This window comes from Siniperca chuatsi, linkage group LG3, assembly GCF_020085105.1.
Source record: "Siniperca chuatsi isolate FFG_IHB_CAS linkage group LG3, ASM2008510v1, whole genome shotgun sequence".
Classification (NCBI taxonomy): domain Eukaryota; kingdom Metazoa; phylum Chordata; class Actinopteri; order Centrarchiformes; family Sinipercidae; genus Siniperca; species Siniperca chuatsi.
This window is the reverse complement of record NC_058044.1, coordinates 8,074,124-8,624,418: the sequence shown is the minus strand read 5'-3', so window position 1 is coordinate 8,624,418 and position 550,295 is coordinate 8,074,124. Positions and strand designations below refer to the sequence as shown.

Here is a 550,295-nt window from a genome sequence, read left to right as displayed (position 1 = left end):
GGAGCTTTTCAAATAGTTGTTTATAATGTGTGTCAGCAGAGACAACATGTAAAAGGGCTGCCTGCATTTATTAGCAATGGTCCTCTCAAATGTGAGAAAATTCAATGCACATGAAGCTGATTTGGCTGAAGTAAAACAAAGACTGGGTCTTTTCACTGCAGTTGTACATTTGGGTTCAGGGTTTCATCCAGATAAGTAATCTGCTTCTTGGGACAGTTCAAACTCTTAAGGTTCATAAAAGTGTTAAAACGATACTGGAATTTTCTGTTGTTCGCTTTCTAAGCAAATTTGGTACCTATTACTGTACAGGTTTGAAAATAAATCAAACATCTCCCAATTTTAACCAACATAAAATGACTCTTGTTTCGTTAGCATCCAAAAACTACAACTCCCATAAGGCTTTGACACAGCTCTTGCATCTAAGACTCATGGGAGATGTTGTTGTTCAATGCTAACAAAATCATCGTTTTGTTTTATCTTTGTTAAAATGACTACTTGTCCAGATAGTATTGTACAGTACAATAATGGGGGCCGATAAGAATATAATATAAAAAGAAAATCCCACAATCCCTTTTCAGAAAGTCCGATAAACGAAGCTAGCTGGCTTTGTAGCTAGCGAACTAGCTAGCTAGCCCACAAGGGGGAGGAGCTTCGGCATTCCGTTGGACGGAAGCTGTTTTTATTAAACTCCTCTGGCGCGTTAGTTCTCCACTGGCAGCATGGCAGGAGAGATGAACCCTCACTACCTCTTCGAGTGTTTTCTCCAAATTTTACCCCATGGTAGTAAAGATGACTCGAGCGAGTCCGTTTTTCTGAAAGAAGACTAACTGGTCACCAGAGAGAAGTCAAACAAGTGAGTATTGACTATATATCGTGACATTGTATTCTAATTTACCATGTTGGTCTTCACACCGACACGTGGCTGTTCTGCAAGGGCCAGAGCTACCAGACCAAACTGATCAACACGTGGAGTTTCCACCTCTGGAACAGTAAACTGTGATTTGAAATAGTAACCATGTATATTTTTAATAAGTAACTTTAATCTTACATTGATCCACAAAACAAGTCTTTGCTAGGTTGCTATTCACATTTCCAGCCCTTAGTTTAATTTCTCTTACATAAAAATGTGTTTTATTCAGCGTTACCTAAAAATGTTTTGTCTAAATAGCCTGCAGTTATGTTTGAACATGGGAGTTTATTCTTGACCTTTGGGAACAGTAACTTTTATAAGTAGAAGCTCAGAGGTCACCCTAATCACACTTAAAAGCATGTGTTTAATATGCAAGTTGTGTGGCAATTAAATATTGAACTGGCTAACAACTGCTGCAGCTGAAATCTATTCGTGAGCCATGCTTTTTCTCTTTTCAGTAAGTCACATGGAGGCATGCTGGATCGGCACCTGGATGAGGGTTGAGACGAAGAATCTGCAAATGACTTACTTCGAAGGCCGCTCTCACTGGATAATCGCAAGTGTGAGTTCATCTGCATCATAAACAACTGCAATGTGAATAAATACAGAATATGATGGTATGCCTAAATATGCTTCCTGGGGAATTTTAACTCATCTGAGGCTCTGTTATTTAAAATGTCAAAGCAGTCTTCACTGGGCCTAAAATCATTATGTTTAGATCCTTTTTATTGATGTTTTTATCCACTTTCCCGTTACAGTTTAAGCTGGAGCAGCTGAGACTGAGGGATGGATGGTGCTGTGTTTTTGCAGACTGAAGACCCGGGAGCTGTCTGAATTCAGTCCCTCAACGATGAGAGCTGAGATTAAAGTTGAATGCCCCCTCCCAGGTGTGAGAGCCAGTGAGTTCATATTTTACCATTTTCACATTTTTCAGCCAGTGATGACAAACTAAAATAAACTTTTCTGACACCTACTATGAGAGCTGAACTCCAGCTCCTGATTCTAACTTTGTTCTGAGGCTCCATTATTAGTGTATTAGTGTAGTCTTCACATCAAAATTGTCACTTTTCGATACCTATTTATTTTTTTATGTCCCCTTTTCTCTTACAGTTGAGACGGTTACTGGTAAGACTGAGAACGGACTCTGGATCTGAGAGCTGGTGAGTCTTTGCAGTATGCTGGCATTTGAATAACTTGTAGCCGGTGATGACAAATCAAATAACTTTTCTGACACCTACTATGAGAGCTGAACTCCAGCTCCTGATTCTAACTTTATTCTGAGGCTCCTACAGTAAATGTATATACACACGATGCAAGTTTATGTGAATTAAAACTGAACTGCTTCTCTCTCACAGGGCGATTCATGACTCAACAAAGGGGAAAGTAACTGTACACGATCGTGCTGACGACTGACAGCTGGTGATGTAGTTTTATTTTAAAGGTAAGTGTGTGTGTGTAGGTTGCACATGTGTGGTACAGCCAATGATGACAAAACATTTTCTGACACCTCGTATGAGAGCTGCTTGCTCCTGATTCTAACTTTTATCTGAGGCTACAAAGGATCATATTTGTTTGTCTGTCAGATTATTCTACTCTAATCTGCATTTGTCTCTTTCAGGTGCCCGAACACGTATCAAAATGTCATCACCGGCCAGAAAACTGCTGCCGTCGATCTTAAAGAACAAACCTGAATGGAGAAACTACAATTTCTAATATTTACTGAAGAACAAAATAATGGTATTTGATACATTTTGAAGCTACTGCATCAAACTGTCACCTTGCTTTTTTTTTGTGAATAAACCGTACCTGAGTTGCAAATGTTTTCTGAATGGTCTGTTGTAATGGTACTGGGAACCCGTGGTACCATTTGTGTCCAATAGTATTAAAATACCAACCGTAATGTGACTGATTGAAGGCAGTTTGGTTGCCAGAAAAGACTTTATGGTCCAGGTGGCATTTTTATATATAGGCTTGTAGTTAATATTCTGTTACAGGGACACACCAGAAATAGACGTGTTCCTCGCCAATTTAGATGTGCGATCACAGCTTGAGAGTCTGCAATTTTGTATATTCACATGCTACATACAGTGGTGTGAAAAAGTGTTTACCCCTTCCTGATTTCTTATTTTTTTGCATGTTTGTCACACTTAAATGTTTCAGATCATCACACAAATTTAGATGTTAGTCAAAGATAACACAAGTAAACACAATATGCAGTTTTTAAATGAAGGTTGTTGTTATTATTAAGGGAAAACAAAATCTACACGGCCCTGTGTGAAATAGTGATTGCCCCCTAAACCTAATAACTGGTTGGGCCATCCTTAGCAGCAACAACTGCAATCAAGCGTTTGCAATAACTTGCAATGAGTTTTTTACAGTGCTGTGGAGGAATTTTTGGCCCACTCATCTTTGCAGAATTTATTTTCCTCTAATGGTAAATGGACTGTACTTATATTGCGCCTTTCTAGTCTTTCTCACTACTCAAAGCGCTTCAACTACATATCACATTCACACAGCAGTGGCAGAACTGCTCATCAACAACTTCATTTAAAAACTGCATTTTGTGTTTACTTGTTATCTTCGACTAATATTTAAATTTGTTTGATCTTAAACATTTAAGTGTGAATGGGGCAAACACTGTTTCACACCACTGTAACTGAAGAGTCAAAGAGGAATTTGTTTCTCAAAAGGTAATAATTGTAATTAGAGAGCTGTTTTCCAGCTCTGTTCTGTTGTAAAACGTTTAATAGTGTTTTAGGTCAACAACTTCAATCCAGCTGTATTATTAGCTCCTATTATAAAATACTGGCCAATCAGTTTGAGGGAATAGCAGGTTCCAATCTTGTACTTTGACCCTTTTGTTGACCTTTGAATTGGGGTTGAAAGCAGCTTGGATTTACAGAATTACACCAAAACTGCATTTAAATTTTAGATGGACCTGAGACAATCAGACACACGTTATCGTTTATACAGCTGAGTACCAAAGCAGATGCAAGGCTAATGTTGGAACCCAAGATAAAAGATGATAAATCTGATACAAGTTTTGTCCCAAACTCAGATTTTTCTTGTGACTTATTGGGCTGAGAAATAAAGAAAATGTCATCTAGAAAGCAAAACCATATGAACCGCAGTATCATGGTGGTGCTTTTGGGTCTTTAACCTCACATTTCTCATTTTACTGCCTCTGGAGAATCGTTAACACAGAAACCGACATTGAGTCCCGGCCTGTTTTCCCCTTGGAGCGCGGCCTCATTTGCGTGTTTCCTGCCTCTGCTCAGCGCGTGTCCGGATTTCCATACAGGTGTGTCCTCGGCTCCAGCCCTCGTTTGACTGTCAAACCAGGCGGCGCGGCTCCATTTCTCCGCCCTGCGCATCCCGCATCCAGTCGCTACCAGAGAGGAGCGCAGGGGAGTGCCCTGCGCCGCGGACAGCCTCCTCCCTCCTCTTCCTCCTGCACTGAAGCCGGACTCCTCTGTCAGGGAAACTCCACCGACTCTCAGCTGTTGTTGTCGCTGTCAAAGCCCCGTCTGCATCCTCCACCAGCCGGCTGCATACAAAATCGACCAGCGGTCCTCTCCGGTAGGCCTGACGGTAAGAGCGTTTGTTTGTGCGGGGTTTTTTATTCGCTTCCATCCACGTATGATCACGATACATCTGCGTTTGAACTGCTGTTTTGATGTTTTAGCTACACAGCGACTATATATATTCGCTTTATCCTCCTACACGCTGAGGTTTATGTCAAAAGATTTAATTTACTGTAAATTTGCGATCAGCAGCCTGAAATATCCCTGATTGCTGAGTGATGGAGACTGATGTCACTAACACATTTGGAGAATATTATAATTAAATGATGAAGGCCTTTTCGCGGAACAGCTGGCTCCACCAGGATGGATGCTGGTGGAAGAAACAGGCACCGGGCAGCCGACTTGCTTAGATCCATTAAAATGATGAAGAAGATGAGGGAGGAGGAGGGGGAGAGACAGTTTCCAATAGGGAGTAGCACTAAACTGATCCATGGTCGGCCTGAACTCTCATCTAGGCCCTCTCTCTCCCCCTCTCTCTCTCTCTCTCTCTCTCCTGCTGTAATGTGGCCTGTGGCAGGGTGGGGCAGAATTTACAATAAATAGAGATAAAAGACACCAAACACAGCCGGTGAACTGTGTTGGATTACTCAAAGGTTGTTGTTTTTTTAAGAGCCAGAAGTGCCTTTCCTCAAGTACTGTACTTAAGTTGGGTACAAATACCTTAAAATTGTGTATTTTGATATGGTGCAACTTTACAGTTTTACTCCACTACATTCTGACAGTTACTAGTTACTCTGCAAATATACAGTAAGTATACACTCAGTTGCCAGTTTATTGGGTGCACCTGACTAACTAATGCAGTCTAATACAACAGTCCTGCAATAAATCCTCCTTCGTGAAGGTTATAATGTTCAGTTTCTGTTGAAAGTGTTTTAGAGATGTTGATTCAACACTATGATCATGTTAGAGGATGCAGTTTGTGGTGCTGTTTTGCAGTTACAGAGAGGTGATTGTGTTGTTTAGCCTGCCCTCATTGATATAAATGTGGCAAAATGATAGCAACACCTGTCAGAATAATGCAATATAACCTTCATGAAGGTAAGATTTATTGCAGCACTGTTGTATTAGACTGCATTAGTTTCAGCTCGGTGTACCTAACGAACTGGAAACTGAGCGTATATAGTATATATGTATATATAAATTCTTTACATATGAAACATATTATAATCTCTTGAAATAGTTTTTATCTATAGCAATGAAGCCTAACAAAAGTACAAAAAAAGCTCCAAAGGGACCAGCTACAACCTGTGCAATCCTACTGTATAAGATCGTAACACATCAATAGTTACACTGGTTCTTTTCAATGAGTACTTTTACTTTAGATACTTAAGAACATTTTCCTGCTCAACACTTATGTACTTTTACTTTATTAAAATTTTAAATGACTTAAAAGAATATCACTTACTTTTCTTTAGTCAACAAATCCCATGAAAAGACTAAAACAATGAATTGATCCTATGAATAAGTATTGTTTGTGTAGCCAAAGTCTGATACACTGTGGCTTATTACTCTGTGCCATAGAGCTCCACTGTTGTCAAAAAAACTATTACAAGACAGCTTTCTGGTGCTGAAAATACTCACTAGAGCACCAAATGTGGATTAATCCGCCATTGAAAATAGTCCCCAAATAAATGGACTATTTATTACTGTTTGAATAACGTTTGCTAAAAGCTGCAGTGCCCTGCTATGGGAATACTGAGCCCTTTTTCTTTAAATTAAACTCTACATTTGTGACCTGATTTTACAGATTTACGTCTTCAGTAGGAACCAACGGGCTTGGTGCCACAGACAGAGTAGGGAAGTGGGAAAGTACTGAGAGACAGACTATTAAACATATTGTTGGTCTTTTTATGGGATTTGCTGGCAATAAGAAAAGTTTTCTCTTTTAAATTACACTTTGTGCGCAACCAGAGTCCTTCTACATTCAGGTATTTCTACTTTTACTTAAGTTAAAGGTTCAACAACTTTTTCCATCACAGTTAAACTATTACAGTTTCAAAGAAGCCAGGGTAGAAACAAATAAGTTTACTAACGTAGTTACGACTGCTTTTTCTGTAAACTATTCACAGCAAGTTACATGTGGTCTCAATTAATGGATCAACATGGCATTTTGACAGTAACTACCAGTTCAGTGAAGCTCTCTGAAGTGGTGACCATCTGGTCTTTATAAGGTTTTCTCAGTTATGGTCATAAATCTATCAGAACAGAGCAGTGGTTCCCACGAAGGGGTCAGAAAATGTATCTGAGGGGTCACAAGATGACCTAACAGAGGAAAACAAAACATATTTCTGCTTCACAAAGTCACAGAAATAAGCATTTTTCAGAGTACCTTTCCTCTAATCTGCTTTTACTTTTACTTTTTAAAGGCTATTATTATTATTATTATTATTATTATTATTACAGAATTCAAATAAAGTGAAGACAAACACTATTTGCTTGAACTGGTCACAACCAGTAGAATTGCTTCGTTTAAAGAAGTCACAAACCAAAAAGGTTGGGAACCACTGAAATAGAGTGACATCCTGATTGTGCAATAAAAACGCAAAATTGCAGTTTATTCTGCTCTATTCTCATCTTTCCAAAAGTAAAACAGATGTCTACTCAAGTGAAAGCATAATTCAATACACAGTAGAATGCACTAATAAAAGACTTTACTCCAGCTGGACTTGACCGCAGAACTGAATGTCTCTTTTACAACAAAACATTTGATTCTGATTTTTTTTTTTTTTTTCACCTAAGTTTTGATGTGACATCTCTGAAGCTCGAGTAGATTAAGAGTTCAGACACACAATCTGAAGTGTGTTTTTCTCTTGTGTGTGAACAGCAGAAGCATCATGGAGGAGTTAGACGTTCCACAGATGAGGAGAGAAGTAGAAAGCCTTCAGTATCAGCTGGCAATCAACAGAGAGAAATCCTCCATCACTGTCACCGAGTGAGTGTGTACTGTCCACACACACACACAGAGACACACACAGAGACACACACACCAGCTCTCTTAAGTATCGAGTATCAGATTCTTGCTGACGGTGTGTGTTTTTGTTTTTTTTTGCAGGCTGGTGAAGTGGATTGAGGGTTGTGTTTGTGAAGATCCATTTCTGAACCCTGAGCTGATGAGAGCCAACCCCTGGGTGGAGAAGGGCAAGTGTGTGATCCTCTAATGGTCACACACACACGCACACACACACACACACAACCACGGATGCATAAACAAAATAATCATGCACTCCCACACACTCCCTCACGCTGCACTAACTCACTCACTCTGTGTCTCTCTCCCTCTCACACACACATTATTGCTATTATCATGTTTATTTATTGGGAGACTCCTGAATGCTTTTAATTTATGTTAAGATTACAGTGTGTGTGTGTGAGTGTACAGCACTGAGTAGCTTTCTAGAGGTTTGTTTTGATGGACTGCTGAGAAATGTTCAACAACACGTTTTTATTGGCTCTTTACACTGTCAATCAAAATAAAGACTGTTTTGAATTTAACAGCTGGATTTTTGGATTTATTCAGATGCTTATATTTAACACAGGACAAAGAAATACAGCTGAGAATGACGCAGGTGTGTGTGTGTGTGTGTGTGTGTGTGTGTTTTCGGGGTTACAGTAGTTCTCTGATGTAGACATTTCGTCTGACAGCGTTGGACATGCCCTCGTTGAAGCGGAACCACACGTCGCTGTTGCCCACTGCCGTTCCCATAGAAAGAACCGCACACTTCTCACCTACAGAAACAGGAAAAGAGAAATAATTTTTTTTACACACTACAGGGAAAATCGAAAGAAGAGAGAGGACCCACTAGTTCTCATGACAAGTGCTCAAAATATGAGTCACTTAATCTAAAAGTAAATTGATAGGAAAGTAATTGAAAACTGCAACTAATAAGTATTTTGATAAATCAGCATGAACATGAAATAACAGTTTTCTGAAGCCCAATGTCATGTCTTCTTGTTTTATCTAAACCCCAAAGATATTTAGTTTATTATCACAGAAGAGTAAGAAAACCAGAAAATATTCACATTTTAGAATCTGGAACCAACTGAGTTTCTTAGTTTAAAGCATGACTTAAACCCATTATCAAAATTGTTACTGATTCATTTGATCAACTAATTGATTCGGCTCTAGTTTAATAATTCAAAGTGATAAAATAAATTACTTCTCCAACGTGAGGAGCTCTCTCGTGATTAGAAAACCTGAATACCGTTGGGTTTTTTTCCACTGTTCAGACAAGACATCAGCTTAGGCTGTGGGAACTGTCATGAAAAAGAAAACCCGTTGTCTGACATTTTATAGACTAAACGGTTAATTGAAAAATTAATAATGAAAATAATCATTAGCTGGAGCCCTACTTATAACACAAATTCTCCTTTCTGTATTCACATAGCCATGAGAGTGTGCGTGACATTAGTTTAGTCATTTTGACCACATGTACTGTGCACATGAACTACACATATATATATAATATATATATGAAAATGTCTGCGTCTACAGCAAGTGTGCGTCCACTCATCCCTGAGTATATCAGGGACTTCACTCCAAATCATTGCATAATAGAAAGTGATGTCTGATCATCTCCACAACCACAGTGTCACTCAAACTGAGGTTCTACAAAATGGTGGCAGCGTCACGTTTCACAAAAGATTGCCACTTGAAAATTGCAGATACATTTCTACAGGTCTCTCACATGCTCGCGCACGTGTGGAGTTAATGAAACGCGTCAAAATTAACAGGAGAAAATGATCTCATGTTGTAAATTTAGTGAAACTCCAGGTAATCAACAAGGTAATCGGGACGCAGGATTTAAACCTGTGACTGTTTTGGTCTGGGGGACCCTGTCGTTGTTCCTGCTTTGACCTAAAAACAGCCACAGCTCTGCGTTTCCTCCCTGATTACTGCCACGACCACTGAGTGCTGAACCGGAGCCTATGTTACCAACTGAATAAAAACGTACAGGTGTTTGTGCAAAGCATGTTTTGAATCAAAATTACAGTTATCATCTACCTGCACACCAACTTTGACTCAACTGGACTTTTGGAGATTTTAAATAACAAAGGCCTTTCACAGAATATTTCACTTTTTTTCCTCCACGTTGAGAGGAACAAGTTTTACACTTTATGTTCATGCAGTAAATGGATATTATAAGAAGTCACAGAGGAACAGTAATATGCTGTATGCAAAGTGAAAACACTGTTTTGAAAAACAATCATCCCAGGTGGCCATGTTGGAGGACAGATCACAAACAACTTCTCAGTTCTGTTGTTTATGCAAATGTTCTATTTCTGGTGTGGAACTGCGATGCATTTGAACACAGCAGTCATGTTTGTTTCCAAAGACACAAAGATACTGGGAGGTCAAACCACAGTAACTACTCTCCAAACTTTTATTAGGTTTCTGGAGCTACAATGACTAATAGGACTTTTAAAGAAATGTTAAAAAAATAAACAACTTAAGCAGTATTATACATTTATATATATAAAATATGAAAATTGTTTATTGTCCAAATATAATATAAGAAGGAGGCTGTCAACTCTTTTATGTTGCTTATAGAAATATGATATTACCAACATTATGGTGGGAAAATGCAGGTGGCAGTGCTGTTGACGGTCCAGATCTCCAGCCTGCAGTCTGCCACAGGGGCTCTTAATTAGAAGCTTTACATAACACACATCAGTAATCTGGTGTGTTTGGACCTGATGTGCCTTGAGGCATTTTTCCATAAACAGCCTGTGTTCTTAAAAGGTTTGGAAAAAATTAAGCTACACTAAAGTCACACAGTACCTGTGTCTGAGGACGACTGCGGTCTCTGAGGTTTGGGGGCAACAGCTCGACCAAAGAAATCCACCTCCGGCTGCAGAACACACAAACACAGAGTGACAAGGAGGATGAAGTTAGTCAGAAAGTTTCTGAAACACTGTCCTCAACAACGAGGTCAATACCATTGAACAATCACATGAATGCAGACGCACACACCACCTCTCATTAGCCTAATTTCCCAGTTCCATTAGGGACTGTAACCCAGTGGCTTCACATTATCCTCATTTCTGCCCTCTAGAGGTTCACTCTGTCTGTCACTCTATTACTGAACTATTATAAATCCGCAGCTCACACGGTGAGGCTCTGATGTTCAGTGCAAACAGATGCTGGCTGGTTCCCTCTGGCTCCACCTACAGGCATCAACTAACACATTCAACTGTGGGAAGCTCAAATACTGGTAGAAAGAGTGTGCTACTTCCCCAATAAATTAGATGTTCAAATAACCAAAGAAACACCACAAAAGGCCAGATCTTTGTCAATTATCCAACGAAAACTAGACGCATAAATGGCCAGCCTCTGTAGATTCATCTTTTAGTAACTTGCAAAAAAAGCAGGAGCACTTAAGACTGAAAACTGTTTTGAGCTTTTTCTACCTAAAGTTTATCAAGACATCTTGAACAGCAGAGCACAACTCCCCTGCAGGTTTGAGCGTAAAAGCTACACAATGGACTGCTACTCATCTAGTAGTAAGGTGGTTCCCAAACGTTTTTAATCCAAGGTACCCCTTCATAGTGATTTTTCATGGTCGCCCTCCATGCCGACTAATATCCGTGTGGGTGTCATTTTTAGCTGAAAACTATGCACGCGTATACATGTTGTATCTGTTATAAGAATTTATTTTAACGACATAACAATTCAAATAAGATTAATGTGACATATATGAACTAACATCAGTATTAAGTGACATAATGCAGGCCTCTGAAAAGAAAGAAATCTGCAGTTTTAGGCTATTTTTCTGCGTGGATTTACAGATAAATATTTAACTTAAAATCAACAATCTGTAAAAAAAAAAAAAAAAAAAAACAAGTGTGCTGATTAGTTAAACACTGTGTTGAGGGTTGAGATGTATCAGCGTTTCTTTGAGCTCTATCCGCAGTGACAAATCTTAGCCAATATTTCTGACTGCTGTGTACCTGGAAGTCTCACCTGCTTGAAAGCATGTTATGTTACTATGAAAACCAGCAACTGTGAGCCGTCATGTCACTGATCTTCCCTGCAGCATAACTGTACATTTAACAAGGTTTTTATCGTGGTGATTTAAATTTTTATTTCTTTTATTTCTGGCGCTTTGATGTTTGAAAACATAAGTTAAAAAAATGTAGTTCACGTAAATGTTGCCTTGTTTTTTTTTTTTTAATGTGGAGAAACATTATTAAAAATGTACAATAAAAAAAAGGATACCCCTGGGCTGCCTTAAGGACGAGCCAAGGGTGCCGTGACACATACTTTGGAAAACACCAAAAACAAACTCCGCACATACATCAGTCTGCACAGTGAAGCTCAAACATCCAAGTGAAGTTATTATAAGAAAAACACATTTTTGACTGGAAAATGACTCTTAACAAACAAGTGCATTCAGTCAGGATAAGTTGTCAAAATGAAAGAATAAATTGATAAAGTAAACGGCCGGGTTGCGGCCCAGTGTTTGAGAATCGCACCCTAATGGAGGCTTTGTGTCAGAATTGGTTGGATGAAGATAGTGCTAACCTTTCCAGTAAGTCAGTTCGTGTTGCTGCCTCTCTTTCATATTAAGCTCATCATTGGCCACAGGTAGGTGTGTACTTGTATTAATCATCTTGTGGGGACAAAACTCTGTTCACACAGTCACATTATAATAAATGGATAAAAAGCTTGTCCCAACAAGGCAAACCATCAAATGTTATTAAGATTTGTTTTTTTGTTTACGGTTAGGGTTGGGATTAGGTATGTACTGGTCGTGGTTTAAGTTAGGGTGCATCTCCAGGGAACCAATGTAAGTCGATGTAATGTCCTCCTAAGAGACAAAAACGTGTGTGTGTGTGTGTGTGTGTCTCACCCTGGTCTCCACTGTGGTCTGTTTGACAATGTTCTCCAGCCTCTGCTGATGGTTCCTGGTTGGTTTAGGACCAGCGCTCTTTTTTTCTTCCTCTTTCTGCATCACACAGACACAGCGGATTATAAATACATTAGATTATTAACATACACATGGTGACTTGAGTGTCTACAGGCGGCACTGTATAGAATAAACCCACAATCTTTTGGGAAGAACATGGTATGTATTTATGTATTTGAAGTCTCACCACTGCAGGGTTTCGCTGCAGCATCAGTTGCTCGGCTCTCCTCATCTTCTCTTGCTCCATCTCTCTGCTGATGGTTTGTTTGGCCTGATACGTCAGCTGACGGCGCGGCGGCAGGCCTGGAAACCTCACTACCTCCTCAACACGCCTGCAAACACACACACTAAGTAAATAGCGCTACACAAATAAACAACGTTTAAACACAGACACACTCATAACAGCATGAAGCTGACACAGAGGTTAACCTTGTTAGATGACAAACAAAATAATAAAAAGCTTCCACTTTTGGTGCCATAGTTTATGTTTTCCAGAATAAAACCCTGAATCTGTCCTTCTCTAAAACCTTAATCCTCTTACCGCTGATCTCCATCGCTCACTCACACTCACACACACACACACACACACACACACACACACACAGTATGTGCCAGAAAACTCTCACTCAATGCCTGATGGACCTAAATATAACATAATACCAGTCTATGTGACTGTGAGTATTTATTATCTATTTAAGTTATCACTATAAAATATCAGTTGTCATCAAAACTTGGCAAACTCTAATGAAAGACAAGCTTGGATGGCTCAACTCCTCCTTTAAATATGATGGATTATACACTATGCAGCTCATATTAAGTAGCTTAACCTCTGGCTAACACATTTACAGTATCCGTTTAGTTATTAGAAATGCAAGCACAGACAACCACATCGTCTATGATATCCGAATCAATCTTTTACTACGAGTTACGTATAACTGATAAACGTCTGTAAAGTTTAATTTAATTTTATAAAGTCACTTACATTTAGCTCTGTCTTTGGGTTAGATAAATTTGAACCATATTCACATTCATTCTCGGATGTCAAGATAGTACAAATATTACTGCAAATATAGGAGTGACTGCATTCATGTAATGTCAGAGTGCTGAGAATACTCCACAACAGACCAGAGATAGGAGTTCCACATTAAAGCACATAATGGTTATTGGTGTTAAATGTCTTTTGGCTCCAAAAACAGACTAATTTGTAATGAATGAGGTGAATTCATCTTTCCTGCTCTTTTTCTCTGCATGTCTCTCCCTACTCATAGCCTGTCTGGCCAATAAACTACAGTGTCCCAAAAAAAAAGCACTATAATCAAATAATCCTGTTGGGACTGGGCGTATCCCGCTGTATGTGGTGTTAAATATTTATATCCAAAATTGTGTTCCAAGTCTTTATCCATGAGGTATCAGAGAGTAGTGTTGTGGTGAGCTAGAGAGGGCAGGTACAGGAAGGTGTAGATGAGTAGAAGCAGCAGCAGAGCTAACACTAGAGGCAGGCACCAGTCGTTGGTGACCAGCACCGTGTCACAGCGAGCCTGCAAGAAGGAGCCATGCTCTTCGCCCTCGACCGGCATGGCTGAGATGCACGGCTAGTTATCCCATTCTACCGACACCAGAGTCTCTGCTGTCCTCAGTAGTCACAAAACATGAAGGTCCAAGATGAACGAAGGTCTCCCATGTTAAAGCCTAACCTATGTTTGAACCAAAATGTGCTCAGTTCTGCTCCTTTCAGTTTTTGTCTGTTATTTCAGATTGTCTCCTGCTTTCATCCTAATTTCACTGCTCTAATAATTCAAACCTAATTTACCCATCCTGTCTGTCCATTCACCTCCACCCCACCAGTGAGGCTTTGCAGCTTGCTACTCTGCTCCCACACTACTACCATCACACACAAACACACACACCAGGTGTTTAGGGGATTACTCTGTAAGCCTCCATGCAGAGAACCACAGTATGAACAAGAACAGTGACCTTCAACACCCCCAGAAACACACATCTGCTCTGCATGGGTCCACATGCAGTATACAGTTAAGTGCAGGTGTGTGTGTGTGTGTATGTGTACTCACGGCTCCAGCATGTATGTGTACTGTCCCTCAGGCGTGCGGTCCTGCCTGTATGAGAGGTTATATGCCAGCATGGTGTTGATCAGCTCTCGCATCTGCTCCTTCTCTCTGCTGCTGAACAGCTGCGGATTCACCTGGAAGAAACACAGGATTTGAGATAAGCCACAGTCACTGAAGGTTTTACTGACATTATATGCAATGCATTTCATTTTTTGCCCCCCTATTTTTTGTTATGAACCCCAACCCGTACCAATTTCTAATCTTGAGAACACACACACACACACATATATACATACATACAGTGAGGCTGAGACCAGTGTGACCTTCAATGCAAGTCAATCAAACTTAAAACACAGCACAACTCTTCCCAAGCACACCATGCTTTATACACCCAACGTTTTCAGCTTTCTTGCCCTCCTGATTTTGATGGACCCCCACCATACCGCCCAGTAACCCATGCATTGAGGATTCACCAAAAGAAAAACCATTGATGCACATTTGGGCTGAAAAATCATACCAAGTATAATGAAGTACCAAAACTGGACTCTTAATCCTATGTACACATATTTTGATCAGTGAAATTGTGACTAAAATCCTAGTTTTGTTAATTTTACACTGCATTTCATTTTTGGCAATTTGTTTTAGGACAATATTCAGGGGTTAGTTTACTCTAATCACAAAAAAACAAAAACATTTTCTACTTACAATTACTTCACACTTACTACCACTAGTAGTTTCTAGCAGGAGACACATTTGTTAGTATTTGCTGAGGTTTTGCGATATCCCGCTATGTTTTCTGTCACCATACCAATACAATTGAGATTAATTTAATTTTTTGCCACGCAAAAGCAATGCATCTCTACTCTACATTTGGCAAAATACACTCCCTGGCCACTTTCTTAGTTAAGTTAATGCAATCCAATACAATTGTTCTGCCAGAAAGAAGATTATAATATTCAGTTTTTGTTGGCACTTAAATGAACTATGTGTTTAGTACTGAGGTCGTAGTTAGTGGTGGTATTGTACTGGACCGCATTATATTGAAATGTATTTCCAATATTCTTCCCCCCTCATGTTTGTAAATGCGATGGGCAAAACATTAGAAACGCCTCTCAATATAATGCAGTCCAGTTCAACACCACTGCAAACTACAACTTTAATAATAAACATATAGTTAAATTAATACTTCTCTGAAAGTGTCACAATTTTACATTATTATCTTTGTAAAGCTAAAATTTAAGGCTGAGCTATAGGATTGCATTAGGGGTACCTAATAAAGTGGCCACTAAGTGTATATCCCATTAAAACTTCTGGGTCTGTAACTGAAGTAACCAGGATGTTACTAAATGCTTACTGCCATAGAAACGGCTCTATTAGTGTCTATATAAATATGGCCATGTCTTTACTCGTTTAAGTTATTACTGAAATCAAATAACTTCATGTGTATTTTCTCTCAGGTCCATAAGTGATAAATAGATGCAGGGCTGCAAAACCTGGGATTCCAGTTCCTACATTTACACACAGACACATTCACACATATACTGTATACGCTTTTACATACAGGCCGTAGTTTGGGACAGATGATGTCGAGGAGCAATGTGAGAATATCAAGGGTCAGGCTGAGCTGGCTGATCCTCGTTCTGATGCATGCTGGGATGTCAGCTAACATCGTGGACAAAGCGTTTTTGCTGCTGAGGAGCCGGGAGGAGGCCTGGAGAGGACACAACAATGACTCAGTGATGATTCTCAATTCTTATCATCTAGATTTCCCTGCCAAAAACAACTCATGTATGTGTTTGTTCTTTGTCTCTTGTTCTTTTTTATCCTTTTTGTTTCTATTGGTCCCTTATTTTATTTGTCCTCATTCAATATAATGTGCCGTTTCTTCAGTTTTGTATATGAAACACTGTTTTCATCATATTGCTTCACAATGGTGCATGTAGGTGATTAGTACCTCCTGTTGGCTGTGGGGATAGCTGAGGCGGGGCACGTGTGTGTGGGCAAACAGGAAGTGGAATGTGACGGACAGGAAGGGCAGGTATCTCATGAGGGAGAAGTTCTGCCCGTGGAGAATCACTTGGTTCAGCCTGTCTGAGAACGACAGCCAATCCAGAGCCTCACTCACACTCTGCAGGTTGGGGTCCCTCACACGCATGGACAGATAATTATCAAACAGACCCTGAGGACAAGAGACAGATGTTCGACCTGATATCAGACCTAAGACATCATAATGTGTTTTACAAACCATGGATATATAGCTTAACTGTCACTATCTAACTTTCTAACTATCTAACTTCTTTTTGATGCTAGTAAAGCATGAGGCATTGTTTTATATATATATACAGAAAGTAAGTAAATTATCGGGAAGGTGTGTTGATTACCTGAGAAACCTTTTCATACTCTCCACTAGATAAAGCCAAGTGTAGAATGTGCTGAAACCTCTGAGCTCCATTTCCTGAACCTGGTGCCTCCTCAAACCCCTCACCAATACGTTTCCTGAAAGAACAAATTTGAACGTTTGGTCGACATCTAGTTAGTTAGGACCTAAGAAGAGAGAGATAACAGATAAGATAGTGAAGCTATAGATAAAGTAAGTACAGTATCATGTCACCTTTGTGACAAGTTGAAATTTGCCAACATCCTGCCCTGATTTCTTATTTTTTTCCATGTTTATCACACTTAAATGTTTCAGATCATCAAACAAATTTAAATCTTAGTTAAAGATAACACAAGTAAACACAAAATGCAGTTTTTAAATTAAGGTTATTATTATTAAGGGAAAACAAAATCCAAACCTACACGGCCCTGTGTGAAATAGTGATTGCCCCCTAAACCTAATAACTGGTTGGGCCATCCTTAGCAGCAACAACTGCAATCAAGCGTTTGCAATAACTTGCAATGAGTCTTTTACAGCGCTGTGGAGGAATTTTGGCCCACTCATCTTTGCAGAATTGTTGTAATTCAGCCACATTGGAGGGTTTTCGAGCATGAACTGCCTTTTTAAGGTTATGCCACAGCATCTCAATAGGATTCAGGTCAGGACTTTAACTAGGCCACTCCAAAGTCTTCACTTTGTTCTTCTTCAGCCATTCAGAGACCCCACAACAACATCCAAAGAACTGCAGGCATCACTTGCCTCAGTTAAGGTCAGTGTTCATGACTCCACCATAAGAACGACACTTTAATACCTTTTTGAGGAAACTGACATTTTTAAGACTTTTCTAGACCAGTAGATACCCTGACAAATGTAGTTCCCAATTTCCCTGTTGGTGTCCACAGTAAATACAAACTTACAAAATAGTCATAGATCCCACTGACCAATGCAGGGACTCTGACCACTGCATTGTAGTAGGAACACAACAGCATGCAAATCTCTTGGTCTTTTGCATAACCTTTGCTTCATTTAAAATATTTTGACTAAACTTGAACTTTGGATGCCTATAGTGAATGTGGCTGTTTCTGAAAAAAGGTCTCAGCATCCAGCAAATACAGCAAAACATTTACAATTTCATGACAAACTCCAAGAAAAGTTCTGGCAGGACATACTATACCTTTTTGTACGGTGTAACTGGAAGATCTCCTGCCACAGATGGAACAAGCCTTTGTTCTGGTCCTTCTGCCCCACAGAGACACACTGGATGGTCTTGGTGTCCACCTGCTTGTGGCCGCGACCGTGGAGGAACTGTACAGACAAGATCACACATTGTGACATAATTATACTGTATACTATTGAACTGCTCATGCAACAGGCAGACTTTCCTTCACAGTGCTGCCACTCACCTGTAGTGTGTTGATGCAAGACCTGATGTCGTTGTCAGTCTTCTCACACAGTGACATCAGAGTGCCTGTGTCTGCCTTCATCCCCTGCCGGAGTGAGATCTGCACCGAAAAACTCAATGTAAACCTGGATTGTTGGTGTATTCGTAAATGTGTGTGATTGTGTATACTGTATATATATGTGTGTGTGTATGTATGTATGTGTGTATGTATGTGTGTATGTATGTATGTATGTATGTATGTATGTATGTATGTATGTGTGTGTGTGTGTGTGTGTGTGTGTGTGTGTGTGTGTGTGTGTGTGTGTGTGTGTGTGAGCTGACCTCTGAAAGTCTCTGTGCGAGGCGGGAAGGCTGAGTCTGGGGGAAATTCAGGAGGAAGGCCTGCTGCCTGAGAGGTCTGAGAGCTGGAACATAACTAAAAAGGAAAGAGAGTTAATCAGATAATGGCTTCAAAGAAAACTCAAAATCAACACTGAGACTAAGACAGCTTCCATATTTAGCAATTCAAATGACCATACTGCTGCATAAACAAACAAAAATCTACAATTTCCACTTTGATGCTACTGTTAAACACAGCAGTCTCTCTTACAGGTCGTTACAGATGCAGATGATTGGTCGAAGCAGGATTGACTCCTTCTTCTTTTTCTTCTTCGCAGTCTCTGTACCAGCCTCCCTGCCGTGTCCGTCTTTCCTGTTCAGAGTTGCTAACAGAATGTTGATTGCAGCCTGTCGAAGACCACAGATGAAGGAAGAAAAAAAAAAAGTATAACGAAGACTGAAGGAGCGCATTAACACTGCAATCACGGTTACTTTTAAGGGGGGTTGTGGGTTTTTTTGGTGTGTGATTTTAAATGTCCAGAACGTACCGTAGGTGCTCCATCGATCTCATCAATAATGAGGCAGTTCGGCCTCTCATTAGCTCCTAAAACTGACTTCATCTGCGTTGCTGTGTCGATGCGTTTCTGGAACACCTCTGCACTGCGATCATCACTGCAAAAACATCAACAGGAGGATTATTGTTAACCTAATTCTTATGATTTACAAATATTATTGGGTCAGTTAGTTTTAATTTGTTTCGTCTAACCTGGCATTGATTTCCACCACATTGTACCCAGCATGCTTTGCTATGATATGAGCCAGGGTGGTCTTCCCCAAACCCGGAGGACCAGACAACAACGCCACCTAGAGAAAGACCAAAATAACTTATATCTTGTAGAACAACTAAAGGTCATTAAACTGAAATTGTACTGACCTGAGTATGCAGGTGTGGTTACCTTAAATTTGGGTCGTTTGTACTGGTCCAGTTCAGCCTCCAGTAGCTCCTCAGTCACCTCAATCTTGCTCTTGAAGCGATTTGTATTCTGATTGGCTTGATTTGGTTTGAATGAGTTCTGGTTGGGAGCCTGTCTCTCAGACCGGGCAGGGCGGGACTTCCTCTCTCTCCCGAACACAACAGTGTCCCAAAGTTTCAACCACTTGAGCAGACAGCGGTTGGTAAACTACAATGGAACAGTCACATACAACTGGCATCAGTGTAGGATACTTAGACTTATCATTCACTTAAAGCATGTATGTAGACGTGGGTGATAAGTTATACAGAAACACTAAACATTACTTACATCATCACTGAGAAGCTCTGTGTAGTGTCGGGGAGAGAACCTGTCCACCCACAGTCGCGAGTTTCGGCCCTCTGTGTCTTCAGGATCATCCTTTTCATCTTCTCTGCTTTCAGGCTCAACAAACACATCATTCACGCTGCTGAAATGTGACATAAATTCCAACAAGAAAATTACAAACAATGTACAGCATGTAATTGGGTTTTTGATGTGTCAGTGTGTGTGCATGTGTGCGAGTGACAGGTGGTGAGTTACCTGGTCAGCACCTCTGCAAGACGCTGAGATTCTTCCACAACCTGCTGGTCACGCTGCATGATTTCAAAGAAAGAAGACATTTAACCAAATTTGAAATCTCAGTTCACTCACGCGCACACACACTTCACAACATGTGCACTTGTTCCTCTTTTTTGTTGTGCAATGAATTTATTAAATATCTGAAATACATCCTACAAGTCCATCCACATATAAAGTGAATTACTGTGTGTGTGTACAGTTGAACTGTACTGATTAAACCTTTAGCACATGTGATTACTGTGAATCAACAGTGTGGTTATGTGCAGGCTACTTGGCAGCTTATAGACAAACAACAGCGGCCTGGTCACTCACCCTCTCTGCCTCTTGTTCTCTCAACACACCTATCGGCACCGCCAGCAGCCCCAGCGAACCCTGGGAGTTTGGTACTATTCTGGAGTCCACTACCTGGAGAGACACAGACACACACACACACACACACACACACACACACACACACACACACACACACACACACACACAGGTAAATGCAAAGAAATACACATGTAGGCACTGTACACGAGCGGTGTTTGTTTAACATTCAACACCACAGATGAATAACTGCTGAGGAGTTTAACCTTTGCCCCTGTGTCTTCTTTTTGTCTGAGATAGACCCGATTTCCTGATGAGTCTGTCACACTGATGTAGTCTCCCTCTAAAGGAGGCCGCCTCAGCACACACAGTGATGCTGGCGCCGCTGTGGGAGGTCGCCTGGGCGTCTCTGGGATTGTAGCAAAGCCACTGATATCTAACACAGCTGGGGTAGACCTAAAACACACAAACATGCTCAGAAGTCTGTTGTACGGTGTATCAAAGGCTGCAATTAAAACGTATTTGTCATTTATTGATTTCTTTTAAATAATAGATATATTGTTCAATCTATAAAAAGCGAATAATGATAAATGTGCATCCCATGTTACAATAGGCCAATGTTATGTCTTTATATTTCTACTTTTTGTCTAAGCAACAATCAAAAATGTCATTGCTGTTCAAATCATAATCATATAAAACAGGAAAACAGCAAATCCTCTTGACATATTCTTTGAATTATTCATCTAATTACCAAAATTGTCATCATTTGCATATCATCCGTTATTGTCAATATAAATCCTGCGTGCTCTATATACTGTATATAGACATGTATACATGCATGTACATAACCACCCTCTTCATGTACAGTAAATAAATTAGTAATCTATTACATTACCAATTCAATATTTATTCCTTTGCACCATTTTATTTGTTTACAATTTACAGAAACACTTGACTGTATATAGACATTGTTATGTCATTGGTCATTGTTGCTTTTTATATACACACACACCTATTTTTTTACATTGAGAGCAATGAAAAAAAACTGAGTCAAATTCCTTATATGTGTATATACTTTGGCCAATAAAGCAGATTCTGATCAATTGATTTTCTGTCAATCAAATGATTAAAAAAGGAGTGCCTGAAAACCACTAGAATGCAAACTTTAAAAAGGTAGTTCAGTGGTCTACACAGGTGACGCGTCACCAGCTGCAGCTCTTCCGCAGGCAAGTTAAGTGCTTGGTGTCTCTATAAATAGCACGCTGCCATGTTTCATCTTTGTAATGTATTGCTTTTAAGTGCCTCTTATTTGTTTGTGATTATTAAAAAAATTAGGGGTTTGCATTAAAATATATTCTTATTGCCTATTTTGTGAAACATTGTGAAACCTCCTTATGCAGTGTTTATTGGTGGAAATCTCTACTAACAGTTGCCGCATGTACAGACAAAATAAAATGTTCTACACTCCCAATAATAATAATAATAATAATAATAATAATAATAATAAAGTATTCTATGTAAAAAAATCTAATGCACAAAACGTCTGCCTTCATCTGATGTCTCCTTTTCCCTCACCACATTCTATAACATCAACTGTTTCTCCTGTCAGCTCACACTGAGTTTAACACCGGCCCATGCATCTCTCCTACCTGAAGGTGCGAGTGGGTTCATACTGCTCTGGAGAGGACGGCGGTGTGATGTCATCACTCTGTGCCGGGGCTTCGCTCTCTTGAGTCTGGAGTGAGTTGAAAAGTCGCTTGGCCACTCCTGCATCCTGCTTCTGCCGCTTTGCCTTTGGGGCTGCGAGGACAAAGTCAGATTTAAGGTACAAACTTACAACACCAAACAAAACACAACAAGGACAAAAACACCCGTGTGCTCTAAGGGTGAACTCACTGATGGGCTGATCGTCCAGCAGGTGCTCTATGTCAGAAATGTCGTCTCCTGGACCCTGCTTCTGACATTTCACAGCCTTAGAAGAGTCCTCTAAGCCATTCAAGCAAAGACATGCACATATAATTAATGCTGAAGTGATCAGTTGGTAACAAAATCAATAGAAAAATAACTGAAAACATTTTTTATAATCAATTAATCTTCTGTTTAATTATAAATTTTATATGTTTGGATTTTGTACTTAGAAAAAAGGGTAATTTATCGATCTCCCTTTGGGTTCTGGGAAATTGTGATGGGCAGGTTTCGCTACTTTCTGACATTTGTTAGACTAAATGATTACTTGATCAAAATAAATAAAATAGCCGATAGGTAATTCACTCTATTATAAAGACTATACAAATAATGCAGACAACATCTCATCATAGGCTTGGACTTTTACAGTCTACCTTAACCGCTTTACTCCCTCTGTCCCAAACAAAGGCTGTGTGCAGCCAAAAACTGTTAAAACCCACAGAACTTTATTTATAATCCTATCAGAGATTTTTTTTTTTAAACGTTTCACAGAACATGTCAGGCTGAATTTCGATGCATATGAATCACATAAATGTGCATAAAATGCACAAGACATGCCGAATATTTCCATTTGATGAAATGGTGCAGCCATAAAAAAACATGGAGCATTGATGATGAATTTTTGTACACAAGCTTCAAGGAAGAGATGGAACAGACTGACAATATATATATACTGTCAGACAGTGTGGATTAATTAGATTTTTCCAACCTTAAAGCTACTTAGAGGGGAAATAATTAAAGCAAATTGAATGTTAAGGGGTTAATCATATTGCATGAATAATGCTACGTTAGATTTATCCAAGAATTATTTCTAAAAAGACTTAAAATGAACTAAAACTAGACAGTATGTCAGATGCACCAACAGATCAAACCATCTATATATACAGTCTATGGATCAAAGTGAGAGTTAGGTTCACAGATCAGCAGTAAAGGGTGTGGAGATTAATATAACAGTTTAAACTCAAGTCTGGCAAACGCCTGATATTTGGGAATATACATTAAAGGTCTTACTAAAGTTTGTTAGCTAGTTCCTCACCCTCCATCTGAGCCAAGACTTCCAGCTCGTCGGCGAACTGGTCATCGAAGTCGTCCTGTATCTCGAACAGTTCGTCATATTCGTCCATGTCGGCTTGGACAGGTACACGATAAAGTCAGAGACACTGTAATTTGTTTAGTCAAAAGATAAACACACTATAAATGATTTTCTCATAAATATTCCCTTCGCTATTTCAGCAACTTCTGTGATTTCCCGGCAATTTTTTTTGTTGTGAAGTATTACTTCCGGGTAAGGCGAGTCTTCCGTCCTCTGATTGGTTATTAAAACGTTTCCCGGCTCCCATCATGCACCGCGAGGGTAAAGCCCATAGTCTGTATAAAAGAAGGTAAATACTTAATTTAAGAATCATTTTTGATTAAATATTAACAAATGTTCATAATCTACAGCCCGCAATACTCGTTACACACCAGAAAACTTGTTACAGGCATGATAACGCAAAGACCACATTGTTTTTCTGGGATCGAGCAGATAAATAAAAACAAAAATAAAAAGTTTGGCCTGAAAGTGGCGCCAGACGAACGACCGTGTTTATATCTTGATAATAAAGGTAACTTTTAAAATGTATTTTAAGTAATCCCCTTTGTCACAAGACACTTTATTTCCTGTTGTACTTAAATGAAGTTTTAATGTTGTAATTTGTATGTCTTTCCTTGCAAGTCTTGGCTCTTAATTTGCATACTTATATTTATTATTTGGATAAATATTTTTGCTTTGTGTGAAGCGCTTTAAAATTGCCTTTAACACATTAGCTTGACTTGCTTTTGAAGTTGGACCACTGACAATTAATAACTGACTCCATGGGCTTCAGTGCTTTTGTTTATTGAGAAACTAGGTAGCTAGGAAGTTCACAATTAAAACTCAGTAACTGCTGCAGTGATTGTGCACCAAGGCACACCGGAAATAACTGCTAGTTAGAAGAAGCCTGTTATTCCTCTCCATATTTAGAGATTTCCCCAATCTGTGCGTTACAAATATATGTTTGTTTTTACACTTAAATCTCAGCACAGAGTTTCTCAGTAGGGCCGATGTAATGAATACACAAAACCTTTCCAGTCAATGCACAGGGAAACTATACAGAATAAGGTGTTTAAAATGTGAGTTTTAGTCTGTTTTGATCTGTGGCTTGTCTAACTGCAGACTGTCCCTCCATGATTTCTGTTGCAGACCATCAAGTCCCATATTCACACACAGAGAGACCGTCACATGCACATGACCAGGACCAAGAGGTACGATCACATCACACCTGTTTTAGCCTCTTTACATTGGCTCCATGTTTGTTTTAGGATTGATTTTAAGATCTTGTTGATTACTTTTTAGGCTCTTCATGGCCTGGCTCCAGATTATATTTTAGACCTTGTAATCCCTTATGAACCTTCACGTAGTTTGTGATCTTCGGACAGGGGTCTCCTGTCTGTTCCTGAGTCCAGGATGAAAACTAAGGGGGACAGAGCTTTCAGGGCCCCGAAGCTCTGGAACAACTAGCCCGAAGAAATTAGGTTGTCTGAGTCAGTGTCTTCGTTTAAGTCTCTTCTCAAAACACATTTTTATCAGAAAGCATGTCCTGATCTTACCTGAGCTGTCTGTTTATTTTATTGTTTATTTATTTATTTATTTTTTCAATGTATTTTATCATTCACTGTGGTATTTTATTGCTCTCTCTGTAAAGCACTTTGTTTTGATAAATGCTCTATAAATAAAGTTGTATTATTTATTATTTATGACAAGTGAAGCATGTTAAAGTGTGTGTGCAGACACAAATACATGAACATATGCAGTAAGCTTGTCTTTATCCCTCTATTCTGATGACACTCATGACATAATGATATATTAAATAACATTAATTTATGTATTTATATGTGTTAGTTACTTTTCTTGTATTTGCCATGCACTGGAATAAGCAATGTTCAAAGTTTTGGAATTACACATTAAATACATGTAATATTAGTTAGTGAAAGTAATTCGTATTCATTCTCTGGACTTCTTTTTATAAAAACTTTTGTTGAACACAAAACCGTCGTTCGTCTTAAGCTCTGACATTTTGTTCTGCGTCTGTGAGATTAATGATGATGTGTGTGACGTCAGGGTGTCTCTGCCATCTGTTCCTTATAGCAGACAAACACTGGCCAGCAGTTTGCTTGTGACACTGAGTTAATTTCACATCAGGGAGCACAAAAGCAAACTCCTCTCAATTCCTCTCGGACTTCTCGTCCTCTCATGTTCTCGCTCAATGAAAAATGTCCAGATGTGTTGAGAATGAAAAAAAAAGCAATTTCTGATTCTGAGAATGCACACACAGCGAGGTGCAGATCAGTGTGTGTTTCAACACAAGTACATTAAAATTAAAGAAGTCGCACTAGTATATCATGCTTTATTCCCAAAATGCTTTCAGCTTTATCCTTCATCGGGGTGATATCTGAGGATGTTTCCAGTGATTGAAATATGGAGATTTAACCTTTTTACCACGATTAAATCTTTTGTAAGAAAAAATACGTTACATGTTTTTCTTAGTTGTAACCATTTTTAATCAATCAACAGTAAATATGGTATATGATGAAAACAATTTTGAAAATCTAATAGTAATGTTTTCTATACCTAGTATGTATGGTGGTTTATAAGGAATTTAAAAGTCACATGACCATTAGGAGGACATTTCCCTTAAAACTCCTCCATCTAAAGAGATTTCCCCAAGATGGTACTTATATTATTATATTAAATATTTCAGAATGTTTCTCAAACTTAAATCTCACACATCATTTCTCAGTAGGACTGTTGTCCAACAAGTAAGGAATGTAAAGAAACCTGATCAAACATCTATCACTTGAATTCAAATAGGGCAGATCAGGCTCGATTTTTGTAATTAACTCATCCAAAAATACCAAAGAATATTTATGATATCTAGGATTATATAGTAGGATTGTATTGCAAAATATTATTTGTGTCCATCAGTCAATAATGCAAAACCACAAATTGATCTTTCCTCAAACATTTGATTATTTAAAGAAACATCTTTAAAAAAAGACTCTAAATTGAATAAAAACTTGTGTCCGCACTCATTTATTAAGATTAGGGGTCATAGTATTCAAATGCTTGCTGTCTTATTGGAGTAAAAACCTAAATATAGGTTTACTGATTCCTTCCTAAAAGTTACTGAATGAAACTATAAACAGGTAAAAACTGTTTCTCTCTCACACACTTTCACTGACTACTTAGCACTTACCGGCAGATGTTTGTGTCTTTAGACACTAATGATTATAAACTTGTCATCGCCAATGATTGACCATCTGTGTGTGTGTGTGTGTGTGTGTGTGTGTGTGCATCAGCGTGGACTCTGGTCCACATGAGCATCTGCTGTACTCCACTGCTCACCCATACCATGCACTCCATTATCCCCTAGCACAGCGTGTGTGTCAGCGCTGCAGGTGCCGCATTAAGGTGATGTGTTTAATCATCAATTCAACAAAGGGACTGCCCCCTTCACACGTACACAAAACACTGTGTCTCAGGCTTTCTGTAAACACAAGGTCAGCTGCTAGTTCAGCCGAGAAGGGACTTTTACCAAGGGCTGGAGTGTGTGTTTGACTGTGTGTGTTAATGTTAGTAAGACTGTGTGTTTTGTATATGTGTTGGAAGGGAAGTGAGCATTTAAAAGCTGAGGTTCTTCATTAGACTGTCTGTCTAGACTGGTTTGCAAGTTTTTAAGAAGTGTAATGTGTTCTTCTTGGTGTTTAGGGTGTTTGCAAAGTAGGTCTACAGTGTCAGATTATGAAAGGGGGTTGATGAGACTAACTGCACAGGTGTAAGGTGTGTGTGTGTGTGTGTGTGTGTGTGTGTGTGTGTGTGTGTGTGTGTGTGTGTGTGTGTGCTGTAAGGAAAGGGCAATACAAGAAGCAAGCTTGTGTGTTTTTGGTGTGTTTTTAAGTGTGTGTGCATTTTTGTGAACATTTTGAGGATGTCTAACTCCACCACCAACTTCTACGCCCTGCCTCAGTCCTTCAGCATCTCCGACATCATCGTCATAGCAATCTACTTTCTTCTCAACGTTGCTGTGGGCATCTGGGTGAGAGTCAGACGTGTATATGTGTGTGTTTTTCTGCTAATGTGTATGTGGGTGGATGCTCGTGTGTAACAGTTTTCTCTGTCAGTCATCATGCAGGGTGAGCAGGAATACTCTGAGCGGATATTTCTTGGCTGGACGGGACATGGCCTGGTGGCCGGTGAGTGTGTGTGTGTGGGTGTGTGTGTGTGTGTGTGTGTATCTCTCATGATCTGCTCTGTAATATCTCTAACACTACTAATGTTATTTTTGTGGATAAAGGCCAAAGAGACGTTTCTGTAGTTTATGTGAATGGATGAAACTTTTTCTGATAAACTGATCAAGTAGCAGTCTTTGTCATATAAATGGCAGTAAGCTTGGATATGATTGTAAATCAGTGATACTGATATTTGGCATGTTCAGAGACAGACTTCTGGTGGGTAACGCTTGGCAGATTTAGCAAAAATATATATGAATCCTGTATACTTGGAATGTAATTTGTGGATTCCAGTTTATCAGAATCAGAATCAGAAATACTTTATTAGTCCCCAAGGGGAAACTCCTTTGTTACAGCAGCTCACTCTTACGTCAGTGCACACAGGAATAGAAGTACTAGCAAAAAATATAATACACTATAATACAGGTAAGATAAATTAAGTAGGTGGGTATAAGTATAAAATTAAAAATAAGTATAAAGTACAGAGTGGATTACCGATTGATGATAAGTATGTACAGCATAATAATACAATGTAATAATATAAGTAATAAGTAGTAGTGCATGTACTGTCAAGTTAAATGTAGCTTATTATGATTATTCATGAGACGGTGGATATTGCACAGCAGTAATAGAGGTATGAATAAATATCAATAAATTAAACTGAAAAATGATGATATGATTTATACTTCGTAACTCTACTCCACTACATTTCAGAGGGATATATTGTACTTCTTAAATTTATCTGACAGCTAGTTACTTTTCAGATTAAGATTTTACATTAAAAAAAAAAAACATATGATAAGCTTATAAAATACAATACATTGTTGAAGATTAGATTAGCTGTTCCCAATATTTTTGGCTTGTGACCCCTTACAAAAAAAAAGCAGTGCCTGGTTGGGGTCCCTTGTGACGATTCAGTCGGTCTATGAGTTGTTAGCAGTTCCACCAAAGTGAGGTTTCCCCTCTAAACTTCTCAGATAGTTTAATTTAAATCGTTGTTTGAGAGTTAAAAGTCCAACAAATGAGTACAAATTAGTGTATCAGAATTTAGTTTTTTCCTTTTTTCATCATCTCATGACCCCTCAGATTTATCTCGTGACCCTCTGGAGGGGGCCTGACCCCTAAGTTGGGAACCACAAGACTAAACTACCAAACTCTAAATTAAGTAGTTAAACTAGCTACACCTCGACCAGCTACAACAGTAAAATGCTGCTTATGCATTGATGCATCAGTAATAACAACAATGTAACTTGTGATAATATATTATCCATTTTTCTGCAGAACAAGTACTTTTACTTTTGATACTTTTATCTAAGTAAGATTGTGAATACAGGGTCTTTACTTGTAACAGACTTGTACATTGTTGTATTGGTACTTTTAATTATTACTTCCATCACTGGTGTGCACAGATTGGAGCGTCTCTCTTTGCCAGTTCAGAAGGCTCAGGTTTGTTTATTGGTCTGGCTGGCACTGGAGCTGCTGGAGGCATCGCTGTCACTGGCTTTGAATGGAACGTGAGTAGACACACACACACACACACACACACACACACACACACACATCTATCCATTCAACATAACATTATGAGATGCTATTCTAATTTGTCTTTTAAAGTAACTAAGCCCTGCTAATTCATCTACATGTTATTTCTTTTATGGTGTGTGGTATTAATAGCGCTGACTAGACAAACACAATAACTAATTTCCCTTTTGTATCTGAGAAGAAAACAGTTGGCATTAGCATTGCAATAGCTATTTTATCTAAATACCTCTTTGAACATGGCTGTCTAGACCAAAGAGATAAAATTACTTTTGCAGTGTGTATTTGTGTTTTCACTTCCTTCAGCAGCTGTTGCATGCAGCCCTGCAGGGGGCAGCAGCAGAACATTTTAATGCCATCCAGTTGTATTAAGTGGTGTGCAGTACAAGAGGCACGAGGCAGTCCACAGTAACAGTACAAAGGCTTGCACATGAGCATGCAGAGCACCTAAAGAGATAAAAGTTTTACCCCAGTTTGCCCAGCGACATTATCCCTCCTGAGGTGACAATCTGGTCAGATCTCTTTGTCTCCTTTCCTTCTTTCTCTCAGGCCACCTATGTGTTACTGGCTCTGGCCTGGGTATTTGTGCCTGTCTACATCTCCTCAGGGGTTAGTTTGTATAAACACACACACACACACACACACACACACACACACACACACAGTTGAGTGTCTGCTTGTTAAGGCTGGTTCAGCAGGTAAATGTAAGTGCCAAGAGACATTCTTCTCCCCTCCTTGAAAATTCCCCAACAGGGTGTTACACTACACACAACTGTCCTCACATAACAAAGAACATAAATTACTTGCATAAATGATTTGTCTTTGTTGGTACATAATTCTATTAAAAACAAGGGAAGTGTGAACAAATCAATCAAATCAAATTCAAACACAAGCTGCTAATTGGCAGATCATACTGAGATCCAAAAATCATGCAGAGCTTCTTAAGTTTGCCTCTTCTGTGTAGCTGTGGTGCGTTGAAGATGTTGAAATGTGTGTGTTCAGATCGTGACAATGCCGGAGTACCTGGGCCGTCGTTTCGGAGGAGAGAGGATCAGAACCTACCTGGCTGTCCTCTCACTGCTGCTGTCCGTCTTCACAAAGATATCAGTACGACGATGTCACACTCAGTCACAATGAAGCAACATAACACTTAACATTTGGCTGCTTTGGCTTTCCACCATTTAGCAACATCATCTGCTGTGAGATTGAATCTTTGCTGGTATTGGTGACAGATGTGTTGTGTTTCCATCACTAGACTGACCTGTACTCTGGAGCCTTGTTTGTTCAGGTGTGTCTGGGGTGGAACCTCTACCTGTCCACTGTCCTCATGCTGGTGGTCACTGCTCTCTACACTATTGCAGGTACACAAATAAGTAATTTCATGTTTTTTTTTTATATTTGGAGTGTTGTCAGCTGATATTGAAAGATTTTCATAACACACACTCACTTCCTTTCAGGTGGTCTTGCTGCTGTCATCTACACCGACACTCTACAGACATTTGTCATGATTATAGGAGCAATCATCCTAACAATCACTGGTTTGTAAAATTATCACAATTTCTAAACAAACACAACAGGTTATTTTAAGGATTGTATAGTTGGAGTTGTGTGTTCCCGGTCCACAGCCTTCAATAAGATTGGCGGCTACGGCAACCTGGAGCATGTGTACAGCATGGCAGTGCCCAGTAAGATCATTCCCAACAGTACCTGCCACCTGCCACGTCAGGACGCCATGCACCTGTTCAGAGATGCCGTCACTGGAGACCTGCCCTGGCCCGGCATGACTCTGGGGCTCACCATACTGGCCACCTGGTACTGGTGCTCTGACCAGGTACATTTATACACACAAAACAAGCAGAAACCACCACTGCTGCGGATGTGCCGTATAATGTAGTTCCTCAAATGGCCACTAGAGGCTTGCCACAAAAGCTCTCACTAAATTGAAGTGAAGTGGGAAAACTATAAGAAAGACTAACCTCTTTCTCAAAATAAATCAATCTAATACGTGTTCTGGTGGCATTTTTTAAAATTATTTGTCCATTAAAAAGATACAAAATGCACCATTTTTTAATAGCTGAGTCCTTTTAGTAGTTTTGCAGTTTTTGACCCACCAACTTAATTCTGGGGAAATCAGGGGATGCAGGCACGTAGAAATATCACCACCTTGCCTTACTGGATTTACTAGTCCAGTGGTCTGATTATACTGTATAAAAAACAGAATGTTTTCAACATGCAGTTTTGGTAATTATCTTAGTCTATGTCTTTGTTCTCTCCCCCAAATAAGTAAATAGGTAAAATGCTCAATCTTCAGAACAGCTACTAAATGGACCTTATGGTGAGATTGTTTTGAAAACTGTTTCCAAGGTCAAAAATGAACTTTCAATCTCACTGTGTAATTTGTTTGGTTTTGTTCATGCTGCTTGCCCTACCAGACTCCATTTTACTATTCTGTGGCTGCATCCACAAATCTCAGCAAAAGAAAAAAAGGTCAAGCTCCACCCGGTTGCCCTGATGATGATTTTGCACCAAACCCAAACCCCAGGCTTCAAATATCCCTTGAGAAACCTAAAAGCTACAATTATATTTTTCAGCAGTCTATGAGGCAAAAGCAGACATACTTAAAATACCTCACTGTACACATACAATCATCAAACTGTTCAGGATTATTTCCAACAATCTGTCTTTTTATTTACAACATCCCCCTTTGGTCCCACATCCCAGTATTTAAAACTACATATATACCAGTTCTCTACACATCTGCACAGGTAATCCAGTACATCTGCCATATATGTGAAAGCAATCAACACATTAGCCCCACCCTCGCACCACAAGTAACCAATCACACTGGTATCAACACTAGAGCCTGACTTGTATATCAGAGGGGAGACATAATCAGCTGATCCTGCATGTCACAGATACACCACATCTGTGTAGGTTGGATATGGAAAAACATTACTGTACAAAATTCTGAAAAAGAAAAGCAGTTGAGGTAATTTAAAAATATTTGTTTAAGGGATTGTTTACAATACTGAAGTGCCTGATTTGGCAGAGAAGACTATCACAGCTGACCAAATCTGACACGGTGTCTGTTAAGACCTACAAAATATCTTCCGGTAGAAATCCTACCACAACTCTTTGATAAACAAATTGAAGGGATCCATGCAAGTGTGTGTTTATGCATATGTTTGTAAACATATAAATGTCAGCTGATATATCTTTATCAGAGTTTGTTTCCTCCTAGATATCAGTATCTGCTTCTAAAATTCTAAACTCTATTGTAAAATTGGTTTGAAAGTTGATGTGATTAATTTACAGACAATATCTCATTAAAAAAAGAAAACATATCATTAAATCAAATTACCAGCCCTTGTTGACATAGTTGAAAAATTTAAATTAAATAGTTCTTGTATGTTGAGCCTCAGGGTTTGAAAACAGGAAATGACATGTATGCCAGAGATAGAGAAGATTCCACACTAAAGAGTCACCAATTTCTTAGCAGGAAGTCTGTATCAACAACACTGATGTGTACCTATACTTCAGGTCTACCTTGCAGCCTTGTTATTTTGAGTCGCATTCTTTGGCAACGCTCCACCTCGTGCCCTTAAGTGTCTTAAATTGCTCAGTTTTGAGAAAGATACTCCAAGTAACCCTGAAGGGTTGGCCAACGGCTGTGGTGAGGTGTGATCCGTCTTCTTGTAGCCCGGGCTGTGGCGTCGTGGCGACCGGCCGGAGCGTGTCTCTACGCGCAGATGTGCCGAATCAGGCTGCAGCGTTTGACCCTGCCAGTAACGGTGTCCTCCGATCACAGGGCCAGTTGCTCGGGTGGGACGGTGAAAACTTCCTGGTTTGGCAATGACTACTTTAGCTCCTCTCAGTTGCGTATCACGACCTGGAGATTTCGAGGTCTGGAACAACTAGACATAGAGAGGAAGCAGAGTAAAATCGTAAATCCTCCACTACCCATTTCACACATGGAGGACCTCAGGGATCAATCCTCGGTCCTTTACTATTCTCTACTTATACTCAAATATTTCAAAAGCATCATGTCAGTTTCCATTTTTATGCAGATGATTTCTAGATCTACTTGATTCAAATCATAGAATCGTCAATTAGTCATATTTCCTCACACTCATTATTTCCTTTCTTCAAACATTAAGCTTCATAGCAGAAATCTCAGTGTGACATGTGATAATAGTTTGAAATAACATGAACAAAAAGTACATCTATATCTATAGGAATCAGTGCTAACGTTAGCGAGCTAAGCCATCAAGCTTCCACTTTCTGTATGAAAGCACAGTTAACAGCATAATGGGTCCTCCCAAACGGAACATTATCAATGCTATGTGGGTATGTCTTGTATTAACCTTCGTAGGCTACAGGGCTATGACCACAAATATGTCCGAAAATGGTTTTATCGTCTTTTGAAATATGGAAAAATATTCACAAAAGCTGCAGGATCATTGTAGTTTCTTTACACAATGCAGAAAATTCTAATTTTAGTTAAATTTTAATTGTGACTGCCACATGAATTCTGTTGTTCAAATCTCCAAAATTTCCATAATTCATTCAAGCACTGAAACCATACTTTTATTACATCCTGATTAGACAACTGTAATTCTCTTGGTTCTCATCTGGGTTTGTACAACCTGTCCTGTTAACTGGTTCAGACTACTCACTAGATCCCAGAGAAGGTTGTATATAACCAATTTTAGTGCCTTTACAGTGATTGCCTATAGGTTTTAGAGTTGATTTCAATTATTTTTAAGGCACGTATAGGGCTCTTGATTATATTTCTGACCTGCTAAACCCTCTCCTAAAAACACATTATTTTGAATTGCAATTTCTTGAATTGTTTTTATTATGTGCTTTTACTGCAGTTGTTCTTTTAATCTGTTACATTGCACTTTATTTTAATCTTATCTATTTATATTTTATTATACTATACACTTCTTGGTTATACATCTTTTGAAAAGTGCTATATAAATAAAGTTAGTACTATTATTGTTCTTATTTGTATTTCTTTATGTATAGGTGATTGTACAACGGTCCCTGTCCGCTAAGAACATGAGTCATGTGAAAGGTGCATCAATCCTGGCTGCCTATCTGAAGATGCTGCCCTTTATCTTCATCATCCTCCCTGGGATGATCAGCCGAGTTCTCTATCCAGGTGTGTGCACCCACATGCGGGTGGAAAATCTCACACACACACACACAGACACACACACACACACCTTTTTAATTAGGAAAAAGGAATGACATGTTTACTGCAAACAGGTAGTGGCTTGCTTTGACACCACTGGTAAAACACACCCATTTTAGTAGGATTTGTATAAATGTGTGTGTCTTTCCTGTAACTCTGGAGTATCACTGAACTGTGCTGCCAACTTGTTCATTGGAAAATGATATTCCTCGGAAGCTCTGCACTTGTGTTTGTCAGGGATCACTCATGAAACATTAAAAAAAGATTTAAAAGACAAGCATTTCGTCAACATCTACTTGTCAGTGTTATCTAGGGCTGCAACTAACAATCATTTCAGTGTGAGAAAATAATGAACAATACCCATCACAATTTCCTAACGCCCACAGTGATATCTTCGTTGTGCTTATTTTGTCCGACTAACAGTCAAAAACCAAAAGATATTAAATTTACAATGATATAAAACAGAGGAAAACAGCATGTTCTCACCATTGAAAACTTGCCATTTTTGCCTAAAAAGCAATTTTCTGTCAATCAATTAATCAACTAATCATTTCACCTCTACGGTTAACTATTCTTCTCATTATCAATGAATCTCTTTTCAATTTCAATTAAACTAACAGCTTAATCATTTAGTCTGGAAAATTTGAGAAAACTGTAAAAAAGACAAACGCAAAAGGCCCTATCTAGAGCCAGCGTTTGGTTTGTCTGTTCTGGGCTACTGTAGAAACATGGCCGTGAAACACGGCGACCTGCTCCCTCTGTAGATATAAACAGCTTTTACTAAGGTAATGAAAACACAACAATTCTTATTTTCAGGTGATTATACACTAACGAAAACAGACTTATGAATATTATATTCCATTTCTGCCAATAGCTCCTCCTAAATGTTACACACTGGACCTTTAAATTATTAATTTCTGGCCATGAATTATCAATTGAATAAGCGATTGATTGACTATTTGTTTAAACACCAAAGGATTAGAAATACTAACATCATTTCTACTGGGTGCTCACCTGTCCTATGTGCCTATGCGGTGAGGGGTGTGCTTGCCTGCGGAGCTGCTGTGACTGGCGGATGAGGTCAGCGCTGTCCTCTGACTGGCTGGGCTCCCGCAGATCCAGCATGCTCTGGGAGAGGCGGGCCATCATGTTGACCCCGTCTCCTTGGCGATGCCCGCGACCTGACCCTGTTGTCACTCCGTTGGTCAACGGGTCTCTTGGCTCTGGCTGTGAACAATCATAAAACTCCTCTTCTGATGCTGTAGAAGTGCTTGAGGGATCATCATTGGTTGCTCGGTCACATATGACCTTGGTACTGTCTTGGCTGCCGTTACCGTTGCTGCCAGAGTCCCCGCTGTCGTCCTTTGATGTTATGCGGCCACGGCTTGGCGTCAGCTCCTCCCGGGTTCTCTTTTTGCTAAAGGCATCTAGACTTTCCAATTGGTCCATTTTCATCAGAGTGACTTGTGGTTGGCCAGACTGCTCTGAGGGGGCAGGGTCTATGACTAACTGCAGTGTGCGGCGTTTAGGAACTGGAGGTGCTGCAGGTGATGGATTCTCTGAAGTTTGTTTAGCATTGTCTGTTGGCTGTGAATCAGCAGTAACATTGGATGGTGATGTAGGAGTGTGTGCATGTGTGTCTTGTGTTAAAGGTGTGTTTGGCTGCTGAGGGGGCCCTCTGGAATCTGTTGCATCAGTTTGGTCTTTATTCTGAGCTGTGTGTGTTTGCTCTTTGAGCTCTTTGTTGGTTGGAGTCACAGGAGTAGTGATGTCTGTACTTGTATTCCCAGAAGGATGTTTGTTTGCATCCCGACCTGAAGCAGGTACCTCAGTCTTTGCTGGTAGCGTCAGTGGTGAGCTGAAGCGTATAGCCTGGCTGACCTCAAACCTCTCCGACCTCTGTAAGTGAACCTGATTGGCTCGCTTGTTATCCGTGATGTTGATAAAGCCAATCACGTCGCTTGGTGGGTCTGGCTCTGGCCAGGTGGGAAGGTACGGGATCAGGTACGCTTTCTCCAGGTGGGCTAATCCCGGATGTATGGGTGGCACTTCGATAACCCCCTTAATACGTCCCTTCATAATCTTTAGCCCAGTGGGATTCTGGGAGTTTGAGTTCTTGTTGCTGGAATTTTGGTCAGAAGAAGTTGGACTTGTGTGGGTTCCTGTGGCAACAAGGGCATATTTGGGATTGATGAGCTTCCTAGCAATAGCAGCTGACACCGGAGCAGGAGCCATCTGAGGGAGCGGGTCAGGGATTGGTTCATCTACCATGGGAACCTTGTTGAGAGACACACCTCTGGACATGAGGTAAAGGTCACAAAACTGCAGGTCGAAGGTCTCCACTGCCTGTCCTGTGATCACAGTGATGAGGTTACGGTCCAAACGAGATGAGGACCAGGTGAAGCTGGAATAAGACAGACATGGAAACATAAAGCCACAGCAATGACTCCCTTATTAATGGGCTCAGATTCTTTTCTACTAAATCTGTCCCAGTTCATGTTTGTCCCATCTCTTTCTTCTATGTCACAACTACTGACGAAGCAAGGGGGTATTGGAGTGCAACGCTGTCATCCCCAGTGTATTTTTTGATGCTACCACTGGGAGCTACCAAAGTTGGACAAGTAGTAGCTTTAAATGATATTTTTGGCCACTTGGGAGCGGCGCAAAAAACTGTAAACTCAATATTGACATATCATCTTATTAAGTGAACAGTTGCCTATTTACACGTGCAGCAGACATGGAACATCATCAGCATTCATTTGGAGTTGTGTTTCTGGCTATTCAACTAATTTTCTCTCTGCTGCCAACTGTGTCTGTCTGGTGTTTGGTGATGAGCTGGTAGAGTAAAGTTGGTATTTAGAGCTTTTTCGTTAACAACAGCTGCCTGCTGCAGCTGGAAACTGGGCGAGACTGGATGAGAGCGGTGAGACTGAAGCAAAACAGTAAGGTTTGTGGGCCAGAAAACCAAAACAATGAGCTGAAAGATACCAAAATGCTCGTTGGAGCGAAGGGGAACTGCATAGTCCGGTGCTAATTTTATGTGGGTACGTCTCTTAGTGCGACCACTTTCACGTGTCACATAGTTATTTAATCCATGTTAATATAAAAAATAATAATTAGAGCAGCTTTAAATACAAAAATAAACAATACACAGAAATGTACTGTGTTCATGCACACTCACAACGTACTGTGTGTAGTACACTGCTCACCTGTATGAACCAGAGATGGCTCTGTCTCCATCTACCAGGAGGAACTTCTGGCTCAGTGATCCACACACCTTCTGTGCTGACCGTGTGTAGAACTCCACACCTCCACAGCAGCGTACACGCAAATTCTACACAAACACACACATACACAGGGTTAATGTTATGTAAAGAGAGGCTCTTGGGGAGGCTCTTTAGTGTTGGTGGGAGGAAGGATTTTAGTGAACAAAAGGGAAATAAAGGCAACAAGAGAATGGGTAGAGAGAAAATAATTAGTTTTCTTGTTGCTCAAGAACAGTTCTTCTTTATTAATACCACCATAACGTTTTGGCTCTACAGGTTAGAGCATGAACTCTATCTATGTATGTGCATACTTGTATGACACACCCTGCGGTGTTTGTCTTTGGCCCTGTGATAAGGGTGTGGTTCCCGACCGAGCGTTACCTTGTAAGTAAATCTCACAGGAGACACAAAGCATAGGAGTCATAAATGCTTATAATTACAGCACAGATGTCAGATAAGAAAGAAGCTGAAAGAGGGGGCAGTTCTGGCGGTTAAAGTTGTGAGGAAGAAAGAAGGAGAAATGAAAGAGAAACATATTACAGAAAGTGAAGTGCGTGGTTTATCTAATTGCCTGCAGCACAGACGGGAATGTGCTTAGTGTCTTTCTGGCCTCCAGTCCAAAATATTTAGAAAGTCCCCATGAAACACTTAGTATTTTCTGTTACTGCCTGGACCAGTTCAACTCAGAGAGGCAACGAATAACAAAAAAATTCAGCCTATGGCAAACAACTAGCTTGTGCATGCACCTTATCAAGTGCTGCAGGCAAAAACCTGTTACACCTACGTCAACCATGTGCCCTACTTTTAAATATTTCCCTTGTATAGTAATATACTTATTATTGAAAAATGTGTCTTTAACGAAAACATTTTATTTGACATGTTGGAACAGGAGCTTTTCAAAATAAACAATTCTCTATGATTATAAACTTATCAAGAGTAACCATCTATCCAACTAGCTCATCCGCCAGCTTATCAAAACATCGTCTGTGTGTGCGTGTGTGTGTATACATACCTTTAGGTGTCCACGGTGCATATCAGCTCTGCCACACATGGAAAGAAAGCAGGGGACTGCAGCCATGTCAATGATTATGTATACAGGAACTTTGCGTTTATAGGCTGCATCCAGCAGGTCTCGAAAGATATCCACATCTGTAAACACATCCATCACCACGGCTATCACCTACAGACACACGCAAAAAAAAAACACAGAGGAAACCACAAATGGTTTTAGTGTTTCCTGGTTTGTGGGTTCAATTTAAGCTGCTCTTATCAACAACATCACAGCCATTAAATCCTCAAAGGAAGCTGGGCACTTATGAGAACTGCATGTAAAAAGCAAATTAAACCCTCAAAGACAAAGAATATTCTAACGGTTCTGAACAGAGATGTTACATAAAGAGACTGCTAGAAACAAAGAGTGCTTTGCAGAGGGTTTTTTTTTTCAATTTATTTATATAGCGCCAATTCATAACAGAATTTATCTCATTGCACTTGTCCTATAGAGCAGGTCTAGACCGTAATCTTTATAATATTATAGATATGTGATGTGGTGATAGAGTGTAAAGTGGCTGGACAGTGTGTGTTCTGTGGGTTCAACGACACAGCAATACTAGTAACAGCATGGTACTCTTCACACAGCGTTGTCTATTCACTCGTCACTTGACCCAGATTCAATCTTAAAACTGCACAACAACAGTCCCAAAGACTGACACACAAGACTTAGTGAATAAGCTGGACAAGAAAATAGCTCTGGAAAAAAAGCTGGTAATTTCAAATCAACTTTAATCATGTCATTATACGTGTATACGATGAAATATGGTCTTGTCAATCCTAGAAAAAGTTAGAAAAAGTAGAAGGTAAAAGAAGATAAGTTGTAATAAATAATAATACATTATTTCTAAAAAAGTAGTTTAGGTTTAGCTGAGGTCTGTGAAACAGCAGCCAAGGGAAAATAGTTCTGTAGCGCCTTCCAAGCAGTGAAAAAGTATTTCACCCCGGGACTGAGTCTAATTAATTTAAGTATTTTGTTGCTCTGGACTAGCTAGACGACTATATGTGCATGTGCCAGCATTTAAAGTATGTGAAAGGTAAAGGTGATGTATAGGCTGCTGGCATGTAATGCATTCACTGACGTCAGAGCATTTTTTTTCCACTGGCGTGTCAAGATCAGACTTGTGTTATTAAAACTTTGTTGTGTGCATGTGTGACTGTGGCACATGTGAGAGAAGAAGCGAAAGGGAAGAAGGTCAGTAAGACGAGACAGAGGCAAATAATGAGATGTAAAGGGACAAAAGAAAGTGAACTCAGATATAAATTAGAGAGAAACTGGATTAAATTCAGTCCAAAGAAGATCATGTCAGATTATTTTTGGTAGATATGAATTAGCATAGTGTGAGTGGAGGAAACAGCAAAGGAAGTCAAACCTCTGATCAAAACAATCAGCGATTTAACGTAAAACAGTGTAAACAATGATACCGGACTATTTTCATTATCAATTAATCTGCACATTATTTTCTCGATTCACCGATCAATCGTATTTTTCTTTTAAAATGTCAGAGAAATATTTCCATTAAAATTTCTCAGAACCCAGACTGACATCTTTAAATGTTTTGTATGACCAACAGTCCAAACCCCTTAGATGTGCAGTTTACTATCACATATGACAGAGAAACTGCAAAACCTGACACTGGAGAAGCTGGAACCAGAAAGTATTTGGTGCTTTTTATTGACTGAAACAATTATCAAAATAGTTGCTGATGAATTTCCTGTCAATCGACTAATCGATTAATCAACTAATCGTTTCAGCTCTAAACACAACAGCCCTGCGATAATCTTTGTGAAGCTCATAGAGCTCTTTTCTTTACTGTGTCAGACAAGCACTGCTTTGTAGTTTGTGGTGTTGAACTGCATTATACACTGAGAATCCATAGAAATATTAAAACCATGATGTATTGTGGACTGTTATAAATACAACCTCACTTCAGTTTTTGCTGAGAGCATTACTGTGGTTGTTTGTGTGTTCATTCACACTGCTGTGGTACATTTCGAGCCTCTGTGACCTGTTTTTGTATTGGATTGTATTACATTAAATGTGTTTTGTCCACCACATTTACATGAATGGAGGAGCCAAATATAAACACCTTACAATATAATGAAAACCTACACAACAACACGAGTGTAGTCTTTAAAGAATGAAGAGCTGAAGCCTCTTTGACATGGTGTCAACACTTTAAAATTACAAGTTACACAGAGAAAGCAAGCTATTTACTGCAGTGCTGTTGTACTTTAACTCTGAGTATTGTGAGGTGTCCCTGTTTTTGTTCTATGTTTGATTTGATGGAGATCAAACTTGACCCTGAACTTCATTAATCACTGCATTATAACACCATCATCACCATCACTCCCATCAACTTCTTCACTGCCTACCTTCTGGGCTGATGCAATGCTCTTGCGCACTACCTCCTTGATGTGCGTGTGCCCGTCGGCTGGAGGTTGGGTGTGCACGGTCACGCGCGTGACCCCTCGGTAGGAACTGGCCTCAGGCCAGCCGAGATCCAGCACCGCCACTGAGGCCTCAGACCGGTCTGGCCAGTACTGGAGCGACACCTCACCGTCTCCCCCTTCTTCCCCGGACCCCGGGGTGATGTTCCCCGGCGTCTCTGGCTTCTGATGATGTTCGTGCCCGGGTCGGTAGGCCTCCGCTATGTGTGCAATCCGCTCCAGCTCCGGTTCCGAGAGGAACCCCCGGACGCTATTCTCGCGGATGTAGTCCATGAACGCATCGCGGCCCTGGGAGATGAGAGCCTCGACCGCCCGCCGTTGGTCCTCACTGTAAAAAAACTCCGGTTTGCTCTCGCTCACGCGCCAGTTGACGTGGTGATCGTCCAGACACTGGATCTGAGACAACGCCATGACTTCAATAAATCCACCGGTCAATAAGTAGTTAAGTACTGAAACAACTCTGACCCAGTTTCCAGTCGTCTGTCAGAAGGGTCAAACCGGGGAAGAGTGCGATCCGTCCATTACGCGTCTGCGTGATCTGGGCCTGCGAGGCGGTAAACAGATCCCTCTGGGGGAAGATTTTCATCTGAGTGACATAAACCGCTAGTTCAGTCCCTCAACACAGAGTCCAGCTCAGCCCAGATCTCAGGTTACTGACACACACACACACACTCAGGTGTTGTTCGAACAAAGCACCCCCACCCAGCGCCACGCCTTTCACCTGACAGGGGCCGGGCTGTTCCAGCGGCGGCCCGGTTCAGCTGCTCCAGCCTCGGGCCCCGGCAGACATGGAGGCAGGCAGCTGTCTGGATGGATGAGTGTATCTGTGTGTCTGCCAGTGAGTCAAGCCGAAGCGGAACACGTACTTGAGATAGAGAAAGAAGTCATTAATCCTGCTTTTAACTGTGTTGAAACTGTGTGTGAGTCACGATAAGTGTTGCGCTGACGAGTCACTTTTTTTTTTTTTTTAGTTTTTGTTGGAGCGCTGAAGTCGCGGAGGATCACGGCTGCTCAAAACACAAAAATGGCAACTGTTGAGTTCCCCGAAGGACAGCAAGTCGTAAATATCACTGACGTGACGCGCACAAGTCTCAACTTTCACAGGGTCCGAGCCCACGTCGGTTTATATTTTCTTATTTTCCGTTAAAACGCTCCTCCAGACACAAAGTTCACCGAGGTCCAGTGTGGAGTTGCCGGTGCGTGTCTGACGCTGGAATTCGGCAACGGAAGCTCTATTACCGGGGGCAGAAAGGCGGAGTGTCCGGTAGTTGTTGGTTAGGAAAGTTGTCTTTAAACTCCACCCTCCTGTCTGGACAGAGGGACAGGAATCTTGTTCACTTTAATAACTATTAACCCAGTATGCTTCACTGGCTCTGATGGACTTTAGTGTGTTTTTTTTATCTGCTCTCTTCCATTAGGGGGTTAACTTATGTGAGTGTGGTATTAGCCTAGTTTAATAGGCTACTGATTAAAAAAAAGAAGAACAATTTAAAGGACATTTATTTTAAGGAGGAGAATGTTTGTGTCCTATTTAGGTAATGCAATGCAGATACCACGCTTACTTACAATGCGATTGCTGGTTAGTGGTGTGTCACTGTAAGGTCTGCTGGATTTCTAGTGGTAATTACACTGTGAGAAATAACTAATGAATGTCTGGATCAGGGTTCATATATTTTAAGATTAACTTTAGATTTGGGGTTAGCTAGACAGAGATACGCCAAAGAGACAGGTGAGCCTTGCTGTGAGTCCACTTTTTATCACCTAACAGATAGTTTAACTATCTAACAATGACGTTAAATTTAAAGAGATTAAAGTCTTTTATTTTGTGTAATTATACATGTACAGGTTACGGGGTTTTTTTTGGAGAAAAATATTGTGTAGGAGGAGCAAATTTTTTCATCTGTTGCATGTGATCTCATGTGACTGAGAATAGAATAACAGCATTGAATAACAATAATCTAGTTTAGACTCTTTAACTGCAAAATAAAGATCAAGTCTAACATTACTGTTAAAAATATGTAAAACACCAAATTTTGCCCTTTTAAGATAAGATTTATTTATCTAGAGGGAAACTGTTGTGCAGCAGTTGCTGTACAAAGTAGGAAAGAGTGCAAATGTAAAAATACCAATAAATCCAAAATATACACACTACAATATAAACAAGGTTAACATAAGGATCATAAGTTAAATGAGCTACTTTTGTACTTAAGCTCCTTTACTTCTTCACAAGTAGAAATTAGAGCAAAGGAACATGAATTCTGCACGAGTGGAATATGTTTTTACGTCTTCCACGCCTGTGTGTGAATGACCTGCGACTGTGTGCTCATATATCAGACTCTGTAGGATGTGTGGATCCAGAAGAGTGTGTGCAAGTGTGTGGAGCTGAGGTGGGATGCTCCAACATCGCCTTTCCCAAACTGGTCATTGAACTCATGCCAAGCGGTGAGAATACTGCTCTCATTTCAAGTGTCTTTTACATTGTTTTATTTCTAAATGTGTCAAATGCTTTGATAAGCTATTTTTATTTTTTTTTCACCTGTGTGTGTGTGTGTGTGTGTGTATCACAGGCTTGCGGGGACTTATGATAGCGGTGATGATGGCTGCTCTGATGTCATCGCTGACCTCCATCTTTAACAGCAGCTCCACACTCTTCACCATGGACATCTGGAAGAAACATCGCCCGCGGGCCTCAGAGCGAGAGCTGCTACTGGTCGGCAGGTATGACACTCACAGGTGGAGGAGGGGGCGCACATGGTGGTCAGAGAACGTCTGTCCTGCTTTAGTGTCCTTGACTTTAAAACCCTGGAGGGTGCCAGCTGACCGTGCACTCTGATCATGCTAGTGGAGGGTTAACTTTTAATACCAGGATCAATAAAGAAAAGGGAAGCTTGTGTGTAGAGAAAGTGAAAGAGATGTACTGTGCGTGTTTGTTCCAGGATCGTGACTGTGATCTTGGTGGTGGTGAGTGTGGTGTGGATCCCCATCCTACAGTCGGCCAATAGTGGCCAGCTGTATGTTTACATCCAGTCAGTGACGAGCTACCTCGCCCCGCCCGTCACTGCTGTCTTCACTCTGGCTGTCTTCTGGACTAGGACCAACGAGCAGGTAACACACATGCAAGTCCGCCAGGGGTCCATATAATACAAATAGGGTTGCAACTAACAATTACTTTCATTTATTAAATTCATTAATTTAGTTTTGCCTATAAAATACTGAATGTCCACCAAAAACTTCCCACAGTCTAATGGGACATCTTCAAATTGCTTATTTTGTCTGATCAAATGTCCAAAACCCAAATATATTCAATTCACACGGATATTAAAAAAAAAAAAAAAGAAAAAGCAGCAAATCTTCACATTTGTGAAGCTGGAACCAGCGAATGTTTGGGATTTTTGCTTGACAAGTGAGTTTAAACAACATCGACAGAATTTAACAATTAATTATCAAATTCTGTCAGTGGAGAAATCCATTAATCAAGTAGTCATTACAGCACTAATTACAGTCAGAAACATACAAGTACGCCAGTATTTAACAATAAAAAATAAACAGAATTAAATCTCTTTCTGCTACTACTTTAAAGACACATGATATTATTTTTCAATACACACCAGCAAACATAAATTGGCGAGTCTTGTCGCAAACATATCCAAACTTCATTCAAAGTTTACTCCATTCTGGACACCAAACTACTCTTCAGAACATTCAGGAGTGCTGAGGTTTGCACTGTTTGTCCTTTCTCCTACACTGTACTGGTGCACGGTTTTATTAGCCTCACATGGGATCCAGCTGCCAACATCCCTCACTGCTCGGTGTGTGGAGTACATGTGTGGGTGCACATGAATATTTGTGTGTGTTACTCACTCGTTTTATAAGTGTATTGTTTATTATTTCCTCTGTAGGAACTAGCATGAACGTGCTGCTCTTTCACTTGAATAAGTGAAAGTGATTGTTTCCTTGCTGATAACAGAGTGCAAGTGAGGGAAGGTGTGGATATTAGAATATAAAGATTACAGAGAGAGGTAAAAGTGATAACACTGCCGTAATAAGAATGTGTATCAGCACAGAGCTAATAACACATGTGTTGAAACATTTTCTGACGTCAAGTCCACTGGATAGTCCCGATTAAATCCCTGTTTTAATAGAGCAAGTCCTGGGTGTGTCTGCTCTCTGCTGACATGCTGTTTAACTACTAAAATAAAGAGGATTTTCTCAGTTTTTTCAGAATGAAAGGGGTTTTCCCCTTTTCTGTAATGCAAATATTATCTTTTCGCCGCTCCGAATGAACCTACAAAGAGTCTATTTTAGTTTACATATAATGTGTTTACAATGAACTTGGCCTGGGGTTACAACATGGGTCGGCAGTAGGCCAGCAAACACTGATTCGGTGGTTTGCAGGTTAAAAGACATCTCTTGTCAAACTCAAACTTGTCAAATTTGTCCAATACTTTAGCAAATACCTGCATTTAGTGCTCATTATCAAATGTTAGCATGCTAACACACAAAACTAAGACAATGAGCATGGTAAACATCATACCTGCTAAACAGTAGCATGTTAGCATTGTCATTGTGAGCATGTTAGCATGCTGGCATTAGCAGTTACCTCAAAGCACAGCTGTGCCTAAGTTCAGTCTCACAGAGCTGCTAGCATGGCTGAAACTTCTTTAGCCTTGTTTCAACAGCATAACTAACTACACATTAAAATATAGTCATTGAAATGCGGTTGAAACAAAACTTATAGGTAACCTAGATGTCTAAAAACTTTCACATTTATACCAAAGTTAGCATAGTTTAAATCTATATGCCTCGACCTGCAAAAGACCAAACCCATGCTTTTATTTCTTCATATAAACACAGTGAGCATATCACTTTAAGACTCTTAATATGTTGACTCATGGGGTCAAAGGGCACGTGTTACCGCACAGGAGGTGTCACTCACTGATTTTAGTCTGACCTATCTACATGGTAACATGACGTGTGTAGTCTTTGAACCAGAGCTGCACATGTAAAATAAAACCATTGATTAACCCTGTAATTGGTGTCATTATATCTAGCACATGTGGTGTCTTATGATAATGTGACCATGTGACTATATATACATTTTGGTGTTTTAGGATTTATATTAACTAAAACCAGAAAAACAGGCCATCCCACAACAGTTGGCAACGTAACGACAATAATAACTGTTAAATTAAACGTTTGTTTTTTTCCACACGTAGTCCTTTCACATCAGAGAGAAAGAGAAATAGATCAGAGAAATGGTTTGGAGTAAAGAGTGTAAAGAACGGGACAAGAGGAAAAGTGAGAAAATTTGACAAGAAGAAAAGTAGAGGTACAGCTGTAGTATGTGTTAAGTCGAACTGCACAGATCGCATTCTTTGCTGAAGGTTGAACAGAAAAGGAGACAGAGAGTTATTTATGTCACTGCACATGTGTGTACTTAAGTGAGAAGTGACATGACGATGACAGATTATCACGGTGGGAAAGTGAATGTGTTATGAGCCGAACACACCCAAGTGTGAACCAGGGCTGCACCAGCAATTATACTGATATACTTTTAGCAGCAAGTTCAGCATATCAATTCAGGAAGGTATGTAATGTAACCTGTATGTGTTTATATGTGTGTTTGTGTGTATTCAGGGTGCGTTCTGGGGCCTGATGGTGGGTTTGGTGGTGGGTGTGTGTAGGATGGTGCTGGAGTTTGCCTTCCCGCCTGCCAGATGTGGCTTTACGGACTCAGCACCTGCAGTGCTGCGCAGTGTCCACTACCTCCATTTCGCCATTCTGCTCTGTGGGCTAACTGCTATCGTGATTACTATAGTATCACTGCTCACACCGCCGCCCAGCCACGAACAGGTGTGTACACACAGATACACTTAATAACAAAACCATTAGGGAAGTAAGGTTATGTAAGTGTTGTTTTGATTTGTTTAACCTCCCCTGTATACTGTACAGACACCGCATTGTCATATACCCAGTCACTACATTCATCCGTAACACACACAGACAACTAATCACAATGTTTGTCAACCAATACTTTATATCCAATAAAAAATGCAGAAAATCTACAGTATCATATAGGTGATTTAGGTGAATTTGGTTGCATAAAAATATGATCCATGTTAACTGTGATGGCTCTGTGTTATCTAAGAAGAAACATTATTGTGAAACTTCCACCCTGGAAATTAATAAATACAGTATATCATTAATGGAATAGTTAAACATTTTGGGAAATCCACTTATTTGCTGTCTTGCTGAGAGTTAGAAGATAAGATTGATACTTTCATGTCTGTCTGTTAAATATGAAGTTATACCCAGCAGCTGGTTAGCTTAGCTTGGCATAAAGACTAAAATAGGGGGAAACAGCTAGCCTGGCTCCATCCAAATGTAACAAAATCCACCAGGGCCTCTAAAGTTCAATAATTAACATGTTATATCTCATTTATATGTTATATTTAACTTTAGAGGTGCTGGTAGGCTGATTTTGTTACCTTTGAAAAGAGCCAGGCTAGCTGTTTGCTCCTTTTACGTGGCCCCCGTGGCTAAACAAAGGCTAACAGGCTGATGGCTCCAGTTTCATATTTACTGTACAGACATGAGAGAGGTGTCGATCTTCTCATCTAACTCTCTGTAAGAAAGTGAATGAGTATATTTCCCAAAATGTCAAACTATTCCTTTATGTCAGGATATTGTCAATATAGACACATATACACCTTCTCTACATATAGGTCGTATTTATGCCAAAATTTTGTTTCATTTCCATTTTCTCCTCTCCCAGGTGTGTAACCTGACCTGGTGGACTCTGACTGAAGAGCCGCAAAGAGAAATTCCTCTACAGAAAGTGTCCTCTGTCAGCCACCGTAGCTCCCAGGGTAAGAGTCTGAATATTCACGCCACTTCGTATAAAACCAGCTATCATGTGATAAACAGTCATCTACACACACATGCCGCTGTAGTCACTAATGAGTAACTTCCTGTTTCTGCTGTTTGTGTGTGTGTGTGCGTGATGTTGCAGGATCTGAGCCAACACGGCGGGGGACGTGTGGTCAGGGGGCAGGACTGTGTATCTCAGCAATGCGGCGATCAGGGGAGACTCCAACTCCCAGAGTTCTCAGTGTTAGAGAGAGTGTGTTCTGGTCCAGGTTCTGCTGTATAAATGCGCTCCTGCTGATCAGCGTTAACATTTTTCTCTACGCATACTTTGCCTGAGCAGAGGGTCAGATTAACATCCTGCCTCACCCTCCTGCTGAACGCCTGCCAATCTCTCCAACACGAACTACAAACTCTGCCTGCCTGCCAAACAGCCACTGATTTCTCCAGATCCAAGAAGGTGGGGAAACAAACAGATTTTTATAGTGATTTTACATGAATCCTTCAAAATCAAGGGAATGTACTGTGTTTCAAGTGAATCATGCAGATGTAGCTTCAGGTGCTGTAAAATAATCACATTTCAAACTAGAAAATAGTGAGAGAGGACATACCTCCACCAAGGCTGCACAAACCTTTAAATGTATTATTGTGATGAAAAACATGTGGAGAATTGTTTTAATCTGTATCTGGATCCACATTTGTATCAAATTACACATAATAATAGATAATCATGGGATACACATGGCATAATCGCAAAAGGTCACGAAAAAATTGAAATGTAAAAAAAAAAATACATCTCACAGTGTTTTGAAATCCTGAGCAGCTCAGGGTGTGTTCAGTGTTGTCTTTTAAAATCACTTTATTAGACATACAGTATTTCTACAGATGCTTTGATGTTTATCTTTTTATTACTTCCCCACTATAATCTATTGCTTTGTTCATAAAACCTTATCCTCCTGTTTGTTGTAACCTAGTTTTAAAGTTTTAGAAGGGTATTGTACAAATTACAATGAAGCTTGTGGCTTGTAACCATAGACTGTATAAAACAGCTTGTAACAAGCTAACATGAATGTGCAGTTAGATAAAATATGACATCTAAATAAAAGGGCATCACACATCATCTTAAATTTAAAGCTTACAAAATATAAAGTAAGGTTATATAGTGAGAATACATCTGTGTGGTTTAGGTTGAATGTGAGTTGCATAATTCCATTTCCTTTTGAGTCTATATGATTAATAGTAATTACATAGTAATGTTTATGGCCTTGTGTCTGTTAAGCAAGGTTTTTTGTTATTGTTCTAGTATCATTTCATGCTATTTAGCTTGTTTTTTTAGTATAAATCAGAATTTCTCAACCTTTTCTGGTCCATGACTGTTTTAGGTCCCCAAATTCTCATGACTCCAGCTAATAGAGTTTTTAAGTTGTTTTACGTTGTGGCACACATTTGTGTTTTGTATTCAGGAGTGCAATGGGAGCTTTAATAATAATGAGACGTTTTACATTTATTTTTTAGAATTAGAAATATATCAGACAAATGACAATTTATCAGTACTGAAAATTACCTCTGCATTAACCCCAAGGTTGAGAAACTCTGTTAATGTCTGTGTTGCTGTTCAGTTGATTTTTTTTTTTAATTGGTGAAATTCATTAAGAAGTTTTGAGAAGTACAGATTGTTGGATGTAAATAAATTAATATCAGTCAAAAGACAAAATATCCTGACAACTTGTCCATGAAATGTTTTTTTCTTGTGACATCTCAAATAAATTTAAAGATATGTGCATCAAAGCCACAAATGAACGCAGATTAGAGTATTTATAACCAGATAATATCACTCTTTATTTAGCTTCTGCACAGTTTACTTACTAAAACAAAGCAAATATAAAGTTACATTTCACTAACATTTTCAATACAAGCTGTTGGTGAAATGAGGACATTAGGGCTCAGTAGACCGGTTATAAAGGTTCACTCTAGTGCTGCAACAATTATGTTCACTATCGGTTAATCTGTCGGTTAATTTTTGATTCACTGATTAGTCTATGAAAATATGAAACCCACAGAACCCAAGGTGACGTCTTTGAATTGCCTGTTGCGTATGACCAACAGTCCAAAATCCAAAAGTATTCAGTTAATGATCTAAGAAAGAGAAAAACAACAACTCCTCAAATTTGAGTAGCAGGAACCAGCAAATATTTGGCATTTTTGCTTGATACTTGAACTGACCTAAATGATTAAAGCCCCTGAAAACTTCAGAGTACTGCACCAATTTAGTATTGCCTCCTGTAACACTGTCGGACTCACGGTGGACAGTTTTAAAAAGAGAAACAAAATCAGTGCAGCAGAACCAGAGATATCGTCTTTTTTATTCCACACATTCTTCTTCCTTGTCCTGGTGCCTACATTACCCACAATGCAACTCTGCAAATTGAAGATTCGGGTGTGTGGAGCCACAACAGGCTTATAAAAATGTTTTCGAATATTCAGTAGTACTCACCAAGACCTGTAAACCAACTTTGATGTAAAAAACTCTTAAGGTATTATTTAGAGTTTAACATTCAAAAACCAATCAGGACTGTGTGGGTGCGGTTTGATCGGGGTTGATTGACAGCAACCAAACAACTCATCAGATTCGGATTCAAATGTTGCTAAATCCTGATTGGTGCAAGTATGTGACATCACTTTTTTTCCCCCACCCACTTCAAACCAGTGAGAAGAGCTCAGAGAAAAAGACAAACGCAGAAATCTCTCATGTGAAATATCCAAAACTGTTCCAACTTTGGCAGAAAACACAGTTTTCACACAGGGCCCCATAGCTCGTAGTAAGACGTTTTCAGGCCCTTCAATCAATAATGGACTAATCGATTATTGGACTAATTGTTTCATCGGTAGTTCAATCATTGGATAAGTAAGGTAAGTCACTACAGCCTGACAGAGAGGTGTCATCGATACAGCCATGGTACTGGAGGTGTTCAGTTTGATATGGTGTCAGTGGTACAGCGGTTGGACGTATTCTGGCGGAAAGATTCCTACTCGGCCTCGACAGCGCCCTCTCCAGGTCAGTGAGCTCGAGCAGTCCAGCAGGTCGATGACGTCACCACGCAGGAAGTGGAGGTGGGCGGTCTGAGGGGACGTGTAGTCACAGAGGGCCTGAGCCAGACGAGGTTTCTGCACAAAGACAGAAAGCAAAGGCATGACATCAGACAAACAGGTGTGTATTTAACAGAAATACAAGATGTTTATGAAGAATTATGATGCCTTGTGATTCATTGTACCCCCAAAACTTGTTCAGGTAGACGCAGGGAGGACTCTCTTTCTGGGTGAGAGTAGAGGCGGGCTGAAGGGAGGGACTCCTGAGAGCTGCTTTTATAAGGGTTGGGATAAGGGTTACGTCCAGGTTGGGGCAGCAGGCGAGGGCATGAGGGAGGGTCTCTGAGGCAGACCACTTTCTCCACGGCGATGCTGTGAGTTTTGTAGAAATCCACCAACCGGTTGAGGGAGCAAAACGACTCGTCCCAGATGCAGTACTGACCGCCCCCCTCCAGCACTCGGAAATGTTCCACCCTGTTACCATAGCTGCAATTAGAGACGTGAGAAAGGTAAAGGGGATAAAGGCGGGTATGCACGCTCCAACACCTGCTGCTCACCAGTGCGAAGTTCTTTTGTTATTCTTCATTCCTCTGCCTGTTTCTTTGTTTAGGAATGTATGCAGAGGCTATGTGCATACCTCTGTCAGTGTGGGAAATGGGACCACAGTCCTCTACATGTGTGGGTGTATCTCCAAATCCATCACAGGACGTTTTCTCACAGGCTACCTCAAATGTCAACACACACACACGTGAATATACACATGAATCTGCTCCGAGCTGTTTTGAAAAGGTCACAGTAGTTAAGTAGTTAGTTAGTTAGTCTCATACTGATACTGTGCAACTCACTGAATGAAGATATAAGCACTGACACTGACAGCAAACATTCGCTGGTTCCAGCTTCTCAAATGTGAGAATTTGCAGCTTTTAGTGTAAACTGAATATCTCTACTTTTGGATTCTTGGTCAGACAAAATAAGCAATTTGAAGATTTTTAAGAAAAATCGTGATAAGCTTTTTTATTTTTTCACTACGGTCTGACATTTTATAGATTAGGGCTGAATTTACAATTTATGCTGTTGATTTTCTCGATTAACCAATTCATCATTTGGTCTTTTAACTGTGAAAAAGATATTGAAAAATGTTCCAGTGCCCAGACTGATGTATTCAGGTGTCTTGTTTTGTCCGACCAACAGTCTAAAACCCAAAGATATTCACTTTACAATGATATGAGCAGAAAATCCTCACAAGTGAGAAGCTGAAATGAGAGAAAATGTCATTTATGCTAGAAAAATTGACTTATATGATTAAACAATTATCAAAATAGTTGCTGATTAATTTTCTGTCAATCGACTAATTGATTAATTGTTTCAGCTCTATTATATATCAAAGAATTAATCAATTTATCGAGAAAATAATGTGCTGATTAACCGGTAATGAAAATAATCCCTGTTGCAACCCTAATATAGACATTTCTGGGGGTGTACTTGACAAAACACATTATTGTATATCAACTATGATACATTTCTCATCATTCATGTCTAAAGAAAAGAACATGATAGTACGATCCACCATGATAACCCTTCTTATGTTTTGTAAGAGGGGGAGGAGTAATGAGCTGTAGCTTCAGCCAACACCTTTTGCAGTTTGTACATAATCTTTTATGTTTTGTTGTTGTGTGTGTGTTGTTTTCTACTGTAATGTTTCGTTGAGATTAATTGCTTTTGTATCGTTTTGTTTGTGTAGTTATTTAAATTATTAAATATATTTAAATTTCAAAACAAACATGCACAATGTACTATTGCATTACTTTACGTCTACTGTCTGAAGTGTAATTGGTTATTAAGCTTGTCCCTCCCTTACACACCTGAAGATGATCATTTAATTACTCTAAAAGGAGGGCGACACCACTCTTGAGGTGCTCTGACGGAGGCTTGCTTGCTGAGATGTGTCAGCCTGTTCTAGTTAATATGTTGGGGCAGCACAATGGCTTCCTCACAACAGGAAGGTCCTCAGTTTGATCCAATCTCCTTTCTGTACAGAGTTTGCATGTTCTCCCTGTTTCTGCACCAGTTTCCTCCCACAGTACAAAGACATGCGGTTAGGTTCATTACAGACTCTAAATTGCCTATAGGTGTGTTCATTTGAATGTTTGTCTGCCTACTGCTGTGTCCCAATTCCATACTACATGCTAAATGTATACAGAATATACTGTATTATATACTAATGTTTATTGTTAACTGTTTTTGCAGTTAGTATACAAGAAATCAACATACTTTACTCTTTTATACTAACAGGAAATTACACAATATTTGCACTGACAGATCAATCAAACTGTGACTTTGACATACTAATACCAGTTTAAGTTAGCAAAGAAACAACAAATTTTTTTTTTTGTTTTTTTAAGGTGTTCCTGGAGCTGTTTCAGCACTACCAACAGCTGTAAGCAGCTCCTCCATTTCCTTTGTGCACAGTATAGTGGGACAATAATGTCCATCAAAAGCATACTCAGTGTTTCAAGTGTTTGTCAGTATGCACATACCAGTAGACTGTTTTAAGTAAACTTTATTTTGTTGTAGTATAGAATTGGGACACAAGTACTTTGTTTTAGCAGGTATAGATAATGGATGGATAGTTCAGAGGAAGTTCACCTGTCTTGCATCTCACAAAATACATTGTTGTGTTTGCCATGATGTCTTCTAGATGAATACTGAGGTTTGAAAGGATCTCCATTAATGAGTCGCTGCAGTTTATAACTACAAAACACGTATTATGACACTCATGAACTCTTGAAAGTGATCACCCTCTGTTGATTATTCTGAGGATTACACTGTGTCAAGTGTCTGAGTATGTGTGCAAGCACAAATAAAGCAGCTCTCAGCCCTTACAGGCAGACAGATGTTGTGCCTTAAAACATTGATATGTGCACAGTGTGAAGGAATTTTCCTTAGAGGGCCCTAATGTGGGTGTGAGGTGAGGTACAGGTCATACACATGTCACGCTTGGGGTCACTTGCAAACCTAGAAATGAAATGACCTCTGTGTCTCTAGCATTAGTTTATTTTGCTGTCTCCTGCAGTAGACCCATAACGACAGCTGTGTAGACAGGAAGATCTGTTCCTTAGAATCTCAAGGACAGTAGATTGCATTTCTCTGTCTCAGACATAGATGCAACAGACTGTCTCCCCTTAAAATGTAATACATGTGACCTCCTAATTCAAACGTGATTTAGGTAAGCATTAGAATTCACATATTTAGGCTAGAAAAGCATAATCTTGTAGGGAGAACAACTCTGTAGGGCTAGTAAGGGATAAATATTGTGGACCAGGAAGAGAAACTTCAGACTTGGTCTTGGCACTGCACTGGGTTTTACCTTGTACTGCTCATATCATTGTCTCCTCGGCCGAGCTTCATTAAACATTGCTGTGTAAGACATCCTGAGTTTCCTGAAACCTTCTTCATCATCAGAGTCGACTAGCTCACAAAGAACATCCATCACACACAGTATGTAAATGCATGTCTGTGGCATGTGTCCATTGCATAATGTACCTGCGTTTAATTAAAGACTGAGTGGTGTTATGTAATGCCCCGATTATTGAACACATTTAATTTACCCTCGATGATTAAATGTGTCCTGCGTCACTTTGGTGACCCAATTACACACACGCACACACACACACACACACACTCTCTCTCTCTCTCTCTCTCTCTTGCTGTCTGTGTGGCTGTTATATTTTTAGTGCAACGGGTTCTTGTAGAACATATTTAAATAGTCTGACTCGCCCCTCCACTGACCCTGACACACGCTCAAAGACACGTGGATGCTGTAACTTGCTAATGTGCTCAGTGTGATGGAAGTGATGAACTCCAACTGCAACACATAACAAGGAGATGCTGCTGGCTGCGTGTGTCATGCAACATACACTTCTGGTTGTACAGTGTACTCTTTCAGCAAGTTGTTTAACTGTGTTTTTGTTTTTGAGATCAGACCCAGGAGCAGATGCTTACCTCTCTGGTCATTAAAGACACTGACTGGCAAAGCACAGCAGCTGCTGTGAGGGAAGCGTGGTTGAGTGGGAAATTACAGCAGATTTAACACATGCAAATATAACTGCTGCACCACAGCACACAAACAATTTGGAACTTATTAACATCATAATATGGGAATAGACAACAGAGGAACGTCAATGTGCAGCAAGAGATTTGTCAGAATTACCTCCTGTGTTTGTGTGTTTCTGCATCTGTGTGTTTGCTTGTGTGGTGCGTTTACTGACCTAACAGAGACAGAAAACTCTCCAGGAGCTGATTCACTCTCCCTCACCAGGAACACTCCTGTGTCCTGCCAGCGCAGATGCTTTTCAGCATCAAGTCTTGACACTCGTCCAGCAAACCACCTATAAAACACACACAAGCATGTAAATTATACTCTCCTCTTAGCTAATATATTTTGGGAATTACAGTAAATTTCTGTTACTCTTTAAACTGGCATAAGCATACCCTTTGAATGAAAAATCAACTCAGTTGTGTAAGTCAGTGGTTCCCAAACTGAGGGTCAGGACCCCAAAAGGGCTCTTAGAATAACTCCCAGAATTATGTTTTCTCTTAACTTTTCTCTAATTTTAGTTTGTTGTCCTGTGAAACACTGAATAATGAGGAGGTCACAAGTAGACATTGCTTCATCTTAAGGGGTCACAAGCCAAAAAGTTTGGGAATCACTGATCGTAAATAAAACAATCCCACATCTATAATATTATAGAATAGCAGTTTTCTATCCTTAATTGATTTGTATAATTGATCACAAGTATAAAATATGTGGACAATTATTATTTTTTTTTTACGGATAAGGAAGGAGGGAAATGTAGTTCTCTGGCACGAAGCCACGCTTCCCCTGGATCTCTGCTGTGTACCAGCAAGAATCATCCTCCATTTCTATCACCTATAACACACATGCACAATTATTCTCACTATGTAAACATGCAATCTTTTTGTTAACTTTGAAATCAACCCAAACACTTACACACACACTTACCTTGATAACATCTCCTCTCTGAAAACTGATCTCATCTGCTTCTGATGCTGTGAAAGAGAAAAGAGCCACCGCCTCCATGCCGAACAGACAAGTCGAGTCAGCTACGAAAATAGTTTCACTTCATGAATGAAGAGAGAGAATACAGCTGTGTGATTAGAGCACAGCAGGATGATAACACTCTATTACAGGATGAGATAATCAGTGTGTGTGTGTAGGCAGTCGCTGAGAGTTTTCTCTGCGCGTGTGTCCCTCCCCCTGTTCATCCATGTGACTGAGTTAGAGAGTGTGTGAACACGTGGAGGAGGTGGCGTGTGCCCACTCCATCTCCATCTCTGATGTCCACACACTATAAACTCTGGGGCTTTAATGAAGCATTTCCACAAGGGACATCAGTGACAGTGGATGGAAGGCATGAAAATAACCTAGAATAGAGTTTGATGACCGGGAGTGTTTATGAATATAACAAGTCTTTGCAAAGGTTAACCAAATGTCTTCAGCTGAAGTCTTCATTTGCTCAACCATTTTTCATATTTGAAAAGGTTTTAAAAACAGCTGACCATGAAAGCAATGGAAAAACCTGCTTAACAGAAGCTACACCGCCAAGTGAAAAATGTCACCTACTGTATGTATCAAAACCGTGTTTCTCATGTTACTAATCACACCACTATGTCAGTCTTGCCTTGTAATTTTGAGTTCAATTGCTCTTGTATTTTATGTATTTTATATATTTTAAATTAGTCATTTTTTACTTTCTCTATTTACCTGTACTTATTTCTGTCTTTGTCCTGCTGCAACACCTGAATTTCCCCTCTGGGGATCAAGAAAGGCTTATCTTACAGTATCTTAAAATACGATATCAGCACTGTCAACACAACAGCACAGATTCAGAGGAAGCAGTAGGAGAGGTGGTTGCTTATCCGTCAGTACGAAGCTGTTGGACCAAAGAAATAACACCATTTACCTGTAGATTTATTTACAACAATTAACTTGGAAAAAAAGTAGGTACAGAGTACAAATCTCAGTGGAACTGATTGTTGTTTTGATTAAACTGTTAATCAATATATGTCACATAGGACATGGTAATATGACAAAGAGTTTGGTGACATCTGCTACCCGACAAAGGACCCAACAAAGTATCTGGTTATTTTCAAATGTAAAAGACAGCTGTCTACACCAGCCGCGTAGGACTGAAGCTACTGCTGCAAACGTGTTGCTTTCGCTATGTGGCCACTGGAGACAAGGTGTGACAATGTGTGGATGCACAGAAGAGCCAAGAGTTGAATCAGCCTGGCAAGCTAACGGTGAATAATGTAAAGACATGGATCCAGGCCTGTCAGGTCTCAGTTTTTGGCCTGTGCAGAACTCTATTGGTGAGTTGTGACTGACCAATATATCTTAAAAATTAAAACATTATATCATGAGAAAGCCAACAAAGATCAACAGCTTCATGCTTGGTATTTAATGAAATTGTAATATTAAATGTTAAGTAATTCTTAAAACTGTTGTTTTTCCAGTTGGCTTATTCACTAATAGCCAATAAAAGGTGAATATATTGTTCAAATCACAATGTGAAAATGTTGAAATTGCTCAGCCAGAGATCTCAGGTCTCTGGTCATGTTGCTTTCCAAGATACTTTCTCATGTTCACAAATTCACACGCAGAGCTCTGTTACACTAGAGAAACAATATACATGTACAAATCAGTAAAATCAGGGCAATTCCTCTTTTACTCAAGTAACAAAAATATCACAACACGAAGGCAAATGTACCCTGAGTTAAGAGTGAGCTGTTCATCACTGATAACAAACCAACATAAGGCAGTGTATGTGTATGTGTGTGTCAGTAGCAGTCCACTATGACCTCTTGCCCTGGTCGTGTGCCTGGATTAGTGTGAGCGGCACTCGCAGTCAGTATGTCCTGCAGCAGAGAGAGGGGAGAGTTGTGGATGTGGTCGCTGCTTTGAGACAGGACGTCCAGCCTCTCGTCTAAACCCAGAGACCTCAACACTTCACACACACTAACAGTCACGCTGTCGGCTGCCACCTTCGCACCCTCCTTTCCCGCCTCGCCTTCAGAATGAACCTCGTCTGCTCCATTGAAGCTCCTCTGTGCTGCGATGTCCGCCTCTCTGGCTCGATCACTCTTCTTCATCCCCAGAAACTGTCTGATCTCCTGCCCCCAGCCCTGGCCAGGCAGTTCACAGGACACCCTGGCAACTGTTGCCATGGCAGCATCCAGTGCCCCTAGCGACAGAGGGCAGACTGTCTCTCTGAGTGTTATCAGCAGTCGACAGGCCTTCAGACCCACAGGCCTATCGCAGTCAACCAGACCACTCAACAACGCTGAGATGACTCCCTGCTTGACCAGATTGTTTAACGCTCCGGCCAAATCTGACTCCATGCCCTCTGTGTGTGCACCAGTGTGAGTGTGAAGCATGTACGCCTGGTCAGAAACTACACCATAAGGGTGCGGTAGAGCATGATGTGTGTCTGAGCCCTTCCTGTAACCCTGGTGACCTGAAAAGGCTTCATCCAGTAGCAGCTCAGCCAGCTCCAGCGTGTGAACTTTGACCTCCCAGTCCAGATCCGCACTGCCTTGTGAGAGGGTGGAGCGTACACACTGCATCAGGAGAGAGGTGAAGGAGGCAGATGATGATGCAGGCGAGTGTGAGGAGCGTGAAGAGAACCAGGAGATGAAGTATCGTACGACAGCCCTCCTGGCGAATCCCTCTGTGTCCTGGGATAGGATTTCAAGCAGCCGGCTCACTATTTCAGTCTGGAAGGACACAGAAGTTTTATCAATAACAAGTTTACATTGTACTGCAGCCAGCTGAAAACATTGTACCTCGTTGTTTTTATTTTTTACATTAAATCAACCGAAATCGTACACAATTAATAGAAGACGGACCAAAATCTGATATAGCATCCTCCACCACAGCAACTAAGCCAGCTGGTTTTTCAGTCAAATGTAAAACAATTTCTGCCTACCTCCTCCGGAGTGAGTGCTGCCCCCTGCTGCCAGCTGTGTGCCAGTGCCTTTGCCAGTGCCGAGATGGCACTGGCCCTCACGTAACTCTCTGTGTCCTGCAGTGCCTCCTTCAGGAGAGGAGTGGTACAGCAGCCGCTCAGCAGCGCCTCAGACGCATCACACACCTCCTCGGCTGATTTCAGGCAAACACGCACACCTGCCAGGTGTCCCAGAAACTCCACCGTCGAGTCTCTCACCTCCCAACGCATGTCACACGCACGCTTCTTCACTACCTCGACAAGATCTAATAGGGATGCACATACATATAATTTCAGTAACGCATTATGTAGCCACAACAACAGCAGAGTCTGCTCTGTGTGTGGATTCATCCCACAGGAGAGTATTTATGAGCTTCAATGAAGAGACTGCTGGGGAACTTTACCTCGTCTGAGCTGGTCTGTTATAACGGAGAGGTCTGTGCACACACTCATCCACTTTACTAAGGCCTGGTAGGACTTGTGGAGTACCTAAGAAACACAGACAGAGTCATTTCAATGAAATGAAAACAACATGAGACAGATAATGATTTACAGATCTTTTTAGCTAAAGTTTGTAACCCTCCTAAGGAGACTCAGAGTGAGACTCCATCTCACTGTGACTTTATGAATTAAAATATGGAGGAGTTGTTCAGTGGCCAGAGACTGTCATGTAACCAGACAAACAGTTTGATCACAGCCAATAAGCCAAAGTATATAAGCCTGTCTACTCGTCGTTTACTGAGACATTAACCACTTCCCGTTCCTGGACAATGCTATATAATCTGTGAGGTGACAAATACAACATACCTGTGTATATACTACAGCCACAACTAACAATTATTTTCATTATCAATTAATCAGCTGATTATTGCCTTGATTAATCGTTTATGTCTATGAAATGTCAAAAAATACTGAAACAATACTCTCACAGTTTCTCAGAACGCAAAGCGATGTCTAGAGATTGCTTCATTTGTCCGACCAACACTCCAAAAACAACAAAGATATTCAATTTACAACGATATAAAACAGAAAAGCAGCCGATTCATACATTTGAGATGCTGGAACCAGAGAACGTTTGGTATTGTTGCTTGAAAAAAATTTAAAAAATTAATCTTTTATCAAAGTAGTTGCCGATTGATTTTCCATCGATCAATCATCTAACCATTTCAGCTTAAACAATATATATAGTCAACTCTGAGCAAACTCCATGCACTGGTGGAGGCCATGAGATACGGCTGAAAGCTCCAGAAAAAGCTAGTAAGTGGACCTTTAGTGAAGATTATTTTGTCATACTAATGTTCCTCTCTCAAATATACAGTATAGCCCCTATGTATGACAGAATGTGTAAAGTATGTAAAAGAAACATCAAATTGCATTGTGTGGAGTAGAAGTTTTGAAAAGCTCTGAAACTACAAGGCTTTATTCTTGAAATATCATGACCTTTTTCTCAATAAATTACAACTTTTTCTTGGAATATGACTTTTCCACACAAAATTATAACTTTGTCTTGAAATATATATCCCCCCCCAAATATTTTAACTTTATTCTGCAAATCTCTTTAAACATGTAGACTAAGATAAACAGTAAGTGATGGTGTCTTCTTCTAACTGCTCTACTGCATCACAGTGGTAGAGGGTCAGTGACAAAATAAAAGTTGTTTCAAAGTGTGCATAGACGGGAACAACTTACAGTAGGGTCAGAATCAGGATTTTCCAGGTATTTTATCAGAACTGTGAACACTTCACTGATCTTCTCCTTCGCTCCTGAAACACACAAGATACATGCTACATACTAAATGTTTCATCCTGAAAAACACACACATCATTATGTTTATATACTGCAGCATTTGTTTTTGATTATATTTTAGAGGGCTGCATGATATGGTGACAAAATCATATTGCGATTATTTTAACAGGTATTACGATTGCGATATGATTCACGATTAGTGAGAATGATCATTTTTGCGTCACAATTTTCAATTTCACAGAAAAAAAAAAAATTTAAATCATGATGATGTGACATTTGTTGCTGTCTGTACCAAACAAACATGTTTTCTTACATCTGGAGAACAAGATTTGTAGGCCAGGGCATCTCTGCAGCACTTCATTATAATGCTGTTTTGTCACACAGTTTACCTTTAGCAAAAAATTGAAGCTTCTGCGAATTAGATATTGCACTTGGCCATATTGCGATTTCAATAATACGTAAATTAATTGTACAGGCCTAATATTTTATCTTACTTTTTTCTATTTTGTTGGAGAATTCTAATTGAATTAAAAATGTTTAGACAAATTTATATTTACTTTTATACTTGGAGAGATTTGACTACTCAGTACCAAGAAAATAATTCCTGTATTTACGTGAGGAGTTTGATTAAGATAAAGTAGATTTTTATAATGTCACATCTCACGTTATTTTGCTTGGACAGGAAAGAGAATATTTTTCGTATTTGGATCATCCCACATATACAAACAGTTTTACCTGGGCTGCAGCTGAGAGCTGTCAGAGCCTCTAGAGCACATTTCTGAACTTTGCCACTGCCGATTACATTCCTGCAAACCTCACTACAACCGGCGGATGAGGAGGAAGAGACGCCACTGCAGATGCTTAACAATGACAGAACTGCAGTGACAATTAAAACTGGAGGACAGGGGAGGACGCCAGAAGGCTGAGGGGGAGAGGGGGAGAGAGAGAGAGAGAGAGAGAGAGAGAGAGAGAGAGAGAGAGACAGTGATGTTAGTCTGCTTCACATTTAAAAAAAATACAGTCCACTTCCTCTCCTCTGTTTTCTGTTGTCCTGACAGCCTCACCTTGAGTGTGATCTGTGGTGTGTTTGTCAGACAGACACAGATCACAGAGACGCAGGAGGTTTTACTCTTCAGCTGCTCTTCCATTGAAAACCAATTCTCGTCTGCTGCAGGAACGGAAATATATTTAGTTATAAAGATGCTAAACAACAGACTGTGTAAACAATTATAACTGTTTTTATATGTGTGCGTTTTACCAGTGGTGTTTGTGCCCAGCAGGGTCTGACCAGTTGTAATGTTGAGGGGTAGCAGTAGTATTCTCACAGCCCGGGCTGTGTGGACAGTATCACTGGACGGAAACACAGAAAAAGAAGAAAATAACTAAATACATCCTGGTTTTCTTACACTACTTGATGTCAGAAAACCTCTGCAAACTGAGCTTGTACTGGTGATGGTGAAGCCACATTCTGTATGAGAGTGGGAAGTCGTGCTGTGAACAGATGCTTACTGGTGACTTCTGTGAAGAAAAGCAGCTGCAGCACGAATGAGGTCAGAGGGTTTGTTAATGTTCAACATGGATGATAGAAGACGGGTGACCCGTTGGTCTGGGACACGTTCATCGGTGCCGGAGCTGCTGAAGACAAACATGGACATTATTTAACACTGAACCCACTCATTATACGTATAAAGGGTGTCATACAGTATGTTCAACTAACTGATTAATCGACTAATCGTTTCAGCTTTACGCTATCATCACAGCGTAATTTTCTCTCTTTCTTTTCACATTATGTTTATGTTAGTGTATGGGTGGGGGAAATCGATACAGTTTCTCTTAACTATTCCTTTAATCCTATATTTACATGAAAATGTGTCTTTCTATTTTCTATAACTTACATACAACCACGGCCGCCTCCTTTATCATACATTTTTCTTTAAACTACTAGTTGTCAAGTCCACTGTAAAAACAGTATAAGCACAAAAAGGCAAAGATGTCGACAGAAATGTACTCCATCTCTGAATCTTTTAATCATTTAGGGGATTACAGTATTATTCATAGGTAAAGCCATTGCAACATATGGAGCTTTAAGTAAAATGGCTTGATGAAACTGCCTGAATAAGCAGCTGAGTATGTGCTCTTTGCTTGGGTAAGGGTGGGATTCAAAGACAGTTTAAAGGTGTGTTAGGTCAGAGAATAGTGTCACCTGTCAAAGGGATCAGTAGATTTATGACGCCACAGCCAGATAACCCACTGCAGAGCCCAATAATAGGTCAAAACATCATTTAACATTAATACTGGGCTTCAAATTTCACTATGTGCATTGATAAAATAAATGAACATTTTCTTTGAATTGTTAGTCCTGACTTCAGAGTAGATAATAAGGGGATGGAGCCTTAAAAAAGTGTTATATTAATTGTTATATTCAAGCCCCTCCGGAGAGGAAGATTCCCCTTCATCTATCCGGAGCAGCCTCTCCTTCCTCCTGGGGAAAACTGTAAAAGTGTGCTATAAAGTAACAGATGTCAGTCTGAATTATCTTTGTCACTTGTATCAAGTCAGAGCGACACATGAAGCCCAGCATCCTTTACACAGTGAAATCACATTGCTTCCCTGAAGGTGGAGGTTTTACATCCCTAAAGGAGGCACTAACAGATTCAGGAGCTATTTTATTCCATCATCTATTTGCTTTATCAAAGTGTGAAAAGTGTAATTTGGCCTGTTACCTGCTGTGTATGTAAAAAGGGTCATCCGTTCATTTTAATTTTTTTTAAAACCTTCTTTTAGATGGGTTTGGTGATCGGTGATGATGACATCAGTGACCATAATGTCAGCTTGAGTATTATATATATTTTTTGTATTCACTGTCATTGTTTTTATTCCTGCATTTACTTTTTATTTGACTGCTGTCTGTAAACCAAATTTTCCCATGTTACACTGTGTTTGTGTGCATATGAGACAGCCGTTCTACCTGTATGCAGCCAGAATGACGTCCATCAGAGGCAGCGTGAGCTGACTGCAGCCTGCTGTCACCAGCTCCTCCAGAGAATCTGCGACTGTCTGGAGCAGCTTGTCCCGGAGAGGAGCCCCGGCCTGGGCCAGGAGCAGTGCCAGAAGTTTGAGGATCTGCAGACTCTGATGGAGCTGTGTGTTTTCTTTGGGAACCAGTGACTCCTTGAGGTACTCTGTGATCGCCGCGACAACAGCAGTGTACTCTGCACTGGTTTCCATGGTGACGGCTGGGTGTTCTAAGTCTGTGATGGAGGCATGTGTCCTCCCGTCATCTTCTTCTTTCTTATCTATGCCGTTACATCCTGCAGACGAGACTGGCTGACAGAAGAGCAGGATGTGGGCGAGCATTTGATTGGCAGCTGAGGCAACGAATAGACTTGTGTCTGTCTGGAGTTGAAGGAGCGGTTCAATGAAATCTGGGGAGTGAGGAAAGCAGATTGTATGAAGTGGTAAAACTCTTAATCTTTGTTCCTAAATATCGCCTGCCTTCCTCTAATCAAATTGTCTTTTATAATATACAACATATTAGGAGAGATAATCTAATTTCCTACAGGAAGTGTCACCTGATTGTACAAAAAAACTGAGAGCCTTTGGATGCTGCAGCAAGTTCTTTAAGCCCTGGATCCAGCCAATCCGTAAACAGGGATCCTCCCAGAGCCCTGCGTCTTGCCAGTGCCGAAGGTTGAAGACCTGGTCCAGAACAGAGCATTCCTGCAGGGGGGACATCGCTAAAGTCAGAAGTTGTTTGTAACAACTTTTTAGCAAAAGTGCAAGGTGTCATTAACTCTACCTGAAGCATTTTGAAGCCGTCCTCAGTGGCAGCCATTAAGCCGGTGAGTTTGAGAGTGAAGGAGAGGACACCGGGGTCTGAAGCTGTGTTGTGACCCACAGTGGATATGAATTCAAGCAGACATGGGCAGGCCTTCAGCAGAGATCCCCCTTCATCAGGAGAAAAGGTGGACATGAGACAGTGGCACAGATATAACATCCATTTATCCATCCACGGCTGGAATAACCCTCAAGGGAGACCCCCCTCCGTTCCTGTCACTCTTTGTGCATTTTTTATCATTTTGTCTTTGCCAGACTACACATGACAGCTTCATTTTCAAACATACATTTATTTAGGAATATATGAGAAACAATAAAAGGTATCAAAAGACACAGGGCCCCTCCCCTACACAGTGCAGGAGCCGTCTCAAACAATTAGCTGATTAGTCGACCGCCAGAAAATTAAATGGCAACAATTTTGATAATCAGTGAATCTTTTGAGTCACATTTCAAGAGCATTTAGCAAAAATGCTAAACATTCATTGGTTCCAGCTTCTCAAATGTGATGATTTACTGCTTTTCTTTGTCTAATATGATATTATACTGAATATCTTTATGTTTTAGTCTGTTGGCAAGCAATCTGAATGTGTCACCTTGGGCTCTGGGAAATTGTGATGGGTATTTTTGCACAATTTAGTGACATTTTATAGATAAAACCATAATCTGCAGATGCAGATCAAAATAATTGTTAGTTGCAGTTTTATTTTACTTTATATGGTGCTTTAGTGGTGCATATTTCAAAACAAAGTGATCAAATTACCACAAATTAATTGCCACACTGAACCTTGAGCCTTTGGGGCCCCTCAGGGTTTGGGGCCCTGGTAATCACTTTGCCCAGTTTGTAATCCAGCCTTGTATCCATCCTGCTGGGTGTAAAGTTGGGACACTTTGTAACTTAACTGTCTCCAGTTCACCTCACATCTAGCTACAGTAATCCACAAAGAGTGATCTAAAAGCACACAGCTGAAAGCTCCACCTTGAGAGAAGAAAGCTGGAAAATAATGACAGATAAACAAACCAGACTAAACTATCCCACCAAGTTCAGCACTAACCAGCCTTGGTGAGCCCTGTGAACCAGTCCAACAGTTTCTCCAGGCTGGTGTCATCGGGCAGAGACCTCCCTGAATCCGCCAGCACCTCACACACACTGGGCAGCAGCGACACACACTCTGTGTCCATGGTACTAACGTGTGTGTGTGTTAATGAGACCTCAGGATACATTACAGTAGACAGGTCACTAATAAATTCACAGCCAAATAGTTACATCGAAGCACACATAGCTAACACCGACTCACGTATCTGGAAATATAGCTAGAGGCTAAGTTATGTAGTAGTGAGTGAAAGGCCACAGCTAGCTAAAATAGAAACATGTAGTTTTTCCTAGTAGTTTTGCTAAACGTCCATCTCGCGGGAAATAGTTTCGGAGCTACCGGTACATGGCTTCCCTCTTCTTTCTTCCTTCAGTGTAAAATTTGAGAGTCATAACAAGGACACCTGCGCTGCCTACTGATCTTTAAACTTGTGGATATGATAAATTACAGGTGCGGGGGGCACATAGCGCCGATCCATGTGTTTTACAGCTTTAACTTTTTCAGCGCGTCCTTGCCTCCGAACAAGTTCCGGTGTTGCATTTCCGTCACATCGTCCATTTTCACGTAATCGCACATGGTGCCGCACCGGCTGAGGACCGTCAGCCTCTTGATTTTTGAGATTTTGCTCCGTTGTAGCGAGAAATCCGTCTCGTACTCCTGATAAATGCAAGATACGGTGGATATGGTGGACGACCCCGAGTATGAAGAGGAGGAACCCTCCTTCAGCGACCCAGAGGACTTCGAGGATGACGTCGAAGATGAGGGTGAGCGGCAGCAGGAAACACGCCGGCTTTGTGGCCTGTTGCTAACAGCTAGCTAAGAGCTGCACTAACGGGCTTAACGGCTGTGGTACTACAGATGCTACAAGCTAGCTAGTCACTTTACCTTCCGGACCTCAATGTCTAAATGTTGAGGTCTGATTACCAGGAATAAAACAGATACATCACCATTTTCCTTAAACGTAACCCCCAACATCAGCTAACATTAACCGACGTTATCACAATTTCAATTTCACGCCCATTGAAGCCTCACCCAGACCCCAGACAACCACTCACTGTGGCCTTGTCGCTGTCATTTGAAAAATTTAAACAGTGGCGAAGCTGACTAATGGCAAACATTTTTTTGTAGCGGTCTGAATGCTTAATTTAGACCAACACCACTACTGCGACCCTGCAGTCTGTGGTTTGCATGAAGCAGCTGGTAATAAAAGCTATCTTTCACATCAGTGTCACGTTAACGTTAATCCTAATACAGGGTTGAGATTGATCAATGATGCCCCTCAGTTAACCATAGAAACTCCCTTTTATTAGGATGCTTTGTAGCTGTTTTATAGCATTGCTCTGCAAAACAGACTCCAGGGATTTCTGGAAATACTTATACACTCTGCTGCCAGTTTGCTAGGCCACCTAGCTGAAATTCTAAGTCTTATTGCAATTAAATAACAATAAAATCTCCCTGTGTGACTTGTATAATGTTGTGGGTTTGTTCACACTGTTTTAGAGCTGTGTGCTGTGATGTCTGTGGTGCTGTTGAACTGCATTGCCTCACTGAGAGTCGTTTTTTAATATTGTCTCCACCCAATCTGTATCAATGAGGGTAGACTAAAGATTAGAAACACCTCTCAGTACAAAGCAATACAAGTCGAAGGCACCCTAACTACAGCCTCCAAAATAATCGTAAAGTTGGATCAACACCTCTCTAAAACATTAAGTTGCATTAGTTTAATAAACTTGCAACAGAGTGAAGTGCACTTTTCAAAGGTTAAATCATTCAGGCTATTAATTACTATTTTCATAGTGTACCACCTTTTACCTGCCAACTGGGGCTATAGATATATAGATAGGTAGATATATAAATGAAAATTTGACTAGTGAGGCTTCCTGTTGCATATTGGTTAAGGCTCATACTATATACCTGCAACGTCCCTGATTTTCATGCAAATGATCTTCAAAAATGAAGCCAGTGTTTTAATTGCAGTTTGAATTGAGTCATCAGGGCATGAAAATGTATTTGGAAGCCCAGGCTAACACAGACAGTTAAGATAAGTAACTAACGTTACTGTTTTCCTCCCTGATCTTCTCTTCAGAGCTGCTGGGTGACTTTCTGAGGGAGAAGCCCCAGGAGGCTGACGGCATTGACTCGGTGGTGGTGGTGGACAACGTCCCTCAGGTGGGCCCAGAGCGTTTGGAGAAACTCAAGAACGTCATCCACAAGATTTTCTCCAAGTTTGGCAAGATCACCACTGAGTTCTATCCAGAGGCTGATGGCTTGACCAAAGGGTATGTGTTTTGCTCTCTACTCTGTTATGACAGTATATTGCTTTAATGTTGAATTTAATGTTTAAAAAAGACCCATTTCTCACGCAGGTACATCTTCTTGGAGTATGCTGCTCCTACCCAAGCCCTCGAGGCAGTAAAGAACGCAGATGGATACAAACTTGACAAACAACATACATTCAGGGTCAACCTCTTCACTGACTTTGACAAGTAAGTGTGCAGTCTCTGATAAGAAATGCAGCAACTGTGACGGCAGATATATATGAGACAAGAAGATTAATTCTGTTTGCTTGTTTTCCCAGGTACATGAACATCAGTGATGAGTGGGAAACTCCAGAGAAGCAGCCTTTCAAAGATTTTGTGAGTGTTTCTGTTTCTTAACAAATGCTACTTTTTACTCTTAATTGTAAGTAGTTTATTACGTAGGCTTTTTTGTACTCCTTCAATTTAGCAAAAATGTGAGTTTTGCCCCTATAAGCCCCTGATGTAAAAGTTTCCACCGAATATCAACAGAACAAATAATATGCCAAAATGCTGTAAGCTCCACTAACTCTATATGTCTGTCTGTTCAGGGAAATATGCGGCATTGGATTGAGGACTCAGATTGTCGTGACCAGTACAGTGTGATCTACGAAGCTGGAGAGAGGACTGCCATTTTCAATAATGATGCTAAGGAGCCAATCACAGCTGAAGAGAGAGCAGTAAGTAGTTGATCACACTTTGAAATGCAGGGCTAATACGGTCATATTAAATGTAATTCAACAGTAGTGATTGGCTTGCAGACTAATAATGTTTTTGTGTCTTGATGCAGCGCTGGACAGAGACGTACGTGCGCTGGTCTCCTAAAGGCACCTACCTGGCCACCTTCCACCAACGTGGCATTGCATTGTGGGGCGGCGAGAAGTTCAAGCAGATTCAGAGGTTCAGCCATCAGGGTGTGTCCCTCATCGACTTCTCACCATGTGAGAGGTAATCAACATTGCTGTTTAGCAGTACTAATGGACACTTTCGGAGCATTAGTCATTACCTGATAAAGTGCTTTTAGTGTGTGTGTGTGTGTGTGTGTGTGTGTAAGCGTTAGCATCAAGTATTATTGAGTGATGTGAATTGATGCACTGTTTGATTTACTGCTCGACATCCTGATGCAGCTGTTTGAATAGTTTTAACTAATGATGAAATGTAGCAAAATACTTCTTCTGTGGCATCCAAAGGAGAAATGCACAGAAATGTAGTCCCCCGCTCACTTATCTCTGTTGTTCAGTTGGCACAAACAATTTTAGACAATATTTTATATATGTTAGTCATCTTGTTTCTTTTCTCCAAAATGTTACTAAAATATGGTTCACAATAAAAAAAGAGATGTAGACAACTACAACTATATTCACATAAGTCTGATTTTATTTTTTGCTTTTTAATGCAATAGATGGGTTTTAACTAGTGCCCTTATCAGCATGCAGCCACATCAGTGAGCAAAATTCTTTTATTTAAAAAGAAAAGCGAATATCATGGAATATCATTCAAAACAAAAATGACTTACAATAAACTGGGGATATCTGATCAAGTTTTTTGGGCCCTGATCCGCGAGTCCTTCAATATTAGGTATCTGTCAATACACAGTCCGATACTTTTATTTACCTAAATGTTGATTAAATTTGTATCTGACACACTGAAATGTGAACAGCTGTCACACCTTATTTTTCACAAGCTACTTGATCCAAATGCTGAAGGTCCTGGTTCAAAATGATTGATCATGAAGTTGATAAGCTTAAATTATTGATGGATAATGTTAAATGAACTGTGCAGTTTGAGCTGTCTAAAAATCCATGTGTGGTTGTGATGCCTTCCAGGTATGTGGTGACCTTCAGTCCACTGATGGACACCAAGGAGGACCCACAGGCCATCATCATCTGGGACATTCTGACTGGACAGAAGAAGAGAGGTTTCCACTGCGAGAGCTCTGCACACTGGCCCATATTCAAGTCAGTACTCTTTGTCTTTTTTTTCTCTCTCTCTCTCTCTCATTGTCAAAATTTACTTTAGTGTTTTCACATTTGTTGCTCCTGCTGTGATTGAATATATTATAATGGAACATATTTGCTCTCAGATGGAGCCATGATGGGAAGTTCTTTGCTAGGATGACCACAGATACGCTGAGCATCTATGAGACTCCAGTAAGTAGACTTAAAAAAAAAAAAAAAAAAGTACTTGTATTTATGTAAAGTGTGCAAGTGACATTAAAGACATGTTTCCATTCCTTTTAGTCTATGGGCTTGCTCGACAAGAAGAGTCTCAAGATTACCGGGATCAAGTAAGAGTTCTTGATAATGCTTATGATTTGTTTCTTGTTATTACATGGTTTCACTTGTGACAGCATTCTGTATGGAGATATTGACAGGAATCTGGGTGTTTGTGTGTATCTACAGGGACTTCTCATGGTCTCCTGGTGACAACATCATAGCATTCTGGGTACCTGAGGACAAAGATATCCCAGCCAGAGTGACTCTGATGCAGATGCCTTCCCGTCACGAGATCCGTGTCCGCAACCTCTTCAATGTTGTTGACTGCAAACTGCACTGGCAGAGAAATGGAGATTACCTGTGTGTGAAAGTGGACAGGACTCCTAAAGGAACACAGGTACACAAGTGGAGAGACAGAGGGGAAGCAGCTGAGATGTCACTGGTAAAGATCAAATGCTAATTTTATTGTTCAATCTTTTTCAGGGTGTGGTCACCAACTTTGAAATCTTCCGCATGAGAGAGAAGCAGGTTCCTGTTGATGTGGTGGAGATGAAGGGTAAGAATGTAATAAACACACAAACGTAAGAGTGATTGTTTCCCATAGGAAAAAAAAACACCCATATCTATTGTTCATTGTGTTTCTGTCTTTCCAGAAAGCATCATAGCATTTGCATGGGAACCCAACGGCAGCAAGTTTGCTGTTCTCCACGGAGAGGCTCCCAGAATCAGCGTCTCCTTCTATCATGTCAAAAACAACGGCAAGATTGAGCTCATAAGTGAGTAGATCAGACAGACGTGCTAACTGACCTATTGACACTATGTTGTATTGTCTAGGACGTCCCGTAAACCTCCACTGAATGTGACACATGGTTCTTTTTCTACAGAGATGTTTGACAAGCAGCAGGCCAACAGCATCTTCTGGAGCCCCCAGGGACAGTTTTTGGTTCTGGCTGGACTCAGGAGGTCAGTTAAATCTGCGTGTGTGTTTGTATTTGTGTGAGTGACAGACACAAGAAGCCGCTGATGACAAACTAAATAACTTTTCTGACACCTCGTATGAGAGCCAAGGCTCCTGATTCTAACGCTGATCTGAGGCTCACAGTATTATATATTTGCACTTGTGTGTGTCAGTTCTGATGAATGTAATCTTGTGTGTGTGTATAATCTTCTCTTTCTGTGTGTGTGTGTGTGTGTGTGTGTGTGTGTGTGTGTGCGCAGCATGAATGGAGCTCTTGCCTTTGTGGACACGTCAGACTGCACCATGATGAACATAGCAGAGCACTACATGGCCTCTGATGTGGAGTGGGACCCGACCGGGCGCTATGTCGTCACCTCCGTCTCCTGGTGGAGCCACAAGGTACATGCTGCTCCTCTTTCCTTTCCTGCCAGACCAGTTAACTGTTGATGGGTGGAAATCCATATTGAACTTGCATCCTTTTCCTCCAACTTTTTCATGTGTGTCTAGGTGGACAATGCATACTGGCTGTGGACGTTCCAAGGCCGTCTTCTTCAGAAGAACAACAAGGACCGCTTCTGTCAGCTGCTCTGGAGACCTAGACCTCCCACCCTGCTCAGCGCAGACCAGATCAAGGTATCATTTTATCTATATTATAAACTGTGTGTGTGGAGCCGGTGATGACAAACTAAATAACTTTTCTGACACCTCGTATGAGGGCTGCACTGCGGCTCCTGATTCTAACGCTGATCTGAGGCTCACAACTACAACATCCTGTGTACTGTTGCAACACATACTTGATATTGTATTTGTCATACTTTTGATTTGTGGCTGTGGAACCTTCCTTTACCATAAATATCTATTTGTCTCCTCCAGATGATCAAGAAGGACCTTAAGAAATACTCAAAGATCTTTGAGCAGAAGGATCGTCTGAGCCAGTCCAAGGCCTCTAAGGTTTGGCCTGTTAATTTCTTTAACTGATCCAGGCTGTTCACATCTATATCTTACCTTATTATTTAGTAGAGTTTGATGGGAAGGGTGCTATCAAAACTATTTGGGCCTTTCTGTATTTTCTGCTCCCTCATTAACCAGTTAAAATAGTGTTAACATACAGCGTAATTAAAGTGTCTGTTTAAGCGTTTGTCTTTTTTTGGTAATTGTCCTAAGGCTAAACACATTTTAAGTTGTGATTCAATAATCTTTGTGTCTCTCATTTAAAAGCTCAATCTTTTTGTAGTGTAATTGTAGTTTCCACACAAACAAACCATTTATTGAGCCCCTTTAGATATTTTAGTAATAAAAGTGATACAAGCTGCGTGTTTACAATCCCAAACATTGTTCTCTGATATAAAGCTGAGCGTTTTATGTGTCTGTGTTTGTGAGTAGGAGCTGGTGGACAAGCGCAGGTCCATGATGGAGGACTACCGTCGCTACAGGGAGGCGGCGCAGCAGACCTATCGGGAACAGAAGAGCATCCGAATCGAGCTCAGAGGAGGTGGGACCTCTCTCACTTTTCAACCTTTGCTTGCTTCCCTCCACAGTCCTTATGTTTGATTTAACAAAAACACTGACATTTGTTTCTGTCTTCCAGGAATGGACTCTGACGAGCTGGACAGCAATGTGGACGATTGGGAGGAGGAGACCATTGAGTTTTTTATCAACGAAGAAATCATTCCCCTTGGAGATCTGTAGTCCCCTGCACAGGTAACACGTGCATGCAGGTTTGATATGTTCAACACACAATTAAGAGTTATTGGGAAAAAAACTTATTTCTACATTGTGTAGTTTGCAGTCAGTTGATTAAAGGGTCATTAAATTACCCAAAAAAAACATTTTCTCACCTAGTTGTATCTGACCATGTAGATAGTTTTATATGCAAAGGTTTTGAGATGCCCTTCCCAATACAATAGAGGTGAATGTATTTTAGGATGTGCTGCTCAAAGCACTGAACAGGCTGCTGTAAATCTCAACAGTAATGTCTCAGTAAAAAGGTCCCCATCACTTTAGGTAACCCAAAGTACAAGCTGTCAACAGTTTTCATAGACTATTTATTCAATGTGAAACGGCTGCATTTTGTAACTGTTGTGCACCAACTCTTTAATTCCTTGTGCAGCTGCTGAATTTCATGAACGACAGTTGTTCTTGTTCTGGTTACTCAAACAAAAACTTAGAACAAAACACAATTATTAGACAACAAAAATGAGTCATTCCTGCATCTGCCTTGTATAATGAATTGAGCCTTTAAGCTTCATGTAAATAACCCAGAATGGGAATACACGCTGACATTCTCGTTCTGTATTTAACTCTCTCTCTCTCAGTCCATCCGTTTTTGTGTGGAAGGAGAAGAGAGGAGCTGTGTCATTGATTGGAGAAGGACGACAACCACGCTGTGAATCTTGGGGTTCACGATCACAAGCCTCAACATTCAACTTTAGTGACATCATCAAAGCACGCCTTGCGGATCAGCAGCCACATCGAGGGACAAGAGAGAATACTTTGTATTGAATATTTTCTCTTTGTCTCTCACCAACATCCGCCCCCCCTTTTATTTTTTCTGTGGAACTTGATATTTAGTAAAACTGCCTCCTTTTTTCTATTCATTAATTGGAGATACTCACTCTCTAATCTCAGCCCCGTCTCTTATTGGACCTTCTTCCTGGGGTTGTTTATGAACTAGCCTCACCATGCTAGTGTGTTATCACAGGGCAGCACAGAGTGCCATACCAGTGGGGGGTGGAGGTGTTGTGACTAAACAAGTAGCCTTGTTAATAAATGTGCTGATGTGGCGCTATGTTGGCCTGTATCCTCCTCCTTTCAGACTAGGCTTTCACACAGGGAGGGGGTGCGCAGTGGGAGTAACTTTAAATAAACATTCAAACACAATACTACCTGGCCGTGTCTTAGTGTTTGGTTCTTTATTATAGAGGGAATCGTCTGTTCTCTAGCCTTGTTTAGACCTGGCACTGAAATCCAGCTCGAGTGACATGAGCATAACCGTAGAGCTAAATACTGTCTACAGGTAGTGTTCGCTCAGTTGACTGAAAATTAATCACTAACCATTTTGAAAATCAGTTAATCTTTTTAAGTCATTTATTGAGCAAAAATGTCAAACGTTCTCTGGTTCCAGCCTTGAATATGAGAGGCCTTGCAGCGTTTTACTGTATTTACATAATTTTAAACTGAATATCTTTGGACTGTTTTGACAACACAAGCAATTTTAAGATGTCACCTACAGTTCTAGGAAAATTATTGGCATTTTTCAGGCATTTTATAAACAAATAAATAAAAAATAGATTAATTTATAGCAAAGGTTTTTGTTAGATGCAGCCCTATATACAGTTATAAGCAGACACCCATGATCTATTGAGCATTCGATAACTGCCACATTGATAGGAGATCAGAGATGCATCCCTTGACCATACTGGACCACGTTTGTCATCTACATAAGCAGAAAAATTTTAACATTTATGTATTTTAACATCAAAAAACCAGTTTGACTTTTTATTGTTTGTTTTTTTTACTCTTTTCACTTGTCATATAATTGTAATTTAGCAGACTGGCACTACTGAAGAATTGCTGTAGCCTTTAATTCTCCTGTTTTCACACATGTGGCTAATGGAGTATTTATGTTATCCAGCCTCATCCGTCAGTGAGTTTGTCTGAACTTTGAAGCTTTTGTTCTGTCATTACCTTATCTGTAGTTTAGAATTTAATATGAGTATAAACCTTTGTTGTTTGGAACAAATCACAAACAGATTACAGAAACTGCACATCTGTGTTTCAGCCTAATCTCAGCTGCTGCCACTAGAGGTCACTGTATCTGAGGTTTTAAAAAAAGTCAGCAGTTAGGGGTAAATTTCTTTCTGCTCAGGTGATTTTAATATTTCTATTGTTCACCATAGTTCAAGATATTTGTAAGTCAAGGTCACTCACTGCTTCATATCTACTGTGTAATTTGTGGTCCTAAAAGATTTTATGCGACCAGGATCATGGGGTTCTCTTCTTCTGGACAGCTGGCCTGTCATTAAGGTGAAAGTCTTGCTAAAGTTTCATCATACATCTCTCAAGCCATCCCTACTGTGACTCACAAGTCATTCAATCTGCCTGTGGAAAGTATGATATGGTATAATTTCTTTTTGTTGTTTTGTTAGGAATTTTTCTAGCAGGTTGGCTCAACCAAAGTCTATGATTACAGCACGGTTGTGCATTTCATATTCAACATTTGCGTCACTGTTATCATACAGGGAACAGTTAGTTCTTGATGTGCCAGCACCATTTAGGCTCATTAGTCTGCATGGTTAATCCCTAATGGAAATGTGAGGTCAGACAGTGTTGATCCACTCTGTTTTAATATTGACACTATAGGCTGCGGAGATCTTTCACCTCATTAACCTGATCTGACTCTTGTACAGATGTTCGACAAGGGGAACACAGCAGTCAACTAACAACTCATTTATAGAAGGTATTATCTACCAGTTAGGAACCAGTTTGGTGAGATGAATGTCCTGGTTTTATATACTGTACTGCTTATAAAGGCCGTAGTCATGAGTCCCCCCTAAACCACCCTCAGAAAGTTTTGATCAGAAACCAAAAAGAAGCTCTAACTTGTTTCTCTACATCTTTTTTCCTGACGGAGGCTTCCCTAGTGCCCTATGTACATCTTGTACAGATTTGCACTGTGATGTTCGACAAGGTGAACAGAACAGTCAGCTAATGACTTATTTATAGAATATTATCTACCAGATAAGAACTTGGTGAAAAAGAAATGCCTATGTCATCAAATGTGCCTTCACATTTACACGCCATCTGAGCTACTCAAATTTAAGATGCTGCAGCATTAGACTTCATCTAAAATCTACGACAGGCCTTTGATTTGGATTAAGAGAGGTTATAAATCAGTTTGGGATTTGACTCATGCAGTAAATCATCCTTGTGAGTTAAGACAGCTTGGTCAGACTCAATGATTTATCCAAATATTGATTCACCTGGTCCTCAATGAGGGGGGTCAAACTGTAAATCTGATGCACTTGTTGTGACACCGTCCTTCTGCTTTCTGGGCAAAATGCCTTCACTTAAATTTCTGTAAGCAGGATCAGTGTGGTCTTAACTTTCAATAGACTGCTGGTGAGCCGCCCGGTCCTTTTGATGTGGAGACCGCGGCCGCCCCGTCATTTTCCCATCGGCTCACAGATGTTATAAACACTCATTAAGAGACGGCTCTTGAGCCCTCATTCAAACATGGATGATATACTTCAGAAAAGAAGAGAGCATTTACACTGAGTTACCATGAAAATAGAAATGCCTGTACAGAATAATGCAATTCAGTACAGCCCTGCAATAAATATCTCCTTACTCAAAATATTCTGTTTTTGCTTTTTTGACGACTACTTTGGTTGTTGGTGCTTTGACTCGACTTTATTTAGGCTGTACTTCATGGTGGTGTTGTGCTGGACTGTATTATATGTGTTTTTAATACTGAGGTCCTGAATCCCCATAAACCACCCTCCAAAAGTTTTGACCAGAAACCTAAAAGGTCTCCAAGTTTTTATTTAGGCCTTCTTGGAATTATGATGTTTTATTGATGATTTTATTTATTCAGTTAACTGTTCGGTTATACTTGATCAGGAATTAAATTATGGGGGAGTGATGCTGAAGTCTCTCTATTATTTATTATTTTGTTGGCCTGAAAAGTTATCACTGTAAACATACTGACTCAAAATCTATAAAATACTTTCTGTGTAAGTTTTTGATTGGAGAATGTGAACTCCCACTCCATGTTACTAAAAATCCATAAATTCACAAGTTATTAAAATATACATTTCAGGTACTTCACCTTATGTACTGCTATATGTATATATAATGTAAAGTTAGGCTTGATGAAAATAAAATCAAAATATTGACTGGGTATATCATAATTTCAAGTTACTATCTATTTATTTATTTATTTACTTACTGTCTCAATTTTGACTTCTCATAATTTTGATTTAGTGTCTAATAATACTGACTTGGTATAGTCAGTCAAATTTGTTATTATGCTTACATAGTCCTTAAATAAGTTAACATTTGATCAAATTATAACTGTTCTAACTTGAGGCCCACTTTAGGTTTGTGCGGTCCTGGTAAATTGAATTTTGTTTGTGGTCCTCAGTGAAAATTTAGCAAAACAAAAGTATTGTACATTTGAAAAACTCAGAACCAATAAGTCCTCTCAGAAACAATGTCCATGGTTACTTAATAATTTTGATTTAGCATAGGCTATCATAATTCTATCTCATAATTTGACTTAGTTTCTCATATTTTTGATTCAGTAGGCCTCATTATTCTGACTTAGTATGTCATAATACTGATTTAATATATCATAATTTTGACATTTTGACTTACCATGAGTACCTAGTTTTATTTGTATTATGCATAACTTTTCATCTTTCCCCCATTTTTCCATAGTGTCCTCTCTGTGGCCCTGCTGTTTATTACAGTGACGTTATTATTGCTAATTCAGCGGTAGCGCCCTCTGGGGCCGCCTGGAGGTCCCAGGGCCTCACTCTGGGAACCAGTGTCATAGGCGGAGGCGGGTGTATGGTTTCACAGCTTGAACATCCCATGGATGTATTATTATACAACCATGCTGAATACGGGCAGTAGCCTAAAGCATGCGGTGTGGTGTGTATAACGGGAGCGTTTGAGTGGGTAGCTGGTTCCCCCCAAACCTCGCGAGACTTTGCTCCATTCTCCGGAGAGCGTAGACCGAGCAGCACAGACTCCTGTCTTGCCCACCCGGTCCCATCACTGGACAGACAGACAGAGAGGGGGACACCGAGCAGGCGACAAAGGGCTTACCGACCGGCACCATGGAGCTCATCTGCCGGGTAAGATTAAACGTAAGATTCCGGTCATTTGTTGTCTTTTTCTCAGACAGACAGATACACGTTCAGACTGGCTTAATTGTCGGTGTGGGGGGGCATAAAGGGAACAGAACCGGGCTTTCTTACACCTCAAAGGGAGAAAAAGCAGAGGAGGCTGTGGAGAAAAATAAGTATTTTTGTCGTCGGCTGCTGCTGTGGAGTAAAAGGACAGTGTCCGTTTGCACGAGAGAGGGACAGTGTCCAGTGCGGCCGGTGAAAGGGCACATTGTAACCTGTGTACTGTATAAATTAAAGTAGTTTTCCGACCCATTGGAAGGAGGTGATGATGGTGAGTCCCCTGCGAAAAAGAGGAATATTAACTGACAGAAAACAGTCTGTAGGCTACCATGAATACCATATTATTTTAAAAAGAAAGTAAAAGCAAGTAGTAAGATACTACTACTAACACTGCAAACTTGTCATTGAGCTGCACCGACGCATTTAAGGGTTCACGGGAATATATAAATGTTTTTTTTTATCTTCTCCGCGTGTTGTGCGCACGTGTGTGTGTGGGTAAAGCGCGTGCCAAGACGCTGTTGGTTCCTTAAAATAGGCCCCTCCAGCCAACGTGGAGTTTAGATTTGAAACCTAGTGGAAAGAAAGAAAGACCACAGAAAAAAACAGTAATTTTCTCTGTCAAAATATGAGCCGTAGGAGTTTCTGCTTTGCTCTCCACCAGTCTGGATGCTTTTTTCTGGTTTTATTAGGACCGTCATTTTTTCCACACTTTTCCCCAACAGCAGATGTTTTTATGGGACAGACAATAAGGGGTGTAAACCCTCCAGCAGGCTCCGGACTGAAGCTGCTTCCACCCCCACAGCCCCGTTTGTTCACATCTCTGTGACAGCTGAGCGCCCCGGGCGGAGCCCGAGGTTCCCACGGCCCCTGGCCAAATTCACATTGGTCAGATTCATTTATAGACTAGCACATACTTTTAAAATGATTCTGTTAATGATTTGGACTTTAAAATGTAAAAGATTTTTGCTAATGTCCATCACAAGTTGAATTTAATGTCCTTTATTTGACTACATCCCAGGAAGAAGTATAGTAAAAAGTAGCCTTATCAATGTGTAGATTTTGTAAGCCATGTAAAACCTTGTTCTCCAAAGTCTCTCACCAGTAGCCTTTAAATAAAATGTAGTGGAGTAAAAATTCAGAAGTGCAATATTTACCTCTAAAATTGAGTGCAGTGGAACTATAAAGTACATATAGAACTACAGTAATTTAAATTTAAAGTAAACTACAGTAATTTAAATACTCAAGTATAATATACCTCAAAATTGTGCTTAAATACATATATATGTAAAAGTACATTCTACCCCTGCTGCAGCTTACTGGGAAATATAGCCAAATATAACCAAAAGTCTTAACTAAAAAAGTCTCAATATGAAATAATATTTTCCAATGTCATTACATATCACAGTTTGGCAAATGTATGCCAAATCACACATAAAGTAATCCAACTGATGTTCAGAGCTATGAACTGTGTCCCCCTGTTGTACATTACACAACACCAAAGTCTTTAAATGTGTAAAACAAAAGCTTTTAACTCATTTTGCTTCACATTTGAAGAATTATAGAACAGAAACATACTAAGATCATATCATCATGAAAAACAATTCAGCAGAAAGCCCATTTATGATGTTACTGAATTCCCCAGCCCTTTGTTGAAATTCCTACCATACAGTAAGCAAGTGTATTTAACTCCCCAAGACATTAAAGGGACAATTCACCCCAAGAGCAGATAGTTTCATGTAGGAACTATTAGTTCCTACATGAAACTATCTCCAAAACTCGGAAATTCACACCAAAACAATCTAGATGGATAAATAGTACCACAGAGGAAGAATATGTATTTTTGATTTTGGGGCGAACTGTTCCTGTTTGTTTATTTGTTTCTGGTGTGTGAAAAAGTCACTATAGGCCGTCACATACTCATGTTAGCATTCTGCACCGCCTGTTACAAATTATAAACGACCGATGATCCGATGCCTGAATGGTTGTTTTGTAAAATTCACCTGACAATACATGTTTGAGGCAGTCAGATGAAGAGTGTGCAGGATTTAATGTCAGTATTTTATTTCATTTCATTTCAGTTTGGTTTAGTTTGTTCCATCTTAATTTTCATTGAGAAAACTGTTGCCATGGTAACCAGGCAGCTCATAGAACGTCATTCTCTGCGCGTAAACAAAGAACATACATGGACGATAGAGGTGTTTTAGTTAACTGCGTGATTCTAGAACAGAATCCTGGAATAAAACTATTGATGGCGCTACATTCTAATAAATAGTTCTTTATAAAGGGTTTATAATTGTTAATAATGGCTTTATTAATTGTTAATACAACATTTAATAGTGCTTCATCGACCAGTTACATGCATGGCAGTTTAATTCATCAGTAAGATGGACTTTTGTAAAAACCCAATATTTATGACTTATTAACATTTTTAACTGTAGACATGACAGTTTATTAAAAAGTGTGACCCCCCCCACACACACACACACAACCACCACCACCACCTGCCACCCCCACGAGTATTTATTAATGTTTTAACTGCCTTATTAACAAATACAAAGAATAAATGGATTTCTCACAACCTGGCAACCCAAAAACCTGTTCTTATTAATGGCTTCTAACTGATTTATAAAGAATTAGTAAATTATTTAATAACCATTAATAAAGCACTTAGTTACCAATTAGAAATCCTTTTTTAAAGGTGCCTTGTTAGAGAGTGCTACCTAATAGAAGGAAATAAAGCTGATAAAATGAATGAAATACCATATTAGGTCTAAATACACTCCTAGAATTGTTACTGTGTAAATAAATGGACCAGCTTATATCAGGATATTTTGAGTTTGAACAAATATTGTGAACCCCAGTGGTGGTTTAATGGTACCCATTATAAACATACTCCATTACAAGTAAAAGTCCTGCATTCATAGTTTTACTTAAGTAGAAGTACAAAACTATTAACCGTAAAATATGCCTGAAGTATCAAAATCATAAGTGCTTATTAGACAACATGGCCCCTGAGTGTTATATGAACAAATTATGATTGTTGAGGTATTTAAATGAGTCTGTGTAACTTTTGCTAAAAACAGCGGCCACTGTGGTCACAAGTGGAAATAATAATAATAATAATAGTAAATGCTAGATTTTAGTGTAATAGTAGTACAAGTAGAGAAGAGTCATTAAGTTGTTGAACTGACTCAGGAATGTCAGTTAAATGCCAATATCTACAGTTAAAGTTTTAATCTTCAAAGTAACGTGTAGCTATAGATGTGAAATGAATGCACTGGATAAAAAAGTGGAATATTTCTCTCTGAAATCTAGTTGAAGTACAAAGTAGCATAGTACAAGTACAGTACTTGAGTACATTAACTTAGTTCATTCAACCATTGGTTAACCCCCAGTATGTGTTTTGTGAAGTTGAGCTCCTGAAAATTTAACTCAATTCAATTCAATTCAATTTTCTTTATATAGCACCAATTCATAACAGAAGTTATCTCATTGCATTTTTCCTATAGAGCAGGTCTAGACCGTACTCTTTATAATATTATTTACAGAGACCCAACATATCCCACCATGAGCAAGCACTTGCTGACAGTGGCAAGGAAAAACTTCCTTTAAGAGGCAGAAACCTCGGACAGAACCAGACTCAATGGTGGGCGGCCATCCGCCGCTGCAGGTTGGGTTGGCGGGGGGAAGCACAATGCAAATTCCACCTAGAATTTTAAAATAATAATAATGTAATGGTAGTGGTAATAATATTAATAAAGGAATAATAATAATAGGAATAATAATGATAATAATAGTAATAAGAGTAATAATTGTAGTGGCAGATGTCGAGCAGGAACACGGGGGCAGCAGGTGGCCCACAACCACAGATCCAGTCTCTGCAGCTCCGGAGGCAGAAATACCTGCTGAAAGCGACAGAAGGAGAGAGGAGAGAAACGAGAAAGCACAAAAACCACGGGAGAGAGAAGATGCTGAGTTAGTAACATGCATTAATGGGATGAAAATGCATACAGAGGGAGAGGAGACGCCACCTCGTTTAAATCTGGTATCACATATCCAGTTCTTGTATTTTATACACAGACTTCCTCTTTCAGCTGCAGCTGGCAAGCAGGAAGTGTCTCCTTCCGCGATAGATAGCCAGAATGGAGCTGAGATAACCTCTTCCTCTTTTCTTCACCAGTCACGGCTCTGGATCTAGAATAACCATGGGAACATGGCGTGGTCTACGAGTGGCGTTCATCCTGGGGTCTTTGTTTATGATCCTGCTGATCATCGTCTACTGGGACGACGTCGGGGGCTTCAACCTCTACCCACTGCAGGACCACAAACACGAGTCACTTCACTCTGATTCTTACCCTCCGGCGACTACAGGTCCCTCTACGTCCGCGAGCAGAGCCCAGACCAGTTCTTCCTTCCCCACTATCGCTTCCAGTACATCACTGGTCCCCGAGGAGACAGGAGGAGCACCTGAGGAACATACAGAGGAGGAGGGGAAGGACAAACAAGAACAGAGGAAGGAGGAAACAAGGGAGGATGAGGAGAAGGAGAGGAGTCGTATTGCTGTCAATGATAGCGAACAGGAGGCGAGGAAGAAGAGGTTAATGGATGTGTGTTCAGGAAAGGACGCAGTGGAATTCCCCGGAAGGACTCGGGCATTTGACCTGATCCCCAACAGGGAACTGGATCACCTGATAGTGGATGACACACACCAGATTATCTACTGCTATGTTCCCAAGGTACAGCTGCCTTTATGTGTGTATTTGAATGAACATGTGGGTAGTGAGTTAGTTCACGTGTGTGGGTGTAAGTTTAAGAAAAATATCAAGAAAGTAAGAAGAACTTCTTAAAATCGCAGTCCTTCATTTTTAAGATGTTTTTTGCAACTGGTCAAAACACACACTCACATGTTCATAGTCCCTCTTGTCTTTCTGAACATCTTTTCTTTCGTTTTCTTTCCTTCCATCGTTGTTCTCCATTCAGGTAGCGTGCACCAACTGGAAGAGAGTGATGGTGGTTCTGTCTCAGTCTCTGATCTCGCCCTTCTCAGGAAAACCTTACACTGACCCAGAGGCTGTACCTCCCGACCTCGTACACAACTCCTCTCTCCACCTCACTTTTTCCAAGTATGACACACACTCACACGCACAAATATATGTACATACTCACTACGTCGAATTGATGAGAAGTTTTTTTTTATGTTATCGATTAAAACAAACCACATACCTCAATAACACAATGACAACAAAGGAAAATCAACCAATAAATCAGGGTATCAACCCAGAAGTATGAGACAACGTTGCAATTTTGAAATGAAAGTGAAATAAAAGTGAATGTAAGAATTTTAAGAATTACAGAAAATGTCACAGTAATTATTTCTTCATTTAAAACTCAGTTTGTAAATTACTGTATGTTTTCTCACAATGTTTCTGTCTCCTTTCCATTAATTAATGAAAAGTTACACGGTTTTCCTTTTTTAGACAGTTCTGCGATAACACATGCATTCAGTTATGCTGAAACTATGTTTGACAAACTATCCGTGAGCTAAAGGAGTTATTTACTAAATTGACACTTGGAAGAGGAAAGTGGAAATGACAGGCGGAGCTTGGTGCTGCAGCACAGACAGACCTTTCTCTACCCCTCTGGAGCTGTCTGTGTTTGGATTTGAGTATCTGAACATATGTTTTTTCTATCTGCACTGTTGTACAAGACGCATCTTTTTCCGCTCAAGGACTGATCTGGCTTCATTTTCAAGTTATTTAGTGACACTACCAAATGTGTCCAATATTGCATTACAATCCTGACTTAAGAAGGAAGACACTGAAGATCTGCTTTCATGGTGTTGTGTGCTATTTGTGTGTCTTTTACCAGGTTTTGGCACCATTATGGTTCTCTGTCCCGCCACCTGATGGCACTCAAGCTCCAGCATTACACCAAGTTTCTGTTTGTACGAGACCCTTTTGTTCGTCTTATCTCAGCCTTCAGGAACAAGTTTGGAAGGTGTGTGTCTATTAGTGGATGGGTAGACAGAGAGTGAGTGTGTGACTGTGTGTGTGTGTGTGTGTGTGTGTGTGTGTGTGTGTGTGTGTGTGTGTGTGTGTGTCGAGGGCGAGGCTAAGGAATGTGCTTCACTCTTGATTAAACAGCAGTCCTTTCATTCTTGAATTATTAAAGTGTGTGCATTTGTGTGTGTTTTAAGGCCCAACGAGGACTTCTACAGGCAGTTTGGTTCAGTCATGTTGCGTCGTTATGGTAATGTGTCTGGCAGTTTGCCAGAGACGGCGGCGGAGGCGTTTTCAGCAGGAATCAAACCAACGTTTCAGCAGTTTATCACATACCTGCTGGATCCAGAGACCGAGAGGGAGAGTATCTTCAACGAACACTGGCGGCAGGTATTTGTCTCACTCAGCTACATGCACACAAGCAGTGTAGCCTGACGTTTTTTAGATGATTGGATTTCATATGAGACCCCCCCACCCTCCCAGCCCCCACCACTGGTCATATGAAACTTCCACATCTGTTTTTAAAAGACCATACCAGTATAATATCGACCTAAGATTCATTCAGTCATTTGCACTTTGTGTGTGTCCCGAATTTATACTATATAATTCTATGAAGTATACACAGTGTACTAACATTTACATTACACTATTTTGGCAGTTAATGTAATTCAATTCAATTTTATTTATATAGCAATTCATAACAGAAGTTATCTCATTGCACTTTTCCTATAGAGCAGGTCTAGACCGTACTCTTTATAATATTATTTACTGCGACCCAACAAATCCCACCACGAGCAAGCACTTGGCGACAGTGGCAAGGAAAAACTTCCTTTAAGAGGCAGAAACCTCGGACAGAACCAGCCTCAATGGTGGGCGGCCATCCGCCGCTGCCGTATTGCAAGTGTAACTGTGAAGCCTTTTATTGTTGGTGAGCTTGTGGTCTGCCGTTGTTAAGCACGTTACATAACATAAACATATTTTCATGTCAGTGCAAAGTTTGCCAGCAGTAGAGTAACATTAATAGTCAGATAGCAGAACTATTCTAAACTGGGAAAATCCAGCAGCACCTGCTGTCAGCTGAGGCAGAGGATGACGTTTGCCTACATTTTCTCAGTCACAACAGCAAATCTAATCTAAAACCGTTACTGGCTAGCATTAAACATATATTATGTTCTGAAATTGACAGCATAACCCAATGTAATTTTCTATTTCATTAATTAATAAAAATTACATCTAAAACAACATGTTACTGGCTAAGATAGCCATGTATATTAGATTGTAATGTACCTGGAATAATGGAATTATACATGACTTTTCTTTGTTTTTTAATCTAAATAGTGACCTTGAATTTTTTTCTATTTTAATAATTACAGATGGCTGGACAGAAATCTAGTCCCTTATGGCAGTATTTCACTGATCCAACAACAAAAACAACACGATATCTGCATTATATATTGGCCATCGGCCACCCTGCTTTCTAAATATCGGCATCGGCCATTGATAAACCTGTATCGGTCGACTACTGGTACTAATGAGAAAAGATTTAAGGACAACTGCACCTTTGGAGCATGACTGCCAATTCCAATTTGGATATTTTACAACTCTACTGATCTATTTCTTAATTTGTTTTGTCAGCTATTGTTGGAGCCATCGCAACAATTATTTAATTTTGTTCTGGTTGTGAGCAGCTCTTCCATTCCTTTTTTCTGTGTTGTATTGTGGGACACCTTCATCCATAAATTCCACACTCAAACATTCGCACCATTTGAGTCTGCATGCCAGGATTTTTCAGCATACACATTCTAGCATGTCGACCACTCAGTTGTCTTGGCATGTCTCAGCTCAGAAAATAAATCTTATCTTCTTTTATTTTCATATTTCGTTTTTTTTTTTATATTTTATTCTGTCATGTGCTCTTTATTTTCTACCTCTGCTGTTTATATGATTATCACGGAAGGCAGCGTTACCAAAAACATCTGGCGCAATAAACACAGAACAGGAGGAGAGTTGTGTGACCTGTTTTTTTACGTATGCCAATATTTGTGCACACAATGTACACACACTCAGTAGAAACAGCCAAGGGACAGAGACAAATATTACGTTCATAGTCACAAAAATACCCACAAACAGATACAGTTTTAAAACTGTAGGCCTGCTTTTTGTGTGTTTCAGGTGTACCGGCTGTGCCATCCATGTCAGGTGAAGTATGACTTCATTGGACAACTAGAAACCCTGGAAACGGACGCAGAGCACCTGCTGAAGCTTCTGGGGGTGGATCATCTGCTACGCTTCCCTTCAGGGGCCCGAAACCGCACTGCAACCAGCTGGGAAAGAGACTGGTTTGCACGGATTCCCATTTCAATGAGGAGAGAACTGTACAGGCTGTATGAACCAGACTTTGAGCTGTTTGGCTATCCCAAACCTGACAGTGTGCTCCACTAGTAGACCACACCGAGCCAAAGGCCTGGGCACTGCACTGTGTGTAGAGCCCGCACCTCACCTACCTGCACACAGCCAGCATATGCCTTTAAAAAACATTCTATGATGTTGTTTGTTTCATTTGTTTTGTGCATACCTCAAATGACAGAAGTGCCTGCCAGTATTATTTTGTTTTTGTCATCATTTCATATCTGAAGCACACCTGCTTACAATTACACTGCTACATTATAGTTCTCCCCATGTAAAGGCACTTTGAATATTATATGTGAATACTATTTTGGTAAGTAATAGGGAAATAACTGGGGCTAACTGTTGGCTGACATTTCTGAAGGGAAATATGTTGCAGAGAAATAAAGTGTTTTTGTAAATGTTTGACTTCCTTTTTCTAAATTTACCGCATATGTGGAAGAAGTATTCAGATTTAGTAAGTAAAAGCAGAAATACCACAGTGTAAAAGTAGTCCATTGCAGGTAAATGTTTTCCATTAAGATTGTTATTTAAAGGGCTATTCCGCTGATTTTACACATGAAGGTCTTAATAGTCTGGGGAGCATTTGAAAACAGTTGTATAATGTCTTCTGTTGCTTGGAGCCTGAGAAACACAACTCTATATTTTTTATTGTTTAATTTTTTTGTAGTCAACCTGGTTGGTAGGCTTATAATTTATCTGGTTTATTAAAACCTGACTAATTTACATGATTTTATTGGTAAATAATTTACATTTTCCTATTATAACCAGGTTATATATATGTTGCTATATATAATTTTGTTATTATAATTCTGTAAATACTTTATTAGATAATTTTAAGCTAAATACACAACCACTCAGACCCCCCACTGTCCAGGTACTGATACAACATCATCAACACGCACTTCCACAGTCTTTCATAAACACACACAGAGCAAGTGCTCATTGTTTTTTTGTTTTTTTCTGCTATTTTCCTGATTTTATGAATTGTACTTATTGTCTTTTTATCTCATTATTACTTGACGCTTTGGCAAATATTGCCTTTGTTGCACTCTTGCTAATAAAGCATATTGAATTGGGGGGTGGAAACTGAGAAAGAGAGAACAACCAACAATGACGCCCTCCACTACTTTCTATTGCACAAAAAGGCGCTCTTGTTGTGTTCGTTTCTGTCCTGCTGTCCGTTCCCACGTGTTCCAGCCGTTTCTACAGCTCCTCCCCTTCTGCTCCAAATCTCCCCACCCATTGGCTGAGCCTCTTGTCACTCAGCGCGGAGACGAGGAGCCCCGCCCACATCTCTGCTTGACAGTTCGCTCCTGACGTCACCGGTTCCGTCCCAACACGGAAATATGGAATAGTGACACGAACGGTTGCGTTGCTGTTATTATGGATTTAAAGCGGTACCACTGGCTTAGATTTCACCGTGTTTGTTAACTATCCGCGCGGCTTTCGCGATGTTAAACGGCCGGTGCTAACTTAATCTGTCAGATGGACGCCCGTGCTGGAAATGGAGAGAGAGTTCGACCTCTGTTGTTAGTTCAGTAGCTTTAACGTTAGTCCTCCGTTTGTTCACAGCCATGAAAGAAAGTGTTTCGGGGGTCACGGGATCTCTGGGACGCCTGCTTCTGTCTCTTCTCCTGTTGTCCTGGGAAGGCAAACTATTTCAGGTAAATTTTGTACCGTTAAACTGTGTTCCTTCTTTCTGCTGTTGCTGTTATTGTTAATACTGTGTGTGTCTTGCTATTTATGCGCAGCGGAGACTGCAACTGGCATCCCACTGCGCTTCTGTGTCTATTTCAGGCTCGAGTAAAGTTGCCACGATATGATACGACGTTTAGTCCAAATTGAGTTAATACTGCCTGTGTGTGTGTGTGTTAACGTCAGTGCGCGTGCACGAGCGTCTCTGTGCACGTTGACTCAGTGTTTGCCTTAGTGTGCTGTTCAGTTCTGTGTTGCCAGTTGGGTAAATATGGGAGCGGTGACCACACACACTCCTGCAGGATATCCTGCTATATGAGGAACACAGTAAATTATAAGAGCAGAAACTTACTGCAGGACTAGACTGTCAACCCCTGGCAGCCCTTTCACATACACACGCGCACACACTCCCACTGACACACACACACACACTCCCACTGACACGCACGCTATAGTCAAGCTATGTAGAAATCTCAGATACATGACACTGTGACTGAATTCCCTGTAAGACAGCTGGCCTGAAGTTTCTTTCTCTCTTTCTGGCGACCCATCAGGTTGGAGGGGTCAGATCAGTCACCCTCCCAGAATCCCTCCTGTTCGTCTCAACACTGGACGGTAGTCTGCATGCTGTCTCCAAACAGTCAGGAGACATCAAGTGGACCCTAAGAGAAGGTTCATACGCATAAACGTCAATACTATTTCCTAATTTTTATTTTCATCTTTAAAATATTTCTCATGAAATTGTTATTTCATTTCTTTCAGACCCCATTATTCAAGTACCCGTCTACCTCACAGAGTGAGTAACACGCACACACATGCAAGTACACAAACACACATAAACACGCACATAACGCATAGGACTGAGTGTTTTTATGCCTCAGCGTGAGACTCTGCCGTTGGTCATAACTCAAGAATTGATGCGGTAATCATGATTTCAATCAAAGATTTCACACAGATGTTTGATGGGATACAACGATGAAGTGATGACATTTTTTACCCAAAAGGTCAACTTCACTGACATCATAATGTCTTTTTTGGTCATTATTCAACACCATGACTCGGGAACAGAAGGGGAGATTGTGACCATATTTCACAGTTGGTCGGACACTGAATAGGTGACTCAAGGGTCAAAGGTCATTGTGACCTCAAAATAGGTTTTCAGCCATAATTTAAGAATGAATTGGGTGATTCCAGATTTCACACACATGTTTACTGGGACGACACAATGAGTAAACAATAACTAGCACAGTAGGGCTTTCCTCCATGTAGTCCATTCTACCTTTCAGGACATCAGATAGTTCCTGGTTTAAATCACAATTTTGCCAATTTTGTTTAGGCAAAGCCCTTGTAGAGCTGCTTTTTTTAAATAAACACATATTTATTAAGGCAAGGTGTTGGAAAAAGTATCGGTGCTGAAAGAGGCAACAGTATTGAAACATTTCAGTGCCCTACACACACCTAATCTAATCAGTGGACTGATGTATCAATGTTGTTTTTATAGGCCGGGTTTTCTCCCAGACCCAAACGATGGCAGCTTGTATGTTCTGGGCGGCAAGCACAAGGAAGGCCTGATGGTAACGACTGCAGTGTGTGTGTGTTTGTGTGTGTTAGTGTGTCGGTTTTCACGTTATGACCCCGTTGTTTGGATGTATCTGCAGAAACTGCCTTTCACCATCCCAGAGCTGGTTCAGTCAGCTCCCTGCAGGAGCTCTGATGGTATTCTCTATACAGGTGAGACAGTGTGTGTGTGTGTGTGTGTGTGTGAGAGACAGATATGCAGAGAAATACAGCACCTACTTTATCATCACTTGCTGTTTGCTAATACTTGTGTTTGCCTGTGCACGTGTGTGTCTGTGTGTGCGTATGTGCACATGAAGGTAAAAAGCAGGATGTGTGGTTCGTGGTGGATCCTGAAACAGGTGAGAAGCAAACCAGTTTAACCACCTCCTCCTCTGAATCCATCTGCCCCAACACTCCTCTGCTCTACATTGGACGCACAGGTATGTCGCACGGGTGCACACTAACATGCACACACACACACGTGGCTGAGGTGCTTTCATGCATCTTGGCTTATTGTTTATGAACTTTGCACCTGTTTGTTTTCCAGAATACATGGTTACCATGTTTGACACCAAGACACAGGAGCTGCGGTGGAACGCTACATACAATGATTACTCAGCTCCACCTTACGATGAGAAACAAGACTACAGTACGTCTCTCACATACACACATCCAGTTACACAGACTGATATGGCAGTTTAATTAGCTGGGTTACTTCAGTGTAGACAAGAACTGATTATACCCTTGCAGAACCTGCTTTGTGACATGTTAGAGGATTAAAAACACATGTATTTAGATACCTGTATGTCTGGACAGATTTAAAAAAAAATAGAGCACTGTACAGTCTCTTCACTTTGAGTTCACTTTCACCCTCAAACCTTTAGTTGTTTATTTCCACCAAGGAGTTGTTTTCAGTCCTGTTTGTTTGTGGGCAGGATTTCAGTCAAATAAAGTCAAAAGTTAAGCCACGAGTCAAAGAACAAGTCATTAATATTTTGGTACAGATCTGAATTAAAGATTTCTCAACATTGTGAGATAGAGCATTTTTGGAACATTATTCCTACTTGCTCATGAACTACTGCACTTATTTGAATGAAAAACATCTGGCACATGTTTGTCATAATTGTCTGTCAGTGTGATTAAAATTAATACTACAAATTTAGAGGATTGCGCAACCTTGGTGGAGGTGAGTGCTTTCTAGTTTAATATTTATATTCAAAACAACCAGATAAAGCGGTTCAAGATTGAACAATGAAATGAACGAGGACTTCACGTCTGATGTTTGAAACCTGAAAGAAAGTGTGAAATCTCTTGAAGCGTCTCAAAGATGTCACTTTCCAACTTGTCCAAACTTACCTGTCCTATCTGTTGTACTTCCAGAGATGGCCCATCTTGTGTCGAGTGGTGATGGTCTCGTTGTGACAGTTGACAGAGAGTCAGGTAGGGAGAGGTGTGTGGTTTTTACTATGTGAATATTTTATTACCGTTAAATGAAAGGGTTGTTATGTTTCTTTTTTTTTTTCACCTCTCCCCCCCAGTAAGGCTGTAAGTGCTGTGTGTTTTTCTCTTCCAGGTGACGTCTTGTGGAGTCAGAACTACGGATCGCCCGTCGTCGGGGTCTACCTGTACTCTGGCGACTCACTAAGACACGCCCCCCACCTGTCCCTCGCCATGGAAACGCTACGCTTCCTCACCTTCTCCTCTGCCAACGACCAGGCAGACGCACACTCTACATTGAAGTGGAGCTATCAGTTTGTGAAGGAGCAAGCCAGCGCACAAACACAACTTGTGTAAGAGAAATTGTACATACACACACAGTAATTTATTTCTGTCAGACTGCACAAAGCTTGGCCGACATCAATTACCTCCTACAACCAAAGGCATTGTTCCAGTCACTTAAAATTTAAGTAAGTGATAAGATACTAAGAGGTGTCCTGACATGCAAATTTAATGGACAAGGCAGAACAAGAATTACTGAGTCTGTTATTTTCTTTCTCCCTCAGGTTATATTATCATGTTTGCTCATCCACTTACTACAGGCAAAAAGATAAGCTGTGTTGAAAACGTCTCCCGTTTTTTAAAGTTTGCTTGTAGTCTGTTTATCCTTTGGTTAGGTGTGTTTCACCACTCAGAGTTAACTTGTACTGTAATGCAGCATAAAGTACTAGTACTGCAGTTTAATATACAGTACATTTACAGCATTTGTTAAACTGTTGGCTGGAACTATGTTTGAGTTGTCTGGTTATGTGTTTTAAGGGACACCTGCCAGCCAATCAGAAACAAGTTTTCTGTCGCAATATGTCCCTGTAAACATATAATTTTGATTCAAAACTAGTCTGTATCTTAATTTTTTTTCATTAACTGCTATGCTGTGGAAATCCCAAAATGTCATCTGTAATTTCTTGTCCTGATCTATCCATTTCAATAAAAACCAGTTTGTACATCTGCTGATAGACACACAAGAGAATAACCTAACCTTTTTTTCTTCAAGACCCACTCTCTATGTAGGAAAATTGGACACCCACCTCTATGCCTCCACCTCCCTTGTCCACCATGGAGTCTCATTAGTGGTGAGTTTAAATATATAATCTATTTTTATCATATAAGTACACTCACACACCCAGTTTCCTAGCAAAAGTTGTTACAGTATATCAGATCAGGTGTATCGGACAATAAGGAACCGATAACGATCGAGGTGATAACAAGATAGCTATTGTGTGACTGGTTTGTGCTTCTTGTTGCCATGGCAGCCTCGAGGACTGACCTTGGCTCGAATTGAGGGTCCAGTGACAACCGGAGTGACGGTCAGTGAGCGAGGGGAGTGTGAGATCACACCGTCTACTGATGTGCGCTATCCTCCAGGGAGCACAAACAGCCGGAAAAACCACTGGCTGCTAATAGGTAAACGCTCACACACTCACAGACTACGCAGCCACCTTACCTCCATTATTTTATTCTTATATGCAGACGACTCAGCCATACTAGTAACGCATAAAGACAAAGTAAGAATACAGGAAATACTAGTTGATGAGCTAGGGAGACTAAAGATCTGGCTATCAGACAACAGGCTTCGACTACTTGGTCAAGACAGAGTCTATCGTGTTTGGTTCAAAGCCTAAACTAAATAAGGAAACAGCTCTGTATATTAAGATTGACAGGGAATCGATTACAATAAATCCCCAGTTAGCTACCTGGGTTGCATCCTTGATGGGAACATAGGCCCTGAAGGTTTTGGGCAAGGTAAACGCTAGATAGATACCTGGCCAGAAGGGCTAGACTACTGGACAGGGAGTCACTAAAACTGTTGGCCTCGTGCTTCGTCCAGTGTCACTTGGACTACGCCATTGGCTCATGGTACTGGGGCCTTAGCACAAAACTAAACTATATTACTGGAGGTCATCCAATAACAATGAAGACTTAAACTTCTCGAAAGCTGGGTGGCTGGTCTAACTAAACTAGTTCTGTACTATTAACAAGTTTCCTGGTTACATGTGCCTACAGCCATAGCAAACTAATATTGTGTATTTTGTAAATAATTATCCAGGTTCTGTATTTTCTTGTAAAACATATTAGTTGAGAAATATGTTCATTTTAAAATGACAGCTGCAAAGTATTTCATCCCTGTTGTTGCAGTAGGTGTATTTTGTCTACCTTTGAGCAGATAAGCAAACTGGTTACATGGGAATCTAAGTATTGAGCTAAAACAAGCAAATATCACAATAACTTAACCTTGTAAAATCTCACGTTATGTTCAGCATGTCTTAAAACTGCATGCAGAGACATAAAAAGACATCCACAAGTTTATATTTTTCAGAGGAAAATTTAAATTCTCCAACAAACTGAATTACTACTTTTACACAGTTTGGACTGTGTCCTGCAAACATTTTACCTTAGCTTGGTTTGTGAAGGAATGCAAGGAAACAAAGGTCACAACATTCCCTCAAGACTGAGATATCTCTTTGATTTATTGACCAGACAAGAAGGTGACCCCAACCCTGACACAAACAGAGACACTCATACAGCTCTAAATGCATTATATCTGTGTGTTTGTGGGTTTTAGGTCATCACGAGCTCCCCCCAGTAGCTCACACCACCATGCTGAGGGATTTCCCTGTCAACCTGCAGCGTTCGGGTGAGGCAGTCATCCCCCCTCGACCTTCTGCCTCCCCTGTCTCTCCTGCCTCGTACTACCACCAGCGCTACGTGAGTCACAGCTCCAAACTACTTCTGTGTCACTACTGCAGTCTACACCTGAGAGTCAGTAAATAACAGGAATGATAACAGACATCTTCTATCAGGCTATCACTGTCCATTATAGGCTACTTCAAGGTGTCCCAGAGACCAAATCATTGATGTAATAAACTACTAAATACCCCTTTAACAACCACTTTCATTGTAAACTGCTTTACAGAGAACATTGACGACAATCACAGATGAAAGCACATGAAACCTCATTATATTTCCATTGTTACTTATCCCTGTTATTGTTATTGTGTCCTTCAGTTCCAGACAGTTGCTGGTAGCCATAGCGACACTAATGCTAATAGAGGAGGGGTTGATGGGAGGACATCAGGACAGGCCCAGAGGCCGGCCACTGTGCTGCCGGTCTATATGACTCAGGACCGTCTTACTCTGGCTGTTCTGACGCTGCTGCTGGGAGGATGGCTGGCCTTCGCGCTCACGTACCCCATTGTGAGTGTGTGTGTCTTATGTCTGTCTGTTGTTAAGATGCATGTGTGTTTTAAGATGTAGTTTTTCATTCTGTTTTTATGTTTCATTCTCAAAGATATGAGCAGATGGTGGCAGACTGCATGCCCCTGTGAGAGTGTGTTAGGGGAAATATGCATTCTTAGATACTCTCAAACAGTTATGTGCCTTTGATCTATGATTGACATTGCATCCAAAGAGTTATTTTGTGATAGAAATGTTCATTTCATGGAGCACCTAGTTTTCCTCAGCCTGCTTTGTCTGCTTCTACTTACGTAAGTTCTGTCATGTACCAGAATGTTCTTCATTAACCCTTAAGGAACAGGTATGAATATTTTGTCTTAAGCTGGCAAAGACAGGGAAGAAGAAGACTGATAGCTAGTAAACATGGATGTAAACAATGCTTGGTTTAAAAAAAAATGTTTTATGAGGAAGAACACATTTGTTAGACCTCAAGGATACAGGAGTATCACTGAATCTAAACATGACTTTTGTTTGTTTATAAGACAGCTGCACAGGGCACCTTTTAATAGATTTTCCCCTTGAGGAGAAAGTGAGAGCTGTAACTCTTACTAAAATGCAACTTCTTCTGTGGCTGCAATTCAGTTTGGTCTGTTGAGGCTTCTCTCGGGGAGTAGAAACCCTCACAGATATGTTTTCCAATATGGATTTCTCTTCAGATAATTAAATTTGGCGTTATGTGATGTTCATATGTTATACATTTAACTTATTATGAACAGGAATAAGAAAACAAAATAAACCCAGAAATGCAAAATTCACCAATACTGTAGCTGTTAACTTATCCTGCTGCCATGGTACACATCATGAACCGGACATTAAGTCATCATGATGAACAACAATACATGATAGACACATCAGATTTACACCAAAGCTTGTCCCTACAGACTCAATGATCTAATTAGAGTTTGGAGAACCTGCCTGCATAAATTAGCATATTAATAAAGCTCAGATTTATTTGCAAAATTTCACTCACTTCAAATTAGCAGTGTTTTCGAGTGTTGCAAAGGAGACTTTTATAATCATAATATAATTTAATCTTTCTCAAAAAAGAGCTTCATTTATTCACCCTCTTCAATATTGTCAATACTGATCTCTCAAACAAAAGTGTAATCTGTGTGTGTTTCTCCAGCGTGCAGCCCAGCAGCTGAAAGCTCAAAGGCAGCTGGAGGAGGCTTTTGAGTCTCGGCTCCAGCGCATGCAGACCAACATGCAGACCAACATGCAGACCAACATGCAGAACAACATGCAGACCAACATGCAGACCAACATTCAGACCAACATGCAGACAAACACGCAGACCGTGACCTTGGTTTCTTTAGAGACAACCCATTGTACTGACACAAACCTTTCCAGTGGTAAGTAACTTATAATGCAAGTTCTCTATAATGCTGTATTCCCTTTATTTAATGAACTTGGGGTCCAGTTCAGTAATTAAACATTTTTCTTTGCATTGCACTTGAGAAATGAAGGATTATTAAAATGCATAAAGTAGCACAGCACAGCATTTTTCTCAATGCCTAGAAATCTTAAATCTATTATTCATTCATTCCTTGATTAAATTGAGTGCAGAAAAAGTTAGGGTGACACTTTATTTGGATAGTATGCCTACAGATTGTTTTTGTAACATTTCAACAGCTTATTAGTTGAGATTCAACAATTCAACTGTTTCTAGGTTTTTAGGTGTTTTCTAGGTTTGGATAGGTTTAAGCACAAAAACCATCTTGGTTAGGGTATGTTCATGAATTGTCACATATACTCTATTGATAATCTGTTAAACATCTACAGACAAAGCGAAACAGTCCAAATACTCTATAAACTCTGTAGATGGACTATCCAAATAAAGAACTATGCAATACTTGCAAGTGTCGCATATAATATATCTTTACTTTTCTATATCCAGACTCTCAGTCTGCATCTGCGGACCCTCCACCTAGTCCTCACACTCACAGCAGCAGCAACTCAGATGTCGATAAAAATGGCACCAATGGGCTCAAACCCACAGCAGGTAACACACCAAACTGTCTGTGTTTAGACATACTGTATATTATTTCCTTCACTCACCATTAAGATGAGATTAATTTGTTGCTGCTTCGTTCTTCCTTCCTACCTCTCTCAGAAGGAAACAGTGAGGAGGTGCAGGTGGGAAAAATCTCCTTCACTCCATCCGAGGTGCTTGGACACGGCACAGCGGGAACTTTTGTCTTCAGGTACAGTATGTGTATTTTAACACAGCGCTGTTTCAGCAGCTAATGGTACTGGCCTTAATCAAAGGACGATATTAATGGATTTGCACGTTTTAGATCATTAAGTGCTAAACAGGTGTACTTTTACATTTGTGTACATTTCTGTCAAGCATTTTCAAGCATATCATGAGATTGATTTCTTACCATCCAGGAAGACTTTTTTGTTTATTACCACATTTATTTGGTTATTTGTTGTATTGGAAAGGCTGCTGTCAAATCTTGGATGTTGGAGCATCAGTGAACACACCATCAGAGAAGCTGATGTTTTCGAAAACAGCATACTTCCGCAAGGAGTATGTTACATAATCTTTGCGTAATATACAGTACATAATGCTTATAAATATGAAACAAAATATAAAGCTGACTAAATGGTCACTGTGATCTCAAACAAATTGTGGCCTCAGCAATAGGCCTTTTGACATTTTGACATGTCACAGTAGGAAAAGCACAGGTGTTACTAATAATATTAATGATGCCTCTGTTCTATTCAAGTGTCCCAGTAAGCCATGACAGTGTGACAGTAAGGCAGCATGCACAACACCAGGACTCTGAAACTTAAGCAGTTAAATGAAAGCCAGCCATCAATTTTTATTTTTTATTTGACACCTGTGCGTTTCCTACTGTGACATGTCAAAATGTCATCTAACTTGACCTAGTTGGTCAAAATAAATACTTGAAAATGAAAATGGTCAACACTAACATAAAGTATTCACGGTATTTAAAGTGTACAAAACCTGCAATTTACTATAAAAACAGCAAATGTTCTTAAGTATGTGTGGTTACCAACAAACTTCTCTGAGATCAACTACATTGTCTCAGGGACACACGGTACTGTGCATAATATGTTGTGTCGCTCTGTTTTTGTGACTTTAGGGGTAACTTTGATGGACGCCAGGTAGCGGTGAAGCGAATACTGCCGGAGTGTTTTGAGGTAGCAGAACGTGAGGTGCAGCTCCTCAGAGAGTCTGACACACACCCGAACGTCATCCGATACTTCTGCACAGAGAGAGACCGCCTCTTCACTTACATCGCCATCGAGCTGTGCGCTGCAACCCTGCAACAGGTCGGTACTGTAGGGCCTTGTTAGTTGACCTTTTTATTATCATTATTGAGCAGTCATTTAAAATGACATCCGCTAAGTTCTTGCGTGTTTTTTGCAGTATGTGGAGGATCCATCTTGTTTTCCTAAGCTGAATCCTATAACTCTTCTGGAACAAACCATGTGTGGCCTCTCGCACCTCCACTCGCTCAACATAGGTCTGAGATACACACACATATACTGTATATACATGTACACATACAAGTGCATATAAAAATGGTGTTTCTAAATTCTTTCTCTCTCCCCACCCAAACCACAATTTGGTTCTTCGCTCCTCCTTTAGTCCATCGTGACCTGAAGCCTAGAAACATCCTCCTTTCTGGTCCCAGTGCGCTGGGTCGGGTCCGAGCTCTCATCTCTGACTTTGGACTCTGTAAGAAGATCCCAGACGGTCGGACCAGCTTCTCTTTGCGGTCAGGAATTCCAGGAACTGAAGGGTGGATAGCTCCCGAAGTACTGCGGGATACTCCCTGCAACAAACCGGTAGGATGCACACAAATATTACCTACTGCAGAATTTGTCTTTCTTTGAACATTTGCTCCTCTTGTTAGCTAAAAGGGCCACAGTTGGTCAAATTGTCATGTATGAATGGGACATACTTTGGTATTTTATTTTCAAGAGCATGGAGCGAGTGCCAAATGGCCTATAAAAGAAAGATTACTTGTTTCAAACCTCTGAGGTAGGAACTCTGACGTAGAGACTGGTATTTCTTTTAAGACAGTGTGCATGTCTGTATTTTTTGGGCCTCTGATCCAGTGTTTCTCCTCTTCCTGCTACAGACAGCAGCGGTGGACGTGTTCTCAGCAGGCTGTGTGTTCTACTACGTGGTCAGCAGGGGGCAGCACCCTTTTGGGGATGCTTTGAGACGACAGGTCAACATCCTGTCAGGAGAATATACACTCTTGCATTTTATGGAGGATATACACGGTGAGAGCGGTCTTTGGTTCAGTCAGTTATTATTCTTTTGCTCCAGTATTAAAACTAGTTTGGTGAATTCCTGCATAACTTTGGAAGATTTAAATCCCACAATACTTCAGCATAAAATTCTCAAATAGAAAGATTTTTATTGTAAATTTACCCAACCACCTCCCTTTCCTGCATATAATGATTCAGTCCTGAACCACCATGAGCCCTGGTCAAATCAAATCACACCTCAACAATACAACTTTCTTGCAAATACACTCAGTGCTCAAGGGATTTTCTTGCTATGACTTGAGCCTCTTAGGTAGAACTATCTGTGAAGACGAGTCCCTTTTAAATAATCACAATTTCTTTATGGTTTCATGCAATTTTCAGACATTGCTGTAATTGCAAAATTAAACAGAAAGGTGTTGCAGGCTGTATTTTGGACATGAATAATCATCATATTAAAACTGTTTCTCCCTCAAATCCAGATAACGTCATAGCACAGGATCTGATTGAGCAAATGATCAGCGCTGAGGCCGAGTCCCGCCCCTCCACCGCCTGTGTGCTCAAACATCCGTTCTTCTGGAGCCCCGAGAAGCAGCTGCTCTTTTTCCAGGTGTGTTAATTCAGTTCTCTGTGGTCCTTTAGTCATAGTTACACAAAGGGACAGCTGTCTCATTAGATGTTTACTTTTCATTTTCTGATAATAAACACCGAGCAGGAAATGTGCAAGAGGGGTATGAGTATATACCTGGGTAGCATATGTTTTCCTGTATCCCTTTTATTTATCATCATGTGTCTGTTTGTAGATTCCAGAAACTATTTTGTTTGTGTGTGTGTGTGTGTGTGTGTAGGACGTGAGTGACCGCATAGAGAAGGAGCCAGCCGACAGTCCGATTGTGGTCAGACTGGAGACTGCAGGAAGAGCAGTGGTTCGAACCAACTGGAGGATGCACATATCTGTGCCTCTGCAGACAGGTACACACGTAGTATCACATAACTGCACTGTTTACACCTGTGCAGGATGACGAAGCCATCAGTGGTCTGTAATCCATTTCTTCCTGTGTACATTCCAGACTTGAGGCGCTTCAGGACATATAAAGGAAACTCGGTCAGAGATCTGCTGAGAGCCATGAGGAATAAGGTCAGCGTGCATGCTTACATGACATGCACTGTTTTTTTTTATACAAGTAGACACACTTTGACACATCAGTATGTTTTTGACCTTGTGCACGTTAACATTGCATGTTACAGAAGCATCACTACCACGAGTTGCCACCGGAGGTGCAGGAGACTCTCGGCGAGCTGCCCGAAGGCTTCGTCAGCTACTTCACCTCACGGTTTCCACGGTTACTGATGCACACACACGCTGCTCTGCACATCTGCAGCCACGAGAGACTGTTTCACCCCTACTATCTGCCCCCCAACGGCAAATAGCATCCGCAAGACACTCTGTGTACACACACACACACACACACAGACGGTGTACTTTTTTGTGGGCAAAAGAAATCCCTGACAGTGCCCCATTATTGCTTTTGTAAAGCCCATACTGTTTACTGGGGGAAGATACAGTGCTGTGAAAAAGTTTTTATATGCCTTGAGTTGTTTTATAGATTCAATTTATTTTTCTGCCGCTATTGATCAAAAAGTGATTTTTAAAATTAAATTAAAAGGCACTCAGAGTGCACAGCTCCCCAAAAGCTGCATACATTTGTTATATCAATAATAGAAAATGTTTTTAAACTATATCTTAATGTGTAACTCCATCAGAATACACACAATGAAAGATTTAATTAAGTGAATGCGTTTCTCCCAAACCAACTCAGGAAAAAGGCTTTCGGTGAATTTTATAAAGTTCACCAAAATGTTCAAGACATTAAGTGATTCTTTCTTTTGCTGAAGTGCTGCCTGATTTTGTTTTGGGGAACAAACACATTGCAGTTCTTGAATGAAGAGATCTGGAGAACACAGTTAAAGAAGAGCTTTTTAATAAGGTGCAGCAAAAAAATATCTATAACTGTGTGTGCTGATATGTGGAGATTCCTTCATCCTTATTCTACATTGCAGTCTTCATAAGTTTTGTTTTATGTGACAGAGCAACCAACTAAAATCCATTATAGGAGAAGTGCACCTGTTTTCTCTCAAGTGCAATAGTTTGCACTTGAGTTTGGAATAAAGCAAAAATGTTCCATAATGGCTGAAAATGCCCTAAAACAAATCACTTGTTCCTTGACCCATTCCGCCAGATTTCATTAAAATATGTTGATACTTTTTTTTTAAAATAACCTCTTTGACAGAAGGAATTATTTTAAAGGTATTTTTTTAGATTATCTTTTGCGCGTTTTTACCTTTTTACTGAATAATTAATAGTATAGAGACAGACAGGAAACTTGGGGAGAGACAGGCATCACACGCACACACAGGTCTCCAACATAAGGCCCTGTAATTCCTAAAAAGTTTGTCTAAAACCTATATAATGATATATAAAATTACCTTAAAATAATAGGAAAATGGCATTTATTTTATGATGATACACATATGAAATAAATAAAAAACAGTGTGCTCAGGCCTCACACTCAGGTTGTAGCTACATGTTTCAAACTAAATTGCAGTTGTACCAGTAATTCAGACTTCTAGCCATTACAACCTTAAAACAGATCATCTCAGGGTGTCAAATTAATTCTGATTTGGTTCACATGAGCATATTATTGTGGAAGTTACTGTTCACCCAGTAATTGCTGTGGAGTCCAGATTAAATAGCACCACAAACAGTATGTGAGGTGCACAAACTTTGTCACAGCACTGTAGGTAACACAGATATTGGACAGCAGGTTTCATAAAAATGTTACAAGGCTGCATGTCCAAGAAGAAATCTCTGTTTTTACCAGTTAGTTAAACAGTTTAGTTTCCCCCCCCCCCCATCCCTGTTGCTGCTGTGCTTCTCTCAGCTCCTCTGTAGAAAGTGCCAAAGACTCCACAATATTTACTTTGTTGTTTGTTTTTATGTATTTGATGTGTGTGTTTTATGTGTGTCTGTTACTGCATTGCTGAATGTAGCTGCACTGACTGAAGAATGTCCTGAGCCTTGTTTTTCAGGCAGTACATGGAGCAGAATAGTCAAATATCATTGATCATTGGCACTGTTAAAATGTGGGCAATGTGCATATGCTGCGAAAATCAGATTTAGCACCAGTGTGTGCAAGCAATAATGTAACAATGGCAAGTGTCCATTTCATTTTTAATTTTACCCATTTTTAACAGAAATGCAGTATATTTCACCACTCCTGAATGTTGGTTTTGCTTTGAGCTTTTCAGCTCATCCAGCCTCACAAAATGCCACTAAATGCTCTCAGAGCCATGTGAGATCTCTCTGCAGGTCTGCAGTAGAATGAATGATGAAGAATCTAACTTTTGTACCTTTTTTTTGAATGAGTGAATAAAATTGATGCTTTGGGTGTGCCAAAGAATGAAGTAAATCAAGGCTTGTCATCAGTTTGTAAACACAGACAGAGAAAAGGAAACTGGAAAATAAATGTTTGGTCTTTACTCCAATACAAATGGTTTTGTTGATTGAAAAAAGAAACAAATATTTTGTTGACTTCATTGTTAGATCACTTGTAGAGAAGAGATTGGGAAGGTAAGACTTACTTTAAAATGCTTATCTTAAAGGCCCTGAAAACAAATCTTCTCAATCAGCGTCTTCCTGTGAGCGATGGGGTCCTACAGTACATTTCACATGAGAGATTTCATTTGTGTTTCTGTCTGAACTCTTCATACTGGTTTGAAGGTTACTGGGCTCAGCTGGGAAAACATGATGTGTGTACTTCCATACAACATCATATACCAATCAGGATTTAGCAACATTTGAATATGATAGTTGTAGGGTTGTTAGTTTAGGTTGCCATGCTGCTGTTGTCTAAATCTGATCAAACCACACCCTCACAGGCTGCTTCCTGATGAAGCAGATTAGAGTCTTTTACAGTCTGTTACATAATAATAACTAATGATGTTTTGTTTCCCCCAAACCTTAACTTTAAATTGCTGCTTATTTAGAATATTTAATATTATAGAGAAACACTTAAGATTTGAAACCTACTTTTCAGGGGCTTTAAAACTTATTGTAAAAGTTGCTTTGTAGGAAGGCCTTTACTGTAGAAAAAACAAAACAAAATAGACAAACAGAATGAATGACAGCATCCCAGAAATGTAGAATATTTTGAAAATTCACCCTTCTAAGAGACCTTTTTAAAATCAGTCATTTTATCACCATAAAAGGCATCCTAAAACTAGTTTAAGCTCTGGGTAATGCTGTAACGCTGTGCGGTAAATACTGTCAGTATTGGCTATAACAGTTTTACCAAGTCCAGTTCTGCATTGTCCAGTTTTACTTTTTCTCTCATTAAATAAAATGTCTCTACTTTTCACAAAGGACCCCCACCAACAACACTGACCATCAGAAAAGTTGTCACTTTCAAAGTCAGTGTGAGGCCCTGCCTCCACCCGGATCCATTCATTAAATTATCAATTCAACACCATTAGACCATTTACAGCCACAATGACATCAATAGATCTAAGCTGATATCACTGACAAAGATGCATAAAATACTTATGCACAGAAAATTCAGATATCTTGGGCCTTGTTACAGGAGAGTTGCTATAGGCTTCACTAGATTTGATTATAAAACTCATATTTTTCAGTGATCAAGAGTAACCATAAGGGATAAAAACATGAGATAAATTTAAATTAAAAGTCTTAATTGTAGAGATTTGCAGTATAGTTGTCTCGCCTCTTTAAGCAATAAGGCTAATTGCAGCTGGTTATTTTCATTCTTGAACCAAGTGGAGAGGAAAACCTCATGCTGTTAGTGTTGATAGACAACTGAAAGAATAACAGTGGTGTTTGCATGTAATTTACAGAGTAAATGATGCATTAGTAATGATACATTCTGAGACATTAATTACACTATGTGAGACTTGACATTTGAAATCTGATCTTTTTTTCCCCATACCATTAAACAGCAGCTTTAACATCACTCTCCAGGTCTAAGAAGCTATGTATAAAAATAGACAAACCTCTAAACTTTTGCTGAGTTTACTTTCCCTCTGACAGTACAGTCTGGAAATGTATGAACAATTAGCGAGATGTCAAAGACTATAACATCAGGTATTAGGTACTAATTCATGTTGAACAATAGTGTTTTATTGTATAAGAGTCTGACTTACTGGTGATGACAGGTCACACATTCACTGACAGGAACAGGGAGGTAAGGATGTTAAATGTAGGTTTGAAAGTGTCAGTCACAGACATGCTGAGCCATGCTGTGTGACTGACTCACACAAAATCTGGCAAAACTGTACAATCTGCATGAGTATATTTTTCCGGAAAACATGTCAGGAATGGATTTTGTGTCCTGGAAGACAAAAGTCAGTGTTTGAATTCATACAAAACTACAGAAATCCCTTTTTGCTTACAAGAAATCCCTAGTAGATTGGTTATTTTATTTCCTTTTCTTTATGTATTGTGCTCTCCTCATTCCTCTACTACTTAATTGTAGTTTATCCCCCCCCAAAAAGTCCTTCCTCTATTTGGTTTTACAACTGCAAACTGTAAATTTGAAGCATGAGGATTTTTTGTGTGTGTGTCTAAAAATTTTAAAAGCTCAGCACCTGGCAAAGACTAAGCTACTTCACTTTTTTTTTGTTACAAGATAAAAGATGAGAGCCTAAATTTACAGGCAGTGAAGTGCCACAGTAGATGTTGCATTACTCCTTTCATACCAGCAGAGGGAGACATCCAACGAGTACATGTCTCTTTTACCCTTCCAAACTACCTTGCTTGTAAATCATCAGGGTATAACTGATTAATAAATCATTTTTTATATGTTCAATTTAATAGTTGTAAGGGGCATAAAGTAAAAGTTTTAAGATTATGCATGCGTGCATGTGTAGTTTTGTTTATCATCATCTATCCATGTGCAAGTGTTTATCTGTCTTGCTCATCTCCCCAGATTAGCAAAGAATCTGCTCTGCTCCAAGAGAGAAACCAGTCCTGCAGAGCAGATAAGATCTCAGGAATCACAAAGTTAAATCCACTGTCAGTGTGAACTAAAACAGAAGTGGTTAATGACGTGACGGCCTGGGGTCCGGTGATGTGTCATGGCCAAATCATCAGCTAATGAACCACTAGTTGTTTATATTTCACTGTATGAATCAGTCGTTTAGCGTGTTTCATGCATGTGTGTGTGTGTCTGTGTGTGTGTGTGTGTGTGTGTGTGTGTGTGTGTGTGTGTGTGAGGGGAAGAGGCAGAAACTGAGGGAGTAATTGGCTCATTATTAAATATCAGAGTTCAGCTGTAGGTCCAATCAAAACAGCCTTAGAGTAACATCAGCTTAACCAGAGTCATGAGACCAAATTCACTCACACACATGCAGCCATATTCACACTCAAACCCACACACACACATTCACCCACACATACAGCTATACAGATAAGCGTGTGTGGTGGCACTCAGGTCTGTGTATACTAGAGTACTGTACACTCTATACTATTATATTAGCAATCCATAACCTATTAAACCGTAGAAAAGGTTTCAGTCGTAGTCATCTGGACACTGTTTTCAGAATCAAGACGTTTCGGCTCCCATCCGGAAGTCATTCTCAAATGTGAAAAAATGGATCGGGAAATTTAAGCTACTCTGTGTTACATAAGCCCTGCCCTCAGGAAGGAGTCTACCTGAGTATCTGTTGATTACTCTAGCTAGTTTCACCTGAAACTGACCTAATTGTTTCCATAATAGCCCAGAAATCAGTAATTAGGCCTATTGTTTTCAACAGGCCTTTTTTTTCAATTTCCATTTTTTCACATTTGAGAATGACTTCCGGATGGGAGTCGAAACGTCTTGATTCTGAAAACAGTGTCCAGATGACTACGACTGAAACCTTTTCTGCGACAGAACACTCCTGGACGAATGAGGGACTACACCGTCCTATTAAACCGTAGATTACAAATAGAAAAAGGCTAAATTTTCTAAATGTACGTGAGCTTGCTGAATAAGCAACCCATTTAGGCTAGTATTACAGTGAGGTGTTGCTAAATGGCTGGTAGATCATTGCTAGGTGGTTGCTAATGTGATGCAAGGCAGTTGCCGTGTGGCTCCAAAGGTGTTGCTAGATATTTCAAATTTGGGTGTCACCCAAGTTTTTCTTAGGTGTTCCGAGTATTTGGCGTGACATACAAGGTTGCTTTAATGTTCATTGTGCGTTTACAGGTGGTTGCTAGGTGATTTCTATGGTCTTTGGGGTGGTTGACGTTGCTAGGCTATTCAAGGTGGTTGCTGGGTGAATGCTAATGTGCTCTGGGGTATTACTAGGTGGTTCCTATGGCTACTAGGTGGTTGCTAAGGTGAAGGTGAAGTAAGGCAGTTGCCATGTGCCTGCAAAGGTGTTACTAGTATATTTTGAATTTGAGTTGCTGGGGTGTCACTACGATTTTGCTAGGTGGTTGCCATGGTGTTCCGGGTAGTTGGCAGGACATAAGAGGTTGTTAATATGCTGTTTGTGGTGGTTCATTGCGTTTTTTTCAGGTTTTTGCTATAGATTCACTCCCCTTGCTTCATTGGTCATAACTTAAAAGTTGTCAGTCCTGTCTCTTATATTTTTACATTTGGAGTGAAAGAGTAGCTTAACGTTGTGGTGTGGTGGCAACTTATCTTTTCAGATGCATGACTCATAGCTTTCAAACAGCTGTGCCAATCGCAAAGGTACATGAGACATTTACTAGCCAGGTGGAGAGAGGAAACCTGAGAAGACCTTGTTAGTGGGATTTTTTTCATGGATATTAAGATCGACACAATGCAAGGTACAAAACCACAGGCAGGTGATGTGCCTTTGTTAGGTGAATTTATTTTTGAAGAGATATTGCATAATTGGTTACCAAGTTTTCTGTGTGTAACAATGCAGTTTTAAATCCGAAGACAGTGATCCATTCCACACAGAAACAGTATCTGCAGTTAATGACTCAGTAGCACAGGAACATTTGTACAATTAAAGTTAAATGTTTTTAAAAAATCACGTTAGGAATACTTTGATCAAAATCAATGTGTGTCAGGCAAGCACACTGAATTACATTATCCTGCACTGATGTTTTGGTAATGGCCATAGCACATAATTCAATTTAACACACACACACACACACACATATATATAGGCCACACATTACACACACGGTGTGGTGCAACTTCAGGACAAAATGTCCTGCGTCTCTCTGCTTCTATAAACGAAGGCTTCCTTATGTTTCAAAGACCACTGGGGATATATTTTTCTGCTCCCTGCTTTTCCCTCTCATCTCCTTTGTAGGATACCGCGGGAGGCTGGTTTGGGTTTCTCTGATGTGTGTGTGTGTGTGTGTGTGTGTGTGTGTGTGTGTGTATGTGTGGAAGAGGGAGGGAGGGGGAGACTGAAACAGGCAGAGGGATGTCGTTCTTACAGTCTCTCCATTTTGAGATCAGGACAGGAAGTGGGCTCAACAGAGGAAACATGACCTCCTCCCCCTCTCCTCTCTCCCTCCCTCTATCCTCTTACTTTTTCTTGTATTCCCTCTTCCTCCCTTTGTCTGTCCCTCCCCCAGTCTTCCAGTGCCGACCCATTCACAGGGTCATTTCTGTCTTTTTTGGTTGCAGAGATCCTGTAGGCTGTCACATGTGTTTGTGCGGTGCGTGTATGTGTGTGTGCTTAGACCTTAAATTACATTCTACTCACTTCCTGTGTAAATAAAGCTATGCTAACCAGTGATTTCTAAAACAACGCTGAAACTCTGGTCTAGTTGTTTCTCGGCTCCCTCCCTCTCTCTTGAGACTTGCAGTCTGTTATGTATCAGAGCTCCTCTGATTAAAAGCCAAAGCAAAGGTCAGACTCTGCTGGGTAACGGAGATATCGCCCGACTTCAGCTTTACTCTTCTGCCCAGCAGTCTGATATGTGTAGCTGATGAGCTTCACATTACATTATGTGGAATGAAAGCCTTCGGTTAGCCTCCAGGCTGTAGATCAGTATGACATGTCTTATCGAAAGCCTCAACTCTCTGCTTGCTGGCTTTGCAAGAGGCCTTCTCATGTTCATACATCAGAAAAACATATTTGAATTTATTTTTTCACCCACATTTCTCCTTCATTTTTAAAATCCTCTGCCATCTCCCTCTATTTCCCCCTGTCTGCTAATCTTTCTACCACTTTTCATATTCCAACTCAGAAGGTCTTGACTTCTTGCTTTGACATATACACACTCAAACACACACAAACGCCCACACTGAGAAAATAAAGAAACAGCATGTCAGCAAACGGCAGTGTATTTCACCACAGAGCACAGAGCCAAGGCACTGGGAAACAAAAAACAAAAGCAGCAGACCTCCCTCTTTTCATCCCTTGCCTCCATTCTGCTCGCTTTTAAAAGTCTGCCGTCTGTTTATTTGTTTCATTGCCTTTTTTTTTTTCCCCCGGACATTTTCCTTTCTGGTTGTTTTCTCTCGGACTCATCCAGTGCAATGACACTTACAAAAAACTTGTGTGAGTGGAAAAGGTAGGTTAGTTAACAACATATGCTGCAGCAATGTTACAGTTACAGTGATACTGTTAGACAGAGTGGTGTTTGTATTGTAAGGTTACCACATTACACACAGTGTCAGTCAAATACTTACAGTATTGTATGTACAAGATGTATGAACATGCACAAAAGGGCCTTATGTCACTATGCAAACACACACAAATTACACAGTTTGATACAGTATTATAATAACGCGTGTGGAAGTGCTCATGATTAGCCTCATTCCCCTCGAGGTCATTTGGACTTAATACTCAGGGTGGGAGAAGCAGCGCAGTTGTGTCCTACTGCTGCGTACCAAAATGCACATCATGTTGGGAATCAAATCAGCATTTTCATTTCATTCAGATTCAGATTCTCCACTTCTCCACACCAACATATTAGAAACTGATTTGAAGAATCCATAGAAGGATATGGGTTCAAATTTGAACGTATTTAGAAAATAAATGTTTCTGTTTGGCTGGCAGACATCCATTAAAACCACATAACAGGACATCTCAGACATCATTGTGCTCAGTTTAACCACCATCATAAATCAGTGCGCAAAGGTATATTAAACTGCAAGTAACCATAGCAACAGTAATTTTTCTTTATGCTACATTACCAGTTAACTCTCACTGGTGAAACAAGATTACAACTAGTGATTATTTTCATTAGTGATTAATCTGTTGGTTATTGTTTTGATTAATCGATTAATCATTTGGTCTTTAAACCTGCAATTAGTGATTTTTTGGCCACCTGGGGACATCGCAACAAGCTGTAACCACAACAGTGACATCACTCAGTGGCCACTGTTGTAACGCCTGGTTATTTGAGTTACTATCACCAGCTTGAACCAGTCTGGCCATTCTCCGCTGACCTCACTCATTAACATGGCGTTTTCGCCACTCACTGAATGTTTTCCGTTTTTCATTCTCTGTAAACTCAGAGTGTTTGACTTTTGACAAGACTCTTGTGTGTGAAAATCCCAGGAGATCATCAGCTACTCAAACCTCCCTGTCAGGCACCAACAATCATTCCACGGTCAAAGTCAATTCTGCTACTATCACCTTTCTTCCCCCTTCTGATGTTTGGTCTGAACAACAACTGAACCTCTTGACCACGTCTGCATGCTTTTATGCATTGAGCTGCTGCCACATGATTGGCTGATATTTGCCTTAACAAGCAGGTGTACCTAATAAAGTGGCCACTGAGTGTATTATCACCTTATAAAGTTAATAGAGTGAGCGTATTAGAAAACAGTTGCTTATTAATACATCCATCAGACACAGAGCAACATTCATTTGGAGTCGTATTTCTGGTCACCTCAGGAATGTAATACCTATATTCACTCCCCTTTTAGCTCTGGTTTGGTCTCAACCACCTCCTGAGGTAAATAGCTGCTCCAATGTTTGCTGGTTAGCTGCTAACTTTGTCTGCCTGCTGTTTGGTGCTGAACAGGTAGTATAAAGTGGGTTTATCAGAGTGTTTTTTGCTGAAAACTGCTGTCTGCTGTTTGAGTGAACCGAGTTGTGGGCCGTAAAACCAAAACTATGAGCTGAAAGGCGCTAAAAAGGGGAAGTGCAGAGTCGAGTGATAATTCCCTGTGGATTCATCACTATGAGCGACCCTTTTCACATTAAACAGTCATTATTCTATTGTTAATATAAAAATATTGACTAGTGCAGCTTTAAAATGACATTTTTAAATGACTTGCTTTGCCCAACAAACACATTCACTTCACAATGATATAACACAGGGGGGAAAACCCACAGCAAATTGTCACATTTGAGCATGTTTTCTTGATAAATTACAATTAATTGACTATCAAAATTGTTGCTCATTAATTATCTGTCGATGTTGACTAATCGATTAATCAACTAATTGTTGCAGCACTAGACCTGACCAGTGGTTTAACTGACTACAAACAAACTTTATATAAATGGATGACGATTTGTTCTCTATGGTATTAACTTGGTATTAGTGTGATAATAAACTCCTGAGTTTCCTGATATAGAAAAAACTTGTTGGAGGAAAGAAACTCATTGTGTATAATCTGCATAAGTTAGCCAACTTCCTTGTGTTTTTGTTCAGTCTGGCTTGTTTTGATGTTTTGTGCCAGTCCTCAAGGTAGACTTCCCTTCCCGACTGCTATAGAAGCCCAAAATGGCCGCCGGCAACGTGGGAATAAGGTCATTTACAGTTCAACCTTGTCATTGTTTGCCGTTCCCTTCACGCTTACAGGACAAAAGAATAGGAATGAGTAGTGTAACCGTATACCAAAGCCTTCTTGTAAAGGGGATACTTATAATATGCCCCAGGTTAAGTCTAGGCTGTCGTGGTACTTCTACTGGGATGTTGGTGGGAAATAGAAGAAAGGCATAGCAAAAGAGATGAACCATAATTTATGCAAGACCAGGAGCTGTGTGTTTCTGTGCGTGCATTTTTCTTTAAACTAAGAAGAGTCTCTAATTTGACCGTCTACTGCTGGAGAAGGAGGAGACAAACAATCTGTCTATTGTGTCAGAGAGGAGAGCAGAGCAGTGGAGAGGGAGAGGATAAGGTCTGCAGCTGTTCATCTCTTGTATGATGGCGGGAGCAGGAGGGTAAACACAAGCAAGGGGAGGAGAGGTAAAGATAGAGAGAACGACAGCACAGGAGAGAACAGGGAGCATAAGCAAGATTTATCTCTGTCCTCTGTTAAAGTTCATTGACAGGAACACTTGTGCAACCTTATCACATAACACAGCATATGACCAGTATGGGCCCAAACCCTCACCCCTCTCCCTCTGTCACATGTACATTTGGACAAGGCATTCTTCAGCTCGCTCTAAACTTTCTTGATTCCTTACTCTTTCTTTCTTCCCTCCTGCTTCTTGCTCACACAGCTACATTTAAACCGGCAGCAGTCTGACTTGGTTTAGTGACAGGGTTGTCATTAGTTATATATACACTCTGATTATATATATATATATATATATATATATATATATATATATATATATATATATATATATACACACACACACACATCTGAGAAAAAAACACTTTCAGTGCTAATGTCATGTAGTTGGTGCTTTTCTCTATTTTTTTTCTTTCTTCTTTTTAAAAACATTTTCTCACCTGCGTATAAAGGCGAGAACACTTGAGAGCTACAAGGAGGAGAAGGTGACTGTCTTTCCAGCATGCACACATTTATACAGATTAAATGCAGGATCTTGTCCTCTATGACCCTCACAGTTTCCACAGGGGTCAACGTAGACCAATGGGTCCAGAGTTAATTCATGGCTCCACAGGTTCAGAGTTCAGCTAAATCCACACTGTGGGTCCACTGGCTGCTCCACAGGTCAGTGTTAATATGCACTCGTGGGCTGTAGTGTCAGAATGAAGCAGGCCTGCGCTGCAGTCCTCCAGGCCTAGATTTGTGGCTGGTTTCACAGTTTACAGTCAGAGAAGCGGTCATCTGCAGCGTGAAGGTCACTGCAGCATGATATCTTTGAGGTTTTCCTGCAGGATGGTGTCCTTGACGGCATGAAAGACAAAACGGATATTTTCTGTGTCTACCGCAGTGGTGAAGTGGTGGAAGAGCGGCTTCCCCCGGTTTCTCCTCTTACGGCTGAACGACTGCACCAGGAACGCCTGGAAGGAGCAGAGCAGGGACACTTAAGTATCTGATTTGAATCTGATTGTATCGTATCATGTATATGAGAAACCCTGTTTCCATAATCAGGGTAGGGGATTAGACAAAACCTGGCTTCCCCTGCTAGATTTCTTCTGGAGAAAGTCGATCTCTTGGCCAGGGTAACCAGGTTTCTAATCTGCTTTTTACATATACACATGTGCATGACAAAAACTTCAGACAGAGAAAGAATCACTGTGGGGCGGCAGAATGAAAAGGAAAAGATTGTTATCTCCGCCAGGCGTAAGCCTGGAAGGGATCATGCGTTTGGTCGCGTGTGTGTGCGTGTGTGACTGAGTGTGTGTCTCTGTCCACAGCTGATCTCTCATTCTACTGGACCCATCAGCCTAATATGTTTTGTGCACATTTATGACTGTAGGCTCAAAGACCTCTCGTGGTTGCGGTGACAATTTTTGAAAAACCTATTTTATTGACTGATTGATCATAAAGCTTAGACTTTCGACTTTTCAGTGATATGTGTTACGACATAGCAAAAGGCATTTCCGGCAATTGGCTAGGCTGAAAACAAGGTTGTTGCAGGGCCAATTTGGCCTTTGTCGTGGCTCAAAAACTGAAATCCATAGAAAAGTTTGGTCTCATCTTGAACTGGAGGATCTGAAGATTAATTCCATACCTGACATGTTATGATCCACTGAAGTTAGGCATAATACGAGATGAATAAATCCACTTTTTTGTTATCTTCGCCACCATCTTGACTGTAACTGAGTGAGAGTGAGATTCTCTTTGTTTGGGAGGAGAAAGGGAGGGAGGGGTTTTATTTTGTGTGGTGTCACAACAAAATGTTCTAAATAAGTAAGAATGCTTAAATTCAGAAGATTGGACGTATCGTCCCGCTTATTGTTTCCTTATTAAGTTTATGGCGGACCCAGGACGCTCGGTTACAATACCATTACATTATTCTATGCATCTTAAAGAAAACTGAGACTATACTATACAAAAACACTTTATTTAAAACTTTGCCTACATCTATATAAGAAAACTGAGACTATACTATACTAAGAAACGTTCTCCCCTTTATTCCGCTACTTTATTTCCATCCAAATAAATAATAATAACAAAGTAAGTTTCCAGAGTTGAACATTTGATTATTTGTAAAATTCTGGAGTAAACTCTCAGATAATGACAAGAAGCAAGAAAAGGGACATAAAACAAAGAGACAGGCTTAGTAACTCAACTTAACACAATTTCTTGTGTGCATGTAAGCGCACTGACTGAGAGCCTGTGTGTGTGTGTGTGTTTGTGTGTGTAAAGTATACGTGCTCATTCGCATAATGTATGTGCGTGGGTGCGTGAAAGCATACTGGGTTTATATACAGTAGGAGGAGGAAAATAAGGAGCAAGCACAAAACAACTTGCAGCAGAAATAAGTTGAAAAATTGGTGCCTCATAATGCTGACAACATTAAAAACCTCTTTGTTCTGTGTGTGTGTGTTTACCTGTACATCCTCTAGCCTGCGTGGGTCTCCTCTGTATTCGGGAAAGTTCTTGCGGATGTCCACCGTGCGAATCTTTTCCACCAGCAGGTCTGTTTTGTTGAGGAAGAGGATGATGGACACGTTCAGGAAGAGCTTGTTGTTGACGATCGTCTCAAAGATATTCATACTCTCCACCAAACGGTTTGTCCTTCGATCCTCCATCAAGACCTGGAATCACACACACACACACACACACACACACACACACATATACACATTCACACAATTATCCTTTGGTTTTTTCAGGTTTTATCTGTGCACCAATTAAGGATTCAGTCGTCATCATATGACTGTTGATTTGAACCGCAGCCACGACTGAGGGAACAATCAAGTTTCCACAGCCAACCACAAAGAGAGCTCTGTGTAAATCTCAAATGTTGTGTCTCTCTGATGTTTCTTGTCCATTTCGTAATTCTAAAAGTCAAGAGAATAATGATCAGACTGTCTGACTAAACCTCTCAACATCAGTGTTTCTGTGATCAGAAACATACTGTATGTGTGCTTGAATGGTACCTGATCGTACTCTGACGACGAAACCATGAAGAGTATCGATGTGATCCCGTCGAAACACTGAAACCACTTCTGCCTCTGGGACCTCTGCCCTCCAACATCCACCATCTTGAAAGGAATCTTCTTGATGATAAAGTCATGCTCGACGATGCCTTTAGTCGCCTTCCTCGCGAACAAAATGTCCTGCTTGCTTGGGATAAAGTTCTGAAAAAGGGGAGATATAAACATTTTCTTACAAGCTGAAAGAGGTGAAGAAATACAGAGAGCACATAAGATTTAACTAGTCACTGTGACTCACCAGTTGACCAATACGATCCAAGTTATCCAGGAAGTATTTGACTGACTCACTCTGCAGACAGGAAGAAAAAATGTCATCTTATTATGCATTAACCAAACTTAAAAGACCCAAATAATTAAATTGAAGCACTTAGTCTGATTATTAGAACGATTTCATTTCTTTAATTTCTTCCTTATTTAATTCACATTTCATAGAAGCTGTCATACTGTGGTTATTTTTTTAATAATACATCAATCGATGCGTTCCCCCCAATCAGCAGCAAAGGACAGAGAGCATGTGACCAACCATTATATTTAAAAAAGGCAGACATCTCTACGGCCAATATCTCCAAAACTCTGCAACTCACACCAAAACAATCTAGATGGATAAATAGCACCACAGGAAAGAGGGAAAATATGTATTTTTGATTTTGGGATGAACTATCCCTTTAAGATTAATAAAACCTACAAAGACTAGACATCCCACACATATTTTCACCAACATATACTTTTTTATACTTCAGAAAATTGCACATATTGAATAAGAAATGTACAACACACTGGATGAGAGGTGGACTATGATTTAAACTGCGTCACAAGACAACCACTGAAGTCCCTCGAGAACATGAATTTTTTGGACTTTGCCAGAACTGTACTTTAACAGAAACGGATATTATGTGGCCCACAAAGACCGTGAGCTGAGCAAGAAAGCTAGAAGTGAGTGAACTTACAGTGGTGTAATGTAACATTAACTCAAGTACTGTACTTAAGTACAATTTTGAGGTACTTGAGTACTTTTCCATTTTCTGCTACTTTATACTTCTACTTCACTATATTTCAGAGGCAGATATTGTACTTTTTACTTCCATACATTTATTTGATAACTTTAGTTACTAGTTACTTTACATATTCATATTATTAATACAAAATATAATCAACAAATAAATTATGATGTAATATTATAGATTAAGCTAAAACTTTATTGATCCTGTGGGGAAATTTACAAGCTACCCAGCAGACAACCTATAACGTAGTTAAAATTAGCTCCACCTTTACCAGCTTCAACATTAAAGTGATGAACACATTAATGCATCAATAATTATAATCAATAATATAATATATATGATTCTGAAATGGGCAATGCATAATGAGTACTTTTACTTTTGGTACTTGAAGTATATTTTGATGCTTATACTTTTGTACTTTTACTAAAGTAAGAGTCTGAATGCAGGATCTGAATATTTCTGCCACCACTGAATTATAAAACAATTCTCATATTTCTTCCAGCACATGATGTACACAGTCCTGATTCCAGTGATAAAAATCAAACGTGTTTACAATAATCTTCATGAGAAAGACAAACAACAACTTTATCAAACAATTACAATCATTAAACACCACACATCTTATGATTTATCTCCTGTCTGTCATCATCCACTAACCCGAACCCTAGCCAGACTGGAGTGGACTCGGTCCAGCTTGTTTTGATCCGTTGTGACGCCCAAATCAGAACTATAAGCAGCCCAACAATTATAATGAGTGTCCTTGCAACAAAGCACACCAAGTTTTATTTGGTGGAACATACATGTATGCAAGTTTTAACTCTTGAAGTACAAATCATATACACTTTAGATTTTGCTGATTATTTTTTAATACAAGCTGTACAGTTTAGATTTTTGGATGTATTTTCCTGCCGTTTCAGGCAGCAGTTGAGCTCTTTTCATTTCTGTATGGTATGAAAATCAATTAGCAGACTCTTGAAACTTGAGTTGTGTAATCCATCTCAGTGAACATCAAGTCTGCATTCATTTTTGTCAATGCTATGCTGTTGTTGAGCGGTAATGGGGTTCAACTGCCGGCTGATCTTCACTGTAATGGATTACACAGCTCATGGAAGTTTTTAAGAGGCTGCTAAGTGGTTTTCATACTGTTCGGAACTGAATGGAAACCAGTGAGTGCCTGGAACAGCAGCAAAAGTACATTCAGTTTTCTAAAGCACAGCATTATGATTGGCAAAATGGCTTGCTGTGGTGTTAAGCATATGTGATTTTGTAGTAAATGGCCTAAAACTTGCTTAAAGCTTCGGTCTGTAATACAATACACAATGTACATTGAACATAAAGCTTAAACATTAGTTTTACAATCCGTCTTTACACTTGTGATTCCTCACAATAGTTTAAAAGTGAATCTCTCTTATCCTCTCTCTCTCTCTTAAACACACACACACATCCAACAGGAAACAGCTGTGTGTGTGAAAACAGTGGGGAGAGACATGGGGGAGGGAGGGATTAGCGAGTCAGACAGAACACAGATACAATGTCATTTTAGCACTCCCATCACACACACACACACACAGCATTATTCCTCTTTAAACCCGTGTTGACAACAACTTTTTCCAAACTTTGCAGATTCTCGGTTTCTGTCACATTGATCGAACAGAATCAGTGAAAACTCTTCACGTGGCTTTTAAATTCATCTCGATCCCTGACATGTCGCGTAACAACCAGGAAACGCGTCCCCTGTGCGGGTGAAATGTGACCCCGTGACCCCGCCGCTGACCTACAGTGTCACAGCAATAGGAAACACAAAGCCGGGGACTCTGACTGGTTCAGCTGGACATGAACAGGAGGAGGGGCTGGTCGGAGGGAAAAGCAGGGAGAGGGGAATTCCCAGAGATGAAGGGATACACAAACACAGACAGACAGACACACACATGAGCGCGCACACACTAACACAAAGATCATTTCCACAGACGCTTTAACTGCCATCAGCAGAAATGAAACAACCTGATCATTGATGTACTGGAAGCATCAAACTAAATATCAAAAAAAGTTATTTTATTAGGCCAAGGATGAGTTTTAGTCCGTTGTAATGCAGATCTATAACTACTACAACTGTAAAATAAAGCTGTTTGTGTGTGGATTTGTGTGTGAGTGTGTGTGTGGTTGAGTAAGGCTGGAGGAATGTCTCCATTCATGGCGTGTATGGGCAGATTAGGGGCTTTACTACAGCAAAGACCTGAATAAGCTCACATTCTGCAGTGTGTGTGTGTGTGTGTGGCCACAGGTATATGTGTGCCACTTGTGTGTGTGACTGGGTTTGCCACTATTGTTTAACCACTGCAGTCCTTTCACTACAAACAACAATGGTATATTAACTCACCTTGTGAATATAGTGAATAAACATCAGGGCTGTAACTAACAAATCTTTTCATTATCGATCAATCTGTTGATTATACTTTAATTAACTCATTAATCATACCATCTATAAAATGAAAGAAAATAGTGAAAAATTCATCACAATTTTCCAGAGTACAAGGTGACGTATTCAAATTGCTTGTTTTGTCCAACCAACAGTCCAACATTCAAATATATTCAATTTACAATGATGCAGCCAATTATCACGTTTAAGAAGTGAATGTTTGGGATTTTTGCTTATTATTAAATTATCATAATGTTGTGAATATTCAGGTGGGGATCTGATGGCAGTTGCATATCAACAATTAGGTAAGCTAAGCCTAACAAATCTCTTATTGAATCTTTTATTTCCTGTTTCTTTTTTAATATAAAAAACTTTCAGATCGTCATTTAACCAAAAAGCTCATATGAAATCGATCTGGCAAAACTTTATTTTTGTTTTTTGATTATCAATCTTTGAATTTTAGTTCTTAAATATTACAAAAATAACGCATAATCTATACATTTTGTTCCATAAAATTGTTGTTTGTTCCCTAAAAGTCGATTTGATAATGGATCTGAAAGTATTCAGATCCCATAAGTGAATTCTATACTGGATTAAAATGTCAGAAAATGCTATAAAACCTCAACACTATGACTGACTAATCAATTAATCAATTAATCAACTAATTGTTTCAGCACTATACTATTCATACATGTATTGTTGTATGTTATATATTAGTTATAAGTGTGAATAAGAATCCTATAATTGTACTTACTTGCTATTGATTTGGTTTATTACAACGTGTCAGCCATGTCAGTAAAGATAACATTCTACTCGCCAGGTTAATTAATGAAATCTGGGAACAAAAGAAGTCCAACTGCTCAAGCAGTCAAACAATCAGACCGGGTTTAAACAAACCTCCATGTTAGCCAAACTTATTTGGAAGAGAAAATGAAGGCGAACAGAAGTTATGCCCCAAACTGTCTGTTGTAAACATCCATCAGTTTACAGACCGACTTCCTGGTTCAACTTTTACCGACTGTACTTGTGCATGCACAGTTTTTCTTTGCAATGAGGCATTTGTACCAACATTTTGGATTCACTCACTTTCTGTTTTGCCTCCAAATAAACTAGTTTAGATAATCTGCCAAAACTGCTTGTGTTTCTTGCGCAGATGCACTTTGTTGTACTGATGTTGCTGTTTCCAGATCTGAGCAATCACTGGTGAGAACAGTGTTGTCAAAACTGATAGAAATGATGGCAAAAACTCTGAAAATAAGACTCAAGTAATAAAACCAGATCAAATCATCCTTTAATTCTCATACCCAAAAGAAAAAAAAGTTTATCAATACACATGATATTACTTTTTGGTTGTTATGGGAACAATGTTCGGTCCATCACACACATATGCACACACTCACGGAGACGGGGGTATACAGACAAAGATTTTTCCACTCTGTAACACTTCTAGATAAAGTTACATACTGTACAAACAGTATAGCCAATATTAACTATTAATGAAGTCCAACTCCTCACTGACAGCAGCAGCAGAAGCATTTTTCCAGGTTGAAATCTCATATAGTCAAACATATGGGGTGAGTGTGTGTGCCTGTGCATGTGTTTCAGCATTTATAGCCTCTTTACATCTTTTTTATACGGTACAAAGTCTTAACTCATACCTCTTTTATTCAGGATGTCTGTGCTGCTGAAGACAACAGCAACAGTTTACCGTCACAACGTGATATACAGCCTTGTTTTTGTCAAGCAGAAGAGGTTTTGGTGTTTATATCCTATATCAAACTGCGTGTTATCTGGGTGTGGTGGGAACACAGACAAGTAAACAAAATCCTTGCATGTGCTTCCTTTTCAGTTTGGATTTCTCTTGCTATCTCCACTTCTCCTTCACTGTGTTTTCTCTCTTTCTCTCTCAACCTCACCATCCCTGGCTCTTCTCTACTTTCCACTCCCTTTCTTTCTTCCTCTCATCAGACTTTCTCTCTTTCCTCCCTCTCTCTGTCAGCCTGTGGCCCAGCTCCAGCCGTGCCTGGGAAAAGCTGACTGTGGTATCCCGGTAAAACCTCTCAGAGAGTGGAGAGAAGGGGGAGGTGGAGAGCATCTAACTCAGCACATTTACGCCACAGTAGACATTTTGGTTTTTCTTACTTTGAAAGGATAAGGCTGATGTTATTCTATATGTTTCTTATTGTCAACAAATCCAATGAAAAGACCAAAACCAACGATGCTCCATGTCTCAATACTTATCGTTTCCCTACCCTGTCTGACACTCAGCCCGCAAGCTCACAGTTGTAGAGATTCAGGAAACGCGACTGTTTAATGTTTTCCGCATAAAGTAAAATTTTACATGAATCCAAACAAAAGTAATCACAGAGAGTAGCCCCAGGGGCAGCTATTATGCTAGCTAATTGCATGACTCTTCTTTTAGCTCAGTTTTGGTTTCCACCAACTCCTGCGAAATATATTTGGCTCTTTAGCTTCTAAATGCTCCACTGTGTTCATCAGCTAGTTGCCAACTTTATCTGTCTGGTGTTTGGTGCTGAGCAGGTAGCGTACAGTGAATTTTTAGAGCCTGTTGGTCAAAGTGAACCTAAAACTAAAATTATGGGCTGTAAAACCAAAACAATGAGCTGAAAGATGCTACATTTCAAAAATTTCAATAGTACACAAAATGACAGAAGGTTTGTTTACATTATTGTCTTCTAAGGAAATTCAAGAAAACTAAGTGCAATAGCTGGTTAAGAGATCGACTCGCGCTGCTTGTCCCGATATACGTTGTTTTGCCAAAGTCACATTTCCCCGAACTTCTCTACAACACAGGTGACGAGAGCAAAATTAGCATGACTCGCTAGTCAGCAATACCATAATAATGAAAATAAGAACTAGGTTGAAAAAAAAAGTGAATATATTTACGAGTGAGTATTTACAGCAGCAGGATGGTGCGTGTGGGATTGACTTAAAATAAGCTACTGTGGCCCATGTCACCTAGTGCAACAGTGTGACTCATTGATGTCTATGGCACGGAGGAATCAGCTACATCAGGCTTTGGATACACGGGCAATATTTGTTTAATTTATTGCTGGTTTTGGACTTCTCATGGAAAAAGAAAAATATAAAATATCACCAGCCTTATCCTTTAAGGCAGAATGATGTCTACAAGCCTGTGCAGCTGTGCCGTACTAGCTTTATCATACAGGGACTCCAGATAAGACAAGGCAGTCTGACCCAAAGCTGTGCACTGACATCTCACACACACTTACAGTATGTTAAGTGAGAGGGAGACGGAAGTGGCTTCTGTCTGACTCCAGATTGTTTTGTCACTGATAAATGTGCAACAAGGTAAAAGGTCAAACTTACAGCTCTGAACAGAAAGTTTAGCTGCTGCGTCACGTCCAGTGAAGCGCAAATAAACTAGCTGCTGCAGCCAATACAAACTGCAACAAGACCAGCTGGCGATGCCGTTGCTGTGAGACATTCGCTATGTTGACAGTGCGGTTAGTGATCATTTATGACATTCTGTCGAACCATTAAGTGTCATTAACAGTCTGTCTGGCCCTTCACAGCATATTTGTAGACACTTATAGAGTAACATGTAAAAACCAAGTGGTTCTCCAGCTGTTCTGACAATAGAACAGTGGCTACTTTAAACAAGTTTCAATTTGTTTGGTTCTCTTCAGGCAGCAGTGAAAGAGATGAACTTAGACATCTGGAGAGAGAAAAAGCAAAGGATAGTCTGACTAGAGATGGTCTAAAGACACCAGCAAATGTGCTACTACTACTATTACTGTTAGAGCAGCTTTAAGGCTACACTAAGATTTAAATGTCAAATATGCTTCTCTTATTGGCCTAAATTACCAGTTGGCACTGCAACAGAGACCAGCTCTCATTTCCCAAACTGACGTGATGTAAATTGTTTTCCTATCTGATATTAAATTCCCCTAAACTTTGTTCTGCAAAAAAAAAAATAATAATAATAATAATAATAATTTCAGCTAAGGAAGTAATGAATTGTAACTCAAGGCATGCTCAAGAAGAGATCGATAAAGAAAGCAAACCTCCATCACCACTACTCACTGTTAACAAAACATTTAGGTCTTAGGTTACCAATGTCACCTCGTGATGTCTTTTGATAATGATTTTGAGGCTTTCAAGTCATCAAAACTCAATAAATTTACTGCACTTCACTCATATTTGGGTAAGTAAAGGTGCCATTTTTATCAAATGCTGCTTTAAAGATACTTTGTGGCCTTTTAAAATAAAAATACTGCCTTGTTTTCCATCTGTTCGGTTTTACTAGTTATACAGTAAAAAGAGACTCAGCAATGTGTGCAACCCACAGGTTTTGATCAGTGTGTGTTTAATAGATGAGGGTTAAAAGGGGAAAGAACTACACTGCAATCTATGAGCCATTTCAGATTGTGTTCGGTGCAGTGTAGCGTGGCAGATGAAACTCCACAGGGCTCCACTTCACAGGCTCCATTTCCAGTCAAGAGAAAAATAATTACATGAGAGAAAAAATGAGAGAGGTAAGTTACGCAGAAAAACAATAAATACTTCCGCAGGCTTCACTCAGTGCAGTGCCCCGTCACTGTGACGTCTTTCTTTAGTTGACAGGTAAAACATTTCTGATATTATCCAGTTACTTCCTCTGATGTTATGAGCAAGATAGTGTTTATTAACTTTGTGATTCATGGCTGTGGTAAATCAGTTTCTATGCAGATATCTGTACTTGGCGGTGTAGCTACTGCATTCTGGCTGGGTAATCTGTACTCTTATTGCACTCTGCCATAGACAGTTAGAGGAGTAAGAAAGTCAGAGGACTATATCAGGTGAAAGCTAGCTGGTGAGATGGCCGCAGCTAGCCTTAACTACAACTAAAGCTAAGTTTAGTTAATGATTCCCCCCTAGTTGTTATCTGTAAATGAAAAATATCCAGTTTGATGAACTGGAATTCTGCTTATTTCGTTTGTTAATCCACATAAGGCAGCAGCTAAGTCAATCAATGATGGAGAAGAAGAAGAAAAAAACAGCTAAACTCTTGCTAAGATAGAAACGTAGCCAAATACAGAAACACTTTAATCCTATAAGCTATAGACTGTAAATAATAATCAAACTAAAGTAAATTTTTGTTAGTAGATACTTCAGCTTCTCTGAGCATTCAGTGACGATTATCCAAAGGCAGAGTGCACGATCTGCATTTTTTAGGTATTGTATGGGTTCTATGGATTTTTTGTGGTAAAATAATCAACCTAAAAAGACATAAAATGAAAGCATTACAACCTTTCTATATGTTTTACAGCTTGCTGTCCAGCCTAAAAATGTTAAACCCTTTTTTCTCAATTTTACTGCTTCTGTAGTCACTGCCTTTATAGGGCAGTGGGGGGCGAAAAACTGGTAAACATACACAGTGCAAGGTTTTTATTAAAGGTTATTTTTTTGGCATTATTGCTCAATTCGACAGCTCACAGTAGAGTCAGACAGAAATAATGGAGAGGAATGATGGATAACAGAGGTCCCAGCTGTATTCAGTTCCAGGATGTTATTTGTTGTGTGCTTTAAAGAAAACAAAAGGCTGACTTACTACTTTTAACCAGAAATTGTTGTTTGCCACCACATTGACACAGAAAAGGCAAATAAAATTTTTACACTGATAAATAAGTGGAGTCCTGATCAGTCGTAGGACACTCTTTGGCTACTGAGACACATTGAATGTGAAACCTAAGGTCAGCAAGTGAGTAATCTATGACTGATCATGACTCCTGGTTAATGAATGAACTAGGGGCTTTTTTTTTTTTAATTGAGACAGTCGTGGGAGGATTTAGTGTAAGAGGTGTATTTTGAAATATTGTGCCATAAAAACACGAATTTGGGACATGCTATGTAGAGTGACTGGACTGCAGCATGAGTAGTTAAAGATGTTTTTAAGGATGTTTGATATTGTTTCTTGTTAAAACAGGTATAATTCCATTAATTCCAGGGTATGAGACTGAATTATACAAAAAAATATCACATTTGAGGGAAGTATAGCTTTAAACTGTCATAAAGCTTCCCCTTCCTCCATCCTTAACGAGCAGCCGTCAATACAAACTGTGCAGCCAAACATTGTTCAAACTCACGGAACTTTATTATAAAATCTACTGGAGATCCTGAAATTTCCAAAGATACCAAATATCTGAATTTTGGGGTAAAGAATATAAAATGATGAAGACATAGTCTAAAATATTTCCATTTGACGAAATGGTGCAGCAGTACCAGTCTTTGGTTTGAAATGTTCACTCAGTGTAAACATCATATAGCCTCAATAAAGATTGGAACAAACTGAGCCAGAATGTATATATCGATGAAGATGAAATGATGAAAGATTATTTTAACAACCTTTAAGCTACTTAAGGGGAAATAAAAGGGGGAAACTGTATGTTATGGTGCTAATCTACTCACCAGTTGGAACTCAGAGCGTCGTGCGTAGGCCTCCTGTATGCCGGTGTCTGCCCAAAGTGCGCTCAGTGCCATCACGTACAGCTGAAACTCACTTGGCTCGACCCCCGAGCCGCCCACACGTCCCTCCCACGACATCACCAGCATGCCCTGCTTCTCGTTCTCACAGCTCTGCCAGCTGATGCCCAGCTTGTCCCGGGCGTCTACCAGCACACGCATGCCCTGCAGAAACACACAGTCGGTGCATATATAAGCCTGAATGCGGTGAAGTGGTGAACAGCTGCTTTTCTAGTGTCAGCAGTATTGTACAAATATTTCCTGACCACACAGAGGAAAAAAAAACTGCATGTGCTGCTTCCTGGGGAAAAACGTCAACACAGAGTCTAGCGTTACTGGTAAACATGGAGTAACACACACACACACACAAACATATGCATGTGTGGCTGCTGGTGGTTTTCTGAAGAGAACCATGTGCACCGATCTGCGTGGGAGGTCTCCTCCTGAGTGATCAAACTAACCAACACACACACACAGAGATATTCAGTGTTTTGTGTTTTATATTCCTTTTCATTGTTCCAATTCAGCATCTCATGATCTGTTTGGCAGCAAATTTGGTTTTAATCCATTTTGTTGCTTGTTGATCTGTAACATCTATTTCTTTGCTTCCATTTTTATGGCTTAATAATTTACTCCAACGTGAAGCGTATTTCATGGCATCTTAAAGTTCAAAATCTGCTGTATTATTAAAGCATGTTTGCCTGTTTGCTTGATTTATTGATTGAAACCACAGAGGACTCAGCAGCAAACAATAAAAGTGAACTACAAAGTGTTTCAAAGGTCACAGTAGGTTAAGAGATGTGAGCAGTGTGTGTGTTTGTGTGTAAATAAGTCATGACCAGCTAACACTTGTGCAATAGTCAAGTCTGGTCAAGTTTATTTGTACAGCATTCAATGAGCTTTACAGGCCCACAACATGAACAGCTGCCAACCCATCTCAACCGTCTCTACAAAGACGAGGAAAATCCTCTAAAGAAACCCCAAGCAAGGAAAAAATCTGGAAGAAATCTCAGACAAGGAAATTCAAAGGGAGATTCCCCTCTTACAATAGATGCATGTACAGTACAACAGTAAGTGTGGGTGTGAAAAAAGGCAATTACAAAAAAATTCAAAGACAGATGTGGCAGTTCTTCTTCTCACTAATGCAGCTACTACGTGTGTGTATGGCTGTGGTGTGTGAGCTTGTGTGTGTGACTGGGATGCTCCTCTGTGACTAAGTGGTGTGTCTGATGACTCATTTAAGAGTTTTTCTTTTCAGAATTGATTTATTTTATTTTTTTACAGTACGAATGAGTAAGACTGACGAAACCTAAAACCATTGAGCACTTTCCAGAAAGACACACATGTAACCTTAATCTGACACACATGCAGATCGAACACCAGCATGTTGGCAGCACAAAAACTAACAAGAGTCCCTGTGAGTGAGCTTTGAGTCACATCCACTCATGATTATTTTCTATGTAACCATCTACATTTTTTCCTGAGCCAACCTGAGCCATATCAATTTACTAATCCGTGTATTTGTAGCACAATCCCCTTTAGTGTTGTCTGTCTCTCTTCCTGTATGCCTGCATGTTTGTATGGCCATCTGTCTGTAATAAGCCAGTAAGTGTGTTTCAATTCAGCATGTCTGCATTTCTACACCAAACACATCAAAACCAACAAGTTGACCAGGTCCTTCCCATACTCTCGCGTGAGCTGGTCTTTTTTTTATTGGGGCGTTCAGGTGATCCTCATCAACTTACATAGTTGGCAAATATCACAAGCCCACATCGTGTTTAGTGGGTATTTGCATTCAGGTTGTCATCAGTTACTGGTAAATATCACTTGAACTTCTAGACCGATGAAAAAGTCATGCATAAACTGTCCTTTTTCTTGTTTGCATTCTGGGTATGTTGCTTTCCAGATAAATGGGCGTTAGATGCGTTACAACAGATGCCTAAACCATTATTCTGGTGGAGTATTATCCAGTTGTCTTTCATGTATTGTGAAATTTCACAACTCCTATTGTAAACTCAAGTGTAATTTACCTTAATCCTAGTTTACCCCTGGTATTTAAGATTTGTTGTCAGTTTGAGGAGGATTTACAGGTGATAGACATGGAAAGTTTTACTTTATGAGCTGAGAAGGACCACACGAATAGGCTGTAGGTTTAGCCTCACCTCCGGGTCCTCTGAAGGAAACACCTACGGGGACTACGTCCCTTGAAAGATGCAGCCTCTGTCTGTAAAGGGCCGGTTGTACTAGAAAAAAAGTGGTTCGTACAACGCGCTGTCCGAAACAGACAAAAGACCAGCCTTGGTATTTGCCTTGTGTCACTGTCCCACAGTAGTATCTCACCACATGGGGTTAGAAAAACATGAAAATCTGATGTCTGAACTGAGGACTGTATCCTGCCACCGTGGTCAATGACATTATTAGCAGCCGCCTATGGTTGCAGCTGGTTGGGACTGAAGACAGCTCTGTTTCATTTATCGTTATTTTGTAATTATAAAGTAGCTCCCTTCCTGCATTAATGTTGTCACTGCCCTGCTCCTCTAACAAAGAACATGCCTTTAGTCCACTCAAAACTCGGGGAGACAGAAAACAAAACACACCGCTGTACAGTAGATTTCAAAAACTGTCAAAATACAGCATACAGGCAGGTAACCAGTGCCTCCTCCCCTTGAACCTGTAACAAACAAACCTCTTCAATCTGTATAATTCAGTTTCCGAAGACGCCAAATATGCTGAGTTTTGAGGCTTCGATAGCTCAGATGAGAATAAAGAATGTACCATATATGAAACTAACAGTGCGGAATAAGATTACTTTTTTCAACCTTAAAGCTACTTAAAGGGAAAATTAAAGAAAACGGGATAATAAGGGGCTGTTTTGGAAAACACTTGGTTAAACAGTAATGGACAAACAACATATGTAGATATAAGAAAAACTCAAAACCATCATAGTGGACCAAATTAGTGGATACTGAATCGTTCCAAGTGTAAAGTTGTTCAGCAAACCTATACTTAATGCACGAGGCTTGACAGAGTTCAGAGTTTCACTTTAACCTGTGAGAAATAAATAAATCCACTTTGACAAGGTTATACCAGAGATTTAGCCGTTACTTAGATATAATTACTGAGACTGAAGGAGGGGGACCACGCCTGAACTCCACCTCTATGTTATTTATTTTTATAAGCACACCTGTGTGTTCTCTTTCAGCTTTATCCCTCCTTCCACCCCGCTTTGTTTTATCTCTATCATTAGGTTCCCATGAAGGGGGGGTCATCTACACTCAGCAGGTGAGGCTGATCCTCCACCTACTACTGTTCAGGTAACATGCCACTTAATACACCAACGGATCTCATCTTTACTCATGGTAAACGTAGTATTTCTTAGCCATTTTTACATCTTATGTGCAGTGGGAATGTGTTGTTTACTACAGCTGATTCCCGTATCTTCTCCTCTAGGTTTATATTGGCCAATACATGTTTTTATTTCGTGATATATTTGATGTAATTATAGATTATAGATATATCACATTATAGTCATTAGTGCGACGTACAGCCCGGCCGTGGGTCAGTCACTACAAACTCTTGCTGTGCAGCCAAACCCACAAAACTTTATTTAAAATTTTAGTGGAGATCTCAATGTTTCCAAAGAAACCAAATATGTCAGGCTGAATTTTGGGGAAATGTGTATAACATGATGCATTTTGTTGTGAGGATTTGCTGCTTTTTTTGTCTTATGTGACTGTCAACTGAATATATTTGGGCTTTGTGCTGTTGGTTGGACAGAATTAGCAATTTGATTAGCAGATTAATCGATAATGAAAATAACCATTAGTTGTAGCCCTATGTATGACATTGTCAGACAGTGTGGAATAAGATGATTTTAACAACCTTAAAGCTACTTAAGGGGAAACAAAAGGGTAAAACTGTATATTAAGGCATTGATCAATTAGTCAATTAACAAATAAATCAATTGTCAACTATTCTGACAATCTATTAATCTTTATCATGTATCAATTCACTGGTTTCAGCTTATCAAATGTGAAGATTTGCTGCTTTTCTTCATTTTCTATGACAGGAAACTGAATATTTTGGGGGTTTTCATACAGTCAACCCAACAAGCAAGATGTCAACTTGGGCTCTGGGAAATTGTGATGGACACTTTCATTATTATCAGATACTTTATAGTCCAAAAAAGTATTGATTAGTCAAGAGAATAATTGGCAGATTAATGAGCAATGGAAATAATCGTCTTATCGTTGTTTGTTGCTGTTTTATTTGAATGAAAATCGAATACTTTTGGGTTTTGGACTGTCGGTCGGACAAAACAAGTAATCAGAAGACATCACTTGGACATATTTCACTATTTTCTGACACTTTACAGACTAAATGATTATTGGATTCATTGGAAATTTAATAGAGAGATTAATCATTAATGAAAAATAACTGTTACATGCCACCCTAATAGTAATATTGTGTCTTATGTCCTATCCTAGGTCATAGGATAGAGGGTTCTCAGGCAGATGAATAACGACAGGGTGACTCATGAAATTACAGGCATGTAGCATCATGTTAATATTTTTATATGCTGGTTCAAGTGCACGTACTATTTTATATCTCTGAATGTGGGCACGCGCAAATGCTACATTTCCAATCATGTGATTTCTTGCAAGTTTCGACCTCCTCCTGCACATCATGCATTGTGTGTTTTTAAGGTTGGTGGTGGTGAAATGTGTGTGTGTGTGTGTGTGTGTGTGTGTGTGTGTGTGGGTGGGTGGGGGGGGGGGGGGTTCTGTTCATGTTGTAGCCTGAGACAGCACCGCCACTGTATGCTGGTATTCAGGGGAGGGTATTGTGTACTGCCTTGTCTGTGTAGAAGTGCAGGCTCTTATCATCCTTGTCTGGGCTGTGTGGCACTCAGGGCGGATGTGCTCATCCCTCAGGAATAGTCTGGTATTGTTAGATGGTGAAGGAGGCCCAGCCATGGCAGCAAACAAAGGGACAGCACACACACACACACACACACACACAGACTTCAGGATAAAAATATGTACTATGTTAACAAACGTCTCTCTCTGTGTATGTGTGAACCTCAACTGTGGGATGAAAACAAAGTCAATATTAGGGCAGCTGCAAATAATGATTATTCTTATTACTGATTAATTTGCTGATTCTTTTCTTGAAGAATTAACAATCGTTTGGTCTATAAAATGTCGGAAATAGTGAAAAATGCCCATCACAGTTTCCCAGAGCCTGAGTTGACATCTGCTTGTTTGCTTGACTGTCTGAAAAACTGTCAAAAACTCAAATATATTCAGGTTTCCATTATAAAGGATAAAGAAAAGCATTAAATCTTCACATTTGAGAAGCTGGAACTAGTGCATTTCTGGCAATGTTTTGTGAAATTTGTTACTGATTATCTTTCTAATTGATTAGTTGATAATCCTTTCACCTCTAGACAATATGACTCCTAAATGTCAGTTTCTCACACATCATTGAGTTTACTTATTTATCATGGTTTGAAAGGTTTTACCGTTCAAGAGGGTTTCAACAAACACAATATCAATTTAAAATAAAAACAAACAAACAAACCCAAATGTTGACAACACAGATTATAAATCTGGTAGTTTAACTTTTGACTCAGGATGTGAAGTTTGCCTGCAGGCCCCAAGCTATTTTTTCCCATGAAACCTTGTTCTTACCTTCAGTATATTCTCATATATAGTGTCCCGGAAATCCAGAAGTGCTTTTTTATCAAACTCTTGCCCGTTAATGATGCGCATCTGTTTGAGGAATGTGGACTTTCCGCTCTCTCCGGCCCCGAGCAGGAGGATCTTCACCAGCCGGCGCACGGCTCTCCTCTCCCGGGCGAGCATCGCGTCTATCTCCCGGCTCCTGCGCCGCGCCTCCCGCTCCTGCGCCGCGTCCCTCTCCCGGCTCCTCTCCTTGCTGCTGCCGGCGTCCCGGCTGGCCTCGGCCGGGAGCAGGCAGCGGCTCAGGGTGCGGACCACTCCCGACATGGCGAGTCGTGGGAAAAGTTCACCGAAACTTCAGTGGGAAAATGTTCATTATAGGATGTGACCTCTGGGGGGGGGAATGACCCAGTCCGGTTACATCCAGTTGATAAATAATACGGTTTCAGCGGATAATTAAATAAAGTCTACATTTAGATTTAATGGGTGAAGCCGTTATCTAGTCTCCAACCGGCAGACAAACCGTGTCCATCTTGGTTAGACCGCGCCATCAACAAAAAACAGTCTGGACAGAAAGGAAACACAGCTGGTAAATGTTCAAAAAGTTTTAAAAAAAGTTTAAATGTTTGAGTCCGTCCTGACCAGAAAAATATCTAAAGTTGATCAGAAGTCGGTCTGTCCATCCAAAGCAAAACAATAATGCGGGCAAAGACACACACACGCACGCACACACACACCGGGACAGCCTACCCAAACTCTGCATGCACAGCCAGCGGGTTTGTGAACTTGAGCTGCGGAGTGAGAGCAGCTCCTCCGGGCGGCGGTGGGACGGTCAGACTGAGGGCGCCGGTGCTCTACCGGGGATCACCGTCAGGGGATGCCAGCGGGAGGGACACACGTCTGAGAACTGGGGTTAGCAGCAAAGTGAGATATTGTTTATTTAACCTTTTTTTCGCTGACCATTTGAGTGGAGGTGATGGTTTTTTTTTAAAATTTGTTTTGTTTGTTTCTGTTATGTAATCCACATAAGCTTCTGTCACAGCAGTTGCTAATCTTCCACACATTTAAATAAAAGTCCAAATAAAACATGAATACAATCATGAAAGAAAGGTCCAAATGAAAGATTAAGAAAACACAGCTGCTGATCCTAATACAACACAACCAAATCAATAACACACAACTGTCAGTAATATCAATAAATGGATCAAATTACCACAATTTAATAAAAATAAAATAAAGACAAACAAGCACACACAAATGACAGGTAATAATTACAACAATATAGCTACATTTAAGTACACAACCATCCATAAAATTCATGATGACATTTTATAGTGTTTCTACTTAGGCTAACAGTAAAGGTCAAAGGTCAACACTATGGTTCAGCTTTCATATCAGCAAAAGTGATACACATAATCCTGATAAACCATCGCGGACCACTGTTTTTCTGCTTAGAGAGCTTTATCATTTTGAGATATTGGAGGGAGGGTGCAGTTTCAAAAGTCAAGGGATTGAGGGTCTAAAGAATATATTAAGAGTCACAAACATAAGGTTCAGCCCACCCCAATAATTATCATACCAAACCTTAAAGAGTTGTGATATTCTGTGCAAACATATCCAACAACCTTTTTCTTATGTGAAGTTCCTTTCTGCAAAGAGCTATTGAATGAGTATGTAGTCTGACGTATCTGTCTGTGGGTCTGTGGTGTAAAACTTTTAAAATGTTCACTCCAACATCCACTAAGACAGAAAAACTGGCAACTGCAAATGACAAAATGATTGTTGAAATGAAGCATTAAGGATTGCTGGATTAAATAACTGTATTTAGCAGCACCTCATTATATTTCAGAGCTCCGAACCTCTACAGCTCGGATTAATCTTGAAATGCTCACAATGGATCTTTTTGGTTGAATTAGTGTGATCAGATGTTTCATTAGCTTTTACTTCAGCAATGGTCTGCAATTTGTTGGAGGCTACTTTGGTAGCTGTAAAGCTGTTTTTCTGTTCATTTATTACTTTGTTCATCTGTCCATTAAATCTCAGACAGAAAAATGCACTTAATAGATATAGATTCAATTTGAGGAATGAGGTATCACACTATTTTGTTTTAATAAAATTCCATTTTATCTTTGAAACTCATCTTATTTTTGCACTAAAAAGATTTACTTTTGCAAGTGAACTTGGCCAAGAGCCTCAGAAACCAACCAGTGTTCCTAAACTGGGCTACTTACCCTGCGCCAAGTTTTCTGTAAATAATGACAATATGATTAAACACAAATTTGTTTAAGAAAATGTAAGCATCCATAAACCATGTAAGCATCAACTCAACTATTAATAGTATCAAAACTAGATTTTGACACAGAGCGCCTCAAGATCAGATAATAATGCAGAAGCAGATCATTTACCTTTTCCAGTTTTTATTGCGTTACCAAAGAAATTAGCAATTAATCAAATTACCGCAAAGTAATTCCCACACAGACAACCTTGGGCCTGCTGAGTGTCCGGGACAACCTTTCCCAATTGAGTAATCCACCCTTTCCTAGACTGCTCCTGTAGAGCGACTCATAGGCCATGTTAAAATGACCGGCTGGATTATCAATGGCTGAGGTTTGAGTCAGAGGTGAGGCGCGCACACCAAGCAGGTGTTTATTTCACCAACAGTGAATACATACAGTAGATGACAGATGTGGTTCTCAGTACAACTACTGTGGGCAGCATGTGGTCCTGACAGCAGCAGCAGCAGCCACTGCCACTGGCCCCGACCTCGGCCCCTACCACAGCATAGGGAAGTCTAACCGTAACCTTACACCAAAACTACCGAAAACACAACAAATACATAAAAATCTACATTCACACTTCAAATATCAAGTAACTTGTATTATCTTCAGTTTCTTTATACGTCACATAGACAAAAAGGAAATCTGAACTTCAGATTAAAGTACACCTCTCCACTAATTATGAGTTAGTATCACCTGGAATACTTCAAGGTGCTATTGATAACATTGATAACATCCAGCCACTAGATGACGCACTCCCCCTCCCATCCCGTTCCAGTGGTTGCCAGTTCGGTGCACAACCTGCATATTTCATGGTCGAGTGGAGTGAGACTCAGATTCAGTCATATCAAGTGATGAATCTTTCGTGATAAAGTAATGAATTCATTTTGCAACATATAGCTATACATTAATTATAGATTTAGGTTACTTTGTGCGGTGGTGTTTCATGTCACCTTATCTATGGCAACTTAATCTTAGGATATGGCTAGCTAGCTTTAGGTAACCTTTTTTCCCCATCATTTAATAACTATAGGGGCCCTATATTGCAACACTTACTGTAAAATGACATTTCAACCCTCCGTACGCTATAAGACATTAAATGTTTACATTTTAATCCACTCAAAGAGTACAGTACATTGTAGGGATGCTATTAAAATCCACAGCGCTCAGACAGCTACAGTAAAAGTTAACGTTAGCTAGCGTAGTGTTGACCTAACATTAGTGTTTTCTTGCTGACAACAAATCTCATAGCAGATTATAAAAAAACAGCCACAACAATGGCTACAGGGAGAAAGGACGATTGTATGATCCATGTACCATAGCTGTTGAGCTCAACGCAGCTGGCACAAGTACCTCAGCTAGTGTCTCATAATAGGCCTAACGTTAGACTGCTATGTGAGATGACGCCCTCAAAAACAGTCATGTTTTGGGTCTAAACACTATAATAAGCATATTTACAGTAGTTCTGAACTTTAACGTCGTTATACTATTGGCTCACAAGCCTTGTTGGAAGCAGGAACCAAAAGTCAGACATCTCACACAGAGATAAACAAAACATTCATTTTGGACCCGTCAAGATGTTTAAAATGATTAATTCACTATCATAATAAAATGTTTTAAGGAAAAGTGATACTTTTATTCCACACCTTTGTAAAAGCTTTAAATATTTATAATTTTTAAAATATTAGTCTACATAAAAATGTTATCAATATAACCTTCATATTGGTGTATGGAGACTATTATGTGAATTACTGCACAACATTTAAACATTCAATCATCCAATTCAACAAATGGACATATATTAATACAGATTTAAAATGCAACAATCTCAATAAAATACATTCAACCCAAAAACTGTGTGCCATTATTTCCTCTACCAGATATATTTATAGAAATTGATATAGTGCAAACCTATGTAATGTGCTTCAAGCCAGTCTATACAATGTACAACAAAAAGAGCACAAGTAATCAAGAGGATCTTCATTGCAGGCCAGCAGATCAGACTGGGGTTGTACTTGGCAGGTTTCAGGTGTGAATGTGATCAAGGCATTGCTGAAAAATAGAGCACCACTCTCAGTAAAACTTACTCAATTAAATAAAGGTAAAAAACAAAAAGAACAAAGCTATAAGGTCAGCTTAAACTGAAAGTCTGTTTCTCTCCAAGCTGGTTCATCAACCAGTGACTCTTTTCATAATGTCTCCACACTTTCTCTTCTCTTTTGTCAAACAGCCAGACAAGCCAAGGCATCCAGTCCGTGTCTCTGGGGAAACTTGAGCTTCCCACTCAACCAAGGAAACAGGAGTCCCTGTGCTTGACAGCCTCCTTACCAGAGGAACCAATCAGCCACAGGATCCAGATTGTTTCAGGGCCAGTTTCACTACAAGAAAAATCTGCCTCACAAATGCCAGTTGGGTCCGCAGACCTCGAGTACTCCAGCCTCTGCCCACCAACTGTCTGCTGTTACCAAGATGGAGACTGTGAGCCAAAGGAAGTGGACTCAGCAGAAGCCAGCCAGCTGGATGAATCCGCAGACATGGAGGTGGGAAGTTGTGAGGAGGAGTGAGGTCCACCAGAGAAAATCCATTTGGATACATTTGAATTGGCATGGCCTCATCTAAAGATTACTTCACCAGCCCATAAGACAAATTTTCTTCTACAAAACATCTCAATTGAGTAATTTCATATTAAATCCTTTATTTTTTTTAAGAGATGTGAAGGAATAAATTGCAACAAGAGATGCTCAGTTGTTGCTAAAGCCAGGAAAGCAGATGTCATCAAAGTTAGAGAGAACACAGTCCCAGAATATAAATTATTCAGCCATTAAAAATTAATACAGATGGGTTTTTGGTGTAATATTGCACTGAATATGTTGAATATTCCACCTTTTTTCTGATTTCACAATTTTCTTTATCACAGCTGTTTTCTTTTCAGTAAAAAAAAGTGATGAATTGAAGTATTAAAAAGTTTTTAATTAATTAATTAATTAATTAATGTCAGTATATATAGTATACAGTATATGTAGAATGAAAAGAGCTGTACAGTTTTGTGCAGGAATGTGCAAAATATTGACCAAGGAATGTGCAAAAGTTCACAGTATGAAGTATGAAGAATATGTGCAATGTATAGAGATAACAATCCAAAAGATGTGCCTCATGTAATGCATTGAGACAGATGTTGAGGCTGTACGTGTAGCGTCTATGGGGGAGGATAAGAGTCTGTGTCAGTGGGGGTCCCGGGCCTTGTTGATGAAGCCGGCTGCAGACGGGAAGAAACTGTTCTTGTGGCATGAGGTTTTGGTCTGCAGTCTGTCCTTGTCCTTGGCAGTGGCAGCAGCGTACCAGATGGTGATGGAGGAGGTGAGAATGGACTCAATGATGGCGGTGTAGAAGTGCACCATCATTGTCTTTGGCAGGAAGTACATCTTCTGCTGGGCTTTCTTGGTGAGGTCCTAGGTGATGATGGTGCCCAGGAAGTGGAAGGACTCCACAGTGTCCACAGGGGAGTCACACAGGTAGATGGAGGTGGGTGGGGCTGGGTTCTTCCTGAAATCCACAACCATTTCAATTGTCTTGAGAGCATAGAGCTCCAAGTTGTTCTGTCTGCACCAGGTCACCAGAGATGAGCCCAATGAGGGTGGTGTTGTCCGCAAACTTCAGGAGCTCGATGGACTGGTGACTGGAGGTGCAGTTGTTGGTGTGCAGGGAGAAGAGTGGAGGGAGAAAGGACACAGCCTTGAGGGGATCCGGTGCTGATGGTCCGGGAGTCAGAGACGTGTTTCCCCAGCTTCACGTGCTGCTTCCTGTCGGACAGGAAGTCTGTGATTCACCTGCAGGTGGAGTCAGGCACACTCAGCTGGGAGAGCTTCTCCTGTAGCAGAGCCGGGAGGATGGTATTAAAGGCGGAACTAAAATCCACAAACAGGATCCTGGCTTGGGTTCCTGAGGAGTCCAGGTGCTGGAGGATAAGGTGAAGTGTTTACTGCATTGTCTACAGACCTGTTGACTCTGTAGGTGAACAGCAGGGGGTCCAGGAGTGGGTCAGTGATGATTTTAAGGTGGAACAGCGCAAGACTTCATTACCACAGAGTTCATTCAGTAGTCATTAAGTCCTGTGGTCCTTGTTTTTTGGGGTACAGGGATGATGGTTGTTGGGACTCCACAGATTAATTCATTCATTTAGGTAATTGTTAACTGAACTTTTGTTAAGAGGCTGCATTCTCTTTTGTCCCACAATCCTGAGAGCCACTGAACGCAGCATTGGCCAGTCTGACCTGTGACCCTGATGTCACCAGGTCAATAAAAAAGGTCAGAGATGATTTGTTTTCTTTGTCTCTTTCTCCTGGAATCCTTAACTGCAGCGGACAGCCGTGGCTGTCTCCCGCTCAATGTGGCCTACTCACCAGCAGACACCCACCTGGACTCTTTCCTCATGGCTTCGCCTGAAACACTCAGCAGAACCGAAGTCTCCTGGTCCACCGCAGCGCCGCGAAGGCCTGTTAGATCTCTGCAATAAAGTTTAGCGCAAACGGCTATTGCACAAAGCCTGCTAGCTAACTTTAAGAAGCAAGTTAACGCCGAGCTGTTAACTCCGTAAGGACAACCACGGGCGGAGCGACCGGCTTCCTCCGATCTCTACAAGCGGACACTGCACAGCAACAGACGCGTCCACAGCGGAACCACATTTCTTCCCAGCTCGGCTTGTCCACAACAGACTGACCCCAAAGCCAGCTCACTTTCCCTCCCACGGACGGGTAACGTAACAACTGGGCATAACATAGAGCAACAGTGTATTTAGCTAAGTAAAATACTGTGCACGTGTGACGTTACTGATGTGTTTTCATTGAGGTTTTATTGTTGTGATCTTCTCCATGGTTAACGTGAGGTTATTATTGTAACCGTAGTTCTCAGCCACCGCCAAGTTGATGTTAGTTTATGTTGTGCGCCACACAGACAGAGTCTTTGCATGTTAACTAACTCATTTTAACTTGGCACCGTTATCCTAAACAGACCACACACATACACCTCTAGTTTGGCCCTTAAAAACAACCAGAGGAGAATAACTTTAAAGCTCTCGCTGCACATGTTCCTTTGTTTCTGACCACGTGGGTTCATGCACGTGCACGCGAGACATGCGGAGGCAGAACAAAGAAACATACACGCATTATTTTTGGCGCGCACCCAGACCTGCGCACGCACACACTTTAGTTAGTTTAGTCTTCACATTGTGTGTTTTTGCTTTGTTTATCTGTTAAATAAATGCTTGTGTATAATTATGCTACCTTCTTTAATGTTGCACAAGAGTGAGTAATTTGCCAACCTCTTCTATGTTGAACTCCAAATCCTTCAACCTGCTAGCTATCAATGGTCATTTTGGTTACAGTTATTCATTTAATTATTAATGAGTTCCAAATTGATAGTTTAGTGTATTTTATAAGACTCAATGAATTAATTGGCTATCATTTCTCTTCTTTAAGAAGAGTGGTGCCCCGAGGACTTTATTCATTAGTTATTTATGATTATCTTTCATAATTCTGATAGCCATAATTAATTGATCGCACCTACACAATTAATAACTTTATGAAAAAAATCCAATAATGTCACTGAAGTCTAAACTCCCAGAACTAAAGAGCAAATACATCTGCAGATTTGCACAACTGATGTACGCCTACAGAAGAATATAGTTGTTTTATTGTGCTCACGAAACACATTTTGACTTGTTATACTACAGTAAGAAACGCACAGGTGTTACTAATAACATTAACAATGGCTTGGTTCTATTCAAGTGTCCCAGTAAGTTTTGACGGTATGACAGTGAGCCAGCATGAACAATACCATGACCCTGAAACTGAAGCAGCTAAATGGAATTCAGCCATCATTCATTTTCCTACTTTGGCATGTCAAAATGTCTCCAGTGTCGCTGCAGTGTGTGTGTAAAGCAAGTTTCTGTGACACACCAACCTCTTATGTTAAATTCACAAATCCTTTCAGTGTTAAAAAATGATTTTAGTTGGATTGTGTAAAGACAAACGTTTACAGTTTATACTTGGCCTCAACACTTAGAATGCTTTCTAAAAGCACAAGGAGGAAAATATTTTGAACATTACTGAAATATTTGGACAGCAAAAAAGGCCCATGCATTTGCGCTTAGACTGGTAAACTATGAGGAAAAAGAAGTTGAAAAATCAAGAATTTGTTGAATGAATGTTTCCTTGGAATACCAAAAAACATTATAATCCTCAAACCTAAAGCACAAAATTATTAAATTGAATGTGTGAAAGTAATTTACTGACCCATTTTCCTCTTGTAAGTGTGGCCAAATGACCCCAGGCTCAAATAACTCTACAAAGCGAAATTGTGTCATCAAAAGGATATTTTTGATTTAGCAAATATGTCAGCTACACAAAATAAAGTATTTAGTGTTTTGGCTGTCCCTCCAGGTCTTCATGGTAGAGGTGAGGTTTTGTGGTTGACGTCCCACTTGCTCTTGGCAGCATCAACGTTGTCTCTGATCCACAATCTTAACTCATTACACTTAATATTTACTTGATATTTTATGTTATGTACTATTTCATTTGTATTTGTCTGTCCTGGAGGAGGGAACTCGCTTCCTGTGGTTGCTATGTTGTACAGGTTGTAAAGGCCTTTGAGCCAAATTTATTATTTTGGGCTAAATAAATAAAATTGACCTGATTTGACTTTGTACCTTTTTGAAATCAGAGATCAACAGTCTAAAAAAAAACAAGCAACAGTTGGGGTTTTTTTTATGTCAAAACAGAAATGATGTACTGTTGCAGTTCTAACTTGCCCTGGACAGAGGGCGCTGTTAGATCAGATTTGAAAACACAAAACAAGACGCTGAATCTCCCTAAAAGAAATCTGTCTTTTTAACCCTCCATTAAAACAGAAGAGGAAGTGAGAGATGTTGAATGAAGTGCGCAGTCAGCAAGCAAGGTATCGGCAATGAACCAGGAAGAGGCTGTGTAAGTCCCGCTCACAACATCATGTTCTTTATTGACTCAATCATGGAGTTTAGTGTTGTGGAAGACGTGATGGCACACACACACACACACACACACACACACACACACACACACACACAGACACATACACTCACAGACACATAAGAACAAGTTATTCTATTAAAATGACTCCCTAATTGAAAAATCCAACAGCAGCTGCAGTCTATTGCATTAGTGCAGTGTGTGTGTGTGTCTGCACATAATATTTGCGTGTATGAGGAAGAGAGAGAGAGATGTAAGCGCAAGATTAAAATTCATCTAGATAGCAACACACTCTTCTCATTTAATTAGCCTAAAAGCCTTTTCATCAGGCTTGGAACAACACTCACACAAACATGCGCACACACAGTCATGGACACCACCAGAGTCTGCTTATACCTGCTAATATTCTGCATTCACCTCTTAACACTACTGGAGAAGGCATCTGTGTAATGGCACCGTTGCCTTGGTGTGTTTTTTTTTTTGTGTTTTGTATGAGTTATTTATATGCTAATGAATCTGGAAGGGCGTGTTGAGAGAGAGTGTGTGTGTGTGTTGGTGAGGAAGTCAGGAGTCACTACAGCTGGAGAACAGATGGTGGAGGAGAACCTTGAAGATGTACGTCTCTTGCCTTTCTGTTTAAAGTCATAACAATACAGCTGCAGCTCCATCCTGAACTATGTTTACTCCCCCTCACCCCCTTCCCTGTTATTCCCACTTTACTGTGATGAATTATTGTTATTCAGGCACACAGTCTGAATGCCTTTCTGACTGGAGGTACTTTGGCACCAAACACACCTTCTGTACCTGACTGAACTGCCAAATGCAGCTGTTAGCAATGATTGACAGGCCCGCACTCCAGTCAGCGCAACATGCCTCTCTTCTTGCCTCTCTAATGGCAGAGCTGCTGTCACTGCTCGATGTCAGAAAGATGAGACCCAGTGGGCTGAGTGGCAGTCAGTGTAGAGGATGTGCAACTTTTGTTTGTGTTCGAATTTCAATACTATTGCAATGTTAAACACCAATTCTGGTTTATTACAAACTGGGTCTTTGTAGTTTTGGCAGTCACTCCCTTCAGTAATAACAACGCTATTATCAACATTTTTATATTAACAATGGACCAAATGACAATGTGTAATTGTCATAGTGTAGTCCCCTCATTTTAGCGTCTTTCAGCTCATTGTTTTGATTTTTCCGCTCACAATTTTAGTGTTTTGGTTCACTCTCACTGCTTTGGCCACAGCAGGCAGCTCCAAAAACCCTACCTGCACAGCACCAAACAGCAGACAAAGTTAGCAAACTAGCTGGTGAACACAGTGGAGCATTTAGCAGTTAAGCAGGATATTTCTGTCAAGAGTTCATGGAGAAGGTAAAAGGAGAGCGAATACAGGACTTACATTTACTAGGTGCTCAGAAACACAACTCCAAATGAATACTTAGGTTGCTCCGTATATGCTGAATGTCTAAATAGACATCTGTTTGCCAACAAGTCTATAAGTGTTGTTATATGTCAGTGTTGTGTTCCTTTGCCCCCAAATAGCAAAATGGGCACATTACTGAAAAGAAGTTCATTGGGGATTTTCAGAGCACTTACTATTCTTGCCCTCACCACACATAAAGGTGCAAAGCAGTGAGCTTAACACATTTCCAATAAAGTTTGAAGACAAGGAATTGGCCTTTGAAGTATTTAACTGGGAGCAATTGTGAAACAGTGAAAACACAATTGGATAAAACACCAATACCAATGGAAGTATAGACTAGCTGTCAAAATAGTTGCATTGCCCCTGGTGGAGTATCATCAGTAAAGATCCACATTAAACCTGCAACAACTGATGTGTTTGACCACTTGGGGGTCATGTTATTATTATTTGATATGGCGACCTTGTTAGCAAACAGTTGCTTCATGACACATCCAGCAGTTACTGAGCAACATTATCATGTATTCAGAGTCGTGTTTCTGGTCACCAGGCAAATGTAAGTCCAATATTCACTCTCTTGTAGCTCTGTTTTTGGTCTCTACCAACTCCTGAGGGAAATATCTGGCTCTTTAGCTGCTAAATGTTCCCCAGCTAGTTGTTAACTGTGTATCTCTGCTGTTTGGTGCTGAGTAGGTTAAAAACAGTAAAGTTGCAGCCTGGTGGGATTTGTTGGGTCTCTGTAATTAATATTATAAAGAGTACGGTCTAGACCTGCTCTATAGGAAAAGTGCAATGAGATAACGTCTGTTATGAATTGGCGCTATATAAATAAATTGAATTGCACAACAATGAGGTAAACTGCTATTAAGATCTGTGAAACTGAGGAGAGCTGCATATTTGTGTGATAATTCTTGGTAAGTTCAGGCGACCCCTTTCACATTGTCAATGTTTTTGCATTATCATTTGATAAATTGTTATTATAAAATATCAATTACAGTGTCTACAGTCCCTATAGGTAGAACTGCACAGAAATTAATTTATTAAACATACACAGAGTCCACAAGAGTAAAATACATAATAGTTAGCCAAATAGTAAATTAACTGACACATTAACCTTGACAGCTAGCATAACGGCTTGGTTAGCTGTAAAATGACCGCAGAAAATCTAAAATCTACTAAATCACAAATCAAAAATCCCGTAACAGTTATAATAAAAAGACTACTTGAAGATAATGATCCAACAGGAACATTTGGAGAGTAGATAAAAGATGCTTGGCAATATTTTCCTGATCACAGATCTGACAAAATGGTGGCTGTGACAATGTCAGTTAAACTGCTACGAACTGTGCCAGTAGGGGTTGCTATAGCAACACAATGTTCAACTGAAGCCAACTGCTGGTAGCAGAATACTCACTTTAGGTTTTAACTCTAAATAAAGCGGTTTATAACATCTAGCTAAACTGCTGACGTTTGTACAACCTGTCTGACCAGACTGTCCTCACAGGAAAAGCGACCTGTTTATGTTTACCTGACATGGACCTCTAGCTGGACCTCTCATGGGAATTATGACTCATGTCAACAAAGGCAGAAGTAGCCTGAGGTTATAGTGCCACAAAATACAAAAAGTCAAGGTTGTTTTCTTTTAACCATTACCACAATCGTTTCCTCACCCTGACCAAGTAGTTTGTGCCTAAGGCTAACAAACAAACAATGCTGTTTTGCCGTGTTTTGGCGTCGTATCATAAAATGCTCATATGGGTCACTTTTAAAGGAGATGATCCAACTTACTTTGTCGTTTAATTTGTAAGACTTGTTGGTCTAATCGTCTGACCACTAGTGTTTCTTGTCCAATCCAACTTTGTACTACTCTGTAGCGATGTTACCATGTTTCTCAGCAATTACTTTGAGTAAAGTTTTATCATATCTGATAAAAACAGTGGACAAAAATAAGACCGAAATTGAGTTAGCCTTTAATTGCATATTTCCCATACACAGTAGGATAAAAAAAATCATGTCTAACTGAGAGTAGAGGTTTGATTTAGTGCTGAAATGATTGCTCCATTAATTGGTTAGTCAGTCAACAGAAAATTAATCATTTTTGACATTGATCTTCTCAATGTTTAAGTTATTCATCAAGCAAAATTACCAAACATTCATTAGTTCCAGCTTCTTAAATGTGAGGATTTGCTGCATTTCTCTGTTTTACTTCACTGTAAAATGAATGTCTTTGGGTTTTGGACTGGACAAATAAACAACCACTTTGAAGCTGTCACCTTGGGCTCTATGCCATTGTGATGGACATTTTATTGATTAAATGATTAACTGATGAATCTGCAAAATAATGGACTAATCGATAATGAAAATAATCATCAGCTGCCGGTGTAGTTTGATTGATATATGGTTTTATTTAGCTGAAGGCAGTGACTACAAAGCCAGTTCATGCCTGTTGTTGATCACTGCAGAGATGATGTATGTTTGTTGATACCATAACTAATGATCCAAACATCCAAACTAAACCTTAAATATTTTTTCTCGGTGTGGGTCCATTGATTTACTCACAGTGGAGCCAAGACTCTGGCTGGCTCCTTGCATTAATACATGTTAACACTGTATTTCGACACCTCGCCACCCACCAGCTTTTCCCTGTCCGTAGGCCAGCGTTTTCCGTTTTACACTCAAGGCATTTAGCTGGCACTCTTATTCAGAGTGAATTAGCCTGGATGGAATAGCAGAGTGAGGTGCAGATATTGTATGACTGAAATAATAAGCAACAAAAAAAAAATCAGCAATGCAAGGTCAGAGCCGTGTACTGTTACCATACAATTTTCTTTGTGGCTCTACAGCAGTTGTGTAAAAGTGCGTGGAAAAGAAACACAAAGGATTTGTCAAAGAAACTAAATGAAAAGGAGAGCAAAGAAAACGTGATTCGGTTTGGAGATGGTGATGTAAAGTGCTTCTTAGGAAAGGAGTTTTTATGGAAATGGAGAGTCACTTTGCAGATCTGAGTGGTGAGAGAAGATAGTTCTTCCACCATTACAGAGTCGGTAAAAGAAAAGACTGGGTGGAGTGGATTGATTAACAGGCTGGAAATTCGAAAACGGAGCTTTAGTAAAGCAGAAGAGCTTTGTTTTCCCCACTGCCTAAGATGGCACACAGCAATGAGATAGGGGACAAAGAGTGAAAGCAAAGAGCTAGATTTAAAGCTCTTACACAGCCACGGTCCTCGCACAGGTGTTTCCACTTAATCTGACTGATTAGACCTCTTTTCAGGACTTTGTAGACATATACATCCTGCTTGTTTGAAATCTCCATCACTCTCTTGTTAGTTTTGTTGCACCTGTTAGGACCTTTATCATTCTTAAGGCATGATTATGCTCCAAATAAAATAGGTCATACAACGCGTTGCCCATGTCTGAAGGCAAAAGAGTTAATGCCTATTCCGAATGGCCACATTCGAAGGTGGAGTGAAAAGCAGGGTGAATACACTCCACCTGGTGGAACCTCGCTGCCTCATCCATCTCTCTCCAAACATTCTGTGTTTTGTAGTCTCGATGTGATGAATCATACAGATGGGGATAATGGCACGCACTTTCGCGGACAGTACCACTCTCTTTCATGCTTGGTGTTACGTGAAGAATTTTTAAAGAAGAGCTCGAGAGAGAAGTTTAAATCCTGGTTTACTTCACATCCGCACACCTGTCCAATCGCTGTGTAAAGTGGCCAGGATTGTCTGTTTCGAAAGGTTTGAACATTTTGTTAGACGCAGCCCCCCCCTGATTCCACAAATTGGAAAGGGGGTTTCAGGCACTGTTAGATGACTCAACAAGCACTTTGTTTGAAGCAGACTAAAGCCTATATAGACCTATTTCACTTCAGACATTTAAAACTTGTCAAATGCAGGTGTAACCAATACCATTAATTATGTTTGCATTTCATTTATGTGTTTAAATTCCACTGCCCAGGTATAGACTTTTTTCACAGCAGACATTTGGCATGTCATAGCAGGAAAAGCTCAGGTGTAATTGATAAAATTAATTCCACATTACCTGACTGGCTAATGCCCAGTCAGGTGAGAGCCACAAACTAATAAGTAGGCTCATGGGCTGCAGGTGTGAAGACTGCAAGCTGCCTCCACACTCGCACCCTCCATGTTGCTGAGACTGTTGTTCTGTACGCTTTTAGAACATTGTGTAGAGAAACCTGCCGGTATGAGAGTTTTGGATACTGTGGGTTCCAGTCGCCGCTATCTGAAGTAAAAGTAAAGTAAAGCGCTTTTTTTCTGTTGTGTTGGATTTCTCATCTAAACTAACAGCGGCGCAAACGGTGATCTGGCGCGTGTCGGAGTGCTTGAACTGTGCTAGCAGTGGTGCTATCGCTTAGCTAACTTAATCCCCTTGTGGTTTGTTGAAGGAGCAGCGACTTTTCTTCATCAGCTGCTTGTGAAAGAGCCAGCCGTGAAGCACCGTAAACAGTCGGACTGCTGGTGGGTGAGTTGCCCAGTCCTGCCCACAGGCTTTTAAGTGCACTTGAATCCTTGCTAAATTCGTTTTATTTGTGTTACTCTAGTATTTATAAAAAAACAAAAACTGAATTGTTAATTACCACATTTGAAAGGTGGTAATTAAATATATTACACAGATTTCATGTAAGCTAAGTACCTTTTTATTATACCATGGTCTGGGTGAATACTCGATTCTGATTGGCTGCAGGGCAGTGGTGGCTGGCCAATTGAGGGCGCTAGGGCAAAAATTACTACTAATACTAATAATAATTCCGTGCTTGCTTTTTTTCTTTTTTTTTTAACAACGGGGACAGATCCAGCATGGACACTCACGGGAGTGAGGGATATGAAGCACCTGTTTGAGAAAGTAAGGAAACATGAGAACACCAGGGCACACATTCTGTCAAGCTAATGCTAGCCACGTTAGGCAGAGTGAACGTTGCAACCCAGCGGCACGGCGGCCACAGGATCACGCTGAGGAAACACAATGAGGAGGTGGATAAAAACAGGCACATTTTATCCAAAATAATCAATTGTGTGAAGTTTTGTGGGGCTTTTGAGTTGGCCTTAACGGGCATGACGAGACTGACTTCTCGGACAACCCTGGCATTTTCAGGGGATTGGTGGATTTTGTTGTCTCCCTAGACAGAGTACCTAAGACAGCTAAGTTAACTTAACGTTACCGTTTTTAAAGGCACGTCAAAGATTGACATTTCCACCCACTGCCAGCTTGTGATAAGCTACATTGATGCCAACAGTAACATCCAGCGGCGGTTTTTCGAGTTCATTACCAGCCGCAGACAGCATCGCTACAGCGCTTCAGGTGGGCAGTGAACAACCAGGTATCAAGCAGATGTAAACTCTGACTGGTCGTGTACATTTGTTCATGTTCAGCACCACTGTGTGTTTGTGCGATGTGCATAGTTTACATTTTAAAACAAATCTCAAATGATTCCATGTGTTAGTGATCAATTGACATTTACAAGGTTATTATTTTGGGTATTTCCTTCTGTTAACTGTTTTGTATTGGTTACCCCACAATTTATATTTGAGTATAATTCAATTTAATTCACTTGTGAGAGTTTTGAAGCAGAAGTTTGCTGGAGTTTACTATCTCTACACCTTAGAGCACTTGACTCCCATGCCTGTGTCTGAATAGCAATGTAACACCACTAACTGCACTCTCCCGTTCTAAATTAATGCGCTGGCTACATACCGCTAGTATCAGCCTGATGAGCGTAGTCCTTCAGTGCCTCATCCTCTTAATGCCACAGGATGGCAGCTGTAACACACAAGCTGCAAGAAGTACACTGCCCCTCTGATACTTTGATCATCGCACATCCCATTCGCTATTCAACTTGCTACTTCAGCAACGTCAAACCCTCAGGTGTTACCAGGGAAACTGAGTTATGGCTTGTGAAAAACTTCAGATTTTGATTGCAAACGCATCCAAATATAAATTAATGGTCTTAATTTCTATTCTTGGTCAAGTGACCATATTATAAGTGGGGGTAATGCCCTTAGAGGTGTCCGTAATCAGGAATTAATGGACTCATTTTTACTTAGGTAAGTGAGGTTGATGGGGTTTAAAGGTGCGACAAAAGTGAGGCCATGAACACACTCAGACTCTATTTTTCCTGTAAGTAGGCAGTCACCAACTCAATACCCCGAAAGTACACAGGATAGGTAACATTACTATTGTGTTTATAGTAAAGGAACCTAGGGCGCTTGTATCATTGTTGATTCTGCATCATCCACATTTCAAAGGAATAGAAAAGACTTAAAATAATTTGACTTTGTTTTTTTTGGCTTTATGTCCCTGTGCTGCTTAAAGGTTTGCTGAAGATCAACATACTCACAGGAATCATTTTTAAATCCTCCAGCCACACGAGTGTCATCTATTTAGACTGATTAGACCTCTGTGCTTCATTGACATCTCTTCAGTGTGCACCTGCTAGGATGGGACAATTTATACCTTTTTGTTTCTATTTTTATGAATAGTATACGAGCTGTATCATAAATCAATCCCTCGTTCGCTCATTCACTACTCATTATATATGAGACAATACTTTACTCTAGAGGACAATAAACTGAGATTTTGGACACTGATGGATCGTTTCGCGTCAACACTTGCAGGTGTAGAGTTGTATGATTGTGATTTTCGCAGCTATAAATGCATCACACTGCATTGTGGGATTACTGGCAGAAAGTAGTGGACATACCATTAACTTGTTTTTTGTTCCCCTGTGGGAATTGTTAGGGCACTATAGAGCATAATTTTCACCTCAGAAATCAGACACTTAAATAAAATGGCAGGCAGTAAAGTGTACAATTTAGTATTTGGAGAGTGATTTTCTGTAGAATTTCTTTGACATCAAGTAATCCCCAGCATCAAACTTAAACCTGAACGGAGCTATAATCAGCCAGAAGAATTGAAAATACCTGTGTAGGTGTGTAAGGTCGTAATATTAAATGGGCCTTAATGATGGGTCTCCTACTTGAAGGCATTTATACGAAACAGCTTGGAGTTAGAGTAATTTTGCTCTTTTCTATTATTTTTCAGAGTGAGACAATCTCATGGTTGGTTGTATTATGTCTCTGAATGCAGTTTTAAGGTTTGCTGAATGGTTAGCAGACCTTCAGGAATCACACTTAGTTTTGTTTGTTTTTTTTGGACATTTTTTAAGTTGTGAATTATTAATGTATTCAGTGATTTACAGGCTTACATACTGTAGACTTTCAATGAAAAAGGCACAAACAAGTTGGAATAAAATCACTTAACATGTAAATGGACTGTATTGTATTTTTATTTCTTACATATTTCTGCAGTATTTGTGTATAAATATTGAAACATTGAACTTTTTTTACAACCTAGAACTGTTCTATAATGAGTATTTTGAATATTTTTATAGGTGCCTGTGTCCGTTTTCTTGTATTTTGGGTTCCTGGCAGCCTTATGCTTTGTTAAATTGATAAAACTAGTGCAATGCCCATTCGGAGTGGGCCGATTGCTTGGCTACTTGCAGATTTCTTGAAAACCGTGCACACTCGACACTGCACTCCCTTGTCTTGTAGTGCTGACTGATAAATCATATTTTTGTCATCTTTGCGATATGAAAATGCGCGAAAAACACATTGCCAAAGACTGCCTGAAACGCAATGAATAAGAAATGTTTTTATTTAGGGATGGGTACCGAAACCGGTTATTAAACTGGCGCTGGGGCTAAAGACCATATTAAACAGGCCTCTGCCCTGCTCTGTGTTGGAGCCGAGCTCCTCCACATACACACAGAGCCGCGGTGGAGACAGTAAAGTGAAGATTAATCGAGTTGAACAGCGCTCGTTACTGTTAAGTGCAATAAAACCTTCGCAAGTAAAAAGTCACCTGTTCAACAAGCATAAATATGTAAACATGTAGAAAGTGATATTTTAATCTGCTCTGTCCGCAGCCTCATGTTTTACACAAGCACAGTGTGCTAGCTAGGCTAATAGTGAATTTTTACAAACAGGCTAAAACAAAGTATGTATATAGTCTGTTTAAAATAGTTTGCCACATACCTTAACATTTGGCAGATTATTTTAAACTGCTTCCTGAGACAAACCAGCCCCTCCTCCCTCTACCAGCTGTTCCTGCAGGTGAATCACAGCAGCAGCAGAGGGAGGAGGACAGGAGGAGGGACTGATATTGAGTGATTTCTGTGATGTACATATTTTTTGATGTATGTTTTAGTGTATATGATTTAACACTTTAGATTTGTTTGCAGTGAGATTATTTTATATAGTGTCTTTGCTGTTGCTGCTCTAGAAACAATATTTTGTTAATAATAATTTTATTTATCGCAAATCATTACGTTATCGCAGTATTGAACAAAGTTATCGCATATCACAGATTTTCCTCATATCGTGCAGGCTTACTCCCTTGAGTCCTCAGCAATCCACCTGCAAAGTGTGAAGTCGATCGGACGAACGAGGTCGAGAATCGAAGGACTGACAGATTCCTTCCTTTTTATAGTTATATGATAAGTCAGACTTAGGGCTTTGAATTTGAATTTTGTCTATTTCACACTAGAGTATTGTTGGTGATTCTACAAACCTACATGATGCCCTTTTTAAATGAATAGCTCAAATCTGGGTGACACACTCCCTATATTTTGAAACAATTGATAGGGATACACAATGGCTAAAGGGGCACCAAACTGTGTAGGTGCAATCAGTTAAATTTGGCTATCAAGTTTAACTACTTTTAATAAAGTCCTGGGTGGGCACCACTCTTATTAATTAACAAATGATTGAGTCTCATAATATACTAAACTATCATGTTTTATTTACACCTCAGAGAGGGAGAAATGCAACAGCTGGCTCCTCACACACAAACAAAAAAAACACATTTCCTTCCATCAGTTAATAGTCAGTTGAGATCATGTTGAGCACAAAGCAAAGAGATCAGGATTTTTGCATAATGGATGTATTTGTGACACTGTGGGTGAGCCTGTGTGTTTGATTAGTTCTCGCACTATGCTTTTCTACCCCGAGATCATCACTGTGTCACTAAAACACTACTCACTATACCACATTGCATTTATTTTAAAGAGGAGACACACGTGTGTGTGTGTGTGTGCGTGCATGAGTGTCTCCTCTTTATAAATTAATTGTTTGGCTAAATCTTAGAGCGAAGGGTTATGTTATTTACCTGTGGTAATTGGTTTTCCCAAATGGCAGTTTTCCTCATTACACACACACAAAACACACAGACATACACATCCATGCACATACACACAGTAATGAAGGGTAAGACAACGAAGATGTAATTTCAGATAGCAGAGGCACAAAGTCAACACACTTAGCGCGCACACACACACTCACGCTGGTTTTTGTATACTTTTGAAAGCATTGCATCGACTCATTAATTTATTACTCTTACCACAATCTTAATTTTACAAGTAAAATTAATCACAAGCCTTATGTCTTTATTTGTAAAATCTGCTATTTTCTCTGTTAGAATCAGCAAAGATTGTGTGCTGGTAAATTTCCTCCATAAGTCCCCACAAGTTTAGATAAATCCCAACGCTTACACACACGCACACATTTCCCCTTGGGACGGAGTGTAATTATGAGTTTGGCCTGGAATGGTTTGATAACTAATAAACCACAGATTTCTCTGGAAAATAAGGAAGTGAAAATTAAAGTTTTGGGAGTGTACAAATCCTAATTAAAATAACATAGTGTTTATGGTGTGCAGGACACACACAGAGAGGAGGCGGCGAGGGGGAGCAGGGGATGAAGAAGTATTGGCATTAGAGCAGGGAGGGAGAGGGGATGGACACAGTGGGTGAGGAGGGAGGGTTATCATATTTTCACAGGAATTTCCTCATTTAAAATCTTCATTAGGCACTCCCTCACTTTATATTTGTTCTCAGCTCCTCCATCACGCCACAGCAGCCTCTGGTCCTCGGCTGCGTGGAGCGATATACTCCGCCTCAGTGTGTGTGTGTGCGTGTGTGTGTGTGTGTGTGTGTGTCTGTGACAGAGCGAGCAATGCCTGCATGTCCAAGTATATGTGCATGCCTGCTCCTGATTATCCTGTGACTTTATTAATTACAGCTCTTTGTCATTCATCCAGGTTCTATCAGTCGCCACACAGAACACTCTTCCCTCTTCTCTGCTACCTTTTTTTTCTTCATTTCCATTTCGTTTCTGTCTGCACTCCTCATCGTTATCCTCCTCCTCCTCCCTCTCACGAGAAGAGCAAACACCGGTTTTGCATCAAAGAACAAGAGACTTTTAACGCGTGAACAAATAATTTGCTCTTCTCCACAGTCTCTGTCGCAGCTGTCACTCCAGGACGAGCTTGTTGATTTGATCATCTTTTCTTCTCGGTAAATAGGCCTGTCTGACTTTAATCGTTTAACACACATAGGCAGAGGTACAGATCTTAATCTGACTAATCCTGGATTACACTTCAGCTATCAGATGCAGTATGTGAGTGTGTGTATGTGTGTGTCTGATATTTGAATGAGTTAGTGTGTGTGTATCTTTTTGCTGTGCATAAGTCTCTCTCTTTATTTTTCATTTGGATCCCCTTTAGCGTCCACAAAGTAGTAAGTCTAACTAGGGCAGGTTCTACATCAAATAATAATAAATGTACATAAACACAATTTGAAATACAACAAAAGCAATGGAACAAGAAAAGGCAAAGCAAACAGAAAAATGACAGCATTGGTCATTTAAAATTACCTATATTTACATTTTCCTGACAAGCGACCTGTTGCTTATGCAAGGAACAGTGTTCTCTCAGAAACGAAGGTGGAAGTAGCGTGATGTTATAGCACCACACTTAGGGTGGAGTTCAGGGTGGATGGTTTGGTGCACATATTTTCTTTGACACAGGAGAACACTATCTGCATCTTGTTTCGTACCAACAGTCAATGTTGGTTTATTTTAACCATGACCACGATCTTTCCCTAACCTTTACCAAGAAGTTTTAGTTGCCTAAACTCAACCAAACGTTAACCATCAAGTTGGCAGATCCAAAAATACTCATACGAGTAGTTTTTGTAATGGTCATTGTCCCTTTGGAAGGTACCAATTAACAACCTATTTTGTCTTGAGGTATAAGGACTTGTTGGAGAGATTTTGCAAGTGAAAGTGAAAATAAAAACTACAGTGAAAACAAACTTTAAGGTGTCTTTTGGAGTTTTCTTGTAAACAAGTTATGTTTACATCAGGTTAGATTTACTTTAATGTCCACCTCAGTGGAAATTTGTTCTCCCAAGGTACAGCAAACTTACATACAATGCACGTAACACAGCACACCGTTAAAAACATACAGAATATACAGTATACAAACGGGCAGGTAGCAGCAGACAAGTTATATAAATAATACAGGAGAGCAGATCTTATAACAACAACAAGTGTTCCCTGATGCAGTCGTTCGGTGTTCAATGCCTGTATGGCATAAGGAATAAAAGACTTCTTGTATATGTTCCGGCTGGCCCTTGGGACTCTCAGTCGATGGCCAGACGGGAGTGTTGTGGGAGTGAGGTATCTGCACGTTTGGCCTTCCTGTACAGCCCTGTCAAATAAATATATTGTAAAGTTGTTTTTGTGACTTGCCAATCACCTTCCCTGTAATGTTAACAATTTTGGAAAGCTTGATTTTGCTCTTAACACTCAAGTTGCCGTACCATGCTGTTATGTTAAATGATAAAGTGCTTTCAGCCAGGCTTCTGTATGCCATTTCAAGTATGTGTTGGCTGACGCCAAAGCTCTGATTAAAAACAATTGCTGATTGGCTCTCTTAAAAATGCTCTGCGTTCTCATTAAAAGTTATGGTTTAATCAATGATTGTGCCCAAGTACTTAAGATGTTCTACTTTGACAGGGAGGATGTTACTGGTTCTACTTGGTTTTGTTTGTATTGTGAGTTCTTTTTGTTCTGGCCGCATTTATTTCCAGTTTACTTGCCTGACACCAGTCCTCACATTTAGTGTTACTCACCGTTCTTCAAATTTCCCTATGGAGTTTTTGACCTCTAGTAGCGCTATGAAGCAGTTTTTTTTTTTTTTTTTTTTTTTTTGTTTATTTCGTGCACCCTCACAAGGACCCACATGCTCTGTGGGTGATGTGATACGCAGGGTGCATCTCAAGTCTCTTAATTGCATCCACTTTCCCTCACTTTAGTCTTTTCCTTGCGTCTTAGTCCGTCCCACCGGAGAGACACGAGGAGGAGGAAACCATGCTAGGAGCGAGGAAAAGAGGAAATGTGTTTTAAGAGAAATGAGACGTCCTTTCCTCTGAAGCATCACGTGAAGTGACGTCCGTTTCTGATGAGGCCGGGCAGCTGTCAGTTGGCTTTAACACCTGTAGAGACTTTTGATGGAGTTTGTCTGCACACATGTGCACTGTGCTAATACTAATAAAGGCACACAGTTATCACTGCCAGAGCAGCAGTGCTTGCTCGCTGTAGCCTGTTACCTGTTTAACGAACACCTGCACATAAATAACAAGCTGCATTCTATATTTCTACTGTGACTGTGTCCTGCTCACAGGCACAGGAATCATTTCTCCTGGCAGAATGCCTTTATATTATTTATTCATTATTTGCATCTGTATTTATTGATATTCGGTTTGTGAATTCATTATTGAATTGCCCAGAATATGACTGGTGTTTTGAACATTGGAAATTCTTTATTAGGCTAAATGTTTCATGGAAAATGTAAATTATGTAACACGTGTCTGATGTCAGGTAAACAAACCACGTACTTATCAGCTGTGCGCTCGAGATCAGACTGAAGGCGTTAACCACTCAAGTAAAAGATGGGTAGGCTACTTGCTATTTACGTTTGTAGTTTTTAAACAGTAAACACACATTTTATGTGATGTTTCTTTACTAGAAATGACATACAGTATAGCCAACAGCAAGTAGGTTGTTATTAGCGAAGGTCATTTACCTTGAGCTCCCTCCAGCCAGCTGCCACCTTATTTAGGTTTTTGTAGGGAAAATGCATCACTCGCAGCCAGTTAGGACACTCCAAAAGAAGACTATGCACTTGCTTGCATCGCATGCACTTCGGACATGGTGTAACTAATATCAAACCCGACGCTCAGGAATTATCAGCCTCACATGTGACTGAATGGAAATGACGACCAATGATGTAAACAGTGTTTCTTGCTGACAGACTCTCCTCCTCTCTCTGACTTGTGTACACAATAAAAGTTAATGGGGGAAATAACAGATCATGAAATGAAAAATCTTTCTAATAAATGAAAGTTTTTGTGGTCCTCCTTCTGTAATCGACATTCGTCAGACGTCAAACACACAAAATGATCAACATCTTTACATTGAAGCCACAGGCTGCAGCGACCAATTAAAAGTCAGTTAAATGAGTCAAATCACCTGAGATAATTACACCATCAATAATTGATCAAAACATGCTTAAAATAAGACAAACATTGCATCTTAAGATGTTTGTCTCATTTTATGAATGTTTTTTATAAATTATTGATGGTCGAAATGTTAACTGTATCAGTTTTTGTTTGTGGCTTTCTGACTGAACATCTTATTGCATATTCCAGGCAGAAGAAGCTCTTCAGAGAACAGTTCTCATCAATTTGTTTGTGGACATGGCACAACCACAGTACCCGACGTGTATTGTACCAATGGCATTAACCAGTGTATACTAGTTTTTCATAAAGAAGTGTGTTTATTCCAAATGACATTTTGCATAAATAACACAATGTATGCCTCACAGGTAGCCATGAAAGTCATTCTCACTCACATTAGCACAGAAAAAACAATGAAGAACTAATGTGGCCGACTTGTGTGTGTGTGTATTTGTACTTGCTACATAGTGAGGACATTTTGGCCAGTCCTTAGAACTTCAAACAAAGGGCTGTTTGAAGGTTAAGACTTAGTATTAGGTTAGGATTGGGGTTAGGCATTAAGTTGTTATGGTAAGGGGCTAGGGAATGCATTATGTCAATGACGGTCCTCACAAAGATAGAAGTACAAGGGGGTGTGTGTGTTTTGCTCTCTAAATACTGTATGTAATGTGGCAGTATATTTGTATGGATGCAATGTGATGATATTGGTTTTTATTAACATCTCTGACATTTTCATTTTTGAGAGAGCTGAACAAATCAGTTTTCTCTTTTTTCTCCTGCAAACTCTTCGTCTCTGGCAGGCTAATATTCCACTTTAATAACACTTTTAAGAGAGTTTTTTTTGTGTGCGTTGTTGAGGTAATAAATGTGTGTGGGCATATCTGTAGGGAGCTGTGTGCCACAAATAAACACATAGAGGAAAGAGGTCATAGCCTATGTCTGCTCCGCAAGGGCTTCAGCTTTCCTGCATGACTGAACACACACAATGCAGCTGTCCGAATAACCCGCGACAACCAAAACACACCCGTCCCTGACCCACATGTCTGTTATTGGTGTCTGTCTAGAACCAGACTATACGAACAGACACACACACACACACATCCACGAATGAACACCTTCGACACAAAGATGTCAGTGATGAAAACTCCTAACATGTGAGAACTGAGACAGAATTTAAAGAAGTGAAATAACTATGCAACAGACACTTTTGACCCTTAACTTTTCTGGAGTAAATTAACTAAAACAGTTTTTCTAGAAAATGCAAACAAAGGGCCTCCGAACACCTATCTTTATTGCCTGTCACACACTTGAGGATCATCAGGTTAATCTTGAACCCAATTTGCCTCCCGATAATCACAACAGCGACCCAATTTCAGGCTGGTCTTATATGATTATCTTCTCCGATAATCTTAACTCTCCTGACTCGCATGCAGACCAGTCATGACCACACAGAACTCAAATCGTACTAAAATTTGAAACCCTGTGCTATGACAGTAACACCGGGGGCCAGATGTACGCACAAAAAACATGGTTACGCCACTTCCCCCACACATACTGGTATTTATAAAAGCAGAATGTCCTCACCTCACGCATACTTCAGGCCAGGCGCAGTTTTTTTAGAGAGATTAAATATAAGGTTAGAGATACAACCTTTAGCGAGTTGTTTTTAGGTTGTTTGCCAATTTCACTGATTATCGTTTTTTGTAGTCTACACAGCATTCTGTAAATGTCAATCGAATGCGCATTTTAAATTATTTATGCATGTCTTTACCTTCTGATTCAAGAGAGAATCAAGCAGCAGGTTGCTTTGATGGTACAGAGCAGGGAGAGAGCCCTGGGCCCCGTTCTTCGTATGTGGAAAACCGAGTTATCCAGATTAGATTGTTGACGATTTGACACAAATCTGGTTTTTTTGGTTTTTCGAATCTGGTATAAAATTCATCTGTACCTGTAGTCAAAGCAACAAGTCCTTAAGCCCAAACCTGCAAAAGGCTTATTGACAGTTAGCTGGATCATGACCAAGATCTTTTATGGTGAACCCCATACATTTTCAAATTCAAATGGCTTGCTTTCTTAGATTTATAATGAAAGAGTGTTGATACAATAATGATTGCAAAAGATAAAATGCAGGTTATTGAGAAATTATAATCTGTTGATGTAATTATCCCAATTTTTAATTTTCATAATGAAGAGTTACCTGCACTTTATACATGATCAAATATACAAAATAAAAGTTTGTACATTAAAGTAGAGCCAATCCAAATGTAGTTTGAGATACTGTGAGCAAAAGACATAAACTCAACTAAAATATTCTGACTGTTAAAAGACCAAAGGAAGCAGAACATGCAGTATTTCATTTGAAATTAAAATTTGTCATTTGAACACTGAAACTTATTAAATTATTAACTGCAGAACTCACTTTACTTAAAATTGTTAATGCAATTAAAGCTACTAGTGGTCAAAGGCTCCACGGGGTTCCTCTCAGGTCTCCCTTACAAATTAGATCTTAAACTCAAGTGGAATTATCTGATTGAAAAGAGTATATAAATAAAATAATTCACAAAAGATCAAAAGCCAATTAAAGCTGTTTTTTTTAAAGAGATTTTAGTAAAGTTTCATTTTCATATCAGACTTATGATTATGACTTAAAAGTCTCTGCACCAACATCACTTGCTGTCTGATCACATTAACCGGTAATATCTATAACAGTGACCAAAGTGTGGAAACACTGTTCGGCAAAATGTAAAACAAAATGAAGAAACATATAAAATGAGACTAATGAATGACTCTATTGCCCCGGTGCATGCTGGGAGGGCTCCCAACACTTCCCATGTAACTGCAATCACATGATCAGCACCCAACCAGTTCCATATATGAATGCTGATCATGGTTTCTACTATCTACTCATTTTGCCTTTATTCCAAAATACGTGCACTGTTACTAAAGATAACTTCATCCAGAATCAACAAATCAGTCCTCCAACTTCTTTCAAAGAGCCAAATTAGCTGGATGAGAATAAAGAGGATTGTAGCCTGATAACGGCATGTTAGCCAGAGTTAGTTAAGCCACATTTGAAGAACAGGGCCCTGGTCCATGTCTGTCTGTCTGTCTGTTTACTCTGCATACATTCAGTTGGCTACAGATGGCAACTCACTGTCTGTCTGTCAGTGCGACCACTCACCTCGCTTCTGTTTTTCTCTGTTTATGTTTTAATTAGTTAATTAGTGCTGGAACATCATGGCGACTGTTGTCAGGCAGCTTCAGGCTTTATTTGTAAACACCACCCCAAGGACTCCACAAACCACACACACAGAAACACATTCAAATGCACATTCACACCCATAAGCATCAAATTAACATTTAGAAAGAAAAATATCAACAAAACCAGGACAAGAGAGCATGGTACTGAGCCAAAGTCTTCAAAGACAACTTCTGACAGAATTCTTGATGAGTCAGAAGAAAACAGCAAGAAAATGAGAGGGTGAACGCAGAAAAACAAGAAAACATCATTCTCTCCCTGTGTGTGTGTGTGTGTGTGTGTGTGTGTGTGTCAGCCCTGGCTTTCATGTTCACAACTATGTCAACAGTAAATAGCAGAGAGATTAATCCATTCAGTTTACTGTGATCAACCACTTAATTATTGAAGCACATGTCAGTGTGTTGTCTTATTTTTTTTTTTTCGTCTGAAGAAGCACTTAAGATTTCGTCTTTTTTGAGTGAACAGCTCTGCTTTTACACTTAAGTGTGTGTGTGTGTGTGTGTGTGTGTGTGTGCTATCCACATGTGTGTTGATTTGTGAAAGTCGCATTAAACAACTGCTGGTGTTTATCAAAAATAATATTAAAAAGCAGCTAGTTTACAATGAAACAGAATGCCAGGCGAACATTAAAGGTAGGGTTTAACACTAGAAAAAGACGTACAAACACCACAGAAGTAAAATGAGTAATGAAATGATTAAAACCAAATACTTCAGCCTTGAACATGAACCTCGAGGCACACTACACATACACAGAATAACCGGAATAATAGAAACACATGGCTATGTATTTCAGGGCAACAGCCCTACAATAAATACTACCTTAATGGAATAGTTTGACATTTTGGGAAATATGTATATTTAATCACTTTCTTACTGAGATTTAGATTAGAAGATTGATCCCACTCTCATATTTGTTCATTAAATATGAAGCTATAGCCAGCAGACAGTTAGCTTAGTTAGATCTAGCTAGCTCTGTCCACACATAACAAAATCCGCCCATGAGCACCTTGAAAGCTCACTAATAAACATGTTATATCTTGTTTGTGTATTGCATACAGTAGGAAAAACATGCTGCATCTCTGCTAGATGTTTACCCCGTGTACTGGCTCCAGCTTCATATTTAATGGACAAACATGATAGTGGTATTGATCTTCTCAATTCATTTTCAGCAAGAAAGAGAGTGTGTGAGTGTATGAGCCAAAATGTTGAACTATTGCTTTTAAGATGTTCAGTTTTAGTTGGGACCACTACGGTAGCCGTTTCTGTGGTACGTTTTGAGCCTCTACATTGTGGTGGTGGTGTTTTGGGCTGCAGTGTTTTATTCAACTAATTTCCAAATGTCAAAGAACAAAATATTAGAAACACATTACAATATAACCCAATACAACAACACAAACTACGGTAGAGCTTAATCAACACTAGTGTCTAAATATAGGTGTGGGATAATTTGCCAATTTCAAAGAGATTTCTACGTGATTTCATTTTACAGACCATGTCCTTAGTATTTGACAAGTTATCAAGGTGATGAATATCATTATAGATTGGTTTGTGCTGCTGTTGATGAAGACAGAGAGATGTTAATTAAAAGATGCTATGTATGTGCTCTTTTTTTAAATTAGCTGACTCAATTGTATTATATTCAATATTGGATTTTATTTAGATGTAACTGCCAGTGATGGAGGCTTTGCAGCCACGTTGCCAGCGGTTTGTTGACACTTTTGTAGTTCTTTTTGCCAATTCCTGATATCTCTGACTCCGAATTACAAGTTGGAGGCTGACGAAAGGTTTTTGCCACTTGGCTGCACATAATTATGGTCTGAATGATACGACATGAATGCAGCATTATGTCGGCCTCTTTCCCATTGTCGTTTGCCAGATTGTCTATTGTGCCACTGTAGCCATAGTGTTCAAGCCTCTGTTTTTCTTTGTCTGCCTGCCTGCTCATTATTTTCGCCTATTTTTGGTTTTTGGCCTGGTCCATTTTTGGATTTGTTTGCCTTTGCTGATTGACTGCCCATTGCTGACCTTGAACCAAGAGTCAATAAACCTCGTTTAACCTTACCTGCTCAGTCCCCGAGTCCTGCTTGTGACTCCAAACATCGACTAACAGAATTATTAGACAATTGCTGATACAGAGATACAGCAGATGTATGACATACAATGACCAAACAGAATCTTAGCTAAAATCATACTTACTTAAATAATCAGAAATGGACAAGTGGAATTTACTGCTACACTATCTCTCTCTACCCCCCCATAAGATTAACACTCACTTGTTCTTATGTACCTACTCCACACTGAAACACTGACACTACCAAAACACAGATGGTGATCTTTTCTCTATCAAGCTGGAATTTCACTGATGAAAACACTTGTCATGTCACCCTCTCACTTGTAATCACAGTAAAGACCACCTTCTCAAACATTATTAGGCTTCTATTGTTGTTCCGCTTGTTAAAAGAATTGTTAAATTTCTATAAAGTATACCTTTATCATCCCAAACAAATCAGTGAAACGGTTGCATTGTGCAATGTCGGCCATTTGATTGCTGTATTGACACACACACGGTGGACTGTCGATCACAGGTTGGTAATGTGCCACTGATAGATGTGTTTTACTTTTTAAGGAATCGCAGTCTCTGCTGCAGTATCACACACATACAGCAGCATGTGTGTGTTTATTCTTCATCTCGTTGTAGTCCTTTTATATGCTCTGTTGCTCCATCGTCAGTGTCTGTTTCCAGCATTTGCAACTGCGGTTTGACAGACTTCATGAAACCATGTTATGCTATTTATATGCAAAGCAGAAAGGAGAAAACGTCAACTGGAATGATTCACAGGGAGACATCTAATTGGACAGAAGGCTGCTGGTTGTGGATTTGTAAGATTGCTTCGCAAACAGAAAACAGGAGATGTGCACGTACATGCACAGCCACAGTTTAGACACCTAGACAAAGACAAGAGACCTTGTGAGAGCTCTTCAGCAGAGGTCAAAGGTAATGTCGATGCTCAGAGAGGTCTATTCATCAGACCTGAGCGGGGGCTCTGCAATTCCTCTCCTGTCTTCCCCTGCAGGCTGTTAAGAGTGGAGGAGGCAGAGGATTCATCTGAGCAGGGTTTAATACAGAAACTGAAGAGTGTGTGTGGTTTTCTGTCACTGCAGGTTTGTGCGTGGGTGAATGTACAGGAATTTCAGGAACATTGATGTTTGAATTTTGGGCGTATTTGCATATACACATGCATTAGTGTGTGTTTATGTGTGAGAAGGGAGGAGATTGCAGGTGTGTGCAAATGTGTTGGTGTACAATTCAGTGTTTATAGCTGACCTTGTTCATGCCACCATTAAAATTTCCATAAAACCATTCGCTTAATTTGTTTCTGCCGCCTTATCTGAATATTTTCTCTCCACACAAAACAAACACACAACCAACTGTTGACCTGAAGAAACTGCTGACCCCACAGGGGAAATTCTGCCATTATCTAGTAGTCACCCAATAAGTTCATAGGATCACCGGGCAAACGTTGAGTTAGCCCCAGCAGTCCCATCTCAGCATCCTCCCACAAGTATGATAATAAATAATATCCTGTAAGCAACCCAGAGTGCAGTCATTTGGCGACATAACTTTTGGACTTGAAGCTGTTTGGAGAAAGTTAAAGTAAAAAGTTGGACCAATTAGCTGCCATAGTTTGTGAGAAGGGTGAATTGGAGCCGCAAGGGCTGAATGGCTATGTGTTTGGTGATCCTATAAACTGGGGTGAATAGATAATGACTGAACTTAAATCATTTTAAAAGCGCGTATTTTCCTATTTTCGTGACAAATTGGTATGACCAACAGTTGTCTCACCAGAAGTTGATCACTTTTGCCAAAAAGTGATTTGGTTCTTCGAGCTCCACACCAGCCGCTATTGAAACAGTCTGTTTGGAGTTCATTAACATATCATTATTCATGAGCACTGACTGGCCTATATACATACCTATATCATGGCGGCCATATCTTAGATTTGTTTCAGAAATTCAAAAATGTCTGATATTGGGCTCATTGACGCTTGTTTGCCAATCAGAGCTCTGTGTGTGGAATTAAGAATTTGGACCTCATCTTCTTGTGCCTTAACACCAATCCATTTCAGACAAAAATGGCGACAAGTGTGGATGAGATTGACACAGCTATACAGGTTGTACAAATAACAAGTCTTGACTCAACATATTTCTTTGATCGATATCACAAACCTAAGCGAACCTTGGATTTTGAGTGTTTTATCAGAGATATGTGTTACCAAGGTCAGAACCTTCATGTTCAACAGTATGGGCTTAGCAACCACTAGTGACTGAAAACGAGATCCGTTTGATGGACCGTCACTACTGATTGATTAGGGAGAAATTACCCCACCCCCCTCCAAACAGAGCACAAGGTCAGACTGAATAATAAATGAATAGAAAATCTAAATATCACATCTTGCAGTATTAAAAACCTGATTCAGACCATGAATTACAAAAGATACTAAATGTCAGTGATTTTTCCAGTTGTGGCATCACATTGAGAGGCAGTTCAGATTGCGTGTTGAAGTAATTAAATTTCATCATGTCAAAAAGTAGCAGAAGCAGTGAGGAGTCCCAACTTCATGCTTCAGCAGCACTCAAACATATTTAACTGCTAACTCCAACCGAGGACGAGACGACTCTTGTTCCCCATTATATTATGACCCCTCTTTAAGGCCAGTCAGCAGTGGTAGTGCAACACAATGATTCCCAACTTTTTTGGCTAGTGACTCCTTAAAATTAAGCAGTGTCTGCTTGCAACCCTTCATCACAGATTGAATGTGTCTGAGTTGAGAGCACTCCAACCAAAGAGTGATTTTCTCCTTTTAAAACACTCAGATTGTTTCATCTGAATAACTGTTGGAGGCCTGAAGAGGTAACATTCTTACTTATTTAAATTCAAATCTAAATTTGAGTAGCAGAGAATTTCTTTCTTTCTCTCCTGTCCCATTAATCATCTCACGACTCCTCAAGTATATCTTGTGAACTGATCCCAGGTTGGGGATATATGATATATGTGTGGAAAAAAATGATCTCTGACCATAGTTGTTTCTGTAAGCTGTTACTGGAATAAGTGCATGTGAAATTGGTCTAGTGATGCGTTCCTGTCTTCAGAATCAGAATCAGAAATACTTTATTGATCCCCGAGGGGAAACTCTTTCGTTACAGCTGCTCACTATCACGTCAATGCACAGTACTAAGCAAAAAATATAATACAGGTCAGAAGTACCAAGTGGGTATGAGTATAAAATTAAAATAAGTGTGAAGTACAATGTGGATTACCAGTTGATAAGTATGTACAGTATAATAATACAATGTAAATATAAGTAATAAGTAATAGTGCAATAATGAGTACAAGTTAAGTGGAGCTTATTAAGATGATTATGAGACGGTGGATATTGCACAGCAGTACTAGAAGTATGAATAAATATCAATAAATTAAACTGAAAACAGAGAATATTGCACAATTATTTCAAGTATTACAGTGATGTTAATGATCCAATGTCCAGTTTCTCGACTTAAGGTCATGTAGACTGACACTTATACGTCTTGTGACACATCTTTTGTTGTGTCTTGAAAGTAGAGCCGTAAGTGTTGGAGGGGAGTTATTGTTTTGGATCTGAAAGTAAAATTTAATGGCTAGGCCTGTTCGTGTAGTTCTGTAAGTCAGGGCGTTAAATTTTTTAAATTGAAAGATTCAACATCCTGGTGGGAAAACAACAACTAAAACAAAACATAGAGATAAAGTTAGTTTTCTTTCGTCAGTATTCCCCGATTTCAAACACACAAAGCACAGAACTGTCAAAAGCAGCTTCCATCCTTCATTCTTGCCTTGATCTCGTACAACCAAACACATCAGTGTTAAGTACTCTAATCATACCTCACCAACACTGAGAGGAGAGAGATAGACACACAAACACACACACAGACACACTCTTGGGCAGAAAGACCAGTGGAGAGTGAAGTAAAGGAGGCTCTGGATGGGGGCTTAAGGGCTCTCATACATCATCTCATTACCTCTGGTGTGTGCATGTGTGTGTGTGTGTACGTGCAAGAATTCGTGTGTTTGTGCATCTCATGCATGAGTAGCCAGCAGACAGATGCTATTATTTGCATGTAAATGTTTCCTCTGCTGAATTTACTGCTGCTATCCATCACCAAAGATTTCTACTGTCCTCGGACGGGCAAACACTGGTCTAACTCTGCGTGCTGCCACACTGACTAACACCGCTTTACACACCAGTGGACTGGTTACCAGGATGAATGGTATCAGTCTCGGATCATGTCTGCTGTGTCATCGAGGAACACTAAGCAGAAACGTTGACTGGATGAATGATGGGGGGCAGAGCTGCAGTTCAATCAAGAACACTGAAGACAACGTAACACAGAAGAACAGCTGAGCGCAGGGAGGCTGAGCAGCCGAATCTGCATCAGGGATATTTGGCAAACTGCCCAACATTTCTGAGATGAGTTTTAAGGATGGGCACTTTTCTTTTGAGAGTGGAGTCACAGAGCAGCTATGGTTTGAAGTCGGACATCTATGATGGTTAAAACTCTGTTTCCCTGATCTGAGCTTAATATATATTAACTAGGAACACTAACAGATAACATATTGCCAAAAAGCATGATCCAACCCTGTCCTCTAACAATTGTGTTCATATAGTACTAATTTCCAACAGAAAATGTTGGAAGTCGGAAACGGTTTTAATGAATGTACCTGCCAAGTCACAAAATGTAATAACTTAACGTATTTGCAAAATGTTGGCATTTGTTTACCTACATTTTCCACTGTTGGAATACAATATCCACTCTTAGCAACTAAAGCATGATTAACGTTTTTTTTGTTTATGTAAAAGTCGACATGGACTTGAAGCACAAGACTGGATGTGTTTATTAACAACTCCAAACACAATCCTTTTCCTTAACCTTAACAGCTTGGCTGCTTGTGTTGCCTGAAGCTAACCACATATGGGACTCAGGATGCAAACCCCAGTCTCCAGTGTCGATGTCCTGAGCTTTGTACACCCACCATCAAAAAATGTAGCACCGTCATTGGAAAAAATCTGCTTTTTGATCTTGAGTTGATAAGACGATTATGTTGATTATTGATTATTTTTGGAGAAAGCCTAAATTCTTATCAGGAATTTTAGGGTTTTTTAGTCTCTTAAGATGAATTGTGCAAAATTTTAAGGGATTCAGAGTCATTACCACTGCGGTATGGACATTTTAATCTATCATGTTGCTGTGGTGTCACATATGTAGAAGATGTCATCAAATTTTGCAGGATTGAGTTGATATGTGCATATGTCAATTTGTACATGTACATTTTGTTGGATTTGCACGATGTGTTCAAGAGCCATGGCAGTTTGTCAAGAAAAATAGAGTCACTAACTGAGAAACTGTCTGTGGCAAAAATAACTAATGAATAACTTTTTGGGGCCTCATTCAAATGTCTGATGTACCAAATGTTGTGAAAACTGGACAAAAACAAAAAAAGTATTGGTGAGAAAACTGGTTTCCAAAAAATTCAAAATGGCAAAATCTGTTTAGCCATGGCTGTCACTGAAAATGTCTCTTCAAACAGACGATCCAGGAAAAAATACAACTTTGCTTCAACACCTCAGAGTTCAGGAGTTATGTGCCAAAACTCAAAAGTGCGTTGTAATTGGACACTTTGTGGCGCTATTGGATCTGGAGATTCACCAACAACGAATCAGTTGTTCCTTGTTCCTTTCCACCAAATGTCACTGAAATCTGTTAGGAAGTTTTTTTTTTTTAGAATATCCTGCTAACTACCAAACACACAAAAGGTAACCACTTTCCTCACAATACACGATTGGAAAACCAAATATAAGCATCTATTTTGTATTCCTGTTTATTTCTGCTGGCGGTAGCTCTGTCAATGTTTATCTGTCACTGCTGCTCAGCTGTGCCCTGCGAGCAGCACAAGAGAAGGGAAAATGTGTCACTAAGATTTGTTCAAGCACCTATTTTCTGTTTGAAGCTTGGAAGGCATCACACGATTTAAAGCCCAATTATAACCCCGTTTTGACCGTGACAACGGCTTTTCAACATCATGGAAACTCTGGAGTGGTCTGCAGAAAATAGCACAGGTCACCCTGGACAGTCGACACACCTTTATATTAAGAGTGTGTGGGGCTTTTGGATTCAAATCTTGAAAACTTTGAAAAGCTAGTTCGAGGCTTATCGTTAGGAATGAGATTGGTGCAAATTTGAACGTAATCCTGTAGTTTGAAGTGTTTAACAACTGTAATCTGAATGCAGTCTGCTCATCTATGAAAGTAATCTGAAAAAGCCAGTCATATGAATGTGTGATGAGTCTTTTGCAGTCAGATAGGGTTTTTAACATTTCCTGGTGTGTTCTCTTGACCTACATCTTTGTTTGCATTTACTGGATTGGCTACTTGAGTGCAAATACAAAAATCCTGCCTAGAAAAACACTCAGTGAGAGGAAGGTTACTCACAAAGGCACAAAATGTAAAATATGTTTCACTTTTGCTGCCTCTTCATTGTGGATTTTATGCACTGTACTTTGTGTATGTCATTTTGAGGGAAGTATCTTTGCAACTTTTTGTCTGTGCTCGGATTAACGTGAAGATAATCAAACAGAAATTTGTCAAATGTGGATTTCTTTCTTTCTGTGCAAATGTGTCTGGCTCTCATATTTTTTTGCTAGATAACAGCTTGGCTGCAAAAAGGCTTTCACTTGCTCAGTTTTTCCCACACACACACATGCACACAGATGCAGGAGATGTAATATGTAGTGACATGTTTGAGTGGAGCTCAGAGACAGAGTGAGTGAAGCGGGGAATGTCTTTAATGTAACACCTACTCATCTACATCAGAAACAAACAAGTCAAAGACAACACCTCTTCAGACAGGCTTGCACACTGACTCACACCACCTCACGCACACAAGTACACGCACACACACACACACAGACACACACAGAAAGAAAGAAAAGGCTGCACTGCCAAAGGAATACACTCCATAATCAGCCATGTTCTCATATTCTGGTACCAAATATTCATCAAGAGCCGACATGGAGGCAATTCAGACGCATAATGGCTTATAAAAAAAATGTTATGTGACCTTCCCTGCATTGGGAATTAATAGAATACCACCAGCAGATGATAATATAAATCTGGTGGGCTGCTAACCTCTGCAGAACATACTAACACAATATCTTACCCATCACTTTCATGTGACAAATTAAAAACTAATTAAAACTCGAATAGCTCTGTAATGTCTTTTCACTTACTGCCACAAACATAAAGGTCGAAAAACTTTTTCTCAAATGTCATTTGCCGCCTCTGACAATTAGACAATCTTATGGATTATTTGGCATTGTACTTGTTTTGTCAGGTTAGTCTCCAGTTATTGGCGATCATTGCTGAAGCAGTGTTGTGACTGCAGAGTGGCACTCTGGGTCAAATGAGCTATTGTGCAGAGTGAATGGAGGCACTGCTATCAGCTGAGTCAATAAGATGACACAGGCAATAGAGACCATGTCAGTAATAAGAACGGGTTGCTAGGCACCCTTTTTTCTCTCCTCACCTCTCCGTCTGCTTCCACTGGAGCTCACTATGTGTCTGTGGATACTTTATGTACACTGAGCTGGTTCATGTGTCTCAACCAGACTAGCTACTTGATGGCTAAAAGGTCAATCTATTGACTACAAAAACGCACTGCAGCCAAAAGTTTAACAAGTATACAGTAAGTACTCAACTTAAACGTTATTGTCCCCAACGGGATATTTATCTTGCAGCCAGGGGTGATAATTGACTCTATCATGGAATTATTGAAGAGCGTCATGAGTTTTCCACACACCCCAAACCAATTTAGCTTCCAGAGGAGGTGCAGTCGTTGCTGGGCTTTTCTTTTTTTTGTTTGATTGCCGTGGTGTTGTCATTGAATGTCAGCTGATTATCAGTTAAGTTACCTAGATATTTGTAGCACTGAACATGTTCAATGATCTGACCCTTAATGACTGAATGGGAGTGTTGGACTTCCTTTTGTCTGATGGTGTCATATGAAATTCTGAAAGAACTAATGTCCACAAAATGCGGTAAAAGAAGCCAGGTCCTCCTATTTCTCTGACATCCTCTGAAGCCTCAACAAAATAAATGAAATCAAACTCCAGATTGGTCGTGTCACCCGGTGACCCTTCTGTACACCGCGACCCCTCTGCCTCGTTCAATCATTTTGAGGCCCTTTCACTCTGCACTTTAAAGGACACAATTGCCAAACTTAAGCCTACAAAACGCAGCTGCTCAGGCTTTTAACAAATACTAAAAGACAAGATCATATCAGCCCTGTTTCAGCCTCTCTTCACGGGTTACCGGTATGTTTTAGAATTGATTTTAAGATTTTACACGTTACCTTTAAAGCACTTGATGGTTTAGCTCTCAGTTATCTTGCTGAATTGCTGCTCCCCTACGAGCCAGAGCGCATCCTCGGATCCTCAGGCAGGGCTCTGCTGGCTGTTCCTAAACCCGACCGGGCTTTTTGCAGTCAGGGCCCCTCAGCTCTGGAACAGAATCACTGACAACTTTTAGATCACTTCTCGTATCTGTTTAAAAAAAAAAAAAAGCTTTTTTATTAATGCTAGCACCACCGTTTTATTTCAGCATGTTTTATCTGTTTTATTGTTATTCATATTTTGTTTTTATGCCTCTGCGCCAGCGACAGTCGTGGCCGGAGTCATTATGTTTTCAGGTAGTCCGTCCGTCCGACCACTTGGACTCAAGGATGAACTGATTAGAATTTGGTGGTCAAAGGTCAAGGTCACTGTGAACTCACAAAACACGTTTTTGGCCATAACTCAAGAATTTTAAAAAAAACAAAAAAAAAACAGTTATCATGCCACTGAACAAAATCATCAACCACTGGACTGTGACCAGAATCACCTCCCTGTAACAGGCTCACAATGACTGAATCATCTGCAAACTTTACAATATGTCTGTGAGGACGGGAACTTCTACAGTCATCTGTGCAGTGTATATACAGGAAAGGTGATTGGACACAGCCCTGTGGTAACCCATTCGAAGAATCCTGTAAATCAGACATGGTGGCGTTCACACTGACACGCTGGGATCTATTTACTGGAAAATCTGAAATCCATCCATCCATAAATAGATGCATCTATACAAGCTACATATGTCATGAAAATGGTCCCTTCAGGTTTCTAACTGGCTAACAGAGATGCATTGATGAGGCCAGGCCAGTAAAGAACAACCAACTGGATAGACAGAACGTTGATTTTGGACAATTCTGCAAAAGGCAAATTTATTAATATAGCACAATTCATACACAAGACAGTTTCAAAGTGGTTTACAGACATTTAAACTTTAAAAGGAATTGGAAACTAACTTTTAATTTTCCCTGGATTATGTTCAATGATTACATTTTCTGTGCCAAAGTTTAAAAAATATTTTTTTTTGTACAATATGCATGCATGGCAACTACAGTATGGTTGAGGTTAAGCAATTACATTTACAATAATCACTTGATTAAGGTAAGCAAAAGGTCATGGTTAGTAAAGGGCAACATCATTTAAAGGTCTTAGATGGGACTGCATAAAGGGAACACTACTTTCTATAAACGTAATTGTTTGGCTGAAATGGAACGTAGACGAATCCGATCCGTATCTTATGCAGTATAAAGAGGCATTAAGAGTATAAATGTATGGAATGCCATTCTATTCAATATTAAATAAATATGCCTATGAAATAAATCCTGAAATAGATAAATGAGGCAATAAATATATAAATAAATGTAAATATATAAATGAGTCAAGCTGCTGCTTGTTAGCAGCAGTTAACAGTTACTTTAGCAACAAGTAAAGCATCTGTCCATCAGGAAACTTCATAAATCACTGAGAGTCGAGGCAGAGCAGGATGCCAGCGCTGCCAAAAGCCGAACCCAGCAAGAAAACCGCCTCGTTACTGTATTTCCTGTCGTGTCGTCAAACTGCAAACTGGCCTCCGTCAGTCTCTGAGGCCTTGTCCGGTCTTGCAGCTCGATGAGATAACCATGCCCCCTTCATTTGAATATAACAGATGTAAATAACAAGAGCTGGGAAGTAAATGTGGTATTTTGAAATAGAAGTCCCCTGAAATAAATAAATACATGCTTTGAAAATCTTTTTTTAAATTAATAAAATGCATTTATTTATTGAACCATATTGACTCATTTATTTATTTCCTAGCCACACGGAGAGAGAGATTCCTCTGGTCACAAGTCTTTTTCATCCACATACCCTCCGTTTACACTTCCACTGCCACTGCAGCTTGGGTAAATTGGATAGATATTTGATAGCAAAAAAGCCAAATGTAAATGCAACCAAGAAGCATTCGAGATTGACTTGATCTGAAACTGGGCAGCACAGTGGTTAGCACTCCTGCCTGGGTTCAACAATGTTGGGTGGCTGGCGCCGGTGTGCGTGGAGCTTTCATGTTCTCCCCATATCTGAGAGTTTCCTCCAACAGTCCAAAGTCATGTGGTCGGGTTACATGGAGACTTTTAATTGTGAGTGTGAGTGTGAATGGTTGTCTGCTTAAATATATTGTCACGGTCACAGGTTGTCACTTGTCATTGACTGGTTGCCAAACTTCAAGACCCCGCGTCTTATCTAAAATGAGCTTGACAGAGGACAGATGCCAAGAGAGAGAGAGAGAGGGGAGACAGGAATGCATGACAGTGTCAGGCTGCTGATATCGAGCAACTTTTCGTTGAGACTTCTATGGACAATGAATGATAACCCTCAGTTTAGCAAACAGAAACTGAGCTGTTTTGGTTTAGTTTATGTCTTCGTGCTCAGTGCACGATTAGGGACCCAAGAAGAGGACTAGAGTGAGGTACATGTAAGACCTGCAATCTTTCTTGTTGCCGGTAACTGAAGGCATTCAGTTAATGTTGTGCCCTCTTAGTAGCTGCTAATTGCAGGACTGACACCAGAGACCATCCAGACTCGTCTGTGGTTAGGTTTAGGCAACAAAGCACTTTGTCTAAGTTAAGGGAAAGATTGTGGTTTCGGTTTAATGTTAATAAATACGTTGTGTCTCAAGTCGCTGCAGGCTTTTTGTGTATTAAACCAAGACCCTGATCATTACCTAACCTTAACCAAGTGATCTGAGTTAGAGGTCTGACACGCTGAAACTATTTGGGCCGGGCTCGGGCCATTGTTTTGTTTTTTCATAACTTCTCTCCTTTCATTGTGCTAATATTTGTGGGCATGACTGTCGGTGGCACTGGTAGTTATGTAGACGCATATAATAAATGTAAGAGCCAAATATGTTGTTGGAATAACAAGAATTTAATTGTTGTTTCCTGTGTGTACATTGGGTGTCACTGTGCTAGTATCTAGGGCTCAGGTATATAGGTAGGAGCAGAGGAGAGACAGGTGAAGAGAACTTTACTCGATGACTTACTCTTACTTGACGACAACTGGACGCACCGTGGTGTTCTGTCGGGAGGTGCAGTGACTTAAACCAAAGGCAAGTAAGAAAAAGTATAAATAATATGCAATTTGTTAAGCTATGAGTAGAGGAAAAGTCTGCTAGCTGCTAGGCTAATTTATGCAGTATAAAATTCCATAGGCTTAAGCTAATAATGGTGACTAGCAAAAAACTATTGTTTTGACTGTGAACCTTGACAGTTATACACCCCACTCCTGTCAAAACTTTGAATATTCGCGGGTAATTCTCACTGAATCTTCGAAGCCCCAAAAGTGGTATCCGGGACAGCCCTAGAAGTAAGTGAAAATTTTACTGATAAGTTCAGTATCAACATTTTGATACGTTAATTAACAACATTTCCTCATTAAAGTTATTCGGCTGTACATTGCCCTCAAACCATATTTGCTGTTGCAAATTAGTTGTATATAAATGGAATTTCTAGGAGACAGTGTTGACCCTGCCTAATACCCAATGCATTGTGGGATATATCAGGTATAGATAGATGGATGGATGATGTGGGACTGATTGTTCAAACCACCTGGGAAGTGCTTTCAAATGGTAATAATGTGGTATAAAAACTTCACCTGGCTAACAAATTGCCAACTACTGACACAAACACATGGATGACTCATGTTGACTCACCTTTGAAATGGCTGGAGCAGCTCTCTCACATTCGAAAATTCAGTGCTTAAATAACGTTTTATTTCCGCCTGTCATTATCACAGGAATTGGACCCTAAGTGCCTGCTTCCACACACTGCTTCCTAAAGTAGTTTCAAATCAGAGGAGTCTGTATGCAGCTAGAAGACGGAAACATTTAAACTTTGTCAACATCTGCAGAGAATGTGAATCAGCTGCAGTCTGACTTTAATACTCGTCTTTTTTAATATCAGGTAGCTATCTGGTCTGCACAAGACGCATGAAGTTACAACATTAAGTGTAAATTGGGTATTTGTGTATAAATGTGTTTATATGTAAAATGGGGAAGTTAACTGTGTGTGTGTGTGAGAGAGGGAGTGTGTGTGCCCATGTAATTGGTGATTCTGACCGGTTTGCTGGAACACTCAACGGCAAAACAACTGCAACGGACGGCTGAACAAACCCATTACTCTGGCTCAGTGCTTCTGACACACACACACACGCACACATACTGAAGACTCACCAGTGACCTGCAGTGACTTCAGAATACCACATGACCTGCTACAGTATACACTCTGCGGGAAAGGGCAGAGAATGAAAGAAGTGGTGGAGTGGAATAAAAAAACAGTTGAGATGGAGAGTAGTAGATTATTTTAAATAAGAGAAAAAGAAAGAGGAGAAAGAGGAAAGTGTGTGTGAGAAAGAATTAATTCATTCGCTCAGTGTCTGTTGTCACCAGAGGGGGGCAATAGAATATTTCCAATCCACTTTCCTACACACAATTGCAAGCAACCCTACCTGCCCTGTACTGTTGTCTACAGGTGTGTGTTTGTGTGTGTGTATATCTGTGTGTTGGGAAGCTGTGTGGGCATTAAATTGAGCAATGGAGTGCTCTCATTGATTTTCACAGTAAAGGAAAAGTAATCTTCTCTGAGCTGGGCTCAATGTGTGCGCATCTGTGTGTGTGTGTGTGCGTGTGCGTGTGTGCGTGTGTGCCGGTATCGCTTGGTGATTAAAACAGTGGTCAGAAAACAGTATTAAAGATTTTATAGGCTCTCATAGAAATATCACTCAACAATCAGCTGATAGCAGATTATAATTGCAGCAATAAAACAGGAACACTACCTGTACAGTCAAAACAGAAGCCCCAGTAAGCCTCACATGCTTTTTATATGTGAGGGTTTGAAAGGTTTCAGGTCAGGTTTTCCTCTACAGCTCTAAATTGCTTTCCAGCTAACTGGTACATGACATTTTTCAACCTGTAGAAAGCAGAAATACGCTATTTGCCTTGGAGAACAAGCCGTATGGGTGAATAAAGTGTCAGTGGCTTGTGAGATTTATAAAGCACTGTCTGAAATTGAGGGACCTTTCAATATGAAAAGGAGTCTAAAAACACCTTTTTTTACAATATGAACACTTGCACCATCCCTCACAGCCTCTACCACAAACACAGAAGAAGTGTTGTGGATATTTAGATGTCCCTATATAAACACAATCATTGTAGTCTATCAGATTATATCTCTGATACCTCTCCTCCCTCTTGAAGATTCGTCCTTTACTCCGTTACAACAGGAGACACACTAAGAAATAAATCAAGCCTTGGTTTTATTTTATTTTTTTCTATTAGTTGTCGTCAACTCCAGAGACACACAGAGGACCCTAGTGATGAAACATAAGCAAGGTTAATTCAATTCAACAATATAATCTGTTACAAGTGTGATTTATCTGTTTGTCAATAGTGCAGAGAGACACTGTCTGGAGATTTTTATCTTATTGATTTAACAGCATATTGTTTTTATTATGTATCAAGCATTAGGACATTGTTTAGACACATGAAAACATATAAATCTGCTAATAATGGATCGTGGTGATGGGTAAGATGATAAATGGTCTGTATGTGTCAGTATTTGTGCAGATGTATGAACATGTAGTCACATTTTTTTTTAATCAAGAGTAAAGACATATCAAGATAAACACTTTAAGCAGTAAATTACATCCAATAGATTAGTAATTACTAGCAAACAGCCTTACACTTAAACTGAAATTTATTGCACTTAATATTTACTTAAAGCTGCACCAGTCAATATTTTTACGTTATGAATGGATCAAATGACCATGTGTAATATGTAAAGTGTCACCCACAGTTATCTTGATTGAAATAATGGCCAAATGTTGAATTCCTGTATGTCTTGTCACATGAAGATATCTCTGATGCACTTACCGTCAATATGATCAACAGTAGTAAGAGAAAATTTTTCAATCATCTTAAAACATCCGCTTTGACATCAGGTGTTCATTTTAGTCCTTCAGAATCAAAGAGCAGGAGCTTCTTTCAAGGCTCACCATTTTCCACAAATGAAAATTATCTTAATCATCACAATCATACAGGAAGAAGTCCATTGTGGAGCAGGATCACAGCATGATGCAACATAAATGCAAAAGAAAAACAAATTTAGAGTAAAAATGGTGATTCTCTTTCATTTTCAACCATAAAACTTTAGTCTGGTTGCAGTATAACTCCTTGCTATTGTTCTCTTTTCCTGCACGTGTAATCAATAGAACTGTTTATTCACATGATACTGTGGTTCAACAATGTATTTCAGCAGTTTTAGTTACCCATTCAGCCTCACTTTATTGTTGATTAGATCTGTTTTGATTAGTCGACTTACAGTTTACCTGTAGGGGGGAAGCAAGGCTCGTTTATGTGATTGCCAATCATACAATCAGAACAGCTATTGTGCTGTTATGAATTATGCCTATTCTACTGTCTTGCTCTCTGCTGTTTGTTTGACAGGGAAACTTTGTGCTCTGCATTGTATTACTACAACCTGCACGCTGGTGAAATTTAAGAAATGTTGTTTTATTTGCCCGGAGTCTGGGACCTGTTGCACCAAATTTGCAGAATGCAAGCTGTGATTTGCTACTTCTGAATTGGGCCACTGATCAACGGTTACCTCAGCCATTCACGTTTTGATCTTGGGCAAAAGTCATTTTTATTTTGGACAGAAGGCTTATTAATTGAAAATAGTACAGTGTCGTTGAATACAGAAACATGAACTGCTGAGCTGAGACTAAAGGTTGTCAAAATGTGTTTTTGGAAGTGTAGTAAGAGGCAGGTTGAGAAACAGTGAAGCCAACAAAACATACACCACATCACAAAATTACCCCAAAAATGGATAAGATATTTATAAGTTACATCTAACAGTGTCAATTTAACATAATTTACACATTTAAACTTACAGTACCACAACTTAATGGTGAAATTACCAGTTGTGTGTGTGTTTTTGTAACATAATTCACATATTTCTATTTATTCATTATGTTTTTCTTCACTTTTATTGCTATACATTGCTGCAACAAGCTACAGTTTACCACAACTATCATGAGAATTTGATTTGATGTTATACATTGTTTTAAACAACCAAACATGCTCACCTACCTTTTTAGCAATTTTTTTGATGGAAGTCTCTCAGTATGTTTTATCTGTTTACTTCAGGTCTTCTTTACTGTGGTAGAATTTACTTGAAATGTGTATGAAAAAAATTTTGAAATTTGTACAACCTGTGTGTGCATCTTGAAAACGTACTGTCTGTGTCACTAGGAAAGATAGTAGATGTTTGTTAATACATTGGGAAGACATAGGGCCTAGCTGTAGAGAAGTGACTCCAAATGGTTTAATTTTCTCTGTCAAAATACTGTATACACTCACCGGCTACTTTATAATACACCTGTTCAACTGCTCATTAACACAAATATCAAATCAGCCAATCACAAGGCAGCAACTCAATGCATTTAGGCATGTAGACATGCTCAAGATGATCTGCTGAAGTTCAAACCAAGCATCAGAATGGGGAAGAAATTTGATTTAAGTGACTTTGAACAGGGCGTGGTTGTTGGTGCCAGACGTGCTGGTTTGAGTATTTCAGAAACTGCTGATCTACTGGGATTTTCACACACAACCATCTCTAGGGTTTACAGAGACTGGTCCCGGATGAGAGAAAATATTAAGTGAGTGGAAGCTCTCTGGGCGAAAATGCCTTGTTGATGGCAGAGGTCAGAGGAGAATGGCCAGAGTGGTTAGAGCAGATAGAAAGGCAGTAGTAACTCAAATAACCACTTGGGTCAGAATTTGGCATAAACAACATGAAAGCATAGATCCATCCTGCCTTGTATCAACGGTTCAGGCTGCTGCTGGTGGTGCAATGGTGTGGGGGATATTTTCTTGGCACACTTTGTGCTCCTTAGTACCAATTGAGCATTGTTTAAACACCACAGCCTACCTGAGTATTGTTGCGGACCATGTCCATCCCTTTATGACCACAGTGTACCCATCTTCTAATGGCTACTTCCAGCAGGATAATGCACCATGTCACAAAGCTTAAATCATCTCAAACTGGTTTCTGGAACATGACAATGAGTTCACTGTACTCTAATGACCTTCACAGTCACCAGATCGCAGTCCAATAGAGCACCTTTGGGATGTGGTGGAACGGGAGATTAGCATCATGTATGTGTAGCTGAAAAATCTGCAGCAACTTTGTGAAGCTATCATGTCAATATGGACCAAAATCTCTGAGGAATGTTTCCAGCACCTTTTTGATTCTGTGCCACAAAGAATTAAGGCAGTTCTGAAGGCAAAACGGGGTCCAACCCAGTACTAGCAAGGGGTACCTAATAAAGTGGCCAGTGTAGATCGCTCAGGTGCTCTTAAAGGGGCAGCGCTCCATTCATAAAGGGTAAGTAAGTACAACTAATATACAGTATTTTTTCTCTTCATGATAAGTAGTATTCCAGTTTCATTGATAAAGCAATAAATAAAACAATATATTAATATAAAGTAAATCCAATCAAGCTGATGATACTATTTCACATAAAAGGCCAATTCTCAGTGGTGAATCAACTTGCAGCAAATGAACTGAAAAGGGAAGGGAGTATATGAAATCTTTTTTTTGCCTAATTCATTTCAGACCTTGGTGACGGATAATGAAATCAAATTCTGCAATCTTGTACAGTAATTTTCACAGACTTTTGGGCCAGGGGAGTGTAAATAGTAGGGATGAAGAGCTTAGAATGGGGAGCATAGAGGTTGTTTAATATGAAAAATGATTTCATGTTGATGTAACACACAAAAGCACAAACATTTATCAGTTACTTCATCCACTAGCTGACCCGTGGCATCAGCATTTCATCAACCCTGTTTGGCTGTGTTACAGTTAGTGGACACTCAGTGGACATCCTTTTCTCATCACCCACACATTTTGTTTTCATTCCTGCGGCAGTAAAAGTGATGTGAGACCTACTGCCAATAAAAAGCCTAACACTGAAGATCTTAATAACATAACTACTGGTGCACATCTATGAATGCATAAAAAGTTTCGTCCTGCACCAGCAAACAACAGCACATGCAAGTAATTAATTACCTGGCATGACTGCAATCCCCACACACACACACACACACACACACACTCTGTATACTGCTATTACTCTGTATGCTGCTAAAGTAGTTCAGTCTGATGTTTTGCCATTATGTGTTTGATTTCTGCAACCTAATTTAATTTCCTAACACTGCTGTCACTTTGTGTGTAAGCAGTGGTGGCAACAGCTCCGCTGATTTCCCTCTCTGTCCTCTCTGTGGAAGCTTAAACCTTATGTCTCGTGTCTCAGTATCAACTACCGTGACATACACACACATAGGGGCAAACACACAGTTACACATTCATGCACACTTCCCAATAGCCTGAGGACAGCCTGGAGCAACTCCAATTAACAGCAGCGCGCTCTAAACAAAAATCGCAAAGTCCTCTGTTCTGTACATTTTGAGGGACTTTAAATAGAGGCCGCTCTAAATTCAGTCCTTTAGGGGGAATATTTGCCCTAAAGCAACAAGGCACAGGATACACACAAATATGTAAGCATACATACTCACAACACACATGCACACACACTGCCACTGGGAGACGTTTGATCAGTATCTTTCCGACGACTTTTTCTCTTTATTACCATCATCATCATTCTAACCTCCGCAGTAATGAACATCTTGCCCTGGAGAGAAAACACACATGCACACAAGCATAGTGGCACATGTGCAAACAAGGATAACACACAGACTGTCTAATTGAAGGTTGAGTGTGGGTGGATGAGAGGAAGAACGCTGGTAGGGAAGAGGTAGAGGGTCGGATGTAGACAGGGGAAAGGCTGAGGGAAGATTAAGGATGAGAGGGAAGTAAGGGGTGGAAAACAGTGGTAGAAAGGCGTAAGGGCGGAGGGAGGTACATGGTGTGTTGAGGAGAAGATGAAAGGGGGATTAAAGGTGTGAGAGAGTTGAAGTGGGAGGGCAGGAAAGCAACATAATGGTTAGAAGAATGGCAAAGGAGGGGTGACAGCGTAATTCATCTGAATTGGAGAGTAGCAAGTGAAGGAGGAAATAAGAAAGACAGAAAAGAATAGCCTTGAGTGGGACCTGTGATATGCATGATGAATAATGGAAGGACAGAAGGTGCATAAGGAACTGAGATGCTGAGAGATGGGGAGAACAGAAGAGAGGAAAAAAAGACAAGTTGAGTCAGAATTAATAAAATAGAGTGAGAGCATCCACCATCCCACTTGTTCCTTAAGAGTGTAGACTGAAAGGAAGATATAAAATTAAGAGAATACAAAGGGAGGGCTCACACAAAGGGGTTTGTTAGAAAATATTCAAATTAGATTGACCAAAGAAAAGCAGAACAGCCTGACATGAGAGAGAAATTTAATTAGGGAAGGAGTATTATCAAATGGGACTGGAACTGCAAATACAGCTGTCAGTTTCTTAGGATTTTGACTTTTCCTAAGTGAAATACGCTTATTCACTTTTTTCTCAGTTAGATATCAGTCTCATGTCTGTGTGTTTTTTTTTTTAGAACTGGAGCCAGGAGGTGATTAGCCTAGCTTAGCATAAAGACTTGAAGCAGGGGGGAAACAGCTAGCCTGGTTCTCTCCAAAGTGCAAAACCACACCTAGCAACTCCTCCAAAGCTCACTAATTAAAATGTCTGTGCACAAAATGCTACCTATACCTCTACTAAATCCTGCACTATAAGCAGAGATGCTACACAGAAATTACTGAGTAGATGGATAAACAGTTGTTTAACAAGAAATATTTACACTGTGCAACTCCCCCTAAAATGTTGTTATTTTTGTTCTTTTGAACGGACTAAACAAATGTGAAGCAACGAGTTAATTATTGAGCTTTAGAGGTATTTTTGCTTTGGACAAAGCTAGGCTAGCTGTTTCCCCCTGCTTCCCGTCTTTATGCTAAGCTGAGCTAACCATGTCAGGGTTCTAGGTCCATATTTAACGCACAGACTTGAGAGTGGGATCAATTGTCTCATCTAATTCTTGGTAAGAAACGTCTAATTCTATTTCCTGAAAAAGTTTTATACTATACTATTTTAAATGTACTGTCTCCAAGGGGAGAGCGGTGTGAGCAAAAAAATAAACATTTAAAACAAATTTAAAATGCAAGTTACAAGCACATCAGAGACATAGTCTACACACAATAAATACCTATTCTGATGGAAAAGTACATAAAGCAACTACATTACTGATCGCAAAAACACGCCAGTATATAGCAACAAACAATACAGTGCAGCACCAACCTGCAGTACTTATACGAATACTATCAGTTTGGTATGAAAACAAATCTGAAATGGATGCAACAGTATTTGTGACTGTGGCATTTGGACTGTTTCAAGTGTGAGTCAAGAAGCTGAGCCGTGTTGCCGTGGCAAAGTCTGAAAAGAAGTTTAACAGGCAGGCCATTAGAGATGGGCGGTTCGACTCCTTTTACTGACTCGAGTTTGAATGAGTCACTCACTAAAGAGAGTCGGGTTTTCAAGTCACTCGAGTCACCAAATCAGTCACCCAGAGCTTGGTGAATCCCCCACCGGCCCCAGCGCCCATAGAGCATGCACAGCAGAGACGTCCGCTGGCCGAGCCGGCTAACTTCCGGTATAGCTCTCCGCTAACTTAAATGAGATCAAATAATTTAATTGTGCAACAATGTTATCGGACCGAATGGATCAAATTCTGATAGCAAAACAAGTCATTTCGCAGGGGTTGTGACGCAAAAAAAAATGATCCACCGTTTTACAGCCGCTCCTTTACCCATGATTGTGTGTAGGAAAAATGCTCTTTGAGCTCCTGTCGGACCGGAAAATTGTAATTACACGGTTTGAACACTATGTCTAATTGGCTTAAAAGCCCGGTGCTGTTCCTGGGGGCTAGCTCAGAAGCACTCAACCTGTTTCAGAGCTGCTCATTAGGGGCAGGGAGAGCAAGTACTGAGCTGAAACAAGCGCTAACATGGTTGCTTTTCTCACAGGGCTAGGTTGATACAGTAATTAACTTGATACAATTCCACAAATACAGTTAATATAAGAGTTTCACAATAGTGTGAGTGACACGTGGTCTCGCCTCGTCTTCGCAGTTCGCACTAGCTAGTAGCAGGCAGGAGGGGCGAGTCAGTGAACGAGTTAGTGGAGATGAGGACTTGTGACTCCCAAATCAGTATCTTTTTATACCTGCTGAATGTACCAGACAGCATCAGGGTGGCATATGAAGCTGAACTACAAGGGTTCAAGCCCCCTGTGGGCTGAAATGGCCTTGAGCAAGACACACAGAGCTCTACCAGGGGTCACTGCTGGGATGCTGACCCTGTGCTACCTGCAGATACACAAACAGACTTTCCCTTGAGTGATCAATAATGAATTATGTAACATTAATGCAGCTTAGGCTCTGTTGAAACTGGCAGCTCAAATCAGGTTTTTGGTATCCAGAAATCTGATAAAAGCCACAATCCCCATGGAAGCTGATTTTTGCAAATCACATTTCCCTTATTGACTTTCAAGCACTTCTTTTTTTACGATTCCCTCACCAACTCCACTTAAGCGCTAAACATCATTTTCAGATACTCTTTGGCCCTGGTTTATTCCGTACAACAGAGAGAAGTCTTCAATGAATAAGTTGAACTCTAAACTTTAACTGTGAAATTGACCAGATGTGACAATACAAATGATTTAATATGTCAGTATAATGGAGCCTTTTCTGCACTTCCATCAGCAGTTAGAGGGTCCCTGCATGAGAGGTGATGGAACAGAAGCACTTAAGTTAATTAAGCAGCCTTATCTATGGTCCCTGCGCTCAGAGAAAAAGAGACCCGTTTGAATTGACGATAGCTACGTAATTACCCTTTATCTCCTCTTAGAGAGGTTAGGAGTTCTTTAATGAAGAGCAGTTTTGTTTAAGAGAGAGCTGGAATATAAATGGCGGGCCGAGGCATGAGTGTTTGTGCCTGTGTGTACGTGTGTGTGTGCATGCATGTATAATAGATATGTGTGTGTATATATGTGTGTGTGTGTGTGTGTGATCATGGTGACTATTTTAAAATTTAATTATTACTGTCTGGTGTGATCATTGTCCTTCAGTTATGAAATGAAATTGCTACATCCTCTTCCACACACATATAACGAGTCTTTCTGTCCCTCACACACATCTTGCAGTGAAGATCGGACAAAAGATTCAGTCAATGAAATGGAAACAATACCTCTGAAACATAATCCATTTTTTGATATTGATGGCCTGCTTCAAATTGTGTGTGTGTGTGTGTGTGTATGAGCAATTGCCTCCGATTTGGAGTGTTTACTCCAATCTTGGGAAGGGCGCCACGCTCCTCGGTTGGTTTTGTAATACGGTCTTTAGATCTTGCAAAGAGAGCAGACTCATACATTACAAAATCCTATTTTGTACCCTCCAGCTTTGCTCCTTTAAATGAAAAGACAGATTGTGCCCTGACGAAAGTGGCCTGGCAGCAATTATGAAAAATTCGACTGTAAGCTGCTGTTGGAATCAAAATCAGAATAATTTCACTATTTACCAAAAAAACCCCAAAAAAAACAGGGAATTTGTACTTGTGCCATCATTGAGGGGGTATTAGCAAATGTGCTTGTTTTGTATGACTCATTATCAGTGAATAATACAACATTATAGTAACTGTATGTGACTTTACACTGCACCGACACATGTTTTTAGCCTGTGGCCTTAAATCACTGTTACTGTTATTATCTTTTATGTTTTTACTGAAAGCAACGGTGAAACACTGAACAGTATTGGACAACAAATTCAATGATAGTTATTACAAATCACAAAAAGATGCAATACCATTAACATGAGTTAGACCAAACATTTTGAACAAGTTGATAATATTGGCGGTGGTGTCAGAGAGGAGGATGCTGGGCAAACTACATGCCATCTTGTACAGTGTCTCCCACCCGCTCCATGACGTACTGGGCAAACAAAGGAGTACCTTCAGCGGAAGACTCATCCCCCCAAAAAGCACCACAGAGTGCCACAGGAAGTCATTCCTGCCTGTGGCCATCAAACTCTTAAACTCCTCCCTCTAATTGTTAATTTGTATGACCCTAAGTCATTAAACTGGACATTGATCATTACATCTCTGCAAGACTTGAAATAATTGTGCAATATCCTGTGTTAATACTCCGGTGCAATATTCTAGTTTTTCCTATTATTGATATTGATATTTATTCATACCTCTATTACTGCTGTGCAATATCCACCGTCTCATAATAATCTTAATAGGCTACACTTAATTTGACAGTACATGCACTACTACTTATTACTTATGTTATTACATTGTATTATTATACCGTATTATCATTATCAACCGGTAAACCCACTTTGTACTTCACACTTTTATTTTATACTTATACCCACCTGGTACTTAATTTATTTTCTGACCTGTGTTATAGTATAGTGTATTATATTTTTTGCTAGTACTTTCCTGTGTGCACTGACGTAAAGGTGAGCTGCTGTAACAAAGAGTTTCCCTTCGGGGATCAAAAAAGTATTTCTGATTCTGATTCTGATTAAAAATGAGCTAGTACAGTAACAGGAAGTGTCACCAGTAAAAGATCAACATTAGGTCCCCATAGGAAGTACAACACAGAAAATAATTAACATTCATCTACTAAACATACATGTAGATTAAAAGTAAAAAGAGTAAACTTCATAATATTGACTTAAATTGTTGTACTAGCAACACATTAGCCTCAGACAGCTAGTGTAATGGCTAGCTTGATTTGCAGTAAATCACTCGCAGAAAAACTAAACAAACCGCAAAATAACAATTACGAAACAGCTTTAATAAAAACAGTAGCTACAGATAATGTTTCAGAAATAAATTTGTTTATTTAATTTAATATATTTATCTGACAAAATGGTGGATGTGAATGATCAGTCAGTTAAACTGCTACAGAACTCTGCCAGTAGTGGTTGCTACTAGCAACAGAAAGTTCAACTGGCACTAACTGTGGTTGGGTGTGAGAAACACCTTCGTATCAAGTTCCTGAGTGAGGTTAGTTGCTATCCTTAAAGGATAAGGCTTTGTGCGGAAGGCATAGAGAAAGGGGCCGAAAGGGGCGTCAGAGGGCATGGATGTACGACGTATTTTATCGTATTTTATCTGAATCAGAATCAGAATACTTTATTGATCCCAGAGGAGAAACTCTTTTGCTACTGCAGCTCACTGTCACGTCAGTGCACACAGGAATAGAAGTACTAAGCAAAAAAAATATAATACACTATAATACAGGTCAGAAAATAAATTAAGTACCAAGTGGGTATAAGTATAAAATAAAATAAGTGTGAAGCACAAAGTGGGTTTACCGGTTGATGATGATAATATGGTATAAAGTAATAGTGCATGAACTGTCAAGTTAAGTGTAGCTTATTTATGAGATGGAGGATATTGCACAGCAGTAATAGAGGTATGAATAAATATCAATATAATATGGAGGACTTGTTGCTCACGCGTATGGATAGATCATCAGGACATGTCTGTCCACCAGTTGCTGGACAGAGGGTTTGACAAACTGTTATGCTAACGAGTGTTTCCAAGGAACTGAGTACCGACACAACACTATTCATGTAGATTTATATGAGCTCCAACAAGCGTGCCAACGATACCATATACTGATAGACTGGTTATCCTTATTTATATTTTTATTTTGGTTTCATTCTAATAAGGGAATTTTGAGGTGAAACTACTTGGTTTGTTATATTAATAATAATAATAATGTATTATAATCAAATAATATTCATTTTGTGTTATGTAAAGAGTGCATGGGAGCTCGGATTAACAGTATAGCTACAATTAATAGCTAACCTGCTCAAATGTTCTGGTTTTAATATTATAGTAGACCTCCTTAACAATTCACCTCTAATGCAAATGTATTTTAAGGGCAACAGCAAGGCCCTTAACCCCAACCTGTGGTTGTACTGGACAGCTTCCAGGTGTGAATGTGTTGTAACTGTGTGAATGTGATCAGGGCTTTCCTGCAAAAGGGAACATTGCTCTCAGAGAAATTTCCTTGAATTAATAATGTTTTTAAAAAAAAAATGAAAGTAAGCCACAATATAGAAAAATTGTGCGGGTAGGCAACACTATAGGAAGAATGAAACATGTTTGTACGAGGTATAATTATCAGTAAATGTCACTCTCAGAAACATACATTCACCGTGCACTCTTTTTGTGGTTCCGTAGCAAGATCATAAATATGTATGAAACTGCTTTAGGTGACGGAGAGAAGAGAAATATAGGAGGGGCAGAAAACAGACATGCAGGAAGAGCTGGATTGGGGATTTAAAAGAGGTAGAGAAGTGAAAGAGCCTTTGATCAGCAGGGAGAGATGGAATAAAGTCACCTCTGTTCCATTACCACCCTGTTGCTGTGAAAGTGGAAGTGCAGTGTGTGTCTCTACGGAGCTTTGTCACACACTGAAAGGCCCAGTGGTACACACACACGCTCAATCCACTTTTGTTCAAAGACACGTTCATCCAGGCTAGTTTATGAAGCTTGGGTGAGTCCAGGCTTTTTAGTGGAGCAGGTTTTGGGATGGTGATAGTCCCGGGATGATAAAGGTGAATGAGTGTTGGTGGTGGAGTGGACTCTGCGATTGATTAACTCCTCTTTCTGATCATTAAAGAGTATCTCTGCAGAGAATACATAAGAAAAATTGAATGAATTTAATGAATTATGTTTGAGGGGGTGGGGGCTGGGGGGTTGTCCGCAATATTTTAACTTCCTTCACTGCAAAAAAGGTTTTGTGACAGCATTTCAGGTTAAAGTTATAATTTAACAGAGCAGCATGTGCATCAACAGAGATCGATAACATGCGCATTCACGGTCCATATTTCGCAGGTTGTCTGTGATTTGTTTTCTCTCAGTTCTCTCCCCGCTGCATGTCAAACAGTCCCTTTGGCTCAGACACTGAAATTATCAGGGGCTCAGATGCTGCATTTGTTTTTGACACTTCACCCAAACAGCAGCTACGTAAATTAATTTGTTGGTCACTCAGATTAGAACTATTTAAATCAAACTGACTAATTTTTCAGTCCATCACACACAGAAGAAAATCACTCTTTGTGGTAGAAATGCAAAACTGCTGTCATGACCATGACATGACACTTGTCATGAACAGGAGTCTTTATGAAGGTTTATGACTGTTGCCATTAAGTGTCATTCGGTCAGTTATGTCACTTTTAATGCAAAGCTGACGTTATTTGAGATGTCTTTGTTATGACAACTTGACATTAACCAAGAAGATCAAACTTAAAGAAACTATTTAGCTTTATGTGTTAACATTACATTATACTGTCATGTGCTTGGTTTAGACGACTGTCATGAGACCATTATAATTGTGTCATGAATAATTCCCTTGACCTCAAGTAGAGTGGAACCATTTGGACCTGTCACAAAGATGTCACATTAAATGTTATGTGGACAGCTTGACAACAGAGTACAGTACTGAGGTGACTTATGGAGTTTCCTGATGGACAGATAGCTTTACTTGTTGCTAAAGTAACGTTAGCTAACCTAACCACATTGGTGGTGGTTGAGGTGCGTTTCCTCCCTTCCCTGTGAAGCACTTTGGGTATCAAGATAAAACGCAAATATTATATAAATGTAATCCATTATTATTATTATTATTATTATAACCACTAACTGCTGCTAATTGTGACTGTTAGCTGCTGTTAGCTAATTAGCGCGGTTAGACCCTTGCAGCCAGCCGTGCTATTAACTAGCTGACTCAGCCCCGGGATCCCAGGAGGCAAACTTGGCTAGAAAACCACTTTGGTACTGTATTCCATGGCCAACTGGCCAGTGATTTGCCTTATCAGGACTTACATTTTGTCCCCAAAAGGAAGGCGAGTCCCCACAATGTGACTGTGTAAACAGATTTATGTCCCCACAACATGAGTAATACAAGGCCACACACACACACAGTCTATCTTATTTTGTTTTTTTTCCATTTAGCTATTAAATATATCTTCTGTTTGAAGTAATGAAAAGCTTTTTGTGTGTGTGTATGTGTTCAGTCAGAGTACGTGTAAAATGAACTTCTTGCCTCCAGGCAGAGGTAGCCCGCTAACAGAGATTAGTTTACATCATTCCCTTTTCAATCTTCTCTTTGTTTCTGTGGCATTGTACTCTCTGTTGTAACATGCACACTGACACACACACACCCAAACACACAGATAAATACACACTTGGAGTATAGAGAGAGAGAGGCGAGACAAATAGTCAGATTCAGTATCTTTCCATTCATATTTTTGTGTCATCTCATGCTCTTGTTAGAGCATAAAAAGATGAAATCCCCCAGTTAAGTATTTTGGGCCTCTGGAGGAGAAAATCTGCTGGAGGAGCAAAACAGAAGTGAAAGGATAGAGTGAGAGGTAAATGGGTGAGACCGAGAAAAAGAAAAAGGGGTTGTTAGGGAGATAGAGAGATTGCAAATGAGACGACCAAGAAAAATCCTGCTAGCTTTCTTTAATTGGGGCCAGAGCAGCGACCGCTGCAAGGACCCTATTGAAATTGAAGGAGTTATTCTCCTCTCCCCCAGTGAATCACATTTTTGAGGTGCGCCAAGACACCAAACTCTGACATGGGTCTTTTGCATGGGTGTGGGAAACTGGCTCGATAGTGCCCTCAACAAAATTTCATCAAAGCCGCCCCCGTGGTATGTTTCACCTAGATGTACGAAATGATGTATCATCCCAAGATATTCCAAAAAAGCCTCTTGGAGCTATACCCTAAACCCAACAGGAAGTCAGCTATTTTGAATTTACTGTGCACTTTTTGGCCATTTTTTGGCATTTTTAAGGTTCCGTACTTTAACAAACTCCTCCTAGAGAATTAATCGGATCAACTTCAAATTTTCGCAGTACAATCTAAACACCTTTTGCAATGAAAAGTTATTAAAAGCTTGAGTTTTCATTGAAGGGCGTGTCCGTGATTTTGCGTCGAATTTCAATGTTTTGCCATGAAACAGGATGTTGTTGTAACTGAGTGTACATGGTCAAATTTGCCCCAAGTTTCACGTTTGATAACATCCCGGCCTGAAGACATCGTCATGCCAATTAAGAGTTATACTCATTGCACCACCTACTGGCAACAGGAAGTAAGCCTCGTGTACAAATCATCATTTGATTTACATGAAATTTTCGTGGTGTGGTCTACATTTGATATACTGAAACATAACTTACAATTAGTGGGTGTTCTGTAGCGCCATGTAGTGGACACAGGAAGTGACATTCAACGCCCCCGTGCAGTGTCCAAAACACATGAAGATTCAGTAACGACGGCGGCACACCCTGACCTGAGGGAGCAGCTTTAATTATACATTTGTGTCTGTGTAGATAAACAGCAGTGCAGTTTAATGCATGTGTTTGTTTCTGCTGCGGTTAATTTCAAATGTGTTTGTCACTGTGTGTGTGTGTGTGCAGGGCAGATTCATAGTATGAGTGTGTGTGTATGTGTCACGAAAACCAGCTGTTTTTTTTCACTTTCGCTAGAGGCACCATGTCATACCTCGTATATGGATTACTGTTGAAACATTAACAAGTTCAGCAAAAACAGAAACAGATGGAGCACATAGAGGTCTCCTTTGATTTGTAGAGTAGCTGTCAAGAGCCATTGATCTCTGATTAGCTGATTCATCACCAAATACGGATCCACTGCTTAGTAGCTCTTAGCAACCCTGCAGAACTGCATTACCAAGGCCTTTTTAATACCAGGTCCAACATCTTCACACACAAAAATGGCACGAACGGATGTTAATCATCTCGCGACCCTTGAGCTTTATCTGGTGGCAACCTTGTCTTCTTAAAAATGTATTTATATACTACTAATTTATCTACTAATTTTCAACAGCAATTACATTTTGAGAGAAACGTAATGCCATCTGGATTACATTTTTTATCATCATAATAAGGAAACTTTTTCAGGCAAAAAGAAGGGGTTGACATGGGCAGCGTTATACTTGTACAGGAAAAGGGTCTTTCAATTACATATTTAATGGGTTACACTTTATTGGCACATACATGTAGTCCATGTTTTGCCAGTATTATACATATTGATCATATGCAGTCTTAAGGTAAAGGTCAATTTCTCCATACAGTTTATTCCGTTTACAATTGCAGTCATGTCGTCCCTTGATGGAGTGTTTGGCTGCAGCCATTTCCGTGTGATGGCTTTCTTGCTAGCAGTCAAGAGTATTTTAAATAGATATTCATCCTGAGCCATGAGTTTGTCTGGGATTTTGCCCAGGTAAACCACTCTGCCTCCAGTATTAGTCCCTGATAATGTCTTTGAATAAATTTCAATTGAGTCACAAAATATCGTATTATGCTGACTTTGAGTTGGTAGTCTTAGCCTGGTTTTCCTATATATCATCATCTTCAAAAATCTCCAGGTCCGATTTCTTTTTCCCATTTCTGTTTGACATAGATAGTCAAGCAGTTTTTGGAGTTTGTTTTCTATTGTATATTTGTGATATTAGATGTTTGTTATCTTTAATCTTATATGCATCAATGGGTATTGACCAAGTTAGGTTCACTATCCTCTGTTTGTTGAATTTCTTTACTAAAGTAGTCTCTGACCAGGAGATATCCCATTTCAAGGTTATATGTAGTTGAAAAGTGTTTAAAAGACTCATTATCACTAGTTATAGTGCAGTAAGCTGTTACACCTTTTTTACCCAATGTCTAAACCACATATCAAGACCAGAGGGCTTAAACTCTGCATCATATGCCACCCATTTCAGTATTCTTACATGCTTCTCAGGGTGAAACGTTTTTCAGGTCTTAAGTCACACCCTAAGGGCTGCCTTGGCCAATTGGTTTGGTTTATCCAGATAAAAATCCACGAGGAAACGTTTTCAATGAACAAGTTGCAAAATGTTGATTCTGAGCGGATCTACAAAATGTTTACTGACATTGTATTTACTTTGTTTTCCGTATAATATCCGCTCTTGTAATACAAAATCCATTGGAAACTATAACGGGATAATACTTTTTTTATTTTTATGCTCATGTAACCAGGTTAGTTTAACCCTAGATTGGTATTATGTTACCTTGTTTCTAATACATACAGTTGCACCATACATCACACACAGAGAAGTGGTGTCAAAAGGCGGAGGAGAACGCTTAAAACAGAATACAGTTGCCCTTAAGCAGGCCTAATGATCAATGATATAAATTCAAAATGACATGGTCAGTGAGTAATGTCAAAATGTAGAAGAGGCTCAGTCAAAGACTAAATTCTGTAAATATTGCTTATTACTTAAATTACTTTTAAACATTTTTTCTGTCATGGTGGGAGACATAAAATAGTAAATAACAACAATGCATTTTGATCTATGGACTGGTGACAAATTAAAGGAAAAGCCTGAATAAATGAGCGTAATTCCATACATTTTACTGTCATGGTTTTGGTCCACTTGTCATCTTAGAGGGAAAGGTCACTGCAAATCAATACAAGGTTACTCTGAGTGATCATTTTTATCCTATGATGAAACACTTCAATCCTCCTCCAAGATGACAAATCCCCCGATCCACAGGACACAAGGGTGCACTAAATGGTTTGCTGAGTATGAAAATGATGTGAATCATTTTCTATATGGCCTTCAGAGTCACCAGATCTCAACCAGACTCAACACCTATGGGAGATTTTGGAGCGACATGTTAGGCAGTGCTCTCCACCACCATAATAGAAACACCAAATAAGGGATTGTCTTTTGGAGGAATGGTGTTCGTCCCTACAGTAGACTACCAGACACTAAGCAGTTCTGGTTTTAAAGACACTTTTAAAGACCTTTACATTTTTAACGCTCCTGCGCTTCTAAAGTCTTTGTTGCTGTTGATTCACTCCCTCCCTTCTTGAGTTTAGGGATGCATCGATCAAACGTTTTCTTTCCCAATACTGCAATAATTTGTTTTCCCTGTAATATCCGCTCTTGTAATACAATATCCGTTGAAAGCAACTACAATGTGATAAAACTTATTTTATTTTTATGTTTATGTAAACAGGTTAGTTTAACCCTAGTATGATATTATGTTACTGTCCATTTAAATGAGGCCGGTAGTTTTTGCTACATCTGCCTTAGCGCAGAAGAGAGTGCGAGGAGTGGCAATCTTTCTCTTGTCACACATTTTTTTTTTCCTTCGTCTGTGGTTCGGCCCTGTAGGAGTTCATGGTTAAACCAAGTTAGAGCTTGATAACTATAAGTTGTGGGTTGAAGTTTGACACTGAACAACAACGGTTGATCGAGGAGCTGCAACTTCACCTAGAGATGCTTAGAACTGTGAACATTTGATATCCCGGCTGATTTTTTTGTAGAGCTCTTCAGTTGGAACTTGAGTCGTCATCCGTCTGTCATCTCATCTGTCGTTATTCATCCACATCTCCATCTCCATCCAAGTTGCCATCTCACCTTCATCAAAAAAATACCTCCATCTCCACTCAACCAACATCACAGGCATCACCTGGGACCATCTTGTTGGACATTCCTTGTAAAAGAGGGCGGCAGGACTTTTGGGTGCACTCATTTTATTTTCCTTTTATTTATTTATTGTCTCTATTTATTTGAACTTTGAAAGTTTTCTGAGATCTCAGGGTTTTTTGTTTATTTGGTCATTCACCAGTTACCTGTTTTCAGCCTTTTGTGGGTTAACAGTGTTGAAAGAAAAGCGGAACAGTTAATGTGTGGAAAGGTTTTTGTAAATCCACTTGTAACTAATATAATTAAGACTATCGTTGGACATACCAATTTCATTGCTTATTCACTGGACTTGTTGACAGGTAGTCTGGTTACTTGTAATACATTCATGCCTTATTTTCACTGATTTCAACATACTTATAGCTGACTTTTGCATTGTGAGATACTGTGACCTTAGGGTGTATCATTGGTCACAGTACACTTTCCTTATACATGGTCAGTCTGTTGTGTGCGTCCTTTGGGGTGGATGTTTCATGCTTACTTTAGCAGTTAGACATGTAAATTACAGCCAATCTCCTCATCGAGTCTAGATTAGAGACCAAACCCCTGTTCCTACTTAGATACTCTGCCCTATTTTTAATGCGACAGGTACAGGGCGGTTACATTTAGGCACCCAGAATACACAGACAACAATTAAGTTTCCTTCAAATCTGAATTCACAAAAAGTGTTGTATATAAATGTTGTTTCTAGGAGACAGGCTTGTTGTCCTGCCCCCAGGTTGGGAACCAGTGATCTAGGGAAGTAACAACAAAGAATCAAGTAAATGACATTATCACTGCTATGGGTTTTATTAGGGTATATCATTTGATATTTAAGTGTTATTTTACTTTATCATATCAGACCAAATACAATATCTCTTCATGCTCACCATCCAGTATGAATGGATATGATGGCTGCCACCCTGCAGTCTCACAGTGTTACATAAACCCAGGGTAAAGCCACGCGTCCTCTCCTTGCCTCCGGTGTCAGTGGCTCCTAATCCTGAGCCCAGTTTCATTAATCATCTAAACATGTCCTCCATCACTTCCCCTCGACAGTTTCTAATACATACAGTTGCACCATACATCACGTGCAGAGAAGTGGGGTCCAAAGGCGGAGGAGAACGCTTGAAACAGAATACAGTTGCCCTTAAGCAGGCCTAATGATCAATGATATAAATTCAAAATGACACGGTCAGTGAGTAATTTCAAAATGTAGAAGAGGCTCAATCAAAGACTAAATTCTGTAAATATTGCTTATTACTTAAATTACTTTTAAACATTTTTTCTGTCATGGTGGGAGACATAAAATAGTAAATAACAACAATGCATTTTGATCTATGGACTGGTGACAATTTAAAGGAAAAGCCTGAATAAATGAGCGTAATTCCATACATTTTACTGTCATGGTTTTGGTCCACTTGTCATCTTAGAGGGAAAGGTCACTGCAAATCAATACAAGGTTACTCTGAGTGATCATTTTTATCCTATGATGAAACACTTCAATCCTCCTCCAAGATGAAAATCCCCCGATCCACAGGACACAAGGGTGCACTAAATGGTTTGCTGAGTATGAAAATGATGTGAATCATTTTCTATATGGCCTTCAGAGTCACCAGATCTCAACCAGACTCAACACCTATGGGAGATTTTGGAGCGACATGTTAGGCAGTGCTCTCCACCACCATAATAGAAACACCAAACAAGGGATTGTCTTTTGGAGGAATGGTGTTCGTCCCTACAGTAGACTACCAGACACTAAGCAGTTCTGGTTTTAAAGACACTTTTAAAGACCTTTACATTTTTAACGCTCCTTCGCTTCTAAAGTCTTTGTTGCTGTTGATTCACTCCCTCCCTTCTTGAGTTTAGGGATGCATTGATCAAACTTTTTCTTTCCCATTAATGATTGTGATTCTTCAACTCTGGATATCTGTCAATGCCAAGTACTGATCCAATACCAGTGCTCTCTTTTTCCCAAGTTTAAAATCTGTAAACGTCTTTACGCACAACTCAATGGAATTGTTTTGAACATGAGCCCAGAGATTGCTGTGGCATTAAAAACTGAATTGGTGCCCCTACGTGACTGACTGAAATGTAATTTTATAATGACATTGACAAAGTAACCGTATTTAATGTGGATCGGTCACGTCATGGACGACACTCGATTTGCTTAATAAGGTCAGTATTGGAGCCGATCCCTACTTCATTTTTACATGAGAAACTGACTTTGTGTAGAAAGTTATGGCCACATTGTTCTGGAGTAGGCAGCGTTCTCATGAACCCAGAGGTGATTTGTATTTTATTTGTTTGCCTTTTTTTTTGGATGTCATGAGTGTAACCAGTGAAAACATAGCTGTTCATTTTCTGCAGAGCTCCAGTCAAGTCTCCATGTATGCTTGATTGGCAGCTTTTGAGATCTTTATCTCTTCTGCTTTCTTGCATACTTTTGTTTTGGACTCCTGGCTTTGGTTGCACAACACATCACACTAGAGATAACGGCAATGCACAAAAAGACACGTTGAGAAAGAGCAATAGGCCTTTTTCACAGCAGACATTTTGACACAGGTCAAAAACCACAGGTGTAAATAATAAAATGAATGATGGCTATATTCTATTTAGCTGTTTCAGTTTTGGGGTCCTACTATAATAAATAAGCAAAAGTCAAAATGTCTTCTGTGAAAAAGGCCTATAGTGTATTGGAACAGCATCTATAATGACTGCAAGGATTCTGTTAAGAGGAAATTAACATGTTGAGTTTTAAGCGACCACTTAAAGGAGCTGCTGGTCCTCTAGTTCCACATTTCTCTTTGTTTCCTCTTCAATCTACAATTTAACTTCATCCCAGGTGTAAATGAGTCCGTGATTGGACAGCTAGAGTGAAAACCAGCCCGGCCTTTGTTCCTCGACGTTTGAAGATTAACCTGTAACCTGTTAGCGGAGAGAGTGATGTGTTGAATTCAAAAGCAAGTATAAGAAGAGTTAAAAGGGAAAGAATGATGTGTAGTGAGATAAAGTGGTTTCAATTGAATTGATTCCCAACCAGTGCAGCTGAGACCACTCACACACACACACATGAACACACACATACACAGAGGCTTGCACATATGCCACTCTCCAGCTGCACATTAAACCTAAATGCTTGTAAAAACCAAAAAACAATCAAATCTCCTCCTGGGTGAGAGGGCAGGTGTTCAGCTGGGGTTGGCAGCTAATTTGGATGTGTGTATTTCTGCATATGTGTGTGCACAAATATGTGTGTGTGAGTAATAAAGTGAGGTTGCGTGGGAAATCCACTTCAGCTGTCAGTCAGCCATCCCACACATGGTGATCTTTCAGGGTCAGGTCATCAACTGAACAAAGGTCTCTGATTGGTTCCTGTGACCTGGCTGTGCGGTGGTAACCCAACACACACACTTGTCGCCAGTCCCAACAATGTGACTGTTTTTTGTCCCAAAATTATGATTAATACAAGAACCTACAAAACACTCACATGTTCTCTCTCTCTCTCTCTCTCTCTCTCTCTCTCTCTCTCTCTCTCTCTCTCTCTCTCTCTCTCTATGCACCCAGAATTTTACAACTCTAGACATTTTTGTTTTTTAAAGGAGAAAAATCAGCCCCACATTTCTACTGAGCTAGATGGAGTATTGGCTGGCCTGAGGGGGGCAGTGTGTCTCTGTGGTCCAGTGGGAAACAAGCAGTAGGGGAGATAGGAGATGAAGTTATCCTCACCTTGTAGCTTTCACCCTTTTTCTTAGAGTCTCACACAGCTTTAGCTCATACACATGCATATCTTCAGAACTGGACCCACGTGTCACTCTCTCATATTCTCATTTCCTTTGTTGTTGCTGCCGCCTTCAGGGTCACATAAGCGCTTATCTCAGAGTACAGTAAAAGGAGATAGATCCTAAATATAACTTTTGCATCCAAGGACTTTTGGTCAGGGATTAAAAAATAATAAAGGTGTTCAGTTCATCGATGCATCGTGCTTCAACAGCAAGTGTATAGTGAATCTACATGAATGTTACCATATATGAATGCTATAATATATCACCATCTTAAAGTGTTTTCCATGAGCGCTCTTGCATATGTCATGTATCGGCAGCTTGAATATAGCAGAAAAAGGTTTCTTTCCTTGTTGATCTGTGTTCACTTTGTTGGGTCTTTGACATGTGCTCAACTCCCAGTAGATTTTTTCTGACAACTGCAGTGAAGGCAGCATGTGTGTGTTTCAGCAGAGGAGGAGGAGATGTGGGTGGTGCTGTGATGTGCATATGTGACAGATGTGCATGTAGAATACATGGCAGGAGTATACATGCACCAGTGACCAGGCCAGCCAGGTGCATGCATGTTCAGTGTAAATGTGTGTGTCAGTTGGTGTGTGTGGTGTAACCCTGAAGTCATGTCTTCATGCGTGACAGTAAAAAAAAGGGCATACATTTTTCACTCACTCTCACTCACACACACCAGAGTTTCCAGAGTTTGTGCTAAGCTAAGCTGCCGACTGCTCACATTAGCATCATATTTACCATACGTGAAAGTAGTATCAATCTTCTTTTATTCAGAAAGTGAATAAGAGTATTTCCCAAAATGTCAAACCGTTCCTTTAAGTGCATGACATTCCTATTCCTATTCCTCCAACACTGTTTGGAGCCTATCATAGACATTGGTAGACACAGTATTTAATGAATTACAATGGGTTTGCTGGAACACTTTCATCATCAGGACCATTCTTGTGTAGGAAAAGTATGTTTTCTTCAACAACTTCATCATGTTTGTGTATGAAATCACATTTTTCACCCTCAAGTTTATTGTCTCTTTCATCTCAGTTTTATGTGCAAGCAGAAATTATTCTTTTAATTAGAGTGTCACTTCTAATCTAAGTTAGAGATAAAGTTTTGTAATAATAGGTTCAGGTTGGTCATTTCTGGCTGTATCTCCTTTGCTAATAACCTCACAGGACACCATAAGCTTCTTTTAGCATTCAAATATACACATTGATCAGCTGTAAAACCTGATCCTGGAGTGCTTCTGAGCTCTAGTTTGTGTGGCAACATATTGACAGGAGCCACACAAAAATTAGGCAATATAATGATCCAGTCTAATGAAAGCATGCCCTGCCCAGTAATTAACACTAAACAAATGAATAGCTGTGAAAAGATGGGCCTGGATCAGCTATTAAAGGTCAGGCCACTGAGGAACTTCTGTCTGATCCCAGTTATCTGTGTTCTGAATTCAAAATCCCTTTTTTTGTGAAACAAAAACAACCAAACTAATCTGATCTGACCTTAGAAAAAGTTTTCCTAATTTCTCCTTATCAATAGTGAGCCGCAGGAAGAACTAATTCCTGACACAAGGAGACATTTTGTCTTACTTCAAGGATTGTTGTGTGCTACACTTAGAAATGTGTCTTTGTGGTATTGAATTGTGTATCTATTCTGAGGTGTTTTTGATGTGTATTCCTCTGTAAACCAAGCACCCTACAGAGAGGATGAAGTCAGTAAAGGTATTTTTAAATCACTAATAAAATGCCTACATGCTTATGCTTGTCAGTTTTTACCCCTTACAGTATGTACTTTATATATTTGTATCATGTTCATTAAGTGTGTACCTATCATGTGCCAAATGTCATGCTACTTTTACAATTATATTGCTATATTGGTCAATAGAGAATGACATACTGAACGAAATCATCATGTATCTGAGATAGAGGGGAGGAGCAATAAATGGAAGAGAAGGCATATAAGGGGGGAAAATTGAAGAATCTCTGTTTGTCATCCCCACAGGGAGGATAAAATGTATATATGGTGGAAAGATGAAATTGGTTGAAAGTAAAGAAGTAAGTTTGGAGGAGGAGGAAAGAGCAGCGAGGTAGAGAGAGAGAGAGATGGCTGGATGGAAAAGAGAAAAATGAAAGCTCACGGTGTGTTTCCCTCAGGGCATGGCATCACATTTCTGTGAGATATCTGTAACACTGTCCACACCCTGTAGACTGGAAGGGCCGGGAGTGAGTGCCTTTGGGCGTCGCCTTATGCAATGTGTGTACATGCTCGTACAGGCATGGACAGGCAAGTACAGGCACACACACAAGTTCTTATTAAGTGGTGGTTTATGTTTTTGCGTAATCTCCTTCTACATGTGAGCAAGCAGTTTGAGTTCTGTTTTGTGCTCCTCTTGTGTTTGCTTTCCTTTTATGTGTGGTTCACGAGTGTACAGTGTGTCAACTCTGTCTCCTCCTCATCCACAGTGTGATGCCTGATAATTGTATGTGATTACAGGTGCACAGGGAGTAGCTTCAGAGTGCAGTCCCGCAAGTCCGCATTGCAGCTCTCTGAGACCAGTTGCGAGGCCCTGCAGTCAGGCCGGACACATGAGGAGCTGGCCAGCGTGAGACGAGGCGGAGTTCCAGATTAACTGTCCGCTTTGTTGCTGCAGGGATGACACACAGCAGGAGCTAAGAGATCAAGCATACACATACACAAAGAAAGTAAAACAAACAAAAAATCACAGATCCACAGACTCATCCACTAGCACACAGCTTGAGCCTTTCGTTTTGTATTTCTCTCTGCACCCTCTCTGCCCATTTCACACAATGACCCTGAAATCATTGGTTATATTTTCCCTTTTCTTACTTCAATAGCTTTGCTCTCTCTGCTTTCTCACGTACTTTTCTTCATTCTCCTTCCATAAAAGAGCCCTGAAAGCCTAGACTGTGATTTTTACACCTTCTATCTGCTTGACTCACTAAAAAGTGATCCCTCTCCACGGTGATCTTCCTTTTCTCCCACTGGTGTTACACTTATCCCCACATCCCTCCCTGTCTCTTTGAGTCTGCTACAGGTGTGACCTAACTCCTTTACAATTCCCTCTTCATTTCCTTATTCGCTCCCTTTTTTCACATGAAAGGCTTCCTGCTACCCTCAGCTCACCCTCATTCCCGCTCTTTCTTCTCGGTGCACCCTCACCCTCTCTTTTAGCCCCAGGAGATAGCTTGGATAACAGGTGAAGCCACTGGTTTTGGGGGATCAAGTTTCCATCTGCCTGAAATGTAAGAATGCAGCATCACCCTGGGCTACAATGAAACCAAACAATAAACCACACAGTCGCATGCGCACACACAAAGAGAGACTCCAGAACCATCCAGTGAAGCCATTGTAAGTGTGTTCGATTAGAAAAGTGGACTTCTATTCATTCAGTTTATTAGCTTTTAATGTTGTGTCTTTCTCTGTAATTATTTTTCTCACAAACAACTGGAGGAAGATTAAGAGGTCAGGTAAGAGACAGAATAGTTCCTGTGCACAAATGCATGCAAGCACACATGAGTAAACACACGCATACAGAGCTCATTTAACAATGGATGGGCATCTGTAGGTTCCACACGGCCTTGACGTCCCATTATAGCAACAACCCTCAACACAAAGGCCATCATATTGTCCCTTTATGTTTCTATACATCACAGAGGATGTATACGGTATTGATGGAGACTATGCACTCTGACTAGGTGTGGCACACACGCTGTGTTGAAGTTTGATTCATATCTAGCAGCCTGCGGCAATTATATGATGGTGAAAGAGCAGTTTACAAAAAACAGCCATTGTGCTGATGGGAACAAGAGCTCTAAAAGCAAGAAGAATTAGCGATTGATGCTGTTAGTCAGTGTCCCACAGCTATGCTTTAAAAATCTGTCTCTCTCTCTGTCTGCAACCGCTTTTCCATTGTGTGTATCCTCCCAGCTCTCCACTGCTATGACAGGTCAGTTAATATTGACATTATCCCCCTCCACCACAATGACAGCTCGAGCTGCAGGAAGCCACTTATTAGCTCTGCATGCGCTTGTATGTGTGTGCGTGTGTTAGTGGGTGTGTACGTGCAGGCATGACTGTGTTGATTGCCAGGACAGAAGTCATTAGCCTAGTCAAACAGGTGTTAAAGAGACAGGGGACTGTCCCAATGTTTGTCCCTGAGAGAATAACAGAGATTGGTGTCATCGTTCAGCCCGATCACAGCCCTCTGCGGAGGTCATCTCGTCGCTGCACCGTGAGTGTGTTGAAAGGAGAGCGGGAGAACTAGTGTGTGTGTGTGTGTGTGTGTGTGTGTGTCTGTGTGTTGGACGAAGATAGGGTGGGTGAGAGTACGGAGTGAGAGATTTGTCGAGCAGATGTAGCTAGATGTTTTGAGATAGATGTCCACTTGCAAGATGAATATTGTGTGTGCAAATGTGTGTGTGTGTGTTAGTAATCATAGGTGTCTCTCTCTGGGTGAGAAGCCACAACAGGATGCTTTGGTGATAGAATAGATGGACTGAGGGCAGAAAATGCAGTGGTAATTGTACTGGATACACAGGTAATTGGAAGCTAAATTGGCTTCAGAATTAGAACCTGTGAGCACTCAGTCAGTCTGTGTATTGGAACCAGATATCCCACTATTTGTGTGTGTGTGTGTGTGTGTCTGTCTGTGTGTGTGTGTTGAGAGACAGAAGGGGAAATATATAGACTTATGACTAATAAGAACTGGACACGTCAATGCTTGAAGAAATGATTCCAAGCCGCTATGAGTTTTATTTCAAAACATTTTGTTTTATTAAATCTGACATTCAGTGGGATTTATTTTACTGTCAACTGTTTGTGTATGCTCTCGTGAGTTCTTGTTAAGGACGATGGGTATGGATAACAAGGATTTTATTTTAACATGGAGGTTCAGTCTTGACCTTGGGAACGCATGTCTGTTATAGAACATTCTAAACTCAAGGTTCACTTACTAAGCTTTTCCAGGGCTTTTGATAGTATCTGGCTAATAATGGCTTTATTCAGCGAATGGAACTTGCTCAGGTGTCATCATGTGACCCAAGTAAGGAACATGATCGTACTGTTTATAGCCCTGTCTCAGTTCCATTCACTGAAGAAGACTATGAAAATTAGTAGAAAGCCCTGGAAAAACCTAGTAAGTGAATCTTGAGTTTAGAATATTTTATCACAGGTTTATAGTAATTTTGTGAGTTTTTTTCATGCATCACATGTCAAAATTAAATGGAAAGGTTAATAATGGTCAGTGTATTGAACAGGTTTCAAAAGTAAAATATTCTGTATAATGTTTAGATGTCCTTAAAAAATTCAAGAAACGTGAAAATGGCGAGCAAGTTTGTCAAAGCGTATTTACATACATTTAGACTCATCAGGGATTGTTAACGGTTCTATGCTACAAACAGTTTCATGCATTCAAATGATCTTTTCGCATTTAAGTTATTAGAAGCTTCTTGATCACAAGCAGCTTCTACAGTAATCAAGCCTCTTTAGATGATACACAGTATAAAATTAAAATTGTGGATAGGGACCCTATAAGATCTCACCACTCAGGTTTTTAAGAAATATGAGAGTTTTGGCCACTTCAAAAAATGCTGATTGCTAATAGTAGACTTGATGAACGATGACGTTTTATGGTGTTTTTATTGTAACATTGTTTGAGTTTTGTATTGTTCATTATGTGTTTTCCTATTTAGTTGTGTATTTGTATTAAAGCCTAGGGACAGGTGTTGCAAACTAGCTTAGGCTATAAATGCTGGAGTATGTGGCATTGGCCTATGCTATGTACTTATCCCTATAAAAAATAAACATTAAATAGATTCTGACAGTCTGATAGATTACGGTGAAAATATGAATCTTACTGCCATCTATAAAATTAGGCACATGTGACTGGATCGCCCTAAAATATCAGCGTCCCATTCATAATCACTAGAGTTAACCCAGGCACTATATCAGTAATTCTTGGTTCTATAGTTTTTAGCTTTGGGTGAGTTGTTCATTTTTATAAATAGTTACTGGGCAGTGTGGGTATATGTATCTAATATGCATAACTGAACAGAATTTTTAAACTTTCCTTCAAAATCATTACTTTTTACAGGGTTTTTTATCAAATAAAATCTAGCCCGATACACCAGGGGGTAAAATATGGACATCTTATTATGTCAAACATATTCCTTTATGAATTTCCAGCCTTCTTTTCAATTTACGATTCAGGTCAATCCTGGATAATATTTTCCCCTGCAGCTAAATGTGTTAAAATGCTGCTTACATTCATTCACATAACATAACTACAATATCCATGACCAGCCTCCACTGGAACAGGACAGAGACAGGAGGAAAGTAAATGAGACAGCTGTATTAAAAATGTGCGCTCATGAATTAGGAATCTGAAACAAGTCAAAAACAGTTTGAAAAAAGTAAAAGTGGAGGTCAGAGGTGACTAATGGCATCATTGTATTTAGAGCATTTATATTTTTTTGAAAATACCTTGCTCAAGCTCAAGGGCACAACACAAAGTGGGACAGAAGGATGTTTAAAAAGTAAAAAAAACATGGTTAAAAATGAAAGTAACTTTGCAAAAGAGAGACAAAAACCATAGTTGTGTCTGTGTAAAATGGTGATGGTATCATAGCAACTGGCACACGTCTGAAGTTTAGGAGCATTTTTCTCACTGTCTCAAAACACGTTGCTGCTTGCCTGGTGTGGAGATGGGTGATAGGGGGGGCAAGGAGGGGGACAAGGAGGCCAAGATCCAAAGATGCAAAGACCACTGGGCGGGCAGAGAGGGTGGACCAGGTCAGCCTGGTGTGCGGTTACTGCATTTTTAGCACTATGTAGGTGAGGAAAAGAATCTCAGAGGAAATGCAGGCTTTGACAGAGGAGTTGTTGCAGAGCTTTGGTATCATGCAATCAAGCATGTCATGGTGACGACCTATAGCAGCAAGATGGCTGACATATAGAAAGCAATGAAAGGCCTTGCCGAGGCCACAACACAAGGTTCACTGTTACATGTGTGACAGAAATATAAATGAGTGACTAAACCAACCTAAAGTTAAGGTGTTGGGTCACCTCAAGCCGCCAGAGCAGCTTCAATGCACCTTGGCATAGTCTCTGGAACTTAACTGTAGGGATGAATACCATTCTTCCAAACGATATCGCCTCATTTACAGTTTTGATGATGGTGGTGGAGAACATTGTCACTCCAAAATCTCCAACAGGTGGTCAGCAAGGTTGAGATCAGGGCCCGTGTTTTTCAAACTAAGAATTTAGGAGTAAAAAGTTCTTCGCCGAGTGTTAAAAATAAGTCACATTTATCAAGTGATTTACTCCTACTTATAGCGAAGTGTAAGTAATCTTTAAGAGCAGTTTTCAAGTGATCACATGATTAATCACATGTGTGCTCAGAGCAGGTATAGCCAATCAGAGACAAGGATTTACTCTGCATCGGCCATATTGTTCATTCTTTATAAAAATCCTAGGATTTTGCTCAGCGATATATTCTGCAAAAATGTGATTATAATTTTAATTTTTACATTTTTGTTTTTAAATCTATGTGAAATCCCCAATATTTCCACCAGCAATTAACATGTGAAATTAACAACAATGTTATGTTGTTTAATGTTCATTATTTGTCATGACGATGATATTTTGTATGTATGACATTTGATACATAACTTTTATGAATAAGTTTGCAAGTAGGAGTAAAAGTAAAATTAACTTTTATCTTTCACTTAAGTCCAAAATTTCACTTTTAGCAGTTGGATAACTATGGGACCTGGTGACTGGCAAGGCCATATAGGATATGATTCACGAGGCATCTGCATTCCTTAAGTTTATCCGCTCTTTTATTGAGGGTTTTTTCCTGTTAATTTTAATATAGTACTGATAGCAATTTTGAACCAGAAGATGGGGATCGGCGTGTTTTAATGTGGAATCCAGAGCAACCTCTGTGGTTTGGCACTGCAAACTGAGCAGCAGAAACCTTTCATGGAAACTCCAAGTAGCATCATAGCCACTTTACTGGAAACAGAAAGTTGGAAGCCAATTGCCAAATGAGCCTGGACAGAAAGATAAATGGATGAGCTGAGGAGAAGGTGCTTGAGGAGAATATTTTGGGGACAGCTAGACGGCGTAGGGAGACCATTTGGCCACTCAAGGGATGGAAAGACTGTCTCTGAGGATTTATTGAGGCAATAAAAGATAAGGTCACCGTGTTGTAGGCTTTAATATTAATGTGCCATTTAATGACCCTCACCATGGACAAAACTAGGTTATCACTAGTACTAAGATATAGCTCCAGGCAGTTAATTTGTAATGAAGCAAGTTCTTGAGTGTGTAGCTGGACGACCAGAGGTGCTTCAGATAGTTCCTCCTCAGTAATATATAATATAGCCTATAGTCAAACTTCTTTTCAGTAAGAAAGGTGAAAGAATCTCCAGGCTATATTCTTCTCATTGTAGTCCTGCCTACTTCTGCCTCCCCAACTACTTTGACACACAAATTCCCTATTAAGTAATATATAATAACAAAACTAATAATGCGAAGTCCCTTAATAAGTATAAATGGTTAACTGGTTATGTATTTTGAGAGACAAAAATTGTAAAAACTTCTTGCAGACAGTTTCTCTGTGTGGGGTTTTTTGGGGGCGCCGTCCACCACGATCTCAGTGCTGGCATTGCTTCCCGCCCCCTGGTCCGGACTGTCCAATGGGAACAGCGGGAGCACTCGGCTCGACCAATCAGCAACAACGGATGATAGTGAATGGAACTTTAGTTTTTGAGTTTGGGATCGAGGGAGAGATTAACGGAGAGGCTGAGCAAGAAGTGGGGATATCAGTGGAAAAAGTAAATTCAGACTCATAAATATTGACTGTTTGCTTTCACAAAAGGCTGAAAACGCAGTAGCTGCTTGAATAAGGCGAAACAAGAGCCCCCTCTCTCCCCCAAGTCCGTGCCGAGGAGGGTGGCAGGTGTTCAGTTGAGGGAGACGCATCGCCTCAGTCGGCTCCTCAACAGGGTGCCGAGACGGAGGAAAACGGCTCAAACGCCGCTAACTGGGGACAGAAACTCCCGTGAGTATAAACGGACAACGATAAAAGTATCCGTCTCTTTCCCGGGCGGACTGTTTTGGAGGACCGTTAAAGACTCTGGATAAAAAAAAGCGAAAGCTCCAGTGTCGCAGTAGCAGCAGTGAGAGTAACGTTACCGTCTCTGTAACGGCTGTGTTTTTCAGCTCAAACCGACCGTTACTTTTTGGCTTTTGCTAACTCCTCTTCGTCAGTGTGCGCATGTAAAGGAAGGAAGAAAAGCTATCGGTTGTTGCTGAGAAACTTGTAATGCGATTTAATTGTCTATGTTTTGCTAACCTGTTGTATAATTTTCCCCGTGTAATCCGAGACGCGGAGCATTTACGGCAAGTTAGCCTATCTGGTATCCGGGACAAGAGTCCCCTTCTGGGAGAGTGGTGGATAATTTCGACCCGCGACGACTTGGGTTAACAGTTAATTAGGATTATCTAACTTCAGATAACAGACTGCAGCCCACACTTCTCCATCACCACACTTCTGTGCAGTTTGTTTGCAGTCAAATAGCAGGAATATTCACACAATCAATTACTGAATTGATTTTTTTTTTTTTTTTAAGGCAAAGCATGGATGGATAATTTACGTGATTTATTGCTTCTCTTGTTAATACGACAACTGTGTCTGAACAGCTAAATGATCCGCGGGGCAAATCCCCCCCCCGGTGAATACGTCAAAACAAGCGCGGATTTCAGGTCAATAGCAGAGAATAAGCCGATAAATCTAAAACACACTCAAATGTATTAATTCCTTGCACGGATCAATCCAAATGAAAATGAGGTATCGCAGGACGCAGAAGCACAGGGACTCCGCCACAGCAGATAGAGATTACCGTGCCCTTACACCGTGAAGACAGACTATTGAGGGAAAGTCTTTCTGTTGGTGAGGCGAGCCCCCCTCCCTCCCGCTGCCTGCCAAGTTTTGGACACCGGAGCTGGTAAGTCAGAGAGCGGGGAGCTTGTCGGCAGTGACGTCGGTGAACTCCCGGAGCTCGGAGCTTCGCTTCACCGGGAAAGCGCGGAGGTGCCGGCGCTGAACCCCGTTCCTCTCCGCTCGGACTTCTTCCCATTCGTGCACAGGGCTTTGAGAGAAAGAGAGAGAGAGAGCGCTGCGGCAGCAAAGCACAAGCGGACACGGACACTGTTGGTCCCCTCTCTCCCGCATGATGAAACCAGGAGTTTGCTGCCCCGAGGGGCCCCCGGAGCGCGTGGAGAGATCCGCAGCAGGGAACCGGCAGAAGATGACGGGGACAGGGACGACCCGGAGTGGGAGCCGGTGTCATCCTCTTTTTCTGCTGCTCCTTCTCGGCAGCAGCTGCCACATGTTGCACGGCCAAGGTAAGAGCTTTACTCCCATGAGTCCTGGGTTCAAATGTCAGATGATGCACTAAAGAATATTATATTTATATATGTAGATCTATTCATACAGTAGTCGTTTAAAGGGTGTACATGCCATTATACAAAGTGTATAGTTTATAACACTTACTGACGGACTCATTAGTCACTGGGACCATGGTCAACAAGGGGAAAGTGAGATGATGACTCCTAAACTGAAAACAAGGGGTGTGATTTATTAGACCAAGTATAGCAGTTTGCCTATTAGTTGGGATCTGTTTCATGTGTCCCTGCAGGAGGGGGATAGAGAGGGAGGGGTTTTTATTAGGGCAGCATGTTTTTTTTGTAAATTAAGCCAGCTTGATTGTTTGTGTGCCAGAGACAGATACATACCCACTTCAGTGCATGTGTAAATTATTGTTATTGTTATGTTGATGCATAGATTGTAGGATGATGATTGTAGGATTAAGGTATTGAGGATGTGTATGGGGGGGTTACAGTTTCCAAGCACTGATAATCCCCCCTTAGTCAATGACCTGCTTAACAGCTCAACGCATGCAACTGCACATAGTGTATTAATTTAGGTTGCCTCCTATTAGTCCAGTGTTGACCCTGTTGTGCTGGCAGGTGTCCAGATTAGTGTGTGACTTGTGTGGCTACTGTGTGTCAAATACAGCAACAGGGAAGAACACGCATAAGATGAGATATAGATTCCTGATCAAAGCTGTTTGTGGTAAATGGGGTGTTGCCATGTTACATGTATTTTTGTGCTTTTTTTCTTTCTTTTGTAGCTATAGAGACAGTGATGGAGATAAACTGGGGATATTTGTGTGTTTCTGTGTATGTGTCTGTCTGTGTATGTGTGCATGTACCTCATGGGATCATGTCAGAGAGGCAAAACAAAAGCACCGAAAAGGTCAGGCTGGTGTCGTCTCTCAGTTTTCTCTGGGTCACAGATGGCGTGGTGGGCAGAATGTAAGGCTGAGACTTGGGGTTATGTGGAGGAGGGGTCTTAGGAATGTCTGTGCATACATGTGTGTGTGAGTGTTAGAGGTGGGGGTGTGCTATTTGTGAATGCATGGAGAATGTGTGTGCCGTTTAAGTGCAGGAAAGTGCCTGCGTGAGTGTGAAAGAGGGAGCACAGGTAGAGAAGGAATGAGGAAGGAAAGAAAGTCAGGAGGCAGTGTGGCAAAGGGAATAGGGAGATGGTGGGAGAAGGAGCAGACGAAGGAGAGGGGAGTGGCGGCGAAAAGGGGGGAATAAAAAATGGAGTAGGGGGAGGTTGGAGAGGGAATGTGTGGCACGCTTGTCACTCAGAAAGCTGTGCCTGCAGTTCAATCGATGATGACGGTATGACAACACCTCTGTGTGTGTCAAAAGTTGCTCTCCTCTCCCTTCTTTTCCCAGTCGTCACACTCTCCCCTCTTCCACCCTCCCTCCTAGGTGTTGAGGAGGAGGTGGGAGAGGGAGGGACGGTGGGGATATAGCAGAGTCAGCTCCTTCCGTCCTCTCCCTCTAATGTCAAGGTCTCAGCACCCGAGTTACCACACACCCCGTTCCCCACCTTCGTCCCACCAACCCCTTCCAGCTGTCTTGGCTTAAGGGTGGGGGGGCACCCAGCTGCAAAATGTCTATAGCTCAGGATGGCTGGTAGGGGGGTTGTGTTTGTATATGCGTGTGTGTTGGGGTTTAGGGGGTGAATTAGAAATGAGTGAAACAGATACGGGATGGGGCTGGTGGAGGTGGAGGTGGAGGGGGGGGGTGGGATCATTGATTTGATAAGCTGTGCCAGGCGGCCAATCGAAGGCTGTAGATTTTCCAGGTTCCGACCCCACTATCCCCAGCATTTATTAGGACGTTTTATTTTAGGAGGAAAAGGATGAAATTCATGAGCCAGGGTTGATCCTCCTGATCTCCCCCCCCCCCTCTGTCCCCCTGCCTCTTTCACTCTCTTTCCCTCTTTCTCTCAGTCAATCGATGCCCACACCCCTCCTCATAAATGTGAGGCTTTATATGAGCCAACTCTCGTCTCTGGGAGCACATTTAAATAAGCTCATCGATCTTTCATTTTAGAGTTTAAGTGACGGCAGCATTTTACTGCCCACCCCCCATCCTCCACCTCTCATCTGTTCACCTCACCGCTCCACCCACCCTTCTTTATTCATAACTTATCCCTCAGCCCCCCCATTGCCTCCCTGTCACAGAGTAGGTTCTGCTCCACAGCTGTTTGTCTGTTAGTGGTACATAATACATTTTGAAACACAATAAACGTGACCCACCCTTCACTTCAGTAGGAATATAAAGTCTAGAATGAGGCTCTGTCTGTATCCATGCTGGAAATGTGAATCAGTCAGAGTCCACAATGCTTTAATATCCTTAATAGTAATGTTGTAAGATGAAAACCTTGCCAACTGTTCAGGATTTTCTGAAAACAGCCTTGTTTAAGTTGGACAGCCATGCATTTTGGAGATTTTCAAAATGAGTTTCAAACATTTTTAGAAACCCAAATTACAGAGGACCATATAATACTTTTAATGACATTAAAACATGAACATGTTCAAAGTCAGAAAGGATTCACATAACAACAGGGTTATGGACTATTACGTTTATAATTCGTGGAGAATGATTTTGTCCCCGTTGCTAGTGTGGATAATGATAATGCTCTATAAGTAGCCAAAGTGTAATGAAAAAATACTGCTGGTGTGATTATTGCTAACCTTGCCCAAGGTAATTGCATTAAAATGGGGCTCATGCATCCGAGCTGTTAAACCATTGCACTACTTTCTAGTCCAAAAAATAAATTGCAGGTCATAATTTTTAGGGCTCTCACAAAAGTTTGGTTTCTTACCATAAATTTGAAAGTTTTCTTCTGCTTCAACTAGGCCAAGCAAAGACTTGCATCGCCATGCTGACCCACTTAGTGGATCTATCAGTGTGATTAGGTTTGATATGACACATGCCATTGGCTCAACTAAGCCAGGGCTTGATGCTGATTGGACAACTGGGCATGGTTAAGTGAATTGAGGTCATTGGTAGGACATTTAGATAGCGGGCTGGGAGAGTTCTGAGCGTGATGTCTAAACCCAAATCAAATAGACTAGCATGCAGGTTTACACATGTGCACACACACACACACACATACACACACATACGCACAAAGTCCTTCTCTCTCATCAGTGTCAAACAGTTAAAGCGGACGTGGAAATTTGCTTAACCATGTTGTAATGAGGAGAGGGTAAATTAGGAGCCTCGTCTAACTGATTATCATCGTCTACGCTGCACAACCTTACCGTGCCTTTTCCACCTCTCTGATATTCTCTTATGAATATTATGTCTGTTTTCACTTTTTTTTTTTATCTTCTCACTTTTTCTGTGGCAACATTTTCTTGCAGCTTATGAAAACCAATATTTTTTTAGAACAGATGTGAAGCAATTTGTATTAGAGGCTGTTTGTCACCAGAGGTATTGTAGCACGCTCCATTACCTTAGCATGCAACCTGAGGATTTTAATGTATTTTAAACTGTAAATTTACTGCTTGTTACAAAACAGCTATACACATGTTCTTTCTTTGCCCACAGACACAAATTTAATCCCACATTCAAGTGCTTTGAGTTTTGCAGGCCTCAGGAGAAACTTCACTGTCTGATGGATTGTGTGTGTGTGTGCATGTGCATATGTATTAGAGAAGGAGAGCAAACGGTGGAGGAGAAGACGGTGTGAATGTGTGTGAGTGAGTGAGTGAGTGAGTGAGTGAGTGAGTGAGTGAGTGAGTGAGTGGGAGTGTGTGATAGACGTCAGGTTAGTCAGGTCTAAGAGGAAGTGAGGTCCCTGGTCGACTCCCTTATTTCCTGTCTGTCAGGAGGAACAAATCACCACACTTCCACAGCCACCTGACACTTAGCGCTGTGTGTGCGTACATGTCTGTGTGTTTGAGAGGGACAGAGTTTGTGTGCGTCTATCTGTCTATGCGTGCAGACCTGGTTTGTGAAAGAGATTTTAGTCTGACAGGACTGCAGACTACCTACAGTATGTGTTGCTGGCAGGTGTGTGTGTGTGTCAGGTGGATGCTAACCCTCTATCAGTCCTAAGTGTTTTCTTCTCACAGCAGAAGAAGTGGCAGCTATAGAGAAGCAGCCAGTCTCCTAATGGAAAATAGTCACCTGTGTGTGTGTGTGTGAAAAGTGTTGTGTGTGTACAAAGTAGAGACCAGCAGGTGCATCTATCCCATCTTCCTATGTACACACACAAACTTGCAGTGGTTTATATGACCTATTTTGGTTGAGCCTTTTAAGTTGTGTTGAGGTCATTGGATCGTGTTTCCCACTCCAGCAGTGTTTCTGTGACTGTGGTCAGTTCAAGGCACAAAATATTAAGTATAATTGCCAAAAGCATTGAGTGTGTGTCAAGTGTCTGCACATGTGTGTGCTTCTGCCCAGTCATAATGGTTTCCTATCTTTGTGAAAAGATGCATTTTACAGAAGTTTTCCTCAAAAACATCCTTCAGAGCTTTGAAATATGAGCCAAGTGGGATACACTCCGGTCTCCCTCTGCCTCCCTCCTAGTCTTGCTTCTTTTTGCTCTTCATTTTTTTGTGTTTGTTCTTTCAGTATCACTCCTCTTCCTTTTGGTTTCTCATTCTTTCTTCCTTCCTGGTCTCCCCATAAGGGACTAAAGAATCCATTGCTGCAGGCCACACAGGTGGAATAGAGACTGTTTTGCTGTTTAGGCCTCTGCGTTTATTATGTAAGATAGTTGAAGGAGGTTGCTATTGATCCGTCGTGTGTACGTGTGTGTGTGTGGGGGGGGGGGTTAACACAAAAGCTTATCTTGTACTTTTCAAGATGGTTCTACAGCGAGACATCCATATAAATCAGGACACTTGCAAAACATGAACTCTGTTGATTGACTTAACTGCAACACATCACAGGGCAAAAAGACAATATCGAGATTGGCAGACAAACAGAAATATAGGTGAATGCGTGTGCACACACACACTTTCACAATTTTTGTTTGTTAACTAAAGTGTAGATAAAGTTTAAATCCATGATGTCGGCTTATAGTGGTTCCCCTGACTGTTATCTTGTGACAGAATTTAGTGGCCACCTTTTATTAGGTTTAGTCTTATATATGTCCACGCTGAGGGTTTGCTACCAGTGTTCGATATTAACTTTTTCACTCACTGGCTAAGGGGACTGGTAGATGAAAATATCCAATCTGGCCGAGCATATTTTTCACTGGCTAAAATAATAAATTATAAAGTTTTACTCTGACAAATGAGTTGTTCCTGTTTTTGTCTTTGGCATACTGGGGACACACAGAACATCTCATCACCACAGCCTCGGCATCATACTGCAGCCAGACTCTTACAACTCCTTTACCTCCAAACCTCCATTTCTCACAGAACTTTCTTTTTGAATGTGCTTCGTCCTCCTTTTCATCTGTGGGTTTTTGTTTTAAAGGACGGCTTACTCCTTGAAAATATCTCCACATAATAGCTATTTAATTAGCTTAATTAATGGTGGTTAGCAGCAGTTAGTTGTAAGTGTTTGTGTGCGATTTGCGGGTGTTAATTTTGGACCCTATTTGCTACTTTTCTCTGTATTTTATACATGTAAATTGTATAGTTTTGCGTTTTGGACTGTTGGTTGGACAAAAAAAAGGCATTTAAAGATGTCACCTTGGGCACTAGGAAACTGTGATGGACATTTTTCTAAACTGTTTAATCAACGTTTAATCAATTAACGAAGAAAATATTCGGCAGATTAAATAAATAACGAACATAATTGTTAGTTATAGCTCTATTTTTACTACATTGTTGAGATGCGTGGTACAGGTAACTCTGTACAATTGTTCTTAATAGTGTCCCTTTATTTTCTCACAATGCATGATAACATAATCTAACAATGGTGATACATTTGTTATATCTATTCCCCCCAAAGTCCTAACATAGAATAAATTAAGCGTTGAACAATCACAGTGTCATGAGCTGTACAGTTAATATTTGATAATAATCAAAACAGTGTTTTATTTTGTAATGTGGAACATCTGACATTTGCCTTTAATCTTAAATACTTACATCTTAATATGCTGAATTAAACAAGATGATGATCTCCAAATGCAGGTTTTGTGCAGCTTGCCTGAGGGCTATAGCTGTGCCTAAAAGTAATAAAGTAATAATTTGTTGTACTTGCTAAATAAGGATCTTATTAAGACTGAGTCACAAGAACTGTTGCTGTACAAATTATCGCGGGTTATACAGTAATTTAATAATACCTATAGCTATTGTCGAGATATGTGAAAGCAGAATGGCTATGGAGAGTTGTAGTCTGAAGAAGAGTTATTTACACTGTCGAGGAGTGACAGTGTGCTTTCCTAGCAGCTTACTTAAATACCACAGACAGCAGTTAATAAAAGATCTGCTGCACTCACACCCTCAAGGAAATAGAACACATTCACATTTACATACACATTTACTTGAAATAAATATTTGAATATTACTGCGTAGTTTTGAAACTTAATCCACCAATCTAAATTAGCACAAGCTACATTAAATTACATTACATAGTTGTAAATTAGTAACTACAACAAGAGTTCTTAAAGCGGCTATAATCGCTATTTTTTGTATCAGATGAATCAGATCAATGTGAAAACAATGGGACGATGTAAAAGGGGTATTGATGAACCTACAGTACAGCGAATTATCATCTGAATCTCTTTACAGACCTTTATAGTGAGTTTCAGCTCACTGTTTAGGTGTCCGGTCCGCAGCTTTACTGTTTTACTCTCATTGTGTCGTTTTCAGCTGCAGCAGGCAGCTGTTTTCAGCGCTGCTCAGCACCAATTGGCAGACAGACACATTAGTTACAAGCTGGTGGACATAGTGGAGCATTTAGCTGCTAAAGAGCCAGATATTTCCATTAGGAGTTGGTGGAGACCTGAAAGAGAGTGAATATTGGACTTAAATTCATCAGGTGTACACAAACACAACTCTAAATAAATTATAATAGTTGCTTTGTACCTGCTGGATGTATGAATAAGCAAGTTTGCTAACAAGTTTGCCATATCCGCTGCTCCCAAGTGGCCAAAAAAAAGTGTTATTTCAGATTTAAGCTAATACATTACCAGTTAACTCACTGGTGAAACTAACAGACTCACTAGTTAAATAGACTACAAACAACCTTCAAAAAATTAATTATGATTTAAAATGTTTCCTACATAATCCAGCTAAAGCATGTTCAGTTTCTAAAATATATGTCTGACAACTGAATAGCTTTGTATTAAGGAAATATAGAATGTATCACAGCCTTCATTTGATTTAGGGTGTATTATAGGATTGTGTTATATTCACAGATGTTTCTATTTCCATGTAATACAGTTAATTATATTGTAATTTTTGTGGAATTTAATTTTGTTTCTTCTTGAGACCTTTGGGTATATATATATATATATATATATATATATATATATATATATATATATATATATGTGTATATATATATATATATATATATATATATATATATATATATATATATATATATATGTATATATATATATATAAAAAGAAATATATATATGCTTTCTTCTTCAGCATCTGATAAAAAGACAAGAAAAGCAAGGAAACCAAAAGTGCAAGATGAAAAATATACCACAGTCACAAAACACCTTGTCAAATGTGAAAGGGAAATGTACAGTATATTTAAAAATGTAAAAAAACAAAACTAGCACATTGACAAAACAGATTCTTGTTCGTGATAATATTTTTATCTTGCATCACTGCTTTGTTCTCTGTTTTTGAGATAACCCATATGTGATGAATAGTAACGTCTTTTTCTGAGTATTTTCAGTGTTTTGAAATAAGCTGCAGCCAGAGGAAGATGAGACAAGAGCTAATAAATGAAACCAAGAGCCACTGTGACAGTTTCATCATATGTAGTAAATTTTATGGGGCTTAATGGTATTAAGAACTTTGAAACCAGTGATAGCAATAAGCAGTGCAAAGTTGTATACAGCTGAATGGCTCTAAAAAGGACAACAGACATGAGGATTAATTTCTAATCAAGGCAATAATTACATGGGTTCCACATGTGGAAAAATGTTTGTGAAACTTACTTTGCCCCATATACTGAAGGTTGTCTACTGTACAGTATGTTCCATGGTTACATTTAATATAACCCGTGACATATTTATCACCATATTTCTCAAGAAAAACATACCCATGATACCCATACCCAGCAGTTTACTTCCTTTTTTCCAAGTCATCCTTTCCTTCCTCCCCATAGATGTTAGCAGATGTTTACAGGAATAGTTGTACAGCAATTTCAGACAATTACTCAGTAATATTTGTGTACAGTTATTATATTTTTTTGATTGATCTAAAATAGAGGTTCATGAGTAAACATTCAAGTAGCCTACATTTGACTAAGAGTGAGAGAGCACTGAATGCGTGACAATGAGTGAGGAATGCAACATTTAATTGTGAAAATAAATTCAACATCATTTTAAATGTGCTGGCTTCTTTATGCAAACAAAGTTTTGCTTTTTATATCCTTCATCATAGTATAGTATAATTTGACTATTCCTGTGCTATAGCCTCTTATTTAAGTGTGCTGCTTTTAGATCATTCAAATCATTTTCATCAGCCATCAGTGAAAGGCTATAACATCATCTTTTCTTTTTTGCATAAACTGCTTGCCACAACCGTTTTTCTTCTGTCTGAAACAGGAAAATCAGGTTAAGAACAAGCTCCATAACGCCAAACTGTTGTGATCGTATAGTGTTTTTTCATTGGATGAAATGGGAGGGTGGAGCTGATATTGTGAGCAACATGGCTCACAATTTCCAGGAACTATCTTATCATAAATAGCTATTGACCTGATCTAGAATGGGAATCAACATCAAATGTTGCCAAATCCTTAAATGAAACTGAATAGATGCACTTATCATCAGTCAGTCTTGTACTTTATTAATTTATTGGAAGCAGATATTGTAAAACAGATTTCACACACTGCAGGCTACACATAAGAAAAAGAATTTGCTTTGTAATTAGTATCCCTACAGTCAGTGACAGCCTATAATATTGCAGATATGGTAGTGTTGCATGATAGAGCTTACAATGTACACATACTGTCTATTGTGTATGAGCAATGTGTTTTCCATATATACATGAATAGAATACATATAGAAATAATAATCAGAGGTTTATTCATAAAGTATATTTACATGCATTTCACATGCCCAAATATTTTGACAGTTTGGGAAAAATTTCATAACATAACACATAATCATTATAGTCCATTTGATGGTCTGTATGAAGAGAATATTTAGTAAGTAAAGTAAGTAAGTAAAGTTTATTTCTAGAGCACATTTAAACACAGCTTAAGCTGACCAAAGTGCTGTACAAAAGAGAAGTGCCAGTGAATAAGGTCTGTGATATAAGATGGGGCCTGGCCATGAAGAGCCTTTAAAGCAATCAGTAAGGTCTTAAATTGAATTCTAAAATGAGGGAGCCAATGAAGAGAGGCTCGGACTGGGGTGATGTGCTTGTGCTTTTGTGCTGTCAACTTCCTTGCAGCTACATTTTGGAACATCTGCAGGCGAGTTTATGAAGACTGGGGAAGGCCTAAATATAGAGAATTGCAATAGTCCAGTTGTGATGTAATGAGTGTGAACGTAAATTACTTTTTCCATATATAAAGACAGAATTGGCTTGAGTTTGGAAATGGTTCTTAACTGATAGTAACTATTTTTAACAATAGAACTGATTAGTTTGTTAAGACAGAGCTCAGAATCAAAGATAACACCCAGGTTTTTTGCATGTGACTTCATATATGGGGTGAGGTAGCCTAGCTTACTGGCGAGATGGCTTCTGGACTTAGAGGGACCATAGATAATTACCTCCTTACCGAGTCGGCAGATTTGTTGTCGATTAAGATGCTGCTTTGCACAAAGTCGACAAACAGCTTTATCTTTGTCAGTTAGCCTACCATCTATGGCGTAGAACCCAAAATACTTTCGCACACTGCTTCTCAGATGCTTTGATGTTGTGATTGTCTCGGGGTGGCTTTGCTCGCGAGTGTCCTCCATTTTTGAAGCAAACAACATAACACATAGGCTAGCTTAGTTTACTGATGTCAATAGGGCATGTAATAGGTCAAGCTGACAGGGAATTTTTAGAGCGCTTCTGGATCACAAGGCAAACTACTTCAAACGGTCTGTTGCGCTTATAGTCTGTGAATTTTGAATAAAAAGTGACAGCCCTATCCAGCCTTTAATGTCCTACTCAAAAGGTAACAACAATTTCATCAAAAATCACAGATGTCAGGTTCCTGTGACATACACAAAGCAATCTAGGAACAGATCCCTATTTACAGGAACAACTGGTGGAAATAAAATTGCAGGTGGCTGAGACAAACTCACTCTCTCTCTCCTAACACCTGGGAAATGCCTTTAAAACCCTAGCCTTGTACTGCCAGTCATATAGTGGCAGCACTAGATTAGTTGAAGGCTCAGGAGCAGTCTCACAGCGGGGTGCAGAAAGTGATTCGCTTTCCCTCATCAAGAATGTTTTAGTCAGTATTTGGATTCGAACTGGCAACCTTCCAGTGGATCATACCCCAGGCTGTCTCTCTCTGTGTCTCTGCACTTTCTCTCTCTGCTTCTTTTTTCCTCTCTGTCTCACGTCCCCTCTTTGCTTTCACTGTGGCTGTAGTAATTTTTACTGTGACATTCACAGGGCGTGGAGTGATATGAAGTGAAGATTGTTCAGTGGGAGAACATCAAATGTGTCCCCCTCCCCATTTTCCCGATACCAAATGCACCTGGCTGAGGCTCTTTATTTGTTTGTGTGTGTCTTCATTGTGGTGCGGCCATCAAGCTATTTGAATGGGATCTTTGCATAGTGAATCGCCAGTCACGGAATATCACTGAGGTCAGACTGGGTTGAGCAGAAGTGTGGGAGTGTACATCATTGTGTGTGTATTAAAGCAGCATGATTTACTTGTTCAGTCCAAGGGCTTTGCCCTGCTGCAGGTGTGTGTTCTCAGCTTGATGTGTTTGATCTGCCACAGGTGTTTGAGAGGGTGTGTGTGTGAGTGTGTGCTTGCACACATTTATCTGCGTATGGTGATTTATGCTATAGGCTTAGAGCAAAAAAGACGCTTTTTGATCTCATCCAGGAATAGGCAGAAAGTACTGTACTTCATATATATGTGTGTGTGTGTGTTTGAGCATGTGTGTGTCTGGCCAGAGGTTTTTAGCTTAGTCCTTTGATCCAAGCTAGAGGTGGGCATACCTCTGTGAGGAGCCAGCCAGCAGTATGGAGACTTGGCTTGGGCTACAGAAGTGTGTGTTTGTTTGTGAGTGTGCTTCATGTTCTTATATCCCGGTGGGGACTTTAACCTGAATGCACACTAGCCCATGCGGACTTGTGTCACCGTGGGGACCTCAATTTTAGTCCCCATGTGTTGAGACTGCTTTGTGAGGGTTAAGACTTGGTTTTAGGGTACAAGTTACTATTAGGTTAAGGTAAGGGTTAGGGTAAGGGTTAAGGTTAGACATTTAGTTGTGATGGTTAAGGTTAGGTTAAGGGTCTAGGGAAGGCATTATGTCAATGACTGTCCCACGGGATAGTGTGTGTGTGAGAGAGAGAGAGAGAGAGAGAGAGAGAGAGTATGGCAGAAGTGTATGGCCAGAATCAAAAAGTGTTGGCTTGTGTTTGTACTGCATGTGTATGTGCATTAGTGCGTGTGCAGCACACAGCCAAAACCCTGATGTTTTGCATGTAGTATCAGTCTGATCAATAATATGATGTCTCCTCAGTTTCCAGACTGATGGACAACGTTTGGCTCTGCCTTCTGCCTACAGTGCTTCTTATCTAAAATGACTTGAGGAACATAATGACTTTTTTGAATGGTTGGGCTATAAAATTCTCAAAAATAATGCCTTTTAGAAGCAGGCACTTAAACAGCGCCAAATCAATTTTCTTTCCATTTCCTGTAAATACACTGTGATGTTATGTCTCCCTGTCTGCCTCAACTCTTGGATTGGAACGATCAGGTTGACATCCTGTAAGGAGCTGGAAGTGCTGCACTAGTAGCTCATTTCTAAAGTAATATACACTACATGCATACAGTATATATCTGTATTGCATAATAGCATATAGCATATTTTCAAACACAGAATATAGGGGGTACATTGATTGAGAACTTACTAATTCTTATTTAATCACCACGCTCTCAGTGAGGCCCCGATTCAGATCTGTGGTTTAAGTTTTTGCACAGTGGTGGTGCAGTTGTAATTTTACATGTACAACCTAGTCTGTTCAGGGGTTCCTTGCAGGGGTAAATGGCTTTCTGCAAAAATTAAGCATTGCATTCGTGCTGGCAGAGCACTAAAGTTGTGCAAACCACCAATCGCGTTCTATTAAGGAAATGTGAACATCTTGTCAAGTTCTCAGTCAGTTTTGGGTCATTGCTGTACATTGAGGCTGGTGGTTATGCTGTCTACTTCTACCTACTTGTTTTCTCCCTTCACAACCCCAGCCTGTTCTACTTTCTTTTCCATTTTTGTCAATTCACATATATCACTGTTCTGCTCTGTGTTCACACCTACTGCTATTCATTGTGAATGGGACCTGGTGTTGAAGCCCGGCGCTGCCCACTGAGCTACTGTACAGAGCTTTAAAAGGCACCCAGTGACACTACAGGGGAAAGGTGAGAAAGGCTCAACTTTATGCAAATGTCCTCTGACACAATGCGACAGCCAGGCGAGAGCCAATGACGCTCGTTTTGATTCCCACAGAAACTAAAGCACAGAGTTGTTTACTACTCTGCTTCCAGTGCAAATACAGGACCACAATGCCGATCAGTCTTGCCAGTTTGGGTGCCATTGTTGTATTAAAACAGTTTCAACAATGTGTACCGCAAGGTAATAAAAAGACAGCAAACAAGGCTATTCTGTACTCTGGAAACAAACTTGCAACAGGAAATGAAACAGCCTCCTCGTGTGTAGTACGAAAGCTACAAAACAACTGTTCAGTCGGAGCAGAGTATGTAAATAACGTGCTCAATGCAACACACAGAGCTACAGATTCATGAGAGGCCAGAGACTGCCTACTGCTTTGTATTTGTATGTATGAACGCAGCGTAACTCTTGGTTCTGTTCAGCTACGCATTTCTGACAGCTGACATACAGAGTGTAAAGGGTTACTATGGTTAATACCAATTTTGCAGATCAGCGTGGGACACTCCTATCAACAACTGCCTGGTTTGGTCCCAGTTGGCGTTGTTGTTAATGAAATGTACAGTAATTTTACTTTAAACTCAGATTTAAGACTCTAGATTTTATATATCTTTGCACTTTGTTTTGAAATGCATGGTCTCGTGTCCTGTATATTTTGTTTCATCATCTTCACTCAGGGAAATGTCCTCTGTATCTGTCTGTTCATCAGCCAGAGCATTTTACAATAAAAGGTGCTACTAGAAACTGGATAACTTTAACTATCCGTGGGCTCACTTTTCCACAACGCAAGAGGATTTTAGCTAATTTGGAAGCAGGGTTTGTTTGTGAGACACTACTTGTTTAAAGCAAAGTGTACATGAGCCACCAATTTTAGTTTAAAGTAATGTATCAGTGTTTTTAATGATGACTAGCACAGTACAATTAACTGAGTATTCAAAATTGAGTAGTTTATATCTCCCTAATGTGAATGTATGTTTTCTATGTGCTGAAATAGATGTTTTGACTCACATGGGGTCGAGTAGATAATGATCAGGACGAACTGTTCCTTTAACAAGAGAGAAGAAAGGTGGTGTTGATTAATGGATGAGGAAATAAATGGCCACAGATGGATGAGAAGATACGCTGGTATGAAGAAAAGTAATCAAAGAGAGAAAATAAGTAATTCAAAGAGAAAATAGGTGGAAAGAGAGAATAGGTTGTCAGTTATGGGGTCACTGGAGTAGATGAATGGATGAGAGAAGACGGCACAGAAACGAATAGAATAGAGTCTAAGACATTTAGTCAAGACAGATGAAGTGAGTTCCTCAAAGATAAAGACTAAGAAGAGAGAAAATAGTTTGTTGGCTAATGGACTCACTTTATCTATTTTTTTTTTTTACCATTCTTCTAATTCCCCTCTTACTCCCCTGATCTTTCTCTCCAATCGTTGCACATCATTCTTTTCTTCTATCCCGGCCTGCGTTACATCTTTCTCCTTTCTACCACTTATTTCTCTCCTCCACTCTCTATAATTGGGAAGGGGCGGTGCACACGCATTCATCTCATTAAGTGCACACACGCATTCTCACAGACATTTTGTTATACTGTAGTAAAATGAATGTGAATCACAAGTCATCTCTCACAGGATTCACTTTATCTTGTGAATGGGAGAGTAGAAAGAGAGAAAGGCAAACAAATGAAAATAAAATGAAAGCATTCGAGTGAAAGAGAGAAATTAATTTTCCTGTTTGCCTGTCCTGTTGATGCAAACCCTTCAATAGGACCCTGGGCCGAGCTGCTATAGAGTTTGCACACACAAGTGAGCATATCAGGACACACACACAGAGATACAGACACTCTCATACCCTTAGTCATTTTGAGTTATACTCCAACCTGGTGGCTCAGCTGTGTTTAGTATGGTGGTTGTGTTTAACTCAGCAGAATGGTCATGACGGTCAACAATGCCACTCAGTGTTTTGTTTTCAACCTGTCTCCACTGGTCATGACATTTAGTGTATTTTTGTGTCTGCAATAGAAAAAAATGATACAATTAATGTAAATTGTAGAGTAGAATTATTAGAAAAAGTATTAAATTACATATGAACATGTATATAGATTTTATCTGTACATTGGTACTGTAGTTTGATAATGCAGGTGTAAGTTTTACTGCCAGTGTAATAATGGTAAGTATAATTACATTTTTCATGCAGCCCCTCACTAGATTACACCATGCATCTTGTGCTGCTTTTACATGACAGGAAAAAACAATTTTTAATGAATTTTACATTTAATTATCTTTTCTTTTTGAAAAAGGCACGAAATGACATGAAATATATGCATCACTTTCTAAACAAAACACTAAATGAGCCAATTGACTGATAAATGATGATACCCAGAGTTTCCCTGAGAATTACTCTGTTCTCCGGTGACATTATGAAGAGAGCCACGTTGATGTTGACCTTGTATGTGTAGCTGTGAGTCAAGACTATCAAAAGTTTATAGTGTAGTCAATTTGGTTATAAAGAGGTTATTAGCTTAAATCAATGGTGTTCTGTGAAGAGTTTACAGCCTCACAAATAGGAGGAGTTACTTGATTTCCTACATTTTGAATAATCTTCAATTTAATACTTGTGCTTTTTTGGTTATTGGTGAAAATATGTCAGCACATTGAAAAGGTTTTAGAAGCTGTGGGTAGGAGTTTCTTACATGCAATCATGAAAAAAACCAGATTGTTTGTTTTCTTTTTGTATTTGCTGTGAGATCTTTATTGTCAGTGTGACAATGTACCCAGATATGGCTAACTGCATGCATCCTTTTAAATCGCTTAATAAAGGTATAGGCAACAGTTATGTTTTAATATACGTCAAGTTACTATAGTTGTTGCCAAAGTGCATTGATGTAATTTTTTCCAACATTACTTTACATGAACTGGGATTTTGATGTCTTTTGAAATGTAAATTCAACTCAAAATGAACATTGGCTGCTCTTGAAAGCATATTTGAGTTCCTGTATATTAATATTTGGGATAGTCTGCTTTGTAACTGGTCTTCTTTTCTCATAGAAGCTGGCCTCGACTCTCCTCTTGGCCCATTAAACTGTCTGTTCCTTATAAAGGGGATGGGTGGAGCTGATGTGATTGGCCCTTATTGAAGCTCACTCCAACTCCATTTGCTGATACTGCAGTTCTCCCACTAATGATATATTCATCCTGGTCCAACATCTTCTCCACGTCGTGCCCCACTGTTCCATGGCAGTGCTTACACTTTTGGGGGAAAAAAGTACTTTGAGACACTTAAAAGTTTGCACTCATTTCAGGAAATTAGAAGCCACTACGTCATTGTTGTTTTGGATTTTATCATGGGGCTGAATTGATTTTATGTGAGGTGTTTTGATACAATAACTAATGAAGTGTGTAAAGCAACTCAGTTCACCTTCCCTTAGGGCCTACAACAGATAAAGATGTACAATTAGTCAGGTTTAATGGTTAGTATTGAATCATTATTGAATGCTGTTTCTACTGAATACTATTCATTTACAGTCTACATTTAGATTTTTCACAAAGACAACATGAGTGTGAACAATGTGTGTTTGCCTGTACTGGATTTTAAACAGTACTTGAGATAGGATAATATGGGAGAAAAGTAAAGCTCATTCACATGGTAATTTATGTGGTAAAACATTCTTTCATTGCTCAAGAAAATACACAAAAGATAGATTATTGGCTATAGTAATTGATGTTTTCCTGAGGAAAACCTATGACTGATATGTCCAAAGTCAGGCAACATTTAGCCCTCAGCACTTGAGTTGTCAATGAAAATGTCCTGTGGCTCTCAATAGGACAGCCTAACCTGTCTTACAGTACTCCAGGTGCCTGACATTATTTTTTTAAGTGAAGCCATGAGGACTGTTTGCTGCCACTACTGCACAGGCCTCAGCTCTGCTCTTTGTCCTGCATTCATGGACAACAACCCACCTGCTCAGTTTTTAAGAGCCAATATGTCACGCATGGGCAAAACAAGGGCTGAGTTGCATAGTGAAACCGCAAATTCTCATGCGGCCAGTGTAACATTGGTATTATAACAATAATCTATAATAGTTCTCTGTAATAATATGATAGTGTTCTCTAAAAGGCAGTGTGTGGGTTTTGCTCCAATAATCCACTGTTCTAAATGTCAGTCCACGGCTCTAGGCAAACATTATGCTGATTACTGCAACCATCATTTCTAAACAGCTCCTCATGCCCGGCAAACACACCTTGAATGGCCTTTGTGTGTGTGTGTGTGTGTGTGTGTGTGTTTGTATTTGGTCTTGGAATTTGCTGTTCAGTATAGTTCTTGATAAAATCTACTTGATTATGTGCTTTTAGAGACACTTTATCTGGCATAGTGGCTTATTAGGATGTCACTTACCCATCAAGGTGTGTGTGCGTCTGTGTGTGTACCCTGTGTATCTGTGAATTTCCGTGCATCAGGTGTGTGGATAATTGCAGTGTGTCTGTGTGTTTGTTTATGTGAATGTGCTTTAAAACCACCTGCTTTCAACACGCTCAACACAATTACTGCTGAAAGAATTTCTCAATCTTCAGCACCTCCCCATCTCAATTCTCTCTCTCTTTCTCTGTGTCTCTGTTGCTTTCCGTCTCCCTCTGTATTTTCACCTCATGGTCTTCCTGTCCATTGCTAGTCTAAATCTAATTAGCTTGTATCATGGATGTATTAGGTTTGTATAATGACACAGCTGGCCCTTTCTGTCTTTTCACACAAACACACATTCACACTCCCAGAAGCACAGCAGACATTAGACGCAAACCTATATTGTCATAAATAGAAGCGAAGGAAATGAAGGAAGGGAGAAGTGTAGGGAATCAAATTAGGGTCATTAATATTTTGAGCTTGTGGAATGATGTTCACAAATAATTTCACAGCCTGCAGTTGTATATCACCTTTTGTGTGCATGTGAAAAAAATTTGCAAGCGCATATCTGAATGTGTGACTTTGTAAAAGTTTTGCAGCAGAAATATTTTGTGTATGTGTAATTAAAATACGTGCAGGAATGTTTTCAAAAGTGAGGTTTCACACAGCCTGAGAGATGGACACATCTTTGTATGTGACACTGAAGTTACAAGCTACGAGTTATAAGCGCGAATTTTGACCCTGTTTTAACACCTGTGCTGACTAGCACAGTTGTTATGCTGCCCACTCAGAGGAAGTCAAAAACTGTCCAATCAGGGGGCAAAAGGTTCTAGCGCGTTCTGGTTACTTCGTCCATGTATGCTGGAGTCAACATGAAGGAGCCAGAGGCGAACTCTTCTGGGATCCAGGTGGGTTAATTAGCTCTGAACATGCCAGTAAAGTTTTACATCGTAATTAACTACATATATCAAGACAGCTGTGCATGCATCCCAGAGTTACTTAATTTGCATATTAGCTAATGTCTTAGCTAGCTACAGTCTGTTGGCTAACGTCTGTTGTTGTGCCGTTTGAACAAGTAATGTTAATATTAAGGGAAGTAAGGCTGTTCTTTACACTCATACCAAATTTAAACACGAACTGAAGGGCGAAATATTTGTGCAGCATAGTTAAACCATAGACTGTATATAAAGATAGACAGATAAGATAGATAAAGATATACAGTGTATTAGTAGAGTTAAATATGAGCTAATATTAGCCACGATGCTATCGCTAGCATAGCCGCTGACAGTAACTTTAGCCAAGTTGACTGACAAAAGAACCACTAGTTAACCAATCTTTGGCTAGCTTTAATGTTTATACTGGATGGGTTGGAACTGACAGTCGGACTAGTTTGTTGTTGTGCATGTAGGCTACCTGGAAGTTATAAACCAAAGGTTACACACACTAAGCAAACTATCATAAACAATCTTTATTTATGAGGGAGCTTCAATTAAACCTTGATTTACACATTGCCTTTGATCATATGATGCTGCTAATATTTAACAGTTGTGATCCACTTGTGTAATGCAGGCACTACAGTACAGATGTTTTATCTTAGGTATTCATATATTTATTTTATATTTATTCTTTGACGTTTCCAGCTGCAACTCATAGCCAGACGACCTGTTAGAGCAGAATTTTGTTTTGTTTTGTTTGTAGGCCTGCTTGTTTGAACCTGTACAGTCTATGGTTTGAACCCGCTGTCAGTTTGCACACACACACTGACACAGACGACACTAACATATTGGTTCCTCTCTTAGACAAAGAGAACATTAATCCAGCCCTCTGCTTTGGTTGGTAAGTAGAAATATTGTAACTGAAATTGACAACAGACCACATAACTTGACTCTGAATAACTGTTTAGCATCATTAGACCTTCTCATTTTGTTTGCCATTCACACATAATTTACACTACGCGATGCTTTATTTTATGTACTGTGCTGTAAAGACTGAAAATCTCTTTCTTTTTTCTCTTCCTCACCCCCCCACCCTCCTTCCGCTCCTCCCTCCTTCCTCCTTCCAATCTCTAACTGCAAAACATCACTGTTGGTGACTCTGTGGCGACTCAGCAGTAAGTTCACACACATATATGAAATGTTAGGCTGAATTACCACAGGTGTGCCATGAAAATTTCTTATACACAGTTAATAAAGTGGTAGTGAAACACTGAGACTTCTAAAACAGCCTCACTGAGTAGATACATTTCATGACACCAGTGTGTTTCACATAAATCTAGCAACAACCGGAAATGCAGTATTAATAGGGGTATTTGGTGGTGATTATGATTCTACACTCTGTTCATGTGAAGACATTAAAAGCAGACACCTTTAATGCTTTGGGTAGAAGTTGCTTAATTGGATTTCTTATATTGAAACAACAGTCTTAAAGTATGTTTCCATTTTGTCTTACAGGGGTCCTGCTGTCCATCTACTCTCCTCTATCAAAGTGGCTCTCAGTCTTTGGAAGTTTGAAAACTTTGCTGAGTGTCAACAAGTGTAAAAATAACACCACTGCACACATTGTGTTAATTCTCCCTGATTCACATATAATTGTACCTAATCTATAAGCATTCACATTGTTTAAATCAATAAATATACAGAAGTGCTTTGTTGTGTAAACCTTTATATACTGTAAAAAATTATCAACCATCAGCTGTAAGGAGAAACAATTCTTTGATTCTGATTTTTATATATAAACCCGAATATGTTAAGATGGTTTTACGAAATTGAATTCAGGTTACTGTCACTAACATTAAAGTATTACAAACACTAAAATTTACAAATACCATAGTGTTCAGTGATTGTCAGTTAAGTACAACATTTCAGCATCAGTATAGTGCTTTAAAATACTGAACAAACAGCCTTCCTGTCCGTCTCATATCTGAGATTTAACTTTGTTTCAATATTTTCAGCAAGTAGAAAATCGCAGTGCAAACAATGACATCATAGGTTGCACACTCACGCTGCAATCAGCATGACTTTCAATCAAAGCTGGAATGTGTGACCCCCATTTTATCATTTGTACACAATCCTCTGGAGATGGCACCTCACTAATCTTGGTGTGTGTTCCTGCCTTGTACCTGTTCAAAGTTATACTGAGTAACAATAATGAGCATATACATATTATACTATAATGATCATACTTATACCTGTCATATTATACCATTGTATGTCTCCTCGGGTTGCTGTTATGGCTGACTGCTGGTGAGCTTGTGCCACACTTGAAACTTGAATTTTTGGCTGTGCATTTGACAAGATGTCCACAAAGCTGCGAACAGCTTCTCTCTATTAAGGACTTCTGCTCCTGTGTGTTTGATATTAAAGAAATTTAGCAGTTCATCAAACAGGTGTATGACAGATGAAACAAATGTTCTCTCATCATAAAAACATAAGACTGAGCACATTTTGCTGTATTGACAGTTCACTACTGTCATCCTGTTAGATTTGAACATTGTATTATTAGCCTACTACTGTTACTTTCCTGTTCATTTGGTTTATTTTCGAGCTGACGTGAACATGTACAAGTTGGATTGGAAACTGAACTTTCTCGACCTTCTCGACCTCAAACCTTTTCCTTCTTTAACTAACTACCTTCCTTGTCACATTATGTCTTGAAGCACCTGTTAAAGAACAGCCTTACTTCCCTTAATATTAACGTTACTTGTTCAAACGGCACAACAACAGACGTTAGCCAACAGACTGTAGCTAGCTAAGACATTAGCTAATATGCAAATTAAGTAACTCCGGGATGCATGCACAGTTGTCTTGATATATGTAGTTAATTACGATGTAAAACTTTACTGGATACCTGGTTACCTGGATCCCAGAAGAGTTCGCCTCTGGCTCCTCCATGTTGACTCCTGCATACATGGACGACGTAACCAGAACGCGCTAGAACCTTTTGCCCCCTGATTGGACAGTTTTTGACTTCCTCTGAGTGGGCAGCGTGCTGATTGGCTAGTCAGCACAGGTGTTAAAACAGGGTCAAAATTTGCGCTTGTAACTCGTAGCTTGTAACTTCAGTGTCACATACAAAGATGTGTCCATCTGTCAGACTGTGTGAAACCTCACTGTCGAAAATATTCCTGCACGTATTTTAATTACACATACACAAAATATTTCTGCTGCAAGTCTTTTACAAAGTCACACATTCAGATATGCGCTTGCAAATTTTTTTCACATGCACACAAAAGGTGATATACAACTGCAGGCTGTGAAATTATTTGTGAACATCATTTCACAAGCTCAAAATATTAATGACTCTAATTTGATTCCATAGAAGTGCGTTTTATTTATGTGCTTGTTGGTGAAGGAACAATACCGTACGCAATACAATGTCAATTTATTTGTTCGTATCCTCATATTTCAAAACAGCAATGACTCCCCAACACAATGAGAAACATTGAACTAATGTATCCCAAAAATTATGATGATTTATGAATAAGCCAACTGTGAGCAAAAGCAGAGTACAGCAGCTATCACAGTTATACAGACAGAAACACACAAAGACAAACACACACACAAGTGTACAACCGGCCTACGCACATATGGGTTTAAGAGGACTGTATATGGATCCACTTGGATGGAGAAAAACGGTTTTATTTTTCAGTTTTTCAATTTTCTGCAGCACACTTCTGCTGAAACAGTAAACTGCATTGTGTTGCACATACACACATACTTGTAAAGGACGCACACACACAAACAAGTTAACTGAACACACATAAACCAAAAGCAGTTTTATATGCTGACCGAACAGCAAGACACAAGTTCAGGCGGTCAGTAGTTTTTCTCATGTTAGCACAATCGTAACAGTATTCATTTTTCATTTTTCTGTCAAAAGTCAGACAGAACACACACATACGTGCACACTCAAAAATGCAGTGAGAGAGAGAGAGAGGCTCAGTGCATCTGCGCATATGCGGTTTACACTTCCAGTAGTTTCCAAATTTCGAATTTCAAGGAGTTTCACAAATCGTCTTTCATTCTCCCTCTCTCTCCCGTTCTTTCTCGTGCTCTCTCAACCCTCGTGGACTGACTCTGTCTTTCCATGCTGTCATAACCCCCCACCCCCGTGGTGTCACATTACATTCAGTCTGCAGAAACTTTCCTTTTTCATTTCTCCCACTCCTCTCTTGCTCTGTCTGTCACTTATCTCCCCCCTTCCCCTCTCCTGTCCCTATTTCCTTCTCTTTAATCTCACTCTCGTTGTCCATCTTTCCCTCTGGCTCCATACAAGGGGAAGGGGGTGGTAACCCATCCCAGAGGGGGGATCCACTAACTGCACCCTTTGGCACCAGCTGTCTGTCTGAGGCCCGATGTATGTGTTCTCTTGAATGGCTCTGGGTGACGGCCTTTTTCCTTGTGTGTGTGTGCGCGTGCATGCATGTGTGAGAGAGCGAGTGAGTCAGAGGAGAGGGTGTTTGGTGAATGTGGTCGGTAACTCTATCTTGAACGACATGCAGCTAAAAGCATTAGGTTATAACAACTGCCAGGCCTGGCAGTATTTGACAGGGTTTTGGGCAAGGATAGAAGGACAAATGGGGTGTGGTACCTTACAGCTGTGTGTATGTGTGTGCGCGTATGTTTGTAGCCCATTCCATCAACGCCAGTCCCTGTGTGAGCACTTAGTGATTATGGTGGCCCAGAGTTGTTAATTTGTGTAATCAGTGTTTAATTGGCATTGAGGAAAATACATTAATCAGACCAGAATAAGTCTCCGGCTTCTTCATGCAGTCATTCATTAGTCTACTTCAATCAGCCAATCACAGGCAGCCTGGGATCTGGGCATACTGGGTTGCAATCACAGGTTCCATTACGGCAGAAGGATGGCATCTTACTGGTCACACCATGATGCCATAATGCCACTTTATGAGCACAATTACTAAAGTGCTAAAGCCTGTGTTTAAATGTTTGTGTGTTATTTCAGCAGTCAGCCCACTTATTGCCAATAATTGAATGTGGAGGTTTGTTCCTCAACTTCATTCACATGTGCTCTGTGTTTATGTTTGGGTTGTGTCTCTGAGGTATAAAGGTCTTGAAGCTATAACGCTTTCCAGTGTGTAGGAGTGTTTGTTCACATGGGTGGGTTTACCTTTTGTTGATGTGCATCACTTTTTGTAGAGATGCGCTGCATCTATAAATGTATCTCACCCTCTGTAGTCTGAACATACACACAAACACAAAACGAGAAGTCAACTGTAAACAGGCAGGCTTTCAAAACTGTAAACCCACAGCAGCAGGGGCAATGACAGATATTAGATTTCTTTAAGCAGAGAAAAGGCCACGGCCCAACTTTTCTCACTCTGGCTCTTTAATTCTGCTGCTGGCCTACAACCAAATGTTATCCAAACACAAACACACATCACACATAATATTATATGGTTAGGATTTAAATGTCTAAGCTGAGAGGCTGGCTTTTTCTTCAGTAGTACTTCATCGAAGTATGGATATATTTAACATAATTTCATCTTACATGGTGTGAAACTTTTTTAAAGTAGGTATTTATTATTTCTGAGGATTCAGTCAATACTGTGATCCAGCTGGCATATGTCTGTAAGGAGAGTGTTGTTTTGATACAATTCAAGGATAAAAACATAGTGAATGATCTATTTTATATTTGAGATGCAATGTATACTTCTGAATGCTGCTCGATACAGCAGTTGTTCTTCATTGTACATAGCCTGATATTGGTGTTAATGCCTAGAAGTATCAAATAAATACCAGTTATACCTGCCAGCTCTGATTGGGGATAATAATAAACGAAATGGACTCAGCTTAAATACCGTTCTTCCACTTAAAAATGTTGCTAGAGTATTAACTTAATGTATCACTTGTGTGTTTGAAAGTACAGCATATCTTTAATTCCACGAAATTGTGACCTCTAACCTATTGAAGTTGAAGTTGAAGTTGTGGTTAACTGTTGTTGGGTACAACTACTAGATGCAGCTACTGTTCTTACCTTACCCACCTGCATTTATTGACCAGTACAGGAGAAGCCTTTGTGCAATATGAGAATAGAGCTCTGCCATCTCCAAATGGGTTGGGAAGACTGAAAGGAGACTTTCTTGTCTCGTGCCATTGCCACTGTTATAAACTTTCTCCTTTGCCCAATCAACTGCACCCCAAAAACACAAAATAGGCCTGAAGGATCAGTGGTGAGTATTTGCTAAGCTACCTCCTTTCAAAAATATAGATTGGACATTTCAAATTAGGTAAGTCTTATTGTTCAGCCGATCACACTGGAGGTGACATTTTTTTTTTTTTATGAAGACAGCAGTCAGTTTTAGAGAGCTGCAGACTGAGCAATGCAAGGGGAAATAATTTCTAAGAGTTCTTAGCAGTGCAGTTTTACCTGTCTGTTCTCCAGATGATGAACACATCAGAAGAACACACTGGTTGTTCTTGATGCTTATAATTGGACCTGGGATTGGATTGTCTGGTATCTATCAAGCCAGTGTAGCAAAGCTATTGTAAAACCTTCAAAGGAGACTGCACAGTATGGGCTTGAAGCATTCGATAACAAATATGAATGGGGTTGAATGATGGTGCTGACAAAATTGAGGTTTTTTTATGTGTCTCAGAGGAGCTGGGGAAGAGACAGGTAGGATGTACTTTCTGCTTTATAATAAATACCTCTGAGACTGAGGGAGGACTCTTTTCCTCAGTTGTAATGACGGGATTATACTGGCACATCCACGCAGGTGTTACAAACTGTAGCTAACAGTTGAGAGTCACAAGACATGCAACATGACAGGCATATAAGATGCAATGTCTTTATCTTAGGAGCTTTATTTGCTGTTTGAACCTGGTTTGTTTGTTTGGGTGGATCAGCACGGCGTGGTTTGCTGACTGCTGATAAGTAATTGAGTTGTAGCTAAGAAGGATGAAGCTGCATCTGGTTAGCTTGTTATTTCCCAGGGCTGAATGTTTTCCTTAATGTCAGACACATCCTCCAACTCCAAAAACTTGTTTTCTGATTATACTACCGGATAATCATAGGATAATCTTAAATCATCAAGAGCATAATCATCTGTTGGTGAATAAACAGGTTTTACAAGGATTCCTGTGGAAGTGTGAATTTTATGCTAGAAGATTACAGTAAATCTGACCTTTTCAGTACTGGAGCAACACCACTGTAAAGTTCACACCTTGGCTCTTCATCTTTTTGTTGTATATGTTTGGATTCATTGGCTCTTACACACAGACAGGATTTTGTTAGAAGATAAGATTAAGGCTGAGAATCAACATTGAGAATACTGAGACATGCTACAGTAAATTACAGTACTTTGTTTTAATTCAAAAACTTACAATGTTTAGTTTTTTTTTCATACCACTCGTTATAGCATAGACTCAGATGATTTGTTGAGCGTCAACTATCTCTAATTTAGTGTGTGTGTGTATGTATCCGCGTGTGTGTGTGTGTGTGCATGTGTGTTTTAGCCTGCTTGTTAGCACCATGCAAGAACCAAAGTGTACTTTTTAATTACAGCTCTCAGATCATTTAGAGAGGAGGGGTGAGAGAGCTCAGGAGGCAGAGAGAGAAAGTCGTGGAGGAGGGTTAGTTTAATCTCACAGTTCGTTTCACCCGTTGCTTTTGGTTTTATACTTCCTTTTAAAGACATAAATCACTGATCATCCTAGAGAAAGGCAGAGAGAGAGAGAGACTGTTAGATTAGCAGCAGTAGTTATATAATCATATAATCAGATTATGAGTACATTAGCCTTAATTTTCCTCTCTGTGATAAAGAGGTAAAAGCATGAAGGAGTAAACGGGGGCCTTGCAGCCGACCAACCATACGTAGATATGCATAAACAAATTGGGTCAGGGTAGCATGTATGTGTATGTATGTGTGATTATGCTTAAAGTGAATAAATGTTTATGCTTGTCTCTTAAGTACATCTGCTCTCAGGCTTAGCAGTGTTTACCAGCTGTTCACAGTTGCACCCATAGAAAAACAAATAACTCATGAATTAATTCATTTAGGCCCATGTATGTCTGGCTATCTAACCTTAATATTATACTGCCGTCTCTCGACATGTGTACTCTGTGTATGTGTGTGTCTCTGCATAAATTGTGATACGTCAAATGTTTACAAGAAAAGGGAAACTGGATAATTTTTGCTCTTCTCTTTTCAAACATGTCTCGTAGGAAAATGTGAGGAAAAGGAGAAGTAGGAAACAAGCGAGGAAACTCAAATAAAACTTTCTGGTGTTTTTCTGGGTAGAAAAGGAATAATACATGAAGAACTTTTATTTCCTTTCCAGGCCAGTAATTCCCTATTAGGAAGGCAATAATTTCTGGGGATTTTTACTCCAAATTTGCTAGAAAGAAGCATGAAATGAACCTGCAAATTAAAGTGTTACCAGTTAATCATACACACAAATTGAAACTCTTTGACTTTCCCAACATCCTACCTCTGTCTGTATCGGAAGTCGTGTTTCCACAATATGTTTTATGGAAAGAGAAAGAAGAAAAAAGTGGGTATCGTTTAAAGAAAAAAACTTTTTCCTCTATTCATGGAGGAGCGAAAGGGTGACAGAGCTAAAAGCAGAGGGGGAATGCTTCTTTGTGTTGCAATCCAGTGTAGGCTGCAGGACTTTATAAATAGACACGGATATGCATCATTGACTCCAGGCTCTATTCTGTTCTTTTCATGTACGTATGGTTGTGGGTAGAATTTTGATTGTTGTTGAAAAGGTCTATTCTGAGGTTTTGCTTGTGAGTGTGTGTGTGTGTGTGTGTGTGTGTGTCTGTTTGTATGTATATATGGGGAGAGGGGAATATCTATGTGAGTGCGTGTCTTCACACCTTGGCCCCAAACAGGAGTGTTAAAACCTCTCTGGCAGTGTGTGCAGACAGCATTTTCACTCCTCTCCCCTCCATCTATCTCCCCCTGCCACTCACTCCATCCTAGAGGACATGTTCTAAGACATTTACACCCTGGTTCTGTCCGTGTGATATTTTCTCCCCCCACTCCCACCCATGACGCCTGTTTTCTCCACCCATTCTTCTGTTCTCTCTTCTCCCAACATGCTTCTAGACACCCCACACGCTCCCACCACATCCACCACTCCCTGCTTCCCCCTTCTTCCGCCTCCTCTGCTGTCGATCCCTCCTTCCCTCCTGGGTTCAGGTGTGTCTAATCAATGTCTAAGCTGTTTAATCCCCTCTAGATGCTGCGCTGCTGTGTGTGTGTCTGCGAGCGTCTGTGTATGCGTGTCTGCCTGATTGTGGTGTCCTTGTATTTAATACAGACACAGAATGAAAATAAGGGAAGTCAAGGTAAGAAAGGCAGAGGGTAGTTGCTGCTGTAACCTCAACAAAGAAGTGCTGTGATGAATTTGCCTGCATGGTAATTAATTTGACAGAAAGTATCCTGTAAAAACACAAAAATATTTTCCAGTAGGGGTGCATAGTTATCCCTCTTAAGCCTCTAACCCTGGCACGGTTCAACTCGACTCGCTTCCGGTTCCAGGTACTTTTCTCGATTTCATTTTCCACTGCAGATGTAGGTGGGATTCTTAGCTGATCGTCATAGTGACGCCACATGAAACTGCCTTGACATCATCTTCAATGCAACACACTCGCTGGATCCTTTCATCGGCAACCAAACAGAGGAACACCTGCACTCGATTGACCACGTTTTGCAGGATGCCGTTTTTTAAAATCTGGGTCGAGTGAATAAAAAAATTGCGGTTGCTATTGATGGTAGCTTGGCTATTTTAAAATAGCGTGTTTGTGCAGGATGTCCCGTGTTGTGCAAGTGACGAATCTAGTAACAATTCTCTCTGACCAATCAGTGGTCTGCAGTGTTTTAACTATCAACTTTTGCCAATGGAAAACCCAAAAAGAACAGTTCCAAGCAAGTAGGGTTGGGTACCGTTCACATTTAAACCAATACCAGTACCGGTACCCAACGGTACCTTTTCTTGGTACTTTACTCTTTCTGTAATAACAAAAATGTAATTTCAGTAGTAAAAAATTCAATTTCAACATTGTTATTTATTTAGAACATGCCCCCATTTATTAGAACTGCCTTAAAGTTTAGTCATCCAAGTTAACTTTATCGTTGCTAACATTAACTGCAGCTGCTGCGGGGGACTTGGCTTTCAGACTATCAAACACGGTACACTCTTCAGCTTTTAGATATATTTTGTATTTTACCAGGTGTTTCCTCAGGTTAGCTTATGCAATGCGTTTTCTGCCTGCAATGCTTTTTTTCACTGAACCAAACAATGGCGGCATAATACTCCTCACATTGACTGCTGGTAAATATACCATCAGCGCTCAGTCAACCAATGAGTTTGTGATGCCACCGGCATATTTTATTGATACTATTATGCGAGCTTTGCAGGCTGCTAATGCAATGTAAATATTTCAGGCAGCGTTGGACAGAGTCTGACATGTCTTTCAGTGTTTTACACTGACGTTTTGCAGGAAGTGGAAGCCTAGAAATAGCTAAATGATGGGAGAATGTAGCTATCTAGTGAGTGAGTGAGTTTTTGGACAAATAGAACATTTTACATAGAATTCGTACTGATATCGGTATCAGCTGGAAAAATTTAATATCAGTCTGGCTATTGTTGTGCATCAGTGTTGCTGTATTTCTGACTCTTGGGGTGGTTTTTCAATATGTAGCGGTTATCTAAGAGTTTAGCAGCTAAGCTAACTGTTGCTTTAAGTGCTTGTGTTTGTTCCTTACGTGAGGCAGAGGATATCTTGTTGTGTGTTGCAGTGGACTTTCAGTTGAAGATTGATGTAGCTTATAACACAATCCTGCCCTCAAAATGAACCAACTGCAAAGTGCACAGGTACCTTTAATTAATTGTGGGGGAGGGCAGATTCCCAAAACACAATGATAACTTCACCAAAAAGTCCCATAAACACCCATATTCGCTCCAACAAGGAGAACAGTATCAATCAAGTGTTCACCATGATAGATTAAGTGGTAGAAAGGCTTTGTGAAGTTTGTGTCAGCAGTCTGGCAGCAGTTGTTAAAGGCTGGTTGGCTGTTTAGGGTTTAGGGGTCCTTTAGTTCTAATAGCTGGGTTTGGAGTCAATGACAAGGTCATCCAACGCCTCAACCATCACTTTCTCTCCCTTATACTAATCCAAGCTTTATACCGATTTATTAATCTCTCTCTCACTCCCTATCTGTGTGTGTGTGTGTGTGTGTGTATATATGTGTGCTTTAAAGGCCTAGGGCAGAGTACAAGCTTATATGTGCTTAACTCTGGTCTCAGTTCAACTCTACTGGATTAGCTCCTGTCCTTGCCTCTCGTCACCCTTTCCCCTCCTTCTCCTCCATCCCAATATTTTCTCTTAGCTGAGCCACATCTGTTTCTGTTGCCATTCGTATGTATTTATTCACACTTACTGCAGCAAACAGATTTTTTTCTCTTCCTCTCCACCAGTCTTTTCCCTCTCTTCCTCCTCCTCTCTCTCTCTGACATATGGCAGTGTGATATCCACAGCCGCAAGGCTCTAATTTATTTAGCTAACGATCTACACCACCTCCCTGAATAGAGAATGAAGGTCTAGTCTCTCCCTCTTTCCTCTTCTCACTCTCTCCGTCTGTCCCCCACTCTCCTCATGCTGTCTAGTGCAGTCTCCCTGCCTCACCTGTTGTTCCACACATGTAAACGAGCACACACACACACACACACACACACACACACACACTTACACACTCTTGTTTAATCTAATTAAGGAGGAACATGTTTTCTCAAGCAGGTTGTAAATACTGAGACTGTATTAGTGAAGTGAAATTAGGAGCTGCTCCGTGTGATTGTGTGTGTATGTGTCTGTATATATTGATGTTTAGTAAAAATGTATGTATGCATGTGTGCGTGTATGTATTTTTTGGTAAGTTGTGTGTGTCAGATGTTAATTACTACAGGGTTTTGTGCTGGTTGCATGACTGAACTAATGAATCCAACATGATATTAGTGCACCCTGTCTACAAGAGCGTTTATAAAACGTGTGTGTGTCTGTGTTATTTATGTTTGCATCTGTGTGTGTTAATGAGTGAATATGCTGTGCAGTGTTGCAGTATTTCAGGCTAATATAGGAGGATCAGACCAGATTTGGATTTTTTGTCTCTATGCTTGACTGCTTTCATTGCAATCTGGCTTTCCTTCTCACTCTCACATTTACACCTTCTCTCTCTCTCTCTCTCTCTCTCTCTCTCTCTCTCTCTCTCTCACACACACACACACACACACACACACACACACACACACACACCTTCTCCTTTCTCCAGCTTTCAATTTAATCCCTTAAATTAACATTTCGGTGCATAGCAGAGATGCACACCTTGCCTTCATTAGAACCACTCCTGTCCTTGTTTCCCTTCTCCTCTCCTCCTCCAGCTTATCGGAGTGACTTTGGGATTGTTAGGAATGAAAGAAGAGGTTAGAGGAAAGTTTAGGGCCTGTCATGAGAAGTTGGTTGCCTCTCCTGGTAGGTATAGCAACAGAGCCGCCCTTGGACCAGCTGGTATGTGTGTGTAGGGACGGCGCTTGGTTGTTAGTGTCAGATTGGATCACATCAAATTATAATGAACTGCAGTTCCATTAGTTGCTATATTCACCAGATTACTGATGGTGCTCTTCTGGGAGCTCCTTAAGCGCTATTGGAGTCTGTATTTTTATGAAAGTGTGAATGAGTGTATTGGTAAGAAGTAAGGAACTCTCTCTCTTGTGTGTGTGTGTGTGTGTGTGTTTGTGTGTGTGTGTGTATGTGTGTCTAAGTAGGCCAGTGTAGCAGTTTAGTTTGAGTCCAGCTCCTAAGAGGCAGCTTAATAAATTGCTTTTTCTCTGCATCAAATCAGTGGAGAGATATGTGATTGTGACTATTTCTTGAATGTGTGGGAGATGGAGTGTGTGTAGTGTTCACACATGTACATGTCTGTCTGTGTGTTGTCTTTGTCAGTTGCCGAATTGAATTGTATTAAGCCTGTTTTTATTCCCTAGACCTAGAAGAAAAAAATCTGCCTCAGAAGGAAGTCAGGTGTATATAAAGCTTTCCTGCAAAAGGCAAGAGGTTGAGCTTCTCTCTCTCTCTCTTTCTAATTCTCTTCATGAATCCCTGTGTAAAGTCAGGAAGCGTAATGTTTGCAGTTGTATGTCTCCTTGCATCATTTGTTTTAGTTTTCCCTACTTTTCATGCCTTTAAGGGACACCTTTTATCCATGTCATTGTTGTGTAAAAGAATGAGAATGTGTCTGTGCGTCTGTTTACATGCGTTTGTGTGTTTTTTACGTCAGTGAGGGCCTAGCTAAAGTCAGACAGAGAGCGAGTAATTAGCTAAGTGTTGTATTTACTCCCAGTTCAACCTGCAATCATTTTAATTTGTTTATTCAAACCAGGCAGCATTTGTTTGTTCTTTACTTAGGAGTCCTGCACTTTTCTGCTGCACCAGATGAGTGTGTGTGTTTAGTGGATATGTTTGTTTACATCTCTAGCTGCAAATGCTAAGCATATTTCTAGCGTGCATGTCTTTTTGTGTGTGTTATATCTAAAAATGTGTATTTGTGTGTGTGTGCATTTATCTGCATATCTGAGTTGTAGAGTTCATTAGCTATAACACTATACTTTATGGTTCGCCCTCTGGTTGTGGACGGTTTTATTGGTGGACTAATTGGCAGTATAGATAGTGCTGTGTGTGTGTATGTGTGTCTGTGTGTATTTTAAAGTCATGGAATTTCAGTGTATTACCCCATGTAGCTGATTGACTCTCACATTCCCAAAACCATTGTTGTCAGTGAATATTGTTACTGTTGTATATTTGTATGTGCTGTATATGTGAGTGCCCCCGGGGGTGTGTTTGTAAGTATGTAGATTTGTGCGTCTGTGAGGATGTGTTTGTGCCAGTCAGAATGTGGGGAAGGCACTAGCAGATGCAGATCAATGCATCTATTAGCAGTTACATTGATCTAGAGCTCTGTTAAGCCTACTAAACGCTGATCAAAAAGTCCTTTGATACATTACGAGGCCATAACCCCTCCATCCCCAATTCTTTTACTGTCTCCATCATTCTTCATACTCTGAATGGGGCTGAAATGTGAATCTCGAGCCTTCTAACATAGCTTGAATGATATTACTGCAGGCAGGTGAAATATTATATCAGCACAATAGGTTTTCCAATGATCCAGTGATAAAGGGCATTCATTTCAATTTATTTCAGACAAGGCTTGTTGCAGCGTTGACTCAAAAGTTGCAGAAGTTAGTTTGAGTTACAGCAACTACTGATGTGTACAGTTTTTGGTTGGTGTTCTCCCTGGCAAAGGAATGGGATTACAATGCCACATGCACGCGCACACACACAACCACAGACACACACACACACACACGCGCGTGCACGCACAAACACACACACACACACGCAGTCTAACCTCTGGCCAGGGTCCCATCCAAGGTATTAGGGGGTCTTAAGAGGCAGAATTCACTAATGACTTCCTTTATCTCCTACACACAGCTTTAGACCTGATCACTGAGGCTCTGCACCCACACACAAACACAGGCTCACACACTCACACACACACTCATACATACACAACCCAAAAATACCATGGGTGGATAAAAACAGAAAAGCTATAGCAGTGTTGGCTAGTCAGACTGGATTTTTTTTGATCAGCTTTTGTCTTTGTACTTTTTTGTTTATGTTTTTCTGCACATGTGCACCCTTATGCACAAACCTGCACGCGGTATGAGTATGCTACGTAATTTCACAAGTACTAAAGCAATAGTTTTTAGTAGCACATTGATTACCCTAATGGCCTCTGTAATACTCTTTTTACAATAGACACAAGAAGTAGAAAGTCTCCTCTCCTGTTTTGATGATATTTGGGAATTTTGTTTACTACCTTTTTTTTTTGTTTTAAATTTTTGTTTTGCACTGGCAAACTAATGTACCCCTGTTGTGGAGGTATAGCGAGAGATGAGTAATATGGAGAGAAACATAGAAACACAGAAAGAGCAGCAGTCGTGTGGTAGCAGCCAAGGCTTTTATTTAAGAAGCTAAGGCAAGGATTTGGGGTAAATAAGTCAAGTTGGAAGATGAGACTAAAAGATGAGTTGAGATGGGGAGAGAAGTAGTAAGAGATTTGGGCGGATGAAGGAATGAGGGCAGCTAAGCCTGGTTGCTCATCTAGCTAGCTCAAAACACAATCACACACACGCGAACACATGCACTGCGGACATAATTCCGTGAAATGCTTTAATATTCTATCACTTGGACATGCTTAATGATTTGTAACCACCAGACTTCATGTGTTGTTTGTTAACCTCAAACTAGGGTTGGGCGATTGTTTCTATTTTCATATCGTTTCGTCGTGGTCACTCAACATAGCCGATAGGCGAGCCGATTGCCAGTGGGTGGCGGGAGTTGGAGGGAGTGTGTGTGTGTGTGTGTGTGTGTGTGTGTGTGTGTGTGCATCCTCCCAGATGCCAAGGATGAGCCTAAGGCTGTCTGTAAGCAATCTAAAAGATGTGTAGACTACCAGTGAAGGACATGCAGACCACTATGGGTGAATAAACACATTTCTACTGTTAAAATATTTTTATTACCTTAATAATAAAATTTTTATTCGTTTTTATTAAATTATTCTCTGTTTAGCATTTTTTTAAAGTTATTTTTGACGTTATAATTTTATTTGGATTAAAGATCTTGAATAATCAGCTTAAGCGTGGCTCAGCATCTGATGGAGCTTTGAAATAATCGAACCTTTAAGCTTTCTGCAAGCAATACAGTTTAAGTTACATTATTAAACAGCTCCCTTTTAAAAGTCTGTGTGTCTGTGCTTAGTGCGACAATATCACAGGATCATGTTCCGTTTAACATTATTATCTTATCTTTAACAGTCCAAATCATATCCATAACGTTAACTACTCTTGAGTGCAGAGCAGAGTTTTGGTGAGCAGGCATATGGAGAACGGAGATGTGGGGTGTCAGATCCATGGAAAAAGAGACGGCAAACTGGTTTTTAATTAAGCATTTAAAATTCACTCGTCACTCGTTCTGATTAACGGGGCTCAGCGAGCGGACATTAGGGCTGCACCCAATGATTCTTTTTTTATAGATTAATCTAACGACTAATTTATCGATTATTCTAAAGATAATTTTTTATTACTTGATTCATATAACAATTAATATTTCAATATTTTATTCAATCATTTTCTCTTAAAAACAAACTCTCAAATGCTAATTGTCACAAGCCTACCTCACACCTCTTTTGTTGAGGGAGAATTTTCTCCTCACTCAGAGGAATTACTCTGCCAATTCCCAGCGTAGAGCTCTGCCACTACATGCCACTGTGTGGGCTTAAATCAGATAGACCCTCTGGTTTCTATCAGATGTAAACATTCCTGTGTGTATGAGTTTGACCATCAATATCTCTTCATCACAGAACGGACAAGTTGAAGTGTGTGTGATTGTGTAGTGTGTTTGTGGGAATGAGTATCTCCTGCACTCTAGAAAGCACTGTCTAGACAGTATGTGGATACCTGCTCTCAGCCTTTACCCTTTTCATCAAACCACATACACCATCCTGTTGCCTGGATGTTTTATGCCTCTTCAGGGTTCAGCGATAAGGTTTTTTTCACTTGCCTGGTCAGGCAAGTGGGTCAGAAATCTACTTGCCCAAAGTCAATTTTTACTTGCCCCTCTACAAATTGTTAGTTTAGTAGTTATCAAATAACAACATGTCATGTTTAAACTTTATAAATAAAGTAAATGAATCAAAATAAGGTTACAATGTGTCATAGATGTAAAGCAACAAACATTCTTGCATCGAGAATGGTATCCCCCCTCTTTCTCCCAGAGGTGGACTCCTTAACTGTGAGTGAATGATAAATGAATTATCGAAATAAACGTTGTCTTTACCCGCCGCCATTTTCTCATGAGTAGGGATGGGTGTCGTTAGGATTTTATTGATACTACTATTCTTATCGATGCTCTTATCGGTTCGGTTCTTTATCGATACTCTTACCGGTTCTTTTTCAATTCAGAGCAGGATTAGAATTGAATATTTTAAATATAACTAAATGTTGTTTATAGAGCAGCAACAGTAAAGTTTACAACAGCAGAGTCACTATATAAACTCAGTGATATCTCACTGGAAACAAATCTAAAATGTCAGTAAAATAAATCATATTCCTCACATCAAAATACTAAATGATGTGTGTTCTTCATTCTTTCTAAACTTCAGTCAGTATCAGTCCTTCCTCCTGTCCTCTGTCCTCCTCCCTCTGCTGCTGCTGTGATTCACTGCAGGTAAGGGAGGGGCTGGTTTGTCTCAGCCAGCAGCAAGTTTACAAGAATTTGCCAAATTTTAAGATTCATGGCAAACAAAGATAAACAGTTAGACTACAGACAGAGAGCTTCGTTTTAGCTTTTGTAACTCACAAAGTGGTTCATTTTGGTCTACTCCTGTAGCCAAATGGTTAAGGCACCTACCACATAATCCCAATGTCTGTGGTTCAACGCCTTTCCAGGTCCTGTTTTCTATCTATCATTCATTTGTTCACTGATTAGTAGTGGTGTATTTAATGTCCTCCCTGAGGGACCTGCCAAAGAAAGGAGCATTTAGGCAAACACATAATTTTCAGGCATATGAGTGGGATCTAGAAAAGGATGAAAAATTTAGTTTTTGTCAATGTGACATTGAGAGCATAGTGCGATCATTTTTATTCTGTCTGTATGTTAATTTTTGGGTGATTATCAAAAGGTAGTTAGCATGAACTACAATTGAAAATATGAGTGCTGAAAACACAGTGGATCGGTAGCAGTCCAGCAGGGTCAGGGAGTCAAGCCTAATTAGATATTGGCTGAATGTAGCGTGGACAGTTCTGATTTTAGTCTGCCTCAACATCCTTCATAGTCATTATAAACTCACCAAGAGAGACCAGCTGTTATAGCTGACAGTTCTACAATGGACTCGTACTGTGTGTGTCGAGGTTCAGAGATAGCTTCTAAATGTTGGAGAGTTTGAAAGAGCTCGGGCTAGTTACGCGCACACCCTGACTCCCCTGTGATGTGAAATTGAAAACTGTGATTCATGCAAAGGCTTTCAGACTTTCTCCCGTTTTCTCTCTCTCTCTGTCTGTCCGACCCTCTCTCCGGCTCGCCCTGGCACATGGCTTGCTAAGGGGATGGAAAAGAATACATACACACACACACACACACACACACACACACACACACACTCATATGCTTAACGTACTCACACAAAAAACTGTGAACTTCTCTTCTGCCATTTTTCGATCTCTTTCCCTCTCTTTAGTTGACTAGGTCCAGGACTAGAAGCCCCAGGGTGCTTTTTATAGCTTTAAACCTGGACTGGTTTGTGTATCTGTGTGTTTCATTGAGTCTGCATCTCTGTGTTTCTGTTTCTGTGTGTGTGTGTGTGTGTGTGTGTGTGTGTGTGTGTGTGTGTGTGCGCTCCAGGGGGACTGCTATCTGATCCATTGAGATGAATGGCCTGTCTGTATCTCCTCTATACAGCTGACACTATCAAATAGCCGCTGCCTTTCTCTCCCTTTTACTCTCTCTCTCTCTCTCTCTCTCTCTCTCTCTCTCTCTCTCTTCCTTGTGTAACCCTGTTACCCATTGGTCTCTTCTTACTCTATTGCACCCTCATTTGTTGTTTACAAATAGAGGGAAGGATGACTGGCATTTTATCTTGCAGACGAGAGGAGCAACAAAGATAGAGGAGACAGAAAAATAGAACCAGAGAGAGAGAGAGAGAGAGGGAGAGATTCAGAGACGAAGAGGTGGAGGAAGCCTCTCTGTCTGCCAGCATCTGTTGCTGCAGGGCAGAGACAGGAAGGTGTGTGTGTATGTGTGTGAGACAGGGAAAGCGTGATGGTCACGATTAATTCAGACAGACCATTTGATGCCTGAGTGATTCTAGTCTCCCTGTTTCTCCTACTAATGCTTCAGTCTTTCTGATCCTCCTCCTTTTCCTTCTCTCTCTCTCCACCCGTGTCTACCGTTTATCTGTCCATCTATCAGCCACTGACTATTGCATCATTGTTATCAGCTTGATGACTTTGTTTTTACAGTCTTTTGTTGAGGTGTTGTGTGGGAGTTAAGTCATTGGCAGCTGTTTTGCTTGTCGGGGTGGGCAGTATCACTGGTGCTGTTTGGCGCACTAGCCTACACTGGTGTAATTGTTTTCCACATCTACCAGCATTTACATATTTCCTGAAAATCCCACTTTATTCAGAGAGCTTCACCCCAGACATGAAAAACTATTTATGTCTAGAGTGAAAACAAAACTGATTAAATTTAACATCCTCTGACTCATGGAGCTCATTGAGTCATGGGAGATGTTGTGAATTCAGATCACGGAGAATTTAGTTGCCCAAAGGAACACAAATGCACCAGTTTGTCTGCACTTCATGTTCAGTGTTAAACCCGCTTATCTTTGTTGTTAAGTGTTTTTTCAATACATGAGCTAAATGTTAATTTTAGTAAGGCTGGTGTTTTATTTTTGTATTTCTGATTTTATTTATGTTTATTTTCATATTCGTCCTGTTGCCTGTGCCCCAGCTGCTGGATGTGGGTCGGCTCAGTTCAATCATTCGTTTCTGTTTCCTCGCAGTGATGCAACATTCACTGTCTCCAATCTTCTATATTACTTAGTCCTTTGTGCTGAGTTGGAGGCTATGCCTCATTAGGAAACATTAGCAGCTCAACTGGGCAGCAATAACAGCTCCATAAATCACACTGTTCCAGCGCATAGGTCTTACTAGTGTTATGGACTGTTATAATTTATTTTCCACAGGTAATACTTCAGGTCAGTTTACTGGTCAATCCAGTGGTGTTAACAGATGGGTGATTGTGGCATTGTTTGTGATAGATTCATTCCTTGATGTTTACTACTTCTAGTTTCCAAGTCTTCGTGCTGCTGCAGGCTGTTTTTTCCAACTCCATTGCCTCTGAATGTAACTCACATGCCTTAGAATTACCCACAGTAGCTTGTACCTTATAATACAGCTGCTCAGCTTTGTTGCCAGATTGTAAATTGATACTTATCAACAACTATGTCTAGTCTAATTGTCTTTTCAGATCAGACAATAGACATTGTCCTTTATGTGACTCTGTTATTTATGTTTCTGAGCGTGTGTTTGTGTGCGGCTGTGCGTTACTGTACTGTGTTGGTGATAATCTGTGGTGTTATTGAGGGTGTTATACCTGGACTTGTATTCTGTCTCTCGTCTTCTGACTGTCAGACACACTAATCCCCTTTCCTTCTTCTGCACTCTTCTACTACTCTGTCCTCTCTCTTTGGTGCTTTTTTGCAGAATAACAAGACTCATGGGACGCTGGCCAAATGATTCCACCTTTGTCTCTTAAACAGCCACTATTCTACTTTTATCATTTTATTGCCTCTTATTATTTACTGTGAAATCAACGTCTTTTCTCCTCTACTGTTCATATTCCCCTTTTGAAGTGACTGAAAAAACAATAGCTGTTTTGTCTTTTTGTTGCCTGGTTGCACATTTATTAGTCTAGCTGTGTGTTTGTTTTATCGTGAAACTGGGTGTGTCTGTATGATAGGCGCCGTATTTGATGTTTACCTGTAGTGTACTAATTAATCATTCATAATGCAGCTTGAGTTTTTAATTAAGCCCACACTCAGTAGCTGTTGTCACACTCAAGCCTTTCTGACGGTTTAAAAAGAGGCATAAAAGCTTCTCTTTCTGTCTCTACCACCTTCCCTTCTCTGTGGTTCGATCTGTTCTGCAGTTGACAGGTAATTTATGAGAGAGAGAAAGGAGGGGGCTACTCTGACACAGACCTGGAGTCAGCAGACACACACACACACACACACACCAACATACACAGAAGGGGTAAATCATCACCTTGTCTGTGTAACTGATGGTTGAGTTCAGAGGTCAATGACCAATACCTGACCTTTTTTGATACAACAGATGACGTGTGTCTGTGTGTGCGCATCTGCGTGTGTGAGTTCTGCATGTAAGTGTGTGGGGTTTTTTTTGTGTATTTGCTGCCATCTTTGCTGGGAAAGGGCAATCAGTTTCCTTGTAGAGGTGATTTAATCTGTAGGTCACATGCACAGGATGGATTCATCAGAAGACAGATAGATCACTGTCACACACACACACACACACACACACACGCGCGCAAGCACACACACACACACACGCGAGCACACACACACACAAACACACACACACACACGCGAGCGAGCACACACACACGCGAGCACACACACACACACACACACACACAGCAGGTAATTTATATGAGGTTAAATGGTTGGTCAAATGGCAGAGCTGTGGCGTTGACCTCAAGGTCTCTGTGGGTACTTCTACCTCCTACCTTCTTCGCCTCTCTGATAGTCCTCTGTCATTTCACAACAGTCCGGTCTGAACAACAAATTTACACACTTCCACTGTTTCCTTGTTGCGGCGCAGTTTTAAGCTGCAACTTTCTCAGCATGTCTGTGTTCCTAGATGTGGGAGGACTCTGAAGAAGCAGAAAACAAAGGAGATAACGGGGTCATGGGTAGTGTTGTTTGTCGTCTTTCTTTTGTGAAAGGTAGTTTAACGTGTGTGTGTTTTGCTGTGTTTGTGTATTCTCTCACTACTGATGTCGCTCTCTGGGTAGTTCAGAGCGCAGGCACTGTGTATGTATCTTTTTGTAGCCTGTGTATGTATTGTGTTTTAAGTGTATGCTAATGTTTTTATCTCACTGCATCCAATCCTGTTTTTCAGAGCTGAAACCTTCAGAAATGTATTTTTGGCTTTTGTTGTGTGATAGCACATGTGTGTGTGTGTGTGCACGTTAAATGGTTTCAACTAAGAGATCTAGGCCTTAAGTCAAACTGATAGTGGAGTACAATAACAGTCTTTGTCTCACCAAATTATATGGAAAAACCCTCAATCTGCATTTGTTTACTGCTTTCTCTGACTCAGTCTTGCACTCTTTCACCACACACAAATACACACACATGCACACACAACCTGACCCAAAAAGCAAAGAATAAGAAGTTACGGATTGAGAGGAAGTGAAAAGGAAAAATGTTTTTGGTTAACAGTGTGGATGTATGGCTGTTTGTGACTGTTTTGTTCTTTATTTTTCTAATTAAAGACCATGGAACAAAAAGAGGATTTGCTTGCTGTGGAGCTGTATGTATTTACTTGTTTTTGTGTGTTTATTTGTATTTCCTAGCACATCAGTGAGTGTATGGTATTTATGTCTTTTGTTTCATATTAACATGACAGCATAATCACCTTTACATGTGCATAGGTTAATGTATATATGTTTTTGTTTGTTTTGTTTGTTCCAGGCAAAGTATTGTATGTGTAAACACACAAGCATGTATATGCATTTGTGCTGCAGGCAGTGTGGAAGGCAGGTTCTTGACATTTGCCACATCAGGCAAGCGTCAACCTTCTTTCAAGTCAATTAAAGCAATTAAGAGATTAAGTATGTGAATGGAGATTAGCATGAATTACCATATCAGAGGGAGGGACCGGATTACTTCCTCTATTCCCTCACTCCTCTCCTTCCTCTGGCTGTAACTTATCTCAAATTTCCTCATTCGTTAAAGGGATATCCAAAATCTTAAAACAGGATTTCTTACGATTTTACAGTGCATTGTAATTTCTTTCACACGTCAGCCATATACTCAGGGGTGTCAATACAGGATATCTGTTACATGTTTTGAGATATTTATCAAATACGACAAATTATATCGAAAACAAGTTTTAAGAATTTAAAACAAGGTGCATTTTGTTTCCTGAACAAATGAATAAATGGTTTTGTCTTCTCAGAATGACAAATAAGATGTGAACAGCGGCACTGGTTAATAAAACAGCTGGATGTCATCCAGTTTGCTGTGATGACATCCAGCTGTTTTATTGATGCTGTGCAGTGCACCCACAGTGTCTCCGCATCACACACCCTTTTTGACTGCGACTGGCTTACTGTCAACAGACTTGGTGGTGTAACGGACCCTAGCCTGTCTCACACCCACTGAAGAGCTGCTCCTACAGAGTGGCTGAACATTGCTAATGATCATGATGATGTCATTTTATTACAATATTTCAGCATGTAAGCTTCTGCCAACATGCTGGCGAGTCAGCAATTAGCTCTGATTTCAAAAACAGATCAGCCCTCTGAATCCAACTCAGGGAGCGCTACAGAATAGTAGATTCAGGAGATAACAGGGTAAAATAAAGATGTGTCTAACATTAGCTGGCTGACTGATTGACAGTACCTACATTAGCTGTTTGCAAACAATATTGTATTTTCATACAATGCCTACCTTTTGACAAGCTCCATTTTGGCCTTTCAGCAATATCGCCACCTCTTTAATGTCACAGCTGTCTGCAGTTCAGGCTGGCGTACAGGCTTGCAGCCTCCTTTATTTGTTTTCACACCAAGTCCAAAATTGTTAATGTGCATTTTTTAAATTCATCACTTGCTAGTGATGTGATCGACAGTGGTAGTCTGAGTCTGAAGCACTAAGCTTAAGCTTCCCTGTTAAAAGTCTCATTATAAAACAAAAAGCGGTTCTGAGTGATAATTCTTCCACTTGGGAGGAAAAAAAGAATGTGTCAAGAACAGGGAGAATTTCACAAGCTGTTACTGGAGCTGAGGTATCGCTTCAAGATCTGTTTTATGATGTCAGCAGCCCAGTCTGATAAAATGCTAAAAGCACACAAAACGAATCGGCCCAATTACCACGAGCCTGTGGATTCCCAACAGCAACTGGCAGTATGGTAGACACACACACACACACACACACACACACACACACACACACACACACTGTACGTTCCCTCAGGGAAACATCATCTTTAAAGAAAATGCTCACATCTCTACTATTGCTAAAATGTGTTATTAAATAAGTTCATCTCTTTTGACACTTTTGACGAATGCATGAAACACAGATACACTGTTGTGAAATTTATGACAGGTGTGTAAAGTAATAGACTAAATGTGAGGTTGATTCATGTTTTTATGTCCGAAATTTGTCAAGAAACACTGACACCATATTTCTGTTTATTTGGATTAACAAGAGCAGGTGTCATATACATGTGCAAGGTGAAGTTAAACAGTTTTTATAAACCTCTGGAATTTATTGAAAAAGCATTGCAATATGCTTCAGTAACCATTAATTAAGTACTGTAATTGAGCAGGTCTCCCAAGCGCAGCCTATGTATGGAAAACACTACATTGATATCTGTGAACATAATTACTTCTGTGCTGAAGTATATATACAAATATTCAAAACATCGCTGTCATTAAGAGGCACAACCCTTTTCTTCCCTTTCTCCACTAAATGAAACAAATCATTGAGGGACTTTGCTGAATGTTTGTTCACGCTTCTCAAGAGTTCTTAACCAGAAAACGTGCCCACGTTTGCGGAGGATCACCCTCAGTGCTTTCCCATCATCCAAAATGCCTGGCCTTTTATTTACTCTCAATGAAGCATCTCCAGGCTATGGCCTTTTGATGATATCACAGACAGCAGTGTGAAGCTCTTTCGTGTTTCTAAGAAAAGAAAAATGCACTCATTTTCACAAAATTAAGTGAACTGACTGAACTGATTCCTTTCATCCTTTGACTGCTTCTTTTTAGGTCTGTTTCCTTAAGCTGTACATCTATTCATCTATTTTCCTGCTTGTTTTCCAGCTCTTCTGAAATGAGAGCTGAAGTGCTTCTGTCAAACTAAAATAGAAGCTTGAGAAAGGTGGTTCACACCTGTCACAAAAGGATGCAAAGGAGTTTTTATAGAAACTCACATAAAAATGTAAATTAAAAGTGAAAGGCAAAGAGAAGCAGTCAGGGGAGAATGGTCATTTTAGCACATTGTGACTGTTGGAGTCTCTTTAACCTTAATGATTCAACGACTGTCCCTTTGGATGGGAAGAGACTGTGAGAGGACAGAGTGGTCATTTTAGCACTTCCTGCTACAGTATCTGCTCCATCTCTTAGTAATGACCTCTAACCTCAATGATTCATAGCGTAGGCAGGGACAGCAGACAGCCACACAACTGCAAAGGCACACGCACAAATTCACCTGCATACAAATTCACTCTATCAGACTCCCAACTCTCCAGAGTGATTTTACCTGTGAAAAGACTCAATGCACCAACAAGACCCTCCCTACTCTGCCACTGGCACTTCTCTCCTTCAGACCCGCCATCTCGCACTTTACTTTCTCTAACCTATTATTACATCATGAAGTAGCCTCTGACAAGTAGAAGACACTCTTTAACTTCAGTGTGTTCAGACTCCTAAAGGTGCTTTTTAGAGTTGTGTGTGTGTGTGTGTGTGTGTGTGTGTGTATGGGAGAGGTGCTCTAACTGGCAGTTTGTGCAGATATCAGTCTACAGGCTTCATCTCCTAATCGCCTGCGAAATTGATTGTGTTGCCTCTCTCATCCATCACATGCTGAACTCCTTTAACCACCTTTATATTAGTATGCATATGCATATGAGACCTTTCAATGATGTGCATGGTTTCCCTTCTGTCTGTGTCTCTGTCTTTAACTTCCTGGACACGTGCGCACACCTCATATACATACATACACGGCTCGCACAATAAGTCTACAGAAAAACATACACACACTTATATTCAATAATGCACATGCACATATGAATTCATTATGCCTGCACACACATTTCATTTTGACGCAGTCCTACAATGCAGCATGAGTGATGATGTGTATGTGTGTGTGTGTGTGATCATAAATCTGTAGTGCTAGATGAAATCTATGCGTGTCGCTGGAGGCTGTACCAGCGAGGACACTGGATCTTTTCCTGAGTAGGGTAAACATTGCTGGAGGCTTGACGCTCTCCTCCAGTTCCTCCCCCCCGCTCCCTCTCAAGGGGAGATGAATCTTCTGGTATTTGAAGTCCCTTTGATAATCCCTTTTGGGGGAGATCATCAAATTGCACACGCACAAATAGCCACTGACAGACAGACAGACAGACAAACACACATACATGCCATGTGTCTGTCTGTGTGAGCCGTGCTGTCGTGTGGTTGTGTTGGTGATCAGTGTAATGCTGATCCAGATTCTGTCTGTTTCAATGCCGGGTAACATCTCTTGCTTGCTTCAACATCACATCACATTACATCAAATCTCATTACGTCTCTTCTGATGGAGGGCTGTTGTCAACGCAACCCCTCTGACAGAGTCACCCTTTGTGGTCGACTCATTTCTCCCTATCATCCATCCCTATCATTCTCTTTGTCCCAGCCACCCTTCCTTATCACTGCCTACATCCTCTACATCTGTCCTCCATTATACTTCACTATCTACTTCTTTTTTCCTCCCTAACAATCATTTGATAGCTTTACACACACATATATTCTCATACACACACGTAGAGGAGCAGACAATAGGGTGACAGACGACCGATTGAGTAGTAGAAATAGCTCCCTGCTGGTTTGAATGTGTTTAAGTTCTTAATAGCTGCAAGTCAGCATAATCCACAGAGATAAGCACTATATTATAACAATGCACAGACACACACGCACTAATATACAAGAACACTCCTGTATACTCCATGCACATACACACTCATACACAGGGGTGTTTGTTCTGTGTGTTGGTTCTCCAGGGGTAGTATAGCATGAGTGGTGTGCAGGGTATTTACATTTGCTTCAGTGACAGCAAAGCACTTTCTCCACCTCCCTCCCTTATTTCGTACTTTCATGCCTCCATCTACCCCACTCGCCAAAACCTCCACCAATCACGATCTGTCTCATATTTCTTTTTTTTACATCCCTCCTGAGTTTCAATAGCAGCATTTTTGCACACTGCCAGAGCGCTTTCTGAGACTGTTTTGTAGTTTGGGGGGGCGGCTGAAATGAATGTCAAATGCTTTTTCAGGTCGTCTGTGCTCCCATCCAGAGCGATGCCTAGACCGGTGCTTTTCTCAGCCACTGTTTGTGTGTGTGTCGGTGTGTTTGCTCACTTTTGTTTTGTCACTCTATACTGTAGCACTAACCCTGACACACACACATACCCACAAACAGGCTGGTAACATTCCTTTAGGGAAAAGCTACTCTGCTTGACGACCTCATGCTTTCCTTGGCCTCCAGGAAAATTGTGGTTTTGGGAATTTGATGTGCTGGATGCGTGACTTTCTGCATGTGTACTCGTGTGTGTGTGTGTGTGTGTGTGTGTGTGTGTGTGTGTATGGCATAGGAAAATGTGGCATGAAAAAGACGTCATGATGCTGACACTGTCAAATGACACATGTCTCTGAGCTATCACAGACAGAAGCAGGCTGTGAGACAAAGAAAGAAAAAGAAAAAGAGAGAAAGTCCTTCCAGACAAGATGGTGTGCAGCTGCAGGAGAGTTGTATTTTTCCATGCTGTGCTAGAGTGCAAAAAGTTGAAATTACAGTATGTGTTTACTTCTGTGATGGGTACAGAGTTTTTCACTTTATGCCTCATTAGAGAAAGAGAGTGAGGAGGAAAGATGAGGAAGAAACTGAGGTATGTAGTGAGAGTGAAGAGATGTGTGTTTGTGTGTGTTTGTGTATGTTTGTGTCCAGCACCAGCTAGCTAGTTTACTAAGCTGATAAACAGCCTTTTAAAGACAACTTTCTTCATTATATTTCTGCTTCTGTTGCGGGGGAGGAGGGTCTGTTATTTGTGTTTGTGTATGTGCAGAAAGAGGTTGTGATGTGATTTCTCATGAACTTTGCCAGTTGGCATATTTGTTAAAGGTGTGTGTTTGGGTATGTTGTGGGGGGCACAGTAAATATAAAAGAAGAAATGTTGCTTGTTTTTTGCCTTTGTTTATGCTGGACGATTTTCTTACTCTGTGTTGTGCATTATAATCTGTTCTAGCCATCCATGTGGAAAATACCTTGCATTGTTCTTGTGCCACTGGCTACTCACTTTGAGTAAATGATGCTATGCTTTCACTCGTCCCCTCAGTAGCTTTTGTAGTGTTTCACAATTATTTTTGACAGGATTGTCTGTATAAGGGGTGCTACTGCTCCCACGGTGAATAGTACACTTTTAAACAATGGGGTGTATCTTGCTTTTTCCTGTAATTTCCTGATTTTCTGTCTATGTTTCAGTACTTGTTTTTAAACACTTGTGCAATCTGTTTTTCTGTCACTGCTGACAAAAATATGGTTTCTGCGCTTCCTATTGGGATAAATATATTTCCCATCTTCTTGCTGTATCCAGTCCACAAGTGTATAGCATTGGAGGGGCACCTCTTGGGTTCATTACCCTCTAAATGTCTTGCTTGTGCACTGGCTCTGAGTTAGTATGCTGATGAAAAGCTTAAGAAAGAAGGCAGGGTATAGGTTTTCTTGAATTTCTGTTTTTTCTTGGACGTAAAAGTCAATGGGATGGGTTCTCTTGTCAACTGGAGGTTTTTAGGACAACTTATGATTCTGTGTGCACATTGTGTACATTCAAGCCTGCCCTATCCGGGATTTTTTAAGCCAATACCAATATCTATATTTGAGAGTTTAAAAAATTTGAAAACGATACATCGTCTGATATTAGTTTTTTGACATAAACATATAACATAAGACATTTTGATAAGGACCTCTTAAATATAGCATTAAAGAATTGTGACCAACTGAGCAGGATATTTTACAGTTGAAAAATAGTCAGTGCTTCCTGGTGGACAAACTATTGTATGGTGATACTGTTTCTAAATTACCACATACATATCTTTGTTTCTTCTGTACTGCATTTTCTTGTTCTTGCACTCATTGACTCATATGCTTATACCAATATATCTGTGATAAGCTAATATCTGCTAATAATTATGGCTAGCTAATTTATCAGTCAGGTTCTGGTGTACATATTTTACTTACTAAAGAACTAAAGGAAGATTTTATGGGGTGTCCTGGTTGGTTTTGGACGTATGTACCATGTAAACACAATGCCCCTGTCAGCTATCCAATAAAGGCAAAAAGGCAATAAAAACAATTTTTTAAAAGATTTTTAAAGTTGTTTTCTCAGCCATGTATTAATCAGTTTCTTGGTCATGCACATCATGGATCTATCATAAGATTGAGCCCTTGACTAGGACGTCCTGAACTAAGAACGTGAGCTCTGTTTTTCATCTGTTTAAATGTCCACTACCAGTTGCTTGCCCATTCAGAAGAGTGAGGGTGTGACAGCATGAGAGGGCAGGACTGAGAAGAGTGATGGCAGGGTGAGACGTCCAGCCATTAACCTCCAGACCCTCCAAAACTGCTGACTGAACATTTGGGGAAAAAAAGACTTTAAAGCTAGACATGAATGTGTGTGCCATAATGATTTTAGCGTTCCCACACATTTAGCAATCAGGCGTGAGTTAACCTTTCAAAATCCATTCAATGTAAACAGAAGAAAAAAGTAGCAGCTGCTAAAACACATCTTTAAGGTGATGTTTTTACAGCTTTTATTAAAGCTCTCTTTTCATCTCAAAACATGTCTCACCAATAGTTACACTTTAATATAAGGAGGGAAAAGTGCTGTTTGCATAGTATAGACAGTTCTGATTTAAATAGATCTCCTCAGAGGAAATGGGGCTCAGAAAGGGTTTTTCTGGGTAAAGTGTTCTATAATGTGTTTTTCTGTCATTACCTTTCCTGGCCTTTAGAGGAGCTTAAATGTTGATTTCACAGGAATCGAGAGGGGCTGATGACAGTATGAGAGCGCAAATAATATTTTCAGCTAACATATACACTAAAGGGATTTAGGTGATACTCATACAGGCTTAGACTTACATCTTTGATGAGTTACATTTTCATGTCAGTGGTCATGAAACACTGAAAAGATTTGAGTTTTGATGACAAGACATTTCCTGCTGTTGGATCTTTGCTAAATGTATTTACAGTATTAAGGGTGAAATGTACATTTTTAAAGGAATACTCCACCAAAACATATGTTTTGAGTATCAAACACTAAGCGTCTGTATTTTTGAAAGGTCACTCTCAAAAGCTTTTAACTTGCTCCTTTTGTGAGGTCGGCAGCTATAGTCAGCTTGGAGACCAAATGGAGTAACCATTTATGTCTGTCAAAGTGGTCTGAATCCTACTCCTTGCTGTAATGCACAATTTGTTGTTTGCAGCTTCTATTTGAAGAACAGAGAGTGTAGAGGGTAAAATGTAGGTGCTGTCTCAACAAAACTGTGAGTGTTTTTCTCCCATTCCCTTAATCAGGACCTCAATGTGAGCAGCATGTTGCACATATTGGTTCAGAAGTAGCCTGTACAGTAGTACCCTTATGTATTTTACTCATTTCAGTGTATGATTATAACACAAGTTGAGCAGGGAGAAGAAAAATCACAGCAAATACATCAAAAACGCAGGCTCTTTATTAATTTAAGTGAGACCACAGTGCTGGCACAGCGAGGTGCCACCACAAAAGGCTCTAGCTTAAAGCTCAGGATAGTCCAGCAAAAAGTTGATCATAGCTCAAGTTTTGCTGCAGCACTGTGCAGTGTCATCTGCCAACATACTCCATTGGCCAATTAAATACGTCCAGCTGTCCATACAGGGTCGAACACCTTGTAGCTTAAAACTTGTAGAATTGTGCGAATGTTAATGTTCCCCTCTAGCAAGCAAAGAGACAGAGGAGAACATTATTGCTGCTGAACTAACAGAGTTTTACAATCAGGCCTCAAATTACTATAAAGCACTGTGCAGTGTCTTTGTGTCTGATAAGCCTTAAAACTTGATTTCTGAGTTTGCAACACACCCACGACAGTACACAACATACATGTGACGATGCTGACTAGCTGACCCAGATTTTTGGTAAATCCACTGTTTGCCTGAGGAAAACACCACTAATAAATGTTTTCACCAAAACTGTTCCCGTAGTACAGTCTATTCAACCAAATCCAAGTATCAAAATACACTAAATATACAACAAATATACTACACGGTACATATACTAACACAAGCATTTCAGCAGATATTGCTACCATGCACACAAAAATGAAACAGGAAAGTGAGTAGAGAAAGATGCAACAGCCTAGCATGTGGCTGATTTGGACCTACATAGACAAAAAGCGGGAGGATTTAAAATGTGTAATTAGAGTGGCATTAATGTATCGGAGTCAAAAGCTTTTTTGTATTTTGAGAATATAGGTTTTTTTGGGTATGCATGTTTCTTGCTGTAACTTTCATTCAGCTGGCTTAAAGACAGCAACACACAAAGTGCCCCCCCTCCCCCTCCTTCCCTCTCCCTCCCTCCTCTCTCTCTCTCTCTCTCTCTCTCTCCCCCCTTGTCCTTGTTAATGGTTGTATAAGTGAGAAGTGGGAGCCAGGGAGGTGATTGTGATATCCCAGCGGGCTGAGCAGCAGATGGACCATTCCACTACCCACAGTGCCTCCCCCATCCCCACACTGACACCACCGTCTTCATTAGCCGCCTCAGAGGCTACGACCTCATCTTCTCCCACCACGCTCCCAAACCTCTCCCCCTCCTCACCTCTTGCCCTGCTCTTACCTACTTGTCCGTTTTCTCTCACCTCCTTTCACTCTCTCCGTTCACCTCCACCTGTCTCCCAACCCCTAATTTTCCCTTTGTCCCTCCTCTTAAGAATCTATCTCTGTCCTTCTCTCCACTTACCGTCTTCCTTTACCTCCCTTTTGTACTCAGCAGCCGTCCCTGACTCCCTCCCTCCCATACCTGTTGCTCCCTAACCCTTCCTCTGCTCTGGGCGCCTCCTCCCCCCTCTCTCCATCATCCCTCCTTCCCACTCCATCTGTTTCTTTCTACCATTCTGGCCAACTGACCTGGTGCATGGTATTACGGGGTTTCCCTGCGGGGGTTACCATTGTGGTCTCTGACAGGTGTGTGTGTGCGCGCGTGCATGCGTGTGTGTGTGTTTGTGTGTGCCCCATGTGTGTTGCTTGCAGGCTTTCATTCAGCATGAGAGATTAGTGATGGTACAGACAGCAATTCAGGGCAAATAAGTCTCCTCTGTCACTGACTTGGAATACAGTACTTTCATTCAATGATAGCCTTAACCTTGGCCACTAAAATGTGTGTATTTGTGTGTGTGTGTGTGTGCATGGTTGTGTGAGCAAGGGACTGTGTGACTATGTGCATGTGATATGGAGGAGCATAGAGAATGAGCTGCCATAACTTGTTATGTCTCATTATAACACCTCTTAGAGGCTGCACAGCCACAAAATGAGCTATTTTAGCACCGTTGTCCTCACTCATCCCGAGACGAATAGGTTATTAGTCACGCGCGCGCGCGCGCGCACACACACACACACACACACACACACACACACACACACACAAACACACTATACAGATGTGAACGGACTCCAAAGCTGCACGTCAATTATAGTGATTGTGTGTGTCTTTTTGTGTGACAGTATTTAAGTCTCTCTGACAACTACAAAGAGCATTGTGGTGGAGACCTCATGACAACCTCCCAGTTCCAAGCAGCTTTGAGTCGACTACAACGATAGGGTTTTTGCTTTCAACACATCACTTTGGTACGCTCAGACTGCGGGAGGGGAGAGGAGGTGCAGAGAGGTGAGACAGAGAGTCATTTAAAAACTGAAAGAGGAAAAATAGGTTTAGGCAGGAGGTTAGGATAGGTGAGGAGGTAGTGCATAAGGGAAATTTAAAAATGGGCATTTGTGTCTGCGTGCGTGTGTTTCTAAGTTAGGATATGTAATGTGTATATGTCTCGATCCTCAAAAAAAAAACAAACAAACACTGATTTAAAAGAGTAACCGAGGTAGAAAGAGGGCTGTCCTTGTCTGATCAGGTGTTTCTTTCTTGTGTCTCTCAGATCACAAAGAGAGATGTAGCAAAAACTGAATGTAGCATGTTCCGACCCTGATGGGTGGAAGGAGGGATTTGCAGAGTGGATGAGAGTATATAGAACAGGAAGCGAGGAAGAGTGAGTAGTCAGTCACCTATGTTTGAACAAAGAACAAAGGATAGGAAGAAGGATTTAGGATTGGGCGGTATCCAAGGTTTGATACCTTTAAACCTTCCACAAATTTTCCCGCGGTAAAGGGTATTACCAGCTAACTTTAGAAATAATGTTGGGGGACTGCAATACGAATTCAGCTGCTAAATGCTAAGTTTAGATGGTTACCACTATACCGTCTCCTGCCATAAGACAGCACTTCCACTGCCAGTCACATGAAACTTATGAAGCTTGTCTATATGGTCTCTTTTTAAACTAAAAGATTTAACATCAAAAGGGAACGGCAAGCGTTAGTTACATTTTTAAAGTTTGTGGAGAAACACAGCAGACAAAAGCTTTTCTGTCATTTATATTCCCTACGAAATAATCAATGTTTGAAATTATAGAGGAATATTTTTTCCAACTGTGATTACTCTTTCTATCCTATCAAACTTTAATCATTGTGTTACAGTAGCAATAAAGACTTTTGAACTGCAAATTGAAAGTTGCAGTATTTTCAAAACAGGTAAGGTAATATTAGTATTAGACATTTCTTTTCCAGATTTTAAATCCCCCCCAAATCATCCGCTTTTCCAACATTTTGTCTATTTGAACTTGACAACACTACAGCAAACAGCAGCTGGACAAAACAATGGAACATGAGGTAAACAGAGAAGGTAAATGAGAGGTCAGAGTGTGCCGGGCTGCAGCGCAGACTCGAACTCCATCGTGATGCATTTGACCCTTCTTTCTCTCTTGTTTTCTTGCTTGACAGGACAGCTAGATCGGAGGGTTGATAGGGCCACTGGCCTCCATGATAGGTGGAGATAGGCACTGCACAGCACAGACTCATGTTTTCTCATTGATCCCAACCATGCATGAATGAGCACATGCATGCACACGCGCACACACACACACACATACAAAGATGTACACGCAAACACAATACGGGGGCAGGATAATAATCTTGATTTCTTTGAACCTGTGGGAGGACCAGGTGATTGGCTCATTTATCCAGTTGCATCGTGGGAGGCTGAGATCTAGCAGAAATATATTTAGGTTTGTGTGTGTATCTGTATGTAAGGTGTGTGTGCAAGTAAGGATGTGTGTTTGTCAAATTGTGCTTGTTTGTGTGTGCTGCTACCTCAGTTGATTTAAGGGTCTTTGCCATTTTGTGTATTATACCCAGTACGTCTGTGTGTGTGTGTGTGTGTGTGTGTGTGTGTGTGTGTGTGTGTGTGTGTGTGTGTGTGTGTGTATGTTATTTTCCAGCTCAGTTAGTGTGTGAGGCATGTATTGGCAGATTGCCAAGCCCAGGCTCTACACCCAGTAGACGTAGTCTCAAATGGCAACCCCAGATGCTGCGGCTCACAGCCCATACACACTCAGCACAAGCGCACACACAGGCACACACACCATTTTCCCTTCTCATTTCTGTCTCTACTATACCTCCCTTCTGTGTTTCACTTCGTGTTTCATTTCTTTCTTGTGTGTATAAGAAAGAGAGTGAAATAGAGAGGCAGCATAGTGTGTTTGTAGCTGGAGGATAGTGTGTGATAGGCATCTCTGATAAGTGAGGAAGCCGGACTTTGATCTCTCCTCTTCGGACTAACTGAGAGACTTGAAACTCAAAAATGCACTGATACACACTCCTGTCACAACACAACAGGAAGAGCTATGTCAAAATGTGAGAAATTTAGTGTGCATTCTTGGCTCTCTTCTTCTGTTGTTTCCTCTCTTGTTTCCTCTCCTCTCCTGTTGTTTCCTCTCCTCGTGTTTCCTCTCTTGTCCTCTCCTCTTGGTTCTTCTCATCTCCTCTCCTCTCCTCCCCTGTCCTCTCCTCTTGTTTCCTCTGCTCTCCTCTCCTCTCCTCTCCTCTCCTCTCCTCTCCTCACCTCTCCTGTTCTTTCCTTTCCTCTCCTGTTGTTTCCTCTCCTCTCCTCTCCTCACCTCTCCTCTCCTCCCCTGTCCTCTCCTGTTGTTTCCTCTCCTCTCCTCTCCTCACCTCTCCTCTCCTCCCCTGTCCTCTCCTGTTGTTTCCTCTCCTGTTGTTTCCTCTCCTCTCCTCTCCTCTCCTCACCTCTCCTGTTCTTTCCTTTCCTCTCCCGCTGTTTCCTCTCCTCTTGTTTCCTCTCCTCTCCTGTTCTTTCCTCTCCAGTCCTGTTGTTTCCTCTCCTCTGTGTTGCTGATGAGCTATGAATTCAACCCTCAGACTTTTTCGGGCTATAAAAAACACATTTTACGACTCTTTTTTTATTTGTTTATGTGTGTGGCTGGGTAGGGGACAGACACGCTCACAGCGTTGCATTTATATACAACCCTGCACTGTAGCCCACAAATTCACAGTGTTTGTTCATTTTGCTTGTATTTCTTTTTCTTGTGTCACATATTTTGAGCCATCTTTTCTTTCCAGTATCTTTTCCCACAGACCCTCCAGAGGAAATCATGCTAAAACTGTGCAGAGAATATGACTGCAATAAGGCTAATTCTGTCTCTTTTTCTCCCCTCTTCTCCCCTGCTTCTCTCCCCTGCTCTGCTGCCTTGTGCTGGTGCTGTGTGTTTGGACACATCTGCTCCCTTAGGTGAGTTGATTTTTTTCTTACAGTGCAGTTCAGTGCTAAACTAAGGAGACACACTGAATTTCAAGGACTTGTGTACGCAAATGTTGTTTGAGTTTACACACTGTCTATAAACTGTACATCATGGTTTTACTTTAAATTAGTCACCATAAAATTCTGTCATATCATCAATTAAGAAACATCCAAATTAATTTTGAGCACTAGTTGTAAATTAAAACAGTTATGGTGGTGTACTGAGTAGTTATGACCACTGGCTATTAAGTGGCATGTGTCCCTGCTGCCCTGTGATAAAATACTTTCTCCAGTCTCTTTCTTTCTGCTTCCCAAATGTCTGAACTGCCCACATCCCCCAGTTCACTAAGAGTCATAATCATGATTTATAATTGTGATCACAACATCAGCATGGTAATTGTGATTAAGACTTTAACCATAATTGTGCAGCCCTCTTGCACAAAGTAGAAGTTGGAATTGATGCAGCAATCAGCAATACAGGCTCTTTCCAGTTGATGTAGACAGAAACAGATTTTTATTGAGAACTGTCCTATTTCACAGCTTTCCTCTCATCATGTCATGATAATTGTTATTGTCCTGGGAGAATTTTGTGTAATGAAAATGCCAAGAAATAGTAACCTTGACAGTGAAAGTGTTCTCTGTTTTTCTACATTATTTTTGGCTCATGTAAAAGAACATGGCAAACCACCAGCAACATAGCAGTCATTGGGATTTTGTTTATCCATTGATGTTTGTAGTGTTTTCCAATACACATGTCCATATCCACAGGGCACTCAGGGTCTTATTTTTGTAAAAATTCTTAAAGGGGTTGGATTAGAAAGAATTTATCATGATTTATCATGGAAAGGTGTGGTGGGGACTAGCCATGGTCATGGCCAATAAGCTCCTTGCCTTTCAATCTTTATTCTATACATTTGCTGAAAAGAGAACTGTTTAAAAGACGCAGATGCTACTGATACACTTCCTACAGTCAGTGTTTTTTTGATGAGGATATGAGGATTGATAGGAGCGGATGGTCCTGACATAGCTCAGTGGTTTTATGTGATGAGAGATCCTGAAAATGGATCTGTGCAAACTACTGCAGCCATTATGTTTCCATGATGATATTATTCATATTCCTGTCACCTTTTTGATTAGATTAGCAGTTGCATTGCATAAACTTGGAAAAACCTGAGTTTTAAATCTAACCAATTTAGTGCACAGAAGTTCAGTGAAGACTTCCAGTACAATAGTACAACAATTTGAAAACTGACAGTTAATAGTTCCAGTTATAGAAAAAGGTATTTTTAACCAAAATGAAAATTCATACAGTACATCCTACAACTGTTGGGGATGTTGATAAAGATAAAATACCATCTGCATTTTCTTTTGCTTTTTTTTTTTTGCATTTCCTCTTCCATTTCTATTAACTGTAGCATTTTCTGAGCTGTGCTTGTTGCAAGAGGGCCATGTTTACTGTAAACTGCAGTGATCTGTGTCTACTTGCAGCAAGAAACACAACACCTTTTACATACATTTGCATCAACTTCTGGTGTTTGGAATAAACTCTTTGGGAGCTACAGTCAACCTAGTTTGAGTGTACAGTTCATGCGTGACCAAGGAAAATACTTTACCACAGAGTATTTCTTTTTTAATTCACTCCAGAGTTGAACCTGAGTTCTTTTAGGAGTTAAAGTGTTTTTTCTATACAGAGTAGAATATCAATAAAGGGTTGCAAGAACAAAATCAATTTTTTTTGTTTATTTAAGGTTTAGGTAAAATTAAATTTACCCACTTACTTAAGAATTGTAAATCATTATAGTTTTTTGTTTTTTTTACAATACAATTTATGTAGAGACACTAAGCATTAATATTGAATAATATAACATAGTGTACCAATGATTTATGTGATTTTGGAAGGTCTGTGTGCATGCATGGCTATGAAAAAACAGCCATGAAAATAACACACAATGCCAGCATTTGCACTGAAGTGAACTCTGTATGCGGAGGCGCAAGTGTAATTTCTGCCACTGAAACTGTTCTGTGGCACCCAATTTGTACTGATTATAGTGTCATGGCTCACTATGACATTGCATGACAAAATGTGAACTGGAGCACTCTAGCCCAGAGTGCCAACAGAATTGTCATTTTTCTGGTGACAGGGCTTCATCTGCATCCACACAAAATTGGGGCCAGAAGAGTTTTTGAATGATTCTGAAAGCATTTGCAGTGATATGATCTTAGATATATTTTCATGGAAAATGTATAAGAGATTGTGGGATGGCTTCTGAAGCATTTTGCTTTACTGGCATCATGAAGCCCGAAGACCCAAATGTTCATTTGCAGTCATTATGTTAATGGTAATTAGGATTGACTTTTGCTGCTTGCTGGTGAGTGGGCCAAATGTTTGCAGGAAATTATAGCAGCCATCAGTGAGAGCAGTATTTATGCTGACGTAATCTTTATTCTGACCACACAGAGAGCTCTAGTACACGGACACAACTGCCACCTGTATGTATATGTGTGTGAGTGTGTGTGTGTGCATGTGACTGGATGTGCACTTTAAAGTGCAGTGCGTACTACTTTGGCAGAAGAGAGTGTGTGGGTTTTATGAAGGGTGCATTATAGGACAGAGAGCAGGGAGAGACAGCTCTCATTGTCTGTTACCCAACATTATTCACTGTGTATTGGTGTGTGGGGGTGTGTGGATGGAAAGGTGCTGGCATGATACATTACCTCTTTGGAATATTGTGAACATGATTTTGCATGTAGAAGGGGACATTTTGTGAGTATGTAGTCAGAAACAAATAGTGCTGAAATGATGATTTATTAATTGACTAGTCAAATTTAAATGTAATAATTGTTTTAAGATATTTATACAGTGAAAATGTTGAAACATTTGCTGAACCAGAAACATTAACATTACTTACATTACATTACATTGTTGGTCACAAATTTAGCAGTTTGAAGACATCCCTTTTGGCTCTAGGAAAAAATTTAATTAAAATCAGTTAATGGAATAAATAAGTGATTGATTAATCTGTATTAAAAATAATCATTAGTTGCTGTCCAAGACACACACCATGCACCAGCTGGTGTACCTCCATTTTTGTGTACATTCTGTGTCACAATTCTTTCTGCAGCCTGTTTTCAATCCATGTTTTTAGTTTTTTCTTCGGTTTTGTTCATCTCTCATTTGCCTCCCCTCAATCTCCCTTTCTTCCCTCCCTCTCTTTCCACCGTTCCTTGTATCACCTTTCCACCTCTCTTTCTTCCTCTGTCTCCTTCATTCTTTTGGTCTCGTCATTTTCACCTTTCTTCTCTCTCCATCTCTCACACTAATCCTCAGAAGACAGTACAGGTCTGCTCTCTTGGATTGAAGGAAAGAGGGTTTAATACCCTACCTGTGTATGTGTGTGTGTGTGTGTGTGTGTGTGTGTACGTGAGCAGCTTTGTGCATGCTTGCGTGCACTCCCCTTTGCTTGTGTGAAATAGGGAGATATTGGTCTGAATATATAAGAGGATTCAATGGTGCGGTGTTGAATTTTCATTTCTCTCACTGCAGAAAGAGAACACGCCGGCAAGACGAAGACAGGGAAAGTTTGTCTTTTTGTTCAGAGCTGTACCTTCCACCCCTCCCAAACACATAGTAACAAACACACACCCTGTTGGAGAAAGAGTGTGAATGATGTATGGAGCTCTCATCTGTGATAAGCCTCATCCACTTCCTGTTACTTGTCTTTTCTACCATTCGTGGGTTCTGTGCTCTTGTTAGCGGGTCGATGAGGGCAGGAGCAGGGGCAGGAGGAGGAGGACTGACTCCAGGCTCTGAGATGATACTACTCATTCTGTTAACTATCCTCTTCCTCTCTTCTACCTCTTTTCTGTCTTTCCTTCGCTCTCTACATCCATTCCTTCCTCCCTTCATCTCCCGGGCAGTAGAAATTACTTGTCCCCTTGCAAGGGCGCATCATCAATCCCATGATTCATTGCGTGTTGCCACCATAATGGCAGCTGCTTTGATTGAATCGAGGGGGCGCGTGCGTTTGTGTCTCTGCTTGGACACAGTTGTGTGTGCGTGAGAGATGACTTCTGAATGAAAGGTTTATTTTTTTAACCTTTTAAAAGCACCATGTTTGTCTGCCCTCCACCTCTAGTTCACGCTCCCTCTCTCCCCCTCGGTCTCTCTCCCTCCATCTCTCGCCATATCACCCACGCTCTTCAGGGCTGGAGTGGTGTTTGCTTGACCCTCTCTCCCTTGTTTTCCTTTATTTTTTTGCAGTTTATCAGTCCATTTAGTACTAAATGCTAATGCTGCAATAAATTGTGTGTTTTTGTGTTAGGGGAATGCTCATAATGAGTAGTACAATCAGAGAAATGGAAGGGCTTTTGCTCGTTGTTAATCCACTGCTTGCTAATGCATATCTGTTCAACTCTCACTCTCTCCTGTTTGTATCTGTCTGTCTCCTTAGTTTTTTCTATGTTCATCTCCTTAAATATAATTTCTTCATTTATCCAATTTCAGTAATGTTACTGGCTTTACTGTTCTCTTTGCGTCTTCTTTCTTTGTTTCCTGCCCATACATGATTGGTTCACTATAAATTGAGTGAAGTTGGACTCTTTGGCTTTCTTGTCTTGTCATGTTTTTAATCAGTTAATGCCTTATTTATGTGGTATGTCATTCATTATACTTGTACTATATTTACTGTAACTAGGGAAGGCAGATTTTTCTTGTCGAATTCGTAACTAAGAAAGTGATTAAAACGGCTCCTTTCTTGTTCAGTAACATTTGCACTTTGTTACTCTTGTACTAAGTAATTGTGATTAAACAGCCATCACAACATGTGAGGTGAAGTCTTTATGTATTTAAGTGTTTTTCCCTAGTCTGCAGTTTAGTTTTACAGACAATCAGAACTACCTTTTTAAAACCAAAGTTTCCCATCAAAATTTGCTGTTGACATATTGGTTGCAGCCCTGTGTTAAAACCCTAATTAAACACAGATGATTCCAGTCACTTCCACAATGAAACAATGTTTTCTTACAGATATGACCTATTTGGTTATTTATTTTTTAGAATATTTAAAATAAAGTCAGCATTTAACTTTAAGGGATACAGTTTATTCAAAATATGATGAGAAATGCACCATTTGTTCATCAGTTGTTGACAAGGTTTCCATGGTTTCTTCTTTTTAATTCCAGCAACTTGTAAATTACAGAAATTCCCCAATGTATCTGTCTTATTTACACTCTTGTTCATATTTTCATGGGTCTTTAACTTGTAATTCTTGTATTTCAGAAAGAAACATGTTAGGTCAACTTTCTACAACACAAAGGTTGTGTTCTGAAATCACTCCCTCATTCACTCACTCACTACTCCCGCTATAATAGATGCTCATTAGTTTACTCAATAGTGAGCAGTAAATTGAGATTTCAAGCAATTATGAAAAATCATCATCACTGACAGGTGTAGTCTCTTCTTCTACTGTAATTTTCACATTGCAGCGCATTGCACTGTGGAATTGTTCTACTTGATCTACTTTTTCACTCCATTGTGGGAATTTTTGAGGGCACTATAAAGTGCATAACTTTGCACTCAGAATTCGGACACTCAAATAAAATGGTGGGGGGTAAATATAGTGCACTACATATGAAAGAGGGAGTGATTTTGGACAAAGACAATCCGTTTGTCATTGTCAACTTGTTTAGTGTAAGGTACCAAAGTAAATATAAGTGTACTGTAGAAGAAAGATGGACTCATACGATATGATGAATTCATGATCACGACATACAGTATGTACCTTTATGTAATTACTACCACTTTTGTTTTCATCGTTGTTACTAGTCTCACTGCTGTCCTGCAGGTCAAGTTTAATCTAAAATCCATTTTGTCTTCAGATAAAAGCCTTTAGCCCTTGTGTACTTGTAGTGTACTTTTGGCATATTCAGACTTTACAAGCTGACCATCGGGTATTCATTGTTCTATATCTAGTTTCTCGCTTTGAGGGCTAAAACTTATACTCAGCTGCCTTCGCTATTAGTGATTAGTCATCAGTGTCAGCTGAGCAGCTGATTAGACCGATAAGTGTTTAACCTGGGTTCATCTCACACAGTGATGTCATCCTCTCGTCACTGTATTGATTGCTGTGGCTGTGGTGCTGCCTGGCCAATCAGTCCTAATAAAACCACCAGGTAAATGTCTGGGTGTGTGATTAGTGTGTGTGTTTGTTTATGTCTAAAAGAAACAGAGATAAGGATAGTAAGACAGGGAAAATTAAATTGTCACAGATAACTCTGTCTCATGCAGGTGCGCCCATACATACACAACACACTCACTCAGGGATACACACACACACAGCAAAAGTGTGGCTTTGCCAGGGTGTTTAGACCAGTCGATAGGTAATCAGCTTGGCGGGTATGTAACAGTAGTAATTCCCTCCTACCCACCACTCAGCCTTCTGTGGGAATTAGAGAGGTGCTGTCAGATATCACAGCAAATTGGAATCCTTACACACAAACACACACAAACAAACACATACAACCCACACAAACTAGCAGAGGAAAGGCATTGGTGCAGAGTTGAATGAGTCACATAGGACTTGATGGAAATTAAATTTTTCTTGAATGAGAGTATGCACAGCAGGTAACACACACATATGCACACACAAAATAGCATTTCAGATTTATTTAATTATTTAGTTGTGCCAAAGAATATCTTGACATTCATGTAGGATAAATTTTATCAGCACATAAAAGAAACTGCCATCAATGTTTTTATCATGTGTTTCAGACTTCATCTTCAGGCTGAGCTGAAAAGATAATTTGTTTAAAAGTCTGTCTTGATAAAATGATAAAAGCAACCGCACAATATCTGAACATCTAACGTCTTGTTACAGAAGGAATTAAGGAAGCATTTAGAGTAATGAAAGAGGCAATTGTGTTAAATTGACACCAGACAAACCAAATGATAGGAAAGAAGGATATCACTTATGAAGTATTAATGTACAATCTGTCATTTGAGGTCTCCATTGTTCCACAGAGGTTTATCTCTGTTGTGTCTGAGCAGTCTCACCACACCTCCCTTTACCTTCTGTCTCTCTCATCTCTTACTCACCTTCTCCTCCACCTTTCTTTATCTACCTCCTCCTCCATTCAAATAGGCTGCTCTAGTGACAGCGAGCACAAGTTAAAAAACACTGCCTGTCTGTGTGATGAATGGATCAGTGGTGGAGAGAAAGGAGGAGTGGATGGGGAGGTAGAGAAGGAAAAGGTCACAGTGTTTCCTGAATCAAAACCTCCAGTGTTTGACCACGGAGAGTGCTGGTGTTGATCTTCGAGGTGTGTCTTGTTGCTGACATCACATGGCTGGCTGGCTGGCTGGATGAACATAGTGGGGATTCAGTGTTTGTGGGGCTGGAGGAGGAGGTCACACCAGGTGTTATATGAGCTAAGGGAGTCACTGACAATTATAAGGTCATTTCCTGTTTCCTGCATGTAAGAGGCAGCAAGCCAAAGGTAGAATCACTGGTAGCCTGAACTAACATCCTGACTTATTCACACAGTAATACAGAATGTGTTCTTTGTGTCTCTTTCTCCGTGTCTCTGTCTTTTCCTGTTATTTTATTTCTTACTCAATTTGTCTCTTGCCTGAAATAATGAACAACAATAATGTGTTTAGTGATTAAAGCGGTCACACAGCCATAGATTCAAACTGAAAACTACCTTTTATTCTATTATACTTTTTTTTTACTGTTTCTTTGTATCGCACACAACTAGTGCTGCAACTATTAGCCACGCTTAACTTTCGGCCAGACTAAAATAGCTAACTATAACAACTATTGGATGGATTACCATGACATTTTGTATAGACATTCCCCAGAGTCGTACTGAATCGTACTGACTTTGGTGATCCCGTGATGTTCCTCTAACGCCACCAGGAGGTTAACTATTTTGATTTTAAGTGAAATATCTTAACGAAGCGTCAGCATGTTAGCATGCTGAAGTTACCATTTCTGTCAAAGTTAAGTAAAGCTACACAGAGCCGCTAGCATGGGTGTTTTCATTATGGATTAATCTGTAATTTTATTAATCAGTTGATCATTCAGTCTTTAAAGTGTCAGAGAATACTGAAAAATGTCTACCACAGTTTCCCATACTCTAAGGTAATGTTGTCAAAATGCCCATTTAGTCTAACCAACAGTCCAAAGATAAAGATATTTCATTTAGAACGATATAAAACACAGAGAAGAGCAGTAAATTATTAAATTTGAGAGGCTTCAATAAATTCAATTTTCCCCTGATAAATGGCTTAGATGATCGCTCTATTATCAAAATGTTGATTGTTTCAGCCCTACTCAACATGAAATAAGCAACCATAAAAACAAAACGTAATCACAAATCTTTAATCCTGCATGTATATCTATGGTTGTCTTTTTTTTGTCTTTATCTTTCACCTCAAATTTATCTTCTTGATCTCTTTTCCTTTATCTCCCTTTTTTATTTTCTTCATGCAACTTCATACAGACCAGTCAGAGGCACAGCCATCATCTGCATAATCACATAACTGTAGCATGCAAAGGTAAATGCACACACACAGGCATGCAGCGATGGCCTCTAATTAAAACTGTTTTCCTCCTGGCTCCCCCAATGCATCTCCTTTCTTTATGGGATGTGGTTGCATTTTTGTGGAAGCCTGCAGAGTGGCTGTCCACTTGTGGTCAAGTCTTTTACTTCTCCCTCTCTACATTTTTCCTTCTCTCTTTATTGCTCACCACACTTTTCTTTTCTTACCTCTCTTCACCTGCTTGTGACATTCCCGAGCAATTCTTCATTATTTCGTGTTTTATATTTATATATATATATATATATATATATATACTGCAGCTTTTGCCTTAAAGAGCAACTAGCAACTTGCAGGTTGGCGAATCGATGTGTAGGAAAATGATGTCGAAACTACATTTAAAAATAATACATCTATATGTACACTAATTGAGTTGTGGTGTGAGGAGAACCAGTGGAGAACTGATGAAGCAGCTGTGTGTACAGAAGGAACTGCACCAACTATCAGTCTCACATGGTCCTGGCTTCGATATCCCGTCCTAAACTCCATCATATTGCCAGGAACATAATCCTCCCGTCTAAAATGAGCGCCACACACGACTGCGTTTTTTGTTAGAGGTGCAGCAGCGAAAACACGTCTCTTCACCTGCACAAAACGCCCCCAGGCACGAACGCTACAGCGACGTTCCTTTTCCTGTTAGGAAAATGGTAGACTCGATGTCCTGACAGGCTGGAGTTTTTGGAATTTGCTGGAATTTTCTCAAACACAATAATTCACCATGGTGAAAAATGTGTAACGTAATTTTACGCGGTGTGGAAAAAAAGCGTTTTTGAGAGCATTGCTCAAAACGGCTACTTTTTCCTCTGAATTTCTGTCTTGTAAAATCTACAAAATTATGCCTTAACTTCTAAAATGATCATTTCCAGGAAACATGAAGAATACATTTTGTAAAAAATTCAACCTGCAAGTTGCTCTTTAATTGCTTCTTATTGATTCTATCTTGGACAAGTCCCCTCTGTTCCTGCTCTCTCCTCTATTCTTGGCTTTCCCTCTTCACATTGCATTCCTAATCCTGACCTCGCCGTTCCATCATGCTTGTTTGTTATTCGCTGCTCATTAGATATTGTAGACATATATTCCACAGTCCATTTACAGTAAATGAAAAGACAGAAGATGGAATGTAGGTAAGGAATGGTGGAAGAGAAAATGGTAAAGGGTGGGAGGGTTGGAGAAGGATGGGGATAAATAAAGACAATAGGAAAGAGGAAAACAAGCATGAAAGACAGATAACATTAGATGCAAGAGGGAGCTTAAGAAAAAAACAGTGAGAGGAAGAAGAAGCGGGCATTGTGGAAAGCTAAACTCTTTGCTTTAGCTGGGAGTAGATAATCACTTCTTCATAGTTCCTTGGGGATGGATAAATGCAATGAGTTTGGGGACTGATAAAAAAAGAGGAAAGTGTGTAAATGAGAGCTAGTTTTATATAAAGATGTGGATGGAATGAGTTTGCAGACCTGAACTGCTATTACAGCTGCAGCGAAGTGAGTTGAACCAATCTCAAGCTAAGCTGTATTACAGTAGGCCACTTTGTCTAGCTACAGGACTCATGGCGAGTCACGGAAAGGTTCTCTTTGCTAAAGCTCAGGTTTAGTTGCCAACATCTCCTCACTAAATCTCAACCATTTTTGATAATTTTAGGAATGGCGTCTGACATCCATGGTGCTGTGCTGACAGGTATGCAACACAAGACAACCCAGGACAGCAGTGCCAGGCCTTCAATTTACTGTAAATGCTCAAAAGATGTCTGATTTACCTCAACTTATGGGGGAAACTGGTCTTTATTTGAAATAGACTTCTTTGAAAGATATGTCTTTATTTTTAAATTGTTTTTTCAGTACACGTTTTATCATATTTTAGTAAGTTGTCTCCCTGTTTTCTGATATTCTCACATTTTCATTTGCTGTTGATTGTGTTTGCTGTTACTGCAAACTCAACACTTTCTCCACCTGTTGTCTTGATAAATTCTGGGCAATTTACAATTTTCAATTCCAAAGCATTCATTTCATCAGTACAACAAGAAGTTGTACAAGAAGTGAGTGATACTAACAAGAATTAATTGATGTATTTGGTTATTTAACATAAATAATACTGTAGAATGTTAACATTAAGATATTTGCTTTTCAGTTTCATTTTATTTGTTGATATGTGAATTGTGTTAGTGTTAACTAATTATTCAATGTAGATTTGATGCAAAACACACAAAAAGAAGTTGAGAGAATTGCTGTGAAAATTGACCTTTACAGTTGATGCAACTCAATTTTCACAGCAATTCTCTTAAAGTTTACTCAGTTTAATCAAGTCTGATGTAATTCATATGCTGACTTTAATAAAGTTGGTTGAACTCATTTTCTTTGCTTTTTCATGTTGGCTCTCCTCAACTTTCTTTTACGGTTCATAGTTACTGTATATTATTGAGTTTTCCCTGCTCAATATACTAAGAAGTTCACTAAATGTACAAAAAATTATTGGAAAATGTTTCTTCAGTTATTTTGAGGTAGATCAAAGTAAAAGTTTTTACAGTCCACAAATAAAATTATAATTCTATATAATTATTTGAGCAAATCTACATTTGCTGTTAAAAAGAGAAACTCTGGACAGCAGATTAGTGAGAATGACATGACTCTTATTGTACTGAAGGAATTAGTGCTGTACATTAGGCAGAATTAACCATGTCAGCTATTATACAGTAGTACAGGTTATTCCACCCATTTTATTTATGTATTTGTTTGTTTGTTTTGGCTCAGTGAAGTAGGTTGTAGTGAAAGCATAAACGGGACCTAAACAACACAGAGGGACACAGCAAAGTGGCACAGCCAGTGGTAGGACAGCTGGGTTAACACTGCCTTTAATTGCCTCTGGTCTGTCTGTCTGACTTTGCATTCACTAACTGTTCAGAAACAGCCTTCACGACGCCTACATCGGGAGACAAAACTTACTCAGTAGACTAGCAAGCTGATAAGGAAGTACACAGCTGCATTATAAATAACCTACTCAAGAGAATAGTCCCCGCTATGCTTGACACGACAGATAAATGGCAAGAGAGCAGTGTGTGTGTGTATCTGAGTCAGTGTTTGTGTGTTTGACGGTTTCTGGAGGTTAATATACGCCTGGTGTAACGAGAGGGAAATTGCTTTATGCCGCTAAGCCCTCGGGCTAGAACATCACAGTTATGATGAACAAGAGTTTTACAAAGCCTTCACTTAAGAGGCTGCTACACACACACACACACACAGACACACACACACACAAGTGCATGCATGTTTCCTTATGGTATCCACACACACATGCACACGATGCAGGCATACATCAAATGGAACCTTACCCTCTATCATTTTGTGTTCAGTGTATGTCTTTGGGATGTGTGTGTGTGTGTGTGTGTGTGTGTGTGTGTGTGTGTCTCATTGTATGAGTGGAGCTGTCACAGAGCAGATTCTCCCATCTCTCATCATGGCATGGTCGTAGGGTCAGGGGGGAGGGAGGGTGGATGTGGGCGGCTTGATGTCTTTGCTGATATAAAACCCTGTCAACTGGAGACAGGACCTGTCACTACGTGTGTTAGTGTGTGTGTGTGTTGTGTGTGAGACAGAAAGACTCTGCCTGCGTCTGTCAGGCAGTCAGGACTGTGAGGACCTGATTGAAAGCAGTCTAAAAGGTCAAAGTCAAGAGTCAGATCAAAGAGCTGAGAAGTATCTGTTTAGTGATTGAGGTTTAGCCATAAAAATGTGCCTGGAAAGACACACACATACACACAGGTGCATACAGACACTTAAACACATTTCAGGGATCAATAGAATCAGGGACAATGCTGTAATTCAGTGTAACAATAATGAATGTTCCAATTAGGCTGCACTCAGCAATACATCCTCGCAGTACAGCTTTTACAACTAAGTGTGCTTGTGTGTGTGGGCCACTATGTGTTTTTGTGTGTGTGTGTGTGTGTGTGTGTGTGTGTTTTTGTGAGTGGTTAAGTGTGTTTGTGAGATGCATTTCTACTGTCCCATCTATCTCTGTCTCGCCTGCACGCCAACATCCACAGTAAGATTGCAGCTTATTACCTGTCTCTGCTGCGTTGTCCCGAGAGGCGGCCGTGGGATTTTGCTGCTCAGGGAGCTGCTGTGTGTAGGTCAGAGCAGCATTGGCCCTTTTTATGCTGCGGTGGCCACAGGAGTGCTACTGTACCCCCAGCTGCATGGTGACGGCTTTTTGTTTTATATTGTTATTATGGTTGATTTGTCCAATTTCATTGCACATTTTTTCATCATCTTCTGTTCCAACATATTTACACTAGAGCAAGTCTTCTATATGTGTTCATCCCTTATTTGCTTGAAAATATGCAGATCAGTAGTGTGAGAATAATTTGTATAACCACAGCAACTGTTTCACGTTCAAGGAAGACACACTTTTCCTTCAGTTCTACTAAACTGTGTGGGTGTGTCTCAAGGACCCTATTCACACCTAGTATTAACATACAGTCTACATCTGGAAATGTTATCTGATGTAGTCTGATCACAGGCCTTTGCATTTACAGTTCATCTGACACTAACAAGCTTTCTCTAGAGCTTAAATGAATCTATTAATCAATTTACAGTAAATAAGTGGCAACAATTTTGACAATCGGTTAATTGTTTGTTGTTTTGGGATTTCAGACTGTTTTTAAGACAATAGATGAAATTTGAAGACATCAAATTTTACTCGAGAAAATAATCAGCAGATTTATAGATAATGGCAATAATCTGTACCTGCTCGTTATCTCAATTCTGTCAACATTATGATTTGATCTCAGTATGTAAGTTAGATAGCCAACAAACATGATGCTCTCAGGTCAAAAGAAGCGATGCTGCTGATTTCTGTAGTGTCTTTCTGTGGTGTTTGTAGCTTACAGATTGCATTTACATCTGGTTGAGATCTGTTCACAGCGCGAGCCAGACCACCCTCAGATGTGGTCTGATAGCAACCCAATCGCATTGCATTCTGCATGCATTTACACCTTGCATTAAAATCCCTTTTTCCTTATCAAGCTAAGATATCCAGTAATGGATTGCTTGTTTATATCAGGTGTAAATGGGGTCTAAATGTGAGTTCAGTAAACAAGCCAGCCACATGCAGTAGTTGGGTTGCTAATTGGGCAGTGGACCGGATACCTTATGACGTTATTGTATATCTACATGTTCTTTTAATTGTACTGGACAAATGTAGAGTTACACACCTTCCAACCTACTGACAAAACAACCTCAACCTTTGTCTGTCTTTGACATATCCTCTTGCAGCCCTCCATGTGTGGGTTGACATTTTGTGAATCTTGCTAAGGAAAAGAAATCATTTTGGGAGGTGTTGAATTTGTTATAGCTGTAATAGCTATGACTTTAGCACCCACACAGCAAAAGAGTGATTGCGACATTCCTGCTGTATATGCCACCTTCTACTGAAAAGATCCCAGGAGAGATGAAGGTTTGCTAAAAGTTTTAGCAGTGAGGTGGTGTGACTCCTTCTGCTCTGTGACTCCACATCAAGTCTTTGTTTTTGGCAAAGGCAGAACTGCATGACTGGGCAATGTCTGTCTGTTTGTCACCTCGTCATCTCAAACAGCGTAACGTGTGCATGAACTATTCTCTCGGACCATGTTTGACCTCTGTGAAAGAAAGCTGCAGCCATTAGCAGTTAAAAACATTAGAGCTTTCATCAGGCATAAAAGGCAGTGTACAGTCCAGGGTTATATCAGGATTTAATCCTTTTAATTTAAAATCACAAGTCTAAATTATTATTTGAAATATGTGCTCCTTCACTTTTACACACTCCAGCGAATAATTACAATCCGTTATCTAAACCACAGGAGATTAAAATGACAATATACTGTAGGATCATGCACATTTTATTGTACAAACAATGTTATACTGGCAGATTTTGGAGAGTTTAAGACCAGTTCAGGTGAAGATATTAGACGGAATGACGTTTTCAAATAGCCTTGTGAGTTGATGCTTTTTGTCAGTCTACCTGAAGAGAACATTCAGAGCTCATGGTTTTGAATTGTTTATTTCAGATTATTTAAAGGCATGGCATTTAGAAAAATAATTGACCCCTTGCATAACAGGATAATGGAGTGGCATGCACTTCACATTACTTAGCACAGATGTGACAACTTACTGTGCTGCATAATTCATTGAATTGTACCATGAGTACCTGAAAAGTTACACTTTGTTTATTTTCTGCTTGTGGTTTTAATACACAATTATAGTGCTTTTAAGACAACATCTAAAAACAAATTATAAACACTCAGACGATGCTTGTACATTGTGCACGTTGTGCATATCAGTATGATACATTTTCATCAGCACACAGTATGCTGTGCTGATGAGGGAATATGTTTTTTGCCCAAGGACACTTTGTTTAGACTTTCTTGGATGATCATAACTGTTATATTAAAAACCTGTTTAAAACATTAGACAGTAGATTAGTAGAGAAATGTTACTGGTTATTGCTTTTGCTCAAATAGCAAATGTTTAATTTTTAGAAATTTATATATAGTCTTACATTATTTCTGTGAAATGGTTTGTGAACTTGAGCATTTTCCCTCTTGTGTGGATTCTCTTCAAAAGCCGGACTTTCGCTGAAAGCCTGTACAGCGTATTCACTTCCAGGAAGTTTAAAGTAGTTAACTCAAATTATGAAAGGGGAAAAAGTATTTTTTTTCTTTTTGCTTTAGGTGTTGTAGAGCAGTTTTAATATGCAAGAAAACCTCCTGAGCCAATAGTCACTCTCCACAGTAAGGAAACTGCTGCAGAGCCCCAGCCATGGAGAGAGACTGCAGAGTAGGGAAGACTAGCTGCCAGGTCCCCTGCTGATTAGCTTGATTAATTAGACCTAGACTTTATCAAAGTGATATTTAGAGTTTGTATGCAAAGACGCCCCCAGTAACGATAGCAGTTGTTGCAGTATTTGTGCAGTCATTGTATCTGTTTGCTTTGTGCTCTCCCTTGAATAAACATCTACTGTTTATTCCCGTCTCACTCCCATAACCTTTATGATACTGATTTACTTAAAATGCTACAGCCCTGTTTGAAAATTAAAATTTCCTTTTAAGTCTTGTTTTGTCAATGTCACTGTTTAACAAAATTAGTGTCACTCTGAGTTGCGCAGCTTGGAGTTTGTTGTTGTTTTCTTTATAGATCTGAGCTTTTGCTGTCATAACTAGCTCATGGAGAGGCTTTTTTTCATAAACACTCATTGACTCCTCTTCTCAAATCACAGGAGAAGCCCTCTTTTTGCCAACTATGCATGGCTTGTCAGCCTGTGCCAGAGCCAGCGGTGTCAATATGCCAAGACCAAAACATTAAAATGTTCTGGACATTTTTTACTCCTACCATAAGGGCTCCTGTAGAATACACTGGAGAGAAAGAGCTAGAGAGAGAAGGTGAAGTTAAGAGAGAAAAGGACAGATGAAGGTGAAGATGGACTAGATTATGCTAAACACCTAGCAGGTTAGGTTGAACTCACATATCTTGGTTTCCTCTTTATTATGGCCACAATCGCTTCGGCCCCTCCCTTCCCCACCAAGCCATCTTTGCCAGAAGCACAAACGTCAAATCGTTACACAAAAACCACAGGATGCATACAGTGTGATTGTGTGTCTGTAAGAGGGAAGAGAGTACTGTTGTATGTGTTCGTTTATCAAGTTTGTTTATCATGCGTGCCGATAAGCCTTTCAGACAGACTGGCAGATGGGCTGCGTGTGAAATTACTTTTTCTTTTGCTTTCCAATAACTTCATATAATATCTTCCATTTCTCTTCTTCTCTTTCCCTTACACTCACACGCATTGCTTCTCTTTCATGGACACACACACACACACACACACACACGCGTGCGCGCGCACACACTCAATTACTCTTTCTCCCAGACACATATCGCTTTACTCTCTCACCCTTTTTGTTCGATCAATCTCCCCCGTCTCTCCCTACCGGCAGCCAATAGCGGAGCTGATGGTGTAAAGGCCATTTTCTGTGAATCAGAGCGTTGTTGTGTCTTTCCCATTAGCTATTCATGAGCTCTCCTGGCTCAGGTTTGTATACCTGGATTGGTGCGGGGTGCGTTCAGGAGATGCAGTGGCTGACTGAATGTGGATTAACAAGAGTGTCACGTTTAATACAGGCATGTGATGTCACCAGGAGTGTGTGTGAGAGAGAGAGAGAGAGAGAGAGAGAGAGAGAGACAGAGAGAGAGTACTTGTTTATTTCACCTACAGACTAAAGGAAAAGCAGCTCTTGACTTGCACCAATTTGTTTTGTATGGCTGAAACAGAAGATAGATTAGTCGTGTCTGTGGATGTGTGTTAGTGTTAAACATTTTCAAGCAAGGACTGTGTGCAGTTGATGATGTTTTTGCACCTGTGCTGTGCATGTACAGTATTTCTCTGCGCTCACCCTTTGTCATCATAACCATAAGTGCAGATATAAATAATAAAAGGTAAGAAATCAAGAGAGATGGAGAGATTGAAATGAAGGAGTGAATGAATAAAAGTGCTGACTGTGTGGGGGTGGGGTGATGGAACGCTTCATCATCGGCCGCAATGCTAAATGACAGTATGAGAGAGAATGAGACTGAGGAGAGGCACAGGGTGAGATGGAGAAGACAGAGCAGTATGCCTAGGTGCAGAAGTAAAGAGAAGAGGGAGGGTTAGAGCTTGAGGAGGAGGAGGAGGAGGAGGAGGATTCAAAGAGGAGTGAGAGGGCATTCGATGAAGTGAGAGAGAAAGAGAGTGAGTGAGGTGAGAGGTGGTGTGTGTACTCTCCTGAAATCACTTGTCCTTTCTATCTGAAGTTCAACTGAGCTAGACTATAAAGGACAAGGAATACCAACGACTGCTTGCTCTTTCTCTATATGTCTCTTTCTATACTATATCAGAAGCATATTTTAAATCCACAGGCTCGAATAGTGACTGCATTTGCTGCTTTGCTCTTTCTGCATAAATATGTGGACTCAGTCACACACAACACACACACACACACACACTCCCCACATTGACTTACAAATTGCAAGAAGACTCACAGAGATGAAACTCTGAACTTTGAATTCCTGACTAGCTTTGAAGTTTTCAAACATCTCTCTCTTTCACCCTCTCTTGTCCCTCACTTATAATGTGTGTGTGCTTGAGAGAGAGAGGGGAGGTGTGGTGTCTACCGTTCTCCACAGGGGAAAGCTTTTGTAATTGGGCTTTTTAAAAAAAATAAATAAATAAATCTTCTTCAAGCTCTCGGCTCCCAACTACAGCTTTCTCTCTCATGGCCATTTACCGGGGTGACCCCATCCTCTGTGTGTTTTTGTGTATATATTTATCTGAGGCCCCAGTGTGTAGATGTACAGCCAGGGCTTTACCTGCAGATTTCTAAACATTATTTCTTGTTTGAGAGAAGTTAAATCAGACAAGTTAGTTGTTTTTAGCAGATCCATGGTCATGCTGCTCAAAAAGATGTTTTACAGAGACACTTGGAATAATTTGTATTGTAAGCTATTCAAACACAAGGGGAAGCATAGTAATGCACTTCATTTCCCTTAGCAAAGAAACAGCAATCTCTGCCTTTTGGATGTAATTTCCAAATAGCACGGAATCATTATCCATTGTCAAAAAACTGAGGTACAAGAGTTGGAAATAGACAAAATAGCTCATTCTGTAATCACATTTGGCCTGTTTTATTTTAGTCCAGTGATTCACTAACTCGTATAGCTACACAAACACAGATTCACAGTGTGTTTCTCTATCTACCCTGACATGAAGTCAGGTTATGCAGAGTTTGAATGAGTTGTCCTGTCTCTTTGCATTATGTGCTGATGACTGTTTTCCTGTCTGTCTGTCTGTAGACACTTTTGAAATGTTGTTTTTCTTTTTCTCTTGAGCCCAGGCCAAGAATCTGTTCAGTTACCCCTGAAAGGTTCATATTCCCCACAGGAATTTACTCATGCAGGTTTGTGTGGCTTAGTCTGATAGTGAACATTAGTACAATGGCCTGCAGTTTTATACCAGATACCAGTAGAAAACTAAATGTAGCTAGAAGCATGTGGTATGCCTGATGTTAAAAGAACTTCTGTCATGCATCATCCTAACTTGATGGGGGAAAAACTAAGAGACAGTAATGACTCGCCCACCAGCCTGCTTGTTAAACTGGGACAACTACTGCTATTAATGACTTTTTGGTGAATATGAGAAAAGTGTATCTGCAAACAAGCGCAACTCAAGTTTGTCTCAAAGAGTATTTCTGACAGCAAGATAATTAAAGATATTTTGAACAGCCATCTCTTTAAACCACCCTCACAAGCGTCTCTTAAATTTTCACCCAAAAGAAATCTAAAAATATCCACTCCATCAGCTCACCGACAAGCTGAGAAATCGAAAAGCTAAATAATGAATTATTCGGCAAACAATGAGCACATATGCCTCAAACACTTCTGTGTCTGTGCTTTCTTAGTCATTATCAATTGACTTGTTTGCTATTACTGGAAACATCTGTGCTGGAATAGGTATGTCTCTGACCTTCTATATGCATCTATATTTGTACGTAAGCTCTCGCAAATGTGTATACAAGTGGAAGTAAGTAAGAAACAGCAAGAAAACAAAGTCATACTGTATCCTGGCAAGGACATTTGTCAGTGTTATTGAATTAATTTGAGTCTGTAAGAGGAACGTTTACCGAGACGGAGTCTGCCCTTCAAATGGTGTGTCACTGAGCTGCCCTTGTTTGTGGAGGGAGAAAGGGAGGGAAGTTGGGAGAATGAAGGGAGACGAGGAGGACATGGTGTGTGTTGCAGTTGGTGGCAGATGTTGTCACTGTGGAAAGGAGGAAGTAGAGGAAGTAAACATCCACATTTGCACACAGATACTTGCATTCATAGAGCATATGGACTCATCAGGCATAAGCACAACATGCACACACACGCACACACACACACACACACACACACACACACACACACCTGAAACGCCTCCCACGTACGTGACAACAACAAATTAGTTAAAATGTGTGAAGAAAAGGGCAGAGGGACAAAGACAGTGGATGAGTTAGTGAGAGAAGCAGGTTGGAGAAGTGAAACTTAAAGCTATTAAGTTTTTTGCGCCCACACAAGTAACAGGTAAATGGCAATGCCAGAGGAGATAACATGCACTCCTTTTGAATAGAGAGCTATGCTTCAGTCCAGCTCAGAATCAATGCTACAGGGTAGAGATGAAAAGAGGATGGAGGTGAACACAGGGCGAGGATGGTGGAGACTGATGAAGGCAGATTTGATAAAAGACTGGAAAGGAAGATGAAACAGTGAGGACTGTGGGACAAAGTTCAGAGTGTATGGCGAGGATGGACACTGGAGACGTGCTCCTGGTTCTTGCCTGAATTTTTTTGGCACCAGTATAAATGAGCAGAGCATAAATTACTTATCACCAGGACTGACGTCAGTGTTTCCCTGCGGGGGTTGATTCCACAGTCTTCAGATATATTTCCTTTGCGGGGTGACGTCAGAAAGTCAGAAGCGATCGCCTTTTTCAGGTGTAAAGGTAAGCTTTGTTGTTTCACACTCTGTACTGGAGTGTTGGAAAAAAGTTCAAAATTAGACATTAGTCATGTCTATGTAGAATAATCTCGTTCATCCTGGTAGTCTATTTTAATCTCTTCTATCCGCTGGATTTCTTTTGCATTTAAACCTCTGCGTTTCACTCACACCATGTTGTCACATGAGAATTGTTGAGGTCACAGTATGATTCGTTGAGGTCACATGGTAGTCGTGTGAGAGTCATTACAGACACGTGAATTAAATCAGGAAGAGGTGTGAAACCGCCCGGTAGTCAGGATGCATTGTAAGTAGCCGATACCTAAAATATTTAGACTAACTGTTCAAAATGCCCCAAAGGCGAGACACCATTTGAATAAGATATCTCTTCCTTAGGTGATGTGAACTTAACCACTCACATGTGACCTCACCTCTTAGTGTGAATGACTTAACAGAGGTTTAGATGAGGCATGCATTTTAAGTTAATCAGTTTGATAAAAGTCTAATTCTTATTTTAATTATAACTGCAAATAGGGCTGGATTATTAAGTGGAGAAAGCTATATTCACGTTTTGTACGTGTTAGTCTGTGTTTTTGAGCAGAGGGCTGGACACAGACTGAGCCTCAGGATCTCTGAACTAATGCTAGAATAAAAAAATGATGCTGCTGTTTAGGATGCTCCCCGTTCTGTTCACCCAACTCTCCTGCTCCCTGTGCGTTTCCCCTCCCTCACCCTTGCTTCTCACCTGCACTTCTTTGCTCAGATGACCTTCTCCCTCTCCCACGTCTTCCTCCTGCTCCTTCCTCTGTCTGGTCTGCCTGTGTCGGTCTGGCTGTTACGGTGATATCCCGGGTGCCATGGTTTTGATCTCCACCTTCAATAATGAATGAAAGGATACGATTCGTCAATCACTTCAAAACCACGTAGCCCACAATGCCCAAGGTCAGGACAGTGGCAGCTGTCAGAGGGGATGATGGCTAGCATAGACAGGTGTGTGGAGGGTACCTGAGCGCATGCACCACACGTACACACAAAAGAGAGCACCTGCGGTTTGGTAAAGGACGGTCAGACAAAAATTTAGCAAAAGAGGGAAGGAAAAGAAAAGGAGCTCCCCTAAAATCTGAGATGCTCTACTGAAGGCTGGGAGGTGAGAAGAGATATGGATGATAAAACAATTGGACAATTAAAATCAGTGGCTGGCACAAAGTGTGAAAGCCAGAGAAAAGAAGAGCCGACAGAATGAGGAGGAAGGAGGGAGATTAAGTGATACCGTAGTTTACTTTCTCTGAGGTCCTTATAGACTTCAGAAGACCACACATTACTTTCTCAGTCTGTTTCTCATTCTGTATGTATAGGTTTGTGTTTGAGTACATGCATGTGTGATGAGTGAGATGGAGCCTGGAGTCATGTTGTCAGACTATCACATGTCTGAATGCAGTCGTGTTTGTGAAATTTCTCAGTATCAGTGTGGATCTGAGCTGAGTGTGTGTGTGTGTGTGTGTGTGTGTGTGTGTGTGTGTGTGTGTGTGTGTGTGTGTGTGTGTGTGTGTGTGTGTGTGAAGCCCAGTGGCTGTGATGTGAAGGTGGTGTAGTGATCGTGTATGACAGGTTCAGGAACAAACTGGTATTGCCCCCACCCACCATTACGAGTTGGTACAAGTGGCACGCACACTCTTTTGTTCTGTCCTCTTCTGTTGTCCTTTTTCAGATCTGTCCATGGACTCAAGGCTGACTGATTGATAATATGTGTGTGTGTGAATACAAGTTTGTTTTCTACCTGCAGAAAGACTCCTGTTTTTAATGAGGGTACATAAAATACTCAGGAAGAGGCAAGAGGGAGGGGGAGTCTGGGGGATAAAAATGAAGCGCAGAGAGTAAAACAGAGGAATAATTATTGTCTGTGTGTGTTTGTGTGTGTCATTCAAAAGTATCGAGGTGTTTTCACAGTCGTTTGTGTACACAACTTTCTTCACAGAGAGAGGAGGCTGCCGTCTCAGCGGGAGGTATTTATTTCACTCCGTCCCTACTCTCCCATTCACCTCTTTCCGCCTGTCCGCTCATCAGGAGATAGGAGCTGACAGTTGTTTGTGTGTGTGCGTTTCAGTGTGTGTGTGTGTTCAAGCAGATGTGCCCTGCAGTGTGGCCCACCTCTTAAATGTCACTGATCACAGTCTCTTCCACCTGATTAACCCCCCCCCAAATCTCCCTACACCACCCCCCATATTACCCCTCCATCTCCCACTCCGCTGCTGCAGCCCTTCTGCCCCATTTATTACCCCCTTTACCTCCCCCAGCCATGGACCTGCACTCCCATGACCCCATGCATCCACATCATAACTCCCTAAGACATGCAAGGTTGAGAGAGTACTCACATACTCATACTTGCGATGATATAATGTGCTGTTTTGCTGTACCAAAGTAGGCTATTGCACATAAAAGTCTTGTTCAATTAAAGTACCATATATTAAAAGCTGACATTTCAACTACATGTCTAGTACACACACAGAGACATATACACACACACTTACACTGACATTATTAAATGCCAGAGAAAGCTATAAATTGACATTTTATAACGACTGCTCATTCACAGTTTTTGGTTAACATCTTGCTTATGCTTACCAAAGAGAATTACACACTGGCCAGTCTCTAAATGAGCACAGACCAAATTGGCAAATGGTCAATATAATTAAGTATTAATTGTGCACATTTGTTTCCTTTCACCTGCTACTGTATCTGCATCTAGCACAACAGTGTTAACGTGCATCCAGACTGAAAAAGCTGCGATTTGAGCTCAACTTGTTTTCCGAATGTGTTTAAGAATCTACTCTAACTCTAGTAGTGCATTATACTATTTCTGTCTTTGACACAAAGAGGCAAACACACTCACAAGCAAAGTCAAGCACGTTGTCTTTAAACTATGTATTTAAGCTTAGACTGTTTGCCTCGGCTTGTATGTACTCGTGTGTGTGCATGTGTGACGGTGTACGCAACATGTCTCCTGGTCTGACATCTGCCAATCACCACGTCAGGATCGAGTCATCTGTCACCTCCTACACAGACAGCTGTCAGTCAAGGCTTGTGGAAACCATGATTGGGGCAGGCAAGGAAGGAGTTTTGGAGGAGCTGGGATTGGCTGTCTGAGCAGGAAGAGAGGTTAGGGGGGTGTTATCCGGTCTTCAGTGAGAGATGCTTTGTTCTTGTATGGAGTCTGACATTTAGTAGTCAATTAAAGCAGCTGCCATCTTGAAAAGCCATGAGTTAAACTGCTGATCAAAGTTCTACACACATCCTGTTTGCAACACCTACCATTCTGCTCCATCTAACAACGGATGAAGCAGAGGAAATATTTTGTTCTCTCGTGCAGGCTTTTCTGCTGTCTTCTGTCCAGGAGCAGTTCAGTTCCCCATGGACCCCCTATCTTACAGTTCAGTTTGGGTGAGCTGCAGCCTAGTGGGTTAGCGTCAGAGCTGCTTTGATTTTATCATCATCAAAGGCAGCAGGTGTTTTGTGCTTAACTGTCATCTTTTTCATCAGTAGATTCCTTCAGATAGAGCTCTGTAACAACTAATCGGACCAAGATAGACTGGTTTCTTTCCAGTCTGGAACAGCTGTTGTTCAGGAGATAAAATTCAGGAGATAAAATCATACAGTGTGTGTGGTGTTAAATGAGTCTAATGGTGTGCCTTTTGATCCAGTTGCTGCCCGTCCTTCTCATTAAGGTTATTTTAAACATGTTTGACTTTTACGGCTGGAATCGGGACTGTCAGCATCACTCAGCAGGAGAAATTATGTAAAAAAGAAAAACAGCGCGGTGTACCATGAGAGAGAATTATCTTATAGTCCAGTTCATCTGCTTTCAGCTCAGAGTCGCAGCTCACCTGAAATTCACCTCACTGTTGTGAAGTTCACTCACCTACCGTTCTCTCTGCAGAGTTCTTAGTTCTTGTTGCCCACATCTCTCAATCCACCATTTCATCCAAATTTAGCATTTTCCTTAGTTTCTTAATTTTTTTCGTGCAAATTGCAGCATAAATTAGAAGACAACTTGTCATTGATGGATGTATATTTCTGTTTTGATACAGGAACATGTGTGTTACCACCATTGGATTTCGGGTTCACGTCATGAGGCAATCATACTCTAGACAAGTCAAGTCAATTGAATTTATATAGCCCAATATCACAAATCACAAATTTGCTTTTGCAAAGGTGCTTTGCACACTGTACAGCATACAACATCCTCTGTCCTTAGATCCTCAATTCGGATAAGGAAAAAACTCCCCAAAAGCTAGCTAGCTAGCTAGCTGTAATCCAGTGTGTTGATCCCTGTATGTACTCTGTAGTGCAATATGTGCTCCTTTCTGACTGTCAAGACTAAAAAAATCTGTGTATTTTGGTGAAAATAGTGTTATGTGTGGGGTGTTAGATTGCAGAAATCTTAATGTAATTTTTAACCATTTTAGGTGCAAAATTCAGATACATTCGTTGTATGTTTTCACCTGACTTGTCTGAACTCTTGGGGGAAATAAAATCGAATTTCTCAGCCCCTCCACTTTCTATTGTTCAATTAATTAGCCTTTTTTCGACCCTCTTTTTCTGACTGGTAGCAACACGCCAAAAACTCAACTCATAATTCTTCCTCTCGCCTCACACACTGTCAGTCCAATTAAGTGTTTTTAAATGCCTCTTGAAACAAGCGCTGGCAGACTTATTAGATTAAAACGGAATAGAACTCATTTGCACCCCATAATCAAATAGACTGCATTTACCATGAAAAAAAAAACTGCCTAGACATGCAACTTTTACCGCTTATTCATAGAAAAATTACTTGTAATAAAAGAGCCTGATTTAGTTATTTTCTCCCCTTAAACCTCATGCGTCAAAAAGGCATGGTGATGGGTGAGTGTGTGTGTGTGTGTGTGAGAGAGGCATGCTATCAGTGAATCAGTATTCATAGACTATAGTCAGTTCTGCCAGCCCTGCCTCACAGTAGGGGTTCAGCTCTATGAAGATAAAGTGATTTTTCTGGAGTGAGTGACCCTAAATCTGACCTGATACACACACACACACACACACACACACACACACACACACACACACATATCCATAATTAAGCAGGCCCTACTATAATGAGATCCACAGCTCAACTTTAGTTTTATTCCTGCTCTCTCACACTCTTATGTCACCCCACAGGGTTTCCTCTACATATCTGAATGCAAACTGGACCACCTCTGCCAAACAAAATTTTTAATTTCCAACATAAAAAATCAACATCTTCACACGTGCCGTTGCCAGGTAGGCAGCACCTTGATCTCATGTCGAGCCAGAGAAAATCTCACATCTCACCACAGCTGCTGCAGTAAAAATCAGGATACATTTTTGGATGTTTAATGCAGCAGAATGTAAGAATAATGATTGTTGCTGGCCCATTTGTAAAGGACAAGTCATCCAGGGCCTAATTTCCACCACACTCACTGTAAAAGAAAGTGCAAAGAGACAAAGAGGAGAGGAGAGAGGGTGGGATCGTAGTGGACATTTGCTAGCCCTGGAGCAGCGGCCCTGCTCTTCTTCTCCTCCTGTCCTTTCATCCTCCTCTCCTCCCTCTCCCCTCTATCACAGCGCTCATCTCTCCCCGGCAAATTGAATTCCTCCCCAGAATCTGCCTAAGCAGCTTCATGAGACCGGCCCCAAGAGCGGAGACACGCACATGTTGCAGCGGGGAAAAAGTGTGTGTTTGTGTGCGCGTCTGTCTCTTGACTCTCCTGTCACATTTAGAGGCCAATCTCTCTGTTAGGCAACATTCCTCCCGAAGAGACAAAAGCAGAGACCTTGAGCTGCCACACACTTTGACAGAGATGGACTGAGGGGCAACAAGAGAAGGAGGGAGGAACAAAGAGAGGGGAGATGGTCTTGATAGACAGACAGGTGGTTGGATAGTAGAGCTTGTAAGAAAGAAAGACAGGTTAGGAAAAAGGGAAGACTGTGAGGGAGAGAGAGGGCAGTGTTGACATTGAGTGACAGAGAGACAGCGGGGAAGACAGAGAGACAGACAACATCAGTGAGTGAAACATGCTGTTAGCTAACCATGTCCCTCTCAGATGTGGAGTTCTCTATCTCTATCTGTAGTTCCTAATGGACTCCCTTTAAAGAAGACAAAGGGATTAACGGGCCATGAGGAGTGGAGTGGGAGGGCGGATACAACATGCAGCTGTACAACATATGAAGAAGAAAGTGGTAGATAAGTGGAAAGGATGGAGGCAGGTGCAAAATGTCCACATCTTTCTATTTGTACAGTGTGTTCGTGCTCCAGCCTTTCTAATTGAGGGTCATATGACGCTGCGTCTCTGCCCTCTTTCTCTCGCTCTCTCTCTCTCACACACAAACACACACACACACAGGCAGGCAGCGGTGAGTTATAGTGCTGGTCAGCAGTATGACATTGCCAGCCATCGTCTGTAGAAACGGAATATTCCAAATAAATCCTTCCGCTCACATGCACACTCACACACCGTTTCTCTCTCTCTCTCACCACACACACACACACACACACACACAGACTCCGATATAAATCTATCTTAGATGGAACACTTCCCTCTTGTGCACGGAGCAGGCAGCTATCAATCTAAAAGAGAGAGGGAGAGGGTGAAACGGTGGAAAGTAGAGAAAGAGAAGGGGAGGAAAAGGTGGCCCTGAGACATCCACAGGGAATAAGGAATAAGGAAGGAAACAGGCGAAGGGGACAAAGTGAGAGGGCTAGAGGAAAGAAAGAACTGAGAAAGTTGAAATGGCAGGGAGGAGAGAAGATTGAGTTGGCAGGAATAGGAGAGCGAGAGAGAGAATGTAAAACTCTGCCTTAAAGTTATGGACCTGTCCATACATACTGTAGCAAGCAGATAAGCCTGCCCCCTCTAACCCAGTTTGTGTGTGTATATGTGTGTAAATGGTTGATGAGTTGAATAAATCTCATTGTCTATAACCCCCCCACCCCCCACCCCCACCCCACCCCCACTGTACACCCCACACCCAGATGAGTTTTGTTTAGTGGGTCCAGGCCTCAACAGATGCTGACAGGTCCTGCAGCTAGTTTCTGTGGACAGACTCTTTAGCCTTGATGCCTCTATGCTGTGTGGTGGTGAGCCAGGTCTGAACACCTGAGCCAAGAGTTAAAGACTGAATGGCATTGTTTAGACAGCAGCTGCAGCTGAGCCACTCAGCAAATGTACCTCGCAAGGCAGGGCAAGTGATTTCAACAGCTTTATCATAAGATTCAGTATTGGTACTTTGAGTCACTGCACAGTACAATATTGTACTTGTCTCTTGTACTTGTACAATCTCGATGCTTGTCAGTCTAGCAGTACACTATATGTAAGTGATATAGGAAAATAATGATGCGGTGGAGGTGAAGAACCATTTTCGATTACAGTAAAAGGTTGTGTATCAGCTGGGCGGGCTCGTTGGCCAGAAGAGTGCAGGTTCTTAACATGCCACAAGCTTGACCAGTTCTACATCACATCACGTCTGAAAGATAGGATGTCCAAACTTGTTATACCAGAACTAGAGTTTGACCTTTGTCTTCAGGAAAAGCCTAAAGTGCAATATACACTGGCATTTGATGCAAGTCAACTGATCCCAGCAACACAACAGATGCTTTGTGCAGACAGAAGAAGAAGTCAAGTTACAGCATGTCATTCCAGGGAGTACATGTGATAGAATTGCTGCTTTTCTGGACCATTGATGCAGATCAGTGCTGGGAAATAGGACATGGCAACACAGTGATACATGTCACCATGCGCATGCCACTGGTTTGTGGACTTACATAGAAAACAATAGCTGTGAGTGTTTTGAAATGCATCATATGCCATACGTGTGTTGCCCCTAAAGGTACACCTTTATTGACAGGTATAATTTAAAAGTAATATCATAATTGTTTAACATCAAACTGCTGCTCTTATAAACGTCAGAATCCCTATTTAATATCAAATCCATCTAATCTATCTTTATTCAAAACAGGAAGGTTTTCTGACACTTTACAGGAGATTTTTGGAGAGGAAACTTTATATGTAATTATGAGTCGAGGAATGCTTTGATTAACCTCACTAATGGAGTGGGGGATCTCCAGAGAAAGTCCTGGTAAATCCTGTTAGATGAGTCTTGTCAGAGTTTGGCACACTCACTCACACACACACACACACACACACACACACACACACACACACACACATCCTGTTTCAGCTACTCTTAACTAATGATGGTATAAATGAGAGAGTGATGAAGTTGAAAAGGTTTAAGTTTTGGCTGCAGGAACAGGAAAGAAGTACCTATAAATACAGTATCAGACGCAGTAACATTTCTTTTTATTGTTGGTTTGATGCCAGATGTGTTTTTTAAGTCTTTGAATTTGAATTTTCATATCTGACATTTGCTAAATGGCACCTGCCAACATTATTACAGAATTTGCTGAAACTATATACAATACAATCAAGGTACATTAGTATGTCAGTGTTTTGTTCTACCTAGTCTTTGTGCAAAGGACATGAATGGAATTCTTTTTTTTCTTCTATTTTTGTGGTGGATGAATGCAAATGAAATTTGCTCTATTGTCCAAGGATGACTAAGTCAGACTTTTTCAAATAACAAAAATAACATATTTTCCTTTCTCTGTCTCTGTCTGTCAGAAGTGGCTCCCTACCTGCAAGGGGGTGGATTGGGGCAGCAGGTGGTGTTGGAGGGAAACAGACTGGTGCTGACCTGCCTGGCTGGAGGCAGCTGGCCTCTGCAGTACTGCTGGACTCTCAACAACAGCAACATCACTGACTGGACACCACAGTACAGGTCAGTTATCACCGACTGGCTGGTTATGCGTCTGACTTTTTTGTCATGGATCTCTCTGTTGTCTCTAAGTGCACGTCTGCCTGTTTGTCTATCTGACATCTTTTCTTTTATCCGTGTTTCCATTATTCCTTCTGAGAGTCTTCAATGTGTTCAGTCATTCCTGTAGCATGGAAAAACAGCTGCCCCATAAGTGATGGAGTGTGTTTAGAGAAGGTCAGAACATTTAGACAATGGAGCCAAAGTGAGATAAATAATTACATTAGCACCATAAATATGTATATGGTCTGGGGAAAGAAGAGGAGAACCAATCAATAAGTCTGAGCTTCTCTCTCTGCACCTCTCTTCTTCTCTTCCTCTGCCCCTCTCTCTCTGTCCTTGTGTGTGTTGGTTGGTAAGAGCTAAGCAATCCCTCTCGGCAAAACTGCAGCTGTGAAACAAAATTGTTTTTCACATCATTCAGAAATAGAGGGAATCTTGGGAACGCATGCACACTGAGGGAGGGAGAGGTTGAGCCAGCATTTTGTAGGCAGTCATTGTTCGAGCCAGGAGGCGTTGTGTAGATCTGGACCGCTCTCAGCGTTCTGGCTACTTTAGTTTGGTGAGGCCAGGGCTATGCTGAATTGGCAGTGTGCAGTGAGTATGAGAGTGTGTGTGAGAGTGTGTGACCATCTGAAATTGTGGGCCTTTTTTTTTACTGTTAGTTTAATGTAGGCAGGTAGAGTAGGTCGTCCGCTAATCGAAGGTGGTTCGATCCCCGGCTCCTCCATGTTGAAGCTGTCTTACTGTATAACCTGATTGAAATTGTTCTTATTTTGAATCACACGGGAAATTTGACTCCACACACAGGGCTGAGACTGTGTCAGAGAAATTTACTGGGAAATTATTGTATTGATTGGGACCTGTCAACATTGAACTTAAAGGAAAGAAAAATAAAGGAAAACTTGTTGGGATTTCAAAAAAATACAGTGACAGTCCCACCGCACTCGCCTATAAAAAAAACGTAATGGAACACAGACGGAGAGGGAGATGCAGTGTTAGGAAGTGTCCAATATCAAAATCTGTTTCAGGATGAGAGCTGCTGTGTAATGTGTCATTCCTGATTCAAATGGAATTGCGTATGTGAGTCTTTTGATGTATGTGTGTGTGTGTATTAGTGTGTGCGTGTGCGTGGGTTTGTGTGTGTTGGCAGCATGCACTGACAGCCTGGGAGTTAAATACTTGGCTGTCCTGGTATTCATAATGAGCCCCAAAGCGATGTCCAGTTTTACTGTGTCTATCTGGTTTGTGTGTTATATGTGTGTGTGTGTTATATGTGTGTGTGTGTGTGTGTTTGTTGTCTGTGCATGTGTGTATATGCATTTGTGTGTTTGTCCAGCATAGCACCAACCTAGATGCTATGCCAAGCTTCCCATTAGTGAAGCACAGTCCATTAAAACCCCATTAACAACCCCTCTCCGAAAAAAATAAAACATGCACACATTCTCATACACACACATACTGCACATATGCACCACTCTGCTTTCCCTTCTGTTATTGGGGAACTTTGACAACCTTAGGTCCAATCCATTCTCAGATCAAGGTCATTAAAAGAGAATTACAGAGTGCATACATATGGACAAACAGACCTCCACCTTCTTTTCCTTCTGTCTCGCTGGTCTCCAAACATCACCCCAACACTGCCTTTCTCCTTTTAATAGTGTTTATTTACGGCTCAGAGATAAAACACACCCTCATCACCATGCTCTCATTGTGTCCGTCTATCTTTAGGTTGTCTGTCCCGTCTCTGAAGAGGACTGATGCTGGCCTGTATCAGTGTATGGTGAGGAACAGGATGGGAGCAGTCATACACAGGAGAACAGAGGTGCAGGTGGCCTGTGAGTACACAAGTGTTCACACCATTGTAATTACACCAATACGGGAGTTTTATTAGTGACCAGCGGCAACTTTGTCCACACCAACAAGCAGCCTCTCTTTTGCAACTGAAATCACAATTAGTCATCCCTTTTTGCAGCCAAAAATAGTGTAAGTAAATTGTTAATATTTTTTTGTTACTGGAAAGAAAATTGGGATCTTTGCAAATATGTCAGAAATTCTCTTTTTCTCTCTAAATATGCAATTTAATTTCAGTTGGACTTTAATATTTTAATGTAATGTGTGTAAAGCATTTAAACGCTAAAATACTGAGCAAACACTGAACCCAAAAAGTAAACAAATTTTTTTTTAAGAGTAATGGCCACACCAGCATTTAAAACAGTGAAATCAGTTCATTCTTATTGAATTGTTGTAATAAGTGCATTTGCTCGCTGGCGGGGGGGGGGGGGGACAGTGCAGACCTATGAGGAAACAGAGAGCTAGAGAGTCCACAATGGAGTTTAAATTTATTGTCATGTTAATGTCCGAGCTAACTAGCTTGCTAATTGAGAGCTCTGAGAGCTTTTCCCCTCTTCAGTAAATCTCTATTGAATGAATTTAATCCTGAAAACAAAATGCCAGGAGACAGTAAATGGTCCAGTAAAGAGAATATAGAAAGAAGCCTGGAGAGCTTTTGTGACTGTAGAGCTAACATGTTCCTTCCTGGCTAGCGTGTTAGTGGTTAGCTTGCCAGCTACAGTAGTTCACCAACTAGCCCTGCAAGTATAGTCACTACATCAACAAGCTTCAGGAAACACATATTTCTTTTCTGGTGTGACCAGGCCTTAATGCTGCTTTTTTCAGCAGTAGTGATTTTAATTGCTTGCATTAATATTCTTTCTGGCTAAGTGTAATTTGAGACATTGGTATTGATAATCATGCTCTTCATACCTCTCTCCTCCTACAGTTTTGGGGAACTTCTCCGCGGAGGAGCAGAGAAAGACGGTGACTCAGGGCCGAGCAGCCATCATCAGCCAGCCTCCCCTCGCTTCTTTCCCCCGACCCCATGTCACATGGTACAAAGACGGACACAAGATAATCCCCAACAATCGAATGTAGGTGTCTCTCTCACATGCTCAGGTTTATATAGTGACTTTTGCAGACACACTCGTACAAAGTGTAACAAAATACCGCTTGAGATAAAAATTTAATTTTACAGTTCTTATCCCTCAGTGGTATATTAATTAGTGTGCTCTAGAAGCATAAAAGTTCTTTTTAATCCTTGCACGCCAATTGTTATGAATAATAAGCCATTTAGATAACTGACCCTTTTCATTAGACATCTGTACAATAGACTTAGGACATTATCAAGAGAAGATAAAATGGATTTTTCAATGAATCAAATCTTTTTCACTTGTCTAATCTACAGGGTTATTAAGTAATTTTAGGACCACTGGAGATGTTCTTTTATATTAATTGTACAGCAGAGATATGAGGGTCCCTGGATGTGTTGTGTAAGCTGTATTTTACAGTCTTTTGTGTAATGCTGTTGTCTGGCTTCTTTTGAAATGCCTGTAATTTGCATATTGTTCCATAGCTGCTGCAGCTATCCTGTCAGTGTCGTTATTTTGAAAAATGTTCATACAGTGTGTTAATAATGTAATTATTCAGACAGAGCAGGGAAGTGTAGCTTTTTTTGTGAAAGGTTTTTTAGAGCAATGTGCTATAGATTGAGGCAATATCTTAAATTATTTTAGAATAGGTACCTGTTTGAATCCACACATCAGGGAAAGTAGGTGTTGAGAATCAGACCTTCAGTGATTTTATTAGGCTGGTCTCACACTCTGAGATAACTTACTCCCCATTAAGAACACTAACTGCTCCCCTGTGTGTTATTAAAAGAAATTGTCAGTGGCCTTGCTGTACACGTAAATGTCCAGACAGCAACTTTTTCACTCCTTTAATGACAGTCATCACCTCAAAAGTGCTTTTGAGAAAGCTTTGTAGAGTCAGGTTACATAACAGTTTTTTTTATTATTATTTTTGCCGTTAGGTCACATCAAGTTTGACTTTGCTTTTTAATTTGAATGAACATGGAAAATGGCTCTCCTGTTAACTTAATGAGGCTTCATTGAGTGTGGCTTAATGACAGTGGACTGCAATTATTTTGCTGCTCAAGACACAGCCTGCATTGAAAGTGTTTACTGTCAGAGCTTCACCACTACAGTGCCTTCACCCCTCCTTAATGTCACACACCACAAATAAGAGCACTACTACCACTGGCAATTAAAAACAAAAAAATTATAAATAAATATCTGACTGAAGTCACAGTAAAATAAAGGCTCCTAATGCTAATGTGCACCTGCCTATCAATTAATTTAATGGCCACTTATCCATGTCAAAGTACAGCAGGACATAAAGAGCAGCCCAGACACCCTTTTTCCCCACAAACCTTGTCCAGCTCATTTACTTAGCTAACCAGAGTCTGTAGATCAATTTTCATATGAGCACAAATAACAAACTACCACAAAGTATCTATCATTATCTATCTAATTGCCAGGACCACTTCCTTCAAAGTGTGTTACACAAGTAAAAAAGCAGCATGTTTATATTTGGCGGTAGGGATCTGTTCTGGAAGATCCTCATCCAGAAGCAGTTGTGAAAATATTAGAAGCCACACAGATGAGTTGTCACATAAGTTTAGCAATAGAGCAAAACATATGCAATTAATAGTAAAAGCATAAAATGAAGATAATGAACCTTGAGTTGAAGCTGAGGTGGCTGCAGAGATTGCAGAGTAAGCGCTGACGTAACAGTTGCAGAAGCATGTTAGCAGAGCATTTAAAACACTATGATTTGACAGTGAGCAATTGACTGTCACAGTTTGGCAGGTGTATTCAGCTGAGCAGTCAGCTGAGAGGTTTGTCCTTCTGATCACGACACAGATGATGCTTCGGCCTGTGTTGGAACCAGTATATGTAACTAAAGAGTTTCCCTACAGGGATCAATATCAATATCAAGTATTTCTGAACTAAAGTAGCTACATTGGCTCCATCTTCTCTTTGCCCTTTATCTTGATTAAGTTGAGAAAAAACTGATAAACATCCTGCCTAAAAAAATGCACAGTCCATGCATTTTATTAGCAAGATAACCCATTAAATTCAGGGTTTTCCTTAGCTATTTACTGCAGACACAGTTAGTTTCTACTGAATTCCTGACTGCCTCCACTAAAGTCATAAGAAACGCACACATTTTTATGAAATAGTTAGTGACATTCTGGGAATAAAACGCAGGTGCTATTTCACGCAGGAAAAGCCTTACAATTAATGTAGGAGGCATTTTATTTAGACCATATACCAATTTTATGCAGAGAGAGGGAGACGTGTCATGGATGAGAGAAACAAACAGAAACTGAGACAGAGATACATTCATCAGTCAGTATCTCACATTAATCGTTTCTTCACACCTAAACAGCTGGTACAGCTGTACATCAGACCAGGAAAGTTGCACTCTGACAATCAATGTTCTTTAACAGTTAAACACTAGCTCAGGTTTTCTAACTACATTTACTTGCTGTTGAGAACACTAACCACAATTTACAGTAACTAATCTGCCTGCCATTCAGGGTGCTAAAGATAGCTAGCTCTCCCCTCTCTAAAGTTAGCAAAGTTAGCTAGCTAACTTTAGCCAGCAGTCCAGTTAGTTGCCACAGTACATAAAAGTATATGTGTGCATGGCAGGTTCAGTGAGAGTTACCAGACAAAAGCTATTCTTACATGATGGTAGTTAACTCTTTTCAAAGAGTTATTCATGCAGTGGGTCTGATGTCTGCAAACTAAACAGCAGTTCTAACCCATGTTTTAGGTCTGAAACATATTTACACTGGCTAAAATGAAGTAAACTTAAAAATGGCAGTATGCAGTCTAAAATAATGGAAAATGTAGAAAGTCAGCCTTTGATAAACATTTAGAACCATTTGACATTATTTGATTTTAATATCAAGACATTCTGTGTAATATCTATGCAGGACACAAGTAAAAAGTTGAAAGTGAGGAGTGTCTGAGAAACCCTTTCTCCCCACTGACTGATGATTTCTTTTTTCCTATTATGGGGCTGGGTACACACTGGGACACAGTAATGTTTGTTTGGGTTCATGAGGACCTGATTGGTGTGCAACCTTGGAGCAGAGAGTTTGTCTAAAATTCAAGGCTTTTGCACCAGTACCTGTATCCATGGTAACAAGATAAAAATGACAGCTGGTTCTGCCACCTGCAGTGTCTGGTTATGGTAATATATTTTCTGGTATAGAAATAATTTCAATGATATTGTTATCAGCTGTTATTTTCTTCCTCTAGTCACCTGTAATATGACTAGAAGAAGTCAATCGCACTACATCATTTATTTACATGAGTATTAATATAATCTGGATAAAAAACCTTTATCTCTGCATTGGGAGATGGGATATTCTGATTTGCTTGCACCCCACATTCATACTGTGATGAAGATCCATGCATAACACTTCCTTTGAACCCTCATAGAAAAGACTAATTTGCACCTCTCTTCACAGCTCCACTCTTGTCTCTACAAGACATGTCTTCCTCTCCTCTTTCCCCTCTCACCTCCCTGCTCTGTCTCTCACTCCTACTTTTCTACCTCTAAATTATTCTTTATATTGCTTTGTTCTCTCCGTTAGCTCTCACTCTCTGTCTCTTTTACGGTCATTATCGTGCTACAGGATATACTGTTACAGAACCCATAAACTTATGTTCCTGAATAAACTGCTTAACTGCTGTGGTGTACGCACACAAACACACACTCAATCTGTCTCTCCAGACCAATCTCGTTTGCGTCTACCTGGCTCGAGCGTCTCTGTGTGCGCTCATGCGTGTCAGAGCGTGCGCACTGAATATTTGCACTCCTCTGCGTGTGTAACGGTGTGTGTGCGTGCTTCTGTGTGCGAGGTTACGCTGGCTGATCCTGCGGTCCGGTGAGACAGGGCCAGATGGTGCCTGGCGGTTGGCTGTCTTCTGTGGTGACCGAGCTGATGATGTTGTTTATGAAGTTTATTGATCCGATATGCATCACTCCCAGAGTCCCCAGCCCCATCTCGCTGTCTGTCTTTCTGCCTCTCCTACCGCTCTCAATTTATGTCCGTGTGCCTGCCCCTAACCCCAATCTGCATATCCAACACACACAATTTCACTCCCTCTGTGTGTCTACTCTCCCCCCTACCCTTCACTTCCTCACACACACACATCCTGTCTGTGAAACATTCCCAAACTCCCCAGCCCTCAAAATACTGGCCAGCAAAGAACTTACAAGCTGTCACTTCCCACACACTCTGCTCTAATCTAATGGAGCCCTCTCTGCCCCCTCCATCTCCATGCTGGTCTGCCATCACTCTGATTTGACAACCCTCCACCCCCCACAAAGTGTTTTTCTTCTCTTCATCCTCCCATTTTCACATGGGCTCTGAACTTGAGATATATTGAGTCTGTTGTCTTCTCCGCTGTCCAGCAGCAGTCAAAACAACTTCGGGACAGTGCTGCCACCTCAGCAGCTGGCGCTGAAATATATTTTAGCTGTGACCTGCAGCCCAGGTCGAGAAGAGCGAGCTGCTGCTTTTAATTAGCTCTGAGGCCTGTGGCAGATGGACATGAAATGATTCTTATAGCCAGCAGCTTCAAGAGGACAGCCAGGATGAGGAGAATTAGAACTCTCCTTTCTTCTTCCATCAGGGACGCAGGGAGCCCAGATTGATCAAATAAAGGCAGTGATCTATGCAGAAGCATGGCAGGGCGGACAGTGAATATTTCAGTTTCTTGTTGCTGGGGAGTCGAGTGGTGCTGAGAGCGCTGATGTCACAGTTGGTCAGTGTCAGGACTGGGCCCTATGGGAAATATTTCTCCTCATAGACCTGGCCTAAGCAGCCATATGCTGTGGAGGTATGTGTGTGTTTGACTGCGTTTGTCTCGACATTCATTCATTTTAATTTGTCAAACACCACTTTAACAGAGGGAGCGATTCATTATTTTGCCGCTTTCCATCACACACACACTCACACACAGCAGAGGTCTGAACAGAAGGAACTTTCTCGCTGTCTGAACTTTGCAAGCAGATGTTGTGTGTGTTTGTGTCTGCGAGCCTGTGCACATATGCATGTGTGTCTATTAGACAGACAGCAAGATCAAGAGAAAGAGAGCATCATTTGGAGGGAGACTCAAAGGATGTGTAGGCTTAGATCCCACCACATGTTGAAAATACAACCGGCCATTTGAAAGGTCTTCCATCCACAACGGCACGGTTCATAATGACTCAGTTTCTCACGGCAGCCAAAGGGGAGGATCAAAGTGATTGAGAGAGAGGTAGAAGAAGACATGAAAAAAAAAGGTACAGGAAATGAATATGGAGTAAAGAGTTTAAGCTCATCTGAATCCATTGTGTCTGGAACCTAATCTCTGGAGCCACCAGAAGCTTAGATACTGTATGTGACTTTCTTCTCAATTATATGATTTAGTTACTTTTGGGATTACAAAAACATCCCAGACATGTAGGATTTTAAGACATATGGCTGCACTAAGAAGAGCTATTTGTCAAAGTCCTCTCTACTTAATCATGTTTAATATACTACAATCCTGTATTTCTCTGCATTTGTTAAGGCTTTCACTTAGTTTTAAACTGACTTACTGTACATTCTGAGTACGGTTTAGTCTTGACCTGGTTTTGATCATATTAGGGTTTACATGGAGCATTGAAAAACTTGGTTACTCATACACAGTACCTGTTTACATGACATTAACAGTATCCAGGTTTCTGTTAGTCAAGTGTGTCTACGACTTTTCTACATCCAGCAAATATGTCATTTTTGTACTGGCTTAGTTTCTTCAACAATTGAGGATTAACTAATTAACTCATTGCCTGGTTGGACTCTGCTGCATTTACCATTTACCTGCCTGATTTAGCCTCTCCATCTAATCATTCAGCACATTAGTAATTTTAATCCACAATTACATTGCTTATAATCATATTTTTTGTTTTACTGACTACTACGTAACTTGTGTCAAGAATGCGAGAGTAATAAGAAACCTAGGCAAGACGTTTACATCCTACAGTATCCCAGTTTCTATCTGACTACTCCAGCTAGCACATCCAGGTTTCTCAAAATAGGGATAAGGGCATATCCAGGTTTCTGAAACCAGGATATCATTTTTACATTTGGAAACACATGACCTGGATACTCCTAAAACCTGAACCTAAGAACTGGGATGCTAGTGTGCAAGTAAATGCACTCAATGTACAAAATGTCCTCCAAATTGGATTACAAAGTACATTTCTCTCTAGAACCACACATAGAAGCATTTTTTGATCTGACACCTCTATGTCACTCGTATGTAAACATTAATTGTTTTGGGCCGCTTGCTGAAACGACTGATGCTGTCGTTCTTCGTGGGAGGACCGGCTCAACGATGAATTAATGCATTTGCAGCACGTCTATAAAGTGTCATCAGATACAGTGTGTGGAGAAAGTTGAATCCAAATGAAATCCAATGCCAAATAAAATTGTCTACACACATTTACAGCACATTTAGAAAACCTATGTCAGTTATGGTCTCGTAGTAATTATTGTAATATTTCCTACATTAGCTAGCCAAACAACCTCAGTCTTACAAGGCAATCTACTTGATAAACAGGCCAAATTTACCAGTCTGACTTGGCAAAAAATGCTCATGTATGTCTTCATTTGCTGCGTAATTACTGACTGTATTTGATGCATGTGTATTAACGGCATGAATTACATAGACAACTTTCTAGAAAATATTAGATTCATTTAAAGAGTTTTCCTTTTGGGACCTATGTTGCTGCTCTTTCAAGAATCGTAATATGGTCTTTTAATTGACAGCTCAAATAAGGCTTGTCATGAATAATTGTAGTCATTACAGTTTGTTGATTTTTAAAATGGCACAATAGGAAATAAGCCAAAAACAATCTACCTGACTTAGATGTGTTAAATTTAATTGCCTTTTTGTCACTAGTGACATTAAGGGACATTGGCTGAAAGATACACCACTGTGATGTGATATGAAAATTAGCATTTATCATTTCACAGTAGATTTCTATATTGATTAATTTTAGAGAGAAAAATAAAAGACAGGACATGAAGCAACAGGAATTCTTTTTTGACGCCTGCCTGAACTTGATATTTTCCAATTTACCTCTCCTCCCCTTCCCTTCTTGCTCTCCTCTTTTTTCCTTTCCTCTTTCCATCCCTTTCCATAATTGAATTGCTCCTTTGGTCGCCTAATGTGGCGGCAAATAACAGAATGAAAATTCTCTACTGTAAACTTCCATTTCCCCTTCAATATCTTACCTCTCTCTTCATTTCAGTGGACATGTGTCTGTTGCTCTGTCTCTCTTTTGTTTGCTTCTTGTTCTCACCCTCTCTCTCACTTTGTCCTTCTTTCCTGTCAGATAGTATTAGGGGTTGTTGATCCCAGTTCAAAGGGAAAATGGTAATCCTTGTATTCCTACGCTCTCGACCTTCAGCTCACCGTAGGTCTTTAAAGGGCATGAGGAATAGATTTGATAGATTAGTGAACGTTAGTGAATTTTTGGATTGTTAAATCAGGTGTTGTGAACAATAATTATTAACCAATGGAACCAATTGGCCTAATGGGCCTTTGGGTTCTGGAAAGTCTGAAGCTTGTACAATTCAACCAGAGATACTGGTGTCAAGGAAATGACCATTTATAGCAAATGGAAAGGAAAAATTCTGCTCTCAAATAATCTAAGCAGCATTGAGGATTCTGCTGATACAACTGATTCCCACTTAATAAATACATACATGAACATTAAATCATTAGTCAGATCAGCAATACCAAAAAGCAGAATGCAAGGGGGGAGGTTGGGGCAGTGGAGGAAGCTGCGGCAGCAAATGGTGTTGGCATTAAGGTATCAGCAGACTAACAGTGAAAGGTGTCAGGTTATTATGGCCACGCTGTACACTTGTTTGATTATGATTCGACGTTACTAGTCTACTTGTAGCCAAACAGCTGATGAATGAGCCAGTGATTGTGAAGCATGTAAACAGCTGAAAAAGCTAATGCCAGCGCGACTTAAGTGCTCTGCCTGAACTAGTGTTGTGCACCATTAGTTTTCAATAACAAATGAGTGATTTAAACGCAGCCCTTCTACCACACATTCCCGGTAGATTACTTTGTAGTGGGGACACTGTATAGTATTTCTTCTATTTTGGTGTCTGATAAGCCTTCACACTCATGGATCTGTTGCTCAAACATCCTGGATCATCTACCTGAAGCAACAGGCCCATATCAACCAGCCACTCGGTTTATTTAAATGCAGGGCTGTTTTTGGTCTGAATGTCCACTTAGATTATATTTTATCTCTCTTTTTCTGCATTTTCCCCCCATTTCTATCTAGTGTCTTGTCAGTTGCTGATTCCCCTGTTGCTGACTTAGCTGTTGGCTTGAGAAGTGCGTGGACAATGTGCCCTTGTGGATACAGTTGGAGTCACAAACAGTTTCTTTTCACCTGACAGCAAAGAGCTTCACCAGTAGAGCATGATGTGTGTGGAGGCTGCTAATTTTTTATCTGACAATAGAATAATCTGAAACATCTTGTATTGTTTAAAACCCTTACTTGTCTGTGTGTGTGGTTAGCGTATCTGTGCATACATGCATAATGTATTCAGTTGAAATGATTAATCATCTTTCTACATATGTAGTCAAATAATTGGAGAATGGATTTTCCAACCTCAGATTTAGGACTAGTCCATTGCCTCTTTACAATTTATGTCTGCTTCTCTAATTTAGGTCCAATGTTGCTGCAAAAAAATTGGCCAGAGGCGACTTATTCTACCATCACACTATTATACATGAATTTTACAGTAAAGAAATCAGATGACTTGTTTAATCTTTAATGTTATCACTGTACTGCATGGGGAGTGGGGGAGCCACCCATGTGGCAAAGGGAGACAGCGAACAACGGGTTGCTTTTATTGCATTGCATTTTCTGATAATATTATTCATTGTCAAGGTGGAGTGGGATAGAATTGCATTATGAAGACAGCACTTTAGGGCCTGCTGTTGGACTATGAATATTCATGGATTATTCTGCCAAAAGCAATTTGTTGCAGCTTTGTTTAAAACTGTTGATGTGTTATCCAAGTCTGTAGGCTATAAGTAGACCCACACATATGCCACAAGGTAAAAACATTGTGCTTTAATAAATTACATTTTCTTTCCTATCTTCACACAGAATTGGGTGGATATTTTAGAGTTGATAGCACCATTATTTTCAGGCCCCAGCTCGCAGTCAGATATATTTGTTGTTTGCTGAGATAACAGCCTCGATGTCTGGCGGATATATCAGGTAAATTTGAGACTCCTCTCATCTGTCCTTAACTTGTGTCCCTTACTTGTAACTGCGTTCCAAATTTGCTGTCTTCTTCCAGTCACATTTCTCAACAACAACTAAGGTAAAAAGAAAACTTTTAGTTTAGTAGAAAGTAGAAAAGACATTAACGCTGAGGCTGTACTTAATGATGCTCCCAAATGACAGAGGCTTACTCTGCCTCACACACTCAAGGGATGGAGATAAGCAGCACGAGAGGGAGGAGGAGGAGGAGGAGGAGGAGGAGGGGTAAGATCAAAAAGCTCCCTAAACTGCAAGAGTGCGACACAGATGATGGCATCGCAGTTACAAAATAGGTTACTATTAACCACCATGATTATATTTTCCTTTAACATATTTGAATTATCCTCAACTAATCATCAGCGTTGTTTGTGTTCCTGTAGTAGTAAACCAATTCTTTATGTACTGTAACAAGCCCTATTAGGCCATTGTTTACATTTACTAAGACCCCTGGACCTGGTATTAAAATGCCATCTGTATCTGGGTATCTAGATAAGCCAAAACATATGCTAATGGATGGTGTAAACATACACGGCACACATTACCCCACAGCAGTGTGACTGAATTTACAATATCTCACATTTTGATCATCTACAGTAGATGTCAATACAGTGTGTTCAGATTTGTGAAGAAGTACCACCCGGGGTGTAGAACCATCATGACTCGCTCTGAAGTTTGCCATGCACTGAGCTTCACAGAGGCACTCCGGCATGATCAGGGTACAGTAGTAGCATTCACAGCAGCTACAAACCCCTTTTTTATGTCAAAAACTACTTCGCCTGTCATTTCTCTCGCATCCTGCAAAAGCAGATCTGTTCTGCCTCAAATGAAAAGTGAAGCAGGCTGTCCTATATCATGTCAAATGTCCCCATACGCACCTTGTTTGTTTTCAGCTATGCTAGTATGCTAGGGATGGCAATGGATTGTCATGAAACTTTGTACAGACATTCATGGTCACAAAAGGGTGAATCTTACTGATTTTGGTGATCCTGCGACTATTCCTCTAGCACCACCAGCAGGTCAAATCTTTTACTTATCATGTGATATATCTCAACATCTACTAGATGGATTGGCACAACATTTTCAGACATTGGTGGTTTCCCAGACAATGAATCCTACAGATTTTGGTTGTCCCCTGACTTTTCCTCTAGTGCCACCAACAGGTTGACATTTTGGTTAAGATTGAAATATTTTGTCAACTATTGCATGGATTGCCATTAATATTCTGTACTCATATTCATGTCCCCCTCAAGATGAATTTTAATAACTTTGATGATCCCTTAACTTTTAGCATCACTATCATGTCAAAATTTCTATATGTCCAATACTTTGGTTCATGACCAAATACCTGCAAAATGAATGACATTCCCATCAGCCTCAGCTGTACAGCTGTGTTTAGAGCTGAATAGCAAATGTTAGCATGCTAACACACTAAAGAAACATTATACCTGCTTGACATCAGCATGTTAGCATTGTTATTTTGAGCATTTTAGCATGCTGATGGATTTAGCTCAAAGCAACAAAGTTGTTGATCATTTTCGCACCTACTCAAGTGCTTTGAAGAGTCTCTGCAAAGCTGACATCCAGTCACAGTGCAGACAAAAATGCATACAAATAATTGTTAATAAGCATGGGCTGTGATTTCATTTGAATGTAAATTGAACTCTAATTACCTTACACGTACAAACCCATTATTCTTTAATTCTTGTGTGTTTGTATGTTCCCACGTGTGTTTGCCTGCCGGATCTGGCTTTAGTGATTCTCTGTTCATCTGTTTCTGTCTGTCAGAGAGCAGCTGCTTCTGTCTGAACTGATCACTCAAAGACAGACAGAAAACAGAGAGAGCAAGAGAAGTGTGTGACTGTGTGTGTGTGTGTGTGTGTGTGTGTGTGCCCAGCCCTTGTAGCTCGTGCTGATGATGATTAATTCTATGGATGTGTATCTTTGAAAGGTGAAGAGTCTTTTGTCTATATCTGATCCACCACTTTCCCTCGTCCTCCACCTCTCTTCATCCTCTTTTTCCTTCTACTTGTGTCTCCCTGCCTATATCCTATATCATCTCAGGAATCATTATTCCCCCATTAAAGTCTGAACCAACACACTCCCACCTGCCACCTTGTGTGTGTGTGCATGCGTGTGTGTTAGCGTGTCCTCTGTCTAAAGTCGTTAAATGTTCTAAAGACAGAGACCTCTTTTAATTATCCACTAATCACACTTTTAATTACCTGCCACACACACATCCATCACTGACCAGACTGTACACACTTGCACATGTACACACACACTCACACCCTGTACACACATACACTCACACTCACATCTGTCATTGGAAAGAGTTCTTAACCTATCGACCAAACAGAGAGATGGAAAGCAAAGGGGAGAATGAATAAGAGAGAGAGTGAGAGGCTACACAGTGCAGTGAGGAGTGACTGATGAAGGTTTGGTTTTGACACTCTGTTAGAGGCTGGCAGGTGATTACCACAGGAGAGACCATGAAACAAATGAAAAAACAAATTAAGGAAATAGATTGTAAGCACAAGCACACTTCTCTCAAGAGATTATTTACGTCAACATTTGTACGCTATCCTCCACACTGTATTTCCCAAGCTAAACCCAGGATAGCCAGACAAAAAGGACAGCTGATTGACTGGTTAATATCAGAGCCACAGGATGACGTCCTCAAGAACAGAGAGCTGGATCAATAAGCAGAAGGTCAAAAGTTTCTTCTCTCTCACAGACAGAGAAAGGCTAAATTTTAGTACTTTCTGCTCTCGGGAAATTCCGTTCTCGCTTTCTGTGCTCTAACCTCTCTGCTCGTGTATTCACGTGGGAGTTTTGTGTTTATGAATTGGGGGCTTATGTCAAGAAATTAATGCATTCACAGTGCTTAAGGTAGTGACCCAATGTCCTCTGTTTTTAGTTTAAACACTTAGCTATCCATCCTTATTGAAGAAAACTAATTTTTTTTCTTCTTCTCCTGAGTTTTCACTGCTAGGTCGTGCTACAGGTTTCCTATTTGTCATTATCACCTTGGCTCACCAGATAATTACAGTGTACCACAAACCAAAACCACTTCACTCACACATGCACACAAATATGTACATTGGTACACTAATCACACACTATGCCACTCTTGCCTTTTGAGCTTAATTGCTCTTAGTTTTTCCTTTTCATTTCTCTTCTTATTTTTATTTTATTTACTTCTAATTATTTTTGTTTTTACTTCTACCCTCTCATGTATGTTCTTGTTTACCCTTTTCCCTTTGATGTAGATTTTTCATTTAGTACACTTAAATATATATTTAAATGCACATCAAAAGAAGAGTCTATACTGGGTTAGATTACACACACATACTTGCTGGCCTATGCTGGCTTTTATTTAGTATGTATGCTTGTGCCCTGTGTTTGCCCAAAAAAGACACAGCAATCTCTGTCACACTGTATGTCTTTGTAGAAGGAACCAGTCAGTGTGAGTGATGCATTCACTGACAATTTAGCTGCAGGCTTTGTGCACATTAGAAGATCTATGAGAGCAAGTGTGTGTTGTTTTTGTTTGTTACAGAATAATGTAGATTAAAATGTTTTTGCCTGTAGGCGGAATCTTCTTTTTTTTCTTTTTTTTTTGCATTGTATTGATTTCCTATCACCATGGTGACAAGTGTATCAGTTAAAAACCCCTTGTTTTGTGTGTGGTTGTATCGGCATTGATAATAAAGCAGGGACATTGTGCTTCTTTACTCCATACTGTTACTACTGACCTTTAAAGCTACAGGAAGCAATTTGTCTGCATTTAAATACCAATGTGTGACTGTGCTTTTATAAATTATTAGTGTGACCCTATGTATACATATTTACACACACACACACACACACACAATATCTATTATTTATTACATGTCGTGTCAAATGGCTGTACTCAACAGTGAACAGAGTTGAAGCTATTCCCAGATTTAGGCAAGCATCCACATCAATAATGTAACAATGCACAGAGAACAATTGTGCATCATAAATAAATAGTGTTATACAACTTTTCAATTAGAGTTAGGCGATATACTGTAAACTGTGAGATGATAGAAATTTGTCAGACATCACAGATTTTGCTACTCTGTTTATACACTATCCCTTTAATATCTCTGGTTGTATTAAGTCACTGTGGGCAATGTTACAAATTAGTGACCAGACTGCTTTAATGAAATTTTTGCATGAATTTGATAAAGTACCTTGACTTTTCAGGCATTTCATTCACTAGATTAGCAAATATACAGCTATTCCAATCTTGCTAGTTTATCTATAAATTGGTTTCTCCATTGAATTTCCAGAAAATGTACTATATCTCAATATATAAAGCAAAGTCTACAAGCTAGTTGAGGCAACTTGAGGCCACAGCTAAACTTACATGGCTCACTCTTCTCACTACAACACACATCCAACCATGTAACCTTGAATATTTGTGTGTAAGCTACAACAAACCATGAAAAGATGCAAATACTTCTTCGCTCCTGTCTGCAGATACTCACAGAGTGAATTCTGAGTTGTAAAATCAGAATATAGCTTTACTTCATGTTCAAACAGTCATATTAACCAGAATTAGAAAACGACGGCTTATTTTCAAGTGTGAAGATTACCGGCTCTCTGTTCAGCTGAGCAGCTGGGAGAGACTGTGTTTGAGAATAAGGTGTGTTTCTCCAGCTGAGAGAAAGACAGAGAGAGAGAGAGAGAGAGAGAGAGCGTGAGACGGAAAGACAGCGAGAGAAGTCACTGCCAGTTGTGTGGTTAATTGGAAGCAGACATAATTAGTGCTAATTAGGATAATAGCCATTCGTCTAGAGATCCATCCACCTAATGGGACTACAACAGTCACTGCGCGCACACGCACACACACACACACACACACACACACACACAAAAGGAGTTGTTACCATCAATCCAGCCTCCTTGTTAGAAGAATGTGGTCTTATACTGTAGATATAATGTACGACCTGTTATGTCATTTGCACCATGAAAGGCTAATGTTTTTCTGTGTGCATTTACGAGAATAACCGCCTGTATGTGTACGTGGATGACAAAGCGACAGACAGGCGTAAAGCAGAGGTAGAAAGGAAGTGAGTCATGGAGCTCCTGTAGCTGAACAAACAGTGAGGGGAGAAAAAAGTCTCCCTCCTCTGTTTACTCAGCATCTAGCTTCATCCCTCTCTCCTCTCCTCTCTTCCTGCCTACACTTCACCCTTGCCCCGTTTTGCTTTGCTTTCCTGTACCGTTGCCTTTCCATTTCTCTCTGCCTGTCCCTCAGGCCATGCCAGGGGACATTAAACAAACGTAGTCTGTCCAGCAGCCCTGTCTAACTCTTACTCTCTCTCTCTCTCTCTCTCTCTCTCTCTCTCTCTCTCTCTCTCTCTCTCTCTCTCTCTCACATATACACACACACACCAATTACTTTCAGACTGCAGGCCCACGGCCATGTGTGCACAAGTATACTCGACTGTGTGTGTGGGCATGCACTTCCTCTGCCTGTTTGTGTGTGTGTTTTATGGAGGACTTATTGGCCGTGGCAAATGGCCAAGCCGGTGAGCGGGCACAGAAAAGTCTCCCTTTCTGTGTCCGTTTGACCGTTTGAAGGAACTGTAAAGGTGATTGAGGAAGCAAGCCTGTGATTTAGGCACTGCGTTAATTATAAGTCACAGAGCTGCAGAGTGTGTAGGGCAGAAGGTAGGGAAATGTTTTCTGAGTCAGTGAAGGGGCTGTTAAAATCTCTCACAAACACATTAGTGTTCATTACTGTTGTAACCTCTACCATCTTTCTTTTTTCTCTCTTTCTACCTCTCTTTATTGGTCTCATGTGCAGTCACATATGCAGGCTGTATTTCTCTGAGTGCAAAAATCATAAAGACTCACCATGCAGAAACAAGACATTAACAGAGAATAACCTTAGATTGGGTTATGAGTTATTAATAAGGTGTGGACAGAAACTGAAATACAAGTTTGACATGAGAGAAGAGTTGGGTTGTACACAGTAAGGCCAAAAGTAGGTAGTTCGCTGTTTTCGTGATTGAATTTTCAACACATACTCAACAGGTTTGTTTTTGTGTTAGATAAGCATGTACACGAGTACACTGGCCAGGAACAATTTGGGCTTCAGTGTCTTCAGTGCCCAAGAACACTTTGAAATGTGGACAGGAGGAGCAAACCACGACCCTGTGATTAGTGAACCACCTGTTCTACCTTCTGATGTTAGCGAAGGCGTTATTTTTTTCAGGTGAGGCTGGGCACCTCCACTATAATACATAAGGGAAACCCTGGACTGTTATTGTGAGAGGTCTTAATGCTACAGCTACAGTGATAAATGGACAACAAAAAAATAACTAATTAGAGAAGCCCCTTTTCTATTTCACTGTGACAATGTACACAGAGTGAGGTCCATAAAGAAAAGGTTTTCCCAATTTGGTGTGGAACAACTGGCCTGCACAGAGCCCTGAACTCAACCCAATTAAACACCTTTGGGATGAGCTGGACTGCTGTCTGTGAGCCAGGCCTTATCAACATCAATGCTCGACCTCACTAATGCTTTTGTCGCTGAATGGGAGCAAATCCCTGCAGCCAGGTTTTAAAATGTGGAGGAAAAGCCTCTCAGAACAGTGGAAGTTTTTGTGACAGCTTATTAATGCCCATGGCTTTGGAATGAGATGTAATCCAGGGTTGGGACAAATTATTATTTTCATTATCGAATACTCTAGCGACTTTTTTCTCATGTAATTAATTAATTGTCTTGACCATAAAATATCAGAAAATGGTAAAAAAAAAAAAAAAGCGCAGTATTATTTGCAATTTACGAACGGAAGTTGACGCCTTTAAATGTCTTGCAGCCAATTCTCATAACTGAGATGCTGGAACCGAAGGACTGAGACTGAAAGACTGAAAAGACATAAATTATCAAAATAGTTGCCCATTCATTTTCTAATAATCAACTTATTGAGTTAGTAATTACATATGGGTGGAATGTTCAAGTGTCGGTATACTTTGTTTGGGTGTCCACATAATTTTGGCCATGTATTGTGTTTAGCCTGTAGGAGGATGCATGTATGGCTCTGGATGTGCCAGACGGGTGACATGAATGTTTCCCTGTTATCTTTATAATGTAGTCCAAAATGTTTTGGCCTTGGTTTAAACTGAGATAGACACAATCCAGACCTTCTAAATAGTTGATGCACATTTTTAATGCATCAGCAGCCTGCATCCATTATTTCTTCTCATTTGATTCAGCTCCAACGGGCTTATTATAGAGACGTGGAGTTGTTTTGTGGATGTTTTGTTTTCCCTTTTGTTGATTAAGATAAAAGGGTTGCAGACATTTTATGTTTTAAGTGTTTAGAGGGATTTGTTTAGAACAAGTTTGGAACAAGTGCTTAAGCGCACTTAATGGGTCTTGCAGCAGGAATGCCAATGACAGTCCAGTTGTGGGACACTTCTGAACAGCAACTACAACAGTACCAAGTGCAGTATGAGGCACATAATATAGGGGCTCACAGTATTATTAAAGTCCCAGTTTTTACTTTTTGTAGTCTGTTTAGCAAAGTTTTACTGTTGTGTTTACAAACATTATTGATGTAAACAGACATTGACAGCCTCAGAAAACATTAATGACTTAGTTGTTTTCTATTATTAAGCTGCGTTTCAAAAGATCTGTCAGTCGATTTCAAAATAACAGCAGGTTTCACTCTGTTTTGAATTTTGGTGGTGAGGCTACTCTTGTTTACACTAGTATCGCGCACTGACGGTTGAGCTGTGAACTGGTGGCATTACTGCCTTACCGTACTGCTGTGGTAAAAGAACGAAATCTCCATGCCTTCTTTAGACTTGAGAAAAAATACTTATCTCGTGAGTCGCACACAGAACAAACCTCACTGTTAAAGCTGCAGAAATGACATAATAATTTGACCACAACTTTAAATCTCAATTTAGCTTGTAGGCTTTTTCCTCACATTTTTAGCAATCAGAAACTTAAACAAATGTTTTTTTTTAAAGATAATTTTTGAGGCTTTGCATTTTGACTTAGCAAGAGGATTAAAGAATGTTCAGCAAATATACTGTAAAACAAATCTTCAACCCCAGGCTGTGTTAACAATAGCTTTATTTAAACTATGCATGGAAAATCACTAAAGCAGTCACTGTCACGCTACTGGCAGCAGAATGTCAAGAGCTGCTGGCACTGGTCCAGTTCTCAGTCTTAACTCAGTTAAACTGTTTAATCCCATTACAAAAACAGGTCTATCATATTTTCCAAAACTACATGAAACTGTTGTAGGAAATTGGCAAAGTTAAGTTCTCTTCATTGTCTTTTTTTCTCTGTTCACCACCAGGATCATTCGCTTTTTTTCCTCACTCTGTACTGTTATATTAAAGTAGTGCACAAAACCTTATATCGTCTAAGACTTCCAGCTTCTGCTTGAGCCCAATTTACCCTCAAAGCATCACAACAGGAACTGGCTGTCAGGCATTATCATCAGCCACTAAGGGAGTGCGTGTGAGTCACTGTGCATTCAAGCCAATTGAAGCAACCAAGCTCAACTATCACAATTCTTGTTCGATGACTTGCACATTTATCCCCATGGAGTCCAATGAATTTACAAGAAAAAGTGTGTATTGTTTGTTTCTGATTTGAAAGGTTAAAAAAAAGCCATAAATGATTTTCCACCCCCATTAATGGTCTGTGAATCAATGAAATAAAAAAAAAAACAATCCAAAATATAACTTTCACTAATAAGGATGACTTGACTGCTTATACAGTAGTTTTTGGCTTCACTGTGTGTGTTTTTTATGTCAGCCTTTGTTTGCAGATAAAGAACAGAACAGCCCAAAAAATAGCTATCATAGCATAAATTGATGAATATGGTACAGAAGCTTTCTCCTTCCTCCCTGCATTCAAAACAATGCACTCTCTGCATCTGAGTTTTATAGTTACCAATTACTTTGAGATAGAGGACACCACACTACAACTCAAGCTGACAGGCAATTGTGAGAGCAGGAATGCTTAAAAATTTTGAATACCTCAATCCCGGTGTACATTTTGTAATAACAAAACTCTGAGTTTAAGGCCGGATTCATACAGGTCCACAGACACACACATAACATAGCATTCAGCAGGTATGAACCTGTGTACGTTAACTATCAATCAGTCCAACATAGAAGGCATTCATGTGTCCACTGACGTAAACACCAAAGCAAACATCGGCTGCAAGGAACAGTGAATGCTCCCAACTGTGTGAGTGCCCATGTGAGAAGGTGCGTGCAGTGTAATGTGTGGGTGGCTAGCTGGCACTTGCTTTGGGGATGAAGCTGCCAAAAAGCCTGCTGTCTGGACTCAGTTTACAGTGGAGTATCCCTCCTTCTGCCCTGCCACCACACTCTGCCTCCACCCCGAGCCTCTGTGTGTCAGACGGAGTGTGGTTTAAGAAGGTGGCTTGCTGCCTATCAGAGATAGAGTGGGAGGGCAGACAGGGCCGAGGTGGGCTCTGTTGGCAGGAAAGTCAGACGTAACACACACACACACACACACACACTCTCTCTCTTAGGCGCTCTTAGATATAAAAAACACACTCTGACTTGCACTGACTTGCTCACTCATCCTCTGGCCTGCAACATGTGTGTGCTAATTAGCTCTTGGCACACTTGTATATGTGTGTGTGTTTAGCAGTCAGGCTTGCAGTGCAGACACCCGTGAGTGTCTGTTAAATGAGTCTTGGGGCCAGATACTTAATGAAAGACCAATCTGGCTTGGTGCTTTGGTTCAAAAGAGTCAGGGGGGAGGAGAGGGAAGGTAAGACAGGACAGTTGTGTGGTGTGAGGGAGAAGGATAGTGTGATAGAGAGACAGCTAGAGAAACAAAAATGCAAAGAAAATTGGATGAAACCAAGAAAGAAATGTGCAGATTGTAATCTGAATGAGAATAGAAAATGGGATATGAGAGAAAGAGTCAGAGAAGCTGTTTTTTATTATTTGAGGAGGGATGAGGGATACAGGGAAGTAGAAGGGAATATGATGTAGTTGATTACTGTATTTTAATTTCCCTCTTCTGCCTGGGGATAAACTGTCACACACCCATATGCACACACACACAAGCATGCAGAGTCATGCACCGTTTTACAATTGAGTTTGTCTTTAATTAAAAGCCACAACAATTTTGTCCAGTTTAATTAAATGTAGAACAAAAAAAAAGCAGAAAGTCGCATGTTGAATTTATGTTATATTAAATCTCAACTGCATTGATATTCAGTCAGAATGAAAAGACGCAGCTCATGTGCACGCCTATTCGTATGCCTGTGTGTGTCTGACTATATTGTAATTCTTAGGATGAGATTGTATAACATCCCTCCAGCTACTCAGAACAAATAGGGACATTTTATTATTTTTTGAAGGGAATTTCACATGAATTGAGGTCCTCTAATCTCTATTGCCGTATTGGCAAATTCCATTTATTTCCCTTCGTGTTGCTTTTTCTATATTAAAGTTCCATGTGACGAATTTATAGGAAATCAAGCCTGAGACCTCCCAACACATGAAGGCATGAAGCAAGTCGCTGTAGCCATCAGCCTCCGTCATCACACGTAATTTCACATGTAAATAGTACAAATAAATGGGATATATAAATGAGGAAAAATACTACAAGAACAAATACTTTTAACTCAACAAATGTTCAGATGTCAAAATGCTATCTTAATTGGTCTTACTGCATTCTCACACCCGCCCACTGAGCTCCTGTGACTTTGAATGTTAATAACTTTCAAACCTCCCAGGCTCTCTCCTCCCTCCGACACTATAGGCAAGTGGAAGCATGCCTTCACTGTCTATTAATCAGCATGTACCGGGTAAAACAGATGTGATAAAATGGGCTGGTCAGTGCAGTTAATGAGCTTAACAGCTATAAATTGCATTATAGACCTTGGTGAGGATGCAAAATCTATCCTTACTCTGGAATAAGTAAGAGAGAGCAGAAGAAAGGTTTGGTTAAAGCCTCTGTTTCAAGGCAGTGAGATGTGGTTGAATGCGTGCACACACACACACACGCACACACACAAAGCAACATAACACACATAGACATACACTCACACAAATAGAGTGTCAGTGTTGGGGTTGAGGCTCTGGCTCTTGTGGATGTTCTCCTGGGAAATCACACTGAATAAAATTAGACCTGAGGAATTCTGTCTGTCTGTATGTGAGTGTGTGTTTGTCGCAGTGTGTGTCGAACAGCCCCACATTCTCCTCTCTCCTCTTCTCTCCTCTGCTCTCCTCAATCAATATGTAGTTCAATCAGTAGTTCATATCGTATTTGTTGCACATACAAACAACTCCATGCACTTGGTCCATGGATATACAGCAAAGTCCTATCATGTTCTCATGTTCATGGGTGCATCAACACAGTCATCACTAAGCTGTGGATACTGGTAGATCTTATTGGTTGGGTTCAATTTTATTTGTGCCAGCATGCAGCTTATAACACTGCGGCAAGGGTGGGGTACCCACCTAAATGTTTAGTTTAGGTGGCATATGAGGTGGCAGCCATGACCCCAAATCTCTTATCACCTGATAATCAAACAGCAGCAGGTAGTCAAGATGCTGTGGTAAACTTTGATTTCATCTTTTCCAGCTTTAAAGTGTTGGCAGTAGACAGTAAGACAGTACAGTATCTTTTTGAACTGGACTCCGCCGCCATGTTAATATTTGTGTTAATTTCTGTATTGTTTACAGAGTTGTTGGTACACATGGTAGGGCATCGATTCAGGTCGGCATAAGTGGCATGTGCCGTTTCGTGTTGGAAACTACTCCAAACTGGCACTGTGCCGATCGGGTTGTGGGGCGCACCCGTTGCTGCCAGTTCAACACTGCTAAACAACGCTCACAGAAAAATACACACATCTTACAAACACACACATGCAGATGTTTTGTTCAAAAGAACATCTTTCCAAAGTGCACTGCTTTTCCAAATAAAATGTGTTTGAACATGCTGTATTCAGGATCATACACATTGCATGTCTTTTCTTAAGTTAAGTTTGTCTCGCATGGCTTTACAATCTGAACAGAGCATGCAGTATGTATGTAGCTGAGCTGTAGGGGCACAGGAACAGACTCAGTCTATAAGAATAAAAGACTCTCATCTCACTTAAATCTGCTTTATTCTCCCTTTGGTCATATTGATTTTATTTTAGTGTCAGCTCTCAGGTTAGAATATTGGGAGATTTCCATTCACTGACATGCTGAAAACATGAGTAGCATCACTAAAAACATCAACCTGCGCTTCCTGCCTGGCGGCATCTGTTCCCAGACACACAAGTTCAAACACATGAAAATCTGAGCGCTACGGATGTATTTTTTACCCTCCTCGACTCCCTCCCGCTATCCTCTCCCACACCGCCTCACTCCAAAATCAACTCTTCCTATTATACTACCCTGAAAGCAACAGCAACACAAACTCTGTTTGTAAGTGATTGTTTCTTATCTCTGTGTGCTCATGTGAGAACAGTGTTAGATCTTGCGTGTTTGTGATTGTGTGTGCTTGTGTATAATGTATGTTTGTGCTGTATTGATTGCTGCTGGTACGTGGGGATATGAGGATGGATCAGTGTAAAGAAGGAAGAACAGAAGACAATGCACAAACGAGACTGGCCAAAAGAATGAAAGAGATACAAAATGAGCCACATATCAATCTGAGACAGGAGGAGAGATTTATTTAAGCTCTCCGAATCCTCTTTCCTTTCTGATGATTGTATTCAATGTTTCCTTCCCCCCTTATGAATTCTAAATCATCCATGTACCAAATACTCTCCTCTTGTCAGAGTCTTAGTTTGAGTAGTGTTCTTGTCTGAGATGGAGCAACGCTAGAAGGAGGCATGTTTTGCTTTCGGTTGTTGTTATCGTGTTTAATGCCTAATCCCTTGTTGTCTCTGTGTCTCGTTTGTGCCCTATAGAGCAATCACTTTGGACAATCAGCTGGTCGTCTTGGCAACCACTGCAGCAGACGCAGGACGTTACCACGTAGAGGCGGTGAACGAGATGACAGGAGAGAATGTGACGAGTCCAGCCATCTACCTGAGCATCTCAGGTAAAAAAAGAAACAACAACATTCGGCCTGATTCTAAACGGTTTGAGTATAAGCGCAAACAACCCTGCTAATTAATATGGTGTACATTCAGCAAGTCAGAATCAGTTGAGTCTACATTGAATGAAAACCATGCAGTATATTTACATCTCACAAAGGAGCAGAGTTTATTCCATAATCAAATATGACTGATTATGGATTATAAGATTTTCAGACTCTTTCAGAAATTGCTACTTGCTCATTATTTGATTTTATTTCACCTTTTTTGGGCTTCTGAGGAGCTTGATTGGGCTCTCTGTGTTGAATGAATCCAGAAAAATCTGCACTGTTTGTTGAGCTGAGATGGCAGAAAGCAGTTTGAGTGGCAGCCTAATTACTGTTGACAACCCGTAGATAAAACCTGAAAATGAGATGAGCAGCAGATGATATGAAATGTTGATTAAATATGTATCTGACACATTAGAAAAACAGATGTAGCCAACCTAATTTTGTACTCATTATTTTTTGTAAGCTACTTGATCCAAATACTGGAGGTCCTGATTTAGAACCATTGTGTTGAGCAAAAATGTTATACACTCACAGCTGAACCGGCAAAAAGAATCATTGTCCGGCTAAAAATGAGAGGCCTTCTTACCTGAATGTTTTGCACATTGAGGTTAATAAAGAGTGAGGAGAGACATACCATTCAATAAAAGAGTTGTTACCCTTTGATATTGGGTATTTTAACAATCTGGAACCAAATCCAAAATGGGACCAGCTATTTGAACGTATCCTTAATTACTGCGCTGTTTTTTTAAAATTTGTAACAAACACAGTCCTTTAAAATGAAATTAGTAAGGTATTAAAGCCCAAATCCGGGACACCAGTGTTGATCCAGATACTGCTGGCTATTTATTGGTGTTTTCAGACTCTTGGTATTTAAAAAAATATCAGTTTTCTATTGCAGGTTATATGTGATTTTACATTAAATAAAAAAGTAAAGTCATACAAGCTCCCTTTTAATTAAAAAACTCCAAACGTATTGTTTTTGGTTAATGAATGTTAGTGAATGACATGCAGCCCTTTGTTCATTTTTGGAAGAAATAGGCTACACTCACAAGAAACACAAAGTTTGGTGAATTTTTGCTTCTCCCTCTGTGTTACTGCCTCTGTCACGGCCTTTATCACGTTATCACTGTATCCTTCTCTCTATAGCGTCTCCTTGGAGGCCAGAGGATAGAGTCTATTGTCTAACAGTCCTTCAGCTGAAGTGTTCACTATGGTTAAATGAGAGGAGGGAGGGAGGGAACGCTCTGTCCCTTGTGGCTGTATAGAGTTTTAATTAGATTCTCTTTACAGGGTTGTATCCTTTGGCATCCTTTGTCACACACACTGACACACACACAATCACATAAATATACGCACAGTACCTTGTTACAGCTGTCAGAGTAGAGTGCTCCCTTGGGTGTTTTTTAAGAATCGTAAGGGTATAGTTAGGCTTCACTGATCAGTCTTCGGCCATAAACGTCTGCGTGCACACGGGTGTGTGTGTGTTTGTCTCTGTTTATCAGTGTGTAATTTCTGCAATAAACATTTCTTGGGTAAATATCCTTTGCTATAAAGCAGCATGTTTGATTTAGTTTTTTGTTATTGAGATTGCAGAGGAATAGAGGAAAGATCTGGAGGACAAATGAAAGAGTCAAAATGATGCAAAAGAATAAGATGTGAAAGAGAAAAGAAAACAAACAATGAAACATGGAAACAACAGGTATTTCTTCTTGGTTTATTTTCTAAGTCAGTCCTCAGATGTGAAAGGGTTTGGATCATATTTCACCGTCACATAGCACTACACTGATTACACTGATTATTGCCAGTTTACTCGTATTAGCAAGATGAAAATGCTATAAAAAAATCAATAGCAGATTATGAATTTGAATAGAAAAGATTCCTGTATTGACAGTTCTGGTTTTACAAATCACAATATTCTCTGTTATACTAACAGTTACACATTATACATAGTACAGTGTACACACTGAGCAGCCTGGGCATATTAATGATGGAGATCAGCCAAGGTTTGCTAGCAGGAAAAAAGAATCAATTTCGTGCAAATTAGATTAAATTGAAGTGAATTGAAGTGATGAGCAGTTCACCAGGTTAATTGGCACAAAAAACATGTGAATGAACTCATGCAAAATGTGTTTTTTGTTCATCTGTACCTCTTTTTTTAACATTTCCTGTCCTATCTCTTTCTCCCTCCATTTCCTGTCTCCCCTCTTTTAACATTTCCATTCCATTAAGCAGCCTGTACAGGATCTGAAGACAGAAGTTCATAGCTGTCAGTCAAATTTTCTATTTCTAAAAATGTTGTCTTTCTTTTCAGAAATTCACCAGAATAAATGAGATATCTATTTTCTATCCTCCCCTTGCTTACTTTGATTCGAGTGTTGTGCTCAACAGAGAAGAAAAGAAAAAGGGTTGGAAGAGAAAGAGACTCACTAATGAAGTGAGTCACGGGTGTAGACTGAGGATATGACCAACAACCTGTTAATGTTAGGACTGCTGGTGGAGAAAACTCTTATGTCTCTTGCACACAACCACACACAACCACACACAAGCACAGGGATTAACAGTTAAGATACAGTCACATTTATAAGACCTGCTTATCACATTCATGCTGTGTCACGACTGACAGTCAAAATCTTTTGGCTTATCCACAAAGCCAGTAAGAAAAGTGGTACACAGCTAGCTGTATGACCTGCCTACTTGACAGATCCATTATCTGCATGTCCCTGACCACTATCCTGTAAGTGTCGCCTAGACTGCTGAAAATAAAAAGCACTAACTGTCATCCGTGGTCAAGCTGGAACAGCCACAAGTTATAGCTCAACAGCTTGGTGAGAGGTCACACACTGTAATCACAGGAAGTACAGCCCGCCTCTAAAATAAACAGCTCCTGGAGCTTTTTATCACCGCCGACAACATATGGTGTTACAGAAGACATTTTTAGTCAGTTAGCACTGTAGACTGAACATGAAATTGATAGAAGTTGAATTTTAAATATTCAAAGAAGAACATGTACTGTAAAAGGTGCCCAAATATCAAGTCAACACAGTAAATCAGATGAACACAGCAACTCGATGGAGGGAGGGTCAGATTCAAGGTGCAGGTCTGATCAGTTAGTTACAGTATACATGTGTTTGATTCAGTGTGTGTGTTTGTGTGTGTGTGTGTGTGTGTGTTTGCATTAGAGAGAGAGAAAGTTAAACGGCCTCAGGGTATTTCTGTTAGTGACAGGAGATGAGGATCCCTACTCCAATTAATTAAGCTCCGTGCATACCTGCTATCATCTCTCCCTCTCTGTCTCTCTTTAATACACACACACACACACACACACACACACACACACACACACACACACACACCTCAGCCTGTCAATCAAAACAGCAGTCAGTTTCCCTGTTGCCCAGAAGAGTGTGTGCATGTCTGTGTGCTTCTCTTCAGTTCACAGCGATGGAGGTCTTTGTAGATTTGTACATCAGCTCGCTGGAGGGAGACTCACACACACAGACATGCAAACGCACATGTGACCAGAAACACACATGTGGACATCATCAAAGACCTGTTCTTTACAGAATAAAGAAATGAGACAAAGCGGCTATGGACCTCCACAACATGAGAAAAAAAAAAAAGATCTCACATGCATACATCTCACATATATATAATAAGAGGAGAGGAGAGGGCATGCAGTGGAGACAGGAGAAAAGAACAGAAGCCAGAATAAGAGAAGAGAGGAAAGAGAGGGAAGAAGAGAGATTGTGGCAGACGCATATATGCTAAGATAATTACTGTAGCACTTTAAATGCTATCTCAGCTTTGGGCTCAATAGTCGATCAGCTGCCTTTATCTTTTCTATAGAGAAGACAGTAATGTCACGCTTGTTAATGATTGCTGAACTGCATAAAATAGCTGAGAATATTACGTGCATACATAGAAGCACAGCTTAGTCTAAAACGTGTACTTCAGCTGTTTAGTATTTTACTTCCGTAAAATCGGGGGATTTTTTTAAAAATATCGATGCAGTAGAGGTGGAGATGTCCTGACTTTTAGTCCCTAAATGCAATTGATAGCATCTTTTTGTTAGACCCTTGCCGCCTCATAAATGCTCACATCTTTCACATTCCACAATACCAGTTTGTAACACAGGCTTTATCTTTTAAATTTGTAGGTTATTTCTCAAACTTGACAAAGCTCCCTCTGAAACCACAGAAGACTTTTCACAGGCTGAGCACTTCCTATGTGTAGTAAACTGAACTTGATGAATACAATCTTTGAAGTTCCCCTTTAAAATGCTGTACCTCCATACTTACTGTATGACAGAAGTCAATGCAAACTCCTGCCAAAAAAGTTTCTTAAAATAAGTTCTCTTGAACAAAAGAAAGTCGGAAGAAGTTGTTTGAAAATTTCCAGCTCGTCTTTGAAGCTTCATAGTTCCGAACAGTAATTTGAGTTATAAATTTGATTCTGCTGAAAAAAGAACAGAGACAATCAGCCTGAAGTCATTTTCACAATTACTGTATACAGTGGGGTAGCTGAAGAGAGCACAAATATAGAGAAGAGCAGTCACAAAGCAGAGACGATGAGACGAGGCAGTGACGCAAGAGCAGCACAGACGAGAGTGTTAGAAAAGAGAACTAAGGGACGGATTGGCTCCAAGTGAATTAATGCATTGTAAAATAACCTTACATCCTTTCATAACCTTAATCATTGTATGTGTGTGTCGGGGAGGGTGTGGAAGTCTGAGTTTGATTACCTCGGCTTGGTGATTGGAGGAGAGTCTGTCTGAGTTTGATTACGCCTCCTATCGGAGACTCCCCTGGTGTCTGCCATTTTACATCACTCCATTTCTCCGGTTTATCCTCTTTCCCCCCTGCCTCCATCAAGCAGGGCTTGTCGCCCCGCGGCCCTGAGAAGTGACAGAGTGGCCTTTGTCAGGAGCTGAAGAATAGACTCGTGTAGCATCTGACTCAGCTGACCTCCGGATAACCCGGACACACACACACACACACACACACAGCATCACATATACACACAGTCGTGGTTGGGAAAGTAAAAATGAAAGAAGAGAAGAGAGAAAAATGAATGTTTTGCTTGGACCATTCGAACAGCATATGGCACATGACACACAAGTTTATGTTTCTTTAAAAAACCTTTTATTATGAATACACAGTTTGAAGTATTTAACTGAACACTGAAACCTGTTAGTATGACGTGTGTGTGCTGTGCACGCCTGTGTGTCTCTGTGTCATTTGTTCTTTTTCTAATCGTCTTCCCTCCCTTCCAGATGTTTCCTTTCCACATCACTAACTCTTAAATGAGAGCCTGCCGTGGATCTTTCTGTGCACGTGCGTGACTGTGCGTGACTGTGTGTGTGTGTGTGTGTCTGTGTGTGTCTGTGTGTGTGTGTTTGTACGTGTGTCTAAACATCCGTGTGTGTGTGTGTGTGTGTGTGTGTGTGTGTATGTGTGTCTTTGCTCCAGGTCCCATCCCAGTTGTTCTGTGGCGCGTCTAATTGGAGGTATTTTAGTGTCCCGGGAGGGAGTGAGTGTGTGTGAGTGTGTTTTCGTGGGGTGGAATCTATGTGTTTTGTGTGTATGCACGTGTTGTGTGAGTGTGTGAGTGTGTTAGTGCGTTGTAGTGTCGCAGACCCCGATACCTGCCAGCTCTCATTTAAAAGGAGTCCCTGGAAGAAGAGATCTTGTACCTCAGGGGGACCTTCCTGGCTAAATAAAGGATAAATACATTTTTTAAAAAGCTTAAACGTAGGATCAGAAAATCCCCTGTATCCCTGTGTGCAGTCAAGTTGTTTCCTGTGCTGCACCTCTCATCATGCACTCAGGGTGTTTTGCATTTTGCTACATCATGCCTTGGTAGGCTTTAAGGAACACCATAGAAACCTCTCTAACCAACATGGCAACATAATGATCTGCTCCACATTCTGCCTCAGTGTGCACTTCGTGTATAGACAGTCTACAGCTTCTAGTGTTGGCTGGGGAGTACGTCTCAGGAGATTTTAGTCAAACCAGTGAGAGAAGAACACAGACAGACATGTGGAGTAGTGATTCTCTCTCAGACTTTGGCTGGTGACCCCTAAAACCAAAACGAATGCCAAATTGGAAGCTGTGTAGCAACTCACCACCCCCGATACAAGCACAGGTGTATGCACTGAACAGTGACATTAAAGCTATTTTCTCTCTCTCTCTCTCTCTCTCTCTCAAATGACTGCTCTTAATTAATTACCAGCAGAATCTATGGCAATGTGTGGAAGCAGCTGCCAATATTCTTTATTTAACAGCAAGATATAAATGGCTGAAAGATTTCACAGTTAGACTTTTCTGCTGTTAGCTAACAGGGGCCTTTCTGCATAGAAGTTCTTTTTGGTGGGTGCTAAACGATGTTTGGCAACAACATTCGCTCTCACATCAGAGCAGTACATGTTAATAAGATTTTTTAATTTGAAAGATGGTGTTAAAAGTTGGTAATAGTTATAGTATATACACACAATATACAAACAGTTTTCCCATGCTTAGTGCTGAGGTAGAAGAAAAAACGTCACACACAACAAAACACACAAAAAGGAGTGAGCTGGGGTTCAAAAAGTACAACAAAACCACTTGGTGTACCTGTTGGCGATGAGTTTATTGGCACTTGTTGGTGAAAGACGCAACCTTGAAGCTGAATGACTATTGCACACTGAAGAGCGCTTAGCTGAGACGTCTGTACATTTTATACCCTGGTGCTAAACTTAAAAACTGAGAACTGAATAAAGGAGCAATATGATAAATCTGGGCGTTAGTTGAAGTATTTTGATAATTATTATTGACTGAAAAAAGATTGAATAGTTCTAGTTTCTCAAATGCAAGGATTTGCTGCTTTTCTCTGTGTTATATCATTGTAAATGTACAGTAATATCTTTGGATTTTGGACTGTTGGTTGAACAAAACAAAACAAAACATCTGAATAGTCCGCTTGAGTTTTGAGAAATTGTAATGCACATTTTTCACTTTTTTGAGGCAACTTATAGACTAAAGATTAAAAACATTTGTTAGATGGATCTCACTCCGATCAGTACTCCAGGCATCACATCTACAGTCTGTGCAGAAGAGTTTCAGTGGAAGCAACAAGCAGCGCTCAGCAAGCACTGAAACTTATTTTGGTCCTGTTATTTGTAGATGCTTTTGGCTTAAGGCGGCCAGATACAGCAGTTTCTGTAGAAACCAATTTGAAGAGATTCTGAAAAGAGTTTGGAGACAAAAGACAACCCCACATAGGCTTCAGACGGTGTAGTGTGTTCAGGCTTACCTGCCAAATAACTCAAAATGTTTGCACATCAGCCCTCATATTGTGACCATCTGTGATTGTTCTCGAATATCACATGACTAGATGCTAAAAGCTTCACTTTTGCTGTTGTGGTTCATTAAGGAAATTAACCTTTTTGTCAGTCGTAGCTGGACTAAAATGGATTAGAAGCTTAATATCCATCAGTCATTTTCCTCAATGTACTATGTATTAAAGCAAGCATGTGTGGTGCTTCGTTTAACATCATTGAGCATACTTTCCTTGTAGGCCTTTTGCATGTAACACCAAGGTTGTAGCCAACAATTGTCTTGCTTTCTCAAATACTGGAGAAGAATATAGCCTATGGTTAAGAGTGGGCTACAGGACTCCCATGCCTAGAAATTCTGAATTAATTAGTGTTTTAAATAGTTTAATAATTATTTATGTGCTCTGAAGAAACTATGGTTCTGCCCAAGTCGATCCTTTTGAAGTAGAGATTGCGTAGGAAGCCTGTATTCAAGCTGTCCAAAGGCTAGTTATGTAAGAACCATTCTGAAGGACACTTAACAGAATCACTGATGCATTTAATTACATGTAAACCTTAACGAATGAGTACCAGTATGCTGGAGTTTGGCAGTATTTTTCTAAGATGCTTGTATAATCTTGTGCCTGCAAGGTTAATTTGAAAGATCTAACCTTGTATGAGGATACATTAGGACTACAATGATCTCTTTTGTATTGAAAATCTGGTCATTTGAAGTCTACACACACACATGATCATACAAATAGGCACTAATACTCTGTGGTTTTGATAAAGAGGCTTAGCTAATGAATCAGTGCTTTGATTCATTCCTGCTACAACTGGTTGTGTCTGGAATTATTATATTCAATATTTTAGTTGCAGAGGGATCAGACTTCTCGCCGTTGATCCCTGTCTCCCCTCTCTGTCTGTTTTCTCTGTCTCTCTCAGTCCCTTCCCTCTTTCTCTCTCAGTGTAATGATGCTCCTCTGTGGTTCTATAATTAAAACCCCAGTGTACAGACAGAGAGATGGAGTGATGGACAGGAAACTGACTCGTGGACTGTGTCAGTATGACAAGCGAACTGTGTTTGCATGCTCTACTTGTTCCACCTAGTTATGGATTTAATTGCAAGCGTATTTTACAGCATGATGAAATAGATTAAGACGGATGCCCATGTATATGGCTTTGACTGAGCATTTTGCAGTCGTACACCCACTCAAAACCGTCGTCAAATCCTCTTCCATTCACGTGTAAAATAGTCAATAGACAAAAAGAAGGCAACAAAAAGGCAGGCATCGACAGAGGTGTCCAGTGGGAGAGGAAACGGACTAAAAGTCACAGACGCTGGTTGTAACAAGTTTCTAAGAATCAATGAACAAGCAGAGACTGTGGAGGTAAAAAGGCCAGAGAACAGGAGTAGAAAGAAGCTCTGAAAGTTTTAATGTTACGCAGGTTTCTGCCAACATTGTTTACTGCAAGGCACCAGTTTTATTCAGGGCACCGTGGTATATACATCTTCGTCTATACTGTATTTGAGCAGTGTTTGAGCTAGGATTGTCAGGGAGGGGGTCAAATGTACACTTTGCTTCACCAGGGCTTAACTGATCCACTGACAAATACTTAAATCAGTATTTTGCTTAAAGGCAAGTTCACTTTTACTTTTTCATTATTCTGATTCTGATTCATTCAAAAGTGGCTTCATATTTAGTGGTGAATGCTATGTAGTTGTTTACTTGTGGTAATAATGACAAATATCTGGTAAATCATGTCTGATAATTAAAGCTAAAGAAATCAGATATCATGACAGCTCTCAGTCTCCTGTTTAGCTGCTGAGCTAATGTTAGCTAACGTTATAATTGCACAGACTGAGAGAACAAGCTGCTGTTCAGGACTAAATGTTCAGAGATCCCAATTAAACTGATTCAAATATTGATGTGATCTTCTTTAAAAATTGAGATTCAAACAATTGCTTACTATCTGCTAGCGTTAGCTGCCGGTCAGCACTCGACTTATAACTAGGTACTCTGGATTATGACGTGCGCGGTCAGCTAACGCAAGATTGTTTTGACCATTATTCTGTTGGTTTTTTTAAACACCAAAATGATGCAATCCTAGCTAACTTTTTAAGACACCGGTTTGCTAGGTAATAGCCAAACAGTTCATTTGGTGGTTTGGCAAACTGACGAATAAATTTCAATACTGCTCATAAAATTTGAGAAGCCTGCTACCAGCATTGATTCAGCCCTTGATTTTATTGGGCGCAGGGAGGTTGTAGTGAAGAGACATTTTATGTTTAAAGGGGGTCATTGTTGCAATGGTGTGATCAAACCCTGTGTGCGTGTAACAACTCAGAAAATAGACTTGAACCCAAAAACACAAGTCACAGACAGGCAATCATCAAACCGTGGGTCAGGCAGTAGATCTGGCATGTACATTCAGAATAATGCTGGAAAGCTAGGCGGATGCAAACTAAACAATCTGGCAAAGACAGAGTGGAGTTGGACCGGTTTATGTACTGCTAGACTAATCAGTGAAATGGGGAGCAGGAGAGTAAGTGGGCGGAGATGGTCAGGTGAGGGGAATGGCTGAAAAAGTGTTACTGCAGAGCAGGAGGGAGTGGCTGGATCTGTAATGACAGGTAAACACACAGCAGGTAAATTAAATGAATGTTTAGCATCCTGACAGTGAGTGAGTGTTTGTGTGTGCATCAAGTGTGTCTTGCAGCAATAAGAGAATGAAGCAGATGGAACAATTTCCTATGTTGATGCATTTATTCAGTTGAGAAGTGCAGCAACATGTAGAGCGGTGGGGTGGAAGGGGGAACGCATTGTTATTGTGGAGGATGTAGATTGACTAACTCAATCTCCAGACAGATACTGAGTGGGGATACCATCTTAGCTGCCTTAAGGAGATGAAATGCACAAGCACACGCAAAATACACACGGGATGCTGAATGAGGTGTCAAGTGCGCACATAAGTAGTGGTGCTTGTGGTTTTAATGATCCTGTCAGTCACACAGCTGTCCCTTATCGCCACCTCACTATACACCCTGCAACCCAACTCTGTGTGTGTGCGTCAGTCAGTGAGTGTACATGACCATTAATATTCTGAATAGGAGCTTTATTCCAGCTGAGGCCTCATGTTGGACGTGGTGTACATGGAGACAGACGTTTTAGTTTTCCCACTGTGTTCAGTAGTGGTGCTTTATTTTGATACTCATCGCTGTGTGAAAATGTGTGAGGCTCCATGAGCAACCCAACAGGATACGCTGTTCATATGCCAGCTTGTATTAGCCCATACTGGCTATATTCAGGGTTTTCATAAACAGTTTTCAGAGTATCCCGAATATAAATGAAATATTATTGTGCATGTGAACACACTGATTGTCTCTGTGTGTCAGTGCTTCCTGCTCGGGTTACAGGTTATTGTAGTAGCAGGCCAGTCATCAGTTGTTAATTTGAAGCAATAGAAGTGGAAGAGAAAAAGAGAGAGAGATTGAAGGGGAAAACAGTGCTGGTGAATGATGGGGCAGGGCAGCAAAGGAAAGATTAGATTTAAGGACCAGAAGCAAGATAAAGGATGGGTAAATAGGAGAGAGATGATAAGGTGCTGAGGAAGGGGAAATATGTTCACTGGCAGCGGGAAGGGGGCAAAGAGAGAGTGGTGATTGTGTTATTGGTTGCTTGATTTGACATATGTTGTGTGTGTGTGTGTGTAGGGGTGAGCGATATGGATACAATTTTCTGTCATAGTATATATTTGGAAATTTTATGGAAATTCAAATTCAATATTGGAATATTTCAAAACAGATTCCTAATTTTCAATGATATTGAATCTTATATCATGACATTGATATTATATTGATTTGTTGCCTAGCTCTATGTGTGTACTGTATGTAGCAAAGTTCAGTAAAGACGGTGCTTCTTTCCTACTGATTTACTTTAATTCACCGAGTAACTTTACATCACAACATCTTTATCACAAAAAAATCAATATAAGGTTAGATACATAATACAGAGAATACAAACAAAAACATACAGTATATTGATTGAGCTCGACAGTTCATTCTTGAACTTGGAAACAGCAGTGGACAAGTGGACATGGCCGTTATCACATGGTCTTCATCAGCAGATGGAGTTTGCTCAGCTGTTGTGGACCTGTAGATGTTTTTTTGGCTGCTGTTTCCAAGGTCAAGAATGAACTGTCAAGCTCGGCTTTTAAACCAACATAAACAAGTCAAGTACATATATTGAGATTTATAGAGCCAGTAATGTTTCACATTCTCACACCAATAAAAGCACACATTCACATGTACAAACACTTACACTCACAGTTATGCACAGTTAAGCAGACATATACGATTTGTTCATTAGCTGTTGAACTGACACCATGGTCTGGAAGACTGTGTGGGTGGTGCTTTTTACTGCACTGTATTCATTTGTTAAAGCCTCGTTAAAATACAGCCACATTTCACACCCATTTACAAATTCACACTCACAGCCATCATAAGTGTGTGTGTGTGTGTGTGTGTGTGTGTGTGTGTGTGTGTGTGTGTGTGTGTTTGTCCTCTTGTCCCCTTCGCTATCAGTGTGTTGGTTAGGCAATGTTTTTATCAGGGTTTCGGGCCAAACAAAGTACTCGCAAAGAATTAGTGAAAGAAGAAGAGATTAAAAAAGAGAAGGGGGATGAGGCCGAGCACAGAAGAGATGAGGACAGAGAGGGATCGGGGACCAGAGAAAGTAAAAGAAAAAGAGGCCAACAGTGAGCAAGTGCGAAACTGGGAAAGCTTTGAGGACGATAGAGATGGATAGGAAGGAAGAAAGAATGGCAGAGTATAAAAGTTGAAGATTGAGAGGGGATGCTGAAAACAGGAATAGATCAACAGGGCCTTTAATCCAAAAATAGTTTCCGCCTTTCTCCTCCTTCCTCCTCATCCCTACTTACCTCCCCGCAACTCCCTCCTCCCCTGTCTGGTTGTTTGGAGTGATTGAAGAAAATAGGAGATGTGTGTAGCCTTCTACGCACACACACATACAGCAGTGTGTGTGTGTGTGTGTGGACATATTGTGATCCACAGACAGACAGATGATGTCCATTACCAGGCCGTGCTGTCCGGAGCTAGGCGGAACAGCTGCAACCAGATCTCACTGATCTATCACTGTTCTAATGAATCTGTTATAGCCAGGCCCGACTAATCAATCTCTGATCCACTTAATCAATTATGCCATTAATCAGACACAGACCCTAACTGTTCTTGCCCACATGAACAATCGCTTTACATATATATATATATATATATATATATATATATATATATATATATATATATATATATATATACACACGAGACATAAGACAGACACACACACACACACACACACACACACACACACACACACACACACACACACACACATGCTCTTATACTGTACATACGGACACTGAGTCGGTCAGTGTGGAAGTGATTGTAAGAGTGAGATCTGCTTTTGTTTTTTGCAGCGAGACGTAAACATGCAGCATAATTAAATATATGCTTTGTTTGCAGGCAATTAGTATACTTTCACAAGACATACACCTGAATGAGCATCACATTCAGATAAACAGAACATATTTGCAGGTGAGATACTGCAGAATGCTTTGAGTGATTCTTACCAAATTTAATTGGTATGATAATATTAGCTTGTCAAATGTGAGGATTTGCTGTTTTTTCTGTTTTGTGTCATTGTAATACTATACTACTATGTAGTACTATTTTCAGGGTTTTGGACTGCTGAGCTGACAAAACAAGCAGGTTGAAGGGGTCACCTTTGGTTCTGGTAAACATTTTGTACTATTTTCTGACATTTTATTGACTAATGGCTTGGACACACATTATGATTGGTGGTCCAATTCTAAAAATGATTTGGCTGTGATGACTGTTCGGACCAAGTTGGACTGAGTCTTTTTCAATGTCACCTCATCTAAATTTAATGTTTTTACTCCATTTCTTTCCCTTTTCCTTGTGAATTGCAGTATAATATATCAAGGCAACTCAAGAATTCATTCAGTTCTCATAGGATGGCGGTGGCCCAATGATGCGACTGTAATCATAGCCTGCCTGTTGCCCAGTGTGTTGTCCTCTGTATTCACTCAGTCATTCAATACATGCTCCTTTCTGGCTGCAAAGACTGAAACAAATCTGTATGTTGGTGGAAACAGTCGCTATGTGTGGAGTGTCGAGTCTTTGAAGGTCTCGAAAACCTTAAAGTTTGTTCCCAGCTTAAATGATTCTGTAGAAGGTTTGAGGTAAATATATTTTTAGCAGTAGCATTATGCTAGCTCACCAATTTTTTCTGCATCATTTCATGACATTTTCTGATCAGTTGGTTTGTAAATGTAGATCAATTAATTGATAATAATATAATATTAACTTGCAGCTCTTAAGAATATACTGTACACTGACAATGCTGTGGTATAACATAGCGTGGTTTTCTTCAAGGGAGTTTCCCAAAGGGGATCAATAAATTCTTAGTACAGTATTCACATTTTTATTCTGCTCCAAAGACTGTGAGTTTGTGAGCGAGTGTCTTAGCCTTCAAGGAAGTGCCCAAGGAAATGCCAGGACATGCTGCCCTCCACTGATCTGTCACATTCCTCCAGGCCTCGTCCCTTCGCTCGCTGGCATGTAGTAAATGAATGGACTCGGTCAAAAGCAGGAGCTACACACGGAGCCGTGAACGTCAAGAATTACCACTTGTTTCTAAAGGAGGCACTTAAAATTCAGTATCCTCTTATATATGAGCCTTATTTACTTATGCAGAGGGTCTCTTAGACACAGTTCACTCCAAGTCTGTTGGTCAGAGAGAAGCAGAGAGGTAGATAAAGACAATGAAGAAGGAGTGTGAGATAAGGGATTACCCTGCAGCATTCTGAATAAAGAAGAGAAAAAGGGGGAAACAACCTGATTTAGTAATGATTCATCTCCTCTTTATTGTCTCTCATGGTCCCTTCTCCATCTGGTATTTCACCCTGAGGTGGTGGGCACACAGCTGCACCACATCACTGCCTTTTAAAGCCCCACCTTTTGGCTCCAACTTTCCCCTGTCTTCCCCTTGTCTTTCATCCCTCACTTCTTCTCTCTTGCCTTGTAATATTTCTCCTGCAGGATCAGAGGCTTCCTATTTTTTCTCTCAAGAAGCAGCACTCTTTTGAATTAGAAATAATATCTTTTTTTTCTCACAGTATGAATTGAACATCTACATCTATTTCCCATATTCATTACATGGCACTCTCATGTTTAGTTTTTTCCCCTTGTACTTCTGTTGTTTTTTTCTAAGGCTGGATGTTTGTTTGCTGGATCAGTTTCAATGGCACATTTTTATTCATCATCTCATTTCTGTGCTCTTTCTTTGACTCTTGAGGTGATAAGAGGTAATGTTTAACATGGGATTGGTGGGGTTTTAATTGCAAGTGCACATTTGAGTGCATGCATCTGTTTGGGCACAAATAAACCTAAAGTCTGAAGAGATGGGATGAGAGGAGAGTACAAATTATATAAGCTTTTGAAGAAAAAGGAAGAGGAGAGGGAAAGGAAGGGATAAGCAAACTTTTTTTCTTTCAGAGGAAAGAGAATGTCAAAACCTGGTGACATTTGGGATTCCATACAAGAATGACTGACACCAACTTTTACCTGTAGGTGTATGGGAGACTGGGCTGTAAATACTGGCTGTGTGTGAGTGTGTGTGTGTGTGTGTGTGTGTGTGTGTGTGTGTGTGTGTGTGTGTGTGTGTGTGTGTGTGTGTGTGTGTGGGCATGATTGACATGGTAAATTGGAAAGGTCAACTGGTGCTAGTGTTTGGTACAGACAGGCAGACAGCAGGAAGATGTAACCTTCCCACAGTCTACATTTATGGAGGGAAGGAGAATCTGAGCAAAAGACAGGATTTGGCTCCAATAGAGGGAAGGAGCGTGTAGTGTTGTGTGAAAACTAAGATTTAATATGTAAACCTGCACACTGCTGTTTAAATGCTGTGTATAAATGATAGCACTCCTCAATTCTCATCGGATTTACAAACTGAGACAGACTACTGGGTATAAGGAGAGCAAGCATGGACTACGAAATTGTACCACTAGGGTCCGTCAGGAATTGTTCCGAGGTCTGAGGTCAACACTCCAGCCAGCTTATTATTTTACTGGACGTGTGTATGTGTAGATGCGGTTCATGAGTCTTTGTGTTTCTCTTTATGAATGTTTTAGGACTGGAAATTGGAGTGTTACATTTGTATAGCCATTGATATGAATTTCAAATAGGTGTGTGTCCATATGTGTGTGTTTTAGAGCGAGAAACAGGAACAGAGTGAGGGGAGAGTGAGATTGACAGGGTAAATTGGAATGGTAAGGTTTTTGAGGTTGAACTCTGAGTTTAAAACATCAGAGAGAGAGAAAGAAAAGACCCAAACGTGTTCCTAAAAAAGTATTCTTTGGCTTGGGGAATTGTGACAGTGGATGCAGATGTAGGTGGATGGGGAGAACGAAATGAGGCTGAGCAGGAGAATAGATTGTCACCAAGGGCGAGGGGTGTCTGGTTGTATGTAGATGGAAGGAAGAAAGGAAGGCCCGGGGGGGGGGCTGTTTGTCTGTCGAGAGGGGGGAGGAGAGGTGAGTCATGGAAGGTTTGGGGGTGCTGCAGCAAATAGGCGACCCACAGCTGGGGACTGAAGTGTCCGCACCTGCACAGGTCAGCTGGTAACACAGTGAGACATGACACACATAGCTACAGCACCCTTTACGCACAAAAGGACAGGTACAGCACACAGGATTGTTGTATTGAATAGCAGACACAACACACAAACACTGACCTTTATCCCTGTTGAATTCACACAAACACAACATGGCCCTGTTTACACCTGACATTAACATGCGTCTTGGCTGATCCGATCACATGTGGACAGCTCTAAGTACAGGTGTGAATGCACCCAAGACGTGTTGAGGATGGATTGAGATCCAATCGCTATGACCATATTTGCATGTGGCCACATTCAGTGTGTACGCGAATGTGTCCTAGGCCACGTTGAATGACCACTCAAGTGACGTCCTCTGTGAAAGCGGAAGTAAAGTGCAATACAACAAGAAGAAGTCACAAAAACAACAGGCAAAATGGTTTCTTGTGGATGGAGTACACACAAAACATGCTGATGTCCTCTGGCTGCTCTGCCTCAATTCTCTGTGATTTGTAGACTTTCCTAACGGACAGATAGCTTTACATGTTGCAAAAGTAACCGCTAGCTACACGTGCAGCCGTGGCTAATGTCTGGTCTGGACGAAATGGGACTCAGGCTGGCCAAGCAACGGGAATCACATACTGTTGTGCCCACATCTTTACGCAGACCTGCTCCATCAACATGCCGGATCAAGTACGCGACGGGCAGACCGTGTTCCGAGCTGACAAAGCGCAAGACTCCGGCAAGATGAAAGGAGGAGGACTCTGTGTCTACATCGATGATGCTTGGTGCTCAAACGCAGGCAAAGTGGATGGACACTGTTTCCTAGATGTCAAGCTTTTTATGTGAAGATAGAAACCACATCTCTATCTGCTGTTTACATTCCACCGGACACAAATTTTTTTTATTTCGTTTGTACAGTAATCAGTGAAGCCCGGCCCCCAGAAACACTCAGCTCCGGTGGTGTTTATCGTTTTTCCAACCTAATTCTTGTCTCCTTTGTGGTCCTAAAGGATAAACAGTAAATTCATCAAATTCAGGTTTAAAAACTACAACGTATTTGGTCTATGCAAACAGAAATGATGTATGCGTTTATTTGCATATACAGCGCAGAAGTGAGATCCGATCAGAAGTTGTCACTCCAGGCGCATTCTAATGCCAGGTGTAAACAGCCTCATAGACACCCAATAGAGCAAAAACATACACGCACATTGTGGCAAGCACACACAGAGGACATGGTGACCTGCTTGTTTGTAGGTCCTTCAGGCTGCTGAATACACAATGGTGAATTCATGAATACAAATCATACTCAAAGCTAGGACACACTTAGGCACACACTAATATTTTCACATCACCTCAAACTCTATTTTAAACACATCACATTAGTATCAACCATGATACTGAGTGGTGGCCTGTTTTGTATAAATACAGGAGTTGGAAGAGTTGGATCAAGAAAGCATCATTCACCTCTACTAATGCACATCAATAAATACATTGATTAAGACAACAAGTGATCCAAGGCATTTCAAAGGGTTCGGAAAACAATGAGGGAAGTGAAAGTTACTGGAAAATGTGTTTAGTGGATTCAGTTCTATGAACGTCAGATGCTTTGTTGTGTTGTGAACACACACACACACTCGAGCTCGTGCTCTCTCTGTTGTCCCCTGATGTCCCCATTGTTTCTCTGTTCCCGTTTGAAACTGAAGATGACTCAGTATGACACATCATTTGAATACACACGCAGAGTCGTATGCCCCCCAGACCAAAGCCTGTGTGTTTCTGTTTGTGTGTTTGTGGGTATGTATGTGTGTGTGTGTGTGTGTGTGTGTGTGTGTGTGTGCTGACCCCCTTTTAGACCCAAAATAATAAACTTGCCAATACTGCTACTTAACAGCACAAACTGTGCTCCGGTTAAACGGCTGTGTTAAGGTGTGTTTACAATAGGTCTGGGCATTGTTTTTTTGATACTGTTGCCAGTATCAAAATGATCCGTTTTTTAATTACCTTAAGAAATCCCTAACCCTAACCACTCAGACAATTATTAGTTATACCTACAGTAGATAACAGAAATGTAATGAATTCTTCATTCATGAAGGTTATAATCTTCAGTTTTTGCTGTTTAAAAGAGGTGTTGATTCAACTTAATCATTTTGGAGGTTGTAGTTTGTGGTGCTGTTGATGGTAACTAAGTTATATTGCGAGGTGTTACTAATATTTTGTCCACCCTATTTTTTATCAGTATCAGAAAATGTCTGCTTGTGTTTAGACAAGCAGCCATAAAAGAACTTTGTATAAATAAAAGACTAAAAAGACTGGCCAGACACTCAGTGCCAGCCTTGAGCACTGTGGATACTCTATAGACACATTTCGGTCGGTACCGAGTACTGAGGTTCAATAACAACCCTAGTTCACAACAGAGTAATCTTTATTTTCAACCGAAATGATGAAAACATCTGAACTGTTTATGTATCTGAAGTTTTTCTCTCCCCTCCCTCAGCTTTTTTCAGTATTTTTTTTTTAGCTGCTTTTGTTTTTTGTCCTCGTCAGCTAGCTTGCTCACTCTTCATCACTTTTCTCATACACTGTGTGTGTGTGTTTGTGTGTGTCCATCACATAAGCTGAACGAACTTTGATGTGTTACGTCAGAATCTAAATTAAGACCCAGACGCACATTTTTCATCGCATACACATACACTCTCAGATCGAAACAAATATACACAGAAACACACACCAAGTGTTCAAGTGTTGAGTGAGTGGCTGAATAGGAGCGTGAAGGGGTATTGTATTGATAGATGAATAGTGAATCAAGATTTTTTGCTAGTAGAATGTCAATGCCATCATTTTCTCACAGCCTACAGTCTTTCTACCTCCAGACTTATGACAAATACAGGGAGAAAGGCAGAGGGGGAAGATAGAGGGGAAGAAGAAAAGAGTGAATGAGAGAGACAAAATTTGGTAGCTAGCAGTTGATGGATGGGCTGCACACAGCTCGTCTTCTTCTGGACTCCATGATAACATGCCGTTCTCTTTTTGTCTCTTCCTCTTCTCTGTCTGCATATGTTTATTCCTCCTTCTCATGGAAGGAGTCTCCTTTTCCTGTGTCAGCTCTGAGATGCCTCAGAGCTGCTGATTTGTGGAAGCCTGTATTTTATTTTGCTTTTTTTAATGTGTGTTTGCTAAATGTGTCTTTTTGCTGCACCCTGAGGAAACACTTGAAATCTAAATTATATCTCTTCTGTTTTCCCCATTCCCCTACTCCCTATATCCCATTTTGTCCCACTTCTTTTCATCTCATTCCCTTTGGCTGATGGACAGTTGGCAAAAAGAACCGTGGGTCAACAGGTAAAGAACCCATTTACATTTACATTATCTTCCCTGCTCTTTCTCTCTGGCTCTTTCTTTCTCTCTCTCTATCTAAACATAGGAAAATATTGTTGTTACCCTTTGCTCCCACCAGAAAGTCAGAGCTAAGGGCTGCTCAGCTAAATGCTTTGCTGAAGGTCACATTGGCAGCAGTGGTGGGTACACGCTGTAAAAGATGTTCCACCAGTGCGGTTTCACTGTTTCTGCCTCGTGGCAAGTAAGAAAAACCTACAGCCGGACACCTGTGACCTCAAGGTCAGCCCGCTGTAGGCCTGGATCTATTGGGTAATATAGTAAAACAAGCTCATGGTTGACAGTATGAGTGCAATGGTACACTTATTCATCTTGATCCATTCAACACACAATATCTGGTTCAGTATATAACTTATTTTGGTTCAGCATGGCCTTTAAACCAAATCAGTCTAAAATTATCCTAAAATAGTCTATTTACTGTGTTGACGCATGCAGAAGTGCAAGTTCTACAAGGATAGCTTTGGTTGTGTGTCAGTTGTCTATAGCTAGCTAGCATCATCAGTATGGCAACTGCAAATGAGAAGCAAGAGCTGGAAGAACCTCTGATGTCATTTTCAATCTCAGTTTGGAAGTGTTTTGTTTTCCCTGTAAATTGTAGCAACACTGGACAAAGACTACATCAGACAAAACTGACATGGCATGACATTGTTTAATCCAAGTTCAGTCAGCCAACTCATGTGGAGTGGATTATTAAGTCAGTGTTGATGTTTGGCGTCTAGGCTCCGACCTCGTCTCTCCCCACGAGGAAACACTAAGCTCGATAATAACTTCCTACCTAGGGGAACGTTAACTCAGAGCCTACAGGTGGATGCTGGCGAGGAGTTGGGGCTTTTGAGATGCTGTATGAAAAGCAGCAGTAGCGGTACTGATGTCAGCATAGCTTTCAGGCGAGACATGTGGCAGCAAAAGAGTGAGCAGAGCACCGATGACATTAGTACACCGCCATAATGAAAAGGGTGTGTAGGATATTGCATTGAGAAGAGTATGCCATGTCAGTGTGGTGGCAGACTCAAGTTGACTGCCTGAACTAACTCGCAGGCTTCGCTTCATTTGGGCAACATTTTGTCTGCTTCATCAGACATGCTAACTCAGTTTCCTACAGCATCACCTGAGTGTCTATTACCTGAGCTTGGCTAAAACACACTGAGGTGCCAGTATTTCTCCTGGCATTCAAGCCATCTCTCGCTGCAGTTTCACACGGAGCCAAAGCAATTACAAATGCCACAAGAGTGTTTTTTATCTGCTGATATGCAACCACTGAGTCACAGAGAACTCGGAGTGCTTGGGCCCTGCTATAAAGTTCATGGGAACATACTGTTATAATTACATTTGTGCAATATTGACATATTTTCTCCTAACCATGTGTAAATGTCATGTGTCACTGTCATGTGTTGATGATTTTCAGAATTAATGGGAGAAAGAAATATTTTATCTCAGTTTTCCCCACTGTACTAAAAGAAAGTTTGCAGGCATGAAGCAACTGCACACGTCCTTATTCCAGTATAGTGATGATGAAATGTTACCTCATTATGTCATTGTGGGTTTTGTCAAGCAGCCAAAAAAACGCAACTAATATAATACTCAAAATGAATCAGATAATCATTGAGCACTCCTGAGAGCTTAACTTCTGCCCTGCCTCTCCATTGCTACTACATGTTTCCTGTTTCTTCTTCTTCTTTCCCATCTTTCCATCTCCTCCTTCCATCACTTGTGTGGCACAGTGACAGAGACAGATAGAAAGGTTGGCAGCTGAAGGAAGAGATGAATATTTAAAATCGGGCATCTTTCTCGATCTTCTCACTGCTTCCCATTGTCTGTGTCTGTCTCCCCTGGGGGCTTGGATCCTCTACTCTTGGTGTGGTGTGGCTTTTATATGTGTGTGTGTGTGTGTGTGTGTGTGGCATGTCTTGGCTTGTGGTTTTATATTGGCATTCTAAGGCAAGTGTAGTCAGACGATGACACTTAGCTGTCAGCATGCAGCATTAATGAGTGCAGTGACACGCACAAACACTCACCCCACTTACACACACACACATGCAGTATTCTCAAGAGAGATCAGCAAATGATAACCTTCTCCTCTCCATTTATTTTTGTATACCCTCCAAAAAAACTATTTTTAAAAAAGCTCTCCATTTTCTTTAACATCTCATTTCCAGTGTCCCTCCTTTTCATCTTTCTTTCTCTCAAACTGTCTCTCTCTCTCTCTCTCTCTCTCTCTCTCTCTCTCTCTCTCTCTCTCTCTCTCTCTGTCGTGTATGTGGTCTCAGTGTGATATGTGTTAGTTGCTGTGAACCCTGCAGACACCTATCTCACAACTCTATTAATACACAGTCAGCTAAAACCAGCCTCCTCCTGTGTGCGTGTGTGTGTATACATGCAAAGAGATGTGTGTGTGTGTGTGTGTGTGTGTGTGTGTGTGTGTGTGTGTGTTCACCCCTCAGCCAATCCCTCTGCTCTCTAGGTCTCTGAAGAGATTTGTCTGAAAGGCTTAAAACACACAGATCTCCGGCCATAGAAAGATCATACACACACACACACACACACACACACAAACACCCCGGCTGACTCACTGACACAATAAGGAGTTTGGAGTGACTGGCAGATTTAATAGGAGAACAAGCTGTAATCTGAGAGAATCCATTCGACGAGGGATTACTGTTTAATCTGTGGATGGAATAGCCTTTCATCTCTCGCTCTCCATCTCTTTCTGTCTATCTCCCTCACCCTTTATTTATCCATCTCTATCTCTTTCCTGCCCTAAAGCTGCATCAATCCTTTTACCAGCCCTGTTTTATTTTTTATTTATTTATTTATTTGTTTTTTTTATCCTTCCCATCCTTGATTTAATTTGTATTTTTTTTTTCTGCTTCCATCTGAATACCGCGCACAGACACACACACTCACACATGCATGTACACCCTCACACAGCTGTGTCACCTCTGCAGCCCTTTACTGTCATCCAGCAATGATTGCACTGACAAGAGTATTGTAACGTTGCAATGCGTCACTGGCTCTCTGGTGCTAAATTATACCCACGTCCATGTGCACACACACACACAGACACACAAAATGTATGTTTTTTTTTGGTCCTCATCTATTTTTATTTATTTTTTTAACTGCTTTAACAGCTATTCTTTTCATCATCCCTCTTTCTTTAATGAAGCTTTTCAGCCCAAAGTTGTTCTGATATTGCTTCGTTATACTACAACCCTCCCTGCATTTTTTTACCGCCTTCCTTCCCTCCATCAATCCCACTCTCCCTCTCTCTGCCACATGGTGTTTCTCATTTGCTAAATGAGGAATCCAATAGAGTTAGATTAAACTTCTGGACTCTCTTTGTGGAATCTTTACAGGGAGCCTTTTAGCTGCCACAGCTTGCACACACACACACACACACACACACACACACACACACACACATAATAACACTGTCTGCCAGTTTGAATATTTCTCCTTGTTTAAATTGACGAAGATTAATATAATAATCCATGTTTAAACAACAAAAAGGAGGAGATAAGAGGATGATAGGGAATAAGGGAGGGAGGGAAGCAGTCGGGAATGAGAAATACAGACGAGATGAAATGATAGAGATTTCCCCAGAGAAAGAGGATGTTAGACACGCTGACAGAGAGAAAAGAAGACCGCAGATCACACAACCATATGGCATTTTGCTTTCCCTTCTACTTCTACCACCATGTCTGTCACTCCAGGAAGAAGAAGACCATCTGCACACAGTCCCCCCTCACTTTTCCCATCTACATATATACTCCCTATAACTCTCTCCTCCGACCCCTTTTCTTTTTCCTCCGTGTTCTCCCTTGTCATACAGGTGTTCCTGCTGTCCTGATTTGTCTGTCTGCTCCCCTCAGACACACGCCCCAAGTTAACAGGTTGGGTCCCCCCCCCCTGCTCATTATCAGGCAGTCGCTACTGCCATTAAGCCTCCACTGATGGCTTCTAGTTCCTACCTGACCTGTGCTTGCCATAGCGAACAGCTAATGGACACTCTCCTCTTGCTCTCTCTACATCTACTTCTGCCTGTCAACCATCCCTCTCTATCATCCACCCACTCCTGCTACCCATCTTTACTTCTCCGATGCCAAACCTTTCAAATTGTAACACATCGTGCAAGATGTTGCTTTCTGCACAATAAAATTAAAGACCTAACAGTTTTCTGTGTACAGTATGTGTCTCAGAAACTGAGAGTGATAGAGACCTCCTCTATTACTTCCACACATTATCTCTCTTTTTTGTGTCACTTCACTTATCTTCCCCATTAATGACTCAACCTCTACCCTGAGTTAGAACATCAGTGAGTGTAAGTGTCAAGACAGTACAGTCGTTGTGTGTGTGTGTGTGTTATCATTTGCCTGTCTTCCTGTACCTGCATATCTTATTCCGTGTGACAGTGGGATATGACATTTCAGCTCTTTCTCTCCGATTAAAAAAAAGATAAAGAGAGAGAGAATGAAAAGGAAGAATAAAGAGCAGGGAGTTAATTACCACCCTTTCCTCCTTCCTCCCTTCAAAGGGGAGATCAAAGCTGCTCCTCGCCTCCCCCTGCCTTCCCTCCGAACCCCCCTTCCTTTCCCCTCGAACCCCCCACCAACCCCTATCAGACCTGTAAATTTGTAGTCCCTTCTCCTCCCTTATTGGAAATCTACATATTCATGGGTTATACAGTGTATCCATGGGAAATCCAATGATGCACACACATAGCCATAACAGTAATATGTAGTCTTCACACATTCTGTAAAACATTGCTAAACATTTTTTTCCATTGGCCTATTCTACTGTTTTTATACTATTTTGCTGAGCAGATGTTACACATTTCAAACTGATAACAATCCAAGCGTGTCCTTTTCTTATGAGAGGCCATTCACACCATAAATCATACCCTCACACGCACAATCATAATCTTGCACATACACCACCATACTCTCCTACACACCTTTTAGGCCATAAATCATTCTTCACATACTCACACCACTGTACTCTTTTCTAAACACTATCATTGTAAGTCACACACACCATCACACTGTCTCCAATACATCATTATACCCTGTATGGTAGTGTGCTTCAGACAGAACAGTGGTGTCTTTGACAAAGAGTCATATTGTTCATAAGAGAGAATTATGGCGTGTGTGTCTAAGACTGAAAATATGTCTGGGATAAGAGACAATAACAGTTTAGAAGTAGTGGAAATAATTTTAGAGTTTTATTCAAACTCTTTTTCATTTCAGTCAGAATCTGACACTCAAACATCTGTTCTGAATCACATATAATGTCATTCTCTCATTTACTCTCTTACATTTTATCATTCTTTCATATTCTATTATTCTCTTCCACTTTTTACTAATTACCTTACATACAGTCAGTGATGTTGATAGGTTTTCAATGTAGTGAGTCCCCGGGACCCACAGGTGGTCATTTGAGTGGGTCCCAGGAAAATTGAGTGGGTCCTCAATGACATTTGTGTTTTTTGACAAAATGTAGGCCTAGTGTTAAACTCGTGTTTAGGGATGGGTATCATAAGGATTTTATCAATACTACTACTCTTATCTATACTCTTATCAGTTCTTTTTCATTACTAAATAATTGCTTTTTAAAAAATATATTCTTTAAAAAAAGAGTAAATCGGAACAGGATTAGAATTTAATATTTGAAATATAACTAAATGTTTCTAGAGCAGCAACAGTCATGTTTACAACAGCAAAGTCACTATATAAACTCAATATTTCACTTAAAACAAATCTAAAATGTTAAAATAAATCATATTCCTGACATCAAAATACAGAGGGAAGTTTAGAAAGAATGAAGAACAAAGACATCAGTCACTCTATAAAACAAAGGACACTGTGATTGTGTGTATAGTCGAGTATGTTAGAAGAAGTATCGTGGTAAGTGCAAGAGAGTGTGATCGTGCACGTGTGAAAGTGGGAGACTACTGTGGTTTATGTTTGAGATTATGCTGTGTGTGATTTATGGCCTAAACCTAAACCTCTCATATTTTCTCTCTGTGTCACAGATCCTGAATCAGAACTTGTGGCTCCCGTGATTGTGATCGGACCCAAAGACACAACAGTGGTGACAGGCAGCGAGGCTACACTGGAGTGTATTGCTAATGCCAGGTAAATTTATTTTTTACACACACACACACACACAAACAATTCCTCTCTTTCTAGACAACACTGTTTTCTTCCAGGGCAATTAGAGGACACCACATAAAGTTGTAGCTCAGCAAGTCTTTCCCCCCTAGTATTAGTGTAGACACACTGACACACACACACACACACACACACACACACACACACAGTACCAAGTTAACTTAAAAAGAAGTTGGATCAAAGTCCCATCTGACATCAGCAGAGAATCTAAACACACCCACAAATTCACACTGGCCCATGCCAAGTACTGTATGCACACACACACAAACACACACACACACACACACACACACACATAATGACACAGGGGGTGCAGTCTTTTCTGTCTCAACAGATGTTTTTCAAAGCAACAGCAAATACTACTTCAGTTCAGGAGTTACGAGAAACTCAGCTGAAATCAGTTTCCATTCATCCCTTAGATACACACTGTCCAACCTCCCTCTGTGTCCTATATGAGTAAAAAGGCAACTGAGCATTGGCTTGTGTGTACTTTATCTTGCAGTAAAGAATGGGGTATTTGCGGGGCACCCCGTTAGGTGACCTGGTACAGGGACAGTTCGGCCATTTTTCTACCTCCTTTGGGGAGGGCCCTACAACTCAGTCAACTGCCCTGGAAGAAAACTGCATTTTTGGTAGCCACATTTACATCCTAGTATATACATAAGGAGAACATTATCAATACTTTTCATTTTGTAGTGTGCTCTCAGACGCATGTTCTTTTTCAACATGTATTAAAAAGAAAAGTGTGGCTGAGGCTGCTGTGAAAGGATGAAAGCCTTTTTAGCCTGAATTGTCGGAGCCCGACAGGTGATATTCTGGGCTCTACTTGCTCAGCATGCTGTATTTAGTTTCACAGTTGATTATTTGTGCAAGGTTTTTGTTGGATTGTGTTAATTTAGTCTGGGCAAGTCGGGCTGCTCTGTTCTATGAGAGCTGAAGTCCCTTTAAATCTTTATTAGCAGCACTTAACCAGCACTTGACCACTGGGTAGCACTCAAGGTATAATATGAAAAAAAGTGACTAAACTACAACACATAATAGAAGATGGGAACATACTTACAGAAGGTGTAAAGAAATTCTTTGCAACTGCAGGATCCATTCCCATCATACAAATAATGAGAAATATGGTCAGACAAGACTTTTTTATTTTTTATTTAACACCAAGTAATTTGGTCTTTGTAACCTTCTTTACTGGTATTACAACTGCAGACAAAGTAGCTCAGAGTCTCCTGCATTTCTTGTTCTGCTGGAAACAATCCACTCCACAGGGACTATTTCTGATATCAGAGATGCACCGTCTGAAAGATACTCACTCCAGAGAGATAATTCTGTACCGAGGGAACAACTGAAAGAGAGAAACTATTCCACTGCAGTCTGGGAGAAAGAAGAATATGATCAGTGAAATCAAGTGCAAGTCTAAAAGCATCTGCTATCCACATGCATTAACCATTAATCAGTCATATGCACCAATGCAGTCCTGGTAGAGTGCTAAAATAATTAGGGGTTTGACTGAAAACAGTATTTGCCAGTAGGCCCAGTATTAAGGGATATAAAATCAGCTTTTCAGTCTTTGGCTAAATTTTGGATTCTTTTGTTGTGGACAGGACCCACTGAGTAAGCATATTAAAATTTTGACATATCAGCCTAGCAATAAGTTTAATTACTTTTCATACAACTTTGTCTACACCTCAGGGTGTATCATCTGAAACAGAAAGCAGCATACGCTCAACTGTATCTAAAGAAAAGGCAAAACACATTTTATGTCTGACATTATATTATTTACAGTTGGATTGCATATTTAGTGGACTAAATCATTACATTACATAACATAATTTAGCTAACGCTTTTATCCAAAGCGACTTACAACACATGCTTTCAACCATGAGGATGCAATTCAGAAATTACAAGTACATTAACTTCATCAAATATGCTGAACTGCTTCAAGTGCTACATTTAGAAACAATAAGAGATAGAGAAAGTGGTTGTTTTTTTGTTATTTATGAGCCAAGGTGCAGTCTGAACAGATGAGTTTTCAGTCTGCGATGGAACATGTGTAGACTTTCGGCTTTCCTGATGTCGATGGGGAGCTCGTTCCACCATTGTAGAGCCAGGACCGCAAACAGTTGTGATTTTGTTGAGCAGTAGCTGGGGCCCCCCTCATAGTGAGGGAGTCGTAAGCAAGCTGGCAGTAGCAGAGCGCAGTGGACAGGCTGGGGTGTATGGTTTGACCATGTCCTGGATGTAGGATGGGCCTGAGCCATTCACAGCACAGTAGGCAAGTACCAAGTTCATCCAAGTTACCAACTTTGAAGAACTTGAGTATTATGTGACTCCTTACACATAATGGTTTTTAGTATATTTTTACTAAACTGACCTGATTTACATCCAAAACAGCATATTTTGCAGCTGAAAACATGTCGTTGAATGCAAGAATTGTCCAAAAATGCCATTTTCCCACCTTAACATGGCTAAATTACCAGCTTGTCTTCACCTCCTCCACAACTCTCAATATGACAGTCCTTTGTTAGTGCCAACTAATGTCATCAAGTGATTGCTATTGGAATGAAACCAAAGAATGCAATATTAATAAAGCAAAACAATGTAACATTAATGATCTCTAAGTTAATTTTGGAGATGTCACTTGTTCAATATGACTTGTATTTCACAAGCAGCCTTTTTTATATATTGTTTTATGTCATTCTATTTGTTTAATTCCTTTGATTGACTCCTGCTGCATTGCTTTTACAAATCTCTTAAACCAAACTATTAGTAATAGACACCTAAATAATTTTTGTTGTTTATTTGCAGCCATAGCAATGATTTTATATGTTTTGTAATGTTATTTTATCAGTACTATAGTTTAGTATTTACTACAACTTTTAAGCTGTCCTTAACAAAATGCATCTAGAAGGCAGTTCCAGCTGCCGATTACACAATTAGCTGTTGTCCTAGTAAATCAGTTGTAAATTTGAATGCAGATTGCTTGTAAGAACTCAATTGTTGCATGAAAATGCACCAAAAAATTGAGCTCCACTTTCATGAATAGATACAATGCTGTTTTACTGCTGTCATACACACATACACACACGAACAAATGGTGTTTTGATGTTGTTTATCCAGAACAAAATATCACTATACATGAAAACTCATTCTCTTTCTCCAACATCCAAAGTTCCTTCATGCTGAGTAGAGCTGACTGCTCTGATATACAGACTGTCATCATTCATTTCCTGCCTCATTGACACATAAACTGATGGATTTAATATGTTGTAATTGCCTTCTGTCACTCCTTTCCCTTTTCTCTAATTCACCCCACTCTTGCTATTCTTTCTCTTCTCCTCTCCTCTCCTCTCCTCTCCTCTCAGACCAGTTGACATCCTCGTGGTGTCATGGAAACGTGATGGGCGTCGGCTGGCCAGTGGGCGTCGGCTCATTATTCCTGCCCCTACCTCTTCTGACACAGGCTTATACGTTTGTGAAGCATTGCTTAGCAACAGCACTGCCAAACCTGTGGAGGCAAGGGCACACCTCACTGTAATGGGTAAGAGAAAAAGGCAGTCACTCACACACTGTCTCTCTCTCTCTCACACACACACACACACACACACACACACACACACACACACACAGTGCCTAACATGATTATCCATGATTATCCTGGGTAGGCCTGACACATCAAGCCCAATGCCCTCAACATGTACCATTAATTTCTGTTTTAACCCCGCTCTTGTCTTTTCTTGTACATTTGTTGCTCCAGGCACTGTTTCTTTCTGTTTATTCCTCCATTTATTCCTGCTTTTCTTTTCTGTGAACACCCCGGGCAGTGACTGTCAACTACAGGACTACTCGAGCTGAATCTGTTGTCCACACTCACCAATAAACTGCCCATTATAGTCACAATCAGCTGTTACATGCATGTGCACACTAATTCAATCATATGTGCTCACATATACATGCATGTGTGTCTCTACGGTTACACACAATCACAAAATGGCACCGCAGACACACATGCCTGGCAGCTAAATGAGTTTTGTTCCCTGGAGTCGCCAATCAATAAGAGAACACTGAAAGCACTCAAACAGGAGCGCTCTCGTCACAATCCACTCCTGTCCTCGATATGTGTGCGTAAATAGAAAACAACATACACGCAGGGAGGGAGCTAGTGATTGATGAAGCGAAACTTTTCTCCCCCAGTTCGTCAGCGTCTTTTTGATCTGCTGTGATTGTCGGAGCGAGGGAGCACCTAAAGCAGAGAGAGCAAACTCCCCACGCCTACAGAATACTCACTAGTCAGAAAAGACTTGCCTGAATATTTATACCCCACTCATTCCCTTTCTGTGTCCCCCTCACTATCTACCACCAACTTTTGTACTCTTTCTTTCTGTCTTTCTCCCTCTCTACTTTATCTTCCTTCATTAAGCAGACAGGACTGTTAAGGCCTGCCTGGCAGGGACAAAGTCTGCATGCATTCATATGTATCAGAGGAGTAGAGACTGATGAATACATTGGTACTGATCCTCTTTTTCTGCTATGGGCTCAACAGACCTTGATGCAATGAAAGGGATTCCTAAACAGAATAGTGTATGTGTCTGTGTGAAAGTAGGAGACAGCCTCAAAGGTATTCATTATTCAATTTAATTTATTTTCTGCCCAGATCCACTAATCGGAATATGTATGACACTGCATGCCCGTGTTGTAAACTGTACAGACGGCTGTTGGTGCAAACAACAATATAGCTGTTGTTCTCCATCTTTGTTTTGCAGGCAGAAAGCAGGGAATCCACGGAAGCTCAAAGCTCTAAACCCAACCACCCAAACGCTCCAAAATGTGTTTTGTTGTGCGTATAGGTCCTTGCACTCACCTGACTGAAGGCGATTAATGCATCTGTGTTATCGGTGTCACGCCACATGGCTTATTCATCTCTTGTTTTCCTGTTCTCCCTTCATTGCACGCCTCCCTCGTTCGCTTGTCAAAAATCATGCAGAATTCCGCCGTGCACAATAAAGATAGGAGTCGCGCGCATGTGTGGGTTTAAAAGTTACCACAAAGTAGTAAAGAACTTTAAAGTAGAATAAATGCAGCACCAACATGGGAGTCTACTCTGTAGCTGTCCACACACACACACACACAGCTTGATCAAACTTGCAGTTTGTCTTTTTTTATTGCCACCTCGGTTTACCCATCCACTGTGTGAAGCAACAAAGGAGAAATTAAGAGAAATAACACTGGAGCACAAAGGGATTTATTCTCTTTTTTTCTTAAACGTACAACAGCATTAAAATGACAGCATGGTGTCAAAACATTACTGTTATGTTATTATTAAACAAACAAACAAAAAAATCTATTAAAATGCTTTCTCTGTGTTCAATAAAAATTATATCTTTACAGTATACACATTCATTATTTAGTGCATACACTGGACATTTCATTTTCCTCAGTCATTTTTCAGGTGCCAGTGAAAATGAATCAGGCAGCCTGTCTCCATCCCCCCGGGATTGCTGTATCAATATCTCTCACTAAATATTAACAAATGTTTTTGAAAGAAATGGAGCGTGTGCAGGAGTAGGTAATTTTTTCATAACATGTAGCATTACAGTAATACAGCGAAAGGCATATATATTCATTTTCAAGTCGAGGGAAGCTTTGTCTCTGAGTTGCTGTAAGCATTTAGAGCGACACTGGTGAAGATGTTTAGAGGGAGCTGTTATTGGCAGCGAAATGGAGTAGTTTAAAAAGGGGATTGTTTCCCTTGGGAAACTCACAGAATGTGTTTTTCTATGACTGTGTGTGGAAGTAATTTCACAGGGCATATAGACAGAAATCCTGCCTTGCAATGACACTCAAGATACTCAGAGCCACAAGGGGTCCCATTCTTATTCTGCAGTGCCGAGTTTTCCACTCCAAGTATCTTCTCTATTAAAGAACAAATACTTGGAGAGAACAAACTTCCAATTTTTCTTTCGAGATTTTGTTTCAGCTATTTAATGAGAAATACGTTTTGTAAGCCTTTTTTGAGGGCTTATTATTAGTAGTCCACACGTGTTGCACACAGCAGGGGGTGTTCTTAGTTTTTGTTGTTCAGTTTGAGATGTTATTTTATCTATATATTCATACAGAATGTGCTGTATACTTAAACGCCTGTCCTAACATTTTTCTCTGCAGAGCCACCTTCTCTGACTGCTCAACCTAAGAGGAAGATCTTCGCTGAGCTCGACAGGAATGTAGATATACCCTGCCTGGCTACAGGTACACTGCGCATGTGTGTGTGTGACTATATACATACTTAAAGGATCGGTTTGCATATTTTCAGGTATATCTTAAAACAATACTCACATCCCCATATGTACATTGAAAAAGTTATTGGTCGTGGTAATAATTTCTGTACGAAATTATCATGTAAGAAATAGGGGACAAAATCCACAGTCCTCATTCTGTGTAAAAATGATTCAGTGAACCTCATATAAGGCCTCAGCAGTCTGAGTTAGACATATCAAGTGGGTATCTTGCACAAATTATAGTCTTTTTAGTATTTCCCCCCTTTTGTTTCCTTCCTCCAAAAACTAGGCCGTACGGCATGTGGTCTGATCACATCTAAAGACAAAAGTGTTTATACCTGTGGGGGGTGACCTCACTCGAAAAGCCTGCAGTCATAGAGACGGGCGACACACTACGAATTGTACAAATGGAGATAACAGTGCGCACTTCCTTAGAGTCTGTCCTCAAAGGCATTAATGATGTTGCACTCAGTTGTAATGAAAAGTCACGAAAACTGACAGTGAAAAAAGAGAGCTTGAGAGAGACGAAAAAATCCTGCCTACTTTCTCATCTCTGCACACCGTGCCAATCCGTAGAAAAGTTGTCGGACCCGGCTCCCTCAATTCTGATGTTAGAAGGTCTGTGGGGAGGAGGTTTCAGACGATCCGACAAGCACTTCAAAGCATTGTGAGGCTCTAACTCTGCTGGTGTTTGCATGGGTCATGACTGAACTGATTGTGGTGAATCCGTACATGAAAATTTAAAATCTTAATGCTGTATGTTTGTCCATGTCTGTGTAGCAAATGTTTGTCAGTTTGTAGAGGGTGTTGGGTCTGATCTTTGTACATTTGATGGAGACTGTTTATTTAAAGTATCTACTGCCCAGGCTGTGTCAAGGTGACTCTATCGACCTCCCATTATGCTGAGGTTTGGTGTCATTCAGTATGTGTGTGTGCATTAGTGTTTAGGCTTCTTGAATGGTGACAGTATGCTTGTAACAGTACGAGCAGATTAACATGTTGAGACCAAGTCTGATAATTGCACTTGTTCATGACTCTTGTTTTGAAATGGATTACATGAAAACATTTATATGAGCAGGGGGTGGACACAGCTAAAAACTGCAACATACTCCTCTCTCTCGCTCCTTCTCCCTCCCTCTCTCTCTCTCTCTCTCTCTCTCTCTCTCTCTCTCACACACACACACACTGAGCGAGTTTATGTTCCTCCTCAGTAATCTGATACAGTGGCAGTGTAATTAAATAGCAGAGGCCTGAGGGTATGGAGAGAGGGATGGAGGCTGGGAGGAGGAACGAGGGAAGGAGGAAAGAGATAGAGTGCAGTGACAGAGTGAGCGAGACAAGGAGGGGGTGAAAAATACTTCACGAATGTCTGTGAAAGCTTGACACCAACAGATTGAGAAAAAGTGTGGATTTCATCTCTCTCACACAAACACATACACACTCACACTGGTGTGTGGAGGGTTGAGACAGAGTAATTGCATGAGCCCCCTGCCTGTCATATCTGGCATGTCCGTCAGACAGGTGGGAGCTGATACTGTAGATATTCGGTGTGCTGCTCTTGCCCACATCTTTTATTCAGAATGTTTTTTGGCCCCTTCTGCCACCCTTACCCTACCGCCCACACCCTCCAATCAATATATTATTAGCAGTCATTACGCCCACATGCATATTTATAGGGAGAGAGTGGATAACGGCGAAGAAAGATTGGTGAAAAGAGTGTGTGTGGCTGTTTTGGAGTTGGAGCAGTTTGCTCAGCAGTGAGGTCAGCTGGCTTGTTATTAAGGAAATTGAAAATTTTCTCCCTCTGTGTGTTCATTTGCCGTGTACATGCACATGTGTAGGCGTGCCCCAGCCAAGGATAGAGTGGTTTAAGGACACTGTGCCTCTTTCCAAACTGGCCAACCCTCGCTACAAGGTCACCGCAGCAAGCGGGCTCATGGTGCGCAGGGTGCAGCCAGGAGACGGAGGAATATTCCAGTGCTTTGCTCGCAACGCTGCCGGAGAAACCCAGGCACACACACAACTCCTTGTCTCTAGTGAGTTTGTCTGTCACACACACATACAATAAAAACACACACTTGTATATACACACCTACAGCAACATTGCTTCTGCTCCCAAGTCTCTGCTTTGTTTGGGCTAATTGTCATTCCCATTAACTTTCTTTCTCATGTATCTGAATTTACTCTTCTATCGTACTCCTTTTTCATGTCCATTATTTGTCTGTGTCACTTTCTTTGTATCATCTCATAAATGCTGCAACTAAAGATGACTTTCATTATCGATTAGTCTCCATATTATTTTCTCAATTAATTAATCATGAATTGTTTAGTTTCAGAAAATAGTTTTTTAAAAAAGCCTCTTCTTCAAAACTTAAAAATATCCTGTTTATCAAGTGGAAGGGGAAGAAAAGCAGGAAATCCTCACAGTTAGGAAGCTGGAAGAAGTGAATTGTTGGTATTTTTGCTTAAAAAACTACTTAAATGATTAATCGATTAACTGAATAGTTGCTGATTATTTTGCGTCGGCTGACTAATCAATTAATCAATTCTATTGTTCTTACCGTCCCACTTTATCCTCTACATTTGGCCTTACCATACATGTGGACATTTGCAAAGGTCATTAACTTTCATTTGAAAATCACATGCCTAGTGTGCTGCTCTGCCTTGTAAAGTGCATTTGAATTGTGTTCAGGCTGGAAAATAGAACCGTGGCCTAAGTTTCTCTTGTGTTCGGCTAATCACAGCCAATCACAGGCTCACCTGAAACAAAAGACTGTTTTGTTTTTGAAATTCAAGCAGTAGTCAGTCGAACACTCCGCCTTGACTTGATAGTGTGCAGTGTGTGTCAGCTGCAGACGTCTGCACGTACTGTTGTATTTGTCTCAGTAGAGTTACGTTCTGTTTAGTGAGCGTTATAATTAAACGTCCCCGTGGAGCTTCCACACCACCACCTTCCACATTTATGCACACACACGTAACGCTAGGTAATGAATAAAGCCCCCATTGATCAAAGGAGAAGCATTTGTGTTTAGATCAGTACTGTCATCCTTTTTCCCCCATTCTTCTGTTTTCTCTTTGCCATTAAGCTTCACTCTTGTTTCACCAATTTCCTCTCAGTAGCCATCTCTCTGTTCTTTCCTATCATGTTCTCTCCCTGTGTTTCAGGTGTGGCCCCCACATTTACATTCCCTCCGTCTGACCAAACAGTAACTGATGGGCACACAGCCTTGTTTACCTGTCAGACAAGTGGAGCTCCAAAACCAGCCATCACCTGGAGGAAAGGTAACAGCCCACACACTCTGCATTACACACTGATTAACATACCGACACACTGACATGATGTGTTTGTAATTAAAAATGTGCTTAATGACTTAATTACTTTCAATCACCTCAAGGCTATTTTATTATTTTCTCTCTCTGTCTCTATCTCTGTAGGATCACAGGTCTTAGCTAGCGGCTCTGTCCAGGTTCCTGGGTTCACACTGTTGCAGTCAGGTGGTTTGCAGATTCAGCCAATCAGCTTCCAGGATTCAGGAGAATACACCTGCATCGCCTCCAACTCAGAGGGAACCATCAACACCACTGCTACGCTCACCGTCTGGAGTAAGACACATACACACACGTACTATACACACTTAAACTGCTCAATATACATTTGCTAAACAGACTAAAACATGGAACACTAATTTATCCGTAGCTGTCCAATCACATTAGCTCAGGCTAATGAACAGCAGAGTGATTGGTTATTGATGCAGTGGGCTGGTGCAATTGTGAAATAATCATCTGATTGGCCCGGGTAAGAGGATGATTGATTAGCTGGTAAACTTATTAATTGGCCGATTGTTTATATATATCTTGACAGCTTCAGATTAAATACTTTGAATTAGATTAACCGCGGTCCTCTGTTGAGCAATGTGATATATAAAAGCACTACTCATCTATTGGAGGCCTGGTCACATCCCAAATATACCAAGACTGAGTTAGGGACATAACAGATGCCCTTTGCACTGCGTCCATGACCACATCTTTGATGACCACATCAAGACTGAGTCCTTACTGTAGCCCGGGCCCTTTGCTGCGTGTCATCCCCTCTCTGTCTTTGTTGTCTGTCCTCAGCTGTCACTAACAAAGCACAAATGCCTAAAGAAAACATAATCTTAAAAAAAGTACACATTTTAAATAAGACTGTGCGTCTATGTTAATATAAGAGAATAAATAAATAAACAAATTTCATTCAGCCTCTAAATATTTTCCCACCTGGGTCACTGCTCCTCCTCCTTCTCTTCTCCCTCTTTCTCTTCTTCTCTGGATTTCTCTCTGGTAATTTGCAGGTCGTACAGTCATTTCAGTGCCTCCAACAGACCAGCGTGTTATCAAAGGAACCACTGCTATTTTGGACTGTAATGCTACACATGACCCCAGAGTCAATATCAGGTACCTGCTTGTCTTTTTGTGTGCTTTATGTACATGCATTCTTAGTCTTATAGTGTCTGCTTCTCTTCTCTATTTTCCATGGATTTTGCTAGTTTATGTGTGTCTGTAAATGCATACAGTATAGAATACATGTATTCCTCCTCTATTGCAGCTTCAAGTGGGATCGAGGTGGCGTGCCAGTTCTTCCAACCAGTGGAAGCCGTGTCTCTGTGCGCCAGGGCTCCCTCACTATTGGCCAGACGTGGTCAGGTGACATTGGGGATTACACCTGCACCGTGACATCACAGGCTGGCAACGATTCTCGCTCTGCACGTCTCGAAGTGATGTGAGTTCAAAGAATCATGCAAAGATGTCAAATAATTTCTGCCTGCGTTGTTTCAGTCTGGCACATAACTTCCAGAAAAACCACAACTTGTCATTTTTACACTTCAGTTTTTTTGAACCGATTAAACAAATGAGTGTTAGTGAGAATTAGAGGTGTTAGTGAGAATTAGAGGTATTTCCAGTCTTTGTGCTAAGCTAGGCTAACCAGCTGCCAGCTGTAGCTTAACACACTGACATAAGAGTCAATCTTGTCATCTAACTCTTGGCAAGAAAGCGAATAGCGTAATTATGTTTCTATAAGTTGTAAGCACACTATAGCGTTTGTTCAGCTGTACATATATATATAGTGTTTACATGTTATGTTTATGAACATTATCTTTAGAAAATTGTCTGATTTTAGATTTTCACATTATTTATATGCTATTCATACGTATATTGTGAAACACAGAACAGGCATTCATCCAATAAACAAAGCATGAACTGTTTTCTTCTTCGTGATTAGGCACAGCAACAACTTTGGCTTTTTGTGCTGCAATCAAGTGGGAAAACAAACAGCCAATCCATATCTAGCAGTCTGTCTGATTGAATTGCAGATATGATTGACAGGGAGGATGCCTCTGAGTCGAGCATTATAATAAAAATTATTGACTAAGCAGAATATGATTCAGGAGAAGCAGCACATTTAGTGCATTGCCAAAAATAAAGAAAGCATTAGTCTCAGTTTATTTCAGCACTTGTCTAATGAAATAATTGCTTCTTTCCAATAATTGCCACGTTTTGTCAGGGGACAGACACCCTCTAAGCCAAATACAGGCCTATACCATTAAAACTGTAAGATGTGAGAATGTGGCTAGTTAGTGTTGGGTGGGTGGGAGAGGGTGAGTGAGCTGTCTATGTCTCTGTACTTGTTGTTTATGCTTATCATATATTGCTATTTTTGTATGTGTTTTATAATTTTGGTTTGTGTCCGTGGGACCCCCTCGAAAATGAGATGCTGCATCTCAAGGGGCAATCTTTGCAATAAACTCAAATTATCAGACAGTAGTAATAGTAGTGTAAGGTCATATCTGCTGTCAGGTACCCTGTACATGCAGTACACTCCCTGCTCTGTTAAACCACAGCTGTATTAGTGCTCGAGTGTAAAATGTGTATGTGCGGTGTGTTTGTGTGCAGGTGTGTATTGTTGTGGTTTGGGTGAACACATTCCAAACATGTCACATCGTGTGTCTGGTATGAGCAGGCATTCCTGGCGCTCAGATTAAAACATGCCACACACATATTTCAAGTGGATCCGACAACATTACAGACACTCATTACACCAACTGTAAGAGAACACTATCAGGCCTTTATATAGTAACAGGCACTTGTATAATATATTTTTAAAAGGCACTTATAATATATTAATACAATTGCAGGGTAGGAGAGAGATAAAACATGCGTCCATATTCTTCTGAATTATACAGCGACGAGAGGTCACACATGTCAAACTCAATGGGAGGAAGTGGATCTCTGTTTATGGCTGTGCAAAAACATGTGGAGAACGAAAGGAGTTCTGTACGACTGTGTGCGTGGATGTGTATGGGTGTGTGTGTGTGTGTGGGCGCGTGCATTCATATGTGTGACTGACATTCTCGTTAGCTCAGTATCAATGGGTCATGGAGGCTAACAGACGCTGGCGGGTGAGGAGACAGACTAATTACCAGCAGGTTATTGGTTCAACTCCCACAAGACCCATCCATGTGTTTGTGAGTGTGCGTCTGTCTGTATGTGTGTGTGTGTGTTTTGTGTGGGCTGTGTGAAGGTAGTTGCTCTAACATTCTCTAAGCTCATCCATTAATTAATATGATCATGTCAGCTCAGAAAAGAAAACATCATTCTCATTTCCCCTTGCTCCCTCTCTGCCTCATTCACCGCAGCCCTTGCTAACATTACATCTTATTCTTCATATATCACTCTTCCTCTCACTCTCTCTCTCTGTATTCCCCTCATTTTTTGACTTCATCCCCACTTCAATATTAAAACGTAAAACCACACACACAGCAAAAAGAACAACTTTTTAACTCTGTACACACGGGACACAAGGGAACACAAGGGAACACAAGGGAACACAAGGGAACATGTCATAATGCTTTCAGTGTAAATATATTTAATTTGTTATTATATGTGGTCTGTTAATATCTTCACTCCTGTTATCTCTACTAGCACCTGTTGCCTTCACATAGGTCGACACTGAGCTCTGCTTTCCATTCCTTCTCCTCCTTCAAGCCAACAGTTTTTTTAAAGAGAGTTATGATGCACTAAAATCGGTATAATCAAATGTCTGGACACTCTTTATTGTTTTCATGAATATATCTGTGTTGCTTTCTTTGTTAGTATCATGGCAGAGATGCACAAATATCCACAGGCCAAATATCTGGAGAATTTCTTTTTAATAGATGTGGTGAAATATATTTGCTGTGGTGCAGATCACGCACAGAATAAATTATCACAATAAAAATATGCAAACAACAGCCATATTTAAAAGATATTGCCCACTGGAACTGATCCTGGACCAGACCCAGGAACCAACCTGGGTGTCACAGCCAACATTATTCCACCACACATATCTAAAACAGAAAAAAGAAAAACAGAACACAGGAAACAAATATGTTTCTAATGAAAAGTATTGGCACTTTGTCACAGGCTTGTTTATGAAACACAAATGCATAAATGTGTAATTACATGTTCAGACACACTCTTTTGTCTAGATGTGGATGTTAAAGGACTAGTTCGACTTTTGGGAAATATTCTTGTTCGCTTTCCTGCCAAAAGTTAAATGAGAAGATTTATATTTACTGTCCAGACATGAGAGTGGTATCATGTCTGAACAGTAAATATGTAGCTACCGTGAGCAGCCAGTTATCTTAGCTTAGCAGAAAGATTGGAAACTGGGGGAAACAGCTAGCCTGTCTCTGTCTGAAGGTAAGAAAATCCACCTACCAGCACCTCTAAAGCTCACAAATTACAAACCTTATATTTGTTTAATCCATAAAAAAGCAATAGTGTAAAAACGTCAAGATGTGGTTGAGAAATAGTGAAATAAACCCACACAGCTTGTCACTGAGTGAGTTTTAGAGCTGCTGGTCGGTGGATTTTGTTGCCTTCAGACAGAGCCAGGCTAGCTGTTTCAATTCTTGATGCTAAGCTAAGCTAATCAGCTGCTGCCTGTAGCATCATATTTAGCGTTCAGACATGAGTGGTATTGATCTTCTCATCTAATTCTCAGAGCGAAAATTAGTGTTTCCCAAAATGTCAAATTATTCCTCTAGAGACTTGGTTCTGATGAAATGGCCAAACAAATACCATCAAACTTAGATCTGATCTTTTTGGGTCTTTCTTGTCTTTTTTTGTGTTCAGCGAGCTGCCACACTCTCCTCGCTCCCTGACTGCCCGTCTCAATGACTCTGACTCCCGCTCTGTCCTCCTGTCCTGGCTACGGCCCTTTGATGGGAACTCCCCACTTCTTTACTACCTGCTGGAGCTCTCTGAGAACAGTAAGTGTGTGTGTGTGTGTGTGTGTGTGTGTGTGTCCCGGCATACTTTATAGTCCCTGAGCGGCAAACAGCTGTTCACATGCTGTCTAACAGGCACTGACACACACTCATTTACAAGAGGCAGACATATGGAGAATGGTGTTGCTGCATAAATGTACATCCAGGTTCCCTATAAATAAACTTTTTTTCACTCCCTCCCTTACCCTCTCTCACTCTTTCTCTCTCTGTCTCTCACCCTCTCTCTACCACAGATGTTTTAACAGCAGGCTGGCTCTTTGTCAAATGAGAAATAGAGGGAGAGAGAGAGGGGTTGAGGAACAGAATGACAGGAGAAACAGATTGGAGGGAGATGGCTGTAGAGCCACTCACACACTAAGGGGATGGATGGATTGGTGAACGTTACATACAGAGCCAAGCATTTGGTACATGACTGTAGGAGCTGGACTGATGGACAAATGTCAAATGTTAATGTGGTTTTACATTTTAAGTATTTAACTTCATCCTAATAACTTTTAGAGAGACAGCAGGAATATGACTTCATGTTTTCTGCAGTCACCATTTCAGCAGCTGTTTTGTAGCATCCACAAAGATACGCCAAAAATAATGAAAAATGTCTAAACGTCTGGTCGATTTCAGTAAAGACTGAATCCAGACAGTGAGGAATGGACGAGAGTTTTGTGCACACTGATTACCAGCTGTGTGTGTATGTGTGCGTACGTGCTTGTGTGTGTGTATGTGTTGTATATCAGATGTTTTGGATTGTATTTTGGAGAGAATGGGCCATTATAAATACAATGAATTTTCGTGTCTGCCAGTGGCTCTGATACACTCGCTGGACTCGCTTTAAATGGCACCCACACACTATCCTTCTCACTTACACAGATACGCATGTAGCTGGTGCGATCATAATCGTGCATCTGTCTGTGGTATCTTCAGGAGAAAGACTGAAAAATAAGCTGGAAACAAGCTGGCAACAATAAACAGAAGCATCTGGGCTTCTTCATTAATCCCACTCTTCCCTCCAAACTTTCTTTCTTGTTGCATCCTGTTGTACTTCTTTCCTTTACAATTCTCTCCAGCTCACCCCCCTTCCTATCTATCTTCCCTCCTTGCTTCTTTTATCTAATCCTCTCTTCTTTCCCCTTGATTTATGGGTCCTCAGTGTCCCTGTGTCTCTGTTTGTCCTCCCTCAGCCAGATATTATCAGCCTCTAATCTTTGTGTCTTCTGTCTAGACTCACCGTGGAAGGTCTACCTATCAGAGGTCGATCCTGTGGTGACTGAGGTATCAGTGGGCGGGCTCACACCTGCCAGGACCTATCAGTTCAGACTTTGTGCTGTCAATCAAGTGGGCAGGGGTCAGTACAGCGCTGAGACGCAAAGGTAAGAGCATGATATGCACATTCGGTCGTTGACACACATCTGAGAGACACACACTCACCACTACCAGTTTTATTAAACACATCCTTCACAATACTTCCTGTGAAGACACACTACTATTTCACTGATGTTTTCTAAAAAGCATGAAACCATTTTTTTATATAGAATATGCTATGATGTATGAGAAATACAAAAATGTTGTTGCCCGTTCCATCTCTGTGTAATGGAATTGGCCAAACTGCCTTACACAAACTAAATGAATAAACTGGAACCTTTCTACAATCAAAAGGCATAGTGTATGCACACCCACACACTTTAATTTGTGTATCTAAGTGTGTGTGTGTGTGTGTGTGTATTTAAGTGTGTGTGTGTGTGTGTGTGTGTGTGTGTGTGTGTGTGTGTGTGGGTAAGTGTGTATGCTGCCATGAGCACGGATAGGGACACGGGATTCAGAGTGAGGATGAAACAGGGATGGATTCTAACAAGACGAGGAGGAAGGGAGCTGCACTTTTTGTTTTGAATCCATTTCCTTTGCAATGAGCAATTTATATTCATCACATCCATGTTGTAGATGTCTACGTGACTGTGTGTTTACATGTGTGTATTTCCCTGCCAGTCTTCTTCCATTGCACATAGTAAACTAAACAGCAAAAATGATGAAATTAACTGTGCACGTGTGTGTGTAAAAGGGAGAGTGTTATTTGGCCTGAAAAGTAAATTGATTGCTGCGTGTGCGTGTGCGCGTGTGCGTGTGTGTGTGTGTGTGTGGTTGCATTTGTGTCCCAAGAGAAAACACTAATGGGGGTAATTATGATGCCTTAGCACTGATGGAACTGGATAGAGTGAAAGAGGGTTGGAGGAGGTGTGGCAGGCCTCTTAACAATTTTGCCCCTGAATACACACATACACCAAATCTCTGACACTCACACACAATACAACAGATGTGGCCGTGCATTGTAAAGTAGACACACAAACATGGTCTTGTCTGGCTAAAGAGAGTGACCACAGGCAGATGCCAGTTGTAGTTCTGCCAAATAGACTCTCAGCAACAACAGCAGCTGTAAACGCTGCCATCACACATTCACACACCTCAGCTTACAGTTCTTCCATTTTCTGTTCTCCTTTTTTCTGCACCGAATCTTCCTCTCTTCTGTTCTCCTTTTATTCAAAATATTTACCACTTATCTTCTTCTGCTTATTGTCTGTCATTACTCTTCTCCCTCCTGTTCCTCTCTTCTTCTTCTGCATGCACCAGTGCATTGTTTGTGTCCAACCTAGTCCACAGTCCAAAGTTGTTAGGGGCACTGGAGAATAGATTAGATTGATCCTCGCTAAATGAAGGACTGGCAGACAGACAAGTCATCACTGGTCAGTGTATCAGAGCAGATGGATACGTCTCTTCTTCAGTGTTTGTCTCATACATAGCCATCCACACTTTGCTTTTCATCTGCTGGATGTTTTCCTGGATAAGACACGCACACGAGCAGTCGCAGACGTCAATGCACGTGCAGCACTTGACACACAGGGAGAGTGAGGCAGAGGAAAATGTCCTGCAGAAGCTCGAACTTCCAAAAGAGAAGGATGACAAAATGCAGTAATGTGGACAGAGTGAGGGAACGGGACAGAGAGTGAAGAAGAACCTTGTAATATTGATGACAAAAAGCCCTTATTAAAGTTTGAACTTCCAGCTGCTTCTGCACTCTCCCATTTTGTTCTTGTCCTGATTAGGATCTTTATCATAACAGCATTAATTCTTTTTTTTCTTTTTCTCTTTGCTTCCCACATTTACGCTGCCTTTCTTTTCTCATTCTCTCTTATTCAAGGCACTGTTGCCCAAGGAAAAAGTGTCCTGGGTGATGGACAGCCACTAAGAGTATATGATTGAATGTGATCAAAGCTGAAAAACATTATCTTTAAATACAAAACTCTCTTGAAGAATCAAATTATAGTATCTGGAGTAAGCCTTAGCAGAGGAAAGACAGATGACGCATAAACTCCTGGCATCATCAGAACTTTAAAGCAACTGTGTCAGTTCTCTTTGCCTTTGCTCTTATTTTTTATTCCAGCTGTTTTGTCAGAACCAGAACACATCAGACTTTAACACTGGATGTGTGATGAAATACTCACTTTTTCTTTCTACCATACACACTCTCATAGACACACAATGTAAAAATGAATGCTTCAGGTGCTTCATAAGGAGATAAAAAAAATCACAGGAGATTTGTCCTGTGCTTTCCAACATGTAAATCTTGAATTATATACTGTATGTGTTTAACTGCTATGCTGAAGGTATGCTATGCAGCTATTCTTTATACTATAGAGCAGAAACATCAAGACAGTTGCAGAGAGAAGGCTTGCAATGAGATGAGGAAGAGCTCATTGTTTGTCCAGCAAAATGGCAGATATTACAGGCATTTCTGTAACTTGCTCAATGTTTTCTTCGCTATCAACACACACAGAAAATGTATCAGGAAATACAATAAAGGCTTATCATTTCTTGAGATCACAGTTCTTGCTGTGTCCACATATGCTGCATAGTACCCATTAGTCGACATTTTTGAAGAGGAGGTAATAAGCTACACCTTAGTCCTACATGTACCCGGTAAATATAAATCACATTGATGCATGCTTTAGATAAAATAGATAGGTGTAACTTTTCACTGTTTGTAGGGCTGTAGGGAAACAAAATACAGAAGTTTACAAGCTATAAAACTATTACTGTGAACATTTTTTGATATAAGCTGGAAAAAACCTCATGCATCATACAACAATAACCAAAAACCAGGTAAATCTGAGTCAAAATAACACAAGAATGAACAAATCAGATGATGTCTGTACTTTAACAATTCCTTTTGCTTTTCATAATGATGGAGTATCTCCTAAAATTAGAGGTTGACAGATTATAAGTTATTTGAGGTGAATATGATAGATCTACAGCATACAGAAAAAATAATTAATTTTCTTTTGTACCTTGCCATACAAGGCCTGTGCAATTATAAGCTTATTATACAGAATGACATGTAAAATATAGTTCTTTGGCTATATACATTAAAGAAAGATGTAACCTCAGACCTCTACTTTGAATCCTACTCGTTTCAATGCAAGGACATTTTTACAAATTTAATGAAAATAATTTTATAAAAACTGCTACATTTTATAGTAGTGATGTGGGTTTTTTTCACTATTAATTTGCGTTATTTTAATATACCTACAAAATAACAGGTCAGCCTTTATTTCCATACCGCTGAATAGACCAGCACTTACTTTGCCCTACTAAGTGGTCTTGTATTATGACAGTTAATTCAACAAGTCATACATTAAACACAAAGTGTGATGTACTTCTTGATCAGTGTCAACCCTATTTAAGATATATCTCTGCCAGCCTTTTTACATGAGAAATTCCATTATTCACATTTTTTACAAAAATTACTACCTTGTGAACTCAACCAGGCAGGCTTTTAACATAAAACAAAACCATGATGGAAAATTTACATTTCCCTTCTCTTTCCATTTATCTAACCTTAACTTACATTTACTTAACTTTACCTAAACTTAATCTAGTAGTTGTCATGGGTAAATCTTTAGCTATTTGACAACAAGCCTGAGTCTACAGTCAAGCTAGCGGTTCTGTGAGGCTGTACTCACACAGCGGTGCTTTTAGCTAAATGCTAAAGTCAGCATGTTAACATGCTAAAAATGACAATGCTAATATGCTGATGTTAAGCAGATGTTCATGTTAACCAACTTAGTTTAGCGTGTTAGCATGTTAACATTTGCTAATTAGCACTAAACAGAAAGTACAGCTGAGGCTGATGGGAATGTCATTAGTTTTGCAGGTCATCAATTTAGTCATAAAGTAGTATTACACAAATTGAAATTTTGCCCTCATGATGGCATTAGATGCCCAGGTGGACATGAATGTGTGAACCAAATTTCATGACATCCAATAGTTGTGGAGACATTTCACTCAAAACCACAAATGTCAACCTCATGATGGCACTAGAGGAAAGGTCAGGGGACCACTAAAGGTCATAAGGATTTATCCTCTGTGGACTATGAATGCCTGTACAGAATTCCATGGCAATCCATCCAATAGGTATTTCAGTCTCGACCAAAGTGGTGGACCGACCGACATTGCCAGATATGCTGCTAGCAAGGCTAAAAACAAACTATTATGTTACATGCTACAGTCAAAGAATGCGTGCTCATGTGAGATGGAAATATGTTGATTAATTTTGAACTGATTTGACCCAACATCTTCAATGTTAAAAATATGCGATATTTTTTTAATGGCTCACTGTTGACAAAATGTTCGTTGTTGGCAACGTTTGTGGTGACCAGGTTCCTGTACAGACATTTTCCAGGCAACACGTCCATGTTAGGCTTATACTAGAAAAAGACCACCTGGACTACATTGAGAGCCAGTTTTTGCAAGAATATTGTTTATTTTCAGCAACACAGAAGGGAATCAGCTGTAACTGGCGCTTACATCCATCGATTACTCATTGTTTGTGAAAGCTCTAATCAGCTTTAAATTAGCTAAACTGATGGACTTCTTGCTTTGATGCAAGGTGTCAGTGCCCCCACACACACACACACATTTAATCATATGTATACACAAACACAGACTGAAGCAGGTATAGCTGTGATTGCCAGTATTATTTGCTTTGTTTGTGTTATAGATGTGACAATAAATCAGGAGAGAAACAGTAAATTATTGCAGCTACCTTGAGAGCACATTAAATTACAGTCAGCCAGTATTGTCAAAAACAACAGTTTGATTCAACATTTTCTTCTTCACCAAACTACAACAATAATAACTGAGCATCTAGTGTCACATGATTTGTTTTGAAGCACTGTTGTCGATATGCAGCAAAAATGTCATTGACCAATCAGGTAATTTGACTACAAATCTATTTTTTACATTGTGAAGTGGCAAACATAAAGCACATATACAGTAGCAAGTATGTGCCTCAGCTGGCTTTGATTTATTGTGAGAATATGCACAAAGTTTCTGTATTTCCCCGACAGAGTCTCTTTAGTGTGTCACCCTCCTCCATTTGTGTAGCTTTTAGCCTCTGGCAAAACAGCACAACATTTAAAGCAGACAAGACTTAAAATGTCAAACAAGAAGAAAATAAGCTCATCTATTCGGCTAGTTCTACCCAATCATGTCACATCTGGTTTCCCTCTCTCCCTTTTTATTTCTGTTGCCCTCTGCCCATTTCTCTCTATTTCCTACTCCTACTGGATCAAAATTTTACTATCCTGTTTGAATAGAGGCAGATTTAACATCCCGGTAACACCATAAAATTCGTGTGTATGTGGATTCAGTGAGAAAGCCCGTAGGCATTAAACTGTGGAGAATGACACAGATAGAAACTTTTATTAATTCCCACAGCAGAGGGACAAAATACATGCCCCCCCCCAACTTTCACTCACACACTAGAAAACATGTACATCTCCTGCAGAAAATGTCCTCTTTTCCTTAATAACAAGGGACAGAGAAAGTGTGTCACACAGTGTTCAGGCAAAGTTAAGGGTTGTGTATGGGTGTAGATATGAATGTTTGTGGGTGTTTGGGTGGATGTGAAGTAGTGTATTAGGTGTAGGTGGGTTGGGGTTTGTATATTTAATCTCTGGTGCGAAGTTGATGTCCTCATGCTGAACCCACTGTATGAAATATTTACTTGTAAATGGCTGGGAGGGAATTAAGGCAATTCACAAGGAGTTCTGCTATCGAGTATAAGTGTGTCAGTGTGCATTTGTGTGTGTGTGTTTTAAACAGTGAATGACCGCATCTGTTCAGTACTGTATGGGTGTTTGTGTAGCGTGAGTTTGTGTATGTGTATTAATGTGCATCATCAATTTCAGTCAAAAGCAGTGGCATAGTTGAGGATTATATATACCCCATTTCCAGACGGCTACACTAATGCCCATCTCATTCACACAAGGCCCATTAGCCTGTGTGTGTGTGTGTGTGTGTGTGTGTGTGTGTAGGTGTGCGTGTGTATGCCTGCAGCACCTGGTGCTGTCTGACAGTGCCTAACCTAATGGAAGTAAAGCACAGCTGTAAAACCACTGGCCTGTGCCATATATCCGCCTGCGCAAGTCTCTAGCTAACAGCTCTCACACCCCTGCTTTCACACACGTATAGATGTGCACACACATTTATAGGCACGTACAGATTCAGACGCACAAATACAGAGAGCCATACCACGGCTAATGGTTCAATAGCTTATAGGGAATCATTCAGGGAGACATGGGGCAAAGAGGGGAAGCAAGGGGGGTTGGAGGGATGTAAATCTCCAGACATAATCCATGGAAGGGAAAAGACCATCGGATGTAGCAGTCTGTCTTAAGCTGGGAGAAATTTGTTTGGTGTGTTTATATGTGTGTGTGTGTGAGCACATATGGCTCTGATTACGTTAGCTGAGCTGCTTACAGTAAAGCCAGAGGCTGACCAGCTCAGCCTGTGTGCTTTACCAACCATGAGAGGGCTGGGAGCTTTAATCACGGGTGGGGCTGCGAAGGGGGGGGCATTACGGAGTAGAAGAGGAGGGAAGGAGATGAGTAAAAGATAGAAGGATGAAATAATTGAGGCCAAAGGACATGATGGATGAAAGGTGAAAGTTTGCAGATGGGAGAGGAAAAAAATGGAGGAGGGGATCAAAATGTCGAAGGAAAGATGGGAAAAAGGTTTGGAGAGACAAGAGAGTTGAAGAGGCCAGAGAGAGCGAGGGATCACACTGTCTCACTGGAAATTAAAAGACGAGCTCTTTGCTCATTCTCAAAAAATAGTGATTTAACTACCTGTTGCTGTCTGCATAGCTGATCTACTGGGGATATTGTGGGAGAGTTGAGGTTGAAATAGAAACTGCCCAGACAAAGATTATAAGTGTACAAACAAGTGGGAAAACTTCAAGTTAAAAGGAGAGATATAACACAGAATATAAACAGTAATCTGCAACAAACAGGTAGTAAATGCCGGTTTGTTGTTCTAAGCTGCCAGTGAATAAAACACAACAGCGACTCAACTTATACCGAGTTCATGAACGCTTTTACATTTGTTGTTTTAAACACCCAGTGTCAGCTCGATCATTCCCAGGAGAAATCCTCTGGCGCACTGGAAGTGATGCGTTAAACATTTTCATCAGCAGCAGCAGTGGTTTGTTTGAAATAAATTAACAATATAGGCAGAGATGAAAAGCAAATGTATTAAATGAAATTGCAAGATACACCAGGAGAATGAGGGATGGGAGAAATGAGCCCAGAATTCAATAAGAATTAATCAGAGCTGCTTAAGCTGTGAGATGATTCTCTATAATAAGTTGCAGCTCTGTCCCATGGATTTCCAGTGACAAACATGATCGATTTGTCTGCAGACAGTCAGTGACCCCCAGACTAGAAAAGATGAAGATACTTGGGAAAGAGAATTTGCTATAAAGAGAATTTGCTATAAAATTCCTTTTTAGCCTACTTACCTAATATACAGCTCCTGTGCAAACTGTCCATATAAGTGATATGTTGGACACCAGATGAAAGGGACAAATACTGTGCCTACACTTCTTCAGCAATACTGATATTCTCATTACAGGACGCCTAATAAACTTAATCAAAATCATTTGTTTTTCTTGCTCTCTCTTCTTTCTTTCTTTGTGTGTGTTAGATTGATGTTGAGGGAGGAGACACCCAGCGCTCCTCCAAAGAATATTGTAGCCAGTGGGCGGACAAACCAGTCCATCATGGTCCAGTGGCAGCCTCCACCAGAACCCCAGCTCAATGGAGCCCTCCGAGGATATGTACTCAGGTATGCAGAAACATACACTCACAGAAACACACACACATACATATTTGGCTTTGTAACATTGCCATTGAAATGTCTTGATTCTGATTGGCTGGTAGGTGTCCATTCATTTTTTGTAAAGTACAAAATATAGACCTGGACACACCAGAAAGTGTCTTTGCATAATATTTGGTTCTAGATGTTTGGTGACAGAGTGTCTACTCGCTACTCGCTGGGCTAGTTGGTAAACTACTGTAGCAACTTATTGTATGTGCAAATGGATCTAATATCTTCATGCACAAGATAAAAAATTCTCATCTTTTGGGACTTTGTGAGCTCTGCACTGTATAGAATTTTTTAAAATACCAAATTGACTACAAATATTGCAGTTGAAATTATACTGGTTTATAGAAACATTTAGTCAGTCGATTGAACACTAGAAAATAAATTGGCTTAAAGTTTGAAAATCGGCTATTCATTTAAGTAATTTATCAAGGAAAAATGCTACCAGAAACATGTTACCAGCAAGTTCCTTCCTTTTTCTTTTTTATAACATTATAAATGTATATAAATTCTGAGTTATTTGGACTTAACATGCTCACCTTGGAAGCTGGAATATTGTGACGAGCATTTTTCACTGTTTTCTGACATTTTATAGACTAAAACTGTAAAAATGACTGATTACCATATAATGCCAATAATTGTTAGTTGCAGTTCTAGTATAGAGAAAACCTCCGAAAATGCATATTGTAAAGAAATATTCATTTTTGCCCCTCATACATAATCACACATTCACGCACAGGCACAAGTGTTCTTTACAGATGCTCTTGCTGCCCTTGGTCCGCTGTCCTTCTCTTTGATGTCTACCTTAAGTGTGACACACTGGGTGTAATCAAACTGTCATCAGCTGCCCTTACAATAATTTGCATAAAATTGCAGTTATCAGGTCTTTATCCTCGTTCAGTGTGTTATCTGCCTCCACTTAGTAAATCAGTTGAAAAAGGAAACGGGTGATCATACATCTCCACTGTATCATTTTGGCTTTATAGGACAGAGCTTCTACCTCCTCTGCCCTCCCCTTTGGATTCTCCTCGTTGTATCAGCTGGGAGATCCTCACTCTGTTTCTCCTGTCGTCTCCCACTTTTTCTCCTCCGTCACTCCCCCCTTCTTCCCCAGTGTGAGTGTCAGTGTATCAGGAGGAGAAAGAGAAGAAAGGGGTTATCGCCTCTCCACTACAGAGATCCCCTGTCAGCCTCCAGCACCCCCTCACTTTGTGTATTTGTGTGTATGAGTGTGTTCCTGTGTGTGTGTGTGTGTGTGTGTGTGTGTGTGTGTGTGTGTGTGTGTGTGTGTGTGTGTATACAGTATGCATGTGTGATAAAGCGCTGACTCAGCTGGTTAAATGTTGGAATATCCTGTTACACTGAATAGGCTCCATATTAAAACGCTGACATGTGGATTATTGCTCCATTCAACTCCATCAGATATGTACAATACCTAAGTAGTATTACACCTCTCTGTCTAGTCGGGTCATATATCCTTTTAAGTGGACATTTATATCACATGTACTAAATCGAAGGCCTTGAAGGTGCACAATTCAGAGATGTCTACCAGGCATTGAAGGTTTTTATTCCTTAGGGATTCAATGTGATTCAAGCGACTTCACACCGATGGAAAATCCTTCTGCACAGTTTCTCTGCCTTTGAGATGGCCAACATAAATGATACTGTGTGAAAGTGAAATTTTTGTTTATTTTAAACTGTATATTCAGGCATATTCAGTATGCACACTGGTATGATTTATTTTATTATATTTTTAAGCTATGTGCAAAGTTTTTCCAGGCTGGGGACATATTTCTCTGAGTACATTTGGTTATATTACATACATTCATTATATGCTTTTGTCCAACGTGACTTACATTTGTTTGCCCGCACATATACATATACAGGTATCTGGAGCAATTCTGGGTTTTTTTCTTGCTCAGGGACTCTTTAAATATGGGTAGAAAGAGCCAGGGATAGAACCATCAATTTGTCTGTGTATTTTGACTTATGCTGAAATGAACATATTTAGATGTGTTTCTGTGTGTGTGTGTGTGTGTAGGTACCGTCTGGCAGGGCTGCCAGGAGACTACCAGGAGAAGAACATCAGCAGCCCAGAGACCAACTACTGTCTACTGAAAGATCTGATCATCTGGACACAATACCAGATCCAGGTGGCTGCCTACACTGGAGCCGGCCTGGGCGTCTACAGCAGCCCTGTCACGGAGTACACTCTGCAGGGAGGTGAGTAACGACACACTCACACAGATTTTTTTGTTTCTTATTCTTGGAGGGACAAGCAAATGTACCAAGAAATTTTGAGATATCAGTCCATCCATATACACATGTTTCTGAACTTAAAGTATTCCCGCATACCAACATATTGATAGTATTATCTTAAAATGTACATCACTTTAATTAAATGCCCAAAGGAAGCTGTTCCTTGCTTGAGTCCTTCGGTCCTGGACCGAAAAGACTTCACGTCTGGGCAATCCCACATTATATGCACATATGTTCCTACTTTGTTATTATGTTAAACAGGGGCAAATGTGTGAGACAAAGCTGGAGTAAGTGTTTCCTGTTGGTCAAATAAAAACTATGAAATTATTTATAGTTAATCACTTGATGATTAAAATTTCGAGACAAGACAGCAATAATTTCCCATACTCCTGTCCGATGAATAGATTGTTGACAGTTCTTTAAGTCAACATACCAGACCTTGGTCTCACTCATTGGGGGACATGTTACTTCTTCTTCTTATTTCTTGTACAAGTTAGATGTAAAACCCCCAACATTTCGATTTGGTGATTGTACAGTTAACAAGTGGATAAATAGGGAGAGCATTATTTCATGGACTCTGTGAGCTTGAGTAAAAGACATTAGCTGTAGATAAAGGGAAGTTGCTTGTAATTGATATGTGTTCTTGAGATCAAATAATCTTTGACCGTCATTATTAATAATATGAAAGAGAGTACCAAGTACAAGTATGAAGACCATATGTTTCCCACCTAAACATATTTTTAATAACTGGCATGTGAGTATGCCATTTCCCACACTTTTGCAGTTACCTAGATATTTGCTTTTTATGTGTTTTAGAACCTAAAGATAAAGTGCATTGAAGAAAGATACATATTGATGCAATTGTGTGGACCCATACATCTCTAAAAAAATGTTTACAGTACACTACACAATGCATGCAGTCATTTCTATAATGGTAGCAGGTTGTAGTATAGTGAGTAGAGAGACCATCCTCAACTATTTTTACTTTTTTGGGTAGAGATCAACCGACTGAGATCACAGTTACAGGCAGCAGCAATGAGCTACCGCCGTAGCTTCACTCTCAGTGATAGGATGAGGAGCTCAGCTTTGAGAGGAGCCAGTTGAGGCAGTTCAGACTTGAGTTAAAGTTGCCCTCAAAGGCATATCAGCTTCAACCATCTGGGAGGAGACGCTAGGGGCGACCCAGGACACACTGGAGGGACTACATCTCCCCTCTGGCCAAGGAACACCTTGGAAAGCTGCAGGATGAGCTGGAGGAAGTTAGTGGGGAAAGAATGTCTGTACTGCACTATAAATATGTTATATGATAAGTAATAGTGTGTTGATTGTAATAAACATCGCTGCACAGATGAATACATTTTCAAGCCTGTTAAACATAAATCCTTGCAGAGACAGTGAGAGAAGGAAGAATGTAAGTGAAGACAGTAAAGGAAGACGAGAGGAAGTGGTCATGGGGGTAAATCTTCTTTAAACACGTGCTCTTCTCTTCCTGACTTTTATTCCAACAGTATATTATCATTGTTAAAGATGGGCTGAGCTACACACACACACACGCATGTGCACATAAAACTCACAGTCATTATTACAAGAGTTCAGGACAGGTTTATAGACTCAGGAGAGGGAGTTAGGCTCATTAATTATTCTAATGTGGTTTAATGGGAGTGGCTGCAATGTATTAGACATTTTCTCTCTCTCACTATCTCTGAGAGGATGTGGTTGAACTCCGTGTTAGACTCTGATAACATTGCTCTTCTCCGGCTCTCTCACATAGAGGCATACACGCATACTAAGATTCCCCCAGAGGACAGAGTTTAGTGTTTTATCTGTAGCTGTGAGCTGCGAGAGGTTAGAAGCCGGTCCCCAGGAGTACAGTCAGCATGGCAGGGGGGGAGAGATCATCTTTAACATCAATTAATCTTCCGTCTCCCTCTCTGTCTTCTCATCCTTTGGCTCGCTTCCTCTCACTATCTCTTCCCTTCCATTTTTCACTAGTTTTTGTTCTGGTCTCTGCACTTTCCACTCTGTACAGTATACTCTGTGTGTCTGTTTGTCGTCTGGCCTCTTTGGCTCAAATTTAAGATGTAAAGGGAGTTCCCATCATGCCTTATCACTCTGTGGCTTTCTAGCATCAGTATAAACTCCTTACAGTGCAATCACCATAACGTGCCCACAGACACACACACACACACACACGTAGAAACACACACATGCACTTACACATTTCACAGTCACACTCTTCTCCTCCTCCTGGCTTTAATGTTGTCATGGACCATCTTATAGATAGATCCCATATAACGCAGAAAGATTCATATGTAGAGACACATTCATACACTGACAAGAAGGAAGAAAAATAAACACAAGAGACAGTGGTCCAATCGTGGACTGGATGAAATATATCTGTGTCTAGTTTTTGAGAACCTAAAACTACATGTTCAGCCCTTGTTTACCATATTTACTTCCCACTGGCCTCCATTTTTTTTCAAATTGAACAAATAACCTACATTTCATAGAAAAAGCTGTTATAATATACACTTTATATTCTACAACTTCTCTTGTTAGACATTTCCCATCATATCTCTTTACTCTCTGGTGGATTATTGGCCATGTTTATACACGTTTCAAACAGACTTATTGCTATTCTGCTATTTATATTAATTATTACTGTCCCGTTTTAGTTTGACTGCAAATTCTTGTTGTTAAATTTTTTTATTGCTGAATAATTGAACTGAGATTCAAATTTAAACACAGAAAAACCAGAGAGTCCTAGTCTATTACTGATTAGTAACATGGATGTGTTGATGTTTTTGTTTTTTTCTGTACAACAAAGTACTAATAATACTGGTGCACCACAATTATAAAATAAATTAGCAAGTAAATGTATTTTCCATGGATAGAATAGAGATATATGTTTAAGTTAAAGGGGCACTCCACTGATTTATCACATGAAGTTCAGTTTACCTGTCATGAGGAGTACTGTGCAGGCTTACGTGTCGGGTTTGAAAGAAGTGGGTATTCAGTAGGCATTTATTTTCTAATGAAAGACTTTATCCAGTTGCATTTTGGGAAATGTAAGAGTTAGAATGTAGTGTTTCTTGAGCTTGACCCATACTGTGGACTAAAAACCAGGCTATCTCGGCCTCTGCTGCTTCGATTTTGACCATTCTCTGTAAAATCTCTCTCTTGTGACTCCTCCAACTTTATGGGAGTGCAATGGTAAATCGCTGGAGTGCCTATTGTAAGTTAAGTATTAATACAGATCCAGTGTCATGATTCTTATATCTAATATATTGTATTTTTTAATCAATAAATCACAAGTTACATTATGTGGGAAGTAAAGTTGACAGGGCTGCTTGGTTAGTAAAGGGAGAGTGACGTGGTTACAGGGCTGAACCAACAAATCCAATGAGTTATCTAACTTTCTGTGGCCACTGCATGGCCTCCTGAGGTCACTGACTGAAAGGCTTAATAGATTTAATTAATCATTTTAGCTGTCTTTATGAGCCATCATTGTTCAGAACCAGTCACTGAAGGGGCAGTACCCTAATCTCACTTAGTCATTCATAAACTGATACTATGCAAAATACATGAATGCAAAATAAAATAGATTGAATTTTATTGAAAAATTAGGTCATTTTGCAGCAGAGAATAGCAGTGTAGGTTTGGCATTCAACTTTTGCAAGCTTAGCAGATATTTTTAATTAAAAAATGAACTGAATCTCAACATGAAATATTGAAATATGGTGCTGTATGTGATATTTAAAACCATTACTTGTTGAAAAAGTAAAAGCATAACACAGAAAACTGTTCTGCATCTTAGGGCTCCAAGTCTGTTACTGTATATGTTTTTTCCAGTGTATCTAAACACTCATCCTCTTCCTCTTGGTGAACCCATTGCAGCTAAATGTTATGTGTGTGTGTGTGTGTGTATCTGTGTGCTTAGTTCCCACAGCACCTCCGCAGGAAGTGGAAGTTGTAGCTATCAACTCGACTACCATCCGCTTCACCTGGAACCCTCCACCTCAGCAGTTTATTAATGGCATCAACCAGGGATACAAGGTAAGCCTCTGGATGTGTGTGTATGTTACAACACGAAGTAAAACAAGTCTACAAAAAAAAGTTGTCTACATAAAAAACAAACAAACAACATTTTCTCATATGTGCAGGATTTCACCTGTATTTTTTACTAGAAATTGAATTGTACTGTAACTGTACTGTAAGTTAGTTGATGTTGTATAGAAAGATTAATGTAAATTAAATGTCTTTTGCCTCTTTTGAATGTTCACATCTGTTCTCATCATCAAAATGATTATAAAAACAACCGCTATCCATTTACTAAAATTAGAAGTGATATTAAATATGCAGTATTGCAGACAAGACATTAGCCAGTATTTTAATAATAATATTGAGTGATGAAAAATCTTTTTTCACGTTATTTATCAATTCAAGTGATTTAATTAAAATGAAAACAGATGCTTGTAAAATACATCTTTGCCTCTGTGTCGGTGTGTGAGTAAATTTTGTGAAAAATCTCTCATTGGACTTTCAGCTCATAGGTTATGTCCCAGGGTGCACTGCCTTGCTCTTTTTTACCCCTAACCTTAGCCAAGCCACGTAAGGGATCAGCTCCACGTAGAAATGAAAAAGACTGATGGAGATACAGGAAAAAGAGAGGATTGAATGGGGAAAGAGGAGGAGGTGTTGAGAAAATAAGGAGCGGGAGACCGAAGAGAAGTAAGAGATAACAATAAAGAAGCAGGTTCATGAGGAGCAGGGTGAGAACGAAGGATTGAATAGTGTGAGTGATCTATATGTACTAGTTTCTGGTATGTGATTTCTTCTTCACTTCATTGTGGCAAACAAAACCCCTTAGGAACTGATTAACATGACAAAGAAAACACATTGCATTCTTGCTGTGCATCACTGGGTCTGTGTATGTGTGAGAATGTGTTTTAGAGAGTCTGAATGTTGGTGTCTTTGTCGGTTGATAAATACTATGAATATGGCTTTCCATCTGTTTGATTTGGCTCTCTGATGCTGTCTCTGTATACCAGCCTTTACCATTTCAAATCAGTGGAGCCTCACAGTGCTGCTCTGCACATGTGGGTGTGCGTCTTTGGTTGTGTTGTGCTGGTTAGAGGACAGTAGATAATGATATTAATTAAAGGAGGATATGAAGCAAAGCCTCATCTCATCTCATCCCCCCACAGATCACTGACTGTATACAATACCCTTAATAATATAGTTCAAAACTGATTGCTGGAGGGAGAACCACTTGAGAAGACAAGTTACATGTTTTCCATTTCCACGTCCTTGAAACTGTCTTATGACTTACTTCAGATTTTCTTTTAGAATGATATGAGTTTTAGACAGTTATCTAGCTATCTATATATCCATCTATTTGTCTGTCTGTCTATTTATTTATTTATCTATCTCAGCTTACTGATAATCATAAAAGAGGTGTATACCAACAGACAAAGAACAGAGCAGTAGTCTTTCATTAAACAGATTGCATTTTGCCTGAATTCTCATGGCTTCTCTTCTATACAAAATAGTTTTTATAAAAAATGTAAACATACAGTATGCAAAAAAAAAGAGCACTTACTAGCCAAGTATAAAGAAACCTTTATGAAGTATTTTACCTGAGACCTTAGGTAACACATGTGGCAGCACAAAGATCAAACAGTTTTTTCCAGTGTGTACCATAGTGTTATATTGTCCCTGGTCCAGGGTCTACTTGGGGACAGTGCTGTGCTGCATTGTGTTCTTCAGCACACTTTGGGTTTCCATTGCAATCTGGTTCAGAATCCACACGTTACTATAGCAACAGCAGACCCAATCATCCCAGGACCTGATGCTTGAGGGTGCCAGATCAGCAGTCTTTTACTGCACCCAAACTGTACTGTGCTGATAATAAATTACTAATAGAAACCCTCATTTTACCATGACACACTGGGTGCAGTGCAGCACCCTTTAGGCAGAGAGAATAGCAGCCACTCAACTGTCTCTGCAAATCACCGGCTTTACCCTAATAGGAGATTGATTGGCTTCCTGTTGCAGATTGTAGAGGTAATATGAAGCAGTGTGTACAGTGGAACAACATTTACAGTGTTAATTCTGAACATTTCTTTTTGGTGTATTTGGCAACATAAGTGTGTTCTTGTAACACTTATTCCACAGATCTATTCAGAGCCATATGTCTGGGGGCTGTGCTGCAACAATCCACAACACCCAAAAAATCCAAAACGGTTAACTAACGTGAAGCATATTGACTGAATAAACAGTAAATAAATAACAACTACAGCTCCAATATGTCTGAGGCTGTGTCCAAAATCGCTCTGTTGTTTATTCATTCACCACTCCCCATGTAACTCTAAAAATTTACTCTGTAGTGAGCCATACATTGAGATTTTTGACATTTATTAATCATCATCATTGTGCATCATCACTTAAAGGTGTTGAGTCTTACAAATTTTCACGTCTATACAATGCAACGCTTTGACTAGAGTGTACAAGCCATGGACATGCAAAACCCTAAAGGGAGTTGTGGTTTGTGAATGCTAACAAAATAATCGTTCCGTGTTGCACTGACAAGGTGTAAAAAGTACAGTGGTAGAAACTCTATTAACTTAGAGTAAGGACAGAATACATAATGAAACCGAAACTTGGATCCATTATCCAATAGATTTGAAATCCTGTTCAACCAATTATCCAATGACAATTGTACACCTGTTCTAGGTTTACTATATATGTGTTTGCCTCATGTCTTTGTCTAGTTTGACTCTGATTAAGACACAGTAGTGCTGAGACATTAGGCTGCTTGCACAATTAAAGGCTGCAAATCAATCAGTGTGCTCCAGTCCCTTTTTTCCCCTTGGACCTCAGTATTATATATCAACTTTTTTTTAAAGTAAATTGTAGAACAGAGACTAGTGGAGCTCACAAGGGGACCTAGAAGTAGTTTGGAACTTAAGCTCTCTGTTGAAATGACCTCTCTGGAGAAACGGCAGTGAATAACTAAACCTCTTTGACCTGTGAAGCTTCATGAAGATGTGGCACAGTCATTGGGTTTCCGCTAGATTATATTAAATGAAAAATTCACAGTTTCAACTGGTTATTCCAACACTGTTTGCATGTGGCAATTATAGCATTTTAATTAAGATTAGGCGCTCTCTTAAAGTTGTAGACTACCCATGTAATAATAGGGATTTTTACTGTACAGGGAAAGTGTGGAGAGAATAGGTTACACACTGCATGCCATCAGTGATACTGCATACAAAAACAAGCCTGTCGCCTAATCAAAAGTGTTGGTTACCATTAGTTGGTTATCATTTACTGGACAGAGAATAAACTAGAACAAAGAAGAAATAGTCTGTAATACTTGAGACAGGAGGTGAGACAGTGGGAGTGTCTGCAAAGCATTTAGAGCACAGACGTTGTGCCTACAGGTCACAGTTTATGAAGTTGGAGATCAAATACAGATACAAATAGAAGCTTTGCTTTGCACCCCTGCTAGCAATGCAGGGATAACAAATGTATGTAAATATCTCACTAACAATATGCCATTAAAGAGACATTTTGAATTCTATAATCAGTTGCCGCTTGTGTGTAAACAGTCTTTTTTTTTGTTTTTTTTGCATTTACCCACCAACAATCCATTGTACTTCTTAACTTGGCCCTAAGTCTACATTATTATTACTATAAATATGGGTACCATGTCACAGCGTTGCCCATGGCTTATCTCTCATTATGAATATATAAGTGTATGCTTTTCATAGTTTGTTTTGGTGGCTAAAGCAATAACGCACACCAAACTGATGTGGTTCTGAATATAAATCAAGTCTCACAATAGACACAAATTAACCTTTTATTAGGAGTTTAGTTGGACTGATAATCAAACTTAGTGTTTGTTTTCATGATAATGGCCTGCTGGCAAGAATTTATGTTGAGTGTTACATTCATACGTAAATAAATGCTTAAATTTGAATATGTTTGGAATGCAGATAACTTTTCCTGGGAATGAAACATGAATATTGTTTTGCCATTTTGACAAATTTGTAAATAGCATTTGGCAGTTTTAAACTTTAATGACGAAAAACCCTTGGGTATCAGCCTAATTCAAAAACGATTCACTGTAGCCCATACTGTCGTTCAAATACGTTTTGTCTCAAAATGCAGTTTGAATAATAAGATTTGAGTTGACTGCTGAGTTAAAATAACGGAAACATACAACAAACAAATAACGGCGATGGACATTTTATTTTCTGCGGTGACCTGCTGGACGAAAGAACATTTAATCGATATTATTGGGAACGCAGAGGTCACCAGTAACCATTTTTCTCACTTAACACAGCTGCTGGTCTGGCCAGAGCAGTGTCCAGAGGATGTTACCGTGGTAACCATCACCCCAGACTACCCCGGTTCACGCCACACAGGATTAGTCAGCGGACTCAAGAAATTCACCTGGTACTTCGGCTCCACCCTCTGCTTCACAACACCTGGAGACGGCCCCCGCAGTCCGCCCACCCTGCTGCAGACACACGAGGACAGTGAGTACACACAAACACACACACAAGCACACACACATACACTTCAGTGTGAATAAAGCCAGAACAGAACACAAAGAACTCTATCAGCCTCTCCTGTGAATAATAATGAAAGTGTATTGACTTGATCGTTGTTCAGTCCAGCTGTTTCTATCAGTGTGATACACAGCTGTGTACACAATGTCTTTACACCAACACCCCCAGTTTTCTCTCCGGCTCTTACTTTCTTTTCTCTCCTTTTTAATCTTTTTGTTCCTACTTTCCCCTCCACTTCCCCACTTTCATTTTTCCCCCACTGTGTCTTTTTAAAGGGAATTGATTCATATGTTTTCAGACATACTGGTATTTATAGCCTACTGTTCCATGGATAAACATAATAGCTGCCACTCCCAGTTGCAAGTACACATGCACACAGTCATACCGTCAAATAAACACAATAGCCTATAGGCAGACAGACAAGCAATTATTACCAACCAGCAATTATCGAGCGGGAAAGGGATATTAGAGGCCATTTGTACACACACACAAACACACACTTGTACATACACACACACACTCCCACACGTACACACAGATATTGATTGGGTGGTGAGCGTGTTGCAGGGTTAACGGTGGGTGTAATTCTTGCTTGATGATAGCTTTTTGTGTGTGTGTGTGTGCGTGCGTGATTGTGTGTGAGTGTTATTGAATGTCTCAGATGAATAGCTTAATCGCTCTGCAGGGAGAGGGGTTAGAGAGCCATACATGAAATGAGAAACGACAGGCATGCATGCACCTGAGTGTGTGTGTGTGTGTGTGTGTGTGTGTGTGTGTGTGTGTGTGTGTGTCAATGTGGGTGGTCAATGCAGATGTGATTAGGAGGTGGTGTGTGAAGCTGAAGAGCAGTAGGTAATAGGCTGCATACAAAAGAGATATGTGTGCTTTTGTAGAGGGATAAATTACTAAAATCTAACACTTTCTGAATTGAGGTTTCTGTTGAAGAAGTTGAAATATAATTAATATTATCTGATGTATGTGTTTTCAGCACCTGGACCTGTTCGCCGGCTGAGCTTCACAGAAATCTTGGACACGTCACTCAAAGTCAGCTGGGCAGAGCCTGAAGACAAGAACGGCATCATCACTGGTTAGAGCATTACAACGTCAAAGTATAAAATCTCTTAACAGTCGCTCACGAATTCCTCCACCACCTCCATCTTCCCTCCATAATCAAGAAACTTTCATTTTAACACTTTATTTTCAGTCCCATTAACAGTTGTGATGAAAGAAGCTTAAATTAGGTTAGAATGTTCTTGCCGGAAAGTAAAACACACAGTGATTAGACATAATATGCCCAGTGTTTCCAATTAAAAGGTATTCTTCTCAGGTGGACAAATACAGTGTGTAGAATGACAAATTAAAGTAAAAAAGTGAAAAGCATCCCCTTGAGGCAAGCAGCAGTGAGTGAGGAGCCCTAAAACATCTATACTTTCTTCAGTATTCTCCGCTTAGTCTCTTATTTTCTGTCTGGCTTCCACAGACATCCCCCTGTCTCTAACGCTGTTTTTGTGTACAACTGATTCATCATCAGCTAATCCCTTCTCTCTGCAGCTTGTCTTCTCACATTATCTCCAACATGCCCTCATCCTACGCCTCCCAACACCCAGGGTGTTGTTTGTGTGGCGCACCACAGAGCTCAAGGCACTTCTCCCTCCCAATTCATTTTGCCTCAGCTCCTCCATGGCTCTGTTAGACAATGTTGCTGGTGAACACGACAAGCTGCTGGGAATTAAGCGATCACACTACATTGTGTGTGTGTGTGTGTGTGTGTGTGTGTGTGTGTGTGTGTGTGTGTGTGTGTATGCTTATGTGTCTGTGTGCTGACATGGCCGCACCATGCCCGACATTGATCAGGCACTGACACAACACGACCACAGTCTAACAGCACAAGGCTGCAGTGGCTTTACAGTCAGCTTACACATTCAGAGGAGTGGGAAAATTATTATTCAATCAAGGTCACCTTGAACATTTACTCTTTTCTCCTCATCCTGCTTTTCATCCAGCACCTGGTGAGCAGGGAGACAGATGAGGGACCATTCGCTCTCTCCAGGGCTTTGCACACAAGTGGCCTCGCACTCACACACGTTTGAAGGTGGTAGAAGGTGATGCATGACTGTGAAGATGCGAAGGGACAGACAGGGACTTTGACTGTAGTTATCCCTCCCGCACTCTCTTCCTCCTTTTTGGCTCTGTACCTCTCATTATGTGTATGTGTGTGTGTGTGTGTGTGTGTGTTTGTGTGCATACATGTCTGCACATGTCTATATGCACATTTATTAAACCAGCGTGTGCTCTACACCCCGCAGGCTATGTGTTGTGGTGGGAAGCATCTGGCGTGGAGTCGAGTCGCGAGGAACGTTCACTGTCCAACTCCACCCTGCAGTACCAGCTGACCGGCCTCACCTCCACCACCGTGTACACACTACAGGTGGCAGCACTCACTGCCGCAGGACGGGGTGTGGTCACATCCTCCACCATCTCCACTGGAGTCCCACCAGGTACTGTAAATACACACACATTCGCACATGGTGACAGTGGATGTTAAAAAAAGATTTTGGCGTGTGTGTGTGTGTGTAGCAGAGTAAATATGACTGATGAGCTCTTACGATGCCATTGTCTTTCCTCAGGCTGATAAGTGGCTGTTACTGTGCATCCATGAATCATCACCCACACAACCAACACACACAGTCTCACACAAGAGTTAGTCATTTACAGCATCTCAGAGAGCGCATGAGTGTGTGGTATATTTGTGTGTATGTGTGTATACCGTGTACACACCATGATTGTGGGCATGATGAGTTTGTATGATTGGACTTAGGCCAAGTTGCAATCATTATTAGTGCTGATTAACTGCAAATGGCGAAGTGGAGGGAATGCAGCAATGAGAGAGGGCAAGAGACAATCAAAGAACAGGACTGAAGAAGGGAGAGCAGATAGAGAAACATAATGAGGGAACAACAGAGAACACAAAAAAATGCAATCTCCAAAGAACAGAAGACCAAAGTTTCTCAGAAATGGACAGAGACGCAGAGAGAAAGTGGAGGAGAATGGAAGAAAAACCCGGCTCATAAAGCAGGATTTCTGTCCTAACATTTTCTGATGACTAATTTATGAATAAAAGCAGAAAAAGTGAAAGCAAGATGGATACAGACAGTTCTTAGATTCAGAAGTCATTCATTAATTCATGAATGCAAAAGACTGAAGGAAAGACGGAGGACTGAAGATTAGGAAAAAGAACTAAAGAATGAGCAGAAGGAGAGAAAGAGAGAGATCCACCGAGCATAGATTCTTGTCTTGTTTATTTATTCATGTATTCATGGAGTTGAGAGAATTTTGTCATTCATATGAGCAAGGCAGCTGATATCAACATTTCCATATTATAACCCTTACAAGTTTGCTGCATGCACTTACGGAGCAATGGTGGATGATAGCTATAATTTGTTTTTGTTGCACACATGTACCTCGCTGTATTCAGAAAAAAATATTGCCTTGTTTCCATAATAACTGGACCCAGTCATGTTATATAGTCCTTTTACGATAAAAATCCCCTCAGATATTCTGGTGTCCCAGTGTACTGATGTGTTACAACACACACACACACACACACACACAGCTTTACAGATCTGCCATGTTCAGCAAATATGATGCTTGTGATGCTGCAGCAGAATTGGATGGATTACAGCAGATCACACCAGAGCACTTACATCATCCAGGGATACCAAGTATTATACAAACACAATGAAGAGAAGTGGTTGAAAAGTGGGTCTGAAGTGCTCGGTCTTGTTGTGATTGAGTGAAACAATTTAGAGCAAAGTGGATTATGATGATTTATGATTACGTAAATGTCCTTAACAGAAACAAGCTGCTATATGTTTTATTCGTTAGGACCTGATTTAAAACAACAACAACAAAAACCAGGATATTGCCTGAGTCTCCAGAGCAGTTGTCAAATGTGCTGCCTGCCTGACCGATGCCAATTCAGTTCAACAGCTGTCAGTGAAGAAGTCTATTCAGAGCCAGCTATAAATTGTGAGTGGCATTTGAAAGGTGGAGTTGTAAACCTTTCATTGGAATATTTAGTTCTGGTTCAAGTGTGCATACAAAACGTATTATTATTCCTCTTTGATTTATTCCAGCTTTAGAAAAAAAAACACCTCGCCACCAGGAGAAAATAATAATAGTCGTCTGGTTGCTTGTTGTTGACCAATTTCAGTGCATCTCTCAGCTTGAATGTGACAGAAGCAGCTATTCAAACTTTTAGTCATTGGTGTTTAGCAGCACGTGCCAAAGAACAAACTTGGGCCACATCAATGATGCTATTGTCAGAGAATTTTCTTTGTACTATAAGCTGAATTAGTTGATTTCCAATTGTTCTTTCCTCCAGTTATTGATACTGTCCCATTTCTACTATTTGTCAGTTGGGGAAGACAGTTACTGTCTAATTATTTTTCATGAGGAATATCCTCACAAAATAGCTTTTTAAAGGTTGGCGTTCCTCCTACATTTTAATCATAGATTCTTTGTGGGAGGAAGGAACCTGCGAGATACAAACATATATTAGACTTAAAATATGAAGAGACTGTCTGTCAGCTACATTTTGTTGGCTCTGTGGACATGTTTATATTTTAGGTGTATTGGATTTTGGACAAAGTGATCAGATACATAATAATTGATCGGTCAGACACAGATCAGATGCAGCTTGAAATGGACCAAACATTTTGGATTGGGGAAGCTGTTTTCAGCTTCTCTCGTGGTTGTGGCGTTCAGGCTGCCACAACTGGTCAGCCACATTGCTCATTTCCTGTCACTCATTATTGCCACAGAGATGGAACGGTATTAGAATAAGAATGGGTCAAATATAATTTATGAGGCTTGCAGCTTATTCAGACATTTATAGGTCTTGAATGGACTTTAGTGAACTGTGCGTTTAATTCACCTCTCGCCTCCACTGGTGTACAGATTTATCTCTCTGTATGGTATTGTCGACCTTGGAAATATGAATTAAATCTGACAGAGAGAGATATACAGCTGTAGCATAAGTGCCTGTGCTTTAGTAAAATTAACATTTTTTTTCTGTGGCCAATCTTTTATTTTCCTTTTTTATGGCCAAGCATGGACACATAAAAAAATGACTGGAGGCAACTTCTTGGCTCACTCCTACGTAAAGCCTCTTTGGTACTTAAGTCATTATTAGCGACATGATTTACTTCTTTTTCTCTTTCTATTATCAATGTTATTGCAAGTGTATTAAGAGATACGCTATGTTACAGTTTTGACCACATTTCTTAACTTTTGGCATTGTACATATTTTTATGTACAATGCCAAAAGTCTTTATAAAAACATTATTTGTTGTTTGTCATTTCTTTTGATCCATCCCTTTGAAATAATTTACCATGCTGTGATGCTACAGTCCTTTTCTGCTTGAACAAAGCACTAATTTTTGCAAATAAATACTTATTGCACCTAGTTGCTGCAGCGCCAGCAAGCAGAGGCGGTTTTATTTCAAAGAATTTGTAACTCACCATTGAAACATCACAAATGCAGTACACAGACTTCTTTTCTTTTCATAAATAACATGTTTATGAGTGCAACAATCCCGCAGGATTTGGGCAATAAATATTTTGTAAGAATACATAAAATTAAGTGGGGAAAAGTGACCTTCCAGTATTGGCTGCATGATAGTAAAATTAGTTCTTTGTATCTTTGAGTAAAGCAGTATTCTATCTGTTTTATATCTGCAGAACTTCCTGGTGCACCGTCTAACTTAGTCATCTCCAACATCAGCCCTCGGACAGCAACACTTCGGTTCCGCCCTGGTCCTGATGGCAAGACCGCCATATCACGATGGATAGTAGAAGGCCAAGTGCGTGTGTTTGTGTTTGTGCATGTGTACTTTTATGGTCCCTGCTAAATCTGAAACACAGCAGGAGGAAAACTATTATATATCCCTCTTTAACAGGTGGTGAAGGAGGATGGAAAGGATGAGGCGTGGCGAGTTGTCTACCAGAAAGACAATCAGCCAGATGCAGATATGCTGGAGATCCCCGACCTCACTCCATTCACCCAGTACAGGTGAGCAGCAAACACACGCCGCCTACACAAGAACATAGTCAAGTGCTACCACATACATACACTCACACACATCTCACTCTCCACCAGTTTCTGCAGTATTGCAAGACTCAGGTGAAGTTAGATAAATCACACAGACACACAGAGAGACAGTTCCATCTGAGACTTTTCTGTTTGTCAGCACCTTCACAGCTGCTGCATGCAGATCCTTATTACCCTCCTGCAACTAGCTAGAGGGAAGGAGAGGGGAGGAGAGGGATGCGGGCAGGAGAGAAGAAAGGTGATGAGAAAGCGGGAAGGGCAGCAGAGAGCATTAAAGAGGAGAAGAGACAAAGGGATAAGAGACAAGGAGAATAGGAAATAGAAGAAAGAGGAGTGTCTGTAATCCCTGCTCAAGGGCCGTGGGGAACCTGCAGTTTATAAACGCGATCTATCGTCACTCTGAACAGCAGCATCTCTTCCTCCTCTTTCTCTCTCTTTCTCTATCAATCTCTCCATCTATTTATGTGTCTATCTCATCCTCTTGCTTTCTGTATCTCCACCTTCATCTGTAATGGGATTGCGGTGTGTGTGTGTGTGTGTGTGTGTGTGTGTGTGTGTGTGCGCACGTTCCACACTCACAGGGATTATGTTGTCACAGGCGACACCACTGGGACATTAGATGAAGTGATGCACTTGTCTGTGTTTCTTATCAACCGCTTTAAGTCCCTCTTTACACCCTGCTCTCTATCTCCCTATACAGAGATGAGAAATCATAGATGTAGTCTCTCACACGCACTCTGCATGCTCACACATTTTATCACTCACACCCACACTGAAGCAGGGCTGCATTTAGAAGTAACAAAAGTAACAAATGCTCCCTCTCTCATGGCTGTGTGTGTGTGGGTGTCAACAGGTCTGTACACTTATATGTCTTTTTCTGACTGAGTGTTTGGCATCTTCACATAACTTAATATGTCAATGGCCTTTTCAGAAATCCTCTGGTGGAGAGTTAGAGCCGAATGATGCCATTGAGTAGAATATGTTTTAGTTGTGAAGCGAATAACACAAATATCCCAAACTCCCTTACTAGAAGTAAACACAAAAGTAGATTTTCTTCACTCTCTTCACACTCACTTACTGTGAAGTCTGGTTGGCTTGTTGACATGTCCTGTGATATTTTGATTGTGTGCATTACACTATGGATCATTTGTCAGGTGATCTCTACGATATTTTTTGTATGATAAACAGCTGTATGCTGATAAAGGCTGTATGAATCCATCGCTTAGATTTTGCCACCACTTCTACAGTAAAACTGCCTAATCAATTGAAAATATTAGACACCCACCTTTCACCTTTGAAAACTGTCCAACTTGAGGTCCATTTGTTATGAACTGACCGCCGCCATCTTAGTTTTTTGGAGCCAACTTTCATGAACTGAAAACACACTGTGAAAGGGTCAAAGGTCAAAAACAAGTTCACGGCTAGTTAAATGTACACAGTGCAGTGGATACGCTGCGCAGGATGTCGCTTCTATCCTGATTTATAGGTCGCCGTAGTAGCGACTTGTCAATCACAAGGTAGCCACGCCCTAAAATATACCCTGCTTTAATGGGACCGTAATTTACAAAGTGAACATCATGCTGTATTGAAGAAGACTATAAACTCATTAGGAAAGTGTTAAGTGAGGTAATAAATCAAGTGAGAAGTAGGGTCATTTTCTCATAGACTTCTATACAATCTGACTTCTTTTTGCAACCAGTGGAGTCGCCCCCTGCTGGCCATTAGAAATAATGCAGGTTTAAGGCACTTCTGCATTGGCTGCTTAGTCAAGCTCCAAAAACATTGAATCCTACATTACGTTATTTTTTCAAACATTATACACCTGTTTTCACAGGCTGAGTGGTACTCCTCATGACAAATAAACTAAACTTGTGCTCTCTGTTCTCACCAGGTTCAGGATGCGGCAGGTGAACATTGTCGGCTCCAGTCCCATGAGCGCCCCCTCCAGGCTGATTCAAACCCTACAGGATGCCCCTGACACACACCCCTCTAACCTCACCCTGCTGTCTGCCACACAGACCAGCCTGTGCTTCAACTGGGAGGTACTGAAACACACAGATACACGCTTAACTCTGTAACACATTAAAATCTTACTCTGACTCTTTACAATCATTAAAACTTTGCTAGTTTGACAGATGGGGATTTTCTTTGTGTTTCTTTGCTCTGCATCTGTGTATTTGCTCTTGTTTTTTATCTGTGCATGTGTGAATATGTGTGTGCGTGTGCACTCACCAATAGCAGGGCTGAACAGGTTGAGTGGTTGACAGTCTATAATCAGTGTCTCTCCTTCTTATCAGTGCTAACACTAATCTGTCACATTTCCCATTCACCGCGCGGACTGCTAGCAGCACAAACTGCAATGTAATTTTCTCCTTACTGTCTTTTCTTTTTTGCTCTTGTTCCTGCACTTCGTCCTTTTCTCTTTCCCTCCCTCTCTCTTTTACTCCCCCTTCCCCTCTTCTATTATAACATAAATGGAGAGCAGAGTATTTTCCATTTAAGAGTTGGAATGAGAAAAAGAGCCTGTCAAATCAGACACAGACACTGAGGCGGTATGGGCTACCTGTGCAGCATGCTAATGGGATTTTACCTGCATGTAAGCACCCAACCTGAGCTATGCTAGGTTTTCTGCTGTAATGGAACCATCACAATGGTTTTAGCTAAGGCTATTATTCTAAGCTGCATATTAAGGGTAATAAAGCTAATGTGACATTCTGTATTATGACTCCTAAATGCTAAGCTGAGCTAAATCACTGGGGTATTTAAAATGGCTGGGTGTCTCACTTCCTTATCTGCTGCGCAGCACAGAGCAACCACTGTACAATGTTGGTTACAGTTTTATGTGGAATGATATACTGTGAGCAAAATGAATTTCTTACTTACATGATTTTAGGGAACTGAATAATAGGTGGCTGTAGCTATAATGCATGACATGGTGGTTCACAGGCAGAGTAGACAGGATGAGGTGACAGAGAAAAAGTATAGACAGGAAAAGGAGGGAGGCTGACAGGAAATTAGAGTGGAAGCAGGTAAAGGAGATGAGTGTGAATAAAACAGGGAAAAGGGCATGATAGAGAGAGAAAGATCAGAAGATGGGATGTCAAAGGGGAGAAGACAGTAAAAGGTTTTTAGGATGTACTGTTGAGTTTGACACTGTCACATAAATAACCATATTCTTTAAAGCTGTGCGTATTCACTTGTGAGTGTGTGTTTTTGTGAGCAGTTGTTTGTATCACATTGTGGGGACCTAAACTTGATATTCAACTTATGTTGTCTGGACCCAACGCCATTCTGGGTCTTTTTTGATACTACTTCTAGCGAGCACCGAAGTTCAAAACTTTCTACACATAGTGGCTTTAACCATTTATTTTAGGGTTTTAAGACCCTTAAAAAAAGAAGGTGGCGTCACATATTTCAAACATTTTCATTATACATTTACATGTTATACAAGCTACACCCATGCACTCCTGAGTTTTTGAGTATTCAATTAATAACAAATAATGTTTTTTTTCCTGAACTTTTAACTGCAATTGTTGCTTATTTAGTTATGAATATTTAATGTTATAGAGAAATACAGGGGTTTTGTTCTTAGGTATGTATGTGTGTGAGAGTATCTGTCTGAGCACGGTCCAATCTTTGTGCATTTGATATGTGTGCATGTGCATGTATCTGAAGCATATAATATACAGTAAATGTGCTGTATGTGTGTTTTTGTTTTTGTGTTGTATGCATTGTATTATAATTGTTTTACCAAATGCATGAGTGCTCCTCTAAAGACTTGAAGTCATTTTAACTCCATGCTGGTGATGAGGAACTGTGTCACGTTGTTTCATAGAGCAACAAGGTTCTGTGTGTTAACCAAATTATCATTTTATTAATCACAGTTTTACCAAAATTGGTTTCTCGTTCAATCATCCTTTCAGCTCTTTCTCTATATGGATAGTTCTCCCATCAATCAGAGTCAAAATTAATTAATTTCACCAAGTGCAGTAACGGCACAGGGTGGCCATGTGCTGACACATTATAAGATATTTGCACAGTTCACACTGGCCCTCATTTATTAAGCTATTGTGGAATAAAGTGCACAATATTAAAAAAATCTGCCTCGGAAATTATCCTAAAAATAGCATAGACATCTTCTAAGCAGACAAAAGTTTACTTTGCCCCTGTCCTCACCAGGTTCAGGATGCGGCAGGTGAACAATGTCAGTGAACATGACCTTATACAGTATATATATTTATATATGTATATATAGCCTTTAATATACACTGTTTTGTCTGTAAAGTATGGCCATAATGACAATAAATTAAACTCACTACAAAAAACAATGCAAAACTGAAGAACTGTACCAGTGTTTTATTTTTTCTATAGCCACATGTGCGCACGTAGAACAAGAATAATATACAGCAAAACACCTCTCTCTAATCTGCTCTTTTTTCTTTCTCCTCTCACTCTTTGTTCCCCTCCAGCCTCTTCCAGAGTCCGAGTACAACAGCAGTCCAGAGACTGTGGGATACCGGCTGCGTGTGTGGAGGACAGACGGCCAGGGGGAGGACAGGACTGAGGATGTGGAGGGAGCAGGGGGGACCAGTGAGGCCACAGTAGAGGGGTTGAATCCCTGGACCCAGTACCAGGTTCAGATACAGGCCTACAACTCCATAGGACCTGGACCATGGAGCAACACTATCGCTGCACACACCGCAGAATCTGGTATGAACACAGACCTCATTCACTCTTTTTTCCTGTTTGTAAGTTTCCAACAGAGCTGTCAGGCCAATATTTTATTAGCAGGGTATCAGAAGACAGATGGATGAGGAATAAAGTGGTCCGATTACCTCCCTGAGTCTCCTCTCGTCCTGCCACCTCTCTCTGCCCTCTACACTCTCCCTCTATATCAGTGAGGGGAAGACTGACGGAGAGAGGGAGAGGGAGGGGGAAATGATTGAGATAAAATCGAAGATTGGTTTCAGAGAGTAAAGTAGCACCGACCTGGGTGTGCATGCGTGGATGTGTGTGTGTGTGTGCACCTGCGTACCTATCCAACAGTGGACCTTGGCGTCGTTAGACATTCACCAACAATGGACGAGCGAGCCAACAGGGGCGTTTTGGAGGTCCACTGTTGGTCATGCTTTAAATAATGCTAAAATCGTGTCTAAGACCCTCTGGTGAATTTATTTTAATTTTGTCCAAGAGGTATGTGAGTGTTAAAGTTCATACTCAGCACTGCCCCTGGGGTGTTTGACTGGTTATATTTATTTTTTCACTCTTTATGACTCTTTATTTAAACTTGTACTGGGATAACGTTTTTCAAGCAAGTAATGTTTGTGTGTGTGTGTGTCTACACAAATAGTACATGAGATCAGCAAAGTGAACAAGAACTTTGAGCTGCTAGTGGAAAAATACTAGCAAAAAACAGAACTATATTTAAAATATATTGAAAATTAAGTGTATTTTTACAAACAATTATATTGTGGAAAACGTTTTTTTTTGTTTGTTATTTATTTCTGTTTTTCGTGTAACACAAGTGCAAACCCTGAGAACACATTTTACCTGTGAGACTTCTGCTCACAAGAAATCTGCTCTTGAGTCGGCTCATTAACTGTGGTAGAATATGCAGAGGTACAAAACTTTTAACTCTATGATCAGTAAAAATTCACATGTAAAGGGACACACCAGGTTGGTCACCTGCTGTATGTCATAAAAATGGAAGCAGAGGGAGTCATATTGGACAGTGTGATGTTCAATCAGCAGCAGTTCAGGAGCGTCTCTAGTCCCATCCAGGAAGTCTATCCTCCAAATTCACCTTCTTCACCCACTTCTATGACAGTTTTTTCAGCGTGGCAATGAAAAGTCACAAACACAAATTTATGTCAGATCACAATTACACAAGAGGTCAAAAGGCCACATAGGTCATAGACTTGACCTTTGATGACATCACTGCAATCATGTTGGATTTGTTACACAAATGTTTTTGATCCACATTATCTGAGCGTGAATATTTGGTGTGATATGGATGAAAATCAATAGCCTGATGTAAATATATGGAAAATATTTTATATTTATTATCAGTTTTGTTTATCAGTGATAAGTGACTGCAGGTGCGTTTTTTATTTTTGCTGTCTTTAATGAGGTTGTTTTTTGTTACACCATTTTCTTTGTAGAAACAATAATGGGATTTTGTTGATTGAATGATTGTTTTGGTGTTTGTCTCACTTTTCTCAGAACTGCGGGTCACATCTCTAAAGTCAGGATAATTGAGAAAAAGCCTTACTTTAGTTTATGTATAATTAAATAATGTGGAAATAAAACTAGAAATATTCAATGTAATTGGATTAAGGAGTCATTAGGAGGGCATATATTTCTGTAATGGAGCTTCATTGATTTTGATATCACATGCAGTGAATTTAATCCTGGCAGGAGCACATATCTGTTTTCCAGTAATAATTACAACCCTGATTACCTAGTGTTTTGCTGTACATAATATAGGGTTGCTGCATTGCCTTGCATTTTCATCAACTCAGCATACAATTTCTCCTGAGTCCTGTGTGACAAAGAAGTAACAAATAGTTTGCTAAGCTGGTAGATGCCACTCCTTAACACCAAGATCCATTCATATTTTGGAACCCAGATGATCAAGGAAAACTAATATTTCAAGAGGAAGACCCCACATTATTTTCTAATGGGCTGTTTCATTGTCAGATACAGGTCTGCATTCTGCTTTGGTTAGTCTGAATTTATTGTGTAGTGGAGTATGTGATTTAACACTATCACCATACCTGGTCCTTTCGTATTTTAAAAACATAATAGGCACTCAAAAAGGGCCATTTGGGAAGTTTGCAGCTGTCCCTTTCAGAGATAATCTGATGAGCCCACTCACGATGAACGTGATTTTTCTGTAAAAGATCCTTGTCTATCACATAATCGCCTCTTGTAGTTTGCCACTGGCTAAACTGGCATCTATAATGATGAGTTCAGTTACAAAGGAGCAGGACGAATATTTCATTACCCACCCCTTAATTTAAGATTAATCACAGTAGTTGAAGGACAACTACCCAAATTGTAAGAAAGGTTCAGCCATATACAAGTCTCCCCTTCACAAGCAAACAAGGATGTGGATGCAACCAGTGGGCACAAAACAACAGGTACAGTCTCAAGACAGCACATCTGTGGAGATTTGCAGCATTTGAAATGATGGAACTTGTTGAAAACATTTTTTGTGACCAGACCATAGAACCTAACAAACTGATGTGCTCCTCATTATATTAGGTTTACTACAAATTGCAGCAGTTTGTTTTAAGATTGATGCACATTACAGAAAAGAACGTCCACACTGTACAGAGTGACTGGAGTCCCCTGTACGCTGCTAAACAATAACAAATGGTCCCTATTAGATAGCATGGAGCAATATTCACACTCTAGCATGGATGAAGGACAGAAAAAGACACAAGCAGAAGCTGAGTTTTGCAGTTGTGATATAATTTTCATTTAATTCATGCTAAATTGAAGTGGTTGTGATTATTTTCAGAATATTTGTGTCACAGGGTTAAAAAAAAGTTAAATTATTAATTTTTGAAAGACATTAAGAAAGTTATTGTATCTATTCATATTGCTTTTCAGTCTGTGTTCACCACAGACAGTTACACCGCAGGCTATGTAGGTCCCCTCTTTGATAGGTAGACATAAGCTAGGGTTGCAAGTATCCTCTATCCTCAATTTTTAAAAGAAAATTTAAATAGCATTTTTGTACTTAATGAAAAAATACCATAAATACCAAAATGACTGGAAATAGTGGTCCATGCATGGTCAGTGTAGAATTATAGTCCACTGTTGGTAATGAAGGTGTGATGGTGTGTGTGTGTGTGTTCTCTAGTTCCATCAGGATCTCCGGTGAATGTGACTGCTGAGACTGTGAGTTCCACCAGGATCCTGCTCACATGGTCTGCTCTCCCTCTGGCACAGAAGAATGGAGTCATACTGGGATATAAGGTGTATAAAACACACACACACACACACACACACACACACAATCCCACCCTGGCATTCTCACTTGACCCCCTCAGCCCATTATCACTTTCTCCAACACCTTCACACACACTCTCACACACACAGATGCACACAAAAAGATAAGACAAATATGACGTAATATCATGTAATTGCTCCAGTTTGTTCTTCCTACATTACTGCTTTTCAAAGCACTCGGCTACAGTAAGTACATTTGGGGGCGTGTATGTAATTTTATGCACATGAGAGAGGCTTTAATGTTTAATACTCTTTCATAAAACAACAGCTTGTGTCATGTTGTAGTAGAAACAATGGCTGGATTATTCATTTGTGAAAAATGGACAATAATCCATAAAGCCTGATGGTTTTGAAAAGTGCTTTGTTTATTTGAAATTTAAAGCAAAAACTGCAGTTTAGGCAAGAGAAGGTGATTTGTTAAGTATACATGCATGATGTGAATATGCTTTGGAGATTCTGCATTAGTATTTAAGTCTAGACTTGCGACCCACTTAAGCAACATAGCCTACAGTCTATCCATGTCTGCCAAATGAGAGCTCATCCTTTTCTGGTATTTCCAAACTGAGTCGGAGAAGTCTGTCTTGCTGGAACCCACCGTTGGTGAAGTTGTTGACATACTCTGAAGTGCAAGTTTCTAAGAAAAAAAAGGATAATACTGTTGATGGTGAAGTGCAAAGTGTACTCATTATTGCCTGAGTGCACCACTTACTGGCAGTCACATCCCTTCTTTTACACTCAACAGGGTTCTACCTGCTTTTTGCGGGCTCCCACGCACACCCTCCAGGGGTTTATTATAATGTACTCCACTTCCTTGTTTGATTTTAAAATAAAGAGAAGACACGTACCAGTTGTCTGTATTTTTGCAACATTTCTCTTCTTGTTCAGTGGCATGTACTATATGTAGGGCCCCTCGTCATCCGTAGAAAGGAAAATTTAACAAAGAGAAAGAACATGCAAAATATTTTTGCTAATATATAAGTGCCATTAAGTACAGCTCTTAATCACCACCCAAACAAAACATAGCAGAACAAAGCATTAAAAGGGAGGAAATTTATCCACAATTGCGTGGACATGGTTGTGTTATAAATACATAAATCTACACAAGAAAACAGGCTGTGACTGTGTGATATAAACCAGTCCCATCCAGTGTTTTAAAAATGTGGTGTAAAATTCAGGTCATATCATCCACCATGCCCAAAGCACATCACACTTCCCATCTGTGTGTTTTTTTGTGCCCTCCTGAGGATCACACAGAGCAGTATGCCTACCATGTTAATAGATGGGAAGTGGCTGCCAGCAGCAGCTCTTCAACACCTTCCATCCCCTAGTAGATGCTGAATAGGCCTCCTGCCTCCTGCCACACACTGCTGCTGACTATTTCTGTTTTTAGACACTTAAGAGCTGACATTTTCCTTCAAAATGGTTTTAACTGTAGCAGGGAGTTCGTGAACATGAAAAAATGGAGAGAGAATAACAAGAAAGAGCAATTCTTGACACATACTTCTGTTGCCAGTGAAAGTGCAGTGTGTGCTGATTTGTTTTTTTAGATGGTGTAATTTTATTTTCAGGATCAGTTTCAGTAGCTGTTTCAGTTAAAGGATAAGTCTGGTGATATTCTATATTTTTCTCATTGTCAACAAATCTCATGAAAAGACCAAAACTAACAGGTGTTGCTCCTGTATCCAAAGCCTGATATGGCCTATTCCTCTGTGCCACAGTCCTCCATTGTTGTCAAAAATACATTAATAAGCCACAGCATTACACTGGCTGACATGTTCCTTCATCATGATATAGTATGTTGTGGCATACGTGTGATTTGTGATTTTGGGCTATATGAAATAAAATGACTTGACTAGGATCAACATTGCACTGTATTTTGAGTCTGTTCCACATACACCACTCTAATGCTGTAAATACTCGCTAGAACACCAAATCTGCAGCTGAAAATAGACACTTTTGATACCTAATGTTTGAATAACATTTGCTAAAAACTTCAGTGCCCAGCTGTTAAAGGAAATTTCTTTGCTTTTTTATTTTTTTATGAAATGATATATTTGTCAGCTTTTAAACTTGCAACAACTGATTTTTGGGGGCAGCAGTAACAAGTTAACGCAACACTGGAGTTAAGTTATAAACATAACACTGACATACTATAACCTTATGAAGTTTTTAGAGAACAGTTGCTTGCTGTGGCCTAAAACAACGCTGTGACAGTGGTGACAGTGAACCAAAACAGTAAAGACGTGGGCCAGACAGCTAAACAATGAGCTGAAAGTTGCTATAAAGCGACACACAGCTGAGGAGAACTGCAGGAGTCAGGAGATAATTATCGGTGGGTTCATCACTACAAGCAACACCTTTCACTCACAAGTGGTCCTGTGATCCATTGTTAATATTAAAATATTGATTATAGCAGTTTTAAAGATTTACTGATCTGAGGTAGGAAGTAACAGGCTTGGGACTGAGTGCTACAGACAGGTTGCAAAAGTCTAAAAGTATTAAGAGAATTGGTTTTGGTCTTTTAATGGTATTTGTTGACAATCACAAAAATATAGAACATCACCAACCTTATCCTCTAAAGCCACCAAAGCTGTAAATGAAGGAAAAAGCAGACAAACGGCGCTTACAGAGCTGACAGAGTATAAACTGCTGGATCTAACTCCAGATATTTGTTACATTTTTATTTATATTTGTGATTGTGATCACATGCGTGACATGTATGCCTGTTTCTGTGTGTCTGTGTCCAGGTGTTGTACAGCGAGAAGGACTCAGAAGGTCCCCCCAGTGTTCAGGTGGCAGAAGGCGAGGGGAGCGTGTCACTGCTCCTCGGGGTTCTCCAAAAATACACGGTGTACGTGCTGCAGGTGCTGGCGTACACACGATTGGGTGACGGTCCACCCAGCAACCCCATACTGCTCAGAACCAAAGAAGATGGTAGGATCTCGCGCTCTCTCTCTCTCTCTCTCTCTCTCTCTCGGTCTGATCACTGACCTTTCTGTCCAGCAGTTTGTTCAACACTTTTGCCTTCTTCTCACCTCTGTAGCTGTTTTTCACCTCTTTACACCTCTGCTGTCAGCACAGCCAGCAGCCTCTTTCCCCCACTTCACTGATCATCCACTGGATTGAGCTCACCCCTCAGACCCCCTCCACAACCCAGACATGGAGAACATATTGTGTATGTGTGTGTATTTGTGTGTCATGTGTGCAGATCTCTTCAGATGCAACCATGGCAGTCTTTTCAGGATGCCAGCAACCCGGCCTGGTCTTTTTGAATAATAAAACACACAGACACTCAAAAATACACACACAGAAAGACTCGCATGCACACACACACACACACACACACACACACTCATCTATCAAATAGTGTCACGTTTGAAAAGTTTTTCTCATTTCAGGATGAAACAAGAACGGGGATATCAATTCCCGGCAATGTATAATGAACCTCCATCCCGTCTGTCTGTCATTCACACACATACACATACTGTACACACACACACAGATACACACGCACACACATACTCACGTTAACATGTATTTAGCGATGTGGAACGTGTACTTTTATCAGGAACAAAGACATTTAACAAAGAAAATTACATTTTCCATTTTGTGTCTTGTAGAAGTGCCTCTTAAAAATGTATAAGACGCTCACTCTATATACAGTATGTGTGTGTGGGGAGAGCATATGCACATACATCTGCGAGCCTTGGTACTGTCATACTAACTTATTAGAATATTAGAAATTAGAATAAGTGTTTGAAGTTAAGATATTCTCTTTCTCATACCAATATTGAAGGAGTCCTTTTGTGCTTCTTTCTGCTGCTCTTTGTATATATTATTAGTTTCATTCTGCTGCCAACTCCCTTCTCTATTTTTCTCTCCAGTCCCAGGCCCCCCTGTCAGGATGGTGTTTCCAGAAGTTCGACTGTCATCAGTTAGGGTGGTTTGGCAGCCACCCACAAACCCCAATGGCATCATATTAGGTACAAAAACAAACAAACACACACATACGAGAAAGCAGATATTTGAGAGCAACATTGAAATCATAATCCAGTGTTTTACGCTTCTAGTGACAATAGATTTATTTTCAATTGCTGAAGGACAGAGCTCGTCCTATAGAGGGAATGAGTTCGCAGTATGTGCACACACAGAACACATACACACACACATACCGCTGTGATCTTTCAAGGGAAAGAAGGAAGTATAAGCCGTAAAATGGAAAAGAGCTGATTCTATTTTTGGCTTTCAAACAAGGGTCAGCTTTCTCCTCTCTACTCTCCACTTCAGTGTAGGTGTTTATGTACGTGTGTGTGTGTGTGTGTGTGTGTGTGTGTGTGTGTGTGTGTGTGTGAGAATGTATGTGCGTATGTGTCAGTGATCAAGCATGTACCCGGGAAAAGGGCTATTATAACTGCTGAAGCAAGACACCTTTCTTAATGCATACATAGCCTCATATATAAATACACAGATTCACACATATCACTTGTTTCTGAAACTGCAAATCACAACGTGCGGAGTGAGTCAGAAAGAACAGATTAATGAAGAGGAAGATAGGCGTGTTAGAGCCGAGAGGAATGTGAGAGCTGCTGAGCTGGAAACAGAGAGAACAGAAGGGGAGAGACGGCAGAGAGGAGATGTATGGAGGTGAGAGGAGAGACAGGTGTGTGTGTGTGTGTGTGTGTGTGTGTGTGTGTGTGTGTGGACGTTGCACAAGGGGGAGAGAGGAGTAGTGTTTGTCCTCTCAGTAGGGGAGGGAGTCGAGCAGGACAGTGTGAGTGATGTGTGACTGTATTGTAAGGGGGGGGACATTTAATGTGACACCAGTCAGTGACAGCAGGATGAGTGGGAGGGCAAATCTCTCTCTGTGGATCACATAGACACACACAAAAATGTAGTCCTGCTGTGTCCTTGCTGAGTATGTGGTGTGTGTGTGTGGAGACTGTGTGGGTGTCTGTGTGTGTTTATGCAGATACAAATAACTGTAATGCACCGGGTTTCTTTAGTGCTCATGACTGCACCATTTCTCCTTGGGTTCACAGAAGGTGGGCAGAGGAGAAACAAAAGGTGCACAATCTAATTTGGCACAAGGCAGTGAGGCGTCTGTGTTTTCACACGACCTCTCGATTAATATAATACACCCACGCACATCAACATCCCAGTGGCAAATACAAGCTGCATCCCAATTCCATACTACATACTAATTATAATCAAGTTTTGAGTGTGAAGTGTGTTCATACACTAAAGTCACAAAATTAACTACTCAAAAAAAGTCAGTATGCATACTAAAACTGCTTGAATTTTGAGTGTGCTATTGATGTATACTGCTCTTTCACAATCCAGTGCTCAAAGGAAGGAGCTGCTCACAGCTGCTGCAACACTTTGCCTCTTTGTTTAATTGTTTAATTGGCAGTGGCATTTTGCAGTTTGATGCCTGTCACCTCATGTATTGCATCCACTACCTGTATACCTGTAAACTGTATACCACACAGATGTTTGTATACTATCTGCAAAAATAGTATACTATAACAAATACTATATTAGTTGTACATACTGTATGGAAAAAGTACACTGATGGTGGTGGCGTTGGCTCATAGAACATCTGTTGTGGTGTGCACACTTAAACACAGAAATCCAAAAGCCGTTCCAACAATGTATTAGTCTGGCAATTTAATCAGGGACGGATTGATGATTATTTTCTATATACGAGAAGGAAAACATTAAGAAAATATCACAAATAAGAACAACAGCAGTAAACACAGGGGTAAATTAGTAAACCAAATAACGTTATCATTATTCTCACTTACTTCAATTAATGCATTCATAAGCTCAGCATTTAGTACATCTTCAGGGCTTACTAAACATAAAATCTAATATAAATGCAATACAAAACAATCCATTAAACACTTAAAGTAAAGCATGAAATAATAACCAAATCAATTAAGATTGCAATTTTGACTTACATACATTGTCTTTTTGTTCAGCATTCAGCCACGTTTTAGAGGGGATGGGTTGTATATAACCTCCTCGGGAGTGTCTCAGCGCATAGAGTCACCTGCACATGCTGCATGCTCTGCTCAGGCTGCTGCAGTTTTACTTGCAAGCTTTCAGCAAGTAATTTGTAGTACAGTCGTAGTCATAAGAATGTTATCTATAACAGATAATGCAATTTATCTGTCAAGCAGGCTTAGTTAGTAGCATTGCCATTGCTGTGAGTTTTTTATTAACACAGACAAGGCCAGTGAGCATTGAGCAGCTAAAAGCAAAAAAAGTATGTATAGATTCACATTTTGAATACCTTACGCTAGGAAGCAGTATGAAATATACTGCACGCTACATCTTTTCAGTGGAAAACATGGATGGACTTTCACTAACATGAGACAGTCACTTTGTAATGGAGATTTAGCCTCATGTATCTCATAGCAGCAATGTCCTAATGATATTCAGTACAGCAGATAATGCTGTGCTCTGACCCAATTGTTTAGATGCAAGAGGATTTGTTATCTAGCTGTTATCCAATAATCTTCCACGCACTGCGTTCACATTAATATACAATCAGACTATCTGATGAGATTATCACCCGCACAACCAGATTAGTTGCCTCTGAGCAGATTAGCATCCTGATAGTTTTACTGTGAACCAATCACCTCCGCACACTTGTGTGTTTGTGTGAGTTTGTGGGATGTGTCGTTGTGTGTATTTGCTGTACAATACAATCTTCATATTGAGAGCCTTTGTGAGTGGCCAGTGGCCTGTGGAAAGCTTGGTCGGGGACCAGTGGTTTGAGTGTATGTGTTGAACGGTGTTAGTGTTATTACATGGCCTACTGCACATGAGACAGAGAAACAGACACAAGCCGTGTACACTGAGGGTCACAGCCAAGGGGACAGAAGAGAGGTTGTATGTTTATATAATGTATGTAGGGGAATGTCGGTATGTGGGCTGTGACATGTGTGCACTGGTGTTCAATGAATTATGACTTTCTCTCTAGCTTTGTGTATGTTTTTGGTAAATGCAGAGCCTAAGGGCTCCATACATACACAGGTACTAATGGCAATAGTTTCAGGAACTGCAGAAAAGTTTGTTTGTTTGTATGTGTTACTGTGGAAATGAGAATGTGTGGTACATGATATTGTCTGGTTATGTTTTCAGGCTTTTTCCTATCTCATATTGTGCTGTCTTTGATTCCCGTGGGCTCTGTGATCTAAAGTAGGCCACAAAAACACACAGAAACACATTCACACACAAGACTTTCACACAGATTTCAACTATCTTCCTCCTCCGTCTGTCTTTCCTTCTGTCCCTCACTAGGCTACCAGATCTCCTACCGCTTGGACAGCAGGGACCCTCAGCGCTGGACCACAGTGGAGGTGGGCTCCAACGCTCGACAGTTCACCGTCACAGGACTTTCCCCTGAGCAGACCTACGTGTTCCAACTCACTGCTCGCACTGCTGTGGGCTGGGGCGAAGAACAGGAAGCCCTGGTTGTTACCACTGAACGTAGAGGTAAAGGACACACACACATACGTTTTACATGGTATCTGGTCTGCTATCATATCTGTTTCTGTAGCCATGCAGATGTTAACCACTCCTATTAAAAGCTAATAGGAAACTGACCCCTAAAACATGAGGTGCTGAATTTATGTGAGCACTTCACATTTTATTGAGATCATATTTGAATAATGTTAGTACAGTATAGAGTTTCTTACTTTGAGAGCGCACACATGAGGTAAGGTGCAGTGTGAGTTCAATGCAAATCCATCTGCAAAACTCTTCTCCAGTAAACCATGCTTTATCCACTAAACATGTTCAGCTATCTTACCTAATTTAATTTTTACCTAATCTTTATTTTTTTCAAAGATATTTTTATTAACTCTTGTTTTTGCAAAGCAGAAAAAAATACACAGACACAATAAACCAACACAAAATACAGACAACCAAAAAAGAAAACAAGGAGACAAAACAAACCGGAATAAAAAACTACAACAAAAAGAGTGGGAGTCCAGGTAACCCGTAGTGGACAGCCATCCTTACATCAGGAAAGCCTGATACACTTCAATAGCATACCAAGCTATAATTCCACATCCTTTTTCAGTTCAGGCCAGTTCTATCAGTCCCGACTTCATCCTTTTAGATTTAGTGGCTCCCAGGTATTCAAAGATTGGGTCCCAGATCCAGTAGAATAAAAAGGGTTTATCCTTTAAGGCTGTGGAGAAATTTTCAAAAGGGATGATACTTGTTACTGTATGTAGCCACTGATTTAGAGTGGGAGCTTTATCAGTGATCCCCAAGACTAGGATACATTTACAACCAGAGTGCAATAGAATATGCAAAAGGTCTGTTACAAAAGTCAGCAGGTAAATCATCATTTAGTCCCAGCAGGAAAGTCTTTGCACCAAGATGTAAAGGGCGCTTAAAAATTGTATTAAGCTGTTGAACAATCATAGTCCAATACCACCAGACATGAGGGCAGCTCCACAAACAATGAATAAATGAACCAACAGCAGATTGACATTTCGTACAAAGATCTGATAGATCTGGACTCATTCTGTGTCTGGCTTCAGGAGTAATATTAAGCCTGTGGAAAAGCTTAGATTGCCTCTCCCAGGCTGAATTAGATGCTAGGACACTGGGCTGGCTGCACAAGTCATTCCAGGCCTCTGGTTCTATTGTAGCGCCCAGATCAGATTCCCACTTGCCTTTAACTTTGTCAAAGTTGTCCACCTTGAGGCTGCAAAGTATCTTATAAAGCTGTTGGGTATTGAATTTAAGATGCATATTATCTGCCAACAGAGACTCTAAAGGGGAGATAGCGAGTCCGCCAGTGAACCCTTTTAACCCTTTTAATTTTAACAGAATAAAATTCCAAACCTGTAGAAATTTAAGGAAATCATCATTGGCGACACCAAAATTGCTTTTTACTTTTAACTTTGCTTTTTAATATGAGGATCAAGCCCCCCTGAACCATGTCTCCGACTACTTTGATGCCCCTGCGGCTCCAATTAGCGAGTCCAGCCTGAAGGCCAGGTGGGAAGTCAGGGTTTTCATGAAGAGGAGTTAATAAAGAAAAACAGTTACTGTATCCTTCTAGTTTCCTGACTTGCTGCCATATATTCAGCATATTTTTTTAAACCACGTTGTCTTTAATCAGTATTGAAACTTTACCAGGAGAGATATATAATAGGTTTCGCAGGGGGATCCTATCTAAAGAAGCTGATTCACAACTGAGCCAGGTACAATTAGGGAAATCTATGAACCATTCCAAAAGAAATTTGAACTGTGCAGTAGTGCTGTCAAAATTGGCCAAAAATGACGTTTGATTATTTGTTCTAAAAAAACACAATAGGTTTGAACTATGCGAATATCTATTTTTGCGCATTATGCCCATAAGATGGCAAACCAATACAACAAGAGGCATAACTACTTGTAGGTGTATTTGTTTCAACATAAACATGTCTTTTAATAGATCTACATACCTACACATTACAAAATAAACAAATAACGTTTGGGTGGAGTTCCGGACATCAGGCCATGCTCATTTGGGTGCATATTTTTGAGATGTGCCCTCACATTGCTAGTGCTGTAATGGTAGGCTAACTGTAGCTTACATAGCTTGCATACAACGTTATCACGAGGTTCCACAATTTTGCCATCTACTGACCAAAATCTGAATCTCAATCCGTGGTTTTTATAGAAGTTCTTTGGATGTATAAAACCTCTTAAAGCCACCGGGTCACCTGCTTGAGCTAGTTCTAAGCTGCTTAGATTGCGCATACAAATAAAATGTCTAAACGTTTATTACTATGGACATGCTACACATGGTTAGATCTGTTAGATTCTCCACAGTTCAATCCTTCAGTTTGTTTTATGGAAACCATGAGCACCAAAGTATAATTCATTCAGATGGTAAACAGGAGAGACAAAAAAAAGTGTTGCCTCCCTACCTTTGAGGCAGTCATAAAGTCTGAATATGTGTCCATTCCTCGATTATTTATATTCCTTTAACGTTAGTCTGTAAGGGTCCACCAATCAAAACAGGATTTTCATAAAAATTAATCCAAGTTGAAATAACTATGGTAACCTTTGGCTTTCATCCTTTCAGGTGGGCTACCGGTTAAGTTTTACAGTATTGCCAAACAGGGCTTTTTAGATAGCTCTTTTGAGTGCAAATGACTCTCTCTGCAGCCAAGTTGAGTTTTGAACTCTCCTCTGCCATCATTATCACACAGTTGTTGTTGAATTATTTGCTCATTACACCTTGACCTACATTTCATTATCAATCCATGAAAGTGACAATGTGTGACTCTTGTTAATTATGGGTTCATTTTGATGAGATAGATACGACCCAGTAAGGATAGGCGTAGGCCACACCACCTATCAAGGTCATGTTTTATGGTTTGTAAGAGGGGAGAAAAATTCCATAAAAGTCTATAAAGATCTTTTAACCATGGGGAGACTTTTATACCTACATATGGTCGTGAGATGTTTGGGTCTAACATTTGTGAGCTACAAAGTGCCACGGGTTCACTCTTTGAAAAATTTATATTGTATCTGTAGAAAGAACCATAGTCACTAATTAGCTTTATCAGTTTGGGAATTGATTGTCTTGGGAGTCTAGATAAATCAAAATGTCATCACCTTTTATGCTGACATCTCGTCTTATGATTGCAGCTAGGAGTTCAATAGCCAAGGCAAACAACAGCGGGCTCAGGGGAAGCCATGCCTAGTACCCCGTTCAATACTAAAACTACTAGACCTGAGCACTAACTGTCAATCAAATCTGATGAAACCACACCCACACAGTCCTGATGAAGCAAATTAGCTGTTTTCTTTTTAGTTTATCTCTTAATAAATAATACCTGTAGATGTTTTCTTAACTTATATTGTTGCTTATTAAGTCATGACTACTTAATGTTATAGATAAATGCTTAAATGTTGAAACCAAGTTTTCAGGCGATTTTATTAGGCCAATAAGACTTTGACATGCCTTAGCAGCAACAGGTATAAATGACTAAAGGTCTAAATGGAACTTAGTCGTCATTAATTTTATTAGTTGCACTTGTGCTTTTCCTGCTATTCTGAGTCAAAATGTCAGCTGTGAAAAACGCTTATAGGGATAAACAGTGTGTGGTTAATGGGTCACTGATGGGGTAGATTGGGGACAATGAAAAAACATAAAGCTGTCACGTGTGTAGACACTGAGGCACGGACGAAAACTTGAAATATCAGTTTTTCGCTCTTCTCTCTCTTCATATTGAAAGAGGTAGAAACATTAAAAGTATGATTTAATTCTGAAGCAGTATTGAACCACGCACTAATGGAACCAGTATAACAAGTGTGCTCATTTTGTTTCTATAAAAAATTACTTCTCTACCTTGCTGGATAATTCAACAAGAATAATGGGGTCTAAGCTTGTACGCTTTGACTAATGACTAGTAAAATTTGTTTTTTTTTTTCATGCACACCCACTATATAAGTATCATGCATCTCGTGTGGCATTTGAACCACAGCAGTGTATTAGTTTGTAATGAAATTACCATTCAATTATAATAATGCATAAGGAAATGAAATGTTTTAAATAAACCAGATTAGACATGAAATTCTGTAAATTAGCCAATTTTAAGGAGTGACTTGATTAATGTTATTAATTTTACCTGTGTTTTTCAAAATGTTTGCCATTGGGAATGTCTATTGCAGGAGACAACCACAATTATTTTATTATTTTGTCCTCTCTGTTCATATTAACTTTCAAATGGTCAAAGATTATATTTTGTCACCCATTTAGTTTTTTCCCACAGTAATGCCAGTGTAGGAAGAGTCTGGAAAGGTTAGGTGAAGTTTAAGCATTTAAAATTTTTATGATCTCTGCAGCTCTTCTTAGAGGTGTAATGACTTGTGGTGGATGTGAAGTCCTTGCAGAGATAAAGTTAGAGAAAGAAAAGCAAGCAGGAGCTTTGGGCGTGGAGCTCAGACTGGTTATCAGTCCTTCAACAACAAGTAGTTTGTGGTTTGACATGCAGAATCCATTGTTACTGGGCACCTAATATCAGCACAAGATAAAAAGTGCAGAATTCAGTCTGTTGATACCATCCACCGAACAGAACAAACTTAATTGACTTGTTGAGTGAGACAACAAGGATTATTAGCCTTTCTCACTGTGTCTTGCAACACTGGCTACATAGCACCATGCTCTGTTGTGGGCGGGTGAAAAATGCACAGTTAGTAGGTGAGAAAGAGAATCAGACTGGCAATGTGTTGAAATGGCAGTGGTTGGGAAGTATTTTTTGCCAAAGGAGAGAGCAGAAAGCAAGATCTGATAGCCATTAATCTTAAATTCTAAACCAAAGTAATTATTATTGATCAATAGTTCTATCAGCACTCTGCAGTCATGGTAATTTTCTCCTTTAGGGCAGCAAAAATGTTGCTAATTTCTCTTTAGCATTTCATCTAATTTTAGCAGTCACTTGCTTCATCATAGTGTATAAACTAGGTATTTTAAAACAGAAACACACTCAAACACTGAGCATGTCAGCCCATGCCTATGGTGAGATGTAAGAGGCTGAGTAGTGATTGTAACTCTCCTAAGACAGTTTTTTCTCCAAAAATCTGTTACAGAAGAAGTACAGTGGTGTGGAAAAGTGTTTGCCCCCTTCCTGATTTCTTATTTTTTTGCATGTTTGTCACACTTAAATGTTTCATATCATCAAACAAATTTAAATATTAGTCAAAGATAACACAAGTAAACACAAAATGCAGTTTTTAAATGAAGGTTGTTATTATTAAGGGAAAACAAAATCCAAACCTACACGGCCCTGTGTGAAATAGTGATTGCCCCCTAAACCTAATAACTGGTTGGGCCATCCTTAGCAGCAACAACTGCAATCAAGCGTTTGCGATAACTTGCAATGAGTCTTTTACAGTGCTGCGGAGGAATTTTGGCCGGTAGTGTACACTGGGTTTTTACAGCTTTTTTGCTAAAAACTACGCTGATGAGAACAGTGAGAGTGAAACCAAAACAGTGAGCTGAAAGATGCCAAAAACGCTCTGTATAGGCTGAGGGAAACTGCAGAGCCAGGTGATAATTCTCTGTAGGTCACTACAAATGACAGCTTTCACATTATAGGTAGTCGTTTGATCCAGTGTTAAGTATAGCAGCTTTAAAGACAGATATATAGATTTGCCATATTGATATTTTTGTCTTCTTTTTCAAAAATCAATAATTTTTATTTAACTTAAATATAGCAGACTTGATTATGTTCATATGTCTTATTAAGTACTCTTGTAACTTCTGTTTTTAGATAAGTACTGATCATTACATTACATACATTTTGTTTTCAATCCAATTCAATTTTATTTATATAGCGACAATTCATAACAGAAGTTATCTCATTGCACTTTTCCTATATAGCAGGTCTAGACTGGACTCTTTATAAAATAGTTTTGAAAACGTATCTTAAAATTCATTATAAAAGGTTAAAAATAAGAAATTGGACCACTCCTGAACTGAGAAGAACTATCCCACCAAAGTGAAATATCACTTTAAAAATGAATTTACAGTGGTTCTGGTGTTTGACTTTGGTTTGAACGTGGCTCACAGCCTTTGATATATGTCATCCTTGATCTCCAATTTTCTCTGTCAGCCAGCACTGTGTATGTCAAGTAAAGCATTGCAATGCTATAAAAGTCCCTATATTAAAATGTGACAGTGAAGTGAATTTTTATGAAAACCTGGAATCATGATGTCAGATACTCTATTCGGAGCAATCAGCTTGTGCAGTGCATTTTAATTGGATCAGATATCATAACATCAGCAGCATCATTATCAGGAATTCTTTAAAATAGAATTCAGTGGTTCTCTGTTCCACTTCAGTAACATAATGGCCCATTTTCACTGGGAGAGACAGAATAGCCTAATAGAGATTTCTTTCTGATGATGCTGAAGAGACCAGCTTAATCCCTAGAAAAAGAAAATTGGCTTTTTGAGTGTGCGTGTGTGTGTGTATGTATGCATGGGAGGCTGTGTGCATGTGCATGAATGAATTAGAGAGAACCTCTAGAGATATTTATCTGTGCTGATTTTTGTCTCCAAGAGGGTGATAACTAATAAGGTAACATACAGTAGCATTTTTAGCAGAATTCATCCCCCTACAACCGTATTTTTCTCTCCTCTAGTACAAACACCATCTCTTCTTTCTTCTACACTTCACTTCTACCACTCTCCTCTCCCTTGCATAGTAGTAAACCGTTGTGTAAGTGCTGAAAGGGCAGCACTTGTTCTGACAATTATGAGTTTATTATCAGAACATGATCTTAACTGTGGAACGGAACAAGAGGAGAACAGACAGGGAGACACAGTTGGTATCAGGAAAACAAAAGAGGGAGAGGATAGTCAAATCTTGAAGGGACTGAAGAATTAAGGGCGTGAGGGAAGAAGGGAGGCAAACAGATTTTACTTAAATTACCTTTGATAAGGATGAATGAACGAGCCTGTGTGTGTGTGTGTGACTGTGCTTGTGTGCATTTAAACGAACAGAAGTACAGATTAATTAAACTTCGGAATCGATAATGCTTTTATTTCTAGACTTAATCAATATCCTTATGCCCCTGAAATTAAACAGTTATGCACCCCATCCGTGTGTTTTTGTTTGTTTGTGTGCATACATGCATTTGTGTACACACATCTACTAATCACACAGCTACTGCCAACACAGGTGTACAAAGATACTGACTCCCAGAGCCATCTTTCATCTTCTAATTGAATAGCAAAGACAAAGACAAATACACACACATACCGGCAATCTGTAGATGTCTTGTTTCATTTAAACATATGTATGCATTGCAACAGTCACACTGATGCATATGGTATTATATTGGTATTTTCAGCAAATGGTCCATGGTCGTCTCCATTTGTAATTTCAACATGTATAGCTACAGAGCATGTATAGCAGCAAATTAAAGAAAAAATGTGAATTAATGTGTGGAGAAACATATTGAATGCAGATGTTTCTATACAGGGAATTTTGCGCTTTTAAATGTATTTAAGTATCCGGGTTACAGTCGGCTCTCTGCAGTAAACTTCTTAAACATTTATGTATATGAGATTTCCCCAGCTAGATTTCTACTTTAGAAAACATATTTCTTGGTCTGCTTTTTACATGTATGCATGTGTATGACAAAGACTTCAGACAGAGAAAGTATCCCTGTATAACTGTGACAGTTAGCAATGCACCCATTAATTAAAATAATTTTAGTTAAAATAAGAGCATTGAAGCTGTTCTGGAGGCTTGTGTGTAGATGTTGTAACCTTTTTTCATTGTCAATCTTTTGCATCCAGTTCCTTCTTGACTTGTGGTAATGAGCGGTGCTCTGTACTTTACTTTGTCACCCAACTGTATATCTAAAGATATTTACGAAGTCTCTGATGAACAAAAATACACACACATGGATGTATATAGTGTTGTGTGGTAACAGAATCACACAATGTTAAACTACTACAGGACATAATTGTATATTAATGAATGTTTAATAATTTGTTGCTCTTTTTCCCTCTTGCTTCCACTTCAATTCCCCTGTTCTTATCCTTGTCACATCACTTTTTCTGCTCTCTTCCCCCTCATCTCTCCTCTGCCTCTTTTTTCTGCTCCCACTCTCTTCTTTTTTTTATCTTCCCTCTTTCCCCCTCCTTACCACATCCACAGAGCGTCCCCAGCCACCCAGGAAGTTGTCTGCTCCTCAGGACGGGGTTGAATCTCGCCGTCTCCGCCTCCACTGGGTGGTGGGTGGCTCAGGGTCCTCCCCGCTGAGGTATTTCACTCTGCAAATCAAAGAGCTGCCCAATGGAGACTGGAACACACACACCGCTGACATCTCGCACAACGTGACCACCTTGACCGTTGACAGGTACACATGCACATATGTAGTCACACGCACATATGCACACACATACAGCAGGTAAATTAAATATTGAACACGTCACCATTTTTCTCAGTAAATATATTTCTAAAGGTGCTATTGACATGAAATCTTCACCAGAAGTTGGTAACAACCCATGCAATCCACACATGCAAAGAAATCTAACCATAGATGTCCATATATTAAGTTATGTATAATAATGTTAAATGACACAGTATTGAACATGCTTACTGAAATTCATTTAATACTTCGTACAAAAGCCTTTGTTAGTAATGACTGCTTCAAGACGCTTCCTGTATGGAGAAACGAGTTGCATGCAGTAGTGTGATTTTGGCCCATTCTTCCACACAAACAGTCTTCAAATCGTGAAGGCTCCATGGGCCTCTTCTATGAACTCTGATCTTTAGTTCTTTCCATAGATTTTCAATTGGATTCAAGTCAGGTGAACCATTCTAGCAGCTTTATTTTCCTTTCTCTGAAACCAACTGAGAGTTTCCTTGGCTGTGTGTTTGGGATCATTGTCTTGCTGAAATGTCCACCCTCATTTCATCTTCATCATCCTGGTAGATGGCAACAGATTTTTATCAAGAATGTCTCTGTACATTTTTCCATTCATCCTTTCTTCAATTATATGAAGTTTGCCAGTACCATATGCTGAAAAGCAGCCCCACATCATGATGTTTCCACCTCCAAACTTCACTGTTGGTATGGTGTTTTGGGGGTGATGTGCAGTGCCATTTCTCCTCCAAACATGGTGTGTATTATGGCATCCAAAGAGTTCAATTTTGGTCTCATCTGACCAGACTATATTCTCCCAGTATGTCACAGGCTTGTCCAAATGTTGTGCAGCAAACTTTAAACGAGCTTCAACGTGCTTTTTCTTCAGTAATGGAGTCTTGCATGGTGAGCGTGCATTAGGGCCATGGCAGATGAGTGCATTACTTATCGTTTTCTTTGAAACAGTTGTACCTGCTAATTCCAGGTCCTTCTGAAGCTGTCCACAATTGGTCCTTGGCTCTTGAACAACTCTTCTGATAATTATTTTCACTCCTCTGTCAGAAATCTTGCGAGGAGCACCTGGTCGTGGACGGTTTATGGTGAATGATGTTCTTTCCACTTCCGGATTATGGCCCCAACAGTGCTCACTGGAACATTCAGAAGTTTTGAAATCCTTCTGTAACCAATGCCATCAGTATGTTTTGCAACAATAAGGTTGCAAAGGTCTTGTGAGAGCTCTTTGCTTTTACCCATCATGAGATGTTTCTTCTGTGACACCTTGGTAATGAGACACCTTTTTATAGGCCATCAGTTGGGACTGAACCAGCTGATATTAATTTGTGGAATTTTTATTCCTGTGTTCTCCAAGGTCGCTTGAGATGGCCTAATTGACTGTTAGGAAATCTCCCCGCCCGTCCTTAGATACTGATATAGATAGATATATTAAAAAGTTAGCTGGAGACAGCGTTTTCAAGTAACTTGTGGAGCTAACATTAGCTTAATTAGCTAGCTACAGCAGATAAAATCTGTAGCTTCAGCTGATGAAATTAATGGTCTCTAGTTGTCTACTTCTGTCTGAAATCAAGGACCCATTGTTTCAAAAATTACAAAGAATTTCAAATGGTAAAGCTGCCACAGTGATCATTGTAAACTGCATATGTGCTGGGATGCCCCGGTTGCTCACCTGGTAGAGAGCGTACCATTATTAAGGCTCTCTCTCCCATGTCTTTCCTGCCTCTCTCTACTGTGACTATCCAAAGCAGAAATGCAGAAAAAATAATCTTTAAAAAAAAAAGATAATTAAAAAAACTGCATATGTGCTGTGCAAGAACGGAAAGCTTGACGGGCATAGCAACAGTATCTAAGGACGGGCGGGGAGGTTACCTAACAGTCAATTAGGCTATCTCAAGCGACCTTGGAGAACACAGGAATAAAAATTCCACATTACTGTTTTTTGCTTTCCTTACAGAGCATTAACATGAGCATGACATGCTGGGCTTGAATTAGATAAAGCAGTCTATAAAAAAATCTAGTAATGTTTATGCCTCCTTGGGGAGAAGACTGGACAGAGAGAGGGGGATGATGTGAATTCTCAAAGTAAACAACAGAGAATTAGAACACAGGAGGAAAAGTTTTATTTATTTAGCACATGATGTACCAAAAAGGTTTGTGGAGCAAAGAAAAAAAACATAAACCACAAATAACCACCAGGGAGAGCAGAGTAATCATAATCACTGCAGAAACGAGCAGGATCTCAGTCACGTAATCATACAGGCACAGCAGGAACTGTTCTCTCTATATTTTTATACCTTTTTTTTCTCACTCTGCCTTCATGCTTTCAAGTTTGTGTGTGTCATTTGTCCATGGTCTCTCTATACAACCATTTTTACCTTTTCATCTGTCATCCCTCTTATTGTCACCACCTCCTTACCTCCCTCCCTCCCTCCCTCCATCCATCAACAGCCAGTGCTTTCAAGAACCATAATGCATGTATTTTTTCCTTTATTTATCCTCAAGCATCACATCGCACATCTTCCTTTTCTATCCCTCTCTCATTATCCCTCTATCCTCTTCTCCCTGGTGAGACTGTCATTATGGCAGCAGGTGATAGTGGTCAGACTCGATGGCTACTCCAACTTCCCTGACCGTCTGAGTAGCAGAACTATGATGAGGCTTTACTTGTGTGTAGTTTGTGTTCCCCGCATGTGTCTTTGTGACTGTTTTTGTCCACTCCGTCGCTATCACAGGGCTATTTGAGATGCTGAAGAGTTTTCTCTCACTGTGTCTGCATCAGCCTGTTTCAACTTGCCTCAGGGAGAGTCTGTCTGCCATGATGGTGGTGCTGCTGTTGTTGTTTTGATGCCGTTTTGAGCTCATTCTATCACTGAATGCTCTCATTACAGCGCCGGATGGAGGAATTAGCTTACATCTCCACATGCTCACACACATACTTACTTGTTATCTATCCTTAATTGTTGTTTTCCACGGAGACATCTTTGGAACCAAAACATCAAAGTCCCCAGGCTGATGCACACATAGTCACACATATACAGCATACACACACTTTCAAACACTGTCCTTAACATCCTCCCAGTGCTGTTGGTGCCCCACCCTCTTTGAGCTTGGTGCCTTTGATGTTCTATTCCTACGATACCCACAACCCCATAGGGCCTTTTCTTTTCCCTTATTGGGCCTGGCTCATTATTATACAAGAAGACACTTGAGCAGTTCTCCTGTCCCCTTCCTTTATTTCTAACTGTTCCTCTGTAGTCTCCAAGGCACTCAATAAATAAAGTCTAGAGATGGACCTTGTAAGTAGATGTGTGAGCAGTGGCAGAAGGGTGGGTGGAATGACTTCTTGTTACAAATTATTAAATTGCTTCTGTTAACTGTTGTTAATAATAGGTTAGAACAATAAAAAATAGGACAAATTACTGTTTTACTGTCTGTCCATTTAATTTTAATCAGTTTCCCACGGTGTGCAGGAGAGAGTACATTTAACTATTAGCATACTATAAGGCACCATAGCGCAGACTTGTTCAGCTAGTCCCTAACAATGGGTGCGTGTTCATGGGGCTGATTGTAAGTGGCTCTAGAGTAAAGTGTTTTCAAAATGACTGATGTAAATTGTTATTCTGTGCTTATTAATGCATTCACCTTGCACAAAGGAGAAATGCAGATAAGATGTTGTGGTAGTATGGCTGTAAAATATTTTGGCAGTGGAGACAATTAGGAAAGGTGTAAGATGATTATTATTCAAAACTTTGTCTGCTCTTCAGAGGCCACTGAAAGAGCAAAATAGTTTTTGGAGGGTGGAATTTTTGACCAGTTGTAGTGCTGTAGAGCAATGTTTGTATTGTTTGTTTCTTTTTTGTGTGTTTCTGTGGTAGAGTAAGAGGAGAAAAAGACCACAAGACTCTGTAAACAATGCAGAGTCAAAACATTGAAAAGAAGGCTTTACAGATGTCTTTCGTGTTTGTAAGGTCTTACAGACACTCGCAATGCTCTTTGGTGAGAAACCTTGAGTGCAAATGGAATACCTGAGATCCAAGTGAGAAAAAAAAATTCTGCTGATCCATTTTCTAGGCCGGTCCAAATTTGTTTTCTTTCCTGTGTTTATGACTTAAGAGCAGGTTTTGCCATTTTACTTTTGGCAGGTGAATTTTTTTGTTGTTGGTGTTGTTGTCAGGATCATTTTTCTAAGTGTTTGTTACTCATTCAACACAAAAGGCCAAAGTGCACCACTATCCCATGTTCTAAATAGGACTAAAAGCATTCATGTTTTCTTCCAGGTGAGTTGTAATTTCTCCATGCACTCTAAACACAAGGTACATATATTGTGTGTTAGCAAGTTATGTAACATTACTGTCATGTCTTTCTTTTGGCTAGAAATGTATTTTAATCGACTCTTCACCTGGAAGAAAACATGAATGCTTTAAGTTCTATTTAGAACATGGGGTAGTGGTGCACTTCAGCCACTTTTTTCCCCACCTGTTTCACAGATGAAAAAAAAAGTTTTCGGAAAGATTATCCTGGCAAAACTTTTTTTTTTTTTTTTTTACAGTTTCTTTCTCACACAGGAGAGAAAACAATTTAGATCAGACTAAGAAAATGGATCACCAGGAGAGAGAGAGAGAGAGGGAGAAAGAGAGAGGGAGAGAGATGGATAGATGGATAGATAGATGGATGGATGGATGTAAGCCTGAGGCTGAAATCAATAGCATGTGAATGAATGTAATATTTATTTGCTTTGTGTCCATCTGTACATGTGTATCTGTGTGTGTTTGTGTCTATAGGCTGAAGCCCTTTACATCATACAAGTTTCGGATGCTGGCCACGAACGATGTAGGAGACAGTGTCCTCAGCAAAGAGACGGAGGCTGTTAAAACTCTGCAGGATGGTGAGAGACTGGGAACACTGATGGAGCAGGGGAGGAAAGAAGGAGGAAGACAAGGAAATATGTGGATTTGAAAACATAATAGAGAAGGGCTATAATAGAATGGACAGAAGTCTGTCTGTATATCTTTTTCTTCCTCACTCTCTTTCTCTGTGTTTTCTTTCCAGTGCCTGATGAGCCTCCAGTGATCCTGGCAGTGAAACCAACAACCACTACCTCAGTCCTGGTGCAGTGGAAGGTATTTTCAGACTTTTAATACAACAGTGATCCCTGAGATACACTTACAATAAACACAGACCCACACAACAAAACTTTGAGTGCAGGTTAATCACCTAGAATGAGACCCCTGCAAGCTTACTGTATGCAGTGTTTGTAGGTGTGTTTGTGCTGTATGGGTGTGTATCTTTGGATGCAATTATCATTATTTATTGAACCAGGAAAGGTCAGAGGGCAGCACAGACAGAGTGGAGGGAGGGACGGACAGACAGAGGGACAGACAGTCCTGGCTGGGGGAGAGGAATGATCAAAATCTTAATGAGGATATACCAGCAGGAGAGATATTAGAGGGGGAGAGAAGCAAACATCAGCAATGTACAATAACAGAGGAAAAAAGAGAGAAAAGGGGAAAATAGAGGTGGTTTAAAACAACAGTGACATATGAATAGATGGTAAATACAGCCTCGCTACTTCACTGCTTGTCACTCTTCCTCTTCTGTTTGGAAGTGTCTTCTCTCACTCCTTCTAGCCTTATGTCAAAGCAGAAGGAGGCAATGAAAAACAAAGTCACCAGCAATTTCATCATCCTTTACAAGAGTGCCAAACCCACTGAAGCATCACTTTGTCTGTGCGGGTTACAGCCAGACCAATCCACCAGCCCTTTAAAGTGGACTCTGCTGATAAAATACTGCTCTGCCAGCCTGCCAGTGTCCTGTCAGTCACCTCACTACACCAGGAAAATGAAAATGAGCACAGTGCAGAATCCTCAGAAGTTTCTTTTTGAGAAATTCTTTACATGTGCCTGTGTGTGCTTGTTTGCATGTTTTCAGCGGCCCAGGGACGACAGTATTAACGGGATGTTGACTGGATACCGGCTATATTATAGAGAGCTCCCTGTAAACACCTCCACTTTCACTGAAGCAGAAGTTCAGGCAACTAAAAACAACACCACAAGTGCCGTCATTACAAGTGAGTAGTACTGATACTGATGTTAACTGTTTGCTAAGCCCCGCCCCCCTTATTACTGTTGCTATGCCTGTACTAATACTTTCTGTCCTCACACAGCACATTTGCAGTTTGCAGTGATAAAAGTGTCATTTTTATCACTTGAAATTTTTGAAACTATTGGTTCTTGATTCTAGACAGAGGTAGACAAAAGCAGGACTCTCATTTCTAGTTGAAATGACAACTGTTGCTTGAGGATTTTATCAGCTGTAGCTAGCTAGCTAATTAAGCGTTAACATTAGCTCCAGCAGTTGGTTAAGAATGTATTCTGCAGTTGACTTTTTAATGTTTCCAGCTGACTCATTTTATCCATTTGATCCGTGTAGACGACATAGAAATTTAAAAAACAGCATTGTTCTTGTATTGCAGTGTAGAGCTATAGATAGATAATCTTAGTATTCTAAGTATGATAAGGAAAAATGTAAAATTGGACTGTTATTTCATTCTAACATAGCCCTGTTTGGCTGCGCTCAGCTTATTTCACATGTTGTTTTACTTTTAACATTACAACAGAAAAAGGCTTTTAGGATGAGGACTAACCAGTGTAGTTATCAAACATAAAGTTGTCTCAGGTAACGTTGGCTGGGGCCGCTTGAGTGTTAACTTCCCCAAATCCAATAAGGAGCAGAACAAAACTGTTAACGTTAGCTTAAATTTTTATATCATCCAGGACCAGATTTCACAGTGTTGAAATACTACACAGTGGATGTTGCTAGTCACGAATAGGGCTTTTTTAAATAAAAATGTAAATTGTAACTCCACAAACTAATGTAGTTTGTTAATGATGTGCTTCTTGACCTTGGAAATCACGCTCAGTTACTACTGTCGGTAGTAAGTTAGCAGAACATGCTAACAATTACAGTTTACATTAGAGCAAATAAACACACTGTTTAATCCAGTCCTTGCACTTTTGCTCTTGTGGTTTTGGAGAGGGTTAAAAAAAAGACACCACCCTCATAACTCTATACATGTTGAGTAATGCTGATCATACTACAGCCCCATGCACACCGCTTCAACATGTGGAGAAAGCCAAAACTTTACAGGTCTGCCCTGCCAGTTACGGTTGCTAAGCTATGATTGGACAATTGCTGTTCGGGAAAGGGGTATAGCGAACGGTCAATTGTTTTAGGATTTTAGAAAGCTGTGTTTCCATAATCAACAATCACATTGTACGTTGTTACAAACATGGCAGATGGTTGACTCCATTTATGTTGTCAGACGATTGCACATGTATAAAATAGTGATTTCATTTTTACCAAGGCTAGCTGTTGGTTTTGAGCTGCTTTATTGAAATCCTTGATTCAAAAAAAATGAAAGGCAATAAAAGGGCCTGTATTATGTGAAATCACAAAATAAGCAATAATGGAGAGGATCAGAGGTGAAAAAAAGTTTGTCTCGTAACAATAAGTATAATGACAATGTTTGTAGAAGGTTTATAACCTGACAATCGTACTTAAGGGGTTATTAAAAGATCTTTTTAATGGTTAATGCTGCAGTGCAAGGCCGGCATTTTCCATTTAACCCATTTTGCAGTGCTTTTGAAAAAAGAAGGTTATTCAGAGGTTTGAGAAGACAAAAGTTAAAATGTATCTACATCAGAGCAGGAATGAACTGCGTCGCCATGACAAGAGACTGAACAAATGGCCCTCACTGCACCATTGTTTTCTTATGAGGCCACTCATGCCAAACTATAGTTTGGCAATATTAAAATATTACTATTGACTGTTCAGGCTGAAGTGCTTTATACAACGGTATTAAAACATCTTTCAAATGTTTTCCTCTTAAACACAGTCATTTTATTGAATGGCATTATAATTGCACAGTTTATTGTTGAACATTTATTGATTTACTCTCCCTCCATCTTTCTCTCAGCCAAGAGCACCTTCAAGACAGTCAGCAGTGCTTCGCTAACAGAGTTTGAGTTGACACGTAAGTAATTTTAGATGGAGCTAGGAAGTAAAGATCCTGGGATCTTTTTATGTTTTAGATTTAGTTTTAGCTAACTTGATAAGCAACAAGCTTCTAAAATAAGAAGAACAAGTGGCAACGACAACAAACATATGTGGTTTGCATGCATGTTGTATAAATGCAAATCTAAGTATTTTTATTTCTTTGTAGAACTAAAGAAGTTCAAACGCTACCAGATTGTTATGACAAGCTACAATATCATCGGAGAGAGTCCACCCTCCACTCCAGTAGAGGTGTCTGTTGGAGAGGCAGGTAGGTGGAAACAGAAGGAAGCTGTTAGATTTCAATGTGTTATCTACACATCTTCTTTTATGAAAGTATACACTTGAAGGATATAATGCCAGAAAAGCAGTTTTATTGTTGAATGTTGTTTTTAAATCTCTCCCCCTGTGTTGCATTGTGGGTACATAAAGGAATATTTAGTTTGGAGCTGAATCTTTAAATTGTTGCTCTACTTATATCAGTTACTGTGGGGAATAAAGATCCTTCTTCTTTTAAATTACACTTCTCAATATATAATTTTTTAAGCATGAAAGCACATTCTTGACTTTAGAAATAGCAGTTAAACAGACCAATCCCATCTCAAGGTCTACTTACTTGCTTTTTACAGCTTTCAGCTGTATCTTACGGTATTCATCAGTAGATGGAGTCATGATTTCATCCATAGCACATCATCTGCGACTGTGTGATATGGTTGCAACCTCTGGAAGAAGCTATTAAGGGGACCTTAAGCTAGGATTGTTTTGTCAGATCTTTTTTTTTGTCTCTGTTTTGTCTGCTTTCTGTCACTCTTGTCCGGCCCGGTGCTCTTATCGCTCTCTCCGTCTCGTCTATTTATTTCTTTGTCCTGTCCCGCCTCCTGTCTTGCTCTTATTGCCCCTTGAGTGACATTGCCTTTAAGGGGCTCACTGATGTTCTCTAATAGGTGTGTGTGTGTGTGTGTGTGTGTGTGTGTGTGTGTGTGTGTGTGTGTGTGTGTGTGTGTGTGTGCGCATACATGTGGACACATCTGAATTAATGTTGTCAAGGGCTGCACAAGGTCATGTATTTTGTGGTGATGGCCCAATCCATGTTTAACTTTCACTGGAGAGTCCAACCATGGATCCACTAGACAGACAGGAGTGCAAATATATCTCTCTCACACACACAAACACACACACAGTCGTGTTTCCATCACTTCAGAGGACATTACATTGACTTACATTCATTGCTGGAGACTTACCTTAACCATAACCACTACTTTCCTAACCTTAACCCTTACCCTAACCTTAAACCAAGACTTCATACTAAAATGTAATGACTTACGTTATGGGGACTTGTGTTTTGTCCTCAAAAGGAAGTTGAGTCCCCACAATATGACTGTGTAAATAGATTTATGTCCCCGCATCATGAGTAATACACGCTCACACACACACACACACACACACACACACACACAAACATGAGTGCAGGTGAACAGATTTGCACTTTTTGATCGTAACACCCACATGCCAGTTTTGCAATTTCTCTCACAATCTCACACTCCCTCCATCAGATCAACGCTGCATCCATATTCAAGGGGTGTGTGTGCGTGTGTGTGCTTGTAGGCCATACATAGCACATGCAGACGAGTGAGAGGTGAGGATAAGAAGTGGGGAGCGGGAGAGGGAGGCAGAAAAGGCTGGAGGAGGATGATGAAACAGGGTGATATGGCCTTTTCTTTAGCCTCAAGTGCACACTGCTGAGTGTTCGTGCATATGTGTGGTACAGTGAAGTAACAAGGTACTGCCTTAGGCCCATTCTAATTGGAAGGGTAGAACATATCTTCCCTTTTTCCCACTCTAACACCCAGCTCACACACACACACACACACACACACACACACACACACACACACACACACACACACACAGTAACTGTCTAACGAAACCCCCCTCCTTCTGCAGCTCCATCGGTGGCCCCTCAATCTATCAGAGTGTCCGCTGTGTCTCCCTCCATACTGGAAGTGACCTGGGACACACCCCCCCTCGAGACCCAGAATGGACTCATCCAAGGATACAAGGTGACACACAGGAAAACAAACACATATATACACAAAGAATTCACTGTGGCAGACACATGCAAGACAAAAAAAAAGACCCAAACACAGACGATTACTAATAGAGTGTCCATGTGACAGAAAAGCCCACATCACTGTTTCTGTCTCTATTTAAAATATCTCTCCTCTTGTCTTGAAGGGGTTTTGCTCTGCTGCACCTTCAAGTGTCCTATAGAGAAGCGAGGAAGAGAGAGAATTAAGTTAGAGGAACAATCTGAATATCCTTTAATGGTTTCAATATCACTCCTCTGCCTGTCTCTCCCCCTCAACTCCCCTGTCCCACCCCCTCGCTCTTAGTACTTCAAACACAAGGTTATCTGTCCTGCTTTAGACACATTGATTTCTGCCAGAGTAGAGGGGGGAATGGAGAAGAAAGAAGGGAATGTAATATTTGCAGAGTGAAGGAATGAGATGAGCAAGTGATCCCTGTAGAATCCTGATTAGAGGAGAGGATTGAGGGAATACGTTTAAACTACCAGAGATGGATGGACATGGGGAGGGAAGTCTGAGGCAGAGGGGGTTAACGAGATTAAGACGAGAGAAATAGAGCAAAGAAAGAATGTTTAATGAATTTATAGGCTGACTTCTGTTAACACTCCTACTCTGTTAGATGAGCAGCACAGACGGTGGGTAGGACTGAAGGTAAACTTCATTGCAAGTGTATTTTTTGACAGTTGAAGTTTACTGAAATGCTCTACAGGGCTTGTTAAACATGATGGGTGAGGGGTAGCATGTAATACCAAAACATGCTAGTCCTGTCAAGTAGAATTTCTCACACACACCAGATGTAAAAGGTTATCAAATGTTAATCTCAGCAGATTTTGTACAAATCAGTCAATCAAATTTTGAGTACTCCACAACTGCAGAGTTTCCTTGCAGTATCAACTTTTAAGAATTTATTTTTCTTTATACTTAAAAGACAGTTTTCAATTTAAAGACACTAGTATCATCCATCATGCTATTCCCACCAAAATATGTCAGTCATTTCTAATAGAAGTGCTACAGACACAAACAAAAACTTGAAAATAATAAGAAGTTTCCTCCTTTGCAAAACAAACATCCAGCCGCTGTTTTTCATCAAGACTTAAGATCCTAAATCAACTCTTTAACAAAGGAGATTGTTGGAAAATCTATTCAGTGCTCTTGATCTTATCAAATCATATCATAATCATGTTCATTCATGACAGCTTCAAATTGTTTTTTAGACTAATCCAGGTGGTCTCACACTCTTACCAAATACCAAAATAGATCCTCTATACAACAGTAGAGTGGATTACAAAATGGCTGGGACTTTCTACTAAACCATTAGAATAAAGTTTCACAAGGGATGTTGCCTAAATGGAAACACCCCTTTTATGCAGAAGGTAATACATTTGGATTTTAAATTGAGTATATGGATGAGTTATGCTGTATCTCATTATTGTAAGAGCATGTGGAAGGACAGAGATTGTATAATGCTGCCCTCAAGTGCTACTCATAAACTGCTACTTCCGAGTTTGTTGTAAATATAGCTTATGGCGCTTTGTAGTGCTTTCTGTTAGGAATAATAACAAAATGGACCCCTTTACAAAAAGTAGCTCTTGGCTCTTATTTTACTTTATAAACCAAACTGCACAGAGACAATTTATGTTGCAGATAAAACAATTGAATATATGTAGCAGCTAAAATGTATACAAACAAAATGTATTTACTTGAATTACCAAATAAAAACATTAACATAAGTCACTTTTGCCATCAATTGCTGCCACAGATCTGAATACTAAAACCATTTTTTAAACATCCATGCTAAATGTTAGGTATCATTAAATATCTGTTTATTATCTATCTATATCTATTGGTTCACACTGAACCCACATTTATTATGATACTTCATAGGACAGCATACAGTAATAGCAAGAAAACTAAGTGGCAACATTGTACCGCTGCATGTTGTTGTTGGCTGACGTGAGGTTGATGGCAAATACATCAAATCAATCATATCATATGTCAATATCTGTCAGTTTGTGGCTTTGTATCCTTCTTGATGACCACTGGTCCACAGATCGACCGACAAACAGAAAACTGCCGGTAGACAAAATGTCCCGTCCGTCTGTGCTTATAAAAGCCACAGTTACATGATCTGATTACAGTTTGAATGAGCTGAGGAATCATAAACCTGGATGCTTGTCAGGGAAAACGTCCATGTCCTGTGGGTGAAATGTTCAAATCTAGAACATACTCTAATACATATTTGATTTTCTGTGAATTTGCACTAAAAGCTAAAACATTTAAGCTTAAAATAAATTAACCATCATGAGAATGAGTACTGTAACAGCTGCTGTGGCTATTTCCTCACCTTAAAGTCTCTTGTGTATACAAGATACCTTTTCTGATTCTTTATTAATGCATGAGGCTCAACTACCTCTGTAACCTTTAGTGTGTATCTGATATAGCTGTATGTGTGAGGAGAGTCAAGGTAGTTCCCATGTCAAACTAAGCCTTTTTCTCTGGGCTCTAAGCTGCTGTGTAAGACATTAATAGACAAATATATTTCTTCTACATTCAGCTGGGATTAAACGACATGCAATGATTTATGGAAGTACAGATTTAAAGCAAGTAGCTGTAGGTTTAAAGAATATTGCAGTGGATATGCACCTGTCCAGTAACGTTATGAGCAGGCGGCAAGCTGTTTTAATGCATCAAACAGATTTTGTTACTGAATATGCATTTATATAGGCTGTTTACTGGCAGTAAGATATCATACTCATTATATACAGCCTGTTTCATTAAAAGTATTTGACCTAGACTACAATATAAAAGTCACACATTGAGGATTTCTAGAATACTTTGTTTTTTCAAAGCCAGTTAAGTAACACATTTCTCAAATCACCACAGTTATATGAAACTTAACCAAGAGTGATAAATTGGTCTGTCTAAGGTGCCAAAAAGCCACAGAAACAATATTCCTCAATGATAACTAACACAGTCTGAAGTTTAAACCTACTTCATCATAACTTTGAATATGTTTTATTGAAAAAAAGCAATTTTTGGCATCATTAAATTGTGACATTCACAAGCAACAAGGTCTTAATATTGATCTCATCATACTGGGTACAATAGTCAGATGACCTTTGTTCTATTTAAGCTTACAAGGATTGACCAAAGTAACCCATGTGTCTTCATTACTGGCCGATGTCTTGAAAGTTAATGGTCACGTCCATGATTATTGGTTTCACATGAGCATTGACAGTCGGGCTGGAAGTGACATAAGGTGTCTTAAAATGCTACACACGTTGACTGCATTCTACATTTTTGATTGACTGATTACTTGAATTGTTTCAAATGAGCAAATCTCAAGTTGTATGATTGCAGAGATTGTCATGTAAGATTTAAAAATTCTGTGCATTGATAATATAGCACCATATACACTAAATATAAACGACAGACTATGGCTGATATAAGGCATCTATGTTGGTTTGGTTTTCACTTCTGTCTAATTAGGCGTCATAAATCAAAACTCAGAAAAATCCCGGTTTTCCAGTCATAGTTATTACTAGTAATTACGACAACTCTGATAAGACGTCATTATACTTGTAAATGCCATTTCATGTCACTGAACATGTGATGAAATTATGTATTTAAGGAGAATTTACACTGACCTTAGTTGTTACCAGGTAGTCTTTAAAGTTTAAATTAGGTGTGAGAGAAGGAAAACGTGTTTATTGTAGTAGGTGTAATTTCTTACACCTACTTTCCCCTTCTGTTAAACTGTCAACACCAAAACAAATCTCTCCATAACCAACTTCTCCTTGTAAAACAGCGCATGAGCTGTATATTACATGGATCGATTAGGGGACGTCAGGAGGAATGGACAGAAAGTAAATAATATATAGTTGGCAGAAATTAAGTGAGGCAGAGGAGAAAACAGGAGCGGTGGAAGTTGTTTGGATAAAAACAAAGCCAGTGTTGTTGACAGTGTTTTCCTGTGGTGCAGATCCACTACTGGGAGAGAGACAAGCAGAACCTGAGCGAGAAGGTCACGGTGATTTTTGTCCCGGACACCCGTGTGCACCTCACCAACCTGACCAGCTACACACCTTACCTGGTCACTCTGACTGCCTTCAACACGGCTGGAGATGGCCCACCCAGTGACCCCCGCGGGACCCGCACCCTGCAGTCTGGTAAGTAGTGATGACAGTTTGGTTCCCTAAAACCAAATTAACTAGCATCGTATTATAGTCTTTTTGATTTCCTTTATTCCTCTTATTTCATTTGTCATCCTCCATGTGTCCTGCAGCTCCCAGCCAGCCCAGCTACCTGTCCTTCTCAGAGGTGACAGGAGGAAGTGTCAATGTGTCCTGGGGAGCTCCACTCACTCCTAATGGACAGGTGGAGGGCTACAGGGTCATCTACCAGCCCACTGCTCCTGTACAAGGTACGCACACATGCTTTATACACACACACACACAAATACATGTTGAGGAGTACGCTGACATTTCTTTGAAATTGTCCATGTGAGAGCAGGAGTGAGTAAAGTGGTGACAGTGGATGTGAGGGGCAGCTGGCAGCGATGGCTGAAGGTTCGAGACCTGATCAAAGGAGCGACGTACACGTTCAGTCTTCAGGCTCTCACGGTCAGCTATGGACCACCCATACAAGCAAACATCACTGCTCAGCCTGTGCAAGGTAGGCGTGGTCATAATCTGTGTTGTGGGTGTGTCTCTACTTGTAGTAATCATGGTGTGGGGACAAATATCTGTTTATACAGTCCCATTATGGGGACTCAGCTAGGGCTGCAACCAACGATAATTTTAGGTTGCGGGTTGGGGTTAGGCATATTCAGGTCGTATGCCACCTGAAAAACACTTGTGCTTGTGTGGCACTGTCATACACGTACATGTATATACTGTAGTATGCTCTTGTAGTGTTTTTTTATTTGTAAAGTTATTTTATATGTTTATATTCTTACATTTACAATCAATAAACTAACAAACTAATTAGTGATTATAGTAAAGGTTATGGCAAGTTTTCAGGAAATGAATGTACATCAACACAGTGACTAAAACTGTGTGTCCCTCTCTGACACTACAGGCTCCCCTGGGTCACCTGTGGAAATATCCATCACCAAGACGTCCTCTGCGCTCACTATCCACTGGTCAGAAGGAGATATCGGTGCAGCACCTGTGACTGGATACGTTATTGAGTCTCGTCCCTCAGGTAAGCTCAAACACAGACGCCACACACAGGTCAGCCACTAGCTTACTTCACATGCACTTTTTCATCACGTGCACCACTTATTTTTTCATTAATCAAGATGGAGGTTAAGTACTACCCTGCACTAAACCTCACTGAACGCATCTTTCACCAGATTCATTAAGACCTGCTGTGCAAATCAAATCAGCAACAATTTTCTAATAAAGATTACCAGAGGTGTAATACAGGAAGGAAACGTCAGTGGCAAGCTGTTTGAACACACTACTCGAGAGATTGTAGACTCTTGTATTATTCTACTACTGATAATAATGCTAATACCCCTTTTATTAATAGTAATAACAGTAATTATCGTCGTCACCACATTATCATCATCGTTGTCATTTTAAATGTAATTTGACAATTTATAATTTTCTGTAATCACATTCTGACATTTGAAAGGAAATAATTCTCAAATGAAGCACCCTCTCTTGTCTTTGTGCGCCTGTCCATCAAACTGTGACGCAACCTCTCTCTTTCTCTGTCTCTCAGTTCAATTCAATTCAAAGGGCCTTTATTAGCATTGGACGTTTACATTGCCAAAGCAAGTGTGAAATAAAAATCTCTCTCTCTGTCTCTCTGCAGATGAAGGAGTGTGGGATTCCTTCATCAGACTCCTCCCTCCCAACAGCAGGTCCGTTTCAGTGCCACTGGAGCGCCTGAGGTCGGGGATCAGCTACGAGTTCAGAGTCATCGCTGTTAATCGCTATGGTTACGGACAGCCGAGTACACCCTCTGCTGCTCTCGCTGGTAAACACACATATGCACACACACACAGGCTAATGAACAAATCCAAGGTGATTTGATTTTGGGGTTTGACTGAATTTCTAGTCAGTTGGAAACGTTGTAGGAAGTCACTGTGATCGTTTTGTGTCTGCTGCCATCAAGAGGCAGAGTCACGCAACTACAACTGTGCTTATTATAACAGAAGACAGTCTGAAAGCATGTCTCTATTTTTGTTTCCCATCTCTGGCGCGACACTAAATTCAGATATTTATCAACAAATTTAATAATTAATGAAAAGTCAATCCAGACATTTAATCAGCTTCCTCTCTCTTACTTAATAAACTGATCTGAGGAAAGAGACACTTCCAAACATCTTAAGTGTTTGTATCAGATTGTTTGAATCAGAATCAGCAGGATGAGTTTTATGACAGTAGGACAAAGCAGCATCTTAGTTAAAGAGTCTGTCCTCTAAAAGTATAATTTACAGGCTTTAAAGATTGTTCTCTGGTCCTGTGGGAGAACCCATAGCTTCGATTTGCAACTAAAGCAAAAGAAAATCTCCCTCATTAGTGTTCCTCCTTCTCTCTTTCTCCGGTCCACTCCCTGTCTGCAGCGCTGTCGGAGCGTCCGTTCTATGAGGAGTGGTGGTTCCTGCTGGTCATGGCTCTGGTGGGACTCATCCTCATTCTGGTCCTGGTCTTCACACTGCTACTGCATGGACACAGCACCAAGTACAAGGCCTGCAGCACAGGTCTGTGGCTCTGATGGTCATGCTCTAATGTAATGCTTTATAGGGTGACCCAGTGCTGCCACCCACACAGATGTGTGGCAACCTGGAGATTGTCATACAACAAAGATAATTTGTTGGCATGTGTTACATTTTTGAGGATGTTATTTGGCAAAGGATGCATTTTTTGTCTCCACAGTCACACTTAACATTGTTCCAGTCACCGTCAGCAGGCAGCTGATTTATTAAAATCTACTCCACCTTTTGTGAAAGTTGATTTGTATTGTGCATCAGTTCACTTGTACTGTTTGTAGAGCAAAATTGCCTCCAGCAGTCCTGTTCCTACCTGTAAGGGCCGTGTGAGAGAGGAAAATAAGGGCAGCCTGGTTCCTTCAGTGCCACCAGCACCCTGAAGCATCTCAGCAAAATCTTCTCCCTGAAGCCCCGCTGTAAATTCTGTAGGTTTTTGAATATGGCTTTAGATTAATGCTGAAAATAAGCTTTTTTCATTAACACTAGTTTTTAGTATTAATTTAGGTCATGCAAGCTAAATTAAAAATGTACAACTTACAACTATAACTTACATACAACTAGACTGGCCAGTCCAAAGTGAGATGTAATTTAACTGGAACGAGAGTGGCCGCTTAAAGGCTGTAACATGTTGTAAGAACAGACTAAGACATACTTGAGTTTAAGGCCTCACAAAATTTGTATGAAATGGTTCTTATTTCTGGTATTTTAACTGAAGCCCTGTTCAGATCAGATTCGCTCCTGCATTGAGAGATCCCACAGGAAAAAACTCACTTCCCAGTTTTTCATACTCAAACCTGGACTGCTCGATTACATTTTAGCTCGCACCACCTCCACAGGGTCAGTCAGGGAGCTCAGCAGCCTGGAGCTGTAGGAATCAGAGTCTTACTCAGTGCTTACAAACATGGATTGAAGGACAAACTCCCTCCTAATTATGACAAAAACAAATGTTACTTTGTCTGATGTGTTGCCCAGTTACTCTTCCAAAGCTTTAGTTCTTCATGTAGAGACTTTTCTTCCTGTTTTCAGCTCAGTTTCTTCTCCTCTCAGGCTTCCTGTGATGTTCTCAGTTGTGGGCGCAGCAGTGCTTTTACAGTCACTTTGTGTGGGTGTGTGTTTCATGTTCTTATATCCCGGTGGGGACTTTAACCTGAATGCACACTAACCCATGTGGACTTGTGTCACCGTGGGGACAAAAATTGAGAATAAAGTAGAGACTGCTTTTTGAGGTTTAAGACTTGGTTTTAGGGTACAGGTTACAATCGGGTTAGGGGCTAGGGAAAGCATTATGTCAATGACTGTCCCCCACGGGGATAGTGAAACAAACGTGTGTGTGCACATACCAACATCTGTAATACAAAGTTAGCCCTGACAAGCACAGGTTACATCAGGACAGCTGTTAATCTGAGTTGCCACAGAAACCTTGGCACAACCTCTGGGCAGTGGAGCGATCAAACAGAGTGAGGGAGGTGCTGTAGGAGGGAGGCAGTGGGCAACAGCAAATTACATTTTTGACATTGTTTCCTTTATTACTCCATTTTTTATGGTTATTGGTGGATAAATTATGAAGGTATTCTGTGTGGTTATTGCCTGAGTGCCAAATTATGCATCCTTTTGCTTCTTATTCTCAGACCTGGGAGGTAGCTGAATACACAATGAATAAAACTGGGGATTGTACTCAGAGTACAGAAGAACAATTTCTCAAACAATTCTTAGCTGCTGCCCCATACGAGCGACCGAACTGCTTTGAATTTTAGTATTTATCTGAACCAATTCCATCTGATTCCTTTTATTTTCCTCCAGGGAAGCACGTGTCCACGGCGGAGGAGTCAGTCACGCTGGACAACGGAGGTTTCACTGCTCTGGAGCTCAACAGCAGAACGCTCAACACCAAGAACTCCTTCCTGAAGAAGAACGGGACCAGGTGAGCACTCACTCTTTCACACACACACACACACACACACACACACACACCTTCATGGATTTGTTCAAGTTTTTACAATTTGTATTGCTGTGTGTGCGTCCAGGTCTCCTCCCAGGCCCAGTCCAGGTGGTCTTCACTACTCTGACGAGGACATCTGTAACAACTACAACGGAGCCGTGCTCACTGAGAGCACCACACTCACAGAGAAACCCACTGAGGTCTCTGAGTCAGAGGTATCTCTCTCTCTCACACATTCAAAGGCTTTATTGGCCTCATAGCAAAGAAATTTGTGTTGTCGGGTGTCCTTGTAGTTGAGAAGTTGAAACGCATAACTGCGACGATAATCCGTCTGTACTGTTGTACTTAAAAAGAAACGTGTGTTACTAAAACAGTACAAAATTTGAACTTAAACACACCACAAACATGACGTCCTGGTGGCCTAAGAACGCTGACTAGCTGGCTATTTAATCTCAATGTCGAGGGTTTGAGTCCGGCCAGAGATCTTTGTTGTCATGTCATCCCTCATCTCTCCACTCATTTACTGTCATTTCTCCAATGTTGCATTTTGAATAAAAGCAAATATGCCAAAAAGACACACATCACAAACATTAGCACCAACAAATCAACAAATAATCACAGAAAGACCAACTCTCGTTTTTGTGGATTTTACTTGGTTTAATGTATGATTATTTAAGACTCATTCGTTCATCCTCACTGTTATATGCAACAAAGGATTCCAACTGAGGATGTTGCAGTTGTTGGTCAGCAACCAAAAATGTGTTAAACTTTGAATAAACACCAAATAAAGAAAGTCAAACCAGCCTATGAAGTATGAATTGGGAATATGACATTTAGAAAGCTCTTTGAAAGTAGAAATTGAGTTCTTTGTACTGTACTTGTGTTGTCAGCATGTGGTCTTGCTTGTGGTAGAAGAAAAGAAAAGGTGGAGGCGAAAGAGAAACTACCATAAATGGCTAAAACCACTGAGCTCTCTCCAACGTTCTCCCTCTACCGTCGATTCAACATGCTGAATTGGCCAAAGGGTCGCTGATAATGGCTTAGAAGAAGTATACCATGTAATCTTAGCGTCTTTTGGTTCAATTCCAACCTCTCCCCATGTTTCCCGTCTGTCGCTACTGTCAAATAAAGGCAAAAATTACAAAAACTACAGTGAATGGTCAGTCAAAGACGCTGCGCAGATGCTTTAGACCTTCAACACTAAAATTCCTTCCTCCTGTTATGTGTCTGTTTCTCTCTCTGATAAACTGCCACAGTCTAACCCCTGCTCTGTGTTTGTATCCAGTTAACGGACAGCGACTACGAGGACGAGCAGCCCAAACACTCCTTCGTCAACCACTACATGAGCGACCCCACCTATTACAACTCCTGGAAGCGGCAGCCCAAAGGCCTTAAAGGGATTGGCGCTCCTTTTGGCTACGAGGAGTGCGCCGCTGCAGACACAGAGCCCTACTACCAGACCGTGGTCACCCAGCACAGCACAGGCGGAGCGTACACACCCACAGGGCAGCCTGCGCACACGCACGTCAACCCCAACACCAACCCGCCAGGGTCACGCACCCCTGTGACGGGATTCTCCTCATTCGTTTGACTCTAGAGACAAAATCTGCACAAAACGATACACACACATGTACACAAAATGAAGGAAGGGGTGTGTGTTTGGACTAAAGGAGACAGAGTCGGCGGCTTCGGAGGAGAGGGGAGGACGAGATGAGGAGACGTGGGACGGACTGGTGACGAAACAGCCCTTCATGCCCCAAAGAACTAAACCTACACTTCTCACTCGCCTTCTCCCCTCGTTCACAAAGATCCTCACTGTGTCGACGAGTGTGTGTGTTGCTCTCCTACTCTTTTACGCCTCTGTGTCACTGTGCTTACACACACAGTTACTGTTCTCATTAACACACACACACATACATTCACACGGCATATATCACCAGATGTTCATGCCTATTCTAGAGACTCTCTAACGAGAGCTAAGAGCAATGACTACACGAGTCCGTTTGTGTAAACGTTGAGGAGCGAATTCAACCTCAAACTGGTGGAACCTGGAATTTTCTGCACAACGCTTCTTCTCTGTTTTCTGTATTTACACATAAGTGCACAAATACACACACACACACACACACTCGCTGATGCACCATTTCAGCATCTCCCACTGGGAGAGAGGAACTTCAAGGTGGAGGAGAATTATTAAAAGACGGCACAGAAGAGAGCAGCTTTTGTTAACAGACTGGTTCATGTACACAAACACAGAGCTGTCAGCTTTAAAATACCACCACACAGAGGAAAAGAAAAAAGTAACAATCAATAATCACAGTTTTTGAACTTGATAACGGACGGAGAGCGAGCGTGGGCGGGGGTTCTTCAGAACTTAAGGCATTCTCAGTGAGAGTGTTGTGTGGTTTCTGAGCGCGATATGTGATGTTTGGGTTGGAATATATGAAAAATGTTTTTTACCGTCCACTGCCTGTTGTCAGCGCCCCTTATACCGCAGCCTCCCAAGCCATAAAGCTTGCACTGAGCCAAACCCCACACATTTCATCCTAATTCTGTTGAAATTTTATTTTTTACGTTTTATTTTTAAGTTTGAGTGTGTGTGTGTGTGTGTGTGTGTGTTTGAGTGTGACACGTGCGCGTACAAGCATGTGTGTTTAAATGGCTCTGTGCTCAGTTTAGAAGCCTGTTCATCTGTCTCTGTTGTTCACTGCTAAGCAAAGCGTGCCACTGTATGTATGTTTGTATTTTTAAGATGGATTTTGTACAGGGAAACCCTTTTTACTTGTGTGCTGTTGTATGTAGTTCGGCCATGTTTGTGTAACTCAAAGCAAATAGTGAAACAGCACTGGAGCAAGTCCTCAGCTACACTGACTGTTGAGAGGGAAAAGGAGGAGACGGAGTCAAGATCGCTTTACAAGAATCATTAAAAAAAAAAAAAAAGCTGCGGTGAACGAGTGTGGAACAAGATTACAGGATATTTTAGAGAATCATTCTTGTTCAGACTGAGTGTGATTGAACTTTGAATCATAAGGCACCACTATCTGTACCCTGGCCTCAACCCCAGCAGCCAGGCTGACACACATGTACTTTGTACCAAGTGCAAACAAAAATCATCTGTAAGTTTTTGCTCATGTATAATTTAAAGGTTCTCCTTCCTCCCAGCAGCCTCCCTCACTCTGTCACGCTTGTTTTGAGTCCCATACAGTGTGTGAATAAATGGTCATTGTTTAACAGCGTGTCTTTGTGGTCTGTTTTAATACTGGAACAGTGAACATGTCTCTTTGGATCACCCCCTACATTACATTAACTGAATTAAAGATGTGCCTTAACATTGTGTAACTGCCTCAGTGACCCTGAACTGAACTGTCTCACTGAACTCTCTTAACCAGGTCTGTGAGCATTGTTCGTGTCTTTGATTAAAGTAGTGAAAAGAGGGAAGGACCAGAGCTTTATCAGTTTTTGTCTATTAATTATTATTTATCAGTGTTTCAATGTTCCAGTGTGTGAAGGGCCTGAGTGATACTTTTCCCTGAATAAAGTTGTGCATTCGAGGAAACTGATGCCAGCAGGTAGTTGAATTATTAAACAATCGTGTGAGAGATCATTCAGCAGAGACAAAGTGCATTCACTACAGCCGTGGTGTACACCTGGAAAACCGCCATGTTATCAAACAAAGGCTTGGTTCACCCATTTACCCCTGGTGTTATGTAGCCATGCAGATAGTTTGGGTTTTATTTGTCCAGGTTTTGAGATATTTGTCTCTGAGATGTCTGCCTCCAATACAATGGAGGTAATTGGAAATTAATTGTGGTGCCCAAAGTATTCAAAGATTCTGCTTAAAAATTCAACAGCATATGTGAGTCTTTCCATAATCAATCAAGAATTTACTTGTTATTAATGTATTGTATTTAATTGTTCCTAAATGGCAATGCAGCTATGAAACAGACACACACGAAGCACATAAATATATAAATACAAAAGAGAAAAGGGTTAAAAAAAAAAAGAGTACCCAAGTTAAAACAGTTTAAAAATATGTTAAATTATGAATGAACTTGTAAAATCATAAAATATTCCTGACCTAATCCTTTAAAATATGGAGCATATTGTGAACATGAAGAGTATCTCATCAAAAACCGCTCCCACTGGTGAAGACTGTAATAACGGTTTGAGCAGCTCATGTTTTTTATATTTTCAGACAGAGGCCTTTTTTGTTTCCCCACTAAATCCAGAAAAATACTTTATGTGGTTTGAGTCTCTAATAACTGACACACTAATTAGCAATCATTGACACTAATGGAAGTCAGTGTAACTGTAATTAAATGTTATGTAATGTGATTATATTAATCATATTTCATTATTTCCATTCTACCTATTTAAACCTTGCGATACCACCAGTAGACGAGTGTGGCGTGTTACTGAGAAAACGAGATTCACCCTCCTGACACCTGGATGATGTGAAATTTATTGTTAGTGTGAGAAAGGCAATCATTTATATTAGAGTCGAAATGTTTAGTCGAAAGTAATATAACCAGTGGTGGAACGTCACTAAGTAACCTGCATTTTCTCAAGTAATATACTTAATGCTGAGGTGCTTGTACTTTACTTGGTTATTTCCATTTTGTGCTACTTTATACTTTTTCTCCACTACATTTATTTGACAGCTGTAGTTACTTGTTACTTTGTAGATTAAGATTTTTATTTTGTTTCTAAACTATAAGCATATAAAATATGATGTATTTAAAATAGTTAAAATTAACACCACTTTGACCAGTTACAACATGTAAATGCCATTAATTACATGTTAATGGATCACTGATAATAATCCAATAAGGTAATATATGCACTAGTAATATTTTAAGTACATTTTAATACTTGTGAATGAATGAATGCAGGACTTTTATATAGTATATTACATTGTGGTATTCCTACATTTACTTAAATAAAGGATGGGAATCGTTTTATCACCACTGAATTTATCGGAGGTTTGATTTCATGGCCTCTGTCGTGGGTCATGTGTCTCCCAGCCGGCAGGCGGCGCTGTGGGGCGGTGCAGCGGTGCGGCAGACCCCGGGGGAACTGTTGTGGTGTCCGGCAGAAAGACTGTCAGCATGGCGGACGTATTTTTCACGTCATGCTTTGCTTTTCAGTGTTTTGGTACAATAGCGTACCATTAATTATCAGTAATGTAAACAGTGAGCTGTATCTTCAGATACTAACGGCTGTTCTTACACTGAGCTGAAGCAGCCGTTACACCGCTCGCTGTCGGTCGGTCTGTCGGTCTGTCTGCACACGTCGTGACTTGTGACCCAGTTTGGTTTGGTGAGTTTTCGTCTCCTCCTCCTCCTCCTCGATTATTGCTTAATACTCCTCTCAATACTCCATCTTTCTAAGATAGCTGTGTGTGTGCCGTATCGATACCGGGCACTGTCAGTTTGACGTTGTAGGAGACGCACCGCTGTGTCTCAGACTCACCCGTTCATATAGCTAGTGAAGTGCGACGGTTGAAAGCCGTTGACACATTTATGCAGGGGTTTGTGTCGCTTGTGGTGGACACTTATGGTGAGTTTACAGTGATCTTATTGCAGTTTATGGTATTTTTCTTCCAGTTGGCAGGGACGGGGCTAGAAACACAGGGCCCCCCTGACAACAGTTCAACATCTGTAATCCCTGAGCAGCCCAGGGGCCCCTTGAAGGTCCCCTACCCCCCATGACAGGGCCCCAGTCACTACAGGCTGTTAAAAATGCAGCGGTGGAGGAAGTACTCACATCTTTTACTTAGCTAATTAAAAATACTCCATTGCAAGTGAAAGGCATGCTTTTAAAATCAAAGTACACAAGTATTGTCAGCGAAATGTATCAAATGTAAAAGTACTCTTTTAATACTGATGCATCAACGCATACTTAGCATTTCACTGATGTAGCTGGTTGAGTTGGAGCTACTTTTAACTACTTAATATACAGTTTAGTCTAGTGGTCCCCAAACTAGGGGTCGGGCCAAGGCTGGATTAGTACCCCCAGGGGCCCATGGGCACTGAAGCTCATAGACCCCCCCAGCCATTAAACCCCACCTTAATATTTTGAGCTTCCAGTCAAGATGGCATGTCAGACCATAATCATACACCTATTGGTCAAAGGCTGAAAAACCAAGTAGGTCTACTTCCATTTCACTCACAAATCACAAGAAAAGGAAACGATGGATTAAATCATCCCAAGGCAGCGTATGACTCTAGACTTCTTGCGTTCACTGAAAACCACCCAAGCAGACAGCAAACGTTTAAAATGACTGACAGCGGCCTCTCTGATCAATGAATTCAATTGTTAAAGTAAACACTCATACATCAGTACAACACACAATAAATAAGTCACCCGGAAAGGCAATGGGACCGGTAGAGGTGGAGAGAAATGTCCATGCGGGTCGGGGTCTCTAAATCGGAGAAAATAATTCCTTCGGATCGGATTTGGGTGGGTGGCAGGTGGATGATTTATGCGTACATGTTGATTCGGATGACATCAGAGCCGATTCATGCACGTTTCTCTTTGTTTCTGGGGTTCAAATAAATTTTTGTTCTTTTTTGTAACTTTTTCCAAATTGCCAGAGTCTTTACACAAAAGAGATGCAAGGCTCTCCTGCTATGTTGACAGTGGACTCAAAGCGCAAGACAGGCTTTTTAATATTTTGGATTTGACTGACGTCTTTGCTTGATGAGCATCACCTGTTTTTTCTTTTTGCTGTTTTTTCCCCCCAGTCAAAAGTCTGTAATCTAATCTAATAATACTGTCATGAAATACCTGTTCAGTATAACGCAGTGCATTTCGACAGCATTACAAACATCAATTTCTTATAAATAACTTCTGTTTGTTTCTTTCACAGTTTTCCTGGACTGACCCGAATGGGATGAAACACCAGGAGCCTAAACACGGACCAAAGAGGGTGACATCTTAATACTCATACTTGAGTCAAAGAAGAAATAAAATTAGCCTCAGTGAAAGAAACACACACCAAAAACTAACAATGGGTGAAGTGACTGTAGAAGTAGATGAGGAAGTGACGAAACAGGACTTCTCCTTGGAGCCACTCCCAGAGCCCCTACTGATAATCCTGTCCCCACCTCCACCTTTCTTACCTGTCCCTGGTGAACCGACCATGTTTTGGCATAAGTGGCTTAAAGCTTTTGAACACTACGTTGAAGCGCTCGGTGAAAACGAGCTCATCGACTCCAGTAAGTGTGTGCTCTTAGAGAACTGCCTTGGCCCAGAGGGCCAGCGTATTTTCACAACACTGATCCAGAGTGAAACCACGTACGCAGCAGCCATCTCAGCGCTGACGGTTTTCTTCAGCTCTGATCATGCCTCTCAGATGTATCGCCTTAAATTTCATCAGAGGGCTCAGATGCCCGGAGAGACTGTAGAACAGTTTGTGTCTGCGTTAGAAGAACTGCTGAGGCCTTGCAACTATGGAGACTTACAAGACAAAATTCTCCTGGATCAGCTGATTGAGAAAACAAACTGCCCACAATTTAAAGAGAGGCTGCTGTTGGAGAGGAAAACTCTGACCTTGGATAAGGCATTGGTTATCGGTAAAGAGGTTGAATCTGTTTTAAATGAATCTGAACTGTTTGGTATTCACGAGGTCAGTGTGGACATAGGAGACTATTTAGACCCTCCTGTTCAAAGAAAGGCCAAAAGAGGACGTCCTCGGCGTGGGGAGAGAAGGGCGAAAAACAAAACAAAACCACACTCGACTAAAACCCCAACAAGATCATCTAGATACAAAGATAATTACTATTACAGCAATGATAAGCTATATTATAGTGATGAAGATAAGTCTAAGAGTGCTGATAAGACTAATCTGACTTGTGATGAAGCTGGCGATAAAGAAGGTAAGGGTGATGATTTGGCCTTGTCATCATCATCACAGAGGATGGAAGAGGAAGGCTGCGACAAAGCTTGTGATGGTGTCGATGATGATGATGAGGAGGAGGAGGAGGAGGATGATGATGATGATGATGATGTTGACTTTGCCATTTCTTCGACTAAACCAAAAGGCCCCTACTGTCCCTTCTGTATTGACAGGCGCTTCAGAGATGCAAACAAGCTCGCCAGACACATGAGGACGCACACAAAGGAGAAACCGTTCAGCTGCCCCATCTGTGCTGTGACCTTCAGCCAGTCCTACCACATGACCCGGCACCTGAGGAACCAGCACGGTGCCGGCCCACACGTCTGCTCGACATGTGGGAAAAGTTTAGGGAGCTTTGAAGAGCTGAAAAGTCACAGGAGGACGCACACGTCGCAAGTTCCGTCATGTCCCGACTGTCATGAAAAATTCACTAACAATGGTGCATTTCTTAGTCATATCATGTCACACAACACAGACCAGTCTGCCCAGCAAGAGGGACAGAGTTCCCAGCAAAGTGAGGAAGTGACAAACGAAGAAATAATTGAATCATGTAACAAAGATAATCATGAGAGTGATGCATCTGAGAATGATGCAGACTCTGGCAATGATGATTCTCAGGATAAAGGATCTGAAGTTGGTGTGACTGAAGATAAGGACACTGATAAAGCTGAATCTCAAGATGGAGGCAGTCAGAAAGAAAAAGTCGCCTCTAAGACTAAAACAAAAGGCCATTACTGTCCCATCTGTGTCGGCAGGCGCTTCAGAGGGCCAAACAAACTTGCCAGACACATGAGGACGCACACAAAGGAGAAACCGTTCAGCTGCCCTGTCTGCGCTATGACCTTCAGCCAGTCCTACCACATGACCCGACACCTGAGGAACCAGCACGGCTTGGGCCAGTACATCTGCTCTAAATGTGGGAAAAGTTTAAGCAGCTGGCTGGAATTTAAAGCACACAAGAAGACTCATGCAGTTGAAGGCCTGACATGTCTTGCATGTGATAAACAGTTCAAGGAGAAGGCTGCACTTGTGAGTCATCTTAAATTACACAAGAAGGTCCAGTCCAGCCCTCGAAGCCTCACCTGCGGTGATTGCGGCAAAGTATTTGGTCGAATGTATCATTTGAAAAGGCACATAGTGACCCATCGCAAAGCAGCAAACGGCGAGTGTTACACGTGCCCTGATTGTCAGAAGAATTTTGCCTTCCCAGAAGACCTCAACAAACACCTGGAGATTCATGTGAAAGAAAACAATGGGACTTGTCCGAAATGTGACGAAACCTTCAGTAGTCCAGAAGAACTGGAGACGCACATGGGGGTTCATGAAAAGTCTTACATCTGCAACACCTGTGGGAAGAAGTTTAAGGTCGAGTACGCGCTGAAGAAGCATGAGCAAGGCCACCAAGATGAACAGTATTATTGTTCCTTGTGCCGCAAACGCTTCATCAAGCTGTCTCACTACAAGAGGCACATAATGGTACATGACAGACGGGAATCCAGATGTCCACACTGTGACAGCGTCTTTCTAAAGTTAACAGCTTTGAAGTATCACCTGCGGACTCATACAGAAGAAAGACCGTATCAGTGCACCTGCTGTATTGAGACCTTTGAGGAGAAGGAAGATCTAGAGCAGCACTGCCTCAAACACAGGAAATTCAAGAGGCAGAGGCCGTACTCGTGCACTCGGTGTGATTTCGCTTTCACTACGCTAATTGAGCTGACAGAACACATGAGCTCACACGAGGGAGAGCAGCCGCTGAACTGCCCCGTCTGCGGCAGGACTTTCCTGAACAAGAACAAGCTGGAGAAGCACCTGAGCATCCACACGGGGGAGAGACCTCACCTCTGCTCCGTCTGCGGCAACGGCTTCCCCTCGGCCGCCAGCCTCAAGTTACACATCCACATCCACACCGGAGAGAAACCCTTCCAGTGTTCGCAGTGCAGCAAGAGTTTCAGGTCGTCCAGCGGGCTGCGGCTGCACAGCAGACAGCACATGGAGGTGCGGCCCAGCTACGAGTGTCCCGAGTGTGGCAGGACTTATGGTCGCATGACTGAGCTGAAGATGCACCAGCGCTATCACACGGGGGATAAACCGTACGCATGCACCTGCTGCAGCAAACGCTTTATTAGCAAAGACAAACTGAACGTTCACATGAGGATACACACAGGGGAGAGGCCGTACTCCTGCCCTCACTGTGGACAAACATTTACACAGACTGGGGACAGAAACAGACACATCAGTAAATACCACTAGTTCGATGCTGGAGTAACAGAACTGCAGTGAAGCGTCGGTTGTTGCTTTTGAATTATCGTATTAGTGGTTTTGCATGTTTGTAGGGGAAGTAGCATTAAGAATCAATTCAGATTCATATTTTTCTCATATTATTTTTTTTAAATATATAAGAAATCAAATATGTTATAAGTTAACTTAGGCAGATTTAGGCTGCCATTAACACTAATATAAATGATGAGGATATGTGATTGTTTTTTGGTAAAATAAAGAAGAATATAGATATTCTCTCTTGTAGAAAACAAAATAAAATCCAAAACGCCACCGCAAAGTAAGGCCTTAAAATGATCAATCAACCAATGCTCAATCTAGTCTTCTGGTCACTGTATAAATAATGTGTTACAGATGGGAAATGATCCTTCTGTCTGATATCTAAGACACTCAACCAGCAACCTTCTCAGTGCAGGAAACTTCCATATTCACATTAGGATTCCCATGTTTGCTGGGTTTGATTTTATGAATGCAGTGCTTTATGTTGGTGCACTTTTACCTAATGGATGATGGGCTAAACATGCAAAACCACTGATTTCTCTGTGCAGTATAAGCCTTCACTGTTACCATCCAAATAGTTTGTCGCTGCTGCGCTTTTTTCTGTAAGATTCATACCTGGACGTTCTTCTATATTACTACATCTACTACTACATTACCACTTAATACAAAAGCTCTGCATGAGGGTTTAGTCCTTGTAGCTCATCCCTCTCACCCTGTGCATGATGCGCCCTCCCCACACAGCACTTTCTCATTCAAGCACCCCGTCTTACCAACAAACACACACTAGTGACCAGCATGTAAATGGTTCTTTGCCATCCAGAGCTTTTTTACAGTTTGCACTGGAGATTTGTCAGGGACACACAGCTCTCGCCCAAATCTGTGGCTACAAACTGCATATAATCACGGTCACTCAAATGACACTAAAGATTTCAGAGATCATGTTTCAATACTTTTATTGTCCTCCCCACCACAGTATGTGTTGTCATGATATTATGTTTGTTTCATTTCAAGTTTTGAAATATCTTTATTTAGGCTTCTCTGTAATCAAGCATTTTGTAACTGTGTTTAGAAAAGTGCCATAAAAATAAAACTATTATTCACTAGCACATGTAAGGAGGTTTATGAACAATGTTTGTAAAAGGTAAACATGTAAACTGCATCATTCTATTCACCTTCAGTCAGTCAAGTGAGAATCAATCAGATGTAAATAGAAATGAATGAATGTGTCTTCATATAAAACCCAAAATTATCTCTCTGAAGTGTTTTATCACTGTTGGTTACTCAAAGCTGTCAGTGGTTGAGTGCCTTGACACTGAATCGTATTTTTTTAGATGTGCGTTGTCGTTCAGGGGGCTGTTTCATGATGAAGCAGGATTAAATCCAACCACATAAGCTTTATTGGTATCAGTCTTGAGGTTATATTATTGCCAAAGCTAAATTACATGCTATTGAATTCACCAAACATGCACATTTTCGTTAATAACGAGAAATATTGTTGATTTCAGCCCTGTAGACAAATGCACACATTCAGAAAACAGTAGAACGAAGTTAAAGAAAGGAGTGGACTCACAGGTTTTCCCTTCGGCTCTGGCATGCAGATAAATATTTTGCAGCCATGAGAGCGTAATTAAGTGATCTCTTCTGAAATGTAAGAAAATGTTATCCTAATTGAAGAATTTCTGGGCATATAATTAGTCTAAATCTAGATTCAAAATAATAATCTTAATCTTAATAATAAAAGTGATATTTATAATAAGTTTTTTTTTCTGTTTGTGAACATAAAATAGGACAAGATGATAGATAATCTGATAATGAATTGATAAAGCAGCAGGAGCTCAGGCAGTAAAAGAATATCAGTGAAAACAGGCCGTCCACATGAGGGTGCTGTGGGGGCCAAAAGCTTTGAAAGGGGACAAAAATGATCCAACTCTTCCCCACATACAAGGTACACTACTACAGTCCAAAGAACAAGAATATTAATAGTTAATAAAATAACAGTATCAAGCATATTATGCCCTTTTTAAAATGTATTTATGCTAAACAATATTGCAAAAACTACATGTAGGATATACAACAGTAAGTTAAAAATAGTTCCACCTTGACCAGATGGAACATTAAAATGCTGCTTACATGTTTATGCATTAGTAATTATAACCCAATAACATAAAATATAATAAAATAACACTAGCAGGTGCAATTCTGCAGCATAAGTAAATTTAGCAGATAACACTTATTGTTTTTTACTCGAGGAATATCTTGAATGCAGAACTTTGTCTGTAATGCAATATTTCTACACTGTTAAATTGCTACTTTTACTTAAGTGAATAATCTGAATACTTCTTCCGCCACTGCCAATAATATATACATAATATTTTGACAGTATATGATAGGGGTATTCTGTATAACGAGTACTTTTACTTTTGATGCTTTAAGCATATTTAGCTGATAATACTAATGTACTTTTACTGAAGTAAAAATTGCAAGACTTTAAACTACTGGTACTTGTCTTCAAGGATGCTTCCTACACACCTTTTATTATCTTGTGGTGGGGAAGAAAGTTCAACAGAAACGGCAACATCCGGTCCGATAGGTGGCGGTACTCACCGTTAGACACGTAGCTGACGCTACGTACGACATGCTGTTTACCACAGAGGAAGACAGGGGTAATGTTTATTAGCGTTAGCTTGAAGCAGCTTCGAATATTAAAGAAATTAGTCAGTTTTGTTCCTATTTTACGTCGTCATCTGGATAATGTTTTGAAGCGACTTGAGTAATGTTACCGAATTAAGTGTTTTAGGTCATCTTAAATTAAGCTTTCATGTGTCTAAAAGCTAATGCCGATGCTAACTTAGGCTAAAGCTCGATAACTCAGTTAGCTAACGTCTTTGCTAAGGCTACAAAGGCTGGTTTTCAGCTGTTGCCTTATTCAGATAAATACATGGACGCGCTGTAAATTGTATTTGGTTAAATGTAATGTGGGAAATGGCGTTTCAGAGTTACCCAGACAGAAAACCTTCCCTTTACTAAGCTACATATCAAAATAAGCAAGCTAGCTACGTTAGCTTGCTAGCTTAATACATAGTTCACTAAATACCAGACTCGATGTGAAGCAAATAGTAAAAGAGAAACACCATTGACTTTCTGCCTTACAGTATGCAGGCATAGCAAAAACATTACAGCTTTTCTTGTTTAAAGTCTATTACTTAGACCGACTTTCATTGAAATAACAGTGAACTGGTTAAACTTCCAACTTGCCATAAGTGAAGCTACAGTCACTCCTTATGGCTGCTTTAGGCTTTACTCCTGCCAGCGGGCAGGATGTTTTCAGCATTGAAACAACCGAACAATCCAGCTCTACAACAAGCCGTGTACTCAGTGGGGAAGAGGCCAGGCAGTTCTACGAAAATTTAATGAAAGATGAGAAAGGGCAAGATGTATCAAGGAGTGCAATTAGCAAGAAAGATTATCGCAGAGAGCATCAGAATAAACAGAGGGACAGTAGAAGAGTGAGGAGGAGAGTCAGGGCCGCAGAGATGCATCGGGGTCAAACCGATTCTGCTGTGCAAAGAGGGATTAGTGGTGAAAGTGAAGGCAACCAAAGAAGAGAGACAAGCAACTCAGAAAGGTCCATGGAGCTCCTGGGGCTCAGGTTACTGCGCTGTGCCCATGAGGGGGACATCACTAGCCTCAAAGAGCTGCTCTCAAAGGGGGTCGACATCAACTTCCAGGTATAATACTTACCACTCAGTGTGTTTTCATTTTAGGAAATATTTGTATTTGTTTTAAGTCCTGATGGTCTCCCCTCCAGGATACTTACTTCTGGACGGCGGTAATGTGTGCAAGCTGGTCAGGACAAAGAGATGCGGTGAGGCTGCTGCTGCAACACGGAGCAGCCTGGGTCGGAGTGGTTGATACACAGGGAAGGGATGCCAAAGACCTGGCGCTGGAAGGTATTACCATGCAACTCTTATTAGCAACTCAAATAATTTCTGTTTGTGTGTACAGTGAAATTGAACTCATCCATATCTATTTTTTCCCCCAGCGGGCCACAGGGAGGTATTGGAGGAGTTGGAGAGCTATGGGAGAAGTACACACAGAGAGACACAATCTGATAGCAGGTTAGCACACTCTAGTGGTGTGTTCACACAGAAAGTGAAGCAAATGTTTTGCCTTGCGTTACTCGCACGAGTTTGACCGCTGAATTACTTGTTATTCTCGCGTTATTCTTGCAAGTAACATGAGTAAACACAACCCCCGAATGTTCTCCCTTAATCTAGTTTACTACAGCGGTATGAACCTCAAATAAACAGATTTTGCTGTGATTTAATTACAATAAATGGATCAAAAGGATGTCGAAATAACTACATCATGATACTCTGGTGCCCACAGACGGTTACAGTAATGACAGTGGAGGTCGGCACCTCCGTGGCTTACTGCAGACAGGTTGAGAAGCAAGAGGGAAGAAATCCACTTTTTAATCCCAAAACTAAAAAACTCTGTGCTCTCCTCCCTCCGGTAAACGGCTCCGCATCAGAGCAGAATCCAGGTGTTTATTCCTCCAGAGTGCCCCGGCGCTCAGCAGCTGTCTGTCGGCAAGCTGCGGCTCTGTCCCTCCGCTCCACCCGGTCCTCCCCACACAACGCTCTGCAAAGTCCTGCAATATGTGCACATTTTTCAATCACGTTGAATATTTTCAACTCGTGAATAATGCATGAATAGACGCAAATTTGCATCTATTCGTGTCTTTGTATTGACTTTGTATGTAATTGTACCGCGTGAAAAATTTGCTTCGCTTTCTGTGTGAACACAACATAAGTTGTATACAGTTTAAACCAAATTGAACCAAATATTAATTACAAATAGGCTGTACAATAGATGATGACAGTACTCTTCTTTACTGAAACAGAAACATGGAGCCTTCCTACAACTAAATAGGAAGGGTGGAGTAGCCATGTTCAATTGGAAAATGTAAAATTTTCCAAACTATCCATCAAAGTTTACATCAAAATTTGAGGTGAGAAGTAAGCCGGGCAGCAGGAGTTTGGGAGAGAGGTTCATTTGTCGAAAGGTACATATCTGACGGGGCTGCGTTGATTTCCAAAGTTGTTGTGCCCAGACTTAAATCCTGTATCAAAAACTGAGATTACTCAAGTGATGTAGTCTGGCTGTGTGGTGCTACCCATTTCCACTTTGTGTGTTTAATCTCGCCAACCCCAGTCTCATCTATTCATTGGAAACCACCAGAACAACAGGGGCCCCCTTTGTCCATCACAGCAAAACATGTTAATTCAAAGCAAACAAATAAAATAAACATATTAGAACAAAGTAAAGGAAACTGGTTTCACAAAACTGTCAAAACCTCTTTTTGTTACTATCCTTCCACTTCAGCAGGGAAACACTGTCCAGGGAAACACAATGAGGGTATTTCATACTAAAAACACAGTAATGTTGGAAGATCCACACTTGGTTGGACTAACTCAAACCGCTGAAGCCTCATATTAGCTTCAGATAAACTTTGGAATACATTTTTACACAGAACGAGGACTTTGTCCCCCATCACTTACTGTACATTGGAAGCACATTAGGAAGGGATCTTTTAATGTTAATTTACATATGGGCACCTGGCTATTTAAGACAGACTTGAAAAATTGTGAACCTGTTCCTTTAATATTTCTCCTCTCACTAATGTCGTTACTCTTCTTTTGTTTGACCCCAGTGCCCCCCAGCTTCAGTGGTGCGGTGTGTGTTGTAACGAGTACAGCAGCAGCCTGTCATCACATCTCTCCTCCACTCTACATCAGTTCAGTCTGCGGCGTCCTCCACCCACCCCGTACTACTGCCTCCCCCTCCAGCAACAGCTACAAGATGATGGTTCGTAGCGGCTGGAAACCAGGGACAGGGCTGGGGCCAGAGGGAGAGGGGCCTCAACAGCCAGTGTCAACTGTGCTGAAGAGAGACCAGAAAGGCCTGGGGTATGGACAGATGAAAAGAGCCAAAGTTACTCACTTCCAAGCCAGAGATCATGACGCAGTGAAACCACCATCCAAGGTGAAAGAAGAGAGAGGAGGAAAAGGACAGAGGAAGGAAGAAAGTAGGAGAAAGGAGCAAAAAGATAAGAACTGGGAAAGAGATTTCCGTGCCTCTTTTTACCTTTGACACCTGCTCACAGTGACTTTTCTACAAGACCTCTTTCCCAAACTCATCTAAAAGTATCTCTAAAACATTAAACAGATCTATTATGAAGACAACCTGTTTTTTTATTTCAAACTGTTAAGGTGTTTGTGACGCAGCTGGGACGTGTTTTCCCATAGAGCATAATATAATTACCTTGACTCTACCTCAAAGCTTATACTGTGTCCATTTATGGAATCAGTTGTGCCGCTGCCAACAGGTTGTGCAATGACCAAATGTGGCATTGATTGATTTGATCTTTATCGTGATTGCGTGACTAAAGATGGTGTGTTTACTGTTAACCCACTAAGATGCTTTCAAAAGTTGACATAAATGGATTATATTTTCATTTATTAAAAATTACATAAGCATTACTGATCTAACAACCATCACTGTGAACACTGGTTATGGTGCCAACATTTTTAATGTCAGAGAGCTATGTTGATATGTTTTATATGGTAATAAAATATAAAACATTATTGAGACATAACACCCCGTTATTTGTGAGTACTAATAGAATTCAAAACTGTTCAGATACTAAGTAATGCTTTTAAAGTTTGTCCTTGATGTGACTATTGTTCTTGACTAGAATAATGTTATGCAACTGTACAAACCAACAGTGAACTCTCCCTTTGGAGCAGCTCTGGCTACCTTCTCACCTAATTTAACGCACCTGCACACACATGATTGATGAGTCACATGTTTGTGCATATCTGCCATCTCAGCATGTCACTCATGCTATCACTTCCTCACATTTAGCCAAGTAAAACTCTTCAGTCTAAAGTGTTATATCTCAAAAGCTGGATTCTTCTACGGTTACGTGTTAGGGTTAGACATGTTTCAAAATTGTATTTAAGTAATCACAGCTCAAGCCAAACTAGAGCCCTGTAACCTGCCATGACACAACATGTGGCCTTAGTCCTCAGACAGGGCCTGGCTGAAGACCACAAAGGACTGAGCTGTGGTCATCAGAGCTCCAAGGCTACTGAACAACTCCCCCGAGGGGCTTTGTCTACCAGAGTCAGTATCATCTTTAAAATCACTACTTAAAGCTTTTTACACTGAGTGACAAGAACAATGAAAAAACCTGTACACTGTAATCTAATCCAAAAGTCCTGTAATAAATGCTGTTTGTACAAAGTTGTAATTGTTTTAGAGATGGAGATAGAGATGTTGATTTGCTCCTCCATAGATTAGATGGACAATAAAATATTAGAAAAACCGTATAATGTAATGCAGTGCAATACAACACAACAACATACAGCCTCAAAACTGGATCCACCTACATGATGCAAGTAGTAGTAAACTAAATAGTTTATGGGAGTATTCATAGATGGGATATTGCGTTGCATTGCATCATACAGGTGTTTTTGTATTTTTCTGGTTATTAAACCTAGTTGTCCTGGTTAAACCTGGTTATCAAGACGTGCTTTGATAAAGTATCTGTTGTCCTGTTATTTCTTAACTAGTGTTTTTACCCTCTCTTTTTTTTTTTACGCTCTCTTATATTCCTCATTTCAAAAACTCGTGTGGCTCAGTAATTAGCACTGTCGCTTCACAGCTAAAATAATCCCTGGGTTGATTACTGGTCCTTTCTGTGTTTAATTTGTTTCCATGTACTTGTGGGGTGTCCTTCAAGTGCCCTAGTTTCCTCCTAAATGTCATAATCAAATCAGGAAAATTGTATGTGTGAAAGTGGATATGAGTTTGTGTTAGACAAAATGTAAAATAATAGTCTTCACAAAGTATTATCTCGCATGATGCACCATAACACTAGAGATCTGCCTAAAAACACACAAATATAAAAATTTATCATATGCTTTGTTTATTAGCCTCCAAAGGTACCACCAATTCACAGTATTTTTATCACAGTTTATCGATTATGCCTACATGTAACTATGACACAATAATTTTAACAATTTAGATATACCAGAAGAAATATGAATTCATACAGTGTCCTTGTGTCTTTTGGATATCTGCTATTTTCCACCATCAAGTTTTGTAACACGTTTTTTTTTTCCAGTTTCATCTAATCATCACCAAATTAGATAACATATTTGGATCATTAACCAAAAGGATATTCATTAGTGTTTTGATATTCCTGAGGATGTACATATAAATTCAAGTCACGCTCTCCAAAATTCAACAGGGTTGACTATCATTATGGCTGTTTTGATTCAGATCAGATTACAAACATTCGATACAGATTGAAAACTTATAGTGGTAAACTTTAAGTAGCATTTTCAGTTACTAAAATTACATATTTAGAGGATAGTTCACCCTTGACGGTCATATCTCTCTGAGTACTCCCTAGTTGCACTTGATTGAACGTGTCACCAGCTTTAGTTTGATTGGTTGTATGGGTCCGAGAAAGACTGTATTGTCCATCTTCAAAGGGATCTGGGGAATGGACAAATTCACCAAATCAGAAACACTCTTAATGCAAATCTAGCTTGTCAAGAGTCTTATTATGTAAAAGGAATCATGTAGACCATGTCGACCTAAGTATGTAATTTAAATATAATCACCTCTGTCTCCTCACAGACTGAGAAGCTGTAGTTCTGCAAAACTTCCACCAAGGCCAGTTTAATCATCACCAGAGCAAATCGCGTCCCCAAACAGTTCCTCGGCCCGATCCCAAACGGCAGGTAAGTGTATGGGTTGATGCTCTGCTTGTTCTGCTTACTAAATCTTGAAAATACCATACGGCAACAAAGAAAATAGAATTTCAACTTTTGAATATATAAAAAAAATAATAAAGAATACTGAAATATATTATGTTTCACAGGACTGTACAAATGAACAAAGCCTTGATGACTTTCTCAAGATTTACAAAAAGATTAAATGACTTAATTTTAGTAATGCATGGGCCACTCTATAACCATTCACCAAATCTTAAGACTGCATTAGAAATTACTCCCAAGTTTCTTGTAGCTCACTGATAAGACTGATTAAGTCATTATGAAACATTCAAAGCTGTTCGGGTAAACAAAAAATATAATTAGTACTAATTTATTTAAAGTTGCATTAGAGAACTTAATCCTTGAGTAAGATTTTACAGTACACACTTATACACTCTGGCAGCTACCTGTCAGGTTTGAACTCCTCTGGCTCTGGCCATAGCTCAGAGTCGCGGTGCAGAGCGTAGACTGGGGTCATAACAATCATGTCCTTTGGGATTGTGATTCCATTGATCTTGACAGTTTCTTTGGCTGTTCGTTCTAGACGTGTAACTGGAGGGTAGAGCCTATTGACAAAACAAGAATATTTATATACTGTATGTCTTGATCAAACTAAACATTCAATCCTGACTACCCCAAATTTAGATGTGTATTCTTGAAACAGTGTTTTGGTTGCCCTAGAATTTGTGATTTCTGCTATTGTTTCAATGCCTCTGTAGGTTTTAAGCCCTTGTTGTACTGTTTAAAATAAAAAAAAGGTGTAACTATTGTGGTCTCTATTTATTAGCAACTCTTAGTGGCATGGCTCCATGCAGATGGCAATGTTTTGGTCTAGACTAAAATACCTTGACAAATATTGTATCATGAAATTTGGTAAAGACATTAATGTCCCCCTCAGGAATTGTAATTGTATTGTATTGAATTGTAATAACTTTGGTGATCCCCTGACTTTTCTTTTAGAACTATCATTGGGTCAAATGTTTGATTTGTCCAGTACTTTTATAATCAAATACAAACCTAATGACATTCCCATCAGCCTCAGCTGTTCTTAATTTTAGTGCTAATTAGCAAATATTTGCATGCTAACAGGCTAAACTAAGATGGCAACCATGGTGAACATCACATTAGCAAGTTAACATTTTCATTGTTTGCATTTTTTCTTTAATTCTGAGACTCTGACGTCAAAGCCTCACTTTTACTATTAAAACAGCATTAAGCAATTTCAAGAATTTTTTACCACAAGGCCCAGAGAGACTCAAAAAATCACTTATCAAAACACAGCCCTGTGATACTATGGGCTTTTCATAGCCCATAGTAGCACAGAAAACAGCTGCCTATTTATAGAGGAGACACAGAGTCACGTTTCTGGCCACCTGACAAATGTAAGGCCAAATATTCGCTTGCCTTTATCCTTTTAGGTTTGGTGCACCAACTCCTGAGAAATATATCTAGGTCTTCTCAGATGTGCGACTTTCTCCTCCTACCATTTGTTTACTTCTGCTTTTGTTTACCTCTGCTCTTTGTTAATTCTCAGTGGGTTTGGTACTACAATTTACTTTTTCCCATTACACATTCACATGTCATTTGATTCAGTGTTAACATCACACAAAAATTGCTTAATGCAGGTTTAATGTTCTTAAACTTTATCGTATTTACTGTGAAAACATCCTGACCTGACATCACATCATCAGTCTGTTCAGATATCGACTAGCACAATCAAATGCTCATTACCTCAGACACTCACTGACCACACTGTCTAGGTACTCCATCTGTATCAGAGCTTCATATTGGACTGGACCCTATAAAGTTGTTACAAATCACGGTTTGATTAAACACAATTCAGACTTGAAATAAAATGGAGTAAATTACTCCTGTACCAGAAACTTCGGCTCTACCTTATTAGGGAAAGTGGAGTCTATCTCCTCTTGCAAGTGTTTCATGACTTCTGGATTTCTTGCCAAATTGTAGGCCAAGAAAACGAGAGTGGTGGCACTCGTCTCGTAACCAGCAAACAAAAACATTGTCACTTGAGAAAGGATCTCATGATCAGTAAGACCTGTCAGGACAGGTGGGATGCATGAACAGAGAGGGAGATGAAAGGAGGCGTCAACCTTTGGTGTGGATACATGTGAGTGTACATTTGTGCTTCTGTATGTGTGTGATGTCACTGTGTAATTACCCTTATTCTGATTTTCTTTCTTGGGTTCATTGGCTGTCTGAGAGTTGATCATATGTTGAAGGATATCTCCCGAATTCTGAAAACCGGTCAGATAATTAATGTGCACGTTCTCATGTTTTATGTGTGCGTGTGTTTGTGAGTACAGTTGTGTGGTATGAAAGTATACTGTATACCATGAGATGACAGAGATTTGAAAACCGGTAGAGATTTTGGTATATTGTATAGCCTTAAAGATCTCTGGTTTTATGTTGCAAATATATAATCATTGGATTTTTTGGAGTATTTGGATTCACGTGATTTTTGTGTACTGTAAATGCGATGAAGTACTTTTATTTGTCAGGTATTTAATTCACAACAAAAGTCATGCCCATGTTGTTATTTTATCAATAAATGTTGAGTTTTAAAGTTAATTTTTACCTTTGAAACAGCAATTGACAAAACAATCTCTCCTCAAGGTCGATTTAGTACCTGATCTGGAGCTTTTGATCATGCAAATTTGTTTATTTGTTGTTGGAACGTTTCCATGAAAACTGGGCAGACTCCATTTGCCGATGAAGATTGTGTGATTGTGTTATAGAAAGCTCCAGAACAGCTATTAAATGGAACTTGAGGTGAGATTGTTTAGTCAGCTATCTGTTAATGGTTTATTGAATTTCTGGAAATTTTCCTTTATCGTGATATACAGTATATATCTATCTTGATATAAGATTATACATACTGTGTTAGAAGATTTTATCCATATTGCCCACCCCTAGTTGTGTGTTTTGTCCAGACCTGTTGTGAGCTCCCATTGCGTTCTGCTCTGAACTTCTCCACAACCGTTTTGAAGAAAGCAGTAGAAGTCTTAGGGAAAATGGAGACACCCAGCACCTCCATTAGAGGAAGAAATAAGGGGAAAAACCCTGAGAAGGAAAAGGGGATTAACAATTATATTTTTAGTCACAAAACAAAGCTGTTTACATCAGTATAAAGGGAAAAAAGTGTCATGGAAAAGCAGTGACGTACCTTGGAAAAAGAAAAGAGATTTGGAGAATCTGAACAGCTTTGAGGCGTGGGTGATGAGGGGACTTGAGGGGTTGTTGATCGAGTCCATATCCACACTGAATGCACAGCTCGCCATCACATCCATACTGTAGGGACCAAAGGAGCTGGAATACACACATTATAGGAATCAGTGGTTGAAACCAGTGTCACAGTTAGGAGATTTCATCATGTTTGCTCCTCAGTCCTTAATTAGGGAATGTCAGCTGGGTTTAAAAATGCTTTCATGGTGAAGTTATTGAGCGCATACGTTCATGTTTACAAAAATAATTTCTTATTCAAAGGAGAGGAAATCTCCCCCACCGAGGAAACCTTATAAACTGTATCACAAGTACTGTAATTATGTACTTTTGGTTTTGAAGATACTATACTAACACTAATAAAAATCTGGAATGAGGAAGGCAAAAAGCGGACACGAGAATAGACTAAAGTATAACTAGGTAACAAAATAATGAAAGGTAATGAAATATTGGACTTCTTGGTTTCAGTTTAGTCAACTGTGAGCTTAGATGCTAACTTAGCTTCGGAAAAGGAGGTTTTGATTGTGGATGTTTAGAAATCACAGTTTGAAGGATAGATTTTCAGTCATTTAAAATCAAATGCAGGAACAGTTCAACATTTTGGGGAATATGCTTATTTGCTTTCTTGCTTAAAAGATTGATACCACTCTCATGTCTGTACTGTAAATATGAAGCTACAGCCAGCCATTGGTTAACTTAGCTTAACACAAAGACTGGAAACAGAGGGAAACAGCTAGCCTGGCTCTGTCCAAAGGTAACAAAATCTGCCTACCAGCAACTCTAAAGCTCGCTAATTAACATGTTTGGTTTTCTTGAGGCCATCTTGGGTGGTGTTCTGTCATTAAAATGCATAGATCCTCAGTGAGGGTGCAAAAAAAAGAATACTAGGTTTGAATCAAGTAACATTTAGTAACCATTTATAGCGTGGTATTACTCACTCTTTTATATTAATAACTTCACCATCGTGTGCCTTGGACTGCAGGCTGGCTGTCAGTTTGTGGGAGTGATGTTTCATGATGCTAAACATCTTAGACAAAAGGAAAAAGTGCAAAATGAACAGAAGTATATGAAGGATGAAGATGACTATATATTAATCTACCCAAGTATGAGCTGAAGAAATTAGGAAAATTGAGAATTTACTTCCTTTATACGGCCAGAGGTGAAGGAGGGAGAGAGGATGTTACGAATCCGTCTCCAATGATCATCCTCAACAATAGACACTGCGTCATAGAGGTCCCCATTCAGACGGAAGCTCTAAAGGGACATACTGGTCAGCACACTCGTGTTTCAGCATGTGTGGGTTTACAGTTGGACGTATTTGTGGAACAGCTGTTAATATTAGTACCCTGGACAAAGAAGTTGCAACTGCAGCTTGATGCACTTTAAATGACATTAAACACTATTTTAATGTCAAACATGTGCTGATGATGCTTGCAGATAAAGATCATGTGGTGTGTTAACAACAGTGCTTTTTATTATTTCTGGGTAAGACAGTGTAGTCCCTCATTCGTCCAGGAGTGTTCTATCGTAGAAAAGTCATTCTCAATGACTTCCGGATGGGAGCCGAAACGTCTTGATTCTGAAAACAGTGTCCAGATGACTGCGACTGAAACCTTTTCTACGATTATTTCTGGGTTTTTTTCTTATTGTCAACAAATTCCATGAGAAGACCAAAACACACAATGAATTGATCCTACTAACAAGTATTGTCTGTGTAGCCACAGCCTTATATAGTTTATTCCTCTGTGCCATAGAGCTTCATTGTTGTCCAAAAACTATTTTTAAAAAATGCATAAATGAGCCCCACTGTTGCACTGGGTGACATGTTCCTTCAGTACAATGAACATGGACACTGTAGTTTATTTGTTAATCTCACATACACCATCCTGCTGCTGTTAATACTTACTAGAGCACTAAATGTGCATTAATTTGCAGGTATTTACTCCTATTTGAGTAACGGGTTAGGGTTGCTGGAGTGTTGGCCCACCAATTCAATCCAAAAAGTTAGCATGCTTAATGTGTTAGTTCAGTATGCTAGTTGTACGTGTGTTAACATGCTAATATTAGCATGTTAGTGGATAATCTCTTTTGATTTACCTTAGTCCAAACATTACACACATTTTATGCTCCACTAGTGGTAAGGATCATTTCATCCATTGAAAATGTAGTTTTTTGGGGTGTAATCTGATTATTACAGCCTCACGGGCCCGTAGAATGGCTATAATCTTTTATATTGTCTTGAAATGGGGTCATGTTCACCATGTTCATTAAAAGATTTAATTTGAACTATGCACTATTGTGGTAATTACAGTTTGAATGGAAATTTCAGTTAACTAATTGTAACATATGCTATTGTTTTTTCAAAATGTGGGAGCCCATGGAAATGGCTTTTTAAATGTTTTATTAATTTGTTGTCTAGATTTCTTGTTCCCAGCTTAATCATTTGCCAGTTTTGAAAAGAGAAAAAGGTGATATTTATTTTTGCTGCCAGTCACCATTTTTTCATAACTTAAAACCATTGACCTGCCAACACATTCTCACAAGTTTGATTTGAAGGCAGCATTAATCTACTTTAATCGATGAACAAAGGATCTTTTTTACTACACTCTTCTGTCTTTTGTTCTGTTCAATGTTAACCGTGTGTGTTCTCACCCTCCGGTTGGTAAAGTAGGTGAAGCACTCCTTCACCAGGATGGTTTTCAACATGTCAGGGTTCATCACAGCCAGCACGGGCCTCCTGAGCTCATACATGCTGGACATTAACACAAACACACATTTATATTTTGGGGAATTTAGCGTAAAACTCTTGTTAGTGTAGTAGGAGAATATTCGCTGCCATGAATACACTAGTGCTGACACAAACAACCAAATGAGAGGTTCATGGGTCAAAACCTGGCTAACACGCAGTTTCACAAAACATAAAATAATAATGGGTAGCTTGGTATTAGGCTTAGGTCTTATATTTACACTTTGAAAAGCTTTTTAGACTCACCCCCATACTCTCCCATACTTTTGAGCGCACTCGTTGTCAGCTAAGTAGTAAACCTTGAAACAGAGAATACATTTTCATCATTTATTACAAAATACATCATTGTCTGTATTCTTAACAACTCAGTCTATATCTTTAAATTCAAATGACAAAAATTATGAAAATAAATTAAACAATATGATTTATGAAGATTTACATACGGGGTTGTGGCTGTGAATTGTGCCCCAGTACATCAAAGGCTTGGGACCTGGGATCCCCAACTTCTCAAATATTCCATAAGTCCAGGTGCCATACCTGTGCAGAACAGAAAAGCATTAAATCATGTCAGCTTCATAGTCAAACACTGCTTACTGTTAACTTTACAAGGAAAAGGCTAAACTTTGGAGCTTTGGTGCATTCCTTTACTGTAGGTCACCAATTTCACCTGAAGTACAAATAATCTACTTTGATTAAAATCAGCCTCTTATCCTTACATAACAAATACGCAGATAAATGTGATCAGTAGAATCCATGTTTCTAAAGAGAAGAAGGGAAGAAAGCCCATAACTGTGTCTTGCTCGACCAAGTTGTGGTGGTCTTGGTTTTGCACTGAACTCTGACTGCATGTCCAGGAGGCAGTGGCCCTTGTTGCTGTGTTACATAAGAACTTTAGTCCCTTCCCTCTTCCTGTTCAGTGACACAACACCCTGAAGGAAAAAAACAAAAGTGCACAAGTTTCTGCCACCCACACATCCGAGTATACGTCTGGACATGTTTTTGTGTGAGCACAGATTGCGAATAAAAATGTCTAAATAAAACCATTCGACAACCTGTCTCTACATGTCTCTACAAACATTTAGGGGAAAAAATGTGTTTAATGCCTTGGTTGTGTTTCTATTTCGTCCACTTATACCAAAAAATATAGTGTGAGCCAAGAAGAAATTGAAATTACTTTTGTATTTGACTTTTTGTATTCCTGTAACATTCAAATTACAAATAGGAGACACTAAGATAATAATATTGTTATATATATATATATATATATATATATATATATATATATATATATATATATACAGCTGTTTCCGTGAACTTTGCGTGTGTTCTTTCTTTCTTAACACAAGCAATTTAATAGTTTTGGTCACAAAATTGCAGCTTCACTGATGACAGAGCTAATGAAACATGAATAAATAAATGCTGCTTGGTCTCTTCCTGTCAATGATTCACCTGACATTGCCAAGTGTGTGAACTCTCACACACTTCCTTTACTCACGTCACAGGTCTGTGCAACAGTCGATAAAAGCCTTTGGTTGTGATTTAGAGCTTTAGTGGAACTTGTGCTGCATGACTTGCAGAGATGTGCTACCTCCTCTATTTCTCCACGGAGACATGGACCCTCCTGGTTGCTCTCATCACACTGATCTTTGTGTAAGTGTTTAAGAATATGTCTCCCAGGTATTTGTATTGTGTTTACGCGTGTTTGCCCGTGTGTATGACAAAAATCTCTTCTCTTCTACCTCTGTTTTTTTTTTTTTTTGCACAGGTATGCCTGCTGGCCATATGGAACATTTAAGAAATTGGGCATCCCTGGCCCCAAACCAATCCCTTTTTTCGGCACTATGCTGGCATATAGAAAGGTTGGTAAATATAACTTTTCAGAAGTAATACTCCATAGATTTATACAGAGAGAGATTTATATAGAGTGTACAGGCTTAGCAAGGTAAATATTGGTACAATGGAACACCTGACAAAGTGGGAAACGTGTATGTATGTAGGTCTATGTGTAATGTTTTCTTGTAGACTTTTGAAAAATCTATCTGTCTGAAAAGTTGAAGCATAATATTGAATGAAACTAGTCTTTTCTGCCCTGTTGGTATCTAAACTAGGCTAATCACCACCAATAATTACATATCTCATGGGGTTTTGGCAGTGTGTGTACAGTATATCATAGGAGGTGCAGTTGTAGAGTTTACATCACACAGTTTTACAGCTTTTAAGCGTTTGATCAACAGTCGCTTCCTTGGCTAGGTAAAGTGACAGGTGAATGGAGTTGGTGGTCGTGAAAAATAATTTTTGAAAAAATCAATAGTGGTGTCGATTTTCACAAAGTCCTACTCAGGGTAATCCACAGACCTTGATCCATCCAAATTATACTGAAATATTTGGTAGAAACTAGTTCGTAGTGAATGAATTTCCCAGGTTTAAACTTCCTGGGAAAGGGGGACTAATAGCCTTTTACATATTTAATTTTTCATGCTACAAGTATCTCCATCATGTTAAAGTGGACTGAAGAAAGGTATTCAATTCATAATCTGTATATTATTATTCTTGTACCCAGGGATTTACTAACTTTGACACAGAGTGCTTCAAGAAATATGGGAAAACATGGGGGTAAGTCTGCATGTTGTACAATGTGTGTGTTTGTGTGTTTGCTTGCATATAATATATATTTGATTGTTGTCCTTAGAGCTGCTTGTGTGTCTACATAAAGCATCTCCGTTTATAGTGTTGTATACCTGTTTTACAAGGGTACATTTGTATGTTTCATTATTTTTCTATTCATATTCTGTTCTTTTCTTATCATATTTAGCATTTTTGATGGCCGTCAGCCTGTGCTGTGTATCACAGATCCTGCCATGATAAAAACTGTTCTGATAAAGGAGTGTTACTCTCTCTTCACCAATCGCAGAGTATGCAAACTTACCATGTAACGCATTCAGTCACTCATTATGGTCGCTGCATTTTAGTTGAACTTTCCTCATTGTTGGCAGATGTTTCCTAACTCTGTTACAGAACTTCCGTCTGAACGGGAAACTGTACGATGCCGTGTCCATCGCTGAGGATGACCAGTGGCGGAGGATCCGCAGTGTCCTCTCTCCCTCCTTCACCTCAGGAAGACTGAAAGAGGTACAGCCCTCTCCTGCTTTGTGCCTACTCTGCCCTTTATTGCATGTTGAACAGAACATTTTTCAACCAAGGTCTGTGTTGTAATTGACTAGATACTCTGTGGTTCCCAACCTGTTTGTCTTGTGACCCTTTAAAATGGTCTCAGTGTGGACAAGTGATTTTTTTCTCCTCGGATTGTTTCATTTGAAAGATTTTTAGAGCCCTAAAGAGGTGAAAGTCTTCACAAGAAAAAAGCTCAAATCAGAGAAAAAACAAACATAATTTTTCTTTATCCCTTTTATCATCTTGTGACCCTCAGACTTATCCTGGAACCCCTTTTGGGGTCTTGATCCCCTGGTTGGGAACCATTGATCTAGAGGAAGCACAAACAGAAACAGCAGGCACTCTGTGCCAATGTACTGTATTGTATATTCGATTTTCCAGTATTTCAGTAAGCATGTGTATAACAGTTTGTTCTGTCTATCTGTCTCTGTGCCTCAGATGTTTGACATAATGAAGCACCACTCTGCTAACCTGATCAGTAGCATGAAAAAGATGGCAGACAAGGATGAACCCTTAGAGCTGAAGGAGTAAGAACACTTGAAACACTCCAGAAAATGCATCAGTCAACTCTTTTTAAGCATGAGAGGATGAGGACATCTCTGATGTGTTTGTGTGCTCTTTAGGTTCTTTGGACCCTACAGTATGGATGTAGTAACCAGCACAGCCTTCAGTGTAGACATAGACTCACTCAACAATCCCTCAGACCCCTTTGTCACTAACATCAAGAAGATGCTGAAGTTTGACCTTTTCAGCCCTCTCTTCCTCATTGTTGGTACAGAATTCATTTTATTTCTGTAAAATGCAGCTATTTATAATTTTGTCCTTCACCTGGCTGGTAAAACAAAAATATCTGTGCTAGGCAACTCACTGTGAATGTTTACAGTCGATACAGTCACTGTCTTCCCTGTGTCCTTGATAAATGTGTTGCTTTCTGCTTAATTCCAGCTTTTTTCCCCTTTATGGGTCCTGTTTTTGAGAAGCTGGAGTTTTCCTTTTTCCCTGCATCTGTCACGGACTTCTTTTATGCTGCACTGCAGAAGATCAAGTCTAATCGTGAGGCCACCAAGCAAAAGGTATGGCTGTCTGTGCATGTGTGTATGTACATATATGTGTATCAGCAGATTCAGAAATATAATCAAAGCTATTCTCATTTATGTCTACTTTTAGAGTCGAGTGGATTTCCTTCAGCTGATGATTGACTCCCAGAAAAACAATGACCCCAATAAAGTGGAACAGGATAAAGGTGACTCATACACAGCCACATACAGTATCTATACACACATAAAAGCATGACTTAAAGATATTCTAAATCGTATCTCCTTAAACCCCAGGTTTAAGTGATCATGAGATCCTTTCTCAAGCAATGATTTTCCTCTTTGCTGGCTACGAAACAACCAGCAGCTCTCTCACTTTCTTGGCTTACAATCTGGCGACAAACCCTCATATCATGAAACGGCTGCAGGAGGAGGTCGACTCCACCTTCCCAAACAAGGTACGTTGGGAGTGGGGAGAGGACAACATTTGAGGTAGCAGTAAGGTCTCAAAATAATTAATGCTAAGCTGCTTTCATTGGTTTTTGGCCACTTGGGGGCAGAGGAACTCCACAACAAGCTGACAAACACATACTGTAGATATGATATATTATCACCTTATAAACGTGTTATGGCTAACATACTTATTTATACATCCAGCAGGCAACATTAACAATCATCAGGAGTTGTGTTTCTGGCCACCCGATGAATTTAAGTAAAATATTCACTTTTCTTTTAGCTGTGCTTTGGTTTCCACCAACTCTTGAGAGAAGTATCTGGGTCATTAGCTGCTAGTTTGAAGCTGAAATTATGCTTCTTGTTTTATGTTGGTTTTCGTCTCCGTTTCAAACCCGCCTCCCGACAGGAGCTGAATCGACCAATCAACTTGCTTGACACACAGGTCCGCACAACGTGCAATTGAGATTTGGGAGGTGTGCACATCGGCTCCTCTGCGATCTCTGGTTACCCAGAACTCCTTCTCTGCGTAGGTTCGCAGAGACATTTACGTTTATCTTTGGAGAAGCATAATTCCAACTTAAGATCACCAGCTATTCGCTAACATTATCTGTCTCCTAAATGGTGCTGGGCAGGATGCATAGAGAGCTTCTTTGCTGGAAAAGGGAATGGTGCTGTAAACAAGGTTGATGACAATGGAATTTACAGGCCACACAACCAAAACAATGACCTAAAAGAGGCTAAAAAGTCCAGTAGAGCTGCAGAGTTAGGTAATAATATTTTTTATATTAAAAGAAGTTAGCTTTGGGAAATATAGGGTTAGATCAGAAGGCAGCAGCCGGTTAGCTTAGTTTAGCATAAAGACCGGAAACAGTTAGCCCCTGTAAAACTGCAACTTGTCATTTAAGTTTACACTTTGGCTTTTGTGTGGATTAAACAAACAAGATATAATGTGTTAATTAGTGAGCATTGGAGGTGCTGGTAGGAAGATTTTGTTACCTTTGGGCAGAGCCAGGCTAGCAGTTTCCTCTGCGTTTCCAGTCTTTATGCTAAGCTAAGCTAACATATATTATATTATAATATTTTCCAATACTAACTTAATTTAATATATAAAAATATTAATCAGTGGAGCTTGGACAAATGGTCTCCATCTCAAAATGCCACTGTAGGTAGAACAAGACAAAATTACAAGATGACCTATTTTTGTCTTTTTAAATGTTTAAAGATTATGGTATGGTACAATTTGTAGTCATACCAATGTGGTTGTTGGATATTATAATCTTAAAGGGTATATCAGTAACAGTGTCTTTTAACCTCAGTACGTATGTCAACCATCACTGTATCCCTTCAGTGCCTCCTAACTTTGCCTAATATAACAGAGTGGTGGTCTTCTCCTGAGTGTCATGATTAAGAATTCATAGCAGTCACGTATATGTGTGTCTGTGTGTTTGTGAAGGCTCCAGCTAAGTACCAGGCTCTGATGCAGATGGAGTATTTAGATAGCGTCATCAACGAGTCTCTCCGATTGTACCCCATTGCTGCACGTCTGGAGCGTGTGGCCAAGGCGTCTGTGGAGATAAATGGCTTTTTGATTCCAAAAGATATGGTTGTCATGGTACCCACATGGCCCCTGCACCGGGACCCTGATCTGTGGCCTGAGCCGGAGGAGTTCAAACCTGAGAGGTATAGAAAGGATTTATATGTTTAGGTTTACCAAAACAGCCAAAGAAAGGACCTGAGCTGTGCAGGTCATTGCCTCATTTCTGTTATTAATATATTATTGTGTATGTGTGTGTGTACCTTCAGGTTCAGCAAGGAAAACAAGGAGAATATTGATCCGTACACGTACATGCCTTTTGGGGCAGGGCCAAGGAACTGCATTGGGATGCGATTTGCTTTGGTGATGATGAAACTAGCAGTGGTGGAGATCCTCCAGAGGTACAGCTTCTCTGTGTGTAAGGAGACTGAGGTGAGACCACAGACCTTTACACTGCTTGTTGTTGCTTTTTTTATTGTATATGAGTAATCCTGTCCAAATGTTATTCATTGCTAGTTTGACAGTGATATTGAAGGTTATATAAAGTTAAATGTAGCCAATCATCAGTGTTATAAAGATACTGTATGTCTGTTCAAAGATCAAAAGCCATTACTTGAGACTTTGAACAAGAATACAATTGATAGTGTATGTGCTAAAATGTCAAGTAGCACACTCAATAAGCTATCTGTTTTGCATGAAGTTTCTACCCTCTGTGATACTGCCAGTTGTGTGCAGACTTGAAATAACAAGGCTGAGCTTTATGCATTGTTGGACTTTGTTCACACTTATTTTCTCTTGACATGTAATTTCCTGCCAGGTCCCCATTGAGATGGACATCCAGGGCCTGCTAATGCCAAAACGACCAATCAAACTGAAGCTGGTGCCACGAACTGAACCCTCAAGCTAAAAAAAACCCCCAGCAAAATAAAATATAATCATTGTTGTGTACAGACCTATTGAGAATAAACACCATGTCCATTTTTCATCCATTGTTATCATGGTAATAATATAGTTATGCATACATCTGTATCAGTTACTTCTCTTTTTTGTTCCTGTCAAAGCTTATATCAATATTCATGCTAAATTGAGTGACAAACCGATAATATGTAAAACCTGTGTTAACTGTGTCAACAGTGTGTGTAACCTGTGTTTAAATAGTGGGATGTGTTGAGTCTCTGTAAATAATACTATAAAGAGTACAGTCTGGACCTGCTCTATATGAAAAGTGCAATGAGATAAGTTCTGTTATAAATTGGTGCTATATAAATAAAATAAAATTTAATTGAATTTAATTAACAATAAAGGAGAGTTTGGATTTTTCTCATGCACACTGTCATTATATATATTATATGTGATTTGATCACAACATGTAACTTGCAGGTATTGAGAATACATAGACATTTTGATACTTACAAAGAAGTTTTAAAAATATCAGGGTGGTCAGTCTGAGGTATGGGCCGAAGTCAGGAGGACAAAATAACAAAAAATATCTTACAATATACTGTAATGGCACACAACAGCAACACCCACTATTGTCTCAACCATACAGTTAAATCAACACTTCTCTGAGAACAAAAGATTTACCAAAGGAAATACTGATATTTAATGCTGATTTCACAGGCTTTCATTACATGTTGCAGGTGTTTCATGTATATCTTTTCACTGCGTGTAAAATATGGGACTGAAATAAAAAAATCAGCAGTGGAGGAAGTATCCAGATCGTTTACTTAAGTAAAAGTACTGATACCACACTGTAAAAAACACTCTGTTACAAGTAAAAGTTCTGCATTTAAAATCTTACATAAGTAAAACTATGTAAGTATAATCAGGAAAATGTACTTAAAGTATTAAAAGTAAAAGTACTCAGTGCAGTAAAATTACCCCTGTGACTGTTATACTATTATATCATTAAATTATTATTACTCATGCATTAATGTAAAACTAGGATTTTACTGTTGTAGTTGGGTGGGATGGAGCAAATGTTTTAACTATTTTGTGTCGGGCTGCAACTCATTATTATTTTCATTATGGATTAATCTGCTGATTGTTTTCCCCATTAATTGATTGATTGTTTAGTTTGTAAAAATTCTTAAAATAGTGAGAAATGCCATCACAATTACCCAGAGCCCAAAGTGACACCTTCACAAGGAAAATTATTAAAAATAAATTTAAATCATTAAAATAGTTAAAAGGAAAAGCAGTAAATCCTCACTTTTGAGAAGCTGGAACGATGAAATATTTTTGCATGAAAAATGACTGAAACGATTATCAAAATAGTTGGCAATTAATTAATTAGTTAGTCAGTAGACTGATTAATCGACTAATTGTTTCAGCAGTACTTGTATATACTGTCGGGTAGTTTAATTTATAACAAAACATATTTTATAAGCTCTTCATATGTTTTGTTTACAAAGTAACTAGTAACTTAATTGATCAAATAATTGCAGTGAAGTAAAAAGTACAATATTTCCCTCTGAATTGTTGCGGAGTAGAAGTAGAAAGTTGCATGAAAAGAAAATACTCAAGTACAAATTCCTCAAATCAGTTTGTGAGGGTTCATTCAGATATCAGTGAGTTAATTTTTGACCAGGTAGTTCAGTAATAGTGCATTAAGTGGCCCACTGTTTTTACGTTGTAATTACTGTGTGTGCCAACTCAACAGCGCACTCGTGTGGATGGTCTGGTTTCATTTATTGCCCATGTGCTCCTGCTCCTCCACAGATCCATTATCCGAGTTTTTCAACCATCTTGTTCTTTCCATGTTTATAAACAGAGGGTAAAGAGTCAAAAAAAAAAAAAAGACAGAAAAAAATCTGAGGTGCGCAAACCAGCTACATTGCAGACACCACATGTTCTTAAGGCTGAGACTGAGAAACAGCTTATCTGCTGAAAATAGATGAAATCTGTGATATTACACCAAACCTGTCAATTAAATGCACCATTTTTATTTATAACAACATAATGAACTGTAATCCCTATGGATATGTTTTTAGTGGCTGCAACCTGTGTGATTCATCATTTTAGCTTTTATATACATTTTCTGTTTAATTCACAGAGCCAAATGCACTAAATTTAAACGTATTCAGATCCGCAATCCAGGAAAGACAGAAAGTGAAATGATACCACAGCAGATCATAAATCTCGAGATACTTCTAAACTCAACCTCGTTTCCTGGTGTGACGACGTGAACTGTAGCCTATAGAGCAAGGTGCCCAGATGTGGCGTTCAGGGACGAGAACCTGCAGCCTTGACGGCCTAATTTTGTCCTCTTTTCTGCTGTCATCGTTTGCTGTCCCGTGTCAGTGACCGGTATCAGAACCACAATCATCTTTATTGGCCAAGTAATTTGACTCCGTTTCTTTCATTGCTCTCAATGTTCTTACACAGAAATAGACATAACAGCAACAAGGAAAACAAAGCTGAACAAATAAAGGTAAAAGAATAGACAGGACTATTATGTACACAAGTATGTGGGAAATATGTATGTCTGTTTCTATTTCTACTGTCAACATTGTTAGTATCTCATATTTTTGAGGTATCATTGCCTAACATGGATTTTCTCGACTCCTCTCTGCAATTGCAACATAATCTGTGACTCATTTAGCATCCTTTCTCTTATGCACTTTTATTTCCGTTTATTTAATTTGAGGCACTGTTACAGCACTATTAATCGTGTCTCTTATTTTTTGTCTAATTTATTTAATCTCATTTTATTTTAGTTGATTTTATTTTCCTATTTATTTGTATAGCACCTTTTTAAAACACATAAACAATTTAAAGCACTTTACAAAAGGCAAAAAACAAACAATGAACTTGCCTTGCCGCTCATGTTATTTTAACAAACCAAAAGGACGCGATAATAATCATATACACTCAGTCTAGTGTATAACCAGCCCAAAACAATCTGTACACTTGGGATCAAGCAGACCTCAGAAATCGTTTATGTTTATAGAAAAATGGACGCTCCTCCTATACTAAATGTAAACGTTGTAGCTTGGAGAAGAAATGTAAACGTGATTTTGTTGAATGGGCTACATGAATTGGCTATATGTCAGTTAGAGTAAGTTCTGCATTGTATATACGCTGTAACAGTTTAGTCGAGCAGTTTACGAGGAGGCCTTGAACGCAGCACCCGTCCGGTTCCTGCAGGTACTCCGGTCCCGTTCTTGCGCCGACCCAGACTCCATGTTGTTCCGACAGCCACGGAGCGAACAAGTGCCCTGGACGAAAACTCTCACGTTGCAACTCTGTGTGTGCGAGAAGTGAAGTGAAGTGTGTGTGCGTGTGATTGTGTTGACCCTCCGAAAGAAGATGGCAGACTACCGGGACGACACCGGAGCTCGAGCCCTGCTTGCTTTACAGTCGGCACCGTGCAGTCCCGTGCGCGTCGCAATGACCTCGCACGCCTATCACCAGCCCTCGCTCGCCCTCTTGGGTCCTCCGATGATGGAAGCCCGTGCCGAAGCCGGGATTCTTCCCGTGCGCCTCGCTTGCCCTCCTTCGCAGGCCCTGGCCAGACTCGAGGGCCGGGACTTTGAGTTTGTCATGCGCCAGAGAACGGTCACCATAGGCCGGAACTCGTCTCACGGCTCCGTGGACATCAACATGGGTCACTCGAGCTTCATTTCACGGCGACACCTGCAGATCACCTACGACGAGGCGAACGGTTTCTCCCTCCGGTGCTTGGGCAAGAATGGCGTGTTTGTTGACGGGGTGTTCCAGCGGAGAGCGGCGCCGCCGCTGCAGTTACCCAGAGAGTGAGTACAGTCAGTTAGCATAGCCGCTACCGACAGGCTAATTATGGTAACACGGTGGCTGGCTGTTGCAGGGCTACCCAAACTAAAATTAATTTAAAGCTTTCACATACCGATGGCCAAACAGCTTTGGAGCCGATGTCACGATATATTTTGTATCCCCTTTAAAGTCTGTTTCCCTCCTTATTGGACACCTAAGTTAACCGCTTACACAAACTGTAAAAATAACATTATAAAATTGTATGTGGCTATGTGAACACATAACTAAGAACTCTTAATAGTTTTGGTGGATATAGTAGCTTTCTAAATATTTTGACAGGGAGAAAATTAATCACAGACCTCCATATTCAAACGGCCAAACGGGAGACAGATTCTGACGGGGATACAAAGTTTGACATTACACCCCCTAATCAGAGCGGTTTGATTTGGTCTGATCGGGTATAGCTTCGGATAAGTGTACTGTAACCTTTGTTTGGATAGTGAGGCTGTAACATAATAAGCCAATAAATCTCCACTTTAGCTGTGAAATTATAATTGTTATATAATTTGTCTACCCTCCAGGGTAACTTCACCCCACTTTTGTGAATCAGTGAATTAACCTAGCTAGTTTTAGCCGTTAGCAAACTTAGCTTTATTTGGCCTACCGACAAGCCACCGCGCAAGCTAGTTAGCAAATGTAAAAAAAGAAGGTGCCATTGGCTGATATTTCGCACAGAGGCGTGTTGTCACATTGTGGTAGAACTGGCTTTCTAAAATATCCGAACTTCACATGAAAGTCCTTTGGCTGTCGGTAAAAGTCGTGTCTCAACAGTTTTCGGGACGATTTTGTTACCGATATGTTAGCTTGTTGGGAGGCTGTTAGCCAACGTGTCGCCGTCACGTAAACATTAATGTAAACAAACGCACCCCTTACATCTCAGCTCACGAGTTTTGTGTGGACGAGGTGTGTTTGGTTTATATTGAAACTTGAAATGCGTTTTTTATTTTTTGTTATAACAGGGGGCATCTGGTGTTTTTAAATATGGTTTTAGCTTTACTTTTGGTGGACCACTGTCGAGGGTAAATGTTTTGCCTTCACTGGTTCGTTTAATACAGTAGCAAGCTTTAAAACTGAAAACTATGACTTTGTGTGTCTGTTAATCATAGGGTGGAAGAGGAGGTTGGGGGGGTGGGGGTTGTGCCCTTATCCTCTGTGATTGGCTGTCAAGACTGTTTGGGGGTGTGTCGGGCATTGAACAGGAAGTGCAGGCTGAAATGACATCCTCATTGCAGGAGCACATGGAGTAAACACAAGACTTACAAACCAAGGCCATAGCCAACGCAGTCATGTTCTCATGCGTTGTTCTGGCCCTGGGGCCTGTCTCAGGATTACAACGTTAGCTGGGAAACTGTGTGGCGTTAAGACTGGAACCTCTTCAAATGTGGAAGAGGGCATTTAATTATTCATTTTAGTTATCCTGGTACCTTTACAGTACTTATATATGATATAATAGTACACCTTTTAATTGGGTGACACTGCTTAGCAGAAAGACATAATATCAACAAATCTCTGAAGATTGATCTAAGTTGAGTGCAAATACAGCACAATGCCTTCAGTAGAGGCACCTTTGGCTAAAATTACAGCTTTGAATCTGTGTGGTTTAGTCTGTCATCTTGATTCATCTGGAGAATGCCAAATGTTCCCAGGTTGTTTTTTTTTTGGTTTTTTTTAAATTGTTTTTACAGAACTGCTCAAGCTCTGTCAAGTTTCACTGGGAGCCTGAGTGAGCAGCAATTTTCAAGTCCTGCCACAAATTTCAGATATCAACTGAGGCTTGGACTCTGACTTGACCGCTTCAGGGCATTAACATTGTTGTTATTCCTGTGTGGGTTTGTCGTAATGTTTGGGGTCATTGTCTTGCTGTAAAATACATCTTCTCCCAAGTCATAGTTCTTTTGCAGGCTCCAGCAGATTTTCTCCATGACTTGTATTTTGTTGCTTTTTTTTTTTAACCCTCTATCTTCTCAAGCGGTCGATGGTCTGCAGCAGTGAAGCATTCACACAGTATAACGTTGGGCATTATGTGTTTCCGGTGATGTGCAGGACCCAGTGTGATGGCAAAGAAGCTTAATTTTGGTCCCATTAGACCACTGAGCCTTCCTCGTCTTTGTCTCGGAGTCTCTCACATGCTCTCTAGCAAACACTATTCAAAATGTCATGTGAGTTCTTTTGAACAGTGGCTTTCTCTTTGCTAATCTGGCATATAGCTGAGACTGGTGAAGGAAATAAGCAAAAGTTGTTGCATGCACAGTCTCTTCATCTCAGCTACAGATCCCCGAAGCTCCTACAGAGTTGCCACAGGCCTCTTTCCTCCTGCACTAGTGTTATTCTTGCATGGATACTCAGTTGTTGAAGATGGCCTGCTCTAGGCAGAGACAGCTGTGAGCAGACTGTTCATGGATCCAGTATTGGATTGGCAGCTGCTATTTTTCAGGAGACAAATTACAGAGAAAAGATGTAACGTTTCTTCCATATTTTTATCATAGACTGGTCTTAGTGTCTGAAACTGCTTACAGCACGTTTGTGGTCCTGTGTGGATGTTTTTTTTTTTTTCGTTTGTTGGTCTCCACAGGGAGGTCTGAGTCTGAGCTCAGCACCCCTAGAATTAGTAGGGATTCAGTTTCTTGCTCAAAGATGTAATCATCATATTTGGGCAGATAGGGTGGTTGCAGTCACAAAGGCTCAACTACGCTGAATATACGACCTTGCTGCCTGTACCTGCTAGGAAGAAATAAAACTACTTACATTAGTCATTAAGGTTCCTTTGTAAAACATTTACGCAATCCCTCACATGCATAATTGTTTTCAAGGGTTTTGTTTAAGCTTGAACTTGGACCTGGACTGATCCTTTTTTTATTGAGGCAGTTGTCCAGACCTGCTAAAAGAAGAGGAAATACACCAGCCTATTTTTTTGTACACCAAAGGTGTTGACTCAAGATATTGTTTATATTATAAACAAAGTCCTACAGTTAAAGGGGAAGTGTCATTGCTTAATGATATGATTTAATATTTCTAAATAAAAGAAGATTCACACTGGACATGTGCAAGCTTTTTGTCTCTTCTGTAACTTAAAACATAATAAGAAGATTTCGAGTTCATTATTGACCTTGGAAACAATAGTTGACAAAACATTCTCACCCCATGTCCATTTAGTAGCTGTTCTCTAGGTTTCGATTGTATCACATGATCTTCCTCAGCAGATAGCGTTTGCCTAGTTGTCATGGTACTGTAAATGTTCGAATTTCCATTTTCCCGAGCCTTTAAAGTACTCAGAAAAATGGAAATTTGAATATGTACATGTCTTTGACAACTGGGCAAACTCCATCTTCTAAGGAAGAGCATGTGATATGATTAAAAGCTCCAGAACAGTCACTATAAAATAATATGTTATAATGCTTATCTGTCGAGCATTGAATAGGAGAGAAGGCACTAATCAACCTTTGTCTCTGCGTCTCTTTTCTTCTGTCCTGTGGCTTCCACCATCTCTCCCTCCTGCTGTCCTGCTCTCTAGGTGTGTGTTTCGTTTTCCCAGTACGGTTATCAAGATCCAGTTTATGTCACTCCTGGAGCCCGAGGATCAAAGAGAGAGGGAGCAGCCCTCTCTTCCCCCTCGCCCGCTTCTGCCCCACATTTCCCCCCTCAAAATCAGCATTCCCACAATGCAGCAGCACGAAGAGCACATCAGGGCGTTTGGCTCTCCGCTGCCCTCGCCCACAGGCACTCTCAGGTAAGGAGAGACCCACAGACACACGCAATGACATGAACCCCAACAGCTATACATTTCTAAATGTAAACACAACATGTAATATACACACTAAATGCAAGACTGTCCAGATTAGGCAGAATGAGTCAGTGTTTTTACTTGTAAAGTATTTGGAAGCTGTTTCTTGTAAACACATTTTCAGTTCATTGGTGTGACTATTTAAGCTCAAGGCTAAGCTTGCTGAGCTTTAATCTCAAATCAATAATTTGATTAATCTACTGACAGAAAATTAATTGACAATTTTATTTTTTAGTTTGATTGTATAAACCAAAACACCAACCACTCCCTGATTCTAGCTTCGTCAGTTTCAGGATTTGCTAATTTTCTTTGCCTCCTGTGATCAGCATTTTCTTTGACTTTTTAAACATAGACCAAGTGATTAATTTACAAAATAAGTGGCAGATTTAGCAATAATGAAAATAATTGTTTGTTGCAGCCCTAATATAAATTAAATCATGCTGTTTATAAAGATGTGCACTATCAATTAAATGTCAGTATATTACATTTTACACTTTTATGTAAGTGCTTGTCTTTTTGTTTTGGCAAGGTAGGAGGTTGCTTGTTTTTCAAACTGCACATCAGTAATAGAGGGAAATTCACCTGGACTGAAAACCTATTTACAAAACAGCACTTTATATCTCAGTTGTGTCGTTGCATGTCGTATGATAGATTATAGTGTTTTAGGTTTGTCAGAATATATGAGCTATTTACCTTTTCAACTTGTCTTTGGTCTGTGCATGTTTGTTTATGTGTATGCCGTCATCTGTGTGGATTTGTAAACATGTGAGGCTTAATTTCCTTTTGTTTGACTCATGTTCATTTGTGACCCAAAGGCTTGCAGTGTTTTTTTCTAACCACATACTAGATCAGGTTATTTTCACTGATAATATCCTTTCTGGTTGAAGGTGTAGTCATCAGCTGTTGCACTGTTTGTGTTGCGATGGAAACCTGCACCCTAATGAGCTGTGATAGCACATGTTTGGACACCACTGCTCTATAAATGTATACAGCATGTGTGACTGGCAAGTGTAGCGGTGCTGAGTGTGCCCTCTGGTGGTCTGTGTTGGTTTTTACATCAAACATCCCCACCAATGTCAGCTTGTGTGCCTTCCTTATATGGAATGGCTGGAGCTTCGAGGTGCGTGATTGGCTATCGGGCAGAATGTTTTGCCTGTAGGCCGTTTTTCCGTCCATTCGTGGTTTCCTTTTTTCAGAGCCCTCCTACCCCTCCCTCTCAGCCCTCAGCTCCTGTTCTCTTGCACGTGGACACACACATAACACACACACAGAGTAAAGACGCTTGCTCATACATCTCTCCACCACTGTGGCCTTTTTCGGGCAGATTGTTGTGCCACCAACCTCAACAGTACCCACATACAGTACATACAACGAAAGAGTATTGTGTAAAAGCACGTGCTCCCACTTAAAACGGCAACAGTGTTTCTTCACAGGGTGATAAGAGTCGCTTTTCCTGTTTGACAACTTAAATGAACTTTATATAATAACATCCTTCTGCCCCTACCAGCATTCACACTTGTAATGCTGGTCCATGTACACATGGACGCAGAGAGGGTGAAATGGTTAACAGTGTCAGAGGAAAGCAAAGACAACCCTTGCACCCTCATGGAGACTAACTTTTTACATCGGTGGCACTGGCGCGCCTAACTTTTTCATTTAGGTGCACCAGTAGTATAATTTAGGAGCACCCAATAATACATTTTAATATTGGTAATTTCTTAACACCATGTAAATGATAGTAAAAAAGAATAAAGTTTTTATTTATTTATTGGACTTGAATTTAGTAAAAGGCAGCTCTTCTTTGGCTATATTATGTGGAGTGGTAAATTTTATTATAATTTCTGACTCCTCACTGCTTCGGTTTGCTGCTGCCTGGCACTGAAACGCTGCTGTCACGGTACAGGACGTGTTTCTTGGAGACATTTTGCTTTTTAAAAGTTTCATGAAGCCTCTCCCCATTAAGAGAGACGCTGTGCTCATTTACACATGAGCCACAGCAGCGTAACTTCATTGATTATTTAAATCTCCCAACACGTCAGGGTAGAGAATTCTACCTAGAATTTTAAAATAATATTAATGTAGTGGTAATATTAATAAAGTAATAATAATAATAATAATAATAATAATAATAATAATAATAATAATAATAGGAATGATAGTGATAGGAATGATAATAATAGTAATAAGACGAATAATAACTCCTGTTCTGTGTTCTTTTACATATCCAAAAGGTCACACACACAGTCCTGAGCTCCATCACAGCTGCCTAAAAAAATAAAAATAAAAAAATAAATAAATAAAAACCAATTTGAGAAGCTAAAGGTTTAATTCTGTTTCCTCTGTTCTGTCAACTTTTTTAACTACAGTTTTTAAAGTGTTAAGTATGTTGAGTTACAGATACAATTATGTTTTATACTTGTATGTTATACAAGTAATACGTTTTATAATGTTCCTGAGCAACATTAGAAGTTTGTATTCATCTTCATTCATTTTTCAACGTTGAGCTTACAAATCCACTTTCAAAACAGAGCCTGCAGCCTAGTTTCCCCAGCAAAGAAATACAAACATATTCTCTCTCCCTCTGTGTGTGTGTGTGTGTGTGTGTGTGTGTGTGTGTGTGTGTGTGTGTGTGTGTGTGTGTGTGTGTGTGAGACTCTCTCTGTGTCTGCGGTTCTCTGTTGCTAAAGGCAAATCAAAGCACACTGACTCTCCCAGAAACCAGTGTTTGCTTTACTAACAGAAGCAGGTGTGTGTTGTATAACTTCATGGGTTTTCCTTGTGTTCTGTCTCTCAACAGCAGCAGATTAAACCTAGTTAATAATTAACATACTTTTGAGTATTTTTGTACATTGTTGTGTGTTTTTATGATCACTTGCAGTCCTATTAAGATTTCCTGAAAATTCTGAATACATGTTTTTGTAATTTCTTCTATTTATTTTCAGTATTTTCAATTTACATACTGCATTTAGTAATATGTTGAAATTGAAATGTGGAATAGAAATAGCAAAGCTTTACTTGGTTTTCCTGCGCCATTATTAGGCCTTCATACTGTATATTAGTCACCAGTCAGTATTCTCAATCATGTAATGTTTTTTCCCCTTTCTTTTGCACAATTTGCGGTATTAGACTCACTTAACAAAAACAGTTTTCTGCATGTTTGTCCAATGGTTTATTAGTGATTCTAGGATGTTTTCGTCACTAATCTGGGCTGTGTTTAATCTTGACTCATCATCTGTTAACTTGATGTTAAATTAACCTCACCTAAAACATGTTTATGTACACATGATCACATCGGTTCTAGGTTGTATTTGTCCAAAGACAGTAGACCTGTTGTCCCAGGAGCTTTTCAGTTAAAACTGAGCTGCAAAGTGATACCATGAAGCTGTGTAGTGACCATAGCAGCTATGACTAGTATCATTGATTGCTCATTGATAAGGGGATCAAATGAATCTTGCTTATGTTATTTTTACACTGGCAGCTGTATTGCTTTCAGAAGTAGCCTTAAACCCTATAAGCCGTTAACACAGACTCTTTCCTCTCTTCTCCAGTGTTCCTAACTCCTGTCCGGCTAGTCCACGAGGGGCAGGATCATCAGGGTATCGCTATGGACGTAACGTGACCTCTGACCTCCAGTTAGCAGCTGAATATGCTGCTAAGGCCGTTTCTGAGCAGAGACGAAGCATTGCTGAGCAGAGAGGTGGGGGAAGTGAGCAGCGGGGGGAGTCGGCTGGTGGAGACAGCCCCAAGGTGAAGATCCAGTAACATCAAAATGAGTTAATTGCCCCAAAGAACACGTCGTTTTCAACTTTCAAAAAGGTTGGTTGTACAAAATGTGCTTCAGGATGTGTGGATGTTAATACTTGTATCTCGTCCGTCCAGGATGAGTCCAAGCCACCTTATTCCTATGCACAGCTGATCGTCCAGGCCATCTCATCTGCCCCGGACAAACAGCTGACTCTAAGTGGCATCTACGCCCACATCACCAAACACTACCCCTACTATCGCACTGCAGACAAGGGCTGGCAGGTAGGTTCCTTCTGTCTTGAACTGCATGGTAATGGCTTTCCATGGTTTGCCATGACAATCCAAACTTCGCAGCCACACAGTATCGAAGGGTTAGCTTGGTAACATTTAGAAGTTGGTTGTGTGATGAAATCGGAGGGCTTACTAACAGTTATATAGCGACAGCTACTGTTCAGAATAAAATAAATTGTGTCCCGAAGTGTTTGTCCTGTTTAGGGTCATAGGCCATAACATTCAAGTTCTGTGATACTTTCGTTCAACTTGATATTTCTGTGTCTCCAGTGACAAAATACAATTTTACCTCCCTATAGAACTCGATCAGACACAACCTGTCTCTCAACCGCTACTTTCTGAAAGTGGCCCGCTCTCAGGATGAGCCTGGGAAAGGGAGTTTTTGGCGTGTGGATTCTGCTTCTGAGAGCAAGCTGGTGGAGCAAGCCTTCAGGAAAAGACGGCAAAGAGGGGTTGCTTGCTTTAGGACGCCATTTGGACCTCTCTCTTCTAGGTAAATGGATCACCTGTGACCTTCAGCAGCATGAGACTGTCAGTCACACTCAGACACATGCTCTGTCGCTTCTGATTTGACTCAGTTAACCCTTTCTCCCTTCTCTTTGCTTCTGCTCCTGGCTATCACTTGATTGGATAGAACAAAGTAAGTCTAATTTCTAGGTTAATGTATTCAGCAGAAGGTACCGGCAGTGAAGGAGCTCTGTATGTTACTAGAAGTTCTTGATGATTTCTTTGGTCTCTCTCCTTTTGCTTCTGTCTCTCTTCCCTTCATTCCTTCTTTTTCAGAAGTGCCCCTGCATCCCCGACCCACCAGGGACTACTTTCTCCTCCATCCAGCGGGCTGCAGACTCCTGAATGTCTGAGCAGGGAGGGCTCTCCTATCTCCCATGACCACCATGAACAGCTGGCTAACAAACTGGCATCTGTACCTGAGTATAGGTACTCTCAGAGTGCCCCAGGTGAGCCTGCACGCAGGAACACATAAATGCACACAAAATACGTTCAAAGACACACACAAGAAGGCTTCCATGTACACTATAAAACAGGTGAAATTGTTGTTTGCGTCTGTCTCTGCATAGGCTCTCCAGTCAGTGCTCAGCATGTCATCATGGCTGCACCCCCTCACCCAACTGTCATGCCCTCAGGCCCGGGGAAAGCCCTTGCTTTAGTTCCAGGTGGTGGCGGCCAAGTCCAGCCTATCCACGTGCTCCAGAACCCCCCTCAGTCCTCTGTCACCATGGTGCGGGTGGTTACCAGCGGCCCTCTAACTTCCAACCCTCCGAATGGGTACAGCGCCCCCTCTGTTGGAGGAGCAGAGGGCAACAGTGAGCTCAGAGGTACAGCCATGGGAATTTCTTTTAGAAGTGTTGTCATACTCTATTGTTGTTTTGCATTTTCTGCAGTATTGTGAAGATATTTAAAACAATGTCAGTTTGGTTTTAGTTCCCACACATTTTCTCTGTGAAATGCATGATTGAACTCTGAAGGGACCATAGCAAACAGACTGACCGGATGTCTGTCAGTTTAGTAATTGTGACACTTTGTATTATAACTATCAATAATAGATCTAAGTTGGGACTTCTCAAAGAATTGAACTGCAGATCATTATTGACTGGACTGTGTGTCACTTATTTGATTACTTATTTGATATACAGTATTTTCTTGTGTTTGAATGTTACTAGTGTGATTGAACATATCCACATACCTGTTAACAACAAGTTGTCACTGTCAGTCAGTGATTGGAGCGGGTTATCCCTTATACAGGGGTTGTTCTCAAAGTTTGCAAAATATAAGGAAAGTTGATCAAGAGAACAGAGGCACAAGTTACTAATGTTGAATGTGTAACCTTAATTATGAACATTTTATCTCATGAAAAACTACTGTAGAGCCTTATGTGAAGCAGAATTTATCGAAAAGTCAAACATCCCTGTGTGCACAGTTACATTCAGGAACATTACAATTTGCTATAGAAACAGGTCTCCCTGAAGAGAGAAGACTTTGTTATGGGATGTAAGCGAGATTGAATATGAAGTTCATTTCATGTTTTATTGCTCATTATATGATGATTTAAGAGCTACACTTTTTTGTTCTTCTGGATGAATGTTGATAATAAACTTCAGCTCTGTTTTAGGAAGGGAATCTTTTTTTGTGGCAGATTTTATTTGTCGAGCTTGTGTCAGAGGACAAAGTTCTACATTTACAATATGTTATATGTAAGAAGTTATGTTCATGTCTGATATGTTTCACCATAGCATTGGTATTTTTGGTGCCTTTAAAGTCCACATGGGCTCCCAATTTGGATGTGCATGACACAATAAATAACATAACTAACATAATCTAACCAAATTTGATAAATATTCCCTATCTTTGAGTTTTGTGATCAAACGTGCACTTCCATAAATATTAGTTACAGTTAGTTTTGCTTTTACATGTTTGAATTGTGTGTTTGTGTTTCTTTCAGAAGCCCAGCTGAACAGAGAGCGAGTGATCCAGACTGTGGACAGTGCGGTGCAAGGCGGGGATGGTAGGAACTTCACCCCAGGTTTACATCAACTTCCTGTTCGTCCTGTTACCCAGAATGGCAAACACACCACTGCTGTTGTTGCCACAGCAACCAGCCTTGCTAATGCATCTGGTAAGATTTTTCAGCAATCACTGCCTTATACATTGACCAGTCACAATGATGAATATAGATTGTTTTTGCTTAAAAAGATGGGGCTAGAAAATATACTCAAGCGACATGCAGTGTTTATTTATATTCAGTGGATTAAGGCGTGTAGATACTTACCTTTCATTTTCTCTTAATTTCCTCTCCAGGCCTGAGTAGTCCTCTCCAGATCTTGGCTGCCCAGGCTTCCAGCTCCCCTCCAGTGCTGGTGAGCAGACAGCCAAGTGCAGAAACCTTAGCTGAGCAGCCAGGTGAGCCCCAGGCCAAGCGGCCAAAGATGGAGGATGAGGGCTTGACTGAATCTGCTCAGCATCACGTCACACCTGCCCAGCAGCCTGTCATCGTTGCCATGGCATCACAAACCCACGACCCTAGGAAGTAAAATCCAGGGTCTCTTAACCAGGTACCCAGTGGACAGCCTCCTTATCGTCCCCTAACTGCTTCGCCTTTTATACACATTTGATATGACTGCAGCCGACATGGCCAAAAAATGTACAGGCAGCCTCTCTCAACAGAAGGGAATTCAATTGTAAGGAACATATATTTTGGTCAAAAATAGATGAAAACTTTCAAATACATTCTGAATGTAAAAAGCAAGTAAATCTTTCAGGACTTTTTCAGCTTTACAGTCTTTTTCATCCATCATTCACTGACAACACAAACAAGTAAGGACATTAAGCTTCTGAGAGCATTATGCATATTAAAATCATTTCAGCACTACTTTTACTATGTGAATGTTGGATAATATCTCAGATAGAACCTTTCCTGTAGTTGATGGATCAGATGCATCAGTCACTCAGGCCAAAGAACTCACCTCTCCTGCACTTCTGATTAGAGTCACTGCCTGATTTTTAAAATGGGAATGTGTGTTCAGAGATTTGAAATAGCCAGCATTTACAGAAGAAACTGTGATGATCAGAGTTGATATATTGTGTAGTTTCACACAGTTGTGGACAGAAGGAGAGAGAGGACTTAGCTGCATATACCCAGACCAGGTTGATGGGGCTTGGGAGACTGTTAAGAATGATTGTACTCTTCCTAAGGCAACCCTTACAAAAAAAACAGGTTGTCTCTCTTAGAAAAGAAATGAAAGATGTTAATATTAAGGCCTAGAGCAGAATGTGAGACTTCTCTTCTTCTTGCCTTCTCTGTAAAACACAAAAAGAAAGGGGTATTGTTTTGGAAGAGCTAGGAGGAAATCCAGGAATAAAAACCAGGACTTTGCAGTTTTCGCTTCACTTTAGCTCAGTTTGGTTTATCAGTGTGGAGCTGCCCAGATTCATATGCTCAGATGATCTGGGTGACTGGACAGCAGAGTTGGAGCAGAGAAGGGCAAAAGAAGACGCAACTATTTGGAGTTGATTGAAGTGGAGCTAACCTAATGTAGACAAACTGATTGTTGTTTAATTTTTTTTCTTGTTTCAGTAGTGGTAAAAGGAGAAATGGAACAGCCTGTGCGTACAGTTTTGTTTGTCTTAGCACAGAAAAGCATTATTGTAATAATCCTAAAAGCCTTAAATATGTCTTTTTTTTTTGGTCATTTTATTTTAACCTTTAGACAGCTTTACCTTTTTAGATTGTTTAACACAGCGCTTCTTTAACATTACATGATCTGCAACACTACAATGGTGACAGTTATGTTGCATCAGTAGACTTGTATCAGTTTTATCAGAGGAAGGGCGGGACCAACACATGACCACAAATTTCAACTGCTCTCTTGTTTTGTTTTTTTCTTTCTGTATGGTACTTTTGACATCTTTCTACTCTTGGCTCCTCACTCTTTTGCTTTCAATTTCCCTTAAATGCATTAACCTTTTTTCCCCCTCTCTTTCTCCCAATCTACCTCTTCCCCTCTTCTCAGTGAGCAGTTTCTTTTTTTTGCTGTCTCTACAGAGACATCAAGCTGTTGGCAATTCCTGTCGTAGACACTGCCTTAATTAGATATTATATAGAACTCCCCCTCTCATTTATTCTCACTCTGCCTTTAGCTTTTCCGAATGTCCTCGCACAGGCCTCATTTTTAGCTGGCACAATTCAGGCACAATTTGCGCAAGATTTCAGAGATTGTTGTTGCACATTATCAGAAAAAAAAAAAAAAGCGTAATGATTGTATGCTGCTCTATCTGCTAAATGACAAAGCTATTTAGAAGGTTTTTTTTCTTATTTTGAAAAAAAAAAGAAAAAATATTTTGCTATATGTAAAAACAGCTGTCATCAATACGTAAACATTCTGGAAATAGAGAAGTATATGTATTTTTAAATGTTCCTGTTTGTGATTTGTTAAAATGTGTAGCACAAATTAAAATTCCTCATTGACTTAAATATTTCATTGTCTCCTCATGTGGCCAAGTGTCAGCCATGTTGGGTAAGAGAAGTTCTTGTTTACATTTGGTGAATTTGGGGTTGAAAGCAGAAAAATGCAAGTATCCAACAATCTTTATTCTTAAGTACCATCATTTTTAACAGTATAAATAGTGAACAAAGAATAGACATGCATATCAATGTCATACAAACCTGGAAACGCACAAAAATAAAATGTTATTGCAAAGAAATTAACAGAATCAAAACTGGAAAGTAAAACAAAGCTGATGGGGAAAAAAAGAAACGTTTGAACTGATTAACCATAGGGTATAAGAAATTAAAATATCAGTAACAATAATAGGAAATGCCAGCAATTGTTAAAATTAATGCTGAAACAATCAATTAGTCCATCGTTTTGGTAATTTATCAGGTAAAAATGTTCACTAGTTCAACTTTCTCAAATACAGCATGTGGGTTTGATATTTTTTTTAAATATATATTTGTGAATTTAATCTTTGCGGTTTTGACCTTTGGCTGGACAAAACAAGCTACACATTGTTCTTAAATTTTCTGACATTTTACAGACTAAATAACGACAGATTAATCAATAATGAAAATAATCGTAGTTGCAGCCCTAGTAAACGTTAAAGACAGTTGCCCTGCAGTCCTCTTATTCAGAGAGCCAATGAACATCTCGATCTGCAGCTGTGCGATGTTTTCTTCTTTCTGCAGAGGGACTGGTCACAGGCTGGCAGAGGGTCAGTGCTCCTGATATGAGATCCAGGGCGTCCCAGGGGAGCTCTACAGAGCGGAGGGCAGAACAGAAGGCCAGGCAGCATAGACCTGACTAAGCATGGCTTTTTTTCTCTTGTAGTGACCTACGTTTTGAATTAAGGACTTTATAAAAGGTGACCTGTTATTGTTCTAGCTGGACCTCTTTTTAAAGGGTCAGTACAGCCAAATTACATAAACACATGTTCTGTCTGGTATCTAGCCATGCAGATAGTTTTGGTTTTACTTTTTTTTCTGCCTCCACCCCAATACAATGAAGGTGAGTGGAATTATTGTGTTTTGTGCTCACAGCATTGAAATGTTACTTGTAAAAAGATCATCAGCAACATCATCTTCCAGAAAAAATGTTCCTGTTACTCTGGATAATCCACAGACCTCACTAGAACTACTTTCTATCAAAGAAATAGTCCTTATGAAAACTATAGTGAGGTCAGTAGATTATCCAGAGCAACTGGGATGGTATGTCTGGAAAGACAACTGCTGTTGAATGTTTTTTAAATGTAATTTGTCAATGATGTGAATAACCACAAACAAAATAACATTCACCTCTATTGTATTGGGTTGGAGGCAGAAACAAGTATCTCAAAATCTAACCAAAACACTCAACTTTCTTCATGGCCAGAGACCACAAGAAGTAAAATATAAATGTTTTTGTAATTTGGGTGTAGTTATCCTTTAAGCGAAAATGCAAAAATTACTGTGTGAACAGTAATATGCAGTTCTGCAGTGCACAAGTTGTATTCCTGTTCATAGGATTTGAAACAAATTAACATTTAGAAAAAAAATACACAACCCATAGCTATATTTCTCTCATTCCAGAAAATTCTGTTTCTTTTTTTCCATCAGTAGGTTTCAGTGTTTACTGAAATGCAGTTTCTCTTTCGAACGTCCAAACAATATGTGACAAAGTGTTTAAATATTTACAAACAACTATTTACACCTCTTAATCAGATACATACAGCATATATTCACAACAAAAGTGTGGTTTATACACACCAGGATTGTGCACCAGAAACTCTGGAGTAAAGCATGTTGATGTTGAGCCGGTAATTAATAAACAATATCCCACAGTAGCTGCACATACCTTGTGCATGCCAAGCCTTAAGAGTTCATCTCTTTTGCAGTAGAGGTAAAGTCCAGTGATGAGGTTAAATGTGAAATGGGAGAGCTGGTCTGTAAGTCTTGACATTCTTGCGTTTGCTTCCTCTGCCTCTTTCACCCACTCTCCGGTACAAAAGTCAACATTCATACACAATTGTTTAGTCTGTTGAGCAGACGGTGATAGTGCTTTGGGAGTTGCTAACAAACGGGTTTATAAAATGTTCCACTCTAAAAGCAGTGTGTAAGACATCCAGCGTTCACTGAGGCTGTCTTCACTTGTTTGTCTGCAAATGCTTTTAGAATTGTAAAGTACATTTTAGAGTCCCTTTGTCTGAGAGCTGGGTAGCTATTTTACCATGCTACTAAATGTCTAACTACTAATACAAATTATTCTAAAAACAGGTGGGAAAAGTCCAATGTGCGCACATGCTCCGAGGGCTGACAGGAGAGAAATTAAAACCCTACAATCTACTGTGCTTTAAACCACAACAGACTGCATACTATCTGGTTAGAACTTGCCCACCTCAAACGCTGATTAATTAGGCAACTTTCCTCGCAGCATATTCCTTTGATGTCGCAGTGGGTTACGGATTCTGTCTGTCACACAAACTCAGTTGGAGTCACCGTGAGGGAAGCAGGTCTGGCAGCTGTGGAGTGGAGTCATGGAGCGTTATCTCCAGTTTGATTGCTTGGCTTTGTGCTATGCTGATGCTAAGTTTCACATTCATATTTCAAGCCACGTATACGGGTGTGTGTTTGTGTACCCTGTTCATCAGTACACACATCTGCATCCCACGTCGTCTTGCTGTCCTACCTCTCCAGTCCTGTGTAATGTGCTGTGCGTGCCTTCGAGGGGCAGCGGCTGCTCAGAGGTGGTCAACAGGAGGAGGCACTGATCTTCTCTGAGACGTCGGGGTCGGACTTGGCTACCAGGAAACGTAGGCGACCTCCTCCAAGACGAATCAGATCCACCGCACTGCAAGGAGCATAGAGGAGGAAGTAGAGAGAGAAAGACAGAGTCCAGTTACATGAAGCTCAGCAGAGACAGAGTAAGGATGAAGGAGCATCACTGTCTGGGCTCGCACCAGTCAATCAAAGTAATCAATTGACAGCCATGGGTATGGTTAACATTGTGGAGAGAAGACTGCTCACTCAATATCACCCAGTAGTATCATTAATCTCCACCAGCCCATTGTTATGGTCACAAACCGCACCACTGGAACATCCTCTGTACCTCTGGTAGTCTGCTCCTATCAGACTGGTCCCGTTCACAGCCAGGATGCGATCTCCGATCCTCAGTCTGCCGTCGGAGGCAGCAGGTCCGTCAGGGATCAGAGTCCGGATGTAAATGCCTGGAGCGTTGAGAGGAGTGTGCTGCAGGAGAGAGAAGTGTTAGAGTATATACAGTATGTATGTGTGCGCGCCACTATCTTTATTTCTTATAGTAAAGATATATAGCTGGCCTGGCAGGTGTTTGTTAAAACTTCTACAGGTCACTTGAAAAGTTACGATCACAACAGTTTAAGTACTAAATCAGGTCTGTGAGGTGTAATCAGCTGCAGGTAACCATAGCAAAAGTACTTCTGCTTCATGCTGTGTTACCACCTACCTCTCGCTGGTAAAAGAAAAGTCTGAGGTAAGCCAAAGATATTCAATTTACAATGACATAAAACAGAAAAGCAGCAATAAGACACTGTCTAGCATTTTTGCTTAATAAATTACTTCAATTGATTATCAAAATTGTAAGCGAATGACTTTCTAAAAAGTTTTTTTTAGTTAATAAATGGATACCAATATGAACACAGCTTTTCTATTCTTCCAGTGTTTAAGTGGCCATGCTATAAGGCTGAGAAATACACTGAGAAATTTACAAAAATAACAGACTAAGCAGAGGAAATGCCTCTTAGCTTCGCATTATAGCATTCTTTGTCCCTGCCTTGTCAATTACTTTTGTATATCAGGACTCCTCATTGTGTATTTCCACTTGCATAACATCAATATTGTGATATGACACTCGCTATCATCTGGGATTTTGGTGCCATAATATTGTGATAAAACATGTAAACTTTTCTATTAAAAATGTAATTAATGGTTTACAACACATTAATGTAGTTTTAAGCTGATATCAAGTCTTTTAAGTGTTTGTTGATGTATTGTCAACAACTTTAACACCTGTGAAGCATTCATAACTGGATGTCTGTATAACACAGTTCTATTTATATAAAATAGGTCTTCATAGGAGAAAAACATACGAGAGTTCCTTAATTGTTGAAAATACTGTACATTAATAAACACTTAATAGCTTTATAGGTGCTTATAACTTTGTTATAGTGTTATAAACAATTATCTTTATATACTGATTATAAATAAAAAGACAAAAACACACTGCTGAAACCTGGACTGATGGGTAAGATAAAATGTAAATCTGTTTTTAAACTTCTGTCTACTCACCAGGCCGTCTATGAGTCCCATTCCCAGTCCGTAGGGTCCCTTGTCCAGTTCCACTACAAACACCACACACAAGTCATCAGGAAGGGGAGGGGCGCCAGGGGAGGATACAGGGAAAGGAAACTCACACCCACTAATACACCCTGCAGAGGACACGGACACCCAAATGCACAAAACACACACGCACACACACACACACAAACAAACAAACAGGGTCTCGCTATGGGGTTGGACAAACATAAGAGGTCTTGCTGTGCAGAAGACACACACACAACAGAGATACTGAGACACATGCAAAAGTGCAGCTACAGAGCTAATCTGACACAAACGTGTGCTTCTGACAAGAGCCTGCAGATGTCACACTTACTACAATGTAAAGACGGCACAGGAGGAGAGTCACTGCTGTCATGTGAGGCACAGAGCAACTAGCTCCAGCATTTCAACTACAGAACTGCACAAAGAAGCACAAATTTAAAGCTGCATTCATTGATTTTTGGCTACTGGGGGACAGAAGAACTCAATAAATCAAACAGAGGGACACAAAACTCAATCACCTTATAAAGCTGTTATTATCAACATGTTAGCAGACAATTGCCTACTTACATATCCAGCGGAGAGAGAACAACATTATCTCCAATTTGAATTGTGTTTCTCTACATTCATGTGATGAATCTAAGTCTAATATTAGTTCTCATTTTGGCTCTGGCTGGGACTTCCAACTCCTGAGAAAAATTATCCCTGTGTTTAGCACATGTTCAACATTCTTCACAAGCTAGTTGCTATATTTGTTTTCCTGCCATTTGGTGCTTGGCAGGCAGCGTACAGCAGGTTTATCACAACTTTTCACAGGAAAAAAAACTGCTTGCTGCAGCTGGAAACGACACTGATGAGAGCACTGAGCCTGAATCAAACAGAAATTGTGTTGTTAAACCAAATGTCTCAGCTAGAAGAAGCTAAAAATCTTTGTTAATGCAGAGTTGGTGATCATTCTTTGAGGTTTATCACTACAAATGACCTCTTTAACATTACTTTAATCCATTAATATAAACAACATTGATGAATGCAGCTTTAAGTGAATTTAGAATGGCACTAATTTTGTTCAGTTGTTATTAATATATGTCCTGCTGTCTTTGAAAATCATTGAGTGAAGAAGCACAACAGAGATTGAGACTGAGCCACATAACAGAAAATGTCCAATGTAAAGTTTCTTCTAGTAGAGTATTTTACATTTTTCACATTGGTCAATTCCAGTGGGAATTTGATGTGTGACACTTTACCAACTTTATCTTCATAATAGCATGCATATGCTGCATAATGTGCAATGTGTTTTTTATGCAGTGTGTATAGTGTATATTGTGTACTGATAACATATTGTGTAGGTATGCACCGATCCGAAATACTGTAACAATTAAAGGGTAATTCTGGTATTTTTAAACCCTTTTTAAAAAAAAAACAAAAAAACAACATATTTTGGGGTCTAAATGACTAAGGTAGGTACAAAAAGTTTTGGAATTGGTCCAGTAGATCGCCTAAAAGTGCTTGTTTTTGCCACTGACAGGCTCAGATTGTTATTCTAAGTGTCTGACAACATTATGGAAAGGATCCCTACAGAGATAGACCTTTTTGTTAAAGAGTAAGATGATATACTGATTCACGTTTCCACCATCGTCTTCCCGCTGCAACTCACCTCTCACGAGATTTCAGAGCTGTCTGTTTCTGGTTAAAAAAACGGATCTTACACTTTTACTGGACGTACTTTTGACGGTGCAATGGCCTTCAAGGATTATGTTGCAGCCACTGTAGCCTGTTTTGCACTGGCTGAGGCGGTCTACTGGACCAATCTCAAAATTTACACAAAACACATTAGTCATTTAAATATGTGAAAGAATATGGCCTAGGTTTAAAAATACCGGAATTACCCTGTTACTGTAAGAATTAATTATTAAGCGCATGGCCATGACATATAATGGTGGTATAAAATTAAGTGTTTTCAGAGCAAACTCTGGCCTCTTGTTATTTTACATAAAAAATATTTCACAGTTCTCTGCAGTGAGATATACAGATTTTAAATTTGGAGAAAAAGGTATCCGAATCGGTGCTGGGAGAGAGAAAGTTGGATCGGTGAATACCTATTATAATGAACTGCAAGGTTTTAAGTTTATGGATTTAAACTCCACATTTGAGGTGAACAAAATAACAAAAACAACATACAATATGTGATTTAGTACAATAGCACTACAAAAAATACTACTTGTGTGAATCTTAAAATGTTCAGTCTTTTTTTATGTTTGTTTTTGTAGAGTCTGTTAGTGTTGGTAATTACACAGTTGTAAATTTAAAGGCCATAGATTGTGATGTTTCTGTGTTCTTGTTATTGTGTCCACCTCCTGTATGTTATTCAGCCTACCCTCCAGTCCGTTGGTGATGAGTCCATTTGTCTTTTTACATTCTGCCACAGTTCTGCTGGTGCAGCCGTTAGTCTGGGTGTTGGGGCCTATGATCGGCCCAGGCCCTCCTCCTCCATCAGGGTACAGCGGGGTGTGGGGAGGGGTCAAGAGGCAGGACGGGTCTGGATTTGCTGTTCGAGGGTGGTGGATGGTGCCATTCCTTCTGAGGCTGTGTGTGTGTGATTGGCCTGAGGGTCTGTCCCGTCCTCTCTCCTCTCCTGTCTCTGCCGTCACCTCGTCCCCAGGACCCCCAGAGCGGGGACTGCTGTGGGCCGGAGGCAACAACTCCCTCTGTGTCGGGATTGAACAGAAAGACAAGAAGACAGTATTTAGACCTCTAAAGTGAGGGTGCAGTGATGAGAAAACGGAAGAAAAATAAATGTTCCGGTTATCTTTCACCTATGAAAAAGCTTTCTTGTTGCAGTACACAAAAAGCTTTGTCCCTAGATAACAGTCCAATTAAAGATGATTAAAGAGATGCATGATTATTTTATAGACAAATTCACCATTTGATATATTTGTGAACGTATATGTGTTTCTGTTTGCGCATGTATGTGTACATATGAGGGTGCAGTAACACTAGGGATTATGGTCTAGTCAGCCGTTCCCACTAATTAGACAGCCTAAAGACTAATCAGATTAGCCATGATTTAACCATGTCTAGGTTTCTGCGAGTGAGTATGTGTGTGCGGGTTGGCTGGAGTAGAGGGTTTTTGTCTTTCATTTATGGGATTACGAGGAACTCCTCAACAACCACAGCTGCTGAGGCACATGGCCTGGATTACTGCTAGGTGTGTGTATCTGACAGTATGCAGTATGCATTTGTGTGTGTGTGAGTGTGAGTGTGAGTGTGAGTGTGAGTGTGAGAGAGAGAGAGAGAGAGAGAGAGAGAGAGAGAGAGAGAGAGAGAGAGAGAGAGAGAGAGAGAGAGAGAGAGAGAGTCTTTCTGACCTGAACGTCAGGCCAATCAGCTGTGTTGGTTCCGTTGGAGTGTGTGTGCACACCGGGAGTGTTGGTGTGTGTTTGTGTCTTGGTGCGTAGCCCCCACAGGTAGTGGCGGATGTATAGCAGCTGTCTGTAGATGCTGTCTTCCACACACTCACTGTCCAGGTCCACTCTGAAGCCGGCGCTGGGCAGCACTATGGGAGGGTGGTTCTCAAAGCTCTCCAGGAGGTCCACTTAACACACACACACACACACACACACACACACACACACAGACTAATGTTAACTCACCTGTACACACATATCATTAAAGGCCTGATCCAGGATTGCTGTACAGCTCTGCCTGTCACGCTTTCAGTTTTGCAGCTTTCTAACCAAAACTCCTTGTACTCTGTAAGCTAACTAGGGCTGCTAGCTGCTAGTTACAGTAGCTACTCAAGTAAGTTCGGGACATAACATTTTAGATATGACAAATTTCTGCTTTGGCAGTATGTGGTGTTTAAATACACTCTAGTATCCTGGCTATGATCAGGTTTTGGAGCATCATAGTTATGTCATATCCTGGTTTCAGAAATCTAGAAAAGCCTGTATCTCGGTTTTAAGAAACCTGAACATGCAAGATGGAGTACTGTTAGAAACCAGGATACTGTGACATTTAGACACCTCATCCAGGCCTCTGATCACTCTGTGCCACGTGTGCAAGTGCACACTCAACTCACATTACATAGTAGTTAGTTCAACAAAAACAAAAATAAAAAGGATGCAATGATGATCTACCATATCTGCTGAAATGAAAGTGAACGTCTGACACTAGTCATGCAGAGGACAGATGGAGAAGCCAATTCCATCAGAGTAGTAAGTACAGCAAAGTTCAGACAGTCAGAAATAAGAGTAGGTTCATGAGGAAACTCAGAAGTGAGAGCGTGACAGATGATCAGAATCTGGATAAGACGAATCATGTGCAGTGTACAATAATATGAATCACTGGGTTTCTTTATGTCCCATTTAGCGTAAATGTGATATTCTGAATGATGAAAACCAAGACATGAATCAGTACCAGGATACTGTGAATGTAAACATACTGATCCTGTAGATGATCTCCCTTCAGAATGTAAACTAATGCAGACTGACATTGACTGCAGCAGATGTCCATGTTCTCATTCATTTGTAATTGTTTGTGCTTAGTCTTCACCTACATCATCCAGGAAGAAGCTGCTCTACAGCCTAATTGACCTTTAGCTTAAAGATCCCCTCCACATGTTTTGAAACATATATGAATGCTCTGCTTTGAATAACAATTTGTGTCTGATATGGTTTTTCCACAAAAAAAGTTCACTTTCTTTACTTACTTACCAGAATCTTTGAATATGCAAATGAAAAGTTTAAGTGCTGGTAACAAGATGTCTCCTACTTCACTGTAAAGTCCATTCTCAGTGCAGTGTACGTGAAGTTTCCACATCACATCTGTGCAAGTTGCATACTGGATCATGATTGGCTGGCAAACTGATTGTGATGTCACAAAATCATACTTGTAGGTGCATTTCTTAAACTCAGATTTAAGATGAGCACAGAGAAACATCCCCGTCAAACTGCACATACATCATTCAATCTGCACAGTGAAGTAATTATAAGCTAAACACATTTCTGAGTGGAGGGGGACTGTAATAGCCTTCCAACATTGAGTGTAAGAAATACAGGCTAGTATATACTGCACTACACTAAACTTTCTCACTTATAACATGAGGGCTTTGTGTTTTGTCAATTCTACAGGCCACGCAAATAAACTCATACTCACTCACGCTCACAAATTCACACATGTACCTGTTCTGTATATATACGCCTCGTCCTCACTGCTGGCTTGCCATGTTGGGACAGGGCCTAGCTCTGCTGTGAGCTGGTACTGGGTAAGGATCCTGTGCAGCTGGACCGGTTTCAGAGTCGGATGCTCACTGGACAAAGCTCGCCAACTCAACTGCACACAGAGAAGAAGAAAAGGAGGGGAGAAATGAATCCTGGGAGGTCCTTTTTTAATACAGCCAAAGCAATCATAGGAGATGTGTGGGCAGTCACACGATGATGCTGACTAAACCTTTTCAAAGACATCAATAGCTGATCAGAGTGACACTCTGAACTTCATGAACAGCAGTTCTGTCCGATGTGTGTAAAACAGCCGAGAAAATTGATTACAGCCAATCAAAGCTTTCCTGTTCTCTATTACCTCTGTTTGAAAGACTACAGTATAATTCAATTTTATTTTATTTATATAGCAATTCATAACAGAAGTTATCTCATTGCGCTCTTCCTATAGATCAGGTCTAGACCGTACTCTTTATAATATTAATTACAGAGACCCAATAAATCCCACCATGAGCAAGCACTTGGCGACAGTGGCAAGGAAAAACTTCAGTATAAAGCATCTCAACGACAGCTACTTTGTAGCTGATAGGCTCCATTGTTTGGGTTGATATTTAACTTGAAACTTAATTTTAATACGTTAAGCTGTTCTGTTTATTTTAAAGTATTGTCACCTAATTAGTGCTAGCTAGTGCTAATCCTGTATAAGACTGTGTATGTGTGTGTGTGTGTGTGTGTGTGTGTGTGTGTGTGTGTGGGGGGGGTACCTGTGTGAGCTGTTGTGGGGTGTGGCCAGTATGGACACAGTGCTGTTGAGTTTGGTGAAGAATTTGTCTGTCAGATGTCCCAGACCAGACCTGCTCGCCCACTCCATGACCATCCGTAAACACGCCTGAATCTGCAACACCTTGGAGCGCTGCAACCAACCCCGAGATGGACCTGCACACACACACACACACACACACACACACACACCAAAGTGATTGTTTCATCAGAGACACTGCAGTAGATTTCTTTTCTAGGTTGTGTGCATGTCTGAGAGAAAGGGAGACTAAAAGTGTGTGACTGCGTTTCTCTGCATGTGTGTGTTGTATGGCAATACAGACATTCATTTTTTAGTAAGTTGATATTGACGTCAATGGAACAATAGCAACAGCCACCAGTCGCCTGCTCCTCGCAGAATACAAATCGACTGCTGCAGAGGGGCTCAGCTGACTGGGTTTATGTTATACCACACACAGCCTGCATTCTTCACTCTGTGTAATCCTTTCTTTCTCCGTATCACATCAAAGACCTGAAAGGAAGTTTTGTGGCAAGTTAAGCAGGCGATAATTTTAAATCTAGCATTTGCTGGCATCCCATAGTTTGTCAATCTGTCGTTCCATTACCTCACTGCAGCTATAATTCCTATTTAAGCTTTCTGAAATACCCCCCAATGTGAGCTCAGGCCTCTGCTGGGGTTTGGTACAAACAATGACTAACAACTGGACTAGAGCTGGATATCATTTGAGATTTTTCGATGCTAATGATACCTGAGTTTCTGTGCAGATGCCAAACCAATAGTTTTTTCGATACCTTAATTTTTTTTTGTATAAATCAGGGACTATGTGCAAAAACAATCTCAAACAAAAAGAGAAGAGATGTAGCAGATTTAGCTACTAGCTACTTTCCATTTGCATTCAGCAGGTAGACAAACACCACAAAATACAATTAATAAAAAGTTCCAAATACAGTAAATACTAACTAATGTACAATGAGCCCCATAGTCACATTTCAATTATACATCCAAGCCTATGCAATATGAACCCTCTTCCCACTCAACCTCTCTACCCACACAGTAAGTGTCATCTATTGTCATTATGGATTAATCTGGCAATTATTTTCTCGATTAATCGATTCATCGTTCGGTCCTTAAAATGTCAGAAAATAGTGGAAAATGCATTTACAATTTCCTAGAGCCCACGGTGACATCTTCAAATTGCTTGCTTTGTTTGATCAAAGAAAAACCAAAGGTATTCATATTCAGGTTTACTATCACATAAGACAAAGCAGCAAATCCTCTCATTTTAGAAACTGGAACAAGGGAATATTTGGTATTTTTGCTTAAAAACCGCTTTAAATGATTATTCGACTAATTGTTGCACCTCTAACTTCATGTAATAGTCATAGACAGAAGACAAAACATAGGAGTCAGAGTAAGGCGGATGTGTAAACATGTAAATGCAGATAATTTAAGTGTCAAATTAATCCTGAGAGAACTTGTTTCTTAAAATCAATTACTTTGAGAAAAATAACAATTTTTAGAGTATAATCAACATCTTTTTACATTTAACAAAAGAAGCCACATTTTCAAATGTTAAATGTTGTAATCAGCGGTACAAGAGCTTTGCCTGAATAAAAATTGTATAAAACTTATAAAGATTTTTGTTAAAGTGAAAGAATTATGAAAGGGTTTGCACTCTGCGTGTAGCCAAAATCAGCAGTCCCATTTCATAAAAAAATTGCCTGCACAAAAAAAGCAGAAGAGGCTCTTCAGATGTAAAAACAATCTGTTTGTTCCATGTGCAAAAAGGTGACACAATGTGAAAAAATCTGACAATAAAGTGAATGTTTTGGTCAAAGGACCATCATCAGCACAAAAGATTTTTATTAAAATAAATATACAACATTATGAATCTGATCAGACTATTTAAAGCCAGTTTTGTACACGTGACAGTTTACAATACGCGATACCAAAAACTGAACATGTCCCCACAAAATTTCTCTCTACAAGTTAGACAGGAAGACAGGAAGCTTCAGGCAGACAATAAAGCGCGCACACACACACACACACACACACATACATACATAACCCTTCAAATATTCTGCCATATGTTTTGGATGCACGCGCACACACACACACACACACACACTCCCCTCTGTAATAGGCTTATGTCTAGGCATACAGTAATCTATGTGTGAGGCATCGCAAACAGACGAGACATCACTTAACCTCTTAGCAAAGGTGTCATAATGCTTATAGCAGCTGGTTTACAAACACCTTTAAACACAGAAAAGCCATCGTACACTCTCAAACAAAGGGAATGAACAAGAAAGAGCTATCATTATAATCTGTTTGCAGGGTGAGAGAACATACAAACACACTCATACAAACACACAATCATACAAATCCATGACTAACAGATGTAATATGGTGCAGACGCTCTGCTTTATCTTGAATTCCCCGATCAGGTTTTCTTCCTGAGTTGCTATAATATCAGGCTAACAGTGTGTCTGTGTGTGTGAGTTGCTGAGCGCCCGGTGCAAACGTCAGCGTTACCTGCTTTAAACTCACTTCACTGTTACCATGGACACCATCAGTGGAGAAATATAAATGAGCGACAAAAAGGGGAGCAAGGGAGAGAGAGAGAGAAAGCCAGACAGATGGAGAGAGGGAGGTGGAGATGAGGTGGGGGACAGGGTAGCCTCTGCATGAATATAAAGGTATTTCTCCTTCTCCCTTTGCCAGACATGTGATCTCTCCTGTCTCCACCGGCTAATGAAGACATATGGCGAGTGCGTGAGTGTGTGAGTGTGTATATGTGTGGCTAGGATACAAAGGGAAGGTGTGGAGAGGTTGGAAGTGATAGGTAGTCGGACACATGGATATAGCTGGAGGTAAAGGACTATTTTCTGTATTTAGAAAAGGTAATAGACTATTAGCAAGGTCATTACAACAACTGAATGACCTTCCTGCCTTTTACCCTTCCCTTTGCCCTCTTCCCCCCACCCCTCCTCTATCTCCCCTCTCTCTCTCGCCTCCATCCAATCCCACCTCTACTCTTTGTCTCACCCCCTGATGGCCAGATGGAAGGCAAGGAAGGCGAGGAGGAGGAGGAGGAGAGGGAGAAACAGAATGCAGATAGGAGAAGGGCATTGAGGACAAATCTGGGTTAGTCTCTGTCAAAATGCTGACAAGGACACAAGGACACTCTCTCTCTCTCTCTCTCTCTCTCTCTCTCTCTCACAGACGCACTAACAACTGTACAAATCCTGAGGGAGGTCTAATGGAAGAGAGAATGTGAGTGTGCATGCTTTTCTTCCTACCTTTGTCCATTAGCTGGTTAAACAGCGACACGTTGGAGAAGAAGAAGAGGTAAGCAAACATCTGAGCCTGGATCTCCGGGTGGACCTGGTAGCCCTGCAAAAGTTCCTGGGTATTCTGAAACACCTGCACACACACACACACACGGATGAGCATAGAAATACTGTTGTTGAAAATGTCAATGTGTCTATTGTTGCTTATGTCTATGAAATATGGACCAAAACTAATATATATATATATATATATATATATATATATATATATATTATTATTATTATTATTATTATTATTATTATTATTATTATTATTATTATAAGACTTTAAATATATGGCTTTTCCATCAAATGGAAATATTCTAGCGTCTTGTGTGTCGTTTTATACACAGTTCTCCCAAATTCAGCATGATATATTCAGTGTGTTTGGAAACTTTTCCACTTAAATATAAAATAAAGTTCTTTGGGTTTGAACAAAGGTTGGCTGCACAGCATGAGTTTGTATTAATCAATGACCCACTGGCAGGTCAGTTAGGTCTAAAGGGTTAAGCAAATTTATATAGACCAGGTCCCAGCAAATACTTGTATAACGAAACACAAGGTTCCAAAATTTCTTGCTGCATGAAGCAAAATAAATAAAGGTGTCAACAGTCCACTCTGACCTGTGGACCACTGCGTCTCCTTTATAGCCGAAAATCTCCCCTTCAGGTGCATCAGTGTGTTTGGCAGGATAATTTATAGACAAGCTGCTGAAAATTTGCTGATTAATTTCAGTGTGTTATTACCCAGTTTAGAAACAGTCATACTCTCTATATCATTATCTGTTATTTAACAATTGCTTTCTACTTTATATTTGTCCCATAAACTCTTTGTAGTTTCTTGTTATTCATGGAAAGAATTTAGAGACTAATGTCAGAAAAATGAAAATTACGTTCTTCCCAAAATTCTTTTTTTCTGAATACTTCTGATTTATTTTGAAATAAATCCCAAAATGTTCATGTCCCTAATCCTCTTCTATAGTTAGCTAAGACTTTTGGTTTCTCCACTTTATATGCATTAACTATATTGACACATTTTTTTGTTACATTAAAGTCTCCCTCCACTCAAAAATGTGTTTTGCTTATTGTTACTTCTCTTGGATGTTTGACCTTCACTGTGCAGAATTATTATTTATTTATTTTTACCTCTAGAGGCGTTATGGAGCATTTGTTTTTTGTTTGTCTCATGCATGTGTTCGCAATACACATTCTTGCCAATAGTTTCACACTATTCCAGTGATCTACAGGTGGCGGTAATGTGCCAAGATATGCAGCAGATACACAGCAAAGGCAGTGAAGAAGAAGAGCAAGTAAGCATGGATGTAAACAATGCTGGATTTAAAATACAGTGTTGGATACACACAATGCATTTTAGTAAGAAACACTGAAAGTAAATAGAGCTTTTGTTTTTTACAAGAAAACTCCACAGGGTCACTTTGAATATGAGTTTAAGTCGTGTATGTATGAGCACGATTTTGTTTGAAAGCCAATCATGGTCCAATATGCAGCTTACACAAGTGTGAGGTGGCAACTTAAAGCCTTTTCAGTGAAGTAGGAGACATCTTGTGTCTAGTAGTTAAACTTTTGAAATTAACAATATTTCATAGTTGTTGGACTTTTCAATGACAGAGAAGGAGTAGACGCAGTTGTAAGAATTTTTTTGTGAAAAAAAAAACACATTAGGCACAAACGATTTTTCAAAGCAGAGTATTTTTATGTCTTAAAACATGTCTGGTGGGGATCTTTAAACAATGATTTAAAAAAATAAAAAAAATGACATGCAACATAGCGAAACATAATTTCTTAAAGAATTTCTGGCACTTTATGACAATTAATAATCAATTCAATTTCCGTGATCCTGATAACCCTAACTGTTCTACAATACAATACAAGACATGTGCTTACCTGCAGGACCCTGCGTACAGGTTCAGGAAACCCTACACCTCCTTTCCAGCAGGGCTCAGAGCTGTCGACTGGGAATGGATTACAGTCTAACAAACCTGGTAACACTACATAAAGAGCCTGGACACACACACAGACACACACACACACACACACACACACAGACATGCGTGATGATGGAAGTGATCTGAAATTGCAGAATAACTTAACTTATTCATATTTTTACCTCATCATTTATTGTGTGTGTGTGTGTGTGTGTGTGTGTGTGTATGTATAACAACTCAATCAGGTCTTCTGTGTGAATGAGGGTGTTATTATTCATCTAGCCCGGTTTTAAAAACAAGATAAAAAAATGTCTTGCTCATTAAGAAGATGGCACCGTTGCCACGGTGATTACCTTGGTGATATAGTAGACACATTGCTGGAAAGTGTACATGATCACTTCTTCCAAGATAGTCATTGCCTCCTCGTTTGCTGATATGGTCGCCGATAGCAACGACTCCTTTGACCCTAGACACAGATGACAGAGATAGAGGCATACTGAAAAGATATAAAGCTGTATCAGTATCTACTGTATGTCAGTGTGAGTAATGACTCTCAGCTAAGTTGTTTCCACACTCAGACTCTTTGTGTGTGTGTGTGTGTGTACCTTGCAGTGTCTCTATGCTGTGTGTGTATGCTGGTGCTCTTTGCTGTATAAAGTAGAGGATCTCGATGGAGTTGGACATCCAGAAGAAGATGGTCTGCAGGTCTGGGACCAAGTCGGAGATACTGAGCAGAGACAGGGAGGCCGGGTCTTGGCTACATGGACGGACACACACACACACACACACACACACACACACACACAAAGAGTGGAGGGTTAAACACAGTTAGGTAGACATACTGACACATTGAACACACCAACATACAAACTCAAAAACGGTACATGAGCACACATGCAGACTTTCTGTTGGAAAGTGATACTCACTGCTGAGCTTGCTTCTGAGCCAGCTCCTTTGTCTTCTCCTGCAAGACACACACACAGCAATTAAGTGCTCATTAAATTTTCAGGATGTGCGTAGCAGAACCACACTTCATGACGCTATCACTAACCTGCAGAAAGAAATACCACTATCATATTTACAAAACCTAACACACTCAACACTGACGCATGTTGATAATTACTTTGTGCTCCATTGGACTGAATATAAGCTTACTCTAATTATAAGATGATAACCCCCAACAGCCATTTTGGATAACAAAATATAAATCCTTTGAATAAAGCAAGGTAGGCTGTTCCATATTCAGGGTTTCCCGCAGTGTTTTATAGCAGCGGTGGACCACCTCATCTGAAACCACCTCTGCTAAAATAAAAACTTTATACACTTTTATAAAAATAAATAAAAAAACATAAACCTTCAGGGAAAAAGAGATACCTTTGCACACAGCAAATTCCATTTAATTTAATTCATATTTAAAGAGTGAGGCTATTGTTAAGGCCATAATTTCCTGACTAAATTGAATGCGACACGAGATGCGTCAGGATCTTGCCTCCACTAAACAATTTCTTGGGGGAGACCCTAATATTTACGATCTTTTAAATGTATCTATTTTCATAGTCAAAAAGTAATGTAAATTTAAAAAAAAAAAAACATGACCAGCTGTAGCCAAGTGGTCTTTCTGATTCCATGATATCAACTCAAAGAGAATCAACAGCATCAACCAGTAGATTCAGCATTTTGGTGATTTCCAAAGTTGAAGATACATTTGCCAAACTTGTAAGTTAGTAGGGCTCAAACCTCAATACTGACCAAAATGCGTCAGAATTGAGTATCAAAAACTGTTCAGAATCTAAGATGGCAGCAAAAGATTAGTGAGGTTCTTCATTTGACTAGATATGTCTTAATCTAAATCAGGAAACTTTTCTAACTTTAAAGTATATTTTATTTAGGCAAAGTTCGTCATGTTACAGCATTGAACAGTTAGCCATTTTTTTACATTCCCCAAACTAAAGTATCCTGAAAAGTATTGTTTTGGTATTCGCACAGGTCTCAGGTATTTTCAGAAGATACTCAGCCCTGTCTGTAAGTCCTCATCCTTCAAGCCTTTCTTTTTGTAAAAGGGAAACATGAAATACTGGTGTATCAAATAATTAGGGCTGGAATTGCATTATTGATTAATGTGTTGTCTACAAAATGTTAAACAAAAACTTAAAATGCCAATCACAACTTTTGAGACCTGAAGTGACGTCTTCAAAAGTCTTGTTTTGTCTGAGATACACAACACAGAAAAGCAGCAAATCCTCACATTTGATAATCTGGAGCCAGCAAATATTTGCATTTTTGCTTTATTAAACAACTTAATTGATTAATTGAATATTAGAATGGCTGCCAATTAATTGTTTCGGGTGTACATATGATGGATTTTCATCTAAATCCCTAAACTTTTTCTATAGGGGCAGAGGTTGCTATGGAGACAATTCATAGTATAGATAGAACAGAAGACTGTGTGCGTGTGTGTGTAACATAGTACAAAACATGTGATATCTGTTTAACTATTCACCTGACCTGACATGGCTGACCAGTTTCTCTCCACATGAGGTCATCTTAAGGAGAGACCAAAGTGCCACAGAGACAGGAAGACAGAGAGAGACAGTTAGACAGGCAGACACTGACCCATGCGATGGTCTGGATCCGTCGAACAATCTTGAGCAGCAGTTTTCCAAAACTCCCAGGTGGGAAGGATGAGGCAGAGTGTTGTATGCACAGACACAGCAGGTAGGCAGGTGTCAGCTTATGGTCATCTCCTGTGAGGGAATTTATAAAGGGTCAGTTCACCGAAGATATGAAAAAACATATATTTTTTAAATTTACCTCTAGTGGTATCTATCTGATTGTGCAGCTCACAGATTTTGAAAAAAAAAATTTCACTAGAACTACTTTCAGCTGAGGAAACGGTCCCTATGAAAACAGCTGACAGTGAAGTCTGTGGATTATCTGGAGTAACAGAGACACTGATTCTGGAAAGAGATGTTGCTTTTCATGGACACTTCTTACTATATATAACCTTCGACTGACAAGAGTGAAAAATACTGCATGAAATGAGACTGTTTCTCTCAGGAAACAGACAGTGTTTAAGGCTCTTTTACCATTTTTCCCTATTTCCTTTTTGTTTTAATGCTAAGGGCTGACTGAGCCCGAATCCCTGTGTAATCAAATGTATATTAAACTGTGTATTTGTCTGTGTTTATTGACAACCTCATTCTAGCCTTCCTGCTGGTGTATCTATGTATTTTGTTGTATCTCAATTTCCCTGCAAAATGTCACAAAAATAAAATAAAAAAATATAATTTTAAAAACCTGGACAAATAAACCAAAACTATCTGCATGGCTAGATACCACTAAAATGTGAGTGAGATGTTTTTGGTAATAACAAAATAACCTTTTAAAAAGGTCCAGTGTGTAACATTTAGGAGGAGCTATTGGCAGAAATTGAATATAATATGTAAGTATGTTTTCATTAGTGTATAATCATCTGAAAATAAGAATCGTTGTGTTTTCATTACCTTAGAATAAGCCGTTATCTACATAGGTTGCCATGTTGCACCGCCATGTTTCTACAGTAGCCCAGAACGGACAAACCACTGGCTCTAGACTGGGCCTTTCGCGTTTTTTTGCGAGTTTTGCAGCCACCGTAGTTTCTCCTACACGCTTGGAACGGGAGGATGATCCGAGCGGTATTCAAATGGTTGCAAACTGCAATTTCAACACTAGATGCCACTAAATCTTACACACTGGACCTTTAACACAATACATCCACTGAGATAAAAAAAACATTGTATAAGTCCAACAGACATCTTATATTCTCTATTATATTGTAAATCAGAACACAGACCTCCAGGTTCTATGAGAGACACAATCCTGTTTAACAGCTGGTCTTCATGAGCCTGGTCAAACTCCAGCTGTAGCCTTCTTTTCTGACCTCCTCTTCCTCCTCCTCCTTCCCCTCCTGACAAACTTAGGGGCCCTCCCGCTGCTGTCCCCCCGCTGCGGGGTTTTATCAGGTGAGGTTTGAAGCTGCGTCTAACTGCTGGAACACTTGACACCTGCGCTCCTCTGTCCTTCAGCACAGAACCACACATCTTACAAGTCTGAGTCTCTCCCTCCTCCACCCCTGTATCGTAAAGCTGCCCCAGGGAGCGAAGGCGTGCCAAGGTCTGAGCAGGCAAAGGCTTAGCGCCCGTGGGGTCCTTATACAGGAAGATGTAATGCGCTCCGAAGGAGAGGAGGTCACCGTGTCGCAGCGAGGTGGAGCGCTCGCAGCGGGAAAAGTTCACCAGAACTGTAGCGTGGAGCACCGGCTCAACAGCAACACAGAACCGCTGACTCTCCACCAGCTTTTCTCCCTTGTTGTTGGCATGACGACGGGGTGCGGGAACTCGGCACAGGCGGCAGTGGAGGGGCAGGATGTCAGGAGAAAAGAGGCAGATGTTGGGGCGAGCTGATGGAGTCTCCTGACCAACTGTGTGCTGCTCTCGGTTCAATAGGTACACCAAACAGTCCTGCAACACACAGCACAATAAATATCACATAATTAGATATATTGGAAGACTCTAACATAACACATGAACTTCTTCGCTATCCCCACCTGCCGATTGTATCCCTGTAGCAGCAGGAGGTGTGGGGACTGGTAAAGCGAGTGCCTCACCCCTCCTCCTCCCTGACTCCCCTCCTCTTTCCTCCGGCCGCTGGAGGCCGCCTCACGTTCTCGACCCCTTAAGGGCCCTGGCAGAGTGGAGTAATAACGCTTGGGCTCCTCTCCCACTCCCAGCTGCAGACACACACACACACACACAGACAAACATTCAGGATTTAAGGCGGGTTGATAACAGTTTCATGAATAATAGGAATCAATTATCCTGACTAGGCTTCAGTGTGAGGCCCCACCTGGTTGAGGCTGGTCTCGCTGAGGCTGCGGCAGAAGGATGAGTTGCTGGACCGGGGCAGGGTCAGCGTCCCCTTGGCCCTGTTCCTCTGGAGCTTACGAGCCTGAGCATTAATATCTACAGGGAGACAGAGAGGAGGAGCAAGAGAGAGAACAAGGAGGGAGAGAGAAGGCCAAGACGGGGAACAGGTGGAGTACAATAAAAAGGAGCAAAAGGAAAAGGCAGAGTAGGGGGAGTGTGAAGTTGAGGACACACAAGAAAAGAAAGGTAATGAGTGGAAAATGTACTTAAACGTGACATGTGCATTGTTAGCATGTATGTTTGACTCATGAATCTGCTGTAGTGACACAAGTCCATAACAGTCATGTGTGAGCTGAGTGAAAACTAAGTAAAACAAAACCAGTCAGATGAAGTAAATGGTGCTAGATGGAGCAGCACATGTGGCTGACAACAGTGAACCTGATGAAAGGTGAACTGAGCAGCTTCTCATGACTTGAATTTGAGGCCATGCGATGGCTCACACAGATTTACACACACACATACACACACACTGGCTGAATCACTGGCAATGGGGGTGGCACTGATGACAACGCAGGTAGAGGTGGTCTCCATGGCAATGACTGACAGCCACCCTACCTGAGGCCAGTCCCCACCTTTAGAGCTGGACTGTACCACTCGACCAGACCGCATAGGGGAGTTCCTGTGTTTGCCCAGCCCAGACCGACCCATTAGGGCCGCCAGGAATTGGGAGGTTTTGGGCCCTACAGGAGGGGTTAGGAAGGGAGGGGAGGGGAGGCTGAGAAAACACCCCCTCACCAAAACACCAAGCACAGAATAGCCCCCATACACACATATACCAACCACACATCACAAGACATGCATGCACTGTGCAGCAAAAAAAAAAAGAAAAAAAAGAAAAGAGTCTGTGGTGCTTCTAGTGAGTCACATCAGCAGTTAGCAAGGAGAGATACACAGTTAAAAAGGTATGAGGTACAGGATTTCCCCCTCTAACATATCACTCTCAAATTAGTAAGATATTGTATTTAAAGTCAGGCAACAACTGCATTTTTTCATTACAAACTATATAAACTATATTACTATGGTCTGCCTAGTGCTTTCATGTGGGTGTTTTTGTCTTTGATTTCATGATCCAATTTATTTATTATTAATTTGTTGGCAGGTGAAACCAGCAGAATTGGGAATGCAGACTGTATCATTGAAGGATGGTAATACAATTGCTTTGGCTGTGATGTGTTCGTGTAATTAATGAAAATCCTACCGTACCTTTAAAGTGCTATCTCATAGTAAAAAGTGTGTGTAACAATACACACAATTCACACATGTGCATGCACACTCACACATACACCAGGGGAGAAAAAAGACAGTAGGTGAAAGACAGAGAAGTAAAGAGAAAAAGACTCCAGGGTTTGTGAATTTTGTAAACACTAGAACACAAAAGAGAAGAGATTAGTGTGAAAATGAAAATATGTGTATTAATATGTATTAGTTAATACACCAGTTTTATCCCAGAAGGCATTCTTTGCTGTGATTATATTTTTGTTTGTATTTTCTATACAAAAGAGGTTCAAGCTGCAGTTGCGTAACCGTAACTGAAATGTCTCTAAGCACAGTAAGGAATGCTTTTAAAGGAGAAGGCTGGTGATAATCTTTATTTTTCTTAAACAAATCCAACGAAAAGACCAAAACCAACAATAAATTGATATAGTGTTGTCTATATTGCCAAAGCCTGATATAGCTTATTCCTCTGAGCCATAGAGCTCCATTGTTGTTAAAATACTGTTAACAACACATCAGTCAGCCACACCATTGCACTGTAACATGTTCCTTTATTGCAATGAACACTGCAGATAATTTTGAGTCAATCTAACATACATAGTCCTGCCGCAAATACTCCCTAGCACACAATATGTGTATTAATCCGTGGGTGAAAATAAAACCCACGAAATGCACTATTTTATAGTTTTTGAGTAATGTTTGCTAAAAACTACAGTTACCAGCTGTCGTAGAAAATTATCAAGCCTGTTTTTTAAAAATCCACGGGAAACAGTGCAAATAGGCTTCCCAGTGATAATACACACAAAAAACCGTCACATGGAGGAAAGTGAGAACATTTAATATGCTAAAATATATCTGCACAAATACAGGCACTCATCGGCACAAAGAACAATTTTTGTTAACACTTTATTTGAAGGGGTGTGCATAAGACTGACATGACGCCTTCATGTTCATGACAGGTGTCATATCATGGTTATGATGGAGTCTATATGAATGTTTATGACTGTTAATGCAAAGTCGAGTTGAGAAGCCTTTGTTATGACAACTTGACATTAACCAAGGCAACATAAAATGTACCACTGCAGTTGAGGTCAAGGAAATGATTTATGACACCGTTATAAAAGCATTTGACAGTGTAATAACACTTACTGATATCTTTATGACAAGTCCAAATGTACCACTGTAGTTGAGATAAAGGGAATTATTCATGACACAGTTATAATGGTCTCATGACAGCCAATGTCAAAACCAACCGCATATGACAGTTTAATGTGATGTTAACACATAAAGCTAAATAGTTTCTTTAAGTTTGATAATTAGGCCAGCTATGGGATGTTTATGTTATATTTTCTTGGTTAATGTCAAGTTGTCATAACAAAGCATCTCAAACAACGTCAACTTTGCATTAAAAATGACATAATTGCCTGAATGGCACTTAATAATGACAACAGTCATAAACATTCATGAAGACTCCTTCATGTTCATGAGGGTGTCATGTCAGTCTTATGCACACCCCTTCAAATAAAGTGTTACCCATTTTTTATAGAAACAAAACTATATGCGACACATACCGTGTAGGGAAGTCAGAAAGCATTGAGAGATTGATTGATTTTGATCTTTTCATGGGATTTGCTGACCATAAGAAAAATACAGAATAACACTGAACTTGTTCTTTTTTATGGCTTTTACAGGTTGGTTAATATTGTCTTGTGTACTGTCCGAAACGCGCACACAAGACAATATTAACCAACTGTATTGTGCAACAATTAAAAAAAAAAGGTTGTTGACTGACTCTCTGGCTACCACAGAAGTTGACATAGCAACAGCAAACCCTGGCATGCTTCATGAGAAATGTTAGTGACTGCAAAGTGCAATGTGTGACTGTGAGGCTGAAAATACTTGCTCTGTCTCTCTGAACACTAACTGGGTGTTTATAAATGTCTTCAACAGGATGCACAGGGGTGATTGTGTGCATGTGTGTGTGTAAATGGCAAACTTCTCATCAGTCAGTACATCAATATACGTAAAGGTCACTTCATGGTTCCAAAAGACATTCACACTGACATAGATTCATATTACTGCATTCCAGATGTAAAGTCACAACAGTAGTTTTAATGAATGCAATTTGTTTATATATATTGAAATCTATTGACAGAATAGAGTAATTCTCTCCCGGAAACTGTAATATCACTTGAGTGTACACAGTTCACGTGTGACCCACAACAGTCTTGTGCAGGTACTTTAGAAGGAAAATGATATTGCCTCACTGTAGTAGAAATGTGTCATTCATAAAAAACACTAGAGTGCACACACCCATCCACACCTCCAGTTGCAAAGGATTCAGCTTTCACTCAATCAATCGATCAGCTGTCCATGCATTTCCACTGATCTGTGTGTGTGTGTGCATTTGTGTGTTTGCATGTGTGTATGTATATTTCTTTAAGTGCAATTGCATATGCAAGTGTGTGTGTCTTTAATAAAAACCCAAATGAAACGCTTTCACACACACAAAAAAAACAAAACACTTGTAATCATCCAGGAACAATGTCTTCTTTACAGGATAATAACTGTGACAAAGGCTCTTATTCTCTGCATCTCCACACACACACACACACACACACACTTCACACACACACACACACACACACCTCTTCACAAACACACACACTGCAGAGGAGGTAATGAGCTGTGCTTTTCTGCTGAGTTTGACATGTCAAGAAAGAAAGGGAATTAGACCAGATGCTGTGTGTGTGTGTGAGCCTGTCAATCTATATGTGTGTGTGTGTGTGTGTGTTTGTCTTTGTGTGTTTCCTCACCAGCAGTGATGGTATCCTTCTCCTTGGCATTGAGTTCCTCTACTTCTGCTCTCCTGCGCAGCTCAAATCTGCGAGCATGTCCTTCTCTGGGTTTCCACAGCTCTTGGAGCAACAACGGCTTTTCATTGTCCCCCAGCGCACGCAAGCATTCAGTCCGCCACCCCCCTCCTCCAATCCCACCTCCCCCCTCAAAATGCCCAATGACGTCGCACAGGACGTATGAGTGGGCAGCATTCTTGTTGAGTGAGTAACGCTCGAGTGCCTCTTTGACCAGTTCCTGTGCACTGGAACGAGGCGTGGCCAGAACGCTCTTGTAGTTGGCACCGGCACAAATTTCATCTCCAAAGATCTTCAGCACCCCAGGGGCCGAGCTCTGTGTGGAGAGTTCAGCTGGGTCGTCCGCCGGTCGCTCTGGGGGTTCAGTCGTTGAGCGCCGGTCCCCACGAGTGTTTGTTCCAGTTTCTACTGGGACACGGTCTCTATAACTCAGAGTGCGGTACAGGACCTGGTGAGCAGACAAACAATGCTGAATGTACTGTAGGGCCACTTTATCATAGACATTATGTACTGTACATGTATATTAAACGGTCGGTTCACCAAAACCACAAAAAACAAATTTGCCTATAGTGGTATCCAGCCATACAGATTGTTTTGGTTTTATTTGCCAAGGTTTAGTGGTATCCATCTTTGAGATTTCTGCCCCCTCCCCAGTTCACTGGAAGTGAACAGAATGTACTTGTGGTGCTCAAAGCATTGGAAAATAAAAATTAAAATTTCCACCTTGATTTATTCCAGGGAGCTCCACTGAGAGCAATGCTCTCCTTTTCAGGAACGCCCTGATCACATTCGCACCTGGAAGCTGTCCAGTACAACCAAAGTCTGATCTGCTGGCCACTGAGCAGCTCCGCTGGAGCGGTTGGGGTTAACGGCCTATATTGCTATGCCAAGCACTGCACTAAAAACTGTAATAATATTTGCTTGCGTGTGTTTGTTTTCATCACTTAAAAAGGTGGGGTATGCGATTCAAGAGAAATCCAATTCCATGACAAATACCATGATATAGAGCAAACAACAACACAGAAAGTAATGTAACTAACGTTAGCTAGGTTGTGGGTTAGCAAACTGCCCCTACAGTTGCTGCTGCGAAGCTAACAGCCAGAGAGGACGAGACGTTTCCCAGAGCCAGCACATCAGCTCCAGACAGCGATACTCACAACTCTCCTGCTACTATAGCAAACATCACAACAACAACATATCTTGGCAAACTAGAAGGTAAGCTGAATGTCCGTGGGCAAGTCATTTAACGTTACCTGACACACAAATCATGGCTGGAATAGTGTTATGTGGCCCTGGTCTGAGCCACTTTGTTTGTGCATTTAGAGCCAGGGCTCTAACGACGGACAGCTAGTGGTCTGTGAGGAGATATTCGTTGAATTTGACAATAAGACATGTATTGGATTAGAATCGCATATCCCACCTTTAATTTGACCTTTATTTAACTAAGATTGACAGAGTTTGGGCCAAAATGGAAGTGTGTATGTTTGTGTGTGTGTACCTGTGTGAAGGTCCTACTCTGGCGTTTCAGGCGGCTCTTGGATGGTAGGGACATACTGGCCCCAGAGGAAGAACCGTAGAACATGATGCTGCAGTTGGCTTCACAAACTCCACAACTGATGAGCGTGAAAATACATTTTTAAATGCTTAATTTAAATCCATCGTGAAGGATTCAAATATTTACAGGAGGTTCCACACACATTAATAGACATGCATATAAGGTGATGATGGACACAAGGCTACATCTTACACTTTGTAGATCTGGAAGTTCAAGAAAAGCTACTCTAAATCCATTTTGTAAAATGTATCCACCATAAACAGAATATGATAAATAGCAAAAACTGTGTGTGTGTGTGTGTGTGTGTGTGTCTCTGGCAAGTACCTTGATGCTGTTACGTATTGTCACTCCTATGTGCAGCAGCACCAGGTACCAAAGTTTACAGTTGAGGGTCAGATGCTTTGCATTTCATTTCACTGTCACCTTTCACACTAGAGAAGCAGAAAAAAAAAAGACGATGTTAATGTCAGTTTACAGAAAGATTTTTCCTGACAGAACTTTTCACACCAGAGACAAAATTGCAAATCACATTATTGCCTTACAAAGACATTGTTTGACTTGGGAACCATCTGCAGAGTTCTGGACCTAGACAGTGTGCAGCTTCGATCAAGGCAAAACCTGAAGATAAAAAAGTGTGTTTTTGTATAGAAAACAACTGTGCTGCTCTTTTGAAAAATCTAGTTGTGTTGATTACTGATACATACATATTCATATACTGAAGTTCGACTGCAGACTGAGTTCACTGGATTCATTCATCTTATCTTTCAGAAGTTCTATACTCACAATACATTTTTAAACCAAAACGTTGGTTGATCATCGCCAACAGTGGGAAATATGACCTTCAAATCCAGTGTTAAATATACTACATAACAGGATTGGTTCATTTTAAATTCTATAGAAAATGTAAAGCTACTTTGCACTTTTTAAATGCACAAATTTGGTTTTCCAACAAACCAAAGACTATTTTATTTACTGATTTTCTATCTATTCTCCAAAGTTTTTTTTTTTTAAATGCTGCATAGTACAGTTGTTGTACAACCTGTAAAAGCCATGAAAAAGGATAAGTTTGGTGTTATTCTATATTTTTCTCTCAATGCTGTCTGACTTCCCTGTCTGTGTCACAAATATAGGTTTTTTAAAAATTGTTCTTCTTGCCGTTGAGTGCCTGTTTTTGTGCACACATTTAATCAATTTATTATTTTGTTTATAAAAAGACAGAAAGTAGTCAAAAGTTCCCAGAGCCCAAGGTGACTTCATCAGATTCCTTGTTTTGTCAGACCAACAGTCCAAAACTACCAAACTTCCCTTGTTTAAAAAAAATAATAAATAAAAACACAGAAAAGCAGCAAATCATCACGTTTGAAAAGCTGGAACCAACAATGTTTCCCGTTTTTGGTTGATAAATGACTTAAACGATTAATTGCCAATCCACTAATCGATTCCTCATTTAAACTCTAATACATATTTTATATTTTTGCATTTTCCAGGGTTTCCCTTGCAAGTGTACTGACTGTGTTCTTCCTCCCAGCTTTCTTGCAAAAACCTTGACCTTGATGCAACTGATTCAATAAGCCAGCATAAATGAAAAACGATAAAAACACTATGCCTGCCTGCATCTAGGTCATGCATTTTATCTCAATAAACAGGTCTGTTTCCAGTCCATGTCCCTGCAGAAGGTCAGTCAGGCTTCACTCGTGGCTTTGGATGAACTCTTTTGACCCATGAAGACCTTTCATGCAGGTTACATCAAGTAAACATTTTACAGCCAGTGTAAAAGATTTGTCAGCAGATGAAAGCAGCACCTCATGCAGTCTGTTTTGACTGCTACTGCTAGCTATCCACTTACACAGTATATCATTTCTTTCTGCAAATATCTGGCAGGCAGCCTAAAAGGTGTTGTTGTGTAGCTGACATTGCAAGCACTGGTGGGATAACGTGACTATTTTAAATGCCTGCTAATCCACAGTAATCTGGCTACTTGGCCGCAGTTAACTCAATCCTGGTACCAACAAACCCCTCCTGCTTCCTCACACACACACAGAGAGAGGCCTAAATTTTGCATTGGTAGGTTGTGTTTTGTGACCCAGGGGGTAGTGTTACATTTGGTAATCATGTCACACACACTACAACTTCTCCAGCACCTTTTGACCTGCTGTCTGTCCTTGTCTGGACTACAAGAAGGTCAGAAATAAAGGCTGCGTGAAGAAACACCTGACGCCTATAACAGGCTGGATAATATTGGACGGAACTTGTGATTACTAAGGGTCTGCCCTTTACTTGGTGTCCGTCCGTCTGTTTACGACTTTGGGCTCAGTGGTCGTCAGTAGCAACCGCCGTAGCAACAAAGGCAGGAGAAAATCCTCAGAAACGAATCCGCTGATGAGTCGTCAGGCGCGGCACTAAGAGCTAACAGCCCGGCCTCACACGGTCAGCAGGTGTGTCTAATGATTGCGGTCGAGCTCATCACACACAATCATCAATCAGTTAGCGTTAACACTGTTTCGACACGTAAACAACACTCAAGAAGGAAAATAAAATTGCTGTTTTTAACTACGAGGGAGGTAAAACATTTTTTTTAAAACGCTGTGGCGCGTCTGCCCGTGAATAAAATAGGTCCTGGAAAAGTTGAGGTGTGATTCCAGCAGAGACGAGCCCAGTCCCCTGAGGGCTCTCCTGGGTGTCTGTTGCGTTAGTACTCACGCTGCCTGCAATGCGTGGCTCCACAGTGCTGGGGAATCCTTCTTGGCTCCTCTCTTATTCCGTCTCCCCTACAAAATATAAAATCCCCGGGAAAATGGGGGGGAAAAACCCCAGCTTCCCAGTTCCGAGCGACACCCAGCCGTCCGGTGTCTCCCACCCACATCCCCAAAACAGCCCGTTAACGTGGACCACAGCCAACCGCTGAGGGCTCCTGTTTCTGTACGCACATCTCCGCCGAGTGTCCAGCAATGCCCGCTGCCTCCGGCAACCGCATTCCCACATCCACAGCGGTTCACTGCCGACTCCGAGCCGCGACGGAAACACCCGAGTCCTCCTCGCTGCCGGCCTCACCTCGGCGCACCTGCTTTGGCACCAGAGTGTACGGAGACGCCGCCGCCTGGCGGACACCGGCGGTACGAGCACAGCATGGAGGCGGTAGCTTAATGGAGATCCAAATTGTTTAATATTAAATACATTTTTAAAAAATCATTATGAAATAAACATTCATGGGAATAAATATAAACAAAATATGTAGTATAACCATGGAATTGTGAAATAATCCGATCAGGATATTATTATAAAATGTTATTTCATCCTGTTTATCTTCATAACAGAGTTTATTACAGGTTATTTAAATTTATTTCCAAATTATTTATTTCCTTAAAATCCAAAACATATTATAATAATGAGCTGAGTTTTAAATAAAATCATGGTTATACGGCTTATTTTGTCTGTATGTATTCATATGATTACTAATTTCATAATGTCTCATTTATACATTTAATGTTGAACACTTTGAACATCCATAGTGGTTGAGAAACGTTTGGGGTCCCCCTGTTGTATTTTATGGATAAACCTAATACAGTTGCAAAGAGGGTGTGTTGAAAAAAATGGTGTTCAATTACTTGTATTCCTCTCTTTATGTTTGCTTATTATTTTGATTCTGTTACTCATTATTCTAAACAAAAGTCATGTTTTGTTTTGTTGGGCAAAAAAGGAGAAAGAAATCAAAGGACCCCTGATGTGTCTAAACCACAGTGCATTTGTTTCAATAGTAATTTTGAAACAAATAAATTTGCAAACTGCAAAAGAATAAATATAATTTCTTTTTAAAAACTTTCTCTATTGTGTTGTATAGAGGAAGTCAACATAAATATATAAACTGATTTGATTTGTTATTGTCATTATTTATATTCTTTTCAGTGAAATGTCACTATTTCACTGTTTCATTCATTAAATGTGAAATGGATAAATGTACAAGAATGACAAATTATACTCTCCACATTTTTATTGTTTTATATTAATAGCAGTAAGCTTGTGTAAGCTTAGTAAGCTAACTTCTTCTCAAAAATGAGGTATGTGATCCTAAATCCTAAAATAAAGCCCTTCTGCCTGATTTACTTCAGTATCCTTGACATGAAAGTTTGGTTAAATCAAAATAGGCTGAAAAAGGGTTAAAACATTCATTTAAAAATAAACTGTCAACAGTGCATATAAGAATGTATGTACAGCATCCAAATATATATTTATATTCCATTATATGGTAAAAACTGCTGCAGTTTTACCTTCAATGTCCTCTGTAGGCAAAAAGATATTTTTTCAAAGAGGTGAAACATTGTTGAGTCCAGGAATATACTGCATGAAAAAACTTTTTTATTACAAGAGAAATAGAAAAGATAAAAGCATTGTTGGCATCATATAGGCTTATCACAGCACAAAAGCACCACAGACACAAAAACCAATATGAAAACTATAGAGAGAGAATATGAGATAATATAATCAGTCTCGTACGACCAGAAAGAAAACACCAGCAGCACTGAGAACAGAGTCAGCAGCTCCACAATCACAGAGCGTCTATAAACAATGTACGGGGGTCCATGAAGGCTTCATGGAGAGTTTATAAAACTCTATACAAAGTCAGGTGGGCACTGTACATGTGAATGAGACAGATATCATAACCAAGACAAGACAGACACACGTCAAATCCTCAAATACTTCATCTTACCGTCTCCAAACCTGCCTGTGGCACGAGTCAAAATACTGGCTACGATACGCTATAATAGCCCCAGAGTACTCCAAACCAGTAAATGCTCAATCATTTGGTGTTTCTCAGAGGCTCAAGTAAACACTTTGAGAATATATCTGAAGAGTTTAATTCCAAACTGAGATATCCACAGTGTGACAAATGCAATCCCCAGTCCACTGTGAGAGTAAATTTGTTCTGACATTAAATTACCACTCTTTAATGACTAAAAACAAAATGGTAAACAATGATAATAACAAAGATTTGTGTTAAATCCAGGTTATTTTTAACCCTGGTGTGTTTGTTGGTCAGACATCTCAAAAAGTAATGAATACATTTTGGACCCTACAGTATAATGATGCATTCATGTGCTGGTTAGTAAGTTGTAACTGCAAAAATGTTTAGTTATTGAGGAATGAACATTATGAAGTTTTGAAATGAAAGTATATTTGAGGCCCCAGGCCCCGTTCAGGGGCAGTTAGGCAGCAAAGGAGACAGTTCCTGCATAGCTGCTCCTTTGTTAAAAATGTGCAGATATGTTCTATAATACTTGGATAATATTATTTGTTACCTGTGCCAACAAGATTATGTTGTCAGTCCCACCTCTTTGCTTGGTTTTCATTTTGTTTGTCTGCAAATTAGCACGATATCTTAGGCTAAGGAACAGGTGATTTGTTTCTGGTGTGGATCCATTCATTTTTTAACCTCTTAACATTGTAAGATAAGGCAATTTTTGCCTTCCTAATTTTCTCTTGAACTTCTTCACTTACTTCAATGAAAAACAAATCTGGCACATTTATCACATAAGTGTTTTTCACACTCTATTTTGATGCAAATCTAAATGCAAATTTTGTGTATTTTACAGCAAATTCCTTATTATAATCTATGAACACATCTGTTGATGTAATATCTGTAGTGGCTGTATGTCAATTTCTATCTGCCGTAAAGCTTTTTCCTGTTTGGTCACTTTATAAATATTACCCAAATGTAAAGCTTGCAGAAAACGTGTGGGACTGCTGCCCTACTTGGGGGTGTGAGTAAGCAAGTGAAGCTGTATGGAGTGGTGCCAGCATTAAAGAAAGCTGCTTCACAGCTATCTGATCGTTTTCGTTGCTGCAGACAGCGCCCAAACAACCGGAGCAGCTTTAGTGGTCCTTGAATGTGGCTTCACAGGCTTTTAAGCCCAAATGATCCAAATCCTGAGAGACAGCAGTGAAGATATTTTGAACAGGAGCAGAGGTTTAAAAAAATATGTTTTACACCCATGAATACCAGACGGTATGACCTTTTGGTCCTCTAGCTACATTTATCACACTACACAAGCTTGTCCAATATAACATGTGCCACCACATACAGCTTAACACTAGGAGTAAATGTATATTTCAAATATACTTTTTATGTGTTCAAGGTACGTGCATTCATGTGTAAACATAGACTCAGCCGATTACAGGCTTTGGATTCATGGGAGTCAGATAGTATAGGATACATATAAACACACACACACACACGTATACACACACACACACCTGAGATGCCTTAATATTGGGCCAGATTGTTCAACAATACTATAGCTTCAGTTTCCTTTCAAGTGTGAGATGTATATGGTAGTAGTGTGCTATCAGTTACGGCAGTAAGTCAGTCTTCTGGCAGTGCTTTGACAAACTCTATCAAATGGGTCCCATTCATTAGGTTGAAGATAATGAAGATAATCAGCTGACACTATAAGTACATTAGAAAATATAGATGAAGTCAACATATACTGTACGTCATTGATAAATATATACTGTATAAATCGTACTGATGACATCTTCACTTACTAAACCTAATCAACAACAGTAAATTATTAGAATTCAGTAATTATGCTTGATAATCTACTGAGCAGAGCCTAAATCTGGAAGCACACAGGTAAAGTCTCCTAAAACCATGAATATCTGTATGTTCAACATAAAAAAAGATCATTCTACAGTCATGCTTGATTTGGAAATCACAGTAAATCACCAACTGAAGCAACCACTGTTAAACCATATAGTGTCCTACAGTGTAGATAGCACAACTAATAACAATAACAGTAATAATGCTATCTAGTGCTCTGAATTGGAATAGTAAATTACTGATGTTGTAACCTCCTAAACATAATCAAACCAAAACAACACTTTCTGTTAATGATGATAGTAATACATTAAATAATGTCCTAAAACTAATTATGACAGTGAAGTCAGCTAAATGTAAACATTGCCTTCCTCTTGACAATTAGACAATGCCTTCAATTCAACTTCTGAACACTGAATCTGGTTGTGCACCACATGGAGAGAAATCTCCAAGAATAGTAATTTAACCCCTGATCACTGGAATGAAATGAAAATTCCTGCAAAAATAACTTGAAATTGAACTAAACTGGACTGGTAAAAACAAAAGCTGTGTCTCATTAACAGGCTTCCTCCTTTGAAGTCCAGAGGTATCACGGCAGGCTGAAAGGTTGCGTCTCCTCCAAACGCAACCTTCTTTTTTGACACATTTGGCAAAAACAACTGGTGTATTATTTCCAGTATCTACTACAATATCCTACAATCCACTGCATGCCAGACAATAGCTTAATGGTGCGTTCAAATGTCCTCATCAACTCATAAAGTCAGGAAATATCACATAACCACATCATATTTACCAGATAATTGAGGTCAGGTTGCCATCAGTCACACAAAAGCCAGTGCAGAATGTAAATAATGGCAGTCAGGCATAGACTCCACTGTTTGTTGATGCTAAACGCCTTGATATGATAATCACAGCAAGTTAAAGATACATTGAAGTAATATGGATACATTTACCATTACAAGTACACTGTTTGCAGTTGTCCCCTGACTTGTCCTTTTGTGCCTATCCAGTGAAATCTACTGGATGGATTTGCACAACATTTTGTACATGGTTCCAAGATGATGTATCTTAATGACTTTGGTGATCCCCAAGCCACTAGCCCCACCATGAGGTTCACATTTGTGGTTTTAAATGAAATGTTTCCACAATTATGGATAGATTTCCATAAAATCCCTTAGAGTACAGACATTAATTTCCCCCTCAGGATGAATTGTACCTTTGATGATCCCCTGCAAAACTAATGACATTCCCATCAGCCTCAGCTGTGCTTTGTGTTTAGTGCTAATTAAGAAACATTACACTTTCTAAACAACATCATGTTAGCATGCTGACATTAGCATTTCGCTCAAAGCACTGCTGTGCCTAAGTACACCCTCACAGAGCCGCTAGTGTGGCTGTAGACTCTTAGTCTTGTTACAACTTTGCCGGCAGATTGAAAGCAACTTGGTGATGAACATGTATTTTTTTAACTTTATAAGTTGAGGAGGAACACCTAAATGCACCATTAGTTTTTGTGAGGCTATATGTCTTAATTAGGGAGGAGGTTCAGCCCACTTGCTTTCCAAAGGAGGCAGCCCCCGAACTGGGACACAGCTCACATCAACCCCTTGAAGTTGCTCAAACACAGGAGCTACCCCCTGTGAGGTCAGCGCTGATGTCATCTGGAGGTCTGGACCTGATTGGGTGGCTGGGCATAGAGGTACTTCCAGATGGCGTAGTAGTGAATGGCTGCTCCCATAGCTACAAACAGGTGCCAAATGGCATGAGCGAATGGTACAATGCCATCACTTTTGAAAAAGACCATCCCCAGACAGTAGCAGGCTCCGCCCACCAGCAGCTCACACAACCCCGACTGCTCCGGCTGGGAAGAAGCAGACATTTTATTATGTTTACGTTTTAAAGACATTCGAACAACAAAATGACAAAACCTGAAAGGCTACAGATGAGACTAAATTAAGTGTGTTCACCATTGAGAGGATGACCAAGGCAGGAAAAACTCCCATCACCGTATAACAGATCAACTCCATGATCTTATACCTGATACAGAGAGGAATGGAAGATTAGTCTTAACCTTGGGACAAAATAATGTCAACTCAATGGCCCACTTACTAGCTTTTTCTGAGTTTTCTGAGTGCTCAAGGATGGTCTCTGGTGTCAAATATGGATGGTCTTCTTGATTTTTCTCTGGGCATCCACTGACTCCTGGTCAATTACCTGTGACTCCTTCTCCATTGATCCTGTGACTGGTTTTGGTCTGGTGTTCAGACAGCTGATGTTGTCTGTTTCTGTCGTTCGTTCAGTCTCTAGTCCAGGGAAGACTCTCGCTAGTAGTTCTGACTACCCAGCCACATAAGGGAGTCCTGGTCATATATCGAGGTGTCAAGCTGCAACTCCCTTTCTCTATCCTCCTCTTCACTGATACGATGTTATGCTCTGTGGAGGAGGGTTCTCACCACTGATTTTTTATGTTTTAAATGGTGGTTAATGTTAAGACTACCAATGCTTGTGGACTGACCTTTTACACTTGGCTAAGGTTGTATCGACGCGGATACTGATCTTTGTAAGTGGACTGGGTATCAGCCAAATGCCACCGATCCACATTAAATACAGTTTTGTTAAATTAACGTGTGTAAAGCTACCGCTGATATTTCACCATTTCCTGCATGTGCTTCACAATAAATGCATTTTAATATGAAGGCAGTGATGAATTAAATCCATTTTGTTACATGTTTAACGAAGCTTGATAAGGTAGAGTTGCTCAGGAAACAAAGACTGATGTAGTAGTAATGCATAGTTACAGCCTCAAGTTACTTTACACACATCTTAACCATTTCCACACAGAGAGGTTTAAAGATTTTACATTTTGGGGAAAAAAGGACACTGGTGTCAGATCAGCCAGCTCCATTTGCTGATGAAGATCATGGGATGCAGTTGTAAGGTCAGAAAAAGCTAGTAAGTGGACTTTTGAGTTGAGATTATTTTGTCACATGGGATGAACACTGAATTAGATTAACAAACAGAGAGACAGTCCAACACTGATAAAAGTAAATGCATGAATGTATGAACTGACCTCTCATGGAAGAAGAAGACGTAGGTGGTTCCAAAAGAGGCCATGACCCACACCAGCCAGCGCATGTGACTCGCCCAGGGACCCAGCTCCCGCAGGTTCAGCCTGGTAAAGCATGAACAGGAACAAATAACTACAAACACTGTGTATACACACTCCCCATTCCTATATACACCCCCCCCCACACACACACACATAGGCTAGTTTGTTTACCACGGGGCGTAGGAGGCAGCAATGAAGAAATAGATCACCATCCTGTCACACATGTGGAAACAGTGCTCCACAGACCTGAAGAGAGAGACCAAACAGCCTCATGACAACTGAGTGACACTGTTTATACATGTAGCATCAGTGTGTTTTAGATCACAAAAACAAATCTGGAGGGTGGGGATATATATTTGTTCCAGTGTGAATCTGTGAGAGGACAGACAAAAACGCCAAAGAACTTGGAAAATTCTGCTCAGTCACTGCAGTAAAAGAAGGGGCCATGCAGGCTGCTTATCGATGTCTTCTTATTTATTTAGCCATATTCATCATCTGCAATATTACAATCCAGTTCAAATATTGTGTTGAAATGTGTGTGCGAGTGTGTTTTTGTGTGTGTGTGTGTGTGTGTGTGTGTGTGTACCGTAGGTGGCTCTTCTTCCAGGCCACAGTGTGGAACAGGGTGGAGATGATGAAGAGCGAGCTGAGCCCCGCCCCGTACACCCAGGCCGAGAGTCGCTCCCATTGGTCCTCCGACTGGAAGTGCAACACTGAGCTGCCCAGCAGGCTGGGGATTATCCATAACTAAATGAATTCATAACATAAATGAAACATGAGACACAGTTAGACAAACATGCAGGATAAACTGAAATCTAGTGCATGATGTAGGTGTAGTTTAAAAACAATCTGAAGGTGTCTCTCATTTATCTGTTGCATAATACTGCTGGATTTATTTCCTGTTTTCACTGAGTGTGTCATTTCAGCTGTGTGAGGTTAATGATCACTTTCTGTGGTGTGTGTGTGTGTGTGAGTGAGTGTGCATTCACCGCATGCGTGGCACAGTTGGCAGCATGCTCATATTCTGTGGGCTGGTATCTCTTGTTAGGAGGAACGCGGTTGTTCATAAACCTGGAATCATCACGAATGAACAGATTTAAGTTTATATACTTCAATAAATTTTTTATATCTGAACTAAAATCTGCAATGAAACATTAGTTTTGGCTACATGCAACAATGATACCGTACACACTAGCAGAGCTGAAAATAATACAAAATTTAAATGAAAAAAACCCTTAAAAGCAGCATTTGTGGGAATCCTGAGGGTTTCCTATGAACTATTTTGTTCCATTTTCTTAATGTCCTAAAACCATGTCTTTAATATTTGTATCCCAATGCTGCTCATAAAATTTCACCCCACCCTGTCCTTTTGCTTAGCAACGCTAGATCATGCTTCAACTTGTTGCCATGACTGCTGTTGCCCGGCAACAGTGGGTAACCACGGACTGACTGAACCAGAAGGTTTGTCCTGATGATCTCTTTCATAAACAGTTCACATGTGCAGATATGCCTGCACACACACACACACACACACACACACACACGTATATGTAAACACAAACCTATTCCTTTACACTCAAACACTTTTCACGGGAACCCAAACAAACACAGAACGGGAGGTAGCACTCCATCAGTGATGTCACTGTTGTCATGGAAACCACCGAGCAGGGATTGTCTTTTTTTTTTCCACACCAGAAAACTCCTAGTTTCTTTCATCTTTTTTTCCTCATCTCTTCCATCTCCCTCTCCTGTTCCCCGACCATGACTCCTCTCTGCTTCCCGATGATTAAATTAACATGCAGGAACGCAAATGGACAAAGACGTCCATGCAGACACACAAAACACATGCGCGCGCACACGCACACACACACGCACACACACACACACTCACACACTCACTCACAAACCACAACCCCTCCCTGTTTTTATGCTGCATCTTGCAGAGCTAGATTTCATAAGAGACCTAGATTTAGTGATGTCTCTGTCTCACACACACATTCACCCACACACACACACACATTGTTCTAAGATTGGTGGGACTCAAAATGAGAAACAGGCAGCCATCAAAGGGAATACCACTCAAATTAAAAATTCATATATATGCATTTTTGTGCATAAGACAATCAATTCGTTCTTTCAAATCTTAAGATGTTTCAGCCAAAGGTAGAAACACCAAAGATCAAACACCGAACAGCATCATCACCCTTAAATGTGTCCATCTTATATCTCTGTGTTGTTGTGCAACAGTGTGAAACAGTAGAACATGACGTTTTCCTCCCACGCGTCAGATCAAACCTTTTTAAATCATATATATGACACTCCTGATCCTTCTGTAGATACTGAGATACGGGAGATAAAACTGAAGTAGTGGCAATAGAAGGCTCAAAACCAACTCATGTGATGACAATCATGGAAAAAATGCCTCATCCTTTCTTTTCTCTTTCTTCTACATTGTGCTCCTGTTTCTTAAGCAGCTGTTTTTAGAGTGACATTCATTCAGAGTTATTAATACTAACTGATCCAGCCCAGAAACACACCGTCCTGTCCCAAATAAAAAGGCTTCCTCGCCCTGTATCCAACACTGGCCTCACACTGTCTGACTAACTCTCTTTTGGTGTGTGTGTGTGTGTGTGTGTGTGTGTGTGTCAGTGCCAGGCCCAGCAGGCTTGGCCGGGTCATTAATGACTTTATCAAGCTGGCTGATAATTACCAGGCCAGAGGCCAGACAGAGAGGCACACTAACTGGACAGAGAGGAGCAGAGCTGCGGAAACATCATGATAACTCTTCTCATATAACAGCAGGATGGACAGAAGGAACGCTCTCTGCTCCAGTTGTCTTATTGAACCATGAAGACCACAGCCTCCGTCCAGTTAATGGTGAACATGAATTAATATACATATTATTAAGTACATACAGTATTAAAAGGAGGGGAAATGAAAAAACCCCAAAACATTCCAGTAGAGCTGAAACAATTAGTTAAATAATTGATTAGTCTATTGACAAAAAAATATTCTGCAAATATTTGATAATAAATGAATCGTTATCAAGCAAAAATGCCAAATATTCTCCAGTTCCAGCTTCTCAAATGCGAGGATTTACTGCTTTTCTCCTTGTTATATCATCATAAATGAAATATATTTGGGTTTTAGACAGTTGGTCGGACAAAACAAGCAATTTGTCCCAGAGCACAAAGATGTCCCCTTGTGCTCTGGGACCTAGGGGCAGGTATTTTTCATTATCTGATGTTTTAAAGACTAAACAATGAATTGATTCAAATCGATAGTGAGAGTATCCATTAGTTGTAGCCCTATATTCTAGTGGACTTCATTGCATGTTTGAGTGTGAAGTGATAGGGCAGTCGACAGGAGGTATGTAAAAACGATTAATTTCATTATTGATTAATCTGTGAATAATTTTCCAATTAATTGTTTTGTATAGGAAATGTAAAAAAAAGAAAAAACGTCCATCACAGGTTTTGAGAATATTCAAACGCCATGTTTGTTGCGACCAACATTTCAAAACACCAAAATATTAAGTTCAAAATGATATAAAACACAGAAAAGCAGCAAATCTTCACATTTGAAAAGCTTGAACCTGTGAATATTTACCATTTTTTCTTAATTAAACAATAACGATTAATCAATTATCAAAATCGTTGCTGGTTAATTTTCTGTCGCTCACTAATCTATTAATAAATTAATTGTTTCAGCTCTAATGTAAAGATGTGAACAATGGAAAAACAAAGCAAAATAATAAAAATAATCACCTCCCACCTTCTGGAATAATCTTTAGTCTTAAAGCAGTTACAATATGGCAGCTGTGTACTCATGCAGGACAACTTTTATCATATAAATCAATCACTAAAACTTCAATGTGATAATTTGCCTACAGCATGACAACACATTGAACCTACACACATAAAACGGTTTTCCATATCTGATTCTATGTATGAGCTTAGGGGATTTTGCTCTTTTCTGTTGGTGAACAGAAAAGGTTTAAAAGGTCTCATAAGTATGGTCTGCTCTAGAGTTGAAACTATGTTTATAATCGATTAATCGTTTCAGTCGTTTTTCAAGCAAAGACATGCAGATTCCATCTTCTTGGACATAAGGATTTGCTGCTTTTCTCTGTTTTACATCAGTGTAAATCGAATATCTTTGGAACTTGTGATGGACATTATGTACTATTTTCTGACATTTTACAGACCAAACCATCGATTAATTGAGAAGCAATCAGCACATTAACTGGCAGTGAAAATAACTGCCAAGTCTTCTCTGTTTGACCTCTACTTGTTAAAACTATCCAAACCACCCCATGACAGCATGAACCCAGAGCCCATTGACTTCCATGTGTAAGTCCAAATATAAGTCGAAGAGAGGATATGTGTTTCAAGAAAGACTGTGCACACAGAAGAGACAGCGAGATGATGATGAAGAGGAGGAGGAGGAGGGAAGTGGCAGGTGTGTGTGTGTGTGTGTGTGTGTGTGTGTGTGTTAATAATAATAATAATGCTTGGCAAGCAAATAAACCCTGGGCTACAAGATTATTACATCATCAGTTGTAAGATACGCTGAAATGTAAATGCTGACTTTCTTAACAGCTCATTCCCAAACCATCCTCCTCCTCCTCATCATCATTAAAATCACTGTCCGGCAGCAATATGATAAATATGTCTAATTAATTATAATATCAGCGGGATAAAATGACATGCAATGATTTCACCTACCTTATAAGATTCATTTACAGTGGAAATAAGCAACAGTTGACAGCAGACAGACAGTATGGCTAATGCCTGAATCCCCTCTTGTTGAGTATTGAGCGAATAACCACCGCGATTTGATCACTTCTGCTCAGATTGTAACGGGCAGGTCTAATGTAACGTAATGTACCATCGCCGCTTCACTGGGAAGACGTCGTCGTCTTATCCTCATCTCAAGCAGCACCGGGAGACGGATGCATCCCGACCCAGCTGCCTCCAGAGGCTCCAGTCCGGAAGTGTGGGCGTCGGGGATGGTCTCTGAAGAGACAGCCGCTTTTCCTGCACGGTGGTGGTGTTGATGTTGGTGGTCTCTCTCTCTCTCTCTTTCTCTCTCTCTGCTGGAGCTCCAGCTGCCGGTTCACCTCATCACGACTCGGCGAGGAGGGTTGTTTTTCATCACTGAGGGCTGCCACATCATTTTCTGAGGGACTGATTCATGGCTGTGAAAATCTGTGCTGATTTGTTCCCTGTGCGTGCACTTCCTGTTTCTACCTGTAGGTGGAGATGCAGGCATGGAGTTGGACGCTGATTGATGATATAATATGAATTTAATTATTGTGTTCAGCTAAAAAGAAACACAATTTGAAGGTGCACTCAGGACAGGTACTAGTCATGGTTAGTATACTCAGTCTATGGAAACAGTTGCAATGTCCTCTGTGGCTCTGGAGGAGCTTTGTCAGGTCGGAAAAAAAGCTGATGATGTTATAGTGATGTCATCAGGGTTATCTCGGTTGGGTACACATTTTTGACAGAAAGCCATTACAAACGGGAGGTGTGGGGTGGAGTCATTTACCAGGCAGTAAGGCTCTATTGAACAGCGGTGGAGGGAGTATTCAGATCGTTTAAAGCACACTGTGAAAACACTCCATTACAAGTAAAAGTCCTGCTTTGGAAATGTTACTTAAGTAAAAGTATGTAAGTATAATCAGGAAAATGTACTTAAAGTATTAAAAGTAAAATTAACCCCTGTGACTGTTATATACTATTATATAGTATATCATTATATTATTATTACTCGTGCATTAATGTAAAAACAGGATTTTACTGTTGTAGTTGGTTGAGGTGGAGCTAATTTAGAACAATTTTATATAAGGCTGCAACTAATAATTATTTTCATTATGGATTAATCTGCTAATTATATTCTCGATTGATTGATTGTTTTTTTAAAAATGCCATCAAAGTGACACCTTCACAATGCTTGTTTTGTCCAACGAATAGTCCACACCTGAAAATTATTTACTTAACATTTAAAGGAAAAACAGCAAATCATCACATTTGAGAAGCTGGAAACATGCAATGTTTGGCATTTTTGAATGGAAAATGATTTAACGATGATCGAAAATAATACATTTTCTGTCAATCTACTTATCGATTAATCAACCAATCATTTCAGCTGTACTTGTATATAGTGTTGGGTAGTTTCATCTATAATAAAGCATCATATTTTATAAGCTCTTCATATGTTTTGTATGAAAAAAAGCAACTAGTAACTAAAGCTGTCAGATAATTGTAGTGAAGTAAAAAGTACAATATTTCCCTTTGAAATATAGTAGAAGTAGACAGTAGCATGAAAAGAAAATACTCAAGTTAAGTACAAGTAACTCAAGTTTGTAAAGTAAATGTACTTAGTTACATTCCACCACTGCTATTGAAAGAAACTTCGTTGTATTATGGGAAATGTAGGATCCAGCAGTTTTGGAGCTTGACCCATACAAGAGACTTAAGGTCAGAATATCACGGCCTCTGCTGCTTCAGTTTTGACGTTTCCATTTCATATCTCTCTCATCACAAGTCCTCCAAATGTATGGAAGTGTTATACTAAATCACTGGAGTGGCTTACTGATTCTCATTCATTTGAAAACCCATCTAAAAATGTTCACAGTCACTATTCAGTATCAGTGTCTTCCCCACAGTCCTGTCACACACGCGCTTCCATCAGTTGCATCAGTAACCAGGAATCCCCATAGTGCGAACTATGCTCCAATGCATACTACTATTATCAATGCCAAGGAGTGTTTTGGAAAGCAGCAGGTATTGGTATATCTAATATTAGAGGTAAGAACAGTCCTGAATGAAGAGTGTATTGTATCTCACAGGTCTGACAGAAGCAACAAAACTGCTTGCTGTTCGCTGGAAGGGCCCTCATGTGTTATCTAAAAGACATTGGTTACTTTCATGGTTGGATATTATTTATTCAGAATAAAGGGAAGAGGCAGAAAATGCAGAAATTTGGTCTGAAGTGGTGGAAAAAGTGAAAGTTTGACTTTGTTAATCATATACCTGTTATGAAATGCATGGATATGTGTTTAAATGTGTATACATATATACATATTTATATGTCTGTAGATGTGTAATTGTATGTTTTTGTATCCTGTAGGCAGCGTAGCGAAACCCTTATCTTGTAACCTAGAGAGGGACTATGACGGGATCTTGTCTTCTGTCTTTATGTGTATTCTGTGTGTTTTTCTTGTCATTTAACTGTTCTATTACTTTTATCTTCCCACAGGATGGTCTAAATGTTGTTTCAAAGCCTTCTCTACACTACCAGGATATAATTCTGGTGGAGAAATGCTAAATCCCTTTTTTATTTATTATTATTACATCTTCTCCAAATTTCCAAAGCAATGGCCTTGGGTGAATGTGACAAAACACACACACACACACACACAAACCTGTAATGAACCAAGCATTGTTGAGCAATCATTTATTAAATGCATATTATGACCAGCATAAGCTTTTAACAAATACTGTAGCCTTTCATCATGATTAATATAAAATTCCTGCTTTAAGCATTCAGCTCAGACTGAGCTCTCTGTGATTATACTAATCTAACTCATTAAGTACCGTTTGCAGACCTGTGGTCAGTCCGACTGTATACTGTGTTGAGTTTAACAAGCTCAGCAACAAGCTTCAGAGGGATTACAAACACTGTTTGACCCAAGTCTGATCGTTTAACTTGTATATGAAAAATACCTGATTAAAATAGGGCCAAGAAGCTTTGTGTAATAAGGCAGCAGTTTACTTCATATCTCCAGAAGCTAATATACTTTAGGCGGGGTAATGTAAACTTCGGTTCAGACTATCTTCAGGTTCTTCATTGCAGATTCCAGAGTCTGAAAAAAAAAAGTGTGAAATATTCAAAAACGGTCATATTATGTCTGGGAAAACATCATGTCAACAGGATGTCACACAAATAAACATTTGACCACGTCAGTGTGGCTTGTGTAATCTGTGCAATGTGTGTGTGTGTGTGTGTGTGTGTGTGTGTTACCTTGACATCCCAGATGCCCATTCCTCCATCCATGCCGGTGGTGCAGAACTTGGTGCACTGGTTTCGTCCTCCTTCCAGCACTGAGATTTCACTGAAATATTGTTTGAGACAAATCAAACTCCATGCACAAGCATGTGATGTTGCAAAAAAAGAAACCTTGTTTAACAGAGATGATGATGATGATGATGATGATGCACGCCTTTAAATGAGAAATTATGTTGTGCTGTATGTGAAAATCAGTAGCCATACTGCAATGTTTAAATAATTCCAATCATAAAGACACTGGAAACTGCACAGGCAGTAAAATTAAAAGTGGTCTTTGAGTGAGTCCCAAATTAAGACTTTTATTTTCACTCTTACCCGCATTAATGAGAGATGAAATCTTTCCTTACCTGATGCTGTTCTTGTGCAGGGTGTTCAGGTCCTTCTCGGTGCCCTGGGTCTCTGAGGCCCGACGGTCCAGGTTCTGGAAACGTTCCCTGGCACTGATGCCCTTCTGGGCCGCCTGCTTAGGAACGTCCAGCTTGCCACCAAATGTCAAGCTGCCTTTGGCACTGTCGTACACAAACAGCACCGGGTAACAGTCATGGCCCTGGAGGAACAGAAACACATGAGGTGCAATCAGGTGGAGCTGGAAGATACTCTATATGGATATAATATCAGTACGGTAACATGAGACTAGATATTTCTTGTGATTTTGGTTGTTGTAATATCAAGATATAGCTAGTTCAAAGCCATTATGTGTACAATCTTTCAAATTATTTTGATGGCACACGTTTGTCCCCATCTGTCACAATAGCTTTTTGTAATACTGCCACTGGGAGGTGACAGAGTCAACATAGTGGCTTTAAACCAAGAATATGTAACTTTTGAAAGAAGAAATAACACATTCTTCCTTTTACAAATAAAAAGTTGAAGCCACAAGCAATAAAATGCACCCTTTCTAAATTCAATACACTCAGAGGTTTTGTTGCCACTGACTAACTTGGTCTGGTATGACCAGTAGCTAATGGTGGCTTATGTTAGCTAGCCTTAGTCAGCAAAGTTTAGATTGATATTGCTGCTGTTTAACTGACATTACTGAAACTTACGAGTGTTTTTTGTCTCAAACCATCCCCTCAATTAGATTAAATATGAATAAATATTATATATATTATATATGAACAGCAAACCCAACATATGGTCACATTATAGATATAAGGACAGAAATATTGGGATATCTGATCCAGTCTGTGAAAAAAATAACTTGGCAACACTAACTGATTTACTGAATGAGTCAGGGTTTAGATGAAGGCTCAGTGCTGAAATTAGTTGCTGTATAAAGTGCAGACTCCTCCAATAAGTCAGTTAGGATTGCAGTTATTTTTCATTTTTGGTTCTCTCGTTGAATGGATTTCATGAATATTGTCAAGCTCCCCAAACAGTGAGTCAGACACACACAAAATAAGTAAATGTGAATAAAAAATAAAGTGATTAATTAACAACTGAAAATGTTCAGAATAAATATTGGCTATGTATTGAATACTCACAGCTGCTATTAAGCTGTTCTCAGTAACGAAGGTGACACACAGCAGAGGAAGTGTCTCAGAGCTCAGACTGTTCACCCTGTGGAGTCATAACAACAGTCAGAGTGCACAACCAGAACACACAAACACACACACACACAGACATACTGCCCCGCCCTCTCTTACGTGCTGGTCTTGCCTCCCTCTGCGACAGACACAGTGGAGTCATGGGAGGTCCAGGCCAGGCGGTTGCCGGAGTGTGAGAAGCATACGCTGTGCACCCAACCACCCCCTCCAACTGAAGCCTGACTTGTAGCTCCAGATCCTCCGGACTCAAACAACATCTCCCCGAATGGCATCTTGCTGCCCCAGGAAGTGGGGCCGGGCTTCTCCTCCACCTCCTTAATGTAGGCTGAAAACACCCTGTGGGCGAGGGCGAAAGGGGTGAGATTGAATAAGACACAAGGAAAAGAGAAGGAGGCAAAAAGGATAAAAACAATGGCTGATCTATACTGGGAGGTCCAGACAAATTTGATTTATCATTTATTCTGTGCTGTCTTTATGTTGTATTTGTGTGCTTCTTTATGAAAAATCTGCTAAATGCATATGAAGTGATGACAGTTTTGTTGGATGATTAGTGATATGATTGGACTTTAGATTTAGATTAGGCTAGGCTAAAAGAAAAAAATGTGAGAAACCGCTGGAAAAATGAAAGAGGAAGGATCCGTCTTCCGTGACGGACAGAAATTCAATAGGTGCCACATGTACAGAGTAGACAGAAGCAGCAGTAGCAGTTGTAAGTATTAAATGTAGTCACTAAAATGTCCTCACAAATGTGGTATCACATCTGTGTGCCTCTTTTGATTCACTGTTACCTGCATTTGAAGTCACAGGATCCAGCAGCCAGCAGGACATTGTTGGGATGCCAGTCCAGACTGAGGATGGTGGAGCGAATCGGCTTCTTGATGTGCTTACACACCCACCTATAGGTAACAACACATCATGCTAGAATCTCACAATAATCAAATGCAGCCTTTCATGTGCATTAGGGGCAGGAAGCTATCTTCTGAAACCTCACCAGTCGTTTTCCTGCTCAAAGTAGCAGATGGAGATGAGACGTGAGCCGCTGCCTACAGCAAACTTGTTCTCTCGTGGCGACCACTTCACACAGCGAGCAGCGCGGTTGATCCTGAGGATGACCAGGGTGGGCTTCCATGTGCCCTCTTTTAGGGTCCACACGTAGGCATTACGGTCTGCTCCGCAAGTAACTATACGATTACTGTCAGGAGCCCAGTCAATACCTGCAGGAGAAAGAAACTCTTATTGATATTTTATCCTTGTGCACGCATCTTGAGATATATTTAAAGGGATAGTTCGATATTTTGGGAAATACGCTGATTTGCTTTCTTGCCACAAGTTACATGAGAAGATTGATAACACTCTTTACATTACATTCATTTGTCCAAAGCAATTTACAATAAGTGCATTCAAACTCAAAAGGAACAAGAGCTAGATGTCATCAACAACGAGCAGAGACTCCAGGAAGTCACTACTCCGGCCAGAAATTGTACAGTACTTAACCAACATAAAATCACAGTGTCATTTTTACACTTTGTACGGATTAAACAAGCAAGATATAACATGTTAATTGATGAGCTTTAGATATGCTGGTAGGTGGATTTTTGTTATCTCTGGACAGAGCCAGGCTAGCTGTTTCCCTATGTTTTCAGTCTTTGTGCTAAGCTAGGCTAACCAGCTTCTGGCTCCAGCTCCATACTCATGTAGAGACAGAAAGTGGTATTGATCTAATCTAACTCTTGACAAGAAGGCAAATAAGTCTATTTCCCAAAATGTCGAACTATTCCTTTAATTCCTCCACTTTGTTTATTAGGTACCACTGGACAGGACAGTTGGAATTTTAAAAGACGTATAGATTTTGCTATATTTGCAGCCAGGAAATGCCTTATCATTCACTGACAATCAAATAGTGGATTGAGTGATCAAACTATTTGCTACTTGGCAAGGTTCATCAAGAATTTTACTAAATTTGGTATGTTCGTCTGAACGTCTCTAAACTTTGTGGGAAACAAATACAAATGTTATGAAAGTAAATCACTGTGTCTGTGTGTGACTGTGTCTCACCTGTCACCTGCCCATTGTGCTCCTTCAGCTCATGGATCTTGGCCCACTTGGCTCCATCTTTCTTGTAGATGTGGACCTCGTGGTTGTTGGGGCACAGGGCGATCTCTGAAGCACAAAAACACATTTAAGTACACTGTGCATCAACAGAGAAAGCACAGCAAACCAATGAAACATAAATGAGAAATTCATCAGTGTAAGGACAAAGTACAGAGTGACTGACAGGAGAAGTTTATGACGGGCTGATCAGTGGAGTGGAACACAGAGCAGCTGACTGGGTGCATGAGAACAGAGAAAACTAGAGAAATACAGTATGTATCTGCCTGCAGGCAGCACACAGACACATGGTATCTTTAAATAGACAATGTGCGAGAACTGCGACCTTCCTTCGCATAATGTTGTAGCGAACCCTGCACATGTTTTAGTCAGCAGATGAGTCAGAAGCAGTGTTTGTCTGAGAGCAGCAGTGTGGGTGCTTTAGTGTGCATTTTTGATTTTTAGCGAGTGTTCAGCCTGCAAGCTGAGCCAACTAAAGTGTTCAGCTTACAAGTTCAGTGAAACTACAACTGTATGACTCGACCACAGCTGCCTGTTACATCCGCTTTGCACAGAAAGCAAAGCTCTGATCGAAACAGCCAAATATGGCATTAGTTTCCTACAGCAAACGGAGCACAAGAGCCTCTCAGAAAGGCCCCCAGACGCCACCCTCACTGTTACAGGAAACAGGAAATACCTTCTCCCACCTGGGAGCCAATCACAAACCTCCGACTATTACAAGAGACGTTCAAAGCTCCAACTATTACACCATTTATTCTTTGGCGCAGACTCTAGGTGGAGCAAAATGTTCCATGATGTCTGTGATTAAAACGGTGTACAGTTTAGAGATGAGACGACTCAAAGCCACTGAAATACAAGCCCCGAGTGACCAATCAGAGAAGGTGAGCAGACTCACGGGTCCGATCTTTGTTCCAGGCATGGCAGCTAATTGGTTCCAGCAGGAAGCTATAGTACGCCATGGCCAATCAGATGTTAGAAACAGACCAGGAAGTGGTGTGAGGAACCAGCGGCTGGTGGGCTGGGTGATTACAGTCAAGTCTAGAAAACAGAAGTTATTGGATTCTTGTTATAAGGAAGAAGTGGAAAGGGAAGGACAACACACAACAAAGTTACAAACTATAATTAAATTTACAGAACTCATTTGTTTAAAATACAGTCCATACTACCAGAGGTCCAGAGGTACTTTGAGAAGTAAAACATACCATCAGCTGATTTTAACCTTCTGTGCACAGAAAAACACACTGAACTTATCTCACTCAGGTTGTGTTAATGAAATACAGACTTTCAAAGGCATGAGAGGAATGATGCAAGTCAAGGGTAACACACACATCCCCCAAACAAACTTTACAGCTTGAGTACACAACCAGGAAATAAAGACAAACATCTCCATCACAGTCAGTTATTTTACACACACTAACTTAAAAACTAATTTTACATAATAAGATCTACCTTTCTGTGCTCTGAGTGAGTGTTTGTTGGTTTGAGTGCCTGTTACAAACTTGCATTACACTTACAAAGTGTGTGTGTGGGTGGGTGTGTGAGTGTTACTGACATGTCAAAGCAAGCTCAGTCAACTGTAAAATATTTTCTAGGCTACTTACCCTGAGGTCTGGACAGAGATGAATGGGTGAATAGCTGCAGAGATGGAGAGAGAGAAAGAAGAGAGAAACAGGGAGAGGCAGAAGAAGGTGGAGGATCAAATGAAGATGAGGGTGTTCAGCTCGCGGACTCTGGCCAGTCAACGCGAACGCCAACGACAGAGTAAGCTCAGGAAGAGAGAAGCTGAACTGAAGAGAGGGAGGAGAGGTCAGAGGGGGAAGTGGAGGAGGGTACAGTGAAGCTCAGAAGGGGAGACATACAGGAAGTTTATGCAGGCTTATGCTTAAGGCAGAAAAGATCACGGGTGTAACATTTAAAAATGTGAGAGAATGGGAGCAAACTTTTAATTTTTAACAGAAACAGAAGGGAAAATAGTTTGAAGTTTTGCTTCAGTAAAACTAGAAAGAGGGAGGAGCATGAACACAATACAATGTTCTGCAAAAAGGAGGAGGTGGAAACTGAGGGGGAGGCAAAAAAACACGTATAAGAATGGGGAGGGACCTACGGCCACTTCTGCATAAAGAAAGAGGAACAAGGAAAAGGGGAGGGAAGAGAAGTAAACTGCAAAAGGGGGGAGGAAAGGGTGGCGTCAGGAGAAAAAAAGTTGACGACGATAAAATATATTTGCTCCAGTTTTTTCCCGTATTTTGAGTTATATTTCCTTAATCTAAGCAGTTCAGATATCCCAACTCTGACATTTTCATGCTTTTCTTAGATTATACACATTTCTGTCTGTGCTAGTTTTCCCTTCTTAATTTCCATTACAGAAGATGATAGAACCGAGAGTCAGTGTAAATCTAGAAGCTAGTGCTTAAAATGAAACTCAATATTGTTTGTCATAATGGACATGTGCAGAGCAGGTGTTTCTACAAGGCCAATCCACTCTATTATCTTTTTTTTCAATTGGGGTCTATAAGGACCTATTATGGACCTTAGAGGCCTGAATTCAGCACCCCTTAACACACCTCAATTCTATTTAATTTTTTACCCCGTTTCTCTTGGGCATCTATAGAGTGTAACCCTGGCAATTTTTTAGTAATTAATTGACAAGTGTATCTGAGAAGAAACATAAAAAATGTATTTATACATTAGACTGAGGCCTTAATAATGACATGAATATGGGAATTCTGGGAAAGCAACCCTTAACATTAAGTAAATCCACCCACATTACTGTATGCATGAATTTATGTACTGGTAACATAATCTGTTACTTTGTCTATTTATTTTGTTGTTTTTAACCATGCCAGCGCCACGTCTTTAGGGTGGCAATGCTTATTGGTCGGCCGGCCGGCCGGCAACTTTGGTCCAAACTGATATATCGCTCTTATATGGATTGCCATGAAATTTTGTACAGAGGTTAATATTCCGCCAAGGATGAATCCTAATAACTTTGATTCTCTGACTTTTCATCGAGCGCCACCATGAGGTTAAAATTTAAATTTCTCCAATTCATTGGTTTTTGACCTGCAAAACTAATGACATTCTAACTCTTAGTTAGTAAATGTTAGCATGCTAAAATGCTATGCTAAGATCTTGAACATTACACCTGCTTAACATCAGCATGTTAGCATTATCATTGTGAGCATGCTGACATTTGCATTTAGTTTAAAGCACAGATGTACCTAAGAACTGTCTCACAGAGCCATTAGCATGGCTGTAGACACTTAATCTTGTTCAAAAACCAATACACAATTCAGTAAAAAAAAAAGAAAGTAGTAAGTCCATGGCTGCTTAGAAGAGTAGTGATATGAACCTGAAGCACTACTGAAGTTTCAAGGGTTTGTTTTCCAGCTACCTCTTTGTGTAATGTAAGCCATTTTTTGTAATAAATGCACAATTAGGTCTATGAAGAAACAAAGGGTTGTTACTTTAAGTTTAGAGTACGGCAAGCATGGTCATTTTTATCTTAGGATTCAGGAACCAAACCCTTCTGGCAAAGACTCTGAATCCAGGAGTTAACCAATACATAGCTGACATACTCCAACTACTCCCCGCTTAAGAAGCTGTTTTTAAGCACACAAGCACAAAAATGGCTTTCAGATAAAAAACAAACTAGTACTGCACATCCACTAAAGGTATTTAGTTACTATCCACCCACTGTCTGTGAGAGGCAAAGACAAAGGAAGAGAACAGTCGAGTGACTTGTGTACTGTAAATGTATTTCCATCTTTATTTCATGTCTACCTCATAATCAGTTACATAGAAATCCTGTGTAGTTTTAGTGTGGTAGCTACAGAGCCTAGTGCTGGACAGCCGTGACTCCGCACAGAGTTTAGACAGCTGCTTTCTTGCTCCATCATCAGATCCTGTACAGCTCTCTACAGCTAACCAGCAACATGACCTCAGAACATCAATAACCCGGGTCCAAATCTAAACAATGACTTCACCTGCTGGAGAACATACTCCAGGAAGTAAAACATCACATCCTCCGATCTACTAAACATTGATATTCAGAGTTCATGTTAAGGTTAATCTGTGGTGAAATACAGTCTGACTTTTGGATAAAACGCACCTTTTAATGTTCAACTTTTGGTACAGGAGGTTAGCAAACATAAAAACACACATTTCACGTCACGTTTTAATACGTGTCAGAGGACCTTCCCACTTTGACACCTGGTTAACCTTCATTTAAAAACAAACAAACAAAAAAATAAATCAACAGTGATGTCACACGTCAGCTCAGTGTGTGTGTGTGCGTGCGTAGTGTATCTGTGTTTATGTACTTTAGTGTGTGTGTGTGAGAGTGTTTGCACACACCCACAAGAGTGTGTTATGGTCTGATCAGTGCTTCAGCAGACACTCGAAAAGGTGGTCAGTTATGTATGTTACTGGCTGCGGAGGGGGTGAGGTGGAAAGGGGAGAGGAGGGAGGAATATGGGGGAGGGGAGTGAGGCCGCAGCGTCTCTTCATTCATTCACAAGATTTCTTCACATGATGCGGAGACCCTGGATAGAAGCTTCTAGACTCTGAGGAGGTAAACACACAAACACACGAGAGTTAGAGCTGGGAGATCTGGGAAAATTAATCTCTGAAGAGGCTGATTTGTGTGTTTATACCTTGAAGTCCCAAATGGTCATTGCTCCATCGATGCCTGTGGTGCAGAACTTGCGACAATCCCTTTTGTCTCCCTCATAGATAGACACTTGGCTATGGACCAGACATGTGGATACATATAGACAGTTTTAAAGGGCTGAAGTTATAATATTGAAAAACATAATGATGGATTTCACTATATTGCCCTGACAAGAGTGTGACGGTATGGAAATGTTTGACATTTTGGGAAACATTATTTGTGTTTTTACGCTTTGGTTTTTGTATGGATTAAACAAACGAGATATAAGATGTTAATCAGTGAGCTTTAGAAGTGCTGGTAGGTGGATTTTATTACCTTTGGACAGAGCCAGGCAGTGTTGCCAACTTGGCGACTTTCTTGCTAGATTTAGTGACTTTCAAGACCCTCTTAATGACTTGATTTCTAAAAAGTGACTAGCAACAAATTTAGCGACATATTCAGATCATATTAAAATATATGATATTGTAATTCATTCCTATGCAAGCTGCTCACAGTAATCGCAGTCAATGGCCCTCCCTCTCCTTTTGCGCCGTGCGCAGACAGGCGGTCAGTTGGTGCGGAGCAGGCAGGAGGACGCCACTCACCGCAGGAGCGGGATTTCAGTTGTAGTGAGTTTCTATGGTTACGTTGACGCTCTCGCTCTGAAACGTTCTCTGGATTTCATTTGATCTTCTCCTTTGTAGTTTAAACAACAAACAACTTTATAAGATGTCCCTTGTAGTGAGTTTGTGATTATTTGGCAAAAGATTTCTCTATATAACTTTTATATGGCTTTAGGTGATCTCTCCCTTGCTAAGCTAAGCTAACCAGCTGCTGCTTGTAGCTTAATATTTACCGCACAAGTATGAAAGTGAAATAGAGCTTCTCATCCAACTCTCAAGAAAGTGAATCAGCTTGTTTCCCGAAAAGTCAAACAAAACAAATTCCTCAAAAAATTAAATAAATAAATAAATCTACACAGTCCCCAAAAATAAACAAACAAACAAAACAAATATGTAAAGAAAAAAAAAAAAAAAAAAAAAAAACTACCACTAACAAAACGTTTGACCAATGACATGTAGGAAAGAAAATGGTTTCTTGCTGGAAAACATGGGAAGCTGAGCGGATCTGATTATCAGTGCTTGAATTGCAAATGAGGTCCAGCAGTACACTATGGTTTTACATATACATGTAGTACAGCAATTGCAGTGCAAATAGTCATCAGCTCAAGTTTCACAAGGGTGAATTACCTATCCAAAGGGGAAGTTTTTCTCCACCATGATTGACAGTAAGGTAGGTTGAGAACTAGTAAACCAAACTGTTAACTAGAGATGAGACAATGTAATGCGTACATGCTGATGATAATTGTTAAGATCAACAAGAAAATCTTAATTTAAGCACAGGTTATACACTAAAAAGTACTCTGGTATACACTGAGGTTTGACCCCATGTATTCATTGTAGAGCCTGTTTTTTTTTTTGTGAATAATAATACAATAACGCCACATACAATTAATTTATTGGATGCAGAGCTCCACTGATCTTCCAATATCTATTCCAGCCAATAGTTTTCTACGTAACGAAACATCTATTTTAGGTTAAGTTATCATCAGTTGCCAGTTTATTAGGTGCACCAAGCTAAAATTAAGGCAGTCTAACACAACAGTCCTGCAATGAATCCTACTACTGAGAATTTTTTATGTTCAGTTTTTGTTTACACTGTCTTAGGGAGGTGTTGATTCAACTTTATGGCCATTTTCAAAGGCTGTGGTGCTGTTGAATTGTATTGTGTTATAATGAGAGGTGTTTCTAATATGTAGTCTTCACTCATTAAGAATAAGATATCATAAACACCTCTCAGTGCAGCTTCCAAAGTGACCACAAAGTTGACTTAATTCCTTATCTTTTCTTTATTGATGAAAATTGTAAACATTCACACAAACTCTTGTAAACTCACAACTCTGAATTGTAATCACACATTCGACTAAATTGGGCCAAAAATACCAACTGTGAAATTTTGAGAAAACTCTAAAAAATAAAACTCTTCAATCTTCAAATAACTTTTACTAAATCTAATGTAATTAAAAACATTTTTTTAAATATCTAAGAGTATCTTAAGTGAAAACTACTGTGAAGTGCCTTAAGGGACAGTTCACCCCAAAATCCTACAGGTAATTCCTCTTACCTGTAGGGCTATTTATTCATCTAGTTAATCCACAGACCTTGTTGTGAGCAGTTTCATGTAGGTAGGTAGAAAGAAAATAGTTCCCACATGAAACTGCTCACAACAATTTTGTGTAGATTATCTTGAGTAACTGGGTCATTATTTCTGGAAAGAGACGTTGTTGAGTTTTTCAAATGTATTTTCTTTTGGTGCTTTAAGCACCACAAGCCGAGTGTCATCTAGTTCTGTTAAGCTGCCTTCACATGATAAGAAATTTGCTCTTTGCTCACCTCGAGGTACAGACACTTAAAAGGCAAAGCACAGCGCAAGTTTATGTCATCAAAAAGTGCTCTAAGCTAACTTTAGCATTGGATTTAGCTAAGTTCGTAAACTATATGCCTATTCACAAACAATGGCACAGCCAGCGCATCATGTGTGGGGGCCTTTATACTCCAAAAATGCAGACATCTCTACGGCCAATATCGCCAACTCACACCAAAACAATCTAGATGGATAAATAGCACTACAGGCAAGGGGGAATTATTTTTTTTTTTGTCCCTTTAAGATAAATTCCAGGTGCTGGCCTGAACGCATCCCAGTTAGTGTGACTTACGTGATGCTGTTCTGGTGCAGTGTGTCCAGGGCAGTGTTGCGGTCCTCGGTGGTGGCTCTCTTGTCCATGTTCCTAAAGCGCTCCATGGCAGAGATGTTCCTCTGGATACTCTGCTTGGGGAGGTCGAGCTTAGACACAAATGTCAGCGTTCCACTATCGTCGCAACGGAACAGCATGGGGCAACAGTCGTGGCCCTGAAGACGCAGACAATAGATTAAAAATGGCATTCCTTACTTACTGTATATTTGTGCATGGAAATATGTAATAGTGTGTATGTTTTATTCTTACCGCAGCTACTAGACTGTTCTCTGAAACAAAAATGACACTGAGGAGAGGAAGGAACTCCGTCTTCAGCTGTGAAGGACTAATTACACACAAATTAATTATAATTAGTTAAGTGGTTTTATTGTACTTAAAAAAGATTAAACAGGCAGCATACTACAAACAAATTCAAAATTGGTGTGTTGTAGAAACCATGACAGTTTTGTGACCAAAATCAAATAAGTAACTGGGCTTTGATCGCTGCAGTGTGTGCAGGTTTCCTGTCAGAGCTTGTCTCAATCACCGCCCCCTCAATTCATGTCACCTGCAATTTGTTGGCCACTGCATGTCATTATGTAAGTGCAGCCTTGATTCTGGTTCACCTGGTTTTTACCTTTGTCACCTTACTGGCACTATGAGTAGATGATCGGATTACAAATCATGGCTTATGTATAGTGGCCAATAATATAGAGAATACATCAAAATGTATTCATGTGGTGAAAGAAATAATGCCACCTTAATTTTGTAATTTTTTTTTTTTTTTTTTTAATGGAATGCTTTTTCAACATAATGAATGCGTGGGAGAAGATTTACAATTTATGAAAGGGGTTACTCATTTTTTGGAGATTATCAAACCACTTGGGAAGCATTCACCTCCTCATCTGTTAATTGAAAAGAGTACGTCCCTCTCTCCCTGTCTGGTTTAGAGGATGAACATTGTATCTCCTTTTCTGTTTTTACTTGCTGTGAAAACAAAAAGGTACCAAGTCCAGTTCTAAATGATCTTCTTCCTCTTGTATTAGTAGCTGAAACTTCACAGTCATCACCCATGTCAATCCTTACTGTCTATACTGTCTGCATTTCCAGTATCATCTCCTTCACTGCAACTGGCAAACTCCAGTCACAGTGAATGCACTGGCATGTGCACCCATTGCAAATTCTACTTAATTTGTAGTATAGTAACTGTATAATTTTGTACTTATTTTTCCATCTTATTTAATGACGTTGACAAAAAGCTTAGGAGGAACAAATTATTCCTGATATTTATTTTTATATTTTGTGTTTTTGACCTCTAGTAGCGCTATGGAGCAGTTTTATGGTTTTAAACTATTCCACTGATCTACAGGTGGCGGTAACATGCCAGGAAATGCAGCAATGTACCATCAAGGGCAGTGTAGATGAAGACTGTATGGTAGTAATCAATACAGGATTTAAAATACTTTAAAAATTGGCTTTGCAAAAGGTTTTATGAGGAAGGAAATGCACACAAACCTGCTGTTTACAACCATAAACAAGATCCCTCTATGCGTAGAAATGAATATACCTGGCAGTCTTGGAGCTGTCCACCACAGTGACAGTGCTGTCATGGCTGACCCAGGCCAGGCGGTTACCAGAGGCTGAGAAAGAAACAGAGTGGACCCAACCCCCTCCACCTAACAGACACAAAGTGCATAAAAAAGGCAGATCTGGTTTAGTTCAATGGGTTACTGCAAGTCATATGAATTAGGATTTTTACTATCACATACAAATACACAGATACAGACCCGCTCCTCCAAATTCTGCTAGCACAGCCCCAAATGGCATCTTGCTGCCCCAGGGTGTGGGGCCTGGTTTCTCTTCCACCTCCTTAATGTAGGCTGAGAACACCCTGGAGGCCAGGGAGGGAGGGTATGAGGAGAGTAAAAGCAAAAAACACAGAACAAAAAGCAAAAGAGGGAGAGAGGATGTTGGCAGGTTTTCAATCATTTAATCTTCATCTCTAGTCCCATACAAAATGTTTTTAAGTTCACCGTTAATGACATTCACCTGCATTTGAAATCACAGGATCCAGCAGCCAGCAGGATGTTGTTGGGATGCCAGTCCAGACTGAGGATGGTGGAGCGGACTGGCTTCTTGATGTGCTTGCTCACCCACCTGAAGTATTTTAAAAATAGCACAGACATCTTTAATATGGAATCTGAAAAAACTTCAGCACCTCTACCTAATATTTAAGTATAAATTCAATGATCAATTAATCTGATATTGAAAAATAGTAGCCCGCACAGCCCCAAATCATACACACTGTATCGGGTGCACGGCCAAAGCAAGGATCAAAACAAACAGACTAAATATAATACTTTGGTTTTAAACCAGGCGACAACAAACAGGTACAGATTCAGTGCCAAATCTGCCTTAAGGCCAAAACACACCGCCACCGAACAGTGTGCGTCAAAACAGCCGCCCTATTATTTTCTATGTACAACCCCACACCGGTGGTGGCTGAGCGGCGGCATTGTGTTTTCTACTTTAGAGTTGTTGCTGTGTCCCACAGTAATTAATTAGTGGTTAATGTGACTAGAATTTTTTACAGGACAAAAATAAATGTCAAAATAACACCATCTAACTGCAATACTGCACTTAAAGGTCCAGTGTGTAACATTTAGGAGGAGCTATTGGCAAAAATTGAATATAATATTCATAACTATGTTTTCATTAGTATATAATCACCTGAAAATAAGAATCGCTGTGTTTTCGTTACCTTAGAATAAGCCCTTTATATCTACAGAGGCCGCCATGTTGCAAGGCCATGTTTCTACAGTAGCCCAGAATGGACAAACCAAACACTGGCACTAGATAGGGCCTTTCTCATTTTTCACGAGTTTCGCGGCCACAGTAGTTTCTCCTACATGCTTGGAAGGGGAGGGTGAGGCGAGCGGTATTCAAATGGTTGCAAACTGTAATTTCAACACTAAATCCTATACACTAGACCTTTAAAAGAGTCAACACACTATATGTTAAATTTAGTGCAAAAATGACTGATGATTAATACTCCCAATCACAAGTTTTAGGAAAATAATCAGAAAAATCAATTTGACCATAGTCTTGTGTCTATCAGCTGTATTAAATTTCAGAAGATACATTCGCAAAATGTCAAGATTGTACAAATAGTCTCACCAGTCATTCTCAGACTCAAAGTAGCAGACAGAGATGAGTCGCGCACCACTACCAACTGCAAACTTGTTCTCCAGTGGAGACCACTTGACGAAGGTGGCGGCTCGGTTGATCCTGAGGATGACCAGTGTGGGCTTCCATACCCCCTCCTTCTGGGACCACACATAGGCATTACGGTCGGCTCCACATGTCACTATACGGTCACTTTTGGGAGCCCAGTCAATACCTACAACACAGAGACAAAGACAAATTATTACAAAGCGAGACCACGTAATTACGGACTGACTATTGCAATATCATAAAGTGAAATATGATGGAACACTCTAGAGTTGAATAATTATATGGATAGATAATTCAGAATCACACATTTTTATTAAATGTGTGTGTCAACTTGTGGTAATGACACTTGTTTTGTTTGTGGGTTAGTCATAGGAACCCAGAAGAGGAGAGAAATATCACATTTTTAACTAAAAATCATTTGTTTCTGTCTAAAGCAGTCAGATTAAATACCTGTTATGTGTCCATTGTGCTCCTTCAGCTCATGGGTCTTAACCCACTGGTTACCACTCTTCTTGTAAATATGGACTTCGTGGTTATTAGGACTGATGGCAATTTCTGCAGAAAAAAAAAGAGAAAAAGATAACAACCAACAGGTTAACAAGATGGAAGTACAGATAACAAACAAGCTAGACCAGTTTCTGGCATTTGCCAAAGACAAAGCTGGACTACTCAATGTAAAAAGTTCACAAATCCTGAAAACAAATAGTGGAGCAATATTATTTTTTGGGCTGAAATTGCACTCCTGTTCGCATAAATATATACTATAGTAATTTGTTGAGATATTAAGATATTACCTGTAACCAGTACCTTAATGTCTTAACTGGTGTGCAGTGTACACGTTGATAGTGGTAACTTACACTCAAATAAAGGAGGACATATTTGAGCCTTACGTGTCCTATCGCGGTTCCACGCGTGGCAGGTGATGGGTTCCAACAGAAACTGATGAAGGGACATCTTGTCTGGGTGTGGTCCTTAAGTGTAACTGCGAAGTCGCACAGCAAAACTTAGTTTAGCAAGTAGCGAAAGACAAACCCTGAGCGAACAGCTGAACTGGACGCTGCCTGTATCGGCTTTAAAAACGCCACAGATGACAGCGTATTCAAAAAGTTTATTTGATTACTTCTCAAATGGGACAACCAGTTAACTTGATTTCAAGGATACTCGGGTTCAATTTGTTAGCTCGGATACATTAGCCAAACACAATCAGTCAAAACACTGAAAAGCTGCTTCAACTACGCAACGTTAACGTTAGCTAAACTAATATTAGTTTAGCTAACGTTAGCCAGCTTACTTTCACCAGTCTCAATTTCTTTAGCATGGCATGCCGAGTTAATCACTTTTTATGAACAGAAGTTGACTTGCTTAGCTAGCTACTATAATACTGCCATGATTAGGTTAGTTGGTCGGTAAATCGTTAACAGGAGCAAAACATTACTAACGTCACTAGCAAGTGAATCTAATTGCTAGCTAACGCTAACTGTTCACCGGTGTTAGATAAGCCTGGCAGACAGACTGGTCATTTAGAGAAATATAAAGACGTGTTGCTATCCACGCGTTTACCAGAAGGCCTCCCCTTTTTTTTTTTTTACATCAGACCCCGTTTTTTTCCGTGGAGGAGATGCCTTTACTCCCAATGATAGCTACACCATTAGCCGCACATTCCGCTAGCCCTGATGCTAACTTACCTCGTAAGTCCGGTTTTCCGAGTGTGCACTCTCGTTAGCCGGCAAGCTAAGTTATGCTATCGGGGAAAGGTTAGATCAGGAATGGACCTGAATTCGCGGACTCTGGTCAGTCGACACGAATTCGTCCAGGACTGTTGAGGGAATGTCAAGACGGCCAGTAGGATACGACCCGGGAGCATCCGGTAGCAAATTCAGCAGCAAAACCCGTGGATGGCTGGCTGACAGCTAGCTTAGCGTCATCACGCTAGCTGTTACATTCAACAGAAGAAAAAAAAAAAAACCCTCGTTCACGTCTAAGTCTCTCACACACAAACTACGACTAGCACGAAAGAGCTCCTCTAGTGGTTCAAATAGAAACATCCAAACTGGCCTAACCGGTTACAAGCATAGCTTGGACAAAACTGAAAATAAAAGTCAGCAGGGCAGTGGCTGACCCACAGTGTCAGTCTGAACTGAGATGAGGGGAAGAAGTCAGTCCTAGCCAAGGTTGCATTACCAACCAGGCAAAGCGGACAACTACCTCCGGGCCACAAGTTGACAGTTTGTAATTATGTTTGTGAATATGGGAATGTGCACTACTAAAAAAACCCAAAACAATGTCAGGATATGGGCCTTAAGATGGGGCCTGCTTCATTAGGCTACCTGATGTTGAATCCCTGTCTTGGTGGGAGGAACAGAGGGTTAATAGGGGCCCCGAAGCTCATTTTTGCCCCCAAGAAGGCTCTTCTGGCCATGTTCTTAACCCGTACATCCTGGTAGATGGTTTTAAGCTTTCATCATCTACCACAAAACACAGCTTTACTTCAAGTGAAGAAACTTTATCATTTCGGTGATGCCCGTTTTTGTAGGTTCCATTGCAGTGATCAAAGTCAGCCACTAACAGTTATACTGGAAGTGGCAAGGATTTTTTGTTGTACAAGTACTGTTAACTTTGCTCCAACACACCTGTCATTCTATAGCCTTTTGTTGGCAACAGTACATTTTAAAATCCAAGGAAGTTAATGACATTTGGAGGCCTCAAAAATACATGCAGCATTGTAAGCAAGATGGCTGTATAATGCAACTTTTAAAAAATACCTCCGAATCACTTCTGCCTCATCTTAAAGATCATCTTACTATTGACTTGTGGGTAATAGGTTCTTAAACCAATCAGAGGAGATTGCAATTAGTATCTCTCCATCACACCTGGTAGACCTACAGATGAGCTGCTGCTGGCTGCAAACATCAAAACACATTCAGATTCTCACTCTCTTTTTTTCTGTGGTACATCATCAAATCGTTAAATGGAATCGTTATCAAAAGTGGATGAGCCGTTGCCTACGCCTCCGCCGTACTTCTTAGGAGGTAAAATACCCTCTCATCTTGCTTGGTTTACAGGACCGGAAATTATCTGTTTTCACAGTTAAAAAAACTTTTGTGTAATTGTTTTTCCAGATGAAAGTCAAACAGGGCAAGATGTGAGAATGTACCATATTCACTCACCTTTTAGCCCTCCACCACCACCTCCTTCCTTCTCCTTTTCTCCTGGAGTTGGCTGCTCCTCTCAACCTTGCACAACTCTATCAGGTACATGCTCACTTTACACATTCAAAATGGAGGCAGATGTTGAGTTGGCCTGAATGTCACATTTTCTTTGTTCACAATTTAGTGATGTTCTTTCCTTTAGACTCAAGTGTAGATTTTCAGTAACAGTTATTGTAAGTTGGGAAGTGTTTATTGTAGAGTTGTCTGTCCATTAATAGTGTTGTATTGTCAAACTATCAAAAAGGGTATAAATCCTGACTTTTAAGTGGGATGGTGCTGACTTCTACATATTGATTTAATTCCACTGGTAGTTTTGCTCTCTACATGGAACGAGGGAACATGCTACAATTATATTATTCAGAAACATCTTGAACACACTTTTTCTTTGCATAATTATAGATACAAATAGAATTTACACATTTTTGTTTTTGATAATACTTTGCTAGTCTAACTTCTCAAACAGTACTGATCAGGTAATGTTAAGGACTTAAAGTCTTAGGTTGTTGATTTTGTAAGAGAGAAATCACAATACTGTAATGTTACATTTTTAAAACAAGCATTCCTTTTCATCCCCCCATGTCTTCTCTCCAGTGTCTGCTCTGCCTCCGTCTACTCCCAGGCCGAAGTTTGTGAGCTATGAAACGGAGCTGTATCGTTCTCCAGCTCTGACAACATGCCTTTCTTGTCAGACTCAGGTCACCACGCAAGTCACCTACCAAGTCGGGACTCAAGCGTGGCTCATGTGTCTTGTGTTTGTGTTATGTGGGTGAGGAGACTCATTCAAACACCTAAATCTGGTTATCTAATTATCCAGCATCTCTCACACAGACATGCACATTCAAAAGGCAAAGACTGATGTATAATTTCTGTCTCACAGGTTGGTGCTTGGATGCTGCCTGATCCCATTATTTGTAAACTATTTCAAGGATGCCTATCACACTTGTCCTCGCTGTCAACGAGTCCTCCACATACAAAGGAAGACATGTTGTGAATGAACACACACAAGCTTAACTACCAACAGTATGTGTTTTTTTTTCACCTTAACAGAAGTTCAAACTGACTATTGCAGTAAAATGTATGCATACCTGTCTCAAAGTTAAAATATGTTTAAATGTATAATATAGACATGTTGTAGAATTTATAGATTTTTAACTATTATAATCATGTTTTGTAACAAAATCATATCAAATAAATGTTTTCTGTGGCTAACTTTTTTTCATGTTTTCTGTCTTTATAAAAGAAGAGCACACAACAGGAAAAAATGCTAAGCTTGGACACGAGCAGATTGTTATATTTTGCTCCAAACAAATAAAACCTGCAAACTTAAATTAGCATTTGTCCAAAAAAGAGAGAACTTCACTTTCACAAGATTCATTTACTTGCTTTTTCCATCTGCTGATGAAGACCATGATGCCATGAGATGCAGTTAAATGCTGCAGGAAAAGCTAGTAAGTGGAAGTTGAGTTACTTATTTATTCATTCATCAAACTACTATATTCAAGGTCAAGAATGAAGTTTCATGCTTTTGTTAGACTTGGTTTCCACAATTTGTACTATTGCTACATATACTTACTTTCTCAGTAGTCATCAATACAGCCTGTGTGGATTAAGCCTGTATGTGTACTTAAACTGTGTGTAGTAAACGTGGTCTCACTGATGACACCAGAGGATTAGAAGTGTGGGTTTATTTTAGATCTTTGAGCCTCAGAGTAATGAGCATTTGAGATGCAGCAAAACCCTTCATTCCCTTCCTCTGAGGTCGCACACGCCTTTTGAAGGGTGCCATGCCACGCCCTCATGCTGCTCAGGCATAAGACGCTGTCAGGATGTCTGCTATTCCAGGGTAGATGAGCACTGGTGGATCCCAGCAGCAACACGCTGCTGACCCCTGTGTGGCCGAGGATGCATCAGAGTATCTCACCTATCACAGTAAATCAGTTTCCTCCTTGTGCCCTCTTCTTTTTTCCCCCAGAACTTCAAACGCAAAACTGAACTCCTCTCCTATTTGATCCTGTGTGTTGACAAAATGCCATTCATACCACCTGTGGCGATTGCACGCTCTGTGTCAGGACTGACCGGGAAGGAGAAACCTATCAACATTTCATCTGCAACTGCTGTGGCCAAGACGAAGGTCCAAAGAGAAGACAAAGGCAGCTCAGTGAAGGAGCGACTGGCTTCGAACCTCAAGCATCTGGGGAAGAAGAGCCAACCAAGGAGTCATCTGCCAACCACCAAAGGAGTTTCAGGGGCAGAGCTGCATGCAACGAGAAGGGACACATTGTTGCCTTCATCACAAACAGACAGCTTCCTTGCCTCCAGCTCTGGTGAGTCCTTGTCTAAGACACAGCAGCACAAACATGGGAGCCAGAGCTCTGTGAAGAGTGAACCAGAGGTGAAGACGAGGGCCAGGCAGGAGGAGGCCTGTTTCACGCTGACACTCACACCTGAGGCTGTTCTGCTGCTGCAGCGGAGGAACAGTGAGAGACATCAACATTCAGCATCCAGAAATGCTGGAAGCGGAGGTGGTGTTTCTGGAAGCGCCTCAGACTCCAGACGCAGGAGGGAAAACGTCTCTATGAGGCATCAACCAGCAACACAGAGACACAGCGCTCCAAACAGCAGAGTCACTGCTAAAAACAACAGTGACGCTGAACTGGGAGACATAAGCTCCATTGTGAAAATCTCACTTCTAAATGAGCAACATAAGTATGATGATGTGGAGTATGAGGAAGAGGAGGACTATTGTGTGGATGAGCGTGTGGTGCTGAAATGTACAGAATGGCTCCGTGGGTTGGAAAACACACCAGTGACAGTGGGAAACAGCCAGAATAAGAGTGCAAGCGGTGTGAAACGTTTTTAGAGGTGAAAGTACTGCTTAATTGAGGTGTCATCTTCCAACCTGAGTTTCTGTTTCTGTGTTGGCTAGTTGCTATTTGAAGATGTGCTTGTGTTACTTTTCCCTGGTGCTCTGTGTTTCTCTTGTGTATGCTTCTAGGATCAGTAAGACAACTGTATGATTTTACTGGGTCCAGTCCTGCTAAGATATTCATTCATTGTGATAGAGTTTTTATGAAACTTGAACTATGAATTTTGGCATGTTCATGAAATGTTCTGGTCCTGCTGTTTCGTTTGAACCATCTTCAAGTCAGAGGGGAAGTATAACTTCAGGCATTCAAATTTGCTCTGGACATTTGAACACCTGACAAGCACTGTTGTGCCAATAGATCACATTTTAAAACTTGTTTTAAACTTGAGCATCACAACATATCAGGTTATTTGCAGAATATTTGAGTTATTCCACAAAGTCATAATGCACTGCAGGTGCACGAAACCACTGAAATGTCTAACAAGTGACTTTGTAAGAAATATATTTATTCTCTATTTTCTAACATGAAACCATGTGTTGATGAGATTCTTTTTTGGTGATCTGTAAGTTTACTAATTCATGAATGTCCAATGTGCACAGGGAGGATTCTTTATAAACTGATTACATGTAATGCACTGGAAAAGACAACTCTTCACTGACGGTGTTGCGAATAGGGAGGTGAGATACAGAGCAGCACAACTGCAGCTGGTAGATCAACACTGTCTTATTCAGGGTCTCCTCACATCTTTCTAAACCTCAGCATCCCTACACACGTCATTTCCCTGTTGTTTAACTTAACATGCATGTCAGTAAAATTCTCATTTAACATAAAAAACAAGGATATGGATCAAAAGTTAATTATATTTTATTCAAAATTTGCTCTAATTTAAAAATATGGTTACTGTTAACCTCTTCAACCCCAAGGACCCTTTGTCCAGGTCAGTCATTTCAAATGCTTAATCATTGGGGGTAATGTGTGTAAAATGATGCACAAGAGATCTAGAATATTTCCATTTAATGCAATGGTGCAGCCATAAACATCACTGAGTCTTGGGTTTGAATATTCCACTCTGTGTAAACATCATAAAGCTGTAATGAAGAGCTGGCACAAGATGATACAAAATATATATGTGATACTGTCAGAGTGGAATTAGATAATTTTCCAACCTTAAAGCTAGGAAAATTAAAGGGTTCATTTTTGAAAGCTTTTCTATCGTGTGAATCATTTTCCATGCACTGTAATCACGTTTTACAGCATGCATCTAATGAGTTTACATCCATACCTTTATGTTTAATTAATTCTATCAGTATAATATTTTTGTAAAACTTGCATAAAGTTTCTAACAATAAAAGGTATATTACATAAAAATATAATGACAGTTCATTCACTGTTTCTGCAAGGCATTAATAAAAAAGAAATAGCTTTATGCACTAATTATTTTTTACTTGGAGAACTGAGAAATGTGACTTTTTTAAACTGATTCTGTACATCTTTACTTTAACCGTTGTCCCGCTCACTGTAAGTAGCTTTGTAAGGACTTAAGATGCTGGATTGGCTATTGCTGTACATTCCCTCATGCACAGACCAAGTGTGCTTAGTGGCAGCTTATCCACCTGGGATTCAAATGTTGCAACACGTGTGTTTGTTTATGTGAGAGTGTAAGTGAGTGAGAGAGAGAGATTCCATGTGTAATGTTCAACAAACATTTTGATTTTGAGTAATAAATAATCACAGTAGAAAGCTTATTTCATCTGGTGCACAAATTATTATTATTTTCTTTTTTACCGCAAATGATGGTATGTGTTTCATTTGAGGTCTGTTAAATAAGATAAGATAAAGATAAGATAAAACCCACAATGCATGGTTGATGGACGGGCATCATTTCCAGCGGTTGATTCGTCGCAGCTGAACGTAGGCCAGGAACATGCAGACCAATATGATTCCCAGCAGAGCCACCTGGTTCTGCCAGAAGCCCCACACAGAGTAGTTGATGTCCTGGCTTTTCAGGAACAGCTCCCCTGGGATACTGCAGCACAGACGAGAGGCTCAGTGTGATTGTGTGTGTGTGTGTGTGTGTGTGTGTGTTCTAAGGAGTGGCTATGTTATCACTCTGCACTCACATGGTGGTGTTGATGTAGAACAACTGTCCTGTCATCTCGTTGATGAATGCAGCCTGAGAGAGACACAGAGAGGGTGGAACAACCTATTAAATTCAACCCCACTGATCTCATTCTCACAACCACACCCTTCTGCTCTTGCACTGCCTATTTTCCACATCTTACATTCAATCCATATCTGAAGATACTGATCCATTTCAGCCAGGAGAGCCAGCTCAGCATGGCATTGAGATTAACAAGAAATCCACCAAAGACCTAAAATGGGAGGATGAAGGGGGAAGAGAGGGAATAATACACTTGTGAAAAATAATTCTATCTTCAAGAGTACACATTATGATCTCAGTCGTGTATATTATGTGTGTGCGTCTTGGCGTCTCACCATCATGAAGACAAAGGGTAGAGCAATGAGGATGTTAGCCATGGCAAATGAAGATACACTCGCTGAGACGAGGAAGGCCAGACCAACTCCTGCCAGACTGACCAGAGACATGGTCAGGGCAAAACACATGAAGGCCTCAAAGGAAGGCTTCAACCCTGAAAGAGTGGTGGAAAATTCTACATAAAACAAGAATGGACATTTTCAACCCAGACAAGTCCAGACTGTTGCTATTAGCAGGTTCCCCCTGGTGGGGTCAGACATGGCAGTAAGGTCAAATGGAAGATTCCAGACAAAAAGTGATCAACAGTAGGAGCATAAATTAGGAAGACAGACAAAACTAGAGTCAGGCAACTCCCTGTCATCTCAAAACCTGAACCCCCATGGGGTAAAGCCAAGTCTGTGCAGAAAGAATTATGGACTCTTTCCTTATTCACTACATAATTTGCTTTCACACTCTAAGTTAACTGAGGAAAAAGACAAAGGCACTTGTTGGATTTGGAAATCTCTGCATGAGTCCTAAAGGACAGCAGATCAGGTGGGTATGAAAAAAACAGCACCTGTTCTTCTCTACACTTGGTGACACTGGCTGCATCAGAGCAGTCTCCTCATCTGCATGATACGATATGGTGTGTATTCTTGGTGTGTATGTGCTTGTATGTGTATGAGAATTACCCATCATATAGTAGGCGATGGCTGAAAACACAAAGATGGGGATGATGCGGTTGGGGATGAGATCAGCAAAGATCTTGGACAGGAAGTAGACAGAAGTACGGTAATAGCCACTGGAGTTCTCGTGACTGCAACAAACATTAACAAAGACTCTCAAAAAACACATAAATACAAACACTGTGACAAAGGATTTACAGTATTCACTGACAATCTATGAAAAACAGATAACTACCACTTTTTTGAGCTACCACTGTATACTAAAGTACAAAGCTTGTGATATTTGATATTTTCCATTTGTCAACTAATCCCATGAAAACAATGAATTGATTGTTCTAACAAGTATTATGTAGCAGAGGCCTGATATAGTTTATTCCTCTGTGCCTCTATTGTTTCCCACAAACTTAAAAACACATAAATGAGACACACTGTTGCACTGGGTGACATGTTCTCTCATTAGGATGAACATGGACACTGTAGTTTATTTTGACTCAATCCCACATACACCGTCCTGCTGCAGTAAATACTCAGAGCACCAAATGTGTATTCATCCACAGCTGAAAATAGTCCCCAACAAATATGTTTACTCCTGTTTGAGTTTACTAAAAACTGAAATGCCCAGCTGTTTTAGACAATTATTTATCAAATAATACGCCCTGTTTTTAAAGATTTATATCTTTAGGAACGAATGGGCTTGAGTGCCACAGACAGAAAAGGGAAGCTGGAATTATTATTGAGTATTATTGAGACAGACTGGCGCATTGTTGGTTTTGGTCCTTTCACGGGATTTGTTGACAATAAGAAAATACAGAATAACACCGGCCTTATCCTTTAAATAGCATTAAAAAGAGAAACGTGATCCACATAAATCTATCTGGGCATTGAACATCTTCATAGTCATGCACCTTCTGCATACATGTACATCTGCACTTCAACAGACACACACACACAACTTTTATCTTTCACTCACATGAAGATCGCCCTTTCATTGATAAAGAGTTCAACAGCAGAGAGATTCCCAAACACCATGTTGATGATAAGGAAGAAGAATGCTCCACTCCTGTCGTCCAAGGGGGGTGGGGGCAGAGAGAGAGTTATCTGATTATCAATTCATCTGATGGATAGTTAAGCAGAAAATGTCAGAAAATGTGACCCTGACCTGTGTTTTATCCCCATAAACATGCGAGTTTAATGGCATCATTAAAGTTGTTTCCTCATTTTGATATGATGGCTTCTTATCTCACTCATTTACTGTATCACAAATTGAATTCAGCCATCATACCATCATACTTGCATACCTGACCCTTTTTTTTAAATCTTCTTTTTTGACCTTTTTGTCATTCTAGCCCAAGCCATTATTCTGGCAGCCTTTTATGAAATGGAGATATTCACATTTGCAGTCTCACCACATTTTCTTGCCTACGACATGCAATAATGTATTAAGAAAACCTTCAAAACAACAAAGAAAAACCTGTGATATTATCTTCTATTTTAATTAAGTAGTTCTGTTGTAATTTGACCTTGAGATGGGCTGAGGAAAGGTGACACATTTACAGTAGGAAGAGTGTGCAGAGGTGAAACTAGAGCAAATACACTGAGTTAAAACTAGCTTGGCTGTTATGCTGCAGATTATGTGTACTGTACCTGTTCTGTAAAGCCTCGGGCAGCGTTAAGGGCATTTGGTAATAAATGAGTCCCACCAGAATTGCAAAAAAGATGTTGAGACTCAACTGGGCATAAGAGGTCTGAGGGTTCCTCAGAGAGTTCAGTACTGTCCTGCCACACACCACACGCACCTGTCTCACACACAAACACACACACACACACACAGAAGGAAATAGTTTTTTATGGGCATGATGACAGTTATAAACAGGGTTCATTTAGCGGGCAGCCAAGCACACTGACATAACAGCTGGCTGGCACAGTCATTAAACTCTGCGACGTAACATCATAAACTCACTTCAATTTCGGTTAATCACAAAATTAATAACAACTGAGACTTTAATTCCCTCAGATGGATAATTGCTTTTAACATGTTTTGTCCAAAGTTTTTAATCTGTTTCTGAATTGCAGAGTTGGCTGACCTGATAGAAGAAAGAGGTAGCATAGTCGGCTGCCTTGTCTTGACCTTTGGCCCCTTCAGCAATGCTCTGGTTCACATGGTCCAACTCCTCAAGCACATTCTGGCACAGTTGGGACTGGTGGTACTTGGTTGCCAGTGGGTTTTTACACTCTACTGTGGAAAGAGAGAGAGAGGCCATTATACATCGCCATGTTGTAGATAAGGACAGCATAATAAACTTCTCTTTTTATAACAGTCATTTACTCTTCTCAGGGTTTGGTGATTGCAAGAGAAAAACAGTATCTGGGCGTCTAGGTTAAACTTGACTAAATCTGGTTGACGGAATAGTTTGACATTTTGAGAAACATTTTAAGTGCTGTGACTATTTCTTGGAGAACATCGTCGCAGTGACTTCCTTTCATTGCCATTACCGTGAGGTTGGCAGGCAACCAGAAGAGACTCCAGAAAGTTAATAGCGGCCAGCTGGTGTTCTTCAAGTAATAGTTACAACACAATAACCCTCCTTCCAGGTGTTATGCTAAGCTAAGATAATCGCCTCCCGACACTAGCTTCATACACAGACATGAGATCGATCTTGTCATCTATTTCATTGTCTATTTTTCAACATGTGGCAGATTCTGTAACAAATGTGTTGCATTTGAAAATATAGTTGTTGAAATGCTGTTAAAAGAATGACTATATGTAACTTAGATGTCTAAAAACTTTAGCTTTCCAATTAATTTTAGCTACATTTGACTTAGACACCTGGATGTATTCTTACCCACAAATCACCAAAAACCATGCTTAGAGCCTCTGTTGGGGATATATACCTAAACCGTGTATGTGTGTGTTTTGTGTAGGTGTACCTGCAGTAAGTGATTCTAATGTTGATTTTGCCTCTCCATTTGTGATGTCCATAAAGAAATCAGCAGGGTTGTTAAAGGACTCAATTTGGTAGCCTGTACACAAACAAACACACACACACATGCAACACTGTGATAAGTGCCTCTATAAAAGCAAACAATATCCTGACATGGTATATGGTAGACAACCAGTTTATTTTACATGTCATATTAAGCTAGTAGAATATTATGTATGAATATTAAAATCTAAAACAGCAGCTAAATTGAGGTAGCTGACTGTCACTTCATATGGCAATACAATATATTCCCCTTTTCTATATAAGGATTCATCATATTATATATAACACATCCCTAGACAAGTCCTACACCTTTCATAGTGAACACACAAACACACACATACCAAGGTTTGTGAAGTACTCCAGTGCATGGTCTGCCGCTCCTGCGTACACCACCTCCCCTTTATGCATCAGAGTCAGATGGTCAAACTGCCTGAAGATTGAGTAGCGTGGCTGGTGGATGGAGAAGATCACAGTCTTACCTCTTCTGGACAGCCTGGAAACACATAAGGACATTTGTTTACATCCATATTGTAGCAGAAAACACAAAGACAGCAGTAGATGGCATCAATATCCTAAGCAAATGTTAATTAAAGCTGACAGTGAACAGTACATTGCCCTTGTTTGACACCGCCATCTTCAGCAGCATTGTATGCTTCAGTTGTCATTTGTATCTTATGTGTGAGTATGTGTTGCCTATTGTGAGATTAATTGGCAGTTGTGTTGTACGTGTGCAGTAGACCGATGATACAGTTTGCAGTGTTAGAATCCAGTCCGGTGGTCGGTTCATCCAGAAACAGCAGAGAGGGAGAGGTGATGAGCTCCATCCCGATGCTGCACCTCTTCCTTTCACCTCCAGATACGCCACGCAGAAACTCTGTCCCTATCTGCACACACACACACATAAGCACTAAGCTGAACAGCAAGGGTGAAAAATACTAAATACTCCTGTTAATGTAACTGAGGAACTTGTTTTTGAACATGTAGGCTACTTTTGGGCTATTTTAATGTCAGTATTTTTACTTTTAAATAAGTCAATTTTCACATTTAAAATACAGTACATCATTACAGAGTACAAATAAATGCCTGCCACCCATAAACTTGGGACATTGGACAGCCAGAGAGCCATTCACAATTCATCTATGAAAAGGAAAGGAATATGATGTTGTGGTTTTTTTACCATTTGTGCACTTTATTATATAGTCTGAACACTGTTCTCATATTGGGTAGGGTTAGGGAAGTGATAAAGATCAATTTTCTTTTATAAAACACTTTTAATTGAACTACTTTTTACGTTTGCTTGAGTAGATTTTTAGATAAGTGCTCCTGCTTGTACCTGAGTAAGATATTAGTAAAGTAACCTTCAAGATTGAGTAAGACCTCGCAGTACTGTTTCCAACACTGCTATACAGTGAGTGATATGCAGCTATTAGCTTGTGTATGTAGCACAGTACCTTAGTGTCTGCACAGTCTGTTAGGCCCAGGTCTTGTATGATGGCATCTACTCTGCTGTTTTTATCAGTGGAGGAGTGATGCTGAGGGTTGAGACGGAGGTTGGCACTGAACAGAAGGTTCTCTCTCACAGTCAGAGTGCCCATCAGGATGTCATCCTGGAAGCACATGGGTGACGTAGGCACGAACTACTCGGAGGAATCCAAAGTATAATAATGTCAAAGAATGTGCATGTATGTTTGTATTTGTGTACCTGAACCACATAGGCAGAGCTGAGCCTGAGGTCAGACGTGACGATTTTGCCATCCACCAAGACTTTTCCTTGCTGCAGTCCAGCAGGGTCTTTTCTGCCTGCGATTACATCCAGGAGTCTGATAAAAAGAGAAAGAAACTAATATTCATGTGGCCGGGGTTGTGCATGTGCGTGATACAGTACCTGTGTGTTTGCATGTACATGAACATGTTTCTTACGATGTTTTACCACTTCCAGTGGCGCCCATGATAGCATTCATCCCAGGTCTCATGATGCCACTGCAACAACCAATCAGAAAATCAAGTCAAGTCAATTTATTTACAGAAAACACTCTGGAATAATAAAACAATCTGGAATAAATTCTGTCCAAATTACCATGATATACTGTAATTTTAAAAGCCAAAGATAAACCTTATAATATAAACTGCGACATTCTCATGTTTCTGCTTTAAAGATTAACATTCACAAGTTCAACTGTCTGACACCTCACAGCATTTTGTAAATGAAACCATGGTGGCATTATTGTTTTAATATTTCTTTATTATTTCTACTTAAGTGTTACCATAGCTTGTATGGTAATCCAGAATCGGATAATCTTTCTGTGGATGTGGATGTCAATGTAATTCATAAAAATATCTTCATTGTTCTTTTTTAACAATAAATGTACAACACGGAGTACAGTAGCATCGAAAAGGTAGCAGTGAAACTGAAATCTCTAATGTTGCAAAATGTAATGCCTTTTGAATGTCATTCATGCTTTGATTACCTGATTAAACTCACTGTATGTTGATTGAATGGCCCTGGCCAAAAGCTTTGATGACAATAACATAGAAAAATACTTATTTATGATGTAAATTCATCCCCTCTGGTTTAGGATCTGATTGTTGCCAGAGCATCTTTTGACTGTGTTTGACAGATTTTCTATTTTCGTCTCAGCTTGCCTTAAAAAAACAATGCACATATAAACAGATTCCAACCAAGTTCCCATAAAATGTCTATACTGATATACAAGTTTGATGGAATGAGCCACAAACTAAACCACGCTTGATCTCATAACTTATGTAATGTCAGATGTTAAAAAATAGCAACCACAGTGCATTCTGTATTTGCATAAAAACGGGAAAAAGTAGTGCAGAAGCACCTGGTGTGTTACGTCCTACGGGTAGCCCAGGCATGCTAACAAACAGTCACCACCTAGTGATAATGCAGTCAGTTACATATGTGTGTATACACGTACACACTCACAGGTAAGTATCATAACCTACCTCACGTCTTTGAGGATGTATTTTTCAGGGCCTCTCTTGCAGCAGAACCTCTTCTCCTGAACACAGTAGTGCAAGTTGCTAAATGTAACGGTTGGCCCTCGTTCCTGGAAATACTCCTCAACACTGCAAACAATCTGCTCCCCATTAGACATCTTCAAAAACAGCAGTCACCAGCAGAGAGAGAGAGAAAGGGAGTCTGAAAGTGAGGTTCAAAGAGAGAGAACGGTGCAGTCTGACAGAGAGACAGACAGAGAGACAGTTGAGAGAGCATATAATCAGTAAGTTTCTGTAATAAACTCATCTGATCTTTGGACTCCCTCAATCCTTAGCCCATTGATTTGAGGCTGTTGACATTGAACTTTCCCCCCAAAATTTCAACCGCAGCAGTAACTGCACCCAAGAAGCACCACAAGCTATGTGATACTAGTTGATGATAACAGATGAGAATGTTTAGCGTATACTGCTGCTTATGTAGTGCAAGTGTTATCCATCCATCCATTGTCAATAGCTGTTTATCTGTATTTAGGCATTTAATACAGATGCAGCATTAATACAGATGTCTGACAAACACACTCTCACACTCAAGGGACATTTTGTGGAACAGACAAATACAGGGGGAACATGCAAACATACAACAAAGGTGCCAGGCACATCTTCTCATTATGCCAACCACACTACTACTACTTCTTGGAAGTCTGTCCACCAGATTTTGGAACCTGGCAGCTGAGATTTGCTCCCATTCAGCCACAAGAGCATTGGTGAAGTCGGGCATTAATGTTTGGCGATAAGACCTGGCTCACAGTCAGCATTAACAATTCATCCCAAAGGTGTTGGATGGGGGTTGAGGTCAGGGTTCTGTGCAGGCCAGGCAAACCATTTCTTTATGGGCCTGGTGTTGTCATGTTAAAAGAGGAAAGGGCCTTCACCAAACTGTTGAAACAAAAATGAAAGCACATGCTGTAGTAAGATTTTCCTTAAAGCAACATTATATAACTTTTGAAAGAAGAAATGTTCCTCTTACAAATGAAAAGTTGAATTAATAAGCAATGAGGGTTTTGCTGCAACAGCCTTAATCGGTCTGGTATGACCAGTAGCTTATGGTGGCTAATGTTAACTGCTAACTTGAGGTAAATATGGCAACATTACGGTCATTTCTGAATCCGTTAACTGACTTGATGACTCTACAGTAGGTTTTTAGCATTCAGCATTATACCATAAGTGTCACTTGGCCTCAGTGGCCACTGTTCAGCAACAGTTATATAGTCTTTAATTTGAAGGGCAGCACAAACAATAAAAACAGCCTCAGTCCAAAAGTACACAAAAAGTATGTAGTGTAGACTTATACTTTTGACAACATGTTTCAGTGGCACGCATTTCCATGGTCAGACTGCCCCCTGTCGTACAGAATGCTGTATGTCTTGCTAAAGAGAATTTCTTGTATTGGATCAACGTTGTTTTTCTCTGACCTTTTCTCTTTTTTGCCGTTGTCCAATCAGGCCTCGTGTTCGGCACCAAGAACCGCCTAGACAAATCGCTGCAGCCAATCGCTTTTCAGTTTAGCGGAAAGTGGGCGTGGTTAGCTCAAGAAATTCTTAGGTGTTGTCATCGCGTTCTTTAGGTCGGGGTGCTTTACACTGGGCGTGTGGGCGGAATTTAAAATGTTCACAATGCGACTCTAACAGCATTTTTGTTTTTCTTTTCTATAGATCGTTAGGGTTGTGTAACGTATTTCTCTTATATAGTACAGAAGAAAGACGGTTAAGTACCTCCGGAAACCAAACAATCCTATATTTCAGACGAAGTCTAGTTTTTAAGCTAACGTTAGCTAACGCCTAACGTTAGCTATGGAGGAGAGGAAGGAGGAGGGAGAAGCGGAGATCCAAGAGCACGGCCCCGAACACTGGTTCTCCAAATGGGAACGACAGTGCTTAGCAGAGGCCGAACAGGATGTTCCGAACGAGGAGGAGACGGAACAAAGCCAACAGAAACTGTGGCACCTCTTTCAGAACTCCGCCACCGCGGTAGCACAGCTCTACAAAGGTATGTACCAAAGATACCGAACTTCCAAGTTAAGCTAGCTGACTGTCAGCGCTAACGCTAATAAAAGCTAATCCTGCTAGCTAACGGTATCGCTGGGCGGAGAGAGACACAAAGGGCACTGGCTATGCTGATACTGTTAGCTATTCGCAGCTGTTTCTCCACAGCATAACTAGCGGTGTTTGTTTACATGGTTGTGTTGGGTGGCACTAGAATGTGTATTCTTTCAAATCGCGTATAAAAGCGATGATTCTGTGGTTCTTTTCTCGATATCGTGACCCTGTTCCATTGCTAGCTGACGGAAGCTAACGTGAACCCGCTGCTAGCGCTAGCAGACGCTAACAGCCGGTCACCGTGTCAGAATGTGGGACAGCAGGGCTGAATCTGGCTCACAGTGGCCTGAGCTATTAGAGGTCCTCCAGGGCTAAACTGATTGATAAGTAGTCAAGATAAGTGGCTCCCAAAACACCGGTCGACACAACGGTGTGTATTTTCACTGTTTTCAGCACATTTATCATTCCTGTTTGGAAACAATATGGCTCACACTAACATGTTTTTGTCCACCCGTTAACAGTTACCTAGCTCGTCAAAATGGCGATACACAGGGAGGAGTTTGCCGACTGAAAACAACTCGTTTGTTGTCGGTCAAACGCAGTGATAGTTCATTGTTGCAGTGGTGTGGTGGTTTTTTATAAGTAACGGCACAAAGACGTTTTATACCAACACATAATCCAAGGGATTTTTGCTGATGACTGCATTGTTGTTAATATCCAGAACAAAATGGCGAAAGGATTAAAGTAAACATCTTCTTTTTAAGTGCCGTTCTATCCTGCCGAGTGTTTTGACCATTAAACTGAATTTGTGTTGCTTGGAAATAACTTGGGTTCCTGTCAGCTTCTGCTATTTGTACACACTATAACGGGAAATAAATGTGGGCCTCATTTAATATGTCTGTTTCAAATGGTGACATCATGGTTGTTAGATTTGACCAGTAAGTTATTTACTCTAAAGTAAAATGAATGTTCAAGATGGGCTTGTTCACCAACTGCCAGGCAGTCCTTTTTTGACATTAAAGCTGCTTTATTTTGCAACTACTTGTCATGTGCAGTCATTGTTCCTCACTTAGTCTAGAAGTCTTGTTGGTAAGATGCTTCTGCTTCGAAGCTCCCTTCGCTGTATATTCAGACTGTAACACAGCTGCATCTGCATACAATTTAATACCAGTGAGTCATTTGTAGAGGAAACCTCATGGACAGCCCCTGCAGATTAGATGTAATGATTTGCAGTCAAGATTGAACTTGCGAAAGGATTATTGGTAGTAGAGTACTGCATATGCTCTGAACGTTTTGTACTTGTATTTTTGTGGTAAACCCAAACATCTCTGTTTTGTATCATTACTCTTCATGTAGACCATTGCAAATATATATATTTTTTATCAAATTGGTAGTAAAATTTGCACAAATCACGTGTCACTTTTCATATAATCACACTTCGAAATTGTTAACATTATGAACAAACGGGTATAATGAGAACATGGGAGCCTTAAGGCAGCCATTAGATTAAATCTGAGTTTGAAAATGCTCACTTCCGAAAACACCATCCTCTCTTAGTGCTTTCTTAAATGCAGTTGTATTTTAACAGCCCATTTCTGACTGTATAGGCTTGAATTTCTCTAAGAATAAATTTGAGTTTGGGAAGGGTAGTGTCGCGTTTATGCTGCAACAATGTCATTATGAAGTTATTATCACAATCTGAATAACTCTTTAAATTTAATTTACAGATAGAGTATGTCAGCAGCAAGGCCTCTCTCTCTGGGTGCCCTTCCAGAATGCAGCCACAGCCGTCACTAACCTGTATAAAGGCAAGTAATAAGTAACTTTGACTTTTACCCATCTTGTGTTTAACTGTCTGTTTTAATTGCCTTTTCTATTGCGTCCAGGAAATACTGTATGTAAATAAAATTGGTGCAGATGAACTTTGATTGTGGTGTCCAGATTTAATACAACATTTGTTCTTGTGTGTTATCAGAGAGTATGGAGGCCCGCCAACGGAGCTATGACCTGGGCATCCACTTAGGCTACCAGCGCAGGAATAAGGATGTGATTGCATGGGTTAAGAAACGCAGAAGAACTATCAGGCGCGAAGACCTCATCAGCTTCCTGTGTGGCAAAGTTCCACCTCCGCGGACGGCTCGCGCCCCGCCCAGAGTTGCCATGGTGTCTGCAAGCCGACCATCACCCCCAGAGACGGGCAGCTCTGTGGAGACCGACCTGCAGCCTTTCAGAGAGGCCATAGCACTGCATGGTAGGTCAAAATGTCGTGCAGCAGGACGCTGTTGCATTATAAGAATGAGATGCTAAGAGTTCACACAGTTTTGCTGTGGCTTCATATTTTCTTGTTTTCTTTCCAGGTCTTAGCGGTGCCATGGCAAGCATTTCTGTGCGTTCTGGTCCTCCTGGTTCCCCAACTCACCCTGCCCAGTCCCTCAGTCGTCGTAGGAATGGTCTCCATGATGTGGACCTCAACACCTTCATTGCTGAGGAGATGGCACTCCATTTGGATTCCACAGCCAATCGTAAACGAGGCCCTGCCCCCTGTAGTGATGTCATCACAGACTCACCTACTCATAAACGTAACAGGATGCTCTGAACTTTTCCTACACCACTAATCCCTCCTCTGTCCTCTCCTTGGTGGCCGACTGGACAGCTGATGAGGACTGATGCCTTGGCCAACCATTGAAATCTTCCTCTTTTCGTCTTAGTTGCAATGCTACAAATAAAGGAACTCAACTATTACCAACCCAGATGTTTCTCCCCTTCTTTATTTTTATTTCACCCCATATTTTGTCTTGCATCCCTCTCCATAACAGTGTTCTGTTCTTTTTAGAATATTTTCTATCCTGTTTATGTTTGGTTGCCCTCAGTAGATATGATACCGAAGCGAGCACATGTCACACATGAAATCCTTAAATAGCAGAATGTTGCATTTAGACATTGTTTATTTGGCCAGGCTCCTTTTTGTTTCTCATCCAATAATCAGATGAAACGGGCTGTTGCTTACTGTTTGCAGCTCTTCCCCTCATTCCTCAAGCGTACTTCCTCCTCTACCACCTCCTTGGAGTGCTGGCCAAACCCGACTGGACTGAAACCCGCACTCCTCGGGAGGCTGAACCACCTCCCCGCTGTGTGGCTCGACTCAAAGTGCTTGTCAGCGTATGTATCTCATTCTGCTGCTGCTCTGTGTGTTTGCGTATCTGACAGCAGAACTGCCACTTACTGTGTTGTACTTGTCTTTGCCTTTGAGAAAGCTGCTACAGTATCTCTGGTTGTTGTGCAACAGAGTGTGGGTGTGTGAGTGTTTGTATGTGTGCTTGTGGATGCAGGGTTCTGGCAAATCCAGCACCCGCTTGACCGAATTATTTCCTGTTTTACTTAAATTCATCCTATATTTTTCTTTAGTTGCTTTTTGCAGCCCAGACCAGGGTTTTATCACAAAGCAGGTCAGTCCAATTTACACAGATAATGGTGACTGTGATTACTGTCAGTTAGCTGACACTTAGAGTAGTGAGGTGACAAGAGATGGAAAAGCAAGATGTATTTACAACAAAGATTTCTATGTACCCTTGTCTTGCATTCTTGTAATTTTTCTAATCACACTCATAGGTATCGTCATGTTTACAAATAATCCAAATATACACTGTTTACCTTTTCAGTATCAAAATACATTTGACCACGTACTGGTTCTTGCGTTTTTGCATTAAGAGCAGTAACAGTGTTTCACAGCTTGCATTTTACCTACTTTATGTTTACATTTGGCCCATTGATAAGAACTTAAAGTGGTGCATAGTCATTTTGGCTCTTGTACTTAAGAAAGAGTTGCAACATTTTCACACTTGTGATTTCAGCTTTAAACCTAAAAAATTACAGAGGGCTATTGCCTGTGATATGTCATTTTGTTTAGCCAACTCGTGGACTATTGGGCGTGATGGTTCAGCAAGGCTTGGGACACTTGTTTTGCTAATTTCACACTGCTTTGTGATACAATCTTGTGTAATGTGTGTAAATAACATGTAGGTGCTGTTATATGTGGTACATATTGTAAAAAGAAGTGCAAATCCATTGGGATGTCCATGTACAATAACAATTCTGACATTAAAGAAAATACAAGCGTTTATCTAAGTTGTCTTTGAGTTTTCTACCAGTTGGATTTGATGTTTTACTGAGTCTTTTACCTGCTGGACACAGTCTTATTTCTTATCTTTACTCTCAAAAGTGATGTTTCTAAAAATTATCTCGGGCCAGTCTCAAGAAAGGAAGGATGGAAAGTGCAATAAAGTGGAAAAACCAGAGAGTTTCAGCTATTGTCTATTGCAGTGCCTGGTCAGTTCCTTAATCATCATTTCTTGAATGCGCTTGATATTCAGTTATTCTGGCATCGGTTGACA

The 550,295-nt window shown here is 40.2% G+C and overlaps 24 protein-coding genes, 1 long non-coding RNA gene and 5 other non-coding genes across 54 annotated transcripts; 19 read left to right on the top strand and 11 right to left on the bottom strand.

The window, feature by feature from the left end:
• The first annotated feature begins 1,842 nt into the window (after window positions 1–1,842).
• Window positions 1,843–1,932, top strand: LOC122874148. The gene has a single exon (XR_006377574.1). It is a non-coding gene; the product is annotated as a small nucleolar RNA SNORD60 (small nucleolar RNA).
• A 176-nt stretch (window positions 1,933–2,108) lies between these two features.
• LOC122874147 lies at window positions 2,109–2,196 on the top strand. The gene has a single exon (XR_006377573.1). It is a non-coding gene; the product is annotated as a small nucleolar RNA SNORD60 (small nucleolar RNA).
• A 191-nt stretch (window positions 2,197–2,387) lies between these two features.
• Window positions 2,388–2,465, top strand: LOC122874145. Its single transcript, XR_006377571.1, has one exon. It is a non-coding gene; the product is annotated as a small nucleolar RNA SNORD60 (small nucleolar RNA).
• Window positions 2,466–4,192: 1,727 nt separating this feature from the next.
• Window positions 4,193–7,986, top strand: gng13a (guanine nucleotide binding protein (G protein), gamma 13a). Of its 2 annotated transcripts, none has more exons than XM_044191582.1 (3): window positions 4,193–4,501; window positions 7,322–7,426; window positions 7,547–7,986. In XM_044191582.1, exons 2-3 carry the CDS (start codon window positions 7,329–7,331, stop codon window positions 7,650–7,652), a joined length of 204 nt encoding a protein of 67 aa, XP_044047517.1. In that variant the 5' UTR covers window positions 4,193–4,501; window positions 7,322–7,328; the 3' UTR covers window positions 7,653–7,986. The 2 variants fall into 2 exon arrangements, with proteins under 2 accessions (XP_044047517.1, XP_044047515.1); XM_044191580.1 differs by having other exon boundaries at window positions 4,201–4,501; window positions 7,319–7,426.
• Window positions 7,922–23,717, bottom strand: chtf18 (CTF18, chromosome transmission fidelity factor 18 homolog (S. cerevisiae)). The gene is made up of 22 exons (XM_044191579.1): window positions 23,467–23,717; window positions 22,362–22,451; window positions 22,115–22,265; window positions 20,732–20,921; window positions 20,469–20,561; window positions 20,118–20,170; window positions 19,866–20,004; window positions 19,521–19,745; window positions 19,331–19,428; window positions 19,113–19,236; window positions 18,836–18,972; window positions 18,568–18,661; window positions 18,248–18,346; window positions 18,019–18,149; window positions 16,849–16,963; window positions 16,422–16,646; window positions 16,029–16,178; window positions 14,471–14,601; window positions 12,589–12,733; window positions 12,345–12,440; window positions 10,274–10,343; window positions 7,922–8,220 (listed from the first exon to the last, which is right to left on the bottom strand). Exons 1-22 carry the CDS (start codon window positions 23,552–23,554, stop codon window positions 8,099–8,101), a joined length of 2,766 nt encoding a protein of 921 aa, XP_044047514.1. The 5' UTR covers window positions 23,555–23,717; the 3' UTR covers window positions 7,922–8,098.
• A 49-nt stretch (window positions 23,718–23,766) lies between these two features.
• LOC122874063 lies at window positions 23,767–25,072 on the top strand. The gene is made up of 3 exons (XR_006377556.1): window positions 23,767–24,034; window positions 24,652–24,713; window positions 24,888–25,072. It is a non-coding gene; the product is annotated as an uncharacterized LOC122874063 (long non-coding RNA).
• Window positions 25,073–26,997: 1,925 nt separating this feature from the next.
• On the top strand, window positions 26,998–49,832 carry slc5a10 (solute carrier family 5 member 10). Its single transcript, XM_044191575.1, has 15 exons — window positions 26,998–27,544; window positions 27,630–27,701; window positions 29,147–29,251; window positions 29,826–29,885; window positions 30,279–30,383; window positions 30,532–30,637; window positions 30,734–30,814; window positions 30,902–31,107; window positions 34,308–34,443; window positions 43,578–43,685; window positions 43,811–43,961; window positions 44,180–44,348; window positions 46,881–47,096; window positions 48,019–48,112; window positions 48,256–49,832. Exons 1-15 carry the CDS (start codon window positions 27,437–27,439, stop codon window positions 48,447–48,449), a joined length of 1,911 nt encoding a protein of 636 aa, XP_044047510.1. The 5' UTR covers window positions 26,998–27,436; the 3' UTR covers window positions 48,450–49,832.
• On the bottom strand, window positions 31,940–43,509 carry LOC122874057 (protein FAM83G). Of its 2 annotated transcripts, none has more exons than XM_044191571.1 (5): window positions 41,169–43,509; window positions 38,755–38,922; window positions 37,686–37,810; window positions 35,491–36,880; window positions 31,940–33,190 (listed from the first exon to the last, which is right to left on the bottom strand). In XM_044191571.1, the coding sequence occupies exons 1-5, from the start codon at window positions 41,652–41,654 to the stop codon at window positions 32,819–32,821; spliced, it is 2,541 nt and encodes an 846-aa protein (XP_044047506.1). In that variant the 5' UTR covers window positions 41,655–43,509; the 3' UTR covers window positions 31,940–32,818. The 2 variants fall into 2 exon arrangements, with proteins under 2 accessions (XP_044047506.1, XP_044047507.1); XM_044191572.1 differs by having other exon boundaries at window positions 35,528–36,880.
• Window positions 49,833–50,924: 1,092 nt separating the features above from the next.
• LOC122874060 (GRB2-related adapter protein-like) lies at window positions 50,925–57,051 on the bottom strand. 3 transcript variants are annotated; one of them, XM_044191576.1, is made up of 5 exons: window positions 56,221–57,051; window positions 56,030–56,127; window positions 55,466–55,585; window positions 51,383–51,683; window positions 50,925–51,275 (listed from the first exon to the last, which is right to left on the bottom strand). In XM_044191576.1, exons 1-5 carry the CDS (start codon window positions 56,296–56,298, stop codon window positions 51,096–51,098), a joined length of 777 nt encoding a protein of 258 aa, XP_044047511.1. In that variant the 5' UTR covers window positions 56,299–57,051; the 3' UTR covers window positions 50,925–51,095. The 3 variants fall into 3 exon arrangements, with proteins under 3 accessions (XP_044047511.1, XP_044047512.1, XP_044047513.1); XM_044191577.1 differs by having other exon boundaries at window positions 51,383–51,671; XM_044191578.1 differs by lacking the exon at window positions 56,030–56,127.
• A 117-nt stretch (window positions 57,052–57,168) lies between these two features.
• brat1 (BRCA1-associated ATM activator 1) lies at window positions 57,169–66,292 on the bottom strand. 5 transcript variants are annotated; one of them, XM_044191567.1, is made up of 12 exons: window positions 65,860–66,292; window positions 64,770–64,918; window positions 64,543–64,690; window positions 63,939–64,395; window positions 62,480–62,605; window positions 62,229–62,320; window positions 62,035–62,138; window positions 61,706–61,892; window positions 60,914–60,987; window positions 59,629–59,713; window positions 59,207–59,490; window positions 57,169–58,994 (listed from the first exon to the last, which is right to left on the bottom strand). In XM_044191567.1, the coding sequence occupies exons 1-12, from the start codon at window positions 66,026–66,028 to the stop codon at window positions 58,059–58,061; spliced, it is 2,811 nt and encodes a 936-aa protein (XP_044047502.1). In that variant the 5' UTR covers window positions 66,029–66,292; the 3' UTR covers window positions 57,169–58,058. The 5 variants fall into 5 exon arrangements, with proteins under 5 accessions (XP_044047502.1, XP_044047504.1, XP_044047503.1 ...); XM_044191569.1 differs by having other exon boundaries at window positions 62,035–62,135; XM_044191568.1 differs by having other exon boundaries at window positions 62,480–62,602.
• Window positions 66,293–66,436: 144 nt separating this feature from the next.
• On the top strand, window positions 66,437–74,254 carry eif3ba (eukaryotic translation initiation factor 3, subunit Ba). Its single transcript, XM_044191574.1, has 19 exons — window positions 66,437–66,662; window positions 67,985–68,177; window positions 68,265–68,384; window positions 68,477–68,534; window positions 68,747–68,875; window positions 68,986–69,143; window positions 70,022–70,153; window positions 70,279–70,345; window positions 70,436–70,482; window positions 70,598–70,808; window positions 70,895–70,967; window positions 71,065–71,187; window positions 71,296–71,374; window positions 71,630–71,768; window positions 71,877–72,002; window positions 72,243–72,320; window positions 72,753–72,861; window positions 72,958–73,070; window positions 73,685–74,254. Exons 1-18 carry the CDS (start codon window positions 66,563–66,565, stop codon window positions 73,056–73,058), a joined length of 2,043 nt encoding a protein of 680 aa, XP_044047509.1. The 5' UTR covers window positions 66,437–66,562; the 3' UTR covers window positions 73,059–73,070; window positions 73,685–74,254.
• LOC122874146 lies at window positions 71,427–71,509 on the top strand. Its single transcript, XR_006377572.1, has one exon. It is a non-coding gene; the product is annotated as a small nucleolar RNA SNORD60 (small nucleolar RNA).
• Window positions 72,039–72,126, top strand: LOC122874144. Its single transcript, XR_006377570.1, has one exon. It is a non-coding gene; the product is annotated as a small nucleolar RNA SNORD60 (small nucleolar RNA).
• A 3,746-nt stretch (window positions 74,255–78,000) lies between the features above and the next one.
• chst12a (carbohydrate (chondroitin 4) sulfotransferase 12a) lies at window positions 78,001–87,092 on the top strand. 3 transcript variants are annotated; one of them, XM_044191564.1, is made up of 6 exons: window positions 78,004–78,244; window positions 82,467–83,022; window positions 83,267–83,409; window positions 84,155–84,283; window positions 84,483–84,675; window positions 86,458–87,092. In XM_044191564.1, exons 2-6 carry the CDS (start codon window positions 82,492–82,494, stop codon window positions 86,725–86,727), a joined length of 1,266 nt encoding a protein of 421 aa, XP_044047499.1. In that variant the 5' UTR covers window positions 78,004–78,244; window positions 82,467–82,491; the 3' UTR covers window positions 86,728–87,092. The 3 variants fall into 3 exon arrangements, with proteins under 3 accessions (XP_044047500.1, XP_044047499.1, XP_044047497.1); XM_044191562.1 differs by having other exon boundaries at window positions 78,005–78,232; XM_044191565.1 differs by lacking the exon at window positions 84,155–84,283 and having other exon boundaries at window positions 78,001–78,232.
• Window positions 87,093–88,004: 912 nt separating this feature from the next.
• On the top strand, window positions 88,005–102,401 carry ern2 (endoplasmic reticulum to nucleus signaling 2). Of its 2 annotated transcripts, XM_044191561.1 has the most exons (24): window positions 88,015–88,358; window positions 88,944–89,061; window positions 89,152–89,185; window positions 89,891–89,963; window positions 90,048–90,120; window positions 90,267–90,389; window positions 90,497–90,598; window positions 91,330–91,389; window positions 91,523–91,739; window positions 92,441–92,519; window positions 92,700–92,850; window positions 94,010–94,152; window positions 94,453–94,641; window positions 95,807–96,032; window positions 96,578–96,682; window positions 96,794–96,884; window positions 97,794–97,983; window positions 98,081–98,177; window positions 98,303–98,502; window positions 98,799–98,946; window positions 99,414–99,541; window positions 99,780–99,903; window positions 100,002–100,069; window positions 100,180–102,401. In XM_044191561.1, exons 1-24 carry the CDS (start codon window positions 88,269–88,271, stop codon window positions 100,360–100,362), a joined length of 3,012 nt encoding a protein of 1,003 aa, XP_044047496.1. In that variant the 5' UTR covers window positions 88,015–88,268; the 3' UTR covers window positions 100,363–102,401. The 2 variants fall into 2 exon arrangements, with proteins under 2 accessions (XP_044047495.1, XP_044047496.1); XM_044191560.1 differs by having other exon boundaries at window positions 88,005–88,358; window positions 89,891–90,120.
• Window positions 102,402–108,250: 5,849 nt separating this feature from the next.
• gna12a (guanine nucleotide binding protein (G protein) alpha 12a) lies at window positions 108,251–130,670 on the bottom strand. Its single transcript, XM_044191559.1, has 6 exons — window positions 129,838–130,670; window positions 124,091–124,309; window positions 114,480–114,530; window positions 114,185–114,385; window positions 113,633–113,839; window positions 108,251–112,135 (listed from the first exon to the last, which is right to left on the bottom strand). The coding sequence occupies exons 1-6, from the start codon at window positions 130,153–130,155 to the stop codon at window positions 111,974–111,976; spliced, it is 1,158 nt and encodes a 385-aa protein (XP_044047494.1). The 5' UTR covers window positions 130,156–130,670; the 3' UTR covers window positions 108,251–111,973.
• A 72,079-nt stretch (window positions 130,671–202,749) lies between these two features.
• LOC122874048 (protein sidekick-1-like) lies at window positions 202,750–424,700 on the top strand. 4 transcript variants are annotated; one of them, XM_044191553.1, is made up of 47 exons: window positions 202,750–203,052; window positions 203,624–204,398; window positions 286,860–287,016; window positions 288,784–288,890; window positions 289,835–289,982; window positions 312,255–312,388; window positions 331,736–331,762; window positions 337,845–337,947; window positions 341,349–341,524; window positions 344,146–344,229; window positions 346,100–346,294; window positions 347,424–347,540; window positions 347,694–347,861; window positions 348,590–348,692; window positions 348,844–349,017; window positions 352,413–352,549; window positions 353,784–353,931; window positions 361,598–361,738; window positions 363,819–364,000; window positions 367,977–368,092; window positions 372,387–372,582; window positions 373,604–373,702; window positions 374,922–375,113; window positions 378,358–378,479; window positions 378,576–378,688; window positions 380,619–380,769; window positions 383,197–383,437; window positions 386,598–386,713; window positions 389,494–389,680; window positions 390,631–390,729; window positions 394,055–394,249; window positions 402,442–402,643; window positions 407,449–407,552; window positions 407,717–407,787; window positions 408,596–408,734; window positions 410,643–410,699; window positions 410,889–410,990; window positions 412,664–412,779; window positions 416,789–416,975; window positions 417,092–417,229; window positions 417,319–417,480; window positions 417,886–418,011; window positions 418,630–418,794; window positions 419,384–419,521; window positions 421,331–421,451; window positions 421,555–421,669; window positions 422,755–424,700. In XM_044191553.1, exons 2-47 carry the CDS (start codon window positions 204,224–204,226, stop codon window positions 423,058–423,060), a joined length of 6,552 nt encoding a protein of 2,183 aa, XP_044047488.1. In that variant the 5' UTR covers window positions 202,750–203,052; window positions 203,624–204,223; the 3' UTR covers window positions 423,061–424,700. The 4 variants fall into 4 exon arrangements, with proteins under 4 accessions (XP_044047488.1, XP_044047486.1, XP_044047489.1 ...); XM_044191551.1 differs by having other exon boundaries at window positions 421,555–421,684; XM_044191552.1 differs by having other exon boundaries at window positions 202,753–202,825; window positions 421,555–421,684.
• Window positions 424,701–426,477: 1,777 nt separating this feature from the next.
• LOC122874049 (zinc finger protein 665-like) lies at window positions 426,478–432,755 on the top strand. Its single transcript, XM_044191555.1, has 2 exons — window positions 426,478–426,788; window positions 428,341–432,755. Exon 2 carries the CDS (start codon window positions 428,482–428,484, stop codon window positions 431,620–431,622), a length of 3,141 nt encoding a protein of 1,046 aa, XP_044047490.1. The 5' UTR covers window positions 426,478–426,788; window positions 428,341–428,481; the 3' UTR covers window positions 431,623–432,755.
• A 1,461-nt stretch (window positions 432,756–434,216) lies between these two features.
• gpank1 (G patch domain and ankyrin repeats 1) lies at window positions 434,217–438,960 on the top strand. The gene is given in 5 exon segments (XM_044191557.1): window positions 434,217–435,377; window positions 435,458–435,599; window positions 435,692–435,767; window positions 437,366–437,491; window positions 437,493–438,960. Coding segments are annotated over 5 exon segments (1,104 nt in total). The 5' UTR covers window positions 434,217–434,930; the 3' UTR covers window positions 437,806–438,960.
• Window positions 438,961–439,628: 668 nt separating this feature from the next.
• Window positions 439,629–447,364, bottom strand: LOC122874050 (cytochrome P450 3A30-like). Its single transcript, XM_044191556.1, has 14 exons — window positions 447,204–447,364; window positions 446,931–447,024; window positions 446,734–446,786; window positions 446,394–446,493; window positions 444,882–444,995; window positions 444,680–444,768; window positions 443,686–443,828; window positions 443,455–443,582; window positions 442,681–442,756; window positions 442,397–442,557; window positions 442,233–442,300; window positions 440,909–441,067; window positions 440,349–440,511; window positions 439,629–440,220 (listed from the first exon to the last, which is right to left on the bottom strand). Exons 1-14 carry the CDS (start codon window positions 447,272–447,274, stop codon window positions 440,131–440,133), a joined length of 1,509 nt encoding a protein of 502 aa, XP_044047491.1. The 5' UTR covers window positions 447,275–447,364; the 3' UTR covers window positions 439,629–440,130.
• A 614-nt stretch (window positions 447,365–447,978) lies between these two features.
• Window positions 447,979–454,010, top strand: LOC122874047 (cytochrome P450 3A40-like). Its single transcript, XM_044191550.1, has 13 exons — window positions 447,979–448,137; window positions 448,253–448,346; window positions 449,048–449,100; window positions 449,300–449,399; window positions 449,503–449,616; window positions 450,097–450,185; window positions 450,282–450,430; window positions 450,604–450,731; window positions 450,826–450,901; window positions 450,990–451,150; window positions 452,602–452,828; window positions 452,952–453,114; window positions 453,500–454,010. Exons 1-13 carry the CDS (start codon window positions 448,067–448,069, stop codon window positions 453,587–453,589), a joined length of 1,515 nt encoding a protein of 504 aa, XP_044047485.1. The 5' UTR covers window positions 447,979–448,066; the 3' UTR covers window positions 453,590–454,010.
• Window positions 454,011–456,761: 2,751 nt separating this feature from the next.
• On the top strand, window positions 456,762–474,536 carry foxk1 (forkhead box K1). Of its 6 annotated transcripts, none has more exons than XM_044191544.1 (11): window positions 456,762–457,439; window positions 460,988–461,203; window positions 464,806–465,004; window positions 465,137–465,283; window positions 465,592–465,785; window positions 465,927–465,932; window positions 466,076–466,248; window positions 466,369–466,626; window positions 467,751–467,924; window positions 468,107–468,360; window positions 472,554–474,536. In XM_044191544.1, exons 1-10 carry the CDS (start codon window positions 456,994–456,996, stop codon window positions 468,337–468,339), a joined length of 2,046 nt encoding a protein of 681 aa, XP_044047479.1. In that variant the 5' UTR covers window positions 456,762–456,993; the 3' UTR covers window positions 468,340–468,360; window positions 472,554–474,536. The 6 variants fall into 6 exon arrangements, with proteins under 6 accessions (XP_044047479.1, XP_044047481.1, XP_044047480.1 ...); XM_044191546.1 differs by having other exon boundaries at window positions 472,928–473,062; XM_044191545.1 differs by lacking the exon at window positions 472,554–474,536 and adding an exon at window positions 470,991–472,155.
• On the bottom strand, window positions 472,986–499,638 carry radil (Ras association and DIL domains). The gene is given in 22 exon segments (XM_044191542.1): window positions 472,986–473,127; window positions 473,386–473,525; window positions 474,603–474,655; window positions 477,007–477,337; window positions 477,998–478,224; window positions 479,813–479,963; window positions 480,613–480,632; window positions 480,635–480,784; window positions 483,932–484,055; window positions 485,866–485,982; window positions 486,260–486,372; window positions 486,512–486,663; window positions 486,833–486,870; window positions 488,520–488,650; window positions 489,739–490,405; window positions 490,492–490,674; window positions 490,791–490,906; window positions 491,443–491,550; window positions 494,902–495,406; window positions 496,457–496,571; window positions 496,838–496,944; window positions 499,214–499,638. Coding segments are annotated over 20 exon segments (3,510 nt in total). The 5' UTR covers window positions 496,541–496,571; window positions 496,838–496,944; window positions 499,214–499,638; the 3' UTR covers window positions 472,986–473,027.
• Window positions 499,639–500,844: 1,206 nt separating this feature from the next.
• On the bottom strand, window positions 500,845–511,618 carry mmd2a (monocyte to macrophage differentiation-associated 2a). Of its 2 annotated transcripts, XM_044191539.1 has the most exons (7): window positions 510,942–511,613; window positions 507,204–507,285; window positions 506,801–506,961; window positions 506,386–506,460; window positions 506,176–506,277; window positions 505,073–505,142; window positions 500,845–504,966 (listed from the first exon to the last, which is right to left on the bottom strand). In XM_044191539.1, exons 1-7 carry the CDS (start codon window positions 510,953–510,955, stop codon window positions 504,763–504,765), a joined length of 708 nt encoding a protein of 235 aa, XP_044047474.1. In that variant the 5' UTR covers window positions 510,956–511,613; the 3' UTR covers window positions 500,845–504,762. The 2 variants fall into 2 exon arrangements, with proteins under 2 accessions (XP_044047474.1, XP_044047476.1); XM_044191541.1 differs by lacking the exon at window positions 506,386–506,460 and having other exon boundaries at window positions 510,942–511,618.
• Window positions 511,619–513,663: 2,045 nt separating this feature from the next.
• Window positions 513,664–520,000, bottom strand: arpc1b (actin related protein 2/3 complex, subunit 1B). The gene is made up of 10 exons (XM_044191538.1): window positions 519,548–520,000; window positions 518,842–518,984; window positions 517,893–517,997; window positions 516,829–517,051; window positions 516,626–516,733; window positions 515,937–516,173; window positions 515,775–515,850; window positions 514,638–514,837; window positions 514,246–514,336; window positions 513,664–514,087 (listed from the first exon to the last, which is right to left on the bottom strand). The coding sequence occupies exons 2-10, from the start codon at window positions 518,903–518,905 to the stop codon at window positions 514,049–514,051; spliced, it is 1,143 nt and encodes a 380-aa protein (XP_044047473.1). The 5' UTR covers window positions 518,906–518,984; window positions 519,548–520,000; the 3' UTR covers window positions 513,664–514,048.
• Window positions 520,001–521,687: 1,687 nt separating this feature from the next.
• arpc1a (actin related protein 2/3 complex, subunit 1A) lies at window positions 521,688–531,813 on the bottom strand. 3 transcript variants are annotated; one of them, XM_044191533.1, is made up of 11 exons: window positions 531,793–531,813; window positions 529,516–529,607; window positions 529,076–529,180; window positions 528,569–528,791; window positions 527,441–527,548; window positions 527,179–527,282; window positions 526,959–527,067; window positions 525,662–525,737; window positions 525,374–525,567; window positions 522,602–522,692; window positions 521,688–522,511 (listed from the first exon to the last, which is right to left on the bottom strand). In XM_044191533.1, exons 2-11 carry the CDS (start codon window positions 529,577–529,579, stop codon window positions 522,473–522,475), a joined length of 1,113 nt encoding a protein of 370 aa, XP_044047468.1. In that variant the 5' UTR covers window positions 529,580–529,607; window positions 531,793–531,813; the 3' UTR covers window positions 521,688–522,472. The 3 variants fall into 3 exon arrangements, with proteins under 3 accessions (XP_044047468.1, XP_044047467.1, XP_044047469.1); XM_044191532.1 differs by lacking the exon at window positions 531,793–531,813 and adding an exon at window positions 530,311–530,764; XM_044191534.1 differs by lacking the exon at window positions 531,793–531,813 and adding an exon at window positions 530,186–530,314.
• On the top strand, window positions 531,466–532,852 carry LOC122874042 (lipopolysaccharide-induced tumor necrosis factor-alpha factor homolog). Its single transcript, XM_044191537.1, has 4 exons — window positions 531,466–531,654; window positions 531,745–531,876; window positions 532,426–532,600; window positions 532,712–532,852. Exons 1-4 carry the CDS (start codon window positions 531,594–531,596, stop codon window positions 532,827–532,829), a joined length of 486 nt encoding a protein of 161 aa, XP_044047472.1. The 5' UTR covers window positions 531,466–531,593; the 3' UTR covers window positions 532,830–532,852.
• On the top strand, window positions 532,758–535,396 carry LOC122874040. Its single transcript, XM_044191535.1, has 3 exons — window positions 532,758–532,854; window positions 533,239–533,282; window positions 533,807–535,396. The coding sequence occupies exons 2-3, from the start codon at window positions 533,265–533,267 to the stop codon at window positions 534,692–534,694; spliced, it is 906 nt and encodes a 301-aa protein (XP_044047470.1). The 5' UTR covers window positions 532,758–532,854; window positions 533,239–533,264; the 3' UTR covers window positions 534,695–535,396.
• Window positions 535,397–535,549: 153 nt separating this feature from the next.
• Window positions 535,550–544,116, bottom strand: abcg2b (ATP-binding cassette, sub-family G (WHITE), member 2b). Of its 3 annotated transcripts, none has more exons than XM_044191530.1 (15): window positions 543,815–544,116; window positions 542,768–542,827; window positions 542,550–542,667; window positions 542,299–542,454; window positions 541,574–541,731; window positions 541,189–541,340; window positions 540,792–540,884; window positions 539,948–540,099; window positions 539,595–539,659; window positions 538,834–538,923; window positions 537,870–537,994; window positions 537,198–537,352; window positions 536,984–537,073; window positions 536,822–536,874; window positions 535,550–536,727 (listed from the first exon to the last, which is right to left on the bottom strand). In XM_044191530.1, exons 1-15 carry the CDS (start codon window positions 543,964–543,966, stop codon window positions 536,580–536,582), a joined length of 1,767 nt encoding a protein of 588 aa, XP_044047465.1. In that variant the 5' UTR covers window positions 543,967–544,116; the 3' UTR covers window positions 535,550–536,579. The 3 variants fall into 3 exon arrangements, with proteins under 3 accessions (XP_044047465.1, XP_044047464.1, XP_044047463.1); XM_044191529.1 differs by having other exon boundaries at window positions 539,508–539,659; window positions 539,948–540,096; window positions 543,815–544,115; XM_044191528.1 differs by having other exon boundaries at window positions 539,508–539,659; window positions 543,815–544,112.
• A 1,297-nt stretch (window positions 544,117–545,413) lies between these two features.
• Window positions 545,414–550,024, top strand: zgc:77849 (UPF0472 protein C16orf72 homolog). Its single transcript, XM_044191536.1, has 4 exons — window positions 545,414–545,854; window positions 547,632–547,712; window positions 547,880–548,155; window positions 548,262–550,024. The coding sequence occupies exons 1-4, from the start codon at window positions 545,659–545,661 to the stop codon at window positions 548,498–548,500; spliced, it is 792 nt and encodes a 263-aa protein (XP_044047471.1). The 5' UTR covers window positions 545,414–545,658; the 3' UTR covers window positions 548,501–550,024.
• The last annotated feature ends 271 nt before the right edge of the window (window positions 550,025–550,295 follow it).

What these genes read in the sequence shown, in the direction of transcription:
- abcg2b (XM_044191528.1), bottom strand. Translation starts at nt 543,966, where the DNA reads ATGTCTAATGGGGAGCAGATTGTTTGCAGTGTTGAGGAGTATTTCCAG. An exon ending in GCTCTGCCTATGTGGTTCAG is followed by an intron (nt 542,455 to 542,549) that starts GTACACAAATAC and finishes ATGTGCTTCCAG; the next exon opens with GATGACATCCTGATGGGCAC. An exon ending in CCCGAGGCTTTACAGAACAG is followed by an intron (nt 538,924 to 539,507) that starts GTACAGTACACA and finishes CTTGGACGACAG; the next exon opens with GAGTGGAGCATTCTTCTTCC.
- LOC122874049 (XM_044191555.1), top strand. Translation starts at nt 428,482, where the DNA reads ATGGGTGAAGTGACTGTAGAAGTAGATGAGGAAGTGACGAAACAGGAC.
- zgc:77849 (XM_044191536.1), top strand. Translation starts at nt 545,659, where the DNA reads ATGGAGGAGAGGAAGGAGGAGGGAGAAGCGGAGATCCAAGAGCACGGC. An exon ending in GGTAGCACAGCTCTACAAAG is followed by an intron (nt 545,855 to 547,631) that starts GTATGTACCAAA and finishes TTTAATTTACAG; the next exon opens with ATAGAGTATGTCAGCAGCAA. An exon ending in CGTCACTAACCTGTATAAAG is followed by an intron (nt 547,713 to 547,879) that starts GCAAGTAATAAG and finishes GTGTGTTATCAG; the next exon opens with AGAGTATGGAGGCCCGCCAA.
- chtf18 (XM_044191579.1), bottom strand. Translation starts at nt 23,554, where the DNA reads ATGGACGAATATGACGAACTGTTCGAGATACAGGACGACTTCGATGAC. An exon ending in GAACCCACTCGCACCTTCAG is followed by an intron (nt 20,922 to 22,114) that starts GTAGGAGAGATG and finishes TGTGTGTTTTAG; the next exon opens with GTCTACCCCAGCTGTGTTAG. An exon ending in AAGAAGACACAGGGGCAAAG is followed by an intron (nt 20,562 to 20,731) that starts GTTAAACTCCTC and finishes GTGTCTCTCCAG; the next exon opens with GTAGTGGACTCCAGAATAGT.
- LOC122874042 (XM_044191537.1), top strand. Translation starts at nt 531,594, where the DNA reads ATGGAATCGTTATCAAAAGTGGATGAGCCGTTGCCTACGCCTCCGCCG. An exon ending in ACCTTGCACAACTCTATCAG is followed by an intron (nt 531,877 to 532,425) that starts GTACATGCTCAC and finishes TCTTCTCTCCAG; the next exon opens with TGTCTGCTCTGCCTCCGTCT. An exon ending in CTTGTGTTTGTGTTATGTGG is followed by an intron (nt 532,601 to 532,711) that starts GTGAGGAGACTC and finishes TCTGTCTCACAG; the next exon opens with GTTGGTGCTTGGATGCTGCC.
- LOC122874050 (XM_044191556.1), bottom strand. Translation starts at nt 447,274, where the DNA reads ATGGGCTTTCTTCCCTTCTTCTCTTTAGAAACATGGATTCTACTGATC. An exon ending in CCTACTTTACCAACCGGAGG is followed by an intron (nt 444,996 to 446,393) that starts GTGAGAACACAC and finishes ATGTCCCTTTAG; the next exon opens with AGCTTCCGTCTGAATGGGGA. An exon ending in CCTCTGGCCGTATAAAGGAA is followed by an intron (nt 444,769 to 444,881) that starts GTAAATTCTCAA and finishes CTTTTGTCTAAG; the next exon opens with ATGTTTAGCATCATGAAACA.
- arpc1a (XM_044191533.1), bottom strand. Translation starts at nt 529,579, where the DNA reads ATGTCCCTTCATCAGTTTCTGTTGGAACCCATCACCTGCCACGCGTGG. An exon ending in GCACAATGGACACATAACAG is followed by an intron (nt 528,792 to 529,075) that starts GTATTTAATCTG and finishes TCTGTGTTGTAG; the next exon opens with GTATTGACTGGGCTCCCAAA. An exon ending in GACAGCTCCAAGACTGCCAG is followed by an intron (nt 525,738 to 526,958) that starts GTATATTCATTT and finishes GTGTGTAATTAG; the next exon opens with TCCTTCACAGCTGAAGACGG.
- arpc1b (XM_044191538.1), bottom strand. Translation starts at nt 518,905, where the DNA reads ATGGCGTACTATAGCTTCCTGCTGGAACCAATTAGCTGCCATGCCTGG. An exon ending in CTGGAACAAAGATCGGACCC is followed by an intron (nt 517,998 to 518,841) that starts GTGAGTCTGCTC and finishes TTTGTGCTTCAG; the next exon opens with AGATCGCCCTGTGCCCCAAC. An exon ending in GAGGGAGGCAAGACCAGCAC is followed by an intron (nt 515,851 to 515,936) that starts GTAAGAGAGGGC and finishes ATGACTCCACAG; the next exon opens with GGTGAACAGTCTGAGCTCTG.
- gng13a (XM_044191582.1), top strand. Translation starts at nt 7,329, where the DNA reads ATGGAGGAGTTAGACGTTCCACAGATGAGGAGAGAAGTAGAAAGCCTT. An exon ending in TCCTCCATCACTGTCACCGA is followed by an intron (nt 7,427 to 7,546) that starts GTGAGTGTGTAC and finishes TTTTTTTTGCAG; the next exon opens with GCTGGTGAAGTGGATTGAGG.
- LOC122874057 (XM_044191571.1), bottom strand. Translation starts at nt 41,654, where the DNA reads ATGGCGTTGTCTCAGATCCAGTGTCTGGACGATCACCACGTCAACTGG. An exon ending in GCATTGCATCAGCCCAGAAG is followed by an intron (nt 38,923 to 41,168) that starts GTAGGCAGTGAA and finishes GTGTGTCTGTAG; the next exon opens with GTGATAGCCGTGGTGATGGA. An exon ending in TGCACCGTGGACACCTAAAG is followed by an intron (nt 37,811 to 38,754) that starts GTATGTATACAC and finishes GTGTTTGTGTAG; the next exon opens with AATTTGCGTGTACGCTGCTG.
- ern2 (XM_044191560.1), top strand. Translation starts at nt 88,269, where the DNA reads ATGAAAGAAAGTGTTTCGGGGGTCACGGGATCTCTGGGACGCCTGCTT. An exon ending in ACCATGGAGTCTCATTAGTG is followed by an intron (nt 92,520 to 92,699) that starts GTGAGTTTAAAT and finishes TTGCCATGGCAG; the next exon opens with CCTCGAGGACTGACCTTGGC. An exon ending in TGGGCTCAAACCCACAGCAG is followed by an intron (nt 96,683 to 96,793) that starts GTAACACACCAA and finishes TACCTCTCTCAG; the next exon opens with AAGGAAACAGTGAGGAGGTG.
- eif3ba (XM_044191574.1), top strand. Translation starts at nt 66,563, where the DNA reads ATGCAAGATACGGTGGATATGGTGGACGACCCCGAGTATGAAGAGGAG. An exon ending in CTCAAGATTACCGGGATCAA is followed by an intron (nt 70,483 to 70,597) that starts GTAAGAGTTCTT and finishes GTGTATCTACAG; the next exon opens with GGACTTCTCATGGTCTCCTG. An exon ending in GCCAGTCCAAGGCCTCTAAG is followed by an intron (nt 72,321 to 72,752) that starts GTTTGGCCTGTT and finishes GTTTGTGAGTAG; the next exon opens with GAGCTGGTGGACAAGCGCAG.
- gna12a (XM_044191559.1), bottom strand. Translation starts at nt 130,155, where the DNA reads ATGTCGGGAGTGGTCCGCACCCTGAGCCGCTGCCTGCTCCCGGCCGAG. An exon ending in TATATGAGAATATACTGAAG is followed by an intron (nt 124,310 to 129,837) that starts GTAAGAACAAGG and finishes GTGTTTCTGCAG; the next exon opens with GGCATGCGTGTGCTGGTAGA. An exon ending in GCAGGCTAGAGGATGTACAG is followed by an intron (nt 112,136 to 113,632) that starts GTAAACACACAC and finishes TGCTCCTTCCAG; the next exon opens with GCGTTCCTGGTGCAGTCGTT.
- mmd2a (XM_044191539.1), bottom strand. An exon ending in TGGAAGAAGAGCCACCTACG is followed by an intron (nt 506,461 to 506,800) that starts GTACACACACAC and finishes CTCTCTCTTCAG; the next exon opens with GTCTGTGGAGCACTGTTTCC. An exon ending in GCTGCCTCCTACGCCCCGTG is followed by an intron (nt 506,278 to 506,385) that starts GTAAACAAACTA and finishes ATGCTTTACCAG; the next exon opens with GCTGAACCTGCGGGAGCTGG.
- LOC122874048 (XM_044191551.1), top strand. Translation starts at nt 204,224, where the DNA reads ATGATGAAACCAGGAGTTTGCTGCCCCGAGGGGCCCCCGGAGCGCGTG. An exon ending in TCTGCACGTCTCGAAGTGAT is followed by an intron (nt 349,018 to 352,412) that starts GTGAGTTCAAAG and finishes TTTTGTGTTCAG; the next exon opens with CGAGCTGCCACACTCTCCTC. An exon ending in AACAGAGTTTGAGTTGACAC is followed by an intron (nt 410,700 to 410,888) that starts GTAAGTAATTTT and finishes ATTTCTTTGTAG; the next exon opens with AACTAAAGAAGTTCAAACGC.
- LOC122874047 (XM_044191550.1), top strand. Translation starts at nt 448,067, where the DNA reads ATGTGCTACCTCCTCTATTTCTCCACGGAGACATGGACCCTCCTGGTT. An exon ending in TAAAGTGGAACAGGATAAAG is followed by an intron (nt 450,902 to 450,989) that starts GTGACTCATACA and finishes CTTAAACCCCAG; the next exon opens with GTTTAAGTGATCATGAGATC. An exon ending in GAGGAGTTCAAACCTGAGAG is followed by an intron (nt 452,829 to 452,951) that starts GTATAGAAAGGA and finishes GTGTACCTTCAG; the next exon opens with GTTCAGCAAGGAAAACAAGG.
- LOC122874060 (XM_044191576.1), bottom strand. Translation starts at nt 56,298, where the DNA reads ATGGAGGCGGTGGCTCTTTTCTCTTTCACAGCATCAGAAGCAGATGAG. An exon ending in AGAGAGGAGATGTTATCAAG is followed by an intron (nt 56,128 to 56,220) that starts GTAAGTGTGTGT and finishes TGTGTGTTATAG; the next exon opens with GTGATAGAAATGGAGGATGA. An exon ending in TACCTGAACAAGTTTTGGGG is followed by an intron (nt 51,276 to 51,382) that starts GTACAATGAATC and finishes GTCTTTGTGCAG; the next exon opens with AAACCTCGTCTGGCTCAGGC.
- chst12a (XM_044191564.1), top strand. Translation starts at nt 82,492, where the DNA reads ATGGGAACATGGCGTGGTCTACGAGTGGCGTTCATCCTGGGGTCTTTG. An exon ending in TCTACTGCTATGTTCCCAAG is followed by an intron (nt 83,023 to 83,266) that starts GTACAGCTGCCT and finishes TTCTCCATTCAG; the next exon opens with GTAGCGTGCACCAACTGGAA. An exon ending in TTCAGGAACAAGTTTGGAAG is followed by an intron (nt 84,284 to 84,482) that starts GTGTGTGTCTAT and finishes GTGTGTTTTAAG; the next exon opens with GCCCAACGAGGACTTCTACA.
- brat1 (XM_044191566.1), bottom strand. Translation starts at nt 66,028, where the DNA reads ATGTATCCTGAGGTCTCATTAACACACACACACGTTAGTACCATGGAC. An exon ending in CACCACAGATCACACTCAAG is followed by an intron (nt 61,893 to 62,034) that starts GTGAGGCTGTCA and finishes TCTCCCCCTCAG; the next exon opens with CCTTCTGGCGTCCTCCCCTG. An exon ending in ATCCTGATTCTGACCCTACT is followed by an intron (nt 59,714 to 60,913) that starts GTAAGTTGTTCC and finishes TGTGTTTCTTAG; the next exon opens with GTACTCCACAAGTCCTACCA.
- slc5a10 (XM_044191575.1), top strand. Translation starts at nt 27,437, where the DNA reads ATGTCTAACTCCACCACCAACTTCTACGCCCTGCCTCAGTCCTTCAGC. An exon ending in ACGTTGCTGTGGGCATCTGG is followed by an intron (nt 27,545 to 27,629) that starts GTGAGAGTCAGA and finishes TTTCTCTGTCAG; the next exon opens with TCATCATGCAGGGTGAGCAG. An exon ending in CAGCCACCGTAGCTCCCAGG is followed by an intron (nt 48,113 to 48,255) that starts GTAAGAGTCTGA and finishes GTGATGTTGCAG; the next exon opens with GATCTGAGCCAACACGGCGG.
- foxk1 (XM_044191544.1), top strand. Translation starts at nt 456,994, where the DNA reads ATGGCAGACTACCGGGACGACACCGGAGCTCGAGCCCTGCTTGCTTTA. An exon ending in CCGCTGCAGTTACCCAGAGA is followed by an intron (nt 457,440 to 460,987) that starts GTGAGTACAGTC and finishes CCTGCTCTCTAG; the next exon opens with GTGTGTGTTTCGTTTTCCCA. An exon ending in GGGCAACAGTGAGCTCAGAG is followed by an intron (nt 466,627 to 467,750) that starts GTACAGCCATGG and finishes TGTTTCTTTCAG; the next exon opens with AAGCCCAGCTGAACAGAGAG.